This window comes from Ictidomys tridecemlineatus, chromosome 6, assembly GCF_052094955.1.
Source record: "Ictidomys tridecemlineatus isolate mIctTri1 chromosome 6, mIctTri1.hap1, whole genome shotgun sequence".
NCBI classification, from domain to species: Eukaryota; Metazoa; Chordata; class Mammalia; order Rodentia; family Sciuridae; genus Ictidomys; species Ictidomys tridecemlineatus.
In genome coordinates this window covers 89,307,390-89,884,105 of record NC_135482.1, presented here as the reverse complement: position 1 = coordinate 89,884,105, position 576,716 = coordinate 89,307,390, and the positions used below count along the sequence as shown (strand labels likewise).

At 34.4% G+C, this 576,716-nt stretch overlaps 4 protein-coding genes and 2 pseudogenes across 4 annotated transcripts; 4 read left to right on the top strand and 2 right to left on the bottom strand.

Moving 5' to 3' along the window:
* Nucleotides 1-37,626: 37,626 nt before the first annotated feature.
* On the bottom strand, nucleotides 37,627-46,974 carry Rergl (RERG like). Its single transcript, XM_005328917.4, has 5 exons — nucleotides 46,874-46,974; nucleotides 45,656-45,712; nucleotides 42,146-42,219; nucleotides 41,228-41,376; nucleotides 37,627-38,689 (listed from the first exon to the last, which is right to left on the bottom strand). Exons 1-5 carry the CDS (start codon nucleotides 46,950-46,952, stop codon nucleotides 38,407-38,409), a joined length of 642 nt encoding a protein of 213 aa, XP_005328974.2. The 5' UTR covers nucleotides 46,953-46,974; the 3' UTR covers nucleotides 37,627-38,406.
* Nucleotides 46,975-172,792: 125,818 nt separating this feature from the next.
* Pik3c2g (phosphatidylinositol-4-phosphate 3-kinase catalytic subunit type 2 gamma) lies at nucleotides 172,793-491,565 on the top strand. The gene is made up of 32 exons (XM_078015186.1): nucleotides 172,793-173,470; nucleotides 179,427-179,509; nucleotides 183,740-183,897; nucleotides 190,466-190,580; nucleotides 211,209-211,311; nucleotides 222,677-222,747; nucleotides 226,046-226,109; nucleotides 234,332-234,454; nucleotides 239,720-239,753; nucleotides 242,778-242,973; nucleotides 247,674-247,796; nucleotides 254,544-254,675; nucleotides 266,726-266,840; nucleotides 273,926-274,056; nucleotides 280,469-280,657; nucleotides 297,858-297,951; nucleotides 308,526-308,620; nucleotides 373,056-373,236; nucleotides 375,568-375,675; nucleotides 379,735-379,827; nucleotides 381,277-381,406; nucleotides 384,659-384,795; nucleotides 386,687-386,856; nucleotides 401,005-401,161; nucleotides 407,988-408,097; nucleotides 423,977-424,166; nucleotides 424,631-424,752; nucleotides 428,027-428,135; nucleotides 445,533-445,608; nucleotides 456,421-456,515; nucleotides 482,349-482,474; nucleotides 491,153-491,565. The coding sequence occupies exons 1-32, from the start codon at nucleotides 172,793-172,795 to the stop codon at nucleotides 491,303-491,305; spliced, it is 4,461 nt and encodes a 1,486-aa protein (XP_077871312.1). The 3' UTR covers nucleotides 491,306-491,565.
* Nucleotides 260,503-262,737, top strand: LOC144378429 (uncharacterized; annotated as a pseudogene).
* A 30,174-nt stretch (nucleotides 491,566-521,739) lies between the features above and the next one.
* Plcz1 (phospholipase C zeta 1) lies at nucleotides 521,740-572,703 on the bottom strand (the record flags this gene model as incomplete). The annotated part of the gene is made up of 12 exons (XM_078015857.1): nucleotides 521,740-521,825; nucleotides 522,583-522,732; nucleotides 526,954-527,083; nucleotides 531,801-531,970; nucleotides 532,989-533,105; nucleotides 536,457-536,613; nucleotides 538,092-538,343; nucleotides 539,501-539,650; nucleotides 545,139-545,283; nucleotides 549,579-549,780; nucleotides 561,021-561,252; nucleotides 572,572-572,703. Coding segments are annotated over 12 exons (1,923 nt in total), but the record flags the coding sequence as incomplete, so codon positions are not given.
* LOC120888750 (U6 spliceosomal RNA) lies at nucleotides 525,392-525,490 on the top strand (annotated as a pseudogene).
* Nucleotides 572,704-574,440: 1,737 nt separating the features above from the next.
* On the top strand, nucleotides 574,441-575,453 carry Capza3 (capping actin protein of muscle Z-line subunit alpha 3). The gene has a single exon (XM_005328916.3). It carries the CDS (start codon nucleotides 574,554-574,556, stop codon nucleotides 575,451-575,453), a length of 900 nt encoding a protein of 299 aa, XP_005328973.1. The 5' UTR covers nucleotides 574,441-574,553.
* The last annotated feature ends 1,263 nt before the right edge of the window (nucleotides 575,454-576,716 follow it).

Below are 576,716 nucleotides of genomic sequence, written 5' to 3'. Positions count from 1 at the left end.
ATATATCCTGGAGTTTAGTGCTCTATCTGAGGTGCATGTGGTAAAGATTTTCTCCCACTTTTTGGGCACTCTCTTCACTTTATTGATTTTTTCTTTAATGAGAAGAAGCTTTTTAGTTTGAATCCATTCCATATATTGATTCTTGATTTTACTTCTTGCACTTTGGGGTCTTGTTGAGGAAGTCAGTTCCTAGGCTGACATGGTGATGATTTTAGCAAGAAGAGTGAAACAGGAGACATCACAATACAAAACTTTAAATCATACCCAGAGGCTTAGTAACAAAAATGGAATGGTGCTGGCACCAAAACATACGTGTAAACCAAGGGTGTAGAACATAAGACATGAAGACAAATTCACATAAATACAGTTATCTGATACTAGAGAAAGTCACCAAAATCATACATCGGAGAAAAGATAGCCTCTTCAACAATGGTTTTGGGAAAACTGGAAATCCACATGGAGTAGAATAAAATTCAACACTAACTCAAAGTGGATCAAAGATTTAGGTACTAGAACAGTTACCTTGTGCCTAATAGAAGAAAAAGTAGACCCACATCTTCACTGGCATGTTTTTATGCCTTATCATTTTTAATTGGATAATAGACATTGTAATTTTTTTTCTTGTGAATTACTTGAATTGCTGGATACATTCTTTTCTCCTGTAGATAATCTTGATCCTCATTCTGGGATGCACTGAACTTGCTTGATAATAGTTTGGTCATGTTTTGTTCTATTTTTAAAGGATTTATTTGATAAAGCTGGAGCAATACTTGTCTTTGGATGATTTCTACTGAGGCAAACATCTCTGTACTCTACTTTAGACCCTGTGATTTAGAAGGGTTTTACAATGGGAACAGTAAAGTCTATGAAAACTTGGTGTACTCATTGTTCCAAGAGATATTATTTGTTTTCCCTACAAATGTTAGTTTTTCATTTCACATATAAGCCCATAATGTATTCAGAGCTATTTTTTTTTTTTGGTCTGAGGTTACAACCTGTATGTTGATGATAATTTTTTTCTGATTTTTACTATGGATGTTCCAACATAGTTCATTGAAAAGTCTCCTTCTATTGCATTGCTTTTGCACCTTTGTCAAAGTTCACTTAACCATGTCTGTGTATCCTTTGCTCTCTATTAAATTCATCAATCTCAGCATCACTGTGTCTCCCCAAATGACTTTGTTTTGATGATTGTAATTATATAATAAGCCTTAACTTCAGGAAGAACAGTATTTCTCACTATCTTATCCTTTTTCAAGAGTGTTTAAAATAGGCTTTGCCAATTCTAGTATCTTTCCATATAAATTTATAATATACTGGTTTTGTAATTTTCATCCCAAACACCATAATTCTTATTTCTTTTCAATAGACAGTTCTAACATAGCCTATAATAGAAAAAGAGTTTAAACATAATGATACAGAAATTTCTTTATTAATTTATCATTGCATATGTTCTGTTGTGAGCACTAGTGGAAAAAAATGAACTCAAGTTTTAGGCCAAACCCTTGAGAACTGCAATAAAGTTAATATTAAACATTTTGAAAATGACAAACAGCATCAATCATCTCCCATAGATAAGTTTGAAATCTAAACTTGAATTATTATTTGAGTACTATTTAATTACTGCCTTTCCTTAGGATGTTATCTTTTTCATAGAAATGAAGAAATGATCTATAGGGCCAGAAAAAAATGATACTCATACACATATAGTATATGCATATATTTATAATTGAAAGAAACAGCTTCTGTTTATGTGGAATAACTACACAAAAGAGATGTGTTTATAATCACTCCTCATATTTTCACAATATAAAATGAGCTTATAAATCTGCTGTATTTGGTATTTAACTCTTTCTCTTCCCTCAGTGGCTAATCTAGAAGATTTTTTGAAATTTTATTTAAATGTAATTTTGTATTAAAAGTGTCTGCAGCATCATGAATGTCAGGAAAAAAAGTCATAATGTAACTACTCCTAGATAGAAAAAGAGGTTCATCTAAACCCCAGGAACTCTGCCTCATATCTTTCAAGCTTGCAGCCCAGGGCCTGAGACTCACATCACTCACGGCAATGTGTGATACCTGTACTACATGTGTCCTCTTTTGTGTTAGGTTACATTCAATCAATATTATATTGGCCAGATTCATTCATGCCATTGTGAGTAAATGTGGTTTTCTCATTGTTACTGTGGTATTAGTTATTCCACTGAATGATCGAAATTTAATTGTACTTTCTTATAAAATTATAAGCCTTGAAATAATTTCTGTGTTTTTAGATATTGAGAACAGTGCTGCTATGAGCATTCTTGTATAAGACTTTGAGCACAGAGATTGTTCAAATCAATATTGAATGGTAGTAGGAACTGGTGTTCTGATTTTCAATAATTCATCACTAGGTATATGTTTTCTGTTCTGTATAAGTAATTGGTAGAAATTTTTTTCAGGGTAAGAAAGTACCCTTCTATTTAAAATTCTTAGTTTTTTTTTTCTGTGTTGTACTGTATTTGATTTTTGTTTGGTTCATTAGACAGTGCACTTTAAGGATCATATAAAATTATGCCAAATATCTTTCAAGTTTGTTGAATGAGCTTAGTCCTTGTTTTTAAAATGTGATGCATTATGTGATTGACTTTCCTAAGCATTGAACCAAATTATAAATGTGAAATAAACCTTAGTTTGTTATTTTTTAAGGATGTGTGTACACTTCAAACAATTAAAAACTTGAAGATACTTCACAAGTTAAGACAAATAAAACTGGAACAAATTGCCACTAGTTGGACATACAATGAAATATTCTGAGGAAATATCCTAGCAGAAAAGGGTAAATGAGGTTGAAGTTTTTTCTAAGGTCTAGTATTATGGGCAAGTAAAGAATTCAATCAACTAATAACTGTATTAGCTTATGAAGGTTCAGGATATAAAATATTTTAAAACACTAAGGTAACCATTAAGTAAGGATTAAAAACAATAAAATTAAAAACTACAAGTTCAAGCTTCAATAATAAAATACTTGATTTACATACAGAAGACAAGAAAGGACAGGTGAAATCACAAATTAAATGGGATTGAAAAGCACAACATTTTTGATCAATTAAAAAACATTTATATTCTATATAATTAAAATCAAAGTAAAAGATGCTGTATTATCTTGAGCATATTTACCAAGTTATTTTATTTGTCACTTTTACCTAACATCAATATCTACATTATGTAGAGACCTATTTATATTTTCCTCCTGATTTTTGTCCTTATAATATCTTTCTCCATGCATTTTTTACTTCTTATGTCTCCAATTAAAAACTCCAGATACAGGGTCTCTAAAATATTGTAAAGGCTCATAATATTTTTATGTTTTATTTTCTATATCTAGAGAAGGCCAGCCCTTCATTTCACTTTGCAGAGTATGATTCATTGTTTTAATCCAACTAGAGATTATAATAAATTAAGGAAAATTGATTGTGTGACTGTGTCTCTAAACACAAAGTTCTTCTGTTCTCTCCATCCTTCTCAGTAACCTTTCTTGAATTTGCAAAGCATTTCAGCCTTCTTAACATGCCTGGATTTACAAATATTTCTACCTATAAATGGTGCAGAAGACATCTTCTATCTCTGAATTTATTTCTTTCATTGAAATTTTTCTATGTTATCTTAACCCCAGACAATCTTTTCTTCCTTCAAAGAAGATTTTCATTCTATAGTTTATGTGCTTTACTTATGTATTATACTAGATGGGAATGCTAATTTGCTACTATTGCTCTATCTCAATCAGAAGTGATGCAGCCTCGACTTAGAAGTTATAAATGCATATGCAAATTAATAATGTATAAAGTTAATTATTTTCCTTAGTCTTCTCCTAAAGCCATGCTCTTTTCTAGAATTTTAGTTCTGTCTTGAATTTTTATGTCTCCAGTTAAAACCATATTGCTTCATCCTGTCACTATTTCTCTAATTCAACCATATTTATAATATTTATCTAACACTATTATTACATCTTGGCCTTTTTTTCTTGGAGTCATTTCTATTTCTCTCTCTCTCTCTCTCTCTCTCTCTCTCTCTCTCTCTCTCTCTCTCTCACACACACACACACACACACACACACACACACACATACACACACATACACACACATACGTACACAAATAGGCACATAAGTGTTTTATCATAACACAATGTTTTAGGCAGTAACAATCATAGCTAATCAAGTGAGTCTCCTGTGTGTAACTGCACAAATTTCCTGGTGCTAATGTTTTTATTTAAAAATCTGAGTGAAAACTAAACATGTTTTTAAAAAGTATTAAATAATGTAAGTTTCCAAATATAGTCTTAGAACAAAGAAAAACTCATACTTAAAAGTGTATGCAAGACTATTTGTTTATGGCCATTTATCAATAGCTTTGGTATTGTTGGCAGAACTGAAGTTAAAAGTCCACTTTCTTCTCATCTTTTTGTGAAGGCAAGCTAATGATGCTGTTCTTAAAAGCACTGCCTAATCTATGTTAATAGAGTGCAAATTATTATGGAAGCTATAATAATCATAGAGAAATTGATAATGACTTGAATCAGTGTCTGGCTTGTTAATTGTAAAGCTTTTACCATAAAAAGAAATTATTTGACAATTGCATTTCCCCAGTATGAAGATGTTTTATTAAAAATAGAGTTTAACTGTTTCTATGGTCTCTAATGCAGGATATAAAACATTGTTGTGCTTACAAGGAAACTGTGATATTCAGATGTTGACAATCTATGACCAGGATACATTTGCAACTCCTAATGTTTAAATTTTCTTCCATAATTTATATATTTGATTGTTTTCTTAATAAATGATAATATAGTAAAAGAAGCTATAAATTGCTTCTCAAACTCCTCAGGCTTCAAAAGGATAACTCTTTGGAATGTAGCTTGACGCTGAGATGGGTCTTGAGACCATTTATTACACTATCAATACAGATGTTATATTTGATTTGGTTGTATGTGATTCCATTGATAATGAATTCCTTGAGAGTAGATGTCAGAGACTGTGCTGCCTGCTTTCTTAATTCTTCCTTTTCATACATAATGCCTTTGAAGACTCAGCTATACACATAGGTGTACCCCAACTGTGACCTCATTCGATAGGATTTAAAGAGACCACCAAGGATTTCTCATTACTCTGTGAGAAAACCACACTAACATGTAATCGGTTCTTTATCTAGAAGGTGCAGATGCTTCTGTAACTCATTACATCTTCTTCTTTGTACAGTTAATGATATTTATATCAAGGTATTTTTCTAATGAATTAGTGAAACTGTTGTGTGCTGATATGTATGAATCTATAAACAAGAAAACATACATACCACAGCTACCACAAAAGTACTTTTTGCCAAGTAGTCCATAAGATTTTAATTAAAACTCAGTGAATGTATACATTAAATGAGTTCTGGAGCATCTGTTCTATTCTTTAATTTCAAGCTCTCAATTCTTAAAGAAATAAACATTCCATTAATAGTGAAGCCACTCTCATTTCAAGACAGCAGTTAAATTATGGGTTGATATAGTTTATTTTGTGGCAACCACGCTAGTTGTTCATCTCTTTTATGATTGTTTTTTATGTGTGGTTTTATAAAAGTATTCCACTTGACCTAAGACTCTTGCAACTTTAATTTTAGTATGTTAGAGTGAGGTCCCTTTTCCAATATGAAGTGGTAAAAGAACATGACTGGGTGCTTAGGAAAGGAAAAGAACTTCCCTCCAAATACCCAGACACTTGTTCCCAACAAGCTTAGGGAGCTTCTCATGTCTCCACCACTTGTGGTCCTCACTGGTAAGAAGGTGAAATCCTTTCTCCTGCCCACTTCCTGGTCTTTACTCAAGATGTGTGTAAATCTCTGACATATCATGATATATCCTATGGAAATGTCCTAGCAGAAAAAGGTAAAACAGATTCCAGCAGCAGAAGCTGACACAACTGCATGCTCTATATTAATTCAAACATAGGAAACAAGAAATCTAGAATGGGTCCTCTGCCTCACTATAGACATGTCCTGAAATCTACTCACAAGGTGACTACTGAGAGCCATGGCCAAGTCTGTATGGCCCCTGGCATTTTGCCAACAGTATTGATTAGCAGGCGAGGCATTACTATCCACCTCTGCTGCTACTTTTGAGTTCTCGCTCTACTTTGGAGCCCTTGTGGGGATCCCGGGGAATCCCCGAGAGTTCCCATTGGTTGGGGAAGTGCAGGAGGAGGGATTTCCGGGAAAGATATTTCCGGCTGGGGGTTTCTGGAAGAGCCGCGTGTTGTTCAGGAGAATTCCCCAGGAGCGTGGGTGAAGTGTTTTCTTGCAGTTCAAAAAATAAAGTTTGTTCCTGCTTCAGTGGCTCATGATTTGTGCCCAGCCAGACTGCGGCAATTGGCGGCCCGTGTGGGGAACATCTAAAGCTTGGGGGTAAGTGCAATTGCTCGCCCCTAAGGGAAGGCGAGAGAATGGGTGACCATTTTAAAAAACAATGTGTTCTTGTTTTGATTTTTTTGTTTGTTTGTTTCAAGCTGCCTATCCCTAGAACTTTCTCAGGCAGACTGGGAAAAATGGTTGGCTCAAGGTTTGAAGTTGTTTGCCCCTTAGGAAGAGATAGAAATAGACCCCAAATGCACATGTCAAGAAAATAGGAAAATTGAGACAACGATTTTTTGTTCCGTTTGTGTTTCATTCTGTTTCAGTTTTGTTTTGTGTTATCTTTTTGGGTTGCGTTATCTTTATAACAGATTAGAAATTGGTAAAAAACAAACTGAAAGACTCTTAAGTAAATTGTTAGAGGTTCAGACCATGGAGAAAGACATTTTAGATCAAGCAAAAGAGAAGGTCTCTCGAGCTAGTCAGACAGAGGAAGAAAATTTAAAGGAAGAAAGCTTAGATGAGAAACAGCTATTAGGAAAAAAGCTACAACAGGAGGCTGCTACTAACCCTGTTCTATCACCAGAGGGCATAATTCAACCAACAGCTCCACCTATGGAGATAGCTGAGTGGCCCTCAACCCCCGTAGTTGATAGATGGGATCCTCAGACAGGACCTCAAAGATTAGCATGCCCTGTACTTGAGCAGGCAGGAGGGCAGCGAATTCACCGTGCTTTAGATTTCAAAAAAGTGAAGTAGTTAAAGGAGGCTGTAACAACCTAGGGTCCTCAAGCACCCTTCACTGTAAGCATAGTCGAATCCATAACCAACTTGGACATGATGCCAGCAGATTAGGCTAGTATGTGTAAATCTGTGCTAAATGGAGGACAATATTTGTTATGGAAGGTTGCCAATGAGGAATTTTGCAGGGAGACAGGTAGGCGAAATGCAGCAGCCAGTTAGCTTCAAAGAAATCTAGATATGTTGTTAGGAAAAGGACCTTATGAGGGTCAACGGCAACAAATTGAATATGATCCTGGCGTATACGCACAAATTGCTGTAGATGCGGTTAGGGCATGGGAAACTCTACAGTGGCATGGAGATTTACAAGAACAATTATCTAAGGTAATACAAGGAACTAATGAACCTTACGCTGAATTTGTAGATAGGCTTATTCAAACAGCTTCTAGAATATTTGGGGATACAGAACAGGCAATGCCATTTATAAAACAACTGGCTTATGACCAAGCAAAACATTGCTGCAGAGAAGTCATTAGACCATGGAGACATAAACATTTAAACACATATATTAAATTATGTAGAGACATTAATGAACAAGGGCAAGTCTTGGCAGCAGTACAACAGGCTTTAGATGCTAGGCCAAAAACATGCTATAATTGTGAACAAACAGGACATTTTTAAAAGGAATTGCCCCATAGGAGGAGGGTTTAACAAAGCTAGGTATCAAAGGAGTAGAATACCGGGTATTTGCCCATGATGCCATAGAGGGAGACATTGGGCTAATGAATGCCATTCTCAAACCACCATAGAGGGTACTCCATTATCAAAAAATGGACAAGGACCAGGTGTTTACCCATAATATCGTGGAGAAAGGCATCGGGCTCCATTGCCAAAAAAAAGACAGGGGGCCCCAATGCTCCGGGTCCCACAACCAAAAATATATGGGGTACTGGAGGGACCAAGAAACACCATGGAGAAACCCAGCAACAGCATCAGGGTAGTGCCCAGGACACATTATCCATCAGATCTCTCATCAGACGAACCAGAGGGAGCGCAGGGTTGGACATCTGTGCCTCCGCCAGGGCAGTACTAACTCCAGAGATGGGAGTTCAAATCATTCCCAAGGGAGTAAAAGGACCTCTTCCCCAAGGAACAGTATTCTTATTGTTAGGACGCAGTTCTTCTACTCTAAAAGGACTTATGATAAGTCCCAGGGTAATTGATCCCGATTATGAAGGTGAAATAAAAATTATAGCTAGTTCTCCAAAGGGTATATCAGTAATTTCACCAGGAGATAGAATAGCACAGTTATTAATAATACCCAGCCTACATGATATTTTCCAGTAGTAGTATAGAAAGAGGTTCCAGGGGATTAGGCTCCACAGGTGTAGATTGGGCTATGCTGTCTTTAAATTTAGATTCTCACCCAATGCTAAAACTAAATATTCAAGGACATGAATTTAATGGGCTACTGGATACAGGTGCAGACCTTAGCATCATATCTCATCAAGAATGGCCAAAACATTGGCCATTACAACAAGCCACTCAAATGCTTCGAGGCCTAGGAGTGGCAACTAATCCCCATAGAAGTGCAATGGTATTAGATTAGAAGGATCCTGAAGGATGTGAAGGAACTATACAGCCATATGTATTGGATCATCTTCCTATAAATTTATGGGGATGAGATGTCCTAGATCAATTAGGTTTGACATTAACAAATAACATCAATCCAAATGCGCCCACTATTAGGGCAAGACAAGGTTTCAGGAAAGAAAAAGATTAGGAGAACAAGGTATAGCAGCACCAATTCAAATAGATCAAGGAATAAATAGACATGGACTGGGTTTTCAGAAGAGGTCACTGAGGCAATAAAAATTACTTGGAAATCAGAAAGACCAGTATGGGTTCCTCAGTGGCCCCTAACTAAAGAAAAAATACAAGCAGCCATGACCTGGTCAAACAACAATTAGAGGAGGGACATATACAACCTTCCATATCTCCCCATAATACTCCCATTTTTGTCATTAAAAAGAAATCTAGTAAATGGAGATTATTGCAAGATTTAAGAGCCATTAATAATGAGATGGTTATTATGGGACCTGTTCAATCGAGGATTCCTCAATTGTCTGCTTTGCCAAAAACCTGGTACGTTTTAGCTATAGACTTTAAAGATTGTTTTTCTTTTTTCAATTCCAATTCATCCTGAGGATAGTCCACGTTTTGCATTTACTATCCCTGCACTGAATCATGAAGGTCCTGATCAGATATATGAATGGAAAGTACTCCCTCAAGGGATAGCCATACTATGTGTCAAATTTATGTTAACAAAGCAATCCAGCCACTTAGAAATCAAAGTCCTGAACTACAAATATTTTATTATATGGATGATGTATTGTTAGCACACAAAGATAAAAACACATTGCTAGAATGTTATGCCACACTTACAAATTTATTAAAAAATTATAATCTAGAGATAGCAATAGATAAAGTACAATTAAATTTTCCAATTAATTATTTAGGAGTTCTATTATCCTCAACCATGGTCCATCCACCAAAAATTCAAATATGAGTAGATCAACTCAAATCACTTAATGACTTTCAAAAGTTATTAGGAGACATAAATTGGATAAGGCCTTATCTAGGCATACCAACAGGAGAGTTGGGACCTTTATTTGATATCCTAAAAGGTCCATCAGATCCAAATTCACCCCGCATGTTAACGCCTGAAGCAAGAAAGGCATTTAAAATTATTGAAACATATATGGAAAATATGCATTTGGATAGAACTGATATAAGTTTGTCTTTATTATTTATTGTAATACCAACAAAAAATATTTCTACAGGAGTATTTTGGCAAGAAGGTCCATTATTGTGGATACATTTATCTTATTCTCCTAACACTATTCTTACTAGGTATCCTGAGGATGTAGGACAATTAATACTCAAAGGAATAAAACAGCAAAGGGAGTGTTTGGAATTTCTCCCAATAAAATTATTACTCCATATACTATGGATCAAATTGATGAGTTAGCTAATGAATTAAATACTTGGGCAATAATCATGTGCAAATCTAATGTTTCATTTGATAATCACTTACCATCTAATCCTTTATTGTCTTTTTGGTCTTCGCATCCTGTAGTTTTTCCAAAAATGACAAGAAAAACCTCTATTATGAATGCTCCAAATGTATTCACTGATGGGTCAAATAATGGTACAGCAGCAGTAGTTACCCCTGATCAAACTTTTACATTTTTAGTACCCAAACAATCAGCTCAAAAGGTAGAGCTTAATGCAGTTTTATAAGCTTTTGTGATGTTTAAAGATTCTGTATTTAATTTATTTTCTGATAGTCAGTATGTAGTTAATGCTATAGTATCCCTTGAAGATGCTGGTAGGATTTCCCCTTCTTCTATTGTTTTCTCTTTGTTTTCCACTATACAAAGTCTAATCTGGGACAGAAAATATCCATTCTTTATAGGGCATATCAGAGCAAATACAGGATTGCCTGGAGCCCTTAGTTTTGGCAACGATTTAGCAGATAAAACTACACATCACATACATATTTTCTCTGCACTAGAAGAAGCAATAAATTTTCATAAAAGGTTCCATGTCAATGCTAATACTTTACAAAAGTGTTTTAAAATAACTAAGGAACAAGCTAGACAAATAATAAAACAATGTTGAAATTGTGTGACCTTTTTACCACAAGTTAATCTTGGAGTCAGACCTAGAGAACTGATACCTACCTAACCATATTTGGCAGATGGACATCACACACTTGCCAGAATTTGGAAAATTAAAATATTTGCATGTTACAATTGATACTTCTTCTGGATTTTTGATGGGCTCCCTTCATGCTGGAGAAAAAACTAAAGATGTTATAGCTCATTGCTTACAAAATTTTGCCACTGTGGGCATTCCAAAACAGATAATGGTCCTGGTTATACTTCTACCTCTTTTAAACAATTTTGCTCATCATTTGGCATTACTCATATAACAGGAATCCCATACAATCCTCAGGGACAAGGCATAGTTGAAAGAGCTCATCAAACTATTAAAATGTACTTATAAAAGCAAAAAGAGGGAATTGGAAAGGGGTATATATCCTCCAAAGATAAACTTAAAATAACCCTTTTTACTCTAAACTTTTTAAATTTGGATTCATCAGGACTTAGTGCTGCGGAAAGGCATATGTGTCTAAAAAATGTACATAAGCCTAGGTACTTTGGAAGGATATTCTAACAGGACAATGGAAAGGTCCTGACCCAGTGATTGTCTGGAGTCGGGATTCTGTTTGTGTGTTTCCATAGGGAGAACAACAGCTGATTTGGATTCCAGAGAAACTAACCAAAGCGAATTCTACACACCAAAAAAAAAAAAAAAAAAAAAAGGTGATTTGACTCAAATCCATAATAGCTGATATCCAGAGCTCCAGTTTGGCTATTCTTACACCTGCAACAGTGATTAACTAGGATGCTTTTTTCAATATTTATTTTATTATTGCCTTTTCCCACATCATAAATTTCTATTTTATTTTTGAGCTCATGCAGACCTAGGTTAATGTTTTTCTGATCAGTTTTATTTTTTGACTGTGGAGTTTTTAAACATTGCAATGGAGATTTCACCTAGGTAAAGCTACAAGGCCTTTACTATTGTCTTATGTGTTGTATGTTATGTGTGCACACTTCTGTTTTGTGTTGTATGTCTATATGTGCGTATGTCCATATATCATATATGAGGAGCACTCATGAATAAATGGATTCGAATTTTTTTATTCACATGATTTTAATGGTTTAATTTAGATTGGGTAAACAGTTGTTGAAAGTTGTTTCAATATGTGAACAAATAAGGAGGTTAACAGATCTGTTTGTTTACTTTCACCTTTCTTTTTCATTATATTTAATAATTCTGTTCAGGATAATGTAAATTGTTCAAAAAATTGTTTTCTTAGTGCCTGTTGGAATGTTACATAATTTTCTTTTAGTATCATTGCCAGAATTCCTATCTTCATCCCAGTGCCGGTGAAGACAAAGATAAAACTAAACTACAGCTTCTTCGATAGTTATCACAACAAACTGTATAAACTGATGCATCAATGAATAATAACTCTACAAGTCATGCTCAATCAAGAAGTCGATTTACTTTGGGAGGAAATGGACATATTGATGGATTCCTTTGCTTTGAATTGCTTGCAGAACTTGCCTGGATTATGTATCACTTGTATGCATTGTGAACTATCTTTTGGTGCAGCTAATTTTGGTAGTGCTGGAGTATCTTTGCTGATGGTGTCACCTGTGGTACAATTTTTCAAAGGAGCCCTCAATTGGCTTAGTGTCATGGCATTTTGCATCCTCCTCCCTTCTACTAGTGATGGTCTAAAATTTGGGGGCCAAGAAAGGTGAGGCAAAGAACCTAACCCCCCCCACTGGTGCAAAGGCCTATTCACAAGTATGGCTATATGCTGGACCGGTAGTCAGTGACGGGGTATGATCCAATTGCAGTGGTACCAACCTAAGACAGGAGGCTGACGCCTAGAGGTCAGCTCATCTGATGAGAGGTAAGAACCATATGTTGAATTGGACAACCTAACAGGCATGGTCCCCAAGCCACATTGCTTGTTGTTTAATTAAACAGAAGCGGGGAGATGCTGAGAGCCATGGCCAAGTCTGTATGGCCCCTGGCATTTTGCCAACAGTATTAATTGACAGGCAAGGCATTACCATCCGCCTCTGCCGCTACTTTTGAGTTCTCACGCTACTTTGGAGTTCTTGTGGGGATCCTGGGGATTCCCCGAGAGTTCCCATTGGTTGGGGAAGTGCAGGAGGAGGGATTTCCAGGAGAGATATTTCCGGCTAGGGGTTCCTGGACGAGCCGCGTGGTGTTTGGGAAAATTCCCCGGGAGCGTGGGTGAAGTGTTTTCTTGCAGTTCAAAAATAAAGTTTGTTCCTGCTTCAGTGGCTCGTGATTTGTGCCCAGCCAGACTGCAGCAGGTGACCATCTGTGTCACTGCTATAGCAGGTGCACCTCCACAGGATTAGAAAGAATGTCCTGTACTTGCATTTTATTTTATTTTTTAAGTGTTGATTTTTAAATTTTAGTTTGTTATATACAGCAGTAGAATGCATTACAATTCATATTACACATGTAGAAACAATTTTTCATATCTCTGGTTGTACATAAAATAGAGTCACACCATTTGTGATTTCATACATGTACCTAGGGTAATGATGTCCATCTCACTCCACTCTCTTTCTTACCCCAAAGACCCCTTCCTTCCCCTTCCTCCCCTTTACCCTATCTAGAGTTCATCTATTCCTCCCATACCTGGCCCTGCCACATTTTGAATCTCCTTAAATCAGAAAATATTTGGCATTTGATTTTTGGGAATTGGCTAACTTCACTTAGCATTATATTCTCCAACTCTATCCATTTACCTGCAAATGCCATGATTTTATTCTCTTTTATTACTGAGTAATATTCCATTGTGTATATATGCCACATTTTTCTATACACTCATCTACTGAAGGGCATCTAGGTTGTTTCCACAATTTAGCTATTGTGAATTGTGTTGTTATAAACATTGATTGGCTGTGTCCTTGTAGTATGCTGTTTTTAAGTCCTTTGTGTATAGAATGAGGAGTGGGATAGATGGGTTTTAAAATGTGTGTTTAAGTGCTAGATCCTGTAGCACCAAGGGAAGGTCAGGAACACAGAGCCAGCCCTGTGTTTTTGCACTTTTCACTCTCTAGGAGCTTGGGATGCCACTCAGAATGCATCACACAACTTCTCTGCCATCTGCCCCTTTGCTATCAAAATTCTTTATATGAACCACCTAAAAATTTTTAATATTAGTGTCTGAAAGGTTTGGATATATAACTATAAAAAAGTAAAATGTGGGGAATTACCTTAACGCAAATGTAGCTTCCAGGTGAAATATCAGGTAAGTTATGAAAGACAAAAACCAGAAAGCCCCATGGAACAAATTAAATGCCTTGAATTGATTTATAGCACACAGTACAATGCAAAGACAAAGAGACAGGATGAGTTAACAGACTTGGGATATAATGCAATTAAACTGAAAGGATTACATTACATGATTTAGTGGGTATGAATGTTCAAGAGCTCTTTCCTTTGTATCAGTCTCCTCACTGATATAATTGAAAAAGTTCCAACTTGTACATTTATTTTACAAAATAATTTTACAAAATAATCCAATGGAATAATTAAAGAGTACACTAGGGGGAGCAAGAGTTCTTATCAAAAGTCAACTTGGATTAAAGCGCATTGAAGAAAATGTGAACTGTATATTTTTAAAAATTTAAAATACAACAACTAAAATTCTGGTGATGATTCTGTACAGCAAATATGCTGTAAAAAAACTCATGAGGAAAACAGAACATTTCTTGTTCTTAAACATATCAGCAAATCTATTCATTTGAAATTCAAAGCAACTTAGCTTCATAAACAGTATTGGTGTAATTGACTGGAATGTAACTATGTATAAAGGCACAAGAAAATCAATATTTATTTCTCCTTTCATATAAAAATGTAAATAAAATTGTTGTTAATAAAAACTGTAGGAATTTAAATTAACCTACATTTGGGGATACTTTTCACAATTCTAAATTTGAAATTTTACTAAAATCATAAGATGGATAGCATTTGTAGAATTGGCTAAAACTGTTATACAAAAAAAGAAAAAGAAAGAAAAAAGATTAAGGGAAGGAGGTATACACATACTATTTTTCTACTCAGATACCTCTCTAAATTTAGTAGTAAGCAATTATATGAGAAAAATGCATAATGAATACTGTAGTTGTTTAAATGTTATATCTTGTGTTTAAATTTAATTTTGTGTGAACATACTAAATTAATTTTATGCACATAGAGAAATTAGATTTTTTGTAATAGATTATTGATAAACATTGACAAATTGATTTTCTATAAAGTTGAAACTATGGTTATAATTCCAGCAGGATACAAAAATGCCAATCTTAATATTTGGCAATATGATATGAAAAATCTGTATCTCTTCAATTTTTTACTTTAATTGCTTTAGATACTTGAGTCTTTGAATGCTTTTTAAAAATTTTTCTTATTTATTGGTTAGTCATATTTTCTTATTTTGATCTTCACTTGATTTTTAAATTATTTTTACTTGTTCTTTTTAGTCATACATGACAGTATAGTATATTTTATCATATTTATACAAACATGTACATCTTATTCTAATTAGAATCCTACTCTTATGGTTGTAGATGATGTGAAGATTTACTGTGGTGTATTCATATACGTACATAGGAAAGTTAAATGGCTTTCATTCTGCTGTCTTTCCTATCTCCATCCCTCCTTCCCTTCATTCACCTTTGTCTAATCTACTGAACTTCTGTTCTTCCCCTCCCTACTCCCCTTGTTGTGTGTTATCATCCACATAAGAGAGAATATGTCATTTTTTAAATTTTGTCTTATTTCTCTTAGCATAGTAGTCTTCACATTCATCCACTTACCAGCAAATGTCATAAAGTCATTTTTTTATGGATGAGTAACATTCCATTGTGTATACATACACCACAATTTGTTTATTCTTTCATATGTTGAAGAGCATTTTGGTTGGTTTTATAGCTTAGCTATTGTGAATTGAGCTGCTATAAACATTGATGTAGCTGTATCACTGTAGTATGCTGATTTTAAGTCCTTGGGGTATAAACTGAGGAATGGGATAGCTGGGTCAAATGGTGATTCCATTCCAAGTTTTCTAAGGAAATCTCCATACTACTTATTTGCAATCCCACCAGCAATGTAGGTGCTTCACTCACTTTTAACTAGAGTTGTTGCTGGTTTTATTTTCTTTTGACTTATGTGACAACATTACATATTGAGGACATCCCATTTGGTCAGTTTATATGATCAGGGAGTTCACAAATTACATTTATTTCATATCCCAAATAAAATATTGATTTTTGTGCATTTCTATTCATCTTTGCCAATGTGTCTTTTCCAGCTGTGGACATTTACATTTTGTTTTTAACACATATAATTATATAAAGAGTACTTTCTGATCATCCCCTTGCAAAATGTGGTACAGTGTCCCCCTCCATGGAAATAGTTTTGGGTGAGGTCTGAGGATGGGCTTGGATACTGGCTATCTTAGGACCCATGCCAGATTCGAAGGACCAGCTCAGCTTTTCAGGTTGGCTATGTCATTGACTGATACTTCTAATCAGGCATGGCAGGCAGATACACAGTGACCAGCAAGATCTGTGGGCTCTTTACTGTGAGTTCCACCTCCTTTGATTATACCTGACACTGTGCAGGTGAGCCATGACAGGACCCTCAGTGTTCCCTATGAATTGAGACTAGTATGTGCTTTCTGAAGCACCCAGGGAGGCTAAGAACCCACAGGTCTATCTCTGGTTCTTTTCCCACTAGACACCAACCCAAGGAACCTGTCTGTGTGGTGCTGTGCCAAACTGCAGTAGGGGAAACACAGTAAAAAGTGACACCATTTTTTTGTGTCCTGCAAATATGGTTTTTATTTGCTTATGGACCCACTTCAGCTCCTTATTATGTTTTGGGTTTTCACAAAGGTAGACTCATCTGTGGACAATTACTAGTTGAACTGTGAGGAAGGGAGCAAAGCCCAGGACCTCCTCTTTTGCCATCTTGCTGACATCATTCCTGTTCTGACACTTTGACGACTGTGTGCATCTGGCTCCCTAAACTATGATGTTACCCAGACTTGTACCCTGAGCACTGCAACGTAATATTCATCTGCCTACTGCCCATGCCTATATGGGTTGCCTCCAGGGAACCCTCAAGTTCAGTATCAGATGCTAAATATAGTCTCTTTCCTTTCTAACCCACTGCTCCTATTACACTGCTTAATCAATGAAAAGAATCCCAATTCAACTTAAATTCCAAGTCATCATCTCAATCCTACCTCTTTTGTCATATATTCAATCATCAGTTCATCATGTCTGCTTCTTCATGTTTTACTCAAAGTAACATCACAGTTAACAATGCAGGCTATTGAGTCAGAGATGTGGAGCTGAATCTTGTTTTCCCATTTACTAATTATACAATCACTCTGAGGTCCAGTAGTCTCATTGTCTGTACAGGGAATTAATATTTACAACCTACTTCATAATAGGAAACTAAAGGCAAGGAAGTGTTTGTAAAACACTTTTCCTAGTACATAATTGTTCAACAACTATTATTTATTACTTTAAATATTCTTAATTATTATTAGTAAAAACCATTACCATTTTGTGACTACATCACTACAACCATCTCATAGCTGTTTTCTCTGGTTCTATTTTTTTCCCTTCACATAATCTTTCTTTACACTGAAGTTAGAATAATATTTTAAAGACACAAATGTGAGCCCATCACTTCTCTGCCCACTGGTTATACATGAATTTCAGACTAAATCCTAAACTTCTTGCCCTAATGCCTAAACACTTCTTGATATATCATCTGCTTATCATACTAGCTTTTTCCTTGACTGTCCCTTTAACAAAAATGTTGAGATCGAATGTGACTAAAATTTATGCTAAAACTGATCCTAGTGTTCACCCCAGATTTCAGCTTAGTAAATCTAAGGTATGGTTCAGGACACCACATTCCAAGTTAACCTCCACCCATCCTCCAGGAGGTTGTGATACAGGAAACACAATCTCAGTATGTTGTATCAAATTTCAAAGGATTCTTTCAGAATTTAATAATCTATTTTTTTACCTGACTGACTCTTATTTTTTACTCAATTAGACGTTGCTGTGTTTCAAGAAAGCAGTAAATGTTAAATTTCTTTTATTATCATTCTATGCAGAAAAGCAAACCTATGATATTAGTTTGGTCTCTATGGATTTTCCTATTGCAAATACAGTTCATTAAGTAGTTAAAAGTTACTTAGATTATTAAGTCTTTATTAATACTTTGCCATTCTAGTTTATTGGTTTCCCACAAGTTTAGTTCACATGAATAAAACTTCCCTGAAATCTGAATACTAACCCAGTAGAGCAAAAAATGTTAGATAATTAACATTTACAAATAGTAAACCCTGAAATAGAATATACTTCATGAAGTAGAGCCTAAATAAAAAACAAATGAAAAAGGGTATACATCTCTCTTATGCTTGGCTTATTTCCACAACATCTGAAATGAAATATGATCATTTATTTTCCAGATCCAATTTTTTGCAACTTTCATAATAAAAATGACATTTATGTTTACCAAAACACTCAGTTGAGATATAAAATTAAAATTATTAATATTACTCATTATTTTTACCTGTATTATAACAAAAGTGAGCTCTTTGTTTTATACAATTTTTATTTTGTGGTCTGGTTGTTTATTTTACCTCATGTACTTAGTAACTTGATAGCTAGGTATGGAAGGTGAGGTAGGTAGAGAGAGACAAGTGTATGAAAGAGAGAAAAAGATAATTTTTATGTGTGGGGTTTTTAAAAATTCTTCTCAGTAAAATCAGTGAGATTTTGCCTTTTTCCCCCCCATTTGACTGATATAAACATGAAGATAAAAATCATAATAGGCTATTGAATGGTTTATCTGTTTGTAGCTTAGCTTCAAATATATGACTCTAAAATTCAGAATAGATACATCAACTGGTGTAGTTCAGATAATTGATTCATAAGTCAGCTACATCAGGCAGGTTTTGATGGTATCTTTATAAATAGGCCAGAGCTTTCAAATGCCTGATGGTATCTCTCAGGCTGACATGAAAGGCATTTAGAGGTTGGAATTTGCTACTGGTACAACTTGTATTCTAGATACAGTTCACAAGGCCTATTAACCACCCAGAGTACACATAACAATAGATCACTATGATGTAATAAATCGAATCATAATTCAAGGAATGCTTTTTAAATTGTGCTTTAAAGGTGCAATGTGGAATAATGACTTTTATATTAGATATTTAGAAATAAAAAGACAGACAACTTAAGAAGTTTAAAAAAAAACAAAATGATAATAAATAAAAGAATTAGAAAGTCCAGAAACATCTGCTAATGCATGCTGCTAAATACAATTTTTCATCCAAGATCTGATGCAGATACCATACCTGTAAAAATAGTTTTAGATGGAGCCTGGCTTTGCACAATGCATTCACCCAATCTGTCTTCATAATTACAGATGCATGCACATATATCTTTTATTTCTAAAATTAGCCACATTTTTAAGACCTTATATACAGAAAGCTTCATTGAAAAGCTATAAATATATAAGCTTTGGGTTAGAAATAATATTTTGAACAAATTTGTTTAGTCATTCTATTTACACTTTGAACCTTTTATGAATTTCTTTACATTTTTTTACAACTATTAAGGCACAAGCAAATCTAATATATATTATGACACCATCTTCACCTCGTCTGCTGTCATATAGGTAGAGGACTTCTTTTGGTAGATTAGCAAGTCTTCTTTTAGGCGCTGTTCCCCCATTCCAGCCCATACCACAAACACATGCACCCAACCCCTAAGAATCTAGAAGATATTCATATGCATTTATTTATAAACCCTTTCAGCAAATATTTATGGAGCACCCTCTATTTGCCAGAAATCATGCTGAATACCAAGAACATGCTGGTGATTTGGATGAAAATCTCATCTCAAGCCCTTATAATTTTTACTGAAAACTTGCTGTGTGCTGCTGCAGTCAAGAAATGCCCTACTAAAGTGGTGTTAACAAGTTGGTGGAGTAGGAGTTCCCAGAACTTGTCTCCCATATGCAGAAACACCAATTTAACAACCATATAGATCAGAATACCTTTATGGAAACACCAGAATCCAAATAAGATTTTGCAATACCTTGAAGAACATAGAACACAGAACTGCTACATTGAGATGGACAGGAGGAATAGTTTGATTTTTGTGATTCCTTCACTTCCAAGTCAGCACCAAGCTTAGCAGCAAGCGAGAACCCCTTGATTTCCCATTTTCTTCTGTGGGTAAAGGAGAGAGCAAAAGTTGCATCTAATGTCATCAGCTTTTCAGGACACTTCCAGAGAGACCCTTTCTTATCTTGCATACTGGAGAATGTTAATGGATTTGGCATAGTTAAAATTTCTTGAGGCAGGTAAAATAAAGATAAGGATAAGGTGGTTTTCTCCACCCTGGGAAAGTATGGAAGTTTGCAAGCACTTAACAACTACTAAACACCCAGCAACTGTTTGGGTCTACAGCAATCAGTAGGACCCTCAGCATCTCCAAGAGCACCAGTGACAGGACTCCCAAAAGCTAACACAAATCACAGCTGCTGAGGTTGATTACAGATACAAGGAATGGGTCATACATTCTGAGCTTGGATCACAGCTACTAAATGATAATTGCAGCTTCCCACACAAAACACAGAACCCACCATAGCATAAAGTACAACACCCAGCATAGAATAGAAATCACAGCTGGCTTTGTGGATTACAGCAGCTAAAGGATCCCCCAAAACAGAATGGTAACAGCATACTGTGATGATTGCAGCAGTTGACAGTTCTCAGCAGATGATATAGAACTAGGTGAACATTATTAATCTCAAAGACAGTACAGTTTTGAACATTCAGTTTAACTCTGTGGCACTGAGAGAAAATGAACAAACATGAAACTATTCCTCTGGGGATGATAAGAGAAGTAAAGTTTGCATCTAACATCCCAATATACCATTGCTCAACCTTAGAGAAAAGAAGAGATTGTTTCAAATATTTGGCATGGCTCTTTAGGAAGCGAGAAGGGACAAACACTATTTTTTTTTTTTTTTTTTTGCACAGGAAGGAGGGAAATGGGTGAAACATGTGTTAAAAAGACTTAAGAGACTCTTAGAATTTCTTTCCAGGCTAATTAGGAAAAGTATTTTCTTGTCAGTCTGTCAACAATGAAAAAAAATAGCTATTATTTCACATGGTCAGACAACAACACAAACATGCATGGAACATCAAGAAATAGGAAAACATTATATTACTAAAAGAAAAAAATAAAATTTCTCAAACAAGCTTTAAAGAAATGGAAAATTACAAATTATCTGACAAAATAACTAAAACTAAACATAAATAAACTCAGTAATTTCTAAGACAAAACAGATTACATTTAAAACTCAGGAAAATTACACATGAATAAAATTTAAAATATCAACAGAGATAGAAATAATAAAAAAGAACCAAATAGAAATACTGGAGCTGAAGAATACTATTACTGAATGGAAAAGTTCTATAGAGAGCTTTAAAAGCACATTGAATCAAGCAGGATAAAAGAATCAACAAACTTAAAGGCAGATTATTTGAAATTATTCAGTCAGAGGAACAAAAATTTAAAGGATAAAAGTGAAGGAGTCCTATGGGATATAGGACACCATCAAGCAAACCAATACATGCATTATGTAAGTCTAAACAGGAGAAACAAAAGAGAGAAGGAAACAGAACACTTATTTATAGAAATAATGGTGGACAATTTTTCAATGCTGGGAAAGGAAATGGACAACCAGAATCATGAAGCCCTAGAGTTTTCAAATAAGGCAGATTGAAGATTCTACACCAAGACACTCCATAATTAAATTGTCAAAAGTCAAATACAAAGATAGAATTTTGAAAGCAGTAAGAAAATACAGCCTAACTCTTACAGGGGACAGGAGCATAGCCTATCAAAGTACTTCTCAGCAGAAACCTAGCAAGGCAGGAGGGATATGATGATATGTCCAAAATGCTGAAAGAAATAATTATTAGTCCCAAATGCTGTACTTGCACAAACTATCATTAAAAATGAAAGAGAGATAAAAACATTCCTAGGGAGACCAAAGTTGAGTAATTTGCTACAACCAACACTTGCATTACAAGAAATGCTAAAGTGAGTGTTCAAGGGAAAAAAACTAAACAATAAACACAAGTGCATGACAATATACTGTACTGTCATAATGAGGGTATATAAGCCTACAATTAATTTCAGTGTTAAAGTAAATAGGGAAAAGTCTTGGGGATAACAATAAAGAATTGTTAAGGATACATAATATATAAAGAGAAGTATCTCATGATGTATATAACAAAAAGGGTGGGAAAGTGGTCAATGAAAAAGTAGAGTTTATACATGATTAAAGATGTTGTGAGTTTAGATTATTCTTACTACAATGTGTTTTACATAAGTTCCATGATAAAACACCCACACTATAAATGATAAAAAAGAACAAAAAAAGTAATCTAACAAAAAATATGACTGCAAAAGATCAATTAAATACAAAGGAAAATAAAGAGGAGAAAGAACAAAGGATCTACAAGACAAATAAAACAATAAAATGTCAATAGTAAGTATTTCTCTATCAAAAATTATTTAAAATGCAAAATATTCAACTTCTTAATCACATAGAATTGTTGAATAAATAACAAGACTCAACCATGTGCTCCATAGAAGATATTCACTTCAGATTCAAAAATTCACATAGGCTGAAAGTTAGGGGATGGATACAAGATATTCAGTGCAAGGGTCACCAAATGAGAGCAATAATGACCTCATTATATGAGAACAAAAATAGACGTTAAGGCTGTCTCAAGAGAAAAAAAAAATCTTTATATAATGAAAAAAGGTCAATTCTATAGGAAGAAATATATATTTATAATTTTTATATATAAATATGCTCTGTACATAAAAAAAATGAAATATTTATGGGAAATATTAATGAAATTGAGAGAGAAATAGATACAATAATAGGGTATTTCAGTACCACACTTTCAACAAAATGCAGAATCTCTAGAATAAAAATCAATAAGGAAAAAGTAGACCTGCCCAACAATAAAGAATAAATATGCCTAATGGATATACAAAGAACATTTTAGCCAAGCACAACAGAAAATACGGAACATTCTTCAGGAGACCTTACAAATTATAGCAGAAAAGAAGTCTGAACAATTTAAGCAGATTAAAACCATATCATGCATCTTTCAAAACCACAGTAGTATCAAACTATAAATAAGAAACACAAATAGAATTAGAAAATCCCAAACATATAAAATTAAACAATGTGCTCCTGAGGACAAATGGCTTAAAGAACAAATCAAAATGCAAATCAGAAAATATCTTCAGGCAAATGAAAATAAAAACACAACACCAAAATTTGTGGGATGCCACAAAATTAGTTCTAAATGGAAATTTATAGCAATAAGTGCCTATGTTAAAGAAGAAAAAAACAGATCTGAAATACACAGGCTAACTTTATTTTTTAATTATTATTTTTTATTTATATATGACAGTAGAATGCATTACAATTTATATTACACATATAAAGCACAGTTTTTATATCTATGGTTGTGTACAAAATATATTCACACCAATTCCTGTCTTCATACACGTACTTTGGATAATGATATCCATCACATTCTATCATTATTTCGAGCCCCATGCTCACTCCCACCACTCTGCCCTATCTGGAGTTCATCTATTCCTCTCAAGCTCCCACACCCTACCCCACTATGAATCAGTCTCCTTATATCAGAGAAAACATTTGAAAATTGGTTTGGGGGGATTGGCTAACTTCATGTAGCATTATCTTCTCTAACTCCATCCATTTACCTGTAAATGCCATGATTTTGCTCTATTTTATTGCTGAGTAATATTCTATTCTGTATATATGTTATATTTTTTTTAATCCATTCATCTACTGAAGGGCATCTTGGTTGGTTTCACGGTTTAGTCACAGTGACTTGTGCTGCTATAAACATTGATGTGGTTGTGTCCCTGTAGTATGCTGTTTTTAAGTCCTTTGGGTATAGACCGAGGAGAGGGATAGCTGGGTCAAATGGTGATTCCATTCTAATTTTCCAGATTTCAATACTGCTTTCCACATTGTCTGCACCAATTTGCAGTGCCACCTGCAGTGCATGAGTGTACATTTTTCCCTACATCCTTGCCAACATTTGTTGTTGTTTGTATTCATAATAGCTGCCATTTTGACTGGAATGGGATGAAACCTTAGAGTAGTCTTGATTTACATTTCTTTAATTCCAGGCAATGCTGAACTTTTTTTTTCATAAATTTGTTGATTGATTGTATATCATCTTCTGAAAAGTTTCTGTTAATTTCTTTGGCCCATTGATTGATTGGATTATTTGTTTTGTTGTTGTTGCTTTGTTGTTGTTGTTGTTGTTTGTTTTGGGGTTTAATTTTTTGGTGCTTAGCATTTTGAGTTCTTTATATACCCTAGAGATTAGTGCTCTATCTGATGTGTAAAGATTTTCTCTCAAGAAGTAGAATCTCTATTCACCTCACAGATTGTTTCTTTTGTTGAGACTTTTTAGTTTGAATTCATCCCATTTATTGATTCTTGATTTTAATTATTGCACCAAAGGAGTATTTTTAAGGAAGTTGGGGTCTAATTCCACATGATGGAGATAAGGGCTTACTTTTTCTTCTATTGGACACAGGTTCTCTGGGTTTTATTCCTAGGTCCTTGATCCATATTGAGTTGAGTTTTGTGCATGGGGAGATATAGGGGTTTAATTTCATTTTGTTGTATGTGGATTTCCAGTTTTCCCAGCACCATTTGTTGAAGAGGCTATCTTTTCTGCAATGCATGTTTTTGGCACCTTTGTCTAATATAAGATAATTGTAATTTTGTGGGATAGTCTCTGTGTCCTCTATTTTGTGCCATTGGTCTACCAGTTTATTTTGGTGCCAATACCATGCTGGTTTTTTGTTTGTTTTTTACTATCTCTCTGTAGTATAGTTTAAGGTCTGGTAAAGAGATGCCACATGCTTCACTCTTCTTGCTAAGGATTGCTTCAGCTATTCTGGGTCTCTTATTTTTCTAGATGAATTTTATGACTGTTTTTTCTATTTCTATGAGGAATGCCATTGGGATTTTTATTGAAATTTCTTTAAATCTGTATAGTGCTTTTGGTTCTATGGTTATTTTGATAATATTAATTCTACCTATCCAAGACCAAGGTAGATCTTTCCATGTTCTAAGGTCTTCTTTGATTTCTTTCTTTAGGTTCTGTTATTTTCATTGTATAGATCTTTCACCTCTTTTGTTGATTTCCAAGGTTTTTTTTTCTTTGAAGCTATTGTAAATGGGGTAGTTTTACTCAGTTCCCTTTCTGAGGATTTGTCACTGATATACAGAAATGCCTTTGATTTATGAGTATTGATTTTATATCCTGCTACTTTGCTAATTTCACTTACTAATTCTAAAAGTTTTCTGGTGGAACTTTTAAGATCTTTTAGGTATGGAATCATCATCAGCAAATAGTGACAATTTGAGTTCTTCTTTTCCTATGTGTATCCCTTTAATTTCTTTCACCTAATTGCTCTGGCCAGTCTTTCAAGAACTATGTGAAATAGAAGTGGTGAAAAAGAATATCCCTGTCTCCTTCCAGTGTTTAGAGAGAATGTCTTCAATTTTTCTCCATTTAGAATGATGTTGGCCTGGGGCTTAACATAGATAGCCTTTATGATGTTGAGATATGTTCCTGTTATCCCTAATTTTGAACATGAAGGGGTGCTGTATTTTATCAAATGCTTTTTCTGTGTCTATTGAGATGATCATATGATTCTTATCTTTAAGTCTATTGATGTGATGAATTACATTTATTGATTTCTTTATGTTGTACCAACCTTGCATTCCGGGATGAATCTCACTTGATCATGGTGCACGATCTTTTAGATATGTTTCTGTTTTCGATTTGCCAAAATTTTATTGAGAATTTTTGCACCTATGTTTATTAGAGATGTTGGTCTGAAGATTTTTTCTTTGATGTGTCTTTGCCTGGTTTTGGAATCAGGGTGATATTGGCCTCACAGAACGAGTTTGGAAGTGCTCCCTCTTTTTCTATTTCCTGAAATAAATTGAAGGGTATTGGTATTAGTTCTTCTTTAAAGGTCTTGTAGAACTTGGCTGTGTATCCATCTGGTCCTGGGCTTTTCTTAGTTGGTAGACTTTTGATGGCATCTTCTGTTTCATCTGTTGAAATTGGTCTGTTTAAATTGTGTAAATCATCCTGATTCGATTTGGGCAAATTTTATGACTATTAAATGTATTTCCTCTGATCTCAACAAATTTATATTTTTGAAGTATCTTTGTATACAAGAACTATTCTAGGAAAAGGAATATACATTTGGATAATAATTTTAAAATATCTTTTATGAATTTTATATCTTAATTAGAAGAAACAGGAAAAAAATTCACAAATCTTTAAATAATTAAATCAGAAGGGGCTGGAATATTGCTCAGTTGGTTAAGTGCTTGTCTCGCATGTACAAGGCCCTGGGTTCAATCCCCAGCACCAAAATAAATAAATAAATAAAAAGAAATCAGATGCCAGATAGTGATAAAAGGTTGTGGCTTAGAGGTAGAGCACTGGACTAGCACATGTAAGAGGCCCTGGGTTCAATCCTCAGCACCACATTTTTAAAAAAATTAAATAAAATAAAGGTATTGTGTCCAACTACAACTAAAAAATAATAAATAAATGAATAAATAAATACATAAATAAATAAAAGATAAAGATCATGATACTGGAGAGAGCAAATGAAATAAGCCATAGAATTAGCCCCATTTATTATCCGTATAAGATTTCCAAAATGTTTGCAGAGAGGAGAAGTAAGAAAGAGTTTATCCCCCTACATGAAAAAAACAGAACCAAGAGTCTGGGAAATGGAAGGCAGCTAGATTTTGGAGTGGGGGGGGAGGGGGATAGGGAGGGGAAGAGAGAGGGTGAGGGAGAGGGAAAGATAGTTGTAGTGAAAGACAATTATAGGGAACTTCAAAGAGTTCCTGAGAGTTCTGCTGAATATCAATCTGTGCAGAGAGATAGATAAAGTACCTGTGGCCAGGAAAGAGCTACCTAGAAGACTGTAGGGAGCAGTACACAGAGTTCACACAGGTTTGGGAACAGTGTCTTTTCCAGCTGTAGGAGGAAAATCTAAGAATTCATGGCATCAATTAAATCTTACCTCATTAGTGGGAAAAATTATTTCTCAGCTAAATCCTATTCAGGCCCTGACTACCAAAACTTAACAGCAAGAACAAAAATGATCAAACTAATTCCAAAGAGCATAAGCTACTTATAACAAGTTATTCTTACCAAAGCCATATTCAACTACTATTTAAAATAGCATCCCCTCTCTCTTCCACTCCTGCCATGTTTATCTTTCTTGGTAGATTTATTTTCTTTCTAGGCCATCCATATGAATTTTCTATTACCTGATGTCCTATATAATTTATATATTTTATCATTGTCTTTTCCCATTTAAATACAATGTTTGTAAGACTATAAAGTTATAAATGCTTTTTGTTTGTTTGTTTCTTTTGTTTTTGTTACTCTATCCCCAAATCATAGAACTAAGTGTAACTTCAGGCAGTGGCTACCAAAAAGGAGGCAGATTTAAAAGGCTGCTGGACAAGGCTTTACTGAGATTTTGCTCCTGTCAGAACCTTCCGACAAGCAGAGTAGGTCTAAGGCTTGATCAGACTGGAATTTTTATTAGGTTTAGGGCAGAAAGGGAGAGCTTGGGACAGGAAAAGGACTTTTTAGAGTCCCTAGTCCTACTGGGGTTAGAGGGCAGAACTGGCTAAGATCCAGGATTGGCCAGGAGACCCGGCTAATTGACAGGCGGTTCCATCAGTGCCTGATTGGTGTTTCTCTTATGCAAAAGCTGGCTGCTTGGTGCCTTGTACCTCAGCCACCTCCATGGACCTGACATCAAGTCTGGCTCATAGAAGACTGTCAATACACATTAACAAACTTAATTTCAAAATCTGTGTTTCTATGACTACACGAAAAAAATATAAGAATGAAAAGAAAGCATCAACCCAATAATAATGAAACTCTAGGAGATATCATTTGAGAATGGTGTAAGAAAATTATCAGCAATATTGTTCATTATAATTTTGTAATGTTTTAAATCTATTTTTCTTTATTAATGGCACATATTTCTATGATAGATCTGTCAAAGAATTATAGCAGTGCCTATTGTAAGATAAGCATTCAAATATTTTACTCAATAGATATACTCTGAGCTCCAGGTTTTTGCTAGACACTGTGCAAATGACCTCAGGAGATGGAAAAGAAAAGATCCACAAGTACATCATATTTTTTGGAGCTGGCAAATAATGTCATATGGATGTGCTTACTCAATAATAACTGTAAATCCTTTCTATTTTACTTTACTTTAAAAGTTATGTTATTGTTCATGTAAAAAAAAAAATGCCGAATTGCCTTCCATGTTTCCTGGAAAGGGATACAAGAAAGATTTCTGGGATGATGAATATATTTCTATATTATAATTGGATGACTGTTATCCAGGTGTATAAATTTGTTAAGATTCATTAAATTGCATATTTAAAATATATGTATGTAATTATACATAAATGATGTTAATAAAAATCTTAAAATATTTATCTTTACTATCTAATTCTAAATATAACACTTGCTCTTGGAGAAAACAGGAAAGAGAAACTTAAATTAGTATATGGTGGAAATGAGATTTGGAATTTGATTTATAATAAAACTAAAGATTTACAAGATCTAATAAAGATAAGATCAGCAGAGATCTTTACAATCCATGCAAATATTTTTTGACTAAGCAAATTATTACAACAAACTGTTTAAATTTGTAAATGTAAAATAATCCTAGTCACTTTTAGTTACAAAAATATCTCATATTCTTTCACAGAAAATTTCAAAAGGTGAATAAAGAAAATTATCCAGGGCTAATAATCCTTTGGTATATTATTTTGCAACCATTTTTCTAGGTGTATATATACTGGCCTATTTTGTATCATGGATTTTTACATATTAAGACAAGACATGTTTTCAGAAAATTTTAAAATATTTGCAAAAGTGATTTTGAAGGTGTATATCTTTTTCAATAGTATTGGAAGAGTGTGAGGAGGTGGAGAGAGCTGTACATAGTTGTGACTCAGGAAATAACGGGCTTTTTACCTAAATTTTACCCATGCAAAAATGTACAAACCATACAGCTACATAAGCTATGAGAAGTAAGAGCAATAACACTTTTGCAGACTTTCATGTTTATTTAAAATACATTAAAACATCCATCATTGTTCCAAGTACTTAGTGTGTACTCAATAAATGATTATATAATTCATATATCATAATTATTTTAACCACTTTCATATTATGAGACAATATTAAATTTTTCTCTTCTATAATAAAGTCTGTTTAAACAGTCTGGTTTTCTAACTAGTTATAGCCTAAATTTTTGGAGGTGTCAGATTAGGGTCAATTATGATATAATAGCACACATATCATTCTATGTATATAATTTAAACTTGTCACAATTTGCTTTATATTATGGTCTTTTAGTTCCTAAAAGCTTAATTTTGATTATTATTTGTAAATTTTCAAGAATATTTTAGTAAGAGCAATTGATTTTATTTCTAGAGCACTTGCATATTTCTATTTTGTCTTTATATTTCAAGCTAAATTTATCTGTCTTTATAATTAGGTTTTTACAAAAGTTGTCTTTAAAAATTTTGTAGACTGTTATTAATTGACTGCTTCTCACATAGTTTGAAAAAAACATTTAAGCCATTTTTAATTGTTTCAGTAGTTTTAATCTGCTTCTTTTCTCTTGGGAATCATAAATTTTATGTGTGTGAAATACACTGAATAGTATTTGATATGCAGAATTCTATTTCTCTGCACTCCCAGAATAGGGTTTGTCATTTCTACTGCCAATTCATCACTTTATATTCTAGAAATTTGTATTTGGGCTAGAGTCTAACCTTTATATTTAAAATATTTATTCATATTTTGATGTGTTCTTTCATTTTTCATTTGTCCTTTTCTGTGTTCATAAAAATCTTCCCATGTTTTTCATTGATGTCATTTAACTGCTTTTGTGTGGTGCCAATTCAACTCTTCACTGCATAAAATGTAGAATTTAAGGTACAACCCTAGAGTTTCTGTTTTTATTTATTTATTTTAAAATTATTTCCAGATCTGTACTTTATTCTTTTAGATTAATACATCTGTGTTCTGTTCATGATGATTAGCTTTAAAAAAAATTTACTTACATGTAACATGTTAATTACTCTTTAATTACTGCAACAAATACCTGAGAAAATCAACTTAGAAAAGAATCATTTTGGTTGAGAGTCTTAGATTATCCAGTCCAGGCTCCTCTGGTCCCATTGGTTTTGGCTAGTGGTGAGGCAGTGTGTCACCATGGGGAACCTAGGGTCCAGCAAAACAGCTCACTTTGTGGTCAGGGGGCTAGCGTGTGTGAACACACACACACACACACACACACACACACACACACACACACACACAGTTGGGGGAGACCAGGGTCCCACAATTCTCTCTGAGAGCATGCCCTACTAGGGACCACTTGCTAATGGTGCTAAGTTAGGAACTAAAGCTTGGACACTCGGCCTTTGGGGATATTTGGGATTCAAACTATAGCATGTATTTATCTAAGGGTATGTGTGTGTGTTTTGTTTTTGTTTTTTGATGCTTATAAAAAGAAAAATATTCTATGTTCTCTCTCTCTCTCTCTTTTACATGTGGTGCACTAATTTTATCCTTATCTTTCTCAATCATTCTTTTGGGAAAAGGTATTGTATCTCCTTCAAATCTACTAGAAATCCACTTGCTGTTCCTTGTCTCAACATAATTTCTATACATAAGGAGAACTGATTTAATTTGGTTATGTTATATTGAGGTCGGAGGTAGTTTTTAAATTGTTTACCTTCTCATTAGGAGTTAAAAATATGGAGAAAAATATGCAAATTGTGGTAGTTTTTTCTTTAAAAATGAATAATTGAACATGAATAATTAAAATATACAGCTCTTTGAACCTTCTCCCAACCTTTTCAACATCTGTGTCTATTGTCTGTTTGCCTGTTACCCATGAGTAGTATCCAGGTTAATACAGCCTCCTAGTGCCTCTTCTCTCTACTTTGAATATTTAAAGAAAGATAGGATTTGTTTGTGGTGGGTCTGGAATGATGAGTTAAAGGATGTGGTTATATCATAAAACCATTTTCATATAGGGAGGGACATGTGACCAGTTTCTTCTTATATAAAACTTTGTTAGCAAGCTAGGTCTTCAAACTGGGATAAAATATTCTAGCTACTTGATGCTAAAGGAAATGTGCAGGGGCTGGGGATGTGGCTCAAGCGGTAGTGCGCTCGCCTGGCATGCGTGCAGCTAGGGTGTAATCCTCAGCACCACATACAAACAAAGATGTTGTGTCCGTGGAAAACTTAAAAATAAATATTAAAAATTCTCTTTCTCTCTCTCTCTCTCTCTTTCTCTCTCTCTCTCTCTCTCTCTCTCTCTCTCTCTTCTTTAAAAAAAGAAGAAATTTGCACATTTTAAGTCCAGCAGGTAGCACGAGCATAACCTGTGATTTTATTTCTGATTTCAATTCCTAATATAATGAGTCAAACATTGTATTTCTGTTACATGGCTTCTGTTATATGAAACTTTATTGCTATTATAAATTGCCATTATTCAAATTAAAAAAGGAATATTAATAGAAAATTGTAAAATGATGGGATTCAGATCTCATAACTAGTTAGTGTCTGAATTAAATTCCTGTGATTAAAAATCATATGCCAATATATGTCCAACATTAAATATTTAAGTAGATAGGATTTACTAGTGTGTCTGCAAAAAGTTAATTCATCAAAGCTGTGTGGCATTATATTTTCCTGGTAGAAGAGATTCAATTTTTATATATTAATCTGTTTAATATATTTTAGGACATCATTAACCAAAATTATTTGCTTTTTAAAATGATTTTTTTATCTACAGTGTTTTGTGAGTGTCCTCTGCTAGATCATCGACACAGTCATAGTATTACACTAGAAATAAAGAATAAAGTAATATTAGCAGGCACTACATTTTGCCTGATATTTTAGAACATCAACTGTAACAAGCAAGTTATATTCATTTAAAATGATGTAGTAGAAAAATATCTTTTAGAATAATCATTTTCTATTTTGTGTAGTTTTTAAGTTTCATTTTATTCATTGTTATAGAATAAGATACACAAAGAGTTGAAAAGGGCCTTGAGGTATTGTCTAGTCTATCCCCATACAATCATACAGTTACCAGAAAAACAGGTCAAGAGGCATCTTAAATTGCATTTCACTACACAGTAGTCCTTACATTCAGGAGTGTTATTCTTAAATTAATCTGAATTTCACAACTCATCATTTAAATTCATTTTACGTAGTCTATAGTGGATGTAATTTCTATTTTTGAAGATGGTTTTAAGAGATTATTTTCCCTTAGAACAAAATCCTCCACTTGTAAATCTTTCAGGTTTAATTTTCTAACATTTCACAGATATTTAATAATTCTCTAAGTTCAGAATTTTACTAAAAACAATGGGAATACTATCCGAGAATATAATAAATATATTCTTCCCTCCAAAGGATTCAATTTTATTTTGGAATTATACCTAAATCATTTAAATATCATGATAAACTACTGAGTTATTAATCATCATTTGTGACTTCAGTCAACTTCAGTTATGTGTTTATTCATTATTTACTATTTTATAATGCCAACTTTCACTTTTTATCTTAAAGAGATTCATCCAGGAATTGGTAGTTTTGCAATCTTATAATTTTGCACCATATCTCATATCTATTTATCTGCTTTTCTTCTCATTTGGCTATTCCTCTTCTTTATCTTTCTCTTACTTGATACTTAATTTTTCTGAGAGATGGATACATATATCTTTAGCCAGTATTTAATTGTGGAATATATATTATACAATTCTATGAGTCTATAATTCTATAGAAAATATATATACATATTATGTGTATATATATATATGTGTGTGTGTGTGTGTGTGTACACACAAAAACACACAAGCAGGTGCTTACAAAGGTGTAACTGTGTTAGTCTAACATCTGCAAAGAATATGTTTAAGTTCAATAAGACACTTACTTGAAAATTAACTGTTGATTTATAATGATCAAATTCCACGATTTTAAACAATTTTAAGCAGAATAATGTGCTATATACTTTGGAAAATAACAATATGTATAAAATACAGAATTCTTTTACAAAAGACCTCAAAATATTCTGATCTATTAAACAACTTGTCATTTAGAATTTCTTCTTAAATGTATTAAACATTTTACCCTTAACTCAACCCAAGAATTTTTAATCCTCAGTTGTATTTGTGTAGAGAAATACTTCAAAAATTTTCAAACCTAAAGATTTGGATACCTTGTAAATAAACCTAGAGCTGAAAGAACTACAGCCAAATTTTACGTAAGTGTTTCAAAGAGTTTTCATTTGTCTGTTGGTTAAATACTTACCTTGAATGTCTAAAATGGTCTAAAAGTTGTAAATGCAACTCTTAGTTAAACTTTCATATAATATCAATTGTTTGCATCTCTTACTCTCTATTTTTTCCTGTTTTTTCTTAATTATTTATGGCCTAGCTGTTCCAGAATTACTAACTTGTTGGTCATTTCCACTTTGACACTGATATTTTATAATCCACAGACTCCTAACTTAGAATACAATTCTATTATTTAAAAAAACAGCTTGTGTCATATCTGTATCTGAAAAGGAAGAAAAATAATCTTTTCACTGGTTTATACATTTGAAAATTATGATGAACTTTTTCTTTTCCTATAAAATAATAGCTTGTCACCATAGAGTATATTTCAAATTTATGGTATACTTTTTGGGGATTTTAAAATACTTTAAATAATTTGGGCTTTTCATGATTCCTCTAGAATTGTAGAGTATGACTGATAACTGCCTTTAGAATCCCTAATAGCTAAATTACAATTATTATGCAAAGCCCTACAATAGACAGTTATATGGATTGTTAAATGACTTTGCCTTTTTTGCAAACTATAATCATTTTCCTTTATTAGCTGAAGGATTTTATAATTTAAGGAAGATGAGAAACCTATAAGTCACGCTTTCAAATAAGGAACATGGATATTGCAAACATTAAATTTCCCCATAAAAATGTTAAGGCATCATTAAACTAGGTTCAGATTAATACAATTCAGTCAACTCTAGATAGATATCTCCCATAATAAGCTGAAACAATACCTAGTGATCTAAGATGTAAAATATTTTACTACAGCCAATTTATAAACCTATAAAACATACAGGTATCATTCAACCTCTTTATTAATAGTGCATGCCTTGTATTAAATCAAAACCATTTTAAAAACCCCCTCCCCTTTGGCATTCCCATCCTCAGCTGTCACCCCTCATTATGTGTTATCTCATTGAAGCTCATCCAGAGTGAATGACAGCATCTTTTTTACTAGAACAGCACAGGCAATTGCAAGCCTAGTGATACAGCTAAACTTTCTCTGAGATTTATGGACACATTTTCTACCCTCAACCTACAACATTCTCTGAGCTAACGTTGATGTATTTGTTTTTCTGTAGATAGGTATGTTATTTGCTCACTTCGGAAAAAATGTATCTTATTACTTTTAAAGTTTTGCAATTTGCTTTACAAGTGAATTGTATTCACAAGGAAACAGATACTCAAACAACCTCATGTTTTAGACAATTTTGAATGTGTTTGGAGGATTCCTTTTTTCACTCTATTTTTCTCTAGCAAAAAAAAAAGTGAAACATTTTATATTGGCTTAGTTGCTGGGGATTTTAATGAATTATCTGTTCTGGTAATGTATTGCCAGGCAACAATTCTAAAATAATCATGATACATTTCATGAACACAAATCTATCACAGGGATGAGATTCAGGCGGCGTAGGTGGGGAGGAGATAACTCATCTCTGCTTCATCTACTATCTAGCAGCTGAAGTAACCCAGAGATTGGAACTTGGAATCATCAGGTTTACTCATACCTCTATTGGGTTAAATGATCACTGATTCTATGTGGTATCTCCAGCTGGTGCCTTTAGGGTAGCAAGATTCACACATGTTAACACATGGCTTCCAAAGTAGAATCCTAAGCGAGAAGAAAATGATGGACACTATATCTCCTTTTCTAATCTGGCTTCATAAGTGATACACTTTCACTTTGTTCCATTTATCAAAAGAGAATTCATAAGTTGATCAATAATTAAACTAGTATGACAGGAATGGGAAGGTTGAAACGATGTTTTGATTTGAGAAATTACAAAAACCTCACAAAACTGTGCTACCATCACACACTTTGATGATGTCACATCATCAAAGGGCCTTGTGCAGGCTAGGCAAATGCTCTGCCATTGAGCTATATCCCCAGCACCTCAACTATTTATTTCTAAAGTTACTCCATTACAAAACACTCTGAAAATATCCATTCTTGTTCTTACTACTGTTCTTTCTGTAGCCTCCTTGTAATGAGGTGTGTCATTGCAGGTCATCCTGATACAAAAAAAACAGAGTATAATAGATAAAATTTCTAAGTGCAAAAATAAAAGTATTATACATAACAAAGAAATTTTTACTATGAATCATCACAGATAAAAATGCATTAATTAATCTATTAAAGAATCTGTATACTTTTTGAACATTAGAGTTCCTATATGTAATGGGGATAAATATGTTATTTTTTAAGGTGAAAAATCCCCAAGTAATTTTTAGCTTAAAAAAAATGATCAAAGGAATGAAGGCCAGATCTCTAAAAATGAGACTATCCAGAAGAATAAGAACAAAACAATGAAAGAAATATAACTTCTTATCCTAACTTTTGGTTATATAGTATCAATACAGTGTATATGTATGAGTAGATATTTATATAGTGTCAATATTGAAACTTAAAATTTCTATTTATATAGTTGGCTAAAAATATTCTCCTTGAATTTGCAAGGATAACTACACAATAGACATTTATGTTTCATTCACATAGTAATGAATATCCCTAGTTTACAGGGAGTTTTTCTCACTTTCACTACTTTAGTTCCAGCCAAAAGAGGACTGTTCCTCATTATGGTCCTACACAGAGGTAACCATGACACTCATCAGCAGAAGGAAATTATACCAGTTGGCAGAATTTCAAGAAGCACATTTTGTCGTTCACCTTGCTTATTAGGAAAGTACATGTATTACACTGATTTCCAGGCAATCATTAATTGTTTTGCCAGTTGGTCAGAGGTCTTTAAGAGGTAAAACTGGATGATCAGTGATAAGAAGGTCTAAGAAAAAGGCATATGAACAGATTACTCAGAAAGGACATAAAATACACAGATATTTGTATATAATGTAGTACTCACCAGAGAGCAATTTACCAAGGATAAATCACTTAACCAGATAGACAGGATGACATGGCCAGAAGATATCAATTTGTCTTTTTTCTTAGCTATTTTTGTGCTCATATAATATACACATGAGAATATTGACCATGGTGATACAAATGAAAACAATGCATGGGTTCACAACGTAGCCTTTCATTCAAGATATTCAAGTGAGTACATCACTTCTAAATATCGAGCCAGCCAGTATCAGAAATGGAGTCAACCACAGTTATTTTGTTTGGGGAACTAGATGGGTGAATAATTGGGAACAGGTCAAATCTAGACATCCAGATTATGCTGTCCGAAGATTCTAGAATCTGCATTGATATTGAGAAGCACAGTTCAATGGTAGCCTCCACTGATGGAGAACAACCACACTGATCTACTGTTTACTCAGACCCATATAGTAGTCACCCTGTTCCCACAGTTGTCTGTACCCCCTTACCAGTACAATCCTTACTTCCTAAGTAAAGAAAGTTCGCTTGAATTCTTCCAGTGAAAATGATCAAATGGTGTGTTTTGGATCCAATCTACATCAATATTTCTAACCAGTCCCTGCCATCTTTGTAAACATTCAGAACCTGTGTTGCTTACTTCCACAGGATTCTCTTTTTCCACTACATTTTCCTTCAGGATAACAACAGTATCAGATTAAAAAGCAGAATCAGATTGTTAAGGAACAGGAAAGCTGTATCAAACAGCTCTAGGTGTCATTCCTAAAATGTTGAATTATGACTCATGGTGAATAAGCCCATGTCAATGAATTTTCTTCTATATAGCTTGATCATCTATGATCTTGATCATCTTCTGTCCTGTCTACTACCCTCTATGCAAGATCATCTTCCATCTTCCCCAGGTTCCTGCTGGTATTTATTAAACAAGTGTGTGTGCACCATTGCTTGTAGTACCATTTTTAACTTGTCTGAGACCTAACCTTCATTCTCAACACTTGGCCAAAGTTAGGATGACAGACTTAATTTGAGAGATATCAAGTGGGAAAACTAAGCAAGGGCAGTAGCAATGATATTGCTAGCAATATCACATATTAGGGGTAAATCATTGAAAGGTGAAGGTAGTCAAAGTAATCAAATAAGGCCCCAAATCTAATGCAAAAACATTTTTTTAGGCCAACAAAGCCTTCAGGGTTATATATTCACCAACAAGTTTTTACTTGTTTTACACTATCATACATGAGTTTATAAATAAACAAAAATATTTTTTAATCTAAAAAGGATCTTAGCTACAGTGAGAAATTCCCTTGTTAAGATGGGAACTTGTTAAGCATGCAACAGAAAAAGGCAGACAGTTTCACCACCAGATCAACCATAAAATATTTATTAAGGATTTAACATTTTAAGCCTTAAGTTATATTTTTATCTAAATACATAAAATGTAATGTAGGTCACTATATTATTGTAAAGATATTTCTAAAGTAAATCCACGCATTTCTGTTAAATAGATGGAGAACTTTCACAAATTGATAAGTCAAACCTTATATTAATGCTATGAAGATAATTGCTCATTTATTTCAAAGAAATAAATAAATTAAAGTTAAACCACAGACTATGGTATGGTAGCTTAATAAAATTACATGAGCAGAGTTGACTTGGCAAGGCACCATGGATAACAATCTACCAGTAGATTGCAGTGAGTCCTTTTTTGTTCAACAAATGAAAGGTTATGTGTGAAGCAGCATGAACTGCATACAATCAACCAAAAGCAAACTACACATTTGAAAATGCAGGTTGGTTCACGTTCAATCATTTCATATCTCAGACAAATTTTTTTTCTAAAGATTGCAAACAATGGCTAGGCATGGTGACACCTGTAATCCCAGTGGCTCAGGAGGCTGAGGCAGGAGGATCTGGAGTTCAAAGCCAGCCTCAGCAAAAGACAGGTGCTAAGCAACTCATTGACACCCTGTCTAAATACAATACAATATAGGGCTGGGGATGTGGGTCAGTGGCCAGGTGCCCCTGAGTTCAATCTCTGGTACCACCAACCCAACAACAACAAAAAAAGCAAACAACAGATAGGTTTAATTACCATGTGAATGTTTGAAACTCTGGCATAATAAATCCCCTAGGATTATATGGCTGCTAAACAGACTTTCTTCTCTTTCCAAATACATTATTGATCAATTTGGCCATTGACTTAGATCCACTGGATCTTCTCTTTTCTTTGAGCTTGAAGTTTGTAAGAATATCCTTGATAATTCTGATGAACATCATTTCTACTTCCAGAGACTGCTCTGCTGCAGACAGTTCACAGAATTGGCATCGGTTATCCAGTGCCAGCTTTTCTCCTTCTTCCCAGCCAACCTCACGCACATGACAGAGGTCTTGCTTGTTGCCAACCAAAAGTACTGCCTGTTCCACAGCTCTGAAATACAGACATGCAATTTTTGGCAAAATTGTTTCAATAACTCTTTTTTATAACAGGAAGGTTCATATGAGTCAAAAAAGAAAAAAAATATTGTGTATCTATGTTTATGATCACATGTGGATATGGTGATACATACAGTATTTCACCACATAATCATCTCCATGCATTAACATATTCAAAGTATTCCATGCATACTAATTTTGCACCAAAACCAATTTAGTAATAGAGATTTTTTAAATATTAGCAGCACTTTCTTAAAAGCTTCATACAATGGTCACATTCTACTTTTTTTGCAAAAAACAATTGGCATAAAAAATTGGTTATGCAGTAAAATATGTGTCACCATTTACTTACAATTGTTTCAGATAGAATGTAGTAAATAACACAAAAGCAACAATGCCCTTAAAGCTGAGGATTTGAAGTAACATAAACCTATTCTTGAATGCTGAATCTGATTACTAACTAGGTATTATTGGTATCTTTCCCAGTTTTGGTTTCTTTCTATGTAAAAAACAGTAAAATAGTCCTCATCACAGAGATTTCTCACACAGATTAAATGAAATGATGTGTATAAAAATACCTAGCACAGTTCCAAGCAATGAAAGATTCTTATTATTATTTTTTATGTCCATTATTATTTGCAAGAGGAGAATGAACAAATATCCCTACTTATATAGTTACTGGAATTGAACAGTTAATTTGGATGTTTTCTAAAGCAAAAGTTAATCAGTAATCACTGCTGCTTTTTATTTGTTAGTATACATTATAATGAAAAATTTTTACTCTCATGTATCTTCCTTATGCTCTATTGACAATGGGTAACTTACAAGTACAACTTTACATTTGAAAAATGGTCCTTGTTAAGATAAAATATCTTCTGTAAATACAATAACTCTACTTTGTAATGGTGAAACAATACAAATAAAGAGTTTGGTAAAAAAAATATACAATGAAACTACTAGCTTTAAAGTGGCATAAGGAAGAAATTGTAAACATGGATGGCCTCTAATTATAGACACCAGAGTCCACTGAAGTAGGGTTCGTTCATATGCCCATGGGCTGTGAGGAAAGATGCTCTGTATGTGGTGGCCTTTAAGGGGTATTAATATTGTCTTCAGTCAAATACACAAAATGATTGTAAAGGATAAATGAGGAAAGGTAGTTGAAAGTATTTTGAAGGATGAACCATGAATATCAGAGGTCGTTTTACAAGAGTTCCATATTTTACTCTCCTGGCCTTTCTTCAGATCAGGAACTGGAAGTACTCCAGGAATAGTTTAGTCAATAAATTGACAAGATTGCTGTAAAAATGTCAAAATAGGTTTTTATATATTAAATGTGATTTTAAGTGTTCTTGACTGATTATTTTGCTTTGAAAGGATATAAAAAGAACTTTATTTTTATACCCTACCTATGTCATTAGTGCAAAAATATAAGGAAATAAATGCCTGAATTCTAAAAAGTCAGTAATGTTATAGGAAATCAGGGCTATGAAGCACCTGAGTAAAATCACATCCTCTGCTCCTACTATGCTGTCATCAGCTGTAAGATCAGATAAATGAGCTCTCGAGATTGAAGTGGTTTACCGAAGGTAAATCAAATGGAAAGCAGAATGTACATGAACTAGCTCTAGGGATATGCCCTTTATCAATTACTGGCCCATGGTTTCCTTGCTAGTGGGCAGTTAAAGTAGATATATAAAACACTTTTACCAATTTGCAGTAATAATATTGTACTTTTTATACTTACCATATTAGAACATTATTTTGGACTCTACTGGCAAAACTGGCTAAGAGCACAGAGAATACTTACATCCACCCGTTAAACGTAAATACCTCAAATGAAAAAGGCTAAAGTTCACAATAAAACATAGGAATAACTAACATGGAATACTTAGATGCTTAAGCTTTTCTCTACCAACACAATAATTGTTTAAGGACAAGTTATCTTTTCCTTCATAGTTCTGTGTGTCAGGATAACTAACAATGGAGAATTGTTGGTCAGCTCTTTATTTTAGAAGGTGAAATGTAGAAAACTGCATTCTCATATTTAGAATTTGCAAATGGTTTGATTATTCAGTCTATTTTGCTATGAAAGATGGAACAACCCAATAACTAGGAATTGGATTTCACAGGATGCCAAATGTAATAAATCTGGATTTATTTAGTATCCTTAACATTTGTGTGTGTGTGTGTGTGTGTGTGTGTGTAAAAAATGAAACGGAAAGGTTGAAAAGGGAACTCTGTTATGTACAGAGGACCATTATTTTGCAAGTGAGTGTCATGTTAACAATAGAAGCTGTCTTGTAAAATAGCCATTTACTCAGGGCAAGTAACTGTTTATGTCAGCCTGGATATAAAGCATTCTCATCTTATTCCTTTTTACTACACGTGTAACTCCTGTGGAATGGGAAGGTGAATTGTTCAGGGTTGTTAAATTTCGTAATTGGAAGGCTGTATTAAATTCTTCCTAATGATGCTTACAGCCATATGATGATTTACTCAAAAGAAAGGAGAAGAGAACGAAATACCTTACCTTTTGCAATGACTAGCTTGTGGCTCCCGAATTCTGTAGATAAGGGCTTTTGCAAAAGCAAACGAAGATCTGTCACTGATGTCATACACAATAACAAACCCATCTGCCCAGTGAAGTTTACTTGTGAGAGAGAATTTTGCTTTCTGCAACTGAAAGTAAAACAAGTGCATTGAAAGTGTTGGAATCAAACACTGGTACTTTATAATCTAGTTAATTGATGCACACCCATTTCATTGAAAGAGACTTCAATAAAGCCCCAAATTAATATTTTATAAAATGTATTTTCTTTGTGTATTTCTTTCTTATTTCTCTTTCTTTGATTAAAAGTGAATGAAAATTCCACAAAAATTGGTAAAGCTTAGCTAAATATATTTAAAGCAATTTTTACTTACCCCCTAAAAATATTGAGTTATTTAGAAACCAGATAGAGTTGTTTTGAAACCAGAGACAACTGACAGTTATTTCTTTCTTAATATTCCTTTGACTCCTTTTCTCATTTATATAATCCTACTTTAACTATTTAATATTTTGAATGGTCAAAGAGGTTTGTACTCAAAATGTATCTTACTTATACTCATTTAAACCAGGTTACTTACAAATACAACTCAGTGAAAATACTAACTGAATTGACAAGCCACAAAATTGACAGCCATTCTATGGCCTGACAGAAATATGTTATGAATGAAACCCAGTATTTCTATTTTAAAGATATATGTGATGTGTTAATTTTTTTGACATAAGTTTTTGGAGAAGCCAGAAAATGAAATTTATAACACAGAAAGTAATCTCTTAACATTTTAGTAATTAAAATGGAGAAGAAACTTCATTATAACACTGACAATGTTTCACACACCCTTATCAAAACTTCCAAGTCATAATTAAAACAAGGGAAAAAAAATAAGATTTTGCTTTACTTACTTGAGAACAAGGGTCATATATTTCCAGATTCAGTTGCTTCCCTTCCAAACACAAATGCTTATTATAGATAGACTCTGTGAAATAATATATAGGCATTGTTGGCACGGAAAAACTCCAGAATAAAAGGTCCAGTCACCTGATCACAGTCTGTCCAATTCCACCAGCCCTATTTTAGTGGAACAGTACAGTAGCTTTTCTTCCTTGCTGGTGACCCAAACCATGCCCATGCTGTATTTACTCAAGTATGTTACTTACACATGAATTTCACCCCATGTCTGTTTACCTGCTTTCCTTCTAGTCGATGAATTGTGTTCCTACTATGGACATTTTATTTACCCTCAAATAGTCATGACTTCCTCCAGCTGCTTAAAAAACACAGCTTCAGTAACTCTGTCTTCCCGTATCATGACTTTTTTTCTCTCTAGTATTTCATTAACAACATCTTATAAACATGCTTATTTTCTTCTAACTTAAATATTGCAAAACTCAATGGTCAGTTCTATGTCTTCATCTCATCTGCCTCACTAGTAGCAGTAATGTAGTTGGTCACTCCTATCTCCTTCAAATATTTTCTTCACATGGCCTTCAACTATACATACTCTTCTGTTTTATTTATTCTCTGTTACTCCATCTTAAACTTGTAATTTTCCTCCCACCTCCAAACTTAATTCCCCAGTTCATGGTACTCTTTTCTATCTATCTTGCTTTGCCAATCTCCACCAACTACGTGCCTGAACATGCTAATTATTCACTATTAACTCAGCCTATATCTACAGCCCAGATTTCTCTGAACTCAAGAATATCCCTGAACCACTTGTTATTTGACATGTCCAGGCCTGGTAAACATCTCACCCTTAACACACTTAAACTGAACCCCTGATATTTCTGCAAAGACTGCATCTTCCACAGATTTCCATTTTGCTAAATGCTATACCCATAAATCCAACTTTTCAGATAAAAAGCTTTAAGACCTTCCATGATTCTTTCTCTTGTGTCCATAGCCATTCTATTAAAATTCATTTTATTCTACCTTCAAAATTATTTTTAATTTATCTGCATCTCACTACCTCCACTGATAACACTCTAAATCACCATTACCTCTTACCTAGGTTATTACAGAGTGTCCTATTCTACCTATCTTCTTCCAGTCCCCCAATCCCTTCCTGTCCCTAGTTAATTCTCAATACAGAAACAAAAATGAACCTTCTAGTCTGAACAGATACTTAGCTAATCAGATTGCTTTGATTACTTCCCATCTCACTAGGGTTAAACCAAAACTTTTAACATACCTAAGAATATTCCTCCTTATCTAAATCCCCAATACCTCTATGACTTCAGAAGCTCTCTTTGTTTATTTTACATTCTCTCCTCTTGATGGGCACTAAGCTTCATACCATTCTTCAAATTTTTTTTCCAGAAATATCCTTCCTTAGAACTTTGTTAATTATTCTTTCTTCTGACTAAAATATAAACCCCAGATAACTTCATGGTTCCATTCACTGTGTTTCTGTTTCAATATCATTTTCCCAGAAAGATCTGTGATGACCATCTTATTTTAAATAGCTATGTACAATATGAGTGCTTCTCTCTTTTTTTCCTTCATAGCATTTGTCATCATGACATAATTTATTTTTAATTTTTTCTTTTGCCAGGATTAACAGACCCTTCTGTCAGGATTATAAACTCCACAAGGGATTAGCTATTTGTCATTTTTATTTACTGCTGTCTCCTGTCTACCTGAAAGAGTCTATGGTACATGAATAATAATTTAATGAATTAATTAATTTCCACAACCATTTTGATAAAAGACCTACCTTTTTTTTTACAAAATAATGTAATACTGACATAAAATTATAATTTATGCTGGCAAATATTCTGTAACCCATAGTAGAAAGCTATAGCAGATATCTGGGGAGTCTACCCAGAGAGTTAAGTCTAACTTTTTAAATCTTTCCAGGTTAAATTTAATAAAATTTATTATAGTTTCATCAAATCTTAAATTATTTTCAGAGTTTATTCTAAACTTCATAGATTTACTATTGACTATAAACCATAAAATCTCCTTGGAGACATTTTAAAAATCCAATCTCAAATCTCAAAAACTGCTGACAAGAGTCATCAACTCTTGGTTTAAAAATATATATATATATATATTTTTCCCCTTCTGGCCTTCATTTACAGGATGAAGCTGTTCTTGCTAGCTTGTTCTCGGAGAGTGGGTGACCTTTGGATCACTTGCTTATCTTTTCAAAATGTCTCCAGGTCTTGTATTTTTCATTGAGATGTAACAGTCAGAAATGTGTAAACATTTCATTTGTTTATGTAACTAGATTGTAGAAGACATGAAGGTGAAGGGTTTTGTTATTGCTGGTATTGTTATTTGGATATTGTATTCTTTTATTTATGTTTAGATTCATTTTTACTTTTGGAGCCTTTTCTCATGCCTGAGTCCTACCTTGTGGGCTGTTGACCTTTGTCGGCTGATTTTGTCACCCCCAGAAATGAAACACTGGAAATTTCTCTTTTTGTATACTTCTTCTTTCTATAATCAGTTTTCAAGCACTTGCCCTAAAACATTCACAATGTCATACAGACTGAAATACTGTGTTGGATACATGTGCACAACACAGTACTTTCAAGTTATTTTGTGAAATACTCTAACAGTGCCACTTTAGGAATAAATGTTCAACGTTTATTTGTTTCTTGGTGAATTACACACTTTCAATCTTTAACTTTTCTTACTCTACATAAAAAATTTTGAATGAAAAACATATTGTTCTTTCTCTTGTATCTCATATTTATTACAATTATCACTGTTAAAAAATTAAATTTATCACTACCTTTGATAAAATAAGATATTAACACCATTATATTGATGGATTGCTGGACAAAAATTACTCAATTGTGGTAAAATTCCTTACTTTTTGTGCCATGATATACCCCATGTGTTATGCTAATTCTGATCAAAATGACACAAAATTAGAGTTAGTGCAAGGATCCTGAAAGTATACTAAGATGCCCTGATATCTTTGTTTTAGAACTTTTCTGAAATTTGTAAATAATGTAGAAAATAATATGATCTTTAAACAAGGTATGACTTTTCTATTATTTATATCTGACTTTTAAATAGCAGTATGTTTTATTTTGTAGGTACTTATTTTTTTAGTTTCAATTGGCTCTTGCAACAGATGATGATTTATTTAAACATTCTATATTTTACAACAAATATTCATACACTATTTGGGAAGAGGATCCCAAATCTAATGTTTTGTCTAGTTCTAGACTTCGAAATGAACTGACTTTCTAATTCATTATCAAATTGGGTGAATTTTTATCATTAAAGGATATTCAATTCAAGTACCTATTCTGGCATTTCTTACAAAAATCTGTTAATTAATAAATTGATTAATAAATATAAAAGTGTTAAATTCTACCAAAATGCTTCTCTAATTGGGGAATATTTATGATGTTGACATTTTAAGATAAGAAAAGTCTTTAGTAGTGCCTTACCAAAATTAGAAGCATATTCTCCAATGAATCGCTTAGTAAGAAACCTTACAGTAAGGGCTGAAAAAAAAAAAAAGCTAGGTTTAAGGATTGTTACATTTTAAGATACAAATAATTTATATGTGTACTAAGATTTTATCTTTGACCTCAAGAATTGTCATGCATTTATGAAGAACTTAAAATCTTACTAAATTATAATCTAAATGTGTCAATAATGTTTGCATGGTACAAACATAACATTGTGAAAATAGAAAAATAAAATCTTAGAGCACTATATATTTAAGCACTGTAGTTAATTCACAAAGAAAACACATAAGGCAACCAAAAAATTTTATAATACAAACATATCTCATTATATTTGAAATGTTAGACTATTGCATTCTTTATTTTCTCTATCAAATTAAATCTGGCTCCAAGGTACTATATGTAAGTGTAAACACATCACAATGACCCCATCTTTAGGTATAATTATAAATAGAAAAACATTTTAAAAGGCTTTAAAAATAGTGATAAGGACATTATCAAGAATTTGCAGTTGTTTAAGGATGTAGGATTTTTAAATCCTGGAAATAGCAAAACCGTCTCTGGTATCTGTTTATCACATCTCAGCTTCTGAGTTTGGCCACTTCATTAGGCTTATGTGGATCTGTGAGGGACATACTGGCTGCCATTCAAATACAGGTAAAACCAAAGCAAAGCAAAATAAAATCAAACCAGGGCTTCCAAAAATAAGGCACATGTAGCTTAGTTTGAGGTTCTCCACAAGACCATGTCCCTCCCAAATCCTTTCACACCAACAAGGCTGCATTTTAAACACAACCCATGTGTCTCTATGCATCTCTTTCCACCCTTAGTTTCATAGAAGAAGGGTTTTTTCAAAGCCATTGCTTAGCTATGGGGCTAATCTATTGGTGTAGGGGCAGGTATACTGGAGTTAGAAGTAAGAGGAATGATGAATCCCTATGAATTTCAAACATCAAGAGAAGCAGACACTAATTAATATGTCAACATTTATTTTGCTACATCTGACTACATATTTATAAATATAAAATTACTCGTCTATAGCATTAAAAATCCCTGCAAATAATAATGTGTGTATCATCCCACAGATTAAATAAGTCATTATTTATCTAAAGTTATTTTATATAAAGTTCTTATTGAACATGTCAGTGTTTCTCATTTTGCACTCTACCTCATACCACAGAGGGCATCCCCACTCACCAGACTTGCCGGTGCCTTCACCACCCAAGACAGAAAGCTTAACTTCATTCATCTTGCCTTTCTGCTCTTTCTGATCCATCTAGTGTTCTGGAACTAGGCTGACTCAAGCCAAGCGTAATTCCTTTTTATTGCTGCTCTCATTTCTCTAAGAACAACTCCGCCTCATATTCCTATCATCTAATTATAACTTAAAAAATGTTTTCCTTCAGTAGTTTTCAACATATTCCCTTTTTTAAAAGTTGGAGTTACTATTTTGAGACTAAGTTTTAGGATAGAGATAGCTATGTATTTTTAACAGAAGCTTAGCTCCCAACCCTCCATTTTGTGAATCTGGAATCTACTTTCTCCTAGGATCCCCAAAAATGATCTTTCATTTGGAAAATTTTCAAGGGATGGGCAAACATCCTTGTAAACTTTCTTCGATTAGATAAGTTCTGTTTGTTTCTTTATCACCTGAGCCTAAATCTTCTAGCACTGCTCTGGTGACAGACAAGGGGAAATGAGTTAACTCAGTCATTAAAAGAAATGAGAGTAGGAAAAGGGTCACTCCAGGATTTCTGAGTTTAGTTTTGATAGCAATGTCAATAAATACCCAGGCCATATTTTTTAACCATATGATGTGCTCTAGGAGAAAATGGATGCCACAATGTTTTGGCTTTCCAATGTCATCTTTAATAAGTAATAAGTAAATTCTCTTTTTAAAACATGTCATGACAATAGATAACAGCAAGATTTCTAACAAAGAATAAAACAATCAATGTCATGTTGTTTGAAAAGCAATAACATAAACTGTCATATCTCCTTCTGCATTACTTTGGAATTAGGAAAGAGAAAGGAAAGAAAAGTTGGAGGAGGAATCTGGGCATAATTCAACCCGCTATGGAGTAAAGATATCAATTTAATATGCAAAAATAATGACTCTTTCATACCTCTTTTTGTTGATTTTTTTATACTACTCAGTGTCCATTGCTTTTTTCCTGTTATCTTTCCCTATTATATGTTTAGAAATGCTAAAACAAGTAGAATTCAGCCTCTGTATGAATAGTGAGCAGACTAAAGAATGCTATTTATAGGCCAGGTAGATCACAGAAATATTAATATACTATTTAAAATGAATATATGTAATATTTCTCAATTGCCACTATATTTTAAAAGCACAACTTAAAGATCAACAGTTAAGTAGTGAAGTTTCTACCATTATGCAGTTTATAGTCTACTAAGGAAAATATGAAATAAATTAGAATTATAATCAATAATGTTTCTAAATAAAATAGGATTTTAAGGACTGGGGAAAGCAATGCAGCAGATAGAAAGGTCTTCAAAAAGTATATAAACTTGAAACATGAGTAGAACTCACAGAGAGAGAGAATGAGAGAGAGAGAGAGAGAGAGAGAGAGAGATGAGAAAAAGTAATCAGGAATTGGAGAGATGTGATTATTGCAAAAGAAGAAACAAACCTGTAAAAGAAGAACAGCAAGAGAAGATATGACAATTTGTGAACGCAACAGAGTAATAGTTGAAGCAACTTTGATTTTTCCTTTTATTACAAACTTTTAAAAACTAAAAATATGCTCTCTAACTTGCAAATCTGTATTTGAAATAATATCAATTTTTACTAGTAAGGAAATCTACTAGCTTATTTGTTACACTATAGAATTGAACTTTTTCCATTTATTTGGAGAAATATTATTCTTAAGAACTTCTGATCAATATTTTTAGGAAGTTTTGTGCATCTACTGAGAGAAAGGATAGACTTTGCTTCATATATATCTGATATTAAAACAAACATGTGATTTCCCATCAAGAGACGGGCATTCTTTCATCTGAAATTCTTCCTCAGATTTAAAAAATAGCCCTAATAAGAAAGAAGGTAGCGTTGCTATGGAGTGAAGCTATAAATCTGAATAGGGAGAAAAAAAATAATGTAGACACATTTTAAAGAACAAAAAGTGCCAAAAAATGGAAAAAAGAAAATAAAAAAAGAAAGAAGAAAAGAAAAAGAAAAACTAAATGGGGCATGATATGGGGACTCAGATAAATAATGATAACAAATTAATCAATATCCTGATAGCCACATTATACTACTTTAAATGTTTTCACATTACTCTAAAGACACATCAACTCACAACCAAACTAAAGTCATTTTCCCTTTTATTTAATTTATTGAATGACCCAAACTTATTACATGTTCTTCTATAGTCCTGGTACTGTTTTAGGTCCTAGAAACACATCAAACAACAGACAAGAAAAATATTCACATAGTCTTCATTTTAATCATGGGGAGACAGTGAGTAACCATTAAAAAATGAGCCACTGGTAACCTATCAGGGGTTCATAAATGCCATCATCTTATCTGTTTGGTTTTATTTCTCTGAGGCCAATTTAGTCAATTCTTCTCATCTGTTAATCTCATTTACCTGTATTTTCTATTATTTTTCACCAAAGCTTGAGATTCAGAAGAGTGGAGTCACACCCAAATCTCCAAGAAGCAAAAAACATGGGGCTGGGGATGTGGCTCAAGCGGTAGCACATTCTCCTGGCATGTGCGGGGTGCTGGGTTCGATCCTCAGCACCACATAAAAATAAAATAAAGATGTTGTGTCCACTGGAAACTAAAAAATAAATATTAAAAAATTATCTCTCTCTCTCTCTCTCCCTCAAAAAAAGAAAGAAAGAAAAGAAAGAAAGAAAAAACATCTTTATTTCATAAACTGTTACAGATCCTTGAAAGGATGAAAGGCTTCCCAACTCATTCACTATATCTGTCAAAGCCTTACCCATACATGAATAGTGTACACAGAGAGGAATGAAATACATGGGACAATGTTATTTATGAATATGGATCCCCAGATCCTAAATATATTGCAAATCAAAACCAGAGATGTATTAAAAGAACTAAGCATCATGAGCGAATAGGACATGTTCCAAGAATTTCAAGTTGGTTTTACAGTAAATTAGTAAAATATTGCAATTCCATTGACAATATCAAGAAGAAAATTTATATACATAACATGTTCAAAAAACATTTCATGAAATATAACAACCCCTTTTAAAAAGCAAAATACTCTTTATAATCTAAAAACAGATTAAGGGTACAATTTTCAAAATTGCAACAAATCTTTATAGAATCATTATAGTGATGATAGATAATAGTGATGATACTATAGAAAGAATGAGAGAATGTTCACTATGGCTTTATAGCATAAAATTGTCAGTCCTTCTTAACAAAAAGAAAGTGAGAATAACTCCTAGAGGTAAAGGAAACAAAGTATCTATGGAGGGAATTGTTTTCTTCAATTGTAGTATCACATTATTAGCTTTGAGAACATTCCTTAAAGTAGCCAGATAAAAGATAAACAAAAAAGCAATAGTTCCAAATAACAACAACAACCCTAACAAGTTTTTCACATTTATATGAAAGAAGACAATGAAATTTTAAAAGAAAAAGTAAGAATGGAATGAGAAGGAAAGAAAGAAAGGAATGCAACAAATAATCAAACTAATAAGGAAAGTATATTTATAGGAAGAATTCTTTAGTACCTACTGAAGGTTATAATATAGAAATATGACTGGAAATACTATGCTGTAATTAGTGCTAAATTATTCTGAAAGTCAAATATAATGTCAATTAAAATCCCAACAATGATAGCTCAATTGAATGTGGACGGTCTGCTTTACAAAATAAAATATGCAAATATAACTGAGACATTTGTAGAAAAAAAGTGACAGGGTAAAGTAGTAAGTAAACAAAATACCTTTTTGAATGAAATCATACCTTAATCTCCTATTAATTAAATATTATGTTATTAGAACTAGATTAATGTGTTCATTAAAAGAATATTTTTAGTATATTAAAGAAGTTTGTAGGAAACTTGTTTTATTATGAATATAAAGATTTAAATATGTGTTATCTTTAAGTTGTAGTGACACCATTAGAAGTAATTAGAAAAGTATGTCTATACATCCTACAGTGCAGAAAAGTAAATTAGAAATAGTAAAACTTTTATCAAGAAAATTGAATTTTAAAAAGTTCAAGTTGACACGTATATGAGTATCTTTCAAGTAAACTTGAGGAGGGCAAAGTCTTTATAGACAAAAAACAAAGAAAGACATGGAGAGAAAAGAAAAATCCAAGGACATTCCATGGTTGAACTTTAACTGTGGGTTATGTTAGTCTCAAGGGAATACTGATTAAGTAATGTATATTTCTCTATTTATTCACAACAAACCAAAACCCTGTACACTAATGGATCATTTTTATCTGAATTAAAGTATTTGTTTCACCTCAAATCTGTTATTAAAGGAAATAAAGCTCTAATAGAAAAATATTTTTGAGATAGAATTACTTCTAGAAATTTTATGTGAAATATGAAAATTTTTAGTGAGTAGTAATAACACTTTTAGAGAATAAAATGGTGCTATAATTTCATAAAACATGTGTTCAAGGCACTAACATTTTAAACCACATTGTGAACATTCAGGCATTTGCATGTTATGTTGGAATTAGGTAAGGAATCTATGGGGAAATTTTTAGAGGAATAAAGATAATTTGATTGCTAAACTGTGTCTCTCTCCTGATCTCAAGTTCTTTATGCAATGTGTCATAGTATAAATAGCATAGAAAACATTCTCAGCTAAAGAAGCAATTTCTCCACAATCACAAATCCTCCAAAATCTTTTCCAAAGAAATTATTCAAACCTAAAAAGGTACCTCTCCAAATGATGAAGACATTATAATAGAGGATACTAAAATATAAAGACTGTTATTAGCCTACACACCAATAGTTTTTTTTTGGCTAAAGTAAATACATCACAGAATTAATAATTGCTTAGTTTATCTCTTTCTATTTTAAAGTTCACTTTTACATACAACATCAGATTACTCATATATACTTCCTTTTGTATATGTGATTATTTGTATTTGAAGAAGTATGTGAAATAGATTCTATCCAATAAAACTATGTCCTACTTTATTTAATCTGGGAAAACAATTTTTAGGCTTGATACCCATTCATCATAACAGTTTTTGGCTTACAGCTTCTGGAAAGTCATTGCTTAGAGAAGAAGGCAGATTCCAGGGATAGTATGCTTCCCAGGTAGTTTGTTAGCAGTAGACTTACAAAAGGAGAAGACTGCTCCTAGGTGAGGTGAATGACTAAAAACTCACTGAAACTTAATACGGAATGTAAAGGAAACCATTGGACACAGAAAGTCAGAAACTTTATAATAAGAAATAGAGTGTTTGAGGTGCTTCAGCTTGGCCACCGAAATGGCAGTTGCATGCTTGCTGAGGGGACAGGGCAGCAGAGGAACAGAAGACTGTGTGGCAGATAGATAAATAAATTTTAAAATAAAGAAAATGTAGCTTGAGTTAACCAGTGAATTAGGAAGGAAAACTGATTTTTATGGACAGAGTCAATGGGAAAAGTGGTTCAGTGAAAATAAACCCAAAATAGCTCACCTCAGCAGTGGATAGTTTAGACGGATCTGAAACCTCTGGCTCAGAAAGCTATCTGTGGGGGCAGGAAACACTGCCAGGCATGTCCCAAGCATCTATAAGCCCTGCACAGAAGCAAGCAGAGACCAGAGTCGGGAACACTTAAAGAAGTCGCTAGTAGTCACTTATAATTCCCAGAATGTACCTGAACCAGAGTGACTGAAATAGGCACAAAGAAAATCATACTTAGACCATACAGAACTCAGATATCAAAAGAAGAAAGCTTCCTTTGTCACAAGCACCCCATAAAAGCTGCCAGGAAGATACATTTAATGGCCACTCATGATCTTCTGCACTCCAAGGTGAATACCTGGTAGCTCATATGCATAGAGATGAGGGTAAAACCTGTAGAGACTTTATCTATACCCTAAAAGTGGATTTTACCTGAGGTCCTACAGACTCAGACATTCTAAAAAGACTAGCCTATCTCTAGCAGTAGGGATTGTGGATCAAATCCTACTGGTAAGAGTTCCAAAGTTCAGCCAAGACTAAACCCTAACTACCAGAACTTCCAATTTAGAATTCTATACCACCCTGGCCACAAAAATTAACAATGTGTCAGCACCCCACGCCCCAGTCTATTTCACCCTATCCTGGGAGACTGGAATCTTAGGTCTGCTATAACCAGCTTTCCTGGTAGCTGAAATGACTAACAGTTAACTGAGGAACACAAAGATGTTGACCTTAAGAATCCCCCAGCCCTTGATCCAGGGGTTACAAAGCCAAAAATAAATATAAAGATGACAATCCATCCCTGCCAACAGTTTTGATTACCTCTGCAGAAGCAAGCCCTTTATTTCTCAACAAGATTTCTCTTTTTTTTTGGCCATTTTTCTTATCTCTTTTTTCTTTTTTCTCTCGATATTCCCCCACTTGATAGTTTTTATTTTTTTAATTTTAACTTTCTAAAATGTTTTTCAAATATTATTAGATTGTATTTTATTGTTTCTTTTATCTCATTATGTAAGAATTTGTGTGTAGGTATGTGGGAGTATGTTCTCACTGCATAGATATTATATATAAATATATATAATTTAATATTTATATATTAATATTTAGCAAATATAAATATTAAATATTTAATATTTAGTCTTGGTTTGACTTGGGAGGGCTTATAATTATATGCGGTTTTGATTTTACTTTTGCTTGTTTGTTCACACGTTGGTTATTATTGTTCTTATCACTCCTTCTTCTTTCACTAACAACCCAATTTTCCTATTCCTTCATCCTGTCTTTAATTTTTAAAAAGACTTTTAGTTTTAAAAATACTTGCTGTCTTTAATTTTTATTTTTTTTCCTTTTTCTGTACCATCAAAACTGCTACGTTATCTTATGCCTCTACTGTGTTCACTTTCAAAACTAATCCAAACATTCTCCTGCCTTCTTATTCACATAAGAAACTTTAATCCCACCAAATAGAATTATTATATAGTTCATGTAAATTTTACCCCATTCATGTTCTTATGAGCATTAATACACTGGATGACATAGTAGATGCCTGCTGTCTAATGCCTGATTGGTTTCAGTTTTTTAGTCTTGATACTGTTGATATCAAGATACTTAAATGCTGACCCCACCAATCCTATGTAGGTGGCAACTGGTGTTACAGATGTCAAATTAGACTTCAGACATTTATCTTAAGGGTGTACATCTGTTGAAAACATTGTTGCTATTCCTGGTTCCCCCTTTCTCTAAGGGGCTGGAAAGTGCACAGATTAGAAATCTTGCTACTGGGCAATACTCACAACCAAGTCAAGTGACAGTAAATCTTACCCTACACACAATCTTGCCTCACCTAAGTCTCAATAATACTTCAATACATAGAATGGGGGAGATAAAAATCCCAAATTAACAACCAGGCCCCAAAGAAGAAAAAACAAGGGGATCTCAAGTCCCAACCCTGAACGTCTACTCTTACATTGAGAAGGAAGCCCCAGAAAATAAAGATAACTACACACAAAATGGCATGCATATAAAAGAGGAAAGGGAACCCATATCAAATGATTCACATCTTCAAGGTCTATAAAACAATAGGAAACACGCAAACAAATCTCCCTCCAAAATTCACAGTCCTCTAACAAAGGATCCCACAGATATGAAAGTGATGAAATTCTACAGAAAGATTATTAAAACCTGATTATTAAAATGTTACATGAACTAAAAGAAGATCTAAGGAATTAAATAAGAGAGCAAATATAGAAGGTTAAAGATCATTTTTATAAAGAAATAGAGACACTGAAAACAATCAGAACTACTGGAAATGAAAGATACAATTAATTAAAATAAAAATTTAGTTGAAAGCATCACCAACATATTGGATTATATAGAAAACAGAGCTTCAGACCTTAAAGACAGGGTATATGAATTTGAACACTTTATATACAATAAAGGAAAAAAATAAAACACCATGTACAGAGTATACAAAAACACTGGGACAGTATCAAGTGTACAAAACTGAGAATCATGAAAACATGGAGACACAGGCTAAATGTTTATTAAGAACATTTTCAATAAGATAATAACAGAAAACTTTCCCCATATCAGAAATGAGATAGGTATCAACAAACATGGAGGCATACAGGACCCCACAAAAAAAAATGATTAGAACAGAACCTCTCCCAGACACCGGATAATGAAAATGACTATCCAAAAATAAGAAAAGAATATTAGGTGTTTCAAGAGAAAAATACCAGGTCACATGCAGAGGCAAACCAATAAGGCTCACCTATGGTTTCCTAACTCAGACCTCAAATAATAAAGGGCCTGGAATGAGATATTCCAAGCTCTAGTTATACTATCAAAAGCAATGCACAGATTCAATCCAATTTCCAACATCATAGCAATGAAATTATTCACAGAACTAGAAAAAAAATTAAATTCATTTGGAAGAATAAGAGACCCACAATAAGCAAAGCAATTCTGAGAAATAAAAGTTATGCAGGAGGCATCACAATACTTGGTCTCAAATTATACTTTAGAGATACAGTAGCAAAAACAGCGTGGTATTGCCATCAAACTGACATGAAGACCAATAGAACAGAATAGAAGATGCAAGATGAGTCCACATATTTACAGCCATCTGATGCCAAAATATATATTTTGAAGAAAAGATAACCTATTTAACAAGTGGTCCTAAAAAAACTGGATATTCATATTTCTCACCTGCACAAAAGTACAATCAAAAATAGATCAAAAACTTGTGAATTAGATTAGAAAACTTGCAATTTCTAGAAGAAACCATAGGGTCAACATCCCATCATATAAGTATGGGAACTGACTTCCTCAACAAGACCCCTTAAGCTTAAGAAGTAACACCAAGAATCAAAAAGTGGGATGCTACCAAATTAAAAAGTTTCTTTGGCAAAGGAAACAATAAAAGCATAAAGCTAGAGCCCTCAGAATAGATAGAAGAAAATCTTTTCCAGCTGCTCCTCTAACAAGGGATTAATATCCAGAATATATAAAAGAAGTAAAAATATCTAAAAAACAAATAATCAATAAAAAGGACTAAACAGACATTTTTCAAACGAAAAAACATAAATGGCCTATAAATCTATATTAAAAATTAATTATCTCTAGTGATCAGGGAAATGCAAATTAAAATAACACTAAGATTTCATCTCTCTACAATCAGAATAACAATTATATAGAAAAATAATAATAAATGCTGGTAAGGATTTGAATAAAAAAGTATACTCATACATTGCTGGTCATACTGCAAACTAGTACAACCATCCTGGAAAGCAGTATGATGATTGATCAAAAAAGTAGGAATAGAATCACTATTTGACCCAATTATCCTACTCCTTGGTATTTATCCAAAAGAACTAAAATCTGCATACTGTAGCAATACAGCCATTTCAGTGTTTATAGTATCACAGTTCACAATATCCAAATGATGCACTCAGTCCAGATGCCTGTCAATATATGAATGGATCAAGAAACTATGGTATATATATAAATAATGGAATTTTACTCAGTGGTGAAGAAGAATGAAATTATGGCATTTTCTGGTAAATGGATAGAAATGGAGTACATAATGCTAAGTAAAATAAGCCAGACTCAGAAAGTCAAGGATTGAATATTTTCTTTCATTTATAGAGGCTAGAGCAAAATAAAGGAACTAAAGTGTCAGTGGGGGGTCAGATAAAAGGAAAATCAGTGAAGTATAAGTAAATCAAAGTGAGAGAGAAAGAGGGATGGGAAAGAGAGAGGAAATATGGAATGAATTTAACAAAATTACATTATATGTATATATGGATACAGGGAATTTCTCCTTTATGAAATTATTGGCACTTTTTAAGAATGCCAATCAAAAATAAATAAATAAACAAGCAAAATGAAGATCAGCAAAGTAGAGGAAGGAGAATAAGAGGAGAAAGAAGGATAGGGACATGGCAGAGAGGGGGAGGGATTGAAATCAAATTTCATGCATGTATGAGTTTGTCAAAATGGACCCAACTAGGATGTATAAGTACAATGCCTGAATAAGAAGAAAAAGTAAAAAAAGAAAGTCTTTGTTTAAAATTAAACAAATAATTTATGAATTCTGAAAAACAACCTACTATTTAAACTGCAACTGATCTGAGTTTTCTTTTTATTTTCTTTCTTTTACCTTCCCTCTACCCCTTCATTCCCTTAGCTCTCTTCTTTCCTCCCTCCCTTCCTTCTTTCCTTCCTTCCTTCTTTCCCTGTTTTCTTCCATCTTTCCTTCCCTCCCTCCCTCCTGTTTTTAGGAGGCCTTTTATTATTGGTATTTTAAAATTTCACAGTGTTATTCCCCAATTCACATCATTTTTTCATTCCCTGTACTGGTGCTCCCTCACTCTCCTAAATCTGGAGATTCTTATTTTTTTAGTGGTAGGAAATTTTATTGTGTCACCCCTTTCAAATTTCATTCCAATCTGTTCTCTGTATTCCACCTGTCTGAAACTCCCATAAGTTGGATTTGAAACTCCAAGATTGATTCCAATGAATTTTTTCTTTGTTTTCTTTTCTCAACCTCCTCCATATCTTTAAGTTCATCTTTGTGAATGAGGTATACATATAAAATTTATTTACATATACACATACTTAATTTTATGATATGTATTTGCTCTTGTATTAAAATATTGTATACATTAATTTTGGAATAGAAAAAAGATAGATTAACACCTTCTGCAGTATAATTTGCAACTGAACATAATCTTCATAACTAATTCACCCTTATAAAATAGTACTGCTCTGTTACAATATACCATACTGTATATTACTATATGACATATATATCTGTGTGTGTAAATTTCAGTTGAAAAAGATAGAGATGTTTATATCATTCTCAAGTAATTTAAACTCTCAGTTGATATCATTAATAAAATTGACCTATGAAAGTTGTGACTTTATTATCTTAAATAATTTTAAAACATACTTTAAAAAATAATCTTTCATTGGGCTATCACATTCTAAGAAATGTTTTGTTCAATATGTATTGTTAGTAATTAAATTCATTATGCAGGCCTACTTCTTTTTCTTTTTGCAAGGAAAAAAATGATGAATACCTCACCAATTTTTGAAGGTTTTCAAAGCACTTATAAGACTAAATAAATGAATGGTTTTGCTAATTTTTCTCAGCATGCATTCTTATAATTGCAATTATCTTTTCAAGGTAATGATCCTATATTTATTTTACTCTTTTGTATTATTCTTGAGGTGTTTAGGGCTTCATAAGGTCTTGGTTTTGCATTCCCTTTATGATAGCTGAAACACGGTAGCTAATGGTAATTACCATTCAGCTAGTCACCCTTCTTCCTTTTTCAAAAAAAATTTATGTCAATCTTTCTGTAGACACTTGGTAATTTTTTTTGAAGCTAATTTAGTTTTTCTCTAAAGTAAGCTAAAATTTTAGTTAGGTTTTTCTGAATCACATGTAGTGGGTGATGGTATAGAAGTGAATATAGATGTAAGAAATGCCTTTTTTAAATGAAGCTACTCTAACTGAAGGTGTGAGTAGGTAATGCGGGGTAACATCACTGAATAAAAGTTCTGTGGTTAGAAAGACTGAACTAAGCGACTGTGATAAAGATTTGTTACACACTTTAAAAAAATAGTTTTAAAGAATTATCCCAAAATTATATAGGATGATTGAATAAAGACATGATTCCTTTGGAAGCCTTTTACAAATAAACCTTAATATCTGCAGTAGTTCAAAGGGAATAAAAATATATTTTGTGTTCACATAAAATTCCAAATAGATATTCTTGAGGGCTCTGGATGTGACTTAGTGGTAGAGCTTTTGCCCAAATTGTGTGAGGCCCAAGGTTCTAAATTTAGGACCATGAAAGAAAGAAAAAGAAAAGAAGGAAGGGAGGGAAGACCAGGCGCTGAAAAGTAGAAATCTCTCCTCTAATATGTTTGCTGCCAAAACATCTGTGTGTTGGAAATGATGAATCATGTGTGAGGTAGGTGCAGTTCACTTCTTTTTGTGGGTTAGGACAGAATCTCATGGCACCAGTCAAGGGAAGATGAAAGCACAAAATGCCTCTTGCCAGGAAGAAGAGCAACTTGCTTGAGTGGAGATGTAGCGTTATTCTTTGTGACAAACAATAGATGCTCAGTCTTTAAAGAACAGGTAGGTCAATGATTGTTTCTCTCAAGAAGTATCTATTTCTATGATAACTAACTGTACATGTAACCTGACTAGGTCAAAAGTCACCAAGGTTTATGGTCAAACATTATTCTAGGTGTATCTGTGAAACTTTTTTTTTGTATAAAATTAACATTTTCATCAGTAGACCTAGTGAAGCAGATTGTCTTCCCTCATGTGAGTGAACCTTACCCAATCAGTTGAGGAAATGAATAGATCAAACAATGATCTATCCCTAAGTAAAAGGGAATTTTCTTTTGCCTAACTACATGGAGCAGGACACCATGCCTTTAGATAGGAACTTAAAAGCATTTACTCTTTTGGGGCTCTCAAGGCTGTCCACCTTCCTATTGGAACTTATATCATCTTTTTTCCTTTTTACCATGCCTTTGGACTTGAATTGGACCTGCATCACTGGCATACCAATTACCTTTGTGTTACTATAACAAATAGTTAAGAGGACAATGTTTGTTTTAGCTTATGATTTCAGAGGTTGCAGGTCATGGTCAATTGATTCCATTGCTTTAGTACCTATAATAAGGCAGCACATTATGATGGGAGCATGTGCGAGAAGAAACTACTCACTTCACGGCAACCAGGAGATAAAGAGAGAAACAAAGGGTCTGGGGTTCCAATAGCAGACCTCAAGAGCAGGCCCCCCAAAGCCTAACTTCTTTCTACTAGGCCCCATGTCTTAATGGTTCCAACATTTCCCAATAGTGCCACAGTCTGGAGACCAAGACTTTATTTAACACATGGCCCTGTGGGGCACACGTGCCCAAATCCTAAAAGTCAGCTTTCCTGGGCTTCAGCTTGCAACCACAGGCCTTAGGATTCTCAGCTTCCATACTGAAACCAATTCCTTTATATTAAATCTCTTTCAATATACTTGTATATGTAAAGCTAGTTAGGATTTGATAGATACATATATATGTATATACATGCTTACATAGATAATCTCTGACATTTTCTGGAGAACCCTGACAAACACAGTTTTCAAAAAGAATTTTCATTTCCTCTGATAAAAAAAAATTCAAAATATATTTTTTTTCAAGTCTTAACAAAGGGTAAATATTGAAATCAAGTTGATCAAAAGGCCACTGTCATTACAGGATCATACACTACCACTCACCACAAATCCCTCATTTTCTAACAATTGTTTATACGTGCAAAAAAAATTTTCCCCTCTTCAGTAATTTTTTTCAAAATTTTAACCACCTACACTTTCACTTCAAATGCATTCTTAGAATTTTGTCATTTATGCTTCTTTTTTTAAATAAACCCACATTTTTGGTTAATTTTTTAAAAGTTGATTCCATTAGCAGGCTCTCTCTTCATATCCACACATACTGATATTTCATACAAATGGTATACTTTATATGCTCATGAAGCACTTTACACATGTGTATTACAGAAGTGACTTTGGCCATATTCTAGTGGTTAGAAGCAGGTCATTTTCCTGCCAGTGCTCAAGAGGACGCAGATACCCAAATGCATGACTCACTTGGTGCTATGCTTGGAACAGTCTGTCCCATCCAAAACTCAAGTTGACATTTAATTGCCAATGTAACAGTATTGGGAGATGACACCTTAGATTATACAACTTTTTGAACCATATTTAATAAAGTGCTTCTATTTTAAAATCATGTTAATAGGGATTAGAGATATTATTCCAACTTGTTGGCATATATACTAAGTTTCAGAGTGGATTTTACGTATGTAACTTTGAGAGATGCTTTTAATAAATAGAAGCTAGTAATTATTTAACATGTAATTGAATTTTTTCCTATTATATCATTCTGTCTCTTAGTTTTAAGATATCTCTGCTCAAAATGAAATGGTCCTTGTTCTAAACATCTGTTCAAGATGACATTTTATCATCTTGCAATACTATGTAGTAAAACTGAAAATATTACAGAAATCAGACTTAAAACCAAATTATATGCCTATGCTGCATAGCAGAGCATTTAACATATAGTAAGTATTCTAGGTGTCATTTATCAATTCTTGGATGCCTCTTAATGCACAAAATCAGTCAATGATTAAATTCTGGATTTTCACTCTAATAACTGACAAAATGTATATAGTCAAGTTGTTATTATAACTTCTACTGCAGAGAAATCTTATGTCTCTGATAGAATTCAATCATTTGTCTAAATAAAGACTTGTTCTCTGTCATTCTAATAATTAAATTATTCCCTAAGAATTCCAGCCGGCTGACCACAAAACCTTCCCATGAGAACGTGAAGCAGAATTTCCTTTTAGAAATCATGTACTTTCATGGTCTTTTTTTCTTAGAATCATTTCCCTTATTTAATGATGTCAGAATTTGTCTATGTTCTTCCATACAGGTTCTATATTTTGTATAGGAGTGTTTGAAAATATATTCACAAAAAGTATGTTTAATGAAGGAGCAATGTAGGTAATTCTTTTCCCCAAGGATGATTTTTCCCCCACATTAAGAGTGCCTCCATTGCTTTTCTTCCCTATATGGAAACATTTTTTGAAAACATTTTTTGCCACTAGCCTGATTACTAAGAGCCTGGATTTATTCCCACTATTCCCTCTCAACAACATTTAAAAATGCAATACTAGCCATTTGGGAATTAGATTTGAGCAATAGTTCTCTGAAGCTCATCTGGATAGTCCAGTTTCCCCACAGGCACCTTCTTCATGGCTGGTCTCCCCATAGGAACTTCACTCTAGCCAAGCATATCCCTCAATCTGAGGTGCTCTGTTCTTTAATGATCACTGATACCAAGAAAACTAAGGATGCACTAAAATCTTGCTGAGTCAAAAACAAACTAAAATTTGGAAGCTAAAGATTTTTAAAGACAACTGAATAGGTAATAACTTGGTAGATTATCATGTTCAGGGTGATAATAAATGAGCAATTCTGAGAAACACTGAAAATTTGCAGAAAGAGAATAAAGATAATGAAGAGTGTTCAGTTTATATCTTATAAACTTAACAGAAATAAAGGAAATTGGAAAAGACAAAATTTTGGTTTCATCATTTTTATATTTGATACTGAGGTGATGGCAAGACATAACATAGATAAATCAATCATACAATGAGATACATTAATTTAATTTCCTGAAATGAAGCAAAGACAACACACAGATTACCTTTATCCAAGGCATAAAGCTTTATATGAGATAGCTATTAAAAATATTTGAGCATTTGAATAAATAACTATGGTGTACTTTGTACATAAACCCATTTAGAAAATTTTAGTCTTTTTATCTCTTAAATAGGTTATTGACAATTAGGTTGTTGAGGAAAAATTGTATATTTTCTGTTTATTTCTGTGTCCTATGTATTGTCCCAAATCTCCTCCTTCCATGATTATGGGAAAGGATAAGAAAGGGTAGTGACTAAGGGTTACATGGGCACTATCTAGCAGGACTCTCGTCCTTAGGAAAGGAAGTAAACTACTTGAAGAATATTTAAACTAGAATATCCTGGTAACAGAAGTACTTTGAAGAGCATATGTGAATTTACTAATATAACTGATATACCTCTTAGTTTTAGAAAAGGAAAAACAAGATTCTCTAAATTTAAGTATTAACTAGTCTGTCTTGGAGAGTCTTTATGGAGAGATGAACTATGTCTCTTTTTTATTGGGGTAGTATAACAGATCTATTGATACAGCAAGCTCATTAAAATGTACAAAATAATTATTGTTATGATTATTTTTCATATAGAAACCAGATTCAGAGGAATTGAATAGCTATTGCATGACTCCATCAACAATCAGAAAACTTATGTTTTTAAAAAAGTTTTAGAATTATGTTAGATTTTCCTATAAATGTATAACCATATTTTATGAAATTTCCAGCTTTTTAAAATTTGTAATAAACATACTTCAGATAGTTGTCATTTTGTATCCCTAATTAGATATTCAAATGCATTCAAAATAAACGTGGGAAATATCAAAAAAATGCCCAGGAGCAAATAAAAGGGGACTGTGAACACAATGGTTAACTGAAAAGCGAATGCCAAATCCAGTTAACATGGTTCAAACACAAAGCAAGAAGAAAAGAAGAGCAAGCTATCATTTTCTGACTGGACCTGTTCCCCAAATCAGCAGTTTATAACACCTTCCTATACATGATTACAGTTACATTCAATTTTGTGAATATTGACAGTTTAACATAAAACATAATTTAGTTATGATTTGAAATAATTTTGAATGCACTCAAACATAAAAATTCAAGATTTATATCATCAAAATACACATTGGTTCAAATCCAAGCCTGAAATATCTCACACAGAAAATAAAAAATGAATACATTACCAAAAATAACATTGAAAATAAATTATATGACAAACTAAAAATAAAACAAATGGGAACAAAAAAAATAAACTTGGCCTGAAAAGAACCTGATTATAGAGCTATAACCTTTTTTAACATTCTGTGAGTTAAAAATATAATATTAAATGTTACAATGCCTCCATCATTGAAACCCCCCAATAACATTGTCAGCACCAGATTTTTCCCCCAATCTTCAAAGTTAGATGTTAATATTGTTACCAGTTATCATAGTCTAAGCAATTTTTTGACCTAATAAAAATACTAACCACTGCCCTTTGCATTTCAAATCTTCATAGATAAATTTTACTTCTGAAATTTTGTTCTTTATAAATTCTGTATATAATAATCTGTTGGAAGGAACTTCTACACTTATTTTGTGTATAATTCTCTTTATTTACCCTTAGTTCTGAGACATAATCTATCTGTCATATATTGGCTGGGAATTGCCCTTTGAAGTGATTATCTCATTTGAGTTTTGTCTTCCATTGCTGCTATTCATAAATCAACTGTCAGTCTAAAAGCTATCTATATTCTCTGTTCATTTTTCCTATAAGATTTTTTATTTTACATATACATTTAAGTATAAAGTAGGTATTTTAAAAATGTGCATTTGCAATGATAAATATCTTTCTCTAGAATAATTATATTGTTCCATTTCATAACAACACATCTGTGTGAACTTTTTTTCACTTATTTTGTGTTTACTTATTTTAATTGATTTCTTTGTGTTGTCATAAATTATGTAAAGTCCTCAACTAAGATCTATTTACTTATAGTCTCTGAGCTTCTATTTTATTCTTCTGTAATTAAACTAAATATATGCATGTTCTTTCAATATAAACCATTGTATTTAACTACTATTTCTTATAGTGTCTCTTGTTTGTTTTTGCAGAACATGCAGTCCTCTACTTTCTTCAGATTTATATTCCATTTCATTAATTTTATCTTTAACTAATATTGAACCAGTCCATCAAAACAAGTGCAACATTAAAATTTTGACTCATGAGATTTTAGTAAAATACTACTTATAAAGTTTAGGAAAAACAACATGGAATGTTGCAATTCCTTGGACAAACAACAGCTAGAAGTCATTATTATACTGGAGCATGAAGGAATAAAAGGAGGCAACCTTTGAAAAACTGGAGAGAAATCTATTTGGAGAATAACAACCAACAATATTTCTTCTCTATTGTGGACAGAAATAGACAACCAAAAATGACCTAGCAATATAGGAATGCTAGAGAACAATACTTCACCTTCCTTCTCCTCCTTCCAAGTTTCTTCAATTGTTCCCATTGTAGTCCATCTTACCTGAAGCTGGGAGGCAGGAAACATGTCAGTACACTGCATTCCACTCAATCTCCTAGGGCATGGAATAATATAGCATAAATTGAAGAAACAAGGAGAAAAAAATCTAGCAATCCACCCCAATATTATAATCTTTTATATATTGTTATCTTTTGTATAAGATATGTTAGATTACATGTCTCTAGGGGACCACTTTTTAACTTATTCCTTTTAAAGGAGCAATGACAAGAAAAAGAAGAAGAAAAAGCAAGTACCACCATAGAATCATATGTCAGAGTGAAGTTTTTCAGAAATACTTTTAGTCATTCAACACAAAGATAGGATTACAGTCTAGTGTTTTCACTCACCACTAAGGTCAAAAGGGTCAATATGGGACTGTCAATAAAATATAAATTATGTTTGTTTATTAAGGCTTTCAATTTTGCAGTGAATGTAAGAAAATTTTCTTTTGTAGAAAAGGTGAAAGTCCAACAATCATCGGCTTTTCTTTCGTTTATTTGTTCTTAATCAAATATATGGCTCTCAAAACTTCTCTATGTGATTAAACTTAAAGCCAAACAAAATATTAATATTTTATCATGTAGAATAATATAGAATAATGTCATACAAAAATGTTGGACAATAGATTTATTCTCTGACTTAAATTCTAGTTTGTGACTAAACATAAGTTAGAAGTGCAGCCCTCAAGTAGTCTCAGTGCAACTTCATAAAGCCTAAAATTTGAACTGGTGAAATTAATTGCTCCTTTCTCCTTCCCCTGCTCATTTAGCTATGATGCAAATAAACAACTTAAAGCTCTCTGTGAAAGGATAATTGTGCCAATTAGTTTCAGTTGATTGTGTTCTTTAAAAATTAGGCCCAGAAAATTAGTCTTTAGATGTTGCAATTCAAATCTTCTATAATTCACAGCTATAGTAAAATTTTCCCTTAAAGTGACCTTCAGAATAATTCAGTTCAATTTCAAAGATCTTTATGGATATCAAAAGAAAATTATGGGTACAGCATTAGACCTGTGTCCTATATGTATTTTAAAACTTTTAAAGTTTAATTGATATTGTTACCTCAAATATTTTAACTTTATCTTTGTAGAGATAGTGGACTAAAAGTTTAGTTTTTACAGAAAGTGATCTCTTTAACTCACTATCCCAGTTATAAGAGATACCTATGGAGTAGGAGTAAATTTAAATTCAATGTACTATTTCACATAGTTCTTTTAAATTTGTATTATTTTGTCAACACCTTGCTCTTCTCCTGCTCATTTCAGGCCAAGACTTCCATTCTTTCCTTTCACTTCATGTTTCCTTTTTAGAAAAAAAAAAAAAAAGATACTTCTGCTCCTGCTATGTCCCTAATTTATATAACTTCTGAACCAATTTTTACCTCCATCCAAAATTTGTTCCTATTTGGACTAAATTCCCCAGCAATTCACATGTCAGGTTTGGGCTTTGGCAATAGCCAAAGTAGCCAACTATGACTTTTGTGAATGTAGATCACTATATTTGGTACTAAAACATCTCTCAGCCTCACTTATAGCAAATTCATATTTTAATATTATTGTAAGGCCTCTGTTTTGCAGATCAAAATAATTTGGAAGACAAACAAACAAAATTTCAAGTCAATTTGCCTGTTCTACCAGAAGTTCTATAGGTAGAAAATGGCACATGCCTATAATCCCAGCAGCTCTGGAGGCTTAGACAGGAGGATCATGAGTTCAAAGCCCTGTCTCTAAATAAAATAAATACAAAATAGGGCTGGGGATGTGGCTTAGCGGCCTAGAGCCCCGAGTCCAATCTTCAGTACCAAATAATAATAATAATAATGATTTACGGAGAATATGCTGATAAACTTTACTTTATATGGCAGGAAATTTTCAATACTGCCTTACATTTGACAAAATGGTCCCTGAGATAATAGAAGATCCAACAATAAATTACAATGGTTAACAGATTGAGCTCTGAATTCTAAGTATCTACCAACTATATAAATTTGGGAAATTTGTTCAATCTTTTTTGGGTTTCAAATAGGTAAAAAAAAAAAAAAGTAGTGACAATTTTATGGCTTATGGTTTATGGAGAAATAAATAATTTAATGACTATAATAAGCACTTAATAGGTTTCATCTTATATTATTTCACAGTTCCTTTTTAGATTAGAGACTTTTTATTATCTAGGCCTCCAGATTACTGGGACGGTCTGAGAGACTAAATTCTTGTTTTCCTATTCTTCTCACAAAGGAGAAAACATGCTATGTTAAAATATACAATTATAAGCATTCATTTTGGGCTTTGTATTTTAGAGTGTTTCTCTGGAATTCAATTTATAAGGCCCAGACAACACAAACTATAAGAAGTACAGATTTGCTACTGTTGGAGTAAAGTTCCAGTCAATATCTGTGCAATTAATACAATCTTTTTATTTTTTATTTTTGTACCAGGGATTGAACTCAACCACTGAGCCACATCCCCAGCCATATTTTGTATTTTATTGAGAGGCAGGGTCTCATTGAGTTGTTTAGCTGGCTTTGAACTTGCAATCCTCCTGCCCCAGCCCAGGAGCTGCTGGCATTACAGATGTGTGCTACTGTGCCCAGCCAATTAATACAATCTTGAGCCAAGATTATACCTGAAGGACAGCTTCTATTAATTATGAGTTTTAACATTTTAGTGTAACTAAAGGTCTGGAGAACTTATAGAAAGGTAGCTTTCAGAATCACGTCTCATTCTACTAAATAAGAATTTCTATAGAGGTCATACTCAAGAAAATGTATTTTAACAGGTAATGAGGAACTCTTAAAGCTACAGCAAAATTGGAAAACAAGACTTTAGGCACTAAAATAGAAGTGCCAAGAAAATGAAGTCTGAGTAAGGCTTAATGAGACTATTCTAATTAATCCAGCACAACCAGAGATTGGTTCTCCATTCATCCACGCTTGGCAGTTTCTAAATGAATGCCTTCCCAATAGTATTTTATGGCCATTGCCCTCGAAGATAACCCATTGATTGGTGAACTATTGTGTTCCTCAGTTGCACTTTATATGGCGAGCAAACCAAAAATGGAACCATAAACCAAGTACTACAGAATAGTGGACTGTTTGATATATTTGGCATGTTTGAGGAACTGAAGCTGTGGTCAATTTAATGTAGGAAATCAAGTAGGAGAATTTAAATTGTTATGCTGTGAAAATAGACTGAAGGCAAATGATGGAATACCTCCTAGGTTAAAGTTATGATCTTGGTTTTATTTTGAGAGCTGGGGATAATTTAGTATTCGTAGATGACTCCTTTTGCCACTGAGTAGAGTTCATCACAAGGGCAAGAGTGGAAACAAAGAATTGAGACCGAAGGCTGACACAGCCATCCAGGCAGGAGAGGGCAATGGCTAGATTAAAGTGAAGCAAGGGAGAAGCAGAAAAGATTTGGAATTCAAAATGTATGGAGGTAAAGTAAACAAGAACTGGTAATAAACTAGAAGTAATGATGAAGGTAAAGGAAATAAAGAATCTTAAATATTTTTTGGATTAGAGGAAATAAGATACATGGCACTTTTCAGTGAGATTTAAAAAATAAAAGATGGTTAGAGCAGGGAACAATGGAAAATTTGTAGCAAAATAAAATTTTCATTTTGAATCTCTTAACCTTTAGGAAGTTAAATATATGTGTAAGCTTCCCCCAGATGTCTAGGTAGAGATTTACATTTTGTAACCATCACCATAAACATAGAAGATAAATATAAAGGAAACATTTCTGCCAATCCATAAATGTTTGAGTGGTCAGGAAAAAAATGATTGCTTTTTGTCTAGTTTCTGTGTTATGATTTCTCTTAGAAATTTTATTTGAAAGGAAAGTTTTCATTGTAAAAAATGCTTCTGCCACTGAACCATGTTATGGTTTGAATACGAAGTAGCCCCCCAGACTCAGTTGTTGAAGGCTTGTTCCTCAATGTGGCAATGTTCAGAGGTGGGGCTGTAGGGGAGTGATTGGGTTAACACGTTGATGGCATTATACAAAGTAGTAAAATTTTAGGTGGCTGAACCTAGTTGGAGGAAGTAGATCACTGGGGGCATGCCCTACAAGAAGAGTATTTGTTGTGCCCAGTCCCTTTGGTGTTCCCCCTTTCTTTCTCTCTCCCCCCTTTCCAGATGACCTGAACTAAGCAGCTTTTTCCACCACACCCTTCTACCTTGATGTGCTTTCTCACCTCAGACCCAGAGCAATGGAGCTAGCTGACTATCAGTTGAAAGTTCTAAAACCATGAGCCAAAATAAATATCCTTCCTCTAAGTTGTTTTTCTCAGGCATCTATCACAGCAACAAAAAACTGATTTAACACAAATTTGCAGCATCAACATTATCTGGTAGCATAATAGACATAAAGAATTCGGGGCTCCATTCCTGGCTTAGTGAATCAGTTACTATATCTTTAAAGAAAAAAAAATCCTGGGTGATTTAAATGCACAATGAAGGGTTATGACATGCTGAGGAGGCGGGACAAAAATAAAGGAAGATAGTAGTACCTTTATGTATGGGAAACTAGGCCATCGGCCTGTCCTCCAGTATATTCTCTCCTCAGAGTTTAAAATGCATCAGTCCACTATTCTTACTTCTTTTATGCAAAAGGATTCAGCTATACATTAAAAGGGTGTATACACTAGATCCTCCGTTATTTGTGGACTTGTTTTCTATCTTTCGTTTACCTGTGGTGAAGAAAATGCCAGAAATAAACAACTCATAAGTTTAAATGTCCTTCTGAATAGTGTGATAGAACCTCACCCACTGTGTGAATCGACCCTTTATCCAGTGTATCCTCACTGGATAGCCACAGACAGCCATCCTGGTTATTGCAGTTGTGAACGTGGTTGGGTATTACCTGCAGCGTTAGGCATCTACCAGGAGTCTTGGAAAGTATCCCTCAAGGATAAGAGGGACTACTAGAGTGTTTTTCAGTTAATAAACATATTTTTTTCATTCATATGTTCTCACTGCCTTTCCAGGATTAAAATGTGACTATTAATATATAATAATATAGAATTAGAGTAAATGAAGGCAAGTGGATATATTCAGATTATTTTTTTATATTGGAAGCAAAAGATACATAAATTGAGAGGATCTCAGAGATTGTTTAATTCAGCCTGTTTGGATAATACTTATTTTAGAGTATACCTCTTTGAAGCATTATATCAGTTTATTGATTTGATCTTATAAATTTATATCATGTTAATCCAGACTGTTATTGTTTTCTTAATTATAATTTTAAAAACTCATATTATTTTTCAGTTAGAAGTCATAATGTGAATCATTAAAAAGAGATGTAAATGTTTTACATTGGTTTAAATGGTTTAGTTTATACTTGATTATTTTAAATTGCCTTATATATAATTTCCATCTTTTAAAGTTTTCTATCCTTTCAACTGACTTCCTTATTTATAAATTTTTAACATTTACACTAACAACTGTCACAAATCTACAAGAGTGCATTCTAAAACTTGTGAGATTTTATATTAATATATTATGGGTCTTAACTTCCTAATATTGACTCTGGTCTTCTGACTTGGAAAACCCCAGCTATATTATTAGCAATTCATCCTCAAACCTCAGCATTTTCACCACAGTGAGAGAACAGAGGTCGAGAAGTTGTGAACCTGCTCAGGACTTGACTGTTTCTACTTTTAGAGCAGGATTGACCTTTCTCAGGGGCAGGATTTGAAGGGAACATTCACATGACTTTTGGGGACTTTAAAAAATTAGGAACTTTCACCCTTGAGTTTATATGATTGATGGCCATACATTTCTTATTTTATATCCATGGTACAATGAAAACCAATGTTATGTTGACAATTTGGTGGTTAAACACTCTAAACAATTTTTTTTTCTTAAAATAGCACCTAAGGGAATACGAGAATACAAGAATATGGGAATACGAGACTGGTTAGTTGAATCTTGGTTAGCTATTGATTCTATTATATAATAATTGTGTGTGTATGCACACATTTCCCCTCTCCTGCTAAGATTGATGATATTTTAAAATAAATGAAAGAACAGTGATTTACAAATGAAAATTGGCATGTATTTAAGGAACAATGCAAAGCTAGAGTTTGAATTTGCTTAGAAATATAGCAAGCATAATCCTGTTGTGGAAATTATTACACTTATCAAGCCACGTTCAAAATTGACTCTGTCTTTCAAAGTTACCTTGGTCCACCTACCTATAATCTCTCCTTTATTTAACGATCTCATTGTTTATCCTTCCATTACAGATTTATCCTCAGAGAAACCAATTTATTTACTAGTTATAGATTTGCTTTTCCTGTCAGAAACACTTCCGTCCGCACCATCATTCATGTTTTATCCATCAGCTTGGCATTTCACACATTATCCAGGGATTCATTACATGGCAATAAAAAAATGGTGGAATAAACTACAGAAAGCTCAATTATTGGGTAATCTTGGATACATGTTGTGGTTTGGATATGGAGTAGACCCCAAAAGCTCCTGTCTTAATGCAGGAATGTTCAAACATAAAGTGATGGGATTATGAAAGCTTTCCTAATCAGTTCAGTCCAGTCTAAATGCACTGTCTGGGTGGTAATTGTGTGCGGGTGAGGTATGGCCAGAGGAGATGGGTTACTGGGGCCTTGCCCTGGAGGGATTGTTCTTCCTGTGCACACAGTCCCCTCATTTCCGTTTCCTGGTTGCCATGAGGGGAACACCTTCCCTTCACTACACATTTCCCTCATGATGTCCTGCCTCACCTTGAGCCCAAAGCAATGAAGCCAGCCATGTGTAGACTGATATCTCTGAAACTGTGAACCTCAAAATAAACATTTCCTCCTCTAAGTTGTTCTTGTCTGATATTCCTGTCACAGTGAGGCAAAGTGACTAAAACAGGAAACAAAAGACACATTTGGGATGCTGTCCTATGAGATCTGATTTATGCCTCAAATCAGAGTCCACATATGATGGTATCTACTCTATACACATCTACTGCAGTAAAAGAGGAACAAAAAGGTGTAAGAAGTAAAATCAAGAATCAATAAATGGAATGGATTCCAACCAAAAAGCAAAAGAAACAATCAATAACGTTAAGAGAGAGCCTACAGATTGGGAGAAAATCTTTGCCACCTGCACCTCAGATAGAGCATTAATTTCCAGGATATATAAAGTACTCAAAAATGTAACACCAAAAACAAACAAATCAATAAATGGGTGAAGAAACTAAACACAAGAAGAAATACAATTGATCAACAAATATATGAAAAAGTGGTCAACATCTCTACCAATTAGAGAAATGATAATCAAAACTACTCTAAGATTTCATCTCACTCAAGTTAGAATGGCATTTATCAGGAATACAAGCAATAATAAATATTGGTGAGGATGTGGGGGAAAGATACACTCATACATTGCTGGTGGAATGACAAATTGGTGCAATCATTATGGAAATAGTATGATGATTCCTCAGAAAACTTGCAATAGAACCACCATGTGACCTAGCTATCTCACTCCTCAGTTTATATATCCAAAGCACTTTAAATCAGCATACTCTACAATGATATAGCCACAATAATGTTTATAGCAGCTCAATTCACAATAGCTAAACTATGGAATCAACCTAGGTGCCCTTCAACAGATGAATGGTAAAGAAAATGTGGTATACATACACAATGAAATATTAATCAGCCTTAATAAAGAATGAAATTATGGCTTTTACCAGTAAATGGACGGAGCTGGAGAATATCATGCTAAGTGAAATAAGCCAATCACCCCCACCAAAAAAAACAACCAAAGGCTGAATATTTTCTCTGATATATGGATGCTAATTCACATTTAGGCAGGAGTGGGGGCACCTAGGGAAGAATAGAGTTACTTTAGATTATGGTAGAAGGGAGTGAAGTGAGGGTAGGGAGTATGCAGGTAAGAAGAATCATAGAATGAACCAGACATTATTACCATATGTACAGATATGACTATACAACAGGTGTGATTACACATCTTGTACAACCAGAAGAATGAGAATTTATACTCCACTCATGTTGATGTAGCATTATAGTGCATTCTACTATCATATATAACTAATTGGAACAAATAGAAATATATGAAAAATGAATGAAAATTTCTTTCTTTTTTACTCTCAAAAATTATTTGGGAAATGTGTTTGGCACAGACATTATTTTGGGTACTATAGATACTGGGTCATGAAATCCTCATTGTAAAGCCTTACACTTTAGTGAGAAAGACAATAAATACAAAATCAAGTAAATGAGTAAAAATTGCTGAGACAAAAGTATAGAAAATATGACCCCAAAATTGAGAATGACAGAATATATTTAATATGGAAAATGAGGTGTGGTGGGTAGTTAAGAAAGATATTCTAAAATATTAGCATCACTACCTTGTAAAACCTTCTAATATTCTGCTACAAATTCTGATATTTCAAGCCACAGGGATGAGTTTTCTAGTTAAGTCAATACAAAATATATAAAAAATAAACAAAGACAAGAGCTTTGAAGCTGAAGTGATTATGAGACACACAAAATCGAGAGATGAGCTATAGTAGCAATTAAATAACAGTCAAAAGAAAGATAACTTCACCCAGCATTTTACACATATATATGTAAACTATTTACATATATGTAAGTATATATACATATATCTGCACATAATTTACATACATATGTACAGAGAGAGATAAATGTGCACATACTTTGTGTTTTATCTCATTCATGTTTTATCTATTTTTATATCAATATCATACTTTATTTAAACAGCATTGTAACTTATTAATAATAGTCTTTAATTATTTAACATTTTGGAAACATTTTCTTGCCCCTTTCATATTTACTTAAAATAGTTTGTCATATTTTTTAAAAAAACTGGTTTTATTTGATTGTAATTTTATTATACTATGTGTCACAGGATATTTTGAGTGCTATAGTCAGAGCCTAGAGGCTACTCAGGTGGCCAAGTCCTCTGTTTCAGTAACATGTGGTGTACTGCCACATAAAAATTTAGTTAAATATCTTGGAAAGGTGATTAAAGGTTGAGTGGGTCATTGTTCAACATAAGGAAATAAAGAGAGAGAGAAGAGAAGGGATTCTAGTTACTCTATTTGTTCTTCTACACATTGATGACAAGGAAGATCTGATGGAAATAATTTCGAGTTCCTTCAAGAGACCTCAGTGACAAGAGTTGTTTTGTACCCGGGAGACAATTTTTATCCCATTGCTGTAAAGAATGTGGGCTGTGAGCATCACACGTCTCAAGCAATGTCTATGTCTGCAGTTTATGAGCATGGAGAGATACCTCTCGTCACTAACATTGACATTCTCACACAAGTACCATCAACTGTAAAAGATATGAGGTTTTTTTTAAAAAAAAGGAGTAGAAAGACAGACGTGGTTTAGAAAATGAAAGATGGTTCCTGAAAGATGTTACAAAGTGACCACAACCAGAGTATTATTCTGTGGCCAGGGGGAAAGCATCCCTTTCAGAATTCATAGAAATAATAACTGAAAACCCCTTGAATATGATCCTGTTTTGTGGTCATTGTTGGAAAGTTGGTGCTCACTTTGCGTGGTAATGTGAGACTCCAAAATGACTGTACCAACTGGAAAAATACCAAGCAACAGTAATAATCAGAAAATTTCCAATTTTTTTGACTTCAAATTTTTTCTTAAAACATTATAAATGTCTTCCAAATAGTTACAAATTCATGGAAAAATTAAAATGTAAGACAAACATTTATTTAGTATTTGTAATTTAAAATTATAGGAAAAAACAGTGTAGTGTTTCACTGCTTTGTAAAAAAATGTCCAGAGTATTTTCAGTATAACTTGCCTTATTTTTTTTCACATAAATTATAATAAGAGCAAATACTCTCTTGATCCCTTAACAAATAGAAATATCTGTTTTTAGTTTTAATCAGATTCCAGCAATTCATTCTGTAACTCTTACTGTAAAGAAATATCTCTAAGAGTTCTGTGAACCGTTTAATCAGCATCACTTCTGGAACATCTTCATCCTTGCCTTGCTTTGTCAATGAAGTTTAACTTACATTCCTCTGCCTGCTTACCTTGTTGAGTATTGCCAGTCTTCTTAGAAGCAGGAGCTATTTTTTTCTGTAACTCTATATGCATTCTATTTTATTTTTACTTCCAGCCTTGTCACTTTTCATCTATTTATTTATTTATTTTGTATTTTTATCTTTGTTGGCCAACGCCCTATTTGGATTACCTGTTCTGGAAAAAATGTCACATAGACTTATCACAGGGAAACAATAAGGCAACACAACTATGCACTTTGCTGTCTAAGAGTGACCTGAATAACATGTGCAGTATCTCATCAATGACAAATTTGAAAAGTGAGGTGATTGGGCAATGATAGCAATGTATATCTGTTTACTTTCTTTTTTTTTTTTTCACCTAGTGATATATGGACCAAAAAGCTAGCAAAAAAAAAAGTTATTACTTTAGTAAATTACCCAAAAGGAATATAAAATTAAAAGTGAAATATAAATTATGCCATAGAGGTTTGGTATTACTTAATTAAACTGTAGCAATTAAAATGAGTACATGTCAATATTGGGTAAAGCCAGCATTGCCTCTTCATGGGAGGATGAGGGAGTGTGTGTGGAGAGGCTTAGAGAGGTTCAACATACTTAAATATTGTACTTAAATATTGAGTCATTCCTTATGGGAAACTTAAAAATTATTTTCCTTATTTAAGACCTTTACAAAAAATTTCACAATAAGATTGAACAACTCGTAGACTTAAAGTGAATTATCATATAGTTCATAAGGTGCTATTATATTTGGAATATTTTACTTTTGCCTTTTATGTGTTTGTCAATGTTCTGAAGACTTTTAAGAGAATTTTTCTCATTTTGTCTCTTAAGCCTCTCAAAATATAATTGTAAAGTCCAGAAATAATTCATGTTTCTCTAAATTTTTCTATATTTATAGTTCACAAATTATAAAATTATTAAGAATTTATGAATGTATAATTTTTCCTATTTTACTGCATTGTCTAGAATCTTAAGAACCATCTCTTTATAGTCCTAAGTTAAATATAAAATTTAGTACTTTATACTTAAGTCATTGGGTATTAGATTCTAATCATGCTAAGGAAATTTTATTACATTATTAATGCTTAAATACTATAAAATTAGTTAATAAACTATATCAAGTGTAGATACTTTTATCTTTTACCTCATTAATATGATATATAATTATTTTACTGCTTTCCTAATGTTACTTTCTGGGGATACTCCTTACTCAGGAGAAAGGGTTGTAAGTTGGCCTAAGATGCTTCCTTCTACTTGATGGAATCTACAAGAAGTGATTCAACATTTAGTTGACACACCTCCCTAATTTATAACTCTGATGCAGTGGATTTGTTTTATATATTCCATTGGTCATCTGAATGTAGTATAATAACTACAGACAAAGCTAAATGAATGTGATTTTGATTATAAGGAAAATATCACATTTTGCCACCAGGTGTGTTTAATCCCCTTAGCTTCCTAGGTATGGTGATATCAATTATTAATATCTTCTCATATTAAAATTGTTTTGAAGGAAATTTGTAAAAAAATGATTATGCCCTATACTTCACAGGGTCATATAGAAACATAAAATGTTTTGTCTTAAATATTGTCAATTCAATTTGGTTCTTCAAAATTTGATTTAATTAATAAAATGAAAATAAACATGAAATGATCAGAAAATGAGTTAGTATGTAGTGATTGTTCAACAAGTGGCAGAAATTATAAATAATTTAGATAGGAGATAATACTCACTTTTCCCTGGATATGTGATTGCTTATACTCAGATGTGTTCTGTATGTTGGGGAATATTTAAAATGTAAACCCTCACAGTAGACTTGGTAGAAAAAGTTAATAAGTAAAATAAATCACATTTTTAATAACTTAGATAAAACTTTAGGATTTTATTGATTTTCTTTTTCTCTTCATGAACTTTCAATGTATTTCTACTCAGGTAAGATTTCCATCCACCCATTCATTTATACATTTATTCAGTGACACCAGTGTAACACTGCTCAGTCTGAATGGCATGAGCTGGTCTGTCTGAACCTGCCTTTTCTCAGTCAGGAATGTCTTTGCTTCAAACTAACCCAACCTTCAGTTACTCTTCATCCATGTCTGCCTCCTCATTCCTTCCTCACCTATTTTTCTTCTAAACCTTTTCTAGTAAGGAATAAATTTTGATGACATCATGCCTTCTTTTAGAATATGAACTATAAACTTAATCTAGAGTGGCTAACATATATTCAGATAATATACAGCTAAATTAATTAGATGATGTTCTGAAAAAAAGTCACTAGAGGTAAACCATTTATTCCAATCCAGTGCAAATATTTCTCATTTTCTTTTCTTCTTCCATGTGCACATGTCTGCTGCAAATATGCCCTTTTTCTTGTTCATTCTATTCATCTTTTATGTTGTTCATTAAAATGTTACATTTTATACCCAGTATGGTTCACACTCTACAAGGTTTTTATCACTTAGATAAAAGCAATCTACTTGATGCACAGCTGGTTTCCAGTATGATCTAATTGCTTTTGTGATATGACTAAGACACCTAATGCCACACAGAGCACTGTTGAGCTTTTCATATATGTAAATTAAATTACTTGCAGATGAACTTGTTTTATAACATGTATCTGGAAAGAGTTTCAGCTCATTTAGTGAAATGTCTAACATCAAATTCAATTGAAAATGTGCCTGCAATGACTAGGTATTTTCCATTGTGCATCTCATATCCCTGATTTATTTTGTTATTTTTTTTAAATCATCTATCTCTAAACCATATTTTTTTTGAATGTGGATGTTGTAAGTGTTCACACCAAATTTTATGTCTTTGTTTTAGAGGTAATTTTTGTTCTCAATTCCAAAGTACTAATCAAAATTTATTATCAAAGAAGTTTAACTAAGCTGCAATTTTTGTTTAGTTTGCCTGGGTATTTTATTTTAATTCATATATGACACATCATTGCAAGACCAGGAACCTACATTTCTGAAATTTAATTGATTGGTTTTAATTTCACATCCTTGCGCCATTCTCAGGTCAAATATTGCCATTTTGTTTTGGATCATGTTTCTTTTCACTTTTAAATTTAAAAAATTAAATTTAAGTTTAAGTTTAATGTATTTTATTAAATATTTGAATAGTTATATACATGAGTAAAAATTTTACAGCTTAATCTTATGAGGTATTTTGGAGTAAAAAAAAACTACAGACAATAGCAATAAAGAGAAGTGATCACTCTGCTAAAAGTTGAACATAATTTCCTTCATATTTCATTTCAGAAATTGAGTATTGGATGGAAAATAATTATGTTTACTGTATTAATTACCTTATATTATTATTGTCATATATTAATGTCTAATGTATTTTCTGAAAAATCAGTGAAATCAAATAGAAACATGAGATGGATGGAATTTCTCAGATAAAATGAAATGAGACTATAAAAAATGTACTTATTCCCAATTATTTAAAATTGGGAACCTAATATTGTTAAGGAAAAAAGAATACATTTATAAAAATTTTTAAATCTCTTTGTATAAAACTAATGCCATTCACTTAAATTTAAATGAGCATATATTTGATGTGGTTATTCAATGCCATCAATGCAAGCACATGACACATTGCTTATAATTTAAAAAGAATGGTAACTATAAGAACTTCATACTTTTTCTCATTTCCAACATGAACTCACTTAATATAAGTTTTAAAAGTTTTAAGATGTATAAAATTGCCTGAGCTCTTGTGTAACAATAGAATAAATTAGATACTAATGAATATTGGAAGCAATCAGATAATCTCAGGGACTAAAATGGAACTGTAATGACAAAGATGGATCAAGAATATTGATGAGAAAGAAGCACAATTAGAAATTAGATAAGAAAAGCAAACTGCCACAGGATTAATCAAGTAGAAGTATCAGATGAAAAAAAAAGTTCAATAGGGTATAATCACCATGAAAAAGCATAGGATATATGTGTTACATTTATGCACTCTGAATCTAAATCTATTGGAGCAAAGTTTAGAAACACCAAATAAATATGCAAACTGTAGTCATAATTGAAAGAGTTCAATCAACTCATATTCTAAAGCATTTTCTCTATTTTAAGAATTGCTTATGAGAGGTGCCTGTGAAGCAAAAATTATAGAGAACATACATGGGAATTACAATTTAGAAAATAATTCATATAAATAGATATCAAAATTAAACATCCTGAAAATAATCCTTTTCTGTGTCAAATACAAAGTCAGACTACTAAAGTGGTTTAAATATGCTATAATGACACAAGTTTGCCATTGTATTTCTAGAGATAATTTATGAAAAGAGAACATGTAGGCTAATCAAAGTAAAGATGTGCTCAGTGTGATTATAAGCAAAATAAACAATCTATGAAGGTAAATCTCACCCCTTCTGAAGTCCTCTTCAAGACAATAAAGAATTAGTGAATGTTATCATATTTGTTACATCAAATAAGTAACATTTCTTTGGAATTTATATTAATGCCTAATGGATTTTCTGAAAAATCTTTAATCAGGCAGCTGAGTATTTAATTACCCTCTGCAATATTCCAGCGCTGATCTATGAAGATTTTGTGGGGATTTGCTCTGCTTTATTTTTGACCTTTCTGTACAATAAAAAATTATTTCAGTGTTTAATATACAGTGATAATGTGGTGTACTTCAGCATAAGAGGAACACTTAAAAAGGTAAGACCAACAATTGAATTGTTGTGAGTTTCAAAATTCCTCCAGTTTTGATTATTAAATGCAAATAATATTTTGGCCTATATGTAATGCAACTGTAAGAAATTCAACAAGGACCAAATAGATGCCTCACTATTAGCATAGAATCCTATATCTCTAGCATATAATAAGTGAATTGTCCTAAAATTTTAAGATGTGTATAAATGTAGTTGGATAGTGAAAATATGCACACAACAGGACTGGAAGCTCTATGGCACAGGGCATGTCATGGTTGTAAGTGCAATGACAGAGAAATATTCCTTTGTGTGCATTGGAGGATTGTCCAGAAAGCATTCTTGGAATTGGGACTTGAAAGGAGTAATTTTATTCACCTGGAGGAGTTGGTGGAAATTACAAAGTTCTTGTCGAAAATGAACCAGCAAAAGACAGCATTGGGCTGTGAAACTGCATGGTATGTGTGAGCTGCAAGCAACTTTATGCTATTGAGAAGAAAAAAGAAGAGGAGTCATCCAAAATGAGGTTGGAAAGACTGGAAGGATCTGACTCTTCAGGGTGGTAGTACATGCCATTTGAGGAACTTAGAATTTTGAAGGAGATGGGGAAGTTCTAATACATTCTTTGCAGGAAAATATTAGCCTTAGATTTATTTTTTAGAGACACAGTCCTGGCATAAGTATGGAAAATGGGTTTGGCACTTATATCTTCAGTTACCTTGCAGACTGATAATTACTCAAGCAACTTTCTCCATTGGTACAAATACAAATATATCAAACAATTATCCAAACACATTGCTATTGAATGAAAGCAATAATTTTAACATGCAAAAGGAAAGAAACACCAAAGATAAGCAAGCATTAGTATGGAGTTAAGCACTGAATATGTGTCAAAACCCTTGGTCTCTCCAATTGCTACCTAGGTAATCCCAAGGCCCAGTGGACAGGATGTGAGTATTTGACCTTCATATGTGCATGATGGAGTATCTAAAATCTACCCTTCATTTAGCATCAATTATCAAACAAAAGAAGGAACAAAAATTACTTTACTTGATGGTTTTGGATAACAATTAGGAAACTGAGGAATGGTGATCTTTGAAACAGGGAAACAATCTAATCTAAACATTTATATCCCTTGTCCCTGAGGTCATTTTCCAGTTTGCTCCAATGTACCAAGATGAAAACAGAGAAAGAAATGGTTGAGAAGCGTCTTACTGGTTTGAGGGGACAACAGACTGGAATTCACAATTGCCAGAAGATGTGGGCATTAGAAAATAAACTCCTGTGGGAAAAGAACCAAAGCTTGACATTTGACGGAAACCCTAAGTACTTATATTTAACCCATGCTTGAAAATCAATGAGGACAGACTTTTCTGGACTCAGCAAGGTGATTGGAAATAGTCATGGAATCTATCTGTGCCGTCCACCATCAGTGTGTCAGAGCGATTGTTTCCTCCAGACACTATTTGGACTTTGTGGGAGAGGATCAAAAGGTTACTTAGAAATTCTCTCCCAGGAGAAATGTCCTCAGCCTCAAAGAAGAATGCCACTAGTGGAAATAGAGTATTAAAATTGCCTTCCAGAGGAAATGTTTCGCTGTTGAAAACTAGAAGAATATTTCAAGGACTAAAGAATAACTAAAAATTCTGAAAATGTCTTCACACAAAAATGTCAGTTTTAAACAACATGAAGACTGAAGCGTTCCAATACCCAATCACAAGGCAAGTAAGTAAGGCTTTTTCTGTTCCTCACTTTTTTTGTAATCTTCCCACAACACTGTCTGTCCGTGCTTGAACTTTTCCATGCAAAATTTCTCAGCATGTAGTAACTTTCATATTGGAAGTGCCACATATAAGCACTCCAATTCCTCATATACAGCCCCTTGGGTACCCAGCCTCGTAGAATCTTCAAATGACTACAGCCTCAGCTAACATCTGGTGACAGCCACTAAGTTACCAGAAAAAGAACAGTATGGACAAGCTTTTTCATGTCTCTGATCTACAAAATCTTGAGCAAAATAAAATTATGTCTTAATTATTGATTTTCCAGTAATAATTTTTATGTTAATAAGAAGAATAACAACACACTGTGATTATCTGGATTATTCAGGAAGTACTCGCTATCCACTGATGTATGTAGTCAAGTGGTTTTATTTGGCCAATGAAAATACATAAATAGGCTTGTAGTGTGCGCCTGATGCTTTTGCACTTCTGATACAACAGGAAGGTAGTTGTGGATCCTTTTGATTGGGCCACATAAGGAACATGTAAGTAGCAGAACTGAGCCCAACTAGCAGCAAGGAACTACCCCCAAGAAGGTGTACAGCCTGAAGCACAGCTAGCTACCCAATGGAGCATGTTATACCTAAATCCTCCTTGTTTGATGCCAATGGGATTCTGTGACCATTATGGAGCCATATTTGCAGCAATACTTGATTGATAAAAGAAGCTCACTTTAGACACAATATACACATGTTATTAGGAATGGAACTTAAAACCAGACATGAAAAAAGTACGTTTCTGTTAAGCAGTAATATAGTGATGAACACTATGTGATTCCAGAAGTTTCCTATGGTAATTGTAGCTAATTCTAGAAAAATATTTTTTTTTGAAAAAGAGGATGGAAAAGCAATTCTTCCAGAAAGTGAGACAGCTATAAATGAAATGGGTTTCTAGGGTAAGAAGAGTGAATGATCACAGAAAAGTAATATCACACATCCTAACCTATGAGGTGAAGATTTTTTAAGTTTTATGGGAAACAAAATAGACTAAGCACTTCAACAAGTGACAGTGATGTGGCTTTATGAATCGTTATTCTGAGAAAACTAATTTTTGCTTCTAAAACAGATCTTAGGATTTTCTCGTGATAAAGAAATACCAAGTCTTTTATAAATCTGAAAGATGATTTGACAACCCATTTCTACACATTAGCATTCAACTACAAACTATTTTCATTTGCAAAAGTTTTTAGAGAGTTACCAAAACTGACCAACTAAAACTCAGTTGTACTATCATGATATGATATGCTAGTTTTATATTGATTTTACATCTTAATTTTCAGACTAACACTACACATATAGTATTCTTACATTTTAGAGACTTTTACACTTTTACACTAACAGGGAAGACAAAAGAATTGATTTCATGTTGTTACACAGATCTTGCTTAACATGACTTATTCTAGCCCTAAATTTCCTGTTACCCAGCTTTCATTTAAAGCTCACTTATGGACAAAATTATCAGAAAAAGTATATACATAAATATATTTTATATATACATAAATGTACTCATACACACACACACATACACACACACATATACATACATGAGATTTAGTGTGGCCTAACCTTAAATTTGGTCTTATCTAACTGCCTTAAATTATTTTGGGGTCAATATGGGGGAAAGTCACAGGAGAAAGAAGAGATATGACTTCATGATGGCAATAAAGATGGTTTCAGTGTGTATTAATATTTATTATTTTGAAAACTTGGGATCATTTAATTAAGTTGCCTTATCTTTTGCTTTAAATTCTTAAAAAGACAACCATATTAATCCAGACAAATAATCTGTTCAGAATTTTAAAAGTCTATTGATTTTTTTTCCTTCTAAAATCTCCTCAATAAGATCTATCCCTGGAGAATCCAATAAAAGGGCAAAAGACGTCTTTGCAGTCTGGGCTCTTTCAGACACTTGGCAGTTTAATGACTCATTATACTTATAAATGTCCCTGATTAAGCCCTTTTATTTTTATTCTGTAATTTAATTTATATCATTACATTTCACAGAGAATTTTCTCATTTCTGCTACCTGATTCGCACACCATTAAATGTCCACTTAGATAGTTCACAGTCTTATAAACATCAAGTATGTTTTTTTCCGGCTTTAGTTTGATAATTTTGTGTAATAGATTGCTTTTCTCAAATGAACAATAATGATGTGGTTTTTTGCATGAAAGATGTCTGCAAAATGCTTTGCAAAATCATTTAATTTATAATCAAACTTCAGTTTCCATCATACTCATATTGAAAAAAATTAATAAGAATGATACTACAATCAAGTTTATTTTTTGAATTCAGTTTTGCCTGGATTTTGAAGAATGATGTAACTCTGAAGTATCTGTTTGCTTACTAGGGTTTTACTTAAACTTTACCAAAGTATAGTTTGATAATTCTGATCAGAAGATATAACCGGGCATTAAAACATTTTACATTGAAGCGCATGTTGTGATAGAAGCAAAATTCCAACATTACATTGACAGAGCAAAATAGAAGCTTCAAAAGCCAGTTAAAACTGCTTCTAGGAATAATAGGTTCACCGATGAATGAATTTCTTCACTCTATTGGGAAAAAAATAAAATAATAAAAAAAATTATTGTTGAAGGCTTTTGTCTCAACTTTAAATCGGGATATGGTTCCCACTTCAAAAATATAGAAAAAGAAAAAGGCTGATGGACTCTTCTGAGGGCAGACCCAAGGAGTTCTATGGCCATAAGATAGTTTTGAACAACAAGAGTATGCAGACATGAGCTGTGTGTTTCTCAAGAATGAGTATCATATATAACTGGAGGCTACAAACAAGCTAGAGGTAGAATTTCTGATACCCAGGGATTGCAGAAGGAATTCTAAAAAGTCATCCACATCAGGGAAATTCAAAGAAGAAATACTCAGAAAAATCCCTCTAGATTCCTGGAGAGATTGGACTATCTACCAGGCTGAGGAGACCAGAAATTTTCAATAAATAATTATGCAATTAACTTATCTCTCTTCCCTCTACCCTGAATCTGGGGTAAGGCAAAACTGAAGATAGCTGTGAAGTCTAGATCAACTGGTTTTACTAGGTTCCCAGAATATTAACATTATTAATTTAATGAATGTTAGGGCTTAGACTTAGCTGGAACTTCAAGCAAAATAAATAATATTAATTTAATGTTCATAAATTGTTTCATTCAACAAGTATTAATCATTAGATTTTGAGAACATGTTGATATGCCATGCATCATCCTGACTCAGCTGTGGCCCGCAATAAGAACAACTAGGTCTTAAAGGTTTTTACTTACCCTAATTACACTTAGCATAAGACCTGATGAAAGGCATCACCTTTTGGAATTGGCTAACTTCACTTAGCATTACCTTCTCTAACTCTATCCATTTACCTGCAAATGCCATGATTTTATTCTTTTTTTATTGGGGAAATGTTAGATGTTTTCTCTGTTATAAGGAGGCTGATTCCTAGCGGGATAGGGAAGGGGAGCAGGAGAGGAATAGGTGAGCTCTAGATAGGGCAGAGAAGTGGAAGGGGAAAGTAGGGGCATGGGGTTAGAAATGATGATGGAATGTGATGGACCTCATTATCCAAAGTACATGTATGAAGACACAAATTGGTATGAATATACTTTGTATACAACCAGAGATATGAAAAATTTGTGTTCTATATGTGTGATATGAATTATAATAGTTTCCCTTGTCATATATAAATAAAAAATTAAAAGAAAGAAAGAAAAAATCTGTAGCAAGTGGAAAGAAAAATTTAAAAAGAAAAGAAAAGCATCACCTTTAATTATTTGGTAACTGTCACTTGAAGTGGTACCATTATTTTTTTTTGTGTGTGTACTAAAGATTGAACCCAGGGTTGCTTAACCACTGAGAGAGAGAGAGAGAGAGAGAGAGAGAGAGAGAGAGAGAGAGAGAGAGAGGGGAAAAGAGAGAGAGAGTGAGAGAGAGAGAGAGAGAGAGAGAGAGAGAGAGAGGGGGGAAAAGAGAGAGAGAGAGAGAGGTATTTTTTATTTAGAAAGAGGATCTTGCTAAATTGTTTAGTGCCTTGCTAAGTTCCTGAGGCTGTTTTTGAATTCATGATCCTCCTGCCTCAGCCTCCCAAGCAGCTGGGATTACAGGCTTGCACCATTGCACCTGGCACTATATTGCTTTGAATAATCAACCATTCAAACTAATAAAAATTGGCATTTCTAGCTCCATATACCCTATGGGAGTGGTTGTTATTATCTCTGAGATCAGAAGAGGAAATTAAAACTCAAAAACTTTAGTTTTCCCATCACACTGCTTGCAGAGCTAGAAGTGAGCACTGGTCTGATTGACTCTAAATGATACGTTCTTTTTACCCAATTCTCTCACCCGATCCTGAGCCATGCTAATTCAATAACAAATGCACATGTTCTAAGTGTGGTGAACAAAGCTACCAATATGTTATACCCAACGAGGTTACCTTACAACACCCTTGATAAAACAGAAAACAAAACACCAATAACTTCAGAGCTTACCAATTTGTTTAAACCAAAATTTGTAAGTGTTTACTTGACTGGCTCCTTACATAATCAGGAGAATTCTAGAACTAATTTGTCTTGAAATATTAATAAGAGACAAAGCATCATTCATTCACATCTGGATCCATCAGTATTTCCTGAGCTGACTCTATACAGCGCTTCTCCTTGCTGTGAAGATTCTACTGTGAACAAAATAAAGCCTGTATTCTCATATAATTGGAATTTTTATGATAGGGGTAGTCAATAATCACAAGCAAATAACAAAGAACAAGAGCTTTAGGTGGAATATTTCCTAAAACAAAAAAAATAATGTGGAATATTTCCTAAAACAAAAAAATAATGTTTAAATCTATTTTAAAGTGTTAGTTTATATAAATGGTTAAACAAATATGTTGATTTTATTGGTTAAATAAATTCCACTTAGAAAAGTACTAAAATCAGCATCTTCATACTAGTGATAGATATAAAATACCCTTCCATATCCCTAGTAGCAATATCTTAAAGCACCACAAGGTGGTGATCATACTCTATTAAAAACATCTGTGGCGTAAATGATACAAACTTCGGTTTTCCAAAACAAAAGTGAAGAGTTGTTTTTTGACTATTCTTCAGGCAATTATGGGATTTCAAGAATATTTAAGATGAGATTACATTAGACAGTGAATTTTCCAAATTAAAATTTTTTAAATCTATGTGCTATTTTAAAATTGAAATGTGAACAAATAAGTCAAGCAGAGATTTTGCAAACATTGAGGCTTCACTCTTAAAATTTATGACTCAAAAATCATTGAGATCTATCGGTTACTGTCACACACATTTTCATTCCTCATGGAGATTTTAAAAGTTTGGGGGCTTCTCTTGACTATCTTTGATGATAAGTTATAGAATGTTTATGTACCAAATAACAAAAATATCATCATATCAAAATTAATTACATTGATAGTTTCTAAATATAGTAAGTAGATGACTTGTTTCAAACTGATGAGTGTCAACAGTTAAGTATTCAAGCTAACAAAACTTTTCAAAAAAATCACAACGTGTATTCCTGGGTATTGTCGTGAACTCCCCATTCTATTCACTTCTCACATTCATAGCAGAATCATAGCAGAATCCCTTTCCAGTAAGTTCTGGTCAAACTCTAATAATGAGAGATCCTCTCTTGAGATCTGACAGGAAGAAGAGAAAGTTGAAAAAAGAGAAGGCAGTTGCACACAGGGATATGTTGGCAAGACACAGATACAAGGTTTGAGTGATATCCAAAACAAATTTCTCTAAATCATGGGTCTCAGTACTACAAGCACCTGGAATCAGCAGGTGTCATGAGGTTATTCAAGTTGACATCTTGTAGGGTGGCTTCTTCAAATTTCCCATCTGAGGGTTGTAGGCATCTGAGATAATGGACTGCAACGTAATTTTTGTAACCTCTCACAACAATTTTTCTGACCTAACTGTCCAGTCCGTTTTCATGAATAAAAAAAAAACAATACTTCTTGTAATACACACAGTAACATCTGTTTTTCAGTCTTAGACAGTCATATTTCATAAACTCCAAAGAAATAAAATGGAAAAGTGAAAAAGAAACTTGTGAATCTGTGTGTCCATGTTTGACAAAACAGACTTAAGCACATAAAGTAACATACCAACCTCAGAATTATAGTTACAATAATCTGTACAGAGACCAGAAAAGGAGACACATAATAGACACAAATTCATAGCGATTATTAATTCCTACCAGCAAATTCTGCAAAGACCTTTTCCTGAAGATGGAGAATGCTCTCCCTGATTATACATTTGTTGGCTTGAGGAAGCTCCCCACTCCTTTCTCTTTTGATTTCATCCTCTGGCTATTCCTCTCTTTTCCTTTTCTTTCCTCTATGAGATATAAGCCATTTAGGAGACATAAGGTCATTACACATCTTAAAAGGCCTTCCTCTCTTAATTGAGCTAGTTATACTAGGACAGTATAATCCTCTCAGTGTATTGTTCTTTTGTCTATTTTATTCTAGTTAGCTGAGTATTGTGATTATGCTAATAGTAAAATCCACAATTATTTCCTAGACAAGATTCTGTCTAAAATTTTCAGACACTCTTAGGTGAGACAAACTCCAATTTGAGCCATGTTCTTCAAGGAACATATTTACTGAGCTCACTCTAATAAATATTCAGTTAGAATTTTAAATAAAGCACAATACAAATAAAACTTGAATTTTACCTTTTAGTTAGCTTTTAGATAGTCTTTGTTACTCAGAACATTTTAAAATGCTTCTTTTATTATCTGGACACTGGAAGGTATTAGATCTTTCAGTATTATAAGTTTATCTCTAATAATTTGCATTTTCTAACTGATTTCACAATATGAAAATGGTAAAGTTTTATATTGTTTAGAATCCTGAAGCCTTGATATACTCTATTATAACTCGCCATTTCTTTCTTTCCCTCTGGCCCTTGGTCTTATTCCTGGAAGAGTCTACTCAGTTCAGTTCGTGGTGAATGAAGGTAATTCATCCTTTATTTATTCACTATGTAGAGATAAATTGTCCTCACATCGTCATTACACATGACCTTGGTAATAAGTTTTCATATATGTTATATTAAGAAAGTTTCTCTGTGATCCTAATATGAAAAAATTCTTTGATCTCCTAACATTAACACAAATTTCTCATGATATATTACTCTTTGTTACAAAGCTTGACTTTTAAAAAGATGTTTGTATACTATATTTGCATTTATATTCTTAAGTAACGTTATCCTGAAATGTTCCTTTCTTAAAAAGTTTTATGTTATTGTACCAAGGTTATGCTGTCCTCATTAAAGTGTTTTAAAGTTTTCCCTCTTTTTTCCATTCTATAAATTTTTTACTTAAGTTTCACATTTTTCCCCCTTAAAGTTCACTGGAATCCACTGGGAAAGTCTGAAAGTTTTTATGTTTGATGATCTCAATTTATGGTTTTAGATTCTGTAATTCTTTTAAGTGATTAAAATTTTCTCATCTCTTCTTATTTTTGCTTTGCTAAGTTCTATATTTATGTAATAATTTCATCTAAATTATCTAATGTATTAGCCTGTACTTGTTCAATACATTCTCTAGTTTCTTTTGAAATCTGAATAATCTTTGGCCGCTGTGGTGAGCCCTTCCTGCGGACTGTGGTCGCCATTACATGATGGCGCTGGCTCCGCTGTGGTCTGTGAAGGACAACTCCGTATCAGAGAGAGTGGCGTGTTGTCAACTCCTTATCAGAGAGAGTTGGCGTGTTGTTTTCTAACACCCTGTGAGAAGGGTCCACGTGGCAGCTTCGAATTGGGGTTCGCGGTGCTTTATTAAGGCTGGGAGGGTCATCCGAGGAGGATTAGAAGAATTATTATTAGAAGAATGTCAAGGGCCTGAATAAACTGCTGAAAGAAGATTCCTGAGTCGCGTCTTCCTTGCGGGCAAGGGGGTCGTGACAGGCCATATCTCCTTTTATGCTCTTGATTTTCTCCTTTTTGTTGATTTTCTCAAGTATTTTATCACAGTGACAGAAAGCAGACTGATACACATCACATTTATATTGAACTAAAAATCAAATAGCAGTATAAAAATGTTGTGGTCTAAAAACTTAATAAGGTAGTTATAGGAAAAGTAGAGTCTAAAATTTGAAACTAAAACTTTTCAGAAGCTAAAATAGTAGCACAAAACTTAAAGTAGTTAATATATAATAAATATTTTCCTATTAATGTATAAGAAAAAATGCTGCATTGTGGATATATTAGCATTATATGAATTTTGTGTTTCATAATGATGTACAAGCAATCTAGTACACAACTTAAGAAACGCATTTTCACAGTAGAGGATTACTACGTAAACCCCATAATATGCTATCAAACAAATTCAGAACATAGTATTTAAGTTGTTTTAATGGACAGAGTAGATATTCAAAGCACAACATGATGAAATGACAAGTTCTTGCTTTTGTTATCAGTCTCTTACAGACTGATAACAAGTTGATTTATTAATTTCAACCAGGCAAAAGATAGGGCAATGGGAAATTGGATAGAAGGGATGTCAGGATTTCAAATTATCAGATACAAATACTTATGAATAAATCAAGATACTCGTCCTCAAGTACATAATATCCAGGAAAAAAAAGAATAGCTATCTAAACATGGAGAGGAGCTTGCTGTTCACCAAGAGGACAAAGATATGTAATGTCTTTTAATCAATATGTAAAGTGTTATCAAAATAAATGTCATGGTTATTTTCAGTTCAATTCAACTACCATTTATTAAGAAGCTATTATCTGCCAGGTATTGTGACAGGGAATGGGGACACATAGATATAGAGTTAAACTGAGGGTTATAAAAAGCTCCTAGTCAAGTAAAGAAGAGAGATAAGTGAACTAATAAAATCTTAGGGCATGATGACAGCACAATTGAATATGTGCATAGAATTCCTATAGAATAAACATGGATTCACTTAACCGGGAAGTCCAGAAGGTGGCCTGGATGAGATGACATCTGAGCTGGTTATGCACATACAGAGAACAGGCTAGGGACAGAGCACAACTGAGTCAGTGACTGTAGGCAGAGAAATTCCCCCCCTTGATGGTTCAGGATTGTTCAGGACTCTGCATAAGCATTTCAACCATCACCTTGTATAAGTTGTTAATTTATCAGCTTTGATCAGCTTTTATACAAAGAGAAGATTCTCATGCTATTTCCAGACCAGTATGAAATTCAGAAATAATGTATTTAAAATCATGTCATGAAATAATGACAAATTATAACCATAATTCATTGAGCAGTAAATATTATAAACTAATAATGAACCCTTTCCAAACCCAAGTAAAAACCATGATTACAGAGTATAAACTTAGTTAGAGGCATGATATGAATGTGTAACTTTTTGAAATATCTTACTTCTTAAGAGAAAAAGCCAAAACCATAACCCAACCTTCAAAGCCCTGGATAGGCTGCTCTGCATGCCTTCCTAGCCTCTATTTTGGATACTAAGTCCTAAATGACCTAATTACTCATTCTTTCTTTTATTTATTTACTTACTTATTTATTTATTGTTACTGGGGATTGAATACAGGGATGCTTTACCACTGAGCTACATCACCAGGCTTCTTATGTTTTTATTTTGAGGCAGGGTCTTGCTAAGTTGCTTTGGACCTCCCTAAATTGCTGAGGCTGATCGGAATTTGCACTCCTCCTGCCTCTACCTCCCTAGTTGCTGGGATTACAGGCATGTGCCACTGCATCTTGCTTCATTCTTAGTTTTTAATTCCAGACTAGAGATAGTTTCCCCCTCTTTGAAGACCACATCAGATACATGTGTTGAAATAATCTGAAAAGATGCTCTATATTTCCACTTCATTGCACTTAATTCTAAATAAAAACAATTCAGGTAATTATTTTTTAAATGTCAATATTACCACAATGACCCTCTCTGCTTTAATTTCATTAGGGACAAAATATGTCTGTTTGACTGTTCACCATAGCTGCAGCATCTAGTGCTCTCCTGTGTTCATAGCTAGGGTTCAATAAATATTTGTTAAATAAATAGATAAACATTTTATAAAGAATATGGTCATATCTAACCCTAAATGTTACACTCTTAAATTCCATATAGTAAGTGCTAATACTTGGAAGTAATTATTGTTGTAATATTTATTGTTTGATAACTGGAACTTTAACATACTCCATACACTATCTGATAAAAAGGTGAAGTTTTATTGGCAAAAATAAAAAAAAATAAAGAAAAAGTGAAGAGAAACAAGAGGGATCAGAATAGTCGTGATAGTTTAATTTAAATCCAGCTGTACAAGTAGTTGTTATTAAAACAACACTGCCTAGCCAGAGTGGAGGCTCTTAGAAATGGGGATAAGAAAGGAAAAACCAGAAGTTGGGAACATTTGCATGTAGAATCAGCATCCCATCACAAGGAAAAATCAGTAATAGAGGACATCTATTTGATATGTCAAGTGGGAAGAAGACAAAGAAGTGGCAGAAATGAGCTGCTCTTCCTTTTTTGAAGGATACATGATATTACTAGGAAATAAATCTACATCAGAATCTGTTCCAACAAATTAAGCATCAATCTCCTCTAGGCTCCTTTATCTTTCTGTACCCAAAGCCATAAATATAAAATGTTTTTCATGGCCTGCCTGGGCTATTCAGACAATGTATATGCATGTGTATTTATGTGTGAGCCTATACTTGAATTATCTTATTTTATGTTGAGCCTACTTCTGAATAGTTTAAGAAGTCTGAGGTACATATATATTTTAGAAAGATTTATATTACAATTTTATATTCAAAATACTTATGCCCAGAAATTCCAATTAATATTTAAAAGCTTTTTCATGCATCAGAACCTCAGCTCACCAGACGACTGTTGAGGGTTGTGATTGTTAATTTTATGTCAACTCAACGGGGACACCAGGTACCCAAATATTTTGGGTGTGTCTGTGAGGGTGTTTTTGGATGAGATTAATACTTGAATTAGTAAACTGAGTACCATATATTACCCTCCCCTGTGCGGGTGGGCTCCCCTCAAATCCATTGCAGGTCTGAATAAAACAAAAGGTAAGGAGCATTCACTCTCCTGCCTGACTCCTTGTCCTGAGTCATCAGGCTCTGGCACCTGAATAGAATCTATACCACCAGGTCTCCTAGGTCTCCAGCTTGAAGATGGTAATTATGGGACTTCTCTGGGTTATTATGGGCTTCATCATTGTATAAGCCAAATCCCTACCATTAACCTCTACCTCTGTCTAATCCTATTGGTGCTGTTTCTCTGCAGAATCCAGACTAATATAGGAGACCCACAATGAACTGCTGTGACTTTCTTAAATTCTTGGTGACCCCCAGAAGATGGATAACTTTGTCCAAAGGACATCTAGAGATATTTTTTGAACTTCCAATGCTCAACGCTATGAAAGCATTGAACAAAGCAGTTAAGTCCAGTCAAGCAAATTCATTCAGACAGTCCATGTGATACTTCTCTAACTTGTGAAGTGCTCCCCAGGAAAATCTCCAGGTCCTTTTCCAAAGACAACTCACATCCTCTCATAAGTAGCAATGTTTCATTGAAGATGTTATAAAAGGACTGTTTGACTTTCCCCTCACTGATTATAGGGGCCTCCTCCAGTGATCTTTTAAAATGTCAAAAATTACTGAATGTAATAAAGTATAAATTAAGCAATTGGAAATGTTTGAGAGTTTTTCAAGCATCCTCTTGCAACACAAGAGGAGAATAGATGCCAATCTAGCTAACCCTAGACATCTACCTGCTATTTTCTTGAGAAAGCTCACTGAAAATTAGCATCCACAAAAACCAAATTCCCAGTCCAAAAATAGTATTCTTTTCATAAAATGCTGGAATTCATATGCTCATGTGTCAGTAACATTTTTATCTCTATGTTTTTGAAGATTATTGGTCTGTAGTTTTCTGATAATATTTTTGTCTGGGTTTGGTATTAAGGTAAAGCTGGCTTTCTAAAAAAAGGTTGGGAAGAGTTTCATCACTTTGAGTTTACTTAGGTGTCTTAAAGTATCCATTAGTGAAGCTGCTCATGAACTTTGAACCTTATGCTAAGTTTTAAATTCTAAATCCATCTTATTTAATGAGAATGACACCATTTTATATATTTCTTCTTCGGGGAGTTTTAATAGTTTGAGTCATTTCAGGAAATTCATCTACTTTAACTAAGTTATTAAAATTATTGGCATAAAGGTGTTTGAAATAATCCTAATCAGTTTTTTATGACTATAGCATTTTTCCCTATTCATTTCTAATAAAGGTGAAATGTGATCTCTAACTTTTATTTCTATCAGTTTGGATATTGGGCCATTGATTTTATTAATCTTTTCAAGAATGCACTTTTTGTTCTAATGAGTCATTTATTAGGTTTTTGCTTTTTGTTGGTCTTCTTGGGTTTTTGTTTGTTTGTTTGTTGTGGTTCAGGTTCATTTTTACTTGTGTCTGTCCTTAGGTTTACCATTTTTAAAAAATTTCTGCTTGCTTTAGGTTTTATTTGCTTTCTCTTTTCAGTATTTTATGATGGAAGTTAGATCATTGGTTTGGTACCTTTCCCCTTTCCAAAGGATTCCATACTATAAATTTCTCACAAATCTTTATTTTTATGTGAATTTTAAATTGTATTTTCAGTTGTTTTGATAAAAAAATATTTTTTCATTTTCCTGTGACTCCCTTAAAAAGAAAGGAGTTTGTTGTTTCATATGTGTTTCTGTTACTCATTTTCAGTTTAGTTTCTTCCTAATCCAAGCACATACTTTGTATCTTTTCCATTAGTGCAAAATTAGTAAATTTTCTTTCTTTCTTTTCTTTTCTTTTTTTGCTTACTAAATGGTCCTGTGGGGAGTTCCATATATGAAAAAGAAGGTAAATTCTATTTTTGTTGTGTGAAGTGTCATTTACCTACTGCCTCTGCCACCAAGCAATTCCATGAATCAGCGCTGCCCTCACTTCAAAGCTACAAAGGAAATAAGGACACAATGGAGAATTCATCCCCTTTTCCACTTCAATAAACTTTTATTCTTTCCAACATTCAGCATATTTTTCTTCTTTTTCTTTCTTTCTTTTTTTCTTTTTTACTTTCAGGATTCATTCACTTTTTTTCTGATTTCACTACATTCCTTTTGAACTATGGAAAAATGCAAATTAAAGAAGACTTACAGTAGAAGTGAAATATTATTTTTCAAATACCAATTGTGAATCAAACCCTTATGCCAGCTATCTTTCTTTAAATGAGAAGTATTTAATTATTTACTAAAATTATTATCCATCTTATGCAGATAATGATGGTTTTAAAAAATTAAATGAGTTGACTAACTCCTTCAACTAAAAAAATAAAAATTCAATTTTAAGAATGGGTGGCTAGACAACAAGTTCTATCTATATTACCAAGATTCACAGCCTTCAAAAAAACATCATCATCAATCATTCTAGTTCCTTTCACTTTCATGAAAATATAATCTTAATCAGATATTTCTGAATTAATCTAAAGAGAGTTTTCAAAATAACAACTGAAAATAGTCTGAAACTTAATAAGTAGCATCATCGAAACTAGTTTTTTTCTTGAAAATAATTGTGAGTACATTACAAGAAATAGCTAATCTATCCATGATGATTTGGGGTTCATGTTCCTCAAACCATCTCATTAAGATCTCTAATAACTAAATGAGGGGAATCTGCATAGCAATAGTGAAAAGTGTAATTTTAATGAGACACTCATTAATACAAGCATACTTTATCCACCTGAAAGACTGATATAAACACCAAATTCATGTAAATAAAAAACACTGAGTATCATCACTTAAGTATTTGGTGACATTATTTTATGAGGATGCTTCCTATTTTGTTAGATAAGCTGAGTGATGCCTCTACACACTGAGGGAACTCGGCTATCTTCGTGTTGCTTCTAGAATAATGGCTCATACTTAAGTTGCATTCTCAAGGTGCAATATTTTCTACTAAACAATAAAATATGTTTCTAAAAGTGTTGAATTTTTAGAGTGGACCTGCAGTTAGTAATCTCTTCTGAATCACTGTGCCTCAATCAAGGAAATTACTATCAACATATCTCAAATTCCAAACTACGACTCTCACTATACAGAGGAAAACTTTAGTAAATTAAGCAATAAGTTTCTTACATATTTGCTCTTAAAATTTGAATATTCCTGAAGTTTTTTTTTTATTAAAAAAACATTCTCATTCTATATGTACTTATGTTACCAAAAACATGGAATATGTTTTAGGTATTGCTTCCTGGGGTAGCATGCCAGGTAGGTACATATAGCATCTGTTGTTCTAAAGCTCAGTATACCCTCAAGACATACCTTTCATAAACATTGAACTCAAGAAACACTGTTCTTATTAAATTGGACTGCATGAATAATACAGAAGTCATGAATTTAAATTATCACTGGTATTCAGAGAAAATAGGAGTATTTCAGCCTTTAAATAAAGAATTCTACTTTATTTCTGGAAAATGAAGTTATTAAGTTGTAAATCAGAGGCATGCCAGGGTTGCAAGTTATTTGGTGATCCTCAAAACACTCTAAGGTATTTCAGAAATATGGTTTTATATTATTTCTCCCTCAAAAGAATGTTAAGTTTACTTTTTCAAGACACTGAAAGCTTTTCAAATGGTTTATTTGGCATCTTCTCATTTTTATAAACAGGCAGAAAGAAATCTGTGACAGGTGCAGAAATATGCACCCGACCTAGAATATATTAGTAGATAGATTCATGAACAACCATCAGGTACTGTAATTTAGCACAGCTTCAGGGCAAAGTATGCTTTTTTAATGAAGTTACCTAATTTAAACATTTTTTTTCCTCAAACTCCAAATGTTCCCACTATGCTTTTTTTTTGCTACTTTGGAACTAGAATACTGAAGGATTCTGTGAGTTCAATTTATATGAAGTCACCTGCATCTGCATCAGATCCACTGTTCATATTGCTGACCCTGTCAGTGTTCTCTTCATTCTCTGTCTAAATTGTACTAATAGCTCAACAATTCAGCTCAATGTGAGAATGTGTAAAGTTTGGAGGGTTTTAGGGTTGGAATGACCTTTTCCATAAACTTGCAAGGGGGCCAATGCACTCTTTGGTACATTATTCTTTGGTACCTCACTTTTCTGAATTGGAGAGATCAACCAGGACTCACTGTCATGAACATTTACACTAGGCCAACAAAACTTCAAAACTGACTTGCTCCAACTCACACAGTTGCAGATGTCTGAATCCATTACTCCTATTTCCACCACCTATTACAGATCAAACAAAAATCCAGGGGTCAAAATGATGAATTTGTAACAACCATTGGATGCTCTTTCTGAAAACTTCCTGGTTTTTATGGTAGAACTGATTCTTGCATCAAATGGAGGAAGTTATTTAAGAAACTCCTCAATTTTGATATCAAGACAGACTATCCTTCCATCAAATTTTAAAATGCAGTGGCCCTCTTAGAGCAGACACTATTTTTTTCTTCTTAAAACATACTCACCTTGTACTTAAGAGACAGGGAGAAGCTTCCTTCTTCGTGCCAATGTCACTTACAAATTAATCCTTTTACATAATCTCACTTTGACCATCCACAAACAAACTCTCTTGTGTTGGTTGCAGCCATCTTTGACTCTTAGTTATGGCCCCTCATTCACTGAAGATATCATCCCTAAATCACAATTATCCTTTATTTAACTATTTCTGGTATCATGCCTTGTTCATTCAACTTCCAGTAACTTGTTTCAGATTCATGTCAGAAACTGACTGCCCGGGTGCCTTTCAGATAGACTTTGACATTATAAAAACTGTTCTACTGAAGAAAGGCCAATTTTAAACATCCTACTCCCAAATCACAATTTACCAACCTTCAACCTACTATCCCCTTAACAGACAACTCCACAACTAAATGAATCCATTACCCCCAGGGTCTAGAAAATTCTCCTTGGCACTTTTTCACTTTCCACAACACATTCCTATCTCCACATTTCTCCTTTTCAAGACCTGAGACAATTTAATAAAATGTAATGAATGAATAGTTTATTTTCTATAGAATAATGTTAATAAAAAGAGTCTATGTAAAATTGGTGAAATGCATTAAAGCAATGCTCACACGATTTTTTATTCTTAAATATTTCTCTCAATACATATTCTAAACCTACAAAAACGAAAGTTAACATAAAAATATAAAATAAGAATATAGAATAATAATTGAATAAGATGAAAAATAATTTAGACCATAGGATAGTAAAAGAAGTAAATTTAAGAGCTGTTTGAACCAAGTGAGATATTAGGAGAGCTAGAAGCCTATATATTTTATTAGCTTATAAGATAAATAATTATATAAGATGATCATGTAAAAAGAAAAAAATCAGAAATATAAAATTAGAACAAAAAATTTTTAAAAAGTTTTAAAGAATTTAGAGGAAATTTAAAGGATTATGAGAAACCACAATGCTTTGTAAATAAGGTTTAAAGCCTAGAATAAAATAATGACATTTTATAAAAAGATTACTATAATTAATATCAGATAAAGAGACACTTAAAAGTCATTCTACAAAAATCTTAAAAATTGCCAAATAGCTACATTATATCTTCCCCCAAAAGTAATAGACCTAGATCTCAAAAGAGAATTCTAACAATTAATTTAAATCATAATTTCTGTTGGCAGAGTATGGGAAAGAAAAGTAAAACTTTCTTATGATTTTTATGAAGTTACCATATTTGATGAAAAATTCAACAAAGTAGCATTAAAAAGACAAATCTTACTTATGGGTTTAAATACAAAAACCTCTGAATAAAATACAGATATTATCCATATTTTATTTAAACAGGATTATAATTTAAAAATTGCACCATGACCAAGTTATATTAATCCAGGAATGAACGGTTAGCTACTTATTAGAAAATATATTAGTATAGTTAGCCATATTAATACAAAAAAAAAGAAATTTCATTTTAAATTGTCCCTTAATGGGATAGTAGGTTGAAGGTTGGTAAATAGTGATTTGGGAGTAGGATGTTTAGAAATATTTAGATCTCCTATCTCAATTTTTAAAACACATATACATTTATCTGGCAGATAGATAAGGTTGTTACCTAATGTCTTCTAACCCATTCACTCCCATAGTAATAGAATCTCTGATGTCTAGTTAGGCTTGTGGCTCCCAAGAATAAGGACTATGGGTTATAGTCTCCCTTTCAGCTGAATATGCTTATGTCGTTAAATTGTGGTCAATGGTTATATGAGTCAAATGATGTGTACAATATCTGTCCTTCAAGAGAAAGAAAGATGTGTTCAAATCCCTGCCAGGTCTTCCCAGTTCTTGAAAGAGGGATGTAGTCATGAAACATCTTACATCAGAGTGATGAGTACACAATTATAAATAAGTGAAACAAATTAGCATCACATATCCTTAAAACTTGTCATAACAGAGCCAATGCAGAAATAAAATTTATTTCCTTAATCTGTGAATATTATGTTATAGCAACTGAAATTAGATTCTTACCAATGTGTTTATGTGTTATATGTACATTACGTACATAAAGCACACCGTGGAAAAGGCAAGGGGAATATAACCATATTATGTATTCTCCTTTTCTCTCTCTCTTATCTCTACTATCTCCATCCTCTCTCTCTTTAGTCATGTTTATCTCATGAAGTAGGAAACAGTCATGGTTAACACTAGAGTTCCAAACTCAATTTCTTAAATTCTCTAAACCTCAGTTAACTTCCTATAAACTGGAGTTCATAGAAATATAATATTTATCTCATGACGAAAAACAAAATCATGTGGAGTATCTGAAAAAGTTTTTTGGTCAAAGTCCATGAAAACAAATCTCTTTCTTTGTGTAGCCAGACTGTCAAGTTAAGGTAAAGGAAGGAGAATGTTTAGAAGAAAAATAGAATGTGAAAATAAATTATGATTATTTTGCTGTTCTTTCTCAAAAATAAAATCTAATCATTTATTCTTCTTTGGGATTTTTATAACATGGAGTAATGTCTTAAGGGTAAAATTTTAAGATATTACTCCTATTTTATCATGATTATACATTGCATTTATATTCAGTTAAATCTTAAAAATTCTATGTAAGGTAATAGGGGATAACTCCATTACTGGGGATCAGAAAATATATGGGTCATAGTGAGATTAGAGGAATGAAGAAGAGTAAAAGCATCGTGAAGCAACCTTAAGCACATTCATTGTGTGGGGGCAGAAAATTGGGCAATATATATGTGTATATATCTCCATAGGCAGAAGAAGCAGAAAGGCTATAAGCTATTGATTTTATGCTAGATGATCCAATTTATAGTACATTATAAAGAAAGCAAAATGAGAATAAATTAAGTGTGTTACAATAAAAAGCATCTTCAATTTGCATAAAAAAGACTTAATTTTTAGGCACAACACTGATAGCCTCATGACTTTGGTGCAAGGTCTTGAATTAATGCCTTTTGTCTGAGTCTGTGATTGGATTTCCAGTTTCATCTCTGACATGGAAAGGAAATGAAAGTTGTCACTTATGACCTTACTACAAGAAAAAGCTGGACAAACTGAAAATCTATGACTTTTCTTGGAGCCGTGGGAAAACAGGTTGCAGGGCAAAGGGCCACACTGTAATCAGGAGGAAAAGGCAAATCTAAAGAGTCATGCCAAAATCTATGTGTCTGGAGTAGCAGCGGCTAGAGTCAGAAATTCATAGGAATACTTTTATAATAATTTTTACAAAGAGCTGCAGGCTAAGTATAAACTAAGAGAGAGTCCTGGGAGTCATAGTCTTGAGAGGGAGGCCTACAAACTTCATTTTCTCACTAAAGATAAGAAAGATTTTTCCTAAAGGTTCTGAGAGGAGAAGGGAAAGAGCAACTAATGTGACATACATCCAGGGCCTGCTCCATAACAAAGGCTTACACCACAGGGAATATTTTTCCAGAACACCATTCTAGAAGGAAGAAAGGGATGGCTCCCAACACATCTCCCTCCAATCCTGCATCTCCCCTGGGTGGGTAAGATGAAGGTTTGCAGGTGTCAGGTTAAGACAGTAAATTGAAAGGACTATACACAGGGAAGCAGGAAGGGACAGGGAGAGGAGACTGTGCTGTTGGAAGAATATTTAGAAGGTCAAAGTCCAGACACATGGATTCACTAAAACACTAAGATTGAATATGAAGATTATAGAATGCGAAGAAGAAGAAAAAGAATGAACAAAACAGAACAGAACACACAAGAAGTGTGAGAACAAATCAAAAAGTTGTAAAATACATGTAAATGAAAGGCCAGAGGATCAGGGAGCAAATGAGAAGGGAGTAGAACATTATTTGGAGTCATAATGGTTGAGAAATTTCCAAAATTAATATCATATACCAAACCACTCATCTAGGAAACTCTGAGAACACCACACACGATACAAAAGAAGACACGAAACCTAACCATACAATATTCAAACTGCTGAAAACTAGAGAAAAGGAAAATGTCCCGAAAACAAAAATCTGTAGAGCATAAGGACAGCAATACAATGGACTTCTCTGAGCATGGCAAGATAGCAGAGCTGGGAATATTTAAAGGAAAATGGAATAAAAAGCAATCCAGATTTAGTGAAATGATCCTTCAAAAGGAAAGAGAAATGCTTTCTCATACAAACAAAAAATTATGTTCATCTCCAACAAACATACTTTGCAATAAATGCTAAAAAAATTACTCAGATACGGGAAATAATACAAGTCAGAAATTTGGACCTTCATAAAGAAAGAGCTGGAGATGTAGCTCGGCAGTAGAGCACTTGCTTAGCATGCAAGCAGCTGTGAGTTTAATCCTCAGAACAGCCGGCAAATATAGTTAAAGAAAGAAAGAGTGTAGACGGGATGAATGACAAGAGGTCTGTTATTTTTCCCATTATATTGCTCCAAAAGGTAGTTGTTTAGTTAATATAATAGTAACAACCATATGATTAAATGTGTGTATAGTGTATGAATAAATGAAGTACAGAAGAGTCTTATCAAGGAATGCTGTAAGAGTCGTGGGAATACTCTGGTGTAAGGTACCTGCACTCCATGTGAGACAGCTTAGTGTTATTTGAAGGGGGAATTTAGATTTGTTTAAAATCAAGAATGTAAACTCTAGGGAAACCACTAAATTTTCAAGGTATAATTGATACACCAACAGAGGAGATAAAATAGAATCTTATAAACCATTCAGTTAAAACTGGAGAAGTAAGGACCAGGGGAACAAAGAAATGAAAGAACAAATGCAACACATAAAGAACAGTTACAAAAATAGTAGTTATTAATCCATTTTAAACTTGAATAGTCTAAATATTTCAGTTTAAAAGACAGAGATTATGAGAAATAATTTAAAAACCAAACTATATATGACATTTTCCAGAAACCCACTTTAAATAAAAGCCTCTGATTCAAAGTAAAAGGATGGAGAAAGATTCACCAGGATGGAAGTAAGCTGGAGTAGCTGTTTAATTTTAGATGAAGCAGACTTCAGAGAAACAAAAATTATGATGACAGACAAATGCTACATACTGATAAAGTAATCAACTTTCAAAGAAGACATATCAATCCTACATTTGTATCCACAACAACAGAACATAAAAGCATTTGTGAAGCAAAAGCTGATAGAACTGAAAGGAAGACTAGACAAATCTTTTAGAGTTGTGGTCTATAAAAACCCCCCTTTTCAGTAATGGACAAATCAAACAAGCACAAGATAGATAATATACTACAGTGGACAATATTATATCATGGTTGGGCCACTTGCTAGCTTTATTAACTATATGATTACATCCATATAAAAGGAATGAGAGCAATACCTAATCACATACAGGGTTGTTTGAGGGTTAAATCAGATTTAGCTGGTGAACTACTTCCTTGAAATGTAGTGAATTTTCAATGAAGCATAGCTATTTACATAAAAGCGTGTTCTAAAAGTAAATGTATCACACAAATGAGCATTGTTAATAATTGCTGACCTCAGAGCAAGTAAAACATTTCCCCAGCTTCTTTTCAGCTTTATGCCATAGGCTATCTGAAGTTGCTCTGCTCTATATTCTTTGTGTTTCAATATGAATTATGATATTTGAGAAGCGGAAAAACAAGAGAGAAAAATAGATAGAATTAACCAATATCTTAAGTTCACATTTTAGTACCAATTAGGTGTCTTTAAGAACATGAAGAGAAAATTGATTCTGGAGTTAGTTGTTTTGGTTTAGAGTAACAATGTTAGAAACTTTCCAAGCATAATCCCCAAATGTATATTTATTGTCTGTAAACCCCCAAATGTTATGTTTCAAGTCAACAGAATAATAGGTAAATATTTAGAATTTAAATAAGGGATTTTTACAATAATCCAAAGAGGGATGTCTATGGGATTTGTACTTCAAGTCCCAAATTAAAATGAAAGTTTTCTAGAAAACCTCTTAAACTCATAAATTTTAATCTAATTATAGCTTTAAGTTAAATGCAAGTGAGACTCCAAGGAAAATAACTTGAATCTTATTAGCTAAGATATATTCTATCATAATTTGCTTCATATTATGAAAATATTAAACAATGTTGTATTTCAAACAAATTTATACCTGAGAACAACAATAAAAATACAGTGTGTATTATTCAAACAATTGTAGGATTGGTACTACAAAACTTTAATAAAATTTCATTTTAAGATGCCGAAATATGTAAACTGAATGCTTTTTTGAAATTTAGACATGCAATAAAATCATTAATATAATAATAGAATGTCACATTTGAATATTCATTTTGAGTTAGCTTTCCAGCACTGGGGAAAAAAATAGCTGAAATAAACAACTTATAAAGTGGAAAAATGTTTACTTTAACCCATGGTTTCAGAGGTCAGTTGCTTTGGGGCCTGTGGCAAAGCCACAGCAGGGAATGTGTGGTGGAGAGAAGCCACTCACCTCACAGAGGCCAAGAAACATAGTGAAGAGAGCAGTTTCCAGAGCTCACCCCCAGTGGTAACTCCCTTCCACTAGTCCTCATTACCTAAGTGTTCCAGTGCCTCCCAGTAGCGCCACAAGCCAGGGATGAAGTCTTTAGCTCTAAGGCCTTCATGGGACATTCAACATCCAAACCATAAGAGTTTTGAATAGTGCTTTTCTTAAATCTATTTTCTTCAAACTTATAAAATTCAGAATGTTATCAGAGTGAATGTAAACTTTAGTTTTAGAATACCATGAGAAATATATTTTCACAAAATAGATAAAATTTTCATAATAGGCATATTTTCATAAACACTTCAACAATTTATTTTTAGTAAAGTCCACAGTGCCCAAAGGTGAGATAAAAAGAATTGGTTATCACTGCACAAATGTAAAAATCAATAAGTTGTATTTATCGTCCAACGGTTAGAAATATATTGACTTAGGCCTCTTCTTTCTCCTAAAATCTTTAGCAAACTTTCATAAGAATAACAAGTTCCTTTTGGTCTCTCAAATATCTAGCACTTCAAATTATTCATTGGCTCTCATTTGCTGGCACCATGGTGCATAATTTCTTTTCACTTTACCTTAGAGTTCTGACAGCCCACCAGGATTCTTGTGCAAGATCAGAAATAAAAGTCTTAGAAATACCATTATATTGTCAGAGCCCATACAAAAGAATGTAGAAAGGAGTGAGCTTGTGAATGATGGAAATGCCAGTGGGATTTTGTCTATGACCTAGAATTCTCAAGAAGTACCAAATAGTTTTGCCCTTCAAAATTGTTTTCTCTTTTGAGAGGGGGAAAAAAAACACATAAATAAAGACATGGATTAGTTTGCTCTTTATTAATAAATTAAAATGGACAATTTCTACTATCAACTATTTTGAAGAACGATAATAATGCTATTTAATAGATTTCTGACTAGAGAGTAAAGCATGCTTGAAATACACTTTTATTTTCAATGGCAAATGCTTTCTCTGATAGATAGAGATGTTCCCACACAAAGTCAAACTCAAGTAGAAATTTTATAACCAACAGATTATTTAGAGTTCTATACTATGTTCACAAACCACAGTTGCTAACAGGAATATAGCAATGGAAAAGTATGTAGTGATTTTATTTAATTCAGAGTAGAATTTTTGAATTTGAAATATATGTAGTTTTTAAATTTACTAGATGTCTAATTGATTATCAAGTTGTGCCAGTTATTTTTTTATTATTGTGGTTTTTTTAGGGATATTTGTTTCCCCACAATTTCACCAAAGCTTAGTGTGAGTAGACATTCCCATCTTGCCATTCCAAAAAGTGTAAAATAGTACTATTGTTTTATTTTGCCTTTTCCCAAATATTACAAATAATAAGGATGAACATTTGTTTACACAACTCTAGTTATTTTCTATGTTAAATATTTTGCTGGTTTCCATTCTATTGTTGAGTTTTTCTTATTCATGTAGAATTACTGAATACTACCCTCTGTCCCATATGGTGTTGTGATGATTTTCTCCCAGTCTATGGTTTATCTATTAAATTTTACTGTATCTTTTAGTAAAACGATTGTTCATGAGGTCAGATCATCACAAATTTTCTTATGGTTTAGAACTGAGTCTTCTATTTAAAAGTTTGATTACAACAAAGTCATATAATTTTTCTAAAGTTTTTAAAAACATTCTTTCACTAACTTGCCTCTTTTATTCATCAGGAATTATTTTCTGTGTGGCTGATGAGCTAGAATTGGAATATTCTTTTGTATATAGGAAAAGGTGATTCCCTATACCCTTTAATAGGCATCTCATCAAAGATATACAGATGGCACATGAGCAAAGGTTATGTCCATGCTCTCCAAATTGATCTTCAGTGATTTCTAGTTCATGGAACTAAAGTTTACTTGTTCATTAATTTGTTTCTGGGATTTTCATTAATTAAGTTGTTTTAGTTAACTTTTCCCTGTGCCAATGCCAAGCTACCAGAATTGATATAGTATTGTAGTAAGTCTTGATATCTACAAATCAAATCCCTCCTCAAGTGGTGAATGTATTTGCCCCTTAGGTGCCATACTCCACCCATCCCCAACCTATTCTCTGTTTCTCATACAAACAATCATAATATTTATAACTTAGAAGACTTTTTTTTACAACAGTTTAAGTTTACAGAGAAATTGAGCAAAGATTAGAGAGTTGTCTTGCATTTATGGTACATTTGTATAGAGCCAATATTAATAAATTCTTTTCAGCTAAATTCATATTTGTGTTATAATTCATTATTCGTGTTGTAAAGTCCTGTGGGTCTTAACACATGTATTCGTGTCTTGTATATACTTCAACCAAAGTACTTCTAATAGCCTAAAACTTCCTTGTGCTTCCTATTAATGTCTCTCTCTCTAGACCTCTGAACCTCTGGCAACCAACAATCTTTCCCCATCTCTATTAGTTTTTTTAAAAAAGTCATGTAGTTGAAAACATGTAGCACCATTTTTAAATGAGTTTCTATCATTCAACAACATGCATTTAAGTTTCATTGTCTATGTCCCTGTGTGAGTGGAGCTTGAGAGTTTGTTTATTTTTATTGATGAATAATAATTTATTGTATGGATGAACCATAGCTTATCTATGAACCTATTGAAGATTGTTTTGGTTACTTCTGTATTATTGCTGCTTTTACAATATCATACACAATTTTATGATAAAAGATACTGTAAATAATATTATGGAAGTTTTTAAGTGAACAGATTTTCAACTCAATTAGGTAAATCCCTAAGGACGGTGATTGATAGATCATACCATAAGACCATTTTCAGCTTTGTAAGAAACTGCCAAACTTCTTCTAGGGTGTCTCTAACATTTTCTATTCCCACTAATAATGAAGGAGAATTCCTGTTGCTCTGCAGTTTTGTCAGAACTGGGTATTTTCAAGTTTTGCTTTTATTTTTTGGGGGGGGATTTCAGTTACCTTAATTGTTGTGTAGTCTCATGGTATCTCACTGCCTTAACTTGCAAATCTTTAATAGCAGATGATATCGAGAACCTTTGCTTATGTGCCATCTGTACATCTTTGATGAGATGCCTATTAAAATGATGCTTTAGCCATTTTGTAAATCGGGCTTTTTCATTATATTTGAGTTTTATTCGTTTCTTGTACATTTTTTATAAAAATCCTTCATTGGGTATATGTTTCACAAATAATTTCTTCCAGTCTGTATTTCTAAATTCTCTTCCCAGGATATTCCATTGACCACAGTTTTTTATTTTAATAAAGTCCAAATTAACAAATTATATGTATATATGTATGTTTGTGTATATATACACACATATATATGTTCAGATATGTTCTCAATATATTTTTTCTCTTAAATTTCTAGATATTTCTTTCCTTTTCTTTCTCATAGTAATGAATTATCCTTAGTTATTATTTTATTTTCCAGATCAGTCTTGCTAAAGATTTTTTAATTATACTATCCTTTCTGAAATATTCACTCTTGATTTTGGTGATCTTCAGGTGTAAAGTGCATGCTATTTCACTATTTTATATTTTATTAATTTCTTCTTATTTTTATCATGTTCATTCTCCAGTTTTCTTTAGACTACACTGCTTATCCTTTGTATCTTAAATTCTTAGCTTATAAAATTTCAATTTATCCAAATTTAAAATACAAATTAAGTGATGGTTAAAAATATTCCAAAGTTTCATCATGTGTTTGAGGTTAATATACACAGCAGCACTCATCTTTATTTTGCAATGTCCATGGATTCTTTTTCTTCAAAGGCTTGAGATTCTTCAGAACATGTTGGATTTTGCATAGTGGTTTTCTGAATGAGATTGTTATTTTTGCATATGTGCCTTATTTAGCTGCATTGGGTTAAGCAACAAGTTCTACATAACATTTATGGTTTGAAATTTATAGAGGCATCATTATGATTATTCTTTATTTGTAAATATATGATTTACAAACAAAAATCTTAAATTTTTCCATGTTATATTTTGATATTTATATATTTATAATATATTATACACAAGAAATTTCAGAAGAAGAAAATGAAGCAAAAATTTTAAAAAAGAATAAAAAGTAAACTCAGAAGAGAGAAGAAAAATATCAATTCTCAAATAAAATGTGCACTTCATATGCCAATTCAGTCAAATAAATACAAAACTTGAGTATTTATTTGTATTATTTTTCTCTTTTTATCTTGATTTTTATTAGAAATGTATTAAAATTTCTCAGTGACTGAAATTAACATTATGTCTAATAATTTGTCAGGTTTGATTTGTAAATGTAAAAGGCATGCTATTTGGTATAGTCAAATTTTAAAGTGTCATATCTTATTTGGATAGTGTCCATTTGATTACTATATTACATTCCTATTTATTATCTATGTTTGATATTAATATTGTGGCAATGGGATTTAGGGCTTTTTGTGTTTACCTGCCCCTCTCTCTATTTTGGATCATTTTCTCTATGGTCAATCATCTTCATTATTAATTCCTTCTGTCATAGTCTGTGAGTTGCCAACTTGCTTAGTGTTTTATGACTCACAATTCATTTTTTTGTTATCACCATTCATGGATAATAGCTAGTTCTAATAACATGCCAGGTTGTCTGAAGTTTTTAGGAATTTGGACAATATCTGGCTATAGTTTTCTAACACTATTTTTACTGGGAAGAAAGCTTTTAATATAATCATGCTTTTTTGTAAATAATGCAATTTCTCTGATATATTTTAACATTTTCATTTCACCATTAGGATTTATAATTTTACTCCTATTGGGACACAAAGTGCACATTTGAAGATTCATAATTTTCTTCTATTCTGGAAGAGTCTATTTTCTATTTATTTATTTGTCTACTTTTTATTCACTTTATTTTCCTAAAATTTATTGCATATAATGTATTATTGTTCAAAATATTCACTACTTCTTCCTGTGGAAAAATTGATATATCACATTGTGTGATTTTCTTTGGTCAATGAAATTTAAGTGGGAGTGGCATGTGCCATGTTGCGTCTCTTAGGTTTGATGAGTTTCTACTATCACTACTTGTATTTTCTTTTTTAAAACAGGTTCTAGCTGTTAAAAATGAGAGGAAAAATATTTGTGCATGAAAAATGGAAGCGGGGAATATAGACCTTGAACAGATCTTACTTTTTCAACACTATTCCCTATTTTCTAGTTCCTCTTTCTTCATTGTTACATTATAACAATACATAATAGTGGAATTCATGGATTTTGTTCCCCAGTTTTTCCCATCCCCTCTCCTCCTTCCTCATTCTCAATTCCCTTCCTCTATTATGTCTCCCTTCTATTTTTTTTCTATTTTTGTGAAATTCCTTGTTCATATCTTTTTTTTTCTTCTAACTTCATTATTTATCCATTTTATTGTTCCATTCATTGATTGACAGATACTTAGACTCGTTTCTTAACGTGGCTCTTATGAATTGTATTGCTATAAACACTGGCATGCCTGTATCACTGTAGCATAAACACTATACTCTATTTAAAGGCTCTTTGATGAAATGATTGATTCTAGGTCTATAGAAAGGAAAGGCAAGCCTGCAACATCTTTTCATCCCAAAAGAAACTACTCAAAAACTAGTGGTTTCATGTTATATTGAAATATGAATCAGCTTGGGGTAACTTCCACTTATCAAATTTTTGGTCAATTTGAATATAAAATGGATAATGAAATTAATGAATGATAGCACCGTGAATGAAAACACACTAACTTGCACAAGAGAAAAAGGAAAAAAAAACATGAGGTTAGAGGAAATATACTAAAGAATGATAGAATTAGAGAACCATCATTTTATATCCATTAATATAGTTTTAATGATTCAAACAAGGATAATCAATGGAACCTAAAACCACTGGTAATATGAAAGATTAAAGGATATTTACAAGATCTCAGAGTGTCACTGTATGTATTATTTATAAAATATAAAGAAGAAAATGTGCCCTTATAAATGGAGAGGACTGGGTTTATTCTTGGCAATGTTAGCAGTTGAAACATCTGACATTATGTGCCACCAGATGTAGCACAGCAAGAGATATCCAACATCACCCACATGGTGTCTTGCCAGAAATAAACCACCTAAATCACATCGTAAACAAACATGCTTCTTAGTACAAATGTAGGGTTTTTGTAAGTCAAAAGGCATGTAATCTGTAAAGAATCAAATATGAAGAAAAAAGGAAAATTTTAGAGGATTTGTGTACAATGAGAAACTGAAAGGAAATAACCAAAGATAATTCATAAATCTTGACTGTATCTAAAATGGGATAAAAGAAACTCTAGGAAAGATATTTTTGATACAATGAGGAAATATTTTTTGTTATATTGAGATTTTTAATTAATGCTTATTTTCTTAAGTGTGCTATTGTGGTTGGGTAAGACAATATCCTTGTCTTGGAAGATATATACCGAAACATGCAAAATGTCTTGATGTCTGCCAAATTCATTTGCAAAGACGAAGAGAAGATGGAACAGGTGGATAGAATGCTGTACTTAATAAGTGATGGTGGTGAGTGAGTGTATAGGTGTTTATTTTATTTTTTCAACTTTCCTTGAGCATTTGAAATTTTTCAAAATATAAATTTTGAAAAAGTTTAAAGCAAATCTCTAAATTTATGCATGTTTTTATTTTTTGAAGGCTGATTTCTCACTTAAATGAATTTGACACAGGTCCAAACTAATTATCAAAGCATGAGCCTTTTGAAGGGCACTATTAATTGAAATTCAAGCTGTGATACTATAAAATACAGAGTGGCTGTATTACGAGCAACTTGGTGTTTCCATAGGATCTGATCCACATTATTTCAAGTATTTTGTTTTTTGATTGAAACCATTATGGTTTTATTTAATCATTGAAATTTTGATCTGGCTTTAGAAATAATGACAAAAAAATAATTTAATATTGTAAAAATCAAACACTGATAGCAGGGTACAAACATCATAGGATTAGCATTTTCATCTAATCACGCTAGTATCATCTGCTAACTTCAAATAGATCCTACATACAAATATTATTTTCAAAGCATTCTTACACAAATCCTTAATTTCATATTGAGTTTTCTAATAACATGTGGAATCAGTAAAAGTTCCAAGAAAGATGATCTTTACTTCTCAAAAGAAATGGGAGAATTATGGTTTATTTATTTTTTAATCCATCTGCACAAAAAAGGTGAGTAGTATTCAAAACAGATGTTATGTGCCTCACCTCTAATGACTGGGAGTGCTTCCAAAGACACAGTTATCTCAAATTGCTCAAAAACCATTACTTTAGTGAAATCTTGAAGGAAAATATTTCTTTTCTTTCTTCTCATTCCGTTCTCCTGAGCATGAAATAAAATGATTTTATTATACTCAGAAATGTGTGACGTTTTCTAAGAGTATTATGAGGGTGAAGATTGATTTTCCTGACAGTTTCTCAAATAATTCTTTCCCTATTATTCAGCTTACAAAAAGAGGTCCATCACTTTTTTCTATTAAAAATATGTGGAATTTATTAAACACTCAAAACGTGGGCTATTAAAATGAATTCTGGACATGAAATTTCTTTCCTAATACCTTGCACCTTACTTTAATGTCCTTATAAAAATGTATTTCTGATTAGTTCATGATTCCTTCAATTTTTCCTTCAACAAATATATACTGACACTGTGCTACACTTCAGATCCTGTATTGGCTTCTGGATTTACAAAAATCATTAAGGCATGTTCTCTGCTCTTTGGGGGATATTAAATCTAAGGGAGAGAGATACATAACAACAGATCATGGAAACACAATTTACAAAAGCACTAAGGAAACAACTGCAAAGAGCCATGAGGCCAAAATAATTGGTGGTGATAGGTTTGTCCTTATTCCAAATGCTAAATTTCTTTTCTTTTGTCTAAGAAATTGTTATTAAGGAAGAATAGACATACAACTCTTAACTGGAGATAAATGAATATTTCTTATCAGAGATAAGTATTAAAGTATAAAGAGGAGAAAATAAAAATATAGAAAAACATTTTGCAATTTATATTTTAATAACCTGTACTTACTTCCTTATTTTCATTTTTAGTCAAACACAATCTATTCAAAGGAATTTACATTTAAACGTGGTTAGACAATTCTGAGTTTAATTCTTGAAATTGCTTGAAACTAGATGTTTTCTCTATTTTTTTAAAAAATTCTAATATCCATATCAGTGCATTAATGAGGTCAGGTATAAAAGAGAGAAAAGATTTCTAGTTAAAAAGAAAAGTTTAGGATCTGTAAATACATCAAGTACTCTACCAATCATGAAGTCCTACTTCTCCTAAAATAGAAAGCACGAATTAACTTTAACCATAACAAGATACTCAGAAGAATATATTTAAAAATTTAGGATTCAAGGAAATTCTTTGTGCTGAAATCTTGGGTCATGGGATGAAGTGTGAGAGAGTTGTGCTGATGTCACAAACTGAAAGATTTTGAGCAAAGAAAATTAATTCATAGGCAATTTATGAAAGGCAGATGCTCATCTTATTGCTTCTATTATGTTTTGTTGATATTTTCTTGTCTTAAAGAATGAAGAATCTATACCTTGTCTGAGAAGTGTCTTTCATTTGTGTTTAGAATTCACAAGCTGCCACCTCAGGGATTAACTCCAGAAATTTCAACAGCCATTTCAATGTCAATCGCTGCCAAACCCACATCTTTAACCCAGAACCTTTTTCTGATACCAGAATCATGAATTCATGCTTTCTATTTGACATTTCTAATGATATATCTTATATACTCACTTAAAGTTATTAGTTTGAGAAAGAACTATTAAATGCAATAACCAGTTTCATAATTTTTTTAAAGGATCAAAGAACCTGTATTGTGACTAAATAACTGGGAATAGTTACCAAAACTGTAGTACAGAATGACTCCGGGGAAGAAACCTCTGTCGACAAGATTGATCACTGAACACCAGATGACATTTTCAATTGGGAAATTGATCTTGTTATTTCTACCTTTGCTATGATGATGACTACTACTTCTACTGCTAATACTACTGCTCTTGCTACTGCTGCTATTACTACTTGAGAAGGGGATGAGAGGCAAAAAGAGAAACACTAACGCCACTTCTGGTTGATAATGTCTTCCTGTCTAGAGTCAAAATCCATTGTCAGAAATTACTCAAGTCAAGATCCTTTTGAAAATGAGAAAGTATCCATTCCAGTAACAAAACTGAATTGATTATACTCACCTCCATTTTCACTTTGTTTCTTTTTGTTTTTTTCTAAATATCATCACCTTCCAGTCACTCACTTTAGTTACAAACTTGTAACTCTTAACTCATCTTTGACTTCTTATTTTCCCATTTTCAACCAGTCCTGGTCCTATTCATTAACCTTCTTAATATCTGTTCAATCCATCTTCTCCTTTACATAACTACTATTATCTGTTTAAATTATGTCCTCACTATTTCTCATTTGGACTTTTCTACCAACGTATTAGCTCATATTCCGGAATCCAATTCTTTCTCAACAGTCCATTCCTCCCATAATCAGAATTACCTTTCTGAAATGAAAATCTTTCCAATATTTTCGAATCTATAATACATTAGTGTCTTCACCAGTCTTCCAGAAAGATGAAGTGAAAAGTCTTTCTTCAAACCCATCACTTTGTACTCCCATTGCCTCTTAACCCTATCACTAGCTTCACTCATTCAAACCACCATCACTACCATTATCACTGTCATTGCCAGTACAGAATATATTGATTCAAAGTATATTAAAATGCATGTAGTGCCATTTCTAACATGCTTTTACATATGTTCTTCCTCTGAACCTGGGTAATGTTTATTCATCTTCCCATCTTAGAAATCAGGGTGTTTTTTTTTCCCCTAAAAGCCATCTTTTAATGTCAGCCTCCAATAAAAAAGGTACTTTAAGCATCCACTGCATATTTTCAGCACAATAAAGACTTTGAAAAAAAGAAAACTCCTTTTCCATAAAATTTAGCATATATGTTCCTGTGTGTAGCACCAGATTTTTAGCTTCTTACGGGCTTAAACTCTATCTTGCTCACCAAGAACTATTGTTTAATTCCAGCACTAGTCCTTAATGCTATTTTTCCAAATCATGATATTCATATGTCAGGTAATACCTGATGATAGATCAAGACTTAAGTTAAACTGTGGAATACTTTAGGATGATATATGGTATACACATGGAATATGACTGTTACATACTATAAATATATGTTTATATCACAAAAAATTGTGTGTGCTATGAAGTAGATTACTCATAGAAACAATATAATTATTTATGTCAAACAATAAATAAGAATTGATTTCAATACTGAAAGTTCTGTACCTATAGATTCTTGAAACATGCTTTTTTCTGCTGTTAGAAGATCTTGAAAGGCAAACTAAGAGTAATACTATATTTTACAGCATATTTGTTTATTTTTATTTTGTTTTTAATGTTTCTAGGCTGTTACAGAGACTTCTAGCTTCTCTTTTGGTTATCCAATAGCATTTGGTTATCTGCTCCATTGTCCTCCAATTTTTTCTCCCTGCATTCTAATCTTCTAAATGTCACATAGTTTTATTCATGTATTCTCAGAATACTCTAGGATGATGCAGTCTACAGAGACCAGTGAACTGCACTTCCAGAAAACATCTGAATACATGCTTCAAATAAGATAGCATAGTAGAGTGTAATTATACCCGTTTACTTAATCTGATTTTTAAAAAATTTAGTTATTGAAGGGTTCTGTATTCCTCTAGAACATAATAGAAAATAGATTACTGCAAAAACATAGTGACTTAAGAGCCATAGACATCAAGATCTATGCCAAATAAATTCATCTTCATCCTTCAACTCTTATATTCAGCCCCTCGTGTTGCCCTGGAAGATTATTTGAACAAGCAATGATGGAAGCTACCCAGGGCCTTCTGCTTGCAACCTGACCAGTGTTTCAGACATGCCCAATACTGTGAATTCTTATTAATATAAAAGAAATTAATGTGTCTTCAATTTCTCTGCTGGATTTAGGAAGACAAGTTTTTAAAAATATTAAATTAGCTATAGAATATCAGTGTTAATCATATTCTGAAATGCGGTAGAGTTAAGTAAAGTTCCTTCAGTTGTGATTATTCCAAAATATCACAGAAGTATTTCACAAAATTTTTGTCCAACTATTTAGTTAAGTAACTGTATTCTTAAAATGAAGGCTCCCTTGGAGCCTTTTCTTCTCCCCCAATTACTACAAATGTACTCTGATCTTAATTTAATATACTAGAGACTTAATGACATTGCTTTTATAATTATTTTTAAATTGACAGAGAAATATTTTCTAAATAAATACAGTTGGCAGATATCTGAATTATTTAATGAATGAGTTTAAATTTCAAATAGTACAAGAAAATAATTCTACAATAAGAGTCAGAAATGTAGTCAGCACCTGATTTGCAGCTAGGATGATAATGTCTTCCTGTAAAACCTAGTTACTAGGACCTGTGATTCCGTTTCCTGTACAGCTTAATTTTCTGGAGTCAATAATTGCCTCGTTTTTCACTGTCTTAATTTTCTATAAACATATCCCTAAATTTTCCATCTGTCTTGTTAGACCCAGCATTCAACTAACAAATTTGTTTTCCCTGAACATTCAGACTCATTAGATGATCATTATTTTTCCTCTTTTCCCATTTCAAACTGGACAAATTACAGTCAACATCTGCTGCATGTTTATAATCCTGAGGTTTCCTTTGATAGCTCTCCTGTGTTGAAGAGCCTGTTAGCTATTTCTATTTCCTTATTTTTCCTCTTTCTTTGTTTACTTCTTTACTAGTATGTCGAACTGCTATAAGTAGTTGCCTAAGTAGAGGAAAAGTACTCATCTTAGTCCTTGAATGTCTGCATCTGTATTCACAGCTCACACTTGAGTAACTCTTTGCTTGATTCAGTATTATATAAGTTGATTTTAAGAATTTTGAAAGCTTTCTTGTCTCATCTGTCTTATCTTTTAGCATGTAAATCTCACTTTTATGAATACTCATGCCATTTTTTCTTATTCATTTGTATGTAAGTTTCTTTTTAAAAGTCTTTCTGTGTCTACTATAATTCTTAGTGTTCCAAATATTCATGATTTTCTAATTAATATACATCTTTTCTAATCCAATTCTTTGGTAACTTAAGAAGCCCTTTAAAACCAGATTTTCTGATGGCAGCAAGACAGTGAAGTAGTTTTCTGGCATTCCCCCCATGGTACAGTGATTTGACAACTATTTTTTTCACCAATTGTAGTAACTTCAATAGCACCCAGAGTCCAGTGGAGAAATTCCAGAACACGATTAGAGCAAAAAGTAAATTAATTAAATAAATAAATAAGTAAAATCTATAAATTGGCACACTGAAGAAGAAAAAAAAAAGAAAAATAGTTTTACTTTGTCTACATCCACCCACACATTGCAAAGTATCACAATGCAATGCCAAGAGATACCCCTTAGCACACATTTCTTCCCCAGAAAAAAGTAACAGAGTTGAAAGTGAATGCCTGGCTTCCTCAGCCATATCCAATTATATCCAAGTGTCCCCACCTACCTCTTTCTCAGTCTAGGTAAATGACTAAGAGAGGCTGAGAACAAGGAAGTGGAGAATATTCAAAGAAACTAGGACTTAAAACTAAAATAGGACCATGAATCCACTTAATGTTTCACAAACTTTTATCAGAAGGCCTGTCCAACAGCTGCTTAGGATACATTGGCTGTGGAGCACCCCAAACCAGACTGCAGGATTCCCAGACACTCGCTGTGTCTCACCCTTTCCTCCTTTGCTGTGGCTGTTTTTTTTTTTGTTTGTTTGTTTGTTTTTGTGTGTGTGTGTACACCCTGAATGGTGAATTCACTTGTTGGCAGATGGTTCACAAGCTCAGCGGCCAATTATATCAACTTTACTAGATTGGGAGAAGACACATGCCTGTGAACATTCCTACACACCAACCTAGAGGGAGATTCTTAGCATCTAAATTGGCTTTATGGGATGGAGAAAAGGCATAGATGATCTAAAGAACCTCCACCACCACCACTACCAAGAGGGAACACCAGAGGTGAAGTGGGAGCATCCACAGCAACACGTCTGGGAGCCTCAGAATCTCTAGCCCTGATGACTGGGAAGGCGTTTTTCTCCCAAAGTCTGTTTTTAAAAGAGTTTTTAAAGCTAGGAGGAAAGTATTTGGAAAAATGCATTATCATTTAATGATCATAACTTTTTACAAATTAACAATCAAAGGAATATATTCCAATATGATAAAGGCCATATGTGACAAGCCTCTAGATAACATCATACTCAAAAATGAAATGCTAAAAATGTTTCTATAAATCTCAAATGAAAGATATATACTACTGGCACTTCTATTCAACCTAGTACTGAAAGCCCTAGATAGAGGAATTAGGCAAAATATAGAAAATGGCATCAAGATTAAAGAGAGAGAGAGAGAGAGAGAGAGAGAGAGAGAGAGAGAGAGAGAATTGTTGATTTTTTTTGTTTGTACATGACATGATCTTGTAGACAGAAAACCTTAAAGACTCTACCAAATAAGAACTATTAGACATAAAAAGTGAATTCAGTTAAACTGTAGAACATAAAATCAACATACAAAAAATCAGTTGTGCTTCTATATAACAATGAGCTATGAATATGAAATTAAGAAAATCCCATTTACAGTAGTGTAAAAATAACAAAGTACTTGGGAACACATTTAACCAAGGACTTGAAAGAAATGCACACTGAAAAATATAAGATCTTGATAAAATAATTAGATACCACAAATATAAAGAAAGATATTCCATGTTTGTAGACTGCAAGGATTACTACAGTTAAAATGTCCATACTAAAAATTTCTATCACCAAAAAGAAACACAGATTCAGTGCAATCCCTATCAAAACTCCAATGGCAGTTTTCAAAGAAAAAAAAAAGATTCTAAAATTTGTATGAAACCAAGAAAACCCTGAATAGATATAGCAATCTTGAAAGGAAAGAACAAAATTGTATTTCCACACTTTCTCATTTCAAATTCTATTGTAAACCTATAGTAATCCAAATAGTATAATACTGTCATAAATCAATGGAATCAATTAAGGAACCCAGAAATAAACTACACATATACAGCCAACTAATCTTCAACAAAGTTGTCAAGAATACACAACAGGGATTAGATAGTCTCTTCAACAAATAGTGCTTGGAAACTGAATGTTCACATTCAACACGAAGAAATTGGATCCTTATATTCTACACATAGAAATCAACTCCAAAACTTCTAGAAGAAAAATGTAGGGGAAAACCTCCTTGACATGGGTCATAGCAATGAGTTTTTTAATACAACCAAAAGCCCCAGCAACAAAATTGAAAATAAACAAGTTGGACTACATCAAACTAAAAAGTTTTGTACAACAGAGACAAAAATCAACAAACTGAAAAGGCAAAAAGTATGGAATGGAAGAAAATATTTGCAAACTATATATCCCAGATATCCAATAAGGATATCTTATATTATATTCCAATATATAAGGAATTCATATGGATTTGTATATATTAATATATGTATGTATTTTATATATATGTGTTCACATAATTTTATATCTAAAAATAATTTGATTAAAAATTGGCAGAGAACATTTTTCCAAAGAAAACATATAAATTGCATATGGGTATATGAGAATGTGCTCAATATATTACTCTTTAAGAAAATAAAAACCACATGAGATATCATCTCACACCTTTCAGGATAGCAATTATAAAAAAAAATAGAAAGTATTGTATTGGTCAGGATATGGAAAAAACAGATCTCTTATAGACAGTTGTTGAAAATGTAACTTGATATAGTCATTAAGGAAAATATGGAGAGTCCTCAATAAAATAAATTTTTTTTAAAAACTACCTTGTGATCTAACAAACCTACTACAAGGTATATATTCAGTACAAGTGCGAGTAGATCTTCCTGCATTTCCTGTGTTCAATGAAGCACGGTTTACAATAGTGGAGACATGGAAATAACCAAAGTACCTTCTGTGTACCTTGCCTGTGTGTTTATATTCAGGAGTGAGGATCTAGAATATTGGAGAACTATATAAGCAAGGAACATGCCCAGGCATCAATTTAATTTAGAATCACCCAATGGAGAGAAACACTTCATCTGGGCACTTTCCCAAAGTAGACTTCAGAGAATTGTCTTCTGCAGGACTAGTCAGTTTCTTCTGAGAAAAATTCCTCTGTTTACTGCTTAGAGAGTGGAAGGAGGTAAATGTATGTATCCAGCCAACAGTTCTGTATGGCAAAGGTGTGATTAAGGGGTATGTGAGAACTTGCTTTACGGGTTAAGGAATGTCTTCCATGAAATTTATCCTAAGAAAGAATTTTCATCTCTTTGTGTCAATGAAGTGGAAGAGGAATGGAAGAGAGCAGGAGAGTGACTGTTGCTCTGAACAAGAGTCTCATGACCTACCTCAGATGGGCATCTGGTAGCTACAGTCTTTTACCTGGAGTTCTAACTCCCTGCAAACTCACTACTATTCCACAAATAACATTGTGCTGCTGTCATTATCCCCTTGCTCCTTGTATCACATTCTTCTTTTCAAAACAATTTCAGAAAAAAAAATTATCCTAAGTTATTTTTTCAAACATTATTGTTACTTCCTTCATCTTTTTTTTTTTTTAATTTTCAATTGCCTTCTCTTCTAAATCTGAGTGGTAAATAGCTTTCATGATAAATGCTACTTGCCATGGCTGCATGAAAGGCTGTGTGGAGAGAGGTGGTAAGGCCATGACAGTTAAATAGAAACCAATTCTAGAGTTGGTTAGTGATGTTTGCCCTGGTGGAGGGAAACAGGAGTCTGGGGCTGATACTGATCTAAACTTTCCACTCCAGATCACAAATTTTTTAATGGAAATTTTTTCTGTTTTTATATTCCAACTCTGATGCTGATTAATTTAACTTAAAATCCTTTCTTTATCACTTTGTGGAAATACATGTTGCCTTATCTACAAGATGCAATTGCATCATCTATAAAATGTGGGGTAATAGTTATCTATTCCACAGGTTATTTATGAAAAAAATGAGATAACATATTTTAAAAGTGCCCTGTAAATTTTCATTATCCTAAATTATTTATACTTTTTCAAGTTAAAAAATATCTACATTCATCTCACTTCTCTCAAGATATTTAAAAAATATCTACATTCATCTCAGTATCAAGAGGAATGCTTTGCATGTGGTCAATTTATGATAAATGTGTATTAAAATTGAATTGTTTCACTCATTTGCTCTGTGGACCTGGGAGTCAGTGTGAGTGTGTGTGTGTTGAAGTGATTATAACACTACTAATCACTAATCAGTAAATTATCATTTTTATAAGTGACACAAAAGTGACAATTTGTTGTGTGTGGGGGGAATTTCTCTCTTCTAATGTAGCCTCATTGGTGGCAAGGAACTGTGCCTGTTCCTAGCTAGCAAATTATATAAAAAATGTGCTACACTGTGGACATGTGATAAATAAAAATTAATATTGATGAATTAATCTGTGAAATATTCCCTAAGTAGCATCCTCATAAGACTATGAAATATGACTTCTCTGAAGTAAAAAGTAAAGGCTGCTAGTTCATTAATTCTTCCTCATTTTTTTTCATGTTGGGGTAAAATGACTTTCAGGACCATTAAGCTATTTGTCAGGGTTTCACTTTATCCTTTGACAGCTTTTACACATGGATTTGTTTTCAAGCCAGGCTCCTTCAACCAAATTTGTAATATTTATACCAGAATGCTCACATTCAGAACTTACAATGTTAAAAAAATAAAAACGATTTTCCAAATCAGTGTTTGATTTCAGAGGAGAGAGTCACCAGTACATTTCAATTAAATATTACTAAATCCCCTGACTCTCTGTGGGTCAATTCCACTCCATTTGATGCATTTTCAAATTTCTCATAATGAATCATACTTTATTCAGTCATTCATGCAATAAAGCTTCTAACCGTCCTTATATTTTCCTTCTCCTTGAAGACCACATTCAATCATGTACCAAGAGTTCTCAGTCTCACCTCCTGCACACATTTGACTCCATTCTCTTCAGCCCCCCTGTCTCTGACTTCATTCAGGTCATTATGATTTTTCAGGAGACAGACTCTCAATTCAACTTTCTCTCCTTTTCTTCTCTTCAAATTATTGTAAATGATTCACTAAACTCATCTTTCAGAAGCATAGGAACAATAGTGTCGCATGCCTAATTATAAACTTCTGACAAATGATCATTGCTCAAAATAAAAATAACAAATCCTTCATAATTTGGCCCTAATCTATTTTAATCACAACAGCCATATCTCTTCTGCCCTTTTGCAAAAACCAATACTCCTGCCACACTGGATATGTCAGCACTGTGTATTTTACACTGCTCTTCCTTGCACAATATCCTTCCCTGTGTTCATTATGGAATATCTTCTATGAATCTCTTGGGAACTTTAGACTGGTACCTGTTGAACAGATATAGTTTGAAGATGTTACCTGCTTGTTCAAAAATATAAGCAAAACTAAGTTTGCATAGCTTTAGACATGCTTTAACTCTTCAGGGTCCTTAATTCCCACTGTTCTCCTGTATCTTATTCTGTTCCGATTCACATGTTTGTATTCCCAGACAAGCTTCTGTGTGACTCCATTTCTTCAATTGTAAAAGAAGATAAAAATAGCCCTTATATCATAGAAAGGGCACATAAATTGCCAAAGAACAATATCCCACACACAATAGAGTTAATGGCTGTTAGAAATAATATAATTGTTGTTATTGCCATTAAACATTTCTCCCTAAATGGAACTTCTTATTGAATAATTTTATGTTTTGATTGATACCCCTTCACAGGTGGTCCAACACCAATCTGATTCGATCACTAAAAGTCAACATCCAAATCCTTCAGTCCCAGGCAAACCAGGAAAGTGGCTCACCCTCTGAATGCCCTCCAATAGAATCTATCATTTCTACCTCTCACTCCTTTTGTACAGTGTTCATCCTTCTTTTAATAAAACTTTATTGTCACTTGTCTTTTTCCCTAAGATTCAGTTATTTATTGAATTCTGTGTATGAACCCCCAACACTCAAACATATTTTTAGGGAATATCTAAATAACTAAATGAACTCCATAGAAGAATTTAAACAACAAATTATGAGATAATGGCCTGGAAAAATATATATTTATTAAAGAAGTATTTACTTTTAAGGACACAACTTCGATTAATAATTTCCTAATAGAATGAAAAAAATACGAAATAATTTGAGTATATGTTTCTGCCTTTGATGTGGATGAACATACCTGGATAGATCCAAGCTCAGTGTACCTGTTCCCTAAAATTTAGATTCTATCCCCCAATATTAACCTATATGAAGCATAAATGATTCTTTTCTATGTATTATATATTAATTTTTGTTTTTACTGTGAAGAAACTGTCCATCTTAACTCTTCAAATGATCTATCCAAATTGTCACATGATTTTCTATTGCTGATCAGTAATTTAGGGAAAATTAAATATTTATAAATCATATGTGTTGTGAACATATTTTAGTAAATATCATAATAGACCAATCTATAAAAGTGAGCTGCCCATACTTTAATATCAATGAAACAAAATTTATTCTGAATCAGTGAGTGAAATAGAGTGGTCATCTTTTCTGCCAAACTAGTGAGAAAGAGGACCAAATTTTCCTGCAAGGTAGAAGAAGCCATGCTGTCACTTGAGGGTAAGAAAGCACAGTGATCAGCACACTGCGTTCTGAACAGCTGGGGCATGAATCTGAATTCAAACTTATATCATTGTAAGGTTACCTGTGTAACCTCAGAAAATTCACCTATCATCTCTCTTGCTCAGTTTACACAGCTGTGAAATATGAATAGTAATATATATGTGCTGGGATTTCAGTAAATTAAATAACATATTATCAACTAAGCATTTGGTACCAGAATATCATGTAGTATATCTATGATAAGTTCTGTAGTTACCACTGTTACTATTTTATATGAATTTTTTATTTACAATGGCTGCATAAGTATATATGAAAGTACATATGAAAGATCATAAAATGTATATTATATTCATTTCCTTGTGTCTATTTGAAATATCTAAACATTAAAATATTACTTACATCTTGCTAAATATAAAATAAATACCAATTTAAGTTCTAATTGAGCTTACATTCTAGTTAAGTTCCAATTTTTGAATACTGGGAATTGAGGACAATAAAGAGGAAAATCATACCTAAGGACCTTTTGTTTTTGAACTTGTACCATGCATAAAAAAATGGGTATTTCATATTTCATTCATTAGAATTAAGGAAAATAATAAAGGCAATAACATGTATTGTTTTACAGATTATAAGGTAGATTATAAGGTGTATTTATAAATGCAGTGGCTTTAGGGTCTCAGTAGATGCCACTTTTATTTTCTCTCCCACATTTACAATTAGTTGTACATGAGTGTCATAGATGACGATCAAAATATAGTTTCTTTACTGATAAAAATTGTACTGTTGCCTATAGTTTCTATGTATAGCTATGAAGTACTTCCTAATCTTTCATTCTGGAATTAAGTTACTCTCCTAAACTAGAGGCCTCATCCTCATGAGCATAAAAGCCCAGTCCTGCATGGTTATCTTAGGATAGGAGCAGCAGATCCCATCATTAGCTCAGCGCCTACAGAGCACTGAAGCAATAACTCACTGCTATTCCCTTGGCAGGAAGGACTGAGAAAAGTATAGAAAAGATAAAGATGCCACATCCAAGATTTTCCTTCTTGGAAACAAAATGAAAATTCTCTTGCCTTGATGCACATGGAATTAGTTGGAGGAAAATATCTTTCCCTAATAATCTTTGTGTATCATTTATATATCTGTTGACTCAAAAAGGATTTGTTTTTTTCTATGAATGCTAATATTATGTGATTAAAGACAGTTACTAGCCAAACAAAATAGCAATATAATCAATTATTTTACACTAGGGTTACATAAAATCCTAATTGTGAAATAAAACTAAATAAGAGGAAGCTCACATAAAGTATTTGAAACTCTTAGAACACCAATATTCTGTTTGCTATCTTTTAGACTTACCAAAAACCAACAGCATTTGATAGCCCATAATAATGTTTAGCTCTCAGACAAAAATAAATAGATCCAAAGCATACACTTTGGGGGCTTGGAAGACACAGTTTACAAACTTCTATCATCCAGTCAAAGAGAGGGAGGAGAGTGGGGAGATGTCAGAAGGAGGGAATGGGTTACAGAAGGGTGGGTTGTTCTTAGAGGAATAATGAATGCCTGCCCCTGTGCAGTGTGGGTTGTCCTAAGTGCTGACACAGGCAAACACTCCAGGGATGTGGGGAAATTGGTGATCTAGTAAAATATGGTCTTTAGCTAAAGGTCAAATGAAATTGTACTGAGAAACCTTGGGGAGACTTTAAAGTGGGAGCTAAAGACAGAGGACTGCTCATTAGAGCTGTGCTTAAGTACCAGTTTCACTTTATCAGGGAAATTGTTCATTTGTGTGAGAGTCTGACCTCTGTCAGTTTGCCAAGCAGGCTGGGCCCCCCAGTGGTCCCAGGCTCACGTGAGCTTGGGAAAGTTAAAGCTACCTGGGGACCACTTTCAAAGGACGCTGCCAAGGTTAGCAGACCCACGTCTGACCTGCCTCCTCTTCTTTTCCATTTATATCTGTTTGTAAAGTTCAAATAGTTCTCTTTATTTCCCCAAAAAAGAAAGCGCTTCAAATGCAATAAAATGATAAAAGATTCTAAAGGGATGCGGCTAGAAAAAGAGAAGGTGAAATAAAAATGATTCAACTGAAAAGACTGGTTATTTAGAGAAATATAATTCAGATTGCTAGGTTACAATTATCATATTTCTTAATGTAGGTTACATTTATTTAGTCTTAAAATTTGTGATGCTGCAACACTTTAACCAGAAACTAGCATTATTTCTAATGGATTAATGAAAGAAAAAAGGAGAGAGGATTTTCCACAGAATTCATATCATCCAAAAAGTTAAAAATTAGGAATTTTTAAACTGTCCAAATATTTGGACCTTCTTAATACATATCAGTTGAAAAGGAAATACATTTAGTTGCAAAGGAAAAAGATGATATTCATCATTCAGTGGCACAGATATATAATGAAAAAAAAAGTTTAATTTTATTTTTTGTTCTAAATACTTTGATACATAGAACGCATATATATGTGTGTGTATGTATGTGTATATATATGTATGTATACATATCATGTGGTATTTTCATACCTGTATACATTGTGTAATTGGCACATTGCTCTCTTCAAATATGATCACTGCGTTTTAGAAAAAAAAATATTCAGAATCCTTTCTTCTGGCTTTTTTGAGCAATACAGTGTATAATCACAATCTGTAGTCACTCCACTGTGGAACAGAACACTAGAACTGCTTATTTCTAACTGTCACTTAATACCTATTAGTGAACCCTACCCACCCTCCTGTCTTCTCTACTCTCCTCACCTCTGGTAGAGAAGAGGTGAGGAGATGATGATTTGGGGGCTTCGAAGACAATAGCATCTATTCTCAACTCCTATGAGGTCAACATACAAACACACATACACACACACACACACACACACACAATTTGTTTTATATATCAATTAAAATTCCACATGAGATGACACAAAACTTTTGGTGCCTGTCTTATTTCACTCAACATAATGATCTTCACTTCCATTCATATTGTTGCAAATGATAGGATTTCATTCTTTCCTTGACTGCATAGTATTCCGTTGTGTATGTGGAGCACATTTTCTTTATCCATTCATCAGCTGATGGAAGCTGAGGTTGTTTCCTTTTCTTAGCTCTTGTAAATAGTGCTGCAATAAACATGGAGTAGAGATGTCTCCCTGACATATTTATTTCATTTTCTTTGGATATAAACCCAGGAGTGGGACTTTGGGGCCATACAATAGTTCTAAAACCTCTATACTATTTTCCATAATGGCTGAATTATCTATATCTATAGACCTATTGACCACTTTCAATTGGGTTGTTTTTTATTTTGGGTATTGAATTTTTGGAGTTTCTTACATATTATGAATGAATATTAACCTCTTGCCAGATGTATAGTTGGCAAATATTTTCTTCCATTCTGTAGGCTGGCTCTTTACTCATGATTTTACTTTGCTGTGCAGAATTTTCTTGGTTTGATGTAATCACGTGTTTGCTCTCTCTCTTCCTACGAATTATAGATTTTGTCTACAAAATAAACCTTGCTCATTCCAATGTCCGAAGCTTTCCCTGAGTTTCTTCAAATCAGTTTCATTTTGCGGGAGCGGGGTCTTACGTCTAAGTTTTCAATCCATTTTGACTTGACTCTCAACTGGTGAGAAATAGAGATCTAGTTTCATTTCTCTGCATGTGGACACCCAATTTTCCAAGCACCATTTATTGAAAAGACTCTCCTTTCTCCAATGTTTTCTTGGCACCTTTGTCAGAAATTGGTTGACTGCTGATGCATAGATTTACTTCCAGGCTTTCTGCTCTGTTCCATTGATTCATAAGTCTATTTGCATGCCAACATCATACTTTTTTGATGAATACAGCTTTGTATCATATTTTAAAGTCAGGTAGTATAGTGCCTCCTGATTTGTTCCTTTCGCTTGAGGTATTGTGTATCTGTGTGTCTGTGTATGATTCCATACAAATTTTATTTTTTTTTTTTTAATTTGAAAGCTGCTTTTTTAAAATTTTTTATTTTTTTTTATTGGTTGTTCACAACATTACAAAGCTCTTGACATATCATATTTCATACATTAGATTGAAGTGGGTTATGAACTCCCAATTTTACCCCAAATGCAGATTGCAGAATCACATCGGTTACACATCCACAATTTTACATAATGCCCAATTAGTAATTGTTGTATTCTGCTACCTTTCCTATCCCCTACTATCCCCCCTCCCCTCCCCTCCCATCTTCTCTCTCTACCCCATCTACTTAATTCATTACTCTCCTTGTTTATTTTCCCATTCCCCTCACAACCTCTTATATGTAATTTTGTATAGCAATGAGGGTCTCCCTTCATTTCCATGCAATTTCCCTTTACTCTTCCTTTCCCTCCCATCTCATGACTCTGTTTAATGTTAGTCTTTTCTTCCTGCTCTTCCTCCTTGCTCTGTTCATAGTTGCTCTCATTATATCAAAGAAGACATTTGGCATTTGTTTTTTAGGGATTGACTAGCTTCACTAAGCATAATCTGCTCTAGTGCCATCCATTTCCCTGCAAATTCTATGATTTTGTCATTTTTTATTGCTGCATAGTACTCCATTGTGTATAGATGCAAATTTTAGAAATGATTTCTTTAGATCTCTAAAGATTGTCATTTCTTTTTTGATAGGGATTGTGTTGAATGTGTAGATTCCTTTGGATTGTATGTACATTTTAAACTTTTGATTCTTCCAACCCATGAACATAATCTGTGACATCTTTCCACTATTTTGTCTTCATTTTCTTTCATAATATTTTATAGTTTTTAATCATAGAAATTCTTTATTTCTTTAATTAAATTTATACCTAAGTACTTAATTTTTATCTTAATTTACTTTTTATTTATTTTTATTTTTTTACAACTATTACAAGTGGGATTGATTCCGTGATTCTATATAAGCTAATTCAATAGTTGGTGCATAGCAATGATACCATTTTGTGTATGTTGATCTTGTATCCTGCAAGATTAATGAATGTGTTGATTGTAGTAGTTTTTGTTTGGTTGGTTGGTTTTTGGTGAACTCTGGGGATTTTCCTATATAGTAGATTATGTCATCTGTAAACAAAGACAATTAGCATTTTTCTTTTCAAATTTGGTTGCCCTTTAGGTTTCTCTCTTGCCTGACTCTTCTGACGAGGACTTCTAATACTATGTTGAATAAAGGTTGTTAAAGTGGGCATCCGTTGTTCTTATTTAGATAGCAAAGAGAAAGATTTCAGGTTTTCCTCATTCAGTATTTTAGCTCTTGCTACATTATATTTGTCTTCTATTATCTTTAAGTACATTCCTTTTCTGATTAGTTCAGCAATTAATCATGAGAATGTTGAATTTTATCAAATGTTTTTCTGTATCTACTGAAATAATCTTATAATTGCTTCCTTTAGTCAAGCAATATGGTATATCATATTTATTGATTTGTTTATACAAATTCAAAATTTACACTTCAGATATCTGAGTTAAATATTTATTGTATGCTAAGATTTTTGGTTTTTATGTCTCACTGTGGAATTATTTTGTTTTTGAATATAAATATTTGCTTATTATAGGTCTCTTCCTCCTAGTGTATATGCTTCAAGATGGAATGAACTTTGTCTTATTAATGATACTTATAAAGCCTAGAATATACTTGGAATAGTACTTGTTTGCAGGGTTTCTACATAGTGTCTTTCTGTACTATTTTATTCTTTTTTTAATAAACAAAATACACATGGCAGAATACTCATATGCATTATCTCATTTAATCATTTTAACAACCCATGAACTGGTCAATTAGGAAAGTAAACTGCTGAACTTAATTGTCAATCTAATGAGTGATAAAGATGTAACCGTGGCTTTTAATTCTATAGAAGGTCTCACTATTATAATGAGGAATATTTTTTACTTATAATGAAAACATTGGTATTTATGCTCTTAGCCCAGAACCCTCAGCAATTTTCTTAGCATACTTAAGCTTTTTGCAAGTCAAGTGCATCATTAGGAGCTTTGCACACATTAATTCTAATATCACTGGGGAAGGTAAGGCTATCATGAGCTTGAAACAAGAAATATTCAGTATTCCATTGTATTAGCCAATTTTATGTCACTGGGAAAAAATTACCCAGAAAATCAACTTATAAAGAGGAAAGGTTCATTTTGTCTTATTTATACAGAGTTTCAGTCCATTGTCACTTGGCCCTCTTGTTTTGGACCTGTGGTGGCTCAGAGCATCATGGCTCAGAGCATACGGTGGAACATAGAAGAAGCTCATGGCATGGCAGTGGGATGTAAAGGCAGAAGGAGGAGCAGGGTCTCAATATCCCTCAAAGACCCAATTTCCTTTGACTAGGCCCCATCTCTTAAAAGTTCCACTATGTCCCAATAGTTCCATGGTCTGGTGACAATTTTTCAACACTCGGTCCTTTGGGAGACATTTAAAACCATTATAGCATCCATTATAGCATCCATTATTATCAAATTGCATGAACAGTAATTTCATGTGGTTCAGTCTAATATTAATTCCATTTTTCAGGGGGAGGGGCGGTAATTTAAGTTTACAGAAATTAGTTATCAAGGTCCAATACAAGTAAACAATAAATGTAAGTTTTGAAGTGATATTTAATTTCAAATCCCAAGCTCTTTCACTTGCTTCTCTCTTTCACTTGGCTGTATGTGGCTTTGGCTGTGAAAACTTAGGAGTTCTGGATTCAGGGATAAATGTGATGCAGTATTTTGAATATTCGCTTTCTTTGAAAACAAAAATGGATTTATACAAAATAAAGTGGTAAAACTGCAGAAGGCACAGCATAGAGTTCTTTGCAGTTAGAAACTCTCTACTAAGAAACTATAAGGAGCTGAGGACGTTGCTCCTGGCACTCCCCTCCCCACCATCATCCTTCAGTAAAAGCCCACACTGACTTAGCCATTCATCACCACAATCATGTAATCTACTGGGAACAAGGGAAAGGTTATTTTCTCTAAAAGATCTACCTGGTATAAATGCCAGCCGTATGCAAATGATTTGCTTCAGATAGAGCAGGGTGTGTTAAAATAAATATTACCATATTTGCTAATAGTTGAGAAATGACTATACGTAGATAGATGTGGCATACACTTAAGAAAATTTTACTTTTTAAGATATTAAAAAAGGTATTTTCTCCATTTTCAATTTTTTTTGTTAGTTATTATGTTCTTCTCTTTATCTCCAAACTTTTAAAAGTCAAAAACTATAGTTTTTGCATTTTTATTCGGTTATAAATCATCAAAAATAAAATGCAGTATTTCTGGAACACATTTATTTATCTAAGAGGTAGAATTTAATTCCTGGTCATAATTTAGGAATCAATGAAATCTTCAAAGCCTTTTGATATTTTTTCCTTTAAACAGAAAAATTAAAAATGTGCAAAATAAAAAATATCTAAAGATATAAAGAATTCAAAGATACAACAACAACACTGTAACAGATAAATAGGGCAGTAACCCAAGTGTAATTTACTTAAGTAATTATTTCAATTGACCTTTAATGAAAAAAGGTCATTTCCTTTCAATTAAATTTTTCAGTGGCTTGGCATAAATTATTTAATGGACTGATTTTCAAGATTACAATCTTTCCATACAGCTTTCTGAGCAGTTTCACTTTCCTAAAATCACCTGTATTCTCTACAGACACATAAACCTATAAAAACATCTGAGAATTTGAAACCTGTGGTGTTTGGTTTTGCCTAAATTTCTCATTTACTGAGCAAAGGATTATGTTGAAGAAAAGTAAATTAGGATATTATTTTATGTTGTGCTGACTTCTAGAACTGCTTCTCAAATTTCTATGTAACTCTTACTTAAGCAATTAGAAAACACATGCTCACACAGGACTGACTTTTTACCCTAATACCTCCTTTACCTTTTTAAGGATTTTCATCAGGAATTAGAAGGATTTTTATGAAGGAGGCAGAGTGGTATTTGCTTTTAAGTGGGTTTTATTGTAAAGGGGTAATTTTTATGCTCCTCAAAAGGAATACACAAGAGAGAGTTTTTTGTTTGGGGTTTTAGGTTCTCTTCCCCTTAAGGAGATAGAAAAACTAAAGTTGTGTTAACAGAAAGATCTGAAATGAAGAACACTACCAAAGGCTCTGTTTTCCATGGCCACAGCCATCTGGAGCTGGTTGCATTAGTTATGGTTACAGTGCCCTCCAGAGGAATTCTGCAGGAATTTAAAAGGCTAAGAAGGAAGGAGGAAAATTGAAGATTGGAAATGAACTGAAATACAAGCTTTCAAAAGTAAAATGACATATTAATCTCACAGAGATGATTAATATGTTACTCATTTTAAATTTGGTGACAAAAGCCAATACTATAACCATAGCAACAAATACCGAAAAGCATACATTTCTTAATACTTGAGGCCATCTGTGAATGCATATTTATATTTTGTATTCTTAACATAATGTAAATTTGTCATATTTCTAAAAATGAAACAGAAGGACTAAGATTAAAGGGTTCAAAATCATGATCTAGTTATTAGTTTTCTTTCATTTTTCTGGTGAGTCCATTAGGACTTGATATGAATAAGCTGTAATCATATTAGTATCACTGAAATGAGTATACACTGTCATCATCAATTATTGGAAATACATTTAAATTGGGGAACCCAAAGCCCTAGATCATGGATAGCAAGCCAGAATTAGCACCACAAAGTATCATGGGTTAAAAATAGATAATGAGATATGAAAGGAAAATATGAGGCTGCTTTATCTTTTTCATTTAAATATTTAAGCTTTCTTAATTTCAGAGAACACATAATGATTATTTCACATGATAACTTATTGTCATTATCATCAAAATTGCTTTTTCTATTTTATCATTCTAGGCAATGAGGCAAGTTCTAGGGAAAGAGAATTCATATTTAATGATTTGATGGTTTGTTTATTTTTTTTTTTTGCTTCACATACCACAATGATTTTCTGCATTTGAATTCTTGGAGGAAAAAACAAATTAGCAGAAAGTAATTTCCTCTCAATAATTTACTAAAATAAAAGAGCTGAAGTTTTTATTTTAGAATATGATACCATAACATTAGATGTTAGAAAAATATTTTGTTAATCTGCTTGATGTAAGGGTAAAAATAAGCATCAAAACCAATAATATTTAATATGTTCTAAATAACAAGAAGGATAATTATTTCTTGTATTGTCTTTTTTTTTTTAAAGAGAGAGTGAGAGAGAGAGGGGGACAGAGAGAGAGAGAGAGAATTTTTTTTTTAACATTTTTTTTTTTTTCTTAGTTCTCGGCGGACACAACATCTTTGTTGGTATGTGGTGCTGAGGATCGAACCCGGGCCGCACGCATGCCAGGCGAGGGTGCTACCGCTTGAGCCACATCCCCAGCCCTTGTATTGTCTTTAAGGAAAGAAAGAAAACAGAAATCATTGAAAAGGAGAATGAGAAAACTAGAAACTAGATTGGCTCTAGTCCTAGAATCAGCAAAAAATTACCAGCAATAAAGGTAGACCAAGGGCACTGCTTATGTTACAATATGAATTCTTCTTCAACTAAAATATTGTTAACTAGGGAAGTTAGTTAAATATTTTAAGCATACAGATGATAGAAAATGTATATAACATGTACAGTGTACATAATACCCCCAAACCAGCCAACATTACTGTATCAGCCGCTTTTCATTCATCTCTTAAGTAAAATAAATAAAATATTAAATGTAGAGTTAAAATGAAATACACTCTGATATCCACCCTCATCCTGCTTCTCTGAGGAAATCATAGCTGAATGCAATGATTTTGCCTCCTGGTGAGTGTAAAGCCAATAAGCACAACAGGAATAAAAGAATGGAAAGAGGTTAATTGAGCGAATATGGAGATAGTTCTCGAATCAGTGAACTACCCAAAAATGGAAAGCAAGGTGGTTTTATGGAGGAAACGTGTACATATTCATGTAGGAAAGATTCATCAGCACAGGTCAAGGCAGGCACATTCCTGAGCATGCTCAGTCTGAGGTCATATATCACACATTCAAAGAAAATATAGACAAAATCATCTGGGTAAAGAATCTGATGTTAAAATGAGTAAAGCTTATTCCAGGTCACCTATGAAGAATGAGTCAGAGTGACTTGGAGATTTTAGCTTGAGCATTTTCCTTCTAAGTTTCTTGAAAGGGCTTTGTCTGAAACAAAACAACAACAAAACCTCTGAAAAAACATTAAGTCATTTAAAGGGGTAGCAGCTTTTCTTTCAAAAGTATTAGAGCTTCCCTCTGAAAGTGCCTGCCTAGCAGCTAACAAATTCACTTTTCTGATGTCAGTATGAACATCCCTATAAATATTTTCATATATTACTTAACGTTTTATATGATATTTCTCTGTATCATAGAATTTTGCTTGTGGCTATATCCATATATGTGTGTGTGTGTGTGTGTGTGTGTGTGTGTGTGTGTGTGTATATATATATATATATATAGAGAGAGAGAGAGAGAGAGAGATCTGTATATAGAGATATATAGATATAGATATATAGATATAGATATAGAATATGTGTATATGTATATATTATATTATAGTCCTTAATTATTAGAATTTATATATTTATACTACAGGGATAAATTAAACTTTCTCACTAAAGATTATATTTTTTATTTTGATATATAAAGACAAGTTCATTTATTTATACCTACTCTCTAGTATCCATCTTATGAGTTAGTCACAGCACATTTTTCTATTAACTTATCGGTATATTGTCAGCCATTGGTATTTGGTCAATATTATAAACAAATTGCAATGAATCCTCAATATATCTTTTTATATACCTTACAGAAAGTTGCCAAGGTAGATATCTAAAAGTGAAATCACTTTGTCTTAGAGTAAGCCAGTCATTAGAACTACTTAGTTGCTGGTTGTTGAAATTTGACAATTTATACTTCTGGCAATAATCTATGAGATGAAGTATCCACTTCTATCTATGTCAACAGTTCTCATTAGACTTTTAAGTGGTTGTCAATTTTATGGTTATGGAATTCCAAACCAAAAATTTGGAAGGATCTTATTTTTGAATTAAGTTGAACACTTAGGCATGTGATATTAACCAGCCAGAATCTTCTTTGAAATCCCTTTTCATATATTTAGCTTTTTTTCATTTTGGTTGCTTTTTTGACAGTCTTAATTCTAGTAATTTGTTGTTGATTACATGTATTAGAAAATTCTCTCGGTAGCATTTTATTTTGCTTAATGTGTCCTTTTTAATATACTAGTATAAATTATTTAAGTTTTGTGTTTTTTTCTACCTTGAGAAATTATTTTCTGAATTTGACAAAATTATACTATGTGCATGTATAAATATACCACTGAGAATTATATATATATCACCAACTAAAAATACATAACAGAGTAGAAGGTAGACCAATAGAGTAGAATATGGAGAACAGGGGAAAGGAAGAGTGTCGGGAAACCAGGCAGGTGAATGAAAAGGAGCAAATTCTATTCCTTGCATGTATGATTATGTGAAAATGAACCCAAGTATTATGTACAACTATAATGCAACAATGAAAGCAAAAAATATTATTCTCCACCTTAATTTTATGAGACATGTTTTCTAAAAGGTCTTCTAAAATTTTAATGAACTATGGATATGTTATAATTAATTTATGTAGATACTGCTTCATTTATGGCATGAAAAAGTGATAAATTCATCCATTTCTGAAAAATTAGCCAATTATATGTCACCATTTATTGAAAAGTTTATTTTTACCACTGAATTGTAGGAACACTACATTATATATTCATGCACACATATATATGTTTATATTCCTAGCTACATTGTTTTTTATATGTTAATATAAATGGTGTCTGTCTGTAGGTACATTTTAAAATTATTAATTACCAATATTGGAAAAAAATTATTTTTTTAATTTTTCTGTAATGAGAAATTTTGTTAGATTCTTTATCCATTCTAACATTTTGCCTATAGAATCCTTTGGCTTTTCCATATAAATTATCACAACATCAACATATAATACCAATGGTTTTTTTAATTATATTTTTATGTCATTACTGGCAAGACCGCCAATATAATGTTGAATAGGAGTGTTATTACTAATTCAATATAATTTCTCATGAAAATATACAGTTTTAAATCCTTCACCTTTGTCTACGAATGATGTCATTTACTTTTATCAGGTATTTTTTTAATTACAGTGAGGATGTTTCTGTCCATTCTAAATTTGCTGATTTTTCACTTTGAATTTCCTCTAAATTTCTCTATATAGTGAGAGAGTTGCATGACTTTTCTCTATTTGATTATTGACATGTAAGTAAATCATAAGAAAAATTTGATAGTAAAATATTCCTGGGTTAAAAATCAACTTGGTTATGAGTCAGCACTTGTTTTCTTTTTAAAATACTATTTTTAGGATTTTTTTTATTTTGAGACACAATCTCCCTAAGTTGCTTAGGGACTCACTAGGTTGTTGAAGGCCTTGAACTTGTGATCCTCCTGCCTCAGCTTCACCAGCTGCTGGGAGTACAGATGGGGGCCACCACCTCTGGATCTTCCTTTGTAGTTTTCTAATTTCCAACATATTTAGATTTATTTCTACATCTTATTTTGTGCTATTTATCATAATTATAAAAAAAGGCTTTGGGTTTTTTGTTTGTTTGTTTTAGTCCACTCCTTTTCTTTCTTTTCTTATTTGACCTGACTTTATTCTCTTTTTTTCTGGTTTGGAAATATAGTTGTTATTTCTATTTTTCGTGGACACAAAATTTTTTATATGATCATGTGACTTAAAATCTAAGATAAATCAATTGTTCAATCACAATACCAAAATTTAATTCTATTCCCTTCCATTTTTCAGTTAATCTTTATCTTTTATTTTACTTTGTCTTTAAACCTTCCAGTGTTGGTCACACTCTTAATGTTATCACTACAGCCAACACTTACTCACCCGGATGTGTTTATTACTAATTTATTCTTTCACTGTTTCTAAAGACATGCCATTCCTTCCTATGCTTCCTATACAATATAATTTAGCATTTCTTTTAATGGCATTTGTTTGAAAATGCCCTGTTCCTTCCCACCCCACCTTTTCTTATAAGCTAGTTTTAATTTGTCATAAAACATTAAGTTTCTATCATTTCCCTTTGGCAATTTGACAATATTATTCTATTAATTGAATGTCTTCCTTTCTTATTCTTATAAAGTCTGTGCCAGTAAAGGATTTGCTTAAGATCCCTTTTAAGATTATTTTGAATTTACTTTTATTCACATGATTCACACTTGATTTGCTTTTTCAAAGCTAGGTTTCTTACCTTTTATCACATCTGGAAAAGATGGGGAAATTTATTTTTTAAATTTTTTTTTTCTGAAAGGTTATCTGTTCTCTCCTCTGGAAATTATATGAGACACAGTCTACTCTTTAGGTTTCTAAACAGTCTTAGATTTTTACTTATTTTTTCCTACATCTGTATTATCATTCTGAGTGACTCTGTCACAACTATCTTCCAGATCACTAATTATCACTTTGAGTCTAATTTTCTAGTTAATCCAATTATTGTTTACATTTTATTGCAGTTATTTGCTTTAATTTTATATATTTGTGTTCTTTTAAAAATCTGCTTTTCCCAAATATCTGTATTTTTAAAACATTTCTAAGATGATTGTCCCATATTATCAGTGCATCCAATAGTTTGTACTGAGAAGAGTACAGAACAGAAAGAACATGTATAACAACAGAATGTGAGCAAAAATGTCATCAATATTTATAGAAAAACTATAGAGTTTATACATTCAGAAGGCATCTGAATGAGAGTACAGCCAATCTTTCTTACCAAGACAAAGCATTACCCTATAAGATGATAAAAATTAGCTATCAATGATGATATCAAATTACTATATGTTAGAATAACCTATTGAAGGAAAAATAATGATAACTGAAAAGGTCATGTAAGTAAGGAGCATGATGCAGAAATTTTAGGAATTGCTTTTAATAATAATTCATAAGAATGTCACAACATAATTAACTTGAAGAATGCCACAGTGATGTTTTAGAGTGATGGCTCAATGTATTTTAAGAATAGATAAATTGAATTGTCAATTAAATGAAAGATTGAAAAACAATCACCTAACATATTGTAATCCCATTTCTAATTACTAACATTAAAATAATGTAAGTTAACATTGTCATTGTTACACACAGTGTACCAACTTCCATGCAATTTTTAGGAATTATAAGTGATATACACCATCAAGTTTTAACAACAACAAAAAAATATGAGCATGATTCATTAGCTTGGGAAATTTTAGCACATTTTAACCCTGTGAGAGCTCTGGGATAAATCATTCATTTATTTAGTTCTAAATGAGGACCTTGTGTGCATGTGTGTACATGTTATAATATTATCAGAAAATATGTGTACATACAATATGTTAGTATTTTGAGGCCACTGAATGGTTATTCAGTTAATAATTATTGTATTATTAAGTTTTAAATATTTTATAGATGAAGAAACTAAAATTAAGAAGTTTAGTTTAGGAATTTACTTGAAATTAAAAAACAATTCTGCCATAGTTGATCTCATAGGTTTCCTAACTCTGGGTAGAAGCTCTTTCTGCTAGTATAATTTGTAACAATTTGAAGTGTCATCCATAAAAGAGAGTCCCAAAAGCCCCTTCAAAAGGATGTTGTTTGCTTTTCTCACTGTAGATATTTGTGTAGATAACACAAATATGATTGTGGGTTAATCAAGAAAAATTTCAATTTTTTCAGTAGATATTACATTCCTTACTGGTATACAAGAATTTTTTTAAAAGTCATTTCCATTAAGAGTGAAAAATGGAAAAAATTATCAAGTCTGATGAGGAAGTATATCATTAATTTTATAAAATTACAACACTTGAATGTAAAATTTAAAATACTCTCTGTTATTACATGATACTTACATGTAATACACTTTTGTTGCATATCAAAGGATAAAGATTTTCTCTAGGAAAAGCAAAGGTGTAATTGTTTCAATGGAGAACTAAACCAACCTCTTTTTAGTGCAAAGAATACCATTTTCACTTGAAGACATGATTGACAAACTATGGCTATTCAGACTTGGGCATTCGATGTTTGTTATACTCAAAAATGAAGCAAGATTACCACTTCAAAGGAAACAACTATTTACTGTTAGTAACAATATCAAATCTAGAGGGTGAAAGTTTAAATTTTATAAAACTTTTATCCATTCCTCTAAGTTTTCTATGTTCTCAATGGCAAAATTAACAAATGTCATATTATGTAATAAAAGGTATCAATATCTGAAACATTATATAACACAGTAAATTTGAATTTTCCAAATAATCTGTTTGATGTTCTAAAATCATACATGAGTTAAATATCTACAGAAAGATAAACAAATAATTTTAATGTCATAATACATGAAATGTTTGCTAACAGGATTTCATATTCCACATTGCAATTTATATTTATAAACCTACCATTTGATGAGTTCTGCTGTGATATCAAGTGACAATATCCTCAATGATGTGCCAATGCTAGTAAAATATGTATCCCCTCCAAATAAGTTTCTAAGACTGGATTAAAAACAATATATTGTATATAGCACCAGAGAATTCAGAAGCAGACACTTCCATCTGTCTATCTATTACACCAGATTAATAAATTTTGCAAAATGTGGGAAAAAATGCCAACATTCACCTTAGTTTGTTGTTTGCTTGCTTTGGAAATAATTTTTCACTAAAATGCACGGCCATGTAAAAGCTGATTGCTATTGTTTTAAAGTAAATTAATAAATGCTTTTAATTTTTCTCAATATCAATTTATAATTTTATATATTTTAATAGATAAAGGCCATTCAAAGTATCTTCTGAGGTCTTTACAATTATACAAAAATTCTTGAGATCAAAAGTTTGACAGCTATGGCAGACTGAACTCCACACCTTAAAACAATGAAGGCAGTAATCTTGTAGAGAAATATATAACAAAGAGACCTTGCTAAATCATCAATGTGCCATTTAGATCTTAGGCAGTCAAAATAGGGTGACAGCAAAAGAGGGTGAGAACCAAAAAGAAGATAAAGCTACTAAAATAAGTTTACAAAAGTCTTTTTAAAGCCTTCTTCCTCTTTCTCAGTTCTTGAAGTACTGTGGAAAAGGAAGCTTTAAACAACTGGGTGATTATTACTAGCTGTTTACTTATATAAAATGTGTCAATAGTAAGTGTTAATGTAAGAGATTATGGAAAATGTTTTTGATAATTTTTATGCCAGTCACTCATGGTGCTCAAACAAATCATAGGGACATGGAGTTTCATTCGTGCAGCAAGCGATAAAACAGTGAACAAAACTCCTTTCATAGTGTTATAGTAAATCATTAAGCATGAAATAAGCTTCTGAGATCACCTTATGGACGTTTCCAATGGTAAAGGAAATTAAACTTACAGAAGAAAATATAGGGTAAGTAATTCAAATGTATCCAGTGTGTGAAATACATTATCTATCATGAAATTTTTAATATCAAGGATCCTTGTTATATGTAATCTTAGAAATGCCTCAATAATTTAATAATTATTAATTCTTAGAGTTAGAAATCCATAATCAAAATCTTCCTGTGTGTGTGTGTGTGTGTGTGCGAGTGTTAACTTCAAAGATTGTTCATCTGGATAACAGTTGTTGAGAGAACAGGGTAAAGCAAAAATAATTAATAAAACAATTTCATTGTTAAGAATCTTGGATCAAAACTCTGTTTTTAGAGGGTGTTGTGAAACCAAGAAACGGTTAAATTATATAGTCATGTTAGGGAATCTGAATTTCACCTGTCCCAAAGTATAATTAAAATTCAAAGACAGAAGGGAGTAAAATAAAAACATAGATAACTATAGGTGTTTTAATTGCAATTAGGATATGTAGTTAGGGAACAGCAATTACGAACAGTGTTAAAGAAACTAATGGCAAGAAAATAAATGTCTTATTACAGAGACATCAATGAAGATTTTTCATTTATTACTTTATAAAACTGGCTTTCATATTTAATGCATGCTCCTATTTCCTATGATTTCCATTTTCACATAGGATTTCAAATTCAGAAACTCAACATATGACACTGAGCTTCACACTGAATCCTTCATTCTAGTAATGCAAACTAAGTTTATAGGAAAAAAATAAACTAAAACTTCAGAAAGTATTTAGAAGAGATTCATAAAGTGCTAATATATTAAATGTTCTGTGGATATATTTGTGCGAGGTATTACAGCATATAAAAGGAACACCAAAAAAAATTATGACACAGACCCTGCTTTCAAGATCTTGTTCAGTAGAAGGGGGTAATGTGATAATTATAGTACAAGGAACAGCTTCATGACAACTGTGAGACACAGAGAGTATAATAACTGAATTTAATGTGAAGTAGTGATAGAGCATAAAGTGCTGATGAGATCTTGATAAACTGAGGATTAAATCATGCAATATAAATTCATCTGCTAAAGAAAATATCTAGAAGAAATCTTCCTCAACTGTATAATATATAACAGAGTTGAAAACCACATGCTAATAAATAGAGGTGATATGATAATCCTAAATTAAGAGCAGAAACTTAAAAAGAAAATTATGTAATCTTAAATTAATTCCAGAACAGTCAGCTTAGTCAAACTTTTACAGAAGAGAAATTATGGAGTCCAGTGGTAGGCAGTATAGCCATCCTCCAGTATCCTTAGGAGATTGGTTCCAGGATCCTCACAGATCCCCAAATGTTCAAGTCACTTATGTAAAATGGTATAGTGTTTGCATATAGCCTATGCACAGTTTTCCATATAGCTTAAATCATCTCTAAATTACTTATAATTCCTAAAGCAATGTACATGCTGTGTTAATAGTTGTTATATCACATTGTTTAGGAAATAGTAACAAGAAAAACCCGCCTGTACTCAGTACAGAAGCATTTTTTAATTTAGGATGTTTTTCATCTACTAGTATTTCCTCTATTCTTAATTATTGATTAATTTTATTTCCTGTTGGAAACTTTTCAGCTTACATCCTTTTCTTATTTTAGAAGACAGTTGAAGTAAGATAGTTTACTCAGCTTAAAGGATATCTGCTTGTTCTTTCTGTCTTTATGCTTTTTTAAATTTCTTCATAGTTTTTCTTCTCTCTTTTATTTCTTCCATTATCCTCTCTTCCTTCTTTATGAAATTCCTAGAGAAAAAAATCTAATCTCAAGGGAAAATTATCAATAAATTAAATTTTAATTTTAATATACATGTGGCTTTCAGTTTAAAATATTTAGTAGGGTTTCTATACTATTAGTATCTATATGTCTGAGGAATGAAGTAGAGGCAACTAATTGGTGTTACAAACTTCATGAGGAAATATTTAAGAGACAGAAAATTAGAAAGGAAAAAAGAACAAAAGAAATTTCAGGGTGTAAAACTTAATTCCTTGGAATATCTCACTACAATATTTACTTCTAAAAAGCAAAAATACTTTTTTTTAGAAAAATAGTACACAAGCGCTCTAAAAGTAAATAAAGCTTTTAACTTGGAAATAAGCCTAAATTATAAATTATTAGAAATATATATTTAAAATTTGAGCCCCGCATAAGATTCATTGATCTTGTAAGAGATGCCTTAAGCACCCCTTTCATTATTCAACCCAGAGATGGCAAAACTGAAACCAAACCAAATCCACAAGTGGGCATCTGGGTACTTCTAGTGTATGGCAGCTGGCTGTCCATAGGTGGCTTCAAAGTGAGGCCCACCAGTTGGAAAGTACCAATGTTAAGGATCAAAAGGTACTACCAATGTGGGCTTGGAAACATCCCTCTCTCATGGGAAAACACGGAGTAACCCTGATTGTAAGTAACCCTGATTGTAACCCTGATTGATGTATCCAATGGAGTTCAATTTAATAACTTACCATGAGCAATGTGACTGTCATGCAGCCCTAATGCACAGGTCTAGACAACCTCTCCTCACAGGAAGATTTACATGAGAACTCAAATTTTAGGATTGTTGGCAGTCTTATGTATAAAAGGAGAAACATTATAATTTAAATATTTAATGGCAATATATAGTAAGAATCATTTGTTTTTATGTGGAAAATAGTTAATGCCAGAATTTCCCAGACCATAAAATAATACTGTGGTGAAGAAAAATGATGTTATATAAAACATAGTGGGTTCTCAATAAATTCTAGGAATTTGCTTCTTTATCATAGATCTTCTTAGCATTTAGTATTCCAATGTCCATTATGGATACCTCTGGGTCCCAATAGACGTCTTTGGTGGGAGTGGGGACATCTATTGATATTTACCAAAATGAGAGAATCAGGAAACCCAAGTTTAGGTGTTGGAATTATAATATTCAAGAGATCTCAATTTCTTCTCCCAAGACAGATATAAGAGCAGTTTATTTGTAGCATGCCCAACGTTTATAGGACAGGGAAACCAAGGCAAGCAGATCTAATGTCACTCAAACTAATGAGAATTGTTAGAAAGTGGAAACTAACAATGTGTATTATAAACTAAAGAAATGGGCTGGGCGTGGTGGTGCACCCCTGTAATCCCAATGGCTAGTGAAACTGAGGCAGGAGAATCATGAGTTCAAAGCCAGCCTCAGCACCTTAGCAAGGCCCTCAAGCCACTTAACAAGACCCTGCCTCAAAATGAAAAATAAAAAGGGCTGGGGATGTAGGTCAGTTGTTAAGCACTCCTGGTTTGGTTGGAAGGAAGGAAGGAAAGAAAGGTATCCAGAGCTTTCAAGGTCACCAGAGAATAGATCAGAAAAGACTAAAGCAAAAGTGAGAAGGAAGAAAGAAAAACTAACTCCTGGTGGTAGCTCTGAATTCTTAGATTAAGCAGCATTTAAAATCAGTGGTACCCTTGAATTTTAAAGTTATATAAAACTGGAAAACCTCTCCCTTTTCCCACCCTCCCTACAACCAAGTTGCAACAAAATAAGTTCTACTTACTAATATGGGCAGTATTTGAGTACATTCTCTCAACTTTCTTCTGTGGCTGAATTTTTAAGTCTCCATGACTAACCACCCCCTTAAGATCATCATGTTCTTTTTGTATGTCCAGGACATTTAACATAAAATAAGACAATACTTGGGGCACGTCTTACTTTTATTACATATCTCTTTGTCATTATTACAGGTTTTAAATTTGTTTTTTAATATTAATTTGTTTAATTTGCAAGTTTTTGATTGTTATCCTCTGCACTACTTCAGGCAAAACAATGAATTAAATGCAAGGTTCCAATGACCTCCAGTTTTGTACAGCTTTCAGATCCACTGAGATAACTTTTTGCTTTTAGTACTCCAGAACACATCCTCTGTGTCCTAAATACACAGAAGTATGTCTGGTACTTAAAAGGCTTGAAGATTGTTGGATCTCTTATGCAAAGTCATCAGTCTGCTATTTTCTTTTCTCATGTCATTAGCTCTTCAGAGTACATCCTGTGCTCGGGAATTCAGCCTACTTCAATTCCCCTGCCCCCACCCAAGATACAGTGCTTCTAAGGTGACTAATGTTTTTAGGTAATAAGGCTGATAAAATTGATAAGGACTGGGATAGTATTATACTTTTAACCTTTTAAAGATATATATTGTTGACTATAAAGAATTATTTTCAAAAGAATGAATACCTTGTTATAAAATTTAATTGAAGATACTTTGAAGTGATAACTCCTATTTGCCAACTTAAATTATATCAAAACAACAACTACCTTTCCACCTTTTCTGTAAAATTGGTATTAGTCTTGCTCTTCTTTCTTCCACACTTGTACCAGAAGTGTGTTTCCTTTTCATCCTGCTCATGGTCCCCAAGGGTTCCAGATAATCAGTAAGCTTTATCTCATTAATGAGCCACATTCTGTTGGGAATAGCTGTTTAGAGCAAAGTATCACATAAACCACTTTCTGGTTCAGGGAGAAATAGAGCCAAGATCAGCTCATGGTAACTGCCCATGGGCTCAAGTGCAATCAATTTTCTCATCCAGATGTAGTGGAAGAAATGGGTGGTATTTCTCCTCACCCCTCATAAAGGTCATGTCAAACACTCCTAGAACAAATGATAACAATAAAAAAGCATAACAAATCTATTTAATCAATGTCTTATGTGACATAGGAGCCTTCAGAATGAAGACCCAAAGACCTAGGAAAACTGTCATTGTTCTGCTTACATTTGATGAAGAAAGGATAGGTGGGTAGAAATGTGATTGGACAAAAACTGTCTCACTTATGTAAAAGGTTGAAGGGAGAAACTCAACAAGGCCTCTCTGTTCCGACTCTTCTTGTCTTCCCCATGTGCCATGTCTTCCTCCTAATACAGAAGGAAAGGTCTTCTGGAAAGAGAGTCTTTAATCTACCATCAGACAAGGGAGGTCAGAGAATTTCTGTATCACCAGATTTTACACAATATCTTAGCTGTAACAAATTATAAAGAAAAGTAATTTATAAAGACAAATGGTTTAGATTGGAACACAGTTTTGAAGTTTTGGTTCAAGATCAGATGCATGCATGGCTTTGGCAGGGAGACCACAGCAGAGCAAACTGCTCATGTTTTAGTCAGGAAGCAAAAAAAAGGAAAAAGAGGCCAGGGTCCCACAATTCCCTTCAAGGGAAAGTCTCAAACTATACCCAACCTCCTGAGGGTTCCTCCACCTCTCTGTATGCCATCCTGGGAACCAAGCCTTCAACACGTGAACCCTTCAGGGACACTTATTCCAACACAGCACATAGAAAGGCAGGGGATGATTAGTGTTTTTAGGCTATATGTCTTTCTTTAGGTAAAGGGATCCTAGTTTCTATCATCCAAGGCAAGAAAGAGAAATTCTGGTTTCTGTTGACATCCTTCATGGGAAAACAAAGGATGAGAGAGAGCAAGGCAGGAGAAGGTAAGGGACATATTGGTTCAGAGGCTACTTCTGCAGCTTTCCAATATCCTTCAGGTCAAAGTATTCAGCATAAAAACAAGCCTTATTCTTGGTACTATTTTCTGAGCCTTAACATAGATTTAGCAAAATACTTGTATGATATCATTAATATTATCTGACTAGCAAATCTTTAGGTACTTTTCAAGCAACCAGAATTACAAATTAAACAGAAACTAGAAATCTAAAAATTTTCTGCTCACTCTATTACAAAAGTAAAACCTTAGCTCTCTTCACATTTTACAAAACAAAATTTTAGAAGTAGAACTCTCACTTTTAAATTTTTATCTACACACTCATTTCCAGCAAAGAAATTCAATAGTTCTTTTTAAAAAAATATTTTAGTAGTATCAGTGTAAATAATATTTTCTTGAATGTGTTTATTGTGAGTTATCCTGAACTCAAATCTGAACCGTTAACTAATTATAAGTTTTGCTAACTCATAGTAGTTAAGATTAGTCAAAAAAAGTTTGTATCCTGTCTAGGTAAACAAAATGAGAGTTCATTCATGATGCCAAAAATGCTGTTATACATGTATATGTATGTTACCAGATATAAAAAAATGCATTTTATGAAGCACAATCATTTTGTTCTTTAGTCCTAACAAAGGAAAAAGTACAATGGATAGAGTTATATTTCAATATAGCAGTCAAAAAATCATTCACTTGTTCCAAACGTGCCAATCACCCGTGCCTTCTTTACTTCCTCAAGGAGAAGAAACGCAATATTTGAGTAAAAGAAATATAGAGTTCTCATGATGCATGAGTTTTCTCAGTATTGCTATTCCTCTACCCACAAATGCAAAGAGCAGCTTCTTAACATTTAGAGAAGCATTTCATTTCCAGAAGGTGGAGCTGTAGAATAGTTAAAACCCCAGGTCTGCATCCATTTGAAACAAAGCAGATGTGCATTCATTTAGAGTTCAGTTCACTGAAATTCTGAAAACACAGAGTGGGTATTCAAATCAAATAATGTCCTGCTGCCCTTTCATTACTAGCATTTGAAACTGCAAATATTTTTCTATATCTGTGACCTAATTGTCAGAGAGACTACATCACAACTGTTTAGATATTGCACCATTAAAACAAAATAGATGGGAGTATAAGATACGTTAGAAAAGTAGGTCAGTTTAACATGAGAAAAATACCAACATCTGTTTGGCTTTTGAAGCCAAATGAATTTGAATAACATTCTATGTCACACAATTACATCATATACAGAATATATGTAAAATCAAAAAATAATAATTTATCATCTACAAAATCAGATAATAAATTAGACATTTTTGATTTCACAGTGGTTGTTAAAAATACATCTTTAATAAGCATATGGAAATCTCAACTTTAATAAGCATATGGAAAATGCAAATAAAAGAAAAATTACAGATTTTTTTTCAGAGAAATTAAATTCAATTAATTTGTGAATTTTCCTATATAGAGTTCTTAGAAATCTTTACCTAGTGAAAGATACGTAGCATTATGAAAGTAATAAAATTTGGTTTTAATAAATTATATATTTTCTATGCAAAGACAGATTGAGAATCTATGTGATGTCTGTGATTGTGAATATTTATAGTACATTTACTTATTTGTGTCAGGAATAAGAATTTATTCAGTAGTCAAGTGAAAATTATTATATTAATAAGGAAAACATCTTTTAAACTGTCAACTAATTTTTTTCTGGAAAAAGCACAAGATTTAGTCATAATTATTTAAATCCTGAGAGGTACTTTGTCTGGGTATTATTAATCAGTCATTACATGACACAAACTACATTTGCATCCCTAATGCACTGTAAATATGTGATAATACTAGTGGATGGCTAGAAACATATTTGAAACTCACCAAGTAAAATGTATTTAGTGCAGCCTTTAGAATCACAAATGGATTGATAAGTTTCACTCTTACTTTTGTGGAGTTATTTTTAAGGTACACCATAGTTTAAAATATATGTTGGGCTGGGGATGTGGCTCAAGCGGTAGCGCGCTCGCCTGGCATGCGTGCGGCCTGGGTTCGATCCTCAGCACCACATACCAACAAAGATGTTGTGTCCGCCGAGAACTAAAAAATAAATATTAAAAATTCTCTCTCTCTCTCTCTCTCTCTCTCTCTCTCTCTCTCTCAAAAGAAATAAATTATTAAAATATATGTTGAAATTGGAGATCTCTCTCACTTAAATATTTACAGAGTCATCCTGTTATATTTAATGTATTTTCTTAAAATATGTCACAATAATATTTAGATTGTCCAAAATTAATCATTCTTATTTTCAGAAAAGGGATATTTTAATAAAAGAACATTCAGTTAAAAAAATGAGGGACGTTTGAAATATGTCTGGAATTCATTAGATCAAGTATTCAGAGTCAAATTAATATTTTTAGTTCATAGGCAAATACAGATATAGATCATTACTCTAAGCAGAGTGCAACAATTTATTCAGGGGATAAAACTAAAGCTATAGAACTGATAAGATATATATTATGGACTCAGTTTTGCTCAATGAGCAGGGCTAGTTTATCCTCCACTACCACAATCAGGCCTAAAATGATCACACTGAGACACCACCATATTCACTGCATGACAGAGTAAATTAAAGATTCTTCCCGCAAGGCAGCATAATCCAGATCTATAAGGATGGAAATAATATATGATGATAGCATAAGGCAGGAAAAAGTAATATCTTTATATCAAGGTTTATGTCTGAGACACCTATAATAAAAGACAGATTAACAAGAGAAAAGCAAACAAATTTACTTAATAAAAGTTTTTACAAGGCACAGTAGGCTTCTTAAATGAAGATCCAAAGAAACAAAGACCCCTGAATATTTTTATGCTGTTTGATGAGAAACTGGATAGCCATGCAGAAGTGTCACTGGGAGACAGAAGGATCTGACTTATAATAATAGACTGGGGGACTCACCAATTCCTATTTGTTCAGATTCTATTGTGTGTGGCCGTGTCTTGAGAGACAAGGATGCTTCTTTCTTCCCAAGATGGGGAAGGTACCTCTCCAATGAAAGCTGTATGACTGTGTAAAGAAAGGGTGAGTATTTACAGGAAGGGCAGATTATTTGATTATCTACTTCAGAGAGGAGGCAAGAGGTTAGTGAGTGACTTTTCTGGTACTTCTGCTTCCTCAAATGCCATACTAAGATATAGCATGTTTTGAACCCCATCGATAGAAATTTGGGAGTGATTACCTCTGGGAGGAGGAGGGGTGGGGCTTGTCTTACAAGATGAGTGAGGAAGCCTTCTCTGGGAAGATGGAAATATTATGTACCTTGAGAGGATCATACAGGACTGTCTCTTTGCTTTTTCAAAACTCATCTAACTGTGCACTTAGATCTATGCATTCCACTGTATATAAACTATATATTAGAAAAAAATAGAACATTTTAAAATGTTGAGCTATAGATTTTCACAGCATGGATGATGAATTTCCTTCCTTGCTGTACCAGCTTTGTCTCTGATGGGCAGCAAATTGAAAAAGGAATAAATAAGATGAAAACTGAAAAATAAGTTACTTTTTTACTTTTTAATAAATACATATGGTTAAAGTAGAAGTAATACACCAAACTTATGGAAATATAAATTGCCAAAAAGTGGGATTAAGACCCATTGAAAACTAGTTGTTCAAAAATTACTTATTAGAGCATTTTAGGTTCAAGAAGCAAGGGGATATGGATAAATACAAATTCATATTATAGTAGGAGAGTAGTACATATCTATGTGTATATTATGTATAACACATAATTTATAATTATATAATATCATATAATAAACATATTATATATAAAGTCAGAAGTTAGAAAGTTACAAATGCCACAGGATCTGTTTACATAAAGAGCAATGTAATTTCAGAAAACACATTAGAAGGGTTTTATTGAGATCTTAAATCTTAAAAGAAAAAAGATTTACAAAGGAAACAAGCCATCCTGAGGTCTGTGGCAGCTGAGCCCATCAGTTGTAGCTCGAGGATATCCTTAAAATACTAGACATTCATGTATTTCCCAAATGTCCAAGGCATAATTAATTTGACTATCACTGTCCCTTTTTTCTATATTCTAAATTGTCTGGCAGGTATGATAACACACAACAATTAGTAATAAAATTAGCCAATACCCAATATGGTGGCTTTGACTGTTCTCTTCCATTTTCAAGAGAATAATTAGTCTCTCACTTCTCAGACTGCACACTTGTGCTTTGCTCTCACCTGGAAACCCTCCTGGCCAGAAAACAATGAGGATTTCTTGAGATTGCTAGAAAGGGATAAATCTGAGTAAGAGAAAAAAATGCATATGAAGGGCCTAGGTTTTTAATTTGAGGGGAAAAAAAACAGTTTACTCAACAGACTTGAAGATGAAGGAATACATTTGGGGTTTTTATGTTTTTATTTTTAAAGACTTCAACTTTCTCACCGTTTCTCACCATATTCAGAAAGTCAGAGTTCCTTTTAAATATAATTATTTGGTGGATTACTTCTACTTTAACCATATGTATTCATTAAAAATAAATTATTTATTTTTACTCTGTATTAATTACCCACTAATTTTACAGAGAATTAATGATGTAAGATTGTTTGTCATTTATTATTAGACTTTAGGAGATCACATTTCAATTTCTGCATATATAACTGTTGTCTTGACTTTATACCAAACTGTGTGGAAGTTGTAATAGTCCATGATGTGAACATGTGACAGGATGTTTATTAAAATGAGTCTAGTGATTAGTAGCATCAATATTCATAGGATGAATTCTTTAATTGTTTGTCAACAGATACATTTTTATAAACTTTCAGAATATTAGTCTTTATTTTGGACCTATATCTGGAAATAGTTTGAATATATATATATATATGTATATATATAATAGATTTGCAAATATATATATTTTGCAAATAATGCAAATGAAATTTCAAGAATAATTATTTAAATCTATGATCACTGTGGTAGTTTACATGATTTAAAACTAATGTTTGTAACAAAGATATCCAAAATGCATCATTCTTTTTCTTTCTCTCCCTTTCACTCTCCCCTTCATCCTCCCCCCCAACACACACACAAAAAAAGATTATAAGAACCAGCAACTCAGCTTTGTCAATCTCAGTACAGTGTCTCCTTACTACCTTCCAGCTGGTGTTTGTGTTGGGAGTTGGGTAGTAGACAGAAGGGTACATACATAATTTTTTTAAGGGCACACATTAAAGAAGCATACATCATTTCTCTTCATATTATATTGACTTGACTGGTAACTTGTCCACATCTAGTTGCAAAGGAGGCTGGGAAATAAGGTCTTTGCCTACCTGACCACTACTATGGGATAACAGGTTAAATGATACTGCAGTCTACTACCCAAGTGTCCAGGTATACACAGATCCACTTATCTGCCACTCTATACACATACACAAGCAGTATTAAAAAGTCCTACTCAGAAAATGGAAGAACATGAAAAAATGGAAGAATCTGATTATTGACATATTTCAAGGTAATGATCAAATTCTATGAGATAGGAATTTCAAATACTCCCTGCCCTAACAGTGAAAACCTGTATCCTCGATTAAATCCCACTTGGGTGTGCTGGGAAGAATTCTTGTGTCCCTTATCATTTATGGTTCTGATGGTTCTTTCCCTTGGAGATTCTTCATAACTTCTATAGTGATTACAAGAAATAGTTTGTTGTGACCGATTGATTTATACTCATCTTCCTGGTGGAATATCAATACCTTCTTAAGAGAGAATTGAAAAGTATTTACTCATTGAAAGTGTCTACATTTTTGTGGTTTGTATTCTGTAAAGCCAGTTGGAAGCCTCCAGTGTTTCTTTAAATGTCAAATGCACTGGCTTTTGCAGTTCAATATAATTCCTTTAAAAACTTAGCATGCTTTTAGCCTAGTTGCTTATAGTTAGATCTGTGAGCAAATAACAGTAAACAAAATCGAATGTAGGTAACACTGTTGCACTTACAAACTACCTTCTTTTATTTACTTATTTTCTGGCTCAGCACATTCTACTCTCCCTCAATCTAAAATTTCTACTTTCAAACTCTTTGAAAATATTCATTTTAGGTAGGAAAGCATCACCCTTAATTTGACCTTTCAAACCAGAATGGGCCCTGTGTAACTGAGAAGTTTTAATGTGGGCACGTAAAGAAGCCAGACAACTATTTACTTCTAAGGCTGCTTCTCTAAAATAACATAACTAGGCTACACACATCTCATGATAGCTCTTTGCTTAAGAAACAACCAACATACATCAGCGTTCTGTATTTTTTCACAGTTCTGAATTTTCTAAAACAGTTCACAGAAGTTACCTGTTCTTTTGGCAAGAACTCTACCATTTTAAGGATTAAAACTGACACTTTTACCAAATGTCTCATCGTAGCATAATAAGAATTACCATCCAGCCTGCACTATCCTGGCTCTTGTCACCCATTTCCAAATGTCAAACTAGTGCCTCATTGTTTTGTTTTGTTTTTAAAAACCCACTTCAAGTAACCAAGTTATGTTTTATTTAAGATTAAGATGTTATTGAAGGAGAAGGGAGAGAGCCTAAAATCTGCATTTTAAATGAAATAGGAATTCATGTCTCATTAAATACCAACTGGTAGGAGGGTCACCGTTGCCAGGACAGCTCCATCATTCTCAACATGTGACTTCCATGTCTGGACTCAGAAGCTATTCGACCTTGTTAACACAATGAAGGATCAGAGAGATGGAAAGGTGCCAAGATACTTCACCCTCCAGCCTCTACAGGGCAAAATCCAGAGGAACCAAATATAGCTTCTGTTTAAAATTCCATTGTTTAGAACCTAGACACATGGTCATACCTCTCACAAGGGAGGCTGAGAAAGGCAGCCTTTAATTGGATTGGCATGTGACCAGGGGAAACTTTATTATGGAAAGAGGCTGAGAGCAGATATTGGGTGACAACTCCCAGTCCGACATGCTACTGTGTTATTCAGAAATCAATCTAAATATTTAAAGTAGGAAAAATGAATTTAACATAGAGGATAAAACCCTTTTGGTCCTAAGGAAAGGAAGAGCCAAAGTTGTGAGCTCTGGAATGGAGCAGAGAACAACAAAACTGAAAAGCCAGGAAAGGAGACCACCACAGGAAATACTGATAACCAGCATTGTACTTTAAAGCGATCCCCAAATTAGAAAGCTGGGAATTAGCTGTCACCACAGTGTTTGGTACAGCTGCTTCACAACATGAAGTAAAGAATATACACTGAAGTATTGCTTTAGAAATCAAGATGTTACTTGCCAATAGGGGGAAAAAAAAGAGAAAGGATGGAAGGAAGGAACACAAGTGCTCTTTGCATCTACCTTTCAAAATTTGTGCAAATACATCCTACAAATAGACCCTGATTCCCATCCTGGTTTGGCTGCAATTTATATGGAAAGAGGTTTGATTATCTTTTCAGGAGTTGTACCTCCTGAACTGTAGAGAGGCTTGCATACGAGGCAGTGGTTGGGATGGTGCTTCCTGAGCTAATCCACAGCGTCCACCACCATTCTGATAAACTCTGGGCCCCTCAGTACTGTTAAAGCATCATTTTATCTCAGTAGAATAATGAAAAGCAACAGATGACAGCTCCTTTTTTATTGCATATTTATCTGGTATATAAGATGATGTTTTGAAATATGTATACGTTGTGAAATGGCTAGATCAAGCTGATTAACATATACCTTACTTCACATACTTCTCAATTAAAATCCACTATTTGTAGTTTTCAAGTACACATCACATTGTTATAAACTGTAGTAATCGTGTTACACAATACTTGAATTTATTCCTCCAAGCTGAAATTTTGTATCCTTTGACCAATATCTCCCTAATCTCCCCAGTCCCAGTCTCTCATAACCACCATGATACCCTCTGCTTCTATTAATTTCTCTCTTTATATTCCTCACATAAGTGAGATCATAAATAGTATTTGTCTTTTTGTCTAGATTATTTCACTTAATATACTCTACTATCATCCCTGCTTTTTGCAAATGATAGTATGACCTTCCTTTAGAAAGCTGAGTAATATTCATTTTGTATATATACTCAATCCATACTTAATGAAGCTTTCATATGTATTTATCCTTTAGTAGCTGAATAGCCTTCTAAAATAAAATAATTGAATTCATTTCACAAAAATGCTTATGATCAGTTTATATAAGGTTTAGAAATATCAATATCAATTTATTTCTCCTTTATGCTAGATTTAAACTGTGTTTTGACAGTTTAAGTTCTATTTTTAACAACACTTCATATTCTATTGGTTCATTGTTTACTTCATCTCAAGCTAAAGTGAATGAAAAGACATTCAATTTACTTTTAATAAAGGAGAAACACAGCTAGCACTTAACTTCAAAACTTGACCAGGTATTTCCCTTTCTTTTTCAGTTACATATATTTGAGATAGAAGTATATAAATAGCTGCATTATATCTGCAACTGTCTTCGTTTTTCAATAAGATACTAAGTATTCAGATCACTCTATGATAGGATAGGACAAGAAGTGGGAAGTTGTATGCTCTCAGACAGTGAGGAACTTATCACTCTTGTTCACCACTCTGTCTCCAATCCCAGACTCCTGTAAACTCCCATTCCAGTAGAGGAGCTCTCAGAATTTTTTTACTTAATAAGTGAGGCCTTACTTTAAAAGGGGTTTTGTATAAATAACATTAAAAATGGAATGAGGTAAAATGCTAAGTATATATGAGACATACAGGTAGTCAAGGTCTGGATCATAATCCTTTCTTTTGAATTAATAGATGGTACTGTCAAATTCTATAACACTGTCAAGGTCACTGTTGAAGAATTGTTGCCAGGTTTAGAGTAACAGTGCTGGCTGATTATCCAGGATGTTGTTTATAGAACATATCTTGGAATGTTTGTTCTGAAACTTAGGAATTTTGAACAAAGAAATGTATTTGCTATAGGGTAGAGGGAAATAAACATTTAGAAAAAAATTAGAAGGTTATTTGCTCTTCCACATCTAGGTCATTGATTTCATTTCTTCTCTGCGTGTGTGTGTGTGTGTGTGTGTGTGTGTGTGTGTGTGTGCGTGCTGCTGAATTGAACCCAGGGGCTATCTACCACTGAGCTATATTCCAGCTCCTTTTTATTTTTATTATTTTTAAACTTTGAGACAGGTTCTTTCTAAGTTGCTAAGACTGGCGTTGAACTGAACTTGTGATCTTCCTTCCCCAGCCTCTCAAATTGCTGGGATTACTGGTGTGTGCCCACAGGAACTGCTAGGCATTGATTTTTTAATGCAATGAGCAAAAAGAAAAGTTAACACTTTTTAACTTTGCATCTTGCGATGAAATGCATAGACAGAATAACCTAAAGTAATATTAACATAACAGAGGATATTGAGTAAACCAGTACTATAAAGATTGCCTTCTACTTTCCTTTGTTTTAGTTTCACTACTAAAGGACAATTTTTGTCTTAAATGTTTTGTCTAAAAACTGAGTAAACTACTGTCAGAGGTAGGAGTAAAGACATTACTTGTTTAACATATAGTATAATTTGTAAAATGTAAATTATTAAAGTAGCATAATTGTCCACTTGATTTTATTTTAATTAAAAGTTCTACTAACATACATGTTATACAAGGAAATATATTGTATTGAAGGACATATTGTCAAAGGAAACAAAGTACAAGGTACATTTGGTAGCCTTTCTTGTTAATTAATATTGTCAAATTGTTCTAATTCCAATTTCTAGTTTTATGAAGATTAGATTTTCCCTTTTCACTCAGTTGAGCTTTCTTAGGTCCTCTTCCAAAATGGACATAAGTCTACTTTAATATGATGAGAGAGGTTGGTACAAATATTTCCAGTTTTGCAAGGAACTGTTTACTTAATATTGACTCCTGTTAGGAATTCATCTAAATAGAGTTTGTGCTTAGCATAAATGTACAGAGGAATAATCACTACAAGTAAAGCTATTTTTCCCCTCTCACTTTTTTAAAATTATTTTTTATTTATATATAACAGCAGAATGCATTACAATTCTTACAAGTAAAGCTATTTTTAAAGCCCTTTACTTCCCTAGAATTTTAAACTTAAGAATTGGAATCCAGACTGACTCTTATTAAATTATGAAGGTATGACCATCTGCCTGTGAGGCACCTCTCTCCAATTCTAGTTTGAACTTCCAGTCTGCTATAAACTCTCATACTGCTATAGTTTGGATCTGGAATATCCCCCAAAGCCAATGTGTTAAAATGTTGGTCCCAAACTGGTGACACTGTTGGTGGATGATGAAACCTTTGGGAGGTGGGGTCTGGTGGGAGCAAGTTAGGTTATGGGGGTTGTGACCTTGAAGGGGATATTGACCCTGCCCCTTCCTGTCTCTGTTTCCTGGCTGCCATTAGGTGAACAGGCCTCCTCTGCCATCTGCTTCCATTGTGATTACTGTGCCACTTCAGGACTAAAACAATAGAGCCAAGCAACCACAGACTGAAATTCCTGAAACCATGAGCCAAAATAAACTTTTCCTCATTAACAGTTGATTTATCTGAAGTATTTTATCACAGTAAGAGAAAACTAACACACACACTGCTATAACTTATCAAAGAAAAAGTGCAAGAAGGGATATATAATTTTGAACCTTCAGCATTGTCAATACCTTTAAATAGGCAATACTGAAAATATTTTCTGTTCTCTACCCTGCAACTCAAGAAATTAATTTTAGGTAAAACTGTCTTAAAATTTTAAAAAAGGCACAAAGAGAAAAGAACAAGAGGATCCTAAGACACATTTTGGTAACAAAAATTGACCCAATTTATTTCCCTTAATAAAGCAAGCATATGTCTGGCTGAACCTAGTTTACTTGGATCCATTTATACAATCTCTTACATTGCCTGGAGATTTCCAGGTGTTGTAAATTGCTCAATTTCAACAGTACTATACCAAAACAGCAGCAACAAATAACAACATTTTTCTTGCTAAACTTGTGAATTTTTTTTCCACTATTACTTTTGAAATTTACTATGAATTCCGAGATTGTGAAAGAAGAGTTTTTAACATTTTTCTAAGTAAGGGAAAAAAGATTCTAATTAAATAGAGTAAATATCTCAATAGTTTAAACTCATAAGTTCACCCTTCCTTCTGGAAATTAAGACACTGGCTTCGTTACTCCCAACCACTCCAACATTCCTATGCAAAACATGAGAAAGCATAATTTGAGGAAATATGTGGCCACCACACATATTTTTCAAAAATATATTTCTTTTGTGTATCGTTATGCAGTACCATTTAGCACAAATTCTGCTTCGCACAGAGAAGCTAATTTGGCTCAGATCCCGTATTCATGTTGCCGGTGCAAACCAATTTTTTCCATATAACCCTCCAGGGTTTGATGAAAAAGAGATCCCTGAACATGCCAAACCTGCCAAACAGGAATAATAGTTTCCAGAGGAAATATTATGTTCCCTTGCAATAGAAGTGTTTTAGCTTGTATGAGCACATTTGACTCCTGAACGGAGTAAGATCATGTGTCACTTCAGGAAGATGTATGCTTCAGGTAAGTGATTCAAACCAAACATTTTCTGTATTTAACTAACTACATAGGCAGATAATTCAACTCAAATGTATGAATGTGAGAAAATAACTTTTTAATCGTAGTGTGAAAACAGAAATGATAGATGAGTTTAAAATATGAGTAAGTCTGTGCAATATTTTGGCCTGTAAATATTCTCAGTCTACCACTGGAAGATAGATCTTTTCTGAAGAACTGATTGATTTCTCTTCTTCCCTCTCCCCTTTCTTACCTCCTTCTCTCAGGCAGGTTAGTCATTGACCCCATAGATTGCATTGATATCACATTAACCATATCATCGTCTAATTGCTCACTTTCACAATCTTGAGCTTAATTTCAGTTCCGTCTACTGGTAGAATTCTTTAAGCACATTCTTTTTAGTTTTGAAGTACCATTAGTCTATAGACTGGATCCTTTGTTCAGTGGAAATAGCATCTTGGCATATAGGCTCCAAACAGGTAACCGTTGCTTCTGGAGAACCCTGGCTGTTCTAATTCTATTCTGTTACTCCATTCTGGGTTCCTGCTCTGACCTTTCTTCTGCCTCTTCAATAGAGTGTTGTTTCATTCTTAGGAGGTTTCCCGATTGGCCTCTTATTTCTTACCTGGAAAATCATTGTGTTTCTGATATACAGGAATGAAGACAGAAATTAGATAACCATCACTCTTTAAAACAAATCCTAACATGTGACTTTTATGTAGTGTTAATTTTTTAAAAATGTGTCTTCTAATGTAAAATTGTATATCAAGGAAAGATAGACTCTCTTGGCTCCCAGTGAAGGGGTTAAAGAACACATGCCATCATGTCATTGATAACATCATTAAGAGCTCCGATTTTAATCAAACTTTCTTCTTTTGACTCAATGCCTCTTTCTCTGACAGGCTGCTCTTCCTCCTCGCGTGTCTACCTGCCATTTGGGCCAGGAGGGAAGCCAGTCTGTGAATTGAGCATAAGGAATTAGAACCATGATGGAGGTGGCAAAGAATGAGACAGTTTCATCTACCTCTTCCAAAAAATGGTCATATAAAGTGGATGAGTCCTCACAGAGTCACTGACTAACAAACTCATATGTTGCCGTTGCCATTGCCCTAGGCTGTGATTTCATGATTTTTTCACCAAAGCTGGGAATATTTTGGTTGAGTGAAATCCCTCTTCAAGTGAGCAAAAAACAGTAGAATATTCTCTTAAGAACTTAGAAAAAAGGTGACAAAATACTTATTTCCTATGTAGAAAACTATTTCATGTATTTCTAATTAAATTTTATTACTATTTTTCCAAATTTATGAACTGATAAAGCAGGACAAAGATTATCATAGTAAAAGTCGAATCATTGCAATTATTTAGGCATAAATCCATTTTAACTATAAGCTTTCAGCAATAGTTCTTTTATGACACAATTTGTGCATTTTTCAATTATTAATTATGATTTTTCTGTTGGCTGGAATATTTTCAACAATTAATTTCAGCTTCAGAATAAGAATATATATCTTTGCATTTAGACAAAAAGATGTATTTTTTCCTGGAAACTTATTTTAATTTCTAAATTTTTCCAAATTTTTTCCCTTTGTCAGTTACTACTGAAGTTTAAAAACATAAATTATGAGTTAGTATTGATATTTAAAAAAAATATGAATGCTTGTGTAAATTATTTTAAAATTTTTAAATGTATCAACAACAGTCTGTGTACTGCCCTTTGAGTATGTTAAAAGTAGTCTATTACATAATATGTGTCCAAATATTAAAAAAATTAATAAATATTCCCCTTAGAATATAAAATTTCAGTATTCTATATGTGTTTACTAAAGTACAGCTTATTAAAAGAATTTTTAAAATATTCTATATAATGATACTTTTGTCTATCAATAAATGAAATTATGTGAGATTTATATTAAATTATTCCATGAAAATGGTATACTTTTCAGTTCCTCCTTGTAGCACTATAAAGTGATGCTATATTTTGAAGACCAATTGAATCTTTTCCTCTATAAAGTATTCTTTTCCTATATTTTTTCTTTTTGCTGTAGGCCTGATTTGTCTGTAATAACTACATCAGCATATTCTTGATGTTACTATTGTTAATAATTACCTGGAATATCTTTATTTTTAATTTTAAGCAATCTATCTTTTTGTTTCTAATAGATCTGTAATAATCCCTACTTATTTTCTTTTTTGCACATCAATTTGTAGATTTTTATGATATACCCAGATCATTTATTTTTATGTGTTTCTAATAGATGTTTTCATTCCTCTATCTTAGAGAATGTTTTATTTCATTCTCTATATGACAAGGTAGGCATTGGTCCTCAGCTGACTGAGGTCAGGGACCCCCTTTTTACACCTCTCCTTTAAGTCCTTCCAACTTGATTTGAGTGTTTTTTGGATTTTGTTTCCTTTTCAAAATTTTCCCTTCTCTTACTATTGGCAGCTGATATTAATACTTAAATATAAACCCATTAATAGTTAAATCTAAAACTTTTAACATGCATTATTCAGAAATCTAAAGCTGTCTCTACCTGTACTTCTTCCTGGACAATATAAATCACTTTTAAAGTTGGATACCCCACCCTCATTAATACAGTCTTTTGGCCTCATGTTTAATTACATCTAATTTACTTTGCTCTCCAAATAGGAACTGTTATTGTCTATACATACAATATGATTTTAGAATCAGCCACATAATTACCAAGATCTTCCAGTACCCTTCCTTCTCCTCAGACATTCCTCAGATCATTTTTCTACCTAAGTATATTCTTCAATTTTCCTTTAATGATCATATTCTGGAGATAAACTCTTCCAGTTTTATTTATGAGAACATATTTTTGTTTTACCCCACGCCCTGAAAGACTTCTGCTCACATTCTTCACCTGATTCTTTGCCTCGGTCATACTGATTTTCCCCTCAGGTTGTGATGTTTTGCAGAGAGTCCATTCTCATTGCTCTCTCATTAGTGTGCATTTTTGAATAGCAGTGATTTTTTTCTTCTTTTTTGTGTCTTCTACCTTTTGAAGGATTTTGTGTAAAGCTGAAATCAAGAAATTGTCTGGCGCCGTCATCCTGGATTCAGAATGACTTGCTATTTCTGAATAATTCCTTGCCCACACTCTACCTTGATAAATCTGCTCATGGAAGGAAAGATATACTCTCTTGGCTCCCCGTGAAGGCCAATTGGCAGGTTCTAATGGGCTTGACATAGCATTTACCCATCTTCAGCTGACTGAGATGGTGTCACCACTTTTTCCTTCTTTGCCAGATTAATGGCTTGCTCCAAAGCACATACAAAGCATCTGAACACTGATTCTCTCACAACCCTTTTTCGAAGTTATTTTGAGAACTTAATGAGGGTTTTCATGATGATATTCTGCAGAGTATCAAAGTAGTTAGCTATTAGTTGTTGTAATATGTGCATGTGTTTCCATTTATTTGTGTGTACACATATATGACTATACAGTCAATCTTCAAGGAGAAGAGCCTTCTCTGCAAAATTTAGTGGAAAAATTTCCTTTGATCTTGATCTGTACTCTGACCATTTGGGATCTGGTTGAAGTTTCTCAGATATGTCCTGGCTGTTTTCCAGTTTCTCATAAACTTTCAACTTATGCAAGTTTGTGGAACTAAAATGGAATAATTTCACATGCCCACACACACATAGCTCAAGACAATACACACTACACACACACACACACACATGTACGCGCACACAATCAGCCTTAGTAAAGCCTGCTCTCAGGAGGATTCTTTGTCTCAAACTCAAATATACTGTGGTTTTATGTAAGAATACTAGACCTTCTTAGATAAAATTTGCCATGATTAGTCACCCTTATACTACTTTGAAGCCCATTATTTTCACAGTCTTAGAATTGATGAAGTGCAAAATAAGTCTCTTTTTCTAACACAAACGCAATATTCACAATCACTTGCTAAAAATATCTGTAGCGTCTTCAAGACTTTGAGTACTATAAGAAAAAGTCTGTGACTGTGACAATTACTCTCATCTCTATAGTATCTAGCTCAGACTTTGGCACAGAAACCCTGTTTCTGTGTTTGATAAATTTTTATCTTGTGAATAAGAGGGCAGAAGGACTTACTACCTTAAAAAGGAGAACACATTAAAAGCTGTAATTTTTTTCCTGATATTTGAGACAGAGAAGGAAACATAATAGAGATAACATTTCTTATGCCTTTCATGTGAACTTTATATAGCTGGTCTTTTTGGTAATTAAAACTAATTCATTATAGTAAAGTCTGCTTTTCCTGTTTGTATTAATTTTCTTTGCCATTTCAAATTATTTTTAAACCTCTACTCAAGAATCACCAAAGAGTTTTTCTTGGCTAAATGAACAAAAGGATAATACAAATACTATTTCTTATCATAAAACTTGAGGTGGTGAAAAAATAAAAATTAAGATTTAAAATACTTAAATGACATACAGTTTGAAAGTGTAATACTTGGTTTGCTCATCTATTCAAGAGATCAATGAAATATATTTAATTTTTCATATTGTGCTTTGATTTTACATGTCATGACCAATGAAGAATTTCTTTTAGTATTAGTTGGACAAAAGATTATATCATAACTTTCTGGCATCAGAAATGGATTATTGAACTGATCTTTTATAATACAACTTTTATAAAAATAAATCGATCCCAACTCTTCTTCTTTCTAGCTATGTGAATTCTATAAGATGCTTACATTCTTTATAACTCAGTTTTTTACTAAACTGAAGATATTAGTAATGCCCATTCATAAAATTTTCATGAGGATTAAGTTTTATAATAAGGATTAAATAAATTAAAAATATAAAGGACTTAGGTCAATGCCTGACACATTCTAATTCAGTATGTGTTAGCAAATGTAATTATTAAATAATACTTTTGTTCTTATTCAACATTTTCGAGATTATATTCTTTTTTCTTATTAACATTTCTTTCAGATAATAAAGAGTTTGGCTAGAAGAGTTGCAGTTTGCCTGAGCTTTTATTCTCCTGATAATGAACATAGGAATAGGTGCATGATCCAGTCTAGGCCAATCCTAATACTTAGCCCTCTGCCTGTTGCTTAACCCCTGTGGTTTAATCAAGAAATATGCACAGGACCCCAGCCAGGTCAAGCAGATTCCTCCCTAATTTGCTATGCATGCAGAAATGTTTCCTAGAAACCTTTATCCATGATCTCCATTCTTGGAGGAAAATCTCATTTTTGCGATAGAAAATTAAGGAGCCAGTAAATTTACAGAGAAGCCTATTATCTTTTTCTCTCTAAAAAGAGAAAAAGAGGCTTAGTGTTGACTGTTGACATCCCTACTTCATATCATATTCTCTTGGCATTGACTTCTGCCATTTGTGAACAAAAGTCCTGACTGTAACAAAAGCATTTCAAAATATATCTTGAGTAATAGCTTTACAAACACCACATACTGCACTTCACTCTTCATACTTTACAAAGCCTTCTATGCATTCAAAAAGCACAGTGAAACCTATATGTTTTTCTATAGTTAAAAAAAAAAGATCATGCTTACCTTTCAGTAACTCAGAATTTCTAGATCATATTTGAGCCATTTCATGACAATTTCTTGTAATGTGATGATCTTACAGTCACAGAACATCAGCTTGTGTTTCACAGTGGTTTAGGAACAACTGATGAAGATGGTTTTAATGATTTCATATTTTAGATATTTTGATCTCAATAGAATTTAACAATTTTAATCCAACTTCCTTTTTAAGGGTGTGAAATGAAATTTGTGAATTCTTCCAAAGTGTATTAATATTTTTATGATTTTATACCTTATACTTAAATATTGTGTCCTCATATATTCAAAGGATTTAACACATTCTTCTGAGTTTAACATATATATATTTATGTCTATAAATACTGATAGTCATTTCCACTGGTTTATCCTCTTTTTCTTAGTATTTTAGCTGTAATTCTTAAAATGACATGATAGAAGTAATATTCCTAACTTAAATGAGAAGTCATGTAGTAACAATTGAATATTAACATGCAAAAATGAATTTTTACTGTATTTTTTCATTTGTAGTTCTTCATTTAAGAAATCACAAATGAATACAAAATTGAATGTAAAAATGTTTTTCTGGTATTGCTTACTGATGAACTGTTTATTAGAGAAATCAATCTGGCACATGACAAAGGAAAACAAAGCATAAATATAAAATTGAATATTAATAAAGTTGGTTATAAAATCACAGAAGTTTTTCTAATTCAAATTTGATACATAATTATATAATTTGATAAAATCCCTAGTTCATCATAACCTCTTTAGAAATTTCAATAAAATGGCCTTAATTAAGCTTTTTGCCTTGTATTCTATTGTCAGGAAGCTTGTCCCAATTCATTTTGGGACAAATGTGTATCTGTGCAGGGGGTGAGCATTTAAATAATATATTTGGCTCTATTTTTTCCTTTGATACTTTTCATGTGGTGTTTTTTTTTTTGCAAAAACTGCACAATTGCAAATTATACATTTGGATACGATTTTTGATCCAATTAACTTACAATTAGAAGCCATTGATTATACTTCATTTGTTTTCTGTTCTTAAGCAATTTTAAATTTCCTATTTTCCAGATGCTTACTAGATGTCAAATTTTGATTCTTTTAGTGATTTGAATATTATAAGCTATTTTTCTTCAATTTATATCTCTGTAATACTTAATAACTATGAATAGCTTTTTTATTTTAATCAGTGGTGAAAGGAAACAGTTTATTCCCCTTTCCTTTTGTAAAACAGAAAATTTCACAAGTCTTTCAATGTTCTGGGAATTTTTCACCTGGCTTCTTAATGTTGAGTCATTTTTTATTATAATATTTTCAATGATTATTTAGACTAAGAGAACATAACTTTTATTTTTTTAATATTTTTTTTCTTTTTCCCTAATTCTTGAGTTCTTGTTTTCAGTAAAATTTTGTCAACTATGTAATTTCTCATTGAGAGGATTCAAAGATTTCTGAGCACTTACATTTATTCAAATTGTTTTAGTTTCTTATGTATAAAAGTCAAAATGAATGCTTGGTATAAAACATGTTTACCTTCAGAACTGTGTAGATGTTGCTCCATTGCTTTAAAGCAATTAGTCTTTAAAGATAAAGTCTAACTAAGTCTAGACTGACTTTTTTTTTTTTTTTTAACTTTCCCTATAGCTTATTCTGGTTCCTTTCAGATCTCCCAATCAATCAGCCAGTAGCACAAAATCAGTCATCTCTTGCTGTTTTTCAGATTGAAGAATTTGAGTTCCTTCAGATGATAAAGTAAGTGCCAGCCACTGTGTGTGTATATGTGTGTGTGTGTGTGTGTGTGTGTGTGTGTGTGTGTGTGTGAGAGAGAGAGAGAGAGAGAGCATGCGTGTGCTTCTTCATTTCTGCTCCATCTTCTTGGACTTCACCTATGCTAAGAAATGGGTTGGCTGAATGGTTGTGCCTTTGCAACTGTCAGTGTAAACTTATAGGTGGGTTTTTTTCCTTTTAAAATATTTCATAAGCAAGTCACATATTGCCAATCAGACGCCATTCTAAATAAAGACAATTGGATTGATCTTAAAAACGTTGGTAATAATGATGATGATGATTCCAAGTTTAGGGAACTAAACTCAATCACCAACCTGAGCCCCTTCCATAAGCTTTTATATTTTTACAATATATAAGCTTTTTAGTTTTTTAAAAATTTGTGTTCCTATCCTCCAGTCTTTCATTCAATATTTGCATTCTAATTCTCCTACTCTGTTGATTTTCACACGTTCCTCTTGTATTTCCCATAAAGTGAATCATATGACATCTGACTTCCAGATACCTGTTTTAAATAGTGAAAACAAAATGTACGTTAAAACCATACATACTAGCCATAATTTTTAGAAAGAAATTCACCATTGTATATATCATCTAGCATACTGGTAAGTGAGTGGCCTTAGAAACATTAACATGACCAACACATTCATATTATCATTGGGTTTTCCTACACTTGATTTTTAAAAGTTTTCTAGTAAAATTTGACATTTGTCATAACAACTTTGTCAAAGATAAGGTTGAAACTTTGGTTATGAGAATCTATACCTTGTGGCAATTCTATTAATATTAAACATCATAAAGTAGATATATCTGTTTTGGTGTTTTGCATATTTAATTCACTTATGAATTTAAATTTAGTAAAAAACATGCATATGTGTCTATCTCTAGAAATAATGATCAATACCATGTGATGGTAGATCCTCTTTCCTCTCTTTTCCTCTCCTCTCCTGCATGAGTAAACAGTAGGAATGCAGCATTACCACCTCCTAAGATTTGCTCAGCCACAAAATTCTTCTCCAACCATGTCTTGGGGAGACATTACCATGTAACACAATTTAGTTTATGAGGTAGAACTATTTACCACTTTGATTTCAGATACATATTAGAGTTCCCAAAGAAGAAATTCTTATTGAATTATTTTTTTCTGCTACTTTCATTCTTAGGCAAATATTTACAAAAATAAGGGTAGTCTTTTTCATGCATGGAAAAATTATCAATATGTTAATATTTAACAATGACACTTAAGTTACATGGAAATAGTCTAAGCTCATCTATTTTCTCTATAACCCTGTTATCTAAGACTTATGTGGATCTGAAATTTTAATTTCATTTCATGGAATTAAGTGGAAACTTGAGAATAACATTAAATGTGACCCAAAGACTGTTATTACTTTTCAAGAAGATATTTAAGGGCTTAGCTTCTGGGTCAGATAAAATTTAATGGTCAAAATAGTCCAAATAAGTTTGAGCCAGGATCCTGTGAAATTTGGCCCAGTTATACAGCAACTATTTGTGGCTTTATTGTAATTCTAGATAGTTTAAAAATGTCAAAGAGCAATCTTTTGCTGCTAATTTATAATGAAAATATACAATGCTTTTGTAAATATAAATAATTTTCAAGAATGGCCTCCTTTTCTAGAAATATAACTTTGATATGCCTAATGTTGCTTTTTAAAAATATATGAAAATTAAATGTAAAATACAGTTTTAAGAGTTATAGCTACTTTGCTTAACTAATATTTCACAGTCTATATCTCCTCAAAACAAGCAAAGTGACAGAAAATTGCAACTAGTAGGAATATCATGGTTGCTATTTTTTCCAGCTGAGTTATAATCTGTACAAAATTTCATTGGTGATTTCATTCACCCTCCCAAACCTTTCTCCTAGCAGGAAACTGGGCTATCCCCTTGGACTCTGTTCCTTTGCAGACTCCAATGCAAGCTGTAAATTCTTCCATGCCCCACATACCAAAGGACAGTTCTAATTTTTTTGCTACAAAGAATGGTTCTTAAGGGAAGTGGGGTGCTATAATCATTCATTTATTTTATCTGACATTGTAAACAAAATATTCAGAATATAACCATTCTACTGCAACCATTCATATGATTAATAAAAAGTATTTTCCAAAACAAATGTTTTTCTTCATTTCCTTACCTTTCCTTAAAGTTGAACTGCCTGCATTGTCAGTGCATATAACCATATTCAGCTATCTTTATCATCTCTTTCAAGTATCTCAGTTATCTAAGAAAATATGCATATTCATGCATATACCTATGGCTTGGATATGGTTTGGATGTGGTTTGTGTATCCCCTAGGGCTTCATGGTGTTGAAATTTAATCCTCATTATGCAATATTAAAGGGACAGAAACAACCAACTGTGGTGGCTAGAAGTGCACCCTTTGGGAAGTGATTGAGAGTAGATATTTTTAGGATGGAGTCCCATGATTAAATCCTAGTGGTTTTATAAGAAGAGACACACAGACACACCACACTGCCTTTTTCCTGTTGTGTAATGCCCCACACTGCCTGAGATTCTGCCAATAAGTCCATCATGAGAGGAGGCCCCTAGATCTTGCATGTCTAAATCCATGAGCCAAAATAAGACTTTTTTTTTTATAACTTACCCAATCTGAAGTATTGGTTATTAGCAATAAAAAACGGACAAACACATGCACCAACAGTTTTATGTTGGTGCATCTTTGTCACTTTGTTTCTATAAAGATTATTCTCTAGTATTTTATTGGTTATAAATCTGTGTGAGCTATATTCCCTGAATCTGAGGTATGGAAGTTTGAGAAATTTCAATTTTAGGATCTTTTTCAATTTTCTTCTCTTAAGCATCTTATGTATATCACTCCATTTTCTTATGGCGTAAGAAAAAAATGTCTAATGAAATTATTTCTTTAATTGGGTTATAAAACCATGTTGGCCTTTTTTTTTTTTTTTTTACTGCTCTAACTCAATACCTAGGACTACGTTTACTGCAGCATCTTCTCACGTCTTCCTCTTTCTTTCATTTGCTTTATTTGTCTCCTCCTGTATTCTATATCTTTATCTTCCTTTTTTCCTATGCCTGTTTTTCTTCCCTTTTACATTTATTTTTGTCCTTGAAGAATGAATATTCTCCCTATGGAAAACAACTCAATGGCCTTCTCTTCCACTTCTGAATTCCATCTGCAGAGCTACTGCTTTTCTTTCAATTAAGACAAAGAATCTTCTGTTCTTGAAACCTTACCAAACTCACCTTTATAAATTACAGTCTTCTTTTCCTAATGCTATTGCTTATGGCTTTAAAAATAGATTCCTTTGAGCACCACATAAATTATTGAAAATAATTCTCAATTATAATTCACTCATCCATTATCAAGAGAACACTCAATAACAGACATAAATAGGTCAAGGGGCCTATATCCTGGTCACAGTAGACAAAGAAAACAGTGGCCACAGCTGCTTCTCATCACTTAAAAGCTCACATTGTCCTGGAATTCTCTTTGGGACAGATTTTCTGACAATTAGTGAAGCACTACTGGTTATTTCCAGAGTATTTCTAGGTCATGCTTAATGCAGCCCTGCAAGTGTCGTATTTCAAGGGTCATCAGGGTTGAGACTGTGAGCCTCCTCCCACCAGGGTCAGCATTATGCCCCTAGCTCCCCTGAAGAGGCTTCCTTCCCAGTCATCCTTCCACCAAAGCAGTTCCATGGAAGCTGGAAGCTGTCTTATCTTTGTCTGTTTACTCCTAAGACATACTCAAAGAAATAGAATTAATTACCATTTCAACTGCTTTATGATGTTGAGGTGTGAGAATTTAAAACGTCCTAGAAATCAAAACATTCCTGAAAACAGGTTTCAATGATGTGCACAGGATTATCTCTGACAGATTGCACCTTCTGAACAAAAACATAGCTAATGTATAAACTTTAACTGGGTTCTTCAACAATTTTACTTCAGCTTTTTCTAAGGGGAAAATAAGCTTAGTAGTATTTTATTTGAAATTCCCCAAAATAGACCCTGTGTCTACTAACATAAATTCTCACATTGTACTGTATTATACATTTGTGTCTATGAACCACTTGAAGGCAAGAGCTTCATCTTGTATTATCACATTTGTCATTTTTGTATTCCCACTACTTTGCAAAGAACTTGACATAATATATATTAAAAAGCTACTGAATAAATAAGTGTCTAAATTTGTAAGTAGATGTTTATATAAATGAGTGGATTTATTCAGGCCAGTATCTCTCACAAAATAAAAATAAGTGAGAACTTCAAATTGTCCAAATATAAGAAGCATTGGGTATTCTAACAGGAAGTGAGTTTTCTATAGGATAAAATGTGATTAAGAAAATATTTATTATTCCTGTAAAATGGCAATTTTTTGAAAATTGTTGTTTTCTCCAAGCATCTTTTATCTTTGCTTAGTTAATAAATAATATCAGGGAGTCTAAATATACTGAATGCTTATATTATCACTCAATTCTAAATTAGAAATTTCAAAGTAAGGTAATATAAATAATTAAAATATATGTAAATTACTTATTATATGTATGTATGAACTACTATATATATGAGCTACAAATTATATATATGAGCTACAAATTATATATATGAACTACAAATTATATGTATAAAAATTATATATAGTCATATATATATATTTTTTTTTCTGCTTTGCTCTATTTATACACCAATTTGGGCTAAGGCAAGTCAGAGTTGTATGTGGCTAACATCTGAGGAGTTTTGTCTCTGTATGATGACATATACACTTGGATCATCAGATGAAGAGACTTGGGAATTTCAGATCAATTTTCCACCACCTAGTATTCTCAAACATTGGGTTAACTGCCATAACTATAAATTTTCTCTCCATCTTCCTGAAAATATGGATGGTTCTGCTTGATTAGACTTTGACATGTCCTGTGTCAGCACAGCTTTTCTTTCACATGACATTTATACATATTCTAAAAATGGTAAATTTTCTCTGCCTGAAATTCATCCAAAATGAAGACCCTTTTCTTCAGTCCCATAATGTGCTCCCTCCACTATCTTCTCTTCTCTTTCCTGTTTGTAGCCAGAACTTTGGGGATCAAGACTAAACATTTTTAGAAAGGCCCTTTCTATTCTTTGTTCTTTTGCAAAACAAACATTTGTGTTCCTATTTTGAACACTAGGACTATTTTGATTATATTTACACCTTTGTAGATTTAGGAAATAGAAGCAGCTGCCAGGGGCTGCCCTTCTTTTGAGAGGTGCCTAACTTTGAGTGTATTTTCTCTTTGAGGCCACACAAATAATTAACCCTCAATAAAAAAAAAAATGATCTCTTGCAAGTTGAACCGAATAGAAGGATATAAGCAATCAGTGCACTGAGGAGTTGTCATTACAAATAACACCTTTTAAATATCCCTGGTTGAACTTAACTGAATTTTCCAAGGACTAGAGGGCTATATATGTATGTATGTCCATTCTTGGTCTGCTCCCTGCTTTTCCAATGGATTTAGGAAGTAGCCTCTCATTTGCACATTGTATTCATTTTTTTATCTGCTGCAACAAATTATCACAGTCTTTGTAGCTTAAAACAAAAAAAAAAACAGATTTGTTATTTTATACTTCTATAAGTGAGCACTCCAACATGAGTGTAACTGTGTTAAAATCAAGAGGTTGTAGGGGCTGCATTCCTTTCTGCAGGCTCCAAGGGAGATCCTGTTTCCTATCTCTTTCCAGTTGTTCACATTCTTTGGCTCCAGGCTCTCCTTCTCTCCTCAAAGCAAGTACAAATGGATTCAATCCCTCTCACATCACATCACCCTGATAGATTCTGCCTGTGTGGGACTACACAGGTCCACCAAAAAAATTATTGAAAGACCACTTTATTAGGAAATTTCATTTCATTTGCAAGCTTAAATTCCTTTAATCATGTTACTTAACATATTCAGTTTCCAGAGATTAAAATGTGAAAATATTTGAGGAAACATCAGTCTGCCAACTTCACATATTTTCTATAACGCTGCAGAGTCTTCCTTAAATTGGAGACTGATAACAATGTCCTCTTGATTTTGCCACAAATGCTGCTAAACTGCATGTTTGCTTGCTTTGGCTTCAAAGTCAAATTCTATGACTTTGAATTATTTTATACATGGCTTCATAATGCAGAGTAAAAGTATTTTCTGTCTGGCACTAAATATTTTGTTTACAAACAAAGAAATATTCCAACTTCTAGATTATGATGGTTAAAAAGTACATTAAAATTACTAGAAATTATTTTAAAATCGCCAAATCTAACATTAAAAATGGATCTTGGAAGAGTTTCTATTTTTATTACATTTTCAATATGAAAAAGCATAACTTATTCTCCTTTATCTCATGATAATGAAATTTTTCACACAGCCTTATAACCCCATTTTTGAGTCTACTGTAAGAAATACTTGAAAATATTGTTAACAAATTTAAAATGTTTTTAACTCTTTGTAGTCAAAACAATTTAAGCTGAGTCTATACTATTCCAGGTCAAAATTCAGAATACTCTAGATGTGATGTTAATGTGGAAGAGAAATTCACCCTTGTGCCTCCCTTCACACTCTGTTTAAGTTAAATCTGTGAACACAAACTCTCAAACCTTACATAAATTGACTCAATCTTTTGTGCTTCACTTTTCTCATTTGCTCAGTGGTGGTAATGATATTTTGGAACTGACAGTATAAGTTGAGAAATAAATAAAACACATAACCATGCACATATTTAGAAAGCATTAGCACAAAATACATGCTCAAAAAATGTCAGATATCATTACCATCATCGTTATTAATGATATGAGACTTTAATTTCATCACCAGACCACTGGTGCCTTATTTAAAGACTTCTTTTATAGCTGTATAAAATTTTCAAAAATAATTTTTAAACCCTCAAATGTTAAAGTTTTGAAACCACCAAAAAATTTAAAAAAAAATTAGTATAACTACCATAATAATCTAAGGAGTAGGTCAGGTTAAGGAAGAACAGAACATTCCTTGGGTATGATTGTCAAAATTGAAGACACATCTGCTTAAAAATCTGAGTTCCAAGACAGGCAGATAAAGGAACCTATTTTGTTTGAATGAAAACAGTTTTCGTTACAAACAGAGAATAAAAATTGTCAATTCTTCCAAAGGAAATTTTAACTAGATAATAATATATCTGTGTCACTCATGAATTATTTAAGATTCATTTTACATACCTCTTACATACATCTCTTGAAATTCTTTCCCAAATATGTCAGCTCAATCTCTGGGCATTCAGAGGATATTTCTTTAATAAGTGATGTTTCAATTAAACCCTGAAAAATGAGAAAGAATTATCCAAGCAAGAAGATGAGTGTCCAGCATGAGATCCCAAGTGAATGCTGTCAAATGTGAAACAGAGAGCCCATCTGAGGGGCAAGGGAAGACCTGGAATTCAGAGCAGAGAATGCAATTGAGTAACATAATGTGAGCCAGCAAAGAATACAGGTCCGAGACATAAAGGACCTTCCAAGTCACCTGAGGAACTATGACCATTATTCTCAAACTCTAGGATACCACTGAAAAGCTATAAACAAGAGAGGTATTGGATAGAGTCCTAATACAGCATTACAATGTGGAAAACAAATGAATTGAGGTCATAAGAATGGACTGTAGAAAGTGCAGAAGCAGTTTCAGAAACAATACATTATTTCAGGTAAGAAGATGAAAGCTTTAAACTAGAATTGGGCAGTGGTAGACAGGGATGAGGAGATAGAGCCCAAATGTATTTATGTGGTACTCCCTACAGGATTGGTGGTTTATTGGATATAGCAGAATAAAGCGGAAGGAAGATAAAACCTTGGCTTCTGGTTGCTCAAATGGTTGGACAACTTTCTGTCACAGTGACACTGGACTAGGAGCAGGTTTGGGATGAGTTATAATTTAAGTTTCAGGCTTCCATTTGGAAATTTTTTATTTTTTTATTTTTTTTAATTTCATTTTTTATTTTTTTCAATGTTAGTGTGCAAAAATACAACTGATTTCTTTTTTATTTTTTTATTTAGATTTTTTTTCTTTTTTTATTGGTTGTTCAAAACATTACAAAGCTCATGACATATCATCTTTCATACATATGATTCAAGTGGGTTATGAACTCCCGTTTTTACCCCAAATACAAATTGCAGAATCACATCGGTTACACACTCACATTTTTACATAATGGCATATTAGTGACTATTGTATTCTGCTACCTTTCCTATCCCCTACTATCCCCCCTCCCCTCCCCTCCCATGTTCTCTCTCTACCTCATCTGCTGTTGTTCAATTCTCTCCCTTGTTTCCACCCCCCTTTCCCCTCACAACCTCTTATATGTAATTTTGTGTTACATTGAGGGTCTCCTACCATTTCCATATGCTTTCCCTTCCCTCTCCCTTTCTCTCCCCACACTCGTCTCTGTTTAATGTTAATCTTTTCCTCATGCTCTTCCTCCCTGTTCTGTTCTTAGTTGCTCTCTTTATATCAAAGAAGACATTTGGCATTTGTTTTTTAAGGATTGGCTAGCTTTGATTAGCATAATCTGTTCTAATGCCATCCATTTCCCTGCAAATTCTATGATTTTGTCATTTTTTAGTGCTGCATAATACTCCATGGTGTATAGATGCCACATTTTTTTATCCATTCATCTATTGAAGGGCATCTAGGTTGGTTCCACAGTCTAGCTATTGTGAATTGTGCTGCTATGATCACTGATGTGGCAGTATCTCTATAGTACACTCTTTTAAGATCCTCAGGGAATAGTCCGAGAAGGGCAATAGCTGGGTCAAATGGTGGATCCATTACCAGCTTTCCCAGGAACCTCCATACTGCTTTCCAAATTGGCCTCACCAATTTAAAGTCCCACCAGCAGTGTACAAGTGTACCCTTTTCTCCACATCCTCGCCAGCACTTGTTGTTGTTTGACTTCATAATGGCTGCCACTCTTACTGGAGTGAGATGGTATCTTAGGGTGGTTTTAATTTGCATTTCTCTGACTGCTAGAGATGGTGAGCATTTGGAAATTTTTAAAAATCCAAATAAAAGTGCTGAGTTGGTAATAAGAGTTGGGCTGGGGATGTGGCTCAAGCAGTAGCGCGCTCGCCTGGCATGCGTGCGGCCTGGTTCTATCCTCAGTACTACATACAAAGATGATGTGTCCACCGAAAACTAAAAAATAAATATTAAAATTCCCTCTCTCTCAATCAATCTCTCTCTCTCTCTCTCTCTCTCTCTCTCTCTCTCTCTCTCTCTCTCTCTCTTTAAAAAAAGAGTGGTCTAGACTGGAGTTACTGACAAAGAGAAAATCATTTAAGCCACAAAAGGTAAGAAATAACTTGCAATCAGAGAGTACTTGAGGGGAGAAGAGGCTCAGAAAAGACTCAGGTGGAAATACTTAAACAGGCACAGCATGTTCAAGAAAGAGCAAACTAGGAGAAACTGGGTACAGAGTCATAGAGAATTGAAGTAAGAAAGCAAGACATTTTAAAGCAAGAAGTAATGGTGAGTGGTATCAAATGTTGCTGAGGAACTAAGTTAAAAAGAGACACAATAACCCTTGAATTTAATGCTAGGACACTCATTGATGAACTTAATGGAAGTAGCTTCAGAGATATGAATAAAAGAGTTTGCAAGTTTTTAAAGAGCTTTAGGGAGCAAAGAGCCTAGCCAACCATTTTAAGATATTCCGTTATAAAGGGGAGAAAAGAGTTAAGTTTATGTCCAGGGATAGGGTAGGTGCTAATTAAGAAAAGCCTTTAGTTAATAAAAGGGGTGAGGGGAGCAGGTTAACACGCTTATAGATGATTGCGTACAAAAGGAAATACTTATTTTGGTGGAAAAAATGAGTCAAAAGAGGGAAACTGACTTTGGATAGAGTCATGAAACTCTAATCATAATTGAGATGGACTTATTTTTCTATCATAGGAGTTGTATGAGTCCACCCAAAATCAATATTCTTTCTCAAATTCATAATCCTCGGAGCCCTGATACAATTTTGTAGTCCTCAAGAAATGATTCCTCTTGCCAAGAAAAAACTACAAAACACTTCTATATATTTATTCATTATATTTATTTCTTGTAAAATCCTTTATTGGTAACTAACAATGGTTTTTTATTTCCTTTTATGATTTTTTCTAGGAAGATTTCTACCTTATTTTATAATATCATTAAAGAGATATTCGGAGTCAAGTCAATTTTCTGTTACATAAAGAATGGCATATAGTTGGCAAACAGATCCAAAGCCTAATGAATCAGATGAAGAGCAGTCTGAACAGCAAGAATTTCACCTTGTAACCCAACCCATGCCTTCTAGGCAAGTCTGTCTGGGTTTTGATCACCTAGTAGATGAGATCAGTAATAAAATTCCATTCTATCAGAGTGAAATTGAAGAAAACACCTTTTTTGTGTCCAATGCACCAAACCAGGAAACAAAAGGGTATTCATTGGATAGAACACACCAAATATGCTTGAATGAATTCACTTCTGAAATTCCTGAATTCTCCTGGCATCAAGTTGGGAAAACATCAGCTATTGGTTTTAGGGCTTCTGTGCTACCAAAACCTCAAATCATGAATAAAGACAGCTCCGAAGAAAACTCCATAGGAAAACACCATGGTGTTGAGGATTCCAAATGCAATATTTCAACTCCCTCATCCACTAGTTTGGATAAAATTAATCCACAAAGATTAATGAAAAATGAAAATCCTAACTACCATATAGGATTTGAAGGTAACATTCCCCCTGTACATCCATTCTTCTCAACTGACATCATGCAAAAAGACGACAACAAAAGAAGTGGAAGCATGAACACTGTAGAACCTTCTCCAATGTTCATCAAAGGCTCTTTTCTACCCGAGACAAGGGAAAACACAGGGCCCGAAAACATTGAGGTATGTATGCATGTGGATCTAAAATTATGAATGTGAAAGAGTCATTGAACAATGAATTAGATTAATTGGTAATGAAGGGAGCTAATCTTAAACAGAAATTCCCTGAAGACCTTAAAAGAGCGCACTACAAGGATACTGCCACATAGATGTTCATAGCAGCACAATTCACAATTGCTAGACTGTGGAATCAACCCAGATGCCCTTCAATAGATGAATGGATAAAAAAAAAATGTGGCATTTATACACCATGGAGTATTACACAGCACTAAAAAATGACAAAATCATGGAATTTGCAGGGAAATGGATGGCACTAGAGCAGATTATGCTTAGTGAAGCTAACCAATCCCTAAAAAACAAATACCAAATGTCTTCTTTGATATAATGAGAGCAACTAAGAACAGAACAGGGAGGAAGAGCAGGAAGAAAAGATTAACATTAAACAGAGACATGAGGTGGGAGGGAAAGGGAGAAAAAAGGGAAATTGCATGGAAATTGAGGGAGACCCTCATTGTTATACAAAATTACATATAAGAGGTTGTGAGGGGAATGGGATAATAAACAAGGAGAGAAATGAATTACAGTAGATGGGGTAGAGAGAGAAGATGGGAGGGGAGGGGAGGGGGATAGTAGAGGATAGGAAAGGTAGCAGAATACAACAACAGTCACTAATATGGCAGTATGTAAAAATGTGGATGTGTAACCAATGTGATTCTGCAATCTGTATTTGGGGTAAAAATGGGAGTTCATAACCCACTTGATTCTAATGTATGAAATATGATATGTCAAGAGCTTTGTAATGTTGTGAACAACCAATAAAAAATCATTTATTTTCACAAATTACATTTTCTTGAATTAATAACTATTTCTGGAAAAAAAGAAATTTTTAGAAATTTCATTTCTTTTGTATTTATTTTTGGTAGTTACACATGACAGTAAAATGATCTTGACATATCATACATTTGAATCAGATGGGGTATAATTTCTCATTTTTCTGAGTGTACAGGTTGCAGAATCACATTGGTCATGCAGTCACGTATATACATACAGCAATAATAATGTTTGTTTTATTCTGCTGTCCTTCCTTTCCCCCTTCCTCTCCCCTCCCCTCCCATCACTTATAAATTTTATTTCTAAAGTCCCATTTTCATCAAAGCCAAATAAAAATGTTTCAGTACTTAGATAAATGAATGAAAATATCATAGTTTGAGGTTTAGCTGACAATATTATGTATTCTTTCTGCATTATGCATACACACACATATATTTCATTACATTTATATTTTGAGTCACACTATAATGATTTAAAATTTCATTATCATTATTGGTAGGAAAAATGTCCTTTTACCCAGAGACTCTTAAATTATATTATTGGCTGGCCACTTCTGTTGGGAGAATTCCAGGAGTAGGAAATTAAGTAATTATTGTGCAACTCATCTTAGTAGTTTTATTAGCAGCTTTCCAATCATTTCAGTAACCATAGAGTTTTCTGTATAATATTTGAAGATTTCTGTGCTTAGTACTAAGTCTAGACATAAGTGAAACCAGAGGTAGACAGTAAAAAGAAGAACTGCTATTGCAGCTGCAATTTAGAGGGAGAGGCAACATAATTCTTCACTTCTTCAACAACTTTATCAAACCCTTAAAGTATATAGTGATGTACTAGGAAAAACAAATGCAAAGAAGTAAAGTCATGATTATATGAATTCATAAATAGCATACTGCTCAAATTAACTTGCAAACAAATAATGGCAACACAGTAAAATAACAGAAGGGGTGAGTATCTGGAAGAAGAAACACCCAATTCTACCTGAAGCATTCGCACAGGAGGTAACACCTCAAATGACCTGAATCAAAAGTCAACAAATACTAAGGACATCGAGTTCTTTCCATGGCCGTGTAACAAGTACTAAATTTTCCCTACTGCTGAAAATAACTGTAAACTTAGACAAAATATATGAAGCAGCTGGTTGCAGGCATTGAACAACAGGCATTATAGAACATTGATCCTTCAGAAAAGTGAGACAGGTGAATAACCTAGTTTCTGCCTGAGGGTGGTTTCTGCTGCTTTGCAGTCTGGTGGAGCCTTATTCAAATAGAAATATTACACCAAGCTAGGGAATGAAGCAGTAGTTGAAAGTTGCAGAAGTAGATGTGATTTGCAGGGTGGAGTGCTAGAAAAGAGGGAGCCGTGCAGAGGCCGGAGACCAGGATGCCACAGGAGATTTATTGCACGCTCTTGGCCAAGTTTTGGGATGTGTTTGCAAGGCTCAGTAGATATTGTCAGCTTTTGACTAAGAAGTAAATGGTGATTGTTTTTGCCACACAAAGTAGAAGTTACACGATACAGAAGATATGGCAAAGCTAAAGAAAAGACTGAGCTGAGCACCTCAAGTATTCCAATAAGAGTCCACAAAGCTATTTTCGAAGAGTAAAAGTCATGCTCAAAGGCAAATGCTACACCAACCAAAATGAATATAATTCAACAAAAATTTAAGGCTGACAAACTTTAACCTGTCAAAATAAGTTTCTATATTTTATTTTTTAAAAAAAAATCACAATTCATAACACATCACCTACAATACCTAACAAATAATTACAAATGCATAAATATGTAAAGAAGCCAGGAAGTTTGACCCCAAAAATAATACAATCAGTGGAAAGAGACTCTTGAGATGAGCCAATTGTTGGAATTAATAGAGATTTTAAGGTATAATTACCTAAAAGCATGTTTAAATAAAGAAAAAGATGTTCAAAATGGATAGTACAATGAGAAATCTTAATAAGAAATTAGTGACTATGAAAATTAAGCAAAAAGAAATGAAATGCCAACTAAAGAACTGAAAATAGTATCTGTAATGAGAGTCATAGCATCTGCTTACAAACAGATGGGAAATGATAGAGGAAAGTAGTGAAGTTGAAAGTAAAATAGAAATTCCTGCATTGAAGAGAAAAATAAAAGAGCCATATAAAAATGAGCAGGGATTCAGAGACTTTTGAGACAAGGAGGACAATTTATGAGCATTTGGAATGCTAGCAGAAGATGACAAATAGAGAAAAAAATTAATTTGAAAAACTAATGGTCAGACAAGGGATTAATATCCAGAATATATAATGAACTCTAAAAATTGCCCAGTGAGGTGGCACATGCCTGTACTTCTAGTTTGGGAGGCTGAGGCAGGCAAGTTCAAAACCAGCCTCAGTAACATAGTGAGGCCCTAATCAATTTAAAAAGGGGTGGGATGTGGCTCAGTGGTTGGACATCCCTGGATTCAATCCCCAGTGCAGGACAAAAAAATTCTAAAAATGCTTAACACCAAAAAGATAAAGCACCCAATCAATAAATGGACAAAAGAGCTAAACAGACATTTTTCAAAAGAAATACAAATGACCACCAAATACATGAAGAAATACATTCAAAATCCCTACCAGTTGGGGAAGTGCAAATGAATACTACACTGAGATTTTATCTCACTCCAATCAGAATGGGAATTATCAAGAATATAAATAATAATAAATGTTGGTGAGGATGGGGGAAAAAGGTAGAGTCATGCATTATTGTAGGACTGCAAATTCATACAATTATTCTGAACATTACAATGAAGATTCCTCAAAAAAACTGGGAATAGAACTACTACATGACCTAACTCTCCCACTCCCCAGTAATTATTCAAAAGAACTAAAAACAGCTTACTATGGCAAAGCAGTTATGTCAGTGTTTATAACAGCACAACTCACAATAAACAAGTTATGGAAGCATCCCAGTGCCCAACAATAGATGAATGAATTAAGAAAATATAGTTTATATACACAATGGAGTTTTTCTCAGCCATAAATAAAATTATGATAAATGGATGGAACTAGAGAACATTATGTTAAGTGAAATAAATCAGACTCAGAAAATCAAATGTCAAATGTTCTCTCATCCCCAAACTAGAGCAAATAACTGGGGGAAATGGAGAGGGATCAGATATCATAAAGATAGGGAAGTCAGAGAAGTATAAGGAGGTTGAGAGGGAGGGATGGGAAAGAGGAAGAAATATAGAATAAATTTGACAAAAATTATGCTATGTGCATGTATAAATATATCTCTATGTATTCCACCTTTATGTATATTTCTAAAGCACTAATTAAAAATATGTAAATGAGAAAAAAAGTAGTAAAGATCAGAAAAATGTCTCAACTTTAGTTGAGAGTATTCAATGATAGATCTAAGAAGTCCAATATATCTGAAACAGAACTTCAAAGTTAACTACATGTAGACCTATTATACTCAAATATCTAAAACACAAAGTTAAAGAGAAAAATCTTAAAAGGAAGCTGGGGGAAGGTGGGAATTCAAAGAGTGGAGTGAAAATCTGAATGAAAACAAACTTCTCATCAGACACAATGGAAGCCAGACACAGGTGAATGATACGTTTAAGTTATTCAAAAGAAAAAATAAAAATGAATGCACACTTTTATATCCACTAAGTGTGTTTCAATATTGAAATAAAGACACTGCCATACAAACAAGTATTGAGAGAAGTTATTCAGCTAACATGCCAAGAGGGAGTACCAAAGTAAATGTTTCACACACAAAGTAAATGACAACAGATGGAATCCAGGAAGGGGGAAAGTGTGATCAAAATAGTAAGTGTGCTGAATAATACAAAATGCTACTCTTAATTTTTTAAGAGAGGTGACCAAATCAAAATAATAGCATGCTATAATGGGACTTATTGTTTATGCAGAAATAAAATATATGGAAATAACAAAAAGCATGAGAGTGGGGTAAATGTCATTCTTGCTATCATAGATTTTAAAATTTTAAATGTATGTTCCAACATTAATTCTAAATAAACTGAGATATATTAAGGATGCATATTGTAATCTTTAGAGTTAGCACAAACACTAAAAAACATACAAAGAAACCAAGAAAGGAACTAAATGAAATAGGAAAAATATCAAACTGAAAAGGGAGAAAAGAAATTCAATAGGAGAAACAAGTAGAAATAAATACAAATACAATAGTCTGAAATAGGACAACCTACATAAATATATTTAATATAAATCTTTCTGAAAACACATAAATTGAAAAACTAGATTAAAAGAGAAGACTCAACTACTGTCTGAAGCATATAAACTTAAGAAACAAGGGCACAGATATATTGAAGTAAAATAAACAAAACGAATTGACACTACCAAAGAATGACAACTGTTATGCTCATTAGTATCAGGAAAAGTATAGCTAAAAACAGAATGTAATTAGAGAAAAATAAATCATTTTTAATGATGAAAGGGGCAATTAAGAAGAGATAATAAATGTAAATGCATATGTAGCTAATAATAAAGCTGCAAAATACATAAGGCAAAAATTATCTCTTTTAAAAGCAGTCATATATGTATACTCTAACTGAATTATTTATGTATGTTCCCAAGAAGTGAAGCATATGCCCAAATAATTACTTATATATGAAATATATAATAGTTTTCTTTACAATATTTAAAAGCTAAAATAACCCAAATGTTCATCAGTAAGAAGATGACTAACAAATTGTGAAATAGTCACACAAAGAATTGTTACTAATTCACAATAAAAATGATGAACTACAGATATGTATTAGATTATCAGTACATTTCAAAAATAGATGTGATTTAAGAGACAAAAGCCCAAACAAGAGAACATATACCTAATTCATGATGATAAAAATCTGATAATAGTAGTTACCAAATAGATTTGCAGATGAATTTAAAGGAGATGTGTGGGAAATGTTCTATATTTTCATCAAAGTGTTATGTATATTCCTCAAAATTCAAATTATATTCCTGAAAATTTATGAATTTTTCTATATTTAATATTACCTCAATAAAATTAAAAATAAAATTCAAATAAATATTTAAACAGGTCAAAAATTCTAGTATCGTATTCATCTTTTCTCTATATAGATCTATATTAATAAGGAAGTTTTTATTTTAAGCCTACAGATTGTTCCATTCAAATCATCGAAGTAACTCAAGGCACTAACACGACCCTGACCTCCTTTTGTGACAAAGTAAAAAAGTGAGTATTGCTATTTCATTAAGTTTTGAAGTTTCTAAATTTAATGAATGAATTTGTCTATTTTTATAATATAAAACTGATTAATTTTGCATATAAAATGTCAAAGTTCTGGTAACTTGCAAATATAGTGAAATATAGAAATTCTTGAAATCATTAATTGACCTCTATTGTTTTTTTTGGTCTTATAGACATATTTATGTTTGAAAATTCAATTAAAGTTAAATGTTTCATAATTTCAGAATATCTCTTATTGTTTGTTGGTAGTTTGATTTGTACTAAATTAACTTCTCACTTAATGACAATCTATCTAAGGCCCAAATTAACAGATTAACCTTTTTACATGGTACATTCTGTTTAGAATTGAGTGAATGCCTTCCTCATGTTAGCTAAATCTTATCTTGATTGGATGGACAGAATTTTAAACATCTTAAATGAATGTGTGTTTGTCCTGTGAAAACCAAATTGATTACTAGAGGATATTAACAAATACGCCATTGATCTTTTTGCTAATCTAAAAATGAATCCATGATGTAAAGATAGATTTTTTCAAAGACAAATTTCTTACTAGTGATTAAAATTTATATAATGCTATCTGTCCTTTGCTAAGTTTTGAAAATTTAATTCATTAGCAATTTAGTTGCTTTTTTTTTCATCCATTGATGGCCATTATTTTAAATGTACTAAATATACATGTTTGGGTTAGAGATTTGAGTCATTTATTTAATGGGTAGTTTAAAGGCTATTTCAGTGTGAATATATCAGAGAAAATATTTGGTATTTGTTTTTTGGGGACTGGCTGACTTCACTTAGCATTATCTTCTCTAACACCATCCATTTACCTACAAATGCCATGGTTTTGTTCTTTTTTAATGCTGAGTAAAATTACATTGTGTATATATGCCACAATTTTTTATCCATTCATCCACTGAAGGACATCTAGGTTAGCTCCACAGTTTAGTTATTGTGAATTGTGCTGCTAAAAACATTAATGTGACTGTGTGCCTGTATGAAGACTTGAATTGGGTTTCAACATACTTTATATACAAACAGAGATACAAAAATCGTGGTATATATGTGTATTAAGAATTGTAATACAAAAAAAAAGAAGAAGAAGAAGAATAGCATTACCTTAGATTAGGTAGAGGGAAGTGAAAGGAGGGGAAAGCAGGGGATGTGTGGACAAGAAAGATAATAGAATGAAACAGACATTATTACTTTATGTATATATGTGACTGTATGACCAATGTGATTCTACATATGTGTACTCAGAAAAATTAGAAATTATATCCCATCTATGTATGATAAATCAAAGTATATAAGTGCATTCTACTGTCATGTATAACTAATTAAAACAAATTAAAATTTTTTTTAAAAAAATTGCAAAATATCATTGAAAGAAATTTTTTTAAAAAGAAAAAGTAATTTTTTAAATTTCTTGTTCAGGTTTAAAGTTATCAATATCCATTCTTTTGGAAATACACTAATCCCTGTAATAAAATTGCTAGAAATTTGCCACTTTAAGTCTAAATTGTGGTCATTCCTACCTGTTAAGCATGAGAAATAGCTCTCTTAATACTATAAGACATCATTTCTTGGAATAACACACTAACAGAGCACTTATTATGAGCTCATCTGGCAGCTCTTTTTTGTTTTTAAAGCATACTTTTATATTCTTAGGTCAAATCTTATAGATGCAGTAGTAACATAAAAAATGTTTTATATGATGTTATGTTAGTAACTTATTTTGATGCATTTTCCAAACTCTTAAATATACTTTTTATCAGTGGTGTTTTCTGCAATAACCATAAGAACTAAAACAAACAACCAAGCATTAACCTTAGAGTAGTGAAAAGGAGACATGGATTATGTTCAAACTTACTTTTCTCAGTCTATAATAACTTTTACTTAAAAACAGTCATTTTTTTAAATGATTAAATGTTCATATGCATAGTTACATTATACACAAACATACTATTCGTTCATTAAATATTTTTGAGGATCCACTATGTGCGGGGCATTTTTAATTCAAAAGGAGATGAAATTGAATTTAAAAGCCAAGCTACACAATAGGTTTATCAAAACCAGGAAAGTCATAATAGAACAGATTTATATATCTAATTACACTTATTTTTCCTAATACTTAAATAAGCATACTCCAATATGCTGTTCACATTTCTTTTCTACTCCTTTAGAGAGATTTTATAATTTGTTGGCTTTGGTTTCTTATGGCATACTTTAAAGCCAGCTCTTTTAAGAAATTGAAACGTTCTTACAAAAAAATGTTACATAATACTACAGCATATGCATGTTTCTGATCCACAGAAGCTCCTCAACAAAGGTTTACAGAAGAATGAAACACTAATTTACATTTTAAATTTAATTTCCCAAATGGTTTAAGCTGAAATCCTGAATGCATTGAGTAGTATCACATCAGAGAGTAAATGCTAGTCCTAAAGCCTCTCCAGCCAGGATTCCAGTCTAGACCTTTGTGGCAGGGAGTAACAAAGGAGAGTGGCCCCCATATTTATGCTGAGCCATGGCTCTCAAACTGCACTGCCAAAGCAGCAGCAGCAGCAGCAACTGATTTGAGAACTTAATTTTAGGGTAAGTTTGGGGCCCTTCACAGATATATTGAGCCAGACTCTGTGGGAATGGGACCCAGAGCACAGGCAGATACTGATCTAAAACGGGCCCATTGAGTGACTATGCACTTGTCCATCAGTCAATAGAGACAATATTTCAATGGAATCTGAAGAGTTAAACTCTGAGCTACTTTAAGGGCTGGACACTATTTTAGCACTGCATAAATATAGTGAGTGCTAAGAATGCAAAGTATAATATAGAATGTGTGATTTTCCATTTAGAAAGGTTAGGTATCAGAATAATTGACACTAAAAACCCTGCAATTACATTTTTCATCATCAAAAGCTTTTTAAATGCCTACTTGTGTTTTAGACAACTTTTTCACTGCTGTGACTAACAAACCTGATCAGAACATCTGTAAAGGAGGAAAGTTTTATTTAGGGGCTCACAGTTTCAGAGATCTCAATCCATAGACAGCAGACACCATTTCTCAGGCTCAAGGTGGGGGTAGAACAAGATGGCAGAAGAGTATAGCCAAGGGAAGCAGCTCACTTCTTGACCAGGAAGCAGAGAGAGAGATTCTAAGCTCCAGATACAAAATATATACCCCATAGCCATGCCCCCAATGAACTGCTCCTCCAGCCACACCCCACCTGACTCCAGTTACCACTCAGTTAATCCCATCAAGGATTAATTCACTGATTAGGTTAAGACTCTCACAACCCAATGATTTCTCTGGACCTTCTTGTATTGTCACACATGAGCTTTGGGGAATAACTCACATCCAAATTATAACAACTTGTAAATATGTTTATATTATGCTACATGTGGACATAAAACATGTATCTAAAAGAATTAAATTATAGTAATATACAATGATAATTATGCTACTTTACATTGCTCCATACTCTAAAATTTTACATGGCTTTTCTTTTTTAACCCTCACAAGAAGTCTTCGAAGTAGATATTAACCCCCACTTTAGTGCAAAGTAACTAGTCAACTAAATTGCCTCTGGCAATTCCTAAGTGGAGACATCAGGATTCAAATTCAAGTCTTCTGCTCCAAGAATAAACTATTTTGCAATTCCTTGACTTGTTTATGTAATAAGTAATTGTTTAGAATAGATGCATGACTTCTAGGCTTGATTATTTGTGGAAAATCCAAAAATTCAAAGAAAACAAAAAGACAAAACTAATGTTTATAAATTAGACACAAATAAGGAATTTATTTACCAATATCTCTAAATCCAAATGAGTGACTTGTACTTTGACAACACAAGGCACAAGAAAAATCCGAGGGGAGGAATTCAGGCATCAAAAGAAAAGGAAATGATGCAAGTAATAATTTTCAGAGTGAATTGTCATGTCTTACATTTATGAAAATGTACTCTTAATTATTTCAAATGAAGGGCGCCAGGGAAAGCCTGGAGAACAGAGCTTCACACTTGTTCTTGATACAAGTGTAATCTCTACCTACTGACCCAAGTGAATGCACTGTACCATAATTAGTAACTGAAGGTTTTCATGTTTTAAATTTTATAAAGCAAAACACTGCAGAAGATCTTTAAAATTACTTTGTGAATGGTACTTTTAAAATGAAATCATGCAAATCTTGTCCTAAGCATTTTTCTTCCATATACTTTTCAGACTGAGAGAGGCATATCATGCAGCTGACATGAATTCCAACTCTGGAAAGATCTGGAGCATCACTACAGCATTTCCATTTCAGCTCTTTTCTAACACCAAGTTCAATATAAATATTTTGGCTGAAAATTCAGCACAACTACTTCATCTTATGCCATATGGTAAGCAACTTGTAATTAAATATAAAAATCTTCATAGAGCTGGTATTGATAGCCTTGAAATTATTAAATGCTGCTACAAACATTGATGTGGCTGTAACACCACAGTGGACTGATTTTAAATCCTTTGAGTATAAACTTAGGAGTGGGAAAACTAGGTCAAATGGTAGTTCCATTCCAAGGTTTCTAAGGAATCGCCATACTGCTTTCAAGAATGGTTGCACCGATTTGCAGTCCTACCAGCAATGTATGAGTGTGCCTTTCCCCCCCACATCCTCACCAACATTTAGTGTTACTTATATTCTTGATAATTGCCATTTTGACTTGAGTGAGTTGGAATGTTAGTGAAATTTTAATTTTCATTTCTATGATTACTAGAGATGTTGAACATTTTTTCGTTTCTTTCTGAATATTATTCAGAATAAGTATTACCATCTTTATTACCATAAAGAAGAATGAAATTATGGCATTTGCCAATAAATGGATGGAACTGGAAAATATCATGCTAAGTGAAATAAGTCAATCCCCAAAACCCAAAGGCTAGATGTTCTTTCTGATATGTGGATACTAACTCATAACAAGGGATGGTAGAGGGGGGAAAAACACAATTCATTGGATTAGACAAAAGGGAATGAAGGGAAAGGGCTGGGTGGGGGGAGAGACGAGAACAGCAAATGACAATAGAATGACATAACTTTCCTATCCTTATATATAAATACACAACCAGTGTAACTCCACATCATGTACAACCTAATTAGAATAATATATACTCCGTGTGTGTATATTATTTCAAAATACCTTATACTGTCATGTATATAAAGGAAAAATATAAAAAAATATAAAAATAAAAGGACAGAAACTTTAAAAAAAGAAATCAATAAAAATTATCCTATGAGATACTGTTTTACTCTCAAATGAAATAAGAAAAAAAATAGGTGAGAACATTAGTTAACATTGGAGGTGGGAAAGTTGAGGCATGGTCTTCTAGATCACTCTTCAAATAGCTCATCCCAAAACATTTTGTTTTCCTACTACAATACTTAATAACAAGTATGGAAAATATCCATATTTTTTTAAAATCTAAATTTCAAAAAGATAAGAAATAAAAAGGAGACATAAATGAAAAATGACCATTCCTATTCATTAGGAACAACTATTTCATTCAAAATGAAAAATTGTGAGATAGAATAAGCACTGGTACAAAATCTCTATCCTCATAGTGAGAAGAAGTCTAGCAGTCCTCTGCATCTCACCTCAACTAGATTTAGCAGATATGTTGACTAAGTGTCTGTGAGGATAGATCCTACAAATTTGTTTTTGTTTTTTATGGAACTCATCTGATGGTCTTTACTTTTTCACAGTTGTAGAATATCTTCAAAGACTTTAAATATTTTATTTCATTGTTTTAGTTGACTATTGTGCAAAACAATATCAGTTCTTTAAACATTTAGTAGCGACTAAATGTGTTTTTACGCGTCAACAGGAAATTATTTCCTGACACATAATAATCCAAGAAATATGTTCTTTTATTTGCTGATGATATTTATGATTATGCTTTCCACTGGCTTACTCTATTCATGTTTCTGAGCAAGTACAGATGACTACAAACATAGCAATGTTGTGTTGGTATACTAGTTAGAACCATCTGGTTTCAAACTAACAGAAACCAACTCCTGCTGGCTTAAGCAGAAAGAAAACATTTTTTAAAGAACATCGGGGTTTCTTATAGAATTTAAAAGTAGGAACTCATCAAATTAGGGATGCACTAAAACCCCAAATGACCAAGTAGCCTTAAATCCCTTTATGCCCCTGACCTAATTTCCCTGTGTAATTGCTGCCCTGTCTCACTTGCTCTCTGCTGATTCATTCTCTTGATTTTGCAAAACAAGTAAAAAGCCAAGCTTACAAGCATATGTGCTATTTGGCCAGCCATCTAAAGATAGTTCCATTTCTCTACTAGATACATTCCCAATCTGGAACAGCAGGATTCTGATTGCCCAGTTAAGACCAATGGTTCTGTACCTTGATCCTATCAGAATGGACATGTCCAGGTCATGTTGACCTCAGCTGCTGGAGAAGACGAAATACTTATCAATTAAGGAGCTCACTTCTGTTCTTCAAAGTTATAATATTTAATTTTCAACATATCTCTTAGTATGAAGTTGACAAGTCAGTAACATCTTTTATGAGAAGTTTCAGCAAAGCGATGAGGTTATTGTGTTTAGTATTGAAGAGGCAAAGTGGTCAAGAGGATGTACGAGCCCTAAAAGATGTTAAAAGTCTAAGGAGGAGGAACAGGAATGTTGGGTAGCTAGTCCTGCATGAACAGATAGATAGGGTGAAAGGACAATGAAGGAACACTAAAAATCACAAGGAGCCTTACCTAACATACAAGCATCTGGAAGATGGGAGTCTTGTATGTCAAAATCTCCCCCAGCCTTAATTAATTACATCCTCTTTTTTAAAAAAAAGTACCATTTCAGGACTATGTCATCATTATCAATCATAATCCAGTCTCCAGGACTCACTCTTATCACCAAAATTGTGTCACAGCCCCCAATCCCTCTGGTAGCCCAAATATCAAGACCCTCTTGAACAAAATTTAATGGGGATGTTCAAAGGGTACTGAACTGATTTAAGTAGACAAGAAATTGAAACAAAACAGAGGGTCTCAATTTCCTTAAAAACTTCCATTCTGTGAGCACCCCACACCATCTTCCTTGCAGGCGATCCATGAAGTTCCTATGCTGTCTGTCAAAGGTCAAAGGGGACCTTGTCAGGACTCTCTGGGCATATTCCTGGGATACCTCATAAAACTGAAATCTGGAGTCCTAGAAGGGCATGCAGCTCTCCTAAGAGGACCCACTTTCTGCCTCAAGAGTGTTCCCTTTTCCTAACTCTTCTGTTAAAATCATGCTTGTCACTCTGAGTGAGATAGGAGAAACTGTTCTAGCCTATCACTAGAATTGGGATTTGAAGAAGGGACTCCACAGCTGCCCCAGCTTTGCAGCAGGCTCTACCCTGTCATAGGAGTAGGGACAGAGGAGGGTGACTTAGAAAAAATTAATGAAACCATACATAGTAGATTTTTGCCATGGTTTGGAGGAAAATTTTTTATCTACTTACTTAAATTTAAATGATTGAGGGTAGGGAGGGTGTCTATGAAATAACTGGCAACAGAAAAATTAACAGAAGAAAAAACATATGCAAGTACTTGTAGGTTACTCAATAGTGAATAACTGAATATCCAAAAGTAAGTATGCTACATCAATTAACAAAATGGAGGGGTTTTAGGACTTCAATAGGATATATATATATATATATATATATATATATATATATATATATGATTTTTTAATGTTAATGAATGGGCAGCTTGTCTCCTCAGAATTTGCAGGAAATTCCCTCTAAGTGGAGGTAATGGAAGGTATATATATTTTAGGGGGTTTCTGCTTTAGTCAGATAAGAAAAGTTCAGATAAGATTTAAAGTATGTTTTTGCTTTACACCAAAACTGCTACTTTCATCAGTTTTATACTAGTGCTTCACTGGTGTTACAGATGTTCCACAAAAGAACAAAAGTCTGAAGGATGCATTAAGAATAACTTGAGTGAAAGATAAAAGCTGTCAGTAGTAATGCAAGAAAAGATGAAATCTAGATAAGTGGAGGAGATGGGTGAAGGGTTTTCATTCAGAGGAAACTCATTTCTCCAAGACTGAGAAAATGGAGTACTTTGAAAGAATCAGGATTTTTAGACAAGAAATTCTCTGGTCCACAATTCTCAACTATCATTTTGATGAAGATGAAGTCATTTCCAGTTCCAAAGTTGCTCTAGGCCAGTTTTCTTACTGTCAAGTACCTCCCAGCTTTAGATCACCATTGGTTGAACTCTGTGTCAGGAAGTCATTAGTGACCCTCAAATGGGTTGTAAATAGAAGTCTATCTGCAAGAATTGAAGACTGACTAAGAACTCTTGGCAGAAGTCTCTTTAAAGAAGTTTGGCAGTAAAGGGGAGGTAAAAGAAATGATATGACAAACAAATAGAATGGATAAGGGGAGATTTTATTGGAAGGTTGAATAGAAGCACTTCATTATGGAAAGAGAAAAATATCTTTAAAGAATGGAAATTAAGTAGGTAAAAGAAAAGTGGGGGTGGTCATTGACAGAATAGAATTGTAACCCAGTGTAGGAGGAAGGATCACAGTTGAAGGAGTAAATGTTTATGAGAGAGAGAGAGAGAGAGAGACTTCTACCTCCAAAAGAGGTGTGAAGGCACAAAGGAGGAAGAGTGGAAAACCAGACTTGAGATATACAGTAGTATAATGAAAGAATCTTAAGGGCTCTTCGCCATTAGTAAGGTGGATGATATGGTGAACACAGTGGGAAGGGCTGCATGGAAAAAGACTATAAGAAATTAGGGAAAGGATTTTTTTTAGGTGGTGGCTTACAATATGGATAAGAAATTTAACTCATGGATTTCATGGTTGATTTCAAGAATAAAAATGGCATTTTCAAGCTCAGACATGCTGAATTTGAAGTAATAATGAAACATCCAGTGACTAACCTGGAGCGCGTAGTAGGAGGTATCAAACTGTTGGAACTCAGAAATTTATTCTCCAGAGGATGGCTCCTTGCCCTGCTGAGTTCTGTGAACTGATGGAGATTGGAAGGGCTTCAGAAGCTGAGTGCTCTGACCTGCCTTTCTTTCTCCTCTAAGGCAGGCCATGGAAACTACAACTCCTTTCCCCAAAGCCAGCCATAAAACTTACAAATATTACTCTCACGTTCCTTTCCCTTTCTGAGTGAGAACTAGCCATAAAGAAATTCTATGCCCTATCATATTGGATAGTAAATTTAAGACCCTCATTTCCAAAATGTATCCTGCCCCATAAGTTGGAGAATGGAATGCTACACAGAAAAGCCAAGAAGAAACCAATAGGCAAGCCTTGTTGCATTTCCTTACCCAATTATCATTAATTCCTACCATTTTTGTCCAACCACAACTCCACATCACTGTCATAACACAAAAATGTGGAGAGTTTTCCTGTGTCTTTGGGTTTTCTTTTCAGAAGACTCCTGTGTCACATAAAACCTTGATTTAAAACAATATTATCTTTCTTTTCTTGTTATCCTCTCTTTTGTAGCAATGTTGGTCATGAACTTTATGGTAGGGAAGAAAGGTATAACATTTTTTGCCTCTATGAAACCAAGGCACAGGAGAGAAGAGAAAGGTAGAAATTGGTACAAAATATTTCATGTGACAAAGTAATAATCCATACATGTCCCATATAGTATAGATGGATGTGGTCCTGGAAAGACTGGAGTCAATATTTTGTTTCTTTTTGGTGATACTAAGCTCAAACCCAGTGCCTCATGCACCAAAGCAAACACTCTACCACTGAACTACATCCCCAGTGGAGAGTCAAATTAATTAAGACTCCAATACAAGTGCCTTTGGAGATAGTTTGCTGCCATGATATATTGCCAGTTCTCACTCCTCCTTATCAAATATATAAAATCATATATTTTATGATTTTTCCTATGGCCATATTCACTACTAGCTTCAATTCATAACATTTCATGCCATTTCAGACAATATTTCAAACGTGTGGTGGGTTTAAGACATTTTTCTCATGTCAAAGCATTTCCACCATCCATAATTCTCTGAGGATCTTTACTACTTGTTTGTCCAACCATTTCTTTGATAGCATCTTGACCAATCATAAAGCCATACTTTAAATCCAGAATGATACACTTTCTTTTCCTTTGTGGCAGCAATATCTCTTGCACTGCATTTTCTTAGCCAATTTGACCCAAAATCCTCTTCCTACAAACAAAAGATATGGCAGTAAAAGAAGTCACAGCAAAGAGAACAAATAATTGTGACCAAAGCTGAACTCTGACAAATGCTATTGACCATTTGCAGGATGCTGTGCGATTCTTACTGGCTATGGATTATCAGTGAAGTCCACTGCAACTGCTTCCATTGACCTAGATGATGAGCTCACAATTGAAACACGGGCTTAACACTTTTCAATATAGTGCTAACATTTGTCTTTTTTTAATGTTAGACTTATATCAGATTCCTGAAGGAAATAAACCATACAGTTATAAACCTTTGTCAACAGATGAAGAAACTGGGTCAAAAGGTGAAATAACTTTTCTAGGTGCATCAAATAAGAAGTAATAAATCTATATTATTTCCAGGTCTTACTGTCAGAAATTGATAAGCACATGTTAATTGTTGTAGAATTGTTTTATACTGATAGTAGAACTTCTTTTAGGCAAAGCTACAGTGTACCAAGGGTTTTAACAAGAGGAACATAATATCTAACTTTGTTATGTTTCATGAAAACAAAACTGATTAAAAGAATTTCAAACAACATTTTCAAATATATCTCTACATCTAACCTGACTAATAAATGAGATGCATCTCATTTTAATTTCTCTTGATGGAGCTAGACAGATAAAATATCTTATACAGTGTTTGCCATTTTTTTAATGCTTAAAAACTTTCCCAGTCATCCTTTGATAAGTTCTTAATGACTTATTATTCACCTTTTGTTTTTAGCTAATTATCTTGTCAAAGACCTAATTGAAGAAATTCTCCATTTATGTGCAAATGACCAGCTCTTCCCCAAAGACCATCTTCTAAGCATATGTGGCTCTGAAGAATTTTTACAGCTGTAAGTATCTTATTAAAGTAAATTTTCATCATTGTTATGACCTGTAAGTGTTAAATAGCAGTGTTATTAATTTTTAAAACAGATTTAATGCTAACATTATGCTCTTTGGGGGAAGGGGATACTGGGGATTGAACCTGGGGCCTCAGGCATCCTAGGAAAGCACTCTATCACTGGGCTATATCCCTAGTCCTCAATATTCTTTACCTGATAAAATTAAGACTATTTTATAAATCATATTGCTAGTCTTCTTCTTGGTCTTATTTTTGTATTACATGTAGTTATGGTAATAGTTGTGTAAGTGAACTTGGCCTGAATGTACAATCATCTATTTGCCCAGGATTGAAGTGATTCCAAGAACATGGGAACTTTAGTTTTGAATCCAAGATAGACCTAGGCGAACCAGGACAGGTTTTTTACCCTACCTTTAATAAAGCTTATTAGGATTGATCACAGTTAATAAAATAAATTTTTCTAAAATACATAATTTTTTTGATTTGCAATAATGCTAGCATGTTAATCAATTACTGGCCTTAATAAATCACAGGAGATTTCAAAATGAGCACTATAGAATTTCTATAAAACCATGAGTTTTAAAATATCTTTTGTTTCTTTATTTAGGTGATTTATTAAACAATTAAAGAAGTCAATTCTCATTGAATATTCTCTTCAAATATTTATTTGATAGAAACTAATTTTTTAGTTTACCACAATGAGCCATTTGCCTGAAACTCTTCAGAGACCAATCTTGAAAATAGCAAATAGTTTTAAGAAAATAAACATTTCCCTAATGGATATTGTATGGTTATTCTAAAGATCAAAGATTTAAAGATTAAAATGTTCAGTAGAGAGTATTGTCATTTATGTATCTCTTTTGCATTTCTACAAGTATCTAACAATTAGATAAATATGCTATAGTGTCAAAGAAGTAGAAATGTATTTCTTTTGGGATTCTGGAACATTGTCACTGTCATTATTCGACTATGAATGTTCTTGAAAATATCTTATGGATAGTTTGGAGCGTTTGATGATACTATTAACAGAAAGTCTAGTCTTTTAGTGTATAACGTAAACTGTGAATGATTTTCAATAACTTTTTTCATTTTTGTGCTTCCAATTATAGAAAAATAATAAGAAATATGTATATGAAATCACAGATGTTTTGTTGCACAAAGCTCAGAAATGCCACTTTTCTTTGTTTCTCTATTAATCCACTAATTAACACACTCAGTGACTAGGCCCTGACTTTTCCCCAACAGTTTTGGCAGCATACCCAATGAGTGAAGTAAAAGTATTTTAGTAAATTTAATCTTATACTTACTACTCATTAAAACTCATCTTTGGAATATGCACATTTCCAAATGTATACCTGGACTTTGGTTGATACCAAAATGTTAGAACCAAAAAACAAGAAACATTATCAATTATTTGCACTAAATTTAAGCAGTAAGAAATATCCAGAAAACAGAGAAAAACTTGAAAAAGTGAAGAAATTTTACAATGGACCTTGATTTAAGAACTGTTTCAAATAAGTAAATCATCCTTAAATCTCAATCATTGACTGATAAAAATATTATAAAGATTATCTTACTCTTGTTTCTTTTTAATATGATTTCCTGTAAGTACAATGTAATAATTTTTTTAAATGTTTTTATATTTTTAATACCATTAAAATTTGATTTAGCTGGGTTTTATTAAGACAAATTATTCAAATATTATGATGGGTTAATTATAATCAATAATTGCCTAATGAGGATAAAAGAATTTGTACATATCTGTCATTTACTCACTATATAATTGTAAAAGCCTATCTATATAGATATAACCTATTTTAATAAACATAAGAATATTACTGTTCTCTCTCACATTTAAAAGAGTATACATTAGTCATTTAGATTTTATTTTTCCATTTATAGATACATAATTTGTTTAATAAATATGTCCTTATAGATTTGGAAAAATCTGTGTGAAAAATTTTCATAGAGGGAACACAATAATGTGCATTGTATTAATAATTCAATTAATCAAAATAAACACTCTAAACTTATGCTAAACATTGTCTGGAGCATTCAATAGACTAAGGTTGCAATAATAATAATTGTTATGGGGAAATAAAAGCTTTCCATAACATGTAAAATAATACATGACAACCAAGCCAACACTACAAAAAACACTGAAAGATAAATTGCTCACAAAGAAACCCCAAAATAAATCCCCAAACTCTCAAATAAATTAAGATCAATGTAAGACTGATCAGCCAAATGAGATTTATGATAGAACTAGATATAACAAAAAAATGAAAATGGAAGCATACCAAAAAACACATCTCTATAATAACACTGAATATAAATGGTCTCAACTCCCCAAACATAAGACGTGGATTGGCAGAATGGATAAGAAACAGGATATAATTTTATAAATAAATAAATAAATAAATATATATATATATATATATATATATATATATATATATATATTGAGAGAGAGAGAGAGAGAGAGAGAGAGAGAGAGAGAGAGACTCATCTCAGAGGCAAAGACATTTATGCACTAAAGGTAAAAGGATGGAAAAAATGTCATATGTAAATGGAGTTCATAAACAAGCCAGAATAGTTATTCTCATAGCTGATAAAGCTGATTTCAAGCCAAAATTAATCAGAAGCAACAAAGAAGGACTTTATATCCTGGTAATGGTAACATTCCAACACAAAGATATAATAATAGTAAATATATATGTCATACTAATGTCATATTTTTATATTTTAAAAATACTCCTTGACAGAAAATCCCATATAGACCTAACACAATAATACTGGGTGATTTCAACACATCCTCGTAGCCAACAGACAGGTCATCAAACATAAAATCAATAAAAATATATCTACCTAAATAATAATATAATATAAATCAAATGGACCTAATAGACATACACTAACTATTTCATCCCAAAACAGCTGAATTTACCTTCTTCTCAGCAGCTTATGGAATTTTTTCCAAAAGAGATCATTTTAGGTACAATTCTTAGCAAATACAAATAAATAAGTAAAATAAAATCAATATAATCCCATGCATTTCACTGGACCATAACGGAATGAAACTAGAAACCAATATCAAGAAAGATAATAGGAACCTTATAATCACATGGAAGTTGAACAATACTATTTTGAATAAAAAAAAGGATCGTGGAAGAAGTGAGAGAAGGAATCAACAAATTATATGAAACAATTGAGAACAGAGATACAACATATAAAAATCTTTGGGACAGTATGAAAACAGTCCTAAGAGGAAAATTTGTAGCATCAAGTGTCTACACTTAAAAAAAAATACAGAGATCCAAAATAAGTAAGCTTATTCTCCAACTCAAAGTCTTAGAAAAAGAACAACAAACTAACTCCAAAATCAGTAGAAAATAAGAACTAATAATGATCAGTGCCAAAATTAATGAAATCGATAATTTAAAATCAATACACAGGATCAATGCAACAAACAGTAGGTTCTTCAAAATGCTAAATAAGATTGGTGAATCCTTCTCCAAACTAACCAAAAGAAAGAGAAAAGGCCAAAAGCAACAAAATTATAGATTAAAAAAATGACATCACCACAGACATTTCAGAAATCTAGAGGATAATTAGAAAATATTTTAAAAATTTATACTCCAATAAACTACAAAATTTAGAAGCTATTGGCAGATTTCTATATACATATGAGCTGCCCAAATTGAACCAGGAAAATATAGAAAACATAAACAGACCAATATCAAGCAATGCAATTGAAACAGCATTGAAGTCTACCAACAAAGAATTGCTCAAGACCAGATGAATTCTCAGCTGATTTCCACCAGACCTTTAAAGAATAATGTTAACACTCATCTCTCAAATTATTTCATAAAATTGAAAAGGAATGAACACTCCCAAATGTAAAGAAAGCAAAAGGAGACAGAAACAAGGTGCAGAGGCAAAGCAAAAGCTGCTCTCCTGAGCTGCTAGCTTTATTTGTATCAATAGGTTACTTTAGGTCATTGGCATCATTAGTACATATTGTTCATTGTATTACTCGGGAGGTTACAGACTTAGCAACATTATGCAGCTTATTCCTCAGTTACATTCAAAGTTTCAATGCGCAATGTTAGGAGCTTAGTGCAGCTTCAAGAAAGTCCATTGTATAAAGTTACTGTTATGTGAACAGCTTTAGGCTCAGTGAAACATTGTGGTTGTCTAACAAGAGAGTTCCTTTATTCCTAGGAGCTCAATGTCTGAGATCAAGGTGGAGGCTGATAAGAATCTAGCACAGAGCCTCCTCATGCAGTGCATTACCATAGGAGCTAGGCATTGCACATATATTAGTTATCCTAATAGTTACAGGGAGAAACTGCAGAATATTCCAAGTGTGAAAAACAGGGCACCTGTCCCTCCCTTCTCCCTGGAGTTTGCTTACCAGAGGAACACTGCCTTGTATTTCCATAGCCAGAATCCTTACACCCAAATACCTTTTATGAAGCTAATGTAAACCGGATACCAAAACCAGGCCAAGACCCATCTAGAAAAGAAAACTATACAGACTAATATCCCTGATGAATGTAGACACAAAAAAAATCCTTAATAAAATAGTAACAAACCACATTCAAAATCTTATTAAGCAGATAATACATAATGATCAAGTGAGCTTCATCCAAGGAATGTAGGGTTGGTTCAACATACAAATCAATAAATGTAATTCAGCACTTAAATAGAATTAAGAAGAAGAAGAATATGATCATTTCAATAGATACAGAAAATGCCTTTGGTAAAACACAGCAACAATTGATGTAAAAAACACTGGAGAAACTAGGGAAAGAAGGAACTTACCTCAACATTACAAAGGCTATATATGAAAAACCCAAAGCTAACATCATATTGAACAGAGGAAAAATCCTCATTTTCCTCTAAAATTAGAGGGGAAAATGAGGATGTCCACTCTCACCACTCCTGTTCAATGTAAGTCTTGAAACTCAAGCCAGAGTAATCAGGCAAGAGAAGGAAATTAAATGGATACAAATTTGAAAATAAGAAGTCAAACTACCACCGCTTACTGATGACATGATTGTATACCTAGAAGACTCAAAAAATTCATTAGAGAACTTCTAGATCTTATAAATGAATTCAGCAAGGTAGCAAGATATAAGATCAATACTTGTAAATCAAAAAATTTTCAATGCTTCAACATTGACTTGAGAAAAAAAAATAAGGAAAACTCTCCCCTTCACAATAACCTAATTTAAAAAAACAGGAAATTAATCTAACTAAGGATGTGAAAGATCTTTACAATGGAAATTACAGAAACTAAAGAAAGAAATTGAAGAGGACATCTGAAGATGAAAAACCTCCCATGTTCTTGTATAGCAGAATTAATATTGTCAAAATGGCCATACTACTAAAAGCAATAGACACAATTAATGCAATCCTCTTTAAAACACCAATGACATTCTTCATAGAACTAGAAAAAAATTCTTAAATTCATTTGGAAGAATAAGCAATTCTAAACATGAAAAATAATGCAGGAGGCATCACAATACCCCATCTCAAATTATACTAAAGAGCTATATTAGCAAAAATGTCATGATATTGGCATCAAAACAGACATGAAAACCAATGGAGCAGAATAGAAGACATAGAGATAAACTATCTGATACTTAACCAATGTGCAAAAAATATATGATGGAGAAAAGATTGCCTTTTAAATAAATGGTGCTGGGAACACTGGATATTCATAAATAGAAGAATGAAATTAAATCCATATCTCAAGTACATGAGATTCAAACCTCATGTACAAAAGTAAAATCAAAATGAACCAAAGACTCAGGAATTAGATCAGAAACCTTGAAACAACTAAAAATATAAAAGAGGATCAATGCTCCATCATATAGGTGAAAGCACTGATTTCCTCAACAAGACCTCTAAAGTTTAAGAAATAAAATCAAGAATGAATAAGTGGAATTCCAACAAACTAAAAATTTTCTGCACAGCAAAGGAAATGATTAAGAGAGTGAAGAGAGAGCATACAGAATGGACAAAAATCTTTGGCAACTACTCCTCTAACATGGGATTACTATCCAGAATATATAAAGAACTCAAAACATTCAAGGCCAATCAAACAAATAACTCAATTAATAAATAGACAAAATAACTAAACCAAAATTTCTCAAAAAAACACACAAATAGCCAAAAGATATATGAACAAAAAATGTTCAACACATCCAACAATCAGAGAAATGCAAATCAAAATTACACTGAGATTTTATCTCCCAATCATAATGGCAATGATCAAGAATACAAATAATGATGAATACTGAAGAGCATATGGGGAAAATTATACTCACACATTGTTGATGAAACTGCACAATAGTACAACCATTCTGGAAAGTAGTGATTCCTCAAAATACTAGGAATGGAAACATTATATGAACCAGCTATCCCACTCCTAGATATTCATCCAAAAGATCTAAAATCAGCACACTAGAGCAATATAGCCACTTCAATGTTTCTAGCAGCAAAGTTCACAATAACCAAGCAATTAATCAACCCAGATGCCCATCAATAGATGAATGTATCAAGAAAATATGGTATATACAAATGAAGTTTTACTTGTCATTTGCCAATCAATGGATAGAACTGGAGAAAATAGTTCTAAGTGAAATAAGCCAGACTCATAAAGTCAGTGTCAAATGTTTTCTCTCATATGCAAAAGCTACAGCAAAATAAGGAAAATGGAGGGGGAGCAATCAGATATCATAAAGATATTAGAAAGATCAGTGGAATAGAAGAAGGAAAATAAGAATGCAAGAGTCAAGAAGGGAAAGGTGAAGAAATATGTAATGAATTTAACAAAGCCATGTTATATTCATATATATAAAGGAACCAAAGGGAATTTCACTTTTATGTATATGCAGCAAACACCAATCAAAAGTAAATAAATAAAGGAGTGAAAGAAATATCAATAGAATAAAGTAGGGAGAAAAGGGAGAGGGAGGAGGAAGGGAAAAGCCAGGCATGGGGTTTGAAATCAAATTCCTTGCATGTATGATTTTGTCAAAATTAACACAAATACTATGTATAATTATAATGCTCTAATAAAAACTAAGACAATATAAAAAGAGAATAATAGTAATTTATACTTATTCAGTACAAATCATTTTCTTTCTTTATATTGAGTTAGCAAAGTTTCATTAATGCTTGCATGAGATAGGTACTAAATTGCCACCTGTTTTACAAGTGGGAAATCTGAGGCTTGGTTCAAGGTCACACAGATAAGAAGGTTGAGTAAAGCCTGAATTCAGTCTAAGGTTTGACTGCCTGCATAGCCCTGGCTTTTAACTTCTAAACCTTATGGCAAAAGCACTTGAGTGGGACATAGTTCTTGATGCTGGCTAAGAAAGTATAGAGTTGGCAAGGATGGGGTACAAGGACCATAACAGTCTAATTCAAAACCTACTGAGCACCATACATGTCAAATATTTGGTTGATCACTGGGAATACAAGATTTATACATAACCCTTGCCCTCTTCCTTGCTGTGCAGTTATTACAATGCCTAATGTGAGCATAATATTAATATTATATGTCAATGTACTTCAGAGCAGAGGAAAGAAAAGATTAAGGGCAAGAATAAGAAAATGGCACTAAGAGAGGTCAATGGTCAACCTGTATTTAAAAGATAAATACTCAGGAAAGAAGTAAGTAATATGTGATAAGATCTCATTAATCTTAGAATATATAAAATGCACTTATAATGTGGTTTTTAAATACAAGTATGAACAGAATTAAATAGGTTCTCTCAAGAATATGCAAAGCACAATTCAAGTAAAAAAGAATATTTAAAGAGTTTAACCTAACTAATAACAAACATGCAATTGAAACCATGAGATGTTATTTTTGCCTATCAAATTGTTAAAATACTTATCATGAAATTTAATGGAAAAATGTACATAATCTAAACAGCTGCTGGGAATGTGAATTGACACTGCAATTGCTGAAAGAATTTTGTCAAATATGTGTCCAAAACCTTCACTATAATTGCTATGTCAGAAATTTGGCTTCAAAAATATTTCTTAAAAATCATAACTGCACAAAAAAACTTAGATATAAAGATATTTGGTATAGCATGATATTAAATGTAAAAAAAGAAAATTGGGGGTCTAATACTTCAATAATACACTAGAATTCTGGAACATATATTATGAAACATAATTTAATAAATTTTAAAATAAAGCATAAAATTTATAAACTACTTTAAAAAATAGTATTATATGTGTTGTTATAAAACAATCATTGTAATTAATGAAAGTAAAATAGATACCTTTTCAAACCATCTTTTAAGATACCAATTTTATTGAAAAGATATATTTTTATTTAGAAGAAAATGAGATCCTACACATTAAAATGTTAGAGTCATTATATCTTGAAAAGAATTACAATAGAGATGATATTCAGTCATGTTTTATTTATGGAGTTTCCACAATAAGCATGACTTTGTTATCATTCAGTTAAAGAAATAAATTGTTTCTACTGGGGAAACACAAATGACAATGTGAATAATAACATAGGATTTAATGGAATTAGAAGTCGTTTGGAGACCCTTCCTGAACATGAGAGAGACTGACAGGGCCAGAGATGAAGGAGTTGCAGGAGGCCTCACAAGAGGAGTGAAATCCAGGGATATTAACATGGTGGAATTAAAAAACTTGGTGAGTGAAAATGAGGGATGGTATGAGAGGAAGAGATAGATAGAAGATGATGACCAGGTTCAATAGTAAGTCCAATGACAATAAAATAGATCTGAAAGAAACAAAACTTTCGAGGATGCATGATAACAGTCAAGTTTGACGTTAAGTATCTGAGCACTGAAGGGATATTGAGAAACTAAGTCAGATTTTATGAAAATCAGCATAGGTTAGTGAGTCATTATTATTATTATTATTTTGTTATAAGCTCTTTCATCCTCTTCAGTGCACACATATACATGTATGGAGACACAGATGTTTATAACAAAATATTTACTATGTCAAATATAAAATTAGATATAATGAATATTGTCCTATGTAATTTCATTCTAAAAATGTTATTTAAAAAAAGGTTTGTGTTAATTCATTATACCTTTATATACATTCAGGTTCATCTTCAATTAATCACACTTGTATGGAATATAATTTTCTCCATTTCAGTCTGCAGTACTCTCCTCTCTCTTTATTCCTCTCTTCTCTCCCTGTTTGCCTTCCTCTACTCTACTGGTCTTCCTTCTATTAATTAATTTATTTTTTAATTGGTACACTCTAAATATACATATTGGTTGGAATTCACTGTGATTTATTTGTTTATGTATATAGCATAATTTAGCTGATTTCATTCTGCAGCTCTTCCCTTTTCCCATCCTTTCTTCCTCTTCTCTATTCCTTTTCTCTACTATAATGACTTCCCTTCTTTTTTCATGGGACCTCCCCGCCTTTATTTTCTTATTTTGTTATGCTTCAGCATATGCAAGACAGCATTCGACCCTAGACTTTCTGAGTCTGGCTTATTTCACTTGGCATGATTTTCTCCTGTTCCATCCATTTTCTCTTGTTCCATCCATTGATTAAAACTCTACCACATTTTCTTTCTTCATTCATCTGTAGATGGGTACCTGGGCTGGTTTCATATCTTGTCTATTGTAAATTGTGCTGCTATAAACATTAAAGTGATTCTTTTCTATAGACTGCTGATTTTAGTTCTTTTGGATAAATACCAAGGAGTGAGATATCTAGGTCATATGGTGATACCATTGCTAGTCTTTTGAGGGATCACCATACTGCTTTTCAAAGTGGTGGTACTACTGTGCAGTACCACAAACAATGCATCAGTGTACCTTTTCTCCACATCCTTGCCAAATTTATCATTATTTGTATTCTTGATAATTGCCTAAGTGGAGTTAAAAGAAATTCCAATGTTGTTTTGATTTGCATTTCTCTGATTGCTAGGGAAGTTGAACATTTTTTCATATATTTGTTGGTCATTTGCATTTCTTCTTTTGAAAAGCATCTGTTAAGTAATTTTTCCCATTTATTGACTTATTTCTTGATTATTTGTGGTGTTTTATTGTTGTTGTTGTTGTTTTAGTTGTGGATGGACATGATACCTTTATTTTATTAATTTATATATGGTGCTGAGGATCAAACCCAGTGCCTCACACGTTAAGCAAGCATGCTACCATTGGGCCATAATCCCAGCACCTGTGGTGAGTTTTTTTGTTTTTAATTTTTTGAGTTCTTGATATATTCTGGATATTAACCCCATGTTGAAAAAATACCTGGCAATTATTCTCTCCCATGATTTAGGCTCTCTGTTCATAATCTTAATCATTGCCTTTGCTGTGCAGAAGCTTTTTAATTTGATGCTCTCTCACATATTGATTTTTGGTTTTATTTCTTGCACTTGTTTTTCTTCTAGCCATTGCAAAGTTTCTAGTGGAATTCCTAGGTCTTTAATTCACTTCAAGTTGGCTTTTGTGCAGGGTGAAAGATGGGAATCTAGTTTCCCTCACCTATATGTAGTTTCCTTAGTACCATTTGTTTAAAAAGCTATTCTTTCTCCAACCTAAGTGTCAGATAATTTATCTTTCGCTTTTCCCACCTGTTAAATGGGAATAATAATATTTTCCTTGGAATGAATGGTATTACATGTGAATATTCTAAGCCTAAGATGCTTTTAATCAGTGAAATCGAGTAGTACTATTTTTAACTACTATTACTCTCATTTCCTTAAGCTTTCATGAGTTCATCAGAAATCCAATATCCCAAAAGAAATATTACTTTTCTGGTTATTAAACACATATATTTTTATCGATATTCATTTGATTCTCATCCAGTCTGGATTAAATGGCAAATTCTCAAACTTTAAACTACTTGATTTCTTTCAGATAGTATATCTATCTGTTAAAATAGCCACAATAAATACTTGTCGAACCAACCAAACTTAGAGGATATAGCTGTAGGAGAAAAAAGATTTCTTACCCATTGCTAGGTCCATGGCTGAAGCACTTATAGCAAAAGACAGATTAATAAGAAAAGAAGCATACAGCTTACGATTGATTTATTTCACACTGTGTCCTTCAGAAATGAAGACCCAAAGAAACATTGAGAACCAGGTGTTTTTACATTTAAATATGATGAAGACAAGACAGTCATGGAAGTGTGAGTGAACAAAGAGGGTGGAATTTCAGAATGAGGATGGGAAGCAAGCAAAGGGAGCCTGTTTGTTCAGATTCTTACTAAAGACTTTGTCTGGGGGATAAGGATATGCCTTTCCTCAGGGTGTAGGGAGTGTGCCTTTGGAATGATGATTTTTGTGACCAGTTTCCTAGAAGCAGAGCAATGGGGAGGTGAGAGTGAGCTTATTCTGCTGCTGTTTCTTAAAATGCCAGGGTTTCATATTTTGGGATAGTATGTCCTGAATCCCATTACAGAGAAGTCCCTTTGTCATTCAAATTGAAATGCTAATCATTAGGATGCTTTTTCCCCCCACAGCTTTGCTAAAGGAATGTTTATGGTTCTCTATTTTGTATTACCTAAGTTTTATTTTGTATTTTTATTGAATTGTCCTTTCTTTACCAAGTAAAATAGTATATAAAATCCTGAAAAAGAGGAACATGTAAATAAACATGACTATATGTACATGTATATGTGCATATGCAAATTACACATATATTTACATTCATACCAATAAACTAATGCCAAGTGTCTCAGACTTTACTGGGTCATAAGAGTCGCCTGAGGTTCTGTTCTGACTCATTTGATCTGGAGTGGCCTCAGAATTGGCATTTCCAACAGGCTTTTGGGTGAAGTCTATGCTGCTGGGCTACAGCTCACCTTTTAAAGTAGCACAAGATTAAAAGCCAAGGATATAAAGGACCAGAATTTATACTCTCCTAAAGAAAAAATATTTGCCCACATTCTCAGAATAAAGCATCATATAAAATTAAATCTAATCAACAAGGTAATTAAGATTTATACCTCATAACTTACTACAAAATAATGATAGTGCTCCTGGAAAAACAAAATCCCATTTTTTTAATATATCAACTATATTTTTGTAGCCCATTTAACACTCATCTTAATTTAGTATCACAAACATTTTGTCTTAATTAAAATATCCTGTAAATCTCTCATTGTCTGTTCTTTCTCTTCCTGCCCTCCTCCTGCCAGGGCTCTTGCTCTGCTTCTTCCTATTAAGTGTATCTAGAAAATCTACAAATACCAGGCACTCACTTTAACATTTTCTGCCTGGAACTCTCTTCAAAAATGACAAATTTCTGACTGATTCTACATTGAAATCATGGTATATTTACCAGGTAGTTCAAATATATAAAATATGATCTCATTAACTATTAGTATTCTCCTCAGAAAATGCTTTATAAATAGAATTTTGAATGATATACTATTATGAACAGAGAGTAAACTCAAAATTAGAACAGAAAATATCAATTTTTATAGGCTCATGGAAGCATAATACTTTGTTTTTTAATATGAAGCACAGGATATGGAACTAGTAAATTAGAACCAGAATAGAGAGAACAGGGTCTGTAGTTACCAAATAGAGCACATAGTTAGCATGCATGAAGTCCTGGGTCCATCCCCAGCATCACAAAAAGAGAAAAAGAAAATAACAAATTCAAAAAAAAATAGAGGAATATAAATATCTGGTTCATTCAAAAAATATTGAAATATTTTATTTTGCTCTTGTTCCTTAGCCCCAATTTAATTACCCTGGCAAGGGGTATACTTGGTAATCCCATTTCTCATGATCTGTTTCAAAAGACTGATCCCACCATACTTGTCCAGGGGCAGGCTTGAGACAGCAAGTACAGCATTTTCTCTTTCCCCTCAGTTGCAGCACAAGAAGACTAGAAGTTGAGGGCTGTTCCCTGTTGTATTCCCACATCTGCCTTCCTTCCAGAGAGTAACAATAGTTACTTAGACTGGTAGCCATCTCACATGAGTTCTTTATCTTTCTTCATAAAGATATTTACAATATATGAACTACAATGCAATCTCATAATTTTATCACTTTTTCTCTAGTGCAATGATTACTAGGAATACAGGTTTTTCTATTTCTCACCCCTGGTCTATATAATTTAAAAAATGTCTTCTCTCAAAAATTTCCAATAAGCCTTACTTTATAATTCAATTTTGAAATAATTCTCCTGATCATCTGCTGTGTGAAACAATAAATGTGCTGTATTCAAAAGCTTTAGCTAAATAAACCATGACTGTATTGTCAGTAGTTAACCATAAATGCCTCATAAGGAGAAACTGAATATTCTTTCTTGAAAATTCTGTTTGGAAACTGAATATTCTTTCTTGAAAACTCTGTTTGGACCTTTATTTGCCTACAATGACCAGTGTTATATCCCTGATCCAAATGAAACAAAACTCCTTTTATTATTTAAGTGTTGCCAAGGAATGTTACACCTCAGAGTTCTTAAAAAAAAACTATGTATATATATTTTTTGGGGGGAGGGGTAATCTATCTATCTGTCTGTCTGTCTGTCTGTCTATCTATCTATCTATCTATCTATCTATCTATCTATCTATCTATCTATCTATCTATTTTTTTAAGTGAACAGGGATGGTGGCACATGCCTGTAATTCCAGCAACTTAGGAGGCTGAAGCAGGAAGATCACAAATTCAAATTCAAGGCCAACCTCAGAAAATTAGTAAGACCCTGTCCCAAAATAAAATAAAATAGGACTGGAGAAGTTGCTTAGTGGTAGAGTTTTCCTGGGTTCAATCTCCAGTACTCCCCCCAATAAAAACGGAAAAGGAAGAAATCTTATAGTAACTATAAACCTCACCTTAAAATAATCATACATTCTTAAATTTAAGAAGCAAGAAGGCAATGTTGAATTCTTTATTTATCACGAGGAGTGATCACATCAATCTAGGTTATCTTCCTGAGACTTCCTTTCTGTCTTCTGACCTTTCCCAATAGAAACTAAATTAAGAAGAGTGTTAAATGGGTTACAAAAATATAGGAATGTGGAGACATATTACTTTTCTTTCTCTCTCCCTCTCTCTCTCTCTTTTTTTCTTTTTCCCAGAACTGCTTTACAACTGAACTACAACCCCAGCCCTTTTAATTTACATATTTACTTATTTATTTTTGAGATAGAGTCTCATTAAATTGCTAAAGGCCTCACTGAATTGCTGAGGCTGGCCTTGAACTTTTTAGATCTTCCAGTGTCAATGTCCCACTGGGACATGAGTCACCTGCCTGACTATAATACTTCTACTAGCATGAGAAAGTACTCTCCAAAAGTTAAATACCTTTAATTAAAAATTTAAAAGAATCTTTAGAAAAACTTTATTATTTAAATATAGTTTTAGTTAATCCTGCAATGATTGTGTTCATTTGATCATTAAACATTTGGTTATATATTGGAATTTCCTTGTACTCAAAGTAGAAATCAAACTATTAATTACCAGTGAGGAAAAAACTAAGTATATACAACTTAAGTTAAGAGATTATGTTCATTGACAGTATAATTGGGTTGTATATATTCTTACGGGGGTATTCCTGAGGGTAATTGGGGTTGTCTTTCCCACCCCCCCACCAATGAAGTTAAAACTTTCATTTAGCAAACTTGAAAAACTGGACAATTATACCACATTTAGAGCAGCCTAAGGCTTCAAATTATAAATTAATCTGTTGTAAATTTTTGGACTTGCTTTGACTACTCCTCCACTTATAAAATCCTTGGATCACGTGGGAAGATAGAAGGAACCTGGCATAACTTTGGACTTTCACACACGGTTCAGAAAGTACAATCTGTTAATCAATCACTCATTAAGAGGTGTACTTTTAAGATTTTCGATCTCCTTCAAAGTGTTTATAGTAGCATTTCAAAATTAACTGTGTTGTTTGTCTCTAATAGAAAGCTAATAACAAAACACCATACAAATTTACACTTAGTTTTCATTCAATAACTCTGTGTTAGAACAAATGTACTCATATGTGGATACTCTTATATGTTTTTCTTTTGAGAACAACACTCCAAAGAAAAAGCTTGTAATAGATAAAGATAGCTTATTATTAAGACACATTTAGTAAATACAGCATATTTCATACCTAGGTTTTCTAAAAAGCTGAATTTGCAAACACCATTACTAGACAGACTTGATAAAGAGAAGGACAAAGATGTTGTAGGATTTTCCCAAGGAGACATGGCAAAGCAGACTTGAATGTAATAGGTACGGCATTTAATTTCATTGTATCTAGAACTATAATAGCCAGTCTGCAGCTATCAAGTTATTTTGTTCCTTAAAAGAATTGTTTTTTAAAGTTAGTAATTTCTAAGTACCCTCCAAAATTTGGAATTAATTAAAATTTAAATAGCCTAGTGATGTAATTTCTCTAAATTAAGAAAAAGTTTAGCTAAAGAATTTTTGAGTTACATATTATTTCAAATTAGCCAATATCATCTTAATAAGCTGAAATGTGCCATTTTATTCTGTTCCTTTTAAAATATTTTTAAAATTTTAATTTGTTATATATAACAACAGAATGCTTTACAACTTATATTACACACATAGAGCACATTGTTTTATATCTCTGGTTGTACATAAAGTACAGTCATATCCTTCGTATCTTCATACATGTACTTAGGGTAATGGCGACGATCGTATTCCACCATCTGTAAAGGTTGTGGAATATTTTTCCTCTGGAGTGCTTATAGGAAAAATAATGAAACCTTGAGATGGAATAAAATTTCTATTTCTAATTTCCTGTGTTGGTGTCATTATTACAATTTTTTTTCATATCATACCCAAAAAGAGCTTTTAGAGCTCAGGACTTATTTTTTTCAGAGGATGCAGGGTTCCAGCATCTCTGTTGAGTTTTTTTTACTGACTTTGTCTTAATTAACTTAATTTATATAGATTATTGTGCTACTACTTACTTAATTACTTTGACTGCATAGAGTCATAGAAAAGGCATTGCAAACTTGAGACTTGCTATAAAACATTTCTCCTGGCATTAAGAAAACCTCTTTCATTCGTATATTCAATTTAATCTTATTTTCAAATTAAAAATATGTGTGTTCTATGTAAAAAGGAATATATTTAAGTGAGGAGGCATGATTGTTTATTGCCTTTTATAGGCTGCTTTAAGAAAAACGAAGCATTTGAGAGGAAAGGTTTAGTTGGTCCAGTTCCCTCTTGAATAATAACTGTTGATGTCATAGATGGTCTCTGTTCAAGAGCATTACACATCTCTACTAACTACAAGCCCTGGATTTATAATTCAACTTCTTTCTGTCTCTCCAAGTAATGAAGTTTAACTTTTCCTATCCATTGTTCCCCTGAAAGCAAAATAACAATAAACTTGAGTAGTTTTGGCATCGGAAACCACATACCACTAATCTTTATCTGTGCTGAGACAACCCCAAATACCACTTTGAGCATAAAATATGGGACTGTTTTATTTGTTACAAAGGCCAGCTTACTAGAATTAAAAGATATTATTGGGGCTGTGGGTTGTGGCTCAAGTGGTAGCGCCACTCACCTGGCATGCGTGGGGCACTGGGTTTGATCCTCAGCACCACATAAAAATAAAATAAAGATGTTGTGTCCACTGAAAACTAAAAAATAAATATTAAAAAATTCTCTCTCTCTCTTAAAAAAGATATTATAGATGTATCATCACAGAAATTTTAAAGTAGCAAATGCCAAATGAATATATGTATGCCTGTATGCATAAGTGTGCACATACCACTTAAAAAAAATGCCCCGTAAAGTACTATACTAGCATTACCATTTTGCTGTATTTGTTTATTTCTTTTCTCTTTCCCCCTTTCCTTTTCTTTCCTTTCTTTTCCTTTTTCTTCTCTCCTCTCTTCTCCTTTCCTCTCTTGTCCTCTCCTCTCTCACAATCAATCTCTCTTTCTGTCTCACAATCAATCTCTCTTTTTCTGTCTCACAATCAATATCTCTCTCTCTCTCTCTCTCTCTCTCTCTCTCTCTCTCTCTCTGTCTCTCTCTCTCTCTCCCTCCCTCCCTCCCTCCCTCCCTCCCTCCCTCCCTCATGCATGTCAGGCAAGAGGTCTACCACTGGCACCTGCAATTCCCCTTACCTGTATTTCTGACCTAGTTTTAATAAGTGTTAAAGTCTCACATAATTACTGAATTTTCTTTAAAAAATCATAAAGCTGTCAGACATTCTGGTTCTCAATATTCTTACAGTCAAATTACAATAGTCTTTTTCTTTACATGACATTAATATTTCACTACATACCTCTGTGGCTACTCCTTACATATAAATGAAGAACATTTGACCCTGTTATCCTATGAAATGAGGATATATATTTATTCCAGTGAAAAAGCCTGCTCATAAATTTGTGTTTAGAAGGAGTGCCTAGGGTGGTGAGAATCAATATTCATAGATTGGGTATTATCTAGAAAGGTTTTTTTTTTTTTTTTACTTTAAGACAGATATATTTGCATATCTGTTTTGTGTGTGTGTGTGTGTGTTAAGATTATCGATCTCTCTTTATATAACATATTGCCAAAGAAATACTTTTAAATAGCATGAGTAATGTATGAATAGGAAATAGAGACAGTTATGTATAAGCACCCTTTTAGTGTTCATCTTAAATGATAAGTATACTCATAACAGTTCCTAAGATAGTAAATAGCAGAGTTAGAATAAAATATTTGTTGAGAGAATAAAAAATGTACAGAAATCTTAATGTGCAAGTAGATATTAAAAAAAACCTAAACCTAAACTTTTGATTGTATCATAGATTCAGTTTATTGAACAGTTTTATTTTACACATAATTATCAAAACATACTGAGCACACTGACTTGAAATCTGAGTGTACAATCTGAACTAGATAGTTCCAGTGTTCATTTCCTAAGTGTATAAAACCACATGTGTTCAAACCCATCTTCCCACACTGCCAAGCTTTGCATTTCTTTGTCTTGATATTGTATCCTTTCCTACTATCCCCTTTGAGACCTAGATTCCTGTTGTGCTTTGGATCTGGAATGTCACCCAAAGTCTCCTGTAGTGAAAGCATGGTCCCCCAGTGCAATAATGCTCAGAGATGGGGCTTTAAGGAAATGATTGGATCGTGAGGTATCTAACCTCATTAGTGGACGAATCCATATGTAAGCTTTTTGTTGCTGTGAATGAAATAGCTGACAAGAACAACTTAGAGGATGGAAAATACATTTCGGCCCCTGGTTTCAGAGATTTACTCCATGATTCACTGTCTCCATTGCTCTGGCCCATAAGTGAGGCAGAGCATCATGGCAGAAGGTCATGGCAGAGGAGTTTCTGCTTTCCTCAGGGCAGCCAGGCAGCAAAGAGAGTAAGGGGAAGTGACTGCAAGGAAGACAAATCTTTCCAGGGCATGTCTCCAGTGACCCATCCCCTGCCACCACACACCACCTGCCTTTGGGTACCACAAATTCAGTCCATTCAAACTAGAGTGGACTGATTAGGTCATACCTGTCATCATCTAAACATTTACCCCTGAATATTAGTGCATTAACACAGGAGCTTGGAGGATAACACCTTATATCCAAACCATAACAATCCATTTGGTGGATTAATAGTTTGAATGGACTACTAAAAGGTGGTAGAAACAGCAGGCAGGTGAGTCATGGTTGAAGGAAGGGGTATGCTCCTAGAGACCATATCGACCATATCTTGTCCTTAGATCCTTCCTCTTTCTCTTTCTCTACTCTCTGGCTGCCATAAGCTGAGCAGTTTTCCTCTGCCACACCCATTTGTCATGACATTCTGCCTCTCCTCAGGCCCAAAGCAATGGGACCAGCCAACCATGGACTGAAACCTTTGAAACCATGAAACAAAACAGATCTTTCCTCCTTTAAGTTGTTCATGTCAGGTATTTTGGTCACAGCTTCAAAAAGCTGGCTAACACACCTCCTTGAACACAAATATATTTTTCTCCATTTTCTCATTAGATTAGATAGACATCATACCACCCTCCTATCTCGTCCTTAATGCTTTTTTTCTCTCTTCATTTTAATTTTCTCTTGCATTGTACAATTCAACGGACCTATTATGTGGGTTACCCATTAGTTTTAAATTTTCTACTAGCCATAATAAGAAATAGAAAAAGAAACAAGCCACAATATATTTATTATTTAACTCAATATAGCTGAAATATTCTTTCAATATGTAATTAAATGAAGTTTTTGAGATGTTTCACACTATTATTTGTGATGAATCTTCAAAATTCAGTGAGTGATTACACTTTTAGTACATGTTAATTCAGACTAGCCTCAGTGCAATTGATCTGTAGTCACATGTGTCTAAATAGCTTCTATGCTGGCCAGTGTAGCTCTAAATCACTAAGACAATATATTTAATATAAATCTATAGTAATATAGAAGTTAGGTATTAAGAATAAAAATTGTGTTGGCTGGGATTGTGGCTCAGCAGTAGAGCGGTTACCTCACATGTGCGAGACCCTGGTTTCAATCCTCAGCACTACATAAAAATAAGTAAGTGAAATCAAGGTATTATGTCCAACTACAACTAAAAATAAATAAATATTTTTTAAAAAGAATAAAAATTGTCAAAATAATTTAAATATTTAAATATAACAGTAGATATTAACCAAGTAATGCTCTGATTTGTATTACTGTGCTAGGAATAAGAGTCCCACATATTTATTTAAATTATTACTTTAAGGACCTCAAACTTCCAGTATGATATCCTTTTCTCCTGAAATCCTTCCCATATTTAGCCAAGATACTTTGAATAAAATACATTTACAAAACACATTTTTCTGAATAACAAGAGTTGGAGATGTAAAAGTTGAAAGCAGTAAAGGAGACTACACAGCAAAAGCCCTTCATTTCACAGAAAAATCCTTCAGACTTTGTTTAACATGGTATGTTGCAAAAGAGCCATTTGCTGTGATCACAATGCAATTTGGGCTTGGCAAATATTTAGGGGCATAAAAAAACAGAGAGGAAAAGAAAATATAATTACGCCATTAGAAATTCTGAAATATGAAGGGATTTTTTTCCTGCTTAATCTTCTTGTCAACTCTTTGATGTAGACATTAATTTCTCAAACCCAAAGAGGACAGTATTGAATTTCAGATAGTTTTAGTTCACTTAGCCTGCCTAAGGTCACAGAGCTAGTCTACATGTCTCCAAAGCCATCAAATTTCTACTACTCAACTCTGCTCCCTTCATGCAATGGTCCAACACATAGATACTGTGGCACCACTTAGAGGCCCCCAGAAGCATGTGGCCCTCAGTTTTGAGATTGCTGCATAAATAATTTTGTAAATTATTCTTTATTATAGCTTACTGTAACCATTTTAATTGTACTTAATCATTTTCTAATTTATTAATGCATTTAAAAAATTACAATATGCTGCTACACTTAATCTATGTAGATATAATCTCCCCTCATTATATTCATTCACACACGTACATACACACACACACCTGAGAGTTCAGGTTACTCTTACCAGACTTTACCAGAATAAGCTCCAAAAATAAAAAGGAAATGAAGACAAGGAAGGAGACACACACTTGAGGGTATTGTAGGAGGATGTGATTGTGTCCATTTTTTTCTTCTTCAGTGATCACTGTCTGGGGAGCCACAAAATATTTCAGAAAGATAAATCAATTATTCAGCTTCAGCTACAGAAAAATAGGAAAGCTCCAGGAAAGTTATCACGAGAGGTAAGACTCCTTTGCATTGATTTTCATTAACTGATACACTTTAGAACAATGTTACTGTCTTTATGGCTTCCTGCCAATTCAGAAACACCTGACTTAATGAATAGATGTTTATCTGAATATAGTATTGAAATATACTGAAAACTTCATCTGCATGCCTGTTAATTTAGACCAAAACAATAACATGAATGCATTACTGCATTTTTAGTGTTTGGGACTGAATGTTTGTTCCCCCCACCCCCCACCCCCGATTCCTGTGTTGAAAGCCTACTCCCTCAGTTGTATAGAATTAGGAGGTTGGGACTTTGAGAGGTAATTAGATTAGATGAGGTCATGAGAGAAGGGTTCTTGGGATATTAGTGCCCTTTTAAGAAGAGATGAGAGACTTGCGTTCTGTTTCTTTTTTCTTTCCCCTATGTGAGGACACAGTAACAAGGCTGTTTTCTACAACCCAGGAAGAGAACTTGACCCAAGCTTGAAACTCCTGGTCTCCAGAACTATAAGAAATTTGTGTCTGTCATTTAAAACTTCTAGTCTATGGGAGGATTTTCTTATAGCAATCCAAGCTAAGACACTCAGAATAGTAAATAAATTGGTCTCAGAAAAGTTATTGATGAGAAACTTACTAAATTTTATAACTTGGTAAGTCATGATTATAGCTTACATCTATATACTGAGACGTAAAAGGAATAGAAAATGTAAAGAAGAAACTATTGAAGGCAGAATAATAACACAACTACTGTTCATTTGAAAACTACTTATGTCCCTAACTTAAAGCAGGACAAATTAATATTCACACCATAGATAATAAAACTACCTAGAAGGAGATTACTGTGCTTTAATGACACTATTTCATGCGGTTAGATGATAATTTTATTCTCTGTGTGATGTCTTAAGTTACTTCCAAACCAAATTGCACAGTATGCGGTGAACTTTGATTTTTTGGCAGTTTTTATCTGTAGAATCTTCCAATTACCTGCTTTAAGCAAAAAATCCTATCACCTTGTCATTTCCATCAGATAACAGATTTCTAGTGCATGATTCTTTTTTTCTATTATGAGGTGTTTCATCATAAAAAATGTCAGGTGGTATATTGAGTTGTAATATGTCTATATGGAATATAACATAATGAGGCCAAAAGAGAATTGTTTAGAAATATCTTTTGGATCTGGTTCTCAACTTGGCCGCTGTTGACAGCTCTAGGGCTATGCATCTGAAATTTCCACAAAGAAACATTATGAAGCGCAACTAATATCGTCAGAATTAATAAACTTAAATTCTTCAAATTGCCCTCAGTGTTGCAGAAAAAGCTGAATCATCATATTTCATTGCATCATGAAGGAAGAAGAGAAAATATACGATTCTAATTTGTATGTTGCTAAAAATAATTTATCTCATTGGTGTAGTAATTTACAAAGCACTGACATTTTAGTCTCATATAAATTAAGGTTTATTTTTAAATCCATATTATTCTACCAGTCTGATAAAATATGAATAAATAAAATATGAGCCTCTATTTTATGTGTGAGACTCTTAACATTTCTATCACATTTAATCTTAACAATTCTGTGAAGCAAACACTACTGAAAATAAGGAAGCAGAATCCTAGGGAGCCCACTCTGACTTTCCCAAGATAACAGTCATAGAATTGATATGGTAAGGAGCTGGGTTGAACAAGCCAGTGAGTCTTCAGAGCCCACACTTTATTCTACCAACTTATATGGCAACTGTATTTAGAATCTACACTCTAATCTCAAAGATTTTTTATATAATTTTTACAGTAATTTTATATTTTGTTTTGCTTTCCACAGCCTTGTTCATATACTTCAAAGTCTGGGGCATGATAAGTGCTTAATAATGGCTAAATACTATGCATATATTAGGTGCCAGGCACTGTTCTCAGTGCTCAAAATGATAAAATAGTTCAAGTGCCAAAAGAAGGTAACAAATACTCTAATGTTCCTATCAGATAATTAAAAGTGCTTAAAAAGTTAAGAAAAGAATTAAAAGGTTCAAAATTCTCATAGCCAGTAAATAAGAAAAATGGGATTTGAGCAAAAGTAGTCTGTCACTCATTGTTTCTTTTGCTGAGAAGAAGCTTTTTAGTTTGATTCCATCCCATTTATTGATTCTTGGTTTTAATTCTTGCCCTATAGGAATCTTATTAAGGAAGTTGGGACCTAATCCCACATGATGGAGATTTGGGCCTACTTTTTCTTTTAATAGGCACAGTGTCTCTGGTTTAATTCTTAGGTCTTTGATCCACTTGTGTTGAGTTTTGTGCACAGTGAGAGATAGGAGTTTAATTTCATTGTGTTGCATATGGATTTCCAGTTTTCCTGGCACCATTTGTTGAAGAGGCCCTCTTTTCTACAATGTATGTTTTTGGATCCTTTGTCTAATATAACTCTAATTGTGTGGGTTAGTCTCTGTGTCCTCTATTCTGTAGCATTGGTCTACCAGTCTATTTTGGTGCCAACGCCATGCTGTTTTTTTTATTATTATTATTGTTCTGTGGTATAGTTTAAGTTCAGGTATAGTGATGCCACCTGCTTCACTCTTCTTGCTCAAGTTTGCTTTAGCTATTCTAGGTCTCTTATTTTTCCAGATGAATTTTATGACTTCTTTTTCAATTTCTATGAGGAATGTCATTGGGATTTTTATTAGAATTGAATTAAATTTGAATAGTGTTTATGGTAATATGGTCATTTTGACAATATTAATTCTGCCTATCCAGGAACAACAGAGATCTTTCCATCTTCTAAGGTCTTCTTTAATTTCTTTCTATAGCATTCTGTAGTTTTTGTTGGAGAAGTCTTTCACTTATTTCGTTAGGTTGATTCCCAAGTTTGTTTGTTTGTTTGTTTTGAGGCAATTGTAAATGGGGTAGTTTTTCTCATTCCCTTTCTGAGAATTTGTCACTGATATACAAAAATGCCTTTGATTTATGGGTGTTGATTTTGTATCCTGCTACTTTGCTGAATTCATTTACTAGTTCTAGAAGCTTTCTGGTTGAATTTTTTGGGTCTTCTAGATATAGAATCATATTGTTAGCAAATAGTGCTAATTTGAGTTATTTTCCCATCCACATCCCTTTAATTTCTTTCATATGTCTAATTGCTCTGGCTAGTGTTTTAAGAACTATGTTTAGTAGAAGTGGTGAAAGAAGGCATCCCTGTATTGTTCCAGTTTTTAGAGGGAGTGCTTTCAATTTTTCTCCGTTTAGAATGATGTTGGCTTGGGGCTTAGCATACATAGTTTTTGTGATGTTGAAATATGTTTCTATTATCTCTAGTTTTTTTAGTGTTTAGGTGAAGTGAATAGAGAGCCTACATCTTGGGAGCAAATTTTTACCACTCACACATTGGATAGAACACTAATCTCTAGGGTATATAAAGAATACAAAAAGCTAAACACCAAAAAATCAAATAGCCTAATCAATAAATGGGCCAAGGAACTGAGCAGATACCTCTGAGAAGATAATATATACAATCAATCAACAAATATGTGAAAAAATGCTCAATAGCTCTAGCAATTAGAGAAATGCAGATCAAAACTACTTTAAGATTTCCTCTCACTCCAGTCAGAATGGCAGCTATCAATAATACAAACAACAATAAATGTTGGCAAGGATATGGGGGAAAAGGCACGCTCATACATTGCTGGTGGGACTGCAAATTAGTGTAGCCAATATGGAGAGCAATATGGAGATTCATTGGAAAGCTAGGAATCAAACCACCATTTGACCCAGCTATCCCACTCCTTGGTTTATACCCAAAGAACTTAAAAGCAGCATACTATAGGGACACAGCCACATCAATGTTTATAGTAGAACAATTCACAATAGCTGAACTGTGGAACCAACCTAGATGCCCTTCAGTAGACGAACGGATAAAGAAAATGTGGTACATATACACAATGAAATATTACTCAGTAATAAAAGAGAATAAAATCATGGAATTTTCAGGTAAATGGATAGTGTTAGAGAATATAATGTTAAGTGAAGTTAGCCAGTACCAGAAAACCAAACACAGTATGTTTTCTCTGATATTAGGATGCTGACTCATAGTCAGGTCGGTAGGGGTGCATGAGAGGATTAGACAAACTCTAGATAGGACAAAGGAGTGGGAGGGAAAGGGAAGGGGCATGGGGGTAAAAGAGATGGTGGAATGAGATGGATATCATTACCCTAAGTACATGAATGAAGACATGAATGGTATGAATATATTTTTTATACAACCACAGTTATGAAAAATTGTGCTTTATGTGTGATATATGAATTATAATGAATTCTACTATATATATATATAAAACAAATTAGAATTAAAAACAAACAAACAAACAAAAAAGTAGTCTGTCATAAAACTTACAATGTCATCCAATCCAGTGTCTTTGAGTTCTTGTCATTGCCACCATTGTCATTATGTGTAAGGACAAGCACAAAGTCATCATTGAGTATATAGTATGTATCTGTAACCCAAAGGGCCTGTTCTAATGTGTCATTTTAATCATAGAGATTATTGTTATATGCTTCTTTTTTATTCTTCATGTTAACTTTGCTAGTAACCATCTCTCTACTTCATATAATAAATAACATCAACTCTTGGCTGAAACCAGAACTTATGAACAGAAAATATATATGCCTTTTCATTTTTTAGTTGCACGTGACAATACAATGATCTTGACATATCATACATTTGAATCAAATGGGGTATAATTTCTCATTTTTCTGAGTGTCCAGGTTGCAGAATCACATTGGTTACACAGACACCTATATACATACATCAATACTAGTGTCTATTTTATTCTGCTGTCCTTCCTATCCCCCCTCCCCTCCTCTCCTCTCCCATCACTTCTTTCTACCCAATCTAATGTGACACATTTCTTTCTTTTTTTTCCCCTCACATCATCATACATGTATTTTGTATGACGATGAGGGTCTCCTTCCCTCTTCCGTGCAATTCCCCTTCTCCCTCCCTTTCCCTCCCACCTCTCTTCCCTATCTAGAGGTAATTTTCTTCTCATGCTCCTCCTCCCTACCCCATTTTGAGTCACCTCCCTTATCTTATCCACAACTTTTCCTAGCACTGACTACAGCTGTGATTTAAAATTTTATCATATGCCTGAAGGCAAAGAAATTTGTGTACTTTTCATTCATTTAATAAGTATTTAATGTGTAATTTCTATGCAATAGGCTCTGCATGAGTGACTAGAATAGTAGACAAAAATCAACCAAGTCTCATCCAGGAAAACCAGCTGGCCCAGATTCCAAATTAAAGAGCAATGCAGCCTTTACATAGGATGAAAGAACGGTACTCCATGTCTCCATTTTCCAAATCTTGACTTTTTAAAATTTTTTTTCATGATCACATTCCAAAGTAGAATACATTACATTTTATAAAAATCTTTAAGACTTCACTTTTAGGAATGAGCATAAGTATTATGTGTGTATGTGTGTGACTAATTTAAGAACTATTTGTTAAACATGTTCTATATGCTGTATATAATACTTGTCTAATACAGTAAAAAAATTTAATGACCACAGTTCAAATCCAGAATTATGTCCTAGAAAACATATAGTGTAGATTAGTAACTTATTTTTTCATCAAACAAATAAATAATTAAGCACGTATTATGTGGTAGAAATTATTCTAAACACTGCCTACACAAAGACAAGGCATATTGGTACCTTCTAAACACTGCATACACAAAGACAAGGCATATTGGTACCTTCTTTAAAATTTAGTGTTCACATCCTGGTAGAGAGACAGAGAATTAAACACACACAGACACACACACACACACATATATATATATATATAATGAAGTTCAACAAATATATGTCCTTCAAAAGAAAATGTATCTATTTCTTGAGAGGAAGCTGTAGGGGCAAACTAATACAAATGAATATGAAGGATTGGCAGTGAAAATTGTTTTTATGTCTAAATTCTAAAGCGTATAGTCCTAGCTCTGACCATTTGAAATGAGGAGTATTAAATTTATTAATTTGGCATCTTGTTTCAAGAAATAACTTTGGTCTCATATTGCCCATTTCAAGCGTTCACTCTTAGGAAAATTATTCAATATTCTGCACCTTAATTTTTATCTAAAATTATGAATAATAAATAGTATTTAGCCAATGTGGCTATTAGGGGAACTCAACTGAGAAGTATAAGTGAGGAGCTTAGGACTGTGCCTGACCTTGGTAGGATTACATAAGTATTAGCTATTGATGTCATAGAATTAAGGTGACAGACAATATTATATTTTAGTCATTTACTAGTGGAAATTTTAAAGCCTTATTAAAACTAGTTTGCATTTAAACATTTAAAAACTTGGGAAAAAAATTGAGAGATATGGGCATTGATTTCCTATCTCAGAATAATGTGTACACCACAGTATCACTTGTTAGCTTTCTGTTGCAATAAAAAAAAATCCCTGAGACAATCAACTTCTGGAGTGAATTGTTTCACAATTTTGGAGGTTTCAGTACATGATCCATTATCCCAGTTGCTTTAGAACCTGTGGTAAGGCAGCTCATCATGGTAGGAGTGCATGCAGAGCAAAGCCATGTACCTTAGCATGAACCAAAAAGCAAAAGGAAAAAGTGAGGAAGAGATGGAGGCCTCAAAATCCCCTTTAAGGGTATTCCTCCTGTGACCAAACGACTTCCCACTATGCCCTACCTCTTAAAGATTCCCCCGCATCCCAATTACATGACCCTGGGAACCAAGCTTTACTACGTGGGCCTTTGGAGGACACTAAAAATCCAAATTGTAGCATTCTGCTGCTGTTCCCTAAGGGTTATGACTATCTTACAGTGCAAGATGTCCTTAGTCCATCTCCAGGAATCCTCAAAATCTTAATTGTTCCAGCATTGCTCAAAAGTTGAAATCCCAAGTCTTCTTCAAGACTAAAGGCAAATTCAGCTGTGAGCCCCTGTGAGAAATCAAAACACAAGTAACATACTTTCAAGATGCGATGATGGGACAGGGCACAAGGTAAACATTACCATTGAAAAGTATGGAATAGGGGAAGAGAAAGTAATTGTCACAAATCAACACCAAAACCCAGTAGGGCAAACATTAAGTCCTGAATCTTCATGCCCAATATCGAGGACAAACTGTGGTGGGATATGGGATTCCACCTATACAGCCTTGCTTGTGTTCACCCACAATGGTACTCTTTTAGGAAAACTTTTGCATACTCCCTAGAGCTTTCCTCAACAGGCAATGCTCAATGCTGGGATCTCTACCTTTCAGGGTCTAAACTATAGCTTTTTGGATGCACTCCCATAGCTCCATGAATCATCCCACTGCAGGGACTTCAACACTGTAACACACTGCCTGGCCTCCAGAGCTTTCCTTTGAAATCTTAATGGATGCCTGCAAAAACAACATCATGTAGACAATGCCAAGTTCTGCTGCCAGCATGAGCTATACCTGGACCCACTTGAAACTAGCTGTGGTGGCCTCTGAGTACCTGTTGTCTTGACACTGGAAAGTCATTCTGAGGTGGTCCTGGGTGCACAGGGTGTCTATCTCTGATGTCTTTCCTCAAATTAAAGTCTTTGAAAGAAATTCACGCTTCCAGATCGCTGAGCCTACCAACGGGTAGGGTGGCCTTGCAGATTCCTGAGATATTCTTGGAGGCATCCTTCCTGTTGTCCTGGCACAAAGTGCTTGTCTTCTTTTTATAGGTGCCAATAACCACACAGTCTTTATCCAAAACTTATACCCATCCCTTCTCTGGCCAAGCTGCAAAATTTTCAAGTCATTCTGATGTTTCTCTTTTCTCCTGATTCTTACTATAAATCCGGTTAAAGGTAGCCAGTAATATCTACACCATAGCTTGAATACTGGGCTGCCTTGAAATTTCCTCTGTTAGTTAACTCATCTACCACCTTTGATCTCAGTCTCCCACAAAGTATCTGAGCATGATCAAAATGCATTCAAATTAATTGCCATGGTGTAACATTTAGCCTCTGGTCCAGTTTCCAATAGTCCTCACTTCCCAATAGAAACCTCAACTGCATCACCTTTACTCTTGGTACTCCCATCAGCAGTCTGGTTTTTGAGACCACAACAAAATCACAAGGTAAGCTCTGTTTACAGCATGCTAGGTTTTCTCCAGCCCACTCCTCCAAATATTTCCAAACTCTTCCTGTAAACCAATTCCAAATTCTCTTCCACATCATCAAGTATATAGCAATAACAAAGACCCCACTTCTCACTACCAGTTTTCTGTTGGTCAGCTTTCCATTACTATAACAAATGCCATAGTCATCCTATAAAGGGGAAACACCTATTTTGGCTCACAGTTTTAGAGTTTCTACCCATGATCAGTTGGCCCTAATGCTTTTGATGTTATGGCAAGGCAGCCTATCATGACAGCAGCATATGTTGAAGCAAAAATCTGACATCTCATTAGGAAACAGGTAGCAAAAAAAAAAAAAAATACTGAGGACAATACCTTTCAAGTGTACTCCTCCAGAGACCTATAAACATCTGACTTTACCCCACCTCTTAATGATTCCACCTTCCATTAATGCCACTGTGGGGATGATGTCTTTAATACATGAGCCTTAGAGGAATACTCAGATCCAAATCAAAGCAATCAGGGTGTTTCCTATAGGTCAACAATTTTGATACATAACACTTTTTCTTAAACCTTTTAATACACAGAAAGCAGGATAAATTATACTCTCATGGGCAAATATGTGACAAAAATAAATGAACAAACAAAAGGATAATTATCTTCTTTCATTTTTTATCAGTTCGTGTTAGTTATACACAATATTAGGATTCATTTTGACATAATTATAAATGCATAGAATTCAGTTTGCTCCAATTCAGTTCTCAGTACTTACTCTTACTCTCTCCCTCTTCCCTCAATTGCCTGATTTTAAAGCAGACTTTATAAAGGTTTTGGGGTGGAATCTAGATGTTATATTAATCACTTTAATATACTGAGACAGCTTATCATCTTCTGATTCTTCTTCAGTATCTGAATTACCATATTTAAAATATCTGACCCTTGTTTTTAACATAGGCATCATAAAAAGATATGAATGTTTTCAATGCTACTTTTCAAAATGTTGTCAAAATTCTCCTGATTTTCAGAATTTAAGCTGTAAGCTAAACATTTATGAACAATTATATTGTCGCTCTAGTAAAATTATAAAAGTAGATTTATGGTACTTTTTCACATAGAAATGTAATAATTATTATCATTTGACTAAATTTATCGACATCATTGCCTTTCAATAGATACTTTAGTGTTTTATAGTTATGAAAGGCATTACCAACCTCAATTCATCTTAGATGCCTCCCCTATTTGAAACTTGATTATATTATACTAAAATATGACAATTTAATTCTTGTTCTAAGAGACTGTTCATTTAGCAATTTGATGGGCTTTAGAAACCATCCTTGATTTCAAAATCTTAAAACTCCTACATTGATTAAATGTGATGTAAATGACTGAATCTCTTTTTAAATTTTTGTTCTCTTTTTATCTTTCTCTAAATTGATCAAAAGTGTTGCCAACATTGTAGCTACTAATCATAAAAACAAGATTTGCTTCTAGCTCCAAAGAAATATTCACAGAACAATTATGACAACAGAATTTTTAAATGAAAATACAGGTTTGACATTTTTCTTAAGACCAAGGTATGGTCTTCAGTTTTGAAGAAAAGTAAAACACATACTTTGTTCCACATCCAGCTGCTGAAATTCTTCTCCACCCTTCTGAGAAATTTTAAACAAAAACAAAATAGTTTTAGTAAATGGCAATACAACAAAGGCTAATTTTCTCCACCCCAAGATAGTTCTGTAAACCAAATAAGATGGGTTTACAATAAATGTAAGAATGATATACAGAAATATACAAGTAACTATACATATGTATATATTTTAAGTTTGTTTTTCAATACATAAAAATTTAAATTTTATATTATTTATATGCATGTTTTGATTTTATCATCTGAAAGAGGGGAAGTGCTGGATACTAAGATATTACATTTCTAAACTTAATACTGTTTTTCTCTTTATAGTCCCCTCCCTTTTTGCTGTACAATATAAAGTGTGGCCTTCTCGGCCACATATAAATTGTCTTATTGCTGTCACACTTTCTATTTTAGCTATCCCCATACATTGCATACATCTATGACTTTCTATGTAAATTTCTACAATAAGCTTCACACTCCAAGTTCCTTAGCATCTCTACAAAGTGTCTCTCTAAAACCATACACTTACAGCATTGTTTTATACCAGTGACCTCATTCTTTCCAAGTAACTTAGCTTCTTTCTACTTACACACACACACACACAAATCATAAAAATTAATTCACTTTTGACCTTCAGCCACATACGGATTTCTGATATTTTCCATCAGAAACTTTAATAGGCAATTTCAAAATCAAGTGTGTGGCTGTGCTAGGTGGTGCATGCCTATAATCCCAGTGGCTAGGGAGGTTGACACAGGAGGATTGAGAGTTCAAAGCCAGCCTCAGCAATGGTGAGGTACTAAGCAACTCAGTGAGACCCTGTCTCTAAATAAAATATTAAAATAGGGCTGGAGACACACAAGATTATATATACCCAAGCAATAAGGGACTTATCAGCTTTCAACTTTGTTGCCACCGTGTGGTCAAATAGTGCAATTATGATGGAGTATATTACATTATATCTGCACAGTTACATAGTTTTATGGATACCTAGTTTAAAAAAAAAAAAGCTAGTCAAGGAGTTTAGGTGAGTGTGTGATAGTGTGTTTGTGTATGCATATGGGTCACAGGACTGAAAATAAACTGGCAACTGATGTGTCCTAGAATTTATACTTATCATATTCTGTCATTCATTAGCATAATATATTGTTCATGAAAGGGAAAGCTCTCTTACGCTGACATTTTGGTGGTAAGATGCGGTGAAGCTGAAAAATGGAGGAGTTTATTGTCTGCCTACTGCCCTACATGGCCAAATATCATCTTAGATTGCCATGGCATGCACGTTTGCCCTAAATGAAGAAAAAAAAAAAAAAAAGAAGAGAAAGTTCCTATGTGGAAAGAACTGGTGACTAAAAGCCTGCCTTTTTATACACTAGTAGAAGTTAATGTTTGACCTTGGTGATGCAGGATGTTTTTCAACTGTCTTCTCAATTTAGCCTCAACTTAAGCTCAGCTTTCTGTTTCACTACTGGAAAGAAGGCTTGTACAGTTAAGGAGAGTCTTTAAGAAAAAGCATAAAAATGATGAATGAGGGTTATCAACAGAGGTGAATAAAATGACAGCAGGAAGTTGCAGACCTATTTTTATCTGGCACTCATTCCTATTCACTCTATAAATATTAATATATCCTGCTGTCTACAGAATGAAGACGACCACTGTCAGTTTCACCCAAACCAACTTCTAGAGTTTACACACGTTTGGAAAGTATCCAGGTAAGACATTTTACTTCTGCTCCAAGACGGCTTTCTGACTGAGTTCTCACATGCCAAATCACAATATTTTTCAGTTGATTGTAAAGACCGTCCTTTCACTAGTACCATGGAAGCTATTGTACTTTTAATAGATATCTCCCTTTGGCAAGTTCTGTTAATAATTATCTGTTCTTCACAGCTTTTCAGATACATTTGAAGGGCTGCTAACACCTTCCAGAACAATCTAACATTCATTTTAAAATATCTCTGCTGCTGGTTATTACATTTTCAAGGATTTTTTTTTCTCATTCATTTTGTGAATTTGGGTATGCATGTGTCACTAAGCTCTTTGTAAAACTGAATTTCCATACTTTGAAAGTCACGATCCTCTACTTAAAATTCTGGAGCTCCCTGAATGTAATTGGTATATCATAAACAGACGAGAGTAAATTCGTATCAGAAGACTCAACTGACAGGAAATGAACATACCCTAATTGATTCTTTTGACTAAATATATGCATGAATTATTTGGAAGAATAGACCTATTAGGAAGCTAAATTGCTACAGTCAGGGTATATCTGGAACTAAATTCTTCTGAGCTGAACCAGCAAAAAACATGTGTGGTGGGAAATATATTTCATAAATCTCTAAAGCAAAGCCTGATATAAAATAATAGTCATCACTTTGTGGAGTTATTATACATTTTGCATGCATTATCTCCTCTAATTTCTGCCTTTCCTCAATCCCATGATAATGCATATTATTCTACTTCAAAACCAAACAAACTGAAGTTTGGGTTGGTTAAATAACTTTCCCAAGGCCACTCAGGTCACTAGTGGCAGGAGTAAAATCAGATCTATCTGAAATATTCAAAGGCCATGTTTTTTTCATTAAGCTATGAGTGTTTTCCATGTGTGTCCCACTTTCTACTTCCCTTCCCAAAATTTTCAGCCTCACAGTATAAAATTATAAAATGGCTAAGACTAGAAAAGACATTACACATAAGCTCACTCAAAATTTTATTTTATAACTAATGATAAGGATTGGGTCAGCATAGCATTTTAACTGTCAACATAGCACATGAGCAAAGGCTATAGTTTCCTTTTTACAAAATAAATTTATTCAGGAATGGCGGGTACGGGGAGAGATAGAAAAAAAGAAATCAAATGTGACAAATTCTTTAAAAGTGGGAATGCCTAGGAGACAAGGCATTATTTTGAACAGGTTTGGTGGGACACCAAAAGGCAAGAGACAGAGGCTATGAGAAGAAGGTCAAAGCCAGGATGTATTCACTCTGCTCTTGTCTTACACCTGCCACTGCCTGTCCAAGTGTCCACAGAGTTAAAAAAAAAAAAAAAAAGGTTCTACTTTGGTAAGGCATAAAGGAAACCTACCAGAGACTACCTAGAATCAGATTTAACTCCTTCACTGTTTCCCTTCAATCCAAGAGCAGTGAACCACCATCTGGGAGGATGCCACCTCCCAGTGCTACTTTGGTTAAAAAAAAAAGAGTTGAAAAGTTTTGCTAGCTATAATACAGATTGAATGTTGCAGCCATGACTAAAACCAAGTCTCTAATTCTCAAGGAATGTTTATTCTACTTCCTTTATATTCCAACCTCAGCCCCTTAGATTTCTTCAGTGTTATCTAGTGCAGGTCCATTCTCGGCCTCCTTAAGGCCAGTGTGGGACTTTGTCTTCTTTGAGACTGTGCTGCTCTGCCTGCCTTTGTCAACCCACTTGATGGTGTCATCAGAAAGTCAAATGCTAGACAGCAGCTTATATTTTGTTTATTCTATGACTCAACTACCTTTTAGAAGATGGGAACTTCACTGACCATCACTATTTCCTAGTACTTTTTCTATAAAATAGATACCATACCTTAAAGTTAAGTGCTGAAATCAGTGCAGTTCTGGTGGATTTTTAATTTTAGAAATAGGTTTTATATGAAAATGCACTACTGCTTTCTTACCCCTCCATTGACATCTTCCATGTAGTTTTTCTTTGAATTGACAGATGGACTCCCCCTAACGGGATAATGTAATAAGAGTGAGGAAGCAGCTGCTGTAAAACATATTGATTAGTTTTTAATGCTGTGTTTTTATTTTGTGCTACTCATTATTCAATTCAATTAGGAGTTTTCAGGACAAATAAGAAGATAAAGTTAATAATGTTTTGGAACCTGTCTTGAAGAATGAAACCCACAAGAATCACTGTTCAAATCATGAATATTCCAACTAAACATAGATAAAGCTGGAATAAGAGAAGCTTAGGAAAGAAAAAAGCAGAGGTTTGGTATCAAAGACACTACTATTATAAATACATGCCATTAATTCCAAATGCAATTCTCCATAAGATTTTTCATATTTAACATTTCATGATGTGTTTACCATTGTCTTCTTATGAATCCCTTTTGTAGGGCACCTAGTTTTTGTGAGAATGGCTTTGAACTTGAGATCCTCCTGCCTCAGTCTCCTGAGCCCTTGGGATTATAGGTTTGCACCACCATATCCAGCAAGCCTGTGCTTCTAACTGGCTGTAAATTGGGGTCCCAAAATTTCCTTATTGGGTTTTGTCTAATTTGCTTGAGTGGTTCACAGAACTCAGGGAATCACATTTACCAGTTTTTTGTAAGATATTTAAGAAGGATGCAGATGAAGAGATGCATAGAGCATTGGGGTGAGGAGCAGAGCTTCATGCCTTCTCCAGGCATAGTAATGTCCAGAAATCTCCAGGTGTTCAGTCATCTGAAAACCCTCTCCAAACCCTGTCCTTTTGAACTTTAATGGGAGCTTCATTACATAGCCATGATTGATTGAATTATTGACCATCTGTGTTCAGCTTAACCTTCAGCCCCTCTAATTCTGCTTGGGTCTTTCCAGTTTCTATTCTGAAGATATCCAGGGGTTCCAGCCACTCATTAGCATACAAAAAGATACTTACCACTTTGAAGATTCTAAGGGTTTTAGGAAATAGGGACCAACACCAGAAATATATTTTATAAGATCACGCCTTTGCAACTCACATTTTGAATTAACAGTTATTTGATATGAAGATCAATCTTTGAAAGATTTGGTTAATTTGTCCTAACATTTTTGGAGTGATAAAATGTTCACATATATTTATAGTCTGTCAAGTTATACAATTTTATATAGAACTTATAAAAATATTTTCAAAATTATATAAAGAGTAATCCCTTTTATACCCTGTCTTTTATAGAATAATGAACCAAACACAACTTGTGATAAATATTTGTGCTAAAGATAATACTATATAAAATTTTCTACCCAATTTTAATTAAGTATTTTTTTCCTTTTCAGACAATGCCTCTCAACAGTAATCAAAAAGTATGATTTCCACCTGAAATACCTATTGAAAAACCAGGTATTGGCTTTTGTTATTTGATCTGTCAATTCAATAAGCATTCATTAAGCATGTTCTATTTTCCTGAAATATTGAAAGTTTCTGAAGACAAAGATGAATGACACAGAAAGTTTGTACTTGAGGGGGCTTTCATTCTACTATGAACAAACAGACAAAAAGATATATGGAATGAAGTATTGTAAGTACCATGAAAGATGTGTGTATATACAGGAAACATAAGTAAGACAGGATTATTAGCTTTACCCATTTAAACTATGTATTGAAAAACAATTCAGTGTTTTCAGGCCAAACAAGGGGAATCTTGAAGGATGGTATGGAGTAGGGATAACTTTCAGCCAAGGAAAATATGAAAAGAAACAGTCAGAAAACAGCCTGGTGTGATTAGGAAGCCATATGAAATTTGACATGGCTACAAGGGTTCAGGTTGAGAACCTAGAAAGAGAGCAGGCAGCACCAAGTTATGTGGGATCATCTGGACCTTACATGAGCAATTAAAGATTTTCAAATTCATCAGTTGATGACATGAAACCATTCTGCAAGGTGGTACAAACATTGACAGTTGATTGGAGGAGCATTTTATTAACAGAGAGATGATTTAGGCATAGCTTAACTCTCAAATGTAGAAATGGAGATAATTGGACAGATCCATAACAGGTGAAAATGTGCAATTTACATAATCAGCTGAAAAACTAGGTGTTTTTACTTAGGGCATGCCTAGAATAACTCCAGATTTCCTTGCTGCTGACTTACTGCATAGAGAAATCAACTGACTACAATGAAGAGAGGAGAAGCATCCTTGGCAGGAGAAAATCATGGGTGCTGTCCAATGCTATTGAAATTGGGTCATATTTGGGACATCCAAGTTGTGATCTCCATTAGGCAGATCACTTCCTGCAGCTGCTTCTTCCAGAGAAGAGTTGGTGTTTCACAAATAAGACACCATATTATTACAGAAAATTGTATGAGTCAGAGACTATTTTTAAAACAAGTGAGAACTTTTTTTTCCATTAAGTAATTGACTTTGAGCTTGGTTCTTCAACCTTGTGATTATCATTCTTTCTAATATAAAAGTTAAAACTTATAGGTACCCAGGACATACTAAAACTTCACCCTAGAGCATCTATACCTTTTGACTATATGTAGAGATACTTTTGAGGTTATCATAATCTACTTACACGTGAATTAATTTAGTTATCTAAATGTCTCAGTATTGCTAATATGTCATACACATACACACATGATTTTTGAAAATTTGTAATGGGGCTTAAGTTCCAAATTTAGAAGTTTGATCATATTACTCATATATGAAGACTCCAATATATTCACTTTGAAAGAAACCATTGACTACTGTGAATTTTTCTGATATGACTTAACACTTGGCAAAACATTAAAGAAATACTGTCTTTACATTATCACTGGGAAATAGTGATCATCTCTTACCAATAAATTACTTTATAAATAGACACAGTGTTTGAGACATTCCAGATGAACTCAGTCCAAAACAATTAGCTTTTTAAATGAGATTTTTTTATGAAGCATCAATAGTAAATATGTGAGAATGAAGGACAGACTCTAATATTCTAAATTTTTTATTTTGCACCTTCTATTATTCAACAAGCACATTAAATAGCATTTCATTGATGTCTAAAACAGCATCAGTTTTAAAAAGTAATGGTTTTAGCCTATTTCCCAAACTTGGATTATTATATATGATTTGAAAAACAAAAAAGAGGTGGCTGAATAAATTTGTCATGAATGTTACCAAATACTATGGATAATTTAACTTATCAAATATTTTCTTTCCTTGGAATGATTATTTCATGATTATTTAATGATTATTAAAATATTTAGACTCCACTCATTTCAGATTGGACATTCTGGGTTTTATGTTAACTTAACATATTTCATACATATTCCAACATATACTAATTTTGGAAGTCATTTGCCTAGAGCTTTTCCATTGAACTTTTTTGTTCTATCTCTTTTATTCTACTAGTATCCTGAACTATAAGGAATACATTCAATTTTCATTCTGTATTCTGTTTTTAATCTTTAACATTTCAGATAAATTAAGTATAAAATAAAGAAAAATAATTTCCCCAAATGTATCACTGAATGCTTACTTACTTGAGGCAAATCACTGAACTATTTACTCACTGGAAAACTGAGGGATCAAAGACTAAACCTCACCCTGAAGTGGCTGATAATCTTGTGTGAGAGACAACATAATCATGTAATAATATATAAGATATATAATTGCCAGTATAAAAATCATATCTCAGTCTACATAAAAGAATCAGCTTCTGAAACCTGTAATCGAAGTGGCTTGGGAGGCTGAGGCAGGAGAATCTTGAGTTCAAAGCCAACCTCAGCAAAAGCTAAGTGCTGAGTAATTCAGTGAGGCTGTGTCTCTAAATAAACTATAATATAGGGCTGGGGCTGTGTCTCACTGGTTGAGTGTCCCTGATTTCAATCTTTAATCCCAAGTATTTAAAAAAAAAAAAAACAGAATCAACTTCTGATTCAAAATCACTCCTTTCTAGTAGATTCCAATATATTGTCTCCAAATTCCTTAATAAAATGCCAGTGAGAAACATTACAGAAAGTTAGCAATCCCTACCACTGATGATAGAGAATCTAGCAACTATTGAACTGATTTAAAAGTAGATGGGTCAGTATTTAGAAAAATCTATTTGTGTTTCAAAATGTGGTTGGGCTTCATAAAACATCTACTAGGTCTGAAAAGAGCCAGCCCCTCCAACTCCTTCTACCATGTAACCCATGACTCACGGGTAGTACTAAGAAGAAAGCCAGATGAATATGGCATCTTTATTATTCAGCTTTAATAACTGATTTAAATGAGAGATGTAAAGGAATCATTTTAATGTGAGGGAGACAGAATAATACCTATCTCACACTTGCCCCCCCCCAAATAATAATAAACCAAAGGTTTTCAGCTAAATAGGGGCAGAAATGTTTATATAAAGAGAACAAATAGGGATTTTATAATATGTCTACCATTTTTGAGAACTGAAACTCTCTTCAAGCAAATAAATTGTTAGATTTTCAGAAGTTCTAATTTCAAACATAATTTAAGCAGAGTAGCAATATAGGACATAATTTAGGAGCAGAGTTTCCAAAGTTAGATAGATTTGTCAATCCCCATCACTATGGAAGTTTTATTAAACCTTCCTAGCATTCATTTATTCATCACTAGAGTCTCTTTATGCATGTAGCTGTTTTTAGTTCTGTGACCCACTTCACTTTACTTTGTGTGTGTGTGAGGAGGTAACACTCAAAGCTTTTTGTTTTTCTAAATGAATAACCAATTATTCCTGAATAATTTATTTAAAATGGTATCCCTTCCTCTATTTCATAGTCTTTACCACACTGTTAAAAAAAATTATCCATGTATTTGGAGGTCAAGTTTTAGACACTTTCTATTCTGTTTCTTAATCTAAGGCTGTATCCTTATATCAATGAGGCCCCAAGTTAATTAAAATGCTTTTATAGAATGTTTAGCAACAAACAATGTTCTCTATTATTATATATGTTTTTTTAAAATCTGGCTATTTTAGATACTTTGATCACAACTGTGTTGAATCTATTGATATATTTCAGAAGATTTGTTATATCAAAATATTGAATTTTATAATCCAATCAATCTTTCCATTTAAATAGGCTTTCATAAGTTTATTCAGCAAGATTTTATTTAGAGTTCAGGTACAGACACATTTTATTAATTTTATCCTTCATTATTTTGTACTTTAATGATATTTTAAATAGTTTTATATCATTTTCAAATTAGTTGTTACTAGTATATAAAAATAGATTTGACTTTCATACCTTGCCTTGCATGTATTGTTGAATTTTCTTTTTTTTTCCCCTAGGAACTGTTTTTTAGATTACTTAGCATTTCTACATGCTCTCTGTGAAACAATTTTTCTTTTTCCTTTCCAATTATGGGAGGTTATTTCTTTTATTTCTTTTATTCTTTAATACTAATCAAAGGTTTCAACAGAATTTTACTAGAATATTTAAGAACAGAATGCTTGCCTAGCTTCTTTTGCCAGTAAGTGTGAAGTCATGGAGTTTATGTAGCTGTGAAATGAAGTTAGTTGCCTTTCACTAGACTGAAGTTTTCTTCTATTCCTAATTTGCTAAGGGTTTATGTCTTGAATGGGTGATGAATTCTGTCAAAATGTTTTTCTGCATGGTTTTTCTCTTTTATTCCTTTCAAATTAAAATAATATTTTCTCTTACTATGATAAACCCTACTTATTAAAGATTTATCATCCTTTTCATAAATTTCTAGCTTCAAGTAACTGATATTTTGTTACAGATATTGCATCTATCTTTTTGAGGGGCATTAGACTATAGTTTCATTTTCTTATAATATTGTTCTTGATTGTAGTAGCAGAGTGAATGTTGACCTTATAAGATAAGTTGGGCAGTGTTCTCTCTTCCTTTATATACTGAGGGAATTTGAGTAGATTTGGTTTTATTGTTTCCTTAAGTTACTTCATTCACTAATGAAACTATTTGCTCTGGGGTTTTCCTTACAGGAAGGGTTTTACTACAAATCCTTTTTAAAATTAACACAGAACTATTCCATTTTTTTAGTTTTAAGACCAAAAATTTTCCTCTAAATTTCAGCAACAACCCACAAATGTTGATATGTTGGTCATTATCCCTCTGCTGGATTCAAAGAAGGGTACTATTTTGTATACTATCTGGCTTTTTCACTTTACATGAGACCAATATTCTACATTTCAAGCCCAACCGTAACTTCAAGTGAAATATTATTCTTTAAAGGAACAATAATTTGTAATAGCACTACTAAACCTGGAATGAAAAGTGTTCTAAATTTTTGTCTTTAAACTTATTAATTGAATTTGATGATTTCCAGTTCATACACATATAGAAACTCAGTAAAATTTATATAAAAATTTATGTTTATATATAACATTTATGTTGGTGTCTATTAGCTGTCATAGGATGGCTCATGTCTCCACAGAGCTTTGGGTGCTCTGTGACCCAAACTTTCTCCTCTATCATTGAAATAGTAGATGTTCTGAAGCATTATGCATCTAGGGATTTTCTTTTGAAATAACCCCGCTGTTTGTATCTATAAAGATTTTTATAATGTGGATCAGCTGTCATCAAATTTGTAAATTTTAAGCTGATTTTATCCTCCTACAAGTGTGTGTGTGTGCGCGTGTGTGTGTGTGTGTGTGTGTGTGTGCGTGTGTGTGTGTTTGTACACTTGCATCTGTTACATATGTATTATTTTGGGATAAACTCTGGGTTTGTTTTAGGATGGTATTTCTACACAGCAATTTTTTATTTGTTTCTGCCTGGGTAAAAAAATAACAAAAAATAGCTCACTTATTTTTAGCATAAATTCCCAGTGCAGGTAATATAAATTAATAATCCGTAGCCATACATAACAAAGACAAGCATTTATTTTTTTTAGGCAATTATTTTCCTCATGCAAAGACTCTGGGTAGAGAAAGATCTGTTTTAGTCAGCTTTTTTCACTGCAGTAACCAAAAGACCTGACTAACAATTTGAAGGAGGAAAAGTTATTTTGTTGCTCATGGTTTCATAGGTCTCAGTCCATAGATGTCTGACTGTTGCTCTGGGCACAAGGTGAGATGGAACATCATGGTAGAAGGGTGTGGTGGAAGGTAGTAGCTGGGAACAAGGCACTAGAAAGGAGAGAGAGAGAGAGAGAGAGAGAGAGAGAGAGAGAGAGAGAGAGAGAGAGAGAGAGAGAGATTTTTCTCACCATAGACAAAATAAAAACCCCAAAGTCATACCTCCAATGACCAGCCTCCTCCAGCCATACCCCACTCACCTATAGTAACTACCCAGTTAATCTCTATTAGGGGATTAATACACTCATTAGATTAAGAATCTTGGGGCTGGGGATGTGGCTCAAGTGGTAGCACGCTCGCCTGGCATGGGTGCGGCCCGGGTTCGATCCTCAGCACCACATACAAAGATGTGTGTCCGCCGAAAACTAAGAAATAAACATCAAAACTCTCTCTTTCTCTCTCTCTTTAAAAAAATATTATAACCCAATGACTCCATCTCTAAATTTTCTTGCATTGTCTCATGTGAGCTAAACCATAACACTTCTTCAAAAATTCTCTTGGCCATTAAGTATATAGTTTTTCTTCCTCCACTCTTTACAGATGACCATCCATCCATCCATCCAGTGTCTGGGGTTTATTCACGGATCTTACCCATCCCCTACCTCTACCAACTAGTTTAAGCATAATACTTCACCTACTTATCCAACATGAGCAATAAATCTTTAAGCCTGAGGTCTCAATTCTGTCTGATTTCTCCTCAGCCATTGCAGCATTAGCATTTGAGCTACTCCTCAGGCTTGAAGTTCCTGCTACATTTATGTCACCAAGAGAATTAGGCTGTTTTTGTTTGGGGATATTGTGCATTTATTTATTTTTTTCTTACACTTTATCTAATGTTCATATAAACTTGCAGGGTCTCTGTGTGTGAGTGTGCACATATACACGTGTGAAGGTAGGTTTCTCAATCCATCAGTTGCTGAAGTTGAACCTCATTGCCCTTTCCCTGGGAAGCTCATGCTCTGTGTATCAAAAAATTACATGCATTTCAATACTACCTCCAATTTTCCCATCATGTCTGTGTTTTTGCCATGATTAATGGCTAGCCTGCTTTCTTCATTTTCCAAATATGAAATTTTGGAGTCATCTTAAATCCAACCTTAGTTGTTCAGCTACCTAGTGACAAAAATCAACCCAACATTTACATTTTAATTAGTAATCTCTATGAATTTTCACAAATTTAGATATCTCACATACCTATTTAGAATGCCTGAATAAAAAATAGCACCTAATATGTACCTCTCACATAGTTTTATAACTTTTTAATTCACATTTTATTAGCTATCTGTGCATATGCAGTGTCTCGTTCATCTTATAATCTAAAATATTGGTGTGAATGGCTAGAAATTAATTAAGCATTAAAATTTAGCTATTATTCTCTGCCAGGCACTTTTTAATGTTTTATCTAATTCATCTTTACAACAAACCCATAATTGATTATTATTATTATTCCTGCTTCATAAAAGAGGGGACCTAGGCACATTAAAGCTAAATACTATAAAGATGTTCCAGGTAGAAAGGAAAAGAGGCAAGATATGAATACCAAGAGACTGTATGTAGAGCTGAAAATGTTGTCTACTGTGCTGTTCTGAATGAATATGTTAACAAAATATTAATAGTGAGGTTGCTCTCCTTTGGGAAAATTCAGCTTGTCAAGTGCATTTTCAAGCATGCTACCCAAAACTAAACTCCAGCAGTGATGAGACACATGGAAATGAGGTGACACTTAATGCTTCCTAGTTACTGAGGTTCCAAGTCTTTTGGTTCCATTTATTAATACAGTTAATCTTCTGGTAGCCACATCAGACTCAATATGTTCACTTATAATGAATTTACACGGAAATGAAACAACTGGATTTTTTTCAATAGGAATTATTAATAGATTTTTCTTCTTCATAGTATAATAAGTAGTCATTTCTCTGTAATCTATGGAAGACTGATAATGTATCCCAACTAAATTGCACTTTTTTACTTCTAGTTCATAAATCAAATTTGTGGACATTTTTGGAATCTGTTTTGTCTTTCATAGTATTAATTAGTTATTCTCCCTAGACCTGTCATCAGTTCTGTGTTTGTAAAATCTCATATGAGTTATTCGCAACATATTAAGAAGTGTGTTTTTTTCACAAATAGGCAAAGTAATGTCCTATTAATATAATAACTCATGCTGTGTCTTTGAATTGATAAGATTTTGTTCAGAAAATGCTCCAGAATAGAACTGACATATATTTTGTGTTGTGATTCCATGTCTTTGTCTCTTTTTCTTTCTCTCCTTTTCTTCTTCTCTCCTTTCTCCTCTATTTTCTTCCTCTCTTTTGTCTTGTTTCAGATAATGTTAAGTTGTAGTTCAGTTAGATAATAAAGCAGTGTTGAGTTCGTCTTACCTTTGAGCATTCACTCAATGCAAATTGTGGCTTGGGTCACAGGATAACCAGACTCTTGAGAACTCTTTATGTGAGAACAACCAGATTTTTTTTCCATTTCCTCTTCACAGAAAGAGTGGTAATTTGATAACGTACTTGTGCCTTTTCAATTTTAATAAACAGTGAATCTTGTCATCTACAGCAATATACAGATGATATTATTGAAGAAATTAAAAATATATGCAGTGTTCTTGGGTGCGTGGAAACCAAACAAATTACAGATGCAGTGAACAAACTAAATCTAATTCTTCAAGGAAAACCAAAGGTAAATATATCCATTTGTTACACAGTAACTACATTAAACCAGAGCTCAGTAATTAATTAAGGAAAGCAATAGACTTTTGACTTGATAACTATATATCTGGATGTGTTTACATGTGTATTTGTATGTGTGTGCATGCACATGGTATATATCTATCATTTGGGAATAACTGCAGCTTGTTATTGTTTCGCCAAATAGATTTAATTAAATTAAAAGAAAATTTCTTACACCTTTAAAGTTTGTAATCATCTCATAACTTCCAAGTGAAACTGAAATCAGTCCTACCTAGATAAACATAACATTTCACATGCACATGTTTATATAGGGTATTGATGCCTCTCACAACCATTAGTGTGTGCCCTTATAAGTGCCCATGCTCGTGTATTCAAGCACATAATTAGAAAAGAAGGTATCAGCTTCTCAGTTATCTTTTACGGAATTTGTAGTGCATAATGCTACTATGAATTATGAGTGGATTTTTCTGAATACCACATTCTGTGTTGATTTTCTGGTTTAAGGGGGTTTAAAAATGGGCATTGCGTGGTTTTTCTAAATCCCAGAAATAAAGGGAGAATTATTAGTGTGACTATTACCAAAGAAAAACATGAAATCTGGTTACAATGCATCCAAAATTATTACTTTAACATAAAATAAAACAGAAATTGATAATTATAATAATAATAATAATAATTATTATTATTATTATTATTATTTAGTCCTCTTTTATCCTCAGAAAATATGTCTAAGATCCCCAGGGTATGCCTGAAACCATAAATAGTACCAAACCCTATATATACTGTTTTCTTCTATACAGATATATCTATAATATTAAAAGTGTAGTTTATAAATTAGTCACAGTAACAGACTAAGAGCAATAAAAATAAAATAGAATAATTTTAATAACACACTATAATAAAATTGACAGCATTACTCCTCTTGCACTTTGGAGCTACTGTTAAGGAAAGAAAGTATTTCTTGAATGCTACAACTGCACTGCTGTGACATTCAATCTGATAACCCCAATGACTACCAAATGACTACTGGGCAGGTAGTATATACAGTGTAGATATATTGGAAAAAGGGATCATTAAAGGCCTAGTTGGGAAAGTGTGGACAAAAAGAGATTTCTTTGCTCTACTTAGAGTGGTGCATAATTTAAAAGATAAATTATTTGTTTGGGGGCTTTCCATTTAATATTTTCAGAAGGTGATTGACCAAGGTAACAAATCTCACAGAGTAAAATTACAGTTAAGGGGGAATCATGGTAATTTATACTTGATAGTGCATTTCAATATATAAAATGACTTCACATATACATTAATTTTTATTTCAACTAATCCTCAAGCAATGCCATTAAGTTGGCATTGTAATGTTTATTTTATTGTCAAAATCTGATGTTCATAGTGTTGTGTACAGGGGACTAATACATGACAAAACAGAGATTGGGACACAGGTCTATATACACGTTCTTAACACAGGTGATACTTCTTGAGAGTGTGTACCTTCCTTATCTGCATAAAAGGAACAACAGAGATTATACTTTCTTCAAATACGTCAGCCTCGAAATTTCCAAATGGTTGACTTAAGCTGTACATAATTATATTTTCACCAAATGTTTAAATTATTGTGCTTACTGCTTATATTCTCAAATAGGGAAATGACTGTCTACATCTTATGTTAATCAGGACTTGTTTTATGTGATAGAACAGTGAAAACAAATTTAGAAATTGAATAAATTACTTATATTATCTGAACAGTGTCAATGGTATTCTGGGAAGCAATAGAGGCATATCACCAAATAAAACGAAGATAAACATTGATTAAAAACTGAAAGCACAGAGCATCTGTGAAATCCAATCATAAATAATATCATCAATAAATTTCAAAATTCAGTTCTAAGGCAGATTTTCCTTCATGGGTAAACACCTACTGTTTAACTTTCTAATTATTATAAAAGGAAATGAAATAATTACACAGTCTCTAAATGGTTTGCATGTGTAGATATTAAGGTCTATAGTCTTCACAAATGATAACAACATAAAAAATCTGATGTGATCAAATTTAATTTGACCATATTTTTCTATTTTGTGTTAGAGTAAAAAAAAGTATTCCATAGTGTTAAAAAGCATACCACCAGTATGTTTTGAAAACAAATGTTTCAATTAACTTAAAAATGTGAAAATTATTTGATGCTAAAGAAGAGCCTTCTAATAAATGAAGTTAGATCAGGATACCAAGGTAGTAAGAACAAACTTTCAACAAGTAATTAGTTTCTTGTAGATTAAAACATTTTTGAGACATTCTAAGTACCTAAAGCTAATAATAAGATATGGTGAGCTTAGGCTAATGCAAACACGGTTTGAATTCAAGATCTATCCATTTCTAGCTCACTGTACTTTGGAAAATTAAATGCACTTCTCTGAGTTTCAGTTTTCTCTATTTCTAAATAAAATAATCAGAATTTCTTGTGAATAGAGGAATTAACAAAGGGCCCAGATGATTGTGCTACTTTACTAAGAGTCATTACTATTTCTGGAGTGGTGAGAAGAGTACTGGTGGCCGGTTTTTAGAATCATCCTCATGAGGTCAACATGATGTCCACAATTCCCTCAGCACATGTTAGCTCCCCATCATCTCACCGACTTATGACAAGTATGAACCTTTGCCATTGGAAGGGAGCAGATCTAGGAATGTGAACATGTGTAACCGCTTCAGTCAAGACTATTTGAATCTTTTCCATTCAAACGTCCAGCACTTGGTGAATCAGTAGAAACAAGTAACAGATCAACGAATGAAGAAAATATAATTTTAGTATGCAACGCTTTAAACAATACTGTTAGTTCCTAGGTATAAAAGGCATCATCTTCAAAATACTCATTTTCTGTGAAAATTTTCATTTTTATCCTATTAAGGAATTTCAGAAAATGAGTGTTTTGAAGATGATACCAAGTGCTGGACATTTGAATTGAAAAGATCTAAATAGTCTTAACTGAAGGGAAAACTCCTTAAAAGGATAAAAATGAAATTTTTTCAGAAATATCAAACTTTCAATGTAGTGGAAGCCAAAAGAAGACTTCATGTAGAAATCGATTATTTCTATGAAAGCCGTGCACAATTAGAATACCCAAGAGGAGTTCACCTTTGCATTTCATCAACCTATGTATTTAAAACCATTGAATCTTGCATAAGTTTTCTGTGCAATTTAACTCATTATATAAAATTTTGTGGTATTTTTATAAGACTGAAATGATTTCCATGCATAGAAATGAATAAAAGAGTTAACAATTATGAGTTTTATTTAGTATATATAGTGGTCAAAATAGATAGTTCAATAACCATTACCACCCAAAAGAGAACATTTTTATTTTTAGCAGAATTTAAAAGTTCATTTATTCTACATCATCTACAGTCATACTTTTTGTCCATCTCTTTTTCCATTCTATCTTAATTGTGAGTCCACCTATTTAAGAATGTTGGCACAAATATTAAGTACATTTTGCAGAATTTGTGCAGTAACCAACTTTAGTTAACAATGCCAAAACAATTCAAACTATCCTCCCACCACAAAACTAAGATTAAAGAAATACTGAGAACTCCAGGTCTACTGCCAACAAACTCTGAAATTTGAGAAGTTTTCTTTTTTCTTGGCTGCAGTTTTGGTCAACTTGCAAGAGACTATTTCCTGCTATACAGGGAAGTAATTAGTTTTTTATTAAATGCAAGCTTTGCCAAGTTGAAGAATTATGTCACAAATGCATTTATGCTGTATTCCATGCTCCCACATAGCACTGGAAACAAATTTCTATCCTTCAAATAATATTCTAGAAGTTCACCTAATGTATTTCCATTAAATACTCACACACAAAAAAAGTGAACCACAAAAATGAAAAATATGTTCTTTCACATTGTGGTGTAGGTGGATGTCATGGTGATTTTATAATGCAAGTCTGTATTTCTGAAGAAATTGGATTCTAGTTAAGCCAGGTTAACATCTTTAATAGTCTCACCCACGTGGATGGAGTGAATACCTTACGTGAAGTTTTTAAGATCAGTGGTTGATGCTATATACAGATGAGATATTTTACCTAATAGAAAAGCTTCTTAGTAGGTTCATATAATGATGCTTTTAAGGGAAAGTTTTCTATAAATTTAATTATGTTTTTAAATGACAGAAATGTTTGCTCTTTACTGGAATACTGTAGCAAGTTCTTTATATGTTTCTTAATTAATTGGATTTCCTTTAAAACAAACTTTAAAATTTTACTTAAAAAGTGTTTAGGGCCAGGCATGGTAGAATGTATCTAAAGTCCCAGCTACTCAAGATAGAGGAGCTAAGGAGTACAAGGTCAGCCTAGGCAACATAGTGAGACCGTGTGTGTGTGTGTGTGTGTGTGTGTGTGTGTGTGTGTGTGTGTGTGTGTGAATGTGTGTATTAAATTCTTAAATATCCTGTGTCAAAATTTAACCTTATTAGAAAATTGAATTTTCTTTTGGGCTGAAGTTTTAATTTTAGTGACTCTACTAACAACCCTGTACAATTTTCATGATAATAAAGTTATAACCAGAAAATCCTAATCCTAAGTAATTGGAGTATAAATGAATAAATAAATAAATGCCATCATGCTAATGGAAATGAACATGATAACAAAGAAAATGAGCATAAATAACAATGAAAATAATCAAAAGTGAAACATTAGATTGTTAGGTTTTTTAAAGCTTTGATTCAAGATGTACTATCTTTCTCTAGTGTTTGACGGTTAGCTGTTTTTTTTTTAATACCCTAAAATTAAAGAAAGAAATGAAACTATACAGTGATTCTACATAACTTGATCTACTTCATTAGAGTCCTCTTTTTGGCACTAACCAAAGTTTACATTAGAATATCTGCTAATAATAAGAGAGACAACACATAATAGAACTGGAAATGCATTATGTAAAACAATTAGTGTCATGGAAGGAAGACTGAACTTAAACAATATATGTAGAATAATTCTAATAATAATGAAAATAACTAAACCTATTCTAGCAATTTATTTTATTAAAAATCAAATAACACACTTTTTATTAAAGTATTCAGAAATCTTTCTTTTTTCATATAATTTAGAATCTTTCTTTAATAAGCAAGATGGATATATGATGCCAAGAAATATTTTATCTTTTTCTCATTCCAGAGATATTTTATTGTTTAGATTTTGGCTATTATAGGTTTGATTACTTTGTAAATTTGTCATCTGAATAACAAGTATGTTTTTGGACCCTTTTTTTCAGAGTTTTCATCATGATTCACAGACTTCTGTAAAAGGTAAGACATACATATACTCACATATTTTAAAAAGAAAGAAAAAGATTCACTTATAGAACTTCAAATATTTTTTTTCAATGTTTAATCCAAATGCTGTAGTAACTATGCCCTAACTATGTGAAATACTTTGTGAGGGGAAGAAATACTTTACTAAAACCCTTTCACTAATGGAAGTGATAATTCTTCAAGGGAAAAGAAATTCACATTATTTTAACTTTCATCCTGATATATTTTAATAAGGAAGAAAAGAGATATATTAAAGTTAAACGAATATTAAAAACTTCCTGATAGTCATTCTAAGACACTGCAAAATTTTACTATTAATTATACTTTGATGTAACAAAGATGAGAAAATTGCAGATCTCCAAAGTCACTAGTTTCAAATTTAAATTCAAACTCTACTTGAAAGACCAGATAAAAGGATTAGGTTATGGAATAATCAGTATTCACCAAAGTTCCAGGACTATATTATTGGAAAATACAAGAGGACAGTTTCTAGAGAAATGGTGGGTGTGTGTGATGTAGAGCAGGGTCCAACTTTCAAATCAGGCAGAAATGGTTTTGCATCCCAATTCTGCCACTTCTTAACTCTGTGACCCCAGAGTAAACCTTTTGATCCTCAGTTGTCTTAGTACACATAAAAGATACGATGATCATACTTTATTGCAGGGTGTGGCCAGGGCTGGTCTTGTTTGCACAGGCAGATGGGTTTTGGCACAGGAACACCCCACGCATTTTTAAAGAGACTGATTGACAGATGTTCAGTTAGTAACCTTGGATGCAGAGATAACTCCAAGTTGCCTCCACATCCTTACTCTTTTCAGTAAAAAGTTGTGTACAGAGGATATCCTCTTTTTTCTAACTCCCACCCTTAAAAGAAGACAGTAGATTATATTTGAGGAACTCCCCCACCTCTCTCATAGAAAGTAGTGCACCAGCAGAGGGTATGGAGAAAAAAAAATGAGTGACTGGAAAGGCCCCTGTTCTACTTATTCATAAATTCCATCCCACCAGAGAGGAATAGATGGGATGAACACTCCATCACAATATTACCAGCATAGAGTCTAAGGAGTAGTGTGTGGGGTGGACAAGCTGGAGGAAGGTCAATATGGAACTGGCCTCACTTTCTTTCTGCTAGGAATGCTGTAATGAACTTTCTTCCCCTCATATTCCTCAGAGAAATAAATATAAAATATAAAGAAATAAATATAAAATATAAAATTCCAAAAAAATGTACAGCAATTTGCATAGAGATTTATCTCCTATGATAAATTATGACAGATTCTAATTACTCTATTTAATTGCATATACATTGTCATTGCTTCTTTATTTCATGGTGCTATAATTCTTTTCCAGGAGTATCTCAGTTGTGATGTGCATTATTTCACCATATTTCTCCACCAAGCCCAGGGATTGTGTCCTTAATACATTTTGATGATATTATTTAAAGTATATTCTTCATTCAGAGCTCTGGAAAGTAGTGCAATGCATATGCACACATCTCTTAAACAACTCAAAGAAGCAAATAAGAACTAGCTTTCTACACACACACACACACACACACGTATACACACACACAAATAGAATTTGAGTAATTATCCAAATGATTAAGGATCCCCAAAGTATGTGCTAGGACTTGAATTAATAATATTTCTAACCCAGCTCTATGATTCTTTTTAGATAGATAATCATTAGCACATATGCACAAGATTGGGAATTATTGACAAGAAGTTTGTGCTTCCTGCTTCTGTACAATTTGGGGACTGGGAGAAAAGATGTTTCTGTACATTTTTAATTCTTTGACTCCTATGGTCCAGGAAAATCCCTGTTAGTTAGCCTCCTAACTTGTTAGGCTTGTTTTAATACTGTTCTATGCTATTTTACTGTTCCGCTTCATTATTGTTGTTGATAATTTTTCAAATCAATTTAATTGGAGTTTTTTTTTTAAATTGGGACTCTGCTCGTCCCTCCCACCCCAGGCTGTTTCAACAAAGGGCACAATATAAGAAATGCAGTAAACAAGTAAAATTTTGTCTCTCTTATAAACTTTGTACAAATTTATGAATAACTAAGTGAATAATAGCAGGTGTTGAACAATAAAGCATGGAGAGAGCCCTGAGGGGCAAGAAGAAGCTCCATGTAGAAGCTGGCCTCTTTCCTGAAGTACTACATCACGTGCCCCAGCACAGGTGCAGAGCTGACTACTAAAGGAAAAGCTAGCTCTTTGTACCATTGTTTTCTCAAAGCAACTAGAAACCAAAAAGCAACATATTTCAAAAACAACTTAAGAGGAAGTTGCATGTGTTTAAACAAACAACTGGGCCAGGTGACTTGGTCCAGCATATTTTAGAATTACAGAAGATCTTCAGAACATCATTTCTAATGATCTTTCTGATGATGTGCCTACTTGTCCTCTCAACATCTCCACAGCCTACCAAGAGAAAACTCATAGCCCAAACACGTAGTCATTTTTCTTCATTCATGACAAATCTCTTTCAGTAATAATCAATAAATGTTTTAAATAGCTAATGGTAAAATTCAAGAGAGGCTTTGATTTTGAAGAGATTTAGTAAGCATCACAATTCCTTCATTTTGAGCTTGTTTCAAATCCCAGTCACGTGGTATCATCATTCTCTTTTAACACCAGCACACTGTCATGCTAGTTAATAATAAACAACATAGCATAATCAAACTTGTTATGATTAATTCTCTAGATAGCATTTATATATGTAGAAAACATTTCTTGTCTGAAAATAATTCTAAAGTGAGTAGAAGGTGACTAGAAGACCATGTTTGCAAAATGTCTACTGCTGAAAGTAAGAAAGACTATTGATAGCTAAGCTACTAGCACCTAAGCCAGACTGCATTCAGAGACACAGATGGCTAATTGGCTCCTGTTGGTAAAGGTCATTTTAATTAAATTTTACTTAAACTTTATCATAAGGAATTTCAAAGTCATGATTGATAGCTTATGATAAATATAACCCTCACAGATGTCCTGATCTTTACCTTTTTCTCCCCTAGGCTTTATAGAGAAAGTGACAACTGAACTATCCACATCCATCTACCAGCTTATTGATGTCTACTGTCACAGCTTTTATGCTGATTTTCAGCCTGTAAATGCACCTGGAAGCATTTCCAGTGTAAGTCCTGGACTCCATTCCCATCTCAGCTTCACAGTCTATGCGGTACACAACATTCCTGAGGCATGGATGGGCAGGTGAGTGGTGGCAGGTTTTCCCACAAAAGGGGTAATTAGTTTTTACACATCTTCTAATTAGAGCAAAATTTATCTTGTTCTCATTTGCAGGAGCAAGTATTTCATACAAATTTAGAAATTAACTGGCATAAACTTATCTTTATTGGTAAAAGTACATTTTAAAAGTTCCAATTCTCAGTGGTCATTTATTTCCCCACTTCTTCCAATCTCCTCCATATTAAAAAGAATTGCTGTTGTCAATAATCATTGTGGAAATAGAAAATACTCATCCTATTAGATGGCTACCATAAAATTGTCTTTATAGTATTTGGATTTAAATGACTTATGTTGAGAGAGAGAGAGAGAGAGAGAGAGAGAGAGAGAAAGAGAGAGAGAGAGAGAGAGAGTGTTAGTTTACAAATAGAAAAAGAAAACACTCTGATTCTCATCAAGTTATTGAGTGGTAGATATTTTGTAAGATTAATACCTTGACGTAGTGAAAATTAGCCAAGAATTACTTGAATTGCAATAAAAGAAACCACAATTATGCATAAATAACTCTGGATATTAGGTTGAATCTATGACGTAGTATTCTCTTAAAATAATTAGAGTAAAATAGCATAATACATTTGAATTTCTTATGACTACCCATATAGAAGAATACTGATTAAATTAAAGTTGATATTAGAATACTAATTTGTTGGTGAAAATATTATACGTAATGCATTTGGGATCTCAAAAAAACTGAAAGGAATAATTTTAGTAATGATAAATAATTTTGCTGGTATGACATTTTTTGCAAATAAATAAACTTTGAAAATGCTTACAGAGTCAATTTAAGGAAAAATATTACCTATGTAAATAAAAACCTACACACACATACACACACACACACACACACACACACACACACACACACACACCCATTTCTTCCAAATTCATGGAATGGTACTTTTATACATTTTTCTCTTTCCTAATTTTATGATGAATTTTAAAGAGCTGATATATAATATTATACATTGCGACTCTAACAAAGTATTTCTTATAATTTTCTAGCCACCAAAATATATCCCTTAATTTTAATTCAAATGTAAAATCTCTAGATAAATATAGGTAAAGCTATATGTATAGAGCAAGTACTGTGTGTAATTATATAAATAGAGGAGAATACATGTAATATAAGTTTATACAATATATAAATATTCACATATATATATATAAACATCAAATGCATCTATAGATTTAAAACACATTGTGTGTTTGTATAAATATAATACATCTATCAAACTTGCCTTTTTCATTTTTCTCTACATTAGACCTATATGGAGAAAGAAAATATTTAGACCATTTTTAACATAGTTACATAGAGGTGGTATGTGTGTGTATACATAAATTATAGATACCAAATAATATTTTTTCTACAAAAGTATCTATAATCAATTAATAAATGAGAATTTTGATAGAAGAAGCAAATTTATCCCATTCATTCATTAGAAGAACAAATTACACAACCAGGTCTGGAATAGGAGGAAATAAACCACTGGTCTTCTTCTCTTAGGGAGTCCATGGTCCAGTCACCTTAGAAATTCTGACAGAAGAGGTTCCAGTAAGATGTTTTTCATAGTGACAAATTATAATTTTATTGTAGGTTTGTTAGTGTCCTATCAGTTGCTACATAACAAATTACCCCCAATTTAGCGGATTAGTCCAATAAACACTGACTAGCTGACATTTCGAGGGTCAAGAATGTGGGGAGCAACTTAAGTTGATGGGTCTGGCTCAAGATCTTGTGTGTTACAGTCAAACTGTCCACTGAGATCAAGGTCATCTCAAGCTTCACTGGGACAGAAGAATCGACTCCCAAGATCACTTGCTTGGTTGTTGGCACTCCTCAGTTCCTCAGGGTGTGTAGGTTTGAAAACTTGGATTCCCTTCCACTGAGTTGTCTCTTGAGTTTCCCCAAGACAGAGCAATCATTTATATACCAGAGCAAATGATCCAGTAGGGAAAGAGAGAGTTCATGAGCAAGGGGCACAGAGAGAGAAGAAGCCATCTTCTGTAACCTCATCTTGGCACCAAAACTTCTCATATTGATACTGTGAGAAGGGATGATACCAGGCTTTTTAATACCAGGAGGAGGGATCATTAGAGATCATCCTGAAGTCAGGCTACCACACTAGAAAGAAGCAACAAAGAAGGAACTAAGCCAGAAGTATCTCCAGAAGCATAAGTATTAACAAATTAGGGCACAAAAATAATAAAATAGCAATTGCCTCTCTGACTTTAGTCATTAAGACTAGATTTAATGGCAGTGGTTGAAACTAATTTATTAACGTTCAGAATTCCAAAATAAAAAAGTTGATGGATTTAAAATTGCATTATGATCTACTCCATGACCCGCTATCAGTGAAGGCTCCATGCAAGTTATCAAAGATAAATGAGAATGCATCTTACTTATCATAAGTTGATTAAACAATTTTTTCCATGATTTCATTATACTGATTAAGAATCCATCCATATTTAAGCTAAATCTCTCATGATACAGGAAAGAAATTCTTCTTTAGCTTTCTCCTCTTTATGATTGAAAGTGACTTTATCTTACTCCATGATGATATATATGTATCATCATGGAGTAATATATATATATATATAATATATATTATATATAGCATCATGCTTATTATCTTCATAATTGCATACTATTAGTTCCTTCTCCTCTGTCACCTTTTATAAAATTCATGTGACAAGGCACATCTGTGTGTACAACCGTATTTGATAATCCAAAACATTTCCTAGGTTATTATAGATGCTCAAAAAAGATCTGTTGAAAACAGTTTGTTTTATCTAAACAAACTCCCTTGAAAAGAAGAACAAGTTGGCCTTGGTTTGTGAAATGGCCACCTGGGTCCTGGAAAGCAAGAATACTTAGGCTGCAATGTTATTTCAGAGGACAGAGGACAGGAATATAAGATGAAGAAGTGATGACTGTAAAGAAAGAAGACACTCAGAGAGCAAATAAGATATTTTAGTAGAGATATAAACTTAGGGTTTGAGGACTTGGGGACCAACATCTATAAAATTGAGTCTATAGCAATTAATGGAAGTGGAAAATAGGTTGGTTAGCAACTGTAAAAATTATCATTAGTAATAATTAATAAGGTAGAATCACATTGTATGAAGAGGTTATATTAAAAAGTCAGTGAAAATTATTTTTAAAAATCCCTTAAGCCACTCATAAAGTATAATACTATGTTATGACAAATAGAATACCATATTATAAATGCCTAATGTGTACGGTAATGCATATTATGTAATAAAGTATCTTCCTGCAAAAATGATCCGACATTTTTAATTATGAGAGACTGTGAACACATGAACAAACTAAAATTTGTTCTCTCCAAGAGAGTGTCTTCTTTATGAAGAATTAAACAGCATCTATAGACTGCTTGTCATATATCCTTTGCCATCAGAAAGCACATGTGTAGAATTATATCTTTCACTCATATTTATAAACTTGGCTCATTACATTACCATGTTAAGAAATGTATGGGAGACATATGCAATATCTCTCAATATAAATACCTTGCACTCACCAACCAAACATTGATATATAGATTAACATAATGGACTCTGAATCAAAAAGCATTATTAAATATAAAGTCACTACATGGTAGGAAATATTCAATTCACTAGAAAGATGAAACAAAGTAAAACAGTTGACAAAAATGCAAGGAAAGATTGACAGAGCTACTATAATGGTGAATGATATCAAATATTCCTCTCTCAGGAACTGATAGATTAATGAGACACATTGGGAAAAATACAGAAGAATGAGCAAATACAACTAACAAGCATGATCCAATAAATTTGTATTGTACCCTAGAGGAAATAATTTAGAAATACAAATTCCTCTCAAGCCTATATGAAACATTTATTTTAAGTGACCAAAAACAGACTTCAAATAACCTATATAATATAGATCTCATTCACTTTCTGCAGTGTGATAAGTTAAAAATCAGTAAGAAAATACAAATAAACATATTTGTAAATTCAAATATGTTTTTTAGAAAGTTTATGGACAGAAAGAAAGAAATTCTTCCTCTTCCTTTTATGCTGAGTTGGGGTATTCATGATGTTGATGTGCTAGTTCATACCACCGTCATGGCTCTCAGCAGTCCCCAACCTGGTGGTGGCCTTTCCTGCCTACAATGAGATACAGGAAACAAGTCCCTTGAATTGTCTTGCCCCCACAAAGTCTGGTGTTAGATATAAGTTCCAGTCTTCTCTTTCAGTCTCCAGGGCAAAGCCAGGAGTGGGGAACGTCCTCCATGATGCCCCTCTTTGCCTGGGGAGGGACTGGCAAGTGAGTGGCATAAATATTCCTTCCAGCTTTGATGTGGCTATTTGTGCCCTCCCATACACCTTGGGTGTAGGGGTATAGGAGCCTCTTCACTGGTTTATGGATTTCCCACAAAGGAAATTGATCAGTGTATTGTTGTACTGGTGTGGCTATGGACAGGGAAAGGTGGGCCTTGGGGTTCCTACTCTGCAATCTTGCTGATATACGCAATATAAATTCTTAAAGTAACCTGTAAAGCACACTTTATACAAGCAACCACCACTTTATCATTTGACTTTAGACTATAAAAATAATTGACCCATTTAGCAAGCTATTTCCTTTAAAGCATTCAGCTTATTGAATCAATGTTGTTTCTTTTTAGCTATAAAGCATTTTCTTTCTCCTGCTGGCTTACATATGCTGGGAAGAAGCTGTGCCAAGTGAGAAACTACAGAAATATTCCAGTCAAAAAATTATTTTTTTTCTTAGTCAACTGGAATGAAACGTAAGTTCAATCATTATCCTAGCGGGATCATTTATCTAATAAAAGTCAGCCTTTTTCTTTTTTTTTTCTTTTTGTTAGCAAAGGGAGTGATTTAAAAAAAAAAATAGATGACGCCAGTTGATGGGATTCAGTGGTGTGATAAATATGCTAGTGCTAATAGATATCTGACGGGCAATTCAAGAGATTAAAAGTCCATTTAAAAACCTAGACAAGTGTCCAATCCACACTATTGAATTGAGGGGAAAAAAGGGAAATTAGAAAAAGGAGCAGAGTTATTAATCATTCACACACTATGGGTAATAGGGATATTTGAGTCAGGGCTTGGGAAAATCCACGTATAAAAACAAATTGCCTAATGATATATGTAATCTCCATTTTCTCTCACAAACCAATTGCATATTTGCTTAAGTAATCAAGACATTTTTATAATAAACACCCATGGATTGTGCAAACTCATATGTAAGTTAGGGTGAGTAGCTCTTGTTTCCTCTTCTAGTAGAGATTTATTATGTCAAAAGGGTAAAGTACCTTCTCAAACTTTCCCTGCCTTCTTTCTCCCGAGTAGTAGAATCTCAGGGGGCTCACAGGCCTCATCCTGAGCATTTTCAAGGTTACTGCTGCTTTTCTTTCCTCTCCCACGACAGTATCCCACTGCTTTACTCCCTGTCAGTCATTTTTCTGTGATCTCTGCTGCTTCACTGGGATCAATAGTCTGCCATCTCAAATAAAAAAGTCTCCCAGCTCATTCTCCTTCAGCTCTTTCAGAAGGTCTAGCTTTCTTGGAAAATAACTTGACTCCCAGTATTATGCTTTCCCATTAAAAAATATATGTCGTGACTTCTAGAAATCAGCGGATGGTATTAGCAGCATTATCCTGCTCTGGTGTCACCACATTTCAGAGGAGACTGTGCCCTGAAACATAGTGTAAGACCTTCAGTTCTCAAGTAGCATGGTACTCACCTCCTCAACCAAATCTTTTTTGTTCTGGGACTTTTACAATCTTTATTTCTCCTATGAACTTTTTAAATTCTTTTGGCCAAAGACCTAACTTTCCATTACAACACCCTTTCTCATGTACTGAATCAGTTCTGCTTGTGAAATCCTTCAGTGGCTCTCCAAGTCTTTTAAGGTAACAGTGCTTTGGCCCCTATCTACCCTCTGTACCTTGATTCCTAGAATTAGTCTCACGCCCTGCACCAGCAACTATCCACTGACGTCTTCTGATCTTAGAAGGAACCAAGGAGTCACATCTCTACTAGGAGTCCTCCATGTAACAAGATATAGTGCTGCCACTTGCTTACCTTGAGAACACCTAATTATCTTCCACCTCCTTTATATACCCTTCTTGTACCACTAGGTAAAACTGTCTACCTTTGCTTTTGTTCCTTGGTTGGAACTCTGAACTTCTCTCTAAAGGTACTTATTGGACTTGTTTGTTTATATTTTTATTTGCTTCTACCAACTAATGCAAAGATTTTTAAAAATTTTCTTCAGTCTTCAGCAGCTAAAGCAGCAGAAGTTAGAGTAAAAATCCCATCAATATTATTGGGCAAATTCATACATTTTTGGTAACACATAACTCCTTGAAAGTGTTATTAACCAACTCAATCACTAAAATTATTCTTCTGACTTAACTAAAAGTTATTCCTGGTTATTTCCAAAAATCATATTTACTTTCAACTCAGATTCATGATATCACATAGACATTCAGGAGACAAATATAATTCTAAAGTCAATTTCATAGAAAACATCAGAATAAATTAAAAATAATTTCAAAAAATCACATATTTTTCTTATATGAAGACTGTTCAAGTGTTATTTTTCCCATGAGAGATTCTTTTGTTCCTCCAATAGAGTTAGTTATTTCAGCCTAGAATTATTTTTCATTTCATTTCCATTAAACATATTTATTTACTGTTTTGCTGGATACCTTTATATACTTCCTCAACCTGTGCTCATTTTACTATAAGTTAAAGTAGACTTCAGTGCTAGATTACAAATTTAAAGACAAAACTTTGTGGTTTAGTAGGGCTTGACATAGATTTTTGACCAGCTTATATATCCTAACCACCACAATATACTCTCAAATTATACTATCTAGTATCAATTTTACAACAAAAATATGAGGCAGGTATTGTCATTCCCATTTTATATACCATAAAATCGATGTTTATGAAATTAATTCACTTGTCCCAAGGCCCACAACTAGTAAATGGAAACACTGGCATTCAGACCCACTCCCACTCCTGGGCTGGTGTTTTACTTACTGTTTTTTACAAGTGGACACTTGGGAAGAGTAGTGCTCATATTTACAGTAACCAAAAATAATCTGAACCTCATCTCATCTCCTGCCAGCAGTCAACCCTTTATCTTCCTCTGCTTTATAGCCAAAAGCTTCCCAGGTTTTCAGTTTCTTCCCTCTGCTTTAAAAATCCATTCAATCAGGTTTTTATCACTTCTGCTTCACTAAAATCACTCATCAGACTTAGTAGTGACCTGCACAGCTAAATCCAATGCTGGTTCCTCCAGTGTCATTGTGGCCTGTCAGAGCACTATAGATCTCACGCTCCATCTTGAAGTTCACTCCACTTGGCTCACTCCAACCCCACGGGCCATTCCTTCTCCACTTCCTTTCTTCTCCCAGACCCATCATGATCTTGGTCCTTCACTCTTCTCTGTTGTATATGTTCTTACTCCCTTAGTGTTTTTTTTCCTTTAAACATAAAGCCAACAACTATCTAATCTATATCACCAACCCAGACATCAGTCACGGACTCCACACTTACCCACTCAATATATCTAAAATGAAATTGCTAGTCTTACATTCTAAACTGTTCCCCTGATTTAAACAATCAGTTCTCATTTTCATTGTCCAGGTCCAAATTTTTAGCTTAAATTGTCTTTCTCTAACCCCATGTCCAGGATATCCTACTGGCCATCCTTCTCAAAATATATCCACATTACTTCCAATTACCTCTGGTCTGGGCTACCATCAAGTCTCCTGTATGTGCCCTCAATAGTCATCTGATGATCTCCAACTCCTCTTTAACCTTTAGAGTTCTTCTCACACCACAGCTAAAACAAATCTCTTTAAAAGTATAAGTCAGCCCCTGCCATTCTTGTTTTTTTAAAAAAAAATCCCAAAATGTCATCTGTCCCATTTCACTCTGGCAAAAGTCAAAGTCCTTGCAAGAGTCAAGGATCTGTTTAGTCTGGTGTTTCCATTTTATACCTGTATTAATAGGAGAGTTCTAAACAATGAAGCTTTAGATCTCCCCCATTTTCACTATTAAAATTCACTTTGCTTCTTAGGAAAATGATATTATATATAAGAAAAATTATAATAAAAGTTTTAGTAATTACTCATTTGAAACAGTATATAGTAAGGTAAAAATATGGTTGAAATTTGAGATCCTTCTGTGTCAGTTCCTTGGATAAAATAAGCAATCTGACTCCTCTTACTGAATTGTCCCATGAAGTATTTTTCATCCTTTTTTATATAGACAAAGGATTCATTTTCTTTGTTTTTCAAGCAGACATGAAGAAGTTTTTTTTAAAAAAAAAAAAAAGATTTCCAGTGCCTGTGATATTATTCTGGCTCTTTAAAACCATACATATTCAAAAGTGAATAAATAACTATTTAGAAAGCATATATTCATTCCAGAGAAGTATTTATTTTCATTATAAAAATGAAAGTTGGCAGTAACTATGAACTATGAACTGTAACTTATCTAATTTTGGTCATTCTTAATATGAAAAGCTCACTAACAAGTGATGATACACATGAAAAAGCTCAATCTAATGGGGGAAAGAACATTCTACATTATGATAGAAATAAAGTGAAATTTCAGCTTCTATCCTACATAGAAACATGAAAATCTAATGGAAAGTCAATTATAGGTAAAAGAAAGAACATCAAGAAATTACTGTGCTTTCCATGGTATCATCAACATTTTATGTTGCATTTCAGAACATTTTTAAGCTAAGAAATATGTCCCTTTATCTGTAATAAGTATTATGAGTATGAAAGAATATAAAAGAAAGGACTTAGTTTTAGACATATAAGCATGTAATATTTTAATTTTGGGGGGAAGGGTGTACCAGGGATTGAACTCAGGGGCACTTGGCCACTGAGCCACATCCCCAGCTCTATTTTGTGCTTTATTTAGAGACAGGTTCTCACTGAGCTGCTTAGTGCCTCACTTTTTCTGAGGCTGGCTTTGAACTCACAATTCACCTGTCTCAGCCTCCCCAGCCTCTAGGATTACAGATATGAGCCACATGCCCAGCCAACATTTTTAATATTTTAATAAATATAAATTTTCCAGTTTTTAAAAATATCTTCCTCACTATAGTCTTTCCTTTATTCCTATCCCTTACTTTTCACTAGAATTGAGTTTCATCAGTCCCCCAAAAAAAGTGTATTTTTGATACAGGTGAGACTTCAGGGCACAATGGCTAATAATGGGATAAATGAATATTCTACTATTATACAACCTACCATTTGCCAAATATTGTATTATTTAATAGCTGTTTCATTTTATGGATAATGAAAAATAAAGCTTAGAAAGGTTGAATGAATATATTGTTTAAGGAGGAACATCTAATTTGTCAATAGGGCTAATTTTTGAATACACACACACACATACACACACACACACACACACACACACACACACACACATCCAAAATTTGGAATCATCCTCCCCACACACAGCTTATATATTAGTATTTCACAGTTAATATTAACTTCATGACATCATGACCTGAATTGTACACATTGTGCCCATTATTTCCATGTCAATTTCCTCTTTCTTCACTATTGCCTATCAGTCAGTTAAAATTTTCTTGCTACTTCATAATCTAAAAACTGGAATTTCCATTGGAATTTTGTTGTCCTATTCCAGTACTATGATGCCAGTCAAGTGTCAGTGGTCACTGGGCTGAATTGATTTTTCCCTTGTCCCTGAGGCTGGATGTTGCATAGGAACTGCAAAAGGGGGTCACAAAGGTTTCACTTGAAAACTGAGGAAGGCCTGCCCCTCACCGTAACTGATATATGCCTGGTCTTTTATGCACACATGCCCTTTTCTGTATACCTTTCCCTTCCTGGAATATTCTTTTCCAAATCTCCATCTCATTATAACCAGCCCACCTTCCTCTAGATCAGAAAGCCAACTCCTAGTAGGAGAAGATTTTTGATATCTGAACCCTGCATGGTGGTAGTGGGGGCAAACCTTGTCAGCACATTTTAATTGGACAATAGGATTTGGTCATCATCAGTCCTTTAATAATCACCTGCTATGCAGATAACCTGACATCAAAGTCCAATTATAAATCACAAGGCCAGTGGACTCTACTCATATTCCAGACTCCTCACACCATCAGTATCATCCAAGGCAAGCTTCTAGTCACTTTTCTTTAGTCATCTCTTCCTTGATGACTCAGATCCTCTCACTCTTCCCCTGTCTGTCAATCATTGTTCCATTTTCCCATTTAGCCCTAGAATTCTCATCTTCTGGTAAACATATTCCTCTATCTCAGCATCTGGAAAAAATATTTTTCTGTCTCTTTGCTTCATACATATATTTTGTCCTAAACATTATGCTTCTCTTGAGGCTCCTGTTAAAGAACCTTGATCACTTTTGCTCAATCAAGAGAACTCCAGAACAGAAAGAAAACCTGCTGTCTCCCTGCCCACAAGGAGGAATCCCAGGGAACAATGTCAGGTTTCTGAGCTCTTTCTTCACAGACACTCATGCCACTCACATAGTATCCCTCCAAACTGATCCATCATGTATAACCTTCTAGACACTCCCATACATATATGCATGGCTTCAACACTGAAATTCAAGTTTCCTCGCCATTAACAATTCTATTTATCCTTAGCTGGTTTTTTTCCTTTCCTTTTCTTTTCTTTTCTCTTCTTTTCTTTTCTTTTCTTTTTTCTCCATTATCTACAATCCATCAGAACCTGAGATAAGAGCACCATACCTTAACATATCCAGGGACTGCACAGGCATTACATTTCAGCAATCATCCTCCATAATCCCAGGCCTCATCATCACCAAGGACAGTCCAAATTTAAAATTAAAAACAACTTTTCTATGCTTCTGGATCTCTCTTTCAAATATTTCCTTCTGCCCTTAGGGAAAAGTTCAAATTTCTTTGCCTGGCAGGCAGAGCTCTTCAGCGTTCTGGCAAACACTTATCTTTCTAATTGTATCCTTCAAAACTTCTCTTGCCAGCTGAACTCATCTCTTGTACTCTCGGCAGTGAGCCACTCACCATAACTGATATGCCTGGTCTTTTTATGCACACATGCCCTTTTCTGTATACCTTTCCCTTCCTGGAATATTCTTTTCCAAATCTCCATCTCATTATAGCCAGCCCACCTTCTTCTTAAGAATCCTTTCAAATCATCTCCTTTTCCCAACCCTCTAAGATAAATCTAGTCATTCTTTCCTCCATGCTTCCAATAACTTGAAGGTAAATACAGAAGTTATTATAGATTTTTAAAAATTCAACTATATGTCAAAATTATAAATATAATTACCATTTATTGAGTAAAGAATTTCATTACCCTATGTCTTTTATATTTTTATTTTTATAGGATTAGAAAATTTCAAAGGATACCTCAATTCAAATAGTTAAATAATTTTGTTCCAAATCATGATATTCTAAGAAAATATTTACAAAAAAATATCATTATGACTGAACCAATTATGTTACTTCTTTTATTTTCAGGATCAATTTTCCTCTTGAAATAAAATCACTTCCAAGGGAATCCATGCTCACTATAAAACTGTTTGGAACTGACTGTGCAACCAACAATGCAGATTTACTGGCCTGGACCTGTCTTCCATTGTTTCCAAAAAAGTAAGTATATCATTTGTGATTAGTAAACCTCCCATTTCAATAAAACCTTCTTGGAAGTAAATATTTTGCAGTATATGGCATAATGAGAAAAATCAAGAGGACATTTTATTCTGAAATGAGGTAGCTCAGTATAAATCATGACCATTGAAAGCAGAACTGAAAAGCAAAACCGTAGAAATGGTTTTAGAAGCAGGCCTCATGCTCAGCTTGTCAGCCAGGTCATTTACAATGAAAAGGTATTGGCATGACAAATCTCAATTGCTTTTTCTTCTCTGAGAAGCCAATTTCTCTGAAAATAGTAATTCAAAATGACTTGGATTAATATTGTGATTTAGAAAAAATATATAACTTGTGAAATTCTGACTAAAGGAAAACTATACTATATATAACTGGTTACTAACCTTTTTTTGTTGCCAAGAAGCAATATTTGGTAACTTTAGGGTGATTTTTCCAAAAAAGTAAGCCAACTATGAGTTTAAATATTCTGTCAGAACTGATGTCATTGCAAAATTTACTGTCAATTTAACCATTCATTTTGGAATAATTAATATTTAGAATATTTTAACTAATGATTGTTACTAAGTAAAGAATATTTTAAAAATCAATTTATTTTTATACTACACCAACTTGCTTTAGAATCAAGTGGTAAAATACAGAATCCTCAAAAAATTAAAACCTAGATTGTTATGTTAATATCATTATGAAGTATGTTTATGCCATTGTTTTTTTTCAAAAAAGATTTGGCAATACAGAAATGTTATGATAATTCTTCATCATTTTTTAGTTCCCAAACCTAGTCAATTGAGAAAAATTAAAGCAAGCATGATAAATCTTTAAAATTTTCTTCTTTGGATTCATTCTAGTCAGAGAGAGAGAGAGAGAGAGAGAGAGAGAGAGAGAATGTGTGTGTATGTGTATGTGTGTGTGTGTCTTGCTCTATTATTTATTTTCCTGCTTTAGCCCATTCCTATTTCCATGTGTGTGGACCTTGAGGATGGGGAATGTATTTATCTCTGTAATGTCTATCATCTAACTTAATGCCTCATATAAACAGGCAATCAATATAGGTTTGTTTCCTGAATTGAATCAGGGAAAAAAAATCAATCCCTATAGGTGGTTTTAAATGAAATATCATTGCAAAAGTCTACAAGAAACAGTTTAGCCTTACAAAGAATATCTACTGCTGTTAGCAGACATTTCAAAAATCTGATTTGAATTTTCATTACTTTCTCACTAGGAGCAGCTATATAGGTATATAGCTATATAGGTATCCTTCCTCTCATGAGTGATTTCCTTAAGATTTCAACAACAGTATCAACAGTATTTTTAAGATCTGCCATTTTCCTAGAATAATATTTCTAGCTATTTATTGAAAAAACATTATATCCATGTTATTCTCTCCCAATGTGCAATATCAACCAATAAATATTAAATATAAAATAGATTGGAATTTTTCTTTAAAATCACTGTCAAAGCTTGTTTTAGATGGTATTGATAGTAAAAGTATAGCTTCTGTGCTTTTTTTTCATATCACTATCCAATGGTAAATTTTTCATAGGTGGGTTTGTATGAGGAACACTCTCTGGGACTAATCCTAGGAGACAATTTTGTAAGGAAAAGTAACAAAATTTGGGATGATGACACATCAGAAAATACAGTTTACTTCATAAAGTACTTCAGTAAGCAATTTGTAAATATATTTTCAATCAACTGTATCTCATGAAAAAGAACATCTACTTCTCTATTGAACTAAACAAAGAAATATGGATATTTTTGAGGCATCAGAAATCCATCATGGTGGGAATTGGGGAGAAGCATTGACTCCTACTTTGCTCATTTACAATTTACAGAGATTCTGATCCAACTTATTTGATGCAGATATTTATTTCCAGATCACGGTAAATTAGTGTCTTAATTTCATTTCCGTTCATAAAATGACCCTTACTCATAAACATTTGATATTGGATCTTTTATTATAGTGTGAATTGCCCTTAGCTAGCCATGTGGAGTTGTAATGAGCACTTACATCATTATTTTTTTCCGACATGCATATAACCTGAAAAATAGGCTTCCTGTCTCTTTGTGGTTTCCAGAAGTGAGTTTCTAAAGAATCAATAGTGATTAAACTCAGATGTGTCACTTATGGCTGCATCAATAATGTCTAAAAATAAAAATTAACTTCTATATTTTCAAACATGCAAACTCTTCTTCAATTTTATAAAAAAGGAATATCTCAAGTCCAAAGGAAAACTTGGCCAACAAAATTTTATTCTCTTCTTTGGCAGATAAGGCTTTCACCATACCTCCATTCACAGTGTCTCCACACTGCAGTGAAAGTGTTATTCTCAACCCAACAATTTTGATAAACTTAATTCCAAATTTAATTTTACAACAAATAATGTGGTAGATACTTAGCATTTCTAAATTCTGATAAAGTACTTCAACACAGAGATTCTTTGCCCTTATTAAACAAAATAGAATTTTCTAGGAAAGTTATAAAATAAATCTAAAGCTGAAGTCTCTGCAAAGGTTCTAATTTAATTGGTCATGTTTTGCCTGAGCATCAATATTTTCAAAGCTCCCAAGGTAAGTTAAAGCCTAGGAAAATTATAATTCTTTGTAGAATTTCAAAAAAAGCCTAAAATAAGTCTTAATCTGAAACAATTTCATTCCTTAGACAATTGCCTAACCCTACTATAGCTAATCTTTTCAGATGCATCTTTAAAATTAAATAACAGAAAAGACTGTCCTTCATTAATTTCTTACTGTCCTTTCTTCTGGTCCAAGAGAGACCCTCAAAACTCAATTCAAAAATATCATTTATAGATGAAGAACTCTATAATAAAAGCAGATTAAAAGTCTTTCTATAAATCACCAGGATAATAAAAACAGAGGAAACAGGATGTAGATCTGACTTCTCTCCACTTCTCTTCTTCTCTTTGCTACCTTAATTTGACTCCATTCCTGCTTTTAGATGCTTCACCCTACTCATGAGCACACTGAGAAGACCTCCCCACACTAAAGGGCTCCTGTTTAGGCTTTGCCTGGGCTCTGATCTTGGGCATGATCTTATTAAGCATCCAGAAGCATTTTATAACATCATGTATAACCTCAAGTCCTCTGGTTGTCCAGTTCTATAGTCTAGAATACCAGCCATAGATGCGTAGAGTCCTATAGCTAAAATTGATAAAGTATTTTCTTCAAATACCTTCCTTTATTGATTGAAGAAGAAGGGCCCCAGAAACCAGCCCATCTGTTCTCTTGGTATCACAAATTTGGGGTTGGGTATTCTAGTCAATAAACTTGTAACATATTTGAATTGAAAAGATCCTTAAAAATATTCCAGAAAAATATTTTTAAATATCATGCTTAGCAGTATAGTCCTTTTTCTAATGATAACATATCCAAACATTTCAAAGTGTCAGAATAATAAATATTTCATATTTGTGCTGTATAGACAGAATTTGCAGTCCCATAGTCCAGCCTAATGATCATCTTCCCATCGTCCTTCTGAAGTCCACCCTCAACCTCCAGAAGAATCCCACAGCTATATGAAAACTTGTTGGAAATCACTAATTTTGTCCAAGAAACTCCAAATATTTTCAAAGTAATAATAATAATATAAAAAAGTATGGTCATCCCCACTTGCCTGGTATTAAAAGTTCCCATAGTCATCATCTTTCTGAATCAATCAATGGTCTTATCTCCATTCCTTTAACATCTTAATTCTATTAACTATATTTCCTGTATTTTCCATTTATAAAATTTTATGGAAATTATGTTTAAAACATATTAAAAGGTGTTCAGTTACAGCTTATTACAATAAAGTAAAATAGCTAATACCAAATACAAAGAGTGCCTCAAAATGCTTTCAAATCCTTGTTTATTCTCCCCCCATGAGTGGCCATAAAGGATGGATATATATATATATATATATATGTATGTATGTATTTTTTCACAGTTTTATATATATATATATGTCATAGGTTTACATGTATATAATAATATATACTATAAATACTATATATTTGTGTGTGTATATATAAATATATATACCATGGTTTGGGCTCACAATTTGAAAGGTGAAGAGTTCAGTTCATTGTTGGCAAACTCCATAACTCTGAGCCCAAGGTGAGGCAGAATATCATGGAGAAAAGACTTGGCAAGGGACAGCAGCTCAGAACATGACACCCAGAAGGCAGAAAGAGGATTCTGCTCATCAGGGATAAAATGTAAATCCCAACATCACATTCTACAACCTAATCATTTCACCTCTGAATCTTCTTGCATTGTCTCACACATGAGCTTTTGGGGGACACCATATATCTAAACCATAACAGTTTCTCTTGGAGGGCAAGACGTCCATTCTCCCTGTGTCCTATTTCCTGATACACGTCCCTAAACACACTCCTACATCAAGTGTTCTGGCTTCATTTCTCCCCATATGCCTCAGGGTTAAGGCTAATGTGACTGTTCATTATTCCAATCCATTCAAGGACAGGAATGACAATTATTTACTATTAGATTCTTCCTCTGTAAGAACCAGTTTGGATCACTAAGATTTTCAGCAGGAAGCATGAACAGGACATATAAAGGTAACAAGACCACAAATGTAACACATTCTTCAACTTAGAGGTGAAGAAAAAAATGCAACTAATATATCACACTGTTCCTCTTGAGCTCCACCCCTGTAACTAATGAAGAGAAAAAACTTGCCATCTATGACAAAGTATTAATCAGTTCAGTAATTTTAATCATGCTTTTAAAAGTATGCAGTCTCTTTTGGATAAAAATGCTTTGTCACTCACATAGCTTGAATAAACCCTAATTCTCTTCCTGAGAAAGTGAAAAAATACACAAGATTAGCAAAGAAAGGGGGTGGGGAATAGATCCTTTGGCCTGGTGAATTCTGATATCCAAATCAAAGCCAGTTTTTAAGATGGTGGTTACCAATTACAGCTGACGTCTGCTGCTAGTGTAATTCATAATTTGGGTTCCCCAGGCTTTGCCAGGGCTTACTGGAACTTCTTGGGAAACTTGAGTTCTTGCAGACACCATCAACACATCTGAGTTTGCCCATAACTCCTGGTTGACCCCAGGTTGGATGGTCCAGTCTCAAATGCCCTATCATAGAGGACTGTTATCCCTATCATGCATGTGATCCCCTATTCCAGAACTCTCTTTCTCTCTCTGTCTCCCACACACGCACACTCACCCCCCATATCTTTATTTCTAGATCCCATCTCATCTACTTAGAAACCAAACAAGTTCCCATAAAGCTAAACTCAAGCATTTCTTCTGCCTCAAGTTCAATGGCCGTGGTACAAGTAGGTACAAAACTGGTTCAAGAAGTAGTTTTAGTCCAGGCTCTGTATCAGGGAGTGGGAAAAGGAGCCTGTCTGTCTGTGCTCAGCACCATGACAGCTCACTTGCCTTACACCCCACCCCACCCCACCTGCTTCTGAAAGCAGAAGAGAGACAAATGGACACCTTTGTCATTCTCACTCTGATTCCTCTTCTGTCTTCTGCTTCTTTGGTTCCAAATTGCCAGAAAGTGCAGAGTTTTCCTTTTGCCACCACCTCCATTCAATCTGTCTCATCCTCTTTCTTCCTCATTCTATTGACCCTTTCCTGTGGACAGAAATAATTCTTCAAATTGCTTTGGAAAAAGTATAACCTGAGGCCTCCAAGTGTGGTGTTAGCTGTGCTCCTTCCGCCTCTTGTGATCTGACACTAATCCAAAAACTCTTCCCAGGATGGACATTTGGGATAAAGGACATGTACTCTGAAAGTCAAAAGGAAGAAATTACATTAAGCAGCCACAAAGATGGCTCCGTGTCTTTTGGGCGCAGCCTCTGGCACCCCATCCGGTGTCCGGGGCCACCCTCCCACTGGGCACAGGGAGAATGAGGTTCAAGTCGTGGAGGGCTGCAGGGTTGTCCATGGCCCAACTTGGCGGCGTCACTGCTGGACCCTGAGCAGGTGAGCAGCTTGTCCGGGTCCTCCAGCACTATGGCCTCTAAAGGTTCTTAAAGGTGAATGAGGCTTCCTCCTGAGGTTTCCTGCCATACCTCCAGCCGCATCCTGAGGTTACAAGTCTTACCACCCTCCCTGGACGCCACCTCCAACCTCATCTCCTTCTGTTTAGGGTGTTTGTGACCTTTAAGGATATGGCTCTGACCTTCACCCAGGAGTGGAGGCAGCTAGACCTGACCCAGAGGACCTTATACTGGTATGAGATGCTGGAGACCTGTGGGCTTCTGGTTTCTCTGGGAAGTGGGGGCAGCTTCGTTTCCGTCTTCATCCCTGTCTTGAAGCTGCAGGCTATACTGGGGGTGTTCTTCTCACCAGGGTCCCTGTGTCCTCCTTTGTCCTCATGCACAGGCTGTTCTGTCTAAATCAGAGAGGATCTGCCAGTTGGTGCACAGCCAGGAGTTACAGAAGGAGAAGAGGGACCTTTCCCAAGGCTCCTATCCAGGTAGCAACACAAAACCTGAAACCACGGAGCCCACTCCTGCTTGCCTGGCCTGCCCGGAGGGAAGCTCACACCAACAACAACTGACACAGAGGACGTCAGAGAATTAAGTTGGGGCAGCTCAGCGGTCAGGAAGGGACATCTAAAATGCAGAAAAGACTCTGGAGACCAGGGATAGAGAAGCTTCCTAAGCACATGAGTCCTGGATATGGTGGCGTGAAAATGGCCGTTGCTGTGTGTTCAAGGACCTTGCACGTCTCTCCAGATGATGCTCTGTATGTCTGTGACTCAGGTGGACCAGCGACAGGTCCCTTGATGCATGCAGGGGGAAATCTCTACAAATGCAAGGAATGCAAGAAAGTGTTTACTAAGAATTTCCTCCTTGTTTAGACATGAATGCATCCACTCTGGAGTGTATCCCTACAAGGGCAGAGTGTGGGAAGACCTTCATTAAGAGAACACATCTCCTCCAGCATCAGATGATCCACACTGGGGAGAGGCCTTAAGAGTGCATGGAGTGTGGGAAAACCTTCCAATGCAGATCTCACCTTATATGGCACCAGTGAATCCATAGTGGGGAGAAGCCTTATGCATACAGCAATTGTGGAAAGGCCTTCACCCACTGCTCCACTTTTGTCTTGCATAACAGGAGCCCTACTGGAGAGAAACCTTTTGTGTGCAAAAAATGTGGAAGAGCCTTTCACGATAGGCTGGGTTTATTTGACACTATATCCTCCACGCTGGGGAGAAGCCCTATGAGTGCCTGGAGTGTTGGGAAGACCTTCAGCCAATGGTCATATCTCAAGTGGCACCAGCAGACTCACATTGGAGTGAGCCCTTTGAGTGCAATGAGTGTGGGAAGACCTTCTGTGAGAGTGCTGATCTCATTCAGCCTACACCATCCATTCTGGGGAGAAGCCCTATACATACATGGAGTGTGGGAAGGCTTTCAGTCCCACCTCAAACAGTACCAGCCAGCACATCCACACTGGGGAGAAAGCTTACATGTGCAGTGAATGTGAGAAAGGCTTTACCTACTACTCTTCTTTCATCCTGCATTAAACGACCCACATTGGAGGAAAAACCCTACGGATGCAAAGAATTTTGTGACAGAGGAGAACTCATTTGCCACTTCTACATCCACACTGGAGAGTGCATAGAGTGTGGGAAGGCCTTCAACCAATGGTCACACCTCACAAGGCACTAGCAGATTCACAGTGGGGAGCAGCCCTATGAGTGCATGGAGTGTGGGACAGCTGTTTGCAGGAATGCAAACCTCATCCAGCATGCCATCATCCACTCTAGAGAGAAGCCCTGTAGATACAGTGAGTGTGGAAAGGCCTTCAGCCACAGCTCATCTCCACTCAGCACCAAAGGATGTACACTGGGAGAAACCTCGTCAGCACAGCCGAGGAAGCGCTACCTTTCACAAGTGAGAAAGCTTCAGTCAACATCTCAGGACTCATGTTAAGGAAAAAAAAAAAATTTAATGTAACCACTGAGGAAAATCAGTGGTCAGCCTATGGCCCTTCATGCCAAGAGAAGCTCCTTTAGTCCCATCTCTATGAATAAAGATGTCATAAATCATTATTTGTCATCTGAAGAGTCCTGTTTGAAATGGACACAGCCTAGATTACCATGTCGGAGAGCTCCTCCATCAGAGAGGCTTCCTGATTACTGTGCTCTTAGAAAAATCTTAGCCACATCTTTCTTCTTTGTTTAGATTGAAATGTTATCTCAAGTATATATACTTGAGATAACATTTATATATATATATATATATTTTTTTTTTTTTAACGGGAGGAGGGTAAGGCTCGGGGTGTAGCTTAGTGCTTCACGTGCAAGGTCCTGGGTTCAATCCTCAGAGACAAAAACACAACTGGGAGGGAGATACAGAAAATGGGAAGAAATGCAAGCACACCTTCCTTCAGGCTTCTTTGGCAAGCAGTTTGCCGTCCTTTCATGATTGTACTTGGGAAAAGGAGAATGTGGTTTCAATAATGAAAGAGCCCTGTTTTTCCTGTGTGCACACTCACTGCTTTCCAGGGTCAGGACAGTTAGACTGTGAGGGTGAGAAGACTTGGAAAGCCACCTTTGTCCCCTGACGTTGCCTCTGTCCAAGGAGCAGGAGCACAGTCTTTTGGGAGATTAGAGGCTTGTGTTTAAGGAGAGGAGGCTGCACACACAACTGCACATCTTCTGCACATTTAAAGCTGAGGCTTTTTAAACAAGTATTTCTTCGGAGGCCTTAACGCACCCATCCTCATACCTTCCTGATCCCAGTCTGTGTAGTCTTTATTTTTCTGTGGGATGGGGATGATAGTGTTCCTGACCAGTTAACTCGGCTGGGTCTCAGTTCTTTCCTTGGATTCAGCTTTCTCACTTCTTACTCTTCCTTACGCTCTGCTTGCCCTGTCCCCGTGAGTAATATTCTAGAAGTCAAGTGAAAATCAAAACAAAATAAAATGCAAGGCTAAATTGGGTTAAAGGAGCAAGTTAAACTCTGAAGAAAAATAACACACAAAGAAGGAATATTATTTTTAATGTCATATAAGACTGTGTGAAGATTCACTGTGGAGTGTCTGAAATGTCAACAGGTGAGCCAGCAGTTACCTGTGAGTCACCTTCATCACCAGGGATTTAGTCCCTATTGCCTGATGACGACTACTACTGCTACTACTAGTACTCCTCCTCTTTCGGAGCCTAGTTTTTGAGCTGCTTGAAGTAGTATTACCTTACATTAAAAAGTATATTGTACAGAAGGATAAAAATAATCATGGGTTTACTTTGAATTCTCTGCCAAGCCTTTGAGGTAATCGCAAGTAACTTCACATTGGCATTGTGGGGAGCGTCATTTTTGTGTTGTGTTGATCTGTGTCATTTTTGTGATGACAGTTCTTTGTCCCTTTTACATAGTGCCTCAAAACTCTTCACCAAGTTGTAGGTCCTGCATATTTTTCCTTCCTTCCTTCCTTCTTTCCTTTCTTCCTTCCTTCCTTCCTTCCTTCCTTCCTTCCTTCCTTCCTTCCTTCCTTCCTTCCTTCCTTCCTTATTTTCTTTCTTGTAGGTCCTACATATTTATTCTTCCTTTTCTTTTCCATTCCTTCACTCCTTCCCTCCCTCCCTCCCTTCCATCCCTCCTCTCTCCCCATCCCTCCTCTCTCCCCATCCCTCCTTCCTCACTTCTCCTTTCCTTACTTCCTTCCTTCTTCCCTCCCTTCCTTCCAGGTTAACTTTCCCACTGAGCTCTCCTTTTATTTTTTGAAACAGGGTCTCACTGAGTTTCTTGGGGCCTCCTCAAGTTGCTGAAGTTGGCTTTGAACTTGCAATCCTCCTGCCTCAGCTTCCAGAGTTGCTGGATTTCAGGCATGTGCTCCAGCACCTGGCTCTCATATTTTATTTTAACAGTTTACCTATTATGTTTGAATCTCTAATTCATACTGTTAATTTTGTACTACTGTATAAGGTTTTAGGTTGAGTTTCTCTTGCTGTTGTCTACAAATGTTCAGTTGTTCTAGTACCATTTGTTTTTCTAAAGACTTCCCTACCTATATTGAATTGCTTTTATGTCTTAGTCAAATATCGGTTGGGTTTCTTCATGTTGGTCTCTTTCTGGATTCTCTATTTTATTGAGCTAGTACTCTGCGTTATTGGTAGAGGCCCAAACTTCTGCTCAGTATACTATCCTGTTTTGCTATGTTGGGTCTTCCAGGCCATGAATGTGATGTCTTTGTTTAAATCTTCTTTATTTATTTCATGCTTTGTAATTTTCAGCTTGTAAGTTGTGGACATGTTTTGTTTATAGAATTTTTGTAGATATATTTTATGGGACCATTTTATGTGATATTGAAGGGTTTATTTATTTGTTTGTTTGTTCAGGGGGTGCTGGGGATTGAATCCAAGGGCACTTTGCCACTAAGCTATAACCTCAGTCTCTTTGAGATAAGTTCTCGCTAAGTTGCTGAAGCTGGCCTTGGAAGATCCTCCTGCCTCAGCATCCTTGGTCACTGGGATTATAGACATGTGCAACCATGTTTAACTGTTTTTGTTTTGGTCATTCTTTGTTGTCCAGTCTGGCCTCAAAACTCCTGACTCAAGCAATACTTCCTCCGCTTACAATCCCAGCAGACGCTGACCATATCAGACTTGAGATAGAAATTTTAATTTGAGGTTGCACATGATCTTTGCTGTTAGAGAGTAATATAATTACTTTTTGTATATTGACCTTGTAAGTTATGACTTTGGTGATCTCACTTATAAGGTCTAGCTATATATTTTGATAGATTCCTCAGGATTTTCTTTAAAAAGTATAATGTTATTAACAAATAGAAGAAAAAAGAAATTACATTAGTACTTTTCTAAGTCTCACTCCTATTAAATTAAATTTTACCTTACCAATACTGGTCCTATGGCAGTATTATATCAAACCCCCAGCTTTTTTTCTTTTGGATGAGGATGAAACAAAGTAATAAACCAGAATCAAAACTTATCCTTCAAGAAGAATATTCTTTGGTCATATAAAAATATCTGTTCAATAATGATGATCAATTATATCCCATTGGACAAATACTTTCTGATTATATCTTTAGGTAGAAAATTAATGCAGAAGGCAATTCTTATAAAACTAAAAGCTTAAAGAAAGCTTTATTTGAGTTTTTTCTTTAAGTTTTGCATGATATCTATTAAATGACAAGGTGAAATTGTTACTATTAAAGAGATGTTTTAAAGTTCTTTATAAGCTTAAGTTTAATTTTGTTAAATTTCATTTCTGCATTCTTAATTTAGTATATTAAAATCAAATGCTATTTATGGTGAACATTGGAATGTTTTGGCAATATTCTGATTCATATACACAGCCAGGTATAGCTTCTTTTTAAAATCCGTACAAGATCTATGGATTTGGATGTTCCTGAAGCTGTTAAAACCATCCCTGAATTCTTCCCTGTTTAAAGTCTTTCCTGTATGCACTCTCATTTACTATGGTAATTTACAACTGATTTTTAAATATTCAGAATATGAATAATCTTTCTATTTATGTGTGAAGGAACATTTCCTCTGTGAAGTTCCACAACTATTTTGATTCTCAGATCATATGCTAGGCTAATTTAAATCTTCTCTTTCTATAAATTTAGAACTCATAGCTCTAAACGCTCAGGAATTTAGTCACTCCGTGGAGCAAAAAATGCTCTGAAGAGTTAACATCTTTATTGATTTAAGACAATCATAACTCCATGACTATAAATCTGAGATTCTTAGTCCTACTCTGTAATCATCAGTAACAACAATTCCAAATAAATGCTACCTGTTAGAAACCATTGTGGAAACAATATTCTCATATGGAAGAAAAATGTATAGATATATGAAAACAGCCATGTTTTCCACATACTATGCATGTGGTATAACAGAAATCATCTGTTAATCAGTATATGAACTGTGGAATATTTTATTTTTCTTCTACCTACTGCATGAAGCTACAAAATATTTGATTATATTTATACTCCAAAAGAAAACATGCACAAATACTAATAGTTTCACTCAGGAGGTAATTCCTGTCTGTCTGTGTTGTCATTTGCAGAAAATCCATTCTCGGGTCTCTGCTTTTCAGCATGACATTACAGAATGAGCCTCCCATAGAACTGATAGCTCCAGGAGTGTGGGATGGAAGTCAGCCATCCCCGGTGACCCTGCAGGTATGTGCCAAGCTATGAGATTAAAGTACACAAGGCAAATGTTGGTTCATAAGTAGTTTGTTGGTCAATGACAAAAACAATTTCTTGTAGGATCACACATTTTAATAGTCTTCTCTTCTTCCAGCCTTCTGGGAATTGTGAAACTTCTATTGCTTTTATTCTATATTCAGTACTCGCAAAGCACTTTTTTCCCCAGTTTATATAAAAGCAATTTCTTGCCATTTCTCCATCACACAAGATCGTGGAGAAGAGTATTAGAGCATGACCATCAACATACTCATTTTGTGCATTGTTTTTTCTTTCAATATCCAAACACACTCATTGGCATATATTATTAATGTGGTACTTTACTCACACCCACCATTTCTTTGTGTCACGTTTCCTTAAAATCTCTTCAATTGTGCATTCCTAAATGACTGGCAATTCACTAAATGGTGGGAAAGAAATTGCAAATAAAATATATTTATTATTCTCTCACTTTTTCCTTAAACCTCTTTCTGTGATTTGTGGTCATGAATAAAATGTAGTCAGTGACTCTAGTATTTGGTTCTTACTACTCACTGATGATCCTCATTTCTTTATAATGGAAGTCCATTGGTTAGATAGCTGAAGTTTCAATACTCTCATAAGTGGAAATGTAAGAATTATGAGCTTTTCATTTCTATAGCAGGACTGAAAACTGCAACTTGGGTAGCACCCTCTGGAACAGACTTTCTCAACCTCAATACCATTTTGGACTGGATAATTCTGTGTTGTGGTAGGCTGTCCTGTTGCTGCACATTGTAGGATGGACAGCAACATCCCTGACTTCTACCCACTAGATGCCAGTGGCTCCTTCCCACTTGTGAATTACCAAAATTGCCTCCAGATATTATCAAATGTCCTTTAGAGACAAAGTTGCTTTCAACTGAGGATGGTTTCTGTGGAGAAATACTGTAGAGTTCCAGGTGCTTTACCTGTGGGTTTAGGAGAAGGGTATAGAAGTTAGAGTTTAAAAAGATACACAGAAAGATGCTAAAAATGGAAAGGACAAATTAACACTCTAAAAATGTGACGTTGGTGGTTAAGTGCCCCTGAGTTCAATCCATGGTCCCCCTCCCCCTAAAAATGTGACTTCACATTATGTCTGAGGGAAAGCCCTCAGACAGCACCAAAAGGTTCACTTCTAACTGTGGGCAAGATGATAAGAAAGAGGTTATTCAGTTTAGATCTTGGCATGTCGTAGACACATGAGATTGATTAGCAGACGCCCTTTCATAACAGGACAAAAGGAAACAATTCTATGAGAAAGAAGAGTCACCAAAAACCTGATAAATATATTCTATAAATGAAGAAGAATAGAAAAATACCAGTAATTCAATTCTGTCACACTGAATATACATTTCATATATGACTCCTGTGCACCAAACGTTATGATAAACACTCTTATGACAATGAATGATTACGAAATACTAAACCAGGAAGTTTGAGGAATGAAAAATCTACTAGAGAGACAAACTCTTAGAACTCTCTCTGATGCAATCTGACAAATGTTCTAGCTGTTCAGGGGCACTGCCACAATGTGAAAAGCAATTCCTAATTCTGAGAGAAAGCTCAGAAAATGTATGAGGGACAAACACTGACTCCTAAGGACATGACCTGTGATTGCCCTGAATGGACTGGAATGCCCTGAGTAAATTCCAACTGAATATTTAAGAGGGGCTGGTGACACAGTCATAAAGGACTGCACAGTGCAGTCCTTGATTCAGAAAGGCAGAGTTAGCCTGAAAATAGGACCCGTTAGCTAAGATAAAGAACCAATTACATGAGGAATAGTAGTAGAGGCTGGAAAATCATTAAGGGATTAGACTGTGTACCAGATTCAGACAGCATGATCTGGGCAATGAGTCATAGAAAGAAGTTCTGAAAATATTGTAGAAGATGTCCTGGAAAACTAGAAGACTAGATGCATGCACACTTGCTAGAGAAATATCTGAGTGCTCCAAGTTAAAGATCATAGGCACAAAACTAACAGGGAAAAAAAAAGAACAGATAAGTGGTCAATTACAACAACTGTTTTAGAAATAAAGGAGCACAACTTTATGAACAATACCTGGAGTTCCTAGGTCAACAGCCATATCTTTCATTTCACGAAAAAACATGGAGAAAAGGAATAGACAGACGTATAGGGTGTACAGGTGTAGTTATCATTTACAGTCCTTTAAAAGGATAAATAATTTTGTTTTAAATCAGCATTTTTCCCTGATCCAAACCACTGCAGCTTACCAAAGTTTAAGTCTTTGAGGATAATCATTGCCAGAGCTTTGTGGATATAAATTCATGATTTGTGGGGTCTTTGGTAAAGGGACAAAGTTAGGGTAAGAGAAGTAAGGAAGATTATCAGATGAGATTCCCTTGTAGGACTGAGTAGCTCCTTTAGGAACATAGATTCTGAAAAATAGAATCAGAAAAGAAGTGTCAAGTATTCAACAGCTGCACAGATTTCCAAGTTGAAATCTGGACCCATTATGGAACTCATCTTTCAAAAAAAAAAAGAGAGAGAGAAAAGAGTAGAATCTATAATAATCATTCAACAGTATGCAGAATTTAAATTGCCCAATTTTCACAAATAATTTAACAAATATATATGCAGAAAAAAATTTCAGCATGGTTTTAAATTGAAAATAAAATACACAAAACAAAATAGATATGAAGATAGTAGGACCAACACCTTTAGAACCCCATACCAGTTTTGTGACACAGTCAGCTAAATTTAGAGCAGTTATGTTTCAATCTAAAGATTATGAGATGGTAAAGAAATTAGAAGCAAGTTCTGTTACCAGTATTTTCATTAGGGAATGAGTATTACTGAGGGAAATATATTAGGCTGAGAGTCAGGAAGTCTCAACTCAAATCTTAACGCTTAGCCAAAAACTTTCTGACCTTGAGAAGGCACTGAACCTTCGTTTCTCACTTCTGTACATTGAAAGAATTACACTGTGCCTACCCAGCCTTCGTCAGGTCTGTACTGTTCTGATTGTCTTTATTAAATAGAGGGTTGCTCCCACAGGATAGCCAACCCAGTGTGACAGATGTGATATGTCACAGAACATGATTCCTCCAAGTCAACAGTTTTTGTGATCTCTGATAATTGATGTATTGACTGAAGCAGAGGAAAGAATGAAGGAGATCCAAGGCAGAAATAGGGAAAGAAAAGCAGGTTATTGCTGGACTCCCTTATCCTGGGTCTCGCTCAACTTCCTGCTTCTGCCTGAATACCATCCAGTAGAATGACTCTGTCACATGTTTAGGAATTAAGAATAGAGTTGTTTCATATGTGTTAATATTATTCTTGTTCTATTCTGTATTTCTCAATTGCCTCACCTCCTCATTTGTATGTAAATTCACTATATTCTGGCTTGTTTTTTCCTGGCTTAACATTGTTAGGGAGTCTGGGATTCCTAGGTGCCAAATCCAGTAATGGTTTTCAGCCCTGGTCCTATCAGTTTGCTCTGCTCTGTTCTGCACTCTCTCTTCCCCATTACTGAACAACTCTCCATCCAGCTCTGCTGTCACTGCCCTCTCTTTCTGCTCACACTTCTCTCCAGCTATCCTTTCTCCATCTCCTTCCTAGGATCCCCTTCCTCTCCTAGTCCTCACAGTGGACGTTTCTCAAGGGTCTGTTGCCCTCTATTATTTTCAAATGACTCTATTAAAATATAATTCATTTAAAAAATTTTTAATTTTAAATATTGTATTATTACTTTAGTTGTACACATCTATATGGTACAGTGTAACAATTCAGTGTGTTTGTGTGTGTGTGGGTGGGTGTCTGTGTGTATGTGTAGTATATATTATATATTAAATGTGTAATGACCAGATTAGGATAGTTAGTACTTTCATATCTTTAAATATTGTTTTTAAATTTTATTAACATAAATCATATATTCTTATGAGATATAGTGTGATATTTCACATTTCACAGAATTCTCCCAGTTAAAGTGTATAATACAGTCATTTTGAGTATTTTTACAGAAATATGCATGTATCATTATAGTCGACGTTAGAACATTCTAGTCATCTCAAACAAGGAAATCCCACTTCCTGTTTTCCTGTCCTCCACAACCTTATGCAGCTGCTAATCTACCTTCTGTCTGTATAGACTTGCCTTTTCTGGACATTTTATTTAAGTGGAATCTTTTGGAACAGGCTCCTATGATTTAGCATAATATTTTCAAAATTCACACATGCTGTAGCATAGTATTCATTTCTTTTTATTGTTGAATAATATTGCAGTGAATGGATATACTACCTTGTATTTATCCATTGGTTAGTAGATGCAAGTTTGGAATTTTTTACCCTTTAGTTAATAAGAATAATGCAGCCATGAACATTAAAGTACATATTTTCATGGAGGTGCATATTCTCGTGTCTCTTGTATATATACTCAGCAGTGGAATCACTAGGTCACACTTAGTTCTAAGGCTTTCTCTACGGTGTCTATGCAGTTCACTTCTGAGACTGCATCTCAGATTCCTTCCTACCACAAGCTTCAGACAAATATAGCCATATACTTGCTTAAACTCCCACCTGGATTTTCTATTGGCAGCTTTAAGCACAACATATGTCAAACCAGGCCCACCTTCCTCTCCAAAATTACATTTACCCTCAGAATTCTTTATGTCTGTTCTTGTCCCACACACACCTACCTGTTTTCCTTCCCTCTTCCCTCTTTTCTCTATTTTGTTTAGTCCACACCATATCCTGCTAATTTAATCTCCCATATTTTTTCAAGTTTATCTTCCCAGTTCCTCACATCTTCTCCCCTAGTTTCAACCACACCTTCCTGTATTAAAACTGTTTCAATAGTTGACTTTTGTCATTCTCTAATCTAGACTCTAAGTATTACAAGTATTAAAAGTGTGATTGTCCTAAAACTTAAATCTGAACCTGCCATTTTCTATTGACTCATCAGTAACTCAAGCAATAGCTAGAAAATAAAAACCAAACTACATAGCAAATCTCTCTCCATCCTTTTCCTTTCCAGTTCCTCTTTGACACATTAAACACCAGCAACTTTGAAAAATGTTGTCACTTTTGACGAATACTGTTTTGCTTTTACCTTATGAGAAAAATAAATATTTTTCCCTGTCTGGAATAAACCTGTCCTTACCCCTACGTCATTCACTGCCCTCTCCTCCTCTAACTGTGTGTAAGTGATAGTTATCTCCTACAATCCATATTCCTTTCTCTAGCTGTCTCTTACTTACCCCCTCAATTCTTCCTACCCCATGAAATTTAAGTGCCCATCCTCTGTGTTCACAAAATACCTAATAACATTCTTATCAATGCATTTACCATATTATGTTTCTTTCCACTGACTGAGAGATCTCTGATAATGATATGTTTGTATATGAGCTGTCTCCCAAAAGTTCTTGTTAATGCAAGAGTGTTCAGAGGTGAAATGATTGGACTGTGAGAGCTGTGACCTAATCTGTTCATTACTTTGAAAGGACTGGCATGCTTCTTCTCATCAGTAAAGTCTCTGAAGATTGTGGATACTATCATACTTTATGTCTTCCATAATCCATGGTGCTCAAAAGTGCAATGAGCAAGTACCTTCATACACACTTTGGGGAGCTTCTCTTTTGCTATGTGTTGTAACAAATGACAATGGGAGAAATTTGATATTTTTCCATCAGGGATTCTTGAATCAGTATTTAGATTAGTAATATAATTTGATATAGAGCTTATTCATGTACTAGTGATAAAATTACTTTCTAAATTTATAAAAGAATTTAATATAGTTTGTAACCAGGGCCTTTTGCATTTTCATCCACTGACTTTAGTTTCCTCATCCACACTGCCATTTACTTAGGACTGACATAATTCTTGTAGCTCATGAAATACTATTTCTAGTAATTCAGTTCCATGTGCTTAGCAATATTTGGGCACATAAAGAATAACATGTAACCTGCTGGTACTGTATATACTTTCATAAGAGGCACCAACATTAGTTTTTCAAGATTAATCTTGGTCAAGAGAGAAAATTTACTGTACTATTGCTTTGGATTATCTTACCTATAACTAGCTTCTTTTATCATGTTGGACTGAAAATTGGCACATAATAATAAATATTATAACAAAAACAAAAATTGCAACAAGTATTAAGGATTATAGGAAAAGATACTAAAATGTTTTAAATACATAAGGACACAAATGGATTAAACTAAATTTCAAACTGTGACTCACATAATCTATAATGTTCCTCAATTTTTCCAAGTTTCCAGCCTAACATAGTTCAGCAGAAAAAAAAATAAATCCTGTGGATTTCCTAATATGTAAACTTTTTAAAAGTTTGATAACCTTAAGAAAATATATGGAGCACTATAGTAACCAGCTCATTTTTGTTAACTGTTACTTTATTTACCAGAGTCAGATTATCACTAAAAGGGTTCTAATTGAAAGCACATTGAATCAGAGAAAAAGGAGGCCTGGATTCTAGCCCTGTCTATAATCCTGAACTAAGATCCAAAACAAAGATATTATATTTGATTACATAACTGTACTTGCAAAACAGGTTATTGCCAAAGAAGTGCTCAGTCTCATTTCTACAAAATGGTTCCCAGGCTTTTAGACTTGAGAACTTAGAGTAGCTCTTCTTATTTTCCACAAGTGATTACATAAAAAAAGTATAATTACCATCTTCAAATTTCTTCATCTCATAATAGAAACATTTTAACACTGAAATATATAAAGGATATAACCTCAGTATTAAACAAAAATGCAAAATAGTTAGCTTCACAGAAGGTTTTTATATTGTTATTATTTCTTATTTTTCTTCAGACAACATTCCAAGACATTAATCTATGTGTAAAACATTATAAAACATTTACTATGTGTAAAAATTGACCAGATACCATGTCTGTTTAAATACCAATTTCAAGTGTTCATGATACTTTTAAAAACTATTTCAGAGAAATAATAGCACAGAAAAAAAATAGAACTTATTCTAAAGTTTTTACAAATCCAAAAATACAGATTAATAAATTAATAATATCTTCAGAGACACCTTCAATACATATCCAATTATTTATTTATTTCAGATTGATTTTCCAGCTATTGGATGGGAGTACATGAGACCTGATCCTGAAGAGAACAGAACCTGTCTTGAAGAACCAACCAAAGAGTGTTTGAAACATATTGCCAGACTTTCACAGAAACAGTCTCCCTTACTGTAAGTGATGCAGGTCTTGTGGATGAATTTGCCTGCTTTTCACCCTCTCCTGTATCATACTTAAAGCACTTCTTTCTTCAAAGCATGGACCTTCCTTCCCACATGACTCTTTTAATTTCTAAAGTCACACCTGTTGGATTTTGAATTGATGTGTAGGAACTAAATAAGTAGTTTTGTATGTTTTTAAATTTTTTTCCTGTGGAATCTAGCAATTTTAAGGAAAAAAAAGGTTAGAAATCATTTGGTTCCAAACAACAAAGCAGATAGTGATTTGATATACATCAACCATCCTTCAACTAGATAGGAAATTGTTTTAGTAAACAAGAAAAAGTGAAATTTAATTATTATGGCAATTTTTTAAAGAAACAAATAAACCATATTTAACATCACTAAAGTAGTAAGTACTTAGATTTTGGTCAAGGTATAATTCTTTAAATAAAACCAAAATCCTTGGAGGCATTATAATTAGTCACATTTGTGCTTGCTATTTGGTAATAAATAAATCAGAGTTGATTGTGCTCATTAATATCATGTTGAAGGAGCATAAAACTCACGAAGTAACACACACGCAGACACAGAGAGAGAAACGTGGGCATGATGGTACTTGTATATACCATGCTGTGACCATTCTGTGATAGGCAACATGATAAGGCATTTTATTCCAGGGATGAGAAGTCATGTAAAGGTTTCAAACGGAGGAATTCTATGATACAAACAATAGTTTTTGAGCAATCCCTTTGATTGGATTGGAGAAAATCGAGAGTCAGCAAGGAGGGTATTGATATTTCAGGCAAGAGCCCAAGAAGGCTAGGACTAGGTGATAGCAATGGAAACTGGTAGAGTGGCTGGATTTGAAAGCCCAGAAGACCTAACTCCATGATTAATTGGAAATAGGGAGTGAGTCAATTGAGAAGCCAGGAACCAAAACTAAGTCAAGGAAGGATGTGAAGTTTTCAGGTGATCAATTGCAGGGATGTTAGAGACGTTTTCTGGAGGAGGATTCAGTTTGGGTCAGCCCACATGGGAGCACTGAGTATGATCAGGAGATTTGTTTTGAGTTATCTTGTTAGTGCCCTGCTCTCTAATTACAACTTAGTATTCTTTTCCTCATTGACTTCAAGGCAGTGACCTTACTTTTCTTCATGTGCTTCAAATATACTAACCCCTTTTATTTGGTGTTTTCTCTGCCTGAAACATTCTTCCCTACTTTGTCTTTTCCTGTGTCCTTCACATGACTAAACCATCTCCCTCTTTAAGTTTTCACTTAAATGTCATCTCTCACACAGGCCTTCTTTGATAACACAATCTAATCAAGTCTTTCTTCTTTTTCTATCAGATTAACACTAATGATATCACACTTAATACTAGCTATTATCATCCTGTCCCTTGATGTGATTGTCTCCCTCATTAATTTGTAAGAACTGGAGAAGGTAGGGAAGAAAGCTATCTATTTTGTCTATCATTATGATTCCAATGCTACATATTGTGCCTGATAAATGATATGTGTAAAACAGGCATGTCACAAGGACTAAAGTCCCCTTGCCTAGTGCCTTTATAAAAAGTTCACCATACAGACTGAATGGGAGTCTTATAGTCCTCATAAATATTATTGACAATCCATCGTCATACCAGACTATTATCATCTTAACTAGGTGTAGCATTTATTTTTGTATTTCTTACTCAAAATACAAAACCTTACTTTAAAAAAAGGTCACATATAAAAGGCTAAGTCGTTTATAATGAGAAAATTTTTTAAATGTAAAAATGATGCAATGCTTTAAAACTTAAATATCTCCAAATGCTTTGAATTTCAAATATCTTCAAACAAAAAGGGTCAAACCCAACAAATAATAATCATATTAACTATATTAGTTTGTGTTTTTAAATTAAGCCCAGTGAATTCTACTTGTTTTATATTTCAACTTCTATTTATGTTAATAGTATACATAAAATAAGCAACATCTTCCTCTGTTTCACCCACTTGAATATAATTATTCATGTTTTGTACAGTACAGTTTCATTCTGGACTGTGGAAACAGATGGGGAACAGCCTTCAATGTGGTAAAACTTGCGTTAGAATCAAATTAGCTTAAGTTTTCAAATACCACTTGGTTTTTACGACTTACATTGTTTAATATTTTATTATATAATTGGTGACTTGATTATTTTTTTCTTTCAGTTTGATAAAATGTAATCAGAATCAGGAAATTCAGATTCAGTGACATTCAATGAAAATATACCTGTGATATCTGAAAAACTTAAAAAAATTAATGTCAACCAAAAAAGTGGTTTCAAATATTTGGAAGACGCCAGAATTAAACATTCAAAAATATATACTTCAAAAGAAATGGGGCTGGGGATGTGGCTCAAGCGGTAACGTGCTCGCCTGGCATGCGCGGGGCACAGGGTTCGATCCTCAGCACCACATACAAATAAAATATAGATGTGGTGTCCACCAAAAACTGAAAAATAAATATTTTTTAAAAAAGAAATGAATGTTTTTATTTCATCATGAAGGGTACCTAACTGATCCTGCTAACCTAAGGAACTAGGACACAAACAAAATACACATGAGACCGATGTTCTCAGAAAGGACTGAACAGACAGAATTTAAGAGTGAGCCTCAAGATTCAAGTGGCTATTAGCCTGGAGTCATAGAATCCAAAAAAGCAATTGTAGTCCTTCTGAGTTAGAAAAAGAGGAAGTGTGGAAGGAAGAACCAGAGAAAGAGAAAGAAGCCAGGAAGGGAGGGATGGAGGAAGGGAAAAAAAAAGGAAAGTAAAGGAAAAAGAAGGATCATATCAGAGGTCGATGATGCTGAGGCTTCAGAGCACAGCATGGGAAGAAGCAGGATAGCAGATTAGGAGCTACAGACATCTGTACTGAAGTTCCACTTAGATATTTATTGAGTCCCAAGCAACTCATGATTAAGTAAATTTCCAAGGTCCACAGGGAGATGTGCAATAAATGTAGACTTGAGAGGTTGCATGATACTTGGAAACTGAGAAATTCCAACTAATAAGAAAGGAGAAAGCTCACAAAACATCCCAGACATTCAACAAACAAATCAGAAAGATGGATATTAGGAATAAGTCTATACTAGCCCTAGATTAAGAACTAGTAGTCCCATTCTAATAGTTTCTTTAAAAAAAAAAAGATTCAACGAGATCAGACTGATTTGTCAGTAAATAATATGCCTACTAAAAAAAATTGAAAATCACTCAACACCCAAAGGATAGCAGAATGCTAACTGTCAATAATATAGCGTTCCAAATGCCTCACCATGCAATTGTTATTTAAAAATTAGGACATGCCTAGCATATAATCAATAGTTAGGAAAATATTGGGAAGAATCAGGAAAATATAACTCTAGCCTTCTGTAGGGTTGTAGTTAGTGAAAATAAATCCAGTTTTAAGTTAATAAACAGTAATTTCAATACAACTATATAAAGATACTTATATTTTAAAAAAACATGAGTGGAAAACTGAAGAGTCTTTATAAAGAAATGAAAACTAAAGAATTAAAAAAATATTTTTTAAAAATCACTAGATGGGCTTCATGGATTGCATAATGTAGCCAAAAATGAACAGTGAGTTTGAAGCAGGGCAAGAAAAATTATCCATTATGATAATAAATTTTTTAAAAAACTACAACTGAAATTCATAATAGAGCCTTGTGACCTACAAGAAAGTGCCAACAATACAGCATAAGAATGTAGAGAAATAAGAAAGGATAGTAACATTGAGGAAAAAATAATTTGCAGAATTTTATAAATTTGTTTTTAAAATTAACCCATAGCTATAAGTAATCAAAGCAATAATGAAAATAAGAACAAATTTGACAGTTCATATGTGTGGTTAATGTAGTATAAATTTATAGCAATTAAGAGAACTGTGGTGTTGGCTTAAGGATGGTCAAGCCAATCAAGGGAATAGAATATAATGTAGAATAGAGTCCAAGTTCCCACTTTTATGTTCAAACTTTTTACAAAGCCACCAAAGAAATAAATGCAAAAAAAAAATATTTTCAGCAAGTGGATATTCTTATGGAACAAAATAAATAAATAAATTTGATGCCTACCCCATATGAGATAGATATTTTCCTAGACATGAAATCTAAAACTATAAAGTTTTCAGAAGAAAACAGGAGAATGGATGTTTAGCATAGGAAAAATTTTCTAAGAAAAAAAGAGAAAGCAATAACTATTTTAAAATTATAAATTAGACTAAGTAAAATTTGAAACTATTTCTCAAAAGGCACCATGATTCAAGTGGCTATTAGCCTAGAGGCATTGAATGAATAGGCAAGCCATGTTCTGAGAAAAACATCTGCAAAACATCCATGAGACAAAAGTTTATATCCAGTGTATATGAAGAAATGATGCTAAGGAATCCAAATAATCCAACCAAAATGTGGTTAAAAGACAAACAGACATTCCAAAAGTAAAGGCATAAAAAATAGTAGATGAAAATTTTCCTGGATATTAGGTTAAGTAAAAAATACACCCATTAGAATGAATAGTATTAAAAAAAATAAGAGTTGGCAAGAATGTGGAGCAATTGAAACTATTATACGCTGAGCATAAGAATGTAAAATTTTACATCAATGCTACTAAGGTTGAGAAACTCTATTCTAGAGTGAAAATATCTAAGGTCATATCCTGACTCTTTTTTTACTGTGATTTAAAGCATGTCACTTTTGCAATGCCAGCCACATAATAAATATATAATAATTGTTAAGCATTAAAAAAAAAGAATGTAAAATTTTACAAGCACTTTGGAAAATAGTTTACAGATTTCTCAAAAGGTAAACAAAATACCTGACCAAAAACACAGACTTTTGTCTCCTAGGAGAAATGAAAAATAACATCCATAAAAGAATTTGCATGCAATGTTCATACCACTTTTATACAAAATACTGCAAAAAAAGGCAACAACCCAAGTATCCATCAAAAAGTAGAATTAATAAGCAAGGTTTAGTGTATTCATCCAAAAAGAATATTTATTAATTAAAAAGAATGAGCTATTGACACACTCAACATATGGAAAATTTCAAACATGCTATTTGGGTGAAAGAATCCATAAATCAGGAACATGCATTCTCTGATTCCATTATGGAGTTCTAAAAGGACTAAAATTAATCTAGAGGGAAAGAACTCATAACAGTGCTTGCCCTCTGGTGACTTAAAAACAACTGTTAAGTATCTTGATAAGAATGTGTTTGGTACAGAGCATATGCATTGGTCAAAAATTTTTGAACTGAATTTAAGTATTTCCTTTTATGTAAATTATGCCTCAGTAAAAAATAAAAAAGAAAGAAAGAAATAGCATTGTTCATTCAGTATTAAAGAAAACCTGAATTTAATCAGAGTCCTCTATGTGGTAGTAATTCTATTACTGATTTTTCCCATAGGCCTTCTGGTGGGAAGAAAGTAACATAGCATAGGAAAGGGACCTAAACATACCTGAAAAATCATCTCTCTTCCAAATATTCCATCTGACAGATGATGATGAATGCAGAGGAAATTGTAGAGAAATACTGACCTTTAATATTAAGTATTTTTTTCATTGCCCTGCTTGGGAGTTAGTTGATTCAGGCTGAGCAGCAGTATCAGATGGAAGGGTGGGTTCAAAGGTTGGCATTGGCACACAAGGGCTGCTGTCCTCCAATTGACCTGTGGTTCTGAATGCCTCTGCTGAGTGTGAGCAGAGCAAGATGAACTGTCAGAAACTCAGTGGCCCTCCCCTCCTCCTAAACTGAGGTCTCTGCTTTAGGCCTCTCTCCAGGGGGAAATACTTGAGCACTTGAGAAACTGGCATCATCCTGCAGCATTTCCACTCCAAACTTCCAGTGAACTTTGAATATTTAAAGCCAGAATCCAGAGATGAATTGAGATCTTTGTTTTAGAAGTGAACAGCAGAAAGATTTCTGAACTCTGATGAAGAGTACTCTGAGATGCAGGAATTTCTTCTTTAAAATATGCCATTTCTTCACAGGCCCACTTGTCTAAGTTGATTTGTCAAGAAAGTCAGAAAGTAAACAGTTGATTACCTCTGTTGTGAAAAGAATATGTTTCAAGATTCAGATGAATATAGTTCTGCCCTAAAAGGGACAGAGATTTTGCCAACTAAAATGACATATTTTAAAAAGTGACAAGGATAATAGGGAAGAAAAACACATGTGAATTTTTTGAACTAAAGGTTTATTTTTTTTCAACATAAAATACAGTTAGTGGGAAATAAGCTGATGGAGTAACATATCAAACTATTGCAACAAGACAAAGATCTGGTTTTCCAAAATAAACCAAAACAATATCCAAAGCAGTACAGAGAGGTTTCCATTGTGCATTTTCAGTAACATTTGTTAGTGTAGCAAAGCCCAGAAAAGTTGATTTCTAATCTGTTCTTTCAGACTCTCTGAAGAAAAGAAAAGATACCTATGGTTTTATCGCTTCTACTGCAATAATGAAAACTGCTCCCTTCCTTTGGTCCTGGGTAGTGCCCCTGGATGGGATGAAAGGACTGTTTCAGAAATGCATACCATCTTGAGAAGATGGACATTTTCTCATCCTTTGGAAGCCCTTGGACTTTTGACTTCCAGGTAAGAATTGCATAATGAGCATGATATTGCTGGTTTAGAAGAACTTCTTTGAAGAGAAAAATATATATATATAATCACATAATTAATTCAATAGCTATTCTACTTGTTTCAGATTCAAAGAGTTATGGATATTAATTCTGAATAAATATGTTATGCATATAAATTTCAAACAAAGCTAAGCTATAATTGTGCCTGACACTAAGTTTAAAGTATCTTTAATGGGCATAGCTTCTTCAATGAAGAGTCTAGATGCTCTTAAAGAAATAACAAAAAATTAAACAGGGGAAAAATAATACTTCCTACTTCTCTCATAAAATCTCCTTAAAATTAATGTTACATATTTTAGAATTTTAAACATGAAAAGTGTGGCAAAATGCCCTGCTTAGAGTTGGTGCACAGTAAATATGATGATGATGATGATGGTGGTGGTGATGATAATGATGATAAATGAAAAAAAAATCAACCCCTTTGCATGTTCTCTGAATCTTCCCACTGAACAAAATGCATATAGCCTGGGGAGAGGGGTTGATGATGTTGTCCTGCTAGGGAGAAGTATGTGGGAGCGGGTGTGGGAGCCGGCTGTAGAGCAGGAGAAGCAGCCCTTCCTTGGAGCACAGGGATATTGAAGACCATCTTGATGGCATCAGCTCTCTGATGCCCAGATGATGGTCTGTAATCCCTAGAGTGGGACCAGAATTGGGACTCCCTGCTGTGCCCTGAATCTGCTCTTAAGACCCAGAGAACAGGGAAGTGTGAGAGTGACACAAAGGACTTTCAGGATGACTTATTTAGGATTATTTACAAATAAAAGTTCCTAAAACTCACAGGGTGAGAGAGAGGGAGAAAGAAGTTTTATCAAATAGCTTGTAACATTTTCTAACTTCTTTCCAATCATCCAGCCCAAATTTTACTATTATCTTATGAAGACATTATCTTATCTGAAGATTTTATTAATTTTATGGCTTGTTCCATTAATTCTTATGTGTTTAGATACTTACTTCTTTCTTTGCATGTACAGAAATATATGTAGAGGATATAAATACACACACATATATATTGCATATGTATATTGTCTATTTATGGTGTACATATATTAATATGTGCATATTTATATAGAATATAATATCATATATGTTGTCATGTATATATGTCTTATTTGAAATATATAAGGCTTCTTCTGTGTACCCTTGCCTGGCATAGCCATGTACAATTGATCACTTCTGACTAGTACAGTGCTTTATTATGATTTGCACTTTATTATAGTTTGTTTACCTGAAACATGTAAAGTGTTCATATTTTCATTCACTTTGCAGCTACTGGAGACAAGGCACATCATCTTAATGTTTCTGTTTCCCAAGGATTTAATAATACCTGGGACTTATTAATTGCTCACTATTGAAAAAAAAACGCTTTCTAAAACACATTACAATTATTTTAGTGTTTTAATTATTAGTTATTTGAGGGAATTATGTATTTTCTTTATTTACCACATTGCCTGATACAATTGAGGGAATTAATGAAATAATGGTGTGATAAGAAAATCAATTAACTATAGATTGGTTTCATTGGGATCATTCACAGTTCATCATGGTACTGTTTAAAGATTCTTTTGAATAAAAGTAAGTTCTCATTGACACCTCAGTCCTAAGTTTTAACCTCTTTTTCTGCTTTACATACAAAAAAATTGCCCAAATCTGCAAAGTTATTTTGCTAAATTCTAGTTGCTTTTTTTCTGAAGAAAAACTTAAAATATTAGCAAAATTATTATTTTGCCATTCCTAACTGGTTAGCTAATAGAAAACTTGTTCAAAATATGACTGTAATAATTGAGAGAATAAGAGGAAATATTGGTAAATCATATATCAAATAAAGGAATTTTATTTACAATACATAAATATTATAAAAACTCAACAAAAATAGGTAAATAACTTACTTTTAAAATGAGCAAAGCATCTGATAGGCATTTTTGAGAAAATAAATATTCAATAAACATATGAAACAATGCTCAACATCATGAACTCTAGGGAAATACAAATGAAAACCACAAGAGATACTAATTTCCACTCATCGGGATTGACTATAATCAAAAAAAGACAAAAATAAAGTGTTAGTTACAATATGAGGAATTATAAATCTCATATTTCAATGGTCTAAATATAAACTGGGTGCAGCCACAGTGGAAAACAGTGTGGCTGTTCCTTAAACGATAAATGAGGAGTGACCATATGACCTAATAATTCCACTTTTAAGTATATACTCAAGATAAATAAAAACTATGCCCATTCAAGAAAATAAAAGCAGAAACAACCTAATTGTCCATCAACACATGAATAGATAAATAAAATGAGGTCTCTCCATATAATGTAATATTAATCAATAATAAAAATGAATATTAATATATGTATGCTACAACATGGATGAATATTAAAAACAGTATGCTCCATGAAAGAAGCCAGATATGATAGACCACACATTAACTGACTTCATTTATATGAAATGTGTAGAACAGGCAAATCTATAGAGACAAAAAGTACATTAGTGGTAACATGGGACCAACTAGAGCAAGTTGGAGGGAAATGGGAAATGACTGAAAACGAGTATAAGGTTACTTTTTGTGGTTACTATTGTGCAAACCTGAGAATGTGCTAAAAAGAAAAAAAAACTTTGTATTATACACTTCAAACGAGGTAAATTGTATGGCATTTGACTCAAGTCTCCTTAAGCTGCTTAAAATTTTCAGTAACTTTTAAACTAAAAACTATGAACGTCTGTAATATCTTAAAAGAATAATTTTCTAATGGAGCAACTTTCTAAAGTTTCTTAAGTGACAACTTTTTAAAAAATTATCTTATTAAGATACACCTTAGTCTATATTATCTGAAGGTATTTTAATGCCAACTAATATTTTTTGTAAAGTGCATGGAATATTCCTTATGAAAATTTTTATAGTATGAATATTAATATACAACTTGGTTTATTTACTTACATTTTATAAGAGAGGATTAACTGGATGGACTTCAATATTCTCTGATTGCTGATAACTAAGCACAAATGCTACTTCTCTACCTAAACAGATCCTGGAAATCTATTTGACTTAATGTTTTAAGTATACAGGTCAGCTTTTTACTTAGTGTTCCTTAGTACCACAATAACTCTATAAAGTTAAAACCATTATTATTGTTCTACATCCTATGTATTGTATATTCCAATTCTACATTGGCTTGCAGGTTAAATTGCCCCAGTGATGGTAGTGCTAACACTCAAGTCCAGGGATTCATGAACACAGATCTTGTGATCTTATCCACTATGATTTACAGCCCTCCTGAATAAACTTCATAGGTTATTTACATACTAAATATATTAACTATACTAAAGCAGCTTTTTAAATTGTAAAGAGTAATGGCCGTCATGTTCAGATGTTTCTGCTTCACTCTAATTTCTTTTTCTTCGAATAATCAGATTTTAATAATTAGAGAGTATAGGGACAGTTTCCAAATTGGAGAACTGTTTATTAAACCTCATTCAGGGAACTTCATTAAATCTTGATTTATTTGCACACTGGAAAGTTCTTTATCATGCACAAAATAAGGTCACTGAAAAGGTTGGAGTATTTCCATTGTACTCATCCTGTGACTCCCACTCTCAGTTTAACTGAACTATTAAAAAACTTGAGGACAAGCTGTTTCCAGAAATGAACCTTTCAACTCCTCTAAATTCAAAAGCTGACTTTTCTGAGAACAAACAGTATGTGCTTGTTAAATGAGTTGTCAGAGTGAGTTCTTCAGAATTCTATATTTTTTCCTCCTTTGAATAGTCTGTTTTTTAAGTGGTTTAACCTCTTAAGAACTGGTGTGCTCCATTTTGTGCTTGAGGAAATATTAATAACACTATTTACTTAATTCTTCCTGAAGATTCACCCCCAACTTTTAGTTTATTTTTAGCAAAGGACATGACAATATATAATTTACCTAGAGTGGGCCATGGGGTCTTAATACTTCCATTCTGAGTGCCAACAGAATGCTCACTAGGTACTGATACTTCCATTAGAGAAGGTGGAGCTGTCAGAATAATAGAGACCCAGGGCTAAGGTCTGTGGTTCTTGGCAGATGGTTGCTATTTTCCTGAACTCTGATGCACAGGCACAACTATTCAACAGCTAATAGCAAGTAGAAATTACCCAAGGAATTAAAAGTCAGTTCAAGGAAAGTATTCATTTAAAAATAGCAATTCTGAACTGGCATCAGAGGATTACATCAGGAGCTTAAATAAAGTTTGACAATGTACCAGAACTTGCCATCCCATATGATGTAAAATTATTGTTTTGCAGAAATAAAAGCAATATTTAACAGGCAGTGCCCTAACTTTCAAAATCAATTTCTTTGGGAAAATGTTTCACGCGCAAGAAGTAAATAAATAAATAAAATGTTTGCACCAAACTGCAGCATCATTTATTTTAGAGATAAATTTATAGGAAAGTCATTCTTGACTAGCATTGTAAACAGGAAGAACAGAATATGCAACAGTAAACAGTTAAAACTTACACATTTGGCTGGATAATTGATGGGTGATGGTGTATCTTTTCCATTTATTTATTGAGCAAAAAAAATGCATGGAGAAATTGGTATGTACTGAATCAAAGAGAATAGCCATAGTGACAGTCTGGAAAAAAAAAAACATGCATTTTATAGGGAGAGATTGAAGCTGAAGGTTGCTCTACATGTGTTGTGTATTATAATTAAAGTAAGTAGCAAGTGTTGTATGAGGCCCAAAAAGAGAGAAGCAACTTCTTTCGGAGAAAATAAAGAAATCATCACAAGGAAATTGAATTCTGACTTGAAATATTCATAGAACTTTTCTGAAGGAAGACTAGTATGTGCATGGTTATGGAGGATCAGAGAATAGTGAATAATTTAATATAATAGAATTGCGTGGGATACAAAGTTAAAGAAGGGAGTTTGATTTAGATTGTTTTGGGCCTGTTGAACCAGGTAAGAAACCTGGGTTTCTTATAGAAGACCAAGGAGTGGTGTTAAAAATAAGAGTCATATAAACAGTTTTATATTATACAAGGAAAATTGTGATATCAGTGTGAGGGATGGATTATGAAAAGGAGGTGAGAGCAAGGATACTAGACAGTTATCAGGTGTTTGAATAATTTGTTTGAAAAATAGTCTTGGTTTGGATTAAGCATATGTAGAGATCTACATAGCAGATTTGAGAGACATTTCTGAGGAAAATAAGAGACAAAAAAGATGATTAGCTTCCTGATATGAGTAAATGATGGAAAAATTATACCATTAACCAAGACAAGAATTTTAGAAGGAACAGTAAATTTGGGTAGTGAAATGTGAGGTTTATTTTAGATGTGTTGCATTTTTTAAAGCCTTCAGATGGGACACCTGGAGAACTTGCCAAGTACACAGTTGGATAAACAGATCTGAAGCTTAGCAGAAAAATCAAACCTTGAAAAACAATCTGGGATTTATTGACTGTAAGGCAGTAATTGTAGCCACAGAAGTAGAAGATGTAAAACAGGACCATGTAGATATGCAGAAAGGGGCCAAATACATTTTAAGAGTAGTACAAAGCAAGAAGGGATACAGGAAAAAATGACCCAGAAGGTGGAGGACACACAGAAAAGTTTCATAGTTTGGCATACATGAAAAAGATTCTCCAAGGCTTTAGAGAAGTATGAAATAGAACTAGATCTCAAAACAGATCCATGGATTTGGAAATGGAGTGATTATTGATGATATTAGTGAGAGCAGTTTTTAAATTCTAAATTGATAAATAATAATTGCATGATTTTGTAGAATAATGTGATCTTTATATATATACATATATATGTATATATATACATATATACAATGTGTATATATATTGTATATATGTATACATATATTTATTGTAGAAAGATTAAATCAAACTAATGTGTATAAATGCCACATTTTTTTTTTATCCATTCCTCTATTGAAGGGCATCTAGGCTGGTTCCACAGTCTAGCTATTGTGAATTGTGCTACTATAAACATTGATGTGGCTGTGACCCTGTAGTATGCTCTTTTTAAGTCTTTTGGGTACAGTCTGAGAAGCGGAACAGCTGGGTCAAATGGTGGTTCCATTCCCAGCTTTCCAAGGAATCTCCATACTGCTTTCCAAATTGGCTGCGTTATACAGAATACATGTGTGATGTTGTGAGGAGAAAAAATAATGTGTCACATTAGATTGGGTAGAGAGATGTGATGGGAGGGGAGGGTAGGGGAAGGGAGGCTAGGAAGGGCAGCAGAATAAAATAAACATTATTATTGCTGTATGTATATGGGTGACTCTATGACCAATGTGATTCTGCAATCTGTACAATCAGAAAATAAGAAATTATACCCTATTTGATTCAAATGTATGAATCGTCAAGATCGTACTGTCATGTATGACTAATAAAAATTTTTTTAAAAAATCAAACTAATGAACATATCCAGCTTATCACTTTTGTGGTGAAAATGTTAAAAATCTACTCTTTTGTGCAATTTTGAAATAGACTGTGATCGTCATGTAGGACTTTTCCAGTCTTTGTGCCCTTTGAGACTCTGTGCCCTTTAATCAGCATCTCCCCTTTTTTCATTCCTTCTTCCACTAGCCCTCTGATACTCTTCCTTTCTATTTTCTGTTTCTATGGAATAATTTTGAATCCTACATGTAAGTGATCTCAAAAGTTGTCTTTCTGTACCTGGCTTTTCTCACTTATTACAATATCATCCAAGTATATATGGTTTTGAAAATGTCAGTATTTTATTTTTTTAAAGCTCTTTAGTATTCCATTGTACATATATGCCACATTTTTCTTATCTATTCATTGGTGGACATTTAGATTGCTTCCACAATTTGACTATCATGAAAAATGTTGAAATGAACATGGAGTACAGATTTTTTTTCTACGTACCAACTTTAATTCCTTTGACTATATATCCAGAAGTGATATTTGTGGATTATATTTTAATACTGAAGGTATATTCCAAACTTCCAATTCCAAAGAGGAATGGGAGAGAAATAAATGATGCCTCTTGAAATAGAATTGAAGGTCTGGAATTTGTATGCCTGTTTAAATGAATAAAAAAAGATCTCCAAACATATTTACAGACTAAGAGGAAGGATGCATGAAGAGAAAATCGGAAATTGGAAGGATAGGTCAAGTGGCAAAACATGATAGTCCCTATAGCCAAATGCCTAGAACAAAACTACAATTGGAAATTCTATCCAAAGAAAAGAAGAGCAAAAGTTATTCTTTTAGATGGGTGGGAAGGAAAAAATGCATTCAATTATAGATAAGTGTACATATGGAAGAGAAACTGTGGAAATGTCAATATTTTCTATCAATGAACAGTGGTGGTAATACATTGAAAATGAGGAAAGTCAGATTACATAAACCCAAATATATGTATTGTGCCTTTGTACACTTTTGGGGAGATTCTTGATGGCTTCTAAATTTCATGATTGACAACATTTGCTTTGAAATTAGACATATCTGGTTTTTCCACTAAATACCTTTTTGGAGAAGTTTCTTTATCTATAAAATAGGATATAATAGCATTTTTACCTTCCAAGGTTGCTGTCTGAAATAAATAAGATTAAGTACTTATAAGAATATTCAAGAAAGGCTTCCTTATCATCTTTCTCCTCTTTATAATTACATTTTTAAGAGAGTTTAAATTTTTCAGATTCTTTCATTTCTACCTTATAAGTTTCATGGGAGTATTTCATTTCTATTAAGTTTAAACTTTATTTATATGACTAAACATATATAATGAGTCAGCATCTTAATAACAAATATTTTATAATCAAATAACCTAGTTTATAAAGCACTTAAACAATATTTTATATGATTTGATGTACAGAACAACCTCTTTAGTATTAGTACCATCATTTACTATTTCCCCCATTTTGTTGATTTCGATTACATAGATGAAGAAATTGAAATCCATTTTGTTTATCCATTTATTCAAGATACATGTGTTAATGACCTACTTATGTTAGGCACTCCATCCTTTGGACCCTGAAGCTAGCATATTTATGAAAAAGAAATAGCCTTTCTTCATGGAATTGCAATCTGCAAATATAATAGGCTATTACCAAATTATGAATGTAAAACAGCTGGCTTAATACAGTTCTGAATGAGCTCATATTCTAAGATCATATATAACAAAGGAAACAAACCTTTCTTCAAAGTGGGAAAATCTTTCCTGAGAAAGTTACAACTGAACTCAGACTCAAAGGTTGAATGGGAATGAATTGGCAACGGGAAAGAGTAAGAGAAGGGTTTTCTGGATGAAAGTACTATTAATAGATCCTGGGGCAGCAGTTACACTTAGGAAACTAGAAGAGGGCTGGTGTTCCTGGAGTCCAGGGGAGCAAGGTATGACACAAGATGAACTGGCATTATAAGATAGAACCGGAAGACCATGATATGGACTTCTGAACAGATCCACCTTATACAGCTTGGCCCTTATTCTGGTAGCAGTTGGAAGGCAAGAATGATTCTAAGTGAGAAAATCTTTTGAACAGATTTGTACCTTTTAAAGATCATGCTGGTTACTGAGTAAGAGCATAGATTACTGAGAAAAGCAAAAGCAGATGGGAGAAGGCTGTTAGAAAGCTCTGAAAGCAAAGCAGTCCAGGTATCAGAGAATGCAGGTCAGCCTAGGAAGGTTGCAGTGTGCCACAGTGAAATGAACAGAACAAAAAGCAAGCAAACAAAAACAAACAAAAAAGAAAAGAAAAAACCTACTTAGGAGTATTATGAACAAGATTGAATAAGGAAGACAGTGGAAAGGAGAGTTAAGGTTTAGGTCTACATTTCTGTTTTACGTAAATAGGTAATATTAGAAACATTCCACAAATGGGGAACAGTAGATGACAAATAAATTTAGTAGAAATCTTATTGTTGAGGGTAGGATATGTTGACTTTGAGCTGTGCCTGAAATGGCTAAATGGTGTGATAATTCAAAGAAGAAATGTAGGCACTGCAATTTGAAAATCATCCCTGGTTGAAAGATAGGAATTAAGTTAAGGATAAAGATAAATAGACTTAGAGAGAAAGTATCATGTAGGAACAGAACAGCTTTGATATCTAAACTCAAAATTTCTTATTCTTTTTTAGCCTGTCATGCTACTTTTAAATGTCATACTTAATGCATCCAAATGCAAAATCTATATGATGATTTCAGTATATCACTTGCTTATGTCAGTGGCTTTTTAAGCTTGTCTGGAAATAAGATCAAAGTGTCACCATAAAAAAGGAACAAAGTCAAGGGCTACTCTCTGATTGTAAGAAGAAATTTTCATCCACTAATATGATGACCAAATGATCAATTCCCAATTTCTATATGAAAGTTTATGGGGTATCCATTAGGAAATACCTCTGCACAGTTTCTATGCCACCTTGGGTCTGGGATTCATTATTTCTTTTGGTTCATGAATGGGCCAATGTTCCAATCCAGTTAGACAAATTACACTGCTTATTGTCTATGTTGATCCACTCGCAATGTAGCAAATAAATGACACACCCAAGCTAGTCTTCTGATTTCATATAAGTGTACATGTTAATATCTAGTCAAAATATCAAAAGGTCTTGCTAGAGGTACTGTAGAAAGTCCACTTGCCCATTTCACTCTGGGTATTTGGATTCTGGTTTTAGTGCCACAATCAAATGGCTTTGGGAAAAATGCTTAACCTCTCTGTTTCAGATTGTTCATCTGAACGAGGAGACTGAAGTAGGTCTCCAAGTTTCCTTGGGTTCTAATATTCTGTAACCACACAAAAATCCTTGAAGGAACATGAATTATTCAGTAGTTAAAGGTTCACAATCATCTTTAAAAAATCCTTATTCACCCCTTTCCTTATTCTTCTGTCACATCTGATCCTTTTTAGTACTAGAAACAGAGCAAAGATATTCATATTGACATTTTTCTTCCAAGCTGATACTGAGTGTGCCATCAGACTCAAAACCTATTGGAGAAACAGTTCTGCACTTCTGATGGTTTCTAATTCTAACCTGACATGGGGGCTTTTAACTGTGAATAGCCTTTTGCCATTCTGCATGAATTCTTGCTGTGTATTCTGAAGGCTGACATTTTCCATTACACTTAAATTTGATCTCAGATTTCTTTGCTTTTCAGTTTACTCAAAGTTGCTTTCTTTTGAAGGTTGACATTTGTTACATCACATTTAGCTTTCACCCTTCACTTCGAATGTTCTTTGAGTAAGATATTGTCCCTATACCAGCTTTCAAACTAGAAAAAAAAGAGGAACAAAAGAGGAAAACAATGAAATGGGGAGAAAATAAGAACGGGATAAAAATGAACCAAAAGAAAGTCAAATGTAAGAAGTTAAAAAAAAAATATTTTTTGTTGCAATTTCATTTCATGACTCTCTTGCCCCTGTTGAAGTTTGCATGAATCCTCTAATTTTTCTATATGGAGATGAGAGAGAAGGAACATCAATTTCCAAATCTAAATGTTGCTCAGATGACTTCAAAGTCAGTTTGCACTCAGAGAAGACACAGGGTGCTATGCTTGTGTCTTAGAAACAGACCACAGGTGCCGATTCCTTTCCTTATGGTCCCTTAGCAATAACAAATGCAAAACTTTGTTCAACATCAGAGGTTTACAAAGTGAGACATGAAATTTCTAAAACATTTACAGGGATGATACAAGGACAAAAATATTTTTGTAATAATTCTAAGGTGTCATTTGCCTTTGCCATTCTCATTTGCTCAGGAATGTGGAATGGAGTTTTCTAGAGGTTACCGTGACTTGCAATATTGCAGCAAACTTAATGTAAAGCACCTAAGAGAACCCAACTGTCTTCTTTTATGCCAGACATTGAAGCGGTATGCAAATAGAAAACAATATCATGCAAAATAAAAAAGAAATCACTCTTTTCATTAAACTAGTAATGTTTTTAAAATATTCCAAATTCCATAGGAGCATAGTATTTATGTTAACATGTAATATGTTTATTAATGTTATTTTAAATTCATTAATATTTCTTACATTTCCTGGTTTTATTTCTCTCATGAAAGTTAATGTTTTAGTCACCTTTTTCACAGCTGTGACCCAAAGACCTAATAGGAACAACACAGAGAAGAAAAAGTATACTTGGGTCTCAGGTTATAGGGGTTTCAGTTAGTAGACAGCTAGTTCCATTACTCAAGGCCCAATGTGAAGCAAAACATCAAGGCATAAGGGTATGACAGAGAAAAGTAGCCAAGGACATGACAATCAGGAAGGAGAGAGAGAGAGAGAGAGAGAGAGAGAGAGAGAGAGAGAGAGAGAGAGAGAGAGATCGAGCTATGCTCACCAAGAACAAATTATATACCTCAAAGACCTGCCTCTAATGACTGACCCAGCTCCTCCATCCACACCCTACCTGCCTATAGTTACCATCTAGGTAATCCCTATCAGGATATAACACACTGATTAGGTTAAGGCTCTTATAACCCAATCATTTCATCTCTAAACTTTCTTGCATTGTCTTACATAGGAGCTTCTGAGGGACACCTCTCATCTGAACCATAACAGTTATTAATAGAGAATAACTCATACAAACAAAAATTCTTCATGGAATTATGTCTTGAGAACAAAAATTGGAGAACTGATATTATGCAATAGTTCCTGACCACTGGTCAGTCTTTACTTCCGTTTTGAGCCAGAGTTACCTGAACACCTGGTATTCTTCCTTTCCTGCACACATTGGCATTACCATTCCAACTTAATTCTCTTTGACCCTAAACCTTATGTTGACATTGTTGGATAGCCATGGTGCTGATATTTTATTTCAATTATTTTGAAAAAATTTGTTTATCTTGAAATTAATTTTCTTCACCTTTTCAGAGTTCTATTTATGTTAACTACGAGATCTTGTTCTTTAGTAGATCCTAGAAAGTCAATTGCTGAGCTCAATTCAGGGGCCAAGTAAATCCTGAGTAGTAGGTTAGGGTGATGTTTTGTCTTGGATCTCCTATTCAGAAAAATTTAGGAAACTTCATTAGATAATGAGAAGTTGATGAAATGAATATTTAGATAGTGATGAAGAAGTTATTGTTTCTCGTGAATTCTTCCTAAGCCTCATTCAAAAAATTTCATAAGTGGAAATTTCTTTCACCTAACACAATCTGTTCCCTAATAATATTAGTATTTCACTGACCTTGGTCTTTTTCATATCTCAAACAAGTTCTTCATTTATGACATTTGAAATGAGCTATTTTCTGATTGATTATAAACAAGTTTCTTAGAAATGTAAATAAAGACTTAATTGATATCAGCCCTATGAATTTTCTAACAGTACTTCTTTTCTTCCCCAGACGCAAAGTGTAATAGTCACTCCTACAACAGTTAGTAGTTCCAGTGGTAAGAGAATTGCTAAAGAGTGTCTCCTGGTTGTGACTGGCAGCAGTGTATTTTTCAAGGAGATCAAGTCATTGAGAAGCGCAATAACCTGGCTTGAGGAAATTCAAATCAGGTTTCAGGTCTTCTGTTACATATGACATTTCAGTCTGTAAATATCACACCAAAGTCAGAGAACTAATATGAGTAACCCTCACCTCCATGAGGAGCAAGCTACTGAGCGTGAAATGCCAACAACTGTATCCCAAAAGAATGCTTAAGTAATTTCCCACAACATCACAGGGAAGAAATGCCAGGATTTGTGGAACATATTTGTCCATTGATCTATACCTGAATTCAGGCGCTTTAAAAAGGCAGTTAAACATAAATTCTCCAGAGACCTATTATGTTGGAAGAATATTCTAAATCAACTAAAAAATAGGAAGCTTGTTCTTTCACACAATGGTATTCATTCCTAAAAGGGCATATGATTAGAAAACTTTTTCTTTTTTTGGGGGGGGGGCGGGATTACTGGGATTAAACTCAGGGCCTCACACATGCTAGGCAAGCACTCTACTACTTATCTATATTCCCAGCCCTGGAACCATTTTTTAGGTCAGTAACGAAATTGCAATTACTCACATATTTTATTAATTAGTTGGATAAGCCTGGCTTTTAAAAAGTAATAAATACTTTTTAATAGGCTTGAAAAACTTTTTAAACAAGCTTACAAAATGAAATGAAAGTCATCTATGAAACTTTCATTCAGATAGCTGGTATTTGTTAATCTTTTCCATCTTTTATTAAACATATAGGGAAATGTACCCATATTTATTTCAAAAACAGTACAATACTGCATAAATATTTCACACTATTTTCTATCATTAAATATTCTAATACTATGTTTAATGACATCATATAATCCAACACATGGCCATAGCATATTTAATTACTTATTTTTAGATATTTTATTTTGGGATATTATTTTCAATAGCTTTTTGCATACACAAATCTTCATGCACATCTCTTATTATATCCTTAAGACATATTCCCTAAAGTTAAATTTCCAGATCAAGCCAGTACCACATTGTGAGTTTTGTTTGTTTTGCTTTAATAAATGCTACCATATATTACCAGCAATCTACAAATAGTTTCCTGTCCCAGGAACTTCACCAGCACTGCAAGCATCTCTCTTAATATGTTCAATTCTTCTTAAAACGGTCGAATGCAAGTTATGTTTGGGTATGCTCTAATGTCAAGTTAGGCCTTGTTTACATCTCAGGGTGTCATGCAGTTAGTTTCAATTTCTGTCCTAATTTCTTTCTGAACTTTAACAGTGAGGAATAAATGAGACATCCCTTTCCATTATAGTGTAAAATCAGCCTTCCCAGCACTTGCCTATATTAGTACAAATTTATCATTTTCCTTCTGGACTATACTAGACAGGTGTTACCAGTTTTTTTTGTTGTTGTTGTTCTCCTTTTTCTAAAAATTTTGAAAAAAAATACACTTATTTCTATTACTTCAGATTTATTTTTCTTTTATACTTTTGCTTAAAAAGAAATTCCAAGAATTGATATGAGTGGTATTGGCAGAATTAAGCCTATTGCAACCAATGTCATTTACCTTAGAGAAAGGCAAGAAATACAACTGACTCCATTGTATAATTTTCATCATTATTATCACCATGACTGCTGTATTTTTTTAAATTGCCTACCTCATATATACCATGGTGCTCTATCCCATAAATAAGAAAATAAGATGCAGCACACTTAATCTTCAGTTGATTTATTTACTAGTTGAGGAATGAGGACACATATATAAAATAATAATACCTTATGTATATACTAGCATATCTTAAGAGTCCAAGAGAAATCAACCACTCAATATTCTTGGAGTATGAACAAGTGATTATTAAGGAAAGTTGCCTTCAGTGGGATTTGATCCACATCTTGAAGAAGGACCAGAATTTTAAGACAAGAGGTGACATTACTGAGAATGCACATGACTTTTTCAGAGCAAAAATAATAGCAAATGAGACAGACTGGTTCATCCAATATTATGGTCGGAGAAATACCTGGAATATTTAGCCAGCCTTTAATTCTAGTTTAGCAGTATGAGTATAAGAAAGGTCCACTGAAAATAGAAAACCATTTAATGTTTTATAAGAAATGAATTTACAAACAAATTGGGAAATTCTTTAGATATCACCATGAAAAATGTAAGTATGAGGTAATTATGTTCTAGACCAAATATGTGCAGAAGACATTAAAAGTAAGCACAGATACTCAAACCATTAAGAGAGAAGAGTCAACTGAACTTAGCAACTGAGTTAAGTATAAAAATAAGAAACTACAGGAAATTCCACAAACTTCTATTAAACTGTGCTTCAATAAGGGACTCTTAAATGAAGGAACATGCCACCAACCATGGGCTTCTTATAATTGGGAGTTCATAACCCACTTCAATCTAATGTATGAAATATGATATGTCAAGAGCTTTGTAATGTTGTGAACAACCAATAAAAAAATAAAATTATTAAAAAAATAAATAAATAAAATATTTTTTTAGTTTAAAAAATTGACATCAGTGTACATTAGTACAAAAATAGCTGATCTTAAATGTCATTTGGAGAATATTGTTTGAATTGACTTATTTTGCTATGGTTTTACCTTTGTGATAGCATACAAAATAAAAATTTGCTCAGCTAAAAAAAAAAAAACAAAAAAAACTCCTTAGGGAACAGGTGATCACCTCTACAGGAGGCTGAAAAGTGGCCAAAACAACCACAGGTAAATTGATGCTGGAGCTTTGACTGGAGGGATGAAAAGATTTTCATCCAAAGAAAAGTGGGGAAATCTAATAAAGACAGCAAAAGAGAAACCAAATATCACCTTTAAAATTTTATCATTATATGATTGGAGAAAGACATTCAGAAGGAAACCTGGTAGTAGAAATGTCTTATGGAAAGATAATGAGTTCAATTTAGTCTTTAAACAAATACAAAGAGGACATCCACAAATTTGGAGGCATTGGGGACACATCAAGAACAAAGCAGACAAAAAATTTCTGCTTCCACGTTAGTTTACATTCTAGTGAATACATAATTAGAAGTATAGTACTCAGCAAAGCTGCTGTTGTAATGTGTCTTTTATATTTTCCTTTACTTTTTTTGTCACCTGTATCAATAAGATAAAATAGGCACACAAGAAAACAAGAGTGACTAGAATCTGACTTAACAAGTCATCACTTTGGCAACAAAATATACCAAATAACTTATTCCCTTTGAGGCTTTAAACTGTCCTCAAACTGACCTTGATGTCCACAAGCTTCAAACAAATGGTTTAGTAATTGAGAGCAATAAATTAGAGTCAATTGCATTTAGTTGGGAGAATTTAAAGTCTTAATGTGCTAAAATAGGCTGACCTTCTTCTAGCTTTGCATTTTTATTGCACCCTTCTGCTCTTAGTGCATGCATGAGGTTATGCTGAGACCTTCTGACCTTAGCAGTACTTCATGAGATGTGTCTGGACTACAGTTCTCACTAGGACTCATTGCTAGAATGTTCAAAGGGAGAAAATTAGTATTGGAAAAGTATTTTCAGGTCAGAAATAAGAGTTTTGAGTGACTAACCTTAGAAGTGAAATTTTTGTTGCAATTAAAATGCTCAGTTTAAATGAAGAAAAAATGCATACCCTATTTAGCATTACAATTCAAACTGCTCTCAAGGACTGTTGAGGGGTACTGAGTAATACCATTTTTTTACTCAACTCTATAGATGCATAGTATTCATTTCATCCTTCAGTAACCTAATATCCTAAAAAGTACAGCTTATTGGAGACTTTAAAGTTTTCTAACTTCAAAACTCCTGGGAGCTAATCTTCAGAGTCTTCACCTGACTGGTTGAAAAATCTTCAGTTAATTCCCTACAAAAGCAGTTTGGGGCTTTGTTTATTTGTTTATTCATTTATTTGCTTTTAAATGAGTACTAAGAGCAGTTTCTTGAAGTTTTAAATTATGCCTATTTTTTTTTCTGAAAACATGTTCATGTGAAATTAATTGTTCTTACCAAAGCCCTGGCTATATCTAATCATGTCAAGGCCATAGGTCAAGATCATCTCAAAGCAGCGTGGTACCAAAGTTATCTCCATGCACTTAGCTGTCGGTAGATAATCGCATCTAATTTCTGCTGGAGCAAGATGGCAACAATCTGAAGAGCCCATTTTAAAATAAAATTGTCTTTGGAATATGGTTTCAAATGTTAGATGCCTCACAAATTTGGTTTAATAAATAAGTGACTAATCTTACTATTGTCATATACAGTCTAAAAAGGAATAGGGCGCAGTTAACTTCAAGAACTTCACAGTCTAGTAAGCTTTATCCTTATTATATTATGCTTGTTCATGTATTATAAAGTACTTTAGATTTCTGGTTTTCATTAAGAGCTGGCTAAAGTCAGTTTTAAAATATTAGATCTTATTTTTAAGCATATAAACTATCAGATCTCCAACTGGTAATAGTCTAAACATTTCCATCCATTTCAGAAAAGATTTCAGATATCCAATAATCCACATTTTATAGAGAGTTGGCAAGGATCTTACTTAAATTCACCTTTCTAAGTCTAGTCAAAAGGCTTTCAATTATAGTCTACATGAGAGTCTAGAATATGGAAAATAACACTTATTGGTAGTGATTATTTTAATTTATGATGGGTTTATTATTTTACTTCATACACTGGGGGTAGAATACTTTCTCTGTTTTTACTGACATGTGTCATCTGTTTTTTCCTAGCCCATCTTTATAAACACATGTACTGTGTCTTAGTTTTCCAGATCAAGAAATTCGTAAAGTGGCAGTTCAACAATTAAACACCCTCTTGAATGATGAGCTACTGGAATATCTCCCACAGCTGGTTCAGGTAAGAACCACAAAATCGCTATAGGAATGCCAGGATAATAACTAATCATTCTATAAAAAGTTCCCAATGACTGCACCAATTTGCAGTCCCACCAGCAATGTATGAGTGTACCTTTTCCCCTACATCCTCGCCAACATTTATTGTTGTTTGTCTTCATAATAGCTGCCATTCTGACTGAAGTGAGATGATATCTTAGAGGAGTTTTGATTTGCATTCCTCTAATTGCTAGAGATGCTGCACATTTTTTTATATATTTGTTGATTGATTGTATATCCTCTTCTGAGAAGTGTCTGTTCAGGTCCTTGGCCCATTTGTTGATTAGGTTATTTATTTATTTTTTTTTTTTGGTGCTTAGGTTTTTGAGTTCTTTATGTATCCTAGAGATTAGTGCTCTGATGTGTGAGGGGTAAAAATTTGCTTCCAGGATGTAGGTTCTCTGTTCACCTCACAGATTGTTTCTTTTGCTGAGAAGAAACTTTTTAGTTTGATCCCAATCCATTTATTGATTCTTAGTTTTAATTCTTGTGCTATAGGAGTCATATTAAGGAAGTTGGGGCCTAATCCCACATGAAGATTAGGGCCTACTTATTCTTCTATTAGATGCAGAGTCTCTAAGCAGTATGGAAATTCCTTGGAAAGCTGGGAAAGGAACCACAATTTGACCTAGCTATCCCTCTCCTCGATCTACACCCAAAGGACTTAAAAACAGCATACTACAGGGACACAGCCACATCAATGTTTATAGCAGCACAATTCACAATAACTAAACTGTGGAGCTAACCTAGATGTCCTTCAGTGAGTGAATAGATTAAAAAAAATGTGGCATATATACACAATGGATTTTACTTAGCAATAAAAGAGAATAAAATCATGGTATTTGCAAGTAAATGGATGACTTTGGAGAAGATAATGCTAAGTGAAGTTAGCCAATCCAAAAAAAAAACAAAACAAATGCCAAATGTTTTCTTTGATATAAGGAAGTTGACTCATAGTGGGGTAGGGAGGGGGAGCATGGGAGGAATAGATGAATTCTAGATAGGGAAGAGGGGTGGGAGGAAAAGGGAGGGGACAGAGGATTACCAAAGATGGTGGAATGTGATAAACATCATTATCCAAAGTACATGTATGAAGACTTGAATTGGGTGTCAACATACTTTATATACAAAATGAGATATGAAAACTTGTGGTAAATATGTGTAATAAGAATTGTAATGCATTCCACTGTCATTTATTTAAAAAAAACAATAAAAAAGTTTCCAATGAATCAACAATAAAGAACTTAAAAATGACATTGTAATTTAGTCAAAGAACTGAGTTATAGCTCCTATGACAATGTGGACATTATTTAGTCAAAATTCATACTGCAACAAAAAAGGCATGTATAAAAGCCAAAATGGAATTTTTTTAAAAAGTGATTTCATTTATTAATTAAAGCAGAGAAAAATATATTTATGATAAAATCTTTTCATAACTGTATGTGTAAAACATTAAATAAATGTTAGGTAAAAAACTATTTTTCTCATAATTTATGAGCTTCTTGAGGATTTTCAAGATGGCAGAATACAGAAGGTTGCTTTCCAGGATGCTTCATGGTATGAAACTAAGGAAGAAGGCAGGCAGTTTCTCAGCAAGTGAGGTACTAGACACCTTTCTACCTTGTAAGCCTAGAGGGTAGAAACTCTGCTGCCTCACATAGATACTGTTGGATTGGTAGACACACAAGCAGCATGAACAAGCAAAGGAACAAACTGCCCAAAACAAACCAATGTACTTCAATAACAGAATCCATGGACACCACAGTGGAAGAAATGTCAGTGAAGGAGTTTATAATGTACATAGTTAAACTGATCTGCAAAGTAAAGGAAGGTATAAGGTATGAAATCAGAGACAATATGGGAAGTAAAAGATCACTTCAATAAAGAGAGATTTGGGTGAAAAAAACACAAGCAGAAATCCTCAAAACTTTGGCATATATACACAATGGAATTTTACTAAGCAATAAAAGAGAATAAAATCATGGCATTTGCAGGTAAATGGATGGAGTTTGAGAAGACAATGCTAATTGAAGTTAGCCAATCTCAAAATACCAAATGCCAAATGTTTTCTCTGATATAAGGAGGCTGATTCATAGTGGAGTAGGGAAGGGGATTATGGGAGAAATAGATGAATTCTAGACATGGCAGAGGGGTGGGAGGGAAAGGGAGGAGCATGGTATTAGAAATGATGGTGGAATGTGATGGACATTATTATCCAAAGTACATGCATGAAGACACAAATTGGTGAGAATATACTTTGTATGCAACCAGAGATATGAAAAATTATGAGCTATATGTGTAATATGAATTATAATGCATTCCACTGTAATATATAAATAAAAAATTTTTAAAAATCCTCAAAATGAAGGAATCAATAAACCAAATTAAAAATTCAATCAAAAGCATCACCAACATACTAGATCACTTGGAAGACAAGATTTTCAGGCAATGAAAATATATAATCTTGAAAACAAAGTTGACCATGGAGAAAAGATGTAAAGTGACCATGAACAGAACTTCCAAGATATATAGGATAACCTGAAAGACCAAATTGAAGATTTATTGGGATAGATGAAGGTTCAGAGATACAAACAAAAGGAAGGTACAATCTTTTTGATGCAATAATATCAGAAAATTTCCCAAACCTAAAGAATGAAATGGAAAAGCAAATATAGAAGGCTTACAATACTCCAAATATACAAAATTACAACAGATCCACACCAAGGCACATTATTATGAAAATGCCTAATATGCAGAAAAAATGATACAATTTTAAAGGCCGCTAGAGAATAATGACAGCTAACATTTAGAGGAAAATCAATCCAGATCTCAGTTGTTTTCTCAACACAGGTTCAGAGCTGGGAGGTATTGGAATGATATATACTAAGATCTGAAAAAGAATGGATGCGAGCCAAGAATGCTATACCCAGCAAAATTAAGCTTCAGAATTGATGATGAAATAAAAACTTTCCTAGATTAAAAAAAAGTGAAAAGTATTCACTAGAAATCCTGCACTGCAAAACATACTAAGATATTTCATGAAGAAGAAAGGAAAAATAAAGGTGAAAACTACCAATGCAAAAAACTACACTAAAAGAACAGTGAATCAATGGAGAAACTAATTCAAATTAAAAACCAGAAATAAATCAAAATGACATGGAATAAAAATCATATCTCAATGATAACATTGAATATAAATGGCAATACTCATTAATCAAAACACATAGACTGAATATTGAATTAGAAAACAAGACTTAAAAATATGCTGTTGCCAAAAGACTCACTGACAAAGACTTCTGCAGACTGAAAGTAAAAGATTAGAAAAAACATGTCATTCACATGGATCTTGTAAACAAGCAGGGGTTTTTTCCTTGTATAGGTAAAATGGACTTTAAGCCAATATTAATCAGGAGGGGCAAAAAAGACCATCCATACTGCTGAAGGGAATCATATAACAAGACATACAATTGTAAATATTTATGATCCCCAAACTGGACCACCTAGGTGCATTAAACAAACCCTTCTCAATTTCAAGAATCAAACACAATAACACTGGGTGACTTTAACACACCTCTCTCACTTCTGGATTGATCCAAACAAAAACTAAATAAAGAAGCTATAGAACTACAATTAATACTTTAGACTTAACAGACATATATAGAATATTGCATTCATCAATGTCTGAATACGCTTTCTTCTCAGCAGCACATAGATCCTTCTTTAAAATAGAATATAACTTAGGCCACAAAGCAACTCTTAGCAAATACAAAAATATATATATAAATAATACCTTTCATCCTACCAGATAATAATGGAATGAAATCAGAAACCCACATAAAATAAAAAATAAAAACTACTTTCATGACTGGAGACTAAATAATATGCTATTAAATGATGAATTGATAGCAGAAGTAATCAAGGATTATAACAAAATACTTAGAGGTAAATTAGAATAACAATACAACATATCAAAATATCTAAGACACTATCAAGGCAGTGAAAACAGGAAAGTTAATTGTACTGAGCTCATGTATTAAAAGAATAGAAAGTCAATGAATAAATAACCTAACATTATATCTCAAAGCCCTAGAAAAAGGAGAACAAATCAACACCAAAGGCAGTAGAAGACAGGAAACAATTAAAATCAGAGATGAAATTGAAACAAAAGAAACAATCCAAGGTATCAACAAAATAAAAAGTTGATTCTTTGAAAGAATCAATAACATTGATAAACTCTAAGCCAAACTAACAAAGAAAGAGAAAAAAACCTCAAATTATTAAATTTGTGATGAAAAAGGAAATATCACAATGGACACTACTGAAATACAGATGATAACCAGAACCTATATTGACAATTCATACTGTAATAAAATAGAAATTGTGAAGACATCAACACCTTTCTGGAGACATATTACCTACCCTGATTTAATCAGGAGGGCATAGGAAATTTAAACAGATGAATTTCAAGCAATGAAATTGAAGATATCATCAAAAGCCTATCAAGAAAGAAAAGCCCAGAACCAGATGGACTCTCAGCTGAGTTCTATCAGACCTTCAAAGAAGAACACACCAATCCTTCTAAAATTATCCCATGAAATAGAAAAGAAGGGGACCCTTCCAAACTCATTCTATGAAGCTATTATCACCCTGATACCAAAATCAGACAAAGAAACATCAAGGAAAGAAAATTTCAAACCAATATTCCTGATGAACATAGATGCAAAAATTATTAATAAAATACTGGCAAATCACATACAAAAACATATTACAAAGATAGTGCACCACAATCAAGTGAGGTTCATCCAAAGGATGCAAGGTTGTTTCAACATATGGAAATCAATAAACATAATTCATCACATCAATAAAGTCAAGAATCACATGATCCTCTCAAGAGATGCAGAATAAGTATTTGGTAAAATATACAGTATCCATTCATATTCAAAACACTAGAAAAACTAAGGATGGTAGGAACATACTTCAATATTGCAAAAGCTAAATATGCTAAATCCAAGACTAACATATTCAAAATGGAGAAAAAAAATAAAATATTACCTCTAAAAACTGGAACAAGACAGTGATGCCCTCTTTCACCACTTCTATTTAACATAGTCCTGGAAACTATAGCCAGGGCAATTAGACAAAAGAAAGAAATTAAAGGGATATTTGCAGGAAAAGAACTAAAATTATCACTATTTGCCAATGATATCATTCTATATTTAGAAGATCTGAAAAACTCCACCAGAAAACTCCTGGAACTCATAAACAAATTCATCAAAATAGCAGTATGTAAAATTAATACCCGTAAATCAATTGCATTCCCATGCATCAGTGATGAATCAACTGGAAGACAAATTAGGAAAACTATCCTATTCACAATAACCTCAAAGAAAATATATGGGAATCAATATAACAAAAAAGGCAAAAGACCTCTACAATGAAAACTACAGAACACTAAAGAAAGAAATTGAAGAAAACCTTAGAAGATGGAAAGATCTCCCATGTACTTGGATAGGAAGATTTATTATTGTCAAAATGGCCTTACTACCAAAGCGCTATACAGATTTAATGCAATTCCCATTAAGGTTCTGGTAACATTCTTCATAGAAATAGAAAAAGCAGTCATGAAATTCATTTGGAAAAATAAGAGGCCCAGAATAGCCAAAGCAATCCTGAGCAAAAAGAGTGATGTTGAGTGCATCGTAATACCAGATCTTAAATTACACAACAGAACTATAATAACAAAAACAGCATGATATTGGCACCAAAACAGACATGAAGACCAATGTTACAGAATGGAAGACAAATACAGTTATTTCATACTAGACAAAGGCACCATAAACATGAATTGAAAAAAAGATAGCCTCTTCAACAAATGGTGCTGGGAAATAAAATGAAATTAGACTTCTATCTCTCACCCTGCACCAAACTCAAGTCTAAGTGGATCAAGGACCTTGGCATTAGACAAGAGACCCTTCACTTACTAGAAGCAAACATAGGCCCAAATCTCAGTCATGTCAGCTTAGGTACTGAATTCTTCAATAAGACTCCTAAAGTACAAGAATTAAAACCAAGAATCAGTAAGTAGTATCATATCACACTAAAAGTTTCTTCTCAGCAAAGGAAACAATCAAGAACATGAAGAGAGAGCCTTCAGGATGGGAGAAAATCTTTGCTACATGCACCTCAGAGAGAGCATTAATCTCCAAGGTACATAAACAACTCTATAAAGCTAAAAAACAACAAATAACCCAATCAATAAATGGCAAAGGAATTGAACACACACCACAGAAGAGAAAAAATGTTCGGTATCACTAGTAATTAGAGAAATGCAAATTAAAGCTACACTGAGATTTCATCTCACTTCAGTCAGAATGGCAGTTATCAAGAATCCAAGTAACAGTAAATGTTGGCGAGGGTGTGGAGGGAAAGGTACATACGTTGCTGGTGGGACTACAGATTGGTACAACCATTCTGAGAAGGGGTATGGAGATTCCTCAGAAAACTTGAAATGGAACCATCATTTAAAATAGTTATCTCACTCTTCAGCATATACCACGTGGACTTAAAATCAGCATACTATAGTAACTCAGTCACATCAATATTTATAGCAGTTCAATTCACAAGAGTTAAACTGTGGAACCAATCTAGGGACCCTTCAATATATAAATGGATAAAGAAAATGTGGTATGTATACACAATGGAATATTACTTAGCCATAAAGAAGAATGAAATTATGGCATTTGCTGGTTAATGGATGGAAGTAGAGGCAATCATGCTAAGTGAAATAAATTGAATCCCAAAAACCAAAAGCCAAATATTCTTTCTGATATATAAATGATGACTTAATCAAATCCCAAAACACCAAAGGCCAAATGTTCTCTCTGATATGTGGACGCTGACTTACAATAGGCTGGAAATGTGGGGAGAAGTGTAGTTTCACTGGAAAAAATGGCAGGAAGGAAGGAGGGATGGGAATGGGAAAGACAGTGCAATGAATCAGACATAAATTTCCTATGTTCCTATATGAATGACCAGTGTAACTCCATATCATGTACAACTACAAAAATGGTAAATTATGCTCCATCTTATGTATGAAATGTCAAAATATACTCTAGTGTCATTTATAACTAAAAAGAACAAATTTTTAAAAACTATTGATGAGGAAAAAATAATTTATGAGCTTCTTGCCTTTCCCATAGAGAATTGTAAGATTGATTATAAGTCTTATAGAAGTAATTTCTAATACCAAATTCTGTTGTCAACTAGCACATTTTAGTCACATCAAATATTATAATATCAAATTCATTTTAGAAAAGAATATAAATTAAGAGGAGATATGAGAAGAGTCTGACATATCTGAATATGATGAAAGATTAACAATTAAATTAAACATTTTACAATTGAGCATGTAAATGACTGAAAATCCAAACTACACAAGATAAATCTTTTTCTAAGATGACTGTAAAGGTCTTTCTGCTTTGTTTACCAGGGATCGAACCCAGAGTCACTAAAACATTGAGCCACAAACTGAATTCTTTTTTATATTTTATCTAGAGACAGGGTCTCTCTGAGGCTGGCTGTGAACACACATTCTGATGCTTCAGCCTCCTGAACTACTGGGATTACAGGCATGCACCACCACACCCATCTGTTTGTGTGTTTTTAAAATGCAGATATTGTCCTATCTGGAGAGTTAGAAGTTATTTTAAATGCCAGGTGCCTCAGTTTTTGACCACTGATTTTATAAAAAAAAACTCTAAGAAAATGGAAAAGCATCTATAAATAAACTAGTGCCATATTACTTTGCACATGCACATGAACTTGTCCTGAGTCCTCCTAAGAGAGAGATCTGGTTTAGATATAGCTAAACCATATAGTTACACCTACCAATCTTCATAGTAGTGACTTCCCTCAACTTGCCAGTATAGTATTGATAAAAGAAAAAAAAATAGTTTGAACTTGTTGATCACTATTCATCTCATGGCTCATGGGTAGGGGCTACATATCATTTCTAACCCAACTGAAAATAGTAAGTTCTTACTGAAGTACCTGTAGAGTAAACCCATCTGACGGCCCCATCATAACCAGTACAGTTGACACCAGAAGTTCTCTGAGAGCCACCTTCCTGCAAATCAAGTTTATAAGAAAACTGCTACACAGAATCCAACATAGCAAACACACAGAGGGTAAAATTAAATAAAGCTGCAACTGTGTCCTAATTAAAAGTAAAGTTTACAACATGTTCTTGTTAAGGCGAGATTGCAATAAATCACCAGCTGGTGGTCCAGATCCACCAGCTGCTGGGCCAATGGGTAAGCTGCAAGTCTATAACCTTCAACCCCATCCCAGGATTTGAGTCTACCTTTTATAGTCCAAAACCATATTAAAGTATAAGTGGCTGTTGCTATGATTCAAAACCATAAACAAATATCATGAGATCTAAAATCATAAGCAGAAATGTGAGTGGGCCAAAAAGTCCCTCGTGGAGTACAAGTTAAAGAATCGTTACTAAAATCGAGGCAATCAATCTCTGAGAGGGTACATTGTCCAAGAAAAACAGGAACTAAAGACAGAACACTTTTACATTGTCTAAGAATTGCCATTTTGTGTTGCCAGACATGCTCTGCTAAGCAACTGTTAATGGACACAGATGTGGGGCTTTCCATGGGAGAAGGATTTCTTACATGACATGAAGTCTCAGGGCAAAATGGAATCTGTTTCATCATTGCCCATATAGGCTGGCCCATAGCATTCTGAGATGGGAAGAAATATATGAGACTAGAAAATAAAAACTGGGAAGAATTTCTTAATATTCACTGTAAAGTTTACCATATAACTTTCATGTTTCACCCTAATCTTAAAACTTTTCAACACATTAAGGTCTATCCCTGTTGACTATTTTCTGGAATCATGTTATTTTGTTGTGGATTTCCATGCTAAAATGATGAAGACTACATTCAAGCAGAGAGAGAGAACTGAACTCTAAGACCACTGTGAAAACAGAAAGGTTCATAACTAGGCATCAAGTAAGCCTCCTGAGCTACTAGAATTACAGGCATGCACCACCACACCCAGCTGTTTGTGTGTTTTTAAATGCAGATATTGTCCTATCTGGAGAGTTAGATGTCAGATGTCAATATTAACTATAGGACGTAACTATGCTGGTAACTTCCAAACACAGAGTTCACAATAATGTGTTGTGCACCTGAGATGGGTGATACAGGATTTAGGGGAAATTGCATCAGTAGATAGTAAAGCAAGGAGTTTGTAAGCAAGGGAGGCAATCCAAGAGCTATAAATAGTTACTGTGTTTAAGAAGAAGTAATGGGAAGAAATTATAAAGCAAGCATAGAAGTAAATTCTGAGACATATCTCCTGCTCATATACCCATATTATATGTTTACAACTAGGGCATAAACAAAATCCATGACCTAATCAGCAGGTAAGAAAGAAAAAACCCATGACTGCAGTTTAAGGTTAGTTAATGTTAATGTCTTTCTGCATTCAGACAGTGTTAGGAGGCTATGCAAATTTGTTGAGATCATCTTCAGCACTCTCACACCTCAGAAATTTATAACTTTTCCATCCCTGAGGGTATTTAGCATTTGAGGTGTTTCTTCAGGTGTGTGTGTGTGAATGAATATAGTACCCACTTTTTTCTGCTCTCTGTACTGTGGTATAAAATTGGCTCAAACAGTGTGTGTGTGTGTGTGTGTGTGTGTGTGTGTGTAATGTGTATGTGTGTGTGAGAGAGAGAGAAGTGGGGAGGGAGACTTAACTGGCTTATTGAACAACTAAAGATAGAAGCTTTGCCTCTCAAACAGGAATGAGCACTTTTATGAAGAGAACTTGGTTTTCATTTTCACATACTGTCTGCTGGGACAATGGTGGGGATTCAGGTCTAGTCGAGTTCCTGCAGAAGGCAGGAACAGGTCTGAATTAGGTTCCTGAGGGCATCTGGGGCTGCCATGGTTACCCATGTCTTTTATCAGATTGAATATACACATTAGAGAGCTGTTCACATGGAGACAAAAGAAAGGATTCGGGAATGTGTTATGGTAGTAACAATTAGCTTTGAAACTTGAAGCAAAACTTCAAGGTCTGCAGGTTAATACTGAAATGTCAGTGATTTCTGTTGAGGCTTTGAGTGTTCAGTAATTTTATTTCCAAATGCGTAGAAATATCTATTTCTTAATAATACCATTTTTTATATTCCAGAGATACTGTTCATGGTATTATTTTTTTGTGTGTGCCAGGATGGCGGCCTCAGGGCGTGATTGAACTCCACCAAGCACTTCCTCTTATTTATTATCCTATGATCCTAAAGCATAAATAAGGAAACAAGACTATGTCAACCCAAGTTGTGCTGTTATTAGTCATACACCAACTAAAAAGCATTCAGCATTTTATATAAATATAGTATCAACACTTCATTGGGATGTTGTTTTTTGTTTTATTGAATGTTGTTTCCTCTAGTTTTGTCAAAGCTCCTTAGTCCCTCTGTGTTCTGCTATAAAGTGGTTTTATTTCTTACTGCAGGCTGTCAAGTTTGAATGGAACCTTGAAAGTCCTTTGGTGGAACTCCTACTGCACCGCTCCTTGCAAAGCATCCAGGTGGCTCACCGTCTTTACTGGTAAGATTAATTAAAACAGGTTAGGGTGCCTTTTTAATTGTCAATTTTCCCGTGGAACAGTCATAGAAGATTTTTTTTCTTTGTCATTGATGCAAACCTCAACTTAAAATTCAGCCAAGTTCAAAGTTATTTTTATTTATGAGTATAATTTAAATATCATCGTTTTCAGAATGGACAATTGCTACCGTTAAACAACAAGTTAAACTCACCCAGAACTTTAATCTGGAAGATCCTTCCCCTATAGTTTTAAATCACTAGTGTTTGTGGTCATATCTACTCATTGAGGACTGCAATTTAAAGCTAGCTGTAAGACTGTGAATGCCTTGGAAGAACTTATGTTTTGAAAGTATTTTCTGTGCAGTTTCATTTATAAACAATGGAATCTCATGGAAAACACACACTATTTCTGCTGAAAATTCCTAGAACAGTCAATTTTTCTCAAGCATAAATTTAGAATACTATTAGTGAGGAAACAAGAATTATTTAAGAGATATCAGAATTTCTCCCATTATCACCTACTCCTGATCTTATGGAACATGAGGCTATTTGCATGCAATGTTTGTCTACTTTTGTTTTTATTATCTACCTTATAGGTTCAGTTTCAAAATATTAATATTACAAGTGTCAAAGACCTAGGGATGAAAAATGGATCTTTCTTTTGTCCTCTTGAATGTATGACAGCTGTTAATTTACTTGCTTCAGTTGCTACTTAAGAATGTTAATTAATAGGAAAACATCAAGTCCTCATCAGTTTGGAGTATCATATTTTTCTGCTTCAAGAAATATTACTCATATTGAGCTCACTCTTACCAGGAAAATGACTCAAGCATTTCATAGCAGAGGAGACACACAAAAACTTTCAGGCACCCACATTTGACCTGTTATCATTTTCATTTTAAATGCTTACTTTAAGAAGCAGAGCATTCCTCTAGTATGTAACTATTGTAAGGCATTGGATTTATTGACTAGCACTGGCCCTTCACTGAATAGACTCTCATCAAAGCTCTGGAGTCTTAGCCTCTTCAGTTCCTCAGTTAGCTGCTGAGGGGAGTTAAGTGGATACACTCTGTGGTGTCACACAACACGCAACAAGGACTCCATTAGACTCCATCTTTACTTCCTTAAAACTCAACTTTTTTCCCCCATATGTTCTTAAAATGAAAACATGATCAGGTGATAATCTCAAGTTTAATATTCAAACCAAAATACAGCATCAGAGTATATAAAGTATAAAAAGATAATATCTTTAAAAAGGCTTATTAAAGTTAGAATGCAATATTAAGGATTTATCCAATTGATGAATGGTTGATATCATACTTGTGCAGCCTTAGCTGTACCTCCATCTGCTAAAGTGGTGTGGAAAGTAGAGTCATTGAAAGGCAGCCCTGAGTGCAAAGTTGTAGATCAATGTCATACATTGTAAATACAATTATGTCATTGTTTCTAAGGGTTGAGAGGATAGCCTTTCTCATCCTTATGAAAAAGACCATTTCTCCTCTCACAGATTCAAGGAGTAAGATAGAAGGAATAGAAAAGAAATTACAAACGAATTTCTTATTTTTGAGGACTGAGTTTATAAGAACAAAGAAAAAGGAAAAGGAGGAGATGTATTGAAGTTTCTACATCTCTTTAAAAAAATAAAAATTAAGAATTATGGAATGTGGACAAAGCATGAAATAATATTATTTATATTTAAATCATTATGGAGTTAAAATCGCAGATGTCAAGGGTCATGTGTGGAAAGTGTCTTGTGCAAAATGTCTGAGCTAAAACTTCAGAAGATGATAATTAGGACCCTTTTAAAAGAGCAATGGCCTGTAATATAAAAGAAGGGCGGGGGGCAAGCAAATGCAGAAACCCATCAACCATCACTTTATAGTGAGTTTTTTTTTTCACTTGAATGAATTACTTACTGATTCTTCAGAGTCAATATATTAGTTCAACACTCTCAATATCTTGCTCTGTTCACCTAGGGTTTGATGTCTTCTCTGTTCCCCAATAACACAAGCAATTATTTACCAAGCCTTATTATTTACCTATGCTTATTTTTTACCTTATTATTTACCTATGCTTCCTGAACAGTCTCCCCACTCCACTACTCCACCTGCCACTGTCGCTGACTAGATGGTTGGTTCACCAAATGTTGAGCAAATAGGCTTAACTTAAAAACCATCTAGACACTTGGTATCACTCTGGGTAGCCTTTCTGAGATGGGAAATCAGCTTGGGTTTACTGCCAGTCTTCTCCACTGGAAGGGTTAATATAAAATGAGCAGCTCCTGTTTTCTAAGAAAAGAGAGTTAACAAAAAGCTTCAGATTTGGAAAGTCTAAAAGCTTTACCTCTTTGCCGGCACCCTGAAAGGTGGCCATACGTGGCAATTGTAGCATTTGGAGCTTATGCCTATAGGCTCCTATCCCTATTACAATCAATTATTTAAGGTTTTGAGTTTAAATTCAGTTCTGCTTTCCATTTAAGATAAGAACACAATTTAACTGATGGTGAGGTTTTGGGTTGAATGGTGGCCCTCAAACAAGTATGTTCACATCCTAACCTGAGGAAACTGTTCATTGTGACAGTATGGAAAAGGGTCCTTGACGATGGAATTAAGATAGAGATTTTGAGACAAGTTCTCCCTGAATTATCACAATGGACCATCCAATGACAACTGACCTCAGGAGAGGTAGAAGAGATGATTCACACAGCAGAGAATGTCATGAGAAAAATGGAGACATGGATTGTAGAGAAACAATCCCCAACCCTAGGAAAACCTGGAGCCTCGAAAGTTGGAAGCTGCTCCCCTAGAACTTTGGAGGAGGCACGTCCTGGTCAATGCTTTTATTTCTAATTTCTAGCCTCCAGAGATGGGAGGATAAATTTTTGGTTAGCCACCATTTTTTTTTTTTTTTGGTAATTTGTGCAACCACAGGAAAGACAAATTGACTAGGATGTCATATCATCCAGGAAACTTTGACCCTCCTCCTAGCCACCATCTGAAATTGTTTGGCTCCTGTTTCGTATCCCACCGTGTACTGTACATGATTCTGCCCAACATAGTCTCACACTGCCTCCATATCTCCACTGGTCTGTGCATTTCCCTTTCTCATCCCTGCAATGGCTAATGACACAAATGTGCCATGTTCGTCTACATATGAATCCCACCACAGTGTTTGGAACTCAATAGACATTTTTTTTAAAATGTTTGAAAACTCAGAAAGTCATAGGACCATCTTTCAGGGCAGCAATATTTTCACATTATGGCAATCCCATGGAATCTGAAATTACCAGATTGCTTGAGGCTCTGTGAAACCCACTGCTGGTGCCACAGCCTCATTGCTTTTGCCTGGCTGCTGCATCCACCCCCAGCTTCTGTACTGACTGTTAACCAACTGTCGCCTCTCCTCTGCAGAACTATCCTCTGCTTAAGTAGCCACCTGGCTTGGACAATTGGAAATCTCCATGGGGCAGTTGACATTCCAGAGATGCCCATAGATGGAATTAAGGCTAGACTTGACCTGAGACCTCCTCTTTGTTGATTTCTTCCCTTCTCTACAATGCTTCCTTCTCTGTCTCACAGGTTTTTTCCTAAAAAGTACTTTTTGGTAAATTATATGCACTGAGATTTCTATCTTTTATGCTGTTCTGGGAAACCTGACCTAAGATAAATACTTCTTAATGCAGATGACAAGTTTAAATCCAATCACCTCTTGGTATCTGCTGGGGATTTGTTCCAGAAACCAGCAGATACCAAAATCAGTGGATGTTCAAGGACCTTATATAAAATAGTGTATTATGTGCATATAACCTGTATATATCCTCTCATATACTTTAATCATCTCTAGATTACCTATAATACTTAATATAATGTAAATGCTATGTAAATAGCTGTCATACTGTATTGCTTATAGAAATTGTGACAAGGAAAAAAGTCCTTGCATGTTCAGTTCAGACAGAATTATTTTTTAATATTTTCAATCTTCAGTTGAATCTGAGGATGAAGTAGAACCTGGGGGTAACAGAGGGCAGAATGTTTTTAATAATCGGAGTATGCTATAAGACATGTCCTCAGTAGATCAGCAATATCTCAGTTTTCACACTCTGTTTAGTAATGAGATTGACTAAGTTCCATGAGAAAACCAATTTTAATCAAAGTCTATATGGTAAAGAGTTGTTTTGTAGCATAGCTATTCTTTTTGACAGGTGTTATTTAAAGTGCATGAAGTAAAACTCTTGAGTGTCTCCTTCAAAATGTGGAAACAACATGGAGCTCCTATTTGAAGCTCTATTGGTGCAGGGGGTTATTTTCGTTGTTGTTTTATGTACTGCTATATCATAAGCACGTAGGATGGTACTTGGTACTTTATAGACATTCCATAAATTACTATTGAATGAAAGAATTTGCTTATGTTGCCGGGGCCCAGATGTACACATGCAGACTTTTGACAGAAGGGGGCAGAAGAGAGCTGCTTGAGCCCTAGATGATGATCAGGAAGTGCCAGAGTGATTTCAGGAGACCGGCCCCATGAGAAGTAAGCAATGGATACTACCAGAAAGGCAAAACTGGAGAGGAAAGATAATTTGAGCAGAAGTCAGGGACTGACCGAAGTCAGGAACTAGGACCCCAGAACAAGCTGATGCTGTAGTGTCTGCTACACCAGTGGGAGAACCAGAAAGTGAATTAAGTCAGTGATCCTTCTTGTAAAGAAAGGACCCACCAGCTTTGATATGCTACCCAAGATGATACCAAATCTGTCCATTCATTTTTTAAACAATCTTCCCCAAACTCTTTTTATCTAGAAGTTGGGGACAATTTCTCAAACCAGGGACTACTTTAAATAAAGCAAAATAATGTGGAAATTTTGCATGGTGTGATTTGAAGTCACACATCTCCCTCTCTCCTCCTCCCCAAAATATGTCTCCCCTGATGCATGAAAATCTCATTTATGAGTCACTACTTGAGGTTAATAATGGTTGCCTCCCAGCGATTCTCTTCTAATATGAAAATAGATATACTCAGAACATAATTTTATGATAAATTAATCATTTGTTCATTTGTGTGCTGAACATTAAGATACTAGATATTGATGAACTCTTAAGGATAAAACAAAGAGTGGTCCGTGCCTTAAGAAGCTCACAATCTAACATCTCAGCATCCAGGCAGCAGGATAGAGCCCACTGACTATGTGGCAGGGAAAGAGTGGGAGAAAAGTCACACCAAATTCTGTCCATCTCACAGTTTTTCCTATGACCTTTTCCAAATACAAGCAGAGACAAGACCAGATATCAAGTAAATCAAAAAACCTAACAGTGTGCTCCCATTCTGTCAGTTTTAAATACTAATAAAGGCATACAAATGAATACACAGAGGAGGTAAATGCTCTCATCTGCTTTGATGTTTGAAATACTCTGTGAAGAGTAAAGAGATGTGCTGGAGGGAGCTATTGCAGTGTAGTGGAGCACACATAATACAGAATCAATAGGAGGTTTTAAAGCCTCAATCCCTTACTTTCAAGAATCATTATATTACTACTAATTCACCTTTTTACCTTTACAATGTAATAAATAATAAAATATTGCTTCATTCTTTTGTAAGAGAAATATATGTCTTGCTGTCATTTATTATTGATCTGCTGTAATCATCTTTCACCCTGTTGTTCTCTGAAAACTGTGCACCAGACAGAATCCAACAATAAGCAGCTCACTTAAACCCATAATACTTCTTCTCTCTGCCCACCAATCTGCAGGAAAAAGTAAGAAAGTTTTCTTTTTTCACACAGTCATCTGTGAAATCCATTAGTTCAGTTTCTGAGTTATGAAATAATACAGGAATAGGTGTTTCATGTCTTTTATTTCTATTTTCTCTGATAGGGGTTTTATGTAGTTCCTTTAATAAAAGTTTTTAAACATTATATAATTTTCAATTAATTTCATATTTCATTAAAACATTATTATAGCTATTCAATATATATGAAAATAAAATCATACAGAGTTCTACCACAAATCTATGCAAAAGCAATTAACAGAGCTCCATTTTTAATATATCTCCTGTTTCAATTACTTTTTCCTTTAAATCTTTCTATTTTGTTAAAAAATAAATACTAATAAAAATGAGTATTTGGTACATACATACTGGCTGAGTTGGGCCTTTGGGAACTGACCTTTCCTAACACACTTTCCATCAGTCTCTGCTTATATAGTAATCTGATTTCCCTATGATAATGTTAGCTCTACTTTGTCATAGTTTATGCCAAAGATTTGGGTGAAACCCTTGAAAAGCAGCATTGTAGTGCATAGTTATTCAGTGTTTCTCAAGCTAGTTTTTCTCTAGCCAATAAAAAATATGGCCCAAAAAATCCATTCTGCTTAGAAATCACCCTTATCTTCTAATAATATTTTAAATTGTTTCAAAATTAATAGGTTACCAGATACTAATAAGAGTTACAGGATTGGGGGATCAACTGAGACTCTAAGGACCATCTCCAATCCTAGAAAGGAAGTTCAACTAGTGAAGTGATTTACCCAATGATAATCATCTAACCGGTTAAATAATTGACATTTAACTCTCTTTTCATGACATTTCATGCCCAATTCGGGTCTCTTGCCAACTCAACATCTACTTCCCAAAAAGTGCAACTTGAAGTACTCATTAAATGTTTGAACTTTTTTCTATCAATAATTAAGAACTCATTGAAGTAGTAAAGAGGTAGTTTCCTCTTACCTTGAAAACAAAACTGAAAAGAAAAATATTATTTGAAATTGAGATCTTTGAATCTAATAGCTCAAAATTGTGCCATTGGTGGTTGGAGTGACCCACGAGTGCTCTCAATTGTCATAATTAATTAATAGGCATTTATAATAGCCTCCAAAAAATTTTTATCCTTGAAGGACAGTAAATTGTTTCCAGAATCTTTCTTTTGTGGTGCCTGATTTATACTTAAGACACTAAATTTGTTCTCTTAATTTTACTATTAAACCATGAGTATTAAAAAAAAGCAATTATCAACTAATTTTCTTAATAGGTACAGTTTGCACTTAGTTTTTACTTTTCAGTACATATTTCATACAACCAAGACTTTCTCAAAAACACTAAGTACCTAGCAATATTCTCCTACAATTAAGTCAGTTCATTTCAAGTTAAATGAGTTAGAAAATAATTTTCTATAGTTGGGTCAGAACTTGGCAATAAGAAAATTCAAGCAAAATCAGTCTTTAGTTTCTTTCTAACTAAAATAGCCTGTAAGTGATTGGATACAGACTGACAGAGAAGTGAAAGTCACCAGCACCTTGACTGTACTTGCCTAGTCTCCTTTCATTTTACAACTCAGTTTCCCTATCTTAATCCATTTGTGCTAGTATAACATAATACCTGAGACTGGGTAATTTAATTCTCAAAGTTCTGGAGGTTTGGAAGTCCAAGATCAAGTTGCTGACAAGTTTGGTGTCTGGTAAAAGCCTAGTCTTCACTTCTAGGATGATACCTTGAATGCTTCATTGTCTGGATGAAAGAAACGCTGTTCTTCACACAGCAAAATAACAAAAGAAAGAGAACCCACTTCCACAAGCCTTTTTTATTAAAAGACATTAATCCATTCAAGAAAACACCTTCACGACTTAAAAGCCTCCCATTAGGCCTCACCTCCCAACATTGTGGCATTGAGGATTATGTTTCCAGCTTATGGATTTTGGAGCAGACAGATTCAAACCATACCATTTCCCAGAATTAAAATTCTCATCTGGATTTCTGAACTTGGACCCAGAAAAAGAAAGAAAGCATGAGAATAATATCATATTGAAGTTATTTTTTGGGTGCTGATAGCATGTACCACTTTTTTTCTTCACTCCATAGAGAAGAATTCAATAACAAAGTCCACCTAATTGTAAGAGAGAAAAGGAAAAGCTAAATGAAATTTGACTTGATGAACCCATAGCAGTTTTTACCAAACAGGTATAGAAGTGTATATGAGTTGAGAAATTTGTCCATCAAGTGATAGAGAAAAGGAGCATAAAAGGAGAAGCCATTTTCAACTTTTTTGCATATTAATTGGCTTTGTTTTTTGAAAACTTAAATTGGTCTCACAGGCAGAAAAAGAGGACTATTCAAATACTGAATTAAGCATCATCACTTTAAAACAAAGGAATCATTATTTTGATAGACATCCTCCAAAAGTGTCTGGCTTTTGCCAAAAAATTCTGTAAAGAATTCCAAGAGATCTAACCTATTGGATATTTCATAGTCATTTTTTCTCCTGGAGGGCTCATAATGAAGATACAACTATGTTATCCAACTGAAATCTTGACTCAAGAAGTTCAAATTTGAATTCAATATTCCTACCTTCTACTCTTTCAACCCTTGCATCCAACACTTTCAAGTTTCTTTTTTATATACAATGTCCTGGTTTACAGCCACACTAAGATACCCAACACAGGCAATCTTAGAAGCAGTTTTACCCAATAATCTTCATTCAGTAAGTCTTTAAGTCCTGGCTATTGTTTCTTTTAAGTACATCCTATTCATGCTTTCTTTCCTATTTTCCTGGATAGCACATTAGCTTGAGCCTCCAGTATTTCATATTTGGGCGACTTCTAATTGTTTTTCTTATTTCTGTCCTTATCTGTTCCCAGTCTATCTGTCCTCCACACTGATCTGTAATATTTATTGATTTCTAACTCCTAAAATAGGTTCTAGTTCCTGGATAACCCTCAACTGGTTAGCATTCCAGGTAATTACATTCCCTTTTTTCCTGATGACACTATAATTATTAGACTCTGAGATAAAATCTTTTCTTCATCAACATGACTTTGGACTCTGCCAACCTCCCACCCTCATCTTTTTACATTCAAAGCACAATCTTTTTTCTATTCTCAAATAATTAGCAAAATTTTCAGAGGTCTTTTATGCTATGATAACTTGCCATGTGCTGTTTTCCAACTTATTGAAGTGCAGTTGCCACCTTGTCTATCTACAACCCTCTGAGACTCACCATAGCTTTTATCTTTGAGGGTTAAGTCTGGTCTGGGCGCTTATGTATGCCTCCAATACAGTTCTTAACATGCTGCATCCACTTTGTCTACTTCATTACTTCACTTTGTTTTAAGATACTTTAGGCTGCAAGCAACCAAAGACTTCTGACTTAACTAGTTTAAAATTAACTGAAAAATTAATTGTCTCACATAAGCAAGAAATTCTTTTATGGAGTGGTTTCAAACTATATTCTTGCAGCAGCTCACTGATTTTGTCATGTCCTAGTTGTTCTCCATCTTTCTGCTGAGCCACCCTCTGTGTGTTGACTTGCCTTTAGTCCAGTCCCCATTATTGCTACAAGACTGCCACAGCTGGTATCACAGTCACACAGAACACCACGCAGCAGAAGCCAGGGGACCCCTTTTTCACAAGAAAAAATTTCCCATAAAACCCATAGCAGAGAAAACTTCTCATGTCATCCTGAACCAATCACCTGATTCAAGGACCATCAGGTGAGTCAGGTTACCTATTTGATTCGAATATTCAGAATTTACACAGAAATCAGTTGACTTTCTGAAGGTTCAGAAATCTGAACAAAATGAGATTCTTTTGCTGGTGTGAAGAGAATAGGTTCAGTACTGGAAAACCCTCTAGGCCTCTTCTAGAGTGTGAGGATGGGTCTAGATTATCAATGCCCAACACAGAAGTAACGTTGCATATACTACATATGGTGGAGCTCAATAACTGTCTGTTGAAAGAATTTTTAAAAATCATACCATATACACTTGCACTGCTTACAAGTTGACTGACCTCGAATACTATGTCTAAAACAACAGGCAATCACGACACTCCTTTTATACTATCTGTCTAGCATTGGACTTGGTATTTTATAATAATTTTTGCTCTTAAATAAAATAAGATAAAATAAAACTCAGCCAGTTGCAGTGGTGCCCCCTGTAATCCCAGTAGCTCAGGAGGTTGAGGCAGCAGGATCACAAATTCAAGGACAGCTTTAGCAACTTCATGAGGCTCTGCCTCAAAATAAAACATAAAATTTTTTTAAAAGGCTGAGGATGTGGCTCAGTGGTTAAGTGCCTCTGGGTTCAATCACCAGTACCAAAAACAAAACAAAACAAAACACCAAACTCATGAGCTATCTGGAACTGCAGGAAGTTGAATTAAATGACTTAAATAATAACATGCACTGAAAAAATATTTTTAGAGGTATCAAGGGGTACACTGACCATGTCCTGTGCAAGGTGCTATCACTGATTTAACTATGCTATTTCTTAAACCTCAGTCTAAAGTGAAGGGTGACATTTATTATTTGGCAAGAAGTGTTTTCTGGGGAGTCCTGCTGAGTATCTACTTATCATCTTTTGAAATATAATTTTCATACTAAGACTCTGTGAACACTGGGGAATTACTGAAGAGCTTCTGGTTTTGCCTGGCTCCTCTATTCTCCAGTTTGTTTTTGTTTTTCTGAGCCATGAAGATTCAGAGTTCATGGTGTTTTGTCAATGAGTAAGCCCTTTATTTTTTATTTTCTATTTTGGCTTTTATGTTTGCTCACATAAAGATCACTATCTGAAAATGTTGAATGGAGATTTTTCTTCATTTTCTCCTAACTTAATTTTCTATCTCATTTGTGTACAATTGATGTAGCTATAAGACCAAACTACTTTCTTCTTCTTTGTCTGAAGAACTTCAAATGCATTGCTTTTGTTGCACTGAAACCCCAACGTGGGTATTTCAATCAAATACTTGTCATGTTTAATAACTTAGAATTCTTGTGCTTCTTTTGGTATATATGACTCATTTTTGACCAATGAAAAATGAACAGCTTGCACAAATAGTGACTTGTGTTCTGGATTGACAGCCTCAGGTATTCACCAATCTTGACAGAATGTCAAAGGCTGGTATATCTTACTTGCATGTAGTCATCTGAAACTGGTAATGGCAAAAAAGTCCTAATGTGTGTATCGCTTTCCTTATTAAATTGGGCACTGTGTATTTCTGTCTCCTAAAGTGTTATGAATGTCCTTTATTTACCCAAACTCAAATTCTATTGTTTTCTTCCAAGTAAAATTTACCGTTATTTTTAAAGAGGCTGTTGCTCAATTAACTGTTGAGCTAAATTAATTGATAACTGAAAACTTTGACAAGAGAGTCTGCAGCTTTAGTTGCAAGATGTTGTGGGGCAAGCTGCACAAGTAAACCGGTAGACTTCAGCAAACAAAGATAGGAGAGCACCTAGGAAGTATACTGAAGAAAGAAAGCCTTGTATTATGCTTGCTTTTCATTCTTTCATCACTTTTCTATGCTTCAAGTTTTTACTGAAACTTGAATGTTATGAGACTTATAACAATAACCAAAAAAATAGCCAGAATAATATAATGGTAAAAAAACAAGTTTTGGAGAATAAAACTTAATTAGAAATTCCTACTCCAGCCTTTAGTAGCTGTGTGGGCTTAGAAAACTTCTTAAAAATCCCTGATCATGAATTTCATTATCTGTAAAAGAAACATACGCATATTTAAGGGCTGGGGCTGTAGCTCAGGGGCAGAGTACTTGCCTAGCATGTGTGAGGCATTGGGTTCTGTCCTCAGCAACATATAGAATAAATAAATAAAATAAAGACATGCTGCTGTCCATCTACAACTATTAATTTTTTTAAAAAAAGAAACATAAGTATATTTAACAAAATTACTGTTAAAATTAATTGAATGTGTGTATATCCTTTGTAAACTTTTAGTGTATACAAATGATGCATTTTTGAATCATTTAGAAGAAATAAATATCTCTGAAATTCCAGTTCACATGCTTAAATCACAAATATAATTTCAGAACTTAGATTCCTGACATTTGACTCCTTGCTCCTACCACTGCTCTTTCTTTGCCTTATCCTTGCTAATTTGTAATTAAAACTGCATAAGAACATTTGAAATGGGTAAATGTGAGAATAGAAAAAAAAAAAAACACTGCATAAACAAACTTCTTTACTGACCTGTGAAGAAAAGTATCTTGAAACATTCCAAGTGTCAGAACATGTTGGGAATATGTGTGTCATTTAGTGTTGGAGAGACTTAACAGACAGGGAAATCAGGCAGCATTCACAGTCTGCTTGTTGATACATGTTTTCACATTTCAACAGCCAACATCTATCTCACATCACTCATCTGCCTGCTAGCACAATACAGAAGAGGAAAATGTGAGCCAAAATTTTCATCAATTCCTTGGTTGTGAATTACAAAGGCAAAATTGTACTCACTGAAAGAGTTGGGAACTTAAAAAGCAAGGGTCTTGAAGAACTCCTTACAACAGCGTGAAAAGAGATTACTCAAGGGCTTCTGCCCCTCCCACACTGGAAAACACTGCAACAAAGACTATCAAAGACAAGACAGGGGGTCCCTGAAACTCTTCCTAGAGGGAGGAAGACAGTGTGATTGGTGATTATCTTGGATTTTCCATTATCTAACCATATCTTGAAGCCTTTAATGATCTATTCTCCTGGTGTTAAATGTTTGTAATAAGCCTTATTACTGAGCACATGACTAAAGTGGGATCATTTGTTCTTGAGGTATAATAACATCAAAGATGCCTTGTCTCACTTTCAGGGTCATAATTAGCAATTCCTTCCAAATGAAAAATTTGTTCATGATAAGTGGAGATTGGATGTTATTCTGTTTCCTTGACTGAGGAGTCCTTGCAATGACTTAACAATGTCCTTAAGAAGGCATTGTTAATTCTCTATACAGTAAAGTTAGATTAAATTGGTACTTCAGCATCTGGATGTCACTGTGTTCAACAGTTTTTGGTGTTTATGTTGAAACAACTGGTGATTGTAGCAAGACTCATCAAGCTTTTCTGGTCCTGGAAACTTTGCCTAATTTTCCTGATCCTCCATGTCCTCATCTGCAAAAGAAGAGGAAGAATACCTGCCAAAAGTATCTAGCATTGCAACTGACACTTTTGTTACTCAATAAAAATATGTTGAATAAATCAATGATTGAAGAATTGAGGTATCTTTGAGATGAAATCACATAAAGCTATGTAATATGTCTTTCATAACTCCAAATCTCAACAAACATCATTTCTTCCTCATTTTCCATCCTTTCACTTTTAGTTTTTACTTTTTAATCAAAATGATAATGCTTTATTTGTTGGAAGGTAGTTTGAGAGTGTTTTAGTATCTTTCTAAGCAAAAGCATTTTATCAGGGCATGTGTCTGGGTATCTGTGGTCTAATTCACATACTTTTCATGGCATGTAGATGGAAAACCTTTTGAAACTCTATCCATATCTTGCCTCCTTCTGGATAGTTTCCATTCTAAATGGGTAAATCAGCTAAAAGTTGTAGCTTCAAGAACTCTTGACAATAAATTGCTTCTTAACCAACTCCTTTCCATGGATGCATATAAATCATGCCATATTTATAAATCATTTCTAATGTGACATTTTAAACTCAGAAAATCTAATGCATTAATTTTTTAAAATAAATTTGACTTTACTATTTACATTAAACTTAAGAGTTCAATTTACATTAAACTTAAAGAGTTCTAATCTCTGCCTGTCCTTTTTGTTGTTGTTGTTGTTGTTCTAATTAGGTATATATGACAGCAGAATGCATTTTGATTCGTTATATACAAATGGAGCACAACTTTTTACTTCTCTGGTTGTACATGACGTAGAGTCGCACTATATGTGCAGTCATACATGTACGTATGGTAATGATGTTCATCTCTTTCCATCATCTTTTCTGCCCCTATTTCTGCCTTCCTCCCCTTTGTCCAAAGTTCTTCCATTCTTCCCATGCACCCCACCACCACCACCATTATGGGTCAGCATCCATTTATCAGAGAGAACATTATATTCTCATACTCCATTCATTTACCTGCAAATGCCATAATTTTATTCTTTTTTAATGCTAAGTAATTTTCCACTGTGTATAGGTACCATAGTTTTTTTATCCATTCATCTATTGAAGGGCATTTAGGTTGGTATTACAGTGTAGCTATTGTGAAATAAGGGTCATCAGACCAGTTCATCTGGACTTTCTAACAAGTTTCCTAGCCATGTGTTTATGTACCTGGCTAATTTCTTTGATAATCTTCTGACTCTAACAAGTCACTTGTAAAATGTCTTAACAATCAGTTCCCTCTTCTCCATTTCCACTAATCCTCTAACAGGACACGATTGTTTAATTACTATCAGTGCTAGGTAATATTACTGTGAACTGTCTTCCCATTATGAGTTTCTATCCATACCTCTTTTCCTCCATGTTACTTGAGAACTAATAAATAATTCTTCAATGCCTATAGGATAAGTATAAAATTCACTAGTTCTATACTATAATTATGAGCAACAGGATAAATTTTATTTTATTATCCACTGGTTTCAAAGCAATCAGTTTGTTTTCAACATATAAAAATGCTGTTGTTCTCTTAACTCATGGGGTAATAATTAATAGTTAAAAATCTATATCCCTACATCTGGATGCAAACCTTGTTCTATATATTAGGGGTCTGACTTTAAGCAAAGTAATTAAGTTTTCTCAAAAATTAAAACTGGAAGAAGAATCAGATGTTCAGAGGGTTGTGAGAATAAATGTAACATGCAACTATGGACAGCTGTGTGATAAAGCAGTCCTAAGTAGGAGTCAGGCTTATGTCTGTAAGAATTGTAAACATTGTTGTCCTATCCCATAAGAAGAACTCATCACTAAACAAATATTCATTGAGCATTTTCCCTGAGGAAGTCCATATTGCTGTCTTCAGGTAAGGCAATGGTAAGAAAAACAAGAGCCCCAGCCCTTCCTTTTACAGATTTTAAGAGAAGTAATATATATACCTTGCAAGACAATAAGAAGAGCTAGAGAGAAAATAAAGCAAGTAGAAGACATAGGAGAATGAGAGTGAGAGGGGTGTAAGGCTAAGACAGGGTAAAAGAAAAGCCTTTTTAAAAGGATGGTGTTTGAAAAAAGACTTCAATGAAGTAAGAAAGTGAATGACAGATGATCTGAAGAGGATAACAGGAAGAGGAAGTAGCATGTATAAAGGAATTGGCATGTATTTGGGGATGTTAGAGGGAAATGAGGACAGTGTGGCTGAAACAATTTAAGTAAAGGAAAGAGTAGTTGCAGATGAGATCAAGGACAAAGGGTGAAGGGGAGAATGGTAGGTTATGTAAAAAAAAAATCCTAGGCTACTATTAGAATGTTGGCTTTAATGTAAGTGAGATGGAAGGACATTAAACAAGACAAAAGACATGGTTTGGCTCATATTTTAGCAGAATCAATCCAGTCACTGTGTTGGAAATTGACTGCAGAAGAGCAATGGCAGGAATAGGAAAACTAGTAAGAAAGTTAATGCAATAATCCAAGGATAATATTGACTCAGACCAGGATGCAGAAGTGAAAGGCATGTGAAATGTCTGATTTCTGGATATGTTTTTGAATATGCCAACAGAATTCTCTGATCGATTGTGTAAGGACAATAAAGAAGTAATGAAATGATAGTATCCAGGTTTTTGCCAGAACAACTGGAGAATAATTCCTACCTACACACATGTTTCTAAGGGAATAGATGCATTGAGAGACCAGTTCAAACCTAAAAAGTCTGAGATAACTACTGTACATCTGCCTCTGGACAAGAGATAAAAATGAGAGAATTATCAGTACACAGATGAAGTTTAAAGTCGTAAGAATAGATATGATCACAGAATGTGAATAGAAAGGAAAGGAAATACTTAATGGCCATCCAAACTGTAAAAGTCAAAAGTCTGGCAGTAACAGAAAAAAAAAATGGAAAGAAACAATCAGAGATGTAAAAAGTAAACCAACTAAGGTTGGAATCCCATAAGACTAACTAAAGTATATTTTTTTAAAAAAGGAAGTGTGAAAAGCTTCTCATAGGCTCAGCAGATCTGAAATATGATAGCAACGGGAGGTTATGGGAGGTTATGGGAGGTCATCGGGGAAGCAGGCTCAGTGGACTGGAGAAACAGATCCTGAAAGGAAAGATCCAAGAGGAAAGAAGCAGTATCAAGGATAATAATTTTAGGAATTTTGCTAGAAAAGGAAGAAGAGCAATAGAGCAGTGACTGAAAAGGGATGTGGGATCAGGAAAGAAGTTTTGTTTTAGGTATTGGAAAAAGAATAACTTTTCTTAATATACTCATTTTCCTTGTGGACCACCTTTGAGTGATAATGGTACAGATTGGAAACTGTAGCACAGGAGGTGTGGTACAGAGTGCATAAATAGTAATTGCAAAAAATAAGGAGTGGATAGGAACAGGCAGGAGTGTTCAGGTTGTGGCAGCTGCTTTGTGGAGTAAAGGAAGCAAGGTCATTTTTGATGACTGGGTCTGTTTATTTTCAGTATGCAACAAACCCAAAATCATTTACAGTAATAGGGAAGTCCAAGATTTTCCAATGTGACCGCAAAGGACAGATCAGTGAAGCAGATGATAAAGACAAAATAAAAGTACAAGAACAGTGTGTGAAAGACAGCTGTACACCCCAGACAGCCATGTGCCAAGAGCAGCAGTGTGGCTCATTCTGTTTAAAGCCCTGATTTAACTGTTCTTTAAGCTTTGTTTTCTTTTAATCTCCTATTTCTATCTATGCATTTTATTATTCAAATGAAGCTATAAAAATGTAAAACTTTAAATAAACATAATTTTAATTCAGTAGTGGGACTGAATACCAGGTTTTATTAAGGAGATAAATTGACCATGTATCATTAGCATTTAAGATCTGTACTGTAGTACTATAGTAGTTTAGGAGCATCAGATTAAAATTTAACGTACATATTTTTGTATACTGTTATGTTTAAGTGAAAGGTCTATTACAATGAATGATTACCATTGCTCTGTTTTAACTGACAGTATTATCGCCCCAAAAAGTATGAGTAATAAATGCATCCATCTCACTAAGAGACACTTGGAAATACTCCTGAGCATGGACTAATGAAAAATATGCAGTGGACCATTCTTTTTTTTTTTTTATTGTTGGTCGTTCAAAACATTACACAGTTCTTAATACATCATCTTTCACAGTTTGATTCAAGCGGGTTATGAACTCCCAACTTTACCCCTTATACAGATTGCTGTATCACATCAGTTACCCTTCCATTGATTGACATATTGCTTTTCTAGTGTCTGATGTATTCTGCTGTCAGTCCTATTCTCTACTATCCCCCCTCCCCTCCCCTCCCCTCCCCTTTTCTCTCTCTACCCCTTCTACTGTAAATCATTTCTTCCATTTGTATTATCTTGTCTTACCCCTCCTTTCCTCTTATATATCATTCTCACTCCCTTTCCCTCCCACCTCTCATCCCTGTTTAATGTAAATCTTCTTCTCAAGCTCTTCGTCCCTACCCTGTCCTTTTTTACTCCCCTTAATGTATAAGTACTGTTGCCTGCTTTGGTATGACTTTGAGTTCCTCAAAGGTACAAGTGTTAGAGTCTTGGTCCCATCTGAGTGCTATTGGGAAATGGTGGAAATGGGAGGAAGTTAGGTCCTTGGAGTTGTGCCCCTAAGATGCCTGTTGGGACCCTGGTCTCTTCCTCTCTCTTTGCTCTCTGGTTCACCATGAAGTGAGCAACACTGCTCCATCACACACTCCCTCCATGATGTACTTCATTGCCACAGGCCCAGAAGCAATGGAGCCTACCAATCATGGACTAGAACCTCTAAAACCAAGCCAAAAATAAACCTAAACTCTTTACATGTAGACTATGTTTGGTATCATTGTAACAATGGAAGCTAACTAATATGTTGCCTGTGTTCAAAAAGATAGTATTCTTTCTCTGACGAATGAGGGAAAAAAATAAACAGTAATTAAATCTAGAACAACTGAAGAACATTTATAATGTAATATTATAATAATTGTAAGATAATTGCAACAACCTTAAAGGAAAAGAAAATGAAAATGTCTCTAGGGTCAGATTAGATTTGTTGAGGTGAATTCTTGGAAGAGAGCTTTTGAGAGAGTGTTTTTAGGAGGTAATGGCTAGCGGTAAGCTGAGAAAATTCCAAGGTCAAGCTCATACAAAGATACAGAGGCAGAAATGAGAAGAAATGGCCAGAATAAGTTTCCATAGCAGTGGCTCACAATGGAAATAAATAATAGAAAAAGTACCAACTTGGAAAGTTAGAATTCTTCAGACATTACTAATCCCATTTATAGTTAAATAAACTATTTTGGAATACTTCTTTTAAAATGATAGGAAAAGTCATATATATTTTTGTGCCTACCAATTCCTTTTTTACAGTCTTTTTCCTTTTTAAAAGAAATTTTATTGGTACATTTTAATTATACATGATGTCAGTATTCATTGTGACATGTATGTATGTGCACTTAATATATGGATCAATTTCATTCCCTGTTACCTCCTCTTTTTCTCCCTTCTCCTTTTCCTAGATCCCCTGTATTTTTTATATTTCCATTAGATGGCATTTTTCCCCTTTATTCTCTCTAGCTTCCACATGTGAGAGAAAACTTATGACTCTTGACTTTCTGAGTTTGACTTATTTCACTTAACATGGTGCTCTCTAGTTCCATCTGTTTTCCTACACATGACATACTTTCGTTCATATTACCACATTCTGTATATTACCACATTTTCATTATCCATCCATCTGTTGACAGATGCCTAGTGTTTTAGTCAACCTTTCTGTCACTGTGACCAGAAGACCTGACAAGAATGTTTATTTAACTCACAATTTCAGAGGTCTCAATCTATAGATGGTGAACCCCATAGCTCTGGACCCATGGAGAGGCAAAACATCATACTGAAGGTTGTAGAACAGGAACGCAGGTTAGGACCTCGAAGAGGAGAGGGCTATAGTCACCAAGGACAAATTATAAACCTCAAAGGCATGCCCCCAGTGACATACCTTCTCCAGTCACAGTCTAACTGCAACAGGTACCTCCCAGTTAATCTATATCAGTGGATTCATCCACTAATTAGGTTAAGGCTCTTATAAGCCAATCTTTTTACCTCTGAAAATTCTTGCGTTGTGTAGCACTTGAGTTCCTATGGGATACTGGGTCTCTAAACCATAACAAAAAGGGCCTATTACTTTCAAATATACCTGAGTCCTTACAACTAAATCATTTAGGTTACAAGTTTAAGTTTACAAGTTTATTTCCATTTTGTTTTGTTTTATTTTATTTTGTTCTGTTTTTTTGGTACTGGGGATTGAACTCAGGGGGTCACCCAACCACTGAGCCACATCCCCAGACCTATTTTGTATTTTATTTAGAGAAAGGGTCTCACTGAGTTGCTTAGCCTGAGCCTCCTGAGCCACTGGGATTACAGGTGTGTGCCAGTGCATCCAGTTTACGAGTTCCTTTGTAAAGTCCTACTTTTTATTCCAGAGTGACTACCTGGAATCTACACTGATCCTATAAATTAAGAAGTAGAATTAGGATTCAGACATCAACAGAATATCCATTCACCATGTAGTTCTCCATGTACATGTGTTCACAAATTATTTCTCCTAAATAAAAAATAAATATTTGTTATTTTTACATGCTGTTAAGAGCTGGAGAAAGCTTCTGTTTATTTCACAACACATAGGACATTTTAGAAAAATGTTTTTGTTATGTTGTTTCCAGGTTTAAAGGAATTTCCAAAGAACATAACATTTACCCTTCAGTTTCTGTAGCCATTGAACAGTTCTTATATAGATGTAAGTGCAAATTTGCTATTGTCAAAATGTGAAATTTTAGTTAAAAAATATAGAAAGAAGCAGAATGGGAATAATGGACAAAAAATCACTTCATGGCATATGTGACACTGTGATTATCATAAGAAAATGGAGAATTGATGAATCAAAATGCACAACACTGCAGTCCATCCCTGATACCATTCAATAATTTTAATAATTGTCATATATGTCATCTCTAATTTTAAGATATAAGGGAAAGCTAAGGATTCCTTTAAAAGTAGATAGTAAAGATTTTTATAGAAAGCAATCTAGAATGTAATGACCTTCTTCTTGCCACCCAAGAGCTATTTACACAATTGCCACTTCAGCATTCCCAATCCATGAAGCATTATGTAGCTATGCAAATACTCGAGACCTGACTCCTCTTCATAACTCTCATATGTATTCAATGTATTCATTTCATAAGAAACAAATATTGGCATTCTTTTTGTCCATCATAGGATGCCACAGCACTATTCTCTTGCAAAATGAGCACATAAATGAATCAATGAGTATAAATATTCCCATTCCAGTAAAATCTATAGACCTTTCCCTGTAAACACACTGTAAGCCCTTCACATACCATTCTGTGTGACACGCAATCCCTCCTCCTGAAATGACCACCCATCTCTACATCCTCAGTTGGTTCTCCAGCAATTTCATCAGTAGTGTGAACTTTTACTTGAACAACGTCAATCTCAAGAATTTCCAAGTCTGCCAAAGTCATGTATCACATTTTGTCATTATGTTTTTAGTCTTGTATGTAGGCCTGCATCTTGTGAATTCTCACACTTGGCCTCATACATTTAGCAAATGCTCATCAGTATTTTTGTTGAGCTAGGGCTGTAAAATTAGGCAGACCACAAGTTTGATTCTGTTTTTGACATCTGCTTGCTGTACAGTCTTAAAATATCTGAACTTCAGTATCCACAGTGTAGAATGGGCATATAATGATCATTTCCTGAATATAATTATTGGTCAATGATGATAGGGCTATTGGTGATAGGGCTATTGGTACTGATGATGACTATGATAATATCCAAAGAAAAAACTTCTTTTTCTCTCATTCTTTTTCTTCAGAGAGCCTGAACTGATTTTTCCTTTTATCTAACACAATCTGGATGTTTTTATTGATTCTTTTTATTACAACTATTTCTCTGTCTTTGCTTGTTTCAGCCAAACCCCATAGGATCCTCTCAAGTTATGTTCTAAGTTTTATATGTTTGTGAGCACTCTGTAGCACAGCAGTTGCTTTTTTATAAGTTTAGTACAGGTATGACCAATTTAGCACAATTATGACCAAAACTTAACCTTATCCACAATTAAAAAATCATGTGGTACTGTAAAAAAAAATACTTCCAAAAGTATTAATGAAACATAATAGAAAGTTCAAAAATATACCCAAGTATTTTCAACAATTTGGATAAAAAAATAATTCCTAATAAGTGGAAAAAGGATAATTTAATATATGAGTGTTGGATAGACAATTGAGGGGGGAAGATGGATCTAGAACTGACACAATATGCTAACATAATTACAAATGTATCAAAGGTTCACAAGCCAAGAGAGACCAAACAAATGAAAATATCTGAAGAAAGGAGATGAAGAATTTTTACAAATACAAGAAGACATTTTAATAAATCAAAGAGTTGTACATCAACTCTTTTCAATGGCAAATAACTCACTTCCTTATTAATATGGAACCCTACAAATCCAAAAGAAAGTATATAAACAAATAATTAAAATATGTCTAATCCTTGGTGTTCAACTTGAGTTATAAAATAGTTGCCTATACCACTTTCACCATCAGATTGGCAAAAATTAAAAAATTCAGTGGCAGCCTACTGGTGAAAATGTGGAGAAACAGACTCCAACTACAGATGGATGCTTGTTGTGACATTTATGGAGATTTATTTGTCAGAATCTTTTATGTTTTTTGTTGTTGTTGTTGTTTTTAGTGGGTTTTTGTTTGTTTATTTGTTTGGGGTTGTTTTTTTTTGGAGGGGTGGTTACAGGGATTGAACCCAGGGGCACTTGGCCACTGAGCCACATCTTCAGACCTATTTTGTATTTTATTTAGAGACAGGGTTTCACTGAGTTGCTTAGTGCCTCATTGTTGCTGAGGCTGGTTTTGAACTGGAAATCCTCCTGCCTCAGCCTCCTGAGCCACTGGAATTACAGGCATACATACACCTCCTGGCTCATTTATGGTTTTTTTGTTTGTTTGTTTGTTTGTTTTGTTTTAAATATTTATTTTTTAGTTTTAAGTGGACACAGTATCTTTATTTTACATTTATGTGGTGCTGAGGATTGAACTCAGTGCCTCAAGCATGCTAGACGAGCAGTCTGCCACTGAGCCACAACCCCAGCCCTCGTTTATGTTTTTTAATGCACTGATTTCACAAAGCATATTTGCTTTTTAGATGCTTGTTACAGATATAGGAGGACATGTGCAAAATGAGGTATATATGATAATATTTATGGAGGTTTAGCTGTAGGAAAAAAGTTTGTTTAGAAACAAATTTCATCAATAAAGAGCTGGTAGGGAAGATTTTTTTTTACACTCTCATGCAAGTAAAATTATATTTATTTTAGAACATACTCTGTATACTGTTTTTAAACTATCTTATGACGTATTGCTATATTTCAGAAGCAACGTGCAGTCCATGTGTAATATGCTTCTGTTCGTGTGAAAAATAAGAAATAGATATTTATTTACTTACCCTTGATTGCAGTTGCATGAGAAATCTCTAAGAATACAAAGAAACTAGGAGCTGATTTTAAGAAGGGAAAATGGATACTGGAAAATGAGAACAGATTCAATTTTTACTAGTTAGTGCCATTTCCATCTTTTTGAATTTTGTATCCTAGATACATTATCTATTCAAAAGAATAAGAAAAGTAGATAATTTCTGAAAACCCTCTAATCAGCCATGTTTTGAGAGCAATAGCAATAGCCTATATAGTCTCCCCTGGTCTTTTTTTATAATAAACACAGAATTTATATACTCCCAGTGTGCTACTCAATTATTTTAATCATACAGAAGGGAATCAGTTTAAAGATGATCTTGATAGACATCTTCCGTTTGTTTCTGAGAAACCCTCCACTCTCTCTCTATTCCCTGCCTGGATGCTGACCTGTGTGAGCAGTGTCCAGAAGCTCTACCTCTGGATTCTGGCTGGACACGGCCATTGTAGTTCCCTGTAGGGGAAGAAGGGAATGAGGTCAGAATGTACACTCTCTGCCTTCCTATCTGCAGGAACCTCCTTCAGCTGGTTGTGTCTTCATTGCTCTGTTCATGGCCACTGACTCCCTCCAGAGGTCCAACAGCTGTGCCCACTCCTGAGCATTTTAACAGTCCCACTGTCACTGACCCCAACTTGCCCCCTCTACACTGTAGTATTCTTTGTCTCTATCCTCAACTTACATTTAACAGTCAATGTAACCTTCCTCAAATGATTTGAATGGTCAGTATCTACTATTTGGACCCTTATTGTTACAATAAAGAAGGTAGGTTTTGTGATTACTGTTTTACTATAATTAGTTCAGGAATTAATATTTAATCATTGGCAGGAATCATGTACAGATATTGTGATTATAGGATTTTATGTTAACTTCAAACATGCATGTTATACTAGAGCCTTTATGCCAAATGAAGGGCACCCTATTTAGTGTACTGGCTTTCAAGACCTGTTTCCTTTCATCCGTTTCTCTTTTTTTTTAGTGTGATTCCTAGGCAATCTATAGTTTCATGGCATTTTTACTATAGACTGTAGACTAGAGGAGTTCAGTGAAATTCCTTTGTTTAGAAGTGAAGAAAAATATACTGATACCTCCTTATAGGTAGAGATCTTGAACTTTAGTGTCTTATTACTGCTTCTTATTGCTTTATTTTGTTCAAATCTGAATGCAGATATTAAACTACATATTGCAGTAATTTCTGCATCACTAATATAAGAGTAGTCAAGGTACTCTCACTTGGCTCATGTGATAACCCCCACCATTTTTTTTAAAATTTTATGGCCACAAGACATCTAGGAAGAATAGTATAAATTCCATAGTTTATGGCAATTGACAGTGGCACTTTTTACTCATGCCTGGTTGAAAAGATTTATGTGACTTTGAATGGCAGAATCATTACAATAGTTTGCGATCATACAGGAAGTAACCATGAAAAATTTTAGTTCAGACAGATGTTCGGTGGTTATTTTGTGACAGACACTTAAAAAAGTTGTCAAACCTAAAAATGATTTGTACATCCCCTTTTATAAAATATGAATTATATATTTGCAGGCTTTCCTGTGAAGTCTAGAATAACACCTGGCACATATTCTCTACACACACACACACACACACACACACACATCATTTAATATGATCTTTAAGATAAAGATATTTTTCAAAGTAAAGAAAAAGCAAAAAAAAAGTTTAAATGTCACCTTGATTTGAATATATTTTCATTAACTAAGTACATTTGATGGCAAAAATTATGGAAAAGTGTAATTTTAAGATTTGGAGACAAACTTTTTTAACCTATTACAAAATCTTCCAAAGAATTTAAAAATACCAAGGTACAAGTAGAAGTAGTTTTTCCACTAGTTGGCAAGAACAGCTAATAGGTTTAGCAAAATCTTTTAAATGTTTGCTTAATTATTGAATAGTATTATTTAAAACTATTATTTAAAAACATACCCTTGAGATTAATGCAGATACTAGTGTATTTCCTCTATTTGTATCTCTGCATCTTTTTGATAGAACTTTACTTGCAATGAAGCTAAGGGAATCAAATATTTAAACCAAAACTTATTTCTGTAAAATTGTAAACTAAAATATTAAAATTTAATGAGACAAATAAATAATATAGCTCTAACTACTATTAATAATAACTTTTAGGGAGAGCAAAAATGTTGTTTTGTATATATACAATAAGATTAAAACTATGCTTAGTATTTCCTCTTAATCTTCTTTTTAAATTTTATCTAATTTAATTTTACATATGTTTTATAGTATGATATATTAATATAGAGAATATGCATCTAACTGATTTTTATTTTATATATTTAAGGTATGCAAAATTATGTTTATAAAATCATCACCTCTGATTATTATAATCAAGCAAATAAATCAACATATATCTTATACAGTTACTCCCTTTTTCTGTGGAGAAACTACTTAAGATCTACTTGCTTAGCAAATTTCCAACATTTAACATCATGTTATTAACTGTAGTCCTCCTGCTGTGCATGAGATCTCTGGACATACTCATCCATGTTGATTGCAGCTTCATGTCCTTTGATCTGCATCTCTCATTCACTCCCCACCTCTCAGCCCTCTGTTCATGGTAAACACCACTCTTTCTTTGTTTGGCTTATTTAACTTTACATAACATCCTCCAGTTTCATTCATATGTCAAAAATGACAGGCTCTTCTTTGTTAATGTTGAATACTATTCCATCATGTATGAGTATGTGCTTGTGTGTGTGTGTGTACGTGTGTGTGTGTGAATTTAGATATCCACCAAAAGCATACAAGTGTTCTTTTTCTCCACATTCTTACCAACATGCTATTCTTATTCTTCTGAAAATAATCATCCTAACAGAAATAAGGTAATGTCTTGTTATAGTTTTTATTTTCATTTTTCTGATCAATTTTGAGCACCTTTTTAATATGCCCATTGGCCATTTTTATGTCTTCTATGAAGAAATGTCTATTTGGTTCCTTTGCCTGTTCTTGTTGTTTTTAATTAGTTGTTTTCTTGCTGTTGAGTGATTCAAATTCCTATATATTTTGAATGTCTACCCTTTACTACATATATGTTTCACAAATCTATTTCCCCAACCTATAGACTGTTTTTTTCTTAATTTTGTTATCTGCTTTGCTACACTAAAGCTCTTTAACTTAATATAGTTCCTCTTGTTCATATCTTCTTTTGCTACCTGAGCTATTGGTATCCATAAATCATTGCCAAGGCCAATAACAAAGAGGTTTTTTTTTTTTGTGTGTGTGTGTGTGTGTGTGTGCTTTCTTCATGGAGTTTTATAATTTCTAGTCTTTAATCCATTTTGAGTTAATTTTTGTATAATATAAGGGTCCCACTTCATTCTCTTGCATTTAGATTTAGAGTTTGATGTCACACACCTGTAATCCTAGTGGCTCAAGAGGCTAAGGCAAGAGGATTGTAAGTTCAAAGCCAGCCTCAGCAACCTAGTAAGGTCCTGAGAAACTTTACAAGACCCTGTCTCAAAATAAAAAGAGTTGAGGATATAGCTCATGGGTTAAATGCCCCTAGGTTCAATTCCTGGTACAATAAATAAATAAATAACAACTTATTGGGGAGATTATCATTTCTGCCATTGTGTTTTCTTGATGCCTTTTTTTGATGATTAGTTAAATATACTTGGTTTTATCTCTTGGCTCACTGTTCTGTTCCATTCATCTGAGTCTGTTTTCATTCTCTACCATACTGTTCTGATTACTGCAGCTTTGCATACCTATAACTCAGCAATTTCTTCCTCTTAAGAATATATGATGAGAAATTTCAGTGACCTGTGCTTTCAATAACTGTATTATAGGTCCTAAGTATAGAAGACAGGTCTCAGATTCAACATAAAAGTTAAGTGGAACACACTCATCTTGAAGTTACCGCAATACCAAACACACTGGAAAGTGCCCTTAGGAATTCCTTTATAGGTGTTGATTCTGAATAGTAATTTGGAAGCAACAAAAAGACCTTCTGTCAGGTTTGTTTTATGCTTTTTAATTAAAAAAAGACAAAGTAATTTCCTATTGAAATAATTTGTGCAAGTGAACACAACTCAATTAGCTTTTAAATGTAAATTTTAATTAGTGTTCTGACTCAATGCCTAATTTGAATGTTTTCAGTTATCTGTGGCTTAGAATATTCTATGCCAAGGTTTACTCTTGTTTGTTAAAAGGAGCCCAAGAATTGGCTTAATTCCACCTCACTGCTTAGCATATTATTAACGTAAAGCTCCTTATGTTTTTAAGTGACATAAAAATGCCAATTCACACCCATGTGATACATATACTTTTTTCTAGAGTTTTCCTACTAATTTCTTTTACCAGGTGGAAATTACTAATATCCAATTGTTTGTTCCTTTACTTAAATTCAATAAATATGTAACAGATGCCTACTATATGCTACGCACTGCCCCATGTTCTGGAAAGACCACTGTAATCAAAATTAAAAACTTCAGAACCCTCATGGAGCTTACATTATAATGGGAGAAACAAGCAATAAGTAAGGTAAATTGATAGTGTGCATAAATGTCTTATTGTGATAAACAAAAGCAAGGAACTATGTTGGGAGGATGTGGTTCATTTTTAGCTAGGTTGTCCAGGGAGAACTCTCTGAGAAGAAGACATACAACTAAAGATGTTTGGAGGACCCCAGTAAGAATTTTCCATGCGGAGGAAATGGAGTGCAAAGGTATGAAAGTGTGTGTGGCGTGTTAGAGGCCGTCTGAGAAGCCACTAGAGTCATGGCACGCATTCAGAGAAGATCAGGCGGGACCTCAGAGGTGTCTGAGTATCTGAATGAGAATGGAATTCATTAACAGAGTCATTTTTCCTGCTGCTTTGAAAATGGAATTTCATTTTCATTCAGGAGGAAAAAGCAAAAGAAGAAAAGTCACAAGTTTTTAGGAGGGTGGTATAGTAGTCGGGTAAGAAATTATATTGTATTAGATGAGGGTGGTGGCACTGATGCCCTAAGAATCTGCTCTCATTTGGAATCTGGGGACTCAGAATTTCAGAATCTTCTATTCAGAATTCCAAAGGACAGCTGACAGAATTTACCGGTGAATTAAATGCGAAGTGTATTCATTGTCTTATGCTGCCTAACAAAATACCCCCAAACCATAGTGACTTAAAAATACATTTCTTATCTCATTGTTTCTATGAGTCAAGAATTAAGACACAGCTTAAATGGGTCCTCTGCTTTGGGGTGTTTCTCTCAAGAGATTGTAATCAGGGTGTCAAATTGTTGTTCACAGTCATTTCACGACTTACCTGGAATAGGATTTGTCTTCTTCAAGCTCACTCAAGTAATTCCTTGCCAGGTAGTCCTCTTTGTCAAAGTAAGCATGCAAGAACAACCATAGAAAATACTACCAAGATCAAAGTCAGTGTCTTTATAAACTAATCACAGAAGCAAAACCTATCACCTTGTTACAATCTATGGGTTAAGAGAGAATCAGTAGCTCCAGCCCACCCTCTGGGTGCATTTGACAAAGGATATGAATAGCAGAAGGCAGGAATTATCGGGAGCTATGCCAGAGGATGCATTCCACCTCAGGTATGAGAAAAATAATCAAAGGATCAAGAATAATTCTTATGAATGAAATTATGGCATTTGCTGGTAAATAAATGGAACTGGAGTCCATCATGCTAAGTGGAGTAACACAGACACAGAAAATCTAGTGTCAAATGTTTTCTCTCATATGCAGCTAGAGCAAAGGGGGAGAAGGCAGGAAATGGGGACAGGGCAGGTCCAAGGAATATAGAGGGAAGATTAGTGAAGTAGAGAAAGGAAACTGAGAGAGAGGAAGGAGGAATCAGAAAGGGGAGGAAATGCAAAATTAATTTGATAAAATTACACTATGTCTATGTATGAATATACCACAGTTGAATTTCGCCTTTATGTATATCTATAAAACATCAGTTTAAAAAAATAACAAATTAGAATTTAGAAAACAATAAATAAATAGGAAGAATACAAGTGAAATAGAGGAAGGAACTGGGGGAAGGAAAAAGAGGGAAAGAAGAAATAGAGTGAAATAGAGTGAATTATATTCCATGAATGTATGATTATGTCAAAATGAATCTCACTATTATTTATAACTATATTTCACTAGTAAAAACATTTTTTTTAAAAAAAAGGAACAACTCATGTAAATAACAATAAGTAGGATTATCTTTATCTTGATAAAGTCTCTTTTGGTATTATGGATTTTATTTTCCTTCCTCAAATCACAAAATTTGAATTGCAACAGATTTTAAGAATCAAATCTTCATCGTCCCTATGGACTGCTGGGACAAATGTGCCATAAACTTTATGAAAAATAGAAATATATTTCTCTCATTTCTGAAAGCTGAAAAATCCAATACCACGGTGCCAGCCAATTAGATGTCTGGTTCCTAGTTCACAGACAGTAGCTTCTTGCTATGTCCTCACACAGCAAAAGGGGCAAAGGAACTCTCTGGGGGTCTCTTTTGTAGGGAGAAAAATCTAATTCATGAGGCCTCTGCTCTCATGGCCTAATAACCTCCTGAAAGCCCCATCTCCTATTACCAGCACACCGGAGTCTGGGATTCCAACATATGAATTTAGAAGAATAACAAACATTAGGTCTAATACCTTTTATTTTTCAAAAAATATTTTCTGCCTTAATTCATTATCTGCCAATGACATTTACTTTATGCTATCCTTTCTTATTTTCTTCAGAGTTCCCAGCATTAACCCTGAAATGTTTATTAAGGTTTTAAATGTGCCCATTGTTGGCTTACAGAGCAGTAATACAGAATCCTTGCCATCAAAAAAAAAAAAATGCTCAGCAAAACCAATTGTTTGCCAATTAGTCTACTAAGAGATTGCAATAAACCTAGACTCACATTGAGGAATATATCGAGTTTTTAAAAGGTTAAATAATCTGTTCAAGATTATACTGCTAGTAAGTGACACAGCAGATTTAAATTCAAATTTACAGTCCATCCTTTTGATGAAACAGTTTTCAATTTTTAAGAATTTCGCAGTACCTAAAGACAAAACAAAGGCCTTAGAAACAGTCAAAAAATGCTTACTCACAAAGCATCGTAAAGTAAAATAAATATAAAATTGAAACCTAGAAAAAGGAACCATTAGTGGGGAGTGGCACAGAGAATGGACTGAGGCAGAAAATTGGGAGTAGATAAGGCCACACTGGAGCCACAAAGAATGAGAGGATGAAGACATGCACACCATCTTGCACCTTGTGGTTGGTGCCCAGGAAATGATTTAAGAAATTTGAGAAGAAGATTGATATCAGAAGAGAATGGTAAATATTTCCTTTGATTCTGAAAAGTTACACATTGCCTCTTTCTGAATTTCCTTTTAGTTTATGATGGTGATTGAGAAAATCAAAAGTATTATGCATAGAGAGTATTAATACATATCCCTTCAAAATAGAAAAATAATTTAATGATCCTTCTTTAGTGGATTTTGGCATCAGGAAATTATACCATCACATGGGATACCAATAATGGAGCCCCTTTTTCAGTGCCATTAGCACTGGCCTCAGTCCTGTGTGAGCCTGTTTCTACCTGTCCTAACCACATTATTGAGTTTGGAAGATGTGTACATGTTCATTCTGTTCCAAAAAACTTCCCTAGGGCTTTGTGTTGTAGTGCTCCAGCAAGCATACATTTCGAAACTCCTTCTGTGTAATCATATGTGCTGACTCTGAAACTTTTCAATCTCTGTAAGAAAAGGATTAGGCATACTGACTTCGTTTTAATGAAAGACCATATACATTTTTTCCTAGACTTTCTTTCAATCGGGATGAATCTAATATAGTTATGGAAGAGTTAGCTGCCAACTCTTGGACTTTCTACAATCAACTTGGAATTTTTTAACTAGAATCTAAATACGTAGACATATGATGATAGCTTTTTTAAAAAGCCAAGATTTTTTTTTAAAAAAATCCTACACCATCCACTTCTTTCACACTCTGCTTTCCTTGTTAATTTTATTTTGTGTCAGTGCACAGAAGATGAGATCTGAACATCTTAAGCTTTATGTACCAGCCCTTCCTGTCCATTCTTTCCACCTTCTTCTTATCCTCTATAACCTACAATGTTAGTGATAAACAAGTTAGACCTCCTAATTTCTTTTAAATTCCAGCAGAAGATTGAACACTTTGATTTATTACATATTTTAAGGAACAAAAGAAATATTACATGAAGTAATAATTTTCTAGGCATATTATATTATTCACAACAAATGATATTTCTATCCCCCAAAGAATCTGTCTATATGATGAGCCATGAAATTAACCAGAAAGACTAAGTTGATTGTGTGGTCTTTTTATATCAAATGCTTAGCACTCTTCCTGGCAGCTAGACAATGCTCATTATATTTATACAAATGTTGGATGCGTTTTTCAAATAGATAAAAATGCTAAATAGGTAGAGTAGGCAGAATTCTAAGATGACCTGCAATGATCCCAATGCCCATGAGATTCCCTACCCTTCAGTGTGGGAAGAACCTGTGGATATGGTGAGATATCACTTCTGTGGTTGCATTACATTATCAGGAAAATGAAGATTATCCTGAGTGAGCTTGACTAATCAGCTGTGTCCTTATAAGCAGAGAGTTAGCTCTAGCTGGCAGAAGTGAAAGAGATTCAAGTTGTGAAAAGAGTCTGGTGTGAGGAGACACTGGCTGGCTGGCTTTGAAGATGGAGAATGGTATGTGCAAGAAGTGATAAGGACCTCTAGTGGTACAGAGTGGTCCAATGGCTAATAGCCAGTAAGAAAGTAGAAACCTCAGTCTTAGAACCACAAGGAACCAAATTCTCCCAATCTGAACAGGCTAGGAAGAAAATTTCTTTTAAGAGCATCCAGATGAGTAAGTACACAGCCTGGCAAATACTTTGATTAAGCAGAATACCCAGACGTGTCATGCCTGGATTTTTGACCAACTGAATAGTGAGTTCTTAAACAGTCAGAACAACCCAACCCCAGAGTATGAGAATCAAATCCAAGGTGCTTTAAGACCAAAGAAAAGAGAGGTAGATGGATGGGGGAACCTATAGAAGCCTGGTCCTAGGTGGCAGCAAGACCAAGTGGATCCCAGTCGTTTGGGTCAGAAGAAGGAGATTACACACTGGTTAGGACAAGAGTGACTTCATCCAAGCGGGAATGGACCTGATTGATCTCAAGCCAATTTCAGAGTCATGCACATTCCTGGGATCAGGGTTTCTTGTAAAGCTCCACATACCACTGTAATGCTTTTATCTATTTATAGTTTTATGGGGAACTGTGCAGGAAAAATATTACTAGAGTTACTTTAGGGAAACCATGGTCCTTCTCACTCGATGGCTGTCGTCATGTCAAGTCAAATGCATACAGCAACCTATCAACTCTCATTCTCATTAAAATATGAGAAAAAGAGTCCTTGGGAACATTAAGTCTTAAGGAGTTTATCACCTGGAAATCATAAGCTAAATTTTTTCTAAATGTATAACTACTCCTCAGACAACCCCACAAATATAATACAGATCTCTGTAAATTATTGCATAGAGAGGAGAAATTGTTTGACACAAGACAGCCCAATATGTGTTGTTTTAGTCACTTACCTAATTTGAAAGTATTTTTTTAATGAAAATGACTAGTCTAGATGAGAAACCAACTAATAGACGAGGCTACCTAAGGAAGTAAGTAATTATTTTGATTGAAAACTTCCTTTCACTACAACAGAATCCTCAAAGAAATGTTCATGGGAAAAGATGAAAGATTCATTCTAACTGTTTAAACATTGATTCTTGTGAATGTGTAGACAGCTTTACTCCTTTATATTAAGTGGTTAACATCTTCCCTATTAGAAACAATTAAATTCAAATCCTGCTACTTAGATTTTATATCAGAAATGCATTAGTTATCATGAAATTTATAGCTGGGCTTTTCAGTGCTTAACCTGCATCCACATTAAACTCTTTAATAAAATAAAGTCAATATCCACCAAGTCTGTGATGTACAGAGAATCAGTTATCATACTACATCAAATGCCATATTGAAGCTTTCTGAACCTAAGACCTAAAAGGGAGATGTTTTAGTCAGCTTTCACACTGCTGCAACCAAAAGACCTGACAAAAACAGTTTTAGAGGAGGAAAAGTTTATTTTGAGGATCATGGTTTCAGAAGTGTCAGTCCATATGGCTGGTGCCATTGCTCTGGGCCCTAGATAAGGCAGAACATCATGGCAGAAGGGCATGGAGGAGGAAAGCAGCTCAAGACATGGAACCAGGAAGAAGAAGGAGAGAAAGAGAGAGCGGGGGGGGGGGGGGGGGGCTTCCTTCACCATGAACAAAATATAAAACCCCAGGACATGTCCCCCAATCGCCCAGCTTCTCTAGCCACACCATAGCTGCCTGCAGTCACCACCCAGTTAATCCCTATGAGAGGATTAATGTATTGATTATGTTAAGGATCTCATAACCCAATCATTTCACCTCTAAACTTTCTTGCACTTTTTTCACACATGAGGTTTGGGGGACTCCTAAAATCTAAACCATAACTGGAGTATTTCTCCCTTTTGGAGAATTTTTCTACAATGTTATATTTATTTATTAAATAAGCATGGCATAGTGCTTAAGAACAGCGACCCTGGATTCAGGTGAATTAGAATCTAGCACTGTGAAATGTTATTTAACCTCTCTGAAACTCAGTTTCTTGATATGCAAAACAGGATGTTTTAAATATTGCTTCATAAGGCCTTAATTAGAATTGAGATCACATATAAAAGGCACTTAACATACTACCTAGAATAACAAAATCATTATACCAATCAACATATACCTTACCTTTTATTTTTTTGTTGTTATATCAAAATTAGAAAATAGAGGCAAGCAAAAGTCTAAAAAAGTGTCACTAATCCCAGCACTCAATGTTAGCCCCTATTTGGGGTGGTAGTAGTGGTTGAGTCTCTAGATCCTGAACACTCAATACCAGGATAAAATCTGAGCTCTCCCACTTGTGGTCTGTGTCACCTTGAGCAAATGATGGGCCTGCTTACATCAGCTGTAAAATGGAAACCAATAACAGTACTTACTCTATAGGTCTGGTGTGAGAATGAAATGAGTTAATATACACAGAATGCTTGGAAGAGATCCTGGAACTCGGCTGTGATATAAAAGTGCTAGCTGTTAGTATAATTTGATGTCAAATATTCTTTTAAACTGTAATTCATGTGTATATTCTGTGTTATTTATAGTACAAAATGGCATATTATGACCATGCTATTGTTCCTAACATTATGAAAAAAACACAACATATCTTGGACATTTTTCAAACAGTAAGATTCTTTCACAATGTTATTTTCACAACTGACCAGTAGTCTGTCATTAACTAATACCATCCATTTATTTTTATTATGCTCTCATTAATTAAACCTCTATTGTTGGACACGTAGTTTCCAATATTTTCTTTCATTTTATAGTCACAATGAGATGAACTTCAATATGGTTAACTACTTCCATAGGTCCTTAGTTATTTAACTGAACTAAGGTGTAATTGATAGAAGAGAGAATTTACATGTTTCTACTTTTGATCTCTGTTACCAAATTGCTCTTTATTTAGGGATTTACATTCCCACCAGCTGTACCTAATAGTTGCTGTTTCCTGTACCCTCATCCCTGCTGGTACCATAATTTAGTTTGATAATAATGTCTAATCATTGAGTTAATTGATCTACAAATAAGTTTGGGTATAGCCTTCTGCCAACTTTATTTAGTTTCTCTTGATTTTTCTAATGGAATATTTGTTTCTAGAAGGTTTTTGTACAACTTGCATTATGAAGATCTCCATTTCTCAGTAAGGTTCAACATTAGGTTTATTACTTCAGCATTGCTGCTATAAAAACATTACCACCAACTTAATTCTGGAGGTTTATGATGCTCAAATCAAGTTGTTATGAGGACTGCATTTCTTCTGGAGACTACAGGGGGAAAATTCATTTCCTTGTTCCTATGTTCTAAATTTTGTTTTTCCCCCAGAATTTATATGTTGAAACCCAATCACCAATGTGACAGTGTTAAAAGGTGGTACCTTTGGAAGGGCTCTGCCCTCATGAATGAAATTCCTACTCTTATAAAAGGGACCCAGAGATCTACTTAGTCCTTTCCACCATCTGAGGGCACAACTAGAAGGCACCGTCAATCCAGAAAGCTGGCTCTCGACATATGCTGAAATTGCTAATAGGTCTTCCCAATCTTCAGAACAATGAGAAATAAACAGACATTTACAAACTACACAGTTAATATGTTTTGTTATATCAACCTGAATGGATATTTCCATTTCCATATTCCTTGCTTTATGTTCCTTTTCCAGCAGTGGCATCACCTCTAACTCAGCTTTTGTCATCGTATCTTCTCTCCAACTTCTGCCTCTCTCTTAGAAGGACCCTTGTAATAACAATGATGTCATGTAATCATGATATGATTACACCAGGCCAATCTAGGGGGATTTCTCCATCTCAAAATCTCAAAATTCTTGATCCATTATGTCTATACATCTCTTTTCACCATGTGAGGTAACACATGCAGAGGTTCTGCAGATTAGGATGCAGATCTCATGGGGTGGAGTACAATTCAGCCTACTACAGTCAGTTTAATTTCTTCCCTTTGTAACTTTCAGTTTAATCCATGGTATATTAGCCAAACCTTAGAAAAGACTGAAAAAAAATTAATCTCAGTATTAAACTTCATAAGTAGTCTACATGAAACCACTTGGAGACACTACTCAAAATAAAACAACCCTTTTGCAAAAGATAAACATAGTGCACTTAAGACCACCACAGAAAACATGTGATTTTCCCATAAGGAAATTACAAGCATATTATGGCTGAGATTAGGACAAACTAGAGTGAAATCAAGGGAGCATCCCTTTTTTTCCCCTCTCATTCCCTCTGTTTGCATTATCTCCGTTGTCTCAGTTCAGGAGTATTTTTTGTAGATTGCTGACAGAAGATAAACTAGAAGGCTCTGATGATGCTGAAGTCTGGATCTGTGCCCATGGGAAAGCTAAATGAGACAACTGCATTTTTCTTAACCTGTGAGAGAATCTAAAAACCTAAGGCCAAGTTAATAAGACAGGAAGTTTTAAATGTGGACCTTCTGGTTTTATTCTAAGTAATGTCCATTTGTTTGGGGGTCTGGGGTTTTTTGTTGGTTGGTTTTGGTTTTTAAGAGTTGAATTTCTGGCTTGGGAATTTCTTCTGAATGATTAAATTGGCTTTATTCCAACACATAATGTTGGCTGCTTTCAAAAGACCAACTTGCTTACCAACAATATAATTTATTCTCTTTATTGCTAGCAAAAACTAAATTATCTGGCATTTCATTCTTTTCAGTGGACTGGAAACAAACTTTTTAAAAAATAAATGCTGTCATTTATAAAATGCAGTGTTTTTTGGCATAGCATCACTGTTTCTACAAGAGAGCCACAGTCTTGATCAATTATGCTTAAAAACATTGATTGCTCTGATCTGACTTCTAACATTAAAGTCATTATACTTGCTTTACTTATTCATTGTCATGGTATACCTAACACCAAAATATTATAACATACAGAATATATTCTTTGACTGATTTTTCCCAGCATATTTACAATAGAGAAGGCCGATTCTTAACAGTATTTCTAAGGGAAATTAAATATAAGGCAGCAAGAAGCCAAAGCGCTCTCTCTCTCTCTCTCTCTCTCTCTCTCTCTCTCTCTCTCTCTCTCTCTCTCTCTCTCTCTCTCTCTCGGACAATGAGTACCTAATAGTCAAACAAAATCTGCAAAGAGAAATTATTAGCCTCCCCTCTCCCACAAAGAAATGTTCTCTCCTTAATGCCTTAATCCAGGTTTGTCCTCAAAGATAGACTTGGCACAAGCTATGCAGAGGATTCCTAATAAATGTTTGCACAGGGGAAGGATGCTCCCTAATTAATCACAAGTGGACTGTACAAGTGATTATGTGTGGGTTGTGTTTCTAATGCAGGTGCTCATAATTTGAATGGAATTTAATGAGTACAGGTAGCTTAGCAGCTTTTATTCTCTGATGCAAATCAAGGCAATTAAGTCAGTTTTTATGTTTTTGGAATGATATAAACATAGAATTTAGGGAATCAAAGACCTTTATGTCTCCATGACCTTTTCTCTTACTTTATGAGTGAGAAACTGAACTCTCGACAGGATTTTACTCACACTCCTTTGTGTTAGCCAGAAATGAGTTTGTCGATGGCTTCAGAGCCAACAATAGGCAAATCTACAAAAATCAGAAAAGCTCTTTGCTTCTCCATCCTCTCCCTTTATTTGTCTCAGTTCTTCTCTGGCCACTTGCCCACATTCAATGCCTTCCCCTCTTTTGCAAATCAAAGCCTGTCAAACCCTGAGCACAGAAATTATGCTTCCGAAGTATTTAATTCTATTATTACCTTTACTAGAAGTATTGGCATTAACAAATACTATATGTGAATTTGTGAAGAATTGCCTGACATCAGTGGATGGAGTGATTGAACTTGAAAATGGGGTGTCTCTTTAAGTGTAAAATTGGTCTGATATATTCTTAATGTTATGGGGGGAAAGGAAAAAATGGTCTTGAACATTCAGAGTGTGTCAGCACTGTTAAGAAGACCCACAAACTTTTTGTATCAATTATATTTTCGTGACTTTTTAAAATTAATTAAAAACAGAGACATCTTATAAAATAGGGGTCTTAGTCTACTCAGGTTGCTATAACAAATTGGGTGATTTATAAAAAACAGAAATCTAGCGCTCACAGTTTTGGAGACTAGGGAGTCCAAGATCAAGGCACTAAAGATCAGATATCTGGTGAAGACCTGTTCCTCAAAGAGAGCACCTTATATGTACCCTCTCCTGGTAGAGGAACAAACAGGCTCTAATAACACTCACCTGTTAGGAGTCTTTATGACCTAATCACTTCTCAAAGTCCCTACCTTTAATTTTATTCCACTGGACATTAGGTGTCAGCACATGAACGGGGAATTTAGGTGTCAGCACAGAAATTGAGACCATAGCAACAGATCTAAACTCTAAATGACAATGTGACAAGTACCTGTGCACCCACCACCAAGGTTAAGATGTATCAAAATATGAACTTTGACATCCCCTAGCCAGCGTATTCCTACTATATGTATATAATCTTTCCTATCAGAAGAAGGAATGAATTAAAATAAGATTCACCTGCTTTTCTCTACTTATTGTGAAAACGTATCATTTATATATTTTTAACTAAATGGAATTGTTGTGTATGTTTTCTGAAAAATTTTAATACATATTTTTATCTTGAGATTCACACGTTTTTATTTATAAACTCTAGTTAGTTGAAATTTCACTACTATATAGTACTCTATTATACAAATGTTTCATAAATTATTTTTTCTATTTTTTCTAAGGATTAAATACTTAAAAGGACTGGCACATTTGATTTTATTTTTATAGTCTCATTTTATCTTCCCCAATTACCTTCATTTTCTACTTCTTTTTCTCTTCTTTCTTGCCTTCTTCTGAATAATTTTTATCTCATTCCCCCCTTATTCGTCTGACATTTGTAAATCCTATGCAATCTAGTAATAGTTGTGTTAGAAATTGTAACATCCATGCTTTGCAATTTCTCCAAATTGAATCTAAGAAAAATAAGAATCTTTGTTTGCTTGTTCAAAGCACTTTTACAGTTAGAAAATCTCAGGAACCACCTGGCTGTGAAAAACCTCCTGCTGGTGACCTTACCACACTTTGTGACACTGAACACCACCAGCAGCTTGCTTTCTAACATACGTACTTATGCTTTTGGAAGTATGACAGTTCTATTTCATGAATATTTTCTATATTTCTATATTTTCTATATTTCTTTGTTCATCATTTCTTATTGCATGTTACACTTCTATGTCTGGAATCATTCTCCTTCCACCTAAAGATATGCCTCTTCCTGGAAGTGTGTGGCAAACTCTGGCCCTTTTTATTTTTACAAGCTAACTTGTTCTCTTTCATTTTAAAAAAGATACATTTGCAATTTCTCCAAATTGAATTAAAGAGCTCTTTGTCTTTAGAAGAGTTTGGACATCCTTTGCGTTTTTATTAGCCTTGCTTGGAATTTGAGCTCTTTGACTCTGAGGATAATTATTTTTCATCACTTTGGGGGATTTCTTAATTATTATTTCTTCAAATACTGTCTTCCTCTCCTTCTTTCAGTTTTTCTTCTGAAATCCAATTACATATATTATATCCTCTCATTTTATATTATCTATTTCATTGCTCTTCTACTTTTCCATTTTATCTTTCTGTACTAGTTTCTATATAATTTTTTTCAAGTCTTTTTTCTTATTCATTAGTTCTCTTTGACTATTTCTAATGCCCTGGGGAGAGAGAAAGATAGAGATAGGGTGAGGGGAGAAGTGGGGGTAAAGAGAGAGTTTTAAATTTATTTTAATCATATTTTATTGCTGACATTATTTCCATTAATTTTCCTATTATTGTAGTGCCTTGCTCCTGTTAATCTTTCTTATTCTTTTTTGTGTTTCTTTAATTTTTTTTTATTAGGCATCACATTTTCTATAGTATGTCTGGCAATTTCAGCTCTTGAGGTTTTTATGGTTCTGATTCTTCTGTCTTTTTTTGTTGCTGAGTAATGGTGTATGATTTCCGTGGGTATATTTTGATACATGATGAGCAGCTCACATTTCTGGAAATTTCTCAGTGAGCATTCTTATCAGTTGGTGTGAGATAGAAGGCAGGTTCCTTTCAATAGAATTTACATTTGTTTCTGCCAGGCAGCTGGAAGCTATCTCAGTCCAGAAGCACACTAAGTTATTTGCTTGAGGTTTTCTGACCACTGGGGTTCTATAGGGGTGGGAAATAACCCAGGTAGGAACCTGAGGAATCCTCCACCCAGTTGCAGTGTTTCAGAAAGTTAATTTTTCTAGCTGTGCTCTGGAACATGTCCAGGAAATTTTAGTTCATCCTTACTATAAAGGCTTCTGGGGTCCTAGATTTTTGTGTAGCTTTTGTCAAATTCCTAATCTTAGAATACAATCTCTGGCTTCAATACTCCAAGAGAAAACAAAACTCCAGCTTGCCTGAGTTCAGGAAGTGCCAGGCTAATTCTGGCTATGGAGTCCCGTTTACCTCTCTAAGTTTCTACTTGCTCCTAGTTTGGGCTTCTGAGAAATCTTGACCTTCCTGCTGGTTCATCAATGCATTTAATATATTTTTTTAAATGTTTGAAATTGTAATCTAGCATTTCAGATATTCTTGTATGGAAAACTCAGTCATATATTTAAACTCTGGTACTAATAGAAAATAAAATCAATGATTAATTTTAAAAACATACTTTGAAATGCCTAAAAGAAGCTCTATTTGCTTTTGATTCAATATTTGTCTGTGTATCTATAGTGTTTGACACTGTCTAGAACTTAATAGTCTCTCAATAAAAATATATATTCAAACTCTTCATTTCTTATTGCATGTTATACTTATTGCATGCATGTTTATGTGAAATACAATAATAATTTACAACATTCCATTAACATAAAATCTAGGAAAGACATTCTTTTTTGAATATCTTCTAGGTGCCATACACTCTTAAGTTTATGAATTACCACATGACCCTACAATCCTATCACTTTTTAAATAAAATTCATATTCTGCACAATTATTTACTAAAAAGAATAGGGATTGTCATAAAGTGTTGAGACAAATCATTTTAAAGATGTTAACTCTCTAATAAATGAAGAAATAATGAAATGATAAGATATCAGGTAAAGTTCTTTGATGGAAGCAAGTATTGGGATCTTTCATGAAAGAGCTCATGGCTAGTCAGGGAGGAACAGGAGACTTGAACAGTGTGGCTCCAGACACTCTTTGATATAATGGGCACAAAGAAATTAATGTTTGCTTGAAAAGGAAGAAAGCTTGATAAAGACTTACTTCATCATTTTTGTTTTCAGTTCTCTTTTAAGAAATATACAATTAATATTTTAAACATGAATGGATGCTGTACTTTGTCAATGTTTTTTCTGCATCTATTAAGATAATCATGTGATTTTTGTCTTTAAATCTATTAATATGGTGAATTACATTTACTGATTTCCATATGTTAAACCAACCTTGCATCTCTGGGATGAAACCTACTTGATCATGGTGCACTATCTTTTTAATGTGTTTCTATATGCAGTTGCTTATTACAGAATTAGATTAAAAGTAATCTTAGGTGGATCAACTGTTTTAAATTTTTTTATTTGTTAAAGCTTTAGCCTTGAATTTTTTAAATTACCATTTGAGATTTGTGAAGATATGTGAAGATTAAATAATACAACATATTCCTATGGTTTACTTTGATTTTAGTTTTCACTATCAAGATAGAAGAGCATACTCTTTTATAGTTACCTCTTCATTCACCTAATCTTTATTGAATGCTTCCTAGTTGTTGAAATGCATTGATGAACAAAATAGTCTATGCTCTTAGGAGTTTATATATATATATATATATATATATATATATATATATATATATATATATATTCCTTCTAGACTATATAATATATATATATTATATATATGTAATGTCAAGTTATGACAAGTGTTGCTAGGTGGGGACAGTAAATAATATTACTTCGAATACCTGAATAAAGTCAAAGGGAATCTGTTTTGATTTCTGGAGGAAGACTCTGAAGGATGGGGAACTGAAGCTGCACATAGGTAGGAGAGCGAAGAGGTAGATTAAGCAGGGATTTGAAAGTGAGGACACAGAAGTCAATTGCAATCAGATCACTGAAGAACAGGGTGAGAGTTTTGAGCTTTGTTATGAATGAGGTATAAAATCACAATTGGGTTTTGAACAGGAAAGGGAGAGAATGTTTTTTTAGTTTAAAAGCGTCATACTTGCTGTGTGGTCAATAAGTTTCGTATGTGTCTATGTGTATGGGGGTGCACATGTGTGCACAAAGGAAGCAATGGAGATGCAAGGGTGAAAATAGGCAAAACAATCCAAATAATCCAAATTTGAAATAGGTGATAATGATAAAAGTGGTATAAACCAATCAGATTCATAATATATATTAAAGGTAGAAACAGCATAATCTGTTGATGTGGAGTCTTCATATAAACATAAAACCATGCAAAATTCCCATAAAGAGAAGAAATATCAAGTTTAATGAACACTTTTTAAAAAGAAAAAATTTCAGTAAAAATTGTAATAATGTCCTTTAGCATTACCACATTCCACTTTGTAAGACTCAAAATATTGCTTTCAACCCAGAGTATCTTCAGTGTTTGCATCAAAGTATTAGTTTTCCAACTTCTTTGAAGAGGGAACTTTTACACCACACTATAATAAAGATAATATAAAGCTTATTTTATTCATATAAATGCTTTATATAAGTCTAAGTCTGTAACATCTATTCTCAATTTAATCAGTTAAATAACAAATGTATTTTAAATAATATTTTTAAAGTTAGCACCTTCAAAAACATATGTTGAATGGCATGATGTTGATGGATGAAAGAATTTATTTTGAAGAGCCTGAAAGATTCAAGAAACAGTACATGGGAAAAGTCAATAGCAATCCCCTCTACTTTAGTAGAGAAAGGAGAAAACTCTGGTTAAGATGGCTCTAGGGTCAGGTAATCACCATTACCCTTCTCTGACCTTCATCTGTTGCTAGCATCTAATTCAATCACACATGAACAAAGAACTAACACTTGACATAAATAGAATTAAAAACCTGCTTTCACTTTGTATGTTCCTAATTTAATAGAACTAATATGATAGTGCAAGAGCACATTTCTTAAAAACAAAACATAATCAATAGGACTGTTCATTTTCACCTTTCATTGTTATTTTTCTTGGGCTAACTTTTGAAGCTTACCATATTTTAGAAGAACAAGCACAAAATGGCCTGGTTATTATCATTCACAGTGTATGACTTTTTTAAATTCTCAGTGATTGGAGGCCATGTACAAAAGATTTAAGACTGTAAACTGAACTATCCAGTCATTCATTAATTACAATTTACCAATCAGTCAAACAAGTTATGACTCAATATGCTCAAAGCAGTCAAATAGATTTAAATGTATAGACCATGCATCCACAGAATGATTCTATTCTTTCCATTCTTAGATATTCTGTTTATCCTTGTTTCATTTTGGAAAGAAACCCAACACACAAAATGCTTGTTCTCAAAACCAAGAAGCTAGGGAACAAGGGTGTAATAATTTCCTCAAATCTAATCCATGATTCGTTTTCTTTTTTTTTTTCAATATTTTGTTTTAGTTGTAGTTGAACACAATACCTTTATTTTATTCTTATGCGGTGCTGAGGATGGAACCCAGAGCCCCCTGCACATGCTAGGTGAGGGCTCTACCACTGAGCACTCTACTGCTGAGTCACAACCCCAGCCCTACCATGATTCATTTTCTTGCTGATTCTTCGAATGTTCTCCCCAGCCAGAGCATTTAAAATATTGTTTGTTTTATAAAGTTTTATTCATGGATAATTTTCAGGAACTTTTCAGTTATGTAAAGCAAAGTAATCTTGAAGACAAGATTTTTCTAACAAGGATCCTGGCAGACATTTCTCTTTTGATCAATAAGTCTCTTCCCTGGGAATTGCAGAAACAATACCCTCACTTCACATGATCAAATGTTTGGGCTGCCACCCTCTCACAAAGGCCACTGCCCCTTTTCTAACAGTTCTTTTTACTGCCTGCCACTATTAACTATTCATCCTTCTTGCTTTCAGAAATGCTGCATCTTTGCATGCATGGACCTATACTTTAAATGCTTAAAAGGAAATTCTTAGACATCTTTATGATTGATTATTCAATTGATCTGATGTTGTTTCCTTAAGTTTCATGTAAGATCAAGATTTGTGGAACTGCAGGGAATAAATAGTTATTGTGATATCTTCTGCTTTTATTGATTCTGATTAATAATACATTGTGATTAATTGCATCTCATGATCCATCAGTGGTAATATTCTGTGATAAAAATTCTGGCCCTTTATGATTAAAAATTAGTTTCTGAAGGAATGAATTTCATAAAAAGTAATGAAGGCAAATGCTGCTTTGGATGACTTTGAAAAATATTTTAATACTACCCTTATTGCTAGAAACAAAAGACTACAGGAAAAGGCATGTGCTTAATAACCAGAAAATGAGCCAACTATCTATTGATGTGAAATTGAGCAGCTTAATTTTGTTGGTTAAAGGTGATTAACACAGAGTATAAACCAATGACTGAATGGATCTTACAGAGAAGGAAAAAACATTTTTATTTCTCTGAAATAATAACATCATAAACTTTGCAATCTATCTTTATAACAAATGGGGAGCTGTCAGAGAGTCCCCTTTCTGTTAAGAAGTTCTCACCTGAAAACTAGCTCATGGCTTCTTCGATATCAGTGCAACAAAGCTTTTCACTATGTATAAAATGAAAATGGTCATTTTTTAATGGGAAATAAAGGTGTGAACCCCCAATGGAGGGAAAATCTTTTCTTAGAAATACTTTCATAAACTTGGTAATTAATGTCAGTAAATTGCTTACCTATAGCTATGACCTTTACAGAGGCATGCTGAATATGCTAGAATTTTACTGTACTTGTAATCACATTTCAGATTGTAGTTGATGTTCATGTAAACTAGCTATTAAATATACTGCTCTGCCTCTTGTCCTAAGGATGCTCACCTTAGCCCCTTTGAGCATTTTCTAGTAAACCATTTCCCTAAATATCCTACACAATCCAAATTATTCTTTCTCCCTTCCACTCCTCTCATCTACTCATATTTGATTTCTTCTATTTTCTTCTGATATTTCATTTTATTTTTCTCTAAAAAAGATGAGTGAATACTTAGAGAATCTCTTTTTTAACAAAAGGTATGTTAGACAAACTGATTCCTGCAATTCCAGATATCAGATATAACCCTTCCTACTTCCACCTATCTTCCCCATGTGCTTAGAAATTTGTCAGTATGGGGAAACGGAGAAGCTACCTGCTACTCTTTTGACTTTCTTTTTTTGTCATTTTAGGCATTGTAGTTTTGTTATAAGTTTTTGAGCCATATATAAAGTTGACTTGAGAGCCATTGATAAACATTTTTTCTTTCTTTATCCCATTATTCTCCTATTACAGCTCATCTTTTATTCCATCCATCTTTCTATTTCTGATCATAGCAGGAAGGGAGCTACCAATTTGGGACATAACAGGGTGAAAAGAAGTTTTGAAGATAATTATTTCAAATAATATGAATTCTTCATTGTAACTTATTCTAATTTGGGAAATTACTATATAAATATGAGCAATGATAGGTGGCTGGCACATAAGCAGTTAATATCATAATAGATGGAGATCCAGAACAACATTTGGGATGAGTTAGTCAAGGCAAGAGGTATGTTGTCAAGAATTCTGGATGGTAGAGGAAGTTTTCAAATCAAGACACAAGGTCAGAGTGGGAAGATAGAGTCCATGTTCTTTGCTACTTGGTCAGGGCACCTTCAGGCAGACTTCACAATAACTTAGAGGTGCATATCCCAAAAGTGCCTTCTATGGAACCACAGTCTCATGCAGTTAGGAGTCACAGTGGTCAAGTAAATTTGCAAAGGGGCCAATGCTTTGTTCCAATTATGTAGAGTCATGGTGCACATGAAGGGACTAAAGACTCTGAAAAAAATCCTATGTTTTAGAAAAAAAATTTATTTATGTAGCTGCTCCCAAATCTGTTTGACCTGTTGTCATTCTTTGAATGAGCACTCTTTAAAGCCTTGGATGCATCGAACCACTTCATATCTCAGTTTTATATCCAGTCACCAGGTTCTCTAAGTCCCAGGGTTCTTTCCTTAAATAATCTCTTGCAGCTCTTCCTTCTTTTCTGCTACTATCTATTTAATAAAGTGATTATCGATATCAATCAAAGTGAGAAGAGAGGAGAGAAAATCACAGCAATAGGAGTATGTGTAGTATCAAAAATCAAAACTCAACACCAAAACTATTTATTGCTTATTATCAAAATAATTTACTTTAGGTCAAAGTTTTAAAAAGAGATTAAAGAAAAGTATTAGATTTGTTGTATGTAACAACAACAAAAGCAAAAACAAAAGTCAGGTTGTAAGAAGTTAAGAACCACTGATTTAGGCCTGTATGAGCCTAAGGCATTAGTTTAAACTGTTTCTCTGCTCTCCAACGTACCATTGCCACTCACAGCAATGCAGTTTTCTGAAAACAAAACTTATGCTCATTTTGAAAAGTCTTCTGTAATTCCATAAAAATGTTCTGGAAAACAAAACAATGCTCCAGAAGAACACTTGTCTGTCCTCAGACAAAACAATTGCTGCGGTGGAACCAAGTCTCCTTAAATAGACAGAGCACATGGATGTGCTGAATCTGTTTTAGTCCACTTTGTTTTGCTGTGACCAAAATACCCAACAAGAACAACTTAGAGGAGGAGTTTATTGGGGGCTCATAGTTTCAGAGGTTCAGTCTATAGATGGCTCACTCTATTACTCTGGGCATAAGGTGAGGCAGAACATCATGGCCAAAGGGAATATGAACATGGCAGCCAAGAAGCTGAGAGAGGGGAACAGGGAAGATGAATCCTTCTAAGGCCCCCCCAATGACCCACTCCCTCCAACCACACCCCACCTGCCTACAGTTACCACCCAGTCAGACCATTCAAACCAGGATGAACTGATTAGGTTACAGTTCTCAACATCTACTCACTTTACCTCTGCACAGGAGCTTTTGGGGGACACCACACACCTAAACCATAACAAATTTCTACTTATATGAATTTATTATCTCTTCCCTACTAAAAAGTCTTGAATGCACATACTACTTTCCCTGGTGATACTTGCAGAATACATTCTCCTTTTATCTAGGTATTTAAGACATTTAAAAAACTATCCAAATTTCTTTGCAACCATTTTCTTTTCTACCAGTGTCTGCCAAAAGCTTTTTGCTCTTCTTGGATTTTTCAGGTCACTGTCACCTGAATAATCCTTGCATGTTTCTATCACAGAACCTTTACTTTTGACAGTCTCATCTCTGGAAAATTCCCTGCCACTTACTTCTTTTCTAATAGTTACTCATTCCCATCGTATTTTATTTATTTATTTATTTATTTGGATTTAATTCATATACTAAACCCTTTGTGAGTTTCTACACTCATTCTGAACAATACTAATTTCTTCTTAATCAATATTCATTACCATAAATTTGTTTGCCATTATTTGATCCTTGGGATCTAAGACATTGCATATTTAAACATATTATTTGTCCTCAATAAGATACACTGAGTTTAGAAATTTTTGGATTTCTTATTATTGAATAGCTTTCTCATAGTACCTAGTAAAATACATTACTCACAGTCCACAATCAATATTTGTGAATATCTGGATGTCAATTAATTATGAAAGATCTGCAAATCCATAATAGAGTCTCCTTATATCAAATTACAGCATTACCATCCAAAGTACATGTATGAAGACACGAATTGGTATGACTATACTATGTATATAACCAGAGATATGAAAAATTGTGCTCTATATATGTAATAAGCATTGTAATACATTCTGCTATGATATATAAATTTAAAAAACTGCATCACAAAAATCAAAATGGCATACCCTTAGTAAGATATAAAAGACATGATTCAATTATTTTAAACCTCCATACAGAAATTTCTCAGTTTTGAATGTAACCTACTCAAAATAGAAACTAAGTGAACTTCTTTACATTTCCAAATGGGAAAAGATAATCTGCTTTTCTCGATTCAAAAAACACATTCAAATGTATCAAAACATGAAAAGAGGGTCAGGTTAAGCAGTAATTAATTCAGTTACAGGAGGGGTTATAATTATACATTTGTAATTCTTTCACTTACACTTAGAATACCTTTCTTTATAAATATATCACATCTTAGAAATTAAACATTTATAGTTTAACTGTATCATTTTTTCTCTAAATTTGTGCCCAAGACATTCTTTGTATGCAACAGCTGTCTAAGATCTCAGTCTCAATTGCTTTATATCACAGTTTAAATTTTTTGGCTTATTCATTTTTATATTTATTGTCTGCCTCCTCTGCTATAATGTGAGTTCCATGATCACATGCACTTTGGTTATCTCAATCATCGCCTATCTTGTTGGTTCTGTACTGATGTATATTAGCTATCACTCTGCTATCAGAATCTATGTAGTTGCTTAATACATAATTGTGAATAAATAAATAGAATTTATTTTATCTATATTTGTTTTATTTGTATGATCTAAAGCAAGTCACCTTTCCTCATTTGACCTAAGCCATTTTTAAAAATAGAAAAGTTTATCTTTCCAATATTTTTAAAAATGTGTTCCTTCAAGCCTCATAGTTCCCAAGAGCTAACTTACAGTGTGAGGTAAGAACAAAACAAACAGTCACCTAGGCTAATTCACTCTTCATATGACAAATCATTTTTCACCAGACCCCCCCCACACACACACACTGTGGTTTGCAAGTTAGAGAAGAAAGGTGGTTCCAAATAAATGATGTTTAAAATGTTTTATAATTTTTACTAAAAATGTAAAGTGGCTTTTAGAACTTAAAAAAAAAACTTTCTAAGTCATTTCCATAAATCTTTCTGGACTTTAGTTCTGATTCTACAGTTTAGGTTTTTGAGATTTTTACAACTTTCACATGCATGGGAAAATACTGAAAGAAATAACTATTCTAATATGGCACAAAATTAGCCTAAAAGTGATAGCATATGTGTTTTACCAAAATAATGATAATAAAAAAAACACCCTTGTGTCTTTGGAGCAGACCATAAACCATTCCTATGATAGTGACATCTGCAGTGTCAGTTTCCACCCTGTGTTCTTGACTGCTACTTCTCTGCCTGCTCAATCCATTCAAATTAAATATTGAAATCACTAACCCACTATCTGGATCAAGTAGAAATAATATATCTAGAGCAACTACCCAACAGGTTGAGAAGATCATCTACATTCAGTCTTATCAGTACTAGCAGTGGCCACAGTAGAATGTTACTGAATTGATTCTATTACTATTCCTACATTGGCACCTTGACTTCAGTTACTGCTATTGTTATTATATGCTTGCTCTGATTGTTATTGTGTGTTGTCTTCCCAATGCTTTTGACAATGACATCAAACCAACTGAAAATGTTGAACTTGAATATCCTTGAAACCAGACTAGTCTTGAACATTTAAGAAAGCTTTCTGCCATTTTCTTTCATTGTTTTTACCAAACAGACCATGTGGGCGAATTGCATTTCAACTAGAAATAATTTTTACTTATAAATCCTTTTAGTTGAGAAAAGTTTATTTTCCACTAAGTCATGTTAGGCAAAATATTTTGGTAAAATGAGCCACACTGTAACCAAAAATATTTATGAAATCTAGAGAAATATAAACTAATATTCAAACTGTATATTTCTAGGAATAACAAAAACAGCTACTATCAGTAATGGAAAGATATGAATATTATACTTGTACTGAGACTTTACTGAATTATATCATTTGCTCCTCATGACAATCTTGTCAATTAGGAATCATTAAGTACTACTGCAACTCAGAAAGTTTGAGCCAGGGGTCAAAAGTAACAAAGCCTTTAAATGTCTCAACCATGTTTTGAACTCAAATATAACTCCTTAGGCTGTTCTTTCTCTATATGACTTTTGAAATGATATTAGATCTTACTGACTGATGTAGGTATTATCAATCCAAAAGAGAGAAATGAGACCATAAATGGGGTTCCCTGAAATAGAATTTGCCAGGCAATAAGAGATTCTCTTGCAAAATTCTCTATTTTACCTTTCCAGAATTTGGGGGAAAGGAATTAACAAAACTTCATCAACAATTTACCTTCTCATCACCCTGTTTTCCCCACTTGTGAAGTTTTTTTTTAAAATTACACTATAAATAGAAAAGATTGCAATAGATTATTTTGTTCTGTTGCTAAGTGAAAAAGAGGAGGATAGAACAGAAACAGAAGTAAAGCATAACAAACAAGAAAATACAGAGTTAATCATTATCAGATTTGCCTAACATTAAATAGTAGCACAGTGGGAAATACTGTTATACAGAAGAACTATTATAGTCAGCTTTTTCACTGCTGTGAACAAAGACTTGACAAGAATTTAAAAAAAATTAGAGGAGGAAAAGATTATCTGTGGGCTCTCAGTTTCAGAGGTCTCAGTCCATAGATGGCCAACTCCATTCTTCGGGGCCCAAAAAGTGAGGAAGAACATCATGGCAGAAGGGTGTGGTGGAGGAAAGCAGCTGAGAACATGGCACCAGGAAGCAGAGGGAGAGCTCCACTCAACCAGGACAACATATATACCCCAAAAAGCATGCTTCCAGATATATACCTCCTTTAGCCACACCCTACCTACAACCTAGTTAATCCCTACCAAGGACAGATGCTCCGTTTAGATTAAGGCTCTCATCACTTCATCTCTAAACATTCTTGCTTTGTCTCACTCATGAGCTTCTTGGGGAACAGTTAATATCTCAACCATAACATGAACCCTCCAAAGACACAGCATTTAAATATTTGATCCATGATTCGAATTAATAATTTTCAAATTATGACTAAAAATGTCATTTTCTAAGAAAGATGTACTAGTCGTCACAAAGTACTAGTTGTCTTTCTTTTTCTTTTTCTTTTTTTCTTCTGGAAAGAAACTTGCCAACCAATTAACATCAAAGCAATTTCAGTTACCTACCCCTTTGAGCACTATCACCCAATATCCACTGATGATTTCACAGACTAAGAGTCTCATTAAAGCAAAACTGTTGAAACTTAATTCTTAAAAGATAATCACAAAGGGAGAGTCTCATAAAGAACTAAATAATTTGATGATCCAAACTACAAAACAAAAGCATGTTTTGTTTAGTAAATAGGAGCAAAAAAAAAAATGAAAACCATAGAAATGAAAGCACCTGTAGACTATTATAGGCTGTTTTAATTTTGGTAGCAGATACCTTCCTACCTTTCCACTGTTTTGTTTTTTATTATTTATAGTAACTGCTCACATCTGCAAAAAAAAAAAAAACAGATTTTAGAGTCTGACATTTCATTACACCAACATTGTTAGTAGCCATCAATCTAAACTTTTTTTTTTTTTTTTTGGTAGTGCTAAGGATTGAACCCAGGGCCTTGTGCATGTGAGGCAAGCACTCTACCAACTGAGCTATATCCCCAGCCCTCAATCTAAACTTTTTAAAACAAGTTTTTGGAAATTCTTTAAAAATAAATGCTCTTCTAATTTACTGAATAGATCCATTTTCCACTCCTTCACACATACTCTGTTTCTCTTAATTTGTAACTTTTCCTCTGAGATAATAGAAAGTTCAATTCTAAAATGGCATTGCTTATACATTAGAAAAGTGTCCTGGGGATGCCTTCTTTTTAAATTACCTATCCCTTAGGTAACATAACTGACAATAATGGGTTTTATACAGCTAAATTTATTTAATTAAGCAATTATTCTTATTTACAAGTCAGTAACTTCCCCAATTCTTTCCCCATGATCCAAATTGGCAAATTATAATATGATAGAGATTAATCACTGGTATTTTCTGAGTATTTAAAAAATTTCAAATACAAATAACATTTTAATATATGTTAATGAATATATTTAAAAGTGCACATAAATATATAATATGCAAGATTTGGGGAGATTAAAGAAAATACCATGTGAAAATATAATAGGATTCTACAATTCCAGAATTTATTAAATTACTTTGAGTTCATATTTTAAAATTTTAATCAATAAATAAATCAATTGTAAGAAGATAGGATTTATTCATGTAGTAATCATTCATTCATTTATTCGGAAAATATTCACTGCCCTATTGTGATATTGTGATGTATATTTTAGTTGTTTCCATCCACAGATCCTGGCTCAATTCCCTCCCCATGCAGGTCACAGTAACTATAGGTCATAGATACTCTAATCTAAATCTTTCTGTCCTTGGAGCCAGCAATAAGGAAATTCTCTGGTCAATAGAACAATATAAATTATCTTGTCAATATAGTAAGTGATCAGATCCTCCTCATTCCACAGGGGTCCTGCCCTGGAAGGAGGAAGGCTGCACAGACAGACTATTTATTATATTGTGCTTTTAAAAAAACTGAATAGACAAATCTTGGTGGGTTTCCTCACCCAGTCTAACAGTCTATTAGCAATGCTGTAATCAATCAAGCCTATGCAATAAAATCACCATGAAAACGCAGAATAGCATTTGGAGAACCTTCAGACAGCTAAGCAGGTGGAGATTCCTAGAGGGTAGTATGCCCAGAGTGGTCATTGAGGCATCACCCTTCCACTCTACCTCACCCTATGCATCTCTTCATGTGCATCATTTATCATATGCTTTATAACAAATAATTAAACATAGGTGTTTATCTGAGTTCTGTGAGTCACTCAAGCCAATTGGTTGAAGATGAGGATGGGGGTGTAAGAACCATAATTTATAGCTGGCCAGTCAGAAGCACAAGTAAAAGCAAACTAGGTCCAGATGGGGGAGGTGGGTCTTAAGGACTAGGCTTCAAATTGTGGGATCTGACTATCTCCACATAGATAGTGCAAGAACTGAATTAAGTTAAAGGATTATGGTTTCCCACTGAGATATTGCCCACTTGTTGGAGGGGGAGAAATACCTCTACTTTGGGGGTTCTAGAAGTGGTCTGTGTTGTGAATGTAATAGGAGAAAGTGAATCTGAAGTGGAATTGTTTTTTTCTTCTCTATATACTCAGATCTGCTCTGTCACAATCAGAAATTCTGTTATGCCAGGAGCAGTTAAAGTCATAATCCTCTCCTTAAAGAATTTACAGTCTAGAAGCAGAGAGATTGGGGAAAAAATGAAAACACATTTTTAAAAGCACAATATAATAAATTTGAAGGGAAGTACTTTACCCTTACAGAGGGGATGAGGCATACCTGCCTAGGCTAGAAAAATCTTTAGAAAGCCTATCAGAACAGATGCTAATTAAATTGAACATTAAAGTATAAACAAATGTTCGTGTACTGAAACATCATTTCAGACACAAGGCTCAGAACAATGCAAAAGCACTGTAGACAGAGAAAGCAGAGAAGATGCGAGTTACTATATGTAGTACTTTACATTTGGAATAGAAAGACATGAGTGGGAATAAAAGACAAAACTTAAGAACAAGGGGAAATTAATCCTGAAGTGCCTTGTATGTTACAGTAGGATTACTTATTTTATCCTGCAATCTAGGTGCTTCTTATAACTAGAATTGTATTTCATTAGACTAAGTAATGAAGACTAGGAGAAGGGGTAAAATATAGGTGATGGGAAAATCAAGTACCAGAAGATTCTAGAAATCAAGACTTCAATTAAATTCTGTCAATGGGAGACAGAAGAAATTAGATTTGAGAGCTATTTAGAAGGTAAATGTAATGGGACATGGTAACGAATTTGATGTTGAGAATGAAGATAAGAGAAGAGTCAGGGAGGTGGGAGCTGGCAAGTCTATTCATGGAAATAAGTAATTCAGGTGAAGAAGCAGACACTGGGAACAATGATGATTAGATTACTCAGGTGAAAGTTAAAATGCTCTAGGAAAACCTAACCATTATGCCCTATAGACAGATGAATTTATAGGCTTAGATTGCAAAAAAAAAATGAATTTTAAGTTGGAAATTATATTAGTCTTCTAGGGCTTCTCTAGTAGAACATTACAATTGGATTACATCTGAACAACATAAATTTATTTTCTCCCTCTTTTGGAGGCTGGAGGTCTAAGATCAAGGTCCCAGCAGGGTGGATTCTGAGGAGGCCTCCCTTTCAGCCTTGAATACAGACACCTGACTGTGTTCACACCACCTTGCTTCTGTTTGTGCACATCCTGGTGCCTCTTCCTCCTGAACAAGGGCCTCGCCCACCCTTATGACCTTGTTTAACCTTAATTACCTCCTTAACTACCTTCTAAAAGGCCCTGACTACTGTCACCTCAGGTGTTAGGGAATGTTGAGGAGATACAAGCCAGTTCATAACAGAAACATATTTGATAATAGGACAGACCTTAATATTATTATTATCATCATTATCATCATCTTACAAATGGAGAGACTGAATTAAGAGTCAATTACTTGTGCAGTCATACTGAGAGCATTTGAAGTGTAATATGTCTAGTCCTATTTCTACATTCATGGGACATGGCGATCCCTGACTATAAAATACAACTTGAACGATAACAATAATGACATCACATAAGCAGGCAGATAATTAGCTGGGTAGGTTATGAAGGTCTCGCAGAACACCACTAAGTCTATTCAATCTCCAAAAGGAATGTGATTAAGTGGTGCTAGCCAATTTCAAGACACACATTCTCTTGTGATGATGAACAAGAATGTCCCAGAAATTTTCTCAGGACATCAAACACAGCTCTAAATCTTACGGATAATATCCCAGGGAACCTTTAATATCCTTACAGAATAAACCACACTGTTAGTGACTCTGAAAAACGACGGGTGAAGCAGCTGCCCCAGGTGTGATCTGAAGCTAAGGCTTCAGGAAAACTAGATATTTCAAAGCCAGCTTTGCCTTGAACTGGTAAACCTGCCCCTCTGGCTGTGTTCAAACACCTGGATTGTTCACTGCACAATATGATGATTATCCAGCTTTCACCAGAGGTCTGTACAAGAACAAAAGGCTGAGCGGTAAAGAGGATTTTTATTATTAGGTTGCTATTCTTATGAAACATTTATATAGCAAAGGAATCGTCTTGCTGTTAAAAAGAAATTTTGTTAAGGAAACTTTATGGAAAACATGCTTATACTGCCTTTAAAGTAACTATACATGTATTCCAAAAGATAAATAAATAAATAAAAATGAAAGTTAAAAAAAAAAACGACTGAGTTAGGAACTCAGAACCACATTTTCAAAGAGTAAGGGAAAACAGAGTCATCTATTGGACTAATTTAAAATTCCACAAGCATGGATTTGAGCATTAATTATATGTCGGGCAGAATTTATTGTATTATGGTGCATGTGCTGATGTTAGAGACTCCCCATTTCTCTTCTGTCACAACTTGGAAATGTCTGGAGCCAAAGGCCCAATTAAAGTGGGTAGTGCAGAGCACATCTGTTATGAGTGTACAGCTCATCTGGAATCTTAGGTTCCAAAACGCAGTCAGTGCATTACTTTCAACTATTCCTCTTTTCCCCTCCAATCCCCCAGTGTCACCCAACACTGTCACTTGTCTAAATAAACCACAGGGGCCAGACTTTTTGGAACTATGGTGTTGACCCCACTTTCTCAAGTGAGGAAGGGATGGGGAGGGGTAAGTCAGGTGAATGATTTGCATTACCAAAATAGATTCCACACATTTTATTCATTTTGCAGGCTAGGTAAGATGAAAAAGAGTATCTTTGCTTATAAATATTTCACACAAAATTAATGTTTAGGTCAATAAACTGCTCTTCAATAATTAAATATATAATTATAAATAGATAGATAGATAGATATATATATAGACGTAGATATAAATATGCTAAAAGAAGAAAGGAAAATATTGACGTTTTGGTGGAGTTTTGGCAGGGAGTTTATAGGTAGTAGGACAAAATGAAATGAGCTTGGAAAGAAAGATGGTAATGTGAGGTCACATCATTTCAAAGGATTGGGAAATAAGAAATAAGAGAAATAAATAAATAAAAATAGGGAAGAAATTTGGAGTGGGGAGGGGAAGAAGAGAAAGAAGGAAGGGAAGAAAGAAAATCAAAAGATTCCTAGATTACATGCTAATGTCAAAACTACATCATGAGCTAGTTCCTTATTTAGATGTTAGAAGGTGGTGCATGCAGCATAATGATGAAGATCCACGGCCTTGGAGACCTATGAACCGGCATCCCTGGGCCACTGAGTGGTGACTTTGGGCAAGTTATTCCATCTCTATGAACCATATCACCCTTGCCTGTGAGATGGAAGGAATTATAAAACCTGGGGCTAATGTGCAGATTGCCTAGCACAACTATGGGAAATGCTTGGCCGAGAGTAAATGCTTGATTGCCTCATTAAGGATTAAAATTATAGAGCCCTAGACCGGGAAGGTAGTCTATGGAACCTCACCAGCTTCAACATTTTATAGAGCAGGAAAGTGAGTAAAAACATTTAAGTTTCTTACCAGAGTTGACGCAAACAAAAAAAAAAAAATAGTCTTCCAAATCATGTCTCAATGGGTTTTAGAAACAGAACATAATGCTGAGTGCCCTGAGCCATGGTCAAGAACTCTGGGTTCTAGTTGCAGGACCTTGAGCAAGTTCCTTAATCTCTGTTTCCTTACCTAATAAATGTGAGAGGTGTGGGAGAGATTGTGTCATTCAGCTCATGCTCATGAACTGTTATTCATAGAGAATATGAGTGTAATTGACACTGAAGGTGTTTGATTACAATGAAAAGGACAAGGACTAATCGACTAAGGACCCAACAGGAGAAAGCAGAATGAGGTTGAGTTTTTGCCAAAGGAAGAGCAACAGGAGCAAGGGGATTTTCAGCTCAGGGAAGGTAGAAAACCAGGATGTGAGAAAGGGAGATAGAATACAGAAGGGCCTCATAGATATCTCTCTCTCTCTCTCTCTCTCTCTCTCTCTCTCTTTCTCTCTCTCTCCCCAGAACCAAAATTCCACCTATTTTGTTTTCTTTTAGGATTAACAAGCATATGGAGTACGGTGGGGGTGGTGTTCAGAGAAGGCTCACTACCAGCTACTCACACAGCTTGGTACCTAATTTAGGAAAATGATTTGAAGAAAATTACTTACACTAAAGCAGTAAGTGTGTTGGAATGAGAAGAGGAGGAGGACAGAGTTTCTGTTCTAAAATCACATTGCTCAGATTATTTGCCATGAGAGCATATGAATACGTGTAAATAGATTGAAAGGTGTTTTACTTATTAACCTGTAGCCTACCTAGTGGACCATAGCCCTAAGCAGGATGAGTGAAGAGTTTCCTATTTTGTATATTACAGATCCAGGAATCTTCAAGGACTTTTCTGCTCAGCATAGTTTTTCTCCATTATAAATCACAGCTCATCCTAAGAGTGCGACATTGCTGTTTAACAATGATTAATAGTGATTACACAAACTGGATACCATCTATGGCCAATTTTCAATACCATTTAACCTTACAATTAAATATGTGCCAGCTGCTGTGGTGCAAGCCTGTCATAAGTTCAAAGCCCAGTTTCAGCAACTTAACAAGGCCCTAAGCAACTTAGTGAGAACCTGTCTCAAAACATAAAAAAGGCTGGAGATGTGCTCAGTGGTTAAGTGCCCCTGGGTTCAATCTCTGGCTCCATCCCCAAAACTATTTTATTTGATGACAAACTATTAATTACAATATCAAATGGACATTTATATATCCATACATGGGATCTGGAGGAACAGTGTTGAGGGTCAAGATCCCCAAGTCTCTATTCTGCATTTGGGGAACTTTTCCCCATGAAGGACAATCAGTGAATTTCCTAAAGCTGTATGTCTTCCTGCAATGACTCAGATTTTTAAACATCTCACCTAATTTTCCTCTGAACCAACTGAATTTTATAGTTTCAAATAGAAGCTTTTACTTTGCCCTTTTACATTCTCTAATTTTAATTATGGTAGATTCCATAGTTTCCTGGTCATTTTTAGATATTGAATAACTCTCACCCATGTTGTCCAATTTAAAACTTCATGTTCTTCTCTCATTTGCCATAACACCATCACCCTATTCTTCAGCACCAGCTAAGCTTTAGCCTGGGAAATCTCAGTGGGAGAGGTTGTGGTGTGCTATTTTATCTCTCTCTCTCTCTCTCTCTCTCTCTCTCTCTCTCTCTCTCTCTCTCTCTCTCTCTCTCTCTCCCCCCTTGGTTTGGGGTGGGAACCACTATAAATGGTTCTCTTTGAGTCTCTCTCTTCACCAAACTCTTCGAGGATAAGTGGACATACAGGAACCACTCTATTCCTCACCAGATGGATGACTCACAGATCTTAAACTCACAAATACATCCGAGGACCTAGTAGGAGAAATCATGATCATTGTATCACAGCCATTCAGTCCCTCTCCTGGTGAGCTTTGTTTGTTTGTATTTGGTTTTGTTTGGGCACTCTTAGAATATGGCTTTCTGTTTTCTCTTCTTTAATCTTAGATCTTGATAGCCATCGCAGGGGCAACAAGGGAAAGTGACAGTCATCCTGCAGATACTTCATGTTTCCCCATCCAATGCCATCAGTCCCCATTCCACATCCAGTCCTCCAGCTTCTGCCATTGGAGCAGAGCAGTTACATGTCTGCCTTCCTTACTGCCTTAAGACCCTTTATTTAGTCTTAGCTTACTTAAGCCCACCCCCCAAATCCTGCCATTGCTATTGCACTTGTTAGTATAATACCATTTTACTCAGAGAGAATCTCCTATCAGATAGACAAACATTTGGCTGGACAAAGTGGCAGATGGTACCTAGGCCTATTCATAGTTTCAAATGAATCAAAAAGCATGTTAGGTGTGATAAGAAACAACAATAAAATTTCAGCAATGTCAGAGAATATACAGGTTCAAATGAACAGAATCTAATCATTTTTGAAAAACCCTCCAGGACTTTTTTATGATCCATGAAAGAAAGTCACTTGTATTGCTTTTATAAGTTTTTTTTTATCTGAAATCATTCTCAAATTGATCACTCATCTAACTCACTAGACAAGGCTTCAGATGATTTTTGTTTATTTTCAATAATTAGGTTTGGCCCAAATTATCCTCTAGGCTACCACTGGGGAGGTTTAAAAATATGTTTTGTATTCTAGAGGCAATTCAAACAAACAAGTGAAAAACAAATCGAAGAAAAGAAAAAAGGAAGAATGTGAAATTTGGCACATTCATTTGCTTTCACCATAGCAACAAAACTGCCTCAAGGTTTATGGGAACCAAGATTTGTTTCTCACTCATGTGGCATCCAGGCTGCAGACTTGCACCTCCTCCATCTGGCTCCACCAGACTCGAGGCATCAGTGCTCAGCTCTGCTCCATGTGGTATTCAGTTCAGAAATGGAGGAACAGCCCCACCTGTTTTCAAGGCCCAAAGTAGAAGGACAAAAGGCCAAAGCAAAGCACAACAGTATATTTAAAGCATCTGTAAGGGCACGGGCATACATTTCATTCAGTCTCATTCTGTTGAACAAGGTAAAACTCATGGCTATTCTGACAAGAGCTGGAGAAGTATACTCTGCCTACAAGAACGCACTGGAAATCACTTGGCAAAGAGTATGGATGGACAATCTTCAGAAGAGAAAGCATCGAGTCAAGAACAAAAATCACATCTACCACTTAGTGCGGGCACAGTGGAAACATCCAAAATAGGAGTATATAACATTCTTAAAAGACGACTTTGGTGATGTTAATAATCATTAGCTCTAAAAATCATGGCATGCATGTAAATCAAGTCAGTTACCTACCTTACAGGCCCCCTCATAGGTTTAAAAGCTCTAAAATGTATACAATCTCTAGAGTACAGATTTAATTACTTTCCATTTATTCCCTTTGTTAATAGCTTTATATTTGAGTTGTTACAACAAAGTGATTTGTTGAAAAATATTTATTGCAAAATAATAATTGATTGGAAATTACAGAATTGCTGTTTAGTAAGATTTTTTTGTTTTTGTTTTGTTTTACTGCTATGACTAGAAGACTTGACAAGAAGAAGTAGAGGAGAAAAGGTTGATTTGGGGGCTCATAGTTTCAGAGGTCTCAGTCCATAGGTGGCCGGCTTCCTTCCCTGGGGTTCCAGGTAAGGCAGAAAACATCATGGTGGAAGAGTTTGGTAAAGGAACGCAGCTGGGAACAGGGTACCAGGAAGCAGAGAGAATGTGCTCTGCTCAACAAGGACAAAATATATCCTCCAAGGCATACCCCAGGGACCCACCTCTTTCAGCCACACCCTACCTGCCTATGGTTAAATTAATCCCTGTCGAGGGATTAATGCATTGGTTAGGATAAGGCTCCTATAACCCAATCATTCACCAAGTTTCTTGCATTGTTTCACACATGAATGTGGGTGTGTGGGGGGACACTTAATATCTAAACCATAACAATTGCCTTGGCCCATATAATGGCCTTTATGTGCTAAATTCAATAGACCTTTGGATTTCGTATTTCTAAAAGAGCAAATTAGTAATCTAACAACTGGCTAGTCAGATGGATCTCTGATTTTTTTCAAGGAGTATGTACCCAGTCCCTCAGTAGAGGGAAACATTGAATGTATGTCTTAACCACTGAAAGCTGGTGTTAGTGAGCTTTTTGTCACTATGACCAAAATACCTGACAAAAAAACTTAGACAACAAGATGTTTATTTCGGGTTCCCTGTTTCAGAGGTCCACTCTATGGTGGGCCAAATCCATTGCTCTGGTCCTGAGATGGAGAACATCATGGCAGAAGGGTGTGGCAGAGGCAAGCTGCTCAGCTTGTGGCAGCCAGGAAGCAGAGAGCCAGCAAGCCAGGGACAAAATATAATCCCCAGGGTCATGCCCCCTGTGACCTACTTTCTCTAGCAGCATCCCCACCTGGCTGCAGTTACCACCAAGTAGTCCATTCAGACTATTAATCCATCAAGTGGATTAATCCACTGATGATGTTAGAGCTCTCATGATCCAATATGTTCACCTCCGAACATTGCTGCATTGCCTAACACATAAGATTTTGGAGGGACACTTAGATCTAAATCACATCAGAAGTTAAATAAAGTTGATACTGAAATGAAAGTGACCACAACACTCGGAGCAACCAAAAGATCTTTATTGCAGCAGTGCAACAAAGAGAAAAGAAGGAAGGAAGGAGAGAGAGAGAGAGAAAGAATAGAGAGAGAGCAAGAGAGAAAGAGCAAGAGAAAGAGAGCAAGAGAGAGGGGGGCCTGGCAGGAGGGAGTTTTTATAGCCCAAATCTAATGGGGCCTCTGGGTCTGCAAGCTGCCTTGTTGGCCCGAGGGGGGTTGAGTGCTCAGCCTTGAGCGGGACTTGACACAAACAGGTGATAAAGGACCAGATAGAGGGGGGTTTGAGTGCGTGGACTATCTTGCAGCCAACATCTGTTCAGCCTGCTCTGCAGACAACACAGTTCAGCCTGCTCTGCACCCAACAGGTACTGCTAAAGAGATACCATTTTACTTGTTAATTGCACTGTTGAAATCTTACAATTAAAAATTCCACATAGGCATTGGACTTCAGCCTTTGTCTGTCCTGGGGTCCTAAGAACACCTGAAGAAGTCACATTCTAGATCCCCTTATGCTTACTAACCACTGGTCTCCTGAGCCACATACCTCAGCCCACAGAGAATAGCACCAGACACAGGAGAAAATAGGCAGGGGGAGTCCAGGGCTGACCTGAAATCCCTCATCACAGTAAAGATGAACCAATGACAGTTCATAACAGCACAACATCCCACACCATTGAGGCTGCCTGAGATTTTTACCCAGCCATGCATTTCCTGTACTTGAAGAAGGAAAAAAAGCATTCAATACCAGAAAAGAACTTCTGTTTCCCCTCTTCATCCACAGGAAATATACAAGTGGATAAAAATCTCAGGCAGCCCCAATGATGTGAGATGCTGTGCTGTTGGGAACTAAAATTAAGAGCAAGACTGAGGCAAAGAGAGCAAAGATGGTGTGATTACTCTGTTCTGTCCTGCTGGTAGACTGATGAAATATGAACTATCTCTACTTTTCCTGTGGCTCTAGCAAGTCAATCACTATGTGCCCAGAAGTAGCGATATGCATGATGAAATGGAGAAAAGCTTTAATATCCAAGGAAAATCTCCATTTCATGCTGGCTAAGGTTTGTGACTGTCTTAGCTATCTCTGAGTCTACCAGAATCCACTTAATTTAGGCAAATACCCTCCTGACAAATGTGCACAGTCACCCAAGATATGTTTCCTTCACTCTTTGCTTTTTTGCTTAAGGAATCTCACACTGTCAAAATCTCCTTTTAATCCTCTAAATTTTCTGCATTTATTTCTTTTTAATGTTGCCATAGCTTACAGTCTATAAGGCACTCAGACTCATGTTCAAAACAATATCAAATTTAAAATACAGTTGGATCTTGCAGATATTCAGATAAACAGGTCTCTAGAATTTTGAGATTTACCTCACAGTTTTTGCATGATCATGTTGCCCGCATCTCAAAAAACTAGTCCTTTAATGGCAAGCCCTCTTAATACTCCTCAGTCCCTTGGCCTTAACTTTCTATTTTTAGACATTTTATTTGGCATAAGCAATTCTGCCTCTCTCAGGTTACAATGTCTTTCTAAAGGATTTCTGTATACTTAAAGAATGGTGGTCAGCTGTTTTCCATAGCCTTATTAACAGAGGAAATGGGTAAAACTCACAGCATGAGGGACTCACCACTTTCTCATAGGGAAGGTCATTGACAGCCTACTGGAAACCCTCCACCCCAAACTATGTAGTATGGCTTTTCCTGCAGATGAAAATTAAGGGCCATGTTAATTTTTCTTGTCAGTAACAGCATCTGTGCCTAAGAGTACAGGAATGGAATAAGTGACCTCTCTTGGTCATTGCCAACCCTGTATGATTTCCATTCTGCCATGTAAAAACAAACTCCTTGCGTGTCAAATAAAAATTATTACAGAGCTTGTACCAGATCTCACCAGGAAAGCATGTAATTCTGGCAGGGATCGGGGTTTGAATGAAGTTCATTTTCCAAGGGAAAAAAAATCACAGTAGAATACACTGAGTTTTCTTAGCTTTTATGTTTTTTAGGACACGATCACATATTCTCTCTGCAAATCTTTTACACTCCATTTTATTTTGAACAAGGAATCAAACTGAGTGTTTCCTCCTTGGGCCAGAGTGAAGCAAGTATACTGCTCACGAGAGAAGCAAATTAATTTCTAGTAGAATAAGAAATAAGATCATTATGAACACAAATTAACTATACAATTCTGGCAGTCCCTGTGACATAAACCCTAAAATACATATTTTCTATCATTCAGTAAAAAGTTGTCAATTTCATCCATGCAGAACAACTTCTTTTTTATGAGGTAGACAGGAGTTGGGTGGTTAAAGAGTCATATTTATGTACTAGAACAGGTTAAAAAAGTTTCAAAAAACAAGAAACTCGATATTCAAAACATAAAAATGCTGGCAAACACTGATGTAAGATATAGAAATACTCTATTCATCAACTTTCTATTTCCTAGACTATAAAATGCTACATTACCCAGTTTTCAAAGTACTGTAAGAATCCAAGAGGTATATGATTCTTCATAAAATGTCTTGAAGTTTTACAAGTGCATGCTTGCATTTTCAGTTTTGCACTCACATGCACGCAACACACGTTTTTCAGGGTCTCTAAATAATGATGTGATTCATTGATTACATGTCTGATGTTTCAAAAATTTCATCACAGGGCTAAGTAGGAAAACTTTCAAGGTGTATGTAGTCTTCTTCCATTGAAAACGCACAAGCAGCAATAGAGTATATTTTCCTATAATTCGTCATTGGGTCCTTGAAGGGTTTTTTTTTGTGTGTGTGCATGTATGTGCATGCACACATACACATGTGTGTACATGTGTCTTAATATGTTATAAAAATAAATAAGAACTGTTATCTGGTGAAACAAAATGTTTTTAATTCCATTGGGAAAGGAAAAGAGGTTCTTGAAGATACCCAGCTTCATATGGATGGCAAAGGAGCAGGCATTCACTTTCAAGCAGTACATAATTGCTCAACTAATTTAAGTGTGTAAGAACAGAAGACAATGGACAAATAAAAATAATGAATATGTAAGAATCTTTGTAACCGAATACCCAGAGATGAAAAATTAGAAATTCAGAATTCATATACACACACACATACACACACACACACACACACACACACACACACACATGAATGCCAAACACAACTCCTTCCCCTAGGAGTCTATTCTCCTTTCTCCTAGTTCCTTAAATTCTTATTATTTTTCAGAAGAGGGGGAAACTAAAGACCAGTTTGAATTAAAAGAATCAATCTAAAAGAGATTAAGATTCAAAAGAATTCGTCTTCCTTAGTCTATGTCAGTGTTTTAGGGCATAATAGAAAGTAAAAGTTTTAGCACATTGTAATTGTTGTGAAAGCAATAGAAATTGTCACATGGAAGACAGAGTAATCAAATACTTGTCACTGTTCCATTATCTTGCAAAGTATTCTTACTTGCTTGTGCTCTGTGCCTCTGATGTACATGACATGAGCAAACTGCAGGGCAGTCAGAAGTTAACTTGGGGAGGCTGCAACATACAGATGGACTAATGCTTTTGATTGCCTAGTGTATACATTGTGCTAAACACTTTCCAAACATGTAGCTCCTTCTATGTTCTCTACAGCTCTCTGTAATCAGTTAACTTATTTATAGTTGATGAAATAATATCTAAATATATTTATGTAACTTGTAAGTTACAGAGTTGGGGATTGAGCCCAGAGAGGTCTGAAAGTTTAAAAAGAAAAGAAAAACAGAGATATTCTCTTGCCTCCAGGTTATCAAGCGAAATGCTGGAGAGCAGAGCAATGCCTAGGTATGTGACTGTGTGGGGATGTGACAATTTAAAGAAAAGAAGAAAGAAGCCATGCTGGATGATTAAGTCACACCATAGCATAGTTACTTATAAAAACTATTTCTAAAGCTCTTTGTCCATATTTTAATAAGTTGAAGATGTTCTTGAGATAAGTGTTTGTTACAGAATTAAGAAGGTGGAAAGAAAAAGTGCATTGTGAATTGAAATGAGAAAAGGCAAGGTCTCATATTGATTCTTCACTCTTGGAATCTCATTAACTATCAGATGGAATTTGATGACTGCCCACAAATAAACAGCCTTTCTCCCGTTCTTAGCTGTTAAACTGCCCAAAGCCACCCATGCGGATTAGTCTGAAATGCTCTTAATGCTCCTGCTGGTGGTTAAAAAATCAGCCTTAGATACCAGAATTCTTTTTCTCTCTTTCCTTCAGGCTGCTAAAAGATGCACAGAATGAGGTTTATTTTAAAAGCTGGTATCAGAAGCTGTTGGCTGCTCTCCAATTCTGTGCAGGAAAAGCCTTGAATGATGAGTTTTCTAAGGAGAGGAAACTCATCAAAATTCTGGGAGATATTGGAGAAAAAGTCAAGTCTGCAAGTGACCCTCGAAGACAGGTTTGTTAAGAAACCAATCTCAATATAGTGAAAATTATTTTATTTTTAAGTTTGATTCAATTAAATTTTAATTTCATAGCTTAGAAAAAAAAACCCTTGACTATACTTAATTATAAGACATTTAATTACTTTTACCAAGTTTTTTTTCTTTTCCACTGAACTTTCCTAAAGTTAATTTCTATCACCCAGGACATGGTTTTGTGATATAAGTTCCATGTGGCACAGACAGAACAAGAAGAGACCTACTAAAAGGCAGTTTAATCACAAAAGCCTGGAGACAATCTTAAAATGGCAGCACTACTCCAACTTAAGTTTTCTTTTTTTTTTCAAAACAAATATAAAATGACCTAAATGAAACAAATGAATAGTGTTCCAGATAGTGATATTTTTACAAAGATCTTAGATGATAGTTAAAATACTGTGCCTGTTTCTCACTGATTATAATAGTAAACCTTGCTATTCTTTTCCTTGGTCTAATAGAAGAACATTTGCTCTTTTTAATTATCTGCATCAATAGTTCCCTTCCCTGATATAGACCATTAAGGAAGGTTCTCTTAAGTTCAACATTTGACATACAGGGTGATGGTGGACATTCATCCATTGTATGAGGAACATTATTCAATAACAATTGAGGACTCACTACAGACTTGAAGTTAAAGGAAGAAATATGACTAAAGCATGAGTCTTGTCCTCAAGGGAACTCAGATTTTCTCCACTCACTGTCTAAAATCAACAAGATTGTTCAACCAAATGATATGAAAACAGTAATTTGCAAAGTGTCCCAGAATTTTTTCTTACTGGTAATCACTTCATTTAATAGAAATGCCAGAAACTAAGCTACTTCACCTACATAGGAGAAAATGGAAAAGAAAAAGCATAAATATTTCATTTTCAAATGGGAGATATACAAGATTTGGCTAAAAGGAAGAAACCTGAAGATAATCACATAATTGGCAATGCAAATTTTGAAAATTCTGTAATTTCTCATACTGCTATATAAAATCATTAATTGTTTTCTAGTGATGGACAAAAGATTGGTAGCAAGTAAAATAATTTGGTTTAAAATTTACAGTCTGTTTATAAATTTGATCTTTATTGCTTATATTTGAAAATCCATCACATAATTGTGGTGGACTCTACAATTAATTAGTCCTAGTGCCTTTTTTTGACAATTTGCATCAAGTTTCAGAGTGATACTGACAATATCCATCCAAATCTATTTCTCTTGCCTTAACTGACAGCTTTTGTGAAAACAACTCTTCACAAGGAAGCCTTTAGAGTTTCTCCCCTTTTATGTTACTGATAGTTTTTTTTCTTCTACTTAAAAAAAGCATTTAATTAACATAACTATACAAATTGGAGAAAGTTTACTTAAACAAAGAGGTCAGAGATTTGCCTACAGGATATTCAGCATGCAAGGCCAATCTAGATAAGGCAAGAAGAGCAGATAGAAACAAAATTCCCATAGTGAAATTTTACTTCAATCTCTACCTTGCTCTTTTTAGATTCTGGGAACAGCAGATTGTATTATTTGCTGGTGAACCAAGAGTAAGAGTTAAGAAACTTTTGACAGTCACTTAAACATTATGAATCTGATAACTTTATCTTCAATATGGCCTTAAGGAGTATTCAAAATTGAACTAAAAGAAGCTTTTAGTTTTGTTTTATGATTAATTGTGATTGTTTTCCACCTTTTTTTAAAGGATGCACAATTCTAAATGTGTCATTTGTGATCTCTGACCTTCCACAGTTTCTGTGGAGTACCAATGGGATTATTAATATTATATTACATATAAAGCATAAATAATATGCTAATTGGCATCTAGTAAATTATTCGTTCAAACATATTGTTTCTGACAACATAGTACAATTGTCATTGTCACTAATATATGTGAATATGTTCTAAAATGCACTATTTCTATTAAATATAAATCTTGAGAGTTATAAACTAAAATTTCAGAAAATTATCAGAAAAAAAATAATCATGTTGCTAATTCCTTTAAGCAGGAGTTGCAAATTGGTGGGCCACAGGTCAAGTCCAACCCATTGTGTTTTGTTTGAACAGAATAGCGCCTTAATTGGTATTTGCTTTTAACTGAGTTTTAAGTCATTGAGAAAGGGCATGCACTCTTGGTTCCCCCTTTTCCCTAATATTTTCTTTAGTCCACTGCCTCCTGATACATGACTTCATCACCTGCCTGGCTCGAAAGTCATCTGAGTATGCTGTCTCTGAATGGAAGAGTTTATTTAACCAATAGAAGAAGACTATAATTGAAAATAAGGGTCTGGTTTCTTAAATACTTTTTTTTTTTCAAATGACTTTTTCCATAGGAGGTACTAAGGAAAGAGATTGGCAGACTAGAACAATTCTTTCAAGACATCAATAGCTGTCATCTTCCTCTGAACCCTGCGCTATGTATAAAAGGGATTAATCGTGATGTAAGTCAACTTAGTAGATAAATTGAATATTTCTGTTTTGTGTTGTTTAGTTTACCATATTTTTGGGGGGATGACATAAAGAATTCATAAATTGACATTACAATTATTTTAAAGAAAAAATAATTGAATCCAATCTGCACTGTGTGTGTGCTTTCTCTATTTGACATACTATGACCAGTTGGGATCTCCTTGGCCTTGTATGGTTTGTTGTTTTGTTTTCATTTTTAAAAAAAAAATTAAGAAAGGTACTTCTCTTATTGAATTGATTTACTTCATTTAAAGTGGTTGATTTGGTGATCCCCATGCATGGACCATTCCCTATTTCCCTTTGAGTCACTAAGGGATGGACCAGCTGGGAAAGTTGGTTATAATTTCATGCTTTATTTAGACTATGCATACAGTCATGTTTAGTACACTAATGTTAATTATTAACTACATCACATCCATTTTTATTCAATTTAAAATTAACTGGTACCCATATGTCAGTATGCCATACACTTGTGATTTTAGTCATATCTGGAAAGCATTTCCTAGTTACTATCAGATTGACAACCTCCTAAGCCTTCTCTTCCTAATCCTCTGTCATGTGGTACATCCTCTACCACTGTACTTATTTTTCCTTCGTTCCTGTAAAGTTTTACTTCCTCCTTCTCAAAAACCAGAGACTAGAAAGACACTAATAAAGAAATTATTGATAAGTGAGATTTCAAAGTGAAGAGGTTAAGGAATCATGCATTCACAATGAATAATTTTTAAGGGAAATCATCAGTCAAGAAAATAAACAAAATAATTAGAGAAGAATTAGACTATTGCTAGTATAAATGCAAACAGGTTTGCTAAAAACTTGATACCAACATCTTCCTGCCTCTCTCACTACCAAGATATCCTACAAATTTTCCTGATATGCTTATAAACATATTTTGAAAAATAAAAATAAGGCTCTCTGTTTTTCAACTGTTTTAAGATGTATATCAAATCTCTCTTTCTCTATTTCAGTTTTTCTATTTTACCATTTATATAAAATAGTTCTGTAAAACTGATGCACTCTTTCCTGTCTCTCGACTGTAGTTATCCCAATCCAATTTTTAAATTCTGCTCTGATATAGTTTCTCATTGCTTGCCTTTCCCTACTTAGAACCTCCTTTTTTGGTTTATTTTGTTTAGTCTATTTGCTAAGCTAATGTTCCTCACAGTCTTCAAGATCCAGGTCACCTTGGAAACACCTTCTTCTTCAAATGCTTTTTCATTCAACTGTAATAAATTGCCTTATGAAATATTTTCATTTAATGCATATGTATATCCTTTTATATCAATATGGAAAGCTTTTTGAGGGTGAATATGATGCTTTTTTCTGTAAGAGTATAAGTAATTGTTTGTGCATATTAGTTGTTAAATATATAATACTTTTGATATGACCCTCAAAAAAATGTACTACATGTGCAAACCAAGGATGAAACAATGAAAACAGAATTGCTATAGATGATATAGTTAAGAAGAGGGGGGCTAAGCCCTGACTCAGTTTCCCTTTTACTTTTGTCTACCCCTGGACTTGAGATTCCTCAAAGAGATCCCCCCAAATTGGAGTAAAGGGTTTGAAAAGTTCTAATCCAGACTCACTTTTTGCCTCATATGGAATTTCTGAACTCTATTTCATGACAGGGTCACGTGGTCCCTAATTAATTGATTCTCATAGCAGAAATTCATGTTTAACAAGCAGTCTCACCCATGGAACTCTAAAACTCAAAATTGATTCACTAAGCAAGGGGTTATACTTTCTCAGAGGTTAGGTTAGGTTTAGGTTGAGAAAAAAGTTAAGCAATAGATCCTTTCCTCTGAGTTTATACCTATGTCAGATATCTTAAAGATAATGGCATTTAAACTGATCCTTCAATGTGTATTGATGTCGTATTTTACTAAGTTGATAAACTGAAAGCATCAAATCCCTTTCCTTGCTTTTGTATTGATTTAACTCTTCACTTTCAACATGAACTCCTAGGAGTCCAAACACAAACAACCTTTCAACACTCAAACAACTGTAAATAAAATGAAAGGGATATTCGCAATAAGGAGAATGTAAAGTAATCAATATTGTAAGGCAGAAAATGAAAATTCAAAATGTAACTGATAGAAATGAGGAAAGCAAATATGTGTTATGCTGTCATTCATAAACAAAATGTTCATTAACAAGTGGGAAAGAAATGTATTTTTCTTTCAAAGTATCTGACTAATGACAGGCACAGTGAGGGTATTTTATATCAACTAGCTCATATATTACAAAAATGTAGGAGGTAAGCATTGTCATCTTCATTTTTACAGTAGAATACAAATACATTTAGTAACTTACTTGAGGTCATACAAATAATGAGTTACAGAGCTCAGATTTGAATTCAAGTCTTTCTTAACTCTGTATCTCTGTTTCCTTAAAGTGTGCTGTAGGACAGAAATAATTTTGTTTATAGCAGCACAATTCACAATAGCTAAACTGTGGAACCAACCTAGATGTCCTTCATTAGATGAATGGATAAAGAAAATATGATATATATACACAATGAAATATTATTCAGCATTAAAAGAGAATGAAATAATGGCATTTGCAGGTAAATGGATGGAGTTGGAGAATATAATGCTAAGTGAAGTCAGCCAATCCCCAAAAAACCAAATGCTTAATTTTTTCTCTGATTTAAGGCTGCTGATTCATAATGGCGGGGTGGAGTAGGGATGAGGACATGGGAGAATGGGAGAATTAGATGAACTCTAGATGGGGCAAAGGGTTTGAAAAGGAGAGGAAGGGGAAAGGAGGGGGCATAGGGGTGGGAAAGATGGTAGAATGAGATGGACATCATTACCCTAAGTACACGTATGAAGACACGAATGGTGTGACTCTACTTTGTATATAACCAGAGATATGAAAAATTGTGCTCTATATGTGTAATATGAATTATAATGCATTCTGCTGTCATATATAACCAATTAAAATTTTAAAAATCAAAGAAGATAGCAATTTTAACATTTACCTATTAACCAACTAGTACAAACACAATACCTACATACTTCCTAGTTTACTTAAACCTTAAATATAACACTACAGATGCTCAGTGAAGAAAAATTGTAGTTGAAGATTTACAACCTGCTAAAAAGCTGGCTTTTCAGTTTCAAACTGAAATAACAACAACAACAACAAAGAAATGTATTAAAATTTAAAAGTACTTGACTAGTGTCAGGCACAGTGTAAGGTATTTTATATGCATTAGCTCATATATCTGTTACCAAAATGTATGAGATAGTATTCCCCCTACCCACAAAAGTATGTTCCAAGACCCCCAGTGAATGCCTGAAATCACAGATGTATTAAACCCTACATATACTATACTTTCTCTTATACTTACCTATGAAAAAGTTTAATCTGTAAATGAGGCATAATAAGAGATTAATAACAATAACTAATAATAAAATAGAACTATCATAACAATATGCTGTAATAAAACTGCCAGCATCAATACACTATAATAAAATTACAGCATCACCACTTTCATGTATTCGGTAATTAATAAACAAAATGAGGGTTACTTGAACACAAGCACTGCCTATACTGCAAAGGTCGATTAAAAATCAAACAGGCTACTAACTAACAGGAAGGTAGCATATACAATGGGAATATACTGCAAAAAATGAATGTATGTGAATCATTCACATACTGGGAATGGTGGAGTGGCATGATGTAAGATTTCATCCCACTACTCTGAATGGTATGTAGTTTCAAACTTAAAAATATTTCTTTCTGGAATGTGTCCTTTTAATATTTTCAGACCATGGTTAACTAAAGGTAAACTTAAACTGCAAAATGCAAAACCTTATAGAAAAGCGGACTGCTATAAAGGAATCGATTGTTAGACTAAAGTTTACTTGTTTTTAATAAATACGTTTCTCTGTTCCAAAGTGTAAAAATTACTTATATGTGTTTTATTTGTTCATATACTAAATAATGCAGAGGATTATGATTATAGGAAAGACGATTATGTTTGCTTTATTCCATTCACCATTTTTCTCGTCTTCCTATAGGCATGTTCATATTTCACATCTAATGCTCTGCCATTGAAGATTACTTTCATCAATGCTAATCCAATGGGCAATAACATCAGCATTATTTTCAAGGTACTGTACCCCTTCCAAAACATCAAATTGATTCTATAAGCAGAACTATTGATTTATTACTCACAAGAAGAAATGATTACAGCTATTTTCCTCTGGCAACAACAGAGATTTCTCAATTATTTTAGATTCTGCCTTTTTACAAAATTATAATACATGCCAAAGTATGATTGGCAATAAATCAAATATTACTGGCTCAAATCCAGAGAACTTTCAGTGCAGAACTTAAGAATATACTTAAATAAATGAAAGTATGTGATTACTTTTTAGTTGCACAGAAAGTCGAGTGTATGGTTAGCCCTTAAGAGGAAAGTTTTCTTTTGGCCTTGACACTGAATTAGAATCACAATTAGTGGTAACACAAATGATGTCAATTAATTTAACATATGATTTTTATCTGAAAGTACTTGCTTGTTTTAATAAATTGGATCATTTTATTTTTTTGCAAATACAAAGGAAATAGATACAGGTTCCGTTCTCATCGTAAATGCCATAGGGGGAAAAAAAAAGAATAAAAGGGAGTATCAGAGTTATAGACTGGTAGGAAAGAAGGACTAATGAGAGAACTGTTAGGTAACAAGTAAGACTGCCAATCATCCAGCTAATTTAGTCAATTATTCAACAAGGTCTCAGAGTGAATCTTTGGTGGATTCTGACTGTCTATTTTTAAGAATGAGGATTATCATGCCTACACTTCTGCTTTGACCTTTGTAACCTCAATTGTTTGTGGGTCTCAATGCTGTATTTTCAGAAAGGAAAAAACTCCACAAACTCCCATCTTGTCAAGATTTTCTGTGTATAATTTAGAAAACATTTTCGGAATCTAACGGTTTATTTGTTTGGGAGCATGGTAGTATCCTTCCCCTTTGGACATACTGCAACTCCTTCACCTTTCCTAGAAAAATCACCTCTTCATCATTTCTTATTATTATCAAAGTTAGCTCTCTCTCCAAAAACTAACTGCCTCATAACAAGAGAAATCATTGACACAATCTGCTGAATCATGCGTGTACTATTTACTAAGTCAAAAACTCTTCGTTTTCCAACTATGTATCAGTGCATAAGCTTATGCATACCAGATGATCTTCACTTAGAAACAGATCTCTTGGTGAAATTTGAAATTTGGGTAAACATCTGTTCACCCTCTCTTCACTAGACTCTGAGAAATCTGAGAAATCGCACACAGATAATAAATGGAAAGATTATTATCAGGAACAACATTCCAAGCAGCCTTTCTAATTTGGTGTCTTCTGCAATCATGTTAAGGGAAGTTCTTGTTTTCTTTGGTATTCTATCAGAAACATAAGGTACTTTTAGTGCTAATAAAACACGTGAAACCAGTCTAAGTCAGGCTGGAAATGTATCCAGGAAAAGAAATGACATATACCATATTTGAATGCTTTTAATGGAACTCAAGGAGAAACTCAGAGTCTATAATTTTGTTTCTAACAGGCTGGAGATGATCTTCGCCAGGATATGCTTGTTCTGCAGATTATTCAAGTGATGGACAACATTTGGCTGCAGGAAGGCCTAGATATGCAAATGATCATTTATAGATGTCTATCCACAGGAAAAAACCAAGGTCAGTATAAATTAAAAAATGAGTCAACTTACATTATTCATCTCACACATTCACTGATAATATGCCACAAAACTTTCTACAGCTTTCATTTTAGAGTACAAATTCAAAAATCCAAAGAACTATACAAATTCTTCCTTTCTAAAAGAAGAATTTTCTCTGGAGGCTGAGGCAGGCAGATTGCAAATTCAAAGCCACCACAGCAACTTGACAAGGCTTTAAGTAACTTAGCAAGACCCTTTGTCGAAATAAAAAACAAACAAAAAAAGGCTGGGGATGTAGCTCAGTGGTAAAGTACCCTTGGGTTTAATCCCCAGTACAAAAAAAAATGAAGAAGAAGAAATTTCAAAACTGATAAGCCAAAATTTATATAAAGCATAACATGCTTTTAAATAGTAATTGGACCTTTTCAAATTCAAATGTTAATTGTGATGTTCTTTTGAGTATTTTAAGAAGTTGGCTATAGCTGGGCACAGTGGCACATGCCTGTAATCCCAGCGGTTCAGGAGGCTGAGGCAGGAGGATCTTGAGTTCAATATCAGCCTCAGCAAAAGTGAGGCACTAAGCAACTCAGTGAGACCCTGTCTTTAATACAAAACAGGGCTGGGGATATGGCTCAATGGTAATGTGCCCCTGAGTTTAATCACTGGTACCAAAAGAAGAAAACAGCTACACTAAGAACTCATTTTTTCCTCATTTCCTTAGATAATATAGATGCTTCTTGACTTACAATGGAGTTATGCATTGATAAAGCCATCATAAAGTGAAAGTGTACTGTGTCAAAAATACATTTAACACACCTAACCTACCAAACATACTTCATCAGCACGATGCACCACAGAGTATCTGTTGTACATCCTTTTGATTATGTGGCTAACTGGGAGTTATGGCTCACTGCCTCTGCCCAGCATCAAAAGAGAGTACTGTACTACATAGAGGTAGCCCAGGAAAAGACCAAAATTGAAAATTGGAAGTACTGTTTTCTACTGAATGCATATCACTTTTGCACCATTGTAAATTAGGTAAATCTAAGTCAAATCATCATAAGTCAGGTACCATCTGTAATAGAAAAGTCTACTCATTCTAAACAAATACAGTTACTACCTTAATGTTAACATAAATTTTATATATTTAGAACAGAACTGAAAATTCTAATTTCTAAGACTTTTGAGAAGATATAATATCAACTCAAAAGCGGTCACACATGCAAACTGTGAGCACTTTTTGCTTTTCCTTTATAAAAGCCAATAAATTAATAGGGAAACATAGTTTCATTTTCAATGAAATAATGTACACCCAAATTATGACCAAAGCATCAGATGAAAGTTGTTCTTAATTACAATCATGCTAAATTGAAGAAACAATTCCCAATATATCATAATCACTTTTACATAAGAACACGGCCATTTAGAATTCATTATAATCTGTATGAATTATAACAGACACATACATGTGTGTAAACAGAGGGCTGAAACCATATCCCTGCACAAGGGACCTACTCTGTGTAGTTAATTTTTTAAAATTCAAACAGAGCTACAGTTTAAACCTGTCAGGCAACCCCAAAGAGCTATCACTGCCTTATTCCTCAGTTCCTGAGGGCCCAACAGACTCAAGGTCAACTGTGACTTGAGACTTGAATACGAAGGATAGAAGGGCCTCCAAGCTACGTTTCCTTGCAACCCAATACCTCAAAGTGGCTCAATAATAAGTCATACCACCAAATTATTTTGATTCTGATAGTAGAACTCTTGTTTCCATGCCCAATGTCCCATCTCTGGACCCATTCTAAAGCTTTAGTTCAAAAAAAAAATTTTTATTGTTACTGTGAGATTGTTATTTCTTAAGTTTTGACCTCCCTTTTCTCACATCAGAGACCTAATCTTTCATATCCTCATATACTAAAGAAGTAAAAATAAAGCCAAATGAGCCAGGCTGAGCTTTTTAATGTAACCCAGATCACCTTTCCTTCATACATTGAATAAATCACTGATCCCAATGGAATTCTTCAGTTCCATCCATTCAGATCTGTTTATAATCACAGAATGTAATTGTGGCAAAAAAAAATCTCTTCAAGTTTATAAAAGAATTCAGCAAAATATTACCGTAGACTTGCCCAAAGTCGAAGATGCCATAAAACAAACAAGTCCCCCACCTTCTACTGACAAGCTTCTATGAATATCAGATTGTATAGGACATGACACCAATAAAACACTTCTTGAAGAAAAATAGAGATTAAAACAAATGTCATTTTTTTAGAAGATTAGGTTATGTTCTTCATCAGGTTCCAAGATTGATATTGAGTATCTGCTGTTCAAAAAAATATTTAATTTTTAAAACTCAATCATCTCTCTATTTGTACAGTTATATCTGTGTCCCTGGTCCCTCTGGGCATTTGAGTTTGCAGCTCTTACACTTGTGCAGATTATGGAAATGAGAACTCTTTATTTTAATTTCTTTCAATGATTTTATTTATAAAACTCTGCACTGAGGGGTGTTTTGGGACATTTGTCTTGGGAGAGTTTTAAGCACTGAGTTTTAATTGCTATTCTGTACACACTGAAAATTAGAAGCCTTGAAAATATTTACATGCTAATAACCTCTGGTGCACAACGCAAAAAACCTTGGCCACTGGAGCAAAGGTCCTACTTAAGTTCAATCAACACATGCTTCCCTTAAAAAAATTCCTTCTTATAGTTTCTCTCTAATGTGAACTGCAAAGGAAAGAGCAGGTGGCTTCCATGTGTTTACTGAAAATATTCTCTTCCCTAGCAGAAATGTAACATTTAACTGTTATTAATATGAACATTGACTTTGATAATATATTTTAAATGTTGTTTATGGAGATTTGCATTGGATTCACTTAAGGCAGAAATATTTTGGTCATATAAGCTCAAATGTCCTCCCTTACAGGCCAATGGGTGTCCCAGTCATGACACCTAATCCTCTCTTCTGTTGATTCAGTGGGGACTCTGAGAGATCGCCTAGATTGGCTCTCTACCATAATTCTACAAAAAATATTAAAATTGTTATGATAGATCTCATCCAACCCCAAGTGATCCCTGGGATTTAGGAACAATTACAAGGAGCCCATCCAGATAGGCTTCTGCAGAAGAGAAGTCTTAGAAAGGAAAAGGGTAATCCAAATAGTCCTGACAACTATTGTTGCTGTTACATAGATCAAGACATATTTTCTAAATCTCCCTCATCCTGGGAAGAAAGAACCATTTCCTTAATCTCTTTTTTCTAATCCACCAGGACTAATACAGATGGTGCCTGATGCTATCACCCTGGCAAAGATCCATCGCCATTCTGGGCTGATAGGACCCCTGAAAGAAAACACCATCAAAAAGTGGTTCAGCCAGCACAACCACTTAAAGACCGATTATGACAAGGTCTGTCCTGCTGCAACTAATTTTAAGTAATGTGCTTAAATAAAAATATGCTTTGGTTCATTAGGTATTCTGATTCATGGGAAAGTAAATTAAGTACACCTTGAGTTCTAATTCTCTCATCATCAGTCTCATAATAATGACACAGTTTAAATGACATATTAACGAGATGAAACATTTCTATGTTTGGTTTTCATTCTCAGTGAAATTCCTAGCCATTAATAAAACATCTCTTTGCTCAGCTGCCTCTCTTACAACAATTTCACCCAAGATGATGGCCCCTTGAAACTACCTCCTTCAAGTAATTTCCACTTGTTTGTACACAATCTCTAATTTCTATAAATAACCACCCCTCCTTTGCTAATACTTTGTTACTTGCTCTGCTTTTCTGCCTATCATTCTTGTGATGGTTTGTAGAATGTATAATTGTGTGTGTGTGTGTGTGTGTGTGTGTGTGTGTGTGTGTACTTTTCAAAATGTACTGCAAACATTTTGCTCCCAGTTTATATCACTTTGACATCTGGTCTATAATGTACAGTCGTGCAGTTTCTGCTCTATACTAGGCTCCTGAGTGAAGGTTGAGTGTGACTAGAGTCAGGCCTAATTCTACTTACCAACTCATGAACTTGTATAGTTTGGTAACCCAGAGCACTAATTCATCTAAAATTCTAATACTCGCCAATGTTAATTTGGTCAGAACTGCCCTGGGCACTGACATCCTCTCATTCTGGGAGACTTTTCAGTTCTGGGAAAACAGGGATGATTGCTCACCCTATCCAGCATGGGCCATGATAAGGAGACTGAGGAATTCCTCTGTTCCATACCACAATGAACTTGAAGGGAAGCCAAAAGCAGGGTTTTAGGTGCCAAATAACAAATAATGAGATTATCTTAAAATATGCCTTTTAACTATTCCTAAAATTTCAACTTGATTTTTGCACACACAGCTCTCATCAATGCTTTGAAGTGTATCCACATACATTTGCTTTACACAACTACCATGTATAGGAAATGTGTGACTATCTTCATTTTATAGGTGAAGAAATTCTAGACAGACAAATAATTGACTTGATCAGGTACCTGAGCTCAAGCCCTGGAACTAAGCGATCCAAGTGTCCTGGCATGTATTTCAGTGTCACAGACTTCCACTCCAGCAAGTTTTCCATGTCATTCTGGGATACTTGTAACCTTTACACAACCAACCCCTCATGGTTACACAAAGTTGATGAACGTGATGCATGTTCCTAAGACCACTTTTTGGTGGGGGTAGTGGACTATTTTTGGAAAGAAATCTCTGATTATTAAAGAAGCATAAGCCACAATTAATTTAGTGGTAATCTGCTTCTAGCCACACAGACATTCACTAATGTATATTGTACTGAAATACTTTCAGAAATTAACTGGATAACCTAAGGGTAAACAAGATGTTACTAGTAACTCAGTATAGGTTTTCTGTGTCCCCAAAATTCAAATATTTAAAAATGGTATTTAAAATATTTTAAATGTTGCCTCTGTGGAAAGACAGTGTTGGTCCATGTTGGTTTTTCTTCTTTTATTTTGAAAAAAAAATTATTCAATATTGTATAGTTGAGGCATCAAAAATAAATACAGAAATCCTCTCCAGCAAGCTAAGAAAATTAACTCCATGTGAATGAGACACTTTTCCCCAATTTTCATGAAAAAGAATGGGAAAGAGGAGATTGCTTCATGATCTTCTATCTCATATCAAGAATCAGCCACTTATTCAGGCCCTTCTCTCTGTTAAGATACAGAAATTGTTCTCAATTGTGTAAAATTTTGCTTTTCTCGTTTATTTTTTACCATTATCTCTGAGGCTAACACATTTTCTCACTTTTTTTTTCTATTTTTGTGTTATTGTTTCTCAATTCATTAGGCCTTGAGGAACTTTTTCTATTCCTGCGCTGGCTGGTGTGTGGTAACGTTCATCCTGGGCGTCTGTGACCGTCACAATGATAATATCATGCTGATAAAGTCAGGCCACATGTTTCATATTGACTTTGGAAAATTTTTAGGTCATGCACAAACATTTGGAGGGATAAAAAGGTCAGTGCACAAATGTTTATTATAATAATTAAGCAATGTCCTAAGTACCATATAACATGTAATAGCATAAAAACTCTGAAGATGACTTGCTTCCCATCTCTCAAATCCCCCTAGGCAAAGTAAATGTGACTATATACCTAAGAAGAATGAGGAGCAAATTTTTGTTAATGAAACAAATTGGGTTTTTGCAAATTGTTAGTGGAACTGAATAAAATCATGCTAAGTGAAATAAGCCAGACTCAGAAATTCAAGGGTTGAATGTTTTTTCTCATTTGTGGAAGCTAGAAAGATAAAAGGAATAATAATAATAATAATAATAATAATAATAATAATGATAATAATGAAAAGTGATTTCACAAGAACAGAAAAGAGATCAGTAGACTACAAGTGGGAGACAAAGGGAAGAGAGGAAGAAAAGGAAAAGAATAGGGAATTATGCTATGTGCATGTATGAATATATCACAATGCATTCCAATTTTATATGAAACTGAAAATAAATAGAAAGAAGACTAATACAATAGAGGGAGGGTATGGAAGAGAGAAAGGATGGGTCCAAAAGAAAAAGTACTGGGGATTGAAATGGAGTAAACTATGTTACATCCATTTATGACTATATCACAATAAATCCCACTATTATGTCTAACTATCCTGCACTAATTTTAAAAAGTAAAAAAAAAAAGTTAATAGACTAGCTCAGCCTTCCCCCATGAGATACTAATCCCATCCCAGCTTGAGTTATTTGAAGTCATAGTTTTGCTTTCCTGTAGACCTTGAATAGACGGTGAAACCCGAGTTGATGCGCTCCTACATCTGGTATATTGCCCAAAGCATCACCACTGTTCTATCATAAAACTAGCACACCTCCCACACTGAATTAGCCTTGAATCATTCCAGAAATGCAGAATGAGTACCTACCATTCAAGGGCATTGAGCATACAACAGCAAACAAAGCAGATGCCAACTCTGACTTCTTTGTCGTAGGCTGGACAGACAACTAAACAAATAAATAAGTGAAGGAATAATATTAGGAACTGAGAACTTCCATTAGCAAACTAGAGCAGAGAAATGGTGTAGAAAATGACCGGGGCAGGGATACTATTTTAAAGAGGCCTCTCAGAGAAGACAAAGAGCTGGGTAATGAGTGGTCACCTGGTGGAGATCCACGAGAAGAGTGTTCCAGGATGAGAGATCACACAGAACAGCCCTTCTCAGTTGAGTTCTCCAGAAACCTAGAAATCCTATCTCCATGCTTACACCAACTCTGAGGTTGTCTTAAACTTTCTGACTTCTGTGAGAGAAAAAAAAAAAAACAACATCTCACTTATGAATGTGAAGGATTTCACATCCTCTGCATAAACAAACAATCCCTTCTTAAGTTTTAATTGTGAGATTAAATAGGATTTACACCAGCAGATTAAATCAAAGGGCAGTTCAGCCCCAGTATTACTTAATGATTCTGGATAAAATTTGGCTGATCCCTACAGTGGAAATAAGAAATTCCTTCAGCCTTCTGATGCCGGTTGGCTTTCTTTTGAAGTATTGCTTAATCATTTTCTTTATTCTTTTTAAATTTTCTCTCGCAAAGATACAAATTGAGTAGTCACCAAATTGTGCAACCACAATTTTCACTCATTTCTCTGGTGACAATAATTTCTCCATAGTAATTTTGGATATATCACATTGCATAAAAGATATTATTATAGCAGTAAACTATATTTTAACTCAATAATTACTTCATGGTGATTTTTTTTCTTATAAAACAGGCAATATTAAGAAAATCAGTTATTAGTGACGTTTATTGCTTTTCTCATTCATTGTTTCAAACTCTTATTTTTCAGTCTATCTTTCCAGTCCATAGGAACTTTCACAATGGTAATGCTGACCTTGCATTAAGTCTTTCTGGTAGCTTTCTTTCTAAATACTTTTAGGGGCAGCATGAGCCTTGGTTAAACAAGGCCACTTTGGAGCCATTCTGTTTTGTTTTTTTTTTTTAATTCCATGCTACCATAGGGTCACCATATGATCTTGACTCCCCTATGCCTTAGTTTTCTCATTGATAAAACAGATTTTTGTTTGAAGATTAAGTGAGTTGATATATGTAAAGTGCTTCGAAGAATGTCTAACACTACGTGAGGGCTTTATACATGTTTGTTGTCATGAATTGTAAGTGTTCTAAATGAAGTGACAAGAAATAAGATCACATCTCTGGGTGATAGCTTCTTTTGTTTCAAGTGACCTAAATATCTGATTTGGGTGACTTTTAAAATCTGTACATTGAAATTCATACTTTAACTATTAGTCACAAATCAGAGCCTTTTTTTCCTAAGAGAAAAAGTAGACCAGTTATTAAAAATTTACTCCACATCACAGGACATAAATCCACTTAACATAGATAAAAACTCATTCCAGAATTCAACAAAATAAAATTTAATCTCCATCCTTTTCCTACTAAAAAAAATGTATACAAAATGGTCAATACGTTCAATGTAAGTCTTCTTACAACATATTTAGCCTTTTCAATTTTATCCCAATAGATCACCAATCTTCTAATATAATTAATCTCAGCCTTTCCATCTAGATATTATTCACAGAAATTCCCTATATCTGCAGTAATTTTGACATTATTTTCACTAATTACTACTGATGTAATTCTTTTAAGTTTAATTTTGAATTTGGGTATTATAATACTTAAATTCTTAATCTTCTCAATTTGAAACCATCTTCTTTTAAAAATAAACTTTCTTAACATATGAAAAAATTAATTTTATTCTATTCCAGTCATTCTGGTTCAGCACATTATTCATTGTGAGTCAAATGCTAATAGAAATTAATAATCTCCCACATGTTATGATTTACTTAAATGAAATTAGATGGGTCTCATTGGTTTGTTAATCATGATTGTTTACTAAGAATCACTGTGATCCTTCTCACTCAAAGCAGACCTTAACATTGTGAGTCTTCCACAAGGAAAGTACACTTTGTAATGTCTCACCACCTGTGAATGCCTTTAAAGATATCTTTGTATCTTAAGCATCTAGTATAGAAAATAGGTTCAATTATGGTTGATGGAAAGATCACTCCAAAAGTGTCATCAAATTTACTTCCCTTGACTTCAGAAAGTTTTTCTAAATAAAACATTATTCAGGACGTGCCATATTCTGTTGCCATAACTGGAAATTCACTGCACAACTTTTTGACCTAAAGGTCATTCCATATTTGGGAGTCTGGGGAAGGAGACCCAGAGTTCCTACAGAGTGTCACAAAGCTAGTCCCTGGCAAGCTCCACACCACATATGAATGGAGCACTCTCCAGGGACAAGTCTGTCATTCCCCTCTTCTCACTATTCCCCCTCTACTATTTCACCTTATCATTCCCCTGTTTTATGTTTCCTTTGAAAGCCCCATTATATTTACCTCACCATGGTAAGTTTATACAGTTTCTCTGTTAAGAAACATTAATATTCTTCAAGAAGCGAATTTATAGGTTTTCATATGGAAAAGGTGAAGAAGAGTTTGAAAGAGAACAAAAGGAAAGGAAAGAAGGAAGAAGGGAAAGAGAACAACTTAAACAGTGTAAGGATTCTGTCTTCCTGTGCTCAGTTAGCCTACACCCCAGAGAGAAAAGAACAAGGGTCACACGGTGAGCCTTTACAGCTGGTTTAAGGTAGCATATGCCTGTCACTATAAGCATTTCATAGCCCTGACTCTAAATTTAGTCTTCAAAGAAAGACTACAAATGTTTCCTAAATGTGAGTCTACTACAGGAGCTTCATCACTAAAGAATCAGTGCTCTGCTTTTATTGCTGGGAAAACTACCCATAGTAAAAAAAAAAAAAAAAAAGAAAACTACCCATAGGGTTAAACTCAATAAGAAACAGTATGCCCACTTCAAGCCCGACACATAAATTTTGGTCATGCATCTTTGTAACTTTACGGGTGACTTCAATGTTTTCAGAGGTAATATGGCTATTCTTGGTTTTCACCTCCCACCTAATTTCAGATTATACCCCTACTTAAAATATGATATCACAAATAGCTCTTCCCCCAAGTATTATAGCGCTGATAAGCTTTTCCTCACATCCATTCTGACTTCTGTTCCAAGCATATGACCTCAGTTCACCCCTCAACTCAAGCTCAAGGGAAACATACAGGGCAATTTGAAGGATGTAAGCCATCTCTTCCTGCCCTGTGGTGAAATCCTACTCCACTATCAAATCAGACCCACTATATTAGACGTAGAGAAGTAGGACTGATAATCTTGAAGAGGGAGCTATTTAAACTACCCTCTTCAAATAAGAGGGATAATATACTTGAGCCAGTATCGGAAGTTATTAAGCAGTTAAAGATCAAGGACTTCCAGCAGACTAACTTAGGGACACACAGTGAATTTACAAAAGAGGCCAGACTAGAGGAGGTGGGGGTAAGTTTTACATTTTAAAAATTATTGGTGAGACTCCCCTTAGTTAATAATTGCTGGGAGCTTGGAGATCTCACAGGACGTTAAATGTTCTTTCTGTAATAGTAACATGCACCCTTATGTTCTCATTATATTGTACATGTGAGGTTTCTTGCATTGCCTAATTATACAAGGTTCTATCCTATCCAATGGAGATTGCAAGTTTGCCTTCTCAATTAACTCATGGATATTAGATCAGAGACTTGTGTTCTTTCTGTTGGGCAGCAAAATTTGCTCTTTAAAATGTAGGTCGTGTGTGATATCAAGAAAAGGGTAAGCTTAAACGTCCCCCAATGCTCTCTAGTCATTTGTTTCTATGTTAATATCATTCACCATTATGCATATCTACAACTTTTAGAAATCTTTAAAACAAGATATTTTATTTTTACTATAGTATTTCCTGGTGACAAAAACATTTGAAATTTATGAAATTAATACAAATAATTTTAATAATAACAACAAAAGATGCCTCTTCACTGAGTCCCACATTTTAGTTCAGGGTACAAATACATCATTGAAGTATGTGTGTCTATCTTTTTTTTTTAACTGATTTTTATCAGTTGCTCCACAAAAAGAATAAAAATCTGTGTGCATAGAGTCCAATAGAAAGATTCTACTATCATAAATTCTTGCTAGAATTCTCTTTCCTTTCCCCTCTTCATATCCCTGCCACCATCATCAACATTGAAGCAGATGGCTCCTCCCAAATTGCTGAGGCTGTGATGCAGCTCATTCCTGAGCTGGCACAAAGCAAGTGCTCTGCAGTGTGGTGCCGCATCAAGTGTGGGGATCATACTCTAATGGAAATGGTCAAAAATCATCATCTAGCAATAGCTTTTAAATCATCATCTAGCAATAGCTTTTAAATCATCATCTAGCAATAGCTCTATTCAAACAGAAGCTCTTCAAGAACACTCTTGCGTTCTCTCTTTGACAATTAAAGGCAGAGAGAAGTTTCAGTTATTGTAACTTGTTCAAGGTCATAAGTCATAGGTGATAGAACCATGGGAATTTGCCAGGATAGTGTCTTTTCTCCATGATCCCATACACCGCCTGTTCTCTCCAGCACTGGCACAGATGGCTGCTTCTTTAGTTTGTACCAAATGATATAACTATCTCACATTTATGGCCCTGATGTATACTAAATTCATATCTTTAAAACCTACAACCAAATGTCTTGCAAGATGTTTGCACTGCAAAAGGCATGCAAAAACTGAGACTAAGTGTGAAGGTAGCAGGGCAGCTCTCTCATCTACAGGCATTTTCTCTTTGAGTTAAAAGGCAGGCAGAAATGTGAAACTGTCTTAAAAATGTTTTTAAATGACTAGTAGGCATAGCAAAGCTAATATGAGTTAAATACCTATGATATGTGATTATAATTTTAGAGCACATCCATGTCTATTCTATTAAGCTTAGTGTAGTCAAAGACCACCCTGCACTACCGGGACCAAGCCCAGTGGTATTATCTAGACTGCATAATTCACATTTGAGGAAGTTGCTTCTGGGAACTATTGTACCCTTAAATAGCTTATGTGTGCAATACTTAAAAATGGAAGATCATTTTCTAAGTATGTGCATATTTGTTTAAGGAACAATTCAGTAAATGAAAGGCTTTCATTGTGAAGATATAAGCACCTCAGCTATTTCAGAGTGAATTCATTGCAATTAGCATGGCTTGTCCATTCCCTCAATAATGTATTTTACAGGAAGACCATTTCCATTGTGGGGGCTAGCAACAGGGGGAAGATTTCAAGAGCAAGTATAACATAAACAGGACTTAAATCAGTGGGGAAAGGGGAAAACAGCCTACGGTGGAGCATCTTGTGAATGTCAATGTGGACACCTAAGAGGATTGGGGGCCATAGCAACTCACCGCTCACTCTGCTACATAACAGCAGTCAGAGTCAAACTGCTGAGCCAACAAGTCGTCACCATTTTCAAATGGATCATCCTGCTGGCCCTGTGATGGCACTGAAGTTCTGTGGCCACCTTCCCACTCTCCACAACAATTTGTCCTTTATCTTTTCAAGATAAATATCAGATCCCTCACAAACAATTCTCTAAAGAAATGAATGTACTTCCTACTTTGTTGAGAAAATAAAGCCATCAGAACCAATCCTGCTCTTCTACCCAATGTAAAATCACAGATTTACATTTGCACCCAAATTTCTGGCTTTCTCTTATAAAACCAGATTTTTTTTTTCTTTCTTTCTAAAGCCAAGAGATGCTTTGGAGCCACTTTCCTCCCTGCTTTGGGTGAACATTGTACTATCAATAATTCATTTCTTTCCTTCCATATTATCCTCTCCCTCTGTAATAATCTTTTAAGATAAACGTATCTCCTCAAAGTTTAAATGATTTTGTCTCCAAACCCCCAGGCTTCATACTGTTCTGCTCAACTTCACAAACTTCCTGAACACCTTGTTCATAAACTTGACCTCCATTTCCTCGCCTCCCATCCAAACCAGAGCTACTTCAATCTGGATTTATTCTTCATAAGTTGTTAAGATCTGCAATGACCTCCGTAGTGCTAAAATCCAGCAATACTCCTTCCTCATTTCACCTGACTTATCCGCAGGTTCTAACAGTGTTGACTCCTTCCTCAGAATCTCTCTTCACTTGCTCTCTGCAGTGCTTCCTCACCTGCTAGATTTTCTCGTCTTTTCAAATCCAATTCAAGATGATTTTCTTTTCTCAGGCTGTGAAACGTTTGATCCTCTAGGACTCCACTGAGCCCTCATCTCTTATCACTTTATGGTTTCTGGAAACTAGTATCATCTATAAACGAGGCTTCTCTTCATGTCCATATCCAGATAACTCCTAAAACTTTTAATTTTATCTTTTTGAGATCATTATAGATTCACATGTAGTTGTAAGAAACAATACATACAGACCCATGTACCCCTGATCATTTTCCCCCAGTGATACCATCTCATAACAGTTACCACAACCAGGCTACTGATGCTGTTTTAGTCAAGTTACAGAGCAGTTTTGTCCCCGCCAGGATCCCTCATGTCACCCTCATGTACCTTCACCTAGCTCGTTCAAACTCTCTGCCACTCTACCCTCATCTCCTGGCAACCACCAATCTACTTTACATTTCTAAATAATTTTGTCATTTCAAGAATGTTGCATAGGGCTAGGGTTATAGTTCAGTGGTAGAGCACTTGCCTGGCATGTGGAGGCACTGGGTTTGAATCTCAGCATCGTATATCAATAAATGAATGAATAAATGAATGAATGAATGAATGAATAGGTCCATTGACAACTAAAAGAAATAGTTAAAAAATGTTGCATAAAGAGAACCATATAGAAATATAATGTTTGGAGATTGGCTTTTCATGCAGCATAGTTTGTAGATTAATTCAAGCTGTTATATTTTCAAAGCTATGTCCCTTTGCTGAAAAATGACATTCCATTATATGGGTATTCCACAGTCTGTTTAAACATTCATCTGCTGAAGGACATCTGAGGTACTCTAGGTTTCTGGTTATTATGAATAAAACTGCTATGAGCAATTCATGTATGGATTTCATTAATAAATATTTTCATTTCTCTAAGATAAATGCTCAAAAGTATAATTGTTGGTAGTTACATATTGCTTTGGATTTTAAGAAACTGCCAAGTGGTTTTCCAGAATGGCTGTACAAATCTCAAATTTTCACCAGCAAAGTATGAGTGACAGATTCTCCACATCCTTACAAGCATTTGATATTGTCATTTTTAAAAAAAAATTTAGTCCTTCTGATGGATATGTGGTGATACCTCATTATAGGTTAATCTGCATTTCCCTGTGACTAATGATATTGAATATCTTTTCATTGTAAATATTTTCCACCTACAAATCCTCTCCCATGAAATATCCCTCAGGTCTTTTGTCAGTTTCTACTGGTATTGTTTGATTTTTTTTTACCATTAAATTTTGAGAGTTTTAAAAATATATTCCAAATACTAGTACTTTGCTGCCCAGTTTTTAAACATCATCTTCCAGTCACTTAACATTGTTTTTCTCAGAGCAAAAGTTTTTAATTAAATTATTTGTCTAGTCTTAGATCCCAAAGGATTTCCCTTGTGTTTTTTCATAAAAGTTTCATAGTATTGTGTTTTATATTTACCTGTGAACTATTTTTAGCTAGCTTTTTGTTTTAGGTTTGAGGTTTAGATCAAGGTTTATATTTTTACCTGTGGGTACCCAAATGTTTCAGTATAATCTGTTCAAAGGAGTATTCTTTCTCCATCAAACTGCTTTTCAAAACGTTGTTAAAAATCAGTTTGGCAGGTCAGCTGTTGGACACTTCTGTAATCCCAGCTGCTTGGAGGCTGAGGCAGAAAGATCATGAGTTCAAAGCCAGCCTCAGCAACTTCGAGGCACTAAGCAACTCAATGAGACCTTGTCTCTAATATAAAAATATAAAATAGGGCTGGGGATGTAGTACAGTGGTTGCGTGCAATTCCCAGTACCAAAAAAAAAAAATCAGTTTGCCATATTTGTGCAGGTCTATTTCTATGTTATTCATTCTATTCCACTGACCTGTGTGTCTCTACCTGCAGTCCCTTAGTTAGATGACTTAGACAACAACCTAGCAAGAAATTGAGGTACCTCTTTATAGCCTAATAAAAGCAGAAGTCTAGCCTCCCCACCTTGCCCTTTGCAAGATGAGGGGAGTTTTGGTCACACTCTTCAGCCGTGTTTGGCTGGAATAAAGTGATTTTCAGCCAACCATTTTATGTTTTGTTAAGCTTCCCTTTTTGGTACTTTGGCTAGAGAGAACAGGCTTCCCTTGAACCATTTTTTGTCTGCACCCATTGGTATTTCTGCACATACTAGATCGTAGGCTTCTTCAGCCACTTGCCTGGAATACTAAAGGCAAAAGAAAACTCAGGGAACACACCACCATGCTGTTTCTTGAGTATTGATGTCTCCAGGAATGTGTCTTATTTTCTATGCCTTTAGGAGTGATTTTATGTTTGTTTAAATATAAATTACAGGGATTTTTAGTGTAGTCAGTGGGAGGAACAAGGAGAAATATGCCTACTTCATCTTTTCAGAAACCGAAGATTGACTCACAAAATTTTACCTCCAGCCTACATCTTTTCTCTAAGGTCCTAGACAAATATCTTCCTTGTCATCCACTTTTGAAAGTCTCCAAGGTCCCTCTAATGTAGCTCTCAGCTGAGCTACTCTGAAAGGTTCTGTACAGTCTCTCTGCTACACAAGGAAAGAAAATTTAAAGTTATTCTTGACACCTCTTATTTCTCACATTCCAAACCATAATGAAGTCTTTCCCATTTATTTCTTTTGGAGTTTTTGTTTGTTTGTTTGTTTTGTTTTGTTTTGTTTTTGTTTTTGTTTTTGTTTTGTCTTCCCACTTCCCTGTATCTGTATGCCACCATCCTCTAAGCTATTATCATATCAGATCAAACTTTCTGCAGAACTCTCCTCTGATCTACCCACATAATCCTCCCAGTGTTTCTCCATGGTACTTCTAGAGCAATTTTTTCAAAACACTATTGTTATTATTCAATACATTTATGTTGCTTTTAGAACAATGGGTTTTAAAGCTCTTTAACCTCACCTTTAAGCCTTGCACATATCCACTGTAGATGCTTAATAAGTATCTTTTGACAAATGGTTTTAGTGCTCTAAAACTGTAAGTGTATACCTCTCTAACTATGTTCAAGTCATCTAAAAGGCAGAGATAGAGCCTAAAACTCTATGTATCCTCAGTGTAGCAGCAATCTATAAATGCTTATGACAATGATCTTGGTATTCTAATGACTTTATAAAATATTATATCTATTACACAACTTAAAGAAAAGCTGACACAAAAGTAACACAGACCAAGTTATTAACTATCCTGTTATTGGTATTTCTCATACCAAGAGAACTCATTTACCCTTAGTTATTACTATCTGCCTTTCATATAAATATTCTAAAATGTCCAAGTATATATATACTTTTTAAGCCACCAACTTACTTCTCATTTTTTATGGAAATCTATAAAAACTCTTAGCATTTTTGCAGATTAATCATCCCTGGAAAAAATTGTCATAAATTTATAAAGAATTGAATTTTGACAACACAATGATAGAATCATAATAAGTTTGTTTACATGGTCTTCCCACATAAGTGTTTAATTATCACAAGCCCTTCCCTGTAGAATGGTGTTAATTTATTATTACATTCATTATATAAAAGAGAATATCATCAAAATATTGTATCAGATACTAAGACTATATAAAAGAAAGGAGGAATACTTCCTTTTCTCTTGAAAATCACACATGTCCCTTGGGTTGAAAAAAAAATCCTAAGACTTCTAGCAAGGGATAATTAGAGAAGATGTCTTCCCTCTGGTAAGAAAAGATATTTTGACCTTGATCTCTAAATCAGCATTAGAGCATCAGGAAAGAAAGAGAAAATAAGACTGAGTGGGAAAAAATACAGGAAAAAGGTACAAAAGTGAGAACGGTTAGAACTTAAACAATGGTAAAACTACTAATCTAGAAATTAATGTAGGGATTGTCACAATAAAAAAGTTCTATGGTGTATTTATATAACTATAAATGAAATATTTTCAACATATGATTTTTGGAATGTAATAATATAACTCTGATAGGTCAATCTCCAACCTTCCTTTTTGCCACAACCAATTTATACATCAAATTGGCATATAATTCTGAATTTCAGAGATACACTCTAAAACCTTAATTCTACAACCTAGGATTAGGTGTGCATTTGAGTCAACTGATACTAAGTCACAATTAAAACGCCTACAGCCTACAGGAGTGGAATCAGATTTTATTTCATATGTGAGGCTTCTTTTCATTTATAGAAAAGTTTTAGTATAATTCTGAATTTTAAAAAATTCTTAGAAGTATGCCTTAAAATTATATAGAAAAGATACAGCATTTTATTTTGTTGGACTTACTGAACATTTAGACTATGATAATGTCTATACATACAATTTGTTTCTCCAATTTTATGATTAGTTTATAATTTTCTCTAGGTTTGATATGCTTCTTTATATACTTGCTTTCTGTATGGTTTTTCTGTGTCTGATTTATAATGGTGGCTCCATAGAAGAAGGATGTGTTATCTCATGAAATTGAGCATAATTTCAAAAACTTTCCAAGAGATAAATCAGTTTGGTCCATTTTATTTTTTTCCTATTGAAAAGAAAAAAAAAGTAAATCTATCATATCAGAAGGGAAATTTGTATGAATCTGTGAAATTTAAAATTCTTGTAAAATTATTTCCAAAGTTCTATTCAAGGTAGTAAACATAGTATAGAAAGTATGAAAATAAATTGGAAAACTGTAACATATAAAATTAAGATTTTTTTTCTGATTATGGAAGTCACTAAACTCTACTACATGTCAGCAGTAGTGATGACTACAAGGTTCGTGATATATAAAAATACTTCCAAATTCAAAGGCCCACTCATGCAGCACAGAGGTTCCGTGGAGACACTGGGAATAAATTAAACTTTAAAGTAAAGATGGGGTTCCTTTTTTGGATGGCATTTTTTAATCAGAAGACAGAGATGTATCTATGACAAGGTTCAGCTATGAGAATCCTCTTGGTCATTTAGGAACTAACAACAATAACTAAAATTTGTTGAATGCCTCCTGTATGTCAGGCTTGTGTTCTAAGCACTTGTACGTGTTTTAAGTCATTTAAGTCATCCAATCCAGGAGTCAAGTGCTTTCTTCCTGATATGACAGAGGAGGAGATGAAGGTCTGCATAAGATAACCTTCCTGGGGTCCCAAACTCATCAGTGGCAGGAACCTATTTGAAGCCTGACCCATAGGGCCTGTAGTCCCTTCTTTCTACCTACAGTGTCCCTACTCATTGCTCTTCTCAAGTGCACAGCCTTCTCCATGTGTGAGGCATTGACCTACATCTTCCCAGTTAGTGCTCACAGCCATTCTAAGAGCTGGGTATTATGGACCCATTTAAAGAGGAGGAAATTGAGACATACCAAGCCCAAGGTCAGAACACATGCTTTATCTCGTGTTTTCAACACCTTCTCCTCCCAGCTTAGCCAAAGAAAAAGGACTTATAAAGTTAATTCATAGAAAATAGGTTAGAAAGTGAGTAAAGGCCCATTAAAAATTATTTTGACCAAATATTGAGAATTTTGACTTGGGAGTTGAGACACATTCCTCAGTGTGTGCTAAAAAAAAAAAAAATTGCTAAGTGGATGAATATAAAGTGAAATAAAGGTCTTGGTATTCCAGCCTCTCTTCTGGATGGCCAGTGGTAACATGGATCACAAAATATAATTTTAAAATAAAATGAAATGACTACAGCCAAGCAAAGCTAGTTTATTTTTATTTTTTTAAATGCTTTGCCTCCAGTTGGAGTCTATGTCCTCAGGTCTGTCACAAAATACCTGTTGTAGCTTTCTCTTGTTTTGAGAGAGAGAGAGAAAGAGAGAGAGAATCTTTTTTTTTTTAATGTGGCTCTGAGAATCGAACCTGGGTCCCACCCATGCTAGGTGAGCGCTGTACTGCTGAGCCACAATCCCAGCCCCCTGTTGTAGCTTTCTGATCTAAATATCCATACTTCTAAAAGGCCAGATTCATGAGATTCTCCACTTTCTTATATCTTTACTAAAATAGCTAAACAACAACAATAAAGAACACTCTTCTTTATTTTAAAAAATAAAAGGCCTACCTCAAAATATGCAACTTTTCTATTATGACTTGGTCTAACCTTATTTGTATGCAAGCTGCTACGCTCAAATTCAAAACACATTTTATTCCAATCCATTTTTTAAAGACCTTCATTTTTTAAATAATTTTTACCCCAAACTATATCCCCACCATAAATTTTCCTAGAACTCATGACAAACTGGTATCAAAACTGTTTTATAATTTCACTATCTAATGAGTGAGCTTCATCCAAGAGAGGTGTCTCCAATCTTCTCTCTGCTGTTTCTGTTAGAAGTGTTAACACTTCATCTTGGGCCTCTCCAGTTCTCAAATAACATAATAAAAAATGGAAACAGGATCACCATCTCTCTGGTTTTTCCATCCTTGAGACTACAGGGGGCAGTATTACTTATATAACAACATGGCCTGTTCCTGTTCTTCCTACCTGATCAGCATTTTTATTGGGTCTAGTGTGAAATGACATATAGCTATCTTTTTCCCTACTAAGAATATGACAGTAAATTGGTAACATTTATTTTTTTCATAATTTGCTTCCTAAAAGAACTTTCATTACAATATCTTAGCTTTTACTGAAAACACTTTTTCTCCAAAAGGTCAAGCTATCTTCTAAGAAAGAAGAATTTTTTTTTTTAAATATGGGAAGGTGAAAATCATGATGTTTTATAATTTCAAAATTTAACAGTAAATATACTTTCTTTAAAGACTTTGCATAGATATTATCCTATTATTAATTTGATCTTATATTTTAATAGATGATATTCCCATTCAAATATAATTGTGAATTAAACACTTGAGATAATATGAATCAACATAGTAACATAATATCCTTTCCTCTGTTGCAGCCCTCAATTAGTAAATTTCTCCAGCTACCAACCAATGAAGGAGGTTCATCCATTAGAGCAAAGAGAAAAAATCACAACAAAATTCAAGTGGAAATAAGTTACAACTGCATAATTTAACCTACAAACCATTTCTCCTTTCTCTTACAATTGCTATTATTTTTGGTTCATAGGGACCGAGCCCCTTTTATTTTTACATCGGAGATGGAGTACTTTATTACAGAGGGTGGAAAAAACCCACAACATTTCCAAGATTTTGTGGAGCTTTGCTGTAGAGCATATAATATTGTCAGAAAACACAGCCAACTGCTCTTGAACCTGCTAGAAATGGTAAGTCCTTTGGGGAAATAACAAAAATAATAAGCTTCATTCAGGTCTCTCTCTCAGTAGTCTATTTTTGCTAATGGCTTGGTGTTCCCCAAAGAGCTTTTCAGAACAGAAAGAAATGAACAAACTGAGAGGACCATGGAACACCTTCTAAACACACTTTTGATAATTCAATATGTTGAACTATTATTAATAATAGTCATTGTCTCAAATTTTCCTATTCCCAACAATATTGATGCACTCAGAGGTTATCCCTGTATATTTTTACTCAGGTTTTTAAGCACCTTAGATTTTATTGTGCAGTAGTATTTTTCAAAAATGCTTAAAAATTCTCTCCTTTATATATCCATGGCAACCTAATGATGCAGACCAAGCAATAATTTTTCCTGGTTTCCTCCAATCTCTGCCCATTTGCCTATTTTTTAGATTAAAAAACTAAGAGTCAAAATGTAAAGTGACTTGCTAGCAATTCAGAGAAGAGTCCATTTGTGCTCTTGATCTATTGAGACATGATCCTATATGCTCTGTTGATTAATAGGGGAAATTTAATATTTCTTTCCTCTGTTCAATCCAAAGAGATGAAGAAGAGTTACATGGGAGGGGGTAGCCTGAAAGAAAGATATTCTGGGAGAAGGATGTGATTCCCTTGGTTACAACATACACACCAGTAATTGCATCAATTTGTCGGAGAGAAGCATTCCACGGTCCATCAGTGTGGGGCATAGAGTCAATTCAAAGTGGTTAAAAGCTTTCAGAGGACAATAAATCTGCTAGATGTTATTAAAGGCATAGAGTTAGAGGTTGGGCCTCCCTGAGTTTGAATCTAGCTTGACATTTTATGGATTCCATTCCTCAGAGTATGTTACCTAATCCTAAAAATACTACTAAATGAAGATAATAGCATCTACCTTGTAGAGTTGATGAATAAATGATCTAATAATGAATACTTTGCCTAGACCAGGCACTGTTGTAAATGCTTTATGGATATTAATTGATTAAATTCATAATAATCCTAATTGACAACTAATATAAAGCATTTAGAATAGTACCTGTCACATAGTAATGTTCAATTGGATAATATTATTATGCTAAATTCTTGTTACTTTACAAGAACACTGTTCAGTACAGTATCCTCTGGTCAAATTAAAGCTAATCTCATTTAAATTGAAATTATTATTATGTAAATTAAAAATTCAGTTCCTCAATCTCACTAGCAACTTTTTTTTTTCTTCTTGGTACTGGGAATTGAATCCAGGAAAACTCTACCACTGAGCTACATACATAGTTCTCTTTTATTTTTTATGATGAGACAGGGTCTCATTAAATTGCTGAAGATCCCTTGAACTTGTGATCCTCATGCCTTAGTCTTCCGGGATTACAGATACGCACCAGCATGCCCAGTTTTATGAGTTACTTTTAAAACGCTCAATAAGCCTTGTGGCAAGTGGCACCATATGGGACAGCACCTATATAAAAACATCCTCCATCATCACAGAAAAATTCTAGCTAGTCCTACTGAATAAATGTTGACTTTGTTGCAACAATTTGGAGTCTGGTTTTAACTTTCAAACAACATAGCCACTGTGCTTCTTTCTACCTTGAAAAATAAAGATTTCTAAAAATACTAGAAACATATCCTTCATGTAAAAAGACACTTTGGTTTCTTCTTATGTAAACTAAATACAGAAGGTTCTGACCATCTCCTGAGTCTTCCAATTGAATTTCCAAAAACAGCCAATGATTCATACTGATAGTCTGCATTCTCTCTCTCAGTTCTATCAGACCATAGTGCTGTATGGGATGGCTTACAGATTATAATAAGCCAAGTTCATACCACAAAGCAAACTCGACAAGGACTAAGTCCATGAACTTGACTCCAACATAGAGGCAGTATCAACTCTAATATCCCCTTAGACTTTAGCAAGATCAATTCATGAATCCATGAGCTCCTGTATGCTTACTGTATGACAGACACGGTGAATGATATGTCAATGTATATGACCTAGTCAGAGTTTAAAGTTTTTTTGAATTTAGTAAGGGAGCTAAAATTGTGTATACAAATAAATGAGGTGTCCAACATTTCAAAATGTCTATAATGCTATAAATAACTGCATAAAAGGAGTAATTCCAAATTTTACCAACTGCCTTACCAGAGACATTTCAAAAATATACCTAAAGCAGAAAAACACAAATATAGCTTCTCAGGTGACACTAAAATTATGCTGGATGACAATTTAGCAAGTTAAATAATATGAAAGGACAACCTCTCAAAAAATAGATTCAGAAAGCTACTGGTAGGTTTTTTCTCTTGTTTAATTAATTTTTCTATATACCTTAAAAAAGATTCAACATGTGTTATAATTTATTAAATAATCATTAATGTCATTCCATATGTAATGCTATTTCATATAAAAGAAATAGATACATGGTATTTACTCAAAATAATTCCTCATAAATACTTTGGTTTTTGCAAGTTTCTGGTATATAATATATTAAAAAATTGTTCTATGTTCTAATTTAATCAAGGCTTGACTTTTAGGCTAAGGAAAAAGTGTTGACAATGGAAGGTATTAATTCAGATTAAGCATATAATCTTTGATTTAGACTATTAAACTGAAACAGAAGAGAAGCAATCTGGACCAATTAAACCCATAAACAAACATAAAACATCAGTGTGCTGTTTCCTCAGTTTTTGATCATTTACCTTTAAATTCCTTTCTTTTTTCTCAAGGGTGGATCTTATGGGACTCCATGAATAAAGCATTTAATGAAGGTTTCAGGACCACAGGTTCTCTGGTAAACCTTCTTATAAAATAAAAAACAAGTTTAAATTTGTGAAAGATTATTTTTCACTTATGCATGTATCTACCTTCCCCTCAATTCTGTCTCAAGCTGATTCTTAGTGTTAAATTCCTTTAAAATAATTCAATCTAATAAGCCATGGCCCATTTACGACTTGAGATATACTTGGCATGGGCCATAAATTCTATCTTCCATGAAAGGTCAGTACCCAGTGTTATTAGCCACGGGTATTTGGTGGGTTCACTCTGGAGTTATTGACTCATCCTCAGCAGAGAGCAGAGCAGGTTTACAGATATTTTCAGTGTTCTTTATTTCCTCCTGGGAAAAAATAATCTATGAAATTCCCATCTTACTTAAAAGCAACATCTGTAGGAGACCCAAGAGTGTTAGTGGCTGAATTCACTTACATAAAAGCCTGTATTTCATCAGCTTTTCTCTCATTAAAAAATCAATATCAACTATTATGAAAGACTCCGAAAGAACACAAGGACCATTCACCCAGTTTAAAATGTTTATTACACCCATTATTATATCAGATATTTCCCTGCAGAAATCTTACTAGTTTCTCTATGATGCAGGGAAGACTGCCTACCTCTCTAAGCAAAGCTATAAAAATAGATTTGGACTTAGTAGGACAAGAACAGAAATAGAAACTTTTAAAATGCTCTTGTCCTTATATTACTTATTTAGTCATTATCTACATCTGTCCAATGCCTGTTCTACCTGATCTTTCCCTTCCCTACTGCCTCAGTTACAGAAATTGCCCATGCAGTCTAGACCAGGAGGCACTTGAACCACATTGCCAGGGGGCAGAGAACAGATATGGCTAAGTGGTTCAGCTACCAGGGGCCATCAGCATCCTGTAGGGTTCAATCACAACACCCACATCCTCCATTCCTCTCCAAGAAAGGGAAACATTATTAATGGCAAACTTAGCACTGGCCACCTTTACTCAGGGACAAATGGGGAGAGAGAGAAGTGCATCTGCTTTGACAGTCTGTACTTGGATGCACTATAATGTGTGTGTGTGTGTGTGTGTGTGTCTGTGTGTGTCTGTGTGTTGTGTAGACAGAGGAAAGAGTAAACGTAGCACCTACCTTCCAAAAGAAATGTTTGACAGAGTCCTGGCCAGGCAGGTGTCAATTCAGGGTATTCAAATAAGAGTAGAATCCAACATAAGCTCTAAAGAAGAAGCCTGTTTTTAGCTAATGAATGATCATGGTGGGATAAAAAAAGAAATCTGCCTCAATAAGTACGCAGATGTCTCTAGGACTCTAAGTACAGAGATGATGAGATAAAACCTAATCTGGATTCTAATTGCTGTTGGGAATGTGTCTCCCTGTGGTTGATTTTGGTTAGTAGTCAGTCAGTGCTGACTTTGCTAGTAGCATGTTTTCAAAGCCTAATAGCATCTGGAATTTTTTCTATTCACTCATTTATTCATTTACCCATTCATGCATTATTCCACAGACTTACATGAAGTTCCAACTATTTACAAAGCACCATGCTAAGCAATATAGACAGATCAACACTGAATCAAAGCTCAATTCCTGCTCTCAAAAAACTTAAAATCTAATATGAAAAAAAAAACCTTCATAAACAACACATAGTAAAAGCTAGGAATTAGTACTGTGAAAGGTAGAGCAGTAATTAAACAAAGATACAAAGATAGCAGTAATTAAACCTCATCAAGAGGATCAGTGATGCTTCAAGGAGGAAGAAGTATTTAAGTGGAGCACTGTAAAAGATTTTCATAGCCAAGGAAGGAGAGGAAAAGCATTACTGACTAGGAGTTGGGGGAGGCATATAAGTATCCATGGCAGTTTTAAGAGCTTGGGTACAGCATGTGTTGGAAATGGATGTGATCAAGTGTGCCTAATCTATAGTACAGATGGAGGCCTCTGTAGGAAAAGACAAGGTTGAAGTGATATCGAAGTTAGATTATAAAAGTCATTTATGACCAGAATGAGGTTTAGACTTTGATACATAGACCCTTAAAAAAATAAGAGAAGTATGTTTGTTTATAGAGAAGACAGTACCATTGTCCTTCTTGAGTGTTAGATAGATAAATCAATTTATGGAATTAAAGATTTAAGGGTTCGAGAAGTTATTCAAGAAACCTAGGCAAAGGAATATAAAGAGCTGAACTAGAACACGGGTAGTTGCAGTGAAACACAGGGGAATGAATCCGAGAGTCTGTTGAAATTTTTTCATAGAATTAAGTGATTGACCATGAAAATCAGGAAAAATAGGGATTGGAAGAAAATATGAATTTCTTGTCAGCTGCACAAAGGTGACAGTTTAAAGGGAGATATGAAACAGGAAAAAAGGAGGAAAGATTGATAGAACTGACTCAAATTTAGATATGGTGATTTGAAATGCCACCCAATTGCCCATGAGGAGAGGCAGTTGGCAACTCTCGAGGACTAGCTGATCCATTTCTGTGGTTTCAGCTATCAACTGTGTGCTAATGACTCCCAAATCTATATTTACAGCTGTGTGCTTTGGACTCTTTTCAGCTCTCTCGATATATTCAATCAATCACTCAGTTTTCCCAATTCTACTTTCTTCATATATTTGAGATCCAATAATGTCTCCACTCCAAACCAGTTTCTAGTCCAGCCTCTTACATGGACCCTGTCTAATGAATTTTGATACACAGCCATGGTGATCTTTCTGAAACAGAGTCAGTTCTTTCAGTCAAATGTAAAAACATTTGAAGAGCTCTCTCTTACTTTAGAGAGAGCTCTTTACTTTATGGCACACATCTTTAACATTGTAAAATACTCTACCCTGTTTGCTTTTTCATCCCCATCTCTTGGTGATCAGACATATAATTCTCTGTTTTCCAGAAAACCTTCCTGGATTTCTTTTTGCAAGCACAGTTAAAAACATCTTGGTCTCCTTTGTACATCCATACATGCTGTTCCCTCAGCCTGGGTGGGGACTGTGGGAAAGAAGAGCATTTTCAAACCCACATTTTTTTCATTCAAACTTCATCAAATCAAATACAACTTCACCCTTCCTCTACAACCACAACCACGTAATCACTTTGTCCTTGATTATTAGGATTAACTTCTCATTGTAAAACTGTCTCTATTTCAGAACAGGAAATCATTTATCATCTTAGTCATAGAAGTCCTGAAAAATAGTTTTCTTCTTCTTGAAAAAGTTCAAATTTGTTTCAAAAAGACCTATGTTTTTTTTTTCCTCTGAGAATTTTGCCTACAACTAAAGAGAATATTATCCCTTCAGTCTACAGCGTAAGGTAAACAAAGTACTTTTCTGAAGATTAGCAGAAAAATACCTGTTCAATTTTATTCTTAATTATTTCATTACTTAATAATCTTTAATAAATAATGTCACCATTCAACTGGGGAAGACTGCAATGTGAGAGTGAGCCACGGAGTCATGAAGAAAGAGAGGACTAAGCACCAGAGTATAACAGTGTTATACTCCGCTGTTACACATCATTTGAACTGGACATGCCACTTGCAGCTTTCTAGGGATTAAACTTATCTTCTCTAAAATGCACAATATTATATAAGTTTTGTGTAATATTCTGAAATGTGCAAAAGTATCTCTCATTCATTAGCCATTTGATTCTCCCAGAGCATGTTGGGTATTTTTATACGTACTTTAGAAATGAGAAAGTAGAAATTCAGTGAGTTAAGGAACTTTCTCAAGATCACTCAGATTTTAAGTGGAGGATCCAGAAATTCTGACATGGGGATAAAAGGAATTTCATGCTTTCTTCACTGGTCTACTAGGAAAATTAAATTAAATTGTTAATCTATGAGCATTTTGCCAATTACAATCATTCTTTTTATTATTGTTGCTATTGCTTCTACCACTAAAACTCATGAACCTACATTCATTCCCATATATAAATTGAAGACCATTGTATGCAAACTTATGTTTATATGCCTATCAGAATAAACCAAATGAGTCTAATTTCTTTTCTGCATTTCCTCTTTTTGTTTGTTTGTTTATTTGTTTTTTGGTTTTGGATTTTATTGTTACAAAGATGCTACATGCAGGACTGCCTGAGCTAAGTGGAATCCAAGACCTGAAATATGTGTATGATAATCTTCGTCCACAAGACACAGACCTAGAAGCAACAAGCCATTTTACCAAGTAAGATGAGCTGTGAATGTGTGAGTGTGCATAAGATTGCATGTCAGACAGAAGTTCCACATCTAAGGTGATTTCTGGTAAAGCAATAATTTCATGAAGCTGCCATTTCTAGAATCAGCTTGGGTGCTAATTTCCAGAGAACAGAGTGGAGCAGCACGCATGCCTGGCAGGCCTTAGTCAGTGTTTTTGTAGCAAGCTATTGTTTGCTAACCAGCCCTTCATCTAGCAGATTGCTCAATAAGAGGTCATTGAAAAGAGCAAGGGCTGACATAAATAGATTGGTTGTTCTACTTGAACTATGTCCAGAAAAACAATTTAGAAAAAAATGATTTATGATGAGAAATGGACTTACTACTTTCATCTGTAAGACAATACAAACATAGGGATATTTGGTCAAAGACCTGTGACTACCTTTTATTTTTAATCTATTTTTTATTAAGCAAGTCTGGGAAAACACTATTGTACATCAAGGTAACAGTCTAGGCAGAATACTATGAATATCAATTATACCCAAAATCATTGTCCAAAGGGCAGTGCATTTGATAATATAAGTTCCTTTTGAACTTTGCTTTTTGAATGCATAACATAATTCCTGGTCTATTTTAGGTATTCAATAAATGTCAGCTCTAATTGTCTCAGTAAACAGTTTAAGTAGAGAAAAACAGCATTCCTTTTTTCCTGTAACCTCTTAACAGTGAAACTTATTTGTCTAATTTTTAACCATTCTAATATTTTAAGCCAAAAATTTATAAACACATATAATAGAATGTATGCTTTTGAAGAAAATAATAATTATAAAAACCTCTCTCAACATTAATCTTTTCTCTCCCCTTCCAGAATGTACAGTTAGGACTCTCTCCCTAATCCAAGGATGTAGAAAAAGGCTTCATGGGGATGTCCTGTGCACTTGGCAATTTTACTTGTCTCAGAGGTTTCCATTTCGTTAACTTCATACCCTTGTGGTTGAAGAGAAGAAATGTGACAGAATCAAAAACTATTAGAGCTGGGAACCTTTATACTTCATGTGTTTTAATAATGAACATTTAAATGAGAAAACTGAGATCCAAAGAATTAGGTATGTTTGCCATGATTAACAGAAGAAGCAGAATAGGACTAAAATCCAGGTCTTACTTTTCTGGTCAAAGGTTTTTCCAGCAGTCAATATTGGAAGCAATATGATATGATAAGGTATACCACACAGAGCTCCTGTTAAAACCTTCCCTTTACCTAATTAGATTTGTAAAAATTCTACCATTATAGCAGGGCACAGTGGCACGGCCTGCAATCACAATGACTCTGACTGATAAAGCAGAGGATGGCTAGAACACCCCCAGGTTCAATACCTAGTATTTTTTTTTAAAAAGTCTGCCATTAGATTCAATAGGAAAATACAGAAAGTTTTTGATAGTCTTGAAAAATGTCCTTTAATAGTACAGTTAAATCTGGAAGAAGAATTTGTTTATTTACATTAACAAAAATCTCAAATATTGACAAATGATTGCAGTCAAAGACATTAGCTTTAAGACCTGGATAGGCATTTTAGACCCTTTGTTTCAAAGATGAAGAGATTCTCAAGTTATCTCAACCAATAGGGATGGGGACTTTGTGTGAGAAAACTCAGAGAAAGGGTCACCATCTAGCTTCAGGAGGAACAGGGAGACATTCAACACTAAGCCTAGAGGTCCTGGGAGCTCAAGGTAGCTCCAGGAACCACATCAGCAGGAATTAATTCCTTTCACTCCAGCTTCCCACTCCCCATCCAAATAACTCCATCCAACATGAGTGGGTTGGCATGGTACCAAAAATAGCCCCTCAGATTATCCCAAGATCTGAATGGAACTCCTTTACTTAAAATGGTCTGTGGCATGACAGACATGTCAGGGGGACCAGGGAAGGAAATAGAGAAGTTACACAGAGAAGGTCAGAAATGGTGAAGTAAGGAAATGGATAGTTGGATTGCAGGACCTATTTTTGAGATGCATCATTAGTTAGACAATTACAGTACTGCAGTTTGCTGATCATCTTTCCTGCCACTTAGAAGTCAAGAAAAGCCATATATTGATTCAGATGAAAAAAAGGTCTTTCAGGCCCTGGTCAAAGGAAAAATGCAAACAGACTTCGTCTGCCAGGGTCCTGTCCCTTTCCATTTCTCTCCTGCATCTGACACACCCAGATGTGTTGAGAGCACAGTCTTGGATAGAGGACAGTTTGCCTAGGGTGACTCATTTCCTCTTCTGATTTAAGAGGACAAGGACATGAGACAATGTGAATAGATCTAAGCCAGTAACTTCATGGCAATGAGCTAGACCTCATTATCCCACTTGCATACCTCTGCCAAGTTAATCGTCACACTTGAGGATGCTATGCTATATGTTCTGCAAATTAAACTTTCTTATAGAACTTTCTACAGAACACTTTTAGAGAAAGAACTTGTTCTTCATTGCAGACTTAAAAACATCTTGTTCTGTAAACACTCTGAACAATGCTGCATTGGAGACCAAGGCTTGAACACATGAGTCTTTGGGGGACACTTCAAATCCAAACCATAACAACTTCTAGGAGTCTGCCCCAGCATTGTATTTTATCCTATTGTCTAAACTGAATACTTATATTTTAGATAGGAATTAATGTGCATTTAATGTGTCTATTCAATTCTCTAATAACAGCAGGTTATTCTTCTGTTTAATAATATTACTTGGCTTTCCATTTCCTAGCTCTTACTTCCTAGCTTCCCATCACCTAATGGTCTTCTCAAGGTATATCCCCCCTCTGTTATTCTTAAAGAAGATCACTTTCCTAATGTACATTCATTCTTCCTTTATCTATTTAACTTATATACAGAATCACAATATTTCTAGAGGCGGGGTGTCTCTGATCTAACTTTCAGTCCCACCCATCCCTGACATCTGGACAATTAGTACTTTCATCCATGAAGCCTCTCATTATTCCAGTAACTCATTGATCTTCTTTTCCTCCCTAATTCGATAGAACATGTCATATCTTGTACTAAATTTATAACTGAGTTACATACATGTCAATTAATATCTTGGTCAGTTACGTCAATTTCTTCCAAGTAAAGCAGGAGACATATTCCTACCCCCTCATGACTGAATGTGAAACAAGCCCATTAAATACAAGGGAAAATGCAATTTAAACATCCGAACTTAAGTATAAGTATAGAAAGACAAATAACAATAGCTAACATCTAATATAATACTTATGATGTGTCAGGCCTTGTCCAAGTTCTTTTCATAGTTAATGTATTTAATTGTCATATCAACCTATAAGGTAATATTCTTAATCTACATTTTTAAATTAGTGAATAGAGACTCCAGAGAAGTTAAACAGTTTTCCCAAGGACACAGCCAGAAGGAACCAGAGCCACGATTCAAATGCTCCAGAATGTAGGGTCTTGACCAATCCTCTGTATGCTCAAAATCACTTCTTCTGTATGCAGGCTCTCACATGTGTGCTGCTTTGTAATCCAGACCACAGTTTTTCAAAGTTCTTCAGAGGGTGCTTTGGCTGAAGTTTCATCATGATGCATCCTTCACCCTTTCTTAGGCACTAATCCTCAGGGTGTGAATACCCCGATCCTCGGCAGAGAACAGAAGCCCATTCCCAGAACTATCAGCTCTGTGCCACCACTTGGAGTGCCCTGGTTGTGGCATTTCGAGATCTATAATTGCTGCCTTTGGAGTCATGGCTAATGACTCCCTGGCAGTTACCTTCTCTGCGTTTTCTACTTTGGCCTGTTCCCAAATAGCTTGAGCCTCTGTTAGATACTTTTGTTCTCAGAGAAATCTCCTGAGTCTTGTTCTCCCTTAACCTTTGTGTTAGTCAGCTTTTTGTCACCGTGACAAATACCTGAGAAAAACAACTTAGAGATTTATTTTGGCTAATGGTTTCAGAGGTTTCAGTCCATGCTCAGCTGCACTGTGTCTCTGGGCCTGAGGAAAGACAGCATCCTGGTGAAGGGATGTGGCAGAAGGAAAACCGTCAGCTCATGGCAGTGAGGAAGCAAAGACAGGATGGGAGCAGGGACAAAGCCCCGTGACCTACTTCCAAGACATACCCTCAGTGGGCTACTTCCTTTAACCAGGTCCCACTTTCTACAGTTGCCACTGCCTTCTAGTAGTTCATTCAGGTGTCAATAGACCCACTGATGAGGTCAGAGCCTGCATGATCCAATCACTTCCCAAAAGCTCCAGCTCTGAACAATGCTGCATTGGAGACCAAGCCTTGAACACACGAGTCTTTGGGGGACACTTCAAATCCAAACCATAACAACTTCTAGGAGTCTGCCCCAGCATTATATTTTATCCTATTGTCTAAATTGCATACTTATATTTTAGATAGGAATTAATGTGAATTTAATGTGTCTATTCAATTCTCTAAATTCTGTGTCTATACACACATACACACACACACACACACACACACTCACTGACACACTGAGTTTTGAGGATCTTTTCTATCACACAATCCTTCTAGCATAATGAACAACTTGTTAAAGAAGGTCAAGAAACCTTCATTGTTAGTGCCTTTGATTACCATTCAAAAGAGTTTCCTATGACCTATTACTTGTATATTTTAAAATTATAAATAAATTATATAGCATTTCTTTTTAAATCCTTAAATAATGAAAAACTATCTAGTTTAATTATAAACAATAATGCAACTTTGACACAATATTCATGTTTCATATAAATGTTAAAAATTGCATGTACTGGTTTACTGTTGCCCCGGGCATTCATGGGGGATTTGCTTTATGATTTCCCAAAGATAATCAAAATCCATGAATGCCAACTTCCTTCTATAAATGGCATACAGTATGCATATAACTTATGTACATCTTCCTATATACTCTAACCTACCTCTATGTTATTTTAAATATCTAAAACAACACAAATGCTATGCCAATAGTAGTCATAACTATATTGTTTAGGAAATAATAGCAAGAAAAAAATACCTGTACATGGTCAATACAGATGCAATTTTTGTTCAAATGTTTTTGACTGTCATTGGTTGAATTCGTGGATGTGGAGCCAATATATATTATATAACTATGTAATATATATATATATATATATATATAGAGAGAGAGAGAGAGAGAGAGAGAGAGAGAAATTCCCTGTTTTAAAACTTTATTTTCCTTGCTATAAGAGGCTGAAAGTACTTTATGACATTTTAATTCTAATGTGGATACTATGTTACAGATAAAAATAAGACAGAATATCTACCCCCCACCCCTACCAAGCTCACAGGGTTGGGGGTGCACTCACAAGTGAGGTCTAAGATACCTGAGACATAGCATGTGTGGTTATCCTAAGTGCTCTAGTCCTTACTTCAGAATTAACAGGAACAGGCTGCCCTTCTGGGCCCTATTTGAGACTTAAAGAAAGGAAATGGCTTTTTCTGTCTTTCGAAGCATGATAAACAGTACAGGATTCTCATTCCTAGGCATATACATTCTGGGTCAAGAGCTAATCATAGGAGTTTTAGAGGATGTTATACTGTGTGGCATTAAAAGTTATAATTAATGGTATTTATAAGAAAAATGAAAATAAGATTGGTTTGCTGGCCACAAAAGTTTTTCACATCATTTTCAACTCCTCTCTGCTTCCCGCAGTCTCTTCTACTCCCCTTACAGCTGAGTGCTGTTGAATAGAATCAAGAAAGTATCATGACTCAGTCCCCTGCAAATTGATACTCTCATAGAATTTCTCTGCAGAACCCACTGCTTGGCAACAAAAGAAACCATCCATTAAAATGCTGTCCAAACGGGTTATTTCAGAAATTTCAATCACTCTCAAACTTCGGGGTAGCTGTCCTTCGAAACAGATAGCCTACTTCACAAACCAGACTGGAATGATTAAGCATAGGCTTTGCTGCCTTCCTCCCGTTCCACACACGCAGATTGCTTTTCACGTCATCTATTTCCTTCTCCAAAAATTAGAAATTGTTCATGTATTCCCAGATATACACAAAATCTGCCACACAGATTCTCTGGTTCAGTAGGTGTTTGAGTCAACTTTTTCACGACTGTGACTAAAAGACCCAACCAGAACAACTGTAGAGGAGGAAAAGTTTATATGGGGGGCTCACGATGTCAGAGGTCTCAATACATAGACAGCAGGCTCCATTCTTTAGATCTCGAGGTGAGGTGATACATCATGGCAGAAGAATAGGGCGGAGGAAGCAGCTCACGTGATGGCCAGAAAACAGAAAGACAGACTCCACTAGCCAGATACAAATATATATCCCAAAGCCACATCTCCCACACCTCCTCCAGCCACACCCCACCTACCTTCAATTATCACTCAACTAACCCCATCCGGTGATCAATTCACTGATGGGGTTAAGGCTCTCATAAGCCAAACATTTTTCCTCTAAACCTTCTTGCTTTGGGGGCACACCTCACATCCAAACCACAACAGTAAATGTAATATCTACCGTTCTTCAGCTAAAACTGAAGCCAGCTTGAAGTGAAGCAAAACCCCAAACTTAATGAAAATTACATTAGTGAAGTTTTCAGTAGCAAGAGCCAAAGATTCTATAGCCATAGGGTACAGGATATGCATGGACTCAACCTAACAAATCCCAGAAAATAATAGGATCTTTCTTGTTTCTAATGGAAACATAGACAGTCTACCATTTTCTACTTCTCTTTACCTGTTGACCAGTGTTCTACAGAGGAAATTCCAGAGTCAGGCAGTTTAATTGACTTGCCTAGTTGTCTTTCTCCTTGTTGGACAGAGTTCTTCCTGCTGAGGTTCCATGCATTCTGTTGCCCATCCCCAGTTCTCTCATGGGCCATCCGTTCACAAAGAACTGCCTACATCACTTCTCAGAATGTTGTTTAGAGATCAGTCTTAGGATAGGCCACTGGGCAGAACAGACTCAGTGACTCAACCCACACGACCATGAAACCCCAAGACATGTTGGTGACATCCACTGAGAGTGCACCAGAATCTACACATGGACACTGGAGCCAAAGTTCCTAAGCCACACAGGGTTTGAAGAAAAAATGCCAGAATTCCTGTGTCCCTTTGTTCCTCCTTGTCCGTCTCTCATAGCTCAAGAGTGAGATAAGACTACGCTCAAAAGTATCGAAACATAGTTCAATGGCTTTATACCTAGTTTCTTTTCAAAATTGAGAAAAACACCATTGGATAGAGATGCAGACCCCTGGGATCTTTTATAATTAATTTTTAAATTTATTTCAGTAGCTTTTAAATTGTTTTCTTATAAATGGTTGTAGTCTCACAAATAAAGGTCAATAACATAGTTATTGATAACAGCAGAAATAAACACAGAAAAAAAAAACAGAACTTAAGAGGAATTAAAAAACAAGCTGTCCAACTTTCCCTAAAATTTGAAAGCAGATTCAAAGAGAAAAGCAAATTAAAACAAATGTATTTCTCTCATTGTGAAGGTCATTATCTTTCAAACATAATAACTAATCTGAACTCTATTGACTTTATAACCTTTTTTTTTTTCCTACCTGCAGGTATAATAGCATTTAAGGTAGCTTACATCCTATTTGTGTGGCCAGTCATGCTCATTATGATGTTTGATAGCTTGGTTGCTGTTCTAAATTTCTGCACTAGAATAATCTCTGGTTTGGAATTATATAAGTTATACTGGCAATTTGCCTAATTTGTCTACATATTGAGTCAGGATTGAAAAATATATATATATTTTAAACTCTTTAGTATCAATCTAATGGTTAAAAGCTTTGAAAAGTTTAATGTAACTACCAAGGATACCAAAAATCACTAGTTAATAAGATAAATAGTCCAGATGGCACCATTTCACAATAGCTGTTATCTGTCTAACAGATCTGTGTACCAGTTAGTCTACACTGGTGTTCCTGAACTATGCACTGCCTATGGCTGCTATATTCCTGTGACTTAACAAGCAACTGGACTAAAATAATTTATTATATTTTTAAGTAATTTTTTCATATTTTAAAGATTTTTATAACCTTAATTATAGTGCCATATATCACTATTGATTATTCTATATTGTTGTACATTAATTTTCTTATTTTGCATTGGATTTCACTTTAATATCATCAATAAAATAAGCTGGCTTCTAGCATAGGGACAGAAATCTGGAATAGCTTTTCACTGGCATATTACTTTATAGATTATAAGACAAAGCCATCAAGCCTTCCCTGGTTCCTTCATTCCATTTGCTTTGATTTGGCCAACTTTTGTGAAGTGCCTCCATGAGAAGATATAAGAATGACCTATTGGTAATCAAGCTGCAGAACTTGGAATTCTCGTTGGTATGCAGGTGGGGTCTGGTGGTGACATTTACCTAAGACTCACTGACTTTGTAGCATGAATTCTGAAGACTTGAAACCTCAACTTAGAAAACAGCAAAGACCTTTAAGTTTGTTTTTTAAAGTCAAGTTCTAAACTTTGAAGCAGGAAAGAGAGAGAGAGAGAGAGAGAGAGACGGAGAAAGAGGAACAGAATGAAGGAAGGAAGGAAGAAAAGGACGGAGGAAGGAAAGACTGGCTGTGTTCTTATGTTCCTCAGCATCTAGAAATATCTTTTACATTTTTTCAGCCTAATGTTTATTTCTATGTAAAAATTAAAGGATTTTTGTCTTAAATTAAATTAAAAGATCCTTGTTCCTTTACTTCACCTGGGAATTCCCACTAAATCTACTGGATTGTTTTCTCATTAGGACAAAATTGAAATATTATTCATTATAGAAAATTCACAATTAAAAGTGAAGACTTTGGTACCAGATAAGTGTAAATGGAATTCTTCAGTTAGTTTTTCCTAGTGATATCATTTTTAGTATGGATTTAACCTCTCCTGAATTTTTCTTATCCATTGCAAAAATAATTTTACTGCTTTTTCTCTAAGGATGAAAAGATTAACATAAGGCATTTAGTGCAGCACCTGCCAAAAGATATATACTTCCTGAGGGCGAAACTCTGATTTCTCTCCTTCACTTCTATGTCCCAGCACACACATCAGTGCCTAGCAGGGACAGTTAGAAGTTTTTATAAAGACTGCCTGGAGGTTTCCCCCAGGAAACTTTAGAGTTGGGATCCTTCCAGCCACTGCTTTGGATCTGTAACATTAAGGATACTCCATGCAATACTGCTAATGCTTCCTTTAGAAAAGTAAATCAATGAAATGTTACCTAGATGAATCAGACCCTCACAGAGGCCAAATCCTACTGCCATCAGGGCACCAGTTCCAGGTTGAATGATTTTTAGCAGCACTATATTGTCTTACCTATAAAGTCTGATACCCAAGAGATAGGAGATGAACTTGGGTGAAAGACTGCCCCAAGACCATGGGATTCTAGTCTTCTCAACATCTTAACTGTTGAATAATGTAAGAATAAGGCATGAACATAGTTGATATTTTGGGAGGGTGTGTCCATCAAAATTTAAGATTTATGATTCATAGACAAAGCTGTAGAAGATGTGAGTGCCTACTAGCTTTCCTCTTTCACACACAAAATATATGCAGTAAAGATTTGTTGCGTCATTGAATGAAAGTCAGAGACTCCATAAATCATGATTAGTTAATATCATACTCTTACTATTACTCTTATCTTCCCATATTTACAGTGTTGTGAGGAATAAAATCAATGTTTCATACTATACTGTGTACCTGTACAATCATAAGTTCAGAGACCATCGTTAGAAAAATGGACATTATAGAAATCAATAACAGGATCAGAATTATTCAACTGTGTTTTAGCAAATTTTGGCCTAGATTAATGTAGAAAAATTAAAAATTTTGAAATTTATTCAAAAAAGTCAAAGACTAGAAATTATAAATGAGCAATTTTATGCAATTTAGGGGGAAATTCTTAAACATTATCAAATTATACTGTTAACATTGAAAATACAGCATCTGGTTGTAAAGAAGGTATGACAAGATAGCTTTGACAGATGCCAACCCAGAAAATCCAGATTTGATTACATTCAATATTATTCCTCTTTGAAAACTTTCATAAGCTTATAAAAAATGAAATTTAGATAAATATCATACTCTTAAAAGTGAAAATTAACAAGCATTCCCATTAATATTTGAAAAAATGGTGGCTTTTGTTTTGATAGTAAAGTTCTATGTTTAAGTTTTATTATATTTTTATTTTTCCTATTGAATTAGACAATAATTAAAACAATGCAGGAATTAACACAAAAACAATTGAGATAAGTATTCAGTAAAATAAATAATTACAAAATAATTCAAATTCAAAAACTCAGTAGTTAAAAAATTAAAGGGAAATATTATATGTCACCCCAATAGATATAGAAAATGCAATTAATGAAATCTGGGATCATTAATTTAGGAAAAAAAAACTCCCTGAGAATAGAAGCAAATGACATTAACATATTGCTAAAAACCTACAGGAAAAAAATTATGCTTACTGGCAAAACATTGAATGGTTTTCCTTTGCAATCAGGAACAAACCAAAAATGCTTGCTATACAGTTTCCATTTAACATAGAACTGTAGGTCTTAGAAGTACAAGAGTTACAAAAAGCACTGTCATTATTTTCAGTTACATGATTATGTGCTTCCAAATTTCAGAAGGATATACAGATTTATCATTAGAATTAAGTTAAAATTACTTATATATTATCAAATATTAGTTGAATTTTTTCAGGAAAAGGTAGCATTTGCAATATGTCATACCAAATTATGCCCAACTGAGAAATAAGTCTAATGAAATATATCTAACACCTACAAGAGAAAATTTTAAAATCATATGGAGAGATTTAAAATAAGATCTCACTAAACAGAACCACATATCACATTTGTAGGCTAGATATGTATGGGAGAACTTGATCTAAAATACACTTGGGAGATCAAAGGGCCTAGAATAGTTAAAAAACACCTGAAGAAAAACAGGGTAAAGAATAAGTTCTTCTGGATTTTAAGATGTATCATAAGGTTCCAGCTATTCAGGGTAGTGTACTATTGACACCAAAATAGACAAATAGACAAATATCACAACATGAAGAGGAAAGAAGCAGGCCTATGCATATATAGACCCTTGGTAATGGACAAAGTTGAACAGTAAGGAAAGGATATATTGCAATAAAGAGAAGTAGTTAAATTAATCATTGTTTTGACATCCTATGTAGCTATTAAAAGTGTTTGATTCAATGCTATGTTCTGAATTAGAAAGAGTGTTCATCCATCTAACAAATATTTGGGGGCCACTTACTATGCACAAGTTATCATGAAATGTTTCTTTTAAAAATATGTTACTAAGTCAGAAAATCAAATTACAACATCATATGCAATTGTTATTTTTCTCCAACTCCCAAGTCACACATGGGAGTCCTTACAAAATCATGACCCTTTTCACTCTATGATTCCCTTCCTTCCCTCTTCACTTCAAGTCAGCCACACTAGTACTCTTTGCTTCTGTTAAACACTCCAGTCATTCATCTACCTCTGAGCTTCTGGACCAGCTCTTGCTTCTGCTAGATTGTGTCACATCAGAAATCCTCCTATCATGCATTTTGGCAAAATAAGGTCTTTGTCAAATCCTTGAACTCATGTTTTCAGTGAAATTATCTCTGACCACCCAATTTAAAATTTCAACTTTAGTACCTACACTCCTATGCCCACTCTCTATTTCCCATTTTATTTTAATTATAATATATACAGTTTCCCAAGTCCTGTATTTTTATTAATTATTTCATTATTGTCTGAATTTCACATTTTAAAAGTTATATATAAAGACAAAATAATTCTGGTTTTACCATTGCTGTACTCCAATATACTAGTGTTGGGATTACTCCTGGCATGCAGAAGAGTAAATACAGTGGTGTGTGTGTGTGTGTGTGTGTGTGTGTGTGTGTGTGTGTGTACACTTGAATGTCTCTGTGTCAGCACTAATGTATAGAGAAAACTCAAGAGGAATAATAACAAAGCTTTGCACAGGTTATTTGGGGGAAGGAGCACTTTCCTTCCATGGAAGAAAGAGAAAGAATCATCACATATTACTTTATATTTTTCTGTGTTGCTTGAATTATATAAAAAAAAAAACTTTCAATGTTCTTAAATCTTAAAAAAGACAGACCAATGAGGTCAGCTAAATCCCAAACCTTGGACAATAGCCATAATAAAACTTAAGTCACAAGGTACACTCAAGAATCCTAAAATACAAGCAGATGTTAACCTCTAACAGTTAAAAGACCTGTGTGGTTCAACATCTGTATGAAGGAAGCTACAGAAGACAGCAGGTCATCCACTGACTTGAGAACAGAAACTGAAAGAAAGAAAGAGAGGAGAAAGAGAAAGAAAAGGGAGGCTGGCCAACTGGTGCGCACTGGGAGCTGAACAGGCCAATATAAGAAGACCAGCTGAAACTGGGTGGAAATTTTCTGACATTCTAACTCACAGGGAAGGGTAAGGGTTCTAGAGCAAATTAGAAAAAAAGTTAGAGCATCTGAACTCTCAAAGGTAACTGGAGCTTCCTTATAGAAAAAAGGTCTCACAACAAAGATAAACTACTAAAGTATAATCCAAACTGAAAGGACAAGAAGTAATTGGTGTAAATGGGGGGGAAAAAACAAAGACTAGAAAAGACGGAGGCATATCTCAGAAAGTATGAGACCATATTTTTAAAATCATAATGTGATAGCAACAAGAAAAGAGGTCCTAGACTCCATAAAAATCTGTATTGCTTCCTAAAATCAAGAATACTGATTTCAAATTAAAATGAGCAAGCAAAATAGATCATGGTTCAATGACATACAAAATTATAACAATTGTATAAGAAGTGATGTAATATCCCTAAGATGAAAATTTTCCAGAAAATCATGTTTACCAAAGGAATACACTATATTCTTTTTTTTTAAAGAGAGAGTGAGAGGAGAGAGAGAGAAAGAATTTTTAATATTTATTTTTTAGTTCTCGGCGGACACAACATCTTTGTTTGTATGTGGTGCTGAGGATCGAACCCGGGCCGCACGCATGCCAGGCGAGCGCGCTACCGCTTGAGCCACATCCCCAGCCCAGGAATACACTATATTCTTAGATTTCAATTGAGCTCATTGATTTCTGAAAATGATAAAGATATGAAGAAAAAAAACATAGACCACAATTAGGAGAATACAGAAGTAAGGTAATTGAACCCCCTCCCCCCAAAAGCTATCGGAAATAAAAGAAAACATAATATTTTCTATGTTAACATATATTCTTCTATAAACCACAAGAAATACAGGGTACATAAACACAACACATTGCTTAAAGAGAAAAAGAAAGTGAAAAGAGAGGACTTCTAATAAAGAAATGAAGAAACGTAATGAGGATCCAGAATACATATAATAGAAGTCCCTGTAAAACAAAAGCAAAATTGTATTCTGCAACTGTATCAAAACCCAATTGCACCCAGTGCAGTGGTGCACACCTAAAACCACAGCATCTTGGGAGGCTGAGGCAAGAGGATCAAAAGTTCTCACAGCCAGCCTGGACAATTTAGCTGAAAACCTCAGCAACTTAATGAGACCTTAACTCAAAAAAAAAAATTAAAGATTGGGGATGTAGCTCAGTACTATAGTGACCTTGGGTCCAACCCCCAGTACTAAAATAAAATAAACCAAAAAAAATCTAAATTGCATATTTAGTACTTTAATAACTAGGAACACTAGAACTAAGGAATATTTTTTGAGGAATGAGAAGACTTGAAAGGATATGTTACATATTCAGAAGAATTATCCAAAATAACCAACACAGAAACATGTTTCAGAAAATCTATTGGATATTGAATAAAAAGAAGTGGCTAGACAAAAAAAAAAAAAAAGAAAAAAACTCAGCTCACTTATACATGAAAGAAGTTCACTGTGCCATCAGAGTTTGGGTAGTAATCCTTTATTCCAGAAGAAAATAGAATACTGGTTTATGAAATCCAGAAAAGAAAATGTGACCTAAGAACGTTGTATCCAGCCACACTGATTTTCAAGTACAAAGGCTGCAGGCAAACACTTGTCAACACATAAGAAATCAAAATCGAACTGCTTTGAACAATTCCTGAAGAATTTATATGAGAATGAGTTTCAGATCATCAACATGACTCGAGAGATGAGGACTTAAGAACTAGAGGAGAGTTCATGATTAAATGGGGGCTATAAGAGAGGTACATTATCCTATGTGTGCTGCGCATGTGCTATGCAATATGGATAGAAAATGGAAACAGGAGATAGAAAGCACAAACGAAATGAAATATGCATGCTGCTTGCTCTATCATATTAACTAGAATTAAAATGATAATATTGCAAATCAGATACTGACAAGAGGAAAGAAAGGAGATAAAAGAAATTAGGAAATTTTTATATTGCTCACAGTAAGAAGAAAATTTAAAAAGAAGAGATAAAGAATAAAGTACAAAGGCTGCAGGCAAATATATATATATATGGATTGGACCCAGAAGCTCTCTACCACTGAGCCACACCCTATCCCTTTTTATTTTATTTTACAGGGTCTTACTAAATTGTGGAGGCTGACCCTAAAGTTGCAATCCTTCTGCCTCAGTCACCCCAGTAGCTCTTCAGTATTGCCACTATACCCAGCAATCATATTTATATAAAGATATTATTATACTTTTATAACACAAAACTTCTTAAATTAAATTTTTTAAAAAAAACTTTAAAAAGCAGAGACACCAAAACCAAAAGTAAACAGATAAGAAAATCATAGCATGAAAATCAAAAGAGAAAAAGAAAATTTTGTATGTTTCATATACTATTATTGTAAGCTACCTTTTTTTCTAAGACAAATTGGGAGATAAACACAAACATACAAAAATAAAATTAAAAAAATAAATAATGAAAGTTGAACCATCATTTTCAAAGACATTTAAATATAGGAGGATGCAAGGAATAGGGTAAAGAATATGGCTATAGGGCTGGGAATGTGGCTCAGGCGGTAGCGTGCTCGTCTGGCATGCGTGCGGCCTGGGTTCGATCCTCAGCACCACATACCAATGAAGATGTTGTGTCCGCCAAGAACTAAGAAATAAATATTTAAAAAAATTTTTTAAAAAAAGAATATGGCTATAGCTGGGAATGGTGGTATATGCCTGTGATCCCAGCAATTTGGGAGGCTGAGACAGGATGATGGCATGTTCAAGGCCAATCTCAGCAATTTAGCAAGGCCCTAAGCAACTTAGAGAGACCCTATCTCAAAATAAAAGATTAAAAACAATCTGGGGATGTACCTCAGTGGCAAAGCCCCTCTGAGTTCCATTCCCATTTAAACAAACAATCTATATATATATACACAAACTATACACACACACACACACACACACACACACACACACACACACATACACGCACACACACTATGTGTTCTGGGGTTTTGTTTGAGGTACTAGGGATTGAACCCAGGGCACTCTACTCAGGCTGGCCTCAAACTTGAGCTCCTCCTACTTCAGCCTCCTGAATCTCTGGGATTATAGACATGCACCACCATACCCAGCTTGCTATTTTTTTTTTTTGAACATACAGTATTTTGTAGGTTTAACTTTTGGGCTTATGTAACTATTTTAAATATTAATAAACTAAAATTAAAACTCCTAAAACATAATCCCTAAAAATTGAAAACATAAAATGAACCTAATAAAAGGTCAAACTACAATACTGTAATTACAGTTATATATTTCACCATGAAGATTTCCTTCATATTTGCTAACAGCTCCAGATATGAATGTGAAGTTTATTAAAATAACATAATAGTTGGGTTGCAAATAAACATATGTGGTTTTTGGCATCCCCCTCCACAAGCTCACATCTAGCAAACACAAGGAAACTAATGATAAATGAAATGAGTTGATATAGAGGAATCTTGCTGTCTTTTCTTTTCCATTTCTCTAGGAAAATAAAGGAAAGTCTGGAGTGTTTCCCTGTTAAACTGAATAACTTGATCCACACACTTGCACAAATGTCAGCCATCAGCCCTGCCAAATCTACTCCACAGACTTTGCCCCAGGAATCTTTTTTGCTGAGTCCAACCAGATCGATTCAAAGAGCAACAATTTTAGGGTTCAGCAAGAAACCCAGTAATGTAAGTCTAAAGTCTGCCATCTTGACTTAATATCATTTGGCTTCCTCTCATTTTTTCCTATAGCAGGATTTTTTACTATGCAAATGAAAATCAGTTATAATTTGAGCAGAAGTGCCATTAAGAGGATGTTTTAAAGAAAAATCATAACAGCCAGAGCTATTAACACAGAACCATCAGAGAGAATAGTTCCTGCCCTGTAGTAGAATATAAATCAAGAGCTAATTAAAGTGTCCGTAAGAAAGGAACTGAAGAAATTAGGCAGTTTGTTCCCAGCACGTAAGCTTATGATAGCTGTATATATTGCATTTTATAGGTAATATTTGCCTTTACAAATTGCCTCTCTTGGCTTTTGTGATAATTTTTTTAGAAAGATTCTTTCTTTGTTTAGTCTACACAAAACCAGATTTTAGCACATACTATAGGTTATATTACCATTTTTTAAATGTTCACCTCCTTTTCTGCAGCTGTATCTGATCCAGGTGACCCACAGTAACAACGAAACAAGCCTGACAGAAAAATCATTTGACCAGTTTTCAACACTCCATAGCCAACTCCAAAAGCAGTTTGCATCATTGACTCTCCCAGAGTAAGTAGGACTCTATTCTCACACATCATTTTGCCTTCAGTGTTTGTCCTTGAGCAAAAAGCAAAAATCGTGGTTATATGCTTTCCTATTTGGGAGCCACACAGTATTCTGACTCCAATGCCATTGAGTCTCTCCCAGAAGAGTCTGTTCTTTCACTGTAAAGAATCTTTTGTCTCATAAATTGAACAAGGTTTACAATTTTCTCTTTGCTTCCAGCCATTGATTTTGAAGACAGAAGAAATCAGAACCTATTTTATTTTTCATCAACTATTGGGAAAATTACTTTATTTACTTATTTTTAAATTTAATCTTCTCAGTTGTTTTCTAAAAGAATAAAATAAAATTGAAAATGCAGAACTAAATTGTATATATCTATTATTTAATAGTAAAAAAATAAAAAAGCTCTTATGGAATTAGTTCCTGTACCTGAAAGAAATTTAAGTATATTCCTATGGGTTAGTATAACTCACATTTGTTAACAACTATGAGCTTTTTAATTATTAATTATTAAACTTGCATTATCTACCCTTAATTGATTATTATGTTCATTTTGAAGCAATCATGAAAATCACTTCAGCCATTCATCTTTATAATGAAAAAATATTTTTAAATGAGCAAACTACAAATACAATGAAAATAACTACTGTCCTTATAAAGCTAAAATTTGTCATTTCCTATGGGCCAAATTTAGATTGCAGAACTCAATGAATACTGGGATTTTTATTAAATATTTAAATGGTCCTTTAACAACTAAATGTCCACTATATATCTGACAAACTTTGTACATGTAAGTTTTTACTTGGCTTTCACAGTTTAGTCACCTTCCAAAATATAAATGTATATAAATAAGCAAAGTTGTCAATGAATGGAGAGAGATTGTGCAATGTCAAAACTGAGTAAAACACATTCATGAAAAATTATGCTTACAAATGTCACAGAGACTTCAAAACATGAGTACTTTAAGAATCAGGAAGTCAAGAAATTGGAATGAGAGTATTTTCAAGAGGGAAGTATCATCATTCTGAAAACTTTCAAACATCTGGTTGAAAAATTATCAAAAAAGAAATTTGATCAAATAATTGAGAACAAAAAGATGTGATCAAAAAATTCAAACTTTGACTGCAAATACTGAATTTAAAATCAATGGTTGACACCATACTATATTAATAATCTTTTAAAAATATAAATTATCGCCTGTTAAATGGCTGTCCTTTGGTTTCAAATTTTTAGAGTAACATGAAGAACTTTAGAAATGCTAATAATCTCTCCATATGCCTCCTCTAAACTTTCAGCTTTATTTAGGATTCCATTTGCTCACCACTTCTGCCTGGCAATGCACCTAAATTGATATTCAGACTATTTAAACAATCCATGGAGAGTAGGGATATGTAGTCTTATGTGGTGCCCTGAACAATACTTGTGTGCTTATGCTCCCAAATGGCGAAGGTTTACAGCAATGCATATAAATGACAGATGAGGGCAAGATTTCCTCTGACTCCTAAATATACCAAGAAGCTCTGTGAGAGTTATATGAAGCTGATCTGCAAAGTATGATCAGAAAGTCAGAGCCATAGAGAATAAAATTCTAATTAGTTGCAGCCTATAACAGTGGTCTTCAAATGGGTCTATTTGTATTTCTGGGTACTTTCCAAGAATACACAGGCTTGGAAGTATTCCTTAAAATTAATGTATGTCTTTAATTTAATCTGCTTGAGGAAGTTAGAGTTCCTTTTCCTGTCCTACTTTCAACACTACTCTTCTCTCAACCATTCAGAATCTTATTTTAGTATACTGTCCCACAGTGTAAAAATATCTAAAAACCAGACAAAAAGGTGAATCAAAATCCTGGTGTTGGTTTTGTAGAAAATGGATTACTCTAATAACCAGGTAACATATCTACTTGGAAGTCAGGTGTTTTTTAGTCTTTGTGCTGAACAAAATTGAGGGAGAACATGATAACACTGTCAGACAAAAGACCCTAAAAAGTGATTTTCAATAACTGATTGCTATCTTACATTTGACATGTAAGATTTAAAACAATTGAATGACATTACACAACAGAATTCCTCAATTTTTAGATACATATTTTATGCATAAGATTTTTAATACATATGTCTATAAAAATATCAGCAATGGAATATAATTCATATCAAGCTGTTTTATTCTACCAATAAAGAAAATTCATATATAGATATGTAAATTAATATTTAAAACTAGGCTAAGTCATCTATTTATCAAATTTATTTATGAAAAAAATTACCATATATGTATATATATATATATATGTATAGTTATGATATTTTTGTGCATGTATGTGTACACATACATTGTTATATTTTTGATTAATTTTGTATTGGAAACTAATTTTAATGAAAAATAAATCTAGGTCAGAAATTATAATATTTAACACTTTTTAAATAATTAAATACTGTTAAAATACACAAGCATATCCATTTTGCATTTCCCTGTCATTTCATCAAGAAGCAGTGAATGGGGTGGCATGAAGTTGTCACCTATTTCCATTTGCTTACAAGCCTTCACTATCCCCTATGTTCATTTCTCCCAGAATCATAGTAGCCAGTTTATGGTCTCCACCAAAAGAGACCTTTTTGTGTGTGAGAGAGATTGCAGTCAGAGAACCTGCTAGTTAGTTCCTAAAAAGAAATATTTAAACAGCAAAATGCATTACCAAATGTCACCATTAAAAGGTTGACCCACTTGATAACTGGTCTTAATCAAGTCCAGTTCATCAAAATGAATCTTTGGACTGTGCGGAAGAAAATCTATAAGTTTTACTCTTGGGGAGAGTGTGACTTTTTTGCAAAGAAAGAGATCAGGTGGAAGCATGGGTCACTTGATAAAATGTTTAATTTAATTAGTGCAGTAATGTCTGCAGTCAGCCCAGAAGAAACAATACCATCTGAACTCTCTGAAAAATATACATCATTAACTTTACAAAGTATTTCTGAAGCCCCAACATTTGTATTTAAGGAACAAAATGGGTGGTCACCATAAATACAGTAAGAAAGAACATACAAATAAATTTAATGTTAAACTTAATTAAATTTAGTATTAACGTTAATGACAGTAAAAATGGGACAAATGATCACAGCCATGTCAATGAAACTCTCAGGATTAATCACATGAACTACGGCTTTTTCAAATGTTTTCATTGGCACCTTCATCTCATGCAGCTGTTAACTTTGTGAACAATCCTACAATGAAGAGGCCAATGTTTGCACTCATAGAGATCTGCTTTGTTCTTTTAAAACAGGTTTCCTCATTGGTGGCACTTACCTTTTACAAATTCAGATCACAAAAGATTCAGAGATCTAAATCATTATATGGAACAGATACTAAATGGACCACATGAAGTTGCAAATGTATGTTACAACCTATTTTTTTTCTACTTTTACCTAAAATATCAACTATTTCATACAGTATTATCACAAATAATTTAGAATATTTTATAACTTTCTTCATTCATTCAATGAGTATGTATGTGTAAAGTACATGAACTGGGAACTCTGGAGCAGCTAAAAGGTATGGCACCAGGCCTCAAGTAACATGAAGTACCACAGAGTGCTCTAGAGTTTTAGAGGGGCATGAATTACTCCCAAGTGTCACAAGGGGTTTGAAGGGAGAAGAAGTCATCTGATCTGGGTCTTCAACTCCAGGTAGGATTTAGTAGAGTTGGCTTGGTAAAGAGTCTGGAACACAATAAAGTTCAGGAATAAGAAAAAAAAAAAAAAAAAAGGAAAGAATTGCTTTAGACACCTATTGCTGTTGTGACCAATCACCACAAACATGGTGGCTTAAAGTTCTTTAAGTTCTGAAGCTCCAAGTCTGAAAATGGGGTTATGGAACTAAAACCAAAGTGTTGATGGGCCAGTTCTTTCTTTCATCCTTAGAGGTTGCCCGCATTCCTTGGCCTCCAGCAATAGAGTGACACACTCAGGACTCTGGTCTATCTTCACATCTCCTACTTTGGCTCTGAGTTCCCTGACTCCCTTCTAAAAGGGCCTTAAGATTTCATTGGGACTTCCTGGATAATTCAGGACAATCTCTGCCTCAAGATTCTCAGTTTAAGTTTATCAGCAAAAGCCTCTTTTGTCGTGTAAAGTAACACACTCATAGGTTCAAGGGATTCGGACAGGGATATCTTGGGAGTAAATTATCCTGCCTATCACAGGGATATAAGAAAAAGTTCAAGGACACAATTCTGTTAGATTTCAATACTTGTGCAGTAAAAGTTTGGTGGACAAGCCAAGTTGTTCAGAACTAAAACTAAACCTTAGAGTTGTTTATCAGGATTCTCCAGAGGAACCAAACCAACAGAATGTGTGAGAATATATTTATATATAGTGAGAGAATCCTATTTTACAGGATTATTGATATTTTTACTAACATTCATATATTTCTTCTATCTCTTTTTCTTAAAAATCCTATATAATACTAATCAACTTTATTTTGGCTAGCATTTGCAGGTTCCAACAGTTTTCATCATTTTACTTTCCGTATTTTTCTAGTTTAATTACCACTCTTATAAGCAATATACATATGGGTTTCATTTTATATCTAGTAGCACAATCTTTACTTTTCAAGTGAATTGTTTAATTATTTACATTTGATATTGTCATCAATGTGGTGTGTGCGTATGCGTGCATGCACGAGGTCTGTCATCTATTAAGTACTTTCTTTATGATCCTTCTAATGTGTTTGTTTCTTTATTCTTTCTTCAACTCTTTTTAAAGTATATTATTTATTATTTCATTTTGTCCTGAATTGCCTCAGGATTTATACAATCTTTCACTGTTGGGAATTGCCACAGAGATTGAAGCATGCATCCCTGATTTAAGTCTAATATAAACTAGTGCTGTTATCAATCACACAATGATAAAAGATCCTGAGAATACTTTGTCTATTTAATTCATTTGTGTCTTGTATGCTACCAATAATAGGCATCCATAACTGTATTTATAAACTGAAAAGGTTATTATAATTTCATATAATTGACATTCATTTAATTCTTTATTCTTGGGGGATATTTTTTGCTGACTATAGCATTTGAGTAAAGTAATTTTATTGAAAAGCTTTAAAGCTATCATTTCATTGTCTTTTAGCTTCCTCTGGTTCTATTTTGAAGTTATGTCCTCTACTAGTTGCTTCATTAAGTACTTTTTTCCTTCTTTATCTGCTTTAAGTATTTTTCTGTTGCTTTTGGTTTCCCATTCTTTTGTTATACTGTGCTCAGGTGTAACACTATTTCTATTTATCAGGCTCAAACTTTAAGGCTTCTCATATTCATGTTAGCATACACAAAAGTTCTCAGTAATTATCAAGCCAAGTATTACGTATACCTTATCCTTTTTTCTCTTTCTGTGGGACTGTAATAAAATATGTGTTAAGCCTTCTCACGGTATCCTTTATACCTGATAATTTTATATCTGTATTTTTTATCCTTGTGTTTTACCCTGCCTCTTTCTCAGTAGTTTCTTCTGAACTCTCTTCTGAGTTATTAGTTCTCTTTTTATCTGTATTTATATTATTAAATGTATTTCTTTAGATTTTAATTTCAAATATTTTATTTTTCAGTTTTACAATGTCCATTTAGGAGTTCCTCAATTTTGCTAAAAATTTCAGTCTTTTTTGCTATTTCTTTGCAAAAAAAAAAAACTGGGCATTTTTTAATATTAATTCAAACTCCAATATTAGTACAAACTGTGTATATGATTATGTTCCTTCCAGTTTCCAACTATGTAGTCTTGAACCTGGTTATTTACTCATTGTGTCCAGATGGTGTACTGCAACATCATTTGTAGAAATAATTTGATCCTATGTTACTATTATCTTAGTGTAGAGAAGAATTATAAAAAGTGAAGAAGTTAACTATCTAGGATTGCAATAATTCAATTGCAACAATGCAGATTAGTCCAAACTAAAATGTAGCCCTATTTTTGGTTCATCTTTATTCCTCAGATATAGCCATTTGGGATCCAAATCCAAGGAGATCTACTGAAAGCCAGCCTCTCAATGTCTCAACTGCTCCAAATTTTATGAGTAAACACCCATTAACAGAGCATGAGGCTCATTCCCAGGCTCCCATTCCTAAATCTATGTCCTCCCCCAGATTCTAGCTTGGCAACTCTTTACTATTTTGTTGGCCCTCTGATCCTTTCAAGTGAAATTTCAAAAACAAATGTCCAGCTCTTTCAATTATTCTCAGCAGAGTATTTGGGCTAACTGACCTAATAGACTATCAACAAAAATGAGAGTCTAGAACTGCAGTCATCACCAAAGTCACCCCTCAGTTTTCAAAAGCATCTTTCAGTCTTGCCTCTCCACCCCTGTCCTGTGCTGGAACACAACCATTCTCTCAGAAAGTGCTAGTGTAGGATCTAAGTCAGTGGTCACTTCCCGTCCCAAAAAAGCATTTAAAGATTTTTTTGTTAGGCTTGGTACTATCCACCAGAGATTCGCAGAATAGTCTTAAAAATTGCAAGAAATGCCAGACCCCATTTCTGCCCTTTCTCTCATGTGGGAGATCTCTTAAGATCCTACCCACCCACCCATACCTACACCCCACTACACACACACACACACCAGAGATGAACAAAGCTGATTCAACTTCTGATGCTTAAGAAGTTCTAATTTTCTTTGCTATTATGTGCTCCTGTTGCCATATTGCATGGAACATTCCTGTGAAGCGAAGGCCAAGTTCCAGAGGATGATAGAATCCTCCTGAGTTCCTGGACATATGCAGGGTTCCCACAGTGATTTATCACGTACATTACCCCTAAGGAAAATGGGTGCGAGGTCTTTGGGCTGCTTTGTCTTTTGATGCAAGAATGGAGAACACTTATAGAATATTTTTGGCTGAACCACATATCTTGAATAAGTATTGTCACCAATGTGAACCTATTTCTACTATTAATTATGCTAATCAACTAGTAACCATTTTTATAACTAAAAACTTACCTCTGACATTCAGTATATTAAATAATAAAATGCTTTTTATCAATTGAGTTGTGAGTGAATAACAGAAGCAAGTGCACTAACTGCCTCTGGTAGGAGATTCTGATTGAAATACTGGGAGCCTTCTCTTTCCTCCTCCTCATTCCAACTGCCCCTAGTTGTGCATCCTTGATTAGGATATTACCAGGCCATGGCTGTATTCTGCAGTCTTGACTAAATGCCACTGGCACCTGGGTTATATCTTGACTTAAGAACAACATACATAATATTGTGCTGTATATGTAGACATATTCCAAAACAAAGTGGAAGCATTATAACAATGCAACAATTGACCTCATAACTAGAACTTACTAAGGGAACAAAGAACTCTGTTTTTCTCCACTATAAATTCAATGACCTCTCCTCTTCTCTTGGATCTTGGAGAAAACTTTAAATGAAATTACTTGTTCAATCAGGGAATGAATTTCTTTAATCATATTCTGTACAATAGACCAAATCATTATACATCAAAGAAAACTCATTGAAATTTAAAAATACAGCATATTCAAGCATCTCTTCAAAAATGCCTCTTGTGAAGCAGCACACTGATTCAATATGTCAACTTATTTTTGTGCCTCTTAGGTAAGTAATATAGTGGGCTGATGGTACATAGACTTACCTAAAGAAGAAAATCCCCACAATTCAGATCAAGTGTCTGAAGGACTATTTTAGGAAACCTAGATTCTCAGTAGTGACTTCATTGGATTGAATATAGTTGGAAGCAAAATGTGAAACTTTTAAATTCCTTGTACCTAAGACATATAATTTTCAAACTCTGTGGGAAAATCACCTTTAACCTTAAAAGAATATACATTCTCAGCCCCAATCAAAATCCACTAACTCAGATACTCTCAGGAGGGGCCCTGAATTATCTGAATTATCAGATTTTGGTCCATCCTAATGTTTAAAACCATTGTCTCAGACAGTAAATATCCCCTTTCCTTTTTTTCCGGTTTGGACATGATCAGTCATTTAACCTCTTATATAGCAAGCACTCAAGTATCTTACCATATTATCAATTCTTACCAAATGTAGACTCAAGGACATTGTGCTGCAATATTATTTCAAGGCTGGTAGACTGTCAGCTGGAGATGCTATTTTGTATTGAAGGACAAGTGCCTGAGCACTTAAGGAGGTCTGCCTAACTCAGTTCTGAGTGAGTTAGAGAAGGCATCCTAGAGTGTATGGCATTCAAGCTGGTCTTCAAGGGCAAGGAGCAGTTAATAAATAGGCAGTGAGAAAAGTCATGCTACACAAAGGGAACTGCAAAAAGAAAACATTATAGTTACATGCATGTCTCCTTTTCAGAAACTTAAAGAACTTATTGACTATGTTCTTCTCCGTTTTTATTCCTTGTCTCACACAATCATTAACTCTTATCAATATTTATTATGCATTTTTGAGTGAGTAAATGAATAATAGAATCATTAACATACGTTAGCCTACAGGATTTGTGTTACCACTCAAAGCTTGGGGATTGGAAGTTTGCATCTGAATGTGTTCAGCAGTGGTTTCCAAACTCGTTTATTGTGTTTCTTTTCTAAAGAAATTAGTTTATGTCTCCAAAGTAGATAATTTGCTTATTTACATATGATTTATACCTAAACTACTATATGAATAAGTGATAACATTTTGAAGCTTGTAGGAAAAAATTGTGAAATTTAGAAAAAATTTGTGGAGATATTACAATATAAATAGTACTTTTAATATTTTCCCCTATTCCAGTGTTTAAGCCCACATGAAAACTCATGACAGAGACATCTGGCTCGATAGAGAAGGATCTTGGGAATCCAGCCAAGTGTCAGCTGTGGGACAGATTTCACTGTGCCTAGTGCCAAGCCCCTGGGCAGAAACGATGAGCATTAAGAGTGCACTGAGTCATGATTGCAGCCTCAGAAAGATCACTCAGACCCTGCAGATAGTATTTGCAATCTGTCTGTTATGTGCAGAGGAAGAGATGAATATTATGTGTTCACCATGAGAATAGACTCATATTGAAACTGAAGGTATAAACATTATGTTACATGCATTTCTCCTCTTTACAAACTTAAAGAACTTAATGAACCATATATGTCAGCAGGAGGAGAAAACAAACATATGTAATAATTTTTAAAAACATTGTTCAATAATAGAAAAGTGAGATATTATACTCGCATCCTCAATATAAAGTGTATAATATTTCTTTTGGGGAGAAGGGTACTGGGAAATGAACCCAGGGGTACTTAATCAGTGAGCCACACCCCCAGCCATTTTTTACATTTTATTTAGAGACAAGGTCTTACTGGGTTGCTTAGTGCATCACTAAATTGCTGAGGCTGGTTTTTAACTCACAATGCTCTTGCCTCAGCCTCCCAAGCTGCTGAAATTACAGGCATGTGCCACCATGCTCAGCTAGTGTATATTCTTTCTTGAATGTTTTTAGTCTTCTGTCTCAATAAATGGGAAACGGGAATGAGTGATGACAGAGGCTTCTTCCCTATAGGCTCAAGGCAACTTGATTCATTTTGTTGGGATCCAATTGATTTTTATATATACAAGGACAATATAGAATGTTGACATCTTAATGTCCCTTACTGGCTCTGACATTCTCTGAAGGTCATGTCCATTCACTTAAACTGTAGTCAGGGGCCACAGAAGTGGCATTTATCTGTAAAGGAAAGTGCTGAGGAAATGGTGGATGAAATTGTCATCTTTGCCTGCTGAATGCTGTCTTATTGATTATGTAAAGCTGTATAGAGACAAGGCCTTTGGGGATGAATTAGGAAATATACAGTAACTTGAAATTATCAGGTTTTGGCCTATGGAGGCAGAGTGCAAAGTAAAGAGGCGTCTGGGTTCTGGTCATGATGTGAAGAAGGTAACTATTGAGATATCTGTATTCTCAAAAGGGCTTTTCACAGGAAATTCTTAAGTATATATGCTTCCAGGATGAGTCAATACAGAAGTGTGAGACGGGGACTGTCATGAGAGTGGAAAGCCAGGGAGCCAGGTATACGTAGGTAGGGAAGACCTACAATGATGCAGTTCAGCAAAGCTCAATGAATGTCACTGCCAGTGTCCACATTGCTGCATGGGAACATAGGAACAAAACCATCAAACACGGAGCCTGCAGTTTTCATCATACTGGCCTTTGCAAATGTGCTCAGTGGAGTGCTGTTAAAGTGCTGTTGTGGAGGTCCCAAAGAGAGATGTCTTCACTTTTTTTGTGTGTGTTGTTTTTAATCTCTGTTGGTCAGTATTTAGGGAAAGGAAGGCTGAAGAAATGTTAGGCACCATAATGTTTTTATCTTGGATTGAACTGAAGTCTAGGATTAGAGTGGAAAAAATTAAACAAAGAGGGGAGGGGACTGGGACATAGGTCAGCAGCAGAGCACTTGCTTAGCATGCACAAGGCCCTGTGTTCCAGCCCCAACATCACAATAAAATAAAATGAAAGGAGAAGGAAAAGTAAGAGGAATCAAACATGAGGGACTATTGTGAAGCCATAGATTCTTAAAGTGCTGCAAATGGGAGTACTTAAGCCACCTTCTAACAATGGAGCTCAGAGGAGGGGGATCTCTTCTAGTTCCACAATTTCCATATTAAAGACACTGAAACTATAGGAGTTCCTTCTCTCAAAGTATCACCCTATTAATTTAGTTAATTTTTTTTTCTTTTGGTGCTAGGGATGGAGCCCAGCGCCTTGTTCTGTCACTGAGTTACACCTCTAAGCCTCATTTAGCAGATTTTGCACAACAAGAATTTAGAGTACAGCACTTATATGAGGTATATAACCTACATCTCATTTATGAGTTGCCCTTTCTATTCTATAAAGCAAATAAAGCAGTGCTGGCACAATATATCTCAAATCAACAAAAATTAAATGTAGGTGTTGCAGAGAGAGCACTGGGATATTAGCTCCATTTTCAGAAATTCCTGTCTCAGTCATTCCGCAGATGTTTTTTGATTGCTTGCTTTGCAGACTGTCTGGCCATGAGCACTAGGATATTTCCTAGCAATCAATTCTCTCAGAATAAGCTAGGCAGGTTTTACAAAGTATGTTCAAAGGCCCCATCCTTAGAGATGCTAGTCAATAGGTGGAGGTAATATGTAGGTATCTGTGTTGTCTTTTAATAACCCAAGTGATTCAGAAGTTCAGGCAGGCTTGAGAAAATCTGAAGGAACTCATGAAAAGTAGAAAGCTGAGTCAGACATAGATGCTGCCATTAAAAGCTTACAGTCTTTACCCTGTGTTGGAGAGTGCTAATGGCCTCATAAGGATTTCTGCAACATCTCATGTTGGGTTTTTCTTTCCCTTATTTCAAAGAATTTCACAAACTTTGAAATAATGCTCATTATATAGACCATACTGTGACAGAAAATAATGATGTCATCAAATGCAGATCAGCATTAGTAAGCAGTGTGACCTAAGCACTCAGGTTCTCTGTGATGCATAATATAATCAATTTTTAATTATCTTCAAATGGATTTGCCATTGTAAAAGCTTTATGCATCTTCATGTTTGTAGATACTTCCCCGAATCTGTTTACATTCAGAAAATGAAAAAAAAAAATTAGGATTAACAAAGCACTATTGCCTTAAAAATCACATAAACAATTCCAAAGTAAATCATGTTATTTTGGTATTTCTAAAATTTTGTTTTATTGGCACAGTTTTCTTTCCATATATATATATATATATATATATATATATATATATATATATATATATATATCAACAGAGTCTTTTTCATCAACATTAAAATCTATGAAGTCGGAGACATCCCATCACTAATTTTATTATGTGATATGAATCTAAAGGATGTTTTCAGGCATTCACAATTTTTTTTACCAAAACAAAAACAAAACAAAAGATTCAAAATTTACCAAAACAAAAGATTCAAAATTGATCTATAATATTTGTGCTGAATACTTCTGACAGGATAATTTTTCTCTATGATTCTAGAAAAAAGAAATCCTTCTAAAAATACTTTCCTTCTTTCATAATTGCTTGTCATATAGCAGCATAGGAAGATCAAGTTAATCCTATTATGTATTAATACTAAAACTCATGTTCCTATACAGCATATTTATTCATAACTATTTTAAAACATTTTACATCATTATACATAACTTTATAAAGATTTTAAAAATTGTATTGAATGCTTACTATGTGTTACACTCTAGATTAAGGCCCATAAATTGGTTGTAGAGAAGAAACTGAAGAGATAGAAATTATGCAAGATATATTTTACTCTCAATGAGTTTATAATGTTGTGATGTGTGCAAAAATTAACATAAATAATACATGCAGTGAGTGGAGAAAGGGGAGAAAAGGAAGTAGAAGATGCAGCTTGAATACAAAGTTAAGCAGTCTTTACTATTTAAGATCAAATATTATTATGTGCCTGTCTGGGGGCATCCTCAACTCTAAGCAAGGTTGCTTTTTGTCAGAGGAATGACATAAAGGGAGTGCTTTAAAGTGCAAAACCAGTTAAATTAGATGAGCCAGAGGTCTCTGGGGACTTGTCTAAAGATCCAAGAGCAGGCCAGTTGGAGGGAGGGATGTCTGCAACTAATTCTCTCCCTCTCTCTCTCTCTCAAATAAAGTACATGTAAACAAGCCACCATTAAAAACTATCCATCTCTTCTAATGAGTACATTTTGACAACCTTTTTCCATTTCTGCCTGACTTTTCTTTAACAAAACACTATTTAGCTTCACTCTCTTCCCCAAAACGAACATAAACTTTGTTTTTCCTTCAGTGTTTGTATTCAAGCAATTAACAGTGGTATTCACAAGAATTGCTTCTACTTCTTTAAATTTTGCTGTTTTGGTGAAATTATGTACTAAACAAAATTTTTACAAAGAGTCATATAGATATGTCATAAAATTATACAGCAAATGATTGCAATGCCTAAACAAATGTGTACCTACATTTGAATTTAGCTGAGATACGCAAACAACTGCTGTTTATAACATTTTTAAAGCTATATGCATTGGAATATTTTAGTTCTTCTGGTTACTATTGCTCATTTCTGAAAGTCCCTTAAAATAAGAAATGATATCAGTTAAGGCTTAAGCAATGTTATTTTTTAAGGCAGAAATCAAATGTCAAAATAAATCCAAATGGATAAATTCTATCTTAATAGTGAACATATGTTTCTTGTTCCCTGCTTGCTAAACCCAGATGTTAATTACTACATTTGTCACTACACTGCTCTTATTTGGAGCTAGCTAAGATTACATTGCAGGCAGGATAAATGTCATATGTGTAACATCAGTAAAACCAAGATTATTTCTCACAGTCTGGTAAAATGCTGATGAGATTTTAGAAGATTCTGTAGAAGTTCACTATTCTTCATAAGGTCTTTCTTCTATGTAACTAGAATGTGAATATGGTGGGTTAAACTACAAGAAAGACTGGACATTCTGACAAACTGCTTTGTAAAAGAAAACAAAACAAATACAATTTCTGTTTAACTTTGATTTAAACCTTTTATGGGAATTCATTTTTTTTAATTCACATTTTTACAGTACGCCATGGTTTTTGAGAGAGAGATTTAGCTTATTGTTTTAACTCACTAAAACTTGCAGCTAATTCTAGATCCTGGCTGGGCAGTTAATAAATGAGAACCTATAATGTGCTGTCTTTAAAGAGGGAAAAAAATGAATCTCGGTGTTATATTACCTTTTTTTCTGGTGTTTGCAAGTACTTTAGCTCTCTAGAGTCTTTGACAACAAGAACATGTTCATATTATATAGAAAAAACACTTAGGTTTTGAATTGATTGACTCAGAGATCAATAATTTTAAATTGTAAATTGCAATGTAATTGGTAAACAAAATATGAGTAAGAACTCTGAACTTGACAAAATACAAACTGATTCAGATTTTAATTTAAAATCATTCTATTGGCTATCAGACTTGTCCTTTATTGTCTACATTTTTCATTTAAAAGCACATTAGGCATTTAAAAACCCATATTAGTTAAATAAACATCTATTCTAGCAAAGAAAGATTCTATATAGCCTCATAGGTCATTTCATATTACCCAATGCACTTACCTGAGCCCTTGGTATCAAAGACTTTGATTCCCCAAGGCAAATGCCTATCATTCATTCATTCATTCATTCATCAAATGTATAATATTCTACATAGAAAGAATATTCCAAGTATTTAACAATTATTGGGGTACAAATGCTGACTAAACAGGATGATTCGCAGCCACTAACCCACCTGTCTGGCCACAGTTTGAATTGACTAGATATTTACTATGAAGGTGGGGGGGGGCAAGGGAAAATGAATAGTGGGGAGTAGGTCAAGTAGGAAGTTTGGATCTAAACACACCAAGTTGGGTTGCCTATACTACTTCTAGAGATATCAAGTGAAATATAGACATGTGGATACACATGTCTTCAACTGGAGTGGGGAGGGGAGTTTGACTAGAAGGATACATATGGCAGTTGTCAGCAAGTGTTTGATTATCAAAGCCATAAGACTGTAAGAGATTCCTTAGGGTGGGAATCTAAATATAAAAGAGAATCAGTCAGAGAACTAGACCATACATCACACCAATTTTAAAGCTTAAGGAGATAAAGGAGTATCAACAAAAATTTCTGACAAGAAGCAACTGGTTGGATGGCCAAAGAGTGTGGTGCCTGGAGTTCAAGAGAAAAAAAAAAAGTATTTCAAAGGAGAAGAAATAATGAGCTGTTTCAAATGCAAATGCAATGACTAAAAATTGAAAATGGATCACTGAATTTAGCAAAATGGATATCATTAGTGAGTTTAACAGGAACAGTTTGCTGGAACTTTTCGGAACAAAATCCTAATTGGAATGCATTCAAAAGAGAATGTAAAGAAAGAGATTTGAGATAGAAAATAAAAAAACAATTCATGCAGGATCTTTGCTCTAAGAATAATTGGGGAAAATAGTGTGCAGGGAAATGCAGGTCAAGGATTTTATTTATTGAAATAAATTCTGGCATTTTTGTGTGCTGATTTTAAAAAACAGATTCATTTTGAAAGCAAAAATTGACAATTCAAAAGACAAATGAGAACTTGGCTAGGGAGAAGAGCAATGACTTTGAGTAGGAGAAGGATACCAGATCTCATGCCCAAATCAGTCTCAAATTAAAGCAGAGATAGCCCATTCATATAACAGAATAAAGAACACAGGCAAATTAGATGATAGATATGTTTGTTGGGAGCTATGGAAAATTTTTTTCTGTTTCTATTTTTTCAATCAAGAAATTTGGCCATGAGCAGAGTGAAGGAGGGAAGAGTTCAGGGAAGTGAAGATAAGGAATGAAGCAGTCCTATGTGACTAGAAGAGTAAATGAGTTAATGATATTTGTAGAATTGCCAGTAAATCCTGAAGACCCTCTCAAAGGTAGTGACCATGTTGTTACAGTGAGACCAGTGAGCATGGCCGGATGTGTTTCTCCAGCAATATTTAGTAGCTTTGTTACGGTATCAGAGTTGGAAGGAAATAACCAGAGTTGGGTTCTTTTTGCCACATGAATAATAAAATAAAGTAAGAAAGAGCCAAAAGAATTGAAAAGAGTTACAATAAATATGATCTGCAGAATCCAAATTGGCCAAGGAAGGACATGAAAACATGAAATGAATTAGGGCCAGTGAAATGGTCATGGAGTCAGGATATTTTTCTGAATTATATAATTAGAGGAAGACAGATGAAAAGGAGGAAGGTGGGGTTAGTAGACTGAGAAGCTAGAAATCAAGACAAGGCTGTAGTCACTAGTCAAGGCAAATATGGAAGGAAAATTTGTACAAACATTACAACAAGGCTATTATTGAAGCAAGTGACTATGTACCAGGTTTAAAAATATTCAAGAAGTGAAGTCTATGCAAATTCGTATAATCAGTGTGGAATCAGTACGAAGAGTCCTCAAAAGACTAGGAATTGAACCACCATATGACCCAGCTATCCCACTCGTTAGCATTTATCCAAAAGAACTAAAATCAGTATACAATATTAGTATGTACATACCAGTATTAATAGCAGAGAAATTCAAATAGCCAAGATATGGAACCAGCCTAGCTGTCCATGTCCATCAAGAGATGAATGGATAGAGTGTGTATACATGCACAGTGAGTTCTAGTCAGCTATAAAGAAGAATGAAATTAAGTCATTTGTGGATAAATGGATGCAAGTGAAAAATACCATGCTAAGTGAAATAAGCCAGACCCAAACATCAAGGGCCAAATGTATTTCCTCATATGCAGAAGTTATAAAAAATAAAATACAAATAAGAAAATGTGATCTCATGAAAATAGAAAGATTGGTAGACGAGAAGTAGAGGAACAAGCGGGGGGGAACGGGGAATATCTAAGTGTCAATCAAATTATATGAATGTTTGAATATATCACAATTAATCCCAGTTTTGTGTGTGACTATAATACACCAATGAAAAAAATAAATACATGTAAATTAAAAGAAAGAAGACCAGAAAAAAGGAGAATGGGGAAGGAACAGGGGGAAAGGCAGGGAGGGAAAGGAGATACTGCATTAAATTATGTTACGTGCACATATGAATACATCACAATGAACCCTACTAACATTTATTAGAGTGCACTAATAAAAACATGAAAAAGAAAGATTAAAAATATAAAAGGAAATGAAGTTCAGTGACCCAGAGATCCATCCACAGGCAAGTTCAACAACCCAGGATAGAGGACAGTACAATCAGCCATTTTTTATAAAGGAAAAAAGAGCAGAAGTTAGAAGAGCAAGGTAATAAGAGAAGGTCCAGGTCCATCCATGACCAGGATTCCAAAGGGAATAATGGGAAGGAACACAGTTTCCATTTCAAAGACGTGAAGGAAAAGCAGAAGAGAATGCTTAGGGAATTCAGTTGTTTGAGCACCTAAGTGATCTTGCTGATGGCATTCTCCAGGACTGATGTATTTCCCTCTTCCAAACACCTGTGATTGTGCTGCATTTCTGCTTAAAATCCACTGATCGGTGGAAATTTCAGATAAACAACAAATCTTTTATAGTGAAAGTATGTCCCAAATATTACCTGGGTATCCTGTGTTTTTATTTGTTATATCTGGAAACTCTACAAATGGGGAACCCTGATGTGTATGGCTATATATCACTGTAAATATAAAAAAAATGGCACCTCTAGAATTGTGCAGTATTCAACTTATACAACTAAATGTAGCCACACTGCTTGAAGAGCAATACAACCCCAGCTGCAAATGCCAGTGCATGTTTTCAGTCACAGCAGCTCTTTGCTAACGTTTCTATAAAACGCCAAACTACCTAATCATGTAATGTGCTCAAAAGTTGTGGTATGCCTGTATGCAAGTAAAAATCTAAGAAAAGTTAGTTATTGATTAGTTTGAGATAGTGCATTGTTATTTTTTTATCATCTTCATCTGACACTGGATCATATTTATTCTCAAGAAAATAAAAAGATCTGTTTCAATAAAGGATTAGTATTTAGTATATCACCTACACCTAGAATTATAAATGAGGACTTCATGGATGTAATGACAGTGTAATCCCAAGGGAACAATTAGCTAGTGGTGACATTTCAGACACTAATTGTAAAGATATCTTGCCTAGTATTGAAGTCTAATAACTAGTGGATGGTAAGGTCAAATTTTCACCAAAAATGAATAATTGACTATTTGTCAAAAGACTAAAGGAGGTCAAATTTTCTCCAACAAATTCTGCACACTCTGAGGTTTGATTTTAAACTTTCAAAAAAAAAAATACTTGATGTGGTTGGCTCCCTGAATACAGATTGATTTCTTAAGAATAGGTTCCTATTAAACTACCATACAAGAGATCAATGCATAGAGCTACCAGTGGATAACTGTCTAATTTATGAAGAATACTTTCATTAGAAACCAACATATTCTATATTTGAAGTCAGATATTTGTTTAAATGTGACAGCATTTGTTGAATAGAAATACTGTACTATGCATAAGTGAATTACTCACCAACTCTGCTCTTGTATCTCACTGGCTGATAAGAGGAGAGCGCATAAGAAACTTTGAGCAAATTGGTGGATAGGGTGGAAAGAAAGGAGAAAGGAGCATCCAGGAAGACAAGGAGGTTAGATCATGGCACATCTGATGAAATAAGTATAATTCCACATAATTAATCATAAAATACCAGAGGGGAAGTAGTGGGAGACAAAGATAGGGAAATGAACAAGAGCCCAATCAAGAAGAATCTTACAAGCTTTCTTAGGCTGTTGATCTTTCCTTAAGAGTAATGCAGATTTTAAGAAGTTTAATTATTCTGAAAGATTAGCTTGCCGATTGTGTGGAGAAGGGATTGGAACAAAGGGCAGCAAGATAACAGATAGGACTTTCTGCTGTTGCCTAGGTGAGAACTGACCCTGGAACTAGGAGTATGACAGTAAACCTGGAAGGAAGAAATGTAGGTGGAATGCTTAGGAGGTGTGATCTATGGGATTCAGCAATTAATTTTAAGTGTGAGGTAAAAAAAAAAGAATCAAAGAAACTACACTCTATTGTTAACCAGAGCACAGGAGAAGCAGAAAATTGAAGTGAAGGGAAAGAAAACGCATTTAGTGGTATACTTACTGAGTTTCAGTTATTAGAGCAAACAAAAAATCCAACAAAGAAGTATTTTGATTTGAGCTGAGGTTTAGGGAATGAATCTTAGATTAGTGCCTCATTATGGATACCACCAGAAATAATAACATTACCCAGAAAGAATACATTGGAGTAATGACAGATAGACCTACATGTGAAGAACATTAACTCTTACAAGCAAAAGGAAAAAGAACCTGAAATAAGAGATGGCAGGACAAATGGAAGAGAAACTGAGATATAATAAAAAGCAAATGAAAAAGAGCCCATCACCAAAAATCAAATACCTAGATAAAGGCCAAGGAAATCCCTACAGGATTTGGAAAGAAAAGACATTTTTAAAAAAGGAAAAACATGGTTAGAGATAGAAATAAGAGGATCTTCCAGGGACAATAAGTAGGAACATGCAAGTGGTGGATCATAAAGTGAGTAGAAAAAGAAGTGGAACTGGTGTGAGTACAGGCAACTCTTCCCTTACACTAGTTTATGTCAGGGAAGAGAAATATGTCACAGGATATTAATGACAAAGTGTCATTGATGTGTGAATAGGCTTTGCAGGTTTGACTCATCTGTCCATTAGTTATTAACAGGGAGAGAGTTGACCACTTTTTGCAATAAGAAAAAGGATGAAGATGCTTTGTTATCTATAGAATGTTCTACAAGGTTCCCATGAGGTGAAGAGAATAGAATCTAGGACATAAATAAGAATCTGCATTAAATGATTTTCTAGTGCTGCCATAACAAAATACCATAAACTGGGTGGCTTGAAAACAAGACTCTCACTCCCCTTATACTCCCGGCAGCTGGAAGTCCGAAATCAAGGCGTCTGCAGGGTTGGTTCCTTCTGATGGCTGTGAGAGAAGAATCAGTTCCAGATCCGTCTTCCTGGCTTGCACATAGCCATCTTCTCCCTGTGTCTCTTCACATTTTCTTCCCTCTATGTGTGTCTGTGTCCAATAACCTTTTTTTATAAGGACACCAATCATGATCATGTTGGATTAGCAGCTCACCCTACTTGTGAATGAGCTCATCATAACTGACCTAGCTACACTGGCAATGACCCTATTTCCAAAACAGATCATATTATGAGGTCCTGGGGGCTAGCACTTCCATATGTGGATTTGGTGCAGAGATTCAACTCAACCTGTAACAGATGGAAAGCAAGACATTTGTTCCACTGATACTAGAAGAAAAGAGAAAGCATCACTGTGTGAGTCTGCAGATTTTATGGCAGGAAATTTAGAAATTTCCATCTGCATTTTGTATTCTCTGAAGTGGAGACAAAGTCATTGGCAGAGGAGACAGAGTTGGAAGTTAAAATATCCTAGGGGAGATTTGAAAGAGCCGTTGCACAGAATGAGAGAGATGGCTGACCAGGCAGCCTGTGAGGCAGCTTTGACAGTTACTGCATCAGACTATAAGTAGAGGAAATAATCAATTATTCAGTGTGCCCTTTATGTAATAATGTAAAAATCTCCTGGGGGAGGCTACTTTGGTTATATAATGGCTTACAACAAAATGTGTGACAATTCAGTAAAGGAAAGCTCTTCTCAGATTCACCAATCAGCCATTCATTTGGAACTTGAGTTTAATGCCAGTTTGTGATTATCCCTATTTTTATAGATGAAATTATATATAACTGGAATTTCCATTAAAGTATTTGATGTAATATGTTTCCTCCCCTAAGCTGTTCTCTAAAGAGAGAGATCATCCACCTTATACATCTCTCTGGTTCTAAATACCCCAAACCTTCCTCCATGCCAGAGATTGCAGCAGGCACCCAGTAACAGATGGAAACTTCAGTAGTGGTTACTGGATGAGTGAGTATCTGTGTCCTGCAAGGAGTAATTTTTCTCAGAAATCCTGTCCAAAGATGTACCTTGTTTCAAAGAGGGAGGTGTAAGATTCAAGTATAATTTAAAATTCCAGATTGTAAACATTTATGGTGCACTCTTGAAGAAATGTAAACCTCATAAAAGATGGTTTGACTTAGGGTAAAATAACTTTGAATTAGTATTTTGAATGAGAATTGAATTAGTAAATTTATAAGTTCTCTGCTTTTGAAATATATAACAGGCATCTCTAAAAAGATCACATATAAGTGGCAATGTCTTCATACAACTGTGTTCAGCAGTGGTAAATACATGTAAGAAATGAAGAGATATCATATTTTATCTTGTTTTTCAGAGTGATTGTGTATGCAGTTTTTTCCTCTCTGAACCTGTGCACCATGCAGTTGAGGAACCTTCACTTTTGGACCTAGGCAAGTAGATATATCATTATTAATCTATGCAGTGGTTGAATCTCAATACAATTGTACAAAAATATCCAACTATAATATTTTCAATTTTCAAATTAAAATATCCTTTTAAGACAAAAGCTTTAATCATTTTTTTCTAATCATTTCTAAAGCATTTAACCTTCAAGTTGATTAAACTTTAATGTATTTGTACAGCTGTAGTAGCTATATGTCACACTACTAATACATTTCAATTAATCAAGCACTGGATTAAAATTATCAGAGATACAATTCCTGATTTCCCATGCCGGTAAGCCTTACAGTTTATTCCACCTCTTAGAACAGAACAACAACAACAACAACAACAAATATATATATATGGCAAAAATAGTGATCATGAGTTAATCTAGCAGGTTCACTCTTAGCGTTTAATAATATTCAAATTTCTTTGCAGAAATTTGGGGTGCCAATAACCCAGTAAAATCACTCACCCCATTCTCTTCCACATGTGTACTATACTAATTCTAAGTAACATTTCTATAATTTCTCTTAGATTAACAAAGACTCTTTTTTGAAGGCTTTATCAATTTAAATGTTTGTAATATAATTCCATTACAAAGAGCAGCCACCCAATAATATACCAATTCTTAATCTCAGGATTTCCAAACCCATCCTTTGCTTTTCACTGACCTTTCAACTCTACCTTCTTGTTATCTACATCTACCTTCTTATTCTCTGTGTTTAAGATTAGGCCCATCTGCTCATCACCCCTGCTATGTCTGACGTCCTACTTAGTAGTAACATAGTAGACTAGATCAGGTTGTGTAGCATAATTGTTTATTAAGTTGTATAACTGTTTGCATCTGCCTTGCTTCTCCTCGTCAGCTGAAAGTAACTTTAAATCAAGGACTGACTTCTGCACTGTATGCTGCTCTATATTTTACAAATTCTAAATCAATGCAGGAGGACTGGACCTCTTTCCGTCCACACTTCGCTCATTATGTGGCATCACTCTCCAAGATGCTTTGCTTGTATAGATAAACTATGAACAATATTTAGTAAATAAGGCAATTTCTTATATTTTATAGCACTTTCCCAAGGAATAATTATGCCCATAGTATAAAATATTTCTATTTTGTCATAATTCACAAATAACTATCTTTTAAAAATACTGAGTGGAGAGATTTTCTGTTTACAATATGAACTTAAAGTATCCAAATTTTGAAAACAAAAACAAGCATGAGGTGGTAGAATTCTAGAGATTTTAGACAAAAATAGAACTAGGTTAGTCTATTCCACCATTAAACTTCCTCGGGAAAATATTTTCTCTGTTTCAAGAAATTTAACTTCTGATCATTGTCAAAATTTTAGTTTTGCTTATAGCATTATTTCTTTGAAAGATATTTGGAAATACATATGCAGACAAAAAATTAGGATTATCTTTACAAGAACTAAAGTGGTTGGCTGAGAATTTTTTTCTACATTTTCAAATTTCTCACATCTTCAGTACTCAAGATTTGTTTCAGCACTGATGAATGACAAAATATTTGATTCTAGATATTTTTAGATTATAGGCTACTTATTGAACATTACCTATTATCTTAAATGATAGAACCACAGCTTCCAAGCAGAATATGCAAATTGCCACAACAAACAAGGATTAGCAGGAAGTTGTTGATTTGTTCTCTTCAAATTATTTCCTCTTTCATATCTCTGAATGCTTAATCTTTTATCATAGAATAAAAGTTGATTCTAAGAAAGAAGCACATTTATTTTAAGCACTATTCTTATTCTTGCTCATGAGCTGAAAATTTAAGTTTGTGTTGTTAAGTAATTAAAGGGAAAAATTATCCAAGTATATTAAGATACTGTTTTATATAAAACAACCTTAAGTAAAATTCCCAGAATTTACCATTTGATCATCTCTACCAGTTAATTAGGAGGTGGATTCTGCATACCTGTGCATGTAGGCACATGACCTTTAAAGATTATCATAGCAATTCTGAGTCACCTGAGTCTGGAAGACACTAATCATCCTTTGCCTTTGCTCATTAACTAAACTTGGTAGACCAACAGAATTTATTTTTTCCAGTGACAATCCAATCATCCCTGTCCTCTACTAAAATCTTCCCCTTGGCAAGACCAACTTCATGCATTTGAGACCAGCACAGTCACAAAGGGTAGGGGATAAAGAAAGTCCTACACTTGGTTTAAAACTTTGGAGCCAGTTGAAATTCTTAGTAAGTTCTGAAAAGGTCTCTACAGTTTATTTTGCTCTAGACCTCACAAATATATGGCTAATAAATATTTAATAAATAAGTTTTATTAAAAGGACAAGAGACAGAAAATTAAAATTCAAATGATGCTGTTCCTTCCTACACTCACTACTTCATGTGAAAAAGTCCTGGCACAAGATAGTCAAGGCCTCCCAACCACAAGAGTTCTGTTAAAGTATCACCTGGGGACAAAAAGAAAAAGATCTCCCACAGATTATTACATTAGATGTTATAGATGTTAGATTCCACCAAAGTACTAACCAGAAAGTAGCTAAATTTTATCTTAAGCAATATTTTTTAACTCCCTAATGACATGACCCTGTATATTATTCAGAAATGGAAAAGCCTCTGTGTCATTTAGTTTCGCATTACAGTAATAAAATACCTGATATAATCAACTTAAAAAGAGGACAGGGGTATTTTGGGTCACAATTTTTGAGGCTTTAATCCATGATCGATTGATTATGTTTCCTTTGGTCCTGTGGTGAGAAACTCGTATCATGGTGGGATCATGTACATAAACAAAACTGCTCACATCATGGAGACTGAGAAGCAGAGAAGGAAGAAAAAGGGGTGGGGCTGAGGTTCCAGTAGCCCCTCAGGGCTCACTCCCAATGACTTAACTTCCTCCAGTAAGTCTCCTCTCCTACAGGTTCTACCACCTCCCAACAGCACCATGGGTTGAGGACCAAGCCTTCACCACATGGGCTTTTGATGAATACATACCCAAAACATAACAGCTTCCAGGCCAAATAATACTTCACACACATGGAAATAAAATAATCTATTGGCCACCACTGAACAGCTCTGACACACAAAAGACAGATTTAATCAAAGTACAGACATAATAACATAGGCAATGGAGTAGAACATGTCGATGACATTTGTCAGGGTTAAGAGGAGTTAATGAGTTAATGAGCATGTTTAGAGAACATTGATGGTTAAAATGATTGCAAACACAAGCTTTCAATCATTACCCCACATTACTACTTCCACTTTGAGGGGTTAATTTAAAAAGGAACTTAGAGATATTCAGTACATGGTCTCACTGGCTAATCGGCTAGTTACTTGCTCTGGACAAAGCCAGATTGATTACAAAATTTGATTTTTCACTTTAAATTTAATGATATGCGGTTTGCTAGGGGGAATAAGCTCTGGTGCCTATGATACAGCAGGGTGAACATAATTAACAATAATATATCTCAAAATATTGAGAAGAGAGAATTTTGAATGTACTCACCATAAAGAAATGATAAAAGTCTAAGGTGCTGGGTATACTAATGGATAACTGAATTGATCACTATCCACATAATGTATACATGAATCAAAACACCACACTGTACTTCATAAATATGCACAAATATTATGTGTCAACAAAAAATAACAAAAATGTTAGTGATATGGGAGGACAAGAAGGGAAAGAAATACTTGTAGTAAGTTGTTTTAGAAATATTAAACTAGAAGTTTTAAAACCATATCCATTTTTGCTATATTATAGCATATATCCTTGTGTTTTTAATTAGGAAAATATTTTAAACTTACTTTTGACTTATCGAGGAAAGATGGAAAGAAGACAAATTAAAGGGCTTTCTTTAATTACTTCATCACTAGCAGCTGGCTGTTGAAGGATATCACCAAAACCCAAGAAATCATGCAATAAATTTATGCATATGTAATGTTAGTGTTAGGGAAATGCTAAGAAAATTCACAACACTAAATAACTGGGTGGTAAATGCAAATATAGCAAGAAAGATGATGCTCACTGAGTTGATCTTTGATTCTGTTAAGTAACAAATACCGTCAAAAGAACTAAAAGTCTAAGGCTATTAAACAAAGGTAAATACCAAAAACAATATTGCAACTTTCCTAAATATCACAAATATCTAAAAGTTAAAAAAAATTAGTGAAAGACTTTCTTTAAAGACAGAAAAACAAAAGTATAAAATAATAAGATCCAAGAGAAAACATATTACTAAGTATAAATAGGCTTAAATTATCTATTAAAGATTATTTTCAAACTAGAGGAAAAATGCAAATAACAACTCTATAGATAATGTGAAAATATGTCTAAAATGAAGTGATTTTTTAAAAGTTTGAAAATTATAATATAGCTACAGGTATTTTAGGTAAATATAATAAAAAATCAGTGATTACAATTTTTTTTAATTTTTTAATTGTAGTCAGACACAATACCTTTATTTTATTTATTTTTTTATGGTGCTGAGAATCAAACCCAGGGCCTCCTACGTGCTAGGGGAGCACTCTGCCACTGAGCCACAACCCAGTCCTAGTGGTTACAATCTTAATAAAGAAGGTAGTGTTTAGACCAAAAAACATTCATGTAAACAAAGAACAGAACTTAAATTATAGTGAGTATAATTCTCAAATATATGAGCGGTTCTGACTGTATATCAAATAATATGGCAGCAACATACATAAAGCAGAAATTATGAAACACACAAGGAGAAACACAAAATCACATTAGCAGTAGGATAGTCTTCCAATTTATGAAAGACCAAATTAAAAAAATAAAGTAGATCCACAGAAAATCTGAATAATAGAGTTAATAAAGCAAAATTGATGAATTTATGTCAAATTCTTTATCTTGAAAATAGAGAATATATATCCTCTTCAAGTGCCTGTGAGCCTTCATGAAAATAAAGTCTATATTAGGCCACAAAAGAATTTCAGAAAATTTCTCAAAGTAAAAATATTACATATAATATCATCAAAACATGATACAACAAAGTGAAAACTTTATACATTTCAGAATCTTAGAAAACACTTAAGTTTGAGAGTTAAAAAAATGTCTCTTGAACAACTTTTGGGACAAAAGAATTACAAACCAAATTTGCAAAATTTCTAAGAAATAACCAACAATGAAATACTGCATTTCAGACACTATGAGAGAAACATAAAACAATACTCAGAGGAAAATTGGAATAATTGGAAGAGCCACAAAACAAAAGAAAAAAGGGGGCAGGAGGGCTAAATGAAGCGGATAATAATGCCACAGACCACAGAAAACAGCAGAAGTAATACGTAATTCAGAAATAAAAATAAACAATAAAATAAATTACTATGTGACCTTTTTAAAAGAATGGGGGAGAGGGGGTAAAGACAAATAACCAAAATACAAAGGTGCATGAACCAGCCAAAGAAAGAGATGAAATTAAAGAATAATAAGAGATGACCTGTTCACCTCCACAAAAATAAATCTTTAAGCCTGCCTGAAATTGATTATTTTCTCAGAAAATACAATTAGCTCATCCCAGAGAAGATGATTCTAAGAGATTGTTTGATCAAATAAATATAAAAAGTTTCCCTACCCCAAATTTTATAGCTTTTTAAAAAGTAGCATGATGAGTGATTTTTTTCTGAAGGATTCTAACAAACCTCTGAGAATCAGACAATTACACTGGCATTTAAACAATTCAAGAGCAGAAAAAATAGGTGGATCTTCCAACATTATTTTTTGAAGCATATAAAGCATTCATTCGAGGAGCTTCAAGAATTACAAGGGTTGCAAATAAGAAAGCACAGCCCAGTCTCACTTATGAATATCAATGAAAAATTCTAAATAAAATATGTCAAATAATCCATAAGCATACTAAAGAAATATAATTTATCATGACCAGAAATGTAAGAGCAGTTCAATATTATTATTATACATAAGGAGACTTAAGTAGAAAAATCATTTAGTCACCTCTATGACCCTAAAAATATACTTGAGAAAATTTGATGACTTTCTTGATGAAATACTAAATAAAAATAAATGAATAATGCCTTTACATGAGAACATATATAATTTTGGCTTTCTAAAGCCCATATCATACATGAGAGATACTGAAAACCATTTCTGTTGAAGTCTAGAATAAGATACCAGGCCCAAGATCATCACAGTTACCTTACATTGTGCTAAGAATACTTGACAACATATGCTCACTCCTTCACCTCCTTCAGGGCTTTGCACAAAATTTACCTTTTCTTATACTCCCCTAATCAACTCATATAAATTACAATCTGCCCCTTATTTTGGTAGCCCCCAATGCTTTCATCCAATCCTTGGGGAATATTATTCCTTGTCATTTACTATATTCAGCATATTATAAATTTCACTTATTTATGATGCTTGTTCCTTTTTGCATTTCTCCCCTGTTATTGTAGAAGGTCAAGATTCTAAGAGATTGGTTCTATGCCTTTGGTTCCAAAAGCATAGAACAGTTGACTTGTTTTACTAGTTCAATAAATATTTGAAAGATGGCAAATAAAATAGAAAAAGAATTTAGAAACACAAACTTTGGCAAGAGGACCAAAGTAACATTATTTGCATGTAATGTGATAACATACTTTGGAAAGTAAGATTTAACTAAAAATCTATCACAAATAATAGAATTCAGTGAAAGAGTCAGATCCAAAATTGATGTATCAACATCTGTTGATACATGTATGTGTGTGTTTGTGTGTGTGTGTGTGTAACAGGTTAGTCTATTTAAAAGAATAAATAAATAGATCTTATTTACAATAATAACAGAAAAAAGGCCTAGGAATAATTTAAGAGGAAATGTGTAAGCTCCAATAAAGAAAGCATTTTAACACAATTGAGGCATTTGAAAGATGTTGTGAACAAATGGAAAGACAAATCATGCTGTTGGGTAAGAAGATTCAACAACTTAGATGTCAGATATTTCCAATTAATTTTGAAATATAATGTAATTCTTTTAACTAGATAACCTAATTCTACAGTTCATAAATAAAACAAAGAAAAATGAGGAAAACTTCATAAGAGCAGAACATTTGGAGAAGACAAGCCCTACCAGATATAAAAACATAATATCACTGTAGTTTAAACATTGTGGTACTGGCACATAAATAAATTAATGAATAGGTGAAGCATATTAGAATGCTCATAAATAGAGGCAAATACATAGAGAATTTAGCATATCCTAATATTACTAATTTTTTCCAAAACACTAAGGAAAAAATTAGTAATATTAGGATAATATACTTCACACTATATGCCAGTATAAGTAGCTAATAGAGGAAAGATTTTAAATGTAAATTATAAGCAATGAAATTTTAAATGTAAATAATATATGTGATAAGGAAAACAGAAAAATCCATTATCATCTGAAATGTATAGCTATGACTGCAAATCTAGAAGTAGACCATTTTGCCTGACAAAACGGTTAAAAATATTTTCAATTCACAAAGTCCAGGATTATCTAACACATAACCGTCTCTTACAAAAAGGTAAGGAAGAGACCAACAACCAAGTAGAATATTGAATAAAGAACATGGAAAGATAATCCACAAACAAAGAAATATGAGTGGCTGTTAACCAAATGAAAAGATACTCAATCTCACTCATAAAAGAAATGCAAATTAAATTATAATGATACCACTTTTTCTCATCAGATTGGCAAAATCCCAAAAATTTAATTAACGGACTTGGTGATAAATCAGCAGGCCGCCTGATACACTGCTGGTGGAAATGCAAATTGGTACAAGCCCCATGGAAGGCAATTTGGCAACATTTATCAGAAGTACAAATGCTAATACCCTTTGACCGGCAAGTCTGCTGCTAAAATTTTATTCTACGATATTTGTGTACAGGTACAACATGACACGTACAAGAGGATACGTTGCGGTGTAATTGCAATAGCTACAAAACTCAATGGGGAACTGATTAAATATATTATGGCACTTCCACATAATTGAAACTATACATTTTTAAAAACCTGTATTGATAGGAAAATATCTCCAAGATCTCTGTGCAGAGTAGTAAATGTACTGTGCCTTTTATGGAAAAGCAGGAAAAAAATTATTTATTTGCAGATGCTTACATGGAACAACTCTTAATATGTGTCCCTCTGTGGAAAAATATATGGGAAAGTGAGGGATTTGGATGGATAACTGTTAGGAATGGAGGAGGACTTCTTACTATGTACATTTAAAATGTTTTTAATTTTTTAATCACATGTATATATTATCATCTTAATAAAGTTAAATTTTGAAATGTTATATTTAATGCTAGTGGATACACTATGAATAATACATTATGCAGCAATGCATTCGTTGTAGTGGTTCTATGCATATAAGCATCACAACACAATTATGCTTATGATTAATAATATTTTAATAGTTCTTGAGGTTATTATCGAGGATTAAATAAAGCATGGTAAGAATCCCCCAGACTAACTTGAAGCAGAAGGATCAAAATACTCTAGCAGCTTCTTGTCCTCATCAAGCTGTTCTCAAATTTTCCTTCTTAGGCTCTTAATTTAAACTAGTTCTCTTATGCTGTGGTCCTCTTTTTGCCCCTTTGCAACATAATTCTTATCAAATACTGCCTTTGGGTATCATTTAATCCTGAACCATTTATTGTCTGCATGATCTTGAATCAAGTTCCTTTGTTTCCTATGTGTAAGATGGAGATAAGACAAACTTTGTAGATTTGCTATGAGGACTTGGTGAGTGACATACTTAAAGCTCTTACCCTAGCACACAGTAAAAGCTAGAGAAAAAAGAATTCCCTCTGCTACTAGGACATTGACTTTTAAGACTTCCTGCTGGCCCAGTTTTCACTGGGTTCTAAACTCAGGCATGTTTTCATGGAAACTCTGGTTACTAATCTTGCATGAGTGGTCTAGGATAGAATATTATCTTCGACGTGTTCAACTAGCAATTATACCTTTACTATTTAGTGCCTCAGCCATAAATTTAGGTTTATTTCCTACTTTTGAATTAAAACTCCTCTGACTAAATATATTGAGATTTTACTTAATAATTCTTTCACGATTTAATTAAAATACAATATTTATTGTGCACTAAAATGTCATCCGCCCTTTTAGCACCTTCACACCAAAAATTCAACATTTTTATGAAAAGTAATTTCCTAAGAACTACACTCAGAATTAACTTACAGTGTCTCTTAGTCATTGGGATAAAGATATTTTAAGTGATGTTTTATTATATTAATGTAATAAACATCTCAGTTGTAAGAAATACTCTTTTCGTTGTCTACAATCGACATTATTAATAGTAAAATTAGTTAATATTATTACCTATATATGATAAGTAAACTACTGGAAAAACCGATAATGGGATTTTGGGGAGGAAAGATATTGCTCGGGTGTAATTTCCAAATATTAGAAAAGATTAGAGAATTAGGATTGATTATCAGAAAAGAACATGAACCATAGTGAGTTCACAGGTGAACACTGACAAGTTTCTTCTCACTAAATTCCCTTAGAAAAAAGACAATCAGAGACTATCAAAGAAAGTTTTTAAAAATTGGAAATCATGCTTATTGGTCCATGAATCAGAAATTTTTAATGAAAAAAATACTAACATTCATTTTAATCATGTAATGCAAAGAAAACTTGAGGTCACTTTTGTTATTAAATAAATATTCAATGTATAGATTACAAACCAAACATTGGCTTATGTCCCTTGGAGAAATAGGAAAAGAAGAAAAACATGAGATAGATTGTAATCCACTAAATAAATTGAGCTATATAAACATTAAATGATGAGAGCAGTGCTGGGGGTGTTCCAGGAAAAGTGACAACGGAAACTATTCTGCATTTTAATTAGGCCTTAAAGAAAGATAGCAGTTCAATAGCCAACAAAGATGGACAAGATCATTTCAAAGGAAGGGAATGAGAAGAGACTAAAAAGAAATGATGGAGAGTGTCTGCAAAATTAAACATATGGACTTCAGCACAGAAGAATAGTTGGAAATAAAACAGAGAGATGAGTAGCCGCAATACCAGGCTAAGAAAGTTGGATGTTTTTCATAAGCAATGGAAATCTATGAAAAGCACTTTGATCAAGAGTCATCTTATAAAAGTTGCTAAAGGAAATTTTTACCTGTAGCTGAGTACAAATGAATTTGGGTTCTAGAGGGACAGTAAGAGAGTGTTCTAATAGTTCAGGCAAGAAGTTTACACCTGGGTCTGAATTAGGGTTTAGGGGACAAGAAAAAAAGAAGTGAGCACAGATAATATAGAGAAAGGCGATCAGTAATTGCAAACAGCTGTTGGGTGCTTAATAAGTGACTTAGAATCATCTGAATTATCCAGCAATAGGTAACTTTTCTCTTCATTTCACTGAATGTTGATCATCTTCGCCATAATGACGTGGTCACAAGTAGTGCTGGGACTTGCTCCTAAATTTCACTGACATCAAAAGCCCACATTTTTAACCTCTATGATTTCTAATACTTTAAGCTCATTATCCTGAGCATTAAGGAGAAAATTGGAGCCAAAAACGAGGTTTCAAGCTTAAGTAATTGTGAAAATAATGGTTATCAATCAAAATAAAACATGGAACATTAGAAGAAAGAGTTAATTCAGGAAGATTAGGCACAAATCCCACCTCTAGCTAAACAACCCTGCCTGCCTCCTGACAAGTATTAAGATTTCAACATTATCTGAAAAAAAAAATGTGTCTTTAACATATTATTTATTGGTCCTATTTTAGACTTTAAATGTTTGAGTTATTCTGTCATGAGCTCCTTCCAACTTAATTCACTGAAATTCTGTTGTTTTCTCAGGTGAGAAGTTTCCAGACAAGAATCCTAAGGTACAGTTAGTGATATCGTATGAGGATATGAAGCTGACCATACTTGTGAAACACATGAAAAACATTGTAAGTTTATAATACATAAGAAGAAACATATAATCCTACTTTCAAAAATCATTTGCCTCCTCTGGGCAATTAGTGTCAACATTACTAAGAGGAATGGGTCTAGCAACCAAGTTTAAATAAGGAACAATGAGCCAATTATAGTTTTTGGTTTGTTTTTTTTTTTTTCTCAGTATGATTGCAATCCTTAGGCTAAAACTACAAAATATTTCACAGGGAAAGTCCTAGGATGAAAATTGGATTTTATGCAAAAATGAAGTGTCAGGAAAAATCTAATGAATAGGCTCTGAGAAAGCAGGAATAGCTTAGGAATTAAGGGCTTAAAAAAAAAAAAAAACATCAAGATTGGGTCCTAAGAATTTCTATCTCATCCTGTGGAAGATGTGAAAGATGGACTCTCTTTGACAGTAGCTTCTTTGTGAAGCTAAGCATCACTAGGGTTTCCTGACAAATTCTAATTTTATTCTGAGTTTATACAATCAATTTAACTACCAGTTACCATCTTTGGTGTTTGGAATTTTGTTGTTAATTGTTTATATTTTTTTTTATGTTTGAGAATGGGAACCCCATCTTTGCATCTTCAGAACTGAAAGCAAATCTGTTTAGCTTCCGAGGATAACTAAAAGCTCCACTCTCTTACTACAATCCGCTCAATATGGGTCAAATCACAGGTTAGGATGGTAATTGGACCTCATCATTAAGAAAGAGAGGGAGTCTCTGCATCACAAGTTAATTGACTGATTATCTCAATCTAGGTGTAGCAAACAGAAAAGGGTAACTAAACCTCACCAGCCCTTACATTCTTCTGGACTCTTGCCCAAACAGGTACTCCACATAGCTCAACTCCCCAGAAGACTATACTGGATAAGAAAGTCAATAACACAATTTTGGCTCTCCTCTTTAGGCATATAAATCTCTCAGGATGCAATTGAAAGGGTCTAAAGGAGCAAACCCTTCTCCCCATGACATGCATTTGATACACACCAAAATTTAATAAATATTTGTTCAATGAACAAATAATTGCCATAATTAGCAGGGGATACATTTGTTACAACTATACTAGCCAGACATCCAAGGATGCTTATTAGTAAATCTGTGGTGTTCACTGTCAACAATTTTTGTAATATCTGGGCAAATATTTTTAATTTTTTTTGTAGATCTTTTATTAATTGACATGATCTTTCATTGCTTTTGATAAGATATTTTTAAATGAGACTAGAATTTGTTTAAGAAACTCATGTTGGGAAATGAGATTTTTTTCAGAAATTATTTATAGCTAAAAGCATGTCCATGGTCTTTAGCGCCCATTATAAATATATGATAAAACAATATATGAAGAAATATTGTTAAGTCAAAAGAACTCACATACATATATGATATATGGTTGTCCTCTTGAAAACTATATATTTGTTTCAGTGACGTTGTCATTTTTCAAAACCTTTTAGGGAATGCCCATGGAAATTGCTTTTTAGATCTGGCATATAAACCACACAGGAAACTTGGTGATGCTATTTGATGGTCATGCCATATATTTGATCAAAAGCAATATTAAATAACTTGGTCACCCATTTCATTCACCAGATGAATTCTCAAATTACTTTTGACAGTCTTCAAAAATGAATTTTACACTCAGATGAAGTTTCACTACCAATGAGGGTATGAGGATATTCAAAGAGAATGTGATGCAGGCATAGAGGGTGAGAGGGAGGGAGAAAGAGCCAGAGTTTACGATGGAGATCAAGTTACGGGAAAAATGACAAATGACCAAGTGGATCCAGAAAGAAAGGAAAACAAAAAAACAAAAATGAGCATGTCCACAAGAGCTGTACTATTGCCAGTGCCCCCAGAATTGAAGTGATCAGGGAGGTAAAACTTGTTGCAGTCCGACTATTCCGTCTACCTTCTGTTTCCCATTCCTCCCTAGTCTCTTTAACACTGAGCGATTTCAGGACCTGAAATTCAGCTTTAGATCCCTTTTCTTTTTCTACATCTAGCTTCTTCATGGCTTTAAAAATCCTTTCATGTCTTTTCTTCCCTTTTGACAACTCCAGCTCAGAGTGCTTCCCTCAATCCATCATGGTATGTACAACTAATTACTCTTTTTTTTTTTTTTTTTGAAAGATGACATTTTTTTTAATTTATTTTTTTATTGGTTGTTCACAACATTACAAAGCTCTTGACATATCATATTTCATACATTAGATTGAAGTGGGTTATGAACTCCCAATTTTACCCCAAATGCAGATTGCAGAATCATGTCGCTTACTCTTTGATGCCAGTGGAAATTCAATCGGCTTCTCAGACTTAATAGGCACCAAATCAAACTTCCAATGATGGCCCCCTCTAAACTTGCTTCTTTTCCAACCTGCTCCTCTGGTAAACAGCACTTTGGGCCTTCTGGTCACTCAGGTTAAAGATCTTAATGTCATTTGATTCTTCTTCTCCCACAGCTACACCCATTTTATCAGCAAATTCTGTCAGTGTGCTTTTGAAATAAACCCCAAATCCCAACCCACTTTCCACCTCACTGCTACTATCGTTGCTTCAAGTCACCATCATCCCTCACCTAAATGACTGCTGCGGTCTCTCAACAGTTGTTGCTTTTGCCGTAATTCTTCATAATCTCTTCCTAACCTAGCCGCTAGAATACACCTTGGAGAACAAAGTCAGAGCCTATCATTACTTTCTTTATGTCCTTTTGGAGGGAGACTCTCATATCACTTTCAATGAATGACAAGATAATTACTAATGGCTCATGAGGTGTTACTAATCTGGTCCCCTTGACCTCTCCATTAACTACCTCAGACTCCCTCAACCACTCCATTCCGGCCTCAGTGACTCCCTTGCAGTTCCTTGAATAGAGCAAGTATGTTGATGCCTCCTACTTCCATCTATCTTGAATGCTCTTCGCTAGCCTTATGAATCAATATTCTCCATGATTCAGTCTTACATGTCTCAAATGACTACATTTTTTTATCATCTTTTCAGGTTCTTCTCTGACCCCTCTGTGTAAAATTGCAACACCATCCCTCTTTGTGATCATTTACATCTTTCTTTCTTCCTTTATTTTCTCACCTTCTCTGTATCAAATACATGGTAGTACTCAATGAATACCTTGTTAATGCAAGAATGCCAGATGACTTCTCATGTGAACAACTAAGGACGGGGATTTTTTTCTCACTTAAAAATCATCAAAACAAAGTTTTCCCAAATTGCAATTTTTGCAGCTTCTTTCAAACGACCATTTTATTTCTTCTGTTTATTTGAAATCAGAGAGAGTATTTTAATATAAATGACATTAAGATCTATCTATAAATTCTTAACATATTTTCTTTTCTCATTTCAAGTTTTAGCTAATTGTTATTTATTTTTTGAGCCTTTAATATGTTCACATGCCAAAGTAATCAGACTAAAGAAGTTGTGCTTGATTTTATATTAATATTAAAATGAATTATTATGCCTGCGGTTCTGTTATATTTATTATTAAGTTTGATGAAAGGAATTGTTTATCTTATATTAAATCTTTGAAGCCTTGCTCTAAGAATTACTTCCCTCCTGTGAGACCACAAGCTAAAACAAAATTGCTAAAATTCTTTCCCCTTCAAAACAGCACAATATGATTTACTCTACTGAACAGAGACTGACAAAACACTGCAATTATTTACAAGTTTGGCCAATAGGTTTTCTTAAAAAATATATTGCAGTTTTTATGGCAAAGACACATGTAAAATCATTTAGATTTGAAATATTAAAAAAAAAAATCTCTGTCCCCTTTCCCATGATTCTCACTTTAAGATGCTCTCTTCCATTGGCTTCTGCAGCGTCTATCCTGCCCCCATAGATGACCCTAGTCTGTGTGTCATTTGGGGGCTGTTTTCTTCTCTCTGCACCAGGGTAGAACATGCCAAAGGCTCTAAAAGTAATCAGTAGGATGAAACCCTCTTCTGATATTGAATCTACCCACACTATTATCTTTTATACTGTAACAAGTAATTTAAAACGAGGAACAAGTAATGTCACAAAACTGCAAACACCTTAAATTTAGTCTTATTTGATTCTAAGATATAGGAAAATAGCTGATATATATGAAAATTAGCAGAAGAGAGAGAAGTGGAGTCAAATATAATAAGAATCTCAAGGTACATACACATAGACACATACACACAGGCATGTACACAGAGACACACACAAAATGTTTTATTACATTGTATTTTTTTATTTTAAATTTATCTTATAATTTTAATGTATATTAGCATAGCCTGGCTTTAAAAAAAAATAAGGCTCCTGGGTTTATAACCTCCAGTGATTTTGATTCTATAAGTTTAAGTTTAGATGCTTGCTACATCTATGTTGTACCAATACCTCCTGGTCTCTACTCATTTTCTATACCAGTTTTTCTCTTGCTGCAAAACATGAGCATTGTATGAGGCTCACAAGCAAATGGACATGGACCACACTTTCAGAAACATTTCTAGAGTTGCTAGCTACCACATACATGGCACTCTGCATTAAGTGTGAATTCCGGACTTAGCATCAAGTAAATTGTAATGCCTGTTGGAGTAGAAAAGAGAAAATTTAAAACTTGAGGTTAACAAAGCAGGGCTGTGGAAGTGGAGTGCAGATAATGGCAACACTGGGCACACATAAGGAACAAGATTCTGGGTATCCTCTCCAAACTGATCTGGCTAAGTCTACTGAATATCCCAACTCTAATTGTTTAATATCTAGATTCTTAAAGAAAACTTTAAAAACTGTTCCATCCTAGATGTATTTAAATCAAAATTAATGACAACTCCTTAATGAAGAATGATTTATTTATAGCAATCATTCCATCAGTTTTATTTAGCACATATTCCTTAAATTAAAAAAAAAAAATGTTCTCCGGGAGTTGGCTCATTATGACATTGATCTCCCATTTCAAAGAATGAGATAAAAAAAAAAAAAAGGATAGTGAAGAGGAGCCAGCCCTGCTGCATAGATTCTAATGTGTTTCATGATGCTTTTAGCCAAGGAAACAATAACCCTTAAAGGTTGCCAATTATTTCTTAATGAAGTGGACCTTAAACTCTTCTGAACACCTGATATCATTGATCTCTTTGGAACAGTCAACATCTTTAATGCCTCCTTTCTTCTGGAACTTTTTCAAAGATCTCCATGAAACTGGACTGTCTCCACATTCTCCAACCTCTCTGACAACATTCTCGCTGAGGTTTCCTTACCTCTGATAAGTTTTAAAAAGGAGATATACATAGTTACTTAATAAAGGGTGGCTTCACCCTTAACCCTTAAATGTGGAGACTTTCCAATATGCAGAGCTTGAACTGCTGAAACTAATTTTCAAAAAAAATAATTTCATCTAATCTGAGACTTTGAAGATAATATGAATTACTCCTAAGTTTATAGGTCTATTTTTAATCTTTCTCTGATTTCCATTTACATATTTCCAACTGTCTGATGGGCATCAACACTGTGGTATCTTGCATCTATTTAAACTCAAAAATTCTGAAATTCAGTCTTCTACTTTCCACTAAAACCAGGTTTCATTGTGAATTACTTATTTCTATAAGCTTTTGCCCCATCTTCAAGTAACCTCTAGTCAAAACTTCTCTGTTTTCTGTATTTCAACTCATTTTAACAAATATATAATCGTTGACAAATTCTTTTAATTTCTTTTTGCCTCTATTATTCTCAAAATCCTATTCAATATTCTCTATCATTTCATCTATGAATTAATTTGATTGATTGATGTGATATCCTGTCTGTTTTCTTCTTCCTCTAATTCCTCCTGCACAAAACTCCATTTTTGTCATATCAATAAACAATTTTAATAGTCTCTGTAAAGTTCAAATTCTTTAGCTGACTACATAGGTACTAAACAATCTAGCTATAAACACTTTTTATATTGCCCCAATACAAAACTTGTATTATATCTAGATGTTTCCTTCATCTTGACCAAGCACCATCATTCTGTCTAGCCATGTCTTATTTCTATTTACCTTCTACACCCAGTGCAACCTTGCAGGTTCAACTGAAACCACTCATCTTCTCTGAAGCTCCAGGGCCACACTTGCTCCTGGTGAACTTTCCACCTTTGGGAACTTCTTATACATAATACACATACCATTCATGTGACATTAATTGCCTATATCAGCTCTTGAAATTTTGATCATCTTATTTTATATAGTAGTTTCAATTGCATTGATAATTTCCTGAAAATAAAAAATGGTGAAATATATTTTGTGTATACTAAAGTGTTACTACAATACTCTTTTTTTCTCCAATACATTAATCTTCAACTAAAGGGAACACCTCTTTCTCCTCACCTGCAACAAAGCTCCTGCCTTCAAGGAGCAGAATGCAAGCAGAACCACCTTTCTTTTTATTTATTTATTTTGTACATTAATCTTTTATTGGTTCATAATAGTTATATATAATAGTAGGATTCATTTTGATGTAATTATAAATATGAGGAATATAATTTGTTCCAATTCAGTTCCCAGTACCTACCTTTCACCTTCCTCTTCTCCCTCCCCCTATTCTCTTTCTTCTACTCTACTGTTATTTTTTCTATTTATTTACATTTTAATTAGTTTCTTGTGGATATACATAATGAGGAGATTCACTGTAATATATTCATATATGTATATTGGAAAGTTAGATTAGATTTATATCACTGATCCTGTTTCTCTTCCCTCTTCCCATATCCCTTCTTCCCTGATCTTTCTTTTGTTTTGATGAAATTCCCACCCCCAACCTGTTTCTTTTTTCTCTCTTTTTTCTCCTTACTTTAGATCAACTTCCACATACCAGAGAAAACATTCAATCTTTGACTTTCTGGGTCTGACTTATTTCACTTAGCATTATAGTTTCCACTTCCATCCATTTACCAGCAAATGGCATAATTTAATTATTTTTATGGCTGAATAATAATCTATCATGTATATATATACCATATTTTCTTTATGTATTCATTTGTTGAAGGGCACCTAATTTTATTCCATAGTTTGGCTGTTGTGAATTTTGTGCTGCTATAAACACTGATGGCATCACTATAGTAGACTGATTTTAGATCTTTTGGAAATATATGGAGGAGTGAAACAGCTAGGTCACATTATGGTTCCAGTCCTAGATTTTGAGGAATCTCCATACAGCTTTCCAGAGTGGTTGCTCTAATTAGCAGTCCCACCAACAAGGCATAAATGTACATTTTTCCTTACATTCTTGTCAATTTATTATTATTTGTATTCTTGATAATTGCCTTTCTTACTGGAGTTATATGAAATCTTAATTTGGTTTGAATTTGCACTTCGCTAATTGCTAAGGTGTGGAACATTTTTTCATCTATTTGTTGACCTCTCATATTTCTTCTGTTCAGTTCATTTGCCCATTTATTAATTGGGTTGTTTGATTTTTTGGTGTTGAGGTTTTTTTAGTTCTTTATATATTTTAAATATTAATGCCCTATCTGAGAAATAGGTGTCAAAAGATCTTCCATTCTGTAGGCTGTGTCTTCACACTCTTGTTTCTTTTGTTGTGGAGAAGTTCTTAGTTTGAAGGTATTCCACTTATTCATTTTTAGTTTTGTTTCTTGTGCTTAAGGGGTCTTGTACAGGAAGTTGGTTCTTATGCCAATATGCTGTAGTGTTGAGCCTACATTTTCTTCCAGCAGTTGCAGAGTTCTAAATTCCTAGGTCATTAATACACTTTGAGTTGACATTTGTGCAGGGTAAGAGATAAGGGTCCAGCTTCATTTATATATATATAGATAGATAGAGAGAGAGAGAGAGAGAGAGAGAGAGAGAGAGAGAGAGAGTGAGTTATGGTTTGGATGTGAGGTATCCTCCAAAAGCTCACATGTGAGACAATGTAAGAAGGTTCGGAGGAGAAATGATTGGGTTTCCGAGAGTCTTAACCTAATCAATGAATTAATCCCCTGATAGGGATTAACTGAATGCTAACTGAAGTGGCAGGGTGTGGCTGAAGGAGGTGGGAAATGGAGGCGTGGCTTTAAGATATATATTTGTATCTGACAAGTGGAGTCTCTCTCTCTGCTTTCTGATCATCATGTGATGATCTGTTCCATTGGTTTTCATATATGTTTTGGTGCAAGTACCATGCTGTTTAGTTTCCATAGCTCTGTAGTATAATTTCTGGTCTGATATTGTGATGCACCCAACATTGCTCTTTTGGCTCAGATTACTTTGACTATTCTAGGTCTTTATTTTTCCAAAAGAATTTTAGTGCTGTTTTTTCCAGTTCTGTGAAGAATGTCATTGATACTTCAATGAGAATTGTACAAAATCTATATAATACTTTTGGTAGTATGGCCAATATTAATTCTGTCTCTCTAAGAACATGGGAGGTCTTTCCATCTTCTAAGGTCTTTTTAAATTTCTTTCTTCCCCTTCTATAGTTTTCTTTGTAAAAATCCTTTCACATCCTTCATTACATTAATTCCCAAGGTTGTTTTATTGTCTCTTTGTTTGTTTTGTTTTACAACATAATCTTCTTAATACACAGTTGTTAAATAAGCAAACATTGGCTTCAATGTATAGCACCATAAAAAATATAATCCAGACCAAATTACTGTCAGCTATATTTTCAAATGAATAGATTTTCTGAGTTTAGCTGTCTACAATACTTGATAATAAACAGGATGTTCAAGTGCCCAATATTTCATCTTAAAATCTGTCTCACTTAAAAAGAAAGTGAATTCTTATTGAGGGCAATTTTTTCAAATGTTCAAAAGCTCTAGGCACTCTCTGTGTTACATAACCATCAATACATATGTATCCACATGACTGGAATTCAATAATCACTGCCCTGTTGTTTGTTTGTTTTCTGACAGTCTTGTTCCCTAATCTGTCCTTTCTCCAAATCCCCCTCAATGTTACATTTTTCTGTAAAATATATATGCTAAGAGAGAAGAAACAATAGAAAAACCACAAGATTGATAAGCAAGTAAAGATTTACAGAAGATAGCAAAAAGCTGAAAGTTTAAATTTTGTCAAATTATTTTTTAAAAGACATTTCATTTAGGACTGTATTTTGCATTTGCAAAAAAATTACAATAATCAATTAAATAATTAAGTTCCAGGAAATTCAAATTTTTTTATTCCATATGTCAAAGTACTCTTCATAGAAACAAGCATTAAAATGCAAATACTGGAAATCATGCACTCTCTGAGTTAAAACTCCAATCTGACATAGGTAGGTCTTCATTTTTAACACAAAAATTCAATTCCTCTCATCCCACCTCCTCTGCCTACAAAGTGTCAGAATCTTCTTTCTCATTCATTTTGCATTCTGCTTTGTTTCAGGAGAGGCTTATGCCTGCTGAGGAAGCTGTCTATCTCAGTTGTTTGTCCTTATAAGAATTGATTAAGTTTAAGGCTGGGGCTAGAGCTCAGTGGCAGAGCTCTTGCCTCGAATGTATGAGGCACTGGATTCAATCCTCAGCACCACATAAAAATAAACACATAAAATAAAGTCATGCTGTTCATCTACAACTACAAAAAAATTTTTAATTTAATTTTATAAAAGATTTAGTTAAGTTTACACACAGAAATACTAGCTTCCTAGAAAAATATGTCAGTTGCCATTCAACTGGATGGAACCCTGCAAGTGAACAAGTGGTACCTCCCTTCCTTCTGCTGTCTGACAGCCCGTCAACTATTAGAATGACTTTTCCAGGTGTCTTTTCTTTAGACTTACTTTCTATTAATATCATGAAAAGATGTTTTGCCTATCCAATCTGTACCAAGAACCCACAGGTACTTTTAAGATATATTTCACCAAAAGAAAACTAAAAAATTTTGTACCCATATTCACAGAGTAGTAAGCTGAATTTTAGCAAATTTATATCTTTTTCTAAGCTCCCACAACCGAGGAATGAGATATAAAGCCTTCAAAATTATGGGCTTTTATTTCTTAATCTAGATTTTATTATTAACATCCTTTTATATTACTAATGCAACCTAAGGTATACCTGTTCCTGACAGACACTGCCCAGAAAGACTCTTCAAATGTGTGCCTGGCCCATTAAAAACAATTTCCAAAAGAGACCTGGTCATCTTCTTGTGTACCCATGAAATATCCCTGTCTATTAGCCACGTTATATTGGGCACACAAACCTAATCATCACATAACTAAGTGAAGAGAACAAAGAGGGGCAGATAATAGATGTCATGCAAAACCTTGACTTTATGGTTATAAAAGTCCTTATGTGTGTCTTGAGAATTAAAAACAGTGATCAAAACTTCTGGTTGCAGTGCAGTAAGATAAGACTACAAGAGATCTTCCCACTTACTGATTATAACAGATAGATGATTGATAGAACAAATCTGAAAGGTAAACAAAAACAAGAAAAGTATGGAAGGGGATCAAAATTTGGAGAGGTTACTCACGTATGGATATATTCATATTCTCTCTCTCTCTCTCTCTCTCTCTCTCTCTCTCTCTCTCTCTCTCTCCCCCCCCCCCCATGTGATTGTCACTGTGCCCTTAACATGGGAGTGGTAGTTACAAAGAGTCCAGGTGGTATTGGCAGCTTTGGCAGCAAAAACTCCAATAGTAATTCTGTATTTCTGATTAAAGAAATGCAAAAAAGTGGCCTATGCTTGCCAGATAGTTTAAGGAAAATCCCTGATAGGAGAGAAACAGAAAAGGGTATATATGTACCCCTCTTATGTATAAACAAATAATTCTCAGGCTAATTTCTGAGCTACTCTTCAGCAGAACAGACTCAAATCAGAATAACAAAGGCTTTGAGAATTGAATTGGGATTTGAACACTTTCAAACAACACTTGACAGAATTTACAGTCCTAATTGGGTTGACAGCTTACTTAAAACAAAAATATCAATTTTATCCAGCAGATTAAATTGCCAGAGTCTATACAACATAATGTTAATAATATCCAGGATATGATATTACCCAGAATTACTCATACAATGACCAGGCAATTGACAAACTTCAACTGAAAAAAGTTATCGATAGACACCAAGCTGTGATGATCATATTTTTGGAACTATCAGACAAAACTTTGAAGTAGCAATAATAATTCTTCTCTAAGAATTAAGAAATTCCTATTTGAAATTAACAATGCATTAGGCATTATCAGAAGGAATTAAAGACTATAAGAACATATAAATTTAAGGATTAAAAAAGAAAATATCAAAAATGAAAAAAATGATGATGAATGAACTTAATAGAAGAATGGAGGTGATTCTTCAGTAAACATGAAGGAAACTCAGCAAAAATTATCTAAAGAACACAGAAGGGGAAAAAAAGATTTAAATAAGAAGAACAGAATTTCACAGACCTGTGGGAAAAAAATCAGAACATCTAACATTTGTATCTTTGGACTCCCACAAGGACAAAGGAAAGGGGGAGAAAAATATTGGCCCCAAACATCCAAATTTTAGTGAAAGACATGAATTTATAAATTTAATAAGCTCAGGGAGTACCAGAAAGAAAAAAATCAAAGAAAATCATATCTTTACACACTGTAATCAAACTGCTCAAAACAAATAACAATGAAAAAAAAAAAGTTTTTTGAAATTGCTAGAGACAAACAACACCTACCAAGGAAGAAAAAAAAAAAACACTGTAGGCAAGAAACCACAGGAAAGTGTTGAAAGAAGACAATTTAGAATTCTATGGCTAGAGAAAATAACCTCATCACAAAGGAGAAGCACAAAAATATTCTGATGAAGGAAAACAAAAAGAATATGACCCAAGCAGACAAACTCCACAAAACAAAACAAAAAGCTGTATATTATTTTTATATATTCTATGAAAGCTAAGGCCAATGATTTGGGATGTTTCATTTGTTCCAATTTAGGGAATTAGTAATTTTTCCTCTTAGTATTGCTCCAGCTGTATCCCTCAAATTTTGATATGTTCATTTTCCTACAGTTTATACTTCTTATAGTTCTCTTCTGATTTCTTTTTTGTCCACAGATTATTTAGAAATATTCTGTTTCATTTCCTATTATTTGGAAAAATTTCAGGGATGTTATCCATTACTAATGTCTGGTTCAATTCTACTGAGGTTAGAGGACATTCTCGTTTGATAGGAATCCTTTTAAATGTGTTGAAGCTTGTTATATTGCCTAGAACATGATACATCTTGGTAAATGTTTCATGTATGTTTGAAAAGAATATGAGTTCTACTATTGATGAGTAGAGTATGCTACAAATAAAAATTAGGTTATGTTGGTTAATTATGTTATTCAAGTCTTTTATAACCTTAGTGATTTTCTGTATACTAGTTCTGATGAACTATTAAAAGAAAGATATTAAAATTCCCAACTATAATTGTTACTGTGCACACTGTTGCATGAACATTTAAATTACTATGTCTTCTTGAGTATTAAATCCTCTATCATTAGGAAATTATTTTTTTTAGTCCTGGCAATACATTTTGCTCTCAAGATACTTTTCAGATATTTATATGTTAATCTAGATTTCTTTTTATTAATATTAGCATGGTATGTCTTCTTCATCCATTTAACCTATTTGTATCTTCCCATTTGAAGTCAGCTTCACATTAACTACAGATATCATAGATATTAGATGACAGAGAGATAGATATGCATGCTGTAGAGCAATATAGTACAATCTCTAGCACATAAATGTGTTGATTCTATAATTATTTATGTGTTTTCCCAAGTATATGGTTAAGCCAATTTTCATATCCTGGATTTACAGAATGAGTCTTCTAAACCCAAAAGAAGAACATAGCATTCAATCTGCTATTTTTAACCTTCTTAGATACAGTTCATTATTCTATCCTTTCAAATCTTGCCCTGATCATCTAATCTTGCATATCTGCTACCACTCAGATGATTGATATCTATGCATTATATACCTATAAACTTATTTAAATCATAATAAAACCGTTTTTAAGATATAAATAAGTATCTGAAGTACAAAGGCAGACAACTTTTTTAATCTCTAAATTACTAGTTTCTGACCTTTGCCATCCAATCTTCCTCCTATAGTAGCAAATATATCAGCATCATACATCTAATCTTCCGATATTTCATCTGTTATGAATAATTCTTCAACGACCCCTAATGAAACAGAGTTCATCTCCTTTCTTTATACAATTTGCTTAGCACTTAGGGATAGAGGCTGATGGTCAGGAGATTTCGAGTCATTTAGAGAATGTCAGCAATTTTTTTAAGAGTTTAATTACCAGTTAATTCATAAGCAGCTCATCAACATTTGCTATTGAGTAGATACTTAAAAAAAAAAGAGAGAGTTTTGAAACCACCCTTCTTAAACGTTATTAAGATGAAGAAGTTGGTTTACGATCTGCAAATGCCCGCCTTCTCAGAGGCTCGGTTTTCCCTAGATCATTCAGCTAACCCAGCATTTCTTAACCGAGGCATAATTGCCATGTGGAGCTGGAAAATTCTTTGTTGTAGGAGGCAGTCCTGTGCATTGTAAGTTGGTCACAGCGTCCCTACTTTGTAACGACTAAAAGCCAGCTGGGAAAAGCAGAATCCAAAGATGGTCATCCTTGTCTGAAGGAATTCATAGCTCACGCTGCTCTTGACCTTGCGGGTGAAAACATGTGGCTTTCGAACAACATGTATTTGAAAACTATGGACAAATTCAATAAGTGGTTTGTGTCAGCATTTGTCACTGTAGAGCATATGAGATTTATTATGCTTCATGATACAGGGCAAGAAGATGGAATCAGGAACTTATGTACTGATGTTGATGATTTATACATAAAATTTGCAATGAATCCATTTTATAAACTCAATTGTCTTGTTCAGTCAGGGCATTTGACAGAAAATTTCAATCCTTTGGGAAGAAACACCTTTTAAGCTGAATGCAGAGTAAACAATGTCACCACAATGGGCTACACTTCTGAATTATGTACATTATAAGTAACTGGATTAAATAATTTGGAAAACTTAAAAAATAAATAAAGATTGAAAAGTGGAAAACCATGCCAAACTTCACAAGGTACTTCAGTGACAAAATCTGAAGCTCTAATTAAAATTCTAGATTTTGAGAAGCAATTTAATTTGTGCATATTGAATCAGAAAAAGAATTCTGTTAGACTGTAACTTCTGTAGGTTGTTAACAACATTAAGTTGAAGATTAAGTTAAAAAAAAATAGTTGTCCCTCAGTATCCATCTGGAACTAGTTTACAGGGCCTCCCTATAGATGCCCAAGTCCCTTATATAAAATAGCATAGTGTTTGCATATAAGCTAATAAGCTATCGTCATTCTCCTGTGTTTTTGAAATCACCTCTACGTTACTTATAATATCTACTTCAATAAAAATGTTATGTAAGTAGTTGGTATACTATGCTGTTTAGGTAATTTTTACAAGTTAAAAAGTTTGTACATGTTCAGTACAGATGCGATTTTTTTAAGAAAGCATTTTTGATCTTTAGTTTGTTGAATCCAAACCAGTGGATGTGGGAGCTGCAGATGAGGAGGGCTAACTGAAAATTTATATATTAAATATCATGAGATGATTTTACCAGTGAGTTTATTTCTTTGAAATTATGTTGATCCCTTTTCTCTATCCTCTCAAACACCAAAATGTTAGACACATAGTAATTATATTTTAAATGTGTTTTTTAAAAAAATATTGGAAATTACCTATTGATAAGAGTCCTGTTAAAGACTTAAATTTTTATATTAGGCAGAAGACCATCTTAATTTAATTCATGAAAACCTAAAATCCTTCTTCTCACATTAACCAACACATACAGTTTAGAAAGACCATTTTATCTTTTAAGTAAAGCAAAAAAAAAAAAAAAAACTGAATCACAAACACTTTAATTGTGCTTCTATACTTTTGCTAAACACTATCACTTTATTAAAAAAAAAAACTTTTCATGATGGCTACCTTGAGTTTAAAAATTGTAATTTGGCAGGCACAGAAATGAGAAAATGCTTTTTTTTTATGTTGTTTTGTTTCTGGCATAGACCTCAGGTTTTGATAGTCCTATCATATTTTAATCATCGTCAGTTCATTTCTACTGAAGCTTATATCATCCTGTGATTGGAAACATTTAACTTTAAAAAAAAGAAAATTCTCATAAATTATTCATTGAAAAGATAATAACCTATTAAATACAATTAAGCTTTGGATTAATCTACAGAAGTTTCCAAAGTGTCTTGATATTTTTAAACCAACTGTATCTTCATCACATTCCTAAGAAAACTTGATCTAGAAGGGTTCCAAATGCTTAGCCTTTCTTTGTAGAAAGTCAATATAGGGCATTGGTTAAGCACATAGGTTTTATAGAAAAACTTCCAATAGAATAAAGATGACAATATTGACTTGAGGATTATTTTAAGAGAGTGCTTCTTGTGTAATTAGTATTTATTATGTGTTAGCTATTATTATTATTACTATGTATGGAAAGTAAATATCTCCCTCAGATACCCATATGAAAATACTGAAGGGTAGCTGGCATACCTTAAATGTTAGATGATATTTATAAACAGTTTTAATTGTTTTGTTTTTGTAGCAACATGCTATTGCTTTCCTTTCTCTGTCGGTTTTGATAAATTAGCCTTATTTTCAATATACTTTCATTTTTTAGCCATAAGAGCAACAATAGTATTGAAAGCCATTTGAAATGCTGTATGCAATCTGGGGAAAGAAAGGCAGAATATTTGTATATTTAATTATTCATAAAACTAAAACAATACCATTTAGAGGTCAACATTCTGAATAAAGAATTGCTAATATACCTGCGTATATTTTAAGTTTTGCAACCTAAAACAATAATCAAGCTATGAATCCCTTATATTTCACTCTTCAGTTGAGAAAGAAATCTCCACTTAGTGAATTCTAAGAATATCCTAAGGCCTTCATTTCTAATCGTTTCAACAAGTAGGACCGCTTTTTAAACTTATTTTTTTAAAATGATTCTTTGGATGTCATTAAAATCTTTTTTAATATATGGTAAGTTTAAGAAATATAAAATAATTTTAAAATCTACTATGCATGCAGCAGTGCTTTAAAATATTAAATCTGTGTTAACAAAAGCACTGACATACATTTGATAAAAAAACAGTACACATATTTGAGACATCAATTCCCTCTGTGGGGAATGTTTGGTGTCAATATGGATCCAGCCCTTGCCCTCTACCCAGGGGTCCCTATAAGGCAACTCTTTGATTAAATGTTAATACCTAATATTAGCAGGAAATTTTCCTGCTACTTTTTGTTCCTTCCTTGTATTCTATCAAAAAGAGGCAAGATGGGGAGAATTGCACAGGGATAAGAGGAGGCACAGAAATACAGCACAACCCCCAAGAAATGGGCAAGTCTTCATCAGCTCCCAGAAGGAGATTTAAATAGCATATTATATTTATTTGATAATAAATTCCTAAGGAGTTAATGGAGATAACTACAAAGAGAAGGTGAGGAAAACCTTAAGGAGAGGAGCACAGCAATTAGGGGTCAAGTCTCCAGGTGAAAATGAGGATGGTTTCAGGTTCATCTTGAGATCAAGTCCAAATAATGATGTTATCCATACAGTCCAGCTCCAGTAGAAGGGAGTTGAAAAGGTTGGCCCATGCCTGTAATCCCAGGGGCTGGGGAGGCTGAGGCAGGACAATCGCCAGTTCAAAGTCAGCCTCAGCACCTTTGTGAAGGCCTCAGCACCTTAGCAAGACTCTGTCTCAAAATAAAAAATAAAAAGTGCTGAGAATGTGAGTCAGTATTAAGCACCCCTGGGTTCAATCCCAGTACCAAGAAAGAAAGACGAGAGAGAGACACAGACAGAGATAGCACACAGGAAAGAAGGAAGGGAAAGAGGGAGGGAGAAAGGAAGGGAGGGAGGGGAAGGGAAGGCATAGGTTAAAGGAGAGTAAGTACATAATTGTCTAATATGATCTTAGAGACAGGATTAAGTTAAAGTTTTTAAACACCGAAATATTATATATAACAAGCAGACCTTGACACATTTACTCCTGATCAACAACAAACTCAAATAATTTGGAGGAGAAAGACCAATCTATCAGAGACATGTCTTCAAATGACTAGTCGTTCTGGATTATCAGCTAGGATAAAACTTAAAAGTAGGACTCAAGATACATCCACTTTACCCTGCAATGCACCTTTTATTGCTTGCTATTACATTGCCATAAAGAAAAGAAACTACTTTAATGAAATCTTAGGAATGAAATCTTATTTCTCTATTGTATTGTAAATAATGATTCAACATATGGAGCACTTTCAAAGTGCTAGACATTATAATTATAAACCTTGTTCATCCAGTCATCTGATAATTAGGTATAGTCTTGTGCCACATAACAGTGTCTTGGTCAATGATGGATCTCATGTATGACAGTGGTCCCATAGGATCATAATGCAGTTTAATATTTCCTATGGCCTAGTGAATGCACAGTGTACAAGCAAAAGAAAAGGAAACTGCAGAAGAAGGAAAAAAAAAAAGAACCCCCAAGAAAATTCACAGTGAAGAGTTTAGCAGATGCTTTTGCAGACCTCAACAGGTTCCCTAGGACAAGTTTAAAAATATGGATTTCAACACAAAAAGGTTTGCATTAATAGACAGGAATATTCAAGGTGCGTTATCTGCTTACAAGCAAATTGATGATGAAAAAAAAGAAATAAGCCAAGAAAAATACGATGGACAAATTTCTGAAAATAGTGATAATTCCTGATGAAGAGACTCAAGATGATTCCAAATGGAGTTGGCATTGTTACCATAGAAGATAATGGTTCCATGCATATTGTTGCCCTGAAGACCTTCCAGTGAGACAGGATGTGGAGGTGGAAGACAGCGATGCTGATGACCCTGAGCCTGCGTAGGCCCAGGTTTTACAATAAAAATTAAAAAGTGAAAATAAGAATATAAAACACACAGCAGTTATAGTTGTTTTCAAGCCATTATTATTATAAAAAGAGTCAGAAGGTTTTTTTAAAAACTAAAAGTTTGTAACATAAAAGTTACAATATGCTAAGGTTAATTTATTGAAGAAAGAATTATTTTATAAACTTAGTGTAGCCTAAATGTAGAGTGTTTATAAAGCCCACCATAGTGCATGGTTATCCTAAGCCTTCACATCCACCCACTACTCACTCATCCACTCACTGCCTCACCCAGAGCAGCTCCCAGTCCTGCCACCTCAATTCATGGCACATGTCCTATACAGATGCACCACACTTTACTTTTTTATACTCTATTCCTACGATACCTTTTCTATATAGTTAAGTACACAAATGCCATTGTGTTATAACTGCCTACAGGATCCAGTACAGTAAAATGTTGTAGGGGTCTGTAGCCTAAGAGAAGCAGGCTATAGCACACGGCCTACATGAGTAAGTAGGCTCTGCCTTCTGGGTCTGCGTGAGTAAGTGTGGTGATGGGCAATGTTCATACAGGAATGATGAGGCACTTCTCAGAATTAAGAGTCAGGCGGTCAAGGTGCCAATCAACCCCAGATGCACCCTGGGAAGAAGGAGCTTAGTACAATCCAGTAAAAAAGAGTGCCACTATGTAGAGGGGGCCTTGAGCTATTCTGAAGTTCACCCTACTGTGCTCTCCTAAAGTGTTTCTTTTCACTTTCAATGAACCTCTGCCTTGTCTGCCAACTTAAAAAAAAAAAATTGACAGACATGACCATCTTTACTATCCACCATCTACCAAGCACTGTGCTTGAGAGAAGACTGCTATTAGTGGGGATTTAAGCATTTTGATTGGAGACATAGAAAGATTTTAAAGCTTTGAAGAAGATTCTTAGGGTGGACTCAGAAAGGTAAATAACCAAAAAAATAAAGCCCAGAAGAAATGGGAGGGAGTAGAACAAGAAGTGCATCTTCCATTAAATAATTTCTAATTTCATAAGGAAGATGATAAACGTATAATTTTCTATAACATTGAAAATAATAAATACTTTAATAACAAATTTAGAATATTTTGAGTTCAGAGTTAGTCTGACCAACAAAAAGTAAGTTTAGATGATTTTGCATTACCTTCTGAGCACAGTAAAATCATTTGCCTGAATTCTAGAAGAAAGTAATGGTGTTACTTTACTTCAATTCCTGAAAATAAGAAGTCCTTTGGATGACAGGAAGAAACTCCTCATCTATCAGATGGGGCTCTGATTGAGAACTCTGTATTTCTAAGCCTTCTTGTTCTCCATGTCAGTATTAAGTCTTTGCGAAGGTCAAAATAAAGCCAGAGTAAAAAAAAATCTCAGGTTAAGACAGTTAGACAAGTAGGGGTTATTTAATCATTTTAAAGTAAAATTTAATTTGCATAAACATAAGGGCAAAGGGTAAAATGAGAATTATTTGACAAGGAGACAGCTAGTGAATTCTTTAATAAATTATTTGAGATCTTTAAGGATATGATGCCCGTAAGAAGTGGAAAAGTTGATGTTGATAACACAGCTGCACTGGCAGGAAAAAAAGTTTCTCTTAAATACTTGAGGAATCACTCTCTGCATTTAAAGATGTGAAAGGACAAATGAAGGCTGCTGCTCCCGTGATATATGCCCCTGACTTAAATGGAGACCTGTGCTTTTCTATCTTTCTAAGAAGTCCAGAATATTCAAGGACCTTGTCAAGGGCACTATCTTAAAAACAGAAGCCCAAAGCTTGAGTGTGGGTAGATGCTTCGTGAAGGAGGGTACATAAAAGATTTTTCCTCTTCCGTCACTTGGAGTTTAATCTGCAGGCAGTGGGGGATCCTTGAACATTGTGAGAAGAGAAGTGACAGGACCAAATCGGCTTTATGGGAAAATTAAGTACACCAGTGACATACAGAATGAAGGGAGGAAAGAGTTGGAAAGACTGGAAGATTTAAAGTAACTGAAATCCAGTTATAACACATCACAAAGCAAAATCTGTGAGGGCAGGTGAACGGGGCAAAAAAAAAAAAGAGGAAAATATATTTTAGTACATATTTAGATTTGAGAACCGGGGACAAGGGAGGCACCAAGGAGATTATTACTTAACAAGATTTTAATGAATTTGAAAAAAATCTGTTTTGGAGTAATAAGGAAGAATAGAAAACAGATTTTCACTAGAATTGAGTGTAAGAATGCCAAGAAGACATTCAGGTGGAAACATCCATATGTCTATAGTCTAAGATTCTAGGATCAACAAGAGATTCTTCTTTGGGATTCATCTACATCAGTAGCTGTCAATTAGGGTCAATTTTGTCCCCAAGGTGACATTTAGCAATGTCTGGAGACATTTTTTTGGTTGACCACCAAACAATGGTGCTACTGGCATCTCATACATATAGGCAGGAATGCTGCTGAAACATCCTGTGATGCACAGAACAGCCTCCTGCAACAAAGAATTAAAGTAATTATCTGGCCTCCAATGTCAATAGCACCAAGGTTGAGAGACCCTGCTCTACAGAAATGTCATAATATACTAGGGATACCTAGGTATATGCTAGGTGTTCAGTCAGTGCACCTAGCATATTCATGTTTAATTTATAGGAAATAAAAATAGCACTAGCATTTACTGAGTCTTAACTCTGTTTCCAGCACTCTTCTCACATCTCGAGGTTTATTTTCATTATTTTATTTCATCTTTAAAATCCTACGAGATAGGCATCCTCTTTATCCTCACTTAGCAGATGAGAAAATCCATCCACTGAAAAGTTGTTATCATGGTTCACCGTAGGAACAAAAGTAACACGATACAAATAGTTAAAGAAACAGATAAAGAAAAGAGCTGGAGGCCTAAAGAAATTTATTAGGTGGAATTGACTCATGGGGTTAAGGAGACTAAAAAGTCCCACATTCTGGTATCTGCAAATGGAGATTCAGAAAAGCTGGTTGTGTAGTTCCAGTCTAAGTTCAAAGGCCTAAGAACCAGGAGTACAGATGGTCTAAGTCCCTGTTTGAGATCAAGAGAAGACCAATGTCCCAAGTGAAATGGCCATGCACAGAGGGAAAAAAAAAATCTTCCTTTTTTAACTTTTTGTTCTGTTCTAGCTCTTAATGGATTAAACAATGCCCTTCCATGTTGGGAAAGGCAATCTCATTTACTCAAGTCTACAGATTCATATTTTGGAAATACCTTCATAAATCTATCCAGAAATAATATTTAGCCTGATATCTGAGCATCCCATGGTCCAGTCAAGTCAACACATGAAATCAACCATCAGAAGTTCACCCCTTATCAACATGGCACCCATGAACATTCCTCTAACTACACCCAACAACAAAGTCAGGAATCTGCCTGTCGTGATACAGCTATTCTGAGCACAACTGAAAATGTACTAACCCTTTCCTCAACAAAGGAGAAAAAAGTCCTTAAGTGGAGTTTATTCTCCTCCTTGATATCCCATAGCTTTAAAACCATGATGTAGAATTAACCATATTTAAATACTGATATATAAAGTCAATACATTTCATGTTACATGATGAGGACAATAAGAAAAGAAAGGAAACAAAGGTATTTGAAATACATACAAACTGGTCACATGATCATGTAACTGGTCACATGATCGTACTCAGTATTTTTTTTATAACTACTTGCTCCCATTCTGTATTCTTTTTGCCTTCAGTATAAAACTCTGCCCGCTGTATTTCTTTACCTAGTGGAGTAATCCAAACATTCATTTCTGAAGGGTCTGGGCCTGCCTGAACTGACCTCAGTCATAGGGTGTATGCAATACTAAGAAATGCCCCGAAGGACCTCCTATATTCCATAACCCTCTTCCTTACCTCCGTAGGCAGTACTGGTCTTTTTTCCACTTGGAGATCAGGATCAATCACCCAGCCACCACTGTAACTCCTTCTTTTGCATTTTGATTTGAGGGATGACTGAGAGGCAGTCTCAACTTCCAGTTCACTGGAATTGTTGTTATATCTCCTAGTGAAAACATTTCTCCCTAAAGTTGTGGAAATAGTAAATAAAAGTTCTGCTATTGGGTCACTGGGCATAATAATGTGTGGTACCACTTCCTTTCTCACCCTTTGATTCCTGGGCCCATGAATCCTGGCTATGGGAGAAGCAGCAGTATATACTGGGTGCAAATTCAGAGCCTCCCAGAGAAGTTTCCTCTACCTCTCTAAGGTATTACCCACAGATGTCACTGTAACTGAGGCTTCAGAAAGTCATTCTAGCACGCTATAGAAGCCAGCTGTTTCAGGATGGTGAGAGACATGGTAAGATCAGTGAATTCCATGAGAGCAGGAACAATACCATACTTCTTTTGCTATGCAGTGATGTCCTTAATCAGAAGCAATGCTGTGTGAAATACCATGATGGTGGGTATGGTATTCTGCAAGGCCATGGCTGATAGTTCGGACAGAAGCAAGGCATACAGGAAAAACAAATATAGACTCAGAATTTCTATTATAATAAGAACAAAATGTGACCTTTCCATGATGGAAATGGTCCAATATACTCAGCCTACCATCAGGCAGCTGCCTGGCTCAGGTAATGGCAGCATCTTCAGGACTTTGTGTCAGTCTCTGCTTTTGGCAGGTTGGGCACTCAGTAGTGGTGATAGTCAGGTCAGGTCAGCCGTGGTGAATAGAGGTCCATGTTGTTAGGCCCATGAAAAATCTCTATCCCTGTCATCATGGCTACTTTGGGATCTTGAAAAAAAGAGGCTGACTGGTATCTATAGAACGGGTGATCCTATGTACTTGATTATTAAAGTGTTAAGCTTTCACATAGTACATATCTTTTTTTTTTAACCTTTTCAGAGAAAACTACCTGCATACCTCTTCTCCAAATTATCATATGATCATGTTCTTTCCAAGTCCCTGGCCATCCAGCCAAATCATTGTCTGAAGCCCATTAATTCGTGTATAAACACATCTGGCCATTTCTCCTTCCAAAGGGAAATCAGGTGCACTGCTTGAAACTCTGCCCACTGAGAGGATTTCCCTTCGCCATTATTCCTCAGAGATGTCCCATAAAGGACCTGAAGTACTTTAGCTGTGCACTGTCAGACAGTGGCTACCTATTGTTCAGGACCATCTGTGAAGCAGGTCTTGGTTTTCTCTTCCTCTTCATTCAATCATATGGAACTTGGGACAGGAGGGGTGTGTGTGTGTGTGTGTGTGTGTGTGTGTGTGTGTGTGTGTGTGTGTGTGTGTGTGTGTTTGTGAGTGTGTGTGTGTGAGAGAGAGAGAGAGAGAGCGAGAGAGAGAGAATGAGAGAGAGAGAGAGAGAGAGACTTCTTGGCAGAGCATGTACACAACATGTGCAGGGCCTTGGGTTCAATCCCCAGCACCAAAACTATATATTTTTTAATCATAGGTGACTGTCCATGAAGCCTTGGGTACAATCAGAGAAAGAAGGCAGAGTAGCAAGAGTAGAAACCTTGGGTATTTGGACCACTTCATGTAACTTCTTGTGTAGTTGGGGCTTACTCAGGCCCAGTCACCTATATGCCACTTGAATTTGATGACACAGGGCTGCTGTGCACACCCAACTTTATTGTTTGGTGGGTCAGATAACACCCAGATCATTTTAGACACCTCAGGGCACATGGCAACTTGGTGGACCATGGTTAAGTATTCAGTCTCTATTAAGAACTAATAATAGAAAGAAGAAAAAAAAAGAACTACTGGTAGGCCAAATTCTGTTTCTCAAAAAAAAAAAAAAAAAAAAAAGAGAGTTGTCATTTAGGTAGGATGCCATAATAGACCTATGATGCAAACTCATAACAAAAAATTCAACTTGCTACCATTTCCATGTCTTACACCGTTATCCCACTCTCTTAGTATACATTCCTGTGCATGATTCCCAGATTTCTGCCTTATAAATTAGAAAACTCAGGTAGTTCTTTTGGAGTATAGCAGACCTCCCCATGGATCATATCTCAAACCTCACCTTTCAGGACCTGCTGGGACTTGAGTCTTATTATAGTAGACTCGAGGACAGATGGGGTGGAGTTCTAAGATCAGCAAGACAACTGCTCCAGATGAAGCCATTACCATTTCCTGAAGCAGTGTAGGATTGGTAATCTCAGAAAGGTCTTCCAAAATTTCCAACTAGGTGGCTTTATGCGGGTATGATGGTTAATTTTGTGTGTAAACTTGACTTTGTAATGGGATGTTAAACATAATTTCTGAGTGTGTCTTTGAGGGTGTTATGTGGCTCAAGAACCACAAAAATGACCTCAAACCTTCTGGATTGCCCTGAAGGAGAGTCTTGTCTCCTGCATCTGTAAAGCTGATATTGCTTAAAATTAAATGCAGAATCTCATCCTGGTAGTGGTTGAACAGCAATGCAATTGAACTTCCATCCTCACAGTGTCTACTGTAAAAGTGAGGGCATACATAAGAAAAGAATGGGATCCTGTAAGTTAGATGGGGTGGGGTTCTAAGATCAGCAAGACAACTGCTCCAGATGAGGCCATTACCATTTCCTGAAGCAGTGTAGGATTGGTAATCTCAGAAAGGAGTGGAGAGCCCAACACCACTGGGAATAGGGAGGCCACTTCCACTGACAAAAAAGCAGCATCACAATTTCGGAGCTTCATGTCCCTACCTTCATCAGAGTCTCCCCACAGATACACATATGCCAGTGATTTCAATCAAATAAAGTTAGTCTTAAAATAATATGTATCGTATTTACTTGATTTACAGTAGCCTTTCTTGAGTCCCAACAAAAGATATAAAATTAAAGCTCATGGGGGTGAGGTGGTAGTGGATGTTCACAAGTGAATATCAGTGTGTTTCAGGGCATTAAGATAGATTTGTTGAAATTACCGGTTTAATGTATTTAGAACATAATAAACAAAAGTAAGCCCTTCATTTCCTCAAGTTTGACTTTTAAATCATCATCATCAAATGAAAATTATATGAACATTTCTCATTTTGTCAAACTAGATTTTCAGAACATTAGTATTGTTTACTCTCTCCATTTGGTCAAAACCACAAAGAAATAAGGTACAATGGTGCATACCTGTAGTCCCAGCTCTTTGGGAGCCTGAGGCAGGAGGATTACAAGTTTTTTGAGGCTAGGCTGGGCTACTTAAAAATCACAAAGGTTGAATCCATTTCCTTCAAGTATAGCAATTTCTATTTTTTTAAAATGGGCTTATTCTCCAAATCATATGTTAAGAAATAAAATATCCGTAATAGATTTGAAAAAGTTATAAAAGAAGGAGGGAAGTTCTGAAACCAAGGTAGGGGAAGGGGAAAATCAGGGAAGTTAGGTAGGAGTCCATAAATCCATCCATTTGGCTTTGCTCTTAAAAGAGGCAGCTCCTGAGTCAAATCTGGAGCTCCATTTGGTATAATTTAAGAAGAATTACCCAATATATTAAAAAGTAACTAAAATAATAAAATTACAATAAACATTTTAAAATCTTGCAAGCATATTAAAGTTGTTGGTCCAATTGCTATTTTTAATTAAACTGCTTTAAAATGTGATATCATAATATGCATATACATATCATTAAATGCTATATCTCATTTTGTCTTAAACTTGAATTTTTTTGATTCTCAAGTGATGCGCAGCAAGTATCCTGAGGTACCTAGTTCCTGTCTCTGCTTGTGACTAATATTCATCCCTTAACCATATTTGCCAAAAAGGCAAATTTTAATTTTATTGTAAAAAATTACAGTAAATTATGTTTAATGGACTTTCAAACATAGTTCTCTCACACAACGCTTAATTTAAGATAGACAGTTTTTTCTCTTTTAAACTGTAGTTGGGATAATTTTCGAGCAATGATGTATTTCTTTTGATTTTTCTCTTATTTTTCTGATAAACAGAGTAACTGTAATAAATCCTGATCCTGCCTTTGGTCTGGATATTTAGTAGCTATGTATTTGTTTTCTTTGATAGCAACACACATTAATATTTATAACCATTTTCCTTTGCAGCATCTCCCAGATGGCTCTGCGCCCAGTGCACATGTTGAATTTTATCTTTTACCATATCCCAGTGAAGTTCGTAGGAGGAAAACAAAATCTGTTTCAAAATGTACCGACCCCACTTACAATGAAATTGTAAGTATGATTCATCTCTTGTCCAGTCATTTTGTATTTTTCTTACCATTTTTTAGCTTAACAACCAAATATGGAGAATTTGCAGTAATTGGCAGCATTATTCCATAAAGGAAGATATTTCCCAAAATAGTCACAGTATGCTGATCACTGTTCTAGATGCTATGGGAACTGGAAAATACAGATACTACTTTCAAAGCTCTCATGAGCCAATTTCCAAATTGCAGCTAACCTCCAGCAAGAGCCAGAGACTTATTTTGCATACAAACATTATTCCTGTCCTCATCTTATTTTCTCTAACCTTATTCTCCCTTACTTGATTCTCTTTACTTCATAATTTTATCATAAACAATCCTGTGTATAATAATGAATCTCATTAAATCTCTTTTGAAAAACTAACAAATATAAAATACAAATGAAAGTTTATGCATATTATAAATAGCTCTTTAATTGATTTAGAGTATACAGTTGGAACATCCAATCCCCTAGCTTCTTTCTAAGGCAAACCCCTGCATTTATTCTCTTGAATCCATCTTTTTCTATTTCCTCTGTACTTGTTCATTCGATTATTTGCTCTTTTTTTTTTAATGGTTGTCTCATTGATTGGATGCTCCATTGCTCAATTCTGAAATCTTTAAAACAAAAAGACCCTCCTGATCTCAGTCTTTCCAAGCAAACTTTCTTTCCCTCCCTGTCATCTCCAAAGTTTTGCAAAATTAACCCACACCGCTAACTCTCACTTCATTGCTGCCTTTTCACCCTTTAATCCTTTGAAATCTGAATTCTGATCTTTATTACTAGTACTTAATTCAGACAGCATCAATAGACTCCTAATTGGTAAATCTGATGATCCCTCAGGCTCTCCTCTCCCCTCCAGATGTATAGCAGCACTATTGACTGCAGCATTTCTTGAATCCTATCTTTTGCTTCTTGAATTAATCTACCTTTTCTTAATTCGCCTTCATTTTTTTTTCTAACCACTACCTCATTTTATTTTGCTGACATCCTTCCTTTTACAATACTGTTTGCTAGTCACTAATAGAAAATTTTAAAATATATATTGTTTGCTAGAGTTCCATGGTCCACCCTCACTTCCTTTTCATAGACAGTCAGCCCTCCTTATCTGTAGATTTTACATCCAAGGGTTCATCTAACTGTGAATCAAACATTTGAAAAATAAACTTTTTGTCTATACCGAATATGTATAGACTTTTTTCTTAACATTATGGCACAGCAATTATTTATACAAAGTTTATATTATATTGGGTAATATGAATCATCTAGAGATGATTTAAAGTACACAGGAGGGTATGCATAGATTATATGCAAATGCTATGCATTTTATATAAGAGCATCCTTGAATTTGGAAATTCTGGAGCCAGTCCACCGTGAGTAACAATGGATGGCTATATATGGCCTCAAAATTCTTATGTATTCATACATTTTCTTTTATCATCTGCATGGAAGTTACATCTGAATTTATTCCTCAAGTCATGGCTTCACTCTCAAGCTTTTGACCTGTACTCTTTCTGATCACTGGGGAGCTTCATTTAAATATTTCCAGGCACATGAAGCCAGGTTTTCCTCTTTCTTTGACATCTCAAAAGGCTCCTTCTAGTGACATCTCCCTCTTCCTTACTTATGTGTTCAGCTAATCACCAAGTTTTCTCACTTCTACTGGTGCAACCTCTTAAATCCATGATCTTTTCTGTGCCTCATATGTCTTCTGTATTTGAGGTCCTTGTCACTTTAGCCATTATAATAGCCTTACCTGCCTCCTGTCTTGTGTCTTTTAATTAAATCTTTCATATTTCTACCTAAGGTGCCTTTCAAAAACTAGTTGTATTTATTGTTACCCTGTTGAATGTTCTTTAAGTTTCCTTCTTGCCTTATATAATATGTTCAAAGTCTTAAATGTGGCATTCACTCCCTTTGAATGAACTCAGTAATATTCCTGAATTTCCTTTTTGAGCAATATCATCCTCACACTCTTTTTTTATTTTATTTTGAGAAAATTACAGATTCACAGTCAGTTATAAGAAATAATACAAAGAGATCTAAATATCCTTCTACCTCTTTCCCCTAAGGTGATATCTGGCATAACTATAGTATAGTATCCCAATTAGTAAATTAACATGCATACAATTCACTTACCTCATTCACATTGCACATTTTACATGCCTACTCATGTGTGTGTGTTTAGCTTTACATATTTGTATCACATTTGTAGACTTGTGTGACCACACCTAAGATACAGAACAGTATCTTTAAAAGGATTTTTAAAGTTACCCTATTTCAGCCACAGATGTCTCCCTTCTTCTAACTCTCTTTCCCTGGCCCCTGGCAGCTACTAACTTGTTTCCCATCTCTATAATTTTGTCATTTCAAATGTTGCATAAATGGAAATACATCATTTGTAATTTCTTGAAATTGGCTTTTCAACTTCATGGAATGTGGATGCCACAGACTGTTTAACTCTTCACCTAGTAGGAGACATCAAGCTAGTTAGAACTGGGACTATCAGGAATAGAGTAACAATGAACATGGATGCACAGGCCCTGTGTAGGTAAAAATTATAATTTCTCTGGGATAAATATCCAAGGGTATAATTTCCAGGGTATATAGAAGTTTTATCTTTAGTTTTATAGGAAATTAATGTACTTTTTTCCCAGAAAAGCTGTACATTAGTCTCTTTTATTCAATATTTTGTTTTTTTCAGTTTCAGTTAACTTCAGTAAAACATGGTCCAAAAGTATCAATTGGAAAACTCCAGAGATAAAAAAAAATTCATAAGTTTTAAATTCTGTGCCATTTTTGTAGTGTGAAGAAATCTCAAAGCAGCACCCCCGCCCCACCCATCCTGCTGCATAGGACATGAATCATCCCTTTCTCCAGTGCATCTGTGCTGGACAGACTGTTATCTGTTGGTCACTTATATTAGTTGTCAGATCCACTGTCACAGTATCACCGCATTCAAGTAGCCCTCATTTTATCTAATAATGGCCCCAAAGCACAAGAGTAATGATGCTGGCAATTTGGATATGCCAAAGAGAAGCTGTTAAATACTTCTATTAAGTGTCATCACACATTATCATCAGAAGTGGGAGTACTACAGTAAAATATTTTGAGAGAGGAAACCATACTCACATAGGTTTTAGTACAGGATATTGTTATAAATGTTCTATTTTATTACTAATTGTTGTTAATCTCTTACTGTGCCTAATTTTTGAATTGAACTTTATCACAAGAATGTAGATACAGGAAAAAAAATAGCATCCATGGGGCTCAAAACTATCTGTCATGTCAGGCATCTACTGAGGTCTTGAACAGTATCTACAGTAGTACAGGGGACTGTTGTACCATTTTCACTCCAACCAGCAATGTATACTCATCGGGTTTCTTTGCATTCTTTCCAGCATTGGGTATTATGATTTTTATTTCAGTTCTTTTGCTAGTATAAAATTTCTCATGTGGTTGCCATTTACCTTTCCTTAGTGACCAACTAATGATGCCAAACTTCTTTTCGTGGGCTTCATTGCTGTCTATCTTCTTTGTAGAAATATGTCTTCACGTCTTTAACCATATTCTAGTTGAAATGTTGGTGTTTTTACTCTTGAGTTTTGAGAGATCTTTATATATGCTGAATGTTAATCCTTCGTGAGATATGTGGTTTACAAATATTTTCTCCTAGTCCATAGTTTGTTTTTTTCATCCTCTTCACAGGGTCTTTCTCAGAGTGAAAGGTCTGAATTTTTATGAGTTCTAACTTGTCAATTTTTGCTTTGATGGATTATGCTTTTGGTGTCAAATCTAAGAACACTGCCTGGCACAAAGCCCCAAAGATTTCTCTCCTGTATTTTTTATATAAGCCCCATAGTTTCATATTTTATATGTATTATCCATTTTAAGTTAATTTTTTAATAAGGTGTGAGGCTTAGGTCAAGTCTGTCCTCAGTCTGCCTCCCTCTCCCCCTGCATTCCCATCACGGATGCTATTTGGTTCAGATCCACTTGTTGACAAAGCAGTTCTTCCTCCACTGATTTTCTCTGGCATCTTTGTCAAACATTATTCAAAAATTTTTGAATATATACCCTTTTGTTTCTATTTATTTGGCCACAGTCCCAGGTCACACCAGACACCTTGTCATCCCCTATGGCCTCTGTGATGAACACATGCAACCATTCAACACTGTGCCTTTTTCTAAGTTGGAGTTTACCTCTGGTGTGGTCTCTGTAAACACTCTCACCTCCTGGACTCTTCCACCAACTTGTGATCTTTTATTTAGTCCTATACATATTTTTCTTCGACTACAGTGTAGACTATTTGAGGATGAGGAAAATGTCTCATCTTTCTTAATATCTTTAACACTCAATTACTTCTTAATGGGTGTGTAATGAAATATTTCAGATAGTTTCATAAGTGACCCTGTGAGTAGAATCAGGTAAAATATAAATGTCTATAAAATGTAAATACACACACATATACATACACACATGCATACAGAGAAATATTCATTAAATTAGCAAGGAAATATATTTGGACATTTTATCATTTATCATTTTGTCAATAACTAGAGATACACATGCCCCAGAAATATATCACTTGTTTCTTTTCATATTCTTAGAGTACAAGTCCCTCTACCTTACTATCAAGAAACTTCTCAAACCACATGCTATACCTTAGCATTAGCAATCTAAGAAAACACATAACAAAATCTGAACATTCAAGATAACTTAAATAAGCTAGTATTTAATTTTTTCAAACAGCAGTAAGTACACATGCATGAAGATTATTCTCTAACACTTGTTGTGTACATCAGTTTTCTGATGACTTGAAATGATACTAGGTCTTCGTATATCCACGGCCCACTGAGTAGGAATCACTACAGTGCTTTCCCAATTAAACTATACTTGAAGCATGAAAACACACTATTCACACTTTGGACACATTTAAAATTACAGCAAAAAACTAGTTTCCATGCATAGCCAATTCCAATCTCCATATAATGCAAATTATCAGAAATCTGAAGCAATGCATGCTTAAGTGACTATTTTAATAGTAGTCATCAGGACAGTAAGATGTCATCACATAAACAAGTTTGGCAGGGATGCTCGTTGAATTTAGAGAACCATAAGAGAAAAATGAGCCACGGTATTTTTATTTTTCTCCCAATATGCTCTATTGTTGTATGTCAATACAACAATAATATTTCTAAGAAATGCAAGAAAAGGTCCAGAACTTTTAAATCTGATTTTACTTTGTTTCAATCTCAATAGTAATGCAGGACCCCATCATTGCACCAATCTATGATTTTTTTTCTGTGCACTTTCAAGGACACTTTACGATACATCCTTGCTAGTAGGCTGGATGCTGTCTAGAGAGCATAGAGAGCTACCATACACCATACACCATATTTTAACTACCCCTACCTGCTTCCTCTTCCTCACTGAGGACCACTTCATCAGCCACTCACCTCAGCTGGGATTCCTCACACTGCTGAAGCTGTGCAATGCACTGAGAAGTGAGAGAGGATCACCTGGCTCTTCTTATATAAATCCCTTAGCGAAATTCCAAGGGGATGCTACATTGCATACCAATCTTACAAAGCTTTTCATAAAAATACTTCTTCCCATTTGTATTCATAGGCATTTTAATACCCAGACATGAGAGAGGCTAGGTCAGGGACAGAGCCACATGGCAGAGATTACACCCTCCAAATACAAAGGCTTTGGTACTGGGCCCAGCTTGTCTATTGCAGATTACTCTATAGAGTGATTACAGCACATGGCTAGGTACATGGTACACTCAGTAAGCCATAGCTATTGTTATCTGTTCTCTATCTCATGTGATATTCACAACATAATGAAATTCACACAGTGAAGCACCACATAACAATATTTCAGTCAGTGATGAATCAAGTTTAAGAAACAGGTTCCATAGATTATATCACCTAGCAACAGTGTAGACATGTTAGTTTGCATGAGCACAGTCAGGTGTTCACATAACAACAAAATCACCTAATTACATGTTTCTCAGATACATCCCATCATTAAGTGATGCATACCTGTATTTGTAAATGAAGATGTTGGGACCCAGAGGTCACAGAACTTGTTTTTGAGATGAGCAATGTCGGATCCCAAAGCCCATGCTTACCCCACCATAATATGCTGTCCCTCCATCCACAGGGTTCTGATGTCCTCGTTGTTTTGAACTGTCTCTCATCATCCTGCCTCCTCAGAGCTCTTCTCATCAGCTCTGATACTCCAGTTTCCACATTATTGTTCTTCCACTGCAATCATGAAAATGCTCTTTAAAATTATTTACTAGACCCTTGTGTCAAATAATGTACAGCAAATGCTTGAAAATAAGCTAATAGATGCTAATTACACTTAAAGGTTTTCTATTTGATGTAATAATTCCAAAACCACAAATCCAGTATTTGTCAGAAGGTAGTAAAGACTTGGCTCATACCTGTGGGCAAAGAATATTATAAAGAGATATTAAAAGAGCAATTCATTTTTGGTCCTGTTTATGTGAAAGCATAATATATATTAAATCATTTGGCTAAAAAAAAATCTCAAAGAACATTTTCATCTGTGTATTTCTCTAGCGTTACCCACTAACTATTCATTGAACAGTAAAAAAAAAAAAGTACTATTTTTAACAACATTGCAGTAAAGCAATTAAAAGAGATATATATCATCTATGGTATGCAATAATTATATGTTTAATAAAACTTCAGTTACTTTTAAGAACATAACTTTGCACAGTGAATCACAGGTTAAAAAATCATTAAATCTGTAAATTGGGGGAGTTTGAATGTTTATATTAGCATTGAATATGTACCAGGCTTTGTAGTAAGGCCAATATTATTCTTTCACTGATTCATCCCACAATGCTAAAGGTAAATACTATTATCACCACTGTGAAAGTGAGAAAACATAAGGTTGACAACAGATTCATGTAAATATAAGATATTGATATATTTTGTAAAACTTTATATTTTTATGACTTCCTTATACAATTGACAGAATCTATAAGCCAGACTTTTCCAGAAGCCTAATGCTTGGAGTTATCCCATTTTTCTACTTCATACACAGTAACAAAGAGGATTGCCTGTTTTCTCTGAAAAACAAGGCAAGAGTTCATCTGCTTAAATTGGTATAGGAAGAAAAATGGAGGATAATTCTGACTGTTCAAGATGGCCACTAGAGAGAAAAGGAAAAGAGTGTACTCTGAAATCCTGGAAAGTTGTCCCAGCCATATTGGGTATCTAGTTGTAGTTAAAGAATATGAGTTACAGGGGTAGGAGCTTGAGATGTTTTTTAAGGCAGTCCTTAAAATCCTGTTATCCCGGGAGAACTTAATAAACGAGATGGAATAATCTGAGTGAGTAATGCTAGAAACGGAAAGATTTTATTTTTGTCTGGAATATGAGTAAGATTCCGGAAGAGGAGACCCCCTGCAGCAGCATAGACTGGATGAACATTACATTGCATCTCATGTCCTTTTGGCTAATTTTTACCTGATGAGTGAATCAGTGCCCGAGGCAGCTAACAGATTGATCTGGAGCTGAATTTCATTGATAACTTAACGGGTTCATAAATGGTAGCCTGTGCTGTGTGAAGGTACAGAAACCTACATCCACACTCACTGAGGAGGCGCCCAGTTGACTCGGAGGGCGGGCTTCCCTTTCAGGTTGTCTTTTCTGCTTCTATTTTGCGTGTATTGCAAAAGTTCCTTTCTATCTTGTAAAAGGCAGGCTTGCAGCAACATATGAAACTCCCTTTTCTAAATGTGTACCCAGAAGTTTCCCTGGCAACCATGTCAGATTTCCACTCAGCCCTCCCCTCCTGTCATGAAGGGTAACTGATGCCTTTATAGCACTGCACTTTGCCCCTACAGGCTCCCTAGTACTGCCTGCAACTTCCTGGATATTAGAAAACAGATCCCCTTTTTAAAAATAGTCACATGAAAAAGAACAAGAAACAAACTGCATATGCAGCATAATTACAGGTCAGAGTCTTATATATAGAAAACAAAAAGAACATCCAAATGTTAACTGTAATTATCTCACTGGTGGAAGTTTAGATTTTTCCTTCGTTTTTTTTTTGTTTGTTTGTTTGTTAGTTAGTTTCATACATTTTGGTGAATAAATATTTATGTTCATAATTAAAAATTAAGAAATTTTAAGTTAAAAAAAATCCTCATAGAGGATTTCTTTATATGCACAAGGAAATATTGTTGCACCACATTTAAGTAGTAGCACAAGGGAATTGTAGAAATTCATCTGTCTTTCCTCATTTGCCTTCAACACAGAAAGATGGTGTTAAAGTTCCAATGTTACTCAGTAAATTCAAGGACAGTTAAAAAGTGAAGAGTATTTAAATTTGTTCCTAGGGAGTAATTTACAGTTTCACTAAATTTGGAGCAGGCAATTTTAAGTGGAATCAGTAAATTCTAAGATTGTTAGAGAAATAGTGTGTCATTAAATTCAATTATATTAGTAGAACCTTTAGCTTTTCAGATTAACTTTTGGAGTGAAAGATTTTAACGTTAACCTCTCTACTCCAGGGAACAAGATATTAGCAGCTACATTTTTTTTGAATTAAAAGTAATATTCGAAAGAGATGCATTTAAACACATCTGCCATATTTTCATTTTTCCTCTCTCTTTTCAGGTGGTATATGATGAAGTCACAGAGCTCCAAGGACATGTCTTAATGCTTATTGTGAAGAGCAAAACTGTATTTGTAGGAGCAATTAACATCCAACTCTGCAGTGTCCCACTCAACGAAGAAAAATGGTATCCCCTAGGAAACAGTATAATCTGACCATTGCTATGAAAATATGCATTATTCATTAACTACTTATAATTTTTCCACTTATAGGTCTCTCTGTCATATAAGCAGGACATTTTTAGTGTCAAATATAGCATAGGGTATTAAGGACATTAGAAAAAAAGAAAAAAGAAATCACAATCAGTCTTTTCAAGTTGTTTTTTTCTCCATTTGTACTTTCCTTGTTTTCTTAGAATCTTCTCTCCTTAAATGGAGTGCTCATTGTGAAATATAATAAAAAGAATTCATTTTAATATATAGTTTATTTTTTTTAATTTTTTATTTTTTTATTGGTTGTTCACAACATTACAAAGCTCTTGACATATCATATTTTATACATTAGATTGAAGTGGGTTATGAACTCCCAATTTTACGCCAAATGCAGATTGCAGAATCACGTCGGTTACACATCCACAATTTTACATAATGCCCAATTAGTAATTGTTGTATTCTGCTACCTTTCCTATCCCCTACTATCCCCCCTCCCCTCCCTTCCCATCTTCTCTCTCTACCCCATCTACTGTAATTCATTACTCTCCTTGTTTATTTTCCCATTCCCCTCACAACCTCTTATATGTAATTTTGTATAGCAATGAGGGTCTCCCTTCATTTCCATGCAATTTCCCTTTACTCTTCCTTTCCCTCCCATCTCATGACTCTGTTTAATGTTAGTCTTTTCTTCCTGCTCTTCCTCCTTGCTCTGTTCATAGTTGCTCTCATTATATCAAAGAAGACATTTGGTATTTGTTTTTTAGGGATTGACTAGCTTCACTAAGCATAATCTGCTCTAGTGCCATCCATTTCCCTGCAAATTCTATGATTTTGTCATTTTTTATTGCTGCATAGTACTCCATTGTGTATAGATGCCACATTTTTTTTATCCATTCATCTATTGAAGGGCATCTGGGTTGGTTCCACAGTCTAGCTATTGTGAATTGTGCTGCTATGAACATCGATGTGGCAGCATCCCTGTAGCATGCTCTTTTAAGGTCTTCAGGGAATAGTCCGAGAAGGGCAATAGCAGGGTCAAATGGTGGTTCCATTCCCAGCTTTCCCAGGAATCTCCAAACTGCTTTCCAAATTGGCCGCACCAATTTGCAGTCCCACCATTAATATATAGTTTAAATCAAACATTTTCATATTTTGTTTTGTTTGTCCAGGGTCAAAGTAATACTTGTATTTTCCAAGAAATACTATCAAATCAATAAATCTTATCAATTAATTCAAGAGTTACGTTTACGAGATTTTTTACATTAAATTAAATATATATACATATCTACTCTCAATCATTTTCATTGAGAGAACTGGTAAGCTCTAGCAAAGTTATATATTCTTTTGGAAAACCATAATATAAATGCCTAAATTCTTAAATACAATTGATGAAGAAACTCCTTTGTACAGCAGTTCTCACTCTCTTCAATACCAATAATACATTGCCATTGGATTTCTCCCACTCAGAAGAGTAATCACATTTTCAACTTCATTATACCCAAACCCAAGATCTCCAACTTTGAAACTCTCCCCTCTCATCAAAACCTTTTATCTTTACACATGAAGCAGTTTCCTTATTTCTGAACCTACCTTCCTAGTCACCATGACCTGAGTAAATAATCCTACAGAGTTCCATCTGCAAAGCAGATTATGACCCAAGGCACTGTGCCATTTGCTCAAGAGAATCAAGTGGGATATATGTTTTAAGTCCTTGTCATTCAAATATCGAAAAAAATTTTTAAATCTTTGATTATTTAAGGTTTTGCTGTGTATGGATAAAAAAGAAATTTAAACTAGTTTGTTTAGTCATCTGCCTAACCATATATACACAAAAGTATCTGTTCATTGAAAAATATTTCAGTGTCTGACCCAGGCCAATGTGATGCAAGTCCACAAAGCCCTTAATGCTTCTGGAAAATTGTTCTGTGTGTTCCTACGTCATTCACTCTTCCTTTCTGCTAGACAGTAATTATACACCCTCCACTCACCTGAAACCTCAGCACCTCCTCCATAAATCCTCATTCTCAGTTGATGACTTTGTTTCCTACTTCACTTAGAAATTAGGATCAAAGAAAACCTCCCCAGACTTCCATTATTACTGCATCTACTCACATGAGCATAATCCATGCTCCACCTCTCTACTAAATACCAGAGAACTAACTACCCATCTCCTACCCAAACCAGTAGCTCAACTTGTCCATTTGACCCCATCTCCTCTGACTCACTCAAAAATACTACTATTGGAATTCCCTTCTACTAAATCATTGTTTCTTTACTCTCTATTAGATACAGCCTACAACCATGATGTTATTTCTCCTAGAATATTCTCATTTCCCCACTTCCTCTAAATGTTGATCCATTGTTCTGCTCTTTTGTGAAGCAAAATTTATCAAAATGGTTTCCTCTACAATCTCCAGTTTCCCTCCTCTAATTTTCTCTCAAACCCACTACAAGCAGATGTTTGCCCCAATACTTCAACAGAACCATTTCTGTCAAAGTCACCATAAACCTCCATGTAGCTAAACCCAAAGGCCAATTTCAATCCTAATCTGATTTTAGCTATCAATGATATTTACCATAACCAATAACTTTATCTTCCTCAATATATCTTTTCCATTTGGTTTTTTTGGACACCGATACCCTCCTGTGCTTTCCCCTTCACAGTCTTCTATGAAAGAGGCCCTCTTCTCCAACATTGGGTGTCCCAGGTCTCATTTGTTGGTCCTCTTCTCCATCGAGTTTCACCCCTTAGTGGTCTTACCTGTTCTCAAGGTTTTAAATATCCATATGCCAGTGGGTTCCCTGTTGTGTAACTCCAGCACAGAATCCCTCCTAAATTCCAGAGTGACTACCCAGTTACCTATGTAATATCCCATATTCAGTATTTCCAAAACTATACTCCTGACCTTTCTCTCCAAACCTGTTTTATCCATAGCCTTTTCCTTCTTAGCTGTTAGCAAATCCATCCTTGCTACATCTCTGTGTGTGTATCTATATAAATATAGGTATGTTTGCATATACTTATGCATATACACTCAGATCCATCAGGAACTCCCATTGGTTCTACTTTCAAAATATATCCCTAACCCAATAACCACTTATCACTTTCTTCCTGCTGCCTCTGTGGTTCAAGTTATGGCTACCATCTTTGTCCTGGATTACTACAATTGCCTTCTAAACAATTTCTATGCTTACCCTGCCCCCATTAGAGACTATTCTCAACATAGCAACCAGAATGATCATGCCATTTTTCTGCTCAAGACTCTGTAGGGGCTTCTAATCTCAAAGTAAAAGCCAAGCCTTTAAAATAACCTAAAAGCCTTATGTGATCTGACCTCCCATCAGTGATCCCTCTGATTGTGACTCTTATTATATCTTTCTGTGCTCACAACACTCAGGCAACACTGGCCTTCTTTCTATCCCCTGAGCACTCCAGGCATGCCTCATCCTTGAGATCTTTGATCAACCAGGAACTTCTTCCCAAAATGTACTTTTGTCCCATATATCCACTTGCCTAGCTCCCACACCTCTTTCCATTGCGCTCAAGTGTCTCCAACATCAGACCATTCTGTATCATGCTGCCATCTGAACTGTCCCCAGACACACACCAGATCCTTCCTACTCAGCTTTATTTTTTTTTTATGCACTTGTCACCTTGGAGCATTCTATGTATTTACTTCTTTGGTTTGCTTTTCATTTACATTTTGTCTTCCTTCACTAGACAATAACTCCTAAGACTACAGAGGATTTGTTCCCTGTCGGTATAGCCTCAGATACAGGAAAGAGGAGCCCTTGCCCTGATGCCTCTCTATGGATAATCCTGCCTCTTCCAGTTTTGACTCTTTGTCACATGCAGAGCTCTCACTCTAAACCATGGTCAAAAGATGAGGATCCCAGAATTCATGGTCCCAACAGCCAATACAGTCTTTCTCTCTGGGTCTACTCACCTGAAGTCAGACTGCACCACCTGTGAGAGCAATGGGAGGCTCTAGGGGTGATTGAAGGAAACAAAGGATATGGGTGCAGCTTGAACATGTCCACAAACATGAACATGAGGCTGCCCAAGGAACATGAGGGAGCCAGGGAGCCAGGGGCAGGAAGAAAAAGTAGAGCATACTAGAAGGTTCAGAACTGGGACCAGCTTTTGTATTCTACTGTGGGTAATCCAGCATGGGTTTCCAAAGAATCTAAGAAAATTTTGTATTGAAACCCATCTTCCAGGTGTTTATGAAGGTATATTTCTTGTAAGTGGAGACTAAAACATTGTATTTAACAGCTTGTTAGTTTTTTTCCCTATAGCATCTAAATTAAGGCAGATGGTGTGTGGGTGTTATAGATTGAATCTCCAATATTCTTATGCTGAATTCTGACCCTCAGAACGTGTCATCATTAGAAACAGGGTCTTGGCAGACTTGATGAGTTAAGGTCATATGGAGCACAGTGAGCCCAATCCAACATGACCAATATTCTTATAAAGGGGGAGATTCAAACGCAGACCTGTACACAGGGAGAATGCCACATAGGTGCTGACAAAGGTACAGATGGGGGTGATACATCTACAAGCCACAGAAAGCCAAAGGTTGGCAGCAAACCACCTGAAACTAGAAGACAAGCATCAGCCAGACAGTCCCTCACATCTTTCAGAAGAAAACAACCCATTTAGTAAAAGCCTCCAAAACTGTGAGAAAAAAAAAATCTATCGTTTAACCCACTCGATTTATAATGCATCGTTAGGGCAACCATAGCTAACTAATACATTGAGTCATAATTATTGTCTTGTTCCGGCCCCACAAATATCTGGCATACTGGGGTGTTTGTGTGTGTGTAATACCTAAACCAGTGATTGACACACAAGTGACAAGAAAAGCAAGATCCCTAATCTCAACTCAACATTCAAACAATGTTCTAAATTTACTGGATTGTGTTCCTTTGTGTGTGTGTGTGTGCTATTTTGAAGTGACTGTACAGTAACAGAGGAAGACAAGAACAAACTCGAATATCCAGAGACTTTCGTCACCTCAACAAAACAGTGTCAAGTAGGCTCCAAGTTTTATAGTTAAAGAAACTCTGATGCTAGAGTTCAGAGATTCAAACCAAGGTTTCAATCACAAGAGGAAAATTCGTTTTATTAATATTTAAAAGAAAAATAATGGGGAGTCTTTATATTAAGAAAATATGCTGTTTTCATTGGGTGAGGCAGAGAAGTAAGTGCATGAGATTATTACATGTCCTAAACTGAGAAAGAAATTTAACAGGCTGCACCTGCTAGTCCTAGCTCTGAAATTCCTGAGAATCAAGAAGAAACTAATGTAGTCTGAAAAGGAACTCTCTTTCTTACTATCAGAATAATGGTAATGAAAGAAGAAAATAAAATAGAAGATGTCAAGCTGAATATTGAGATATATATCTCCTTGAAAGAAATGCTGAAATCTTGAAACAAAAAAAAGACTAAGCCAATATGAAGGAGAGACAAAAGCAAAGGGCCAGAGAGAGAACTATAAAGTTAAAAAAGGAACCTCAAGTGCAACTTCTCTTAAGAAGGGTAATAGAAAATGGCAATGGGTTTTAGTTGTCTTCAATTCAGGAAGACTGATACCTAAAAATTCTATCAGTTCAAAAGAGTCAAAACCTGGCAGAGAGACATAATGATTTCCCAAAGAGACCTAGAATCACATATTTTCTCAATGATCCCTCTTAAAGTACCAACATTTTGTAAGAACAGTTAAATCACTTTCCCTTCAAAACTGGGACATATCTTCCAAGTGGTTGAAAAAAAAATGTCTGACCATATTTGAAAGAAAAAAATCTCAGGAAGAATGATATAAAAGAACCCAAAGAATTATTGGGTAAGTTCCAAAGGAATAAAATTATTGCCAAGGAGTGCTCTGATGAAACATGTTTGGGAAATTCATAGAACTGGTACATTAGGTAAAAATGAAAGAAAGAGAGGACTTAAATAACTTCTTTTTTCCTGCAATGATGGAGATATATCCAGGGCCTTGTGCATGCTAGGCAAGCACTCTATCACTGAGTTATATCCCCAGCCCAAGAGAATATTTTAGAAAGGGAAATCAGATCAGTTGATTGCAGAACCATAATTAATCCAGATCAGATGTTGGTATGAAAGGAAGACTGTAAGGTGAGACTGTCCTACTTAAAAGGATCAAGATGTTCAGGACTTATTTGAATAGGGAATATGTCACAGACTTCATCTCTCTCAATATGGAACATACTCAAGATAAAACTTTGAAAGTAGAATATTAGAATAAGAACCTCAATGTGGAACATATTCAAGATAAAATTTTGAGAATAGAATATTAGAATAAGAACAAACATCTAAGTCAGAAAGTGAAGGAAAGGGGGAAAAGGCACTCAGCTCCAGAAAATAATGTTATGGCTATTTGAGTCACAAAAGTTCAGGAGAATAATAGAAGAAGCTGAGTCAAAGTTGTAAACCCAGCTGAACCTATCTGAAAAGTATATGGAAACAATAAAAATGAAAAAAAACAGCAGTTTTCTTACATCTTCTGCAAAGAATTATAACTAAAGTAAACACTATACAAGATTTGTGAAATTGGGCTGGGGTTGTAGCTCAGTGGTAAAGGGCTTGCCTCGCATGTGGAAGGCACTGGGTTTGATTCTTAGAACCCCATAAAAACAAAATAAAGATTATTGTGTCCATCTACAACTAAAAATATATTTTTTAAAAAGACTTGTGAAATTAAAGGCTGAAAGTATTCTGAAGATCATAGATCATGTGTCAAAAATATTAAGCACCAGACTTTTACTCATCAGAAACATCAACTGCAGCTCCAGGTAAAGAATTCTGATGCCAATGATCTTCCAGCTGAAATAATGTAGTGATGAGAGAGGAAAGCATCCCCTGGGCCACAGAAGCCAACCAAAGGGTTTCTCAGTGGCCAAAGCTGGGGCAAGTTGGGCAAATAGTATTAGATTATAGCCAAAGTATAAAATAGTTATTAAGTTAGTTATCTATGAGTTCATATTGCTATAAACAAATAAATAAATAATAGGAGAGAAAGAAGCAAATTCCCGTGCAAAAGAATCCCAACGAATTTATATAGATATTCTGCTCTTTGGAGAGTATTACGTAACTACCCCCTCCTTGTGTTGTATGAGTTACATATAGTGACTTTCTCCCAAAAAGTATGACTTGGAAAGGGAGATGATGAACTTTACAGTAGAGAAAGCTGACATCCATCAGGTAATAAATATTGACAGCAAAATTTAAAAGTCATGTATGCAGTATGTACTCTAGATATGATGGAAATGGCATGTTGCCTCTAAGGTCTTCTTTCCAAAAATTAAATAGCCCTATTCAAAAAAAATCATCATAGTTGACAAATCCAAATGAAGGACACACTACCAAACATTTGATTAGAATTTCTGAAAACTCTTAACATCCCAAAACAAAGAATGACGAATAAATTGTCAAAGCCAAGAGGAGCTTCAGGAGACAGAACTACAAGACATAACGTGGTATACTGGATGGAATCCTAAAATAGAAAAACTAAGCAAATTTGAATTAAGTATGGACTTTAATGAATAATATCATATTATTATTGATTATTTCATTATGACAAATGCACCATGGTAATGTAAGATGCCATCAGCAACAATGATAGAGCTGGGAAGTCCAAAGTTCCATCTTTCCACAAATAGCAAATATACTTGCAAAACCTGTCAGAGTCAACAGTATCACTGTGGAAATCAGTCAAATTTTATAGCAAAAAAGTGAATGCTTAGTCAAGAAAGACATTTAAGTTTTGGTAAAAGAGCTTTGTAACATTTAGCATACCCTGGCCCCAACCTTTGCTTTTCCAGCTTAGCTTTTTCCAACAGCCCTAAAGAAAATAGCCTGATTTGTGGATATAAGTTCCTACATGGGAAGAAGCAGAATACATCTTATTCTGACCTCAAAGAAATTGTGGGTTCTCATTACCTTAAGTACATGTATGAAGACACAAATGGTGTGACTCTATTTTGCGTACAACCAGAGATACGAAAAATTGTGTTCTATATATGTAATATGAATTGTAATGCATTCTGCTGTAATATATAACAAATTAAAATTTAAAAAAATAAATTATAGAGTTTTTAAATTTTGTCTTGGTTAGTGTACCTTGAAGAACCAGCTCAAAGAGTTTGTCTTTATTTTGCCTAACTCAGAAATCTCCCAGTGCTGAAATAACTACACAAGAATAATTTATTAAAAACATCTAAAAGCAAGTGTATTAGTCACTTCTGCTCAGGAAAAGGAATAACAGTTGTGATATACAACATACTAACTAAAAGGCCAGCGAGGAAAGGCCAGGAAATGAGATGCTTTGGAGAATAAGGGCTTTGAAATTTTTCCATAAATCACTAGGAATCAAGACAACCACATAAGTGCCCTAGGCTGGGATCATACTAAGATAAATAAATAAATTATGAGACATACAAATAACAATAAAATATGGCCCATATACAGGGGAAATGAAATTAATGCCATGGAAGAAGGCTATCCATTAGATTTACTAAGCACAGACTAAATGAACTTATTAAATACATCAAAAGAGCTGAAAAATAACATGTATGGAGACTTTTAAAAAAACTATTACAATGATATTTCACAAAATATGTAACACCAACAAAGAATTGGTATAAAATAATTAAATAAAAATTATAATAACTGAAATGAAAACTTTACAGAGGGGTTAAGCAGACTTGAGTTGACAGAAGGAAGAATTAGTGAACATAAAAAATGATTCAGAATTACCTGATCTGAGGAACAGATAGATAAAGGAATGATGAGAAATGAATAGATCTTGAGGACTTATGAGATATTATCAAGCATACTTACATATACATATTGGGAATCCCAGAAGATGAGAGAGAGTGAGAGCACTCAGTAAACTCTAAGTGGAATAAATTCAAAGACAGTCACATTGAAACACATTATAATCGAATTGTCAAAATCAAAAGACAATGATGAAAGCAACAGGAAAGAGGTGACTCATCATGCACAAGGGAATCTCCATAAGATTAACAGCTGATTTCTGATCATAAACCATGGAAGCCAGAAAGCAGTAATGTGATATATTCAAAATGCTGAAAAAGCTGTCAACCAAGAATTCTATATCTGAAAAAAATTATATTTAAATTGTAGAGCAAATATTCAGACTCTATCAAAAACTGAGAGTTCATTGCTTGCTAGTAAATGCATCCTATAGGAAATGAAGGGAGTCTTTCAGGTTGAAAGAAAAGCAAACTAGATTAATTTGAAATCACATGGAGTAAAAAAGAAAGCCAATAGATTTAAATACATAAGTAAATATAGAAGTCACTGTTTGACAGAATTGATTGTTATTTCCCTCCCAGACAACAATTACACTGTCTGTCCAATGTAACTGTTTTGGAGACTTGGAATCTATTGATGGCTTTCAAATTCCAAAAGAGGGTTTGGACAGTAAATTGCAGTTAATTTCTGTCACTTTTGGTTCTTGGCAGCAGTTATGCATCCTCAGCCTCCAGTCCCCTGATAGGCAGCTGTGCATGTATTCCTGAAGTAACTTGCACACAGCTTGCAGGAACCATCATGGGAAATAAGGATACTATCCATCAAATATCAGTCTGTGCTCAGACGTATGATTGCTGATTTGATATCAAGGGTAAAAACAGAGAAGTAGGCAGCTATTATTGCAAGTCCTTCCCCTTGCCAACTGAGGTGAGGTCCAGGGGATTTCAAACACCAACACCTTCCTCTCCCACCTTTATTTTTCTCCATTTACCCTTCTAGAAATCAAACATTAAAGATCACGGCATTCAAAAGTAACCATGTGTACAAAGAAAATTAGAATGTCACTGTATATGTCCAGGGAAATGCATAGACTCTTAAAACGTCTTCAGTTTATATTTCACATTGGACCTTGGCACAGAAACAGCTTGTAGAAATCAAATGAAATGATTTGGAATGTAAATGAAAATAGCCAACATTAGGGAAGGGAGAGATTCTTATTTCCAGAGACACTGCTATTAGATTAAAATATCTAGCTTCCAACAACAACAAAAGCAATAAAAAATCACAAGATAGACAATAAATAGAAGAGTATATATCATTCAAAGGAAAACAATAAGTCAACAGAAACCATTCCTGAAAAAGACCTCAGAGCAAAGCAACTGTCTTAAAGATGCTCAAAGAGCTAAAGGCATGTAGTGAAAGTCAATGAAACAATATATTACCAAAATGGAAACATCAATAAATAGATTTTTAAAAAGAAACCAAAAATAAATTCTGGAGCTGAAAAGTAAAATAACTGAAGTCAAAAATTCACTAGAAGAATTAAAAGGCAGACTTCAGCAGGCAGAAGAAAGAATACATGAACATGGAGAAGGAATAATGGAAATGACCAAACTTGAAGAATTAAAAAAAAAAAGACTGAAGAAAAGTTAACAGTGTAAGGAACCTATAAGGTACCATAGAGCAAACCAACAGATGCATATCGTGAGTCCTATGAGAAAGAACAGATGGGACAGGAGAATTATTTGAAAAATAGTGTCCAAAGTTTCCCCAAATGTGCTAACATTCACATTAGTGTGTTATAGTTTAAATATCAAGTGTCCCTAAAAAGTTACTGTGTGAACCAATGCAAGACAGTTTATATGTGAAAAAAAATTGAGTTATGAGAGCTTTAACCTAATTATTGCATAATCCGCTCATTGGTATTAACTGGGTGCTAACTGTAGGAAGGTAGTTGTAGCTGAAGAGAGTGGGTTATTGGGGTCATGCCTTTGGGAGATATATTTGGTCTGTGGTGAAGGGAGTGCCCCTCTCTCTCTCTCTCTCTCTCTCTCTCTCTCTCTCTCTCTCTCTCTCTCTCTCTCTCTCTCTCTCTCTCTCTCTCTCTCTCTCTCTCTCTCTTTCTGGTGCGCTGTTCCCAACTACTTTCCTCTGCCGCACACTTCCGCCCTTATGTCTTGCCTCATCTCAGGCCTCAAGGAATGCAGTAGGCTGTCAATGGACTAAGACCTCTGAAACTATCAGCCCCAAAATAAACTTTTCCTCTTCTTAAACAGTTCTTGCCTGGTCTTTTGGTCACAGCAGCACAAAAGCTAACTAAAACAATAAGTATCTAAGAAGCTCAACAAATGAACTCAAAGATAGCCACACCAAGGCATTATGTTCAAACTATCAAAAGCCAAAAATAGAGAATCTTGAAAGTAGCAGGGGAAAAGCAATAAATTAAATAAAAAGACCCTTGGTTGCTTTTCTTTTAGCATTTTAAATGTATAATCCTACTATCAACTAAGAACTCTATATCCAGCAAAACTGTCCTTCAATAACGAGAAATTAAGACATTCTCCAATAAGCAAAAAAAAAAAGAAAAGCTAAAGGGAGTTCTACTGGCTGGAATGAAAGACACTAGACCTGTATGAAGAAATAAAGATTATAGTAAAGGTAAATAAATGGGCAATTATAATAGCTAGTATCATTGTAACTTTGGTTTATAACTACACATTTCATTTTCTTCATAATTTAAGAAGCTAACTAAAAATAAAGTATTAGTTTATGTAATTGGACCCACAATGTATAAAGATATACATCAACAACTGGAAAGAGTGTGGACTTAGCTGTAAAAGAAGAGAATTTTTGTGTTATTAAAGTTAAGCTGTAAAATCTAATTACAGCTTTACAATTTTAAATGTAATCCCCAGGGTAATCACAAAAAAAATAGCCATAGAATATGCCAACATTGATTAAAATAAACTTCATAAAATACTAATTGTATGTACGTGTAGGTGAATACACCATGTACAAAGATGAAATTTGTGATAATAACAGCACTGAATAGAAAGATGAAGATTCATTAGATCAAAGATTGGTGTATTATTAAAAGTAAATTGATAGAAAGATGAAGATTCATTAGATCAAAGATTGGTGTATTATTAAAAGTAAATTGATGTTAATTTGAAGTAGGTCATTATAAATTAAAACATGAATTGTAATCTCCAGATAAGCCATTAAGAAAGTAGGTAAAAATTATGTACTGAAAGAAAGAAAACAGAAATCAAAAGGTTACACTACTGTATCTACCAAATTAAAAAGAAATAAATAATGGAGGAATTGAGGATATGAGAGATGTGACCTGTAGAAAACAAAAAGGAAGTTGGCAGGAGTAAGTTCCTCCACGGCTATAATTATGCTAAATATAAATGGATTAAATTCTCCAATTAAAGTGGAGTTGGAAGAATGCATTAAAAACATTACCCAATTATGTACTATCTACAGGAAACTCTAGATTCAAAGACACAAATAGGTTTAAAGTGAAAGAATGAAAAAAATAAATTTACTTAAAAAGTAACCAAAAGAGCATGTCAGACAAAATGGACTTTTTGGACAATTGTTACAAGAGACATAAAAGAAATCATCTATTTTATATATCAAAGAATAAATTGATTAACAAAATAAAACAGTTCTAAACATATAAACAAAAATTGACAGAACTAAAGGAGAAATAGCATCTCAACAACATTTGAAGATTTCAGTGTCTCACTTTCAATAAAAAAATAGAACTAGACAAAATACAAACAATGAAAAAGAACACTTAAGCAGCACTATAAACCAAGCAGAACTACAGTTATATAGAGAAAACTTAATGAGACAACAACAAGGTACAAACTCTTCTTAAGGACACACATACAATTCTTCAGAATAGAGCACCTGTGAGGTCATGAATAATAATCTAAACTGGGTATGTAATATATGAAAATTCCACATACTAAATTTTCAATTTCTTCTTTAAATATAAAACTGTTATAAAATTGAACATTTATTTTTAAATCATTCCTCAAGAAGCAGAGAATGTAGTAATGGTAGCCCAGACCTAAAAACGCCTGTTCTTGATGATGGTACAGTCTACACTCTCACATAGGGTCCACTCTCAATGGCTAACGAGGGGAGGGAATTCCCGTAAATACTGAGTACAAGTCAAGAATGAAAGATATTTCAATACACTGGGGACCCAAATAGGGTCTCACCAGAAGGGCTGACACCATTATAAATTTCTAATCATTGAAGTCAGAAATAATTCAAATATGTAAGGGATTTTTTACCACATACAGATATTACAGTGTATGACTCTGCTCAGAGATATGCTTGTAGACTCTTTTAATTAAACACTAAGGGGAGAAACTTTCCACCAAGGAGCAATGGCCATCAACTTTTAACTTTTATAGATTGATAGGCAGTTAGTGCAGTTGAAATTCAGGTGACTCAATCTATCTACTATCATTTAAGTACCCTGAGTCACTGTTATGATCTTTAGCAACACTAAATACTATATTTGAGAATATAATTTTAGATAACTACTCTAGAGGCTTCCTTTTTAAAACCTTTGACTTTTTTTCTTTTACCATACTTGAGTGCCTTTCTTAGTGAACCCCCATGTTTAGCAACACCTGTAGTGAGAAAGGGGGAAGAAATTAACATTTATTGAAAACCTAATGTGTATAAGGCACTGTGCTTTAGCCATCATATATTATTTAATCATCACAAAAATTTTTCAAAATAAGCAATGGTATCTTTATTTTGAAAATAAAATGAATAGCTATGGTGTCCTAATAAAAGCAGAAAGAAATAATTTTTTTAAATGAGATCTCAAAAAAGTTAAGAAATACCCTTGGATCCAGCAGTTAAACCCAGTTCTAACTTAACTGACAAATCCATGCAATCTTCACCATACCATGGTTGCCTTTGTGACAGGGAATTCTGCCCATGGCTCTAGCTGATTGTCTTTGGAGTGAACAGAACAAGGTGAACCAGTAGGATGGTGAGCAGGGAACCATACCTCCTTGATCAAACATCTTTGAATCCTGAGGAAGAAAAACAGATAGGAGCAAAGATTTTCACCTGCCATTTGCTTTCGGGGTAGAGTACCTAATAATCAGATTTCCAATGTATTCAATATTAATTTCCACTTAACATATCTGATAATTATGTTGAGAGTCTCTTTTATTCAGTCTCCATTTGTAATATCATAAATTCTTTGTGTCTCCCAGGAACTACACAGTTAGTACAATTTAAAAGAAATAATTTCAATAATAGTCTTTAAAATATATTAAAAACATTGTTTCTTAAAAAGAAACATATCAAATTTTATAAAATATTTGTATTCATCAGAAACATGCCTCCTGATAATAATTATTTGAAAAGTTGAAGAATCTAAGAATATATTTTTGCCATTTTCCCAGTTTAAAAATATTATCCAAAGTTCAGGTATGAAGACATGAATTGGTATGAATATATTATGTATATAACCAGAGATATGAAAAATTGTGTTCTACATATGTAATAAGAGTTGTAATGCATTCTGTCATATATAAATAAAAAATTTAAAATTTACCAAATTCTTATTCTGATTCAAATGAAGAACATTTTTGAAAGGAAAACCTTTCCCATCTATTGAAAAACAGATGAAACCCAACCTACATTCATTTTGCATCAAAATTATTCATGTAGGATAGGAACAGAAAGCATCACTGTCCTGCCTGTCATTTATCACTGAAGTGCCAGATCTGCCACTCAACAGCTTCTTGCCCTCTTCAAAGAGACCATGGATATTGGACCATCATCCTTCTACATACTGAAGATCAAATCTGCATCCTGAAGAAGCCCAAAGATCATAGTGCAACTCATCTCCCTAAACAAAATGCTGCTCATCTCAAAAAAAAAACTCACCTCCAGGCCAACAAGGATACTATTTATTACTTTCTAGGAGAAAGTGCTTGTTATGGTTTGGATAAGAGGTATCCTCCAAAAGTTCCTGGGTAAAGGTAGGAATATTCAGAGGTGAAATTATTAAATTATGATAGTAATAGTAGTAACCTGATCTATCCATTCTAGCTTGCACAGACTGACAAGGTGATAACTGTAGGCAGGTGGGAAGTGGCTAGAGGTAGGTTACTGAAGTCATGCCCTGGTAGGGTTCATCTCCCCTACCGCCCCTTCCCCTCTCTCTTTGCTTCCTGGTCACAGAGCAGTGCTCCTCCACCACACTCTCCTGCCATGAGGTTCTGCCTCACTTTGTGCTAAGAGCAATGCGATTGGCTCACTATGAACTGAACCTTTGAAACCATGAGCCAAAATAAGCTTTTCCTCCTTTAAGTTGTTCTTGTCAGGTATTTTGATCTCAGCATAAAAAGCTGACTAACACAGTGCCTACACCCCAAAACCATATTTATTGCTCAAGAGTGTTACTGGCTAACTCTCATTTCAGGCCTGTCCAGCTCTGATGCATTGTCTGACCATTCATCTGAATAATACACAAGTGCAAAAGGAGTTCACACCAGTCAAAACTTCTGATTGATCATTTTTAGACTTTCAATTATAAATGTAAGCAGAAACAAAAGAAATTAGTTGATGTTTGAGAAAAATAATGAACAAGAGAGAAGCTCCGGGTGGGTAATCAGAGTAACTTCTCCCACTGGGAAAAAGCTAATGAAAAAAAATATTAATAGGAATTATTAGTATTATTAATAATTATTATTACTGTGATTATGATGATGATAATAGCTAATACTTATATGGCACTCATGTCTCATGCACTGCTCCAAATTCTTAACATATAATTTTATCTTTGTAATAATAATTATTCTCTTGATTCTTCTAATGAGAAAACTGGACAACAACACACACACAAAAAAAATAGTGGAGTAATTTCCCCAAGTTTCCATAGCTAGTATGCAATGAAAGATATAAAGCTGGGTTATTAAGACCCAGAATCCATCTTTTTATCTACTGGGCTATATTTCCTTTCAATTATTCATGTGGTCACTTTGCATCCTTACTAAATGGTAAACTTTTAATTTAGCCTTTATTATAAATTGGTAAAGCACAATTATCCTTATATTTTCATCTAATTTATATTCTCAGTGATATTCTAAAAAACATTGTTTTAGTCAGCTTAGATAACAAAATACTACAGAATGGGTGGCCTACATTAGAGAAATTAATTCTTCACAGCTCTGGAAGCTGGAAAGTCCGAGTTCAGGTGCCACCAATCCTCTTGTCAGCAAGAACCCTTCTTCCTGGCTTGCAGACAGCTGTCTTCACACTGAACCTCACATGGCAAAGAGAGGAAGATCTAGTGTCCCTTCCTTTTCTCGTAATGATCTTAATCCTATAATAGGGGTTTTAACCTTGTCACTTCATCTAAACCTAATTACTTCCCAGAGACCCCACCTGCTAATGCCATGCCATAGAGATTAAAAGTTGAGTGTAGGGATACTTGGTGAGACACAAACATTTAGTGCATAACAGATATCAACTCTTTAAATAGAAATGCACAGCCTTGAAACAAGATCAGTACAAAAATAAAATGTTTTTTAAAATGACTATTTTTAAAAGAGCTACTCTACCCGATTGCTATATTTTTCCACAGTTGTGAAAATGACATATGCACGTGAGCACTCACATACACAAATGTACGATGCCAAGAATCAAATTACTGATTTAGATGTATCAGTTGTCAAGTGTTAGAGAGAGCTGGGGGGGAATTTGAATGTTATCTATCTAGTTTAGCAAGCTCATTTTTAGAAGGGAGTGGATAAACCATGAGAGGTGACAACCCAAGATAACTTCAACATGCTACCTGGAGAATATTTTTATCTTCTCTATTCTTTATTGTCTTTCTTCATTTGTAAAATATTCAGAAATCATTATCAGGGTTAAATTAGTACAAGGCAAGCACTTAACACAACGCTTGGAATATAAGTCTTTATGTCACTATTAATACTATCATTGTTATTACTATTATCGTTATCATCATTGGTGATGATAGGTGGAAGTGCTTGTTATGGTTTGGATAAGAGGTTTCCTCCAAAAGCTCCTGGGTAAAGGTAGGAATAATATTCAGAGGTGAAATTATTAAATTATGATACTAGTAGTATTAACCTGATCTATCCATTCTAGCTTGCACAGACTGACTAGGTGATAAGTGTAGGCAGGTGGGGAGTGGCTAGAGGTAGGTTACTGAAGTCATGCCCTGGAAAGGTTCATCTCTGCTTTCTGGTCACAGAGCAGTGCTCCTCCACCACACTCTCCTGCCATGAGGTTCTGCCTCACTTTGGGCCCATTAAACTGAACAAAATAGATCTTCTTGCCGCAGTCTGGCTGGGCACAATTCAGGAGCCACTTGTCAAAAGAAACTAACTTTATTTTTACAACTACAAACGCCAAACAAAACAGCTCCTCAGGAAAAAACCCTCAGAGCCCAACTGCCACCACCTGCTTCCACAAGCCTCTCACCCACACTCCCGCCTCTCCACCTCCCACAATCCTCCTGCTCTTGAAGCCGATTGGCTGGGTTGCATGGGCGGAGCCAAAGAAGTCCCCCAATGAGCAGCTCCGTGGAGGAGCCAATCAGCTAGATGTTGCTGGGGCCGCTGTGAGCCAATCATCAGCTGGCAGTCTGAAGGGCAGGGAAACAGCCCAATAAACATCACCGCAGAGGAGCCAATCAGCTAGATGTTGCTGGGGCCGCTGTGAGCCAGTCATCAGCCGGCAGCTGGAAGTTTGCTGGGGCCCCTTTGGTTGTGGCTCTCAACACTTCTGATGCCCCAACATTTATATTGACAGTCCTTCAAATGAACTCTTTTATTTCTTCAAACAAATAAGCTTTCACTTTGTGCTGGGCTGAGGCTCAGACCCTGGGAAACAGATTTGGAATCCCAGCAGGTGAAAGAAGATGCAAGGCATTGTAGACATGCTCTATTCAGAGCTGGCAGCAGCCCCAAGGCTCCCAGTCCAAGCTTCCCGAGTCTTTCCATAGGCCAAGCAAAGAAGGCACATTGCCAACAGGTTACATAAGTGAGCACATGCTCATAAGCAAACGTGTATGACCTTGAGTACATATGCTGAAATAAAGTTCATGACCTTGGCTACATACTAAAAACATAGCCACTGGAAGTCTTAGCAAGGGAGTCTATCTATAGCCATCTTGGGCCTGCCCTATAATCCACCCCTTCAGTCCACACATTTGAAGTCTTCAGCAATGATCCCTTAGTGTAAAGAGCAGAGCCCCACATCCATGGGCCACAGCAACCATAGAAGCCACAACAATACACAACCAGAAAACAAACCCCATTGCCTAGGATTACTAAAAGCCATTGCCTTAGTTTCATCCCATATTGAAGTAGCGATGAAAGTCTTTCTCAGCCACATTCAATTGTCAAGGATCATAGTCTGGGGTAGTTCAGCAGCAGAACTCACAGGCACTTCAGTGCAGACCAAGCAGGTATTCACTACTCTAGGTTAGGTGTGTGCAGAGTCCATGATGGCATTGGACTCATCACACCTACTGATGAAAGGACAAAGTAGTTAAAGGCACTAAGCAAGGCAAATCATATCTATCCAGGAGAATCCATGCCAGCTTTGAGTCTTGGAAAAGCACAGTCAACACCTGGGGTGGCTTGCCTGACAGAGTAACACCATATTCATACAGCTTGGTCTTCTGCTTCAGTAGGCTCTGTGTGTGCCAGCATTGGGGAACTCTTAACTGGCCAAAGGTAAATGACAAAAGTGCCCTTTAAAATCTATGTCCCATTTGCAGGACCTGGCCAGATAACATGTATCTGAGGGGGCCATTCACTAGTTACCCATGGTGTCACAAGGAGATCACATTTCAAATTTTTCCCCCGTGGGGCTAACAGAGCTATCCAGTAAAGATAGGGAGCCTGTGTTGTCCAAGGCCATGTCCAATTCACAGTTTGCCCCTCATTCAATCCAGTGGTAGCAGGAAAAAGAACATTCCCTTGCTGCCCAAATCCAAGCTTAAGTACAACATGTTTTGTTGTTACTTGGATCTGTATCGGGGACACTGTGCAGAGCAGCAAAGCCCCCATAGGAGTTGGTCCCTCATGAGGGATACTCATTCAGACCTCGTACAAGTACTCAGAAATGCTGTATCCATCCCTTCATGAAATGTGGATTGAGCGCAGTTTTAGGTCCTTACTTAAGCAGGCCATTACATCTCTATTATGCGCGCAGCCTGTGGATGACATGAGACATGCAGCTTCATTGACTCTGTAACTGAGTTGCCCATCACAGCACATCCTGGCCTATGATCACTCTCTAGTGTGAGGGGCTGGATGCATAAGGCCATTAACACTATCAGGGCCTTGTACTACACTGATTTGCTTGAACACTGGGCCAGGCAAATAAGCTATATCAACTGCCATCAAGGTAAACATGGTCCCCTCCAACGCTGGTAAAGGAACAATGTAGTCAACCTACCATTATGTCAAGGTGACCTGCCCACACATTACCTGACCATCTGTGGCTCCAAAGGATCAAAGATGATGACGCTCCCAAGGGCAAATCATGAGTGCTCCACATCAAAGGCAGACCCCACTGTTTAACTACATTCCACATGATTTTCACACCTGCGTGCGGTAGGCAGCAGTGCAACCAAGCTGCCAGGTTGGTGGGAAGTGCCTGTTTCAACCACTGCACCCCAGACAAAACATCTGCTTCATCATTCCCTGGGCCAATCAGGGGAACATGGCCAGTAATATGCCCTGTAGTCACCTGTTCCTGGTGGCTCAGCTCCCAGAGAACTTGGCCCTGACACATAGCACAGCTGTCAGCATATATCACTCTTGGGGATACTTCATTTCTATCATCATCTAGACCGTGTGTAGCTCACCTCATCAGCTATTTTCTCTTTTACCAGTGTCAAGCTAGTTTGTGTCTGTCTTTGGTTACACAGCCTCTGCCATCCACACAGGCAGTTGTCCATAGTTGAGGACATCAGTATAACAAACACTGGACAGTATAGGTGCTTTACCTCCAAGGAATGGCATGTTTCTGGTTTACCTACATAGATAACACAGTTTAGCATTTCCTAAAGTCTCTTGTCCTGGCCAGCTCCTAGCACACCTAGGCTTTCCTGGCCCATTTAAATGCCTTCATGTCATTGATGGTTTTGCAACCTCTGCTATAACCCATTTTTAGGGCACTATGCATAACATCATCCACCCCAAATCTCACATGTGTAACAGTAAAGCAGCCAGGGGCTCTCCTGGCCTCTGTCTAAATTGCTTTCCCAAGCCCACCTACTCCACTTGGCAGATGAAACATGATGGATTTTAGTTACCTGTACTGATCCTGACAGCTGTTCACCAGAGCGATTGGCTGCTGCTTTTTAATTTTCTGCATTACCACTCACCAGGCTTCCAGGTATTGAACCCCTTCCTTCTCCTCTTCTGACTCCATCGCACACCGTAGAAGACAGAGGGGTATTTTCAAAGTATACTGGAGATCCTCCTCCAGTGGCCATACTGTGGCTTCCAAAACCTCTCCTTTATCTTGCAATTCCCTGTCCTGGCAGTCTGTCACAAAGCTGCATCAGTTTTTGCTCTTAGAGCTGTAACACCTGTCTCCTGTCTCCATCAGCCATGTGTGTAGCTCCTCAGGCTGTGTCTCTGCTGGGTTCACACCAACACTGCCATCTTTCTCCTTGGTCATGGGCCACACCTGGATTCCACCACTCCTTTCATAGTTCACCCCCTGGGTCCATGTTCACCCATAGAACAGTCAGAAAAATTCAACCCACTTGTCACGTTGTCTTCTGAGTGGCACAGTCTGGTAAGTGGGCGCTAAGTGCTTGTAAAGCCTTCTCTATGCTCACAGGGAACTGATCCACCATACCCCAATTCTCCACAGAAGTCCATGTTAATTGGACTACAATAGCCAAGTGATATGTACTGCTTGGTGGCCATAGGTACCCTCTTTCCCCACCCATCCTCCAGGGTTGAGGTATCTCTCACCTGTGTGGGATTCTGCTGACTCAACAATTTGGGAGCTGAGTCTCAGGAAACTGGGAAACAGATTTGGGATCCCAGCAGGTGGAAGATGTGAGGCACAGTTGGGATAGCAGACTTGCTTTCTTCGGAGGTGGAAGCTAGACTTCCAACTCCAGCTTCCTGAGTCTTTCCATAGGCCTTTTTTTATACGTAGGCCAAACAACGAAGGCTCATTACCAACAGGTTACATAAGTGAACACATGCTCACAAGCAAATGTTTACGACCTTGAGTATATACATTAAATCAGGGTGTTCATAACCTGGCTGCATACTAAAAACATAGCCTTCCAGAAGCCTAGGTAAAGGAGCCTAACTATACCCATTTGGGGTCTGCCTTATACTTGGGAAAATTATTTTTTTAAGTTTCTAGTTAAGCGTATTATGAAGATAAAACTAATGTGTACAAAAGCATTTTTGTAGACTAAGTGCTATACAAAGAAGATATTGTTTGGTTGGGTTTTGTTGTTGTTGTCGTTTGCATTGAATACACAACAGAGTAGGAGGTGGGAAGAAATAAACATGTCAGAAAAATAACTTGTGACCATGGCATTGTGTGCTAAGGGATTGTGTATGAGTCAGTCAGCATAATGAAAGAGGCCTGCCTGAATCTGGGAAGAACAGAAGTGATCCCACATTTGAGACCTATGCCCTCCACTGCAGTAGACACAAGCCAGATGCAGCTACATAAATTAACCAAAATAGTGAGAAACTAAAAATTCACTTCTTCACTAGCCACAAATGACAAGCAGGCACATGTGGCTAGTGGCTTCCCTTGTAGACAGCTCAGATATGAAACAATCCCATTACTGAAGACAATTCTAAGGAACACTCTAGCTCTAGAGAAATAATGAAGAAAAAGGAGATTAGAATATCTTTTCAAACTGCAAAAAAAAAAAAACAAAAACGATCTTAATCCATCCAGACTGTTATAACAAAACACCATAAACAAAGTGCTTATAAACAATGCACATTTAGTTCTGGAGGCTGAGAATTCCAAGATAAAAGTGCAGGCAAATTGGGCATCTGGTGCGGACCCATTCCTCATGCACAGACCCTCTCTCTGCATCCTCACAGGATGGAGTCAGCCAACAAGCTCTTTCAGGCCTCTTATTTAAGGGCACCAGTTCCATGTGTAAGAGCTCCACACTCACAGCCTAATCACCTGCGCCTCCAGAAGGCCCCCATCTCTTAATGCCATCACACTGGGGATTAGATTTCAAAGACAAACTTGAAAGAAAGGTAATTATTTTATTTTGTTGCAGATCATGATTTTTAACTTTATAGTTTTGGACATTTCCCAGTTTTGTAGAACTAGCATGTATTTCTTCAGAAAACTGTTTTTTATGTTTTTTTATGAGAAAATCCAGCTGGTACTCATTCTAACTAAATTCTCAGCACCTCTATTACTATTCATTATTAGTCTTCACTGCTCATTTAGCCAAACATTTCCTGAATTAAGATAAGGGTTAGGCTTTTGATGGATTGTTTCTTTACTTCTACTCATTATGTTATATGCTAACTCATTTCTCACTAGAACATTTAATGTGTGATCCTCTGATGATGTCAATTTCAATATAGAGTCTAGATAAAGTCAAATAACTCAAAAAAGAAGAAAATAGTCTAAACTCGCTGTATAACAACTATCTAAAAATAATTTGTATCATTTACTATACTTTTAACGTTCCATATGGTGCAAGCTGATTTCTACTCCCACTACAAATCACACTTGAATGAACATACAAGAAAATCAGAACATTTATTTTCATTCTTTGACATTTTCATTACTGACTCTGAATTTCCTATTGACTAGAAACCAGAAGGGTACCAAACCACATTGAGGAACATGACCACCCACAGGGGATCTCATCTGGAAGGAAGAAGAGGAATAGATGTCCTAACCTCTTCCATCCCTTTAGTCTCCCAGTGGGCTTCTCCACATGGCCTGACCCAACAGGAAACCAGTGCAGGAATCCCTGGATGTAGCCCATTCAGACCCATCCCTAGGCAGAGAGCAAGGTGCAGCAGGATGGGAATAGATCTGCAGGATCCAGCAAAAAATGTCTGGCTTAGATGAAGCTAATCCACGATGGTTTTCCAGAAGTTTGCTGTAAAATCTAAACTGTGCGTGGACTGGTCAGAATAAATTAAACTGCAGAAATGTTTGCCAAGATGGTACATATAGGAGAATTCAAAGAAAATTAATTTGGTTGAAATAGAAAAATTTTAGAAATTAGTTTGGAAAGGCATGAAAAACACAGGCTTGAGGAAGAATATAATGTATTCATATGTTTAATGGTTAAATTGATTCATATACTGTACCTCAAAAAAATCCAAAAAAAGGACCCTTTCAAAAGTTTTAAATGTTCTAGATGACTCCAGTGTGCAAATAAGGTTGAGAATCACTTGTCAAGACTGAGGACAAAAATAGCAGAGTAACTTAAATAGATAGATCTAAAATGTTCAAACACAAATCTATCCTTTGTTTTAAATATCTATAATTTATTAATTTCAGCATAAAACGTGGTACTTGTGAACATGTGTGTGCATGGATGCATGTGTGTTTGTGCATATAGAATAATGTATGCATTTGTGTGTGCAAAACTTAGTTTCAATCAAACTACCAAAGAAGTGAATTAACATTTTTAAAAACTCTAATCAAGAGTTTACATTCCAAAGATGGCTAGTCACAAATATGTAGTAAAATACTTCAAATGTACCTGCCTATATCTATATAAGGATGTGTCAATTAGCAGAATATGAGAAATACAATTTTCAGGGGTTAAATAAATAGTATTGAGAATTTGTGGGTTGGCTATAAATATCCTACAAGCAATTCCAAACAAGTTGCCGGCAAACCCAGCATCCCACAGTCTAGAACAGTGCTCTGTGCTCAGTATTCATTCAATCATATGTTCTCCCACTTAGGGAGGATTCAATCACTTGATCAGATTAGAGGGCTGGCTAATACTGCTGTTAGAAAACATATCGAACATATCATCACATTTGAGCAAAGTAAACCCTTCATATATCATTAATGGAAGTTAGTAGTCAGAATGCCCAAAAGAGAGCTGGAACCATTTATTTTTATGATTTATAGTTCTTCAGCTTTTGAGATTTGATTGAAGTTTATTATACTTCACATATTTAAACTATAATTTGATTAGTTTTGAAATTAAACCATTTTCGTAATGTCACCAAGAAAACATTTCATCAATGCCAAAAGTTTCCTTGTGGCTCCTTTTTAATCCATTCCCAATCCCAGTGATTTACTTTCTGTCATTTCAGATTGCATTTTCTATAGTTTTAAATAAATGGAGGTTTTGCCTACCTTCTGTCATTCATTTTAATGATTTTTGAAATTCATTGATATTAATGCATGTATCAATAATTTATTCCTTTGCTGCATTAAATAGTATTCTATTATATGCATATAACACAATTTATTATCCATTGACCTACTAATGGATATTTGGGTTGTTTCCAGTTTGTGACTATTGTAAATAAAGTTGTTATTTACAGTGTAGGGAAGTTTTATTCTTTCCCTCTGAAAGCTTTATAAATAAGGTGACAACAGGCAGATTAACAAAAAATAAAAAATTTATTAATGTACCTAAACACAGAAGCCACACATACACAGAAAGACTCAAGGAGGGCTGGGCAGCTGCAGAGCTAAATGAAGGGCTGTGGTCTGGGCTTCTGGGGAGAAGGGAAGCAGCAACAGGCTTTGGCAGAGGGAGGAGAAGCACTGATTGCCCTTTTATGTAGATAAAGTCTCCCAGATAACAGCCACCTATGGTAATCTGTGTGCAGGACAGATATGAGACCCCCAATTCCTTCTCCCTATGAAGAGATCTTTCCAGAAGAAAGGGAAATAACAGACAGAAAAGCCTGTATCTGCTGGCAGTTTAGTTCACTAACGTAGTTTTCCTTTATGGATCTGCATTTCTTCTACAAAAGAGCTGACCTCCAGAGCCATTCCTGAGTCTGCAGAGGCCTGCGGGTTCTCTGAATAATCAACCTGAAATATGCCAAAGAAATACATTTGGGGTGGGATATTTTAGTCTCCCACAATCATCATGTAAGGGTTCCGTGTGGATATGTGGTCTTGTTTCCCTTGGCTGAGTCTCCAGGAGTGAAATGGCTGAGTCATTTGATAGGTGAACGTTTAACATTTTAAGAAACTGCCAAACTCTTTGCAAAGTTAAGTGTCCGGTTTTGCATTCCCACGAGCAGTGTGCAAGAGTTCTGTTTGTCCATGTCCTTCCCGACATTTCGTATGATCAGTCTTGTTTTATTTTAGTCATTCTAATGAGAACTCCTTGTCAGGGATCAGATAGACATGAACAGTGGGAACATGAGGTTAAAAGAATAATTCTATAAACTGGGCCCAATGAGCTGACCCCACATGCTTTCTCTTTCAAAAAAAAAATTTACCTTAAGACCTGTCTGACGAGTAGTCAGGGTATGTACATTATATTCCTCAGCAAACTACCTGTTATACACAGGAGAAATGCAGACCCAAAATTCCGATAACAGCAGCACAGGTTGCCCTGAAGATGGGGAAGACTTTTGTAAACCTTACACAGACCAGAACCGAGAACTCAGAGAGGTAAGAATAATTCCCCCACCCATAAAATCTATAAGAGCATGTTCCAACTAGAACTAGCCAACATGGACCAAAGTGACCTTGAGTTGTCATGCACAGTGGAGACTTGAAAGTCTGATGTTGTCCTGCTGTCAATCAAAAGTCAAGAGGTGGACACTCTGGAAATTCCCTTGGGACCTCCAATGAAACTGGAGGGCACCAGGGTGCACCATCCCTTTCCTCTCTGAGAGGACCCACTCTTTCCCTTGAGAGTGACCCCTTTTCCCTTTACCTATCCCTTCTAATAAACTCATGACCGCTACTCTGAGCAACATATCTGAAGTCTTTCTGACATAGAGGTGAAGGGAAGCTTTGGTGACAGCCTCGTTTTGCAGGAGTCCTCATGCCCTTGGAGTTCTACTCTGCATTCCCCTCATGTTGGTCACCTTTTCATATGTTCACCAGTCATTCACATATTTTCTTGTAGAAAGCGCCTGTTCAGGGCTGGGGATGTGGCTCAAGTGATAACATGATCGCCTGGCATGAGCAGGGCACTGGGTTTGATCCTCAGCACCACATAAAAATAAAATGAAAATGTTGTGTTCACCAAAAACTAAAAAAAATTAAAAATTTTAAAAAAAGAAAGTGCCTGTTCAAATATTTGGCCCATTTTTCTTACTAGATTATCTTTTAATGTGTATGGTGGTGATGTGTCTGGGTGTTTGTGTGTGTTACAATATTTTTCATATTTTGTAACTTATCTTTTCATTATGATGTATTACAAAAAGCAAAAATTTTTATTTTGATGAAGTCCCATTTACTATTTCTCTTATGTTTCAATCATTAAATGTTCCACAAAACCTTTGCAACCTACCCCAAGGTTACAAAGGTAGTTCATCTGCTTTCCTCTAGAAGTTTCATACTTTTAGGTTTAAGTTTATGATTACTTTTGGGTTGTGTAAGGTAAGTGACAATATTCTTTTCTTTCAGACTAGTCTGGATTAATATTCCTGGTTCTTTCATTTACTATGGACCACAGGAAAATCAGTGTCTCTGGCTCTGGTTCATTAATGCCATGTAATGTAGGATTGCAGAAAGGATTATGGTTAATTTATATTTAATACTAGGTGCACATTAGGCCCTGCTAACACTACAGATATAGTGTCTATCACATTAGAAGAGTGACTGTCTTGGGACAAGAATGGGAAAGATAACTGAAGTATATGAATTAAATTGTGCACAAATTGAAGGCAGACAGAGACACTAATCCCTGAAAATGATAGGTAGTTGAGGCATTTATAACCAACTCTCCACTGTGTGCTAGGCTGGTGTATAAGGACAGGAGACACACAAATGACCAATCTCCTCAAACATTCAAATTCCACTTCAATTCACCCCTTTGGTGTTTGAAATGAAAAATTTCCAAAGTCCTTACAGAACCAAGTTTCACAAACGGCTCATATTTTGTGTTCCAAGAACTCAGAATGCATCTTAGTTCTAAGAACTAAGAATCCTTTGTTGATAGACAGACTTCCAGAGGATTATTACTTTGAAAGTAATGCAATTCAACAAATGTTTTTGCAGTACCAAGAAAATGAGGGTCTTAAGAATTCTTGAAGAATGGAATCCAGTTCATATATTCCCCAAATAAAATATCCGTTTTTCAAGCCCACTATTAAAGTTTCACTCAAAAGTGAAACTCCATTTTCTCTGTATTAACTGCATGAGCTTCTTCCCAGTGTGGCTCCCAAATCTCCCCTGCTGGAAGCCCTTTTGGGGGTGCATGTTTTGCATTCCTTTAAAAATATGTTCTTCCATATACCAAAATTTCAAATAGAAATCTTCTTTTCATGGCTACAGAGAAGCTTCACTACATCTCTTTCAGAGAAAGATTACTTCATTCTTCAGCAACAAGCCTGTCATTTATCCCCTAGTGCCCACCATTCCCCAGATAGACGTCAGGGTAAGTCTAGGTGAGGAGACCATGCTCTACGTGTTTCCTGTTTGAGCCCCAAAAACACAAGAAGAAAAAAAGAAAAGCTCAACATTAGCAACATAGTAAAACTTCCCATCACACTGATCCATACAAAGTAAAGAAGAGTCTGTGTCATTCTTCTTTAGCCACAGACCACTGGGGACACACACCTGGTTTCATTGCTCATTGAGGTGCATGCTATAGGGGATCAAGAGTTGTTTCCACAGGAGGGTGTTAGCAAGACTCACTCTTGCATTCAGGCCATGTTAGACAATGTAGGGGAGGGTCAAGGAAGTAAAGCTCTCCTCTATATTGAATGTCATCAAAAATAGAGGGCAATGGTATGACTGGACTAAATCTTACACACAGGAACCAACTGAAACAAAAGGTAAAGAACCAAGTCATTCCCGTTCCAGGATAGCGTTTGTTTGTTAACTAGGGATTGAACCCAGGGACACATGACCACTGAGCCACATCCCCAGCCCTTTTATTTAGAGAAGATGTCCCACTGAGTTGCTTAGGGCCTCGATAAATTGGTGAGCCAGCCTTGAACTCATGATCCTTCTGCCTCGGCCTCCTGAGCTACTGGGATTACAGGCATGTGCCACCACACTTGGCAATATAGGGCATTTTTGTGTTTTGAAAATATTCATACTTGTTGAAATGTGTTGAGTCATGATTTAAAAGGGATCTTCTGCTTTTGTCCTGTTGCTCCATAACATAGAACAACCTTGTTTGGAACTGATGTTCTGCAAAGTCATTAGGGTCAGCAAGGAAACACCTCATCCTGACACTGAACCAGATCCCGCTCCCAGCATCTCCAAGGCCTAGTTGATGGTGCAAAGTCAGTTCCTAGTTGTCACTTTTATCAGTTGTAAGGAAGCATAAACCAAGGAATACAACTTTATCTGAGAGAATATGGTTGGCTTCCCTGAAAGTCTGATTTTTTTTCTTTTTAGTTGTAGATGGACACAATACCTTTATTTTATTTGTTTATTTTATTTTATTTTTGTTTTTTTTAATGTGGAGCCAGGGATTGAACCCAGTGCCTCATACATGCTAGGCAAGCGCTGTACCTCTGAGCCACAACACTGACCCCAGGAACTCATATTTAAACTGAGTTTAATTTAAAAGGTCTTCAGTCACCACAGTCCAGGAGTTCATTTAGTCTTTTCTTCTTTTTTTCCTCAACTCATAACATTACTGTTCCTTACAAAATGAATTACGCTTTAAAAGGAAGAGTCAAAGCTGGCTTCTCACACTATTCCCAATCTTCTCTAAACGTGAGAACATTCCTTGGTCATGGAGTTTCTATATGTACTATGTATTAAAGGTTCTTGTGGGAAAAAAATCATAAGACATTATAAGATTGTTGGACAAGAATACTGCACTCTTAATTGTATTTCTGATGGAGAGTAAAATATTAAAAAATGAAATAGTTGGTTTTCAAAGTCACTGAGGTGAGTTTGATGGGTACCTGAAGATAAGATAAGGAAATGCAACCTTTTTTCTCCCTTATTTCAGAGCTGCATGGTGAAGACCAGAAATAGAAGTTAATTTCACTGTAGTATTAATGAATTTTCCTGCAAAACTCACTTGATGAAAGTCTTCAAATCTCATGAGATTGCAGATTTTCAAATGGCTTTAGAAAATTAGAGAAGGTCTTGGGTCAATGAGCTGAACATCCCACCTGCTGTCAGGCTGGACAACAGATGATTTAAATAAGATCTATCGTCATCTGCAAACTGGAAACATCCCTCTAAGAACTGGCTGTGAATGCCTACTGAGAAAAATGCACTCTGTGGAATATTAATTTTCCAAAAAATTAAATCCAGACAGTTCATGTGAATCTGTAAGTTAAGCATTGAGTAATCTAAGATATATCTGACTATTTATGGCTTGGAAATTTAAATTCACACAGGTATTTGTATTTTTAATATTTGTTGCTGAGGGTAAACAAATATCAAATATGCTTGATGGGTTATTTTACATTTTGTGGTCATCAAGAAATAATACATTAGTATACAGCTCAAACAAATAGTCATTTTTGTTTTGTTTTGTTTTGTCCAAAGATTGGATTTAGTTTCAACAAGTATCTACTGGAGACCACCTTTATTTATCGAACATTGTCCTGAGGGCTTTCACACATCACACATGAGACAACAATATGGCAGGATAAGTGCTAAAACCTCTGGTGTTTTGAAGAACAGTTAAAAAAGATTCATATTTTTCATAGCATTTAGTAAAGCAAAGTTCTGCAGATGGTGGTGAGAAGTCCAGTGTGAGAAGTAGCACAGGAATCTTGTGCTGACCCAGAAACAGTCTTGAAAGCTCACTTAGTAGAGAATCAGAATATTGCAAATTAATTCAAGCTCCAAGCATGCAAGGCACCATAGTAGCTTTCTTTTATAGATATGGAGCCTAAATATAGTTTGAATGCACATCAATTTCATATGCACTTATAAAGATGTCTGTATAATTACAGGGTACCAAATCCAGTGCACAGTATCTAAGAACTAGCATGAGAATTCAGGGCTAATTACTCTCAAGGATAAAAAAGGGCATAGAAGGTCTGGCAATCTAATTTCTTCTCACTAAAATATGCAGTAGTGGGTGCCTGGGAGTTAAAACACTCAGACTTCACATCGTTCATACTGTTAAATATTTGCCAACATATCTTATACAATCAGACATGTTTTAAAAGCCTGTAAGTTCTACTCATTAAAAATGATGGAAGCAAGTTGAAAAAGCAGTGTTGGTGATAAGGACAGAGAACCAGCAGATAAGAACCCCACCTGGGAAAAGGGGAACCCACTGAAGTGCCTGTTTTTGTTTTTCCACTGCTCTATTTTGCATTATTTAAAGCAAAGTCCTGATGAAGTGAATGAGTTCAATATTTCTGTTTTTATACATAACTATTTTGCTTTATGTTAAAAAAAAAGAAAAGCTATGAACATTCATTTTGGCTGTTTTATTCTGGTGTATAGCTAACAATGTGTCAGGTATTCTCTGTTGCTATCTGATGTACCAAACATAAACAAACAGTGAAGCAGGCTCAAGACTCTCACCCGTTTTGGAACACAGAGGAATACGGCGGTAACCTGCAAAAGGAATTGTATTGAATTAAAATAATAACAACAAATTAATCAGTTATGAACCCAAAAGTGCTACTGAGAAAGAAGGTGCTTTTTTCTAAATGTACACCTAAAACCATGGCTGTGGAATTATAGTTCCATCTTGAATGTTAATTTCCCACACAAAAAAATTAAATATTTGCAATTTCTATTCTGACTTCCAGAATTATGTGCGCCTGAACTGAGCACACAGCATACTCCAAAATTAGCCACTGTTCTGCTTCAAGAAGACTCTGTTTCCTAGGTACATCTCAGATGGTGTTAGAAAAGTAAGCATGCTGAAGCAAGGTAATTAGGAGCATAGTATAAATCACCCTGGCAGCCCTGGGGAAAGGGTGGGACAAGGATCATCTCTGGCCCCAGTCTCTTTTCCTCAGGCAAGAGGGAATCATTGCCTCTTCCATCAGTCAGATCCCTTTCCCTTATTTCCTATGGTAGTTATGACTACTCTTCACTGAGACAGAGAACTATGATCCATGTAAAGAAACACACACACACCACGTTTATTTACTTAAGTGTTCCTAGGAAGCCCACATCCCCACTCTACCTTCCACATGAGAAGACATTTCTGAAACTCCATGGAAAGAAAATAAGTGTGAACACATAAATTTTCCTTTACATCTTACTTCAATAGATAGAGGTGTTTGGTATTTCAAAGTGTGCCTTTGATAAAGACAAGGTATGTTTAATGTTCACATAATCATCTTACTTTTAAGAGCATTACCTTTTTCCATGCATAGAACTGGTAAAGTATATTGCCCAAGAAATTCATTTCCAGTTAGTAAACTTTGAGTTTCAACAACAAAACGTATCAATGCCAATTCTGGCACTTGAATAATAAATGTGAATGTTTCATTCCATCTTGGACTAAAAGCTGAAATATAAAGGAGTAGATACAAAAAAAAAAATCATAGACACTATCTCTAGGGAAAAAATAAGTAACAATTACTCTTCAAATTTTTCAACACTTTGATAATAATAATAACACAGCTTGTGTTTCAGAGCACTGGAGTTTTAATTCTCTCAATGAGAAATAAGTTATAATAGTAACAATATTGGCTAAGCTATGTTCTAAAAACTTTACAAAGATCACCTCCTTTAATTCTCACAATGACTCATCAGGATTATTACTGCCCCCATTCCCAGATTAAAAAAAAATGAGCCACAAAGATGTTACAGAACTTCCTAGGGTTTCACATACATAGTAACTTAGTGGTAGAGAAGTCCATACACAGAGAGTTTGATTTCAGAGCAGAAACTTCAAATCATCCTGCAATATGACTGATGTGCCTAGGCATTCCCTTAACAAACAAACTGAGACATGAAGTTAGCATCATTTCTTGATTCCAGGTCCTATGACACAAATAACTCCAAACATAGTTTTTGAACTAAAAACTAGATAATGAATTCTCCAAAGCCAGATCTTCATCTTTCTTTTGACTAAGTGATCATTTCAAGATCCAAAGTGGATGAATAATTTTTTTCTCTGACAAAATAAATCATCCAAAACAACCAATTCCTTGCCAAAGCAAGAAATCTAAATGGTTTTAGAATATGACCCAAATTATACAAAATGTAGAGCATAATTTAATGGAATCAAGATACATTCAGATCAAATATTTATTTTACTCAGTAAAAACTCATGGGTTTGGAAATAAATAATATATATTGTTTTCCAGGTATAAAGGAATGCTACACTTGCTATGTCAATAGTTTCTGTTCTTTTCAGAAGCACTGATGAATTTATGACTAATTATACTAACACTACATTTTCTGAGTTGCACCTGTGGTCATAAAGGCACATTTAGCAAATGGCAATCCAGGATGTGGTCTATGCCCATGGAAACTGTAAACTAATTGGCTCATGCTGGGATAATAACTTTATTACCTTAACCTAAGAAGAGAAAGAAACATATAGAGTTCAGGAGCAGATTTAGAGTTAATTCTTTAGACACTACACACTGTCTACAGAAAATTCTTAAAACTGAGTTATATTTGTCCTTCTCCAACCCCATTCATTATATCTACCATTTCTATCTCCTTTCCTTCCTTTGTATCACTATATATTCCTCTGTCTCTATCTGTCTTGGCCTCTCTCTCTCTCTCTCTCTCTCTCTCTCTCTCTCTCTCTCTCTCTCTCTCTCTCTCTCTCACACACACACACACACACACACACACACACACATACATATATAAATGTGTATTAGATGAGAGTCTCCTAACTTTTAGTTGTCAAAATAAAGGCAATCCAGGATATGAAATTTGATAGAGATTAATGTAGTTTCTACATATGACAAAAACTAAGGAATTACCTTCTCACTTTATCCAAATATGATCCTTTTCCTCCCAGACTCTCATGTCGATAATGACATTACTGTCACCCCAGTTGTTAAACTCTTGCAATCCCTCTTGTCCACGCATCTAGACCTTTACTCCTGCACAATGTTCCTCACATGCATTCCTTTATTACTTTTCTGATGTCACAGCTTTCCTTACCACCTGATTTCTACATCTTTTCTTCATTGAATGTATACCCTGACTCTCTTTTATTTCTTATTTCCCTCTCATACCCTTCTTCCCACCTGATCTACAGACATAAGCCTCCTAACATTGAACTCTGTTTTAGTATCATATTCCTGTTCTAAAAATCTTAAGAAAGTCCATAAGAGCTCAGTGTGGCTTTTGCAATTTTCCATAACCACCTCCAATATTATATTCTTCTTTTGCTTTCACTAACCTTTCCTAGGCACCCTGAGTATCTTGGCTTTTCCTCAGCATGTTTAAATTTTTATGCTTTATGCTTTAGGACTAATTAGTCTTTCTTCCTTAAATGCTCTTATTCTCAATCCTTGCAAAAAAATCTACATATTCTCCAAGAGCCACCTCTAAATAATGCCCTTTGCCCATATGGTTCTTTCTACTCTCTTTGAAGAACAAATGAATTCACATCATAATGTTTTACTTGTATCTCATCTCTATACTTGAACTGTAAGCTATTTATAATAAATTTAATTGATAAATGCAGGATAGTATATTTAATAACTGGGAAATACAGAATATATTTAATAAACCGAAATTTTAAGTCCTTTCATACTTGTTAGAGCACCAGATCTTTGGCATAGCAAGAGCTCTGATTTGATGAACTTAACTGAATTTCTATGGAACAGTTCCATAAAGTTCAGGGATGCGATCAAAATTCTAGAATTTTGGTTCTATATATTTTGCCACGAAGACTCAAGTAGAGGATGGGGGGAACAAGAGGTAGCTTACTCTAAGCTTCTTCACACAGCACTTACTACTTTTTGACTCGGCCACTGGAATGTGGCTTCAATCTAAGGGGGACAAATAAAGCAATAACTCCTCACCAATATCCCATCCAATGGAAAACCTGCAACGAGGCAGCAAAAATTTCCCAAATCTTCTTTTCCATGACTTTTGCCTTAGAGTCCATGCTGGGGAAGAATTAGGGGAGTGCAAATGAAGCAGTCTGTGGACATTGTTCAAAATTATCATTCAAGAAAAATAAGACTATGGTCCCTTCAGCAGCACATACACTAAAATTGGAATGGTGCAGAGATTATTGGCCTCTGCACAAAAGTGACACACAAATTTGTGAAGTATTCCATATTTGGGGATGGATCTGGAGACTACCATGCTAAGTAGAATAAGCCGATCCCAAAAAACCAAAGGTGTAACGTTCTCTCTGATATGTGTTTGCTAAGCCACAGCAAGAGGAGAGAGGAGTATAGATGTTCAGTGAATAAGACAAAGAGGAATGAAGGGAAAAGCAGAGGGATGGGAATAGGAAAGGCTGCAGAATTAATCTGACATATAAGAACATATGTTCAGCTGGGCACGGCGGCACATGCCTGTAATCCCAGCATCTTGGGAGGCTGAGACAGGAGAATCACAAGTTCAAAGCCAACCTCAGCAAAAGCAAGGCACTAAGCAACTCACTGAGACCCTGTCTCTAAATAAAATACCAAATAAGGCTAGGGATGTGGCTCAGTGCCCCTGAGTTCAATCCCTGGTACACCCCCCACCCGCAAATATATATATATATATATATATATATATATATATATATATATATGCACACACAGGTACATATATGAATATACCACATTAAATTTCAACATTGTGTTTCAACATTGAATTTCAACATCCACAAGACTGGGATCCTAATTAGGATAAGATATATTCAATGCTTGTATAAATATATCAAAATAGATTCTACTGTCATGTACAATTAAAAAGAACAAATAAAAATTTTTAAGAAAGAAGAACAACAAGACCACACCAGATCCTCTACCAATGTCATTTAGTCTAGAGCATATTTCCAGACCCTGAAATGAAATATACTATGCTCTGGAAATATCTATTTAAAGAGGATTCCAGATGCAAAGATCAGTTCCAAGGTCTCCTCTAAGGTGATCCTGACTAGGGCTTAATCCCAGGAGCCTCTCCTTTTCAACATTTCCTTAGTAATTTCAACCTCAGAGAAGAAATGATAATGCCAGGACTGAAATTACATAAAATGTCCCTGGATACTGGAAGGAGGAAAATCTTACCTAAGTCATTCCTTCCAATCCTGCACTTCTCTTTTGGCAAAAATGACTGCATTATGAATCTAAATATTGGATCAGTAGGTTTTTATAACTTCTTTAGCCTGAGTCAGAAGCTACAGATCTTTGATCTAAAATAATTCAAGCAGTGAGGTAAAAATGTGTAATACATTGTGTCAGAACAATCATGAGATTTTTCATTTAATACAAAGATTACACACTAAATAGATTTGCAGCTGTCAAAATGTCTCTCAGAAATATGGAAGAAAACATAAAAAGGAGGTAAAAGTGAAAACAGCAATAATTTTGCATGTCAGATAAATTATTCTAATTTTTCTATCTGTTATCTGAAAATATACCTAAATAACCTCATCACTATTGAACTGTTTTTCAGTTAACATTTCGGTAATCTTGAACATAACAACCTTTGCCTTAGGAATAACAAATGTGTGTGTGTGTGTGTGTGTGTGTGTGTGTGTAATTTGCAAGCTTTCTAACAAGAAGACTAATAAGATATATTAGGAGCTCACCATTTTTTTTAACTACACGAGTCTGCTGTTTCATATGATCATTTGGAACACCAAAAACTTCCACAATCACTAATGTGTCAATCTTGTTAGAGGATGAGTTACCAAGAGGCAACTGGATACCACTGATGAGCTGCACAAATGCATATGAACATTAGAATTTAGCGAAATATTAAACTGCATTAACACAATTTCAAAATAAAATCAATTGCATATTCTAAAAATATTGATAGACTCTATCAGTTCCTACAAAATTGAATCTGTAACACAAGGCAAATTTTAGAATCAAAGTCTTTTACTCTCAAGTATCAATAGATAAATACTAAGACCATGTGTAAATCATTCCATTTTACTAAAATGTGTTTAGTACAGCAGAATCCACAAGATCCAGGATTTGAGTCATTACCATATTTTATGTAATTCTGGCTTGGAGGTTCTTATACTAGGTGCTATTTCTAAATTCATACTAAGTATACTGAAAAAAATTAAAAGTAAAATGAATATTCCTTCTAAAATGTAAAAAAATTTCATAATTCATTATAATATTTTCTGATAAATTAATGTTTGAATAATTTATCAAATTTTGCATTATCCGTTTTATCTGTATTGTCATAAGTAACCTGAGTTTGATAAAAATCACATATCTCATATGCATATTAGAGACTGGGTATCAAAAGAATGTTAAACAAAGTTATTAATAATAGTTTTACTTAGATATTTATTAGCCAAGCTAATTATTAAAGCAGAACTTTGCTTTACTTTTAGGAACACACTGAATCCAAAAAGGTATTTATAATGTACTAACTTAGGGTAAGAAATGGAAGTTAGGTCATAACTTTAATTCCTGAAGACTATATAGAGAAATAATAAATAATTAAGTTAAGTTTTTTTTTTTTTAAGAAAAATAGAAGGAGGGTGGGAGAGATGTACAGAGGGTTAGAAGGAGGGACATTTATTATGGCATTTGCTAGAAACCTGAGTGATTACAAATATTTAGCAATCAATATTCATCGGGCCTCAATCAGCATAATTACACATCAAGTTTTTAGAAAGAACATAGACCTGTAGTACACTGGTCCCAAATATCAGTGTGTACCAGCTAACTATCAGCAAATCAGATAGCAGACCTTTACCAAAATGGAGAAGCTCTGCTTTGGTAAGCCTCAGGCCAAACAAAATAAAACATTGCCTAATTCCTAATTTTAGTATACATAATTGAATATGAAACTCTAATTAACAAAGCCCCTGTAAGAGGCACTGCAGAGGACGGGATGTCAAACAGAAAACCCTGCCGCTGGGCAATCAGAGTGGCTCTTTCATCCTGTGGTCCTACACAGAAGATTTTGAATCTAGATAGTGATTCCATGTTTTTATAAGTTTGAAAATAACTGATCTAAACCTAAATGCTGTTTGTAGATGACAAAGATTAAACCAGAAATGTTGAATGCTTACATGGGGAACATAAGAAAGCCAAGAGTAAAATTATCCCCTCTGATTTCCAAGTCATGTTCCACACAATGTGTGCAAGTCATAAAGTAATTACAAATCTCCATAGAATAATCAAGAAAGAATTCCACACAGCCATGGACGAGAGAACCACTAGCTCTGACTGTCTAACTGCCCCCCACTTATACCTCTATGAAACTTCAGAATACAAGGGTTTTGGTTAACTTTTTTATTGCCGTGACTGAAAGACCTGAAAAGAACAGCATAGAGAAGGGAAAGTTTACTTTGGCTCATGGTTTCAGAGGTTCTGTTCATGGTCAGCCAACCCCATAGCTCCAGACCTGAGTTGAGGCAGAATATCATGGCAGAAGGGTGTAGCGGAGGACAGTCAGGACATGGAAACCAGGAAGCATCAGAATTCTGCTCACCAAGGACAAAATACAAACCCCAAAGGCACATTCCCAGGAGGCTTCTTCCTCCAGCCTGCCTACAGTCTACCTGCCTACAGTTACTGCCCAGTTAATCCATACCAGCGGGTTAATCCACCGATCAGATTACACCTCTTATAAACTAATCATTTCACCTCCAAATTTCTTGCATTGTCTCACATATGAACTTTTGGGGAACACCACATATCCAACCATAACAGCTAGCAGGTGGCATCTGTAAGAACCTGTGCACACAAACTATCTTCCACATTCTCTTTCTGATAAATGGGTACATATATTCTCTTTTACATTCTCAACAGGAAAAAGAAATCATTCACTCAGTTAACTTACATGTATTGAGCATAGGCTTTGTGTTAGTTACTATAAAGAAAATTGAACAAAACACAATTCTTGCACAGACAAGTGGGGGATAAGGTTAAATAACAAGTCAATAAATGATTATAATAATGTGTGATATGTGCTATAGCTTGTGCACAAATAGGGTGTGATGGAAAAATAGAGGGAGAATACAAACCTAGCTACAACCCAGCCAAGGAAAAATCTTTCAAAAGGAAGTGATTCCTAAGTTTTGCAAAATGAGTCAGAATGCAATAGGAGGTAAAGGATGGAAGAAAAGTTTGGTCAGAAGAAAAAGCATATGCAACATAGAGGTGGATCATGATCAGAGAATGATCCTACTTCCATGTAGGTGTAGAATAAAGTTAAGGCTAGAGTTGGTGAGAAATAGGGATAGAGAAGTAGGTCAAGACCTAAGTAGAAAAGAAACCAGTAAGCAAAAATAAATATGAAGTATGCAGAGAAGATTAGCATTGTAGCTAAATCTCTCTAATCAACTTGCAGAAGAAGAATCAAAAAAACTGAGACAGGATATCTGAAACTCCCTTAGGAAGCCAAAGAGGCCCAGTGACTGAATTTCTGAAATCAGGCAGCAGCATAGGAGATCAGGCCTAGAGAACAGATAAGTGAGATTATAGGAATAGAACCAGCAGGATTTAAAGACGAGGAAGATGTATAAGATTGAGTTGTTCCTTCCCATATTCTAGTCTGAGCTGATGTATGTGTGGTACCATTCATTGATAAATAAATAAAATATCAAAAGTAGATTTAACTACGAAGAGATATTTAGGTTTTAATATATTAAGTTTGACGGACTGGTGATTAAATAGGTAGGGATACTAAATAAACTATTAAAATAGTCTTAGGTTCTAAAAGTGAGGTCAGATTAAAGATTTCAGTATTGTTGGTGGTTAAACAATGAATGTTTGTGAAAGAAAATCAAAACAATATTTAGTTAGAAAGGAAAGTGAGACAGAATCTCTCAGGTGGCAGATTAAATTGAGAGTGAATATGCCTTAAAAGGCATTAAAGAGAGATTCAGGTGGAATGGGAAGTATCTTACAAGAGGCTGATACACCTCTTCTCACTAGATCAACCATTTAAAGATGTAAAAAGGCTGTCAACACTACAGTGTTGTTATATAATAAGCTCAATAGTCACTATTTTGCCAGATCCTAGAAAGAGTGTCAACTAATCAGTTTTTGGTGATCTACTATTTTAGTCAATTTCTTCCTTTCCAACAGATGCTCCTAGTTTAGTGTCACAAAATCCTGGACAGCCAGAAGTAAAGTCAGCTCCATCATTCATTGACCATGGCCACCATCATTTCAATCCCATTCATCTTCACTGTATACTCTTTCCACATTAATTTCTGGAAAACAACTCTCAAAACTCTCATTGACTGCTGAGCTAAAATGGGCAGGGCCTGAAGTAGATAAGACTTGTCTCCCAAACCATGTGATGTCAGGATAGTGGAAAGAGCTGAGGTAGGAAGAGTTTCCAGAGAAGCATACTCAAGCTCACTGTTTCAAGGCCTCTGGCAACCAAGTAATGAGGGGCAAGAGCTCTAAACAGTCAGAAGAGCCAACAAAACTGCACTAAGTAACAGCACGAGACACAATAAACCAATCCAGAAATAGAAATATCAGTCTTCACCAAAATTCCAGAACGGGTTCTGATAGGGATTTATGTGATTCTAGAAACAACTAGTTAAATAGAAGGGGACCAAAGAGACTATACCTACCCAATTTATTTGAAAATGAGAGGTGCTAGTATAGTTTAAAATAGGGTTGCTCACAATTAAGTGGAGGAAAAAAATGCAAGTAGAGATTTCTCAAAAGATTCCGTGACATTTTTTAAAAGTAAATAAATTTTCCATTTAGATTATAAAGAATAAGAAGGAGGTTCAGAAAAAAGGAAGCCGTATGAGGTAAATAACAACTGGGGAAGAGGGACCACCGATATTGTGAGGGAAAAATTTGCATCGACATTTAAACTAATGAAGATTAAAATCAACAGATAGAACAAATGTTAAAAGCTCTCCTAAAATGCAGAGGAGAGGGGAATGTTCTAAAGTTGAAATAAATTGGTAGACATAAAGGACAGACACTGGAGAAAAGCAAACAGACACTTTTCCTTTCTAAGCAATCAAATCATGTTCATAGACATAAGGGGAGGAAAAGGTCTGAACTACAAAAGATTAATTCTGGAGATTAATGTAAAGAAGACAGCTCCAAACGATTTCCTGGTGGAACTTTATTCTTTAAAGTTAAAGAAGGGGAAAAAAAAGTAGCAAGGTCATCAGTGGACTGAACTCAGGCCTCTCTATAACAATGTTAAATGCTGAGATACAATGGAATAGTATAAATAGATCTTTGAGAAGAGAAAGTTCTGGCCTCAATATTTCTATTCACAGGCAGGTAATCATTCATGTAAAGATGCAACAGAAAGGCATTTTTCAGATATGGAAAAATGTTGAAATATCACCAAATTATAGTACCCGAAATGATTTAACATAAGCTTAAAAGGCATGAAAGAAAACTAATGGAATTCAAAAATATTAATGTAGGCTATCTTATTTATGTAATAGTCAAAATAAGTAAAAGTCATCAATCTTACCCTTATTGTAAGTGTAAGTGGATTGCTGTCTCTTATTTTACTTGGATTAAAGTTTGATTTAGCATCTCTTAGGAATTGGGGTTTCAAAATATATCCACAGCCACCATTATCCAAAAATTTCCCATTTTGCAGATCCATGGGCAGACCAGGAGTTTGGAAATTCAAGGCCACTGTGAGAAAGAAGTATTTTTGACATTGTCAGGAAATTAGGGGTACAATTAAAAAGACACAGTTAAATGACTTACTGAAATCTAACCATGGGTTATTTTGCTTCAAATAATTCTGAGAACAAACATCACCAGCCTAATGATTTATGATTTTTAAACTTTTTCCTCCTGCCGTGTCTGTATTAATGTATGTTGATGGGGTGAAAAGTTTAATCTGAAAATTAAATTAGCTTTGTGTAAAGAAGTCAAAATGGTACACAGTGTAGACTACACAGTAAACAAACCACACGTCGGGTAAATTCAAGAAATATAAAAATTTTAAAAATCGGTACTTTAAATGTCAGAGGTGAAGATACCAACTATATCACAGACTTTCAGGTCAAATGGGTGCTGTTATCATGTGAGGATTAGTGAGAAACAGGGTGACAATTGCTAAAATATAGAAGTAACTTAATATAGCCTGATAAGTAGCCACTGCATGCAGTAGCCCCAGTCTCCCACTCTCCTTGATCCCACCAGCCTTGCCACAATCCATAGAGGATGGGCTAAAACCAGGCACTTTCCGACTGGCTAGTGCCAGGACTGCACCAGCTGTTCCCTTAGAATAAGGAGAAACTTATAAGGACAAATAACCACACAGTGCGATCCTACTCACTTTTCAAGACTATGAATATAGAATCTCTACAAAGTTTAAGTGACAGAGGTCAGTTGATCTGAAAAAGACTTGAACCTGACTTTCTGGCAAAGGAATGTGATCTTCTATGTTGTCTGCACATCTATTTCAGTTTGTTCCCTTCCTCCACCACATATGTCCCATGATAACTCCTCATGAATTTGGTTGCCATGTCACCAGCCCTCACCTAGATTTACCCTCTTCAACCTATTTAGGAATGACTTCAAATCTTGAAGTCAATGCTTCATCATTTTGTGCCCCCAGTGACAAATATATTTTTTCATGTATTTTTCATTAATTCATAAAATTAATCCAACTTACTTTTGCAAACAACCCAATGTAACATACCCATTTGACAACCTATATTCCAAAACTCTTGAGGATTATAGTTAGAAGAGTCTGCTCTTGTTGCTTTAGGATATATTCTGGTAATGAAATTCTTGGTGTGAAAAATAAACTCATAGGCTACAAGAAAAATTATTAAAACATTGTGAAAGATTTAAAATAAATAAACTACTACTACTATGTATTATATAATTCTACAACAGTTTCAATAAAGTTGTTACATATTATTTTGGCAAATCTATTAGTAATTCAGGAAAATCAAAATGAATCCCATGCCTTTTTTATAGTATAAATCATATTTGTTGATTAATAATAATTTCATTACCCAATTTATGTACACTGATAATTCACTTGAAGAAAAGAATGAATTCATTTTCATTTCTTTTTTTCCAAATCCAAACTAACTTCATTTTACTATAAGAATATATAAAATTTCCAAAATAAAATATATTTATTTTTTTAAAACAAAAGTAACATCTTTCCCCATTTCTGCTAACTTTGATTTTCACAACAGGATAGAATCACATGGTAAGTCATATGAAGCTATATGATGTTAGCTAAATTTGTTTGACTGAACATTTCACGGATTCACAGGTTCTAACCGTAACCTCAGTTCATTCAGTTCAGCTCCCACCCCTCCACTCCATCATCTTCTCCCCAAATTCATTCAATCTCTACTGTCTTTCACTAAAAAACTCACCACCAACTCAATAATGTTATTTACCCTCAATATCTTTCTTACTGAAATAATGTCTGTGTACAACATTGTTGGTATTTCTATTCATTTTAAATTACTTGAGACTTAAAACTAACACATACCTTTCATCATTTAGAACTCCAGTAAATTTTCAAACATAGATTTCATGTTTTTCCAAGATTTTCTTCTTCTACTAACCAGATCCTGTACCCACAACCATTCCTGCTAGTATGATGGCCAATTGTAGGAGAAGCAGTAATTGTGTATGGCCCACTATATTTGCTAATGGAACTAAGACAAAATCATTTCTTTCCTCACCCTAAAAACTACTCATTAGAAAGTATTGTCAATTTTTAAATTACAATTAATTTTTCATCAATACTTATTTTTGAAAGTTGCACTCTCCTTGAAAGTTATTTGAAACCATTCATGTAAACATGCCTGGGTGTATCATGCTTTCTTATCTAGTTCTAAGGGATGTCTGTCCTTAGGCAAAACACATACCCTTCCGGGTCTTAATGTTTCTCATGTACAAAGTAATACATGATTAATCACTGAGGGCCCATTACATAATATGATTTTGTCACTTCTGAGATTTTAACTTTAGATATTAAACATGATTTGATATTACAAATGCAGTAATTTGTAATGCAGTCTTTTATAGAAATATGGAGAAATCAAACAAAACAAGAAGAAATAAAATTACATGTAATATCATCACTCAGTTAAGAACCACTGATACAGATTGATATATATCTTTCCATTCTTTTCTATTTATATGCTAATTTTAAAAACTGCATAATATTGTTTATTCCCTTTTACAAACTGCCTTTCTTTATTATTAATGTGAGAACCTTTCCATTTCAATAAACTTTATCTACTACATTCTTTTAATGTTTATTATATTTGCAATAATACTAGGTACTTTTGAAGTTAAAATCTTTGCCAACTTCATTAATTAGTTACTACTGACTGTGCAAAAAAAGCTCTATACTCTCTGAAATCAGACAACAATGCTGCACTTTAAGATTCTACCTAGCACTACCCAATTCTTTCCAAAACATTTTGCAAGTTTTAATATGATGAAATTCAAAAAATTATAACTACTTCTGCTATGCCCAGAGGTCTTGTCCTCATAAATAATACAAATTTCTAATAGTTTTGAAGGAACAGAGGCCAATCAATAAAGCAGAACGTTCAAACTCTCTTGACCATATCACACAGCAAGAAATACATTTTACATATCAACCAAACACACACATACACACATCATAAGCACACAACTGTTTCATAAAACAGTGCTTATTCTTACTGCCTGAAATATTCTGTTGTATTCTATCTTTCCATTTCATTCTGCACTATTCTACTCTACCCTATTCTATTAACTGTAGTCCAGATCTATTATATTGATTTTTGGTTATAACCCTAACTGTAGTCCAAATCTATTATATTGATTTTTGGTTATAACCCATTGTGGTTTTTGTTTTGTTTTATTCCTTTTGGAGGGGGAGGGGATATAAGGGATTGAACTCAGTGGCACTAGGCCACTGAGCCACATCCCCAGTCTTATTTTGGATTTTATTTAGAGACAGGGTCTCAGTGAGTCGCTTAGCGCCTCACAATTGCTGGGGCTGGCTTTGAACTCGCTCACAATCCTCCTGTCTCAGCCTCCCAAGCCACTGAGATTACAGGCGTGTACCACTGTGCCTGGCTGTTTTGTTTTATTATTATTAAAAAAAAAAAAAAGCAAACATGCAGGTGGGCTTTAAATATCCAGGATCTTTCTAATAGTTTCAAAATATGAACTAAAACATACTTCAAAATGCTGAAGCAAAATGCTGCCCCAGTGAAGTTAACCAAAAACATATTAGTCTGCAATACCAAACACATTTTCTCAAGCCAATTGCAGGTGCTGATTTTCCTGCTGCAGTGTTTCTACACAAGATAGTTGGGTGCGATTCTTGTAAGAAGGATTTAGTGAGTCACCTGTTAACTTAGTTGCCTATCCCTTTGTGACACTTTCTATTATAATATCTAAAAAGAAGATGGTCTGTTTCCCATTCTCCTTTCCAGGGACTATTTTATTTCTGGTGTATCCAAACAGAAGAACTCCTTCAGATTTAGAATCAGAAGGCAGTTAGAAGAAGATGCAGAGACAGGCGGAACCTCTGGAGGTATGCCATGGCCCTGCACACTCTACACAGCAATCCAGTAGTCCAGCCTGGGTACTTCCCTCTCCTCTTCTTAGACACAGCCTCCAAGTCTAATGAGCTCTTCCCTCTTCAATGCTGTTGAATTTACAAAATTCCTGTCTCCACTCTCTCTGCCCTGCCATAAGCCTTCCTCATCTCCTTTCTGCCTGCAGCCAATGTCATCAGAGATACCTTTCAGAAATACACAGTAGATCAGGCCATTCCTGAGGCTGCAGGCCATTCCTGCTCACCTTTGCACCCAAGACAAAGTCCAAATGCTCAGCCTGCCTCTGCAACCCTGTGACTCCCTGCTGTGCCACATAAACCACTCACCAGGCTCCCATCCACAAAAGGGTCCATGCTGGACATTTAATCAAAATTGTATGACTCAAAGAAGGTAAATAGCAGCTAAGTTCTGTGGAATAAAATTTAACATAACCTTAGGCATATGTATAACCCTATCTAAATTATGTTAAGTATGTTGAAATCTTATGAGAATATAAATATGTAAGTATCATTGATCCATCTCAACCTATATATAACTGATTTAAATGCTGCATCATTTAAATCATAAGCATTTACCTCTCGTCTTTGAAAGTTTTCGAGCGTGTGTCTCACCAATAGAATTATTTTCATTAAATTGCTGATATAGTCTTGAATATTGAAAGCTTTTGAACTTCTCAGCTTTAGTATAAATGACAAGATCAGATAAGGCCAAAGATATTCTTATCTTCCTGACCTAAAAATGAAATGTAGTCATTTCACATTTTTATACTAATCATTTGAAAATTTCCTTTTCCAATCAAGAAAATATACTTTCAAATAGATCATTTTATTCTTTTCATAAGATTATTTCCTCAAAAAGTATTTGGTTTAAGTCATGTGATTATTTTATGAATATAATATTTAATGGCAATACAGCTAGCCTAAATAAATTTAAAATTCAAATTAATATAATAAGTATTAAGGATAACAATTATTACTATTTTCTTTTTCTCAAAGATCTCAGTTTATTCTCATGAATTTTGTAAATTTAGAAGTTTTAGTCATGAGTAAGCATATTTCCAGTTTGCTCTAACATTTTGGAATAGCCTTTGTTCTTTTACAGATCAGAACTTATCCCTCTATATTTCCGAGTTTGATTAGAGTGCAGGGGTGGGGGGGGGGGAGTAGGAGGATGGGCACAGGACACAATGACACATCCCTTGCTCATGCTTGATCCATGTGTTTAAATAAGGATCATGCAGGTTGGCCCCAGCTAGTAAGAGCTTTTCATCCCCCTAGAATCAGTAATTGGTTCAGAAATGTGCACATAACCAGCTCATAGTTGATGTACAAATGAAATTTTGCCTACTGTGCTAAGGTGTTCATAGACATGCTACTGCCTTTGAACCTGAAATGAAATGATATAAAGCTGAATTTTCACAATATTCAGAGAAAGTGAGACCAAAGATGGAGGAAGAAATAAAATCCTGCTGCCCTTAATTGAGACAGTATACCAAGGCACTCCTCAAAGTAAAATTCCTTTCCCTGAACCTGGCATTATGTGGGCCAATTACCTAATTCTCCTTTTAGTTAACCCAGTTGGACTAGTTTCAAGCCACATGCAAACTAATATACCTTCTTTTGATACACTAATATGTATAGTTAAAACACAGCATTTATAAATATTTTCTTCTCTCTTTGTGAAGGTAGAGAAATTATGTGGTTTATCTCTATCTTTTGTACTTTGCACCGTGCCTCATATATAAGAGCTCATAAAAACTGGTGACTATAGTGAAAAAAAATAGGAAGAACTAACAAAATAATTATTTTTAATTTTATTTACTTTTTGTTTATTTTTTTAATTTTTTATTTTTTGCAGCTGTGGTGATTGAACACAAGGCCTAATGCATGCCAATAAAGCACTCTAACCATTGAGCCACATATTTAAAAGATTACTCTTTTTTAAAATATATATATTTTTAGTTAAAGTGGACATGATATCTTTATTTTATTTATTTTTTATGGGGTACTGAGAATGGAACCCAATGCCTCACACATGCTAGGCAAGTGCTCTACCACTGTCTATTTTTTAAAAGTAAAATTTAAATGATAGATCTCAGGTTTCATATGGAAGAAAATGATTCTTCTTTCTAGGGTCTTTTCAATTCTCCACCAATAAGAAATTAGATATTTTTCAATCACTTGTAAGAGTCTCGCAACGCATCATGTCACCTTCTTTTTCTTGAAAAGTGTTATTGGAAGTGTCTTTTTTTCCTCCATTTCCGTTTCTTGATTGAGTCTTGTCAAAAAATTATCATATGATTCTATTTCTTTCACTTCTTCTTCTTCTTCCTCCTCCTGCTCTTGTTCTTCTTCTTCTTCCAATTCCTCCACTTTACCATGCTTATTAAAACCATGCCTTGCATGAGTTTCCTTTAGGGTTCCTATTTTCTTATTTTTAATGAGTACTTTGAACTTCAGTGCCTGTAGAAACAGTTTTGAAAGAGAGACACAATCACACATTTGCATTGTTACAGCCATGGCAAAGTGTTTCGTCATACTTTCATGAGAAAGAAATAAAATTTCCCTAATGTTTAATGATGCAGAGCACCTTCTTGTATGCCTGTTGGGCATTTTTATGCCTTATCTGGAGATACATCTACTAAGGTTTTGTGGGGTTTTTGTTTGTTTGTTTGTTTAATGAGGCTATTTGTTTTTCTAGTATTGAGCTATCTGTATTCATTATAAATTTTGGATAGTAACCTCTTATCTGGTATATGGTTGCAAATGTTTGCCCCCAATATTGAGGCTGCCATTTCATTTTGTTGGTTGTTTCCTTCACTGTGCACAAGTTTTTATATGTGAAACAGTACCATTTATTTACTTTTTCTTTTATGGCCTATGGTGTAATATCTACCTTAGTAAGATATGTAAGGGACCCATCTGATTGTGGCTGAGGGAACAAGCCAGTTGAAGACTGAATTGAGTTCACTAGAATTTATTAGTAAGAAAGTCTTTGGACATAAGAATGCTGGAGCCAGTGGAAGAGGAAGCCAGACTGGATAGGTTGCAAGGAGATAAGAATATGAAAATCTGGGATGTGAAAGAAGGTAATCACAATTGGAAAAGAAGTGAAGTCCTGGTGGCAAAGGAAAGGTGTTTTTGCAAACCAAATACTTGAATATGCTCAAAATTTGACAGAAAGAGGTCCTAGATTCAGGAAACTGAAAAGAGCAGATTTATAAAGCAGACTCTGCTCCTTATCTGTTGAGATATTGGTATGTATTTTTATTCTCTGGACTTCTTTCCTCTTTCTTTGCTTTTTGCCCATAAAATCTATCAAACACCTGGGGTATATTAATTGCCTTGAAATTGTGAGCTCATGAAATAAGATATGAAATCACAATGTGGGTTTTACATATATGTCCATACATTTTCTTTATTTATATATTCTCTTTATTCACCTCCATATTCACAAGAACATTTCCTAGGCAACACATGCAAAAATAAGCCTCTGTAAATAATCAAAACTAAACATTTTCATTTTCATTGGTCTCTAACCTCGTCTCAAGGGCCAATAAGAGAATAACATGATTTGTGGGTTTGTTCTCTTAACCTGAGCTTCTTAGGCAAAATGTTACCTCTGGTGAAGGTAGTTTGTCTATATAATCGTCAAGCAAGTCAGAAAGCAGGGAATCTCCAAAAGTAGTCTGCAAAACATCTGCCATTACTTCTTGCTGGGAAGGGGAGCAGTGGTTTTCTAAAGAGAGCACCACTGGGTACTCAGATGTCTAAAAAATTAACCAATACTATGATTATTAATCAGAACTTTTAAACAAGTTTAATACAATTAATATAAGCACTTTATTTTTACACTCACTTCTAATGTTCAGTACCCTCGCATCATAATTAAGTATTCTTTAAAGTACTTTTACATTTGAAAAGACAGAACCATTAAATCTGCATGAAAAGAAAAATTATTACATTTGCTCCAAAAGTATAGGGAAAAAAATCTAAAACATTAATCAATAGATTCTTATTTAAATTAATTATACCATATCTATATAAAGAGATAAAACAGATCACTAGTAGAGTTACATACACTATTATTCTAAAAAGTTATCTATAATACAGTTTTTATAAAGAAAAACACATTGCCCACTATAGTTCGCATGTTGAATGTCCTCTCATGTGCAGAGGCTTGGTCCCATTTTGGCACTGTCAGAGGTAGAGAAATCCTTAGGCGGTGAGGGCTAGTTGAGGCCTTTCAGGTACCAGGGGCATGTCCTTAAAGAGGATAGTGGGATCCATCTATTCTTTTTTCTCTTTCATGTGCTGATTGTGCTGCTACATGCTTCCACAAAACTTAGAAAATATATATATATATGTATATTTCTTTGGTTTTTTGTACTGGGGACTGAACCCAGGGGTGCTTAATCACTCAGCAACATTCCCAGGCATTTTATTTTATTTATTTATTTTTTTAGAAACTGGGTCTCACTGAGGTACTGAGAGCCTCCCTAAGTTGTTGAGTTTGGCTTTGAACTCACGATCCTCCTGTCTCAGCCTCCCAAGCCAATGGGATTACAGGCATGTGCCACTATGCCACTATGCCCAGCTTATATGTGTATATATATATATATATATATATATATATATATATATATATATGTATTTCTTATAAAGTGCATGTGCCAATAACTAGACCCAAGGTTATTTCTTAGCAATAACTATAAATATATTTAATTTTTTCTCTTTCCCAAATATCAAGGGTGACTATCTTGAGTGGGAAGTCCCAACTTCAAAGATTGCCAAACTGAGTCACTATGTTCAACTGAGAAGTCTCATTGAGACTTTGCTGTTCAAAGCCTTTTTAAAACCTCAAAACTTGCTCTTTTTTTTCATAAATTTTATTTGCATATTTTAGGTACACAGTGGGTTGAGAGATATATACAGATAGTAAAAGGGTTACTATGGTGAAACAAATTAGAATATCCATCACCTCACATTGTTACCCAATTTTTTGTTTGTTTGTTTTTGTGACAAGAGCAACTAAAATCTATTCATTAGCATGAATCCCAATAACAGTGTTTTTCTTCCTGTAGTCCTCACAGGATACAATATGTGTCTAGACTTGTTCATCCTACATATCTATGACTCTGTATCCTCTGACCTACATTTTATTTTTCCATCCCCAATTCCATCCCTGGTAACCATGCTGCTGCTTTTTTTCTCTATCTCTGTATAGCTGAATTTTTTAAGATTCTCCAAATCAGTGTAGTATCTTTCTTTTAGTTTCTGACTTATTGCACTTAACATAATGTCTTGCAGGTCCATCCACATTGTGGTAAATGGAAAGATCCCATTCTTTTTTCCGGGATAAATAACATCCTATTACAAATACATGCCAGTTCCTTCACCTGTTCTGACCAACACTTTATGTTGTTTCTGTATCTTGGCCACTGTGAATAATACTGCAAATAACATGGGGGGTGTGGGCTGCTTTATGAGGTGGTGATTTCATATCCTTTTGGAATACTCCCAGAACAGGGATTTCTGGGTTATATGGTACTTCTATTTTTCATTTCTTTAGAAATATCCATCCAGTTTTCCATGATAGATGCACCAATTTGTACCAACAGTATATAGGAATTCCCCTTATATCCTCATCAACATTTGTTACCCTTTGACTTTTTGATAAAAGCCATTTTAACATGTGTGAAGAAATGTCCCATTGTTGTTGAGACCTGCATTTCCTTGATGATTAATGATGCTGAGCACCTTTTCGTATGCATGTTGGTCATTTTTATGCCTTACCTGGGTTTTGCTTATTTTTGAAGGGGGCTATTTATTTTTCCAGTATTGAGTTATATGTATTTTTTATAATTTATATTAACCACTTATATACGGTTTTTGCAAGTGTTTCCCCCAATCTGTAAGCTGCTATTTCATTTTGTTAGTTGTTTTCTTCACCGTACAGAAGTTTTAAAATTTGATATAGTCCCATTTATTTACTGTATCTCTTATGGCCTCAGCTTTTGGTGTAATACCCCAAAAAGTTATTGTCAAGGCCAACATCCAGGATTTTTTCCTTTTTTTCTCTTTGAATATTTTGTTCTCTTTGGGTATAGTTTCTAATCTTATATTTAAGTCTCTGATCATTTTAAGTTGATTTTGGTGTATGCTATAAAATAAAGGTCCAGTTTCATTCTTTTGCATGTGGAACTCTTCTCTTCCCAGACTGTTTATTGAAGAGAGAACCCTTCCTTCATTTTGTCCTCTTGGAGCCCTTGTCTAAAACTAGTTGACTCTGTGTGTTTGGATTTATTTCTGTGCCCTTTGTTCCATTCTACTGGTCTATATGTCTGTTTTTATGCCAGAGCCATACTCTTTTAATTATTATATTTTGTAATGTAATTTTAAGTGAGGAAGTGCTATACCTCCATCTCTGTTTTTCTTTCTCAGAATTGCTTTTGCTGCTTATGGTCTTCTCAAGTTCCAAAAAAAAAATTAGGATTTTTTCTTTTTGGGAGGAAAAGGCCATTAGGATTTTGATAGGGGTTGCACTGAATCTATATATTGTTTTGAGTAACAAGTACATTAGCCATATTAATTTTTCCAATCAACATGAAATATATTTTCATTTGTGTCTTCCTCAATTTCTTCCATCAGTATTTTGTACAGATATTTCACTTCCTTGTTGAATTTATTCCTAGTTATTTTTATGATACCATAAATGGAATTTTTAAATTTCTTTTTCAGTTAAGGTCATTATTTGTGTATAAAAATGTTGATGATTTTTGTATATTTATTTTGTATCATGTAAATTTATTGAATGTACTTATTAGCTGTAACAGTTTTTTTTTTTTTCATGGAATACTGTCATCTGCAAATAGAGATAATGCTACTTCTTCCATTCCACTTTTGATTTTTTTTTCCTTTTTCTACTTGTCTAATTGCTCATCTCTTATTCTTTAGAGTCTTAGAAGTTATAGGCTTTCCATCCTTGCAAGGTATTTGAATTTTAAAATGGTTTCCTGTCTCCTTTTATTTCTTCTGTTTCTCACACTGAATTAAATGAGGAATATATCATGCAAATATTTTGGAAGAGTATTTCCTATATAGGGAATAGCTAGTGCAGAGGCTTTGAGATGTGTCTGAAAAAGACTAAGGAATGAATAAGGAATATAGTAGCAGGAGAGTTGAGAAGGGTTATGGAAAACCAGTCATGCAGGGCCTTGTGAGTCATGGTATGGATTTTAGCTTTTATTTTATTTTTTACAGTTAAATAGCAGATTCTTTTTCTTACTTTCTTTTTTTTATTTGCGCATTTCAATCACACAAATAGTGAGATTCATTATGCCATATTTTTATATGTACATAGAATACTTTGTTCAACTTGAGAAGGGAGATGATATGATCGGACTCGCTACAAAGTCTGACTTAATGTGTTGAGATGAAACACAACAGGAAGAAGAGGAGCCAAAATATAAGAGGCTATTATGGTAGTCCAAGTGATGGGTACTGGTGGTTTTTCAAGACAATGACAGTTACTATGAAAAGGAGTCAAGTTCAGAATATATTTTGAAAGCACAGCCACGAAGAAACTGATTGAGGGGTCTGAAAGGAATCCGGGGAGAGCTAAATTTGACAACAATGATTTGGGCTTGAGCATTTGAAAGGTGCCATCAACTGAGATGAGGAAGGTAATGGGAAGAGCAGGACTCAGATATAGAGAAACATCAGAGCTCAATTTTTGAATATGGTTAGTTCAATAAGCCCATTCAAAATCCAAAAGGAAATGCCACATAAGTAGTTAGATATTTTAGTGTTAGTTGGCAAGGTTGGAGTAGAGGTATAAATTTAGGGAGGACAGGAAAGGGGAGGTGTCCTAGGGACTGAAACTGACCAAATTGTTATGTGCATGTACAAATATGTCACAATGAATCCCACTAATATGTATGATTATAATGAAAAAAATTAAATTAAATAAAAAACTAATCTACAAAAAGAAAAAAATTAGAAATTATCAGAAATTGGATAGTTAAGACAATGCAATACTATCAATGTTTTTATAGCAACAGAGAAATTATTTGATATTCATATCTTAAGAATATTTATTTTATGCCCTTTTAGGATAATATGTAGCAATTGACATAAGTTTGTGATTTTAAGTTTATGTTTACAGATTATGTAATTCATTGCAGAGTTAGGAAACTTTTTTATTTATTAAATTTATGTTTAATTTTTTAGGCATACACTGTTTAAGTTCTAAGAAGATATTTGTTAAATCTCTTTGACTGCACTACAATTATACTATAATTGAAGTTCTTTAAAAAATCAAGCATATTGTTTACAAAATAATTTAAAATGTGTGAAGGTATATAATTAGGCAAGTTTGTAAATGGGACCAAGTATTATTCAAAACTCCTTAAAATAGAGATGGCTAAATCTGCCCAATTTATAGATTAGGATGTGAAAGGTGAATTTAGAGCAGCAGCTTTGGAGTCTGAAGCAGGAGGATAGTGAGTTCAATGTCAGCCTCAGCAAAGGCAAGGTGCTAAACAAATCAGTGAGACCCTGTCTCTAAATAAAATACAAAAAAGGCCAGGGACGTGGCTCTGTGGTCTAGAACCCCTGTGTTCAATCTCCAGTATTCCTCTCCACCAAAAAAATTAAAAATAAAAAGGGCTGGGCATGTGGGTCAGTGGTTAAGCACCCTGGGTTCAATCTCTGGTAAAAAAAAAAAAAAAAAAAAAAAAAAAAAAAAAAAAACCTAGATCTTTAAATCTGTAACTTTAGTAAATTGAAAAATAAATTTAAAGTCTGAAACTTATGAACATTCTTCTCTATTGCCATTATAGTCATAAATAATTTCACTAATTGTGATAATACATTGTTGACACATTTTTGTCTTGAAAATAAGAGAGTCAAATATTGGTAAAATGTTTGCTATTATCTGGATCAGTATTTCTCAAACTTTTTTGGCCATGACCCATAGTGAAAATATACTTTATACCTTAACAAATACACATACACACATACTTCCACAAACACAGGATTAAACAAAAAGTTCTATAAAATGACATGTACCTTACAGCCTGTTTCATTTTGATAAATCTGTCTTTATACATTACATGGATTTTATTGCCTATTAATTGATCATAAACCACAATTTAAAATATCATCTCTCTAAAGTAAGGCCAAGCATTATGTAAGGATTTTGAAACAAGTTGATTCTGTTGAAATAACCATAATTTAACAAAGATATGCACATACCATGAATGCATATTTGTGTATCGACTGGACAACAGTTTTAAACAGAAGCTTGCTAGTGAGTGTGTAACCATGGTACACAACGGGCTCATTCTGTGATCCGTCCCAGCAGTCAATTTCCAGACAACGGCATCCTTTCACCAGGGCGCTAATGAGATATAAGCAAGACACAGCGTCATTCCTGGACCCTTAGCAATGTGTAGGGAAGTGGGTGGGTGCATATAGTGTCAACATATTCAAAAGACTTTTCATTATTTCACAGTAAATGCACAAATTAATGCACAATACCGGTGAATTTTGAGTCACTAGAAGTTTACATCCTGAAGGAAGAACACACTACCTGTGTGCTCCAACTTGGTAACTGCTCTTTTCTAAATCAACTGATTTGGTTTTGCTCTCCATTCAAGGATTAGTTTACTATAAGAAAAAAGATACCTGCCTCCGTAGTTGTAGGTATCAAACACCCCTGCTCCCAACCCAAACAATTTTGCTTATGGTGATATTTACTGTTAGATGTAATATCATTGACATGCAATAATGTTCATATTCATCTCTGAATGTTATGCTATATTAATAAGCTTTATTTGATTCTCTCTTCATATCAGGTTTTGGGGAAGGGAATACAAGAGTGGAAAGAGAAGAGAAAAAGAGAGACACATCATGGCAATACTTTCCCCCTGGAAAGAAATGTTGGCTGGAGAGAGTCGAAAGTGGAGAGCTTGACAGCTCAGTAAACAAACTGCATGTTCTTAACCATTTTATGTAAGGCCATCTCCAATTCTAATCCAAGTAAGAGCTGGAAAAAATTTAAATGTATGCAAAGGAAACCTGAATACCTGCTGATCTACGTCAATTTGACTCATGATTTCACTGGGAGGAAACTTTGAACTGACAGCCGCAGAATATGCCAAGTTCACATCTCTATCCAAAGTCAGGAAATTTATATTTCCACTTCTTCTAATGTCTTAAACTGGATTTCATTTTTCCACCTCTCAAATAAATTTCAGTTTCTTGACCTGGACATAAATTCTGTCTTAGGTTTATAAGTCTGGGTTTGAATGAATTTTCAGTATTCTTCCTGTAAGAGGAACATGGCAAAATGCTGTACCACACACACTTTTATTTACACTGTGTCTGTTGGAGCTGATTGCATTCAGATTTCCCCCCCACTTAATAATAATGAATATACACAAATAGGTCTCAAAATCTTAACTGCCAACAGACAGCAGGTCATTGTGTGCTATTTTGAAATAGGTTTGTTTGTTTCCAGCATTCACCAATATCTATTAATTTATTTTTTAAATGGTCTCAGTGATTCCTGAAATAGGAATATATATATATATATATATATATATATATATATATATATATATATATATAACAATAAAATGAATAAAATGAACTTTTGATCTGGGCACACACACACATACATGGTTGCCTTGAACTTTTCTCTTGTGTTTTGTGGGCACAGCCCAATGTGGGGCAACTTGCCAACCATGGTGTCAGCACCACCAACACAGTGGAATGATTAGTGTACTGTGAACTCAGAATCCTGAAATCTCTACCTATTCTTAATGCTCTAGTTCCACAAGAGCGGGCTCGCAATAACTGTTTGACCTGGGGTTGACTATGAATATTTATTGTGCTTATATTAGAAAAGAATGTGAACCCTAGAATGTTAGGAAGAGAAATAGAAGACAGACAAAAGTGGCTGTCTAAAATACAGTCTTGGAAAAGGTAGCCCTGAATCAAGTGAGGGCTGACTTGAAGCACTCGGATCTTAGAACGGGTGCTCATCTATTAGAGAAGAGGTGAAAGCAGTTCCCTTGCCACACACGAGAACTATGTTCCCATGGAAACCCAGGTGAACATCTATTTTCCAAGGGGCATTTTAAATCAACCCACAGTCTATAGTCCTCTCATTCTCAGTTGGATGATTTTGCCTCCCAGGAGATGCTTGGAAATGTCTACAAACCAGGGATGAAAGGGAGGTTTGCAGGTAGAGAAAATCCAGGGATGTTGCCGAACATCCTACAATGTACAGAGTAACCTCCTTACAACAAAGAATCAACTGATTCAAAGAGTAGGGAGTCTGAGAAACCTTGCTCTAAGTCATGATAACCTGGAAAAGGGTGGTCTGAGCACCAAGTGCTTATATAAAACAGTAATTTTTCCAAACAGAAGCACAAAGCACCAAAGGACCTAGGAGAAAATGTAACTTTAAGATCTAGCGCTTCTTTAGGGATCATATTGAGTCCCTTTCCAGGGAGATGACTCAAACAGTACTTAGGTAGGAGTGCAGCTGAGAAAAGAGAAAGCAATTATGACACTAAGACAATGTGCTAAATTCAGGGGTAGGGGGAAGAGACCTTCTGTTCCCTTGGGAATAATATAGATGAAAGAATCCAAGGAGGCAGGGTGTTGGAGAAAAGAATTGGTGAATCTTATCTTACTTGGAGCTTTCACCCACATAAAATATAAAATTAAATCATTAATGAACTCTTTCTGAGGTTTGGGGGGGGTTCTTTCTTTTTTAAAAGCACAGTTTTACTCAGGCATGGAGTGGTGCTCTATAATGTGAAACTTCTGAGCTTTGCTATCCACTTGCCTTTGGGTTGAAGGAATGAAGCTACAACACTTTTATAAGAATCATCTGATTCATTAGTGTTTCCACAGGCAAGTAAGGTGGTCCCCTAATTGGGGGCATAAGTCCTAGATTGGGCTATTTTTGCAGAGTTCTAAATGTGCACATTTCTTGGTATATAGATTTATTCTTGAACGATTTAGGCTTTTAAATTGAAAAAGAAGCAATGTTTATTTGTAAAGTTTCTTAATTTCCATGAAAGGATGCTTGCTTCGCCCTCCTCTTGGCTGATTATCAAAGTAAATTGTCTTGCCCTTTTCATCAATATAGAGTATCAGTCCTCTGGGACGTTGCCAGAGAACAATCTTTAGCTCTCTACCAGCAGGATAATCTTCCAGCAGGATAATCATAGCTACTCAGGAGGATGAGGCAGGTGGATCCTAAATTCAAGGCCAGACTGCGTAGCTTAATGAGACCCTATTGCAATATAAAAAATGAAAAAGGCTCTAGCTTTGTGGTAGAGCACCTCATACAGCAAAGAGCTGGTCTCTCAAGCTTCATGATTTCAGTCCACAATATCCTTGTACACTTGACTATTAGGCCAAAAATCTTGATTTCCTCTCTCTCCCTCCTGCCTCCCTTCACCTCACCTAGTCAGCCTTATTGGCTTTACCTTTTCAAAACATCTCACATTCAGCCACTTACCATTGTCTCAGGTGCTACCTCCTGAGTTCGCCATCTACATATCATTGTCACCTGGACTGCCACAGACCTTCCCAAATCACCTTCAACCTCCCCTCCTGCCCCATCCGTCCTTCCTCCACGTGACAAACCATGACACTATCTTCAGGGAAATCCCACTCCAGTGGCTTCCCACTGAAACTGAAATAAAACCCATTCTCCTTTCCAGGGTCAAGACAGCCTTCATAACCTGAGCCTGTCTTCCTCCTAAACTCATCTCTCTTCATTCACCATTTACTGGTTTCCAGCCACATGTGCTGTCTTCCTCTCTTTTGAACATGTCAAGCCCTTTTCATTTCTTCTGTTTCACATGACCTTCCTCCCAGATCTTTCCACAACTCCCTCTGTCATCATGAAAGTTAATTGAGGAACCCTTCCTAACCTCTTCATCTAAAGTCAGACCCTCTAACCCATGCTGCTTTCTATCATGTTGCCCTCATTCCTTTTCTCCATGACTCAACTGGGTCCCAAAGATACCTATTTGCCTACTTTTTAATCTGTCTATTCCCACATATTCATACATAGACGAGTGTAGAAGCTTTGAAAATTTTTTTCCACTGCTCTGTGTGCACAGACTAAACTGAAGTCAGCATTAGCAGTAGGATACATTGTAGGATGTAAAATTGGAGATGCAGCATGGACTACTTTTAATCTATGTAAATTATTTGACATATAAATCAACAAGAATCAGTGTCTATGAATGCCAAGTAACACAATTTACTGTACTATGTGTTGCCTTTTTTTTTTTTACAGCATTGTGACCTGAAGTCTGAGAATTTTTAATGTTAATGACCTCTGTTAAAATCTAGTATGTTCAGACTAGTCAAGTATGATAAGAAGTCATGTACTCAAATAAGAAGTATTCAAATTGTTCAGGACACTTTAGAAGCACCATAACCATGGAGAAGAGGTCAGACAAGATTAGAAGGAAAGTAGAGGATACTAATACATAAAATAAATTATGGTGCCACTTCATCCAAAAGTTGGATCATCAAGATTCATATAAATAAACCTTGCATTGCCTGCTCTTTACTCTACACTCTTGCCAACTGAGATAGATACTACCAGGAGCTTCCAGGTGTTTTGAATATGATAGATTTAAAAATCAAAATAAATACCTTACATATCCCCAAAGGTTACTTGGTCCCACTAATTGATCAGATACCAAATATGTGTTATGTGAACTTGCAATAAAGTAATCCTTTAATGAATGACTCATATCTTGATAAACTTTTGTATACTCCTGCTTAAATAGTAGACACTCGGATGAACTCATGAATCTTGTAAAACCTTCAAATGACATCTGTCGTGCTTTCTTAACTATAAAAAAATAAGAAAAAAGATTATAGAAATATTATTAGTAACATAAAACATTACATCTCACTTATAAATTTATCCAATAGAGTATCTTTTTAAAATATTAATTTGGAGGGTTGGGGATATAGCTCAGTTGGAAGAGTAATTGCCTTGCATGCACAAGGCCTGGGTTCAATCCCCAGCACCACAAAAAAGAAAAAAAAATAAATATATATATAATAATATATATATATATATATATATTTATTTTATTTTATTTTTTGTGGTGCTGGGGATTGAAAATATATTATCTCAGGAGTTTTTTTTACATTTTATAAAGAAACACAAGTACATCTACCATAGATCAGTGAGCATCCACAAGCTACATATGTAGATAACAAGCACCCAGGTCAAAGGACAGAATATTACAATACCCCAGAAACCTGCCTCCAACTCCCCTCCCAGTCACCACCTCCACTCAAATGAATGTACTGTTCTAGCTTCTAGAACATATACTAGTTTGCTCTGGTTTTTATACTTTATATGAATGGACTCATACAAGTGTGTGTTTTTATGCCAGCTTTCTTTTGTTCTACACTATGTTTTTAAAATTTATTGCTTTAATTTCAAATAGTTATACAAGGCTCATTTCCATTACTGCATAGTATTCCATTGTGTAAGTATGCTGTAGTGTATTTACCTATAATCTTGATGAACATTTAGACAATTTCCCATTTGGGGTTACACAAATAGTACTACTATAAACAATGAGAACTAGAATTTTGGTGCAAATATGTATTCATTTTTTGTTTCATGCATGCCTAAGAATGGAATCACTGGTTGTTACATATGATCATCTACAGAAAATTATATCTGAATATTTTTTATTCAATATACTATGTACCAAAATTATCTGTTTAAGCAGAACATGGACTCGGGAACCAGAAAGTATGGTTTCAAATCCATACTTGTTTATAACCTTGAACTTGTTAACTTCTCTGTATCTATGCAATGGGGATAATTAGAGAACTTATCTCTATGTATTACCTCTATAAATGTCAGTTGTTATTGCTGCTATTCATGGTTCAGTTTGGCACAAAAGGAAAGCTGAAATGAATTTAAGACTAGAGTGTGATCCTTGGCAAAGAATTTTATTCCTAGGAATTTATCCTGTAGGTGTAGAGACTCAAAGATCAATGTGCAAGCATGCTCACATAAGCATTATTTATAAAAGCAAAATGAATAGAAGAAAACAAATTAAAGATCAAAATATGGTACAATTGCAAATAGCCATTAAAAATAATGTGTCATAAAAATATACAGTGGCATAAGTAAATATTTATGACATCATAAAAGTGAAAAGGCCAGCTTCCAAAATGCTATTACCGAGGAGGATCCAACATGGCGGCAGGCATGGAGAGATCAAGTCTCTGACCTCTTCAGCTGTGCGGGCATAGGGAGTCGTAAACCGTCTAAATGCTGTTTGCTCAAGATCACTAGGCAATGCTGAGCTGAAGTGGATCTGGGGTGAACAGTCTGGGCCTCTCAGAACACACACCGAGCCAGGATGGGCTAAATTCAAGCTCTCGTTCACCTGCTTCTTGCAGCCAAACTGCTGTGACTCAGCACTAAACGATCCCGCTGAAACAACTGGTCGGCCCTTCTGAACCTGCAGAGGTTAATGCCAACCGAGCCTTTATAGCCAGTGGCCACAGGATTGAGACGGGACTTGGGAGAGCCAGTCAGGACCCACCCGTTGCATTGGTCACCCGGCAAAGGGAATGAACTGTTGCCATTTGCATGGGATTCCACCATGTCAGAGAACTGACGTCACCAGACTGCAGCGGAGGAGATAACTTCATTGAAACCACCGGCGACAGGTGTGTAACCCCCTAGCCCTCCCTCTCCACACATTGGGAAACCTTAAGGGCCCCTCCCAGCTCTCCCGTAAGGGACCCTCCCAGCTCTCCCGTGAGCGCCATAGCCAGACCAAGGGAATCAGGAGTGGCGCAGGACCTGCGGCGCGGAACTCCTGGCTACCGCTCCCACCAGTGCTGACAACTGAGGTCCCTTGCACCAGCTACCGGGGGTGTGGCTACCAGAGGGCAACCAAAATTCGCTGAGGGTTCTCAGGCCCAAGCTCCTAAAACTTAGGGTCTGAGGGAATGGTAAACAGGAAGAGTGTGCCCAGTCATTCATGAAAATAAGGCTCCCTGGAGCAGCAGACCTGGCGTGTAGCCAGTATTGTGGTGAGCAGCACCCGTGAGAGGGGCCTGGTTTGAGGAAAAGTGGAGAAGTGACTAGACACAAGAGAAGGCCCAAGGCACTCAGGATTGGAGACCTGCCCAGTCTGGGAGGAGGAGCGGCTGCACAGTGATTGGTTCCCGCGTATTGAGAGGAGAAGCTTGGCCTGGTGGGCACAGCACCACCTACTGGAAGAAAAGTTAATCAAACTCTAAGACTGCATTTATTAGTTTTTTTTTATTTGGGTTTTTTATCATTTTCAATTTTTTGTTGTTTTTTAATTTTTTTAATTTTTTATTACTTTTTTAATTTTAATTTTTTATTTTTTTTAACTTTTTTCTTTTTTCTTTTCTATTTTTTTCCTTTTGTCTTTTCATTTCTTTTCAATTTCCTTATTCCCCCTTCCTTGAATTCTACCTGTTTACTCTCATTCTCTTTAGTGACTTCTTCCCTTCCCTTCTAATACCTTTCCTCCCAAGCATCAAATAAATTTATAGGAGTAAATAGTAACTAAGCAGTCAAACAGAACAAGAAGTAAAATGAGCAGCATAAAAAAGCAAGGAAGAAAAGGAGTACAAACAATGCAGGAAAGCCTAAATATTCAGGAGGACCTAGAGGCATCAGAAAAATGATCAAATAAAGAACTCAAGGAATACCTTAGACAGACGGAATGGAACCTTAAAGAGGATACGAGACAGCAAATTCAAACAGTGAAAGAACACATTGAAAATGAATTACATAAACAGATAAAAGAAGAAATTAAGCATCTTTATCAGGAGATAGAGATTATAAAAAAAATCAAACAATAATTCTATAAATGAAGGAAACTATAAACCAAATTAAAAACTCAAATGAGAGTATCACTAACACAGTGGAGCAAGTAGAAGCCATAACGTCAGATAATGAAGACAAAATATGTCATCTTGAAAAGAGTCTAGCCAACTCAGAAAGGCTGGTAAAAAATCACGAGAAAAACATCCAAGAGATATGGGATAACATAAAAAACCAAACTTAAGAGTCATCGGAATAGAAGAAGCTACAGAGATTCAAACCAAGGGAATGAGTAACCTGCTGAATGAAATAATTTCAGAAAACTTTCCAGAAATAAAAAAGGAAACAGATATACAAATTGTAGATGCATACAGGACACCGAGCACACAAAATCACAGTAGACCAACACCAAGACACATTGTTATGAAGATATCCAATATACAGAACAAAGAGAAAATATTAAAAGCTACAAGAGAAAGGAGGCAGATTACATTCAGGGGTAAACCAATAAGGTTAACAACAGATTTTTCATCATAGACGCTGAAAGCGAGAAGATCCTAAAACAACGTATTTCAAACACTGAAAGACAATGGATGCCAACCAAGAATTTTGTATCCAGCAAAATTATGCTTCAGGAATGACAACGAAATAAAAATCTTTCATGATAAACAAAAGTTAAAAGAATTTGCAGCCAGAAAACCAGCATTGCAAAGCATCTTGAGCAAAACACTACACGAGGAAGAAATGAAAAACAATAACCAAAACCAACAGTGGGAAGTGCCTCAGTAAAGACAGAGGGCGTGGGGGGGGAGCTTATCATGGAGAAACAAACTAAATTTTAAAAAAAAAGATAAATAATCAAACATGGCTGGAAGTACAAACCATATATCAATAGTAACTCTAAACGTTAATGGCTTAAACTCTCCAATAAAGCGACATAGGCTGGTAACATGGATTAAAAAAACAAATCCAACAATATGCTGCCTCCAGGAGACACATCTGATTGGAAAAGACATACACAGGCTGAAGGTGAAAGGTTGGGAAAAAATATACCACGCACATGGTCCTCGTAAGCAAGCAGGGGTAGCCATCCTCATATCGAATAAAATCGACTTCAAGACTAAGTTAATCAAAAGGGATAGGGAAGGACATTATATACTGTTAAAAGGAACCATTCACCAACAAGACATAACAATTATCAATATTTATGCACCAAATAATGGTGCTGCGACGTTCATAAAACAAACTCTCCTCAAGTTCAAGAATCAAATAGACCACAACACAATAATTATGGGTGACTTCAACACACCTCTCTCACCATTGGATAGATCCTCCAAACAAAAGTTGAATAAAGAAACTATAGAACTGAATATCACAATCAATAACCTAGACTTAACTGACATATATAGAATATATCAACCATCATCAAGTGGATATACTTTTTTTCTCAGTACATGGATCCCTCTCAAAAATAGACCATATATTATGCCATAGGGCAACCCTCATAAATATAAAGGTGTGGAGATAATACCATGCATTTAATCTGATCATAATGGAATGAAACTGGAAATCAATGATAAAAGAAGGAAGGAAAAATCCTACATCACATTGAAAATGAACAATATGTTACTGAATGGTCAATGGGTTACAGAAGACATAAAGGAGGAAATCAAAAAATTCTTAGAGATAAATGAAAATACAGACACAACATATTGGAATCTATGGAACACAATGAAAGCAGTTTTAAGAGGGAAATTCATCGCCTGGAGTTCATTCCTCAAAAAAAGAAAAAAACAACAAATAAATGAGCTCACACTTCATCTCAAAGCCCTAGAAAAGGAAGAGCAAAACAATAGCAAATGTAGCAGAAGGCAAGAAATAATTAAAATCAGAGCGGAAATCAATGAAATTGAAACAAAAGAAACTATTGAAAAAATTGAAAAAAGTAAAAGTTGGTTCTTTGAAAAAATAAATAAGATCGACAGGCCCTTAGCCATGCTAATGAAGAGAAGAAGAAAGAGAATTCAAATTACTAACATACGGGATGAAAAAGGCAACATCACAACAGATGCTACAGAAATACAGAAGATAATTAGGAATTATTTTGAAAACCTATATTCCAATAAAATAGAAGATAGTGAAGACATCAATAAATTTCTTAAGTCATATGATTTGCCCAGACTGAGTCAGGAGGATACACATAATTTGAACAGGCCAATATCAATGGATGAAATAGAAGAAGCAATTAAAAGACTACCAACCAAGAAAAGCCCAGGACCGGATGGGTATACAGTGGAGTTTTACAAAACCTTTAAAGAAGAATTAATACCAACACTTTTCAAGTTATTTCAGGAAATAGAAAAAGAGGGAGCTCTTCCAAATTCATTCTATGAGGCCAACATCACCCTGATTCTGAAACCAGACAAAGAAACCTCAAAGAAAGAAAACTACAGACCAATATGTCTAATGAACCTAGATGCAAAAATCCTCAATAAAATTCTGGCGAATCAGATACAAAAACACATCAAAAATATTGTGCACCATGATCAAGTAGGATTCATCCCTAGGATGCAAGGATGGTTCAATATATGGAAATCAATAAATGTTATTCACCACATCAATAGACTTAAAGATAAGAACCATATGATCATCTCGATAGACACAGAAAAAGCACTCAACAAAGTACAGCATCCCTTTATGTTCAAAACATTAGAAAAACTAGGGATAACAGGAACTTACCTCAACATTGTAAAAGCTATCTATGCTAAGCCGCAGGCTAGCATTATTCTGAATGGAGAAAAATTGAAGGCATTCCCTCTAAAATCTGGAACAAGACAGGGATGCCCTCTATCACCACTTCTATTCAATATAGTTCTTGAAACACTGGCCAGAGCAATTAGACAGATGAAAGAAATTAAAGGCATAAAAATAGGAAAAGAAGAACTTAAATTATCACTATTTTCAGATGACATGATTCTACACCTAGAAGACCCAAAAGGGTCTACAAAAAAACTACTAGAACTAATAAATGAATTCAGCAAAGTGGCAGGATATAAAATCAACACGCATAAATCAAAGGCATTTCTGTATATCAGCAACAAAACTTCTGAAACTGAAATGAGGGAAAACACCCCATTCACAATATCCTCAAAAAAAATAAAATCCTTGGGAATCAACCTAACAAAAGAGGTGAAAGATTTATACAATGAAAACTACAGAATCCTAAAGAGAGAAGTAGAAGAAGATCTTAGAAGATGGAAAAATACACCCTGTTCATGGATAGGCAGAACTAACATCATCAAAATGGCAATATTACCAAATGTTCTCTATAGGTTTAATGCAATGCCAATCAAAATCCCAATGACATTTCTTGTAGAATTAGATAAAAGAATCATGAAATTCATATGGAATAATAAAAGACCCAGAATAGCAAAAGCAACTCTAAGCAGGAAGTGTGAATCCGGCGGTATAGCGATACCAGATTTCAAACTATATTACAGAGCAATAGTAACAAAAACAGCATGGTCCTGGTACCAAAACAGGCAGGTGGACCAATGGTATAGAATAGAGGACACAATGACTAACCCACAAAGTTACAACTATCTTATATTTGATAAAGGGGCTAAAAGCATGCAATGGAGGAAGGATAGCATCTTCAACAAATGGTGCTAGGAAAACTGAAAATCCATATGCAACAAAATGAAACTGAATCCCCTCCTCTCGCCATGCACAAAAGTTAACTCAAAATGGATCAAGGATCTTGATATCAAATCAGAGACTCTGCGTATGATAGAAAAAAAGTTGGCTCCGATCTACATATTGTGGGGTCGGGCTCCAAATTCCTTAACAGGACACTCATAGCACAAGAGTTAATAACAAGAATCAACAAATGGGACTTACTTAAACTAAAAAGTTTTTTCTCAGCAAGAGAAACAATAAGAGAGGTAAATAGGGAACCTACATCATGGAAACAAATTTTTAATCCTCATACTTCAGATAGAGCCCTAATATCCAGAATATACAAAGAAATCAAAAAATTAAACAATAAGATAACAAATAACCCAATCAACAAATGGGCCAAGGACCTGAACAGACACTTCTCACAGGAGGACATGCAATCAATCAATAAGTACATGAAAAAATGCTCACCATCTCTAGCAGTCAGAGAAATGCAAATCAAAACCACCCTAAGATACCATCTCACTCCAGTAAGATTGGCAGCCACTATGAAGTCAAACAACAACAAGTGCTGGCTAGGATGTGGGGAAAAGGGTACTCTTGTACATTGCTGGTGGGACTGCAAATTGGTTTGGCCAATTTGGAAAGCACCATGGAGATTCCTGGGAAAGCTGGGAATGGAACCACCATTTGACCCAGCTATTGCCCTTCTCGAACTATTTCCTGAAGACCTTAAAAGAGTGCACTACAGGGATATTGCCACATCGATGTTCATAGCAGCACAATTCACAATAGCTAGATTGTGGAACCAACCCAGATGCCCTTCAGTAGATGAATGGATAGAAAAAAAATGTGGTATTTATACACAATGGAGTACTAGACAGCAGTATAAAATGACAAAATCATGGAATTTGCAGGGAAATGGATGGCACTAGAGCAGATTATGCTTAGTGAAGCTAGTCAATCCCTAAAATACAAATGCCAAATGTCTTCTTTGATATAATGAGAGCAACTAAGAACAGAGCAGGGAGGAAGAGCAGGAGGAAAAGATTAACATTAAACAGAGACACGTGGTGGGAGGGGAAGGGAGAGAAAAGGGAAATTGCATAGAAATGGAAGGAGACCCTCATTGTTATACAAAATTACATATAAGAGGTTGTGAGGGGAATGGGGAAATAAAACAAGGAGAGAAATGAATTACAGTAGATGGGGTAGAGAGAGAAGATGGGAGGGGAGGGGAGGGGGGATAGTAGAGGATAGGAAAGGTAGCAGAATACAACAGTTACTAATATGGCATTATGTAAAAATGTGGATGTGTAACCGATGTGATTCTGCAATCTGTATTTGGGGTAAAAATGGGAGTTCATAACCCACTTGAATCTAATGTATGAAATATGATATGTCAAGAGCTTTGTAATGTTTTGAACAACCAATAAAAAATGCTATTACCATTTTGTTTTTTAAAAAAGAAAAAACCCAAAACTAGATAAAAATACATTAAAATTTTATAGGTATGCCAACCCTCTATTTCAAAGCCATGAAAATTTAGAAATGTGTGAGCATACAGAACAAATGTATCGTGTTTTGTAACAGTGATGATTTGCATTAATTTATTATTTTTCCCTGTGCAATCAGCATTCATTGGCCTAGAGCCCTTTTCAACTGTGGAACAATTAAGTAAATATCTTTTATAATAGAATAGAAGACAAAGTCATTTTTTGTCCTAAAAAAATCCTCACATAGAAATGAGAATCATTCTCATGGATTTTTTTACAGACTTCATTCTGTGTGCATCACATACCAACAGTGCATGGTATTGAGAAGCTTGGCAGCATTTGGAACCAGAAGATCATAATTCAAGTTGGCTTTCTAAGAGTAAAGTGATCAATAATCCTGTAAATAAAATGCAAGGTGCTGGAGGTGTATAAAAGTGCCTAACACAGTCTAAAGCTCAAAAGATAAAATATTATGTGGTGGTCAAGATGCAAACACAATCCAAGGTGTCACTGACACTAACCCGATATCTGTTTGTATCTTTTAATCTCCCACCTGAAGGTAAGGCTGCCAAGGTGATTTTTGTTTTGTGGCACTCACTAGCTCAATGCTACTGAAAGTGCCCATCTGAAAACTGGCTGGTTCTAGGGGGCGACCACCTAGAGAACTTGAGCCAGAATATAAGTCAATTCACTACTTCTTTAAAGAAAGTCTTCCTAAGATGAAAAAAGAAAAAGAAGGAGGAGAAGAAGGAAATGGAGAAGGGGAAGGGGAAGGAAAGGAAAAAGAAGAGGGGGGAGGGAGAGGGGGGAGGGAGAGGGGAGGAGGACAGGGACATGGTGTGGGAGAAGATGGGAAGAAGGTCATCATCCGTTCAACTTCTTGGGTATGCTTACCACTACTGTTGCTGACCATCCCGATGCAAGCTCTTTATCTTGTAGCAAACCTGCAGAAGTTTAATAATGCTCGGGCCAAAGTGCTACTAGCACTGCTCTCAGTCACATTACTATTAATGCTTCCGACCCTCCAAAATCTCTGTGTGATGTTGTCATGAAACCAAAATCTTAATTTTGGCCTCCAAGACCCTACATGTTCTGATCTCTGCCTGTCCCCGCCAACTCACCTCCCTCTCATTTCCCAAGCTCTGACTATACTGCCCTTTTCCTGTTCCTGGAATTCTCCAACTCAGGTCCAGCACTTCTCTCCCCTTCCCCTTACCGCCCACCCCCCTCCCCATCCCCTGACCTCAGACACAACAGGTCTCCCATTTGGGCCCTATGACTTGTTCTTTCTTGTCATTGAAGTCTCAGCCTGAATATCGTACCTCAGCAAGGTTTCTCCTAAACACGCCATCTCAAATAGACCTCCCAGATCACCTATTCTCTATCACCTTCTCTGTTTGATTTTCTTCATAGCACTTAGCCCTTTTTGAAATGACTTTTATATGCTTAAGTATTTATTTCAGTCTCCCTCCAGCCTCCATCAGGAATATAAAACTAGTTGCCTTCTTCTCCACTGTATCCCCAGCCTCTAGTCGAGAACCACACTTACTTGCCACAAATAATTATTTGAATCAATTATAAATGAATGATTGAATGAAGAAACAAGTTTGGTCTTGGTAGAATCCACATTACCCTGTGTTAAACATTGGTAGTCTAAATCAACCTTCAAAGGAAGAGCTTGAACTTTAATATCTTCCCTATTAAGAGAATATTTTAAGCTGTATTGTCAGTTAACTTTTGTAGAGTATTTACCATTTTGCTCCAATGATACTTATTGTACAATTATGTAAAGATTTTATTATATTATTTCTCTGTTATTTGGGTTAAAATGATCATAAATGAAACAATTTGAAGTGTTTTACCTATTGGAAGGTGAAACAAATATCTCAAATTATGACAACTCGTTAGCTTAAATGATCATTTAATTTAAACCAAATGACTATGTATTCAAAACAAAGGAAAATCTGGTGTACTACTGCACAGGATAACTATAGACAGCAATAATTTTCTGTACATTTCAATAAGCAAAAGAAAGGATTTTGAAAGTTTTCACCATAAAGAAATGATACATGTTTGGAAGGATAGATCTGTTCAACCTGACTTAAACATCACTCAATGTTTACAGGTACCAGACATCACACGGTAATATGTACAACTTTAAATTTTACATATCAGTTAAAAACAGATTCAATTTTTTTAAAGAAGAAAAAGCGATCTTTTGAAAATATGTATGAGATGTTGCTGAGGTTTAGATCTTAAAGGTCCTTCACAGCTCCACATGTAAAGGCTTAGTCCCCTGCTTGGCACTATGGGAGATGCTAGGAACTGAAGATGGGGGCAAGTGGGAAGGCGTGGAAGTGTGCCCATGAAAGACCCCCAACCCCTCCTTTTCCTCTCGCTCTTTCACTTCCCAGTCAGCATGAGGCAGGTAACGTCCTCCTTGACGGTCTCCCTCCACAATGAGCTGCCTCGCTACCGGCACAAAACAACAAGGCCAATCAGCCATGGACTGGAGGCTCCAGAACTGTGAGCCAAAATAAACCTTTTCTTTTATGAACTGATGATTTCAGGTATTTGTTAAAGTAACAGAAAACAAGCTGACACAGTTGTAAACAGTTATGTTTATAAAAAAAATAAACAGAAAGAAAGAAAAACTGGTGATTTCATAATATTTTTCCTTTCTAGATCTGTATTCATTGACCTTAAATATTATGTACATTTCTATAATGCACAAAAATCTATAACTTGCTGTTCTGTCTTATCCATGAGATTTATAGGAGTACGGGTAACAGAATCTTCATCTCACTTTCATGTCTAAATTCATCTCTGAATACTTTAGAGATAAATAGAAATAGAAAGGAAAGGAGCTAGACAAAAAAAAGTAGGAAAGAAAGTCATGGCTACACATTATAGCTTTCTAAAAGGTACATATACATGCTATAATATATTTGTTGCATATTCTGGAAAATAAAGTTGACCCATTCAAATATTTTAATTTAATCATCATCATTCACAAAAAGACTTTACATATAAATAAATATAAGTATTCTGATAAACTTTGAAATACAGACATACCTTCTTCGATGGGCTCATATTTCTGAATGATGTCAGAAGCATCAGCTTTAGTAGCCTTATTTCTGGATTGTTCTTGTGCTAGAAATTTAGTCAGGTTATTTTCAAAAAGAATTTTCCGGTTTTCAGAATACGCATTGAAAATTTCAGCAATTTCTTCTCTGTGTGCAAAAGTCCGATAAATTGCTCTAAATTCTTCTATGGTGATTCTTCCTTGTTTCAGTCTATCATTGTCCTACTAAAAAAAATGACTGGTGGGCTCACAATGTATCAAAAATACATACAAAATAAATGTTAGAATATTAATGTAATATACATAGCAATTTAAACTTTAAAAATGAGGAAAATTAACACTGGGTTCTTATTGAAGATAAAATACATAAAACTACATGAAGTGATACCCAAATCAGGGAAAGGTTAGTGGATCACAACTTCTCAGAACCCAGTGGCCACAGTGGAGGTATGGGGGAAGACAGCAATTACAGGTTGTCTTATGTATTTCATTTTGGTATTCCACTCTATTTCAGTACCTTCTTAAAACCATACCAGGCAGTGTGCAATCCCATGCCACCTACATTCAGCCTAGACCGTAAATGTCAGAATGAATCAGACACATTCAAGATCACTGTACACAGAGCAGAGTGTTGTGGCACATGCCTATAATCCCAGCAGCTCAGGAGGCAGGAGAATCACAAGTTCAAAGCCAGCCTCAGCAATGGCGAGGCACTAAGCAACTCAGTGAGACCCTATCTCTAATTAAAATACAAAATAGGGCTGGGGATGTGTCTCAGTGGTTGAATGCCCCTGAGTTCAATCCCCAGTATCCAAAAAAGAAAAAACCTGACTATATACTGCAGAAGCTGTAGTAGTTATGCAACACCTTGAATTGCTTGAGTGTGCATAATCATTTTAGAATCTGGGATAGCAACAGATGAGATAGGGTCTACTAAGAAAGAATGGATCACCTGGCTGTTATGGAAATTTTATATTTAAATCTTATGAGATGGAAGACAAGGACATAGGCGGGGTTCACAATAGAACTACTTTGAGGTTGAGTGAGGAAATGACTAGCAAACGTCGAAGATTAGTATGAACAGTGTGCATTTGGAAGAGATGGAGAACTGCAGGTAAGATAGCATAAAACATGTAATTCAAGTGAAAGGCAATGGATATACACTAAAGAACAGATGCAAGTAAAATTATGAAGGGAGAAATCAGAAGGATTCAACACATGGCAATTTTAGACACTTGAGTGAGAGAATTCAGAAATGCCTGAGGTGGGAAAAAAAATAAAGTGACTACAGTAGAATTTTGGTATTGTCAACAAATAAAAACTAGGGAATAGGAACTTCAGCAGAGAAGTATGTTTCATTTCAAAAAACAAAAAGCTTTTTATTTAATATCTTACTCATTACTTTTTAAACACGTTGAATACAAAGAGCATGTGTCAAAGGGACATTGTGTTGTGGTGAAAAGCTGACAGAATTCTTAGACAGAGATATATTATATTCCAAACTTCAAAATGTGTGAGACTTTGGACACATAAAATAAACTTTCTGAGTTTCAGAATTTTTTATCTGAAAAACATAGATAAAATCACCGATGTCATCAGGCTTCTGTGAGAATTGGAAATATACTGTTAATGGTAGTTTTAAACTGCCAGTATATTGCTATGTATTAACTGTCTTCCCATGCATCATCCAGCCTAGTGTCTCATCTTTGGAAATCTTTCCTGTGAAGTGTGCAACATTATAGAACCTCTAGGGCGTAACAGGAGACCAACATGCTAGACGTGATCTCTTCATTTCATTAGGAAAAATTCAGAGGGGGTGATTAGACAATCATATATAAAGGGATCCATGAAGCAATCTGAGCTGGAAACCAAATATAAAGAGCACTGAGTTGGTACAAAAAGGAACGCTAATCATACATATGGAGCAGCTAGAAGAAGCAGGGACTCAAAGTGCAAAGTGAAAATGGAGATAAGCTGGGGAGACAAGCCGAGGTCTGTGGTTGTCAAATCAGATACTGGTTCTGCCAAGCTCTTTAAATAATAATAGTTCCTTAAAATTTTATAATCTCAAAGTCATACATATTGTCAATTATCTTAGTAAACAAACATGATTCAACTTACTATCTTTAAATTCTGAATTTTGAGGTCTTTAACAGAATGTTACAGAATTAATGTAATTTTATTTTAACCCCAATCCACTCTTAAATTTTCATAAGATCTTAAGTCAATAAAAGTCCAAGTGGGCCTATGATATCTGAAAATTTTTGTTGCATAAGGGTATCTATATTAAAAGTTAATAGTCCTACTAAATAGCAGCATTAAGTAAAATACACATTATCCACTGAGTAACAGGTTTTGTTACTTTCAAGCAGGGTATAAACTCGGTCATCTGAGAGGTTCTCTGATAACTTATTTTGTTTGTTGTGTTTTCCTAAAGGATCAAAATCGTCATTTGGGATATTAAAATTAGAGACATAAAGATGAAACCAAATTCCACAAATTCAGATCATTGCTACAATTGATCAACACCAAAGAAGAACTAAGGGTCAAAATTAATCCAATTACCAAAAAAAAAAAAAAGTAAAACTACACAAAATAATTAGGATTGTCTCACTGAAGATGATAAGATTACTGAAGATGGGAAGATCTACATGGAATGAGAAAGAGAAGGGAAAAGGACAAGAAGGAGATAGATGGTGGTGGAGAAGATGGAGAGGACTTAGTAAACAGAGTCATGATGGGGGAAGCAGAAAGAAGAAAGCAATTGCAGGAAAAAGTCAGGTCTGAGTATCAAGGTACTTAGCAGCAGTTAAAGCTTACAGTACCAATGCATTAGTATGTCCCTGGTCTATGAGCATGTGTAGAAGACCAGATTAAGAACTAAAACCACACAAGACAGTGGAAAGACCGTACGCCATCAGGTGAATTAACAGTAGATATGCAGAAAAAAATTATGTCAGATGCATATGTGATCACTTCAACTCTCTTCTGAGTGTTCCCAGTGCATTTATTTGTCTTCAGGAAGAAAAAACATACTACTTGTTGCATGGCTTCTGAGATCAGTTGATATCATTGGTGATTTCTGTTCTTTTCCTTTCCCTCCTCCTTGTTCCTCACTCTGGGTGCTCTGAATTTGTTACAGTATACATACTCATCCATGTCTTGCTGTGGAGTACAGGCTGTTCTTTCTGTCTGGAATACCCTTCTTTTTATTCATTTATTTTTTTGAGGTGCTAGAAATCAAATCTAAACCTGCACACAAACATTAGACAAGCTACAACAGTAGTTTGAATATGGTTTTGTTGTACAGGATAAAAAAAAAAACTAGGAACTTTTCCTATTTAATAGTAGGTGAAGTAATTGAGAATCAATAAATTGCTCAGGAAGAATTTATAAAGTCAGATGAAAAGAAATAAAGAATTGAACTTTAAGAGGAAAGTAGAAGGGATGGTCAGAAGATGGATGGAAAAGGAATGATAAGAGATTTGGGGAAAAAATAGGAAAGAGTGATGTTCAAGAAGACAGGACAGATAGAATTTTAAGAAAGAAGGAATAAATAAAATACATAGAGAGGCCAACCAGCAGATATAGCATTTTAGACATAAAGAGGTTTTCAAGATAAATGTGAATATAAAACTTATCTCAATGGATCATTGAATAAGTAGAAAAAGAAATATAAAGAATTATTTTGGTTTATCTGCTAAAAGACCAAATGCAACAGCAGAGAATATGGTGTTATTTATTTTATTAGATAAGACTTAAAAAGTTTATATTGTGGAATACCAACCACAAAGGTAGGAAACCATAAACCTGAGTTCAACCAAACAGAATACAAGTGGCAGAACTGATTTCAGTTTGCAGGTTTGAGGACAGACAATAGAGTCTGACTTTTAACTTCCAGTTCATTCTACACTGCTGCCAGATTATTTATCCTAAAATATGCAATTCTTTCCTAGTCAAAACACTTCAATGGTTACTCGGTGCTTCCAAAAAGAAACCCAAATTCTATGGTCTACCATTCAAGACTTCCATGGTCTGGCATTTGCAGCTAATTTCTTAACACCTGTCTTCATTCATGCTGTACTCCAGTTATGTTTGATTACTTCTGTTCTTCAAGGACTCCTTGCATGCATGCCACACATGTTATGGCTCACTTTTTAAGATCCATAAAGAATGCCACCTCCACCATGGCATTTTTTAGAGAAAGCCCAAGTCAGATAGGCTCTTTATTCTCAGATTCACTGTTCAAGATTTTCATGAGATTTATTATGACCATTTTACAAAACAGTAATTTCTGCATTCCTTTTTCTTCTAAGAGAAAGATAACACTTTGTTTATTTTTTACAATGCATAGTTTCTGAAAGAGTACCAAGCACATAATATAAATTTAGTAATGATTATTAATTGTCTAGAAAATTTCAAGACTTAAGTCCTATATTACAAAATTTTGCATTAAAAAAGATTGAATGTCATACTCGACCAGCAATCAAAGTTGTAACCTAACACTAGGTATATGTATTGAAATAATATCTACTATTTTCTATAAAATATTTTAAATGTTATAAATTAAAGACTTTAACATGGTAAAAGCAATAAAGTTACTTTTAGTAAAAGAATAAAAAATACTTAAGACATTGCTGCTTAAGCCATGACTCAATAATTAATCTTATAAAAAGAAGTTCAGAATACATTGCCAAGATCATAAAGTTATATGTTCTTTACTCAAATTTAAAATAAAAAGTCACCTTGTAAAAAAATAAATTCATGTCAAGATTTTATGTCAGCTCCTTAGGAAATCAATAGATGTAATGCATCTTTTCAGAGCTTTTGAACAATTATAACTGCTGTAGTTTCAGCTGATACTGTGCTGTAGTTTCAGCTGATACTTTGAATGCCTACTTTTTGCATGACCTAGGTACATTCATAAATAATATCTTATTTAATATTCATAACAATCCTGTGAGATAACTACATCAGGATTCCATTCTGCAGATTAAGAAATTCATTCAGATGTTTTACTCACCAAGAACTACATAGCTGGGATGTATTAGAGCTTAGAATCTCCACACTCAAAGACATTAGAAGATTTTGGTCACCAAACTAAGTTTCATTATGGCTTAATAATTTGTTTACTCCAGCAAAAAGTACACTATAAAGTATAAAATTTTAGTAATAAGAGTTAAACAAAAGAATTGACTGTCCAAGATGACTCATCCTCAGCTATCCCCAAAATTCAAATTAGCCCATGTACCTTCTCTAAGTATTCTATTTAATCAACATTTTAATGCATGTATGGAAATTTAGCCTGGAGCAACAAAGTATCAGAAGGCTGAGATTTGTAATAGATAAGAATGGCTATCATCATCTCTAGCAATTAGAGAAATGCAAATCAAAACAACTCTAAGATGTCATCTCACTCCAGTCAGAATGGAAATTATCAAGAATACAAGCAACAATAAATGTTGAGGATGATGTGGGGATAAAGGAACACTCATACATTGCTGGTGGGACTGCAAACTGGTGCAGCCATTATGGAAAGCTGTATGGAGATTCCTCAGAAAACTTGGAATTGAACCACCATTTGACCCAGCTATCCTACTCTTCAGTTTATACCCAAAGGACTTAAAATAAGCATACTTTAGTGACGTAGCCACATCAATGTTTATAGCAACTCAACTCACAATAGCTAAACTATGGAACCAACCTAGGTGCCCCTCAACAGATGAAAGGATTAAAAAGATATGGTATATATACATAATGGAATATTACTCAGCCTTAAAGAAGAATGAAATTATGGCAGGAAAATGGATGGAGCTGGAGAATATCATGCAAAGCCAAGTAAGCCAATCCCAACAATGTTTTCTCTGATATGTAGATGCTAACTTACAATGGCAGGGGTGGCAGGGAAGAATAAAGGTACTTTGGATTAGGTAGAGGGGAGTAAAAGAAGGGAGCAGGTATGGGGGTAGGAAGGACAGTAGAGTGAATTAGACATTATTACTCTAGCTTCATATATAACTACACGATATCAGTGTGAATCTACATCATGTATAACCAAAAAAAGAAGTTATACTCCATTTATGTATGATGTATCAAAATGTATTCTACTGTCACATATAACTAATGAGAACAACAAACAAACAAAGAATGGCTAATCAGCCTCACTTATAAGTAATTTGTTTCTAAAGCTTGAGGTCATTTTAAGGAAGTTTTTTGATGTGTTCTAAGAAAACCCTTCTGCTTTGATTTTTATAATTAACAATGTTGTCATAGCTCCTCTAAAAAGATTTTGCTTAACAAAATAAACCTGCTGGCCTACCTATGTCTAAATAGCTATAAATTTTAATTAGTGAGTCATTTCTGTACTTTTATAACTGTTGAACATTCTTTATAATGCTCTTAAATACGGCCTGTATCTTACTCAGTTCTACTTCAAACAGATGATGTCTATCTTGAAGACAATTCAAAGCAACCTGATAATCACAGAATAATATTTTCCTTGTTTCACATTTGGTACAGATTCTAATACATCACTACTTCTGTATTGTGCTGTGAATTGTATTAAATCAAGAAGTGAGCTGTCTCTCCCTTTGGGAGTTAACATTGAGGGGAAATCCTTCTTGTAAAGGGCTTTTCACAGAAACTCGTGTCTGCAAATGCAGCCTTAGACAGGAGCTGGTTAAAATTCCTACAGCTTATGGCAGCATGTACTACTTGGATTCTGAGAAACAACTGTGAAACTGTTGTCTTTTACTGTGGTCTCCTGAGAAGTACAGCTTTTCCTTTTTGGATTCCCTGTGCGTGGTAAACTTGAGGGCTAAGGCTTATCGAGAGAAGTCTGAGACAGTTTCCCATAGGTCTCATGAGTTTCAAAGCGTCTCCTGAGACAAGGTACTGACCACCTTTCCTCTGGGTTAGTTTTCCCTGGATATTTGTATAGCAGATAGCTTTGGTAAAGATAGCATCTTCCTCCAAAGGAAAAAGCAGGTTTGCTTACTATCCACAGTATTAATGTTAATGACAGCCTCAGGTTAAAGATCAGACTGGCTTATCATCCTTCATTAAAGAGCTGGAAACCATCAGCTTGAGTTTCCTCTCTTACAACCCAACCAGCAACATCCCACAGCAGGCATCTGGTCCTCTTCATGTCATTCTTTGGCAACTGGGGTCTGGTGAAGTAGCATCAAAATGCTAATACTGTGGTAACTGCTGATTTTCTGAGTAATAAGCTGTCTTTTCTCTCTGATCTACAAGCCTGCCTCAGCAAGGATCCAGGATACTACAACAGGCAAACTTGCTACCTGGCAAGTAGGGTAAAATGTCAGGGTAAAATGTCCTTTATAGTCTGTCAGCAATGACAGCTTCAGGGGAGACTGGGTTATCTGAGTACTCACTTTCAAAAAGCAAAATCGTATTTGGGATTTCTGTATCCCTCACTATCTATACTAACCAATCTAGCACTCTTGCCTCGTTCTTCAAAAAACATGTCATGTTCCTAGACCAAAACTCACCTAAAACTCTTAGTCATTCCTGCTTTATCCACAATCCTCCCTTTGTCACTTAGTGACAGAATGGAACCAGGTTGCCAGGCACAGTGGTGCATGCCTGTAATTCTAGAGGCTCAGGAGGCTAAGGCAGAAGGATCAAAAGTTCAAAGCCAGCCTCAGCAATTCAGTGATTGCCCCAAACAACTTCGTGAGACTCTGTCTCTAAATAAAAATGTATAAAAAGGGTTGGGGGTATGGCTCAGTGGTCACCCCTGGGTTCAAACCCTGGTACCAAAAAAAAAAAAAAAAAAAAAGAATGGAGCCAGATTCCCCTGCTAGTTCGTGTTTAAAAGAGAATTGGGGATATGGTTTTCTCCTTTGGATTAAGCAAAACAGGAATGTCTTATTACTTATTCCTTTTTGATATTTTTAAACTAGTTTGCTGAAGCCCAATTGATTTGTAAAAAGTTTACATATTTAACGTATACAAATTAATGAGTATGGATACAAGTGTAGAACCATGAAAACATCACTATAAACATAACCATCCCCTTCAAAATTTTCCTTCTACCCTCTTTATTGGTGTGTGTGTATGTGTGTGTGTATGTGTATTAACAACACTCAACATAAGTTCTAGCCTCATACCAAATTTTGAGGATATGATACAATGTTATTTACTACAGGCACCACCCTATAAGTAGATCTCTAGGACTTATTCATGTTGTTTAACTAACACTGTATCCTCTGACTACCACGACCCTGCTCCTTACACCCCCATTCTCTGCTCCTATCAGTTTGACCTTTTCAGATCCCTCACATTAGTGGTATCATGTAGTGTTTGTCCTTCCGTGTCTGGCTTATTCCACTTGGTTTAATGGCCTCCAAGTTTATAAATGTTGTTGTAAATGGCAGACTTTCTTTTAAAAGGTGAATAATTTTCCATTGTATGTATATGTCACATTTTTTTATCCATTCTTCTGTTGATGGACACTTACGTTGCTTCCATATCTTGACTAGAATAAATAAAGGTATGAACATTGAATGCAGACATCTCTTCCAGATCTTGATTTCAATGCTTTTGGGTATATGCCCATAAGTAGGATTTCTGGATCAGATGCTAGCTCTATTTTTAATTTTTTGAGAAACTTCCATACTGTTCTTCATTTGCTTCACCAATTTACATTTCTATCAACAGTGTTCAAGGGTGCCCTTTCCTCCATACCCTTTCAACCCTTGCTATCCTTTTCCTTAAATAGCTATTCTAATAGATGTATGATAGTTCATGTGGTTAGATTTGCATTTTCCTGGCAATTAGTGATATTAAGTACCTTTATATACCTGTTGGTTAGGTGTATGTCTTTTTTGGAGAAATATCCATTACAGTTTCCTTGCTCATTTTTTAAATCAAATTATGAGTTTTCTCTTGTTGAGGTTTGGGGTTTCTTTACATATTTCAAATATTAACCTTTGTTAAATATTTACAAATATTTCCTCACTTTCTTTGGGTTGCTTTTTTATTTTGTGATTTCCACTGCTGTGCAAAAGCCGTTTATTTGATATAATGTCATTTGTCTTATTTTGCTTTTTCTACCTGTATTTTGGCATTAAATCCAAGAAATCATCATCAAGATCAATGTCAAGAAGTTTTTCCCCATTTTGTCTTTAAAGATTTTTATATTTCAAGTCTGACAATTCTTTAATGTATTGGAGGTGGGAGAGTAACAGAGATTGAACCCAGGGTCACTTAACCACTGAGAGCCACATCCCCAGACCTTTTTTTTTTTTATTTTGATACAGAGTTTCGCTGTGTTGCTTAGAGTCTCACTAAGTTGCTGAGGCTGGATTTGAATTTGCAGTCCTCTGCCTCAGCCTCCTGAGCTGCTGGGATTACAGGTATGTGCCACCTCACCTGGCTCTTTTATGAATTTTGAATTGTTCTTTTGCCTGTAAATATCCAATTTTCTCAGTCCCTTTTATTCAAGAGACTCTATTTTCCCCAGTGTGTATTCTTAGCATTCTTTTGAAGATCAGTTGACTGTATATGAATGAGTTTATTTTTGGACTTTCCACTCTGTTCCATTGGTTTATATGTCTTCTTATACCCATACCATACTATTGATTACTGCAGCATTACAAATATATTTTGAAATCAGGAATTCTGATGCCTCCATCTTTATTCTTTCTCAAGACTATTTAGTCTATTCAAGGTCTTTTCTAGTCCACTATGAATTTTAGGAGTTTTTTCTATTTCAGTAAAAAAGAAAAAAATGCCATTGGGATTTTAATAGAGATTGCATCAAAACTGCAGATGGATGGTAGTATGGACATATTAACATGGCATGTCTTTCATCTATTTGTACCTTTTTAAATTTTTTCATCAATGTGTTTTGTAGGGTTTTTTTTAACAAGCTTTTCATCACCTAGGTTAACCTTATTCCTAAGTATTTTGTTCTTTTTAATGCTAATGTGTATGAGATATATTTCTGGATTTCTTTTTTGGGTAGTTCAGTAGTGGTGCATAGAAATGCAACTGATTTTTGCATGTTGGTTTTGTAGTCTGCCACCCTACTGAATTTATTAGTTATAATAGTATTTTGGCAGAGTCATCATAGTTTTCTTCATATAAGATTATGTCATCTATGAACAGATAATTTTACTTCTGCCTTTCCAAATTAAATACCTTTTATTTATTTTTCTCAACTAATTGGTCTGGCTGGAACTTCCATTACTACATTGAAGAGAAGTGGTAGGAGTGGGTGTCCTTGCTTTGTTCCAGACCTTGAAGAAAAATCAATTTTTCACCCACTATGTTAGCTGTGGACTTCTCATACACAGACTTTATCATGTTGAGGTAATTTCCTTTTATACCTAATTTCTTGACAACTATGTTATTCTTTCATAAAAAAATGTTGAATTTTTTCAAATGATTTTTCTTCCTTTTGGGGGATGATCATGTGATTTTTTTATCCTTCATTGTTAATTGACATGGATGGGTCACATTGATTGATTTCTCTATGTTAAGTCATCCTTTCTCACTAGGGATAAATCCCATTTGGTCATGAAGTATGATCCTTTTAAAGTGCTACTGAATTTGACTTTCCAGTTGTTTTGTTGAGGAATTTTTCATCTACGTTTATCAGAAATATTGTCTTGTAGCTTATTTGTGGTGTCTGTGTCCGACTTTGGTATGAGGGTTTTTCTAGCTTTATAAAATGACAGTGGAAGTGTTTCCTCTTCTATTTTCTGAAAACATTTTAGAAAAATTGGTATTGATTCTTTAAATCTTTGGAATAATTTACCCAAAAAAGCATTTAGATCTAGGCTTTTTTTTCCTTGGGAGATTTTTGATTACTAACTCAGTCTTTGCCTGTTGGTCTATTCAGGCTTTCAAGCTCTTGATTCAGTCTTGGTAGGTTGACTATTTTTAGGAATTTCTCTATGGATTCTAAGTTGTTAGATTTGTTGGCCTGTCATTGCTCATAATAGTCCTTTATAATCTATTTTTTATATCTTTGATATCAACTGGAATATCTTCACTTACATTTACAATTTTATTTTTCTGAATCTTCTCTCGTTTATTCTTAGTCTTGCTAAGGGTTTATCAATTTTATCTTCTCAAAAAAAAACTCCTATTAATTCCATTGATTCCTTCGATTAGTGTTTATTTCTATTGCACTCGTTTTTGTACTAATCTTTATTATTCCATTACTCCTGCAAATTTTGGACTTAGATTCTTCTTCCGTGCCTTATACGGCCAAGGCTAATTATACACCTAATCCAAGATCTGATGGAAGGGTTTCTGTATGATCAGGAAATTGTTTTAAACCAATAATCTGTTATTATTTCAAATTTTATCAAAAACTACTTTTACCTCTTACCTAAATTTGCTTCAATTTGATTGTAAGTATAATTAACATAATTTATTTTATTCTTAAAGAGATTCATTTTTCATGTATTTTCTACAGAAAGCATTCAAGTTAGCTATTAATATTTACTCATATTGAATTAAGTTCTTCCTAGAATGGGATAAGGCAGGGGGTGGATATCATCTCACCTTGAAAATATTTTTCACATGACCAAAATTGCAAGGAATATCTAATTTTTCAAGTAATCTATGAGTTTTTTCTACGTTAATTTTTCCACCTCTAAATTCATCCTGAATCTTCGACAAAAACCATGTATGAAGCAAAGATAGTTAAGGAAATTCTCAAAGAAAGTCATTGAATGTTTAAAATTCTTAAATATTTTATCTTTCTTCAGTTTACAGTATTTATTTTAATTTTAAAAGATGATGTATTTATGATGAAAGTAAATGGCAAGATATGATAAATAATATTTAAAACAAAATTAAAAAGTTACTATTCTGTAGTAAAGATATGAAAGGGCATAACAAAAACAAAATACCAGAAATGAAATTATTACTTGGGAAACACATTAAAACCCTGTTACAGGGCGTTGCTTGGACTTGACAGGCTGCTGGGCTCCAAGATTCTCTCTCACTTTACTTCCTTCACGCAGAAAGGTGGGAAAAATGATACTTAATCTTATGGAAGGTTTAACATTAAATAAATTCACACTATGTCACTGAACACAGATTTTGCTACTGAGCATTCAAAATACAGTAACAATGAGTAAATACTATTATAACTTTATTCAAATGTCCAGTTTAATATATGCCGCCAATGCAACATTCTAGGAACAATCAATAAGGCTTCAAAATACCTTGATAACTATATATTTGGTACAAGGGACAAAACTAAAATAATCTAGTATACTTGTTAATATTTTAGATACACTACAAAAATTAGGACACTTCAATCTAAAAACTAAGGTTAAGATAAAATAATCTAGCAATCTATAAAATCATAAAGGCTACAGATAAATACTGTTCAAAATCCCACTCAATTTCAGATTGTCGGAACCTATGAAAAGTCTTCAAATTGAATGGCCATGTAACAAAATGTGTGTTCTTATATAGGACAAGCCACAGGAAAGTGCAGGACAGATAAGGGAAGAAAGCCATAGTTCACACTTAAGTGAGAGACTTGAGTCTGGTACTTTTCTAAAAAGAATGAGAAAAAGAGTCAAAGATGATAAACTAAGAAAAAGACGAGGAAAAAGGAACAGAAAGAACTTTGCAATGGATATCTCGTTTCCATATTTTCATGACTTGTCCTGAAGTTTCTCCTTGCTTAGAAGTCTGTCCTCAGTAGGTGTTGTCACAGGTTCCAAATGTAACTAACTCTGCCTCTCTGTGGAAAAGGAATTTCTTGGAACTCATCGGCTGTTGCCACTGCCACCACTTTTCTAGGGAGAAAGCAAAGAACACACAGTGGTTTGTTGCCTTTGTTCTTTGAAACGAACATAATTAAATAGCACGGAAACATCACATAAGACATGGTCTTGCCCAACCTTTTGGGTTTCTAACCACAATGTTTATAAATGCCACATCCCTTGCTGTCCGGCACTTTTCTGTTGATTACTGCTATATCTCATTTTATTTTTACCATTTTGTTCAAAGCCTTCAAACGTCTCATCACAATGTGCTTCCAGTGGATTGGGGCAGCTATTCTAAGGGCCTGAGTAAAAATCAATGCCATTGTGATCCTTGAAGATTGGAACATGCTGTTAAACACTCCCTAGAAACTCTGGGCAGCTTTTCTGGGTCCCTGACAACATACAACACACATAGACACACACCACTTTTGAAGAAGCCTGTTCAGGAGGCTAAGTTCTTAAAATCTTCAAAATTGGTATAGCTGGTTGACTGGGCACCACGCTGTCAGGTGACTGTCATTTTTTCTTTTGGTCTGAACACCCATTGTGATATCATCAAAAGTTCCACGCTTCATAAAGAAGCGTGACTTTATGACTTCACTGGGAGACTCAGAGCTTGCCAGCCTGTCTGTTTTCATGGGTGGACATAATGATCTCAAGCTTGAATGATTAACACCTTGATGGGAAACGTGTCCCATGGAATGTTTTCTCATCCTCTGAACACTCATTTCAGAAGCTTTGCTTCTGCTGTAACCAAACATGTCACTTAGCGTCCTAAGTAGGAAAGAGAAAGAAAAAGTAATTCGCAGACTATTAATACAGGCACCTCCAGGGGAATTTGTAAATGCCTTTGATGATCTCTGTCTGCTTATACGTGATGAAAAACTCATGCACCATCAAGGTGAGTGTGCAGGCCACCAACATTGCCAAAAATATTCTGTTCCACTCTGCATCGATGGAAATCCAGTACTCTTATCTCACCACAATGTAATGGGTGACTACCGATTTTTTGACTATCAAAGCAAACTTTCTTTCAAATTTGACCTGCTTCAAAATCAGTTGAGAGACATCCAAAGTCACGGTATTATTCGGAATGAGACTGAATATCTGAGAACTGTTGTTCTGTGTGCCTTAAAACTCTACGTTAATGACCACTTTCCAACGGGAAACTGCAATGTGCTGAGAAAAACTATCAAAAATAAGGAGTTCTTGATAGCTTGCATCGAGGATCACAACTATGAAACAGGAGACTGCTGGAATGGCCTTTGGAAATCTAAATGGATTTTCCAAGTGAATCCATTTCTAACCCAAGTCACAGGAAGAATTTTCCTGCAAGCTCACTTCTTCAGGTGTGTCAACCTTCATGTCAAAATATCTAAGGACCTGAAAGAAAGCTTGGAAGTAGTTAACCAAGCTCAATTGGCTCTAAATTTTGCAAGACTTGTGGAAGAGCAAGAGAATAGATTTCAAGCTTCCGTCTTAGACGAATTACAGGAGTTATCCAATGAAGCCCTGAGAAAAATTATACGAAGGGATCTTCCAGTGACCCGCACTCTCATTGACTGGCAGAGGATACTCTCTGACTTGAATCTGGTGATGTATCCTAAGTTAGGATATGTCATTTATTCAAGAAGTGTGTTGTGCAACTGGATAATATAAAGGATTGCTCCTGGTAATTGTCTTGGCCTGACTTGGTGTGTTTCTGGCAAACAGATGTTTTCCTAAAGGTGAGCAATCCCTAGAGATGCCTAGTCCATCCAAGTTCACATAGGGAAAAGTATAAAAAGTCATTTCACTCAGGCAGTATTCACCAATATGGCAAGAAAGTGTGGAGCCAATGTATTTCACAGTGTTATCTACCATAAAAGCAGACATTTATTAGAATCTAAAATAGCTTTATAGAAGTGGCACTCTAGAAATGTATGAGTGGCCAGGATTAAGGCCGTGTGTGTGTGTGTGTGTGTGTGTGTGTGTGTGTGTGTGTGTGTGTAGAAATGAATTCTTACTGTCTTTGGAACTGAGAAGTTATGCAAATGAACATCACTCTGCAAGTGATATCTTACATAATTCAATTCAGTCCTAGACCAGCCCTGAAAGCGTAGATTTCAACAAATGACATTAGATTTGGATGTTCCATGTAACCAACTGATATCAGAAATCTGGTCTAGATAAAGAACTGTTAGTAAACTTGGCTCCACTGCCACTATACTCTGTCCTCCCTCTCCACCCAACCAAGAATTTGGGATTACTCTAAATCCCTGGGCTTGTCTTGCAAGTCAACCCAAAAGCCTGACCTCCCAGCCTTGTATAATGGAACCCTTGTGAAATCGTCACTGTAAACACTTCTAAGTGCTTACTGCCTAACGTGTCTTCATCTAAATGTTTTTCATATAACCTTTCATCATTAGCCTGGTCCTAGTATTATCTCCATTTTACACAAGAAGAACCTAAGATTTCAACTTGTTTAAGTCATCTAGGCACACAACATTTTACTCTGTTCAGCTGTTACAATAGAGTATCGTAAACTGGGTAGTTAATAAACAACCAAAATTCATTGCTCTCAGTTCTGGAGGCTGAGAAATCCAAGTCTGAGGTGCAAAATAGGTTCATTATCTGCTGAGGGCCTGTTTTCTTTGACAGAGTGAGAGGGAAATGCAGCTTTCTGGAGCTTCTTGCATAAGGGCACTAATCTCACAAGACCCTCCCAAGGCCTCACCTCCTAATATCATCATCTTGGGGATTAAGTTCCAACATCCAGACCACCACACATAGTGACAGGCATGTATGACTCTAGAGCCCATGCTCAGATGTCATGGCTCTCCACAGAGGCCTGTGGCATTAAGAGTAATAAACTCTGCTGGACAGTGATTTAGGCAAGCATTCTACTAACAGATAGAAATGGGACCTTTCTAGAAGAAATGA

Coding starts and splice junctions, on each gene's coding strand:
- Capza3 (XM_005328916.3), top strand. CDS start 574,554: ATGTCACTTAGCGTCCTAAGTAGGAAAGAGAAAGAAAAAGTAATTCGC.
- Rergl (XM_005328917.4), bottom strand. CDS start 46,952: ATGGATCAGAAAGAGCAGAAAGGCAAGATGAATGAAGTTAAGCTTTCT. Junction 45,713..46,873: donor TGAAGGCACCGGCAAGTCTG/GTGAGTGGGGAT, acceptor TTTTTTTTTCAG/CCCTTACTGTAAGGTTTCTT. Junction 38,690..41,227: donor CAAGCTAGTCATTGCAAAAG/GTAAGGTATTTC, acceptor TCTGTATTTCAG/AGCTGTGGAACAGGCAGTAC.
- Pik3c2g (XM_078015186.1), top strand. CDS start 172,793: ATGGCATATAGTTGGCAAACAGATCCAAAGCCTAATGAATCAGATGAA. Junction 373,237..375,567: donor CAAGTGACCCTCGAAGACAG/GTTTGTTAAGAA, acceptor CTTTTTCCATAG/GAGGTACTAAGGAAAGAGAT. Junction 428,136..445,532: donor GACCACATGAAGTTGCAAAT/GTATGTTACAAC, acceptor CTTGTTTTTCAG/AGTGATTGTGTATGCAGTTT.